This window comes from Mesoplodon mirus, assembly GCF_964341445.2.
Source record: "Mesoplodon mirus genome assembly, chromosome: 4".
Taxonomy (NCBI): Eukaryota; Metazoa; Chordata; class Mammalia; order Artiodactyla; family Ziphiidae; genus Mesoplodon; species Mesoplodon mirus.
The window spans coordinates 133827569-134404284 of record NC_138979.1 but is presented as its reverse complement, the minus strand read 5'-3'; the positions used below and the strand labels follow the sequence as shown (position 1 = coordinate 134404284).

Here is a 576716-nt window from a genome sequence, read left to right as displayed (position 1 = left end):
AACATAACCCACTGGCACTTGGAAAACTTCTTTTAGCATTGTAGTGATAGTGTCTACCTTCTGGTAAATATTTGTTAGTCTCATGATTACTACAATCTTAGCAAAATTCCCAAAGATACAGACTCAGACTCAGCAAGATCCAGCTGGAAATTGGTTTGGCCCATAATTGCCCTGCACATTCTATTCTGGCAGTTCCCAGATGCTGGTGAAGTGAATTTTTACCACCTTAAACCACCTTCTTCCTCTTTCCCCTTATATTTTATAGCTATTCCTCCTCCGTTGCTCCTGTCTCCCTGTTCTGTTTTCAGATCAGGGGTTGTCAGCTAGTGACTTTTAGGCCTTAGTTATGGGTGTGGGTGGGAGGTGGTGGAGAAGAGAAAGCTGGGGCCAGTTTGTTGTACCTCACAGTTTTAAAAGGCAGCATTATGCTTGGTCATAGAACAATCAGCATGTTTCACAGTAGGTGTTATTAACTACATATCCCCTAAAATTTACAACTCTTGGTTAATGAGACTGACAGCCCACAGTACAGTTTAAATAGAGAAATAATACTCTAGACAATGAGTCTTTCTTGGTACTCAGGATTTACAGCCCCCAAAGGCAGTGAATTTGGGATCCAGTTTAGATCTCCTAAAACAGACCTACCCAGTCTAATCATAGTCAACTACAAACTGCTAGGGTTCTGAAAAAATAATCAGGGATCAGAAAACAAAACAGTGATAGTGATCTTTATTTTATTCCTGTTCCCTCAGAAGCTAAAACTGTGTCCTAAAGTAGCAGCTGAGTTAAATCAGCAGGGAAGACTGAGTAGAGGTCACATTAGAAACAAACAAGGTGATATGAAGTGAAGTATATGTGTGTGACCTTCCTTTGCAATCAAATATCTGAGAAGTAAATTTATTTGCAAATGGAAAAGTGTATTTCTTCTTGAAGGGCATGAACCATTTAGATCTTTACTCCACTTACTGGCAAGCTCTAAGGAACAAAACAGATAGCTCACTAAGATACTACCTGATACATAACACTATGGGGAGTCATGACTCCTCATCCAATTCTCAGACCTAAGATAATTTACATACCTACAGCCCCTTGAATTGTAGGGGAGGCTATAACTTGAGGAAGGTCCCTCATATTGCCACTGTGGTCCAGTTGTCAGAATGGGAACTTACAGGAATAGAGGGATAAAAAGAAGTTTGACTTAAGTCCACCTCATTATTGGCCAGTGACACTCTGAGCCCACCATGTTATTATCCCCCATTAGCTACCTGACCTTGGAAAACTACTACCACCACCACCACTACTACTACTAATATTAATAATAATCACTAACACTTGAGTACTTGTGATGTGTCAGACATTGTTATAAATACTCTACATGAATTAACTTATTTAATACAGCAAACTTGTACCATCATTATCCCAATTTTACAGATAAAGAAACTATGACACAAATCAGTTAAGTAACTTGCCCAGGGTCACAAAGCTAGTAAGTATCAGATCCTAGATACACAGCCGGAGATACTGGTTTGAATCCATACTCTTGTTACACTGCTATGCTTCTTCTACAGATTATTACCATAGAACCAAGTGGAAGCCTCTGGAGCTTCTTCTTCCTACCAAGATGTAAGTCAGAGTCATAGAACTTCTAAAGGAATCATGGGGAACTTTAGAAGTAGTGGAGGAAGCAATCACAAAAGCATCTGTAACTTCATGACTAGTTACAGACATGAACTTGAAATGTGTTTTTTCCTTCAATAATATAGCTCATGTATTTATGTATGTATGTAAATACATATGCACACATATGCAAAAATTAATAAATGTAAAATAATCAATAAATGTTAATTTATTAATAGTTTATTAAATATAATCAATAAGTATAAAGTTATACAAGTAATTTTATATGTATAATTTCTTTTTTTTTTCTTTCCCCTGCTACTTTATGTAAAGTTATTTGGGGTATGTAACTTTACAGCTTAGTCTACAGATTGCAGAACATCAAGAATCACAACAGAACTAAAGGGAAGCTGATTATAAGCCACACCCTGAAGCTGCATGTGGATGGAATTGTGAAGCACTGAGTAGGAAGTAAACTTGTATTTAGGTGTATGAAGAAAAGTTATTTTATGTTATTTATTTTATGTTCCTTTTTTTAGATATGTAAATAAGTCTCTTTCAATGAGATCCTAGCTTTCCATGATTCCATTTGATTTGATGAGCTTCTGGAGACTCAAAATTAAATATCTTTATGTTTAACCAGAATTGGTTTCCATTTCTTGCAACTGAAAAACTTAAGTGCACACGTTTATTCGGTGTCTGTGTGTTTAATGAAGGGGATGTAAGCCCATTTATGGGACTTGGAAACGTTTCCAGGAGAAAGAGAATTGTTATAAAAATAGAGAAAAGAAAGAACAAAAATTAATGAAGTGACAATAGAGAGGATTAAGAGAGAAAGAGAAAAATAAGAGAATCTTAGTGCATTTATTAAGTCAAAAATCTCTGTTGGACACCAACTATATGTCACAGGGGTTGGGGGTGGGGCAGTGGTTAAAAGGCCATTCCTTCAAATACTTTAGTTTGGAAGGGTGAAGGCTCAGTTATGAAGATATAAGAACAATTGTTGGAGGCAAAAACAGGTTATGTGAAGTGTGATGGAAGCCAAGGAAAGAGAAATATGCAAGAAAAAAATAGAGGAAGAGAAGAAAGGGGCATCTCCTTTGGTACTCAATATATCCAGGTATTTTTAAGGCATAACTATGTAGAATGCTGCAGACAGTTGAGAAGAATCAGGATTGAGTAAAGAACATTGTTGAGTAATTAGGGAGTAAAAAGGCCATTGGAACATTAACACTAATAAGAGAAATAAAGTGAGAATAAAATTAGGAAATTAAAAGAATTCACACTTCTCAGTAAATACAAACCAAATCAACTACTAAAAGTTATAGTTAAGAGCTGAAGCAGAATTCAAATCAATTGGAACTGCCACTTCCAGAAATAAAAGTCAACAAGAGATGAAACAAAGGATCTCAGCACCAGTGAACATACAGCATGAAATTATAGTGGATCCAGCAATAGTCAGAAGCTCTGAGAACAGAAACAGAAAATGAGGCTCACTCAGGCGTAGCAGTTGGCAAAACAGGAGCAACGGAAGGCCAATAGGGCAAAGGATTTGAAGGTGCATGTGATGTTCCATTGGTATATATTTGTGGAAAAGCGTTTGCTATAAGAAGCACAATTTTACTTTACTTAATAGTACAAGCATGAAAATAAGCACAGCCCCTTACTTAAAGAAAGAAAGAAAGAAAGAAAGAAAGAAAGAAAGAAAGAAAGAAAGAAAAAAGAAGAAAGGAAAGAAAGAAAGAAAGGAAGGAAGGAAGGAAGAAAAATCCAGGCAGATTTATTAAAATATTTACTATTCTTATAAAATATTAAGAATCTGTGCAGGGCAATGTGATAGTCACTGTATAAAGTGAGTTTTGCCAACTAGAATCAAAATCATCATATGATTTTGTATCTGTACAATAATTTACAGATACTGTAAATTACTGTTAATTCTTGTTCTGGATGCTCATTCCAGATGTTTACTTTGTGGAAATTTCATCAACAAATTGTATATTTATGATTGGAGAAATCTTTTGCATATATTTGTATTCTCCAATGAAACAAAAATTATTTTTTTAAAATCTCCACAGAAAATACAACTGCTTGAAACTTTAACTATAGTTGATGGTTTTTTTCCTGACTTACATAGTCATCACCAGAAATCTTTCATACATTAGTCTGAAATTGGACCAACACAGTTTCTATCCAACAGAATTTCCTAATGACTAGAATTCTCAAGCAGAGAGATTGGCCTGGAAGAATAAAGATGATTAAAGTAAAAAGTGTCATTAAAATTAGGTTGGAATTAGATATGAAAACTTGTACATTTTTAGTCTTTAACTGAATAGCTATTTGGTGCAAGTAATAGACAATAGAGGAGGTTACAGAGATGGAGAAAGCACAGCATTTGCTCTAGTGTCCTCACATTTTAGCAGAGAAACAAAAGAAATAATTACAAATGTATTTGATTTTCATAAAATTACTGTTCATCCTCAATGATAGACCATGAGCTCCCTTAGAGCAGGGGTTGTGCATTTTCCTAAATGCCTGATATATGTTCAGCAATGTGGTAGAAAATAGTTATGGACAAATGAATAAGAAAACAGATGAATAAATGGATGGATGAAAGATAGATGGCTGAGATTCACAATGCTTTGAGGGTTCAAAATAGAAATACACTCAGTTATCTGGGATGGGTGGTGGTAGATGATCATGGAATTTTTTTTTTAAGTCTTAAGAATAAAGATCTTATTTATTTTAGAATAACACAAAAGCATTGTAAGCCATATAATAATAAAGAAAAATGATCTTAACAGCGATACAAAAGGTTATGGTTTAACAAAAAGAATACAAATTAAATCATTTATTTTTTTGAGCAATAATATTATTTTGAGAAGAATGTGAAAGATACCAAAAATCAGCTGTGTCATGAATAGCAATTGGGGAAATTTTATTTATAAATGGATAAAGTGGGATAAAGTTTTATTACTTGCATATATAAGTATCATATGGAACAAATAGTCATAGAAAAATGTCATTTTTAAAAGGTCATGCTGGAGAGGGTGTGGAGAAAAGGGAACACTCTTGCACTGTTGGTGGGAATGTAAATTGATACAGCCACTATGGAGAACAGTATGGAGAGTTCCTTAAAAAACTAAAACTAGAACTACCATATGATCCAGCAATCTCACTCCTGGACATATACCCTGAGAAAACCATACTTCAAAAAGAGTCATGAACCACAATGTTCATCGCAGCTCTATTTACAATAGCCAGGACATGGAAGCAACCTAAGTGTCCATCAACAGATGAATGGATAAAGAAGGTGTGGCACATGTATACAATGGAATATTACTCAGTCATAAAAAGAAATGAAATTGAGTTATTTGTAGTGAGGTGGATGGACCTAGAGTCTGTCATACAGAGTGAAGTAAGTCAGAAAGAGAAAAACAAATACCGTATGCTAACGCATATATATGGAATCTAAAAAAAAAAAAAAAAAAGGTTCTGAAGAACCTAGGGGCAGGACAGGAATAAAGACGCAGACGTAGAGAATTGACTTGAGGACACGGGGAGGGGGAAGGGTAAGCTGGGTCCCTGGTGGTGCAGTGGTTAAGAATCAGCCTGCCAATGCAGGGGACACAGGTTCGAGCCCTGGTCCAGGAAGATCCCACATGCCACAGAGCAACGAAGCCTGTGCACCACAACTACTGAGCCTGCACTCTAGAGCCTGTGCTCTGCAATAAGAGAAGCCACTGCAATGAGAAGCCCGCACACCATAACAAAGAGTAGCCCCTGCTCACCAAAACTAGAGGAAGCCCAAGTGCAGCAACAAAGACCCAATGCAGACAAAAATAAATCAATTAATTAATTTAAAAAAATGCGAATAACACAGAAAAGTTGAAAGTGAAATTCCTCTACAGTAACACTATCACTGAAGTTTATTTAGTATTAGTTATTTGATGTATGTTTTTCTGGATTTTTCCTATGGGCAAACATAAACCCACATACAATTATATACATATATTTCTTAATAAAAATTAGATTTTATTATAAAAAAATAAAAGATCATGGAAGTTTTAAGTAAAGAATGCCATTTTAGACATATTGTAGAGAAGTTTGGTTTTGTCTCTTTGTTTTTGTTTCCTTTTGTTTTTGTCAATGACAGTGTGTTTTGTTAGTGTCTCAGGTTTCCCCAACCAAGCAGGCTGACTAAGAAATGTTTGTACAGTCAACAACCCAACAATCGTTGACCCCAGAAGACAGACTAATCAAAGTGATCTTTTATTCACAACTTTTTTTTCTTGCGATGAGAACTTTTAAGATCTACTCTCTCAGCAATTTTCAAATATACAGTACAGTGTTGTTAACTATAGTCACTACGCTGAACATTACATCCTTAGAACTTATTTATCTTGTAACGGAAAGTTTGTACCTTTTGACCACCTTCACACATTTCTCCTGCCTGCCCCTGCCAACCCCTGCCTCTGGCAACCACCAATCTGTTCTCTCTTTCTATGAGTTCGGCTGTTTTTAGATTCTATATATAAGTGAGATCATACAGTATTTGTCTTTTTTGTCTGGCTGATTTCATTTAGCATAATGTTCTCAAGGTCCACCCATATTGTCACAAATAGCAGTATTTCCTTCCCTTTTATGGCTGAATAGTATTCCATTTATATATAGAGAGAGAGATAGATATATAGATATATCACATTTTCTTTAACTCTTCATCTGTTAATGAACATGGGTCATTTTCACGTCTGGGCTATTGCAAATATATGTTCACCCTGCAATGAACATCAGGGTGCAGACATCTCTTCAAGATGGTGATTTCAGTTTCTTTAGATAAAAACCCAGCAGTGGAATTGCTGAATCTTATGGTAGTTCTATTTTTAATTTTTTGAGGAATCTCCGTACTGTTTTCCACAGTGGCTATACCAATTTACATTCCCACCAGTACACAAGGGTTCCCTTTTCTAGAGAAATTTGACAGGTTAAGTTTCATTTTTTCATTTGAGGACTATAAACAATAATTGAGAAGCAAGAAAATGCTTTTTAATTAAGCAGTACAAGTAGAATGCATGTGTGCTTATTATATGCAAGTGGGGCTTATTTACTGCCTTCTAGTTTTTTATTTTTATGGATACATATATAATAAATACATATGATGGGGCTTCCCCGGTGGCGCAGTGGTTGGGAGTCTGCCTGCCGATGCAGGGGACACGGGTTCATGCCCGGGTCTGGGAGGATCCCACGTGCTGCGGAGCGGCTGGGCCCGTGAGCCATGGCCACTGGGCCTGCATGTCTGGAGCCTGTGCTCCGCGGCGGTGAGAGGCCCACATACTGCAAAAAAAAAAAAAAAAAAAAACACATATGATGTATGTATGCATATATGTGTGTGTGCTCATGTGTGTATCTGTGTATTTGAGATAGTTCATCTGTATCTTTTCTGTAGTTGCAAGTTGATGAACTATATGCATCCACAATATTATCAAACTATTATAAGACATCATTCAAAAAGCATTTCTTTAGAGTGCTTGGCTCTTTACGAAGATTAAACCCTGACTTTTTGAGCTATGAAGAGTGGATTTTAGTGGACTGATGGAAAAGTGCTGAAATGGATGTATTGAAGGTCATTTTTACAGTGAACTTTTGGGGAAATGGAAACCCCAGGGAAAGCGAAGCAAAGACATATTGAAGGAAAGACGGCAGAGAAGACAGAAGCTGTGCATGTTCCAGCAGATGAATCTGAGCAGATCAATAGGCTTCTTGAAAATCTTTTAAAGCAGTTTCATGGATCTGACAACTTCCGCAAGATGGCAGTCCTCTGAGAAAACTCCTGTTTGGGTTAGGCTATTGAATTTGTGGGAGCAACAAAGGAGACCTTATCCATGAGAGAATCAGGCTGCATTAGTGAGTGTATGACAGTTGTTAACTATATTACACATGGGCTAAAACATTCTCATTCTCATTGGAAAGTGGAAAGGCTCACATGATATTGTGTTCATTCAAAGGCATTGAGCTTTTTAGCCTTTTCAGTGTCAGTCTTAGAGTCTATAACTACCATGTGCCTACAGAGTTGAAAAGACTTCCTGAGTGATTTCTGATTGGGTGATCTCTGAAGTGCTTGGTGGACAGCAGTGTAAGTAGTGACTTCCTAACTCTATTCTTACTTCCCTATGCAGCACAATTGTCCTTTATGCTCACTTTACATTCAGAAAAGTAGCATTCTTCTGAGGAAGTAGAAGAGCTTTGGTGTTTACAGTTCTGTTTTAATTACTTTCAAATGGCCTGAATCTCATCAGATTCTTTGTTGAAACAGGCAACATCTGACCAGTTTGATGCCCTTGGACAATACCCCTTGAAAGCAGCTTTTGATTCTGATACAGATGCTTGTAGAATCTAATATAAAATTCAGCATAAAGATTAGTTCTGTTTCCACCAAAACATATATGCTGCTAGAAATCGGGGATAATGTTCATCTTTTTCTCATTATTATTTTTATCCACTTGAATCTCTATAAAGGGACTTAACACTATTTTGTCAGTATTTTCCCCCCTACTATTCTGAGTAAGTTAGTATTATCCACATTTAAACAGACAAAATGATCTATGGAAATCTTTTTTTTTTTTTCAAATTAGGTACCATAGTAATGTGTCCTTGTAAACATGTTGAAAAAAAATTCACCATTCAATGCAACTCTAATAAGAGTCATATCCCTTCCAGCAACCACCTACTGTAGTAAAATAAAATCATTAGGCTCTTATTAGTATGAGAATAATCTTTCCCTAGATAGGAAAAGAAACAGTTATTTCCAAGGCTTTGGGGACTGGCGTTTTCAGAGTTCATAGTGTGAATCTGGAGAGATAATACTCTGATCATCAGAGAGCATGTAAGTTCTGTAAAATGTGTGCAATGCCATGGTCTATTTGATGAGAGTGATTTAAATAGTTGTCTTTCTCAATGCTTTTATTTTGTTACAGATCAGAACTTGGTCAAGGTCTTGGGTTCAAGGTTTTCACAAGCCTGTTAGCTTTGCTTTTCTTCTATGTCAAAGGTTGCCCTCGAAAACCAGTTAACTGTTGTCAACGCTTGCTCTTGGCCTTAAAAGTGATGAGAAAGGAATGTGTGTGGCTCAGTGCAAATAACTCACTGATCCTTGAAAATCAATCTAAATAGCATATTCTACTGATAATAACAGTATTCAAAGATGGAGCATGTTTAAATATTTTATAAATTATAAAAAATAAACTTTTGCTTATTTGCCTATTTTTTGTTAAGATTTTCAGTATTTGACAATAGAGTTTGGTTCCACCCTGCTCCCACACCTAAGAGAGATAAGCAAAATTTTCAGTTAAGAGTCCTGGATCAGAACTGAGAGAAGTGACATTCTCCTTTATTTGTAAAACTCGGTAAGCTATTAGGGGAATCCTCTCTTTGTGAAATTAGTCTTTCCAACACTATCTAAGGGGTTTGCTAGAACTTATTTTGTAGTGAGAGTATATAAACCTGAGGTACAGCAGAATCCAATTATATTTTTGTCATCTCTTCAGTATGCCCAAACATTTTCCATTTTATTGCCTTCCTCTTTTCTTCCCTTTTGGCATCTTACACCTCATGTGTGAACTATCCTCCACCCCAAAGCCAGATTGCCTGAGATCCTCCTTTGTGGTCTTGGATAGACACCAACTCTCATCAGATAAACTCCACATCCTGTAACTAACTGCTTTCTAGAATCATCCTTTCTGATTAAAATTATCTGTCATGGATCCCATCCCTTAAATATCCTACTAAAGGTAAATGGATGTTAATACATGCTCCTCCTACATTATATATTTGTATTTTTGTAAGTTTACCACTCAAAAACTATAAGTGTGAGTGCTTCATATTGTGGTAGGCTATGATGGAAGGTATTTGGATCAAACTCACCCTTCAATTCTGTCAAAGAAAAATTGCACCTATTGCAGTTAAATAGGCAAGGAAGACTTTATTCAAGATTATTGCAATAGGGGAGACAGATTATTTCAATAGGAGAGAAACACTGAACTCAACTCTGAATACAACGGGGCAGCTGGGGATTTATAGCCAAAGGGCAGGGGGAGGGAGTCTTTGGATAGAAAATTACTAAGAGGAACTTGATTAGATATCAAGGATGCAGGGAGAGGAACTTGATTAAATATCAAAGGTGGAGGGATATCAAGGGTGGAAGGATTCTCACTAAACTGGATTAGCAGGATCCCTGGTGAAACTGGATTCAACCAGATTCTTTGCTAAAACTGGGATCAGGCAGCCAAGGACAGGACCCAGTCAAAAAGAGGGCTCAAAGGAGCCTGAATAAAGTTTGGTCAAGGAGGGAATCCTTGTCAGTTCATAAGTATTAAATAGCCCTCTCAAATACTTGAGGGCACATCTTATCAGACAGGTATGTGAAAGTCCCATTTGCTGATCTAAGATAACTTTAGTTAGAACCCCCTGACTATTTTTCAAATATGGATTTGTTTATTTAAGTTTCACAGTTTCTGTGTTCTTGCCTGTCACCTTTACCTTGAGGTAGGAAAATCTAATTATACCCTCTGAATTACATCATCTAGATAAGCAACATATTTTTTCATAGTGTATGCTTATTCTCCTCCCTAACTATATCAAAAAGGGTACTGGCAGGGATTTAACTTTACTTTCTTGATACAATTAGAATACAAGTTGGAACTGGAGGCTGGCAATAGGGTTGACTTATATTTTGAGAGAGAGATACTAGAGGAGGTTCATGTACTGTTGCCATTGTTGATTGCAATGATATATCTGGACAGTTGGCATTAGATGACTGAAACTCAGGCTAGGGAATGAGAAGAGCAGGTGTATAAGCCAGGCTTTACTCTAGGCATGCTGTGAGACCTTGAGCTTTGATGTAAACTTTGGTTTGCTAAAATAAAAGTAACAATCATTGTATCTAACATTTTTTAATGTCTGCAGACTTCCCTGGGGGTCCAGTGGTTAAGACTCCACGCTCCCAGGGTAGGGGGCCTGGGTTCAATCTCTGGTCAGGGAGCTAGATCCCGCATGCCGCAACTAAAAAGAACCCGCATGCCCCAACGAAGATCTCACACGCAGCAACAAAGATCCCACAAGCTGCAACTAAGACCCAGTGCAGCCAAATAAATAATGTAAATAACTATATATTTTTAAAGTCTGTCTTATGATTAGTGAACAGTAATCACTAATTGAATGAATTGTTTTTTCCTTTTTCCTCTTCAAAGTTCTCAGTGTTTCAGAGAGATTTTGTTTAGTCTATCTGAATAGTGATCATTATGCATTATCTAGGCATTAATGAAAACCTGAAATTCATTATGCATACTCAGTTTTTAGAGGAGGGTGTAAGGTATGAAAAGACATGGAACACATGCAAAAGGGACTGGTAGGAATAAAGAGTAAGAAACTAAAATTGTTTCTCTGAGATTTGGGAATAAGAATGGTGATGTGAAAGATGGAAGAATAAAGGAAACCCAGAGATAGTAAAGACATTAGTTCTCAAAAGTGCTTTCACTTTAAGATACAGCTTACCTCTTCTGAAGATTAGGTTTAAGGAAAATTCTTGTTATTTTTGATTCCCTCAATTTTAAAATTATAGGGTCTTAAAAAAAAAAATAATAAAATAAAAAAAAAATAAAATAAAATAAAATAAAATTATAGGGTCTTGAGAACAAAACAAACTTACTTTCAGATATTTCTCAGTTCAAGGAAAGAGTTTGATATATGTGTTAGTGAAGTACTCTGTGTTTTCCATGTAAAGTGCTTTATCTTTCAACTATATTATGTCATACTACATGGAATGAATACCAACAGCATGAATATGTTTTCATCAGGCAGGTGACACACTCTCATATTTAAAAGAAGAATCATAAAACATGGGGTTTTTTTTAAAGTAAAAGGATATCGTACACAACTATGGAAAACAGTATGGAGATTCCTCAAAAAATTAAGACTAGGGCTACCACATGACCCAGCTAGTATACCTCTAGGTATTTATCCAAAGGACAAGAAAACAGGAATGAGGAAATATATGAAGATATATATGTTCATTGAAGCATTATTTACAGTAGCCAAGATATGGAAACAGCTGAAGTGTCCATCAATGGATGAATGGGTAAAGAAGAGGTGGTATGTATATATATATATATATATATATATATATATATATATATATATATATATATAATTTATATATATATATGTACATACCTATATATGTATATACATACCATATATTATATTATATAAAATATAGTAGTATAATTATAATATATTATATATAATGGAATACTATACTGTATAGATAATGGAATACTACTGTGCCATAAAAAAGAATGAAATCCCACTATTTAAAACAACATGGATGGACCTTGAGTGAAAATAAGTGAAATAAATCAGTCAGAGGAAGACCAATACCATATCATTTTACTCATATGTGGAATCTAAAAACAAAACTAAAACAACTGATAAACAAAATAAAACAAAAACAAACTCATAGATACAGAAAACAGATTAGTGGTTATCAGAGGGAAAGGGGTGGAGAGTGGGGGAAATGGGTGAAGAAATTCAACTGTATGGCAACAGATGGTAACTAGATGTGTGGTGGTGATCACTCTGTAGTATATACATATGTTGACTGCAATGCTGTACACCTGAAACTTGTATAATAAAAAAGAACATAGTACATCAAGTTCTAGGTTTGCAGGATATCACAAGTGAAAAGCCAAAAAGTATTCATCATCAGAGGAATTCCAAAAATCTATGAAAGTTTGCATAATCAGAATGTATTTTAACAAGTACTACATCATTTTAATATAGTGTCATTCATTTCAAATTACTTAATTATACCCCAAAATATTTAGCTGCTCTCCTTCTTCCCAGTCAGCTACAGGGAGGATGGGGGGGAGTTGGCCAGAAATTGCAAAGTGGAACTAAAAAACAACATGTGTCAAAGAGAGGCTATTTAGAATTCAAACTGTTGGTGAAATTGGAGTTGGCAGTTATAATTGTGGGTGGAATTTCTGTGAAAAGAATGTAATTATCCCAACTGGATTTTAACCAGCACACCTGAGCACTTCAAAATAAATATATTTTTCACACCATCAATAAATACCTTCTTTGTCCCATTTCTCAGTGGAAAGATACCTGTTCCTGGGGCAGGTTGAGTTCCCCGGGGTTTTGCTTCAGTTCTGGCTCAGTGGAAAAAGAGCCACCTACTGAACTGCCAATCTCCTTCCTGTGGAGATCTTTGATCAAGCAAAGAAAACCATTATTAGGTATTTGATGGTTCTTATTTGCATTTGATATCTTAGAAGTCTCTGTTCAAATACTTTTCATTAGGTAAGTCAAAAGTTTAAGTTCAAAACTGCATCAAGGACACAACTAAGGAGCACTGATGTCAGTTGGCCTGGGTTGGAGGTAATCTGGGAATCAGTTTGCCTCTTGGATCTCAATCAAGAAAATATTCCTCCAATGATAAGAAACACATTAGAATTCCCTTCCACAATGGCAACTGGGGCAGAACACTCAAAGGTAGAATGTTGAGGAACACTGAAACGTGAGGTTAGACAGCGAAGAGACAGTGCCAAGCAGAAGACAGTCATTCCTCACAATAGTACGTGAAGCAGACAAGTAGCATCCTTTTCAGCATTTTGGGGGAAACAAAGCTTTCCTTTGGACATAACTGTCATTATAACCTGTGGATTGGGCTTCCCTGGTGGCGCAGTGGTTGAGAGTCTGCCTGCCGATGGAGGGGACACGGGTTCATGCCCCAGTCTGGGAAGATCCCACGTGCCGTGGAGTGGCTGGGCCTGTGAGCCATGGCCGCTGAGCCTGCGCATCCAGAGCCTGTGCTCCGCAACAGGAGAGACCACAACAGTGAGAGGCCCACGTACCTCAAAACAAACAAACAAACAAACAAAAAACAAAAAAAACCCTGTGGATTGGGCACTTTGGTATAAAAACAAAACAAAAAATGCAGTAATTTACCAATATGGACTCCAATACCCTAAAGCCACATCTATATGGAGAAGTCTATTATATAGTAATTAAGTTCATAGTCCCTGCTCTCCCCCTTGTATGGTATGAGACTAATTTTCTTCTTTTGTTAAACAGAAATATTAATAACTGGAGCCATTCAATAGGGTTGTGAGCATTAAATGAGTTAACACCTGTAAAACACTTGAAACAATGCTAGTTTCGTGGTGAACACTGTTTATTACCTAAAAAGGAATAATCTTTTCCAAGAAGCTCAATGTACAGTCAGAAAAGGGTTACCAGAAATTGTAGTCCACAAGCAGAGAAATTCAGACCTGAGAGAACTGAAATAATTGCCTTGGTCAACCCTATATAAAACTTTATCAGTTCTCTAATGATATGGAAGTCAATATAAAAATCCCTCTGTTACATAAAATTACACTTTAGTTATGTATAGTAAAAGTATATGATTATTTTTTTCAGTTTTATTGAGATATAATAACATATAACATATTAGCTTAAGGTATACAGCATAATGATTATAATCATTATGGTGTGTGTGTGTATATATATACACACACACACACAAATGATCCAAATGATCACCACAATTATTTAATATACATCACCTCACATGGTTACACATCTTCTATTCATGTAATGAGAACTTTTAAGATCTACTCTCTTAGCAACTCTCAAATATACAATACAGTATTAACTATAGTCACTATGCTGTACATTAACATCCCCAGAACTTATCTCATAATTGGAAGTTTATGCCTTTTGACCACCTTCACCCATTTTCCCTACCCCCAAACTTCCTCCACTGTCAATCTGTTCTATGTTACTATGAGTTTGGTTTTTTTTAGATGCCACATGTAAGTAAAATCATACAAAATTTGTCTTTCTCTATCTTATTTACTGCACATAATGCCCTCAAGGTCTATCCCTGTTATTACAAATAGCAGAATTTCCTTATTTTTAATGGCTAAATAATATTCCATTTATATATACACCATATTTTCTTTATCTATTCATCTGTCAATGGTTACTTAGGTTGTTTCCATGTCTTTGCTATTTTAGATAAGACAATGAAAATGCGGGTGCAAATATCTCTTCGAGATAGTAATTTTGTTTCCTTCAGATAAATACCCAGCAGTGGAATTGCTGGATCATACAGTAGTTCTATTTTTAATTTTTTGAGGAACCTCCATACTGTTTTCCATAGTGGCTGCATCAATTCACATTCCCACCAACAGTGCACAGGGGTTTCCTTTTCTCCACATCCTTGCCAACACTTGTTATCTCTTATCTATTTGATTGCAGCCATTCTAACAGGTGTGAGGTAATATCTTATTAGGGTTTTGATTTGCATTTCCCTAAGGGTTAGTGATATTGAGTACCTTTTCCTATACCTGTTGGCCTTTTGAACGTCTTCTTTGGAAAATGTCTATTCAGTTCCTCTGTTCATGTTTTAATTAGATTGTTTGTACTTTTGCTATTGAGTTGTATGAGTTCTTTATATATATGGATATTAACCCCTTATCAGATACATAATTTGCAAATATTTTCTCTCATTCAGAGCTTGCCTTTTCATTTTGTTGGTTTCTTTTGTTGTGCAGAGGTTTTTTAGTTTGATGTAGTCCCACTTGTTTACTTTTGCTTTTGTTCCTTTGCATTTGGTGTCAAATCCAAAAAGTCAGTATCAAGACCAATGTCATGTAGCTTCTGCCTTATGTTTTCTTATAGGAGATTTACAGTTTCAATTTCAAATCTTATGTTTAAGTATTTAATCCATTTTGAGTTGATTTTTGCATACGATTTAAGATAAGGGACCAATTTCATTCTTTTGTATGTAGAGATCCAATTTTCCTAGCACTGTCTGTTGAAGAGACTATTCTTTCTCCACTGTGTATTCTTTTTTTTTTTTTTTTTTTTTGCTGTATGCGGGCCTCTCGCTGTTGTGGCCTCTCCCATTGCGGAGCACAGGCTCCGGACATGCAGGCTCAGCAGCCATGGCTCACGGGCCCAGCCGCTCTGCGGCATGTGGGATCTTCCCGGATCGGGGCACGAACCGGTGTCCCCTGCATCGGCAGGCGGACTCTCAACCACTGCACCACCAAGGAAGCCCTCCACTGTGTACTCTTGACACCTTTGTCAAAGATAGGTTGACAATATGCATGAGTTAATTTCTGAACTCACTATTCTGTTCTATGGTTCTAGATGTCTGTCTTAATAGCAGTACCATACTTTTTTTTTATTATTTTAACTTTGTAATATATCTTGAAATCAGGACATATGATTCCTGGTTCTTCTTTCTTGAGATTGTTTTGGCTATTCAGGATCCTTTGGGGTTTCATATGAATTTTAGGACTTTTTATATTTCTATTTTTTTAAATGCCATTGGGATTTTGATATGGATTTCATTGAATCTGTAGATCACTATGGGTAGTAAGGACTTTTTAAAAAAAATAAATTTATTTATTTATTTTTGGCTGTGTTGGGTCTTCATTTCTGTGCGAGGGCTTTCTCTAGTTGTGGTGAGCAGGGGGGGCCACTCTTCATCGCGGTGCGTGGGCCTCTCACTGTCGCGGCCTCTCTTGTTGCGGAGCACAGGCTCCAGACGCGCAGGCTCAGTAGTTGTGGCTCACGGGCCTAGTTGCTCCGCGGCATGTGGGATACTCCCAGACCAGGGCTTGAACCCATGTCCCCTGCATTGGCAGGCAGATTCTCAACCACTGTGCCACCAGGGAAGCCCTAGTAAGGACTTTAATACAATATTGTCTTTAATTCATGAATATGGATATCTTTCTATTTATTTGTGTCTTCTTTAATTTCTTCCATAAATGTTTTGCAGTTTTCAGTGTACAAGTCGTTCACATCCTTGGTTAAGTTTATTCTTAAATATTCTTGAGAGACTCTCAAACTTTCATATTAGTTCAAACCACTGTCTTTGTTCTTAGTGGCACCCAGTTGTCTACAGTACGCTGGGTCCCATCAGCACTCTAAGACAGGTGTGGCAAAAGTCAGTCCCTCAGGCAGCCTCCAGAAAACCTGGAACTTTAGACATGAAGTCCGATGCTCTCCCTCCCCAGAGAGAAGCTGGAATTGGGGTTTTCTAACTCACTCATTCTGCACAGAGTCAGGAGGAAAGACTATGGTGATTTCTCATGTGCTAGTTCAAACTATCCTGTCTGTTCTCACTGGCCAGCAGGCATCTAAAATATGCCAGGTCCTGTCAGTGCTCTGAGACAGGTGAGACATATGCCAATACCTTGGGCCATGCCTGGAAAAACTGAGACACTGGAAACATGATCTAACTCTCCATTCCCAGGGAAAAGCTGGGAGCTGAGGATTTCCTTCTGATCATGTGGTTCTGTGCTAGAGGCAGAGAGTATGGTGAGAAGGTGTCTTGAGTTTTCCTATTGGTTTCTATGTTATTGGTTTCACACTCACCTGGGATACAGGAGTCTCTCAACTAGTTTCTGAATATCTCACATAGGGAATTAGTCCATACATTGTTGATGAATTGGTGTGTCCATGGGGAGAAGAAGAGTCCAGAGCCTTCTATTCTGCCACCTTCTGACATCATCCCTCTTGAAACATTAGTATTAACTATAGCCCTTATATTATTCTGATTTCTTTGGATTTTGCCTAATGTTCTCTTTCTGTTCTAGGATCCCATTCAGGATACCCACATTACATCTAGTTGTCATGTCTCCTTAGACTGCTCTTGGCTGTGACAGTTTTTCAGATTTTCCTTGTTTTTGATAACCTTGACAGTTTTGAGGAGTGGTGGCCAGGTATTTTATAAACATCCCTCAACTGGGATTTGTCTGATATTTTTCTCATGATTAAACTGGGGTTATGAGTTTTGTGAAGAAGAAAACAGAGGTAAAGTGCCATTGTCATCAAATCATATCAAAAGTACATACAATTAACATGACCTCATTGCTGATGTTAACACTGATCACTTTGCTGAGGTAATAGTTGTCAGATTTCTCCACTATGAAGTTAATCTTTCTTCTCCTTTCCATAGTGTATTCTTTGGAAGGAAGTCACTTTCCATAGCCCATATTTAAAGAATGGGAACTTATGCTCCATACCCTGAGGGCATAACACCCAAAGTATGTGTAGTTCTTTTGCATGGGAGATTTGACTATTCTCCACTTATTTGGTTATTCTATTTATATCAGTATAAACTCATGAATATTTATTTTATACTTTAGATTATAATCCAATATTACTTTATTTTGTTACTTTAATTGTTCCAGGTTTGACAATTGGGAGCTCTTTCAGTTGACTCCCTTCTCCTTTTAACACACCCTTATCACTGTGGGGTTGTTTTCATTTGGGGGGAAATTTTTTTAGCATTTCCTTACTTTTTGGCACTATAAGATCCAGGTTTATCTTGTATATTTCCTGTCCCAGTAAAAAAGTCAGCCATTTCTCTAAGTCACTTGGGGTGTTTGTTTTTCTTTTTAATCATACAATGGTATTAGAAACCAAGATCTCGGTGCTAGGTATGCTCATTGCTACTGTGTCTCATTGTTTCTAGGCTCTCTCAGCTGAAGGGACAAGAAATATATGTGTGTATGCTAACTTTGGATCTATAAATCAAGTTGGGAGGAACTGACATCTTAATATTGAGTCTCCCAATCCATGATTTTGGAATAGACTATTTCTCCATTTATTTGAATTTTCTTTTATTTCTTTCATCAGTTTTATAGTTTTCTGTATACACATCCTGTACATATCATTAGATATAGACCTACGTATATTTTGGGTGCTATTATAAATGATATTTTCTATATTTCAAATTCTGATTCTTCATTGTTGGTATGCAGAGAAAGAAATTGGCCTTTGTATATTAACCTTGTATACTGCCCCCACACTTTTATGCATTCTGTCTCCAGGAACACCACCAGTTCCTCACAGTGAAGAGCCAAGAATGTGTCTTTGGCAGGAGGAGGGGAAAAGCATCCATTTCTAAATATAGCAAAGGCCTATTCTCTAGTGAAAAAGTCATTACTAGGGTCTTATCTCACATAGGCAAAAGGGCAATACCCAACTCCAGCCCCTTCTAGCCTTCCTGTCCCACCTAAGTTGGGGAGAAAATGAACTATAAAACACTTGTTAAGGTCTCCCCAGAGATACAGGTCCACTAAAAGACTAAGATTTGATCGTAAGATTGTAGAATGTTTTCCCTCCACCACTCCTAACCAGCACATCAACAGTATAATAACAGAGGATTAGAGCTGAAAGAACTGGAAGGCTCATACTCTAAGAAATAAAGACAACAGAGTAGACAAAAACAAGGATACTGGAGGAATTTGAAGCCTCTGACACCTACAGCTACAGCAAGAATTGAACACAGTTCAACTGCTAGCCAGATTAAGACAAAACCTCACACTAATGGCCAATTCACCTTGGTTCCTATTACCCAATATGCCATGTCCAGATTTCAATAAAAATTACAAGGCATCCTAAATGGCAGGAAAAAACAATTTGACCCAATTCAAAAGTGAGGGAGAAATAAAGATTTTCTCAGACAAAAACTGAGGGAATTCATAACAAGCAGATCTGTTCTGAAAGAAATGATGAAAGTTCTTCAGAAAGAAGGAAAATGCATAAGTCGGAAACTCAATCTGTATTTTTTAAAAAAGGAAAAGTATCAGAGAAAGAATAAATGAAGGTAAAATGTTTTTTTATCACTCTTAATTGATCTAATAGATAAATATTTTTTCAAAGTAATACTAGTAACCTTGTACACAGCTATCTTCCTACACTTGCTTATTGGTTCCAGGTTTTGATAGATTGTTTGGAATTTTCTACATTTATTTATTTATTTTTTAAATTTTTTGGCAGCGTTGGGTCTTCATTGCTGCATGTGAGCTTTCTCTAGTTGCAGCGAGTGGTGGCTACTCTTCATTGCAGTTCATGGCCTTCTCATGGCAGTGGCTTCTCTAATTGCAGAGCATGGGCTCTAGGCATGCAGGCTTCAGTAGTTGCAGCACATGGGCTCTGTAGTTGTGGCATATGGGCCCTAGAGCACTTGGGCTTCAGTAGTTGCAGCACGTGGGCTCAGCAGTTGCGGTGCGTAGGCTCAGTAGTTGCAGCGTGTGGGTGCTAGGGCACACGGGCTCAGTAGTTGTGGCACATGGGCTTAGTTGCTCTGCGGCACATGAGATCTTTCCATACCAGGGATCAAACCCATGTCCCCTGCATTGGCAGGTGGATTCTTAACCACTGTGCCACCAGGGAAGTCTGGAATTTTCTACATTAAATAATCATATCATCTATGAATAAAGATGGTTATATTCTTTTCTAATCTGTATACCTTTTTTTTTCTTATCTTATTGTACTAAGTAGGACTTCCAGTAAGACACTGAATAGGAGTGGTGAGCAAAGATATCCTTGCCTTGTTCCTGATCTTAAAGAGAAAGCATCCAGTCCCTCCAACAAGTATGATTTTTATGTAGATCTTCCAAAAACGTTTTTTATGAATTGGGAAGAATTGGGAAATTTCTTCCGAATTCTTAGTTTACTGAGGTTTTTTTTTTCCCCCCTGAGTGTTTTTACCATGATCAGTGTTGGATTTTGTCAATTGCTTTTGTTATGTCAAGTTATATGATGGTTTATATTGACTAATTTTCAAATGTTGAACCAGCTTGGCACATCTAGAATAAATGTCACCTGGTCATGACACATAATTCTTTTTGTACATTGTTGAATTTGATTTACTAATGTTTTGTTGAGGATTTTTTGTCTACGTTCATAACGGATATTGATCTGTAGTTTACAGTATTTTTAAAATAAACTTTAAGACATTTCTTTCAAGTACATTCTACATTCTAGAGCTAATCACTTTATACAAATCTTAAGCTACAATCTTTCAACAGAGAAGCCAATGAGCTACAGTATAGAGTGGAAGGCAAAGTGATATACTTAGTATTAATTAGGGGATAGTCAAACCCATATATTTACTCTGTAAATTAGCACTATGATAAAAAAAAACAAAGTTATTGCTGAAAAGATCTTCCATATAAAGGTCTACTGTTATTTCAGTTTAAGTCTCTAAAGAATAAAAAATAAAATTTATAGATCCAAAAGTAGACATTTTTAAAGCTCTTTTTAAATAAAAATATGTGTAGTTCTTTGAGATTTTCTTTTTTTGCAAGAGAACAATGATAACTCAGGATACAAACCTTAAAATATACATTCCTTTTGAGACAATATTTGAGATATTTGGATAAGGGAAGGAGGTACAACAATCAAATAGAACCTTCAAACTGAAGTTTGGAGAGGAACTTAATTTTTGTACTAAATCTTCATTGCCTGAATATATGTACATGCATATGTGTGTGTAACATATATATATCAGTAATAATCATATAAAATATATAATATTATGTAATATTATATAAATATTTCAAGGTTTACTTATATGTGGTTTTCTGAAGATAAGTATATTCTAAACCAATCATGACAAGTTTTGTTAAAGTTTTGTATGAATTGGTTAAATGTACTAAAATTTGATGCATTTTTATTTTGGTTCATAAACTGATGAGCTTATCATTAATTTTCCTAGAAAACAATATTTGAGAGATGATGGCTACTTTAAGTAAAGTTCATCACATTTAGAAAAATCATATTTTTTAAAGAAGGGCTGTAGTAAACTTAAAAGCATTGGTTGAAAAAATTAGCCATTCATTTTCAGAAACTCTCATTATTGTCACAGGTAAAACTAATCAAAATTCTTGAGAGGGAGCCAAGATGAAGAGTAGGAAGACCCTGAACAGGAAGACCCTGAGCTCACCTCCTCCCATAGGAACACCAAAATTAAAACTATTTACATAGCAACTATTGATGAGAAAGACTGGAATCCACCAGAAAAGATCTTCTACAACTAAGATATAAATAAGGAACCACAATGAGATGGGTAGGAGGGCCTGAGATGTATAGTATAGTATAGCATAATATAGTATAGTATAGTGAAGACCCATTCCCCAGGGTGGACAGCCTACAAATGGGAGAATAATTACAATTGCAGAGGTTTTCCCCAAGGGGTGAGGGGTCTGAGCCCCACATTGGGCTCCCCAGCCTAGGGGACCTGCACTGAGAAGACAAGCCCCCAGAATGTCTGGCTTTGAAGGTCACCAGGGCTCACTTTTGGTAGAGCCAGAGGGCTATGGAAAATATAGATTCCACTCTTAAAAGGAGCACACAAAATCTCACACACTCTGGGACCCAGAGCAGAAGCAGTAATTTGAAAGGAGCCTGGGTCAGATTCATCTGTTGAGAGTCTCCTGGAGAAGCAGGAGGAAATTGGAGCTGACCCTGGGGACATAGACACTGATGAGAGCCATTTTGGGGATCTCCTTCTACCACATGGACACTTGTGCTGGCAAGCGCCATTTTGGAATCCTTCTTCTAGCTTATTAGCAATGAGACCTGACCCCACCAACCAGGCTGTCAGAACCAATACTGGGACACCTCGGGCCAAGCAACTAGCTGGGCAGGGACACAGCCACACCCACTAGCACATGGGCTGTCTTAAGACCCCCTGAACCCACAGCCACCCCAGGACACAGCCCTGTCCACCGGAGGGCCCAGGACATCTCCCCACACGTCAGTGCGCTGACATAGCCCTGGGACCCCCAGGGCTCTGCAGCCAGAAACCCTGGGATCCAGCTCTGCCCACTAGTGCACCAGTACACCAATGCTGGGACCACCACAGCCACACAGACTGTTGTGTCAGGACCCAACCCACCCACCAGCAGGCTGGCACCAGCCCCAGGACTCCCTGGGCCCCAGCCCTGCCAACCAGCAGGCTAACACCTACTCTGAGACATCTTGGGCCCCTCAGCCAGCCACCCCAGGATGCAGCCCATCTACCTGTGGGACCCCCTGGGCCTTGGCCCCACCCACCAGAGTGCAGACACCAGCTCTGGGAACCTTGGCCCTGCAGCCAGAGATCTCAGGACCTGGCTCTGCCCACAAGTGGGTCAGCACTAGGCCCAGGACCTGGCTGCACATGCCAGTCATCAGGCACCAGCCCTAGGATCCTCTGGGCCCTTCAACTCCCACCAGCAGACAAACACCAGACCTAGGACCACTACAACCCTGCAATTTGTCACGTCAGGAACCAGCCAAACCACCAGAAGGCCTGCACGAGCCCCAGGACCCCCTTGTGCCTGGGCTCTGCTCACCTCCAGGCCAACATCAGCTCTGGGACACCTTGAACCCCTAAGCCAGTAGCCCCAGGATCCAGCTCCACTCACCAGTGAGCCAGCACCAGCTTTGGGACAGCCCAGAACTCATAGCCACCCATGTCAGGATTCAGGCCCACCCACCAGCAGGCCATCACAAGTCCCAAGACCCCCCAGGGCTCCAAAGCCATCCACCTCAAGACAGAAGCCCACCAACCAGCAGTTGGCAGTCTCCACACAAGGCAGGTACTGGCAACCAACCAGACTAGGGTCAACCATGCCTAACAGACCAAGCACAGTGGTCAGCCAACCACAACAGAAGAACCCATGAAGCCCACATAGGGGGCACTGCTAGACCATATAGTTCTGGTGACCAGAGGGGAGTGTGTTGCTGGGATGCATAGGACATCTCGTACAAAATGTCACTTCTCCAAGATTGGAAACATAAAAAATGTACAAAATACATAGAAATGAAAACAGAAAAATAGGGAAAATGAGGTGACAAAGGAACATGTTCCAAACAAAGGAACAAGATAAAACTCCAAAAGAAGAAATAAGTAAACTGGAAATAGGAAATCTATCCAATAAAGAGTAACAGGGTAATGGCTGTAAAGATGTTGAAAAAACTTGGGAGAAGACTGAATGAACAGAATGAGAAGTTAGAAGTTTTTAACAAAGAGTTAGAAAATATAAAGAACAACCAAATAGAGATGAAAAATCCAATAACTTAAAAATGTATGTGAGCAGAGCGCAGGGAGAGGACTGGGGCTGGCGGTGAGAACTCAGCCTGAAGGGGGCTAATGCGCCACAGCTAGCCGGGAGGGAGTCCGGGAAAACTCTGGAGCTGCCGAAGAGGCAAGAGACTTTTTCTTCCCTCTTGGTTTCCTGGTGTGCGAGGAGAGGGGATTAAGAGCGCTGCTTAAAGGAGCTCCACAGAGAGGCACGAGTCGCGGCTGAAAGCGCGGAGCCCAGAGACGGGCGTGGGACGCTGAGGCTGCTGCTGCCGCCGCCAAGAAGCCTGTGTGCGAGCGCAGGTCACTGTCCACGCCGCCCTTCCGGGAGCCTGTGCAGCCCGTCATTGCCGGGGTCCCAGCATCCAGGGACGGCTTCCCCGGGAGAACGTACGGCGCGCCTCGGGCTGGTGCAACGTCACGCCGGCCTCTGCCGCTGCAGGGTCGCCCCGCACTCCATGCCCCTCCCTCACCCCCGGCCTGAGTGAGCCAGAGTCCCCGAAGTGGCTGCTCCTTTAACCCTGTCCTGTCTGAGCGAAGAACAGACGCCCTCCGGCGACCTACACGCAGAGGCGGGGCCAAATCCAAAGCTGAGCCCCGGGAGCTGTGAGAACAAAGAAGAGAAAGGGAAATCTCTCTGTGAAGCTTCAGAAGCAGCGGATTAAAGCTCCACAATCAACTAGATGTACCCTGCATCTGTGGAATACATGAATAGACAACAAATCATCCCAAATTGAGGAGCCAGGAGTCAGTGCTGTGCCTCTGAAGTGGGAGAGCCAACTTCAGGACACTGGTCCACAAGAGACCTCCCAGCTCCACATAATATCAAACGGCGAAAATCTTCCAGAGATCTCCAACTCAACACCAGCACCCAGCTTCACTCAACGACCAGCAAGCTACAGTGCTGGACACCCTATGCCAAACAACTAGCAAGACAGGAACACAACACCACCCATTAGCAGAAAGGCTGCCTACAATCATAAAAAGTCCACAGACACCCCAAAAAACACCACCAGACGTGGACCTGCCCACCAGAAAGACAAGATCCAGCCTCATCCACCAGAACACAGGCACTAGTCCCCTCCACCAGGAAGCCTACACAACCCACTGAACCAACCTTAGCCACTGGGGACAGACACCAAAAACAACGGGAACTACGAACCTGCAGCCTGCAAAAAGGAGACCCCAAACACAGTAACATAAGCAAAATGAGAAGACAGAAAAACACACAGCAGGAGAAGGAGCAAGATAAAAACCCACCACACCTAACAAATGAAGAGGTAATAGGCAGTCAACCTGAAAAAGAATTCAGAATAATGATAGTAAAGATGATCCAAGATTCTATTTCCAAGATCCAAAATCTTGGAAATAGAATAGACAAAATGCAAGAAACAGTTAACAAAGACCTAGAAGAACTAAAGATGAATCAAGCATTGATTAAAAACACAATAAATGAAATGAAAAATACTCTAGATGGGATCAATAGCAGAATAACTGAGGCAGAAGAACGGATAAGTGAGGTGGAAGATAAAATAGTGGAAATAACTGCTGCAGAGCAAAATAAAGAAAAAAGAATGAAAAGAACAGAGGACAGTCTCAGAGACCTCTGGGACAACATTAAACGCACCAACATTCGAATTATAGGGGTTCCAGAAGAAGAAGAGAAAAAGAAAGGGACTGAGAAAATATTTGAAGAGATTATAGTTGAAAACTTCCCTAACATGGGAAAGGAAATAGTTAATCACGTCCAGGAGGCACAGAGAGTCCCATACAGAATAAATCCAAGGAGAAATACGCCAAGACACATATTAATCAAACTGTCAAAAATTAAACACAAAGAAATCATATTAAAAGCAGCAAGGCAAAAACAACAAATAACACACAAGGGAATCCCCATAAGGATAACAGCTGATCTCTCAGCAGAAACTCTACAAGCCAGAAGGGAGTGGCAGGACATAATTAAAGTGATGAAGGAGAAAAACCTGCAACCAAGATTACTCTACCCAGCAAGGATCTCATTCAGATTTGATGGAGAAATTAAAACGTTTACAGACAAGCAAAAGCTGAGAGAGTTCAGCACCACCAAACCAGCTTTACAACAAATGCTTAAGGAACTTCTCTAGGCAAGAAACACAACAGAAGGAAAAGACCTACAATAACGAACCCAAAACAATTAAGAAAATGGGAATAGAAACATACATATCGATAATTACCTTAAATGTAAATGGACTAAATGCTCCCACCAAAAGACAAAGATTGGCTGAATGGATACAAAAACAAGACCCATATATATGCTGTCCACAAGAGACCTACTTCAGACCTAGAGACACATACAGACTGAAAGTAAGGGGATGGAAAAAGATATTCCATGCAAATGGAAACCAAAAGAAAGCTGGAGTAGCAATTCTCATATCAGACAAAATAGACTTTAAAATAAAGACTATTAGAAGACACAAAGAAGGACACTACATAATGATCAAGGGATCGATCCAAGAAGAAGATATAACAATTGTAAATATTTATGCACCCAACATAGGACCACCTCAATACATAAGGCAAATACTAACAGCCATAAAAGGGGAAATCGACAATAACACAATCATAGTAGGGGACTTTAACACCCCACTTTCACCAATGGACAGATCACCCAAAATGAAAATAAATAAGGAAACACAAGCTTTAAATGATACATTAAACAAGATGGACTTAATTGATATTTATAGGATATTCCATCCAAAAACAACAGAATACACATTTTCTCAAGTGCTCATGGAACATTCTCCAGGATAGATCATATCTTGGGTCACAAATCAAGCCTTGGTAAATTTAAGAAAATTGAAATTGTATCAAGTATCTTTTCCGACCACAATGCTATGAGACTAGATATCAATTACAAGAAAAAAGCTGTAAAAAATACAAACACATGGAGCCTAAACAATACACTACTTAATAACGAAGTGATCACTGAAGAAATCAAAGAGGAAATTAAAAAATACCTAGAAACAAATGACAATGGAGACACGACGACCCAAAACCTATGCGATGCAGCAAAAGCAGTTCTGAGAGGGAAGTTTATAGCAATACAATCCTACCTTAAGAAACAGGAAACATCTCGAATAAACAACCTAACCTTGCACCTAAAGCAATTAGAGAAAGAAGGACAAAAACATCCAAAAGTTAGCAGAAGGAAAGAAATCATAAAAATCAGATCAGAAATAAATGAAAAAGAAATGAAGGAAACGATAGCAAAGATCAATAAAACTAAAAGCTGGTTCTTTAAGAATATAAACAAAATTGATAATCCATTAGCCAGACTCATCAAGAAAAAAAGGGAGAAGACTCAAATCAATAGAATTAGAAATGAAAAAGGAGAGGTAACAACTGACACTGCAGAAATACAAAAGATCATGAGAGATTACTACAAGCAACTCTATGCCAATAAAATGGACAACCTGGAAGAAATGGACAAATTCTTAGAAATGCACAACCTGCCAAGACTGAATCAGGAAGAAACAGAAAATATGAATAGACCAATCACAAGCACTGAAATTGAAACTGTGATAAAAAGTCTTCCAACAAACAAAAGGCCAGGACCAGATGCCTTCACAGGTGAATTCTATCAAGCATTTAGAGAAGAGCTAACACCTATCCTTCTCAAACTTTTCCAAAATATAGCAGAGGGAGGAACACTCCCAAACTCATTCTACGAGGCCACCATCACCTTGATACCAAAACCAGACAAGGATGTCACAAAGAAAGAAAACTACAGGCCAATATCACTGATGAACATAGATGCAAAAATCCTCAACAAAATACTAGCAAACAGAATCCAACAGCACATTAAAAGGATCATACACCATGATCAAGTGGGGTTTATTCCAGGAATGCAAGGATTCTTCAATATATGCAAATCAATCAACGTGATACACCATATTAACAAATTGAAGGAGAAAAACCATATGATCATCTCAATAGATGCAGAGAAAGCTTTCGACAAAATTCAACACCTATTTATGATAAAAACCCTGCAGAAAGTAGGCATAGAGGGAACTTTCCTCAACATAATAAAGGCCATATATGACAAACCCACAGCCAGCATCGTCCTCAATGGTGAAAAACTGAAAGCATTTCCACTAAGATCAGGAACAAGACAAGTTTGCCCACTCTCACCACTCTTATTCAACTTAGTTTTGGAAGTTTTAACCACAGCAATCAGAGGAGAAAAGGAAATAAAAGGAATTCAAATCAGAAAAGAAGAAGTAAAGCTGTCACTGTTTGCAGATGACATAATACTATACATAGAGAATCCTAAAGATGCTACCAGAAAACTACTAGAGCTAATCAATGAATTTGGTAAAGTAGCAGGATACAAAATTAATGCACAGAAATCTCTGGCATTCCTATATACTAATGATGAAAAATCTGAAATTGAAACCAAGGAAACACTCCCATTTACCATTGCAACAAAAAGAATAAAATATCTAGGAATAAACCTACCTAAGGAGACAAAAGACCTGTATGCAGAAAATTATAAGACACTGATGAAAGAAATTAAAGATGATACAGATAGATGGAGAGATGTACCATGTTCTTGGATTAGAAGAATCAACATTGTGAAAATGACTCTACTGCCCAAAGCAATCTACAGATTCAATGCAATCCCTATCAGACTACCACTGGCATTTTTCACAGAACTAGAACAAAAAATTTCACAATTTGTATGGAAACACAAAAGACCCCGAATAGCCAAAGCAATCTTGAGAAGGAAAAATGGAGCTGGAGGGATCAGGCTCCCTGACTTCAGACTATACTACAAAGCTACAGTAATCAAGACAGTATGGTACTGGCACAAAAACAGAAAGATAGATCAATGGAACAGGATAGAAAGCCCAGAGATAAACCCACGGATATATGGTCACCTTATCTTTGATAAAGGAGGCAGGAATGTACAGTGGAGAAAGGACAGTCTCTTCAATAAGTGGTGCTGGGAAAACTGGACAGGGACATGTAAAAGTAAGAGATTAGATCACTCTCTAACACCATACACAAAAATAAGCTCAAAATGGATTAAAGACCTAAATGTAAGGCCAGACACTCTCAAACTCTTAGAGGAAAACTTAGGCAGAACACTCTATGACATTAATCACAGCAAGATCCTTTTTGACCCACCTCCTAGAGAAATGGAAATAAAGACAAAAATAAACACATGGGACCTAATAAAACTTAAAAGCTTTTGCACAGCAAAGGAAACCATAAACAAGACCAAAAGCCAACCCTCAGAATGGGAGAAAATATTTGCAAATGAAGCAACTGACAAAGGATTAATCTCCAAAATTTATAAGCAGCTCATGCAGCTCAATAGCAAAAAAACAAACAACCCAATCCAAATATGGGCAGAAGACCTAAATAGACATTTCTCCACAGAAGATATACAGACTGCCAACAAACACATGAAAGGATGCTCAACATCTTTACTCATTAGAGAAATGCAAATCAAAACTACAATGAGATATCATCTCACACCAGTCAGAATGGCCATCATCAAAAAATCTACAAACAATAAATGCTGGAGAGGGTGTGGAAAAAAGGGAACACTCTTGCACTGCTGGTGGGAATGTGAGTTGGTACAGCCACTATGGAGAACGGTATGGAGGTTCCTTAAAAAACTACATATAGAACTACCATATGACCCAGCAATCCCACTACTGGGCATATACCCTGAGAAAACCATAATTCAAAAAGAGTCATGTACCAAAATGTTCATAGCAGCCCTATTTACAATAGCCTGGAGATGGAAACAACCCAAGTGTCCGTCATCGGATGAATGGATAAAGAAGATGTGGCACATATATACAATGGAATATTACTCAGCCATAAAAAGAAACGAAATTGAGCTATTTGTAATGAGGTGGATGGACCTAGAGTCTGTCATACAGAGTGAATTGAAGTAAGTCAGAAAGAGAAAGACAAATACTGTATGCTGACACATATATATGGAATTTAAGAAAAAAAATATCATGAAGAACATAGGGGTAAGACAGGAATAAAGACACAGACCTACTAGAGAATGGACTTGAGGATATGGGGAGGGGGAAGGGTAAGCTGTGACAAAGCGAAAGAGAGGCATGGACATATATACACTACCAAACGTAAGGTAGATAGTTAGTGGGAAGCAGCTGCATAGCACAGGGAGATCAGCTCAGTGCTTTGTGACCGCCTGGAGGGGTGGGATAAGGAGGGTGGGAGGGAGACGCAAAACGGAGGGGATAAGGGAACATATGTGTATGTATAACTGATTAAATTTGTAATAAAAAAATAAAATAGAAAAAAAATTAAGTGTTCCCTAAAAAAAAAAAAAAAAAAAATGTATGGGATACTGTTAAATCTGAGCTGATAAAAATATATATATATATGTGAAACCACAAAAGACCCTGAATTGCCAAAGCAATCCTGAGGAAAAAAGAACAAAGCTGGAGGCATAACCCTCCCAACAAACTATCAGAAAGAGAAATTAAGAAAATAATCCCATTTACAATCACATCAAAAAGAATAAAATACCTAGGAATAAATCTAACTAAGGAGGTAATAAATCTGTACTGAGAAAACTATAAGACACTAATGAAAGAAATGAAAGGTGACACAAACAGATGCAAACATATATCAAGTTCATGGACTGGAAGAATTAGCATTGTTAAAATGTCCACACTACACAAACCAATCTACAGATGTAATGCAATCCCTATCAAAATACCCATGACATTTTTCACAACTAGGACAAACAATCCTAAAATTTATATGGAACCACAAAATATCCTGAAGAGTCAAAACAATCTTGAGAAAAAAGAACAAAGCTGGAGGTATCACACTCCCTGGCCGCAGACTATACCACAAAGCTACAGTCATCAAAGCAACACTGTACTGGCACAAAAACAGACACGTAGATCAATGGAACAAAATAGAGAGCACAGAAATAAACCCAGGCAATTATGGTCAGTTAATTCACAACAAAGGAGGCAAGAATATACAATGAAGAAAAGACAGTCTCTTCAATAAGTGGTGCTGGGAAAATTCAAAAGCTACATGTGAAAGAATACATTTAGAACATTTTCTCACACCGTATAGAAAAATAAATTCAGAATTGATTAAAAACCTAAACGTAAGACCAAAACCCAAAAAACTCCTCAAAGAAAACATAGGCAGAACACTCTCTGACATAAATCTTGGCAATATTTTCATGGATCTGTCTCCTAAGGCAAAGGAATCAAAAGCAAAAACAAACAAATGGAACCTAATTAAACTTAAAAGCTTTTGCACAGCAAAGGAAACCATTGACAAAACAAAAAGACAACCCATAGAATGGGAGAAAATATTTGCAAATGAAATGACTGGCAACGGGCTAAAATCCAAAATATATAAACAGCTTACATAGCTCAATATCAAAAAACAAACAATCCAATCAAAAAATGGGCAGAAGACCTGAACAGACATTTTTCCAAGAAGACATACAGATGGCCAATAGGCACATGAAAAAATGCTCAACATTGCTAATCATCAAAGAATTACAGATCAAAACCACAGTGAGATATCACCTCACACCTGTCTGAATTGCTATCATCAAAAGGACCACAAATACCAAAAGTTGGTGAGGAAGTGGAAAAAAGGGGACCCTTGTACAATGTTAGTGGGAATGTAAATTGGTGCAGCCACTGTGGAAAACAGTATGGAGGCTCCTTAAAAAACTAAAAATAGAACTACCATATGATCCTGCAATTCCACTCCTGCATATATATCTGAAAAAAAGTGAAAACATTAACTTGAAAAAAATACATGCATCCTAATATTCATAGCAGCATTGTTTACAATAGTAAAGATATAGAAGCAACCTAAGTTTCCATTGAGAGATGAATGAATAAAGATACTATTGTGTATATATACAATAGAATATTACTTAGCAATAAAAAAGAATGAAATTTTGTCATTTGAAAAAACATGAATGAACCTAGAGGGTATTATTCTTAGTGAAATAAGTAAGACAGAGAAAGACAAATACTTTATGTTATCACTGATATACAAAATTTTTTAAATGACACAAATGAATGAATGTAACAAAACAGGAGCAGATTTACAGACTAGTGATTACTGGTGGGGAAAGGGATGGGGGAGGGGCAAGATAAAGGTATGGAATTGAGAGGTACAAACTACTATGTGTAAAATAAATAAGCTATGAGGATATATGTTACAGCACAGGGAATATAGCCTATATTTTGTAATAACTTTAAGTGGAGTATAACCTATAAACATATTGAATCACTGTGTTGTATGCCTGAAACTAATATAATCAAAAATTCTCAATTTTATTTATGATTTATATTGCCATTTTAGAGACTTGAACTGAAATTGGAAACAAATATTTGGGGGATAGCTAGTTCCATATTTTATTTATTTATTTATTTGTTTTGAATTTTATTTATTATTTTATACAGCAAGTCCTTATTAGTCATCCATTTTATACACATCAGTGTATACATGTCAATCCCAATCATCCAATTCATCACACCACCACCATCACCTTCCTACCACTTTGGCCCCTTGGTGACCATATGTTTGTTCTCTACATCTGTGTCTCAATTTCTGCCCTGCAAACCAGTTCATCTATACCATTTTTCTAGCTTCCACATATATGCGTTAATATATGATATTTGTTTTGCTCTTTCGGACTTACTTCACTCTGTATAACAGTCTCTAGATCCATCCATGTCTATACGAATGACCCAATTTCGTTCCTCTTTATGACTGAGTAATATTCCATTGTATATATGTACCACAACTTCTTTATCCATTCGTCTGTCGATGGGCATTTAGGTTGTTTCCATGACCTGGCTATTCTAAATAGTGCTGCAATGAACATTGGGGTGCATGTGTCTTTTTGAATTATGGTTTTCTCTGGGTATATACCCAGTAGTGGGATTGCTGGATCATATGGTAATTCTATTTTTAGTTTTTTAAGGAACCTCCATACTGTTCTCCACAGTGGCTGTATCAATTTACATTCCACCAACAGTGCACAAGGGTTTCCTTTTCTCCATACCCTCTCCAGTGTTTGTTGTTTGTAGATTTTCTGATGATGCCGATTCTAACTGGTGTAAGGTGATACCTCATTGTAGTTTTGATTTGCATTTCTCTAATAATTAGTGATGTTGAGCAGCTTTTCATGTGCTTCTTGGCCATCCATATGTCTTCTTTGGAGAAATGACTATTTAGGTCTTCTGCCCATTTTTGTATTGAGTTGTTTTTTTGATATTGAGCTGCATGAGTTGTTTATATACTTTGGAGATTAATTCTTTGTCCATTGATTAGTTTGCAAATATTTTCTCCCATTCTGAGGGTTTTCTTGTCATCTTGTTTATGGTTTCCTTTGCTGTGCAAAAGCTTTGAAGTTTCATTAGGTCCCATTTGTTTATTTTTGTTTTTATTTCCATTATTCTAGGAGGTGGGTCAAAATAGATCTTGCTGTGATTTATGCCAAAGAGTTTTCTTTCTATGTTTTCCTCTAAGAGTTTTATAGTGTCCAGTCTTACATTTAGGTCTCGAATCCATTTTGAGTTTGTTTTTGTGTATGGTGTTAGGGAGTGTTCTAATTTCATTCTTTTACATGTAGCTGTCCACTATTCCCAGAACCACTTATTGAAGTGACTGTCTTTTCTCCATTGTATATCCTTGCCTCCTATGTCATAGATTAGTTGACCATAGGTGTGTGGGTTTATCTCTGGGCTTTCTATCTTCTTCCATTCGTCTATGTTTTGTTTTTGTGCCAGTACCATATTGTCTTGATTACTGTAGCTTTGGAGTATAGTCTGAAGTCAGGAAGTCTGATTCCTCCAGTTCGGTTTTTTTCTCTCAAGACTGCTTTGGCTATTCGGGGTCTTTTTTTCTCCATACAAATTTTAAGATGATTTATTCTAGTTCCATAAAAAATGCCATCAGTAATTTGATAGGGATTGCACTGAATCTGTAGATTGCTTTGGGTAGTATAGTCATTTTCACAACATTGATTCTTCCAATCCAAGAACATGGTATATCTCTCCATCTGTTTGTATCATCTTTAATTTCTTTCATCAGTGTCTTATAGTATTCTACATACAGGTCTTTTGTCTCCCTAGGTAGGTTTATTCCTAGGAATTTTATTCTTTTTGTTGCAATGGTAAATGGGAGTGTTTCCTTAATTTCTCTCTCAGATTTTTCATCATTAGTGTATAGGAATGCAAGAGATTTCTGTGAATTAGTTTTGTATCCTGCAACTTTACCAAATTCATTGATTAGCTCTAGCAGTTTTCTGGTGGCATCTTTAGGATTCTCTACGTATAGTATCATCTCATCTGCAAACAGTGACAGTTTTACTTCTTCTTTTCCAATTTGGATTCCTTTTACTTCTTCTTCTTCTCTGATTGCTGTAGCTAGGACTTCCAAAACTATGTTGAATAATAGTGGTGAGAGTGCACATCCTTGTCTTGTTCCTGATCTTAGAGGAAATGTTTTCAGTTTTTCACCATTGAGAATGATGTTTGCTGTGGGTTTGTTGAATACAGCCTTTATTATGTTGAAGTAGGTTCCCTCTGTGTGTACTTTCTGCAGAGTTTTTATCATAAATGGGTGTTGAATTTTGTCAAAAGCTTTTTCTGCATCTATTGAGATGATCATATGGTTTTTATTCTTCAATTTGTTAATATGGTGTATCATATTGATTGATCTACATATATTGAAGAATCCTGGCATCCCTGGGATAAATCCCACTTGGTCATGATGTATGATCCTTTTAATGTGTTGTTGGATTCTGTTTGCTAGGATTTTGTTGAGGATTATTGCAACTATATTCATCATCTGTAAGTTTCTTTTTTTCTAGTATCTTTGTCTGGTTTTGGTATCAGGGTGATGGTGACCTCATAAAATGAGATTGCGAGTGTTCCTTCCTCTGCAATTTTTTGGAAGAGTTTGAGAAGGATGGGTGCTAGCCCTACTCTAAATGTTTGATATAATTCACCTGTGAAGCCATCTGGTCCTGGACTTTTGTTTGTTAGAAGATTTTTAATCACAGTTTCAATTTCATCACTTGTGATTGGTCTGTTCATATTTTCTATTTCTTCTTGGTTCAGTCTTGGAAGGTTATACCTTTCTAAGAATTTGTCCATTTCTTCCAGATCGTCCATTTTATTGGCATGGAGTTGCTTGTAGTAGTCTCTTAGGATGCTTTGTATTTCTGCGGTGTCTGTTATAACTTCTCCTTTTTCATTTCTAATTTTATTGATTTGAGTCCTCTCCCACTTTTGCTTGATGAGTCTGGCTAATGGTTTATCAATTTTGTTTAACTTCTCAAAGAACAAGCTTTTAGTTTTGTTGATCTTTGCTATTGTTTTCTTTGTTTCTATTTCACTTATTTCTGCTCTGATCTTTATGTTTTCTTTCCTTCTGCTAACTTTGGGTTTTGTTTGTGCTTCTTTCTCTAATTCCTTTAGGTGTAACGTTAGATTGTTTGAGATTTTTCTTGTTTCTTGAGGTAGGCTTGTATAGCTATAAACTTCCCTCTTAGAACTGCTTTTGCTGCTCCCATAGGTTTTGGATCACCGTGTTTTCATTGTCATTTGTCTCTAGGTATTTTTTGATTTCCTCTTTGATTTCTTCAGTGATCTCTTGGTTATTTAATAACGTATCATTTAGCCTCCATGTGTTTGTGTTTTTTACATTTATTTCCCTGTAATTCATTTCTAATCTCATAGCATTATTGTCAGAAAAGATGCTTGATACAATTTCAATTTTCTTAAATTTAGTGTAGCTTCGTTTGTGACCCAGGATGTGGTCTATCCTGGAGAATGTTCAGTGCGCACTTGAGAAGAAAGTGTAATCTGCTGTTTCTGGATGGAATGTCCGAAAAATATCAATTAAATCTATCTGGTCTATTGGGTCATTTATAGCTTCTGTTTCCTTATTTATTTTCATTTTGGATGATATGTCCATTGGTGTAAGTGAGGTGTTAAAGTCCCCCACTATTATTGTGTTACTGTCGATTTCCTCTTTTATAGCTCTTAGTGGTTGCCTTATGTGTTGATGTGCTCCTAGGTTGGGTGCCTATATATTTATAATTGTTATATCTTCTTCTTGGATTGATCCCTTGATCATTATGTAGTGTCCTTCCTTGTCTCTTGTAATATTCTTTATTTTAAAGTCTATTTTATCTGATATGAGTATTGCTACTCCAGCTTTCTTTTGATTTCCATTTGCATGGAATATCTTTTTCCATCCCCTCACTTTCAATCTGTATGTGTCCCTAGGTCAGAAGTGGGTCTCTTGTATACTGCATATAGATGGGTCTTGTTTTTGTATCCATTCAGCAATCCTGTGTCTTTTGGTTGGAGTATTTAATCCATTCATATTTAAGGTAATTATCAGTATGTATGTTCCTATGACCATTTCCTTAATTGTTTTGGGTTTGTTTTAGTAGATCCTTTTCTTCTCTTGTGTTTCCCAGTTAGAGAAGTTCCTTTAGCATTTGTTGTAGATCTGGTTGTGTGGTGCTGAATTCTCTTAGCTTTTGCTTGTCTGTAAAGCTTTTGAATTCTCCATCGAATCTGAATGAGATCCTTGCCGGGCAGAGTAATCTTCATTGTAGGTTTGTCCCTTTCATCACTTTAAGTATATCATGCCACTCCCTTCTGGCTTGTAGAATTTCTGCTGAGAAATCAGCTGTTAACCTTATGGGAGTTCTCTTGTATGTTATTTTTCATTTTTCCCTTGCTGCTTTCAATACTTTTTCTTTGTCTTTAATTTTTGCCAGTTTGATTACTATGTGTCTCGGCGTGTTTCTCTTTGGGTTTATCCTGTATGGGACTCTCTGCACTTCCTGGACTTGGGTGGCTATTTCCTTTCCTATGTTAGGGAAGTTTTCGACTATAATCTCTTCAAATATTTTCTCGGGTCCTTTCTCTCTCTCTTCTCCTTCTGGGACCCCTATAATGCGAATGTTGTTGTGTTTAATGTTGTCCCAGAGGTCTCTTAGGCTGTCTTCATTTCTTTTCATTCTTTTTTCTTTATTCTGTTCCCCAGCAGTGAATTCCACCATTCTGTCTTCCAGGTCACTTATCCATTCTTCTGCCTCAGTTATTCTGCTATTGATTCCTTCTAGTGTAGTTTTCATTTCAGTTGTTTTATTGTTCATCTCTGTTTGTTTGTTCTTTAATTCTTCTAGGTCTTTGTTAAACATTTCTTGCATCTTCTCGATCTTTGCCTCTATTCTTTTTCTGACGTCCTGGATCATCTTCACTATCACTATTCTGAATTCTTTTTCTGCAAGGTTGCCTATCTCCACTTCATTTAGTTGTGTTTCTGGGGTTTTATCTTATTTCTTCATCTGGTACACAGCCCTCTGCCTTTTCATCTTGTCTATCTTTCTGTGAATGAGGTTTTTGTTCCACAGGCTGCAGGATTGTAGTTCTTCTTGCTTCTGCTGTCTGCCCTCTGGTGGATGAGGCTATCTAAGAGGCTTGTGCAAGTTTCCTGATGGGAGAGACTGGTGGTGGGTAGAGCTGACTGTTGCAATGGTAGGCAGAGCTCAGTAAAACTTTTAGCTAGTTCCATATTAATGTATTTCCATTTCTAGGAGAAAAAAGAATATAAAAAATTGGACAAACTTGATGACTCTTGGCCCTCATTTTAATTCCCTTGAGTGCAATCTGTGTAAAAACATGCAACACAGGCTTTAAACAGCACGCAACACAGGCTGTATACTAATTATTTTAAGATTTTTAGTTGTTCTGTAGTGCCATATCCAAAGAAAGATAAGAATCCCAGAAACAAACTGGGCAGTCGAGTCTCCTGATGATTTCTTTTTTTGTGTCTACAGCTTATTCATCATTATTACATCTTCAAATAGTAATTTTTTCTAATTGGTAGTAAGGCACTCAAAAGTCTTAAATCTCTGTCCATCCATCAAATATAAAATAAAGTTCAATTGTGCTATGATTTTGTGTTTGAGAAGAAATAAATCCTCAACAGGCACTTTATATTAATCTCTTTCTACAAAACACATTCTTGGAAAGAGCTGAAATTCTTCTTGTCTTCTTTCTAATGTAATGGAAATGTGTAGGAATAGAAAGATGGCACTGGTGTCAGATCTAAAGGAAATGTCTATAACAAAAATAGATAAGTTCAAAAGCCTACTTACAACATTCAACGTTTTATAATGATTGAGGTTCTCAAACGTTTTGATACCGTGTGCTTAAAGAAATGTTTTAGTAGTTTAAAGACTGTGAGACTTTATTGTAGCCACTGTAGATGAATTTTACAACTCCTATGAAGAAAAACTCACTCCACAAACCCTCCGGCAGTTTTATTAGACAGCTTTTTCAAATATACAATAGAATATTGAAACACAAAGTGTGCCAGGCATTTGATTTCAAACCAGTGTTTGGCAACAATGTTAAAGATGTCTGCAATTCACAGCACAGATGCATAAGCAGTTAGAAGAGTAGTATTCCTAAAATGCTTTTTCCAATAATGTCAATACATTGTTTCTCTTTTCCCCTTCTATAAAAGCTTTCCTTTTTTAGCCTCTTTTTAGCCTCATGGTTTCCTTTTATGTCCATACGGAAAGACTGGATGTCAAGAGTAGAACTGACGGGCTTCCCTGGTGGCTCAGCGGTTGAGAGTCCGCCTGCTGATGCAGGGGACATGGGTTCGTGCCCTGGTCTGGGAAGATCCCACATGCCTTGGAGTGGCTAGGCCCGTGAGCCATGGTCACTGGGCCTGCGCGTCCGGAGCCTGTGCTCCGCAACGGGAAAGGCCACAACAGTGAGAGGCCTGTGTACCGCAAAAAAAAAAAAAAAAAAAAAAAAGAGTAGAACTGACAACACCAAACCTCACATCTTTCATAGCACTTGAGAATAGCTTACTATTAAAAAGAAATGACTGCACTCCCAACTACATTTTTAGAGATGTATTGCCTGACACATCAGATACGTTCAGTTATAGAATGATTCTGTCTGCAATCTGTTCTTTTTTCTTTTGCTTCTTTTTTTCCCTCTGTAGTGTCTCTCTCCCTTTTCAACATTTTCCTCTTGTTTCATTTTAGCATTTTCTCTTGAGTTCTCACCTTTACCCCTCTTTCCAGTTTTTACTTTATGGTTTTTCTATCTTGCTCTGCAGGAATTCTACCCAGTCACTCTTTGGCTGCATGTATGAGCACTTGGCAAACTAAATCTGACAAAACCCTGTAAATTGTTCACCATGGCACCTTGTGGACACATACCAAGTGGCGGGGGACCTAGGGAATGAAGGTTTTTTACATGTTATTATGGAGGATTTGGAGTATTATCTTTGAGGATTAACGATTCTACCTTTTTCATTTTAGCACTAGTCTCTGAGACCTACTTAAGGCAAATTCCATAAACTTCAAATGAAATTTCTAGGTCTTCTATAATGAAGGCAGCTAGAAACAAGGAAGAAATAGTTTTGCTTATATGTAAGGTTTGAAAGATGAAATGTATTGATAGACATACATACCACACATACAGTGGTGGATGGTGAATGAAAAGAAGTTGTACTTATGAAAATGGTATACAAAAAGGCATATAGGTATATATATCCAAAGTGGTCAGAGTAGAGTAGAAAATAACTATATAGATTTGTAAATCCTGGAAGAGGTGGTGAATTGAGACCTGAATCATAACATCAGAATTGGAATGGGAATTCCGACCATATGTATCAATAGTAGGTTAAAATTTTATTTGGGGGCCACTCAAAACAACAGAAAATTTCTTATGTTCCTCTAACTAGAACTTCTTAGTCACTAAAATAAATCTATTTTACTAGTCATGTCAGGGAATCCAAGTGCAAAACAAGATGAAAATACTGATTAATATTTAAATGTGACTTCTCTAGTGTCTTGACATCTGAAATTGTATATCTTCAGGATGCATACCACTTAGCAATTTCCATACCTATTTCATCTATCTACTGTCTGCTACTTATTTTAATAAGTGAAAGGGGTAGGCAAGTGAGTAAGAGGAATAAGGATCAGAAAAATACATTAAAAACTAGAAATTAAATAGCTCTTCTTTGTAGAGCACATAAAACAACCCACAGAACAATGAGAATAGTTTGTAATCTATTAACCTTCCTTTAGCATGAGGTTTTATGCTGACAGCTCAACTAAACTAAACAACTAAATTAAATAAATACTGGTTTCTAAAGCAGCATATTAGGAGGAGTTATTTTTCAAGATTGCTTTAAAGATACCAAAAGTGATTGAGTAAAACATAACACTAAAACTTCAAGTCAGGACTTCCGGGTAAGATGGCGGAAGAGTAAGACGCGGAGATCACCTTCCTCCCCACGGATACACCAGAAATACAGCTACACGTGGAACAACTCCTACAGAACACCTACTGAACGCTGGCAGAAGACCCCAGACCTCCCAAAAGGCAAGAAACTCCCCACATACCTGGGTAGGGCAAAGCGGAGAGATCCGCACACAGAGGATCGGTGCCGAGCGGCACTCACCAGCCCGAGAGGCTTGTCTGCTCGCCGCCGGGGCGCACAACGCTGGAAGCTGAGGCTCGGGCTTCGGTCAGAGCGCAGGGAGAGCACTGGGGCTGGCGGCAAGAACTCAGCCTGAAGGGGGCTAATGTGCCACAGCTAGCTGGGAGGGAGTCCGGGAAAACTCTGGAGCTGCCGAAGAGGCATGAGACTTTTTCTTCCCTCTTGGTTTCCTGGTGCGCGAGGAGAGGGGATTAAGAGCGCTGCTTAAAGGGGCTCCACGGACGGGCGCGAGTCGCGACTGAAAGCGCGGAGCCCAGTGACAGGTGTGGGACGCTGGGGCTGCTGCTGCCGCCGCCAAGAAGCCTGTGTGCGAGCGCAGGTCACTGTCCACACCACCCTTCCGGGAGCCTGTGCAGCCCGCCACTGCCGGGGTCCCGGGATCCAGGGGCGGCTTCCCTGGGAGAACGCACGGCGCGCCTCGGGCTGGTGCAACGTCACGCCGACCTCTGCCGCTGCAGGCTCGCCCCGCACTCCATGCCCCTCCCTCACTCCCGGCCTGAGTGAGCCAGAGTCCCCGAAGAGGCTGCTCCTTTAACCCTGTCCTATCTGAGCGAAGAACAGACGCCCTCCGGCGACCTACATGCAGAGGCGGGGCCAAATCCAAAGCTGAGACCCAGGAGCTGTGAGAACAAAGAAGAGAAAGGGAAACCTCTCCCAGCAGCCTCAGAAGCAGCGGATTAAAGCTCCACAATCAACTTGATGTACCTTGCATCTGTGGAATACATGAATAGACAACACATCATCCCAAATTGAGGAGCCCGGAGTCAGTGCTGTGCCTCTGAGGTGGGAGAGCCAACTTCAGGACACTGGTCCACAAGAGACCTCCCAGCTCCACATAATATCAAACGGCGAATATCTTCCAGAGATCTCCATCTCAACACCAGCACCCAGCTTCACTCAACGACCAGCAGGCTACAGTGCTGGACACCCTGAGCCAAACAACTAGCAAGACAGGAACACAACGCCACCCATTAGCAGAGAGGTGGCCTAAAGTCATAAAAAGTCCACAGACACCCCAAAACACACCACCAGACGTGGACCTGCCCACCAGAAAGACAAGATCCAGCCTCATCCACCAGAACACAGGCACTAGTCCCCTCCACCAGGAAGCCTACACAACCCACTAAACCAACCTTAGCCACTGGGGACAGACACCAAAAACAACAGGGACTACGAACCTGCAGCCTGCAAAAAGGAGACCCCAAACACAGTAACATAAGCAAAATGAGAAGACAGAAAAACACACAGCAGGAGAAGGAGCAAGATAAAAACCCACCAGACCTAACAAATGAAGAGGTAATAGGCACTCTACCTGAAAAAGAATTCAGAATAATGATGGTAAAGATGATCCAAGATTCTATTTCCCAGATCCAAAATCTTGGAAATAGAATAGACAAAATGCAAGAAACAGTTAACAAGGACCTAGAAGAACTAAAGATGAATCAAGCATCGATTAAAAACAGAATAAATGAAATAAAAAATACTCTAGATGGGATCAATAGCAGAATAACTGAGGCAGAAGAACGGATAAGTGAGGTGGAAGATAAAATAGTGGAAATAACTGCTGCAGAGCAAAATAAAGAAAAAAGAATGAAAAGAACAGAGGACAGTCTCAGAGACCTCTGGGACAACATTAAACGCACCAACATTCGAATTATAGGGGTTCCAGAAGAAGAAGAGAAAAAGAAAGGGACTGAGAAAATATTTGAAGAGATTATAGTTGAAAACTTCCCTAATATGGGAAAGGAAATAGTTAATCAAGTCCAGGAGGCACAGAGAGTCCCATACAGAATAAATCCAAGGAGAAATACGCCAAGACACATATTAATCAAACTGTCAAAAATTAAACACAAAGAAATCATATTAAAAGCAGCAAGGCAAAAACAAATAAAACACAAGGGAATCCCCATAAGGATAACAGCTGATCTCTCAGCAGAAACTCTACAAGCCAGAAGGGAGTGGCAGGACATACTTAAAGTGATGAAGGAGAAAAACCTGCAACCAAGATTACTCTACCCAGCAAGGATCTCATTCAGACTTGATGGAGAAATTAAAACGTTTACAGACAAGCAAAAGCTGAGAGAGTTCAGCACCACCAAACCAGCTTTACAACAAATGCTAAAGGAACTTCTCTAGGCAAGAAACACAACAGAAGGAAAAGACCTACAATAATGAACCCAAAACAATTAAGAAAATGGGAATAGAAACATACATATCGATAATTACCTTAAATGTAAATGGACTAAATGCTCCCACCAAAAGACACAGAGTGGCTGAATGGATACAAAAACAAGACCCATCTATATGCTGTCTACAAGAGACCCACTTCAGACCTAGAGACACATACAGACTGAAAGTAAGGGGATGGAAAAAGATATTCCATGCAAATGGGAACCAAAAGAAAGCTGGAGTAGCAATTCTCATATCAGACAAAATAGACTTTAAAATAAGGACTACTAGAAGAGACAAAGAAGGACACTACATAATGATCAAGGGATCGATCCAAGAAGAAGATATAACAATTGTAAATATTTATGCACCAAACATAGGAGCACCTCAATACATAAGGCAAATACTAACAGCCATAAAAGGAGAAATCGACAGTAACACAATCATAGTAGGGGACTTTAACACCCCACTTTCACCAATGGACAGATCATACAAAATGAAAATAAATAAGGAAACACAAGCTTTAAATGATACATTAAACAAGATGGACTTAATTGATATTTATAGGACATTCCATCCAAAAACAACAGAATACACATTTTTCTCAAGTGCTCATGGAACATTCTCCAGGATAGATCATATCTTGGGTCACAAATCAAGCCTTGGTAAATTTAAGAAAATTGAAATTGTATCAAGTATCTTTTCCGACCACAATGCTATGAGACTAGATATCAATTACAGGAAAAGATCTGTAAAAAATACAAACACATGGAGGCTAAACAATACACTACTTAATAACGAAGTGATCACTGAAGAAATCAAAGAGGAAATTAAAAAATACCTAGAAACAAATGACAATGGAGACACGACGACCCAAAACCTATGAGATGCAGCAAAAGCAGTTCTAAGAGGGAAGTTTATATCAATACAATCCCACCTTAAGAAACAGGAAACATCTCGAATAAACAACCTAACCTTGCACCTAAAGCAATTAGAGAAAGAAGAACAAAAACATCCCAAAGTTAGCAGAAGGAAAGAAATCATAAAAATCAGATCAGAAATAAATGAAAAAGAAATGAAGGAAACGATAGCAAAGATCAATAAAACTAAAAGCTGGTTCTTTGAGAAGATAAACAAAATTGATAAACCATTAGCCAGACTCATCAAGAAAAAAAGGGAGAAGACTCAAATCAATAGAATTAGAAATGAAAAAGGAGAAGTAACAACTGACACTACAGAAATACAAAAGATCATGAGAGATTACTATAAGCAACTCTATGCCAATAAAATGGACAACCTGGAAGAAATGGACAAATTCTTAGAAATGCACAACCTGCCAAGACTGAATCAGGAAGAAATAGAAAATATGAACAGACCAATCACAAGCACTGAAATTGAAACTGTGATAAAAAATCTTCCAACAAACAAAAGCCCAGGACCAGATGGCTTCACAGGCGAATTCTATCAAGCATTTAGAGAAGAGCTAACACCTATCCTTCTCAAACTCTTCCAAAATATAGCAGAGGGAGGAACACTCCCAAACTCATTCTACGAGGCCACCATCACCTTGATACCAAAACCAGGCAAGGATGTCACAAAGAAAGAAAACTACAGGCCAATATCACTGATGAACATAGATGCAAAAATCCTCAACAAAATACTAGCAAACAGAATCCAACAGCACATTAAAAGGATCATACACCATGATCAAGTGGGGTTTATTCCAGGAATGCAAGGATTCTTCAATATACGCAAATCAATCAACGTGATACACCATATTAACAAATTGAAGGAGAAAAACCATATGATCATCTCAATAGATGCAGAGAAAGCTTTCGACAAAATTCAACACCCATTTATGATAAAAACCCTGCAGAAAGTAGGCATAGAGGGAAATTTCCTCAACATAATAAAGGCCATATATGACAAACCCACAGCCAGCATCGTCCTCAATGGTGAAAAACTGAAACCACTTCCACTAAGATCAGGAACTAGACAAGGTTGCCCACTTTCACCACTCTTATTCAACCTAATTTTGGAAGTTTTAGCCACAGCAATCAGAGAAGAAAAGGAAATAAAAGGAATCCAAATTGGAAAAGAAGAAGTAAAGCTGTCACTGTTTGCAGATGACATGATACTATACATAGAGAATCCTAAAGATGCTACCAGAAAACTACTAGAGCTAATCAATGAATTTGGTAAAGTTGCAGGATACAAAATTAATGCACAGAAATCTCTGGCATTCCTATATACTGATGATGAAAAATCTGAAAGTGAAATCAAGGAAACACTCCCATTTACCATTGCAACAAAAAGAATAAAATATCTAGGAATAAACCTACCTAAGGAGACAAAAGACCTGTATGCAGAAAATTATAAGACACTGATGAAAGAAATTACAGATGATACAAATAGATGGAGAGATGTACCATGTTCTTGGATTGGAAGAATCAACATTGTGAAAATGACTCTACTACCCAAAGCAATCTACAGATTCAATGCAATCCCTATCAAACTACCCCTGGCATTTTTCACAGAACTAGAGCAAAAAATTTTGCAATTTGTATGGAAACACAAAAGACCCCGAATAGCCAAAGCAATCTTGAGAACGAAAAATGGAGCTGGAGGAATCAGGCTCCCTGACTTCAGACTATACTACAAAGCTACAGTAATCAAGACAGTTTGGTACTGGCACAAAAACAGAAAGATAGATCAATGGAACAGGATAGAAAGCCCAGAGATAAACCCACGCACATATGGTCACCTTATCTTTGATAAAGGAGGCAGGAATGTACAGTGGAGAAAGGACAGTCTCTTCAATAAGTGGTGCTGGGAAAACTGGATAGGGACATGTAAAAGTATGAGATTAGATCACTCCCTAACACCATACACAAAAATAAGCTCAAAATGGATTAAAGACCTAAATGTAAGGCCAGACACTATCAAACTCTTAGAGGAAAACATAGGCAGAACACTCTATGACATTAATCACAGCAAGATCCTTTTTGACCCACCTCCTAGAGAAATGGAAATAAAGACAAAAATAAACACATGGGACCTAATGAAACTTAAAAGCTTTTGCACAGCAAAGGAAACCATAAACAAGACCAAAAGACAACCCTCAGAATGGGAGAAAATATTTGCAAATGAAGCAACTGACAAAGGATTAATCTCCAAAATTTATAAGCAGCTCATGCAGCTCAATAACAAAAAAACAAACAACCCAATCCAAAAATGGGCAGAAGACCTAAATAGACATTTCTCCACAGAAGATATACAGACTGCCAACAAACACATGAAAGGATGCTCAACATCTTTACTCATTAGAGAAATGCAAATCAAAACTACAATGAGATATCATCTCACACCAGTCAGAATGGCCATCATCAAAAAATCTAGAAACAATAAATGCTGGAGAGGGTGTGGAAAAAAGGGAACACTCTTGCACTGTTGGTGGGAATGTGAATTGGTACAGCCGCTATGGAGAACGGTATGGAGGTTCCTTAAAAAACTACAAATAGAACTACCATATGACCCAGCAATCCCACTACTGGGCATATACCCTGAGAAAACCATAATTCAAAAAGAGACATGTACCAAAATGTTCATAGCAGCCCTATTTACAATAGCCCAGAGATGGAAACAACCTAAGTGTCCATCATCGGATGAATGGATAAAGAAGATGTGGCACATATATACAATGGAATATTACTCAGCCATAAAAAGAAATGAAATTGAGCTATTTGTAATGAGGTGGATCGACCTAGAGTCTGTCATACAGAGTGAAGTAAGTCAGAAAGAGAAAGACAAATACTGTATGCTAACACATATATATGGAATTTAAGAAAAAAAAATGTCATGAAGAACATAGGGGTAAGACAGGAATAAAGACACAGACCTACTAGAGAATGGACTTGAGGATATGGGGAGGGAGAAGGGTAAGCTGTGACAAAGTGAAAGAGCGGCATGGACATATATACACTACCAAACGTGAGGTAGATATCTAGTGGGAAGCAGCCGCATAGCACAGGGAGATCAGCTCGGTACTTTGTGACCGCCTGGAGGGGTGGGATAGGGAGGGTGGGAGGGAGACGCAAAAGGGAGGGGATATGGAAACATATGTATATGTATAACTGATTAAATTTGTTATAAAGCAAAAAAATAAAATTAAATTAAATTTAAAAAAAATAAAAAAAAATAAAATAAAAATAAAACTTTAAGTCAGTAGTCTTATTAATATTTCATTCATCGTTTGTGGAAAAGAAATCAACATGTCCTAGTCAACATGTGTATACACACCATGACACACCCACATGGAAGAACCTACTCTTTATGTCTAAGCAGGCATATTCCATGTGGTAGAGAAATGTATTAGGCAATTGTTTTCTAATTCACTAAAACAGTGCCCTCTTTGCTACAGCTATGACTATTAAGTTTTTGGATGCTTTAGAACTGAACTATTCTCAGCGTAGATGAGCCTGGTGCCACCTTGAATATTCACCAGTCAAGGGCTGGCACTTTTGTCATGGGAACTCACACATATGACTTGTTTCCATGGCAACCCATAAATTACAGATCCCAAAGTCAGCTGCAAGGGAAAGGGGGGAAAAAAAAAGGGGCCCTCGCCCTAGTTCTTGGCAGAGTTATCCTGAGCATCTCTGAAGCCTTTTTTGGTTTGGCTTCAAAACTAGCTCTGTCATAAGGGAGACAGTGAGATCGTGCTTTATCCTGCAGATTGGCTATTAGAACCAAGCTGTTTTCTCATAAGAATCTCAAAACTACGTTTGGGGAGGAAAGAAAGCACCTTCATAAGTTATGCTCCAGATAAGGGTTTCTTCATGAGCAGGACACCCCATCCTGCTGTTATCTTTTTAAAAATCTCTTCTGATGAACAGCAACTGCTTTAAGGACGGCAGAAGCATCAGAATTCCAATTTTCTAATGCATAACTAATATGAACATAAAACAGTATTTGAATATTCAGATAAAGCCTAAGATTCATACTTATAAGCATCTTTAATTTATTTTTGTATAAACAAATATATTTCTCAGCAAGACTGTCTACTTTGGCAGCAACCAGATGTTGAAACCAAAACAATTTATATGGGACCTCCTATAGGCAGGGCAGTGGGGAGTTATCACACTTAATCTTCATACCAGTTCTAGAGGGAGGGGTGGTTTCATTCCTATTTTCCAGTTGAGGAAACTGAGGCTCAGAGCTCGTAAGTAACTTGCTCAGATTATCCAGCTAATAAGTAGAAGAATCAGAAGTCAAAGTAGAAGAATCAAGTTGAATGAGTCCACTCAACCTATAATCATCATCTTTAAATATGGAATTCAGAGGGGAAAGTACCACTTCCTCACTTTTTAAAAAAATCTCTTTTGAAGTTAATTTCTATATTGAGATTTCCTTTACAACACACACATACTTTGCAATAAAATATAACATGAGCAGATTAATATATCAAGCTATCCAGTTTATTAATGGTTTTACTCATTTTTTAAAAAAAAAAAGGAAAGGAAATAAATGCAAGCATTTGCCATATAACAGGTCACTGTGCTTTTAGCTTCAATTGAATTTCTATGCACGTAGCACAAGGACATCACAGGGCCTAATATAGGGACTCTTCTTGATTTATACTTTATTTCCTGTAAAACTACATAGTACAATATGCCTTTTGTTTCAGATAAAAATCAGTTTGTATAAAAATCAGTTTGTACACCGACCTCCACCTGATGCTAACAAATTTTACAGATTTGCTTCAAATTTATACAGATTTTGAATATATCACCAAGTATGAAAAGCCTGGCTAAGACAGTCATTGTGTCATACTGGGTTTGTTTGGGTCCTGTGTTGACATCAGCCCTAAATAATCATGAAAGCATGCTTTTGCAGATGTACTTGAGCTTGTCTCTGTTCTTAATTCATTTAAATGTCGATGAGCTGAGAATGTACTGAAAATTGAGCAATCAGATAGCTTTAGCTTTTTGTCCTTTTCAGGTGCTTTTCAAATTAAATTATATCTTACTTTAATTTTATATAGATGACTACATTCAGTTACCATAGAACAACTTAATTATACTTTGTTCCTGCCCAATTATTGACTTGAGACAAATCTTTAACTCATACTAATGATTGTATGTTACTAACATTAGCAAAAGAAATTCTAAAAAAAAAACCCATTGCTTTCCTCTTTCTGTATGATGGACTATTCCTTTCCTACTGCTTAAAATGCTTCTTTGAATTCCTACTGCATATACATAAAATTCAAATTCCCATTACAAACAAGACTTTTCACAGGCAGACTTCCCTTTCCCTTGCACTCTTCTATGAATCACACAGGCTTTAAAGCCTGTTAGACCTGAATCCAAATCCTGTCTCTGCCACTTCCTGCCAACGTAAATTTGAGATATTTGGGGGTTTGTTTTTACTTTAGCTGAGCTGAGATTCCTTTTTTGAAAAATAGGGGTAATAATTCTTGACTCGGAATTTTTGTAAGGAATAAATGTTAGAAAACATAAAACATTGAGAACAGTGACTGGTCATTCCTGCCAGCGCAGCGTCCCATCTAGCCATCCCCTACCCCACCCCCAGTTCTTCCCCAAACTCGCCTTCACTCATCCTGTTATCTAACCGCACTGAACAACTTTCTTTCCTCTAGTAATAAATGCTTTTCTGTTCTCTACCTTGACACATGACATGCGCACTGCCTGGAAGAGCCTTCACTCCCTTCTTCTCACTGCACTGCTCCTTTGGTCATCAAGGTGGCATCTCCTTTATGATGCCTTCCTTGATCTCTCTTCACATGAGTTCAGAGTTTTTAGCTTGATTCTGAATTTATGCAGAATCTTTAAATACCTCTGTTATAGCTATGATATTGTATTACAATGGCATGTTTACCTCCAGGCCTTTCCTATTCATCTGAGCCCCTCTAAGGCAGAATTGCCATCTAAAGTATGTGTCCCTAGTACCTAGTGTTCAATATTTGTTGAATGAAAATATCCTGTGCTCAAGAAACTCATGGCCACTATATCGCATTTCCTTTTCCATTCTTTTCTATCCACAGTTAAGGCAAAACTGTTCTCTTGCTCTGGGGGCTCGCATTCAGTAGGCACAAGACAAATGTCTGTCCATTAAATATAGTGGGCACAACAAGAATGGGTGTTGTAAGAGGGGAGAGATTGAGAATGGAGGGAAGGAGGAGAATTAAATGGACTTGAAAAGAGAAGGGAACATAGGAACACCACCTTCATTTATCATCTCCATTGTAATTTCACTTTCGAAAACTTGACAAGTATGTAGCAGCAAATGTATGCTGGGTCCTACAGAAAACAGATTTCTTTTTATCCTTTTAACTTTTTAAAACCACACTCTAGGAGGTGAAAATGCAATTGGGAGGTGTGGTTTTGTGAAAATTATGAGATAGATAGTCTTAAACAACCTTGGTGATTAAACACAGCGTAGGATAAGGTAGACAGTTTGCCTGAGATACAAGAACATCAACCTTTCTTCTTAAAAACAATAAGGTAAGTCCAGGGTTAAAATTAGTATGCATTCTGGAGGGACAGCTATATCATGAAATGTGTTTCCATGTCAAAAGTCTCTTCTATTCTGCTGACCCTGGCAGATGCTCAGGTTGATTGACTCCATCTTTATTACCAGTGGGGGAAAAAGCAGTGGTGACTGATGACTTTCTCAATATCCATCTTTTTTATTTAAAGAAGTAAGAAGGATTCCTTGAGATAAATGTTGAAGTAGGTATCATCTGTCTTTTTGACCTGATGTAATGTTCATGGTTTCTTAAGAATCCAAAGCCAAGGGAATAGAAAAAAAGCAGAACAAGCGCTCTTGAAAAACAGATTAAAATTTTTGCTAATGTCTACTAATTTTGACATCTTGAAATTTCCTTAAATATATACAAAAGATAACAGTAGCTAAGATGGGAAAATTATGTAGATACATTAATGTGTAAGTGTGCTCAGTCATTTCTACTATCAACCACCAGGAATATATTTGTAAGTTGGTTTTATGGGATCTTATACATGTTTTCTTCTTGAAATTGTCACACACACAAAAAAAGCCTTAACCTGGGGGCTTCCTTGGTGGCGCAGTGGTTGAGAGTCCGCCTGCCGATGCAGGGGACACAGGTTCGTGCCCCGGTCCGGGAAGATCCCACATGCCGCAGAGCGGCTAGGCCCGTGAGCCATGGCTGCTGGGCCTGCACGTCTGGAGCCTGTGCTCCGCAACGGGAGAGGCCACAATAGTGAGAGGCCCGCGTACCGCAAAAAAAAAAAAAAAAAAAAAAAAAAAAAAGCCTTAACCTTCTTATCTCTATTCTTTCCAATCCATCCTGTACAACAGATAAAACTTCATAAAATACAGGTCCAAAAATCCCATATGTCTGCTTCAAATCTAATCCCCAGAATGTAGGCCAACCTTAAAAACTACATAAAAACACTTCTAATTCAATTTTTCAGGTTTTTTTTTCTCACTTCTTCAAGTTCTGGCCTGCACTTCAGACAAACCTGACTAGGCACTATGTTCTTGTACTTTGGAGAACTCAGTTCTCTGAATACTCTCAGCTGCCAATTTTCTTTTCTGCTCATTGACTTTTTAAAAATGTTCTGCAATTGTGTTTTTTTAAAACAAGTTTAATTATACAATTATTAAACTAATTCCCTATTGCATAGAAGTCAAATCATTTAGGTGATGGTAAAGTTCCCCTGGATTTCTCTTCCAATCCTCCTTCCCAGAGGGGCAATCAATATTAACATTACCTCTTTATATGTATTGACATACATACATATAAAATATATAAATACATACATATGTAGATATATGGCTTTGTTTTGTGTATTTTCATGTTTATTTTACATAAGTAGGATCAAAACCCAATACCATTTTAACTCTTTTTCTTACCCATTTTCTTATAGATCTTTTCATGTCAGTAATAGAAATCTGCTATAATATTCCGAGGGTGGATATATCATGTTTTATTTAACAATCCACTCAATATGAATATTTGGATTATCTCCATTTTGTTTTGTTTTGTTTTATTCTCTCCTATTTATTTATTTATTTATTTATATTTTTGGCTGCATTGGGTCTTTGTTGCTGTGCATGGACTTTCTATAGTTGCAGTGAGCGGGGGCTACTCTTCGTTGTGGTGCACAGGCTTTTCATCATGGTGGCTTCTCGTGTTGCAGAGCAAAGGCTGTAGGTGCAAGGGCTTCAGTAGCTGTGGTGCGCAGCCTTTGGTAGTTGTGGCTCACGGGCTTCTCCTATTTTTTGAAGACTTTATTTTTTAGAGCAGTTTTAGGTTCACAGCAATACTGAGCAGAAGGTACAGAGTTATCCCATATGCTCACTGCCCCTACACATGCATAGCCTCCCCCTTTATCAACATTCCACACCAGAGTGGTATGTGTTATAACTGATGAACCTATGTTGACACATCGTTATTACCCAAAGTCTGTAGTCTACATTACATTTTACCCTTAGTGTTGTACATTCTACAGGTTTGGACAAATGTATAATGACATGTATCCTCCATTACAGTATCATATAGAATATTTTCACTGACATAAAAATCCTCTGTGTAGAGAATGAACTTATGGTTACCAGGGAGGAACAGTGGGGGCGGGGGTAATAGTTAGGGAGTTTGGAATTGACATGTACACACTGCTATATTTAAAAGGGATAACCAACAAGGACCTACTGTATAGTACAGAGAACTCTGCTCAATATTCTGTAACAACCTAATTGGGAAAAGAATTTGAAAAAGAATAGATACATGTATAACTGAATCACTTCGTTGTACACCTGAAACTAACACAACATTGTTAATCAGCTGTATTCCAATATAAATAAGAAGTTTAAAAAAAAATCCTCTGTGGTCCATCCATTTATCCCTCCTTCAACCATCCTCCATTTTTACCACTGAAAAATGCTAAAAAAGAAAAAAAACTCAATGAACATAATTGTGCACTATTTTTCTTCTAGAATATTGTATTAGTCAGCTCAGACTGCCATAACAAAATACCATACACTTGGGCTTCCCTGGTGGCACAGTGGTTAAGAATCCACCTGCCAATGCAGGGGTCACAGGGTCGAGTCCTGGTCTGGGAAGATCCCACATGCCGTGGAGCAACTAAGCCCGTGGGCCACAACTACTGAGCCTGTGCTCTAGATCCCATGAGCCACAACTACTGAGCTCATGTGCTACAACTACTGAAGACCGTGTACCTACAGCCCATGCTCCACGAAAAAGAGAAGCCACCACAATGAGAAGCCTGCACACCACAATGAAGGGTAGCCCCCACTTGCCACAACTAGAGAAAGCCCATGTGCAGCAACAAAGACTCAAAGCAGCCAAAAATAAAATAAATTAATTTTTTAAATAAATAAATAAATAAAATAAAAATTAAAATAGCATACACTTAAATAAAATAAATTTATTTTATCACAGTTCGGGTGCCTGGAAGTCCAAGATCAGGGTATCAGCTTGGTCAGGTTCTCACGAGAGCACTCTTCCTGGCTTGTAGACAACTGTCTTCTTGCTGTGTCCTTATATGACTTCATCTAATCCTAATTACTTCCGTTAAGTCCCCATCACATTGAGAATTAGAAACTCAACATATGAATTTTGAAGATACACAAACATTCAGTCCATGGCAGATATATACTGAGTAGCAGAGTTTCATGGTGGAAGATTCTACCAGGTTGTCTCCCAAAAGGACTGTACCAACTTATTGGAACACCAAAATGCTTGAAACTACCCATTGCCCAACACTATTACTGTCACTGGATTTGTCGTTCTTTCTTAGTTCTCAATTTTTTGAGAAAAATTTGCTATTTCATTGTTTTAATTTAATTTGTATCCTCCAGTTATTACTGAGATTTTTTTTTTTTTTTTTTTTTTTTTTTTTTTTTTTTTGCGGTACATGGGCCTCCCACCGTTGTGGCCTCTCCCGTTGCGGAGCACAGGCTCCGGATGCGCAGGCTTGGTGGCCATGGCTCACGGGCCCAGCTGCTCCACGGCATGTGGGATCTTCCCGGACCGGGGCATGAACCCGTGTCCCCTGTGTCGGCAGGCGGACTCTCAACCACTGCGCCACCAGGGAAGCCCTATTACTGAGATTTTAAAAGATATTTTTTAAAGATTTTAATAGTTCATTGGCCATATGTATTTTCCTTGTGAATTACCTACTTATCTCCTTTGCTCATTGGGCTTTTGTTTTGTTTTGTTTGAAGGAGTTCTTCATATATTCTGAATGTTAATCCACTATAAACCATGACAATGGTTTTTTTGTTTTGTTCACTGCTAGATCCCTAGAGCCAAAAGTGATATCTGACACATAATTTGTTTGTTTGTTTGCTTTATAAATTTATTTTATTTTATTTATTTATTTTTGGCTGTGCTGGGTCTTTGTTGCTGCACACGGGCTTTCTATAGTTGCAGTGAGTGGGGGCTACTCTTTGTTGCGGTGAGCAGGCTTCTCATTGCGGTGGCTTCTCTTGTTGCAGAGCACCACCTCTAGGCCTACAGGCTTCAGTTGCTGTGGCACACAGGCTCAGTAGTTGTAGCTCACGGACTCTAGAGTGCAGGCTCAGTAGTTGTGGTGCACGGGCTTAGTTGCTCCGCGGCATGTGAGATCCTCCCAGACCAGGGATCAAACCTGTGTCACCTGCATTGGCAGGTGGATTCTTAACCACTGCGCCACCAGGGAAACGGCTGACACATAATTTGTGCTCAATAAATGTTTACTGGAAATATGATTAAGAAAGTGAATGAATAAACATTTTCCAGTGTACTGCCTGTCTTGACTTTATAGGGTCTAATTTTAACAAAAGTTTTAAATTTTGATATTATCACATTTATCATTTGCTACTACTGAATATCTACATTTTGTGTCTTTTCACCATTTCAAATAAAGGTTATAAACAGATTCTCCAATATTCCCCTCTAAGTTTATACCCTTTTTACCTACTCTATTAATTTTTACTCAATTTAATCTACTTTCTTTACTAATGGTATCTGTAGTCTGAATAAAATAGTAAGAGTACTAATACAAATATTAATTAAGAAATTGATTAAATGTAACATCATGGGATGAGTCTTTATAGAAAAATCACATTACAGACACACTGAAATTTTGTTTACTGCTGAAGGACTTAAAATAAAATCTGATTGCGTTTTATCTTGAGATATTGTCTTCCTGAAGCACATTCAAATATGGAGTGGTACACAAGATTATGTTTCTGTAATAGTAACCTTTGATAGTCACAGCAATCTCAAGAAAAAGACTCTAGGAAGTGTGTTTTGGAAGATAGCACACTATTTCCATTTGTATTCAATTTATTATTTAAAATTAAATTACATATACATCGGGCCCACAATAAAATATTCTAAATAAGATAGAGAATGTCGACACCACTATTTCTTTGCATGCATGCTAAGCAAAACTCACAGAAGCAAAACTCTAGGATATGATGTCAAGCAAAGCCTTCAGAAACTTAGCAACAGTATATGTTTGGAAAATAAAAAGTAAGATGTGCACACCCAAGTTACCTTGGGAGCTAAAACAGAAAAGCCTCTTGTGAATGTTCCTTATCACAGCAATATTCTCTGGAAAGGATGGATGGTCATATCTGTCTTTTTGACCATGTTCCCACTCCTGAGTAGTAGCACTGTCAACACATAATATGAAAACCATCAGTATACAGTGACAGTGTTTGCACTCCAGGTGGTGAGAAACCCTATGACCTGAGGAAGAAAAAACAAAGATCAGGGAGTAATATCTTGGACTGAGGTGAGATGTATAACAAACTACAGAAGAAAGGAGATAGAAATATAAAATAATCTAAATAGGACAGAAGAGAGAACTGATCATTTAAGGAACCAAGACAATACATCCATGTTTATTTAAATAAGAGCAAAAGAATCATTATATTATTTATCAATTGGTCTTTGCATACAAATATGGTTGTTGCAGATTATATTACCCATGTATAGTCATCTACTGAAAAGGTCAGCACATGACTATGAAACTTTCTCCTGGTGAAAAATTACTTGTACAGTGCTTATCTTCTATGAGAAAAAATTATTAATCAATATAAACTGCTTAATACTTGTGGGAAATATGTTAGCAGATGAGGCCACTTCACAGAGCAGTAACTATGACACAGGGATGTAAAATTAGTTCTCCAAGAAAACACTCTACCTATAAGTATGATTTACTTATAAATCATATGTAAGTCTACTTATTTAATTAAATTTACTAGCTGTTTGTTAGGCATCTATTGAGCATGGGTCTGGCAAGGCTATGTTGTAGATTTAGAAAGTAAGACAAACGTTCTGCGCTTCACAGATTTAACACTGGTTAGTGACCCATGATCCACACACAGATGGCAGACACACACACCAAGTCAAACAATCAAAGACAGTGTGCACTTAAGCGAGTGAGTTAGCCAGTAAAATATTAGCTCCACTAGTTTTAAAATCAAATCAGTCTCTAATTCAACTTTATAAACTGAAAGTATATAAGTTGGAATCATCTCCAATTGCTATAAAAACTTTAAAAAATGCACAAAAGTGTTATTTTGAAAAATGGAGAAATGAAATTCAACAAATATTATTGAGCAACTACTGCGGTCTATGAGCCAGATATAAAAAGGTAACTGGAAAATGGTCCCTGTTCCTAATGTGCTTTCAATCTAATGGTCTATTTGGGAGGGCTTTATAGGACTCAAGACACAGAGGGCCACAAGAAGGACATTAAATTCTATTTGAACAGCAGAGGTATCCAAAGAAAACTTTCTAACAGAGGGAGCAGCACAGGAAAAGACTCAGGATATGAATAGCACTTGGGTAACAGGTCTAAATGGTGCTGTGTCACAAGCAGAGGGGCAGGAGATGTAAACTAGGGAATTAGTCAAGGGCTTTATATGTCATATAGGAGAATTCAGAGTGTATGGAATAGTCCCTGGTCTATTTTCTCTGTGAAGCAAAAAAGAGCTCCTTTAACATCCCATCTCCATCCACAAACATATCCAACCTTCATTGCCCTGGATGACTAAACCCCTTTGAGCTCCTGATCAGATTCTCTATTATTGTTTCCCTGGCCTTCATTGCTTACTTCTCTTTCTCTGGCTTCAGCTTTATTAGTATCTTCCCCAAAGACTATAAATACACTCCCATCCTTAAAAATAAAAACAAACAAACAAACAAATACCCCACCACCTCTGGGGCTGCCTCTCTTCTCTCCTTTTCTTCATAACCAAGCACAACAAGCTCTTCAGAAGAAGCTTCTACACACATTTTCTGTTCTCACTCCTCCAAAGACATCTTATTTGATTTCTCTTCTGCATTTGACATTACTGATCACTCCTCTGATATTCTCTTGGCCCATCCCAAAATATCTCATTGCTTTCTCCTTTCCTTCTTCAGCTATTCCATTTTAGTCTCCTTTGCTACTGTAGTCCCTTAAAGTACTACCAATCTCCATTCTCTTACTAAAAGAAAACCTTCAGTGATAACACTTCTCCCTTAGTAATAATATTTCTTCCTTAAATTACAATTATCTTTCTTTTATCTCCAAACTTTGTTCTTATCAGACTAATCTATATTTGTCCCCACTTATTTTTCTCACTCTCTCTTTACTTCACCTCTCAGTTTGAAACCCCAACATTTGACTGATCTGTTCTCTGAACTGTCACAGATGTCCATCTATCCAGGAAGTCTAATCACTTCTTCTCAGCAACTGTCTTGCTCAACCACTCTATAGCAGTCAAAGCTTTGTTCTTTTCTGAAACTTTCCCATTATTTGGACCCATGACACTCAGACTATCTCTTGATTCTCCCCTAACCACTTGAATTAATCCTCTTTTTCAACCTTTATCTAAAAGTTAACTATTGTCCCATGTTCAGATCTCTTGCCTATCTCCCTGCATAGCCCAGTATGGTACCTTAAGAACATTCCTCCAGACCAGGACACCAATCTATAAAGGAGTGGTTGGCAGACATTTAATATTTGAATAATTTTTTCTTGAATTAGCCTTCAACCACACCTGATAACTGACCTTTGCAGATGCTAGTTATCTTTCATTCTTTGCCAAGGGAAACAGGCAATGCCCATGAGAGTCCATAATTATTTCCCATAGCATAGCAAAGTTTAAACTCTTGGCCAAGGCATTAGAAGCCCTCCACTCTGGGCCCCTATTATCTTTAAATCCAACTGTAGCTCCTTGCTATCCATTCACCACACAGACTGATTACATACAACATAATTATTAAGAATTGAATGATGAAGCAGAAAACAGGATAGATTTGGCCTTGGTTCAAATGCAGCCTGTATTAATGGACATGTTAATTAGCTTGATTATAGTGATTATTTAACAATGTATATGTATATTAAATCATCAAATTGTATACCTTAAACATATTTTTAACTGTCAATTATATTTCAATTAAAAAATGTAGCCTGTATCTCTTTAGCAAGTTAATTTTCCTAAGCCTATATTTTCTTATATGTAAAATTGTAGGGATACTTAATTCTTAGTCTCTCAAAAGAATCAGAATTCTCTAATAGAATGATTGGCATAAAATACAAATATTCATAATAACATCTAACATTTATTTTTATAATTACAGTAATACTTATTACTATGGCCAGGTACTATGCATGTGCTAGCTCATTTAATCCCCTCAGAAACCCTTTGAGGTAAGTACTCTTATCATCTTCATTTTAGTGATGAGGAAAGAAAGGCACAAAGAGGTTAAATAACCCAAGAGCACAAAATTAGAAAGTTGTGATGCGCTGAATGTTTGTGCCCCCCACCAAATTCATATATTGAAGCCTAATCCCCAATATGATGTATTTCAAGTTGGGGCCTTTGGGAGGTAATTAGGTCATAAGGGAGAGCCCTCATGAATAGAATTAGTGTCCTTATAAGAAAAGACATGAGAGACCTTGCTTCCTCTCTCTCTGCTCTCCATCACGTGAGGATAAAATGAGAAGGTGGCCATCTGCTAACCAGGAAACAGGTCCTCACCGGACACTGGATCTGCTGACACCTTGATCTTGGACTTCCCAGCCTCCAGAACTGTGAGAAATCAATGTTTGTTGTTTAAGCCACTCAGTCTATAGTATACCTGTTATAGAAACCTGAACTGACTAAGACAACAGTAGTATACAGTCATGTGTTAGAGCACCTAACAGAGAGCATAGAATATATCAGTCCCTGAATGAATCATTAAACACAAAAAGAACACCATTCTCTACACACTGCTTCCCTCATCCAGTTCCCTTATTGAAAATTCTATTTTGTCTCTTCCTCACTTCATATTCAGCTGAAGGCAGGCTCTCCTTTCACAGTCCATCTCAAACCCACCTCAACACTCCTCCTTTACTCCAATAACTTCTTACTAGTAATTTGTCTATGACTTATGAAACTAATTTTATGCTAAGGTCTGAATGTTTGCATCCTCCCCAAGTTCATATATTGAAATCCTAACCCCTAAAGAAGATGGTATTAGGAGGTGGGCTTTTGGGAGGTGCTTAAGTCATAAGAGTGGAACCCTCATAAGTAGTATTAGTGCCTTATAAAAGAGGCTCCAGAGAGATTTCTAGACCCTTCCACCATGAGAGGACACAATGAGATGTCTGTGACCTAGAAGAGAGCCCTCACTCAACCATATAGGCACCCTGATCACAGACTTCCAGCCCCCAGAACTCTGAGAAATAAATTTCTGTTGCTTATAAACTACCCAGTCAGTGATATTTTTTTACAACAGCATGAATGGACTAAGACACTTGTATCTTGTGTATTTATGCATATGTCTTGAGAGATGTGAGAAGATGGAGGTCATGTTTGTTTTGGTTTTTAATCCTGAATCCTCCAAAACAATCTGGAACAATGCATTACCTCAAACAAGTGTTCAATAAGTCTTTGTTGAATTAACCTTTAAGATTATCAGAATAAATCTACTAGGTTTTTATACTTTGCAACTGAGAGAATGGGCCTGGAGCTTTGTAATATGATTTTGGTAGTAGTCCTCTTCCCTGGTCAAAAAGAGTATTCCATCAGATTTTACTGTCCATGTGAATGCATTAATTGAAAAGTAGATCTCCCAAAGGACTGGTTGAACCATTCTGGGGTTCAATCATGCACAGATAAGTGACTACTTACTGTAAGACATCTACTTAGTTTCCCAGGACATATAAATCTTTTCACTGTGCACAATGAACTAACAGCTGCTAAGCATAAAAATGTTCTCTATCGAAGTAACACTAGTGCCATCTTCAGGAAAAGCTCAAGAAGCAGTTGTCTTTTTATTCACGTATTTCTCCTTAGTCCCATCAGAAGCCTTTGTCATAGTTTTACTTGATGAAAAACACTAAGGGCTCACCTCCTATCGAAGGTTTCCATCCATTCTCCTTAGTGGATGAAGCAGGTGCTTTTAAAACATAAGAAACCATAAGACGGCTGAACTAGAGAAATTTTAGTGTTCAGAAAGGTCACTGGAATAAGATTTAAGAAACAAACAAAACCTGGAAAGTAGATGGAAGCCCTTTCCTATGCTAGCCTGAAGAGTGCTTATGTTCCTGGCCATGCAAACTGAATCTTTATCAGAAGTTTCAATGTAGCTTTATTAGACTGAAATATCCAAAAGCAAGGGATTTGAGAAAATGCCATTTGTCTTATAACTATTTTTTAAAGAGCATTTTATTCTGTAAGTTTGTTCTAACTCAAATTTACATGTGATTTCTGGTAGGCACTATAGTCTTTTAGCCTTGTTTTTGCCTGTATTTTTTCCTCCTCTTTTCGAAGCTCCAGGTACCCAAATTCTGTGTTCTATATAACACTTACCAAAAAATCCATTAACACTTACTTCTGGATAGAACTACTTCTAATCCTAAACAGTTTTTATAACAGATCACCCCTTGACCTAACTATAATCCAGTGGAAATACACACTATAAATTCCACAGCTAAAGTAACCATGTTTCAATTCTATCTCCAATAATTCTCTTATCCTCCAAAATAAGCAAGTCAATATCTCATTCAATATCTCAAGTCTGTGATCATAGTTAACAAGGAAAAAATATTGGAATAAGAAAAGCACTATTACAGAATGGATAGCAATGGTCAGGGAAACCACTTAACCCTGGTACAAGGTTTTACCAGGTACAAGACTTTGTAGGGTTATAAACTCTCTTCTTCATTCAGTTCCCCAAATAGCACTGGGAATGAACCAATATTCTCAAAGAGTGATAAGCAAAAGGATCAAAATCACTGTGTAAAACAAAATCAGTAACACTGAAAAAAATGAAAGCAAACATTTTGTCTATGTGAGCACTAACATTAGAGTCATCACAGCAAGGTAGAAAGAAGATTCACAGAGAAGAAAAATATATATTGAGATAACACAGACTTCTAAAGGTAAGCTTGTCATGATCTTCAAAAGCATAAATTAAAATATTGAATTAATGATTTATCACAAATAATTCACTTGCTTAAATAAATTGGGTTTCCAAGCTCTGTATAAATTAAATAACAATTAGTGGTCATCTGTAGCTACATAACCATTCTAATAGAATCTACTTATCATAGCAAAGGCAAATTGCATACCTTTATCCAGAAATAATCCAATAATAACACATTTCATTCTTTTATGATCTTTGTTTTGTTTTACAATGGAAAAATACAATTGTGCGTCTCAGTCTAATGGTGTCCTCAAACGGTGATCTCTAAGGGGAAAGATTAGTCAAGTTCTATTGTGTGCAAAGCTTGCCAAATCCCCAACTGGGTGCAAGGTTAGCACCTTTCCCAGTTTTTCTTCCTCATATTTTCTGCCACCCTTCTTAAAAGAGGTCTCTTAACTGGGCTTATACATCAAGAATGGTTACCACTGAACACAGACTAGAAAATCATTTCTAAGTGTTATTGAGAAATGCTGAAAGTTCTATCTTTCCAACAAGTCTCTCCCATCAGTATGCCTGAAAATCTAACTGGAGAGCAGATGTCCAACAATTACCATGAGAAAACAATTTTAAAAATTAGAAGTGCTACTTAACAATCACTGGTATTAACATTGTTATGTAGCTATGTGCAGAGCCCTGAAAACCAACAAGATTGAATTGAAATGAACATCAAGCTTAAATGTATAATATAGGACAATAAACATGATCATATAGGTATTATTGATAATTGCTAGTATAAGCCTATATGTTTCAGGTGTAATAATAAGAGGAATTGAGGACACGGGAAGGGGGGAAGGGGAAGTTGGGACGAAGTGAGAGAGTAGCATTGACATATATACACTACCAAATGTAAAATAGCTAGTGGGAAGCAGCTGCTTTGCACAGGGAGATCAGCTTCGTGCTTTGTGACCACCTAGAGGGGTGGGATAGGGAGGGTGGGAGGGAGATGCAAGAGGGAGGGGATATATGGATATATGTATACATATAGCTGATTCACTTTGTTATACAGCAGAAACTAACACAACATTGTAAAGCAATTATACTCCAATAAAGATGTAAAAAAAATAGTAAGAGGAGTTACCCTATTTTATTTTATTTTTTCTCTTTTTTTTTTCTGAGTTACTCTATTTTAATAAAATGACTCACTAGATTGGTAGAAGGTAAGTGCAGTAGAAGTAAATTAATGAAGATAAACATTTTGTTAGAAATTTGTGGGAAGAAAGAAATAAAAAGTATTATAATGATATTGTAACATTCTTAAGCCAATTCTAGAATGTGCTACTGAGACAGGTCACAAAATAGGCACAGTCATGATGAGGGCCTCAATTAGTTCTTGTCTCTCATTTAGTACAAACAAAACATATGACAGGTCTTCACAATTTGGGTACTGAGAAGATCAAGGAAACACCTAGGGACTTAAGACCAAAAAAGAATTGGTTAGTGAAACAAAAGTGCTAAGAATCTTAGGATTCAGGTGCCCTGTCACTAGGAGGCTTACAATAACCAGCAAGGTAAAGGTTGAGCCAGATGGCTTGATATAAGTCTAGACTGTAGCAAGACAAGAATTTGAAAGTTTGGAGAAAAATTCATGATTCTATGGCATGTAATCCTAAAAGGGAAAATAGAGGTTAAAGGGACAAGAGCCTCCACAAGATATAATTCTGATTATTCAATCACATATTGTCTTCATGAGAAGAGAGTGAAGTAGAACAACAAAAAAATGATGGTCCAAGCAATTCATAGATTAGCTAAGACAACGGCATATGGTTTTAAAGGTGACATGCTGAAAATGTAAAGATTATACCAGAAATGGCAAGAAAGACATAACCACCAAGGGTGACTATGAGAACTGTAGAATGCTTTATTTAATACAGAGACTAGGAAAAACCCAAATTTATAAAATATGTAAATAAACCCTGGCTGAAATGAGTATGAGAGTCCCAACACCCTATTCACTTCCATCACCATGTGCCTGAAAGGGTTCTTGGAGCACTGTCTGAAACCATACTCTTCAATCAATGTCTAAGTTGCTCTGTATGTATAAAAAAACCTATCTTATTCCATTCCCTGCCTACCTTTCCAGCTCCATCTCTCACTCCTTAGGCACACACGTGTGCACATACACACACACATCACCACACTATCATGCTGTTTTCTGCCTTTATGCAAGCTGTACCTCTGCTAGAAACATTTTCTTTCCGAAGAACTTATTCAAGACCCAGCTCCGATATCATGTGCTCAGCAAAATCTCCCTATCCTTTCTCCTCCAGGAGAGGTGAGTGAGATTAAAAGATATAGCACAGCTACAAAAGACATATTAGGCCCCATCCAAAAGAAGCTGCCCACTGCGCCACAGATGCCTTTTCTGGGCTGAATTCCTGCCAAAGCCCCATAACGTCTCACATGTTAGCATCATAGTCACAGCACTCTGGATTCACAGGAACTCCCTTACACAAAGCTTGTCTGTATGCTGGGGGCAATGATTTTCAAAGTGCGGTCTGTGAACCAGCAGCAGCAAAATCACCCAGGAACTCACTGAAAATGAAAATTCTCAGACATCACCCTAAACCTATTGAATCAGGACTCTAGACGTGGGGGCTCAAAACATCTGTGTTTACCAATCCCTTCAGGAGCTTCTGATGCATGCCAAACTTTGAGAACCACCGTGCTTGAGTAACTGATTATGGTCACAAACACATTATATAAAAACCAGTCCTCCTTCACACATCTTTAGTCCTTTGTGTCAGGCCTGACTCAAGGCCATTTCATTTCTTCAGCTCAATTTCCTGTCCTTGCCATTGAACACTGCCTGAGGCTACCCTGACAGTCTCCAATTCCAAGTTCTAACAAGAAGGGATGAGAAAAATTTCTAATGCAAACTATTCCATCTTATTCCCTGGGACCATCATTCTCAAACCTGAGATTACAGGGAAAAGCATCTTGATGAGCCACCCCCAGCCCCAAAAATTTACTGCAATCTAATTCTAGAACAGGGGCTGCAAATGTCCCCTAAACTTGTATAGAAGGCCAGGCAAGTAATCCTTCCTACCACAATGAAAATTCAGGCAAAATTATACCCTCAAACAAATTTTCCTTTTTGCAGTGGAAGTACATGATCCCTGCTTATCCCCCAACTCTAGGAAAGCTTTGAATTGGGTGAAAACAGACAAGCCCAGTGGTCTGAGTCTATAGGTAAACTCTCTTTTTCCTACACATTTACCCACAAATACTATCAGCAACAAGTTAGTGATAATGGGATTATTTAATCTTGTCAAACAACTTGTAAATATTTAGATATTTTCCCCTTTCCCTTATGTTTCCAAAGACATGAATGTTCTACACACATTGAATAATCAATGTATTGCAATCAGTTCTTAATAGTAATAACATAGTCAATATACAACCCATAAAGGAAACTGAAAAATACTTTATTACTCAAATGTAAAGAGAGAAAAACACAAGCATTTGATTATTACTTTCTCCAGACCCCATTAGCTAGATAGATATACAAAACAGAAATTACATAACAATATTCATTTGTTTTTCAAAATTTCCATAGAGGTTATACATTTTATATATAAGGGTATACATGTTATAGCTACCAAAATAGTCAATAACCTTCATGTAAAATTTAGCAAATGATAAATTTCCTTTAAGCAGAAACTTTAAAGTATATTGCATGATGTTAGTAACTGCTAATGGTGATAAAACCTTACAGCTACTGGTAAGGATTTTAAGCATCAACTGTATACATAGGTTATCCATCAAGCGAACCAATATGCGATTCAGTTGAAACCCTACTGTACTAAGCTCTCCCAGAACCATGCTACTATTGATATTTTGCAGCTGTTGGCCCTCTTCAAAGTAACAAATGAAGCTGGTTGCTTTAAGAATTTACTTTATTTTTTTATGTGACCATTAAGGTAATTATAAACTATAATAAGCAAATATAAGTTAGTTTTCTTATTTGTAAAAACAATACTGCATTCACTTGCTAAATGAGAGCAATTTAGAGATTATTTTTAAAAAACTAAAGTCAATTTAAGAAATCATGGGAATGAAGAAGGGTAATGTACCATTAAATTAAATTGAAAAATAATAAACAAAGTTCATTCTAATCATTAATTTCCATTTCTTTCTTCATCAAAATTTTTACCAAGGCAGTTAATAATGAACAAAATTAATAAACTGCATTCTTTCTTCTAGCATATATGAAATGGTCAAAGGGTAGAAGCAGGAAAGAGAAGGACGTGGGATCTGGAAACTTCAAACCAGACCAGAAGCAGTGATTTAGAGTTGTTTACAAGTGGTGCTTGAGTTTTCATTATCACTGAAGTTCTATAAAACAGATCTCTGTTTAAAATATCCCATAGCACTGAATGCTTTTTGTCATAGAGTAATAAACTGAAAGAGCATACACTTTGGAGACAGACAGATCTATATATAAATTCCTACTGTGTGACCTTGGGCAATTCACTCAGTGTCTCTGAACATCATCATATTTACAAACTGTGCTCTCCCTCACAGGGACTGGTGCAAGGATGACATTAAATGAGACAAGTAAAGTACCTCATGTGGCATCTGGCACCTAATAGGCATTGAATAACGATAAGTGTTCATGTAATTTTGAATAAAATATTTAAATGATACTTTCCATTCATACCTACTCTTTCATACTCCACTCCCAATCACATGCATAAGTAAAAAAGATTTGAAGCTCTTTCATCTCTGTAATCTAGATTAATCGTAAAACAAAAACATCCACAGAAGCTAATGTGTGTTGTGTCTTCAGTAAGGATGATTGGGATAATGGTTTTACTAGTCTTACCTTCTTATTTTCCTTACAATTATGCTAATGGTCTCTTAATAGTTATTAGAAAATTTCAAAAGACAGATTTTAAAAGTGAGGCAGTTCCTGTTGAAATAGACCTAGCTATTCAGAATAATTAATTTTTTTATAGCAGCCTAGTAACAGCAGGAAATCTCTGCCAAGCTACTTGAAAACCAGGCAGGAAGTTAGCAGGTAAGTGCTCCTTTTAGGTCACCAGTAAATACAGGTGTTTTGAGTTTCTGGAAGCTTTGTTCTCAGAGGAAAAAACATTTCAGTGAATCTGAGAAAGCAGATGTAGAGAATGGACTTGAGGACATGGGGAGGGAGAAGGATAAGCTGGGACAAAGTGAGAGAGCGGCATGGATTTATATATACACTACCAAATGTAAAATAGATAGCTTAGTGGGAAGCAGCCACATAGCACAGGGAGATCAGCACGGTGCTTTGTGACTACCTAGAGGGGTGTGAGGGAGATGCAAGAGGGAGGAGATATGGGGATATATGTATATGTATAGCTGATTCACTTTGTTATAAAGCAGAAACTAACACACCACTGTAAAGCAATTATACTCCAATAAAGATGTTTAAAAAAATCTAACAAATAAATTTGAGACTACACACTAGCTAGATGATCTTGGGGAATTTATGTGACCCTTCTAAATTTCATGTTCCTCATCTATTAAATCGGTGGAAATAATAGCACCTATTTCATAGGATTACTGTGATGATTAATTGAGCTAATAATATAAAGTTCTTAGCACCATGCCTGAAATATAATAGGTCTCAGTAAATGGTGGCTGCCATTATTGTATGGCAGTTATATTGGCATAGACGGAACACCTAAATTAACTGTGACCTAAATAAGAAAAATAATTTATTTTTCTTTCACATAAAAGAAGTCTGGAGATAGGAAGCTCAGGGCTCCTCCTACTTTTTGTTCCATTATCCTAGCAATTACTGTCCATCCTCAAGGGCATTTAATGGTCCAAAATGACTGCTGATGCTCCAGCCATCATAATATTTCCAACTTCCTGGAGATAAAAATAGAGGAAGGGGGGGGAAAGCTCATCCAAGCTATCTGCTCATTTTTAAGGCTCCTTTTCATTCTGTCAAAAATTTCCATCCAACTTCTATTTGCATCTCACTAGGAAGAACTGAGTCGAGCCTTGGTACATAGGGAGGATAGGAAATATAGTATTTTAGGTGTACAATAAAAATTAGGATTCTATAAATATGAAATGGAAATGTGGATTTGGGTGGGAAACCAGCAGATTCTGCCACAACATGCAACATTGCTTCTCATCTATCACTCCAGTCTCTCATTGCCTTTACTAAATCTACCATCTCTTTTACCTGGAATAAATACTAAAGTACAGACAGTTTTTTCTCTGGTATTTTCCTTCCAAGAGTCCCTTTATTAGTCATCATTTCTATAAGGTGTAGCTCAAAAATTTAAATCTCTAGCCGTGCCTTAAGTCCGAAGTCAGCTGGAAGTTTCAAGCCTCTTGCAACTAGATAAGATTTGTTCAAATCCTTAATCCACTTTCAAGACCCAAAGCCTTCCCCAAGAATTCTGCCAACTTCCCTGGTTTTCATTCTCCTGATTATGTTTGATTTCAAGCCCCTGCTACCATGAATATACTGTGTTCTATATGCCAACCCAGTTATAACACACAGACCTTTTCTAGAATAAAAAAGATAGATAGATAGATAGACAGACAGACAGAGACACACTCCTACAATACATTTGTGAGTAAAATAGGCTTGATTAAATTAAAGGTTAAATTAAATAGGCTTGATTAAATATGAAGCAGAAACAGAAACATGGCAACAATTTCAAAGGTAATATTTTGACATTCACCTTCTTAAAATGTCCGTTATCCACTCCACAATGGGAAACCTTCATTGGTCATGTCTCCATATAGCCCCTTTCCTTGCATCTTTTCTTTCTACTCATCTCTGCCTCTTTCATCTCAGGAAAAAAAATAAAGTCCTTCCATTTTCTCACTTGGATTATTGCAATAGCCTCCTAACTGGTCTCTCTACTTCTACTTTGCCTTCCTACTGTCCATTTTCAACATAGCAGCCAGAGGGATCCTTTGAAAATGGGTCAGTTTGTGCCACTCCTCTGCTCAGAATCTTTCAATAGCTTCTCATCACACTCAGCAGAAAAGCCAAAGTCCTTATAATGTGTCCTACATGACCTGGCCCCCCTAGTAACTCTCAGCCTTGTTTACCAGCTCCCACCACAGAAGGCTCCTCCTTGCTGTTCTGGAACACTCCTGCCTCAGAACCTTTTTTTCCTTCTGCCTAGAATGCTCTTCTCCCAGTTATCTACAAGGCTTATCCCCCCACCCTCCTTCAGCTCAGTGAAAACTTCCCAGACACCATTTTTTATAATAGCAACCCTTTACTTCTGAATTACCCATCAACCTTCCCTGCTTTGTTTTTTCTCCATAGCACTTATACCTTCTGATAATCTATATAACTTGCTCATTTATTTGTTTACTATCTTTCTCTACTCACTAGAATGTAAATCTCATGAGGGAGGGGTTGTTGTCTGTCTTGATTGCTGTTCTATCTTTACAATATCTGACATATCATAAGTGTTCAGTAAATATTTGTTGAGTAAATATTAAAAAAACATATTTCTCTTCAGAGTATCTTACCTAACATTTGTATCTCTTAGGCTTCTGCAGACATCCTTCCATACATCAATTAGCTTATTATTTTTCCAAATCAAAATATTTCCTTCCTAAAAGGAATGCTTTGCCAACTATTAAGAAAACAACCTTCCTACATCATTAAACCAAGTTCCATATCTTTGTCGTGGCCATGGAGGAGAGCTGCTCAGATTTTCCTTCAAGTAAGAACCTGCTACAGGAAGTATAGTTGGCTGACAGCCTCCATCTTCAGAATCCACCACAGCATTCATACCCACACCAAGGCTTATCTAGCTGGCTGCACCCTATCAATGACCAAACACAGAGGGCATACTGGAGCTGGGTCATACGTGCTCAACACAGGACACTGATGGAAAATCTCTGCTCTGGGGTCCCCAGTGGCCTGGCCAACGCATGCTCAGAACTTCACTGTAGTCTGAGGCCCTCCTTACCCAACCCTCCTCCTTTCCCCATCTCTTTTCACAGGTGTCACACCTGCATCTGTAGGTTCCCTGTGGATTCCTGTTCCCACCCTGTTTATCTTTCACAGGTTTTTCACTAATGTCTCTTGTACTTCAAATTCTTTCTTGGTGACTGCTTCTCAGAAGACCCAGCCTAACACGGTCTTCTAGTATTTTCCCTTGGATATACTACAGTCAGCTCAAATTCACTGTGTTCAAAACCAAACTCAAGAGACTCTTGCAAAACGTGGCCCAGAACATTGTGGATCAAGTCAGAGCCATTTCGGGATTGAGACTGGTTGTGAGGAGGGGAAAATGTCACTGAAAACCACCTCCTGGGAATGAGCATAGCACTTCCTCCAGGCCAGAGCACCTCTGCTAAGACTGAATTACTCAGATGATTGAATTGCTCAGATATGAAGAACATCTAGGTTTTGTACAAAAGGTTCCAGGTACTGAGGTGCTCATTTTTAGAATATAATGTTCTTAAATAATTTTGACTCTAAAGTTTCCTAAAATAATATTGGAAAATTAAAAGACCAAGTTTGGATAATTTTGACATGAAGTTTATTAAATATAATAAAATACTATAAATTTTTTAATTTTTTAAAAGACCCAGACATTTCTTCCATATTTAGGTTCAAAACAGGTTATATAAGTGGTGAAGTATTTAAGCTAGTGGAATTTTTGCCCTCTTCTCTATTGTTGATATTTTTCAGCCAGAGCTGTTATATATTTTTGAGCTGTGTACTGAGTAAACAGCTTCAAATTGCTGTTTAAATACTGTTGAAGTTTCATGATAGACATTTGTATCTTTATTAAAAGTTATAGAAATTTCTGATGTTAGCTTATTCCAGGTCACAATGGGACAACTCTTCTAAATAAAGACATTAAAATATATATTTATTTAAGATGTTGCCATTTCATAGGATCATGGTATTACCAAGATAGCTACATGTCTCTATGATGATTCTGAGTGTTCTTTCCTTCAGATATGAAATTTTCTTTTGATTTTTGCTTTTTAGCTCCTGAAAGATAATTTCATCTGTATAAAATATGTCACCTTCTGCAAATACATGGAACAATATAGAGACAGGTTTCAGAAGACACAATAACCTTAAATACAAGGAACTTGGCTAATTTAGGAGATTACCATATAAAAACTTTTAACAGAAGTACAGTAGCTGACTCAAAATAACTCTATGTCAAATAGCTATTTGTTAAGTATCTCCAAAAAAACCTTTTGTTTCAAAGGAAACAAAATTTTAAAACACAAACTGGAAAACACAAAAGTTTCAAAGAAAAAATCTAACACCTTTCTGTGCAGTCCTGTTAGGTTTTGGACTTACCAAGAGGTATTGAAATCTGTTTTTCAGAGCCAGAGAGACTTCACCCAAAATGGCATAGCTCTAGCCTGAGTTAATTTTTTTCTCTACCACCAAAAAAATTATCATTATGGAATTTTGAGAAGCATTATGAAAACTTTTCATCGACAAATTGTTTTGAATTGAATCATAGATGACAAAATTCTTCAAATGACTTTGGCTCTAGTATTGGACATCCTAATGGAGGTAACACTGTAAGGCAAGAAAAATTGGATAGAGTATGCAAGGAATAAATGGTATTGAAAGCAAAAATCATCAAAATGGAAACTGTCTTAGTCTGCTCAGGATGCTATAACAAAACACCATGGACTGGGTGGCTTAAACAACAGACATTAATTTCTCACAGTTCTGGAGGCTGGGGAGTTCAAGACCAAGGTGCCAGTATAGTCACATTCCTGGTCAGAGCTCTCTTCTTGCCTTACTTATAGCTGTCTTCTTGCTATGTCTTCCCATGGCCGGGGGAGGGTGGGGGGAGGGGGGTGGAGCAAGCTCTATGATCTCTTCTTATAAAGGAACTAATCCCATCACAGAGACCCCACCCTCATGACCTCACCTACACTTAATCACCTCCCTAAGGCCCCACCTCCAAATACCATATGAATTTGGGGGGAGCACAAACATTCAGCCCATAACAGATACTATGGTGGAAGTTCCTGGTCTTGTAGCAGTACTTTCCCAGGACTCCATAGAACTAATGTCCCTGACAGTGAAACTGGGGGTAGGGGAAATGCAAGAGAGAATGTAGACAATTTGAGACTGAAAAGTTTTTATCTTTAACTCCTGAATATGAGAGATAACTAAATCAGAATCAGTCTTTTCCTGCAGGTATATGGGGCCTACATTCCCAAACACACAAATACCCAATCAAAAAAAAAAGTCTACCAAGCTTCTTTCTTAGAACAGTCTCTAAAACCTATATTTAGGGTAATAAGAATGCTGGTCATTGAGGAAGATAATATAAAATACTGGCAGATATCTGGATTCCCAGGAGTAGGGAATTTTTAGTCACAGTAAGTTAAGGACAAGACTGAGCCAAATGGTATGATGGCTTAGTCCTTAAACATGCTGCTCCTCCTGTAAAAATTCACTGGGGAAAAGCCAAACTAAAGAAACTGAAGTTGGAACTTTTTTTACTCCTAAATCCACCTATGATATTGGCAATTTTAACACTTTCAAATCAACTGCCAAGAATGTTAGTGCAAAAAAATTAGTAAAATAATATAATCACTCAAATCCTTCTTCACTTGTTGACAAAATTAATCAATAGCCTCATCTATCCAAACTGATTTGAATGGGCACTGACAACAAGTGTGAGATCTTGAAAACACTGAAAAGGGACAGAGTGGAAAAGGAATGAGAAGATGGAAGTTGAGTTGGTCCTGACTTTGCATAATAGCAATAATATTCTCCAGAAAGGGATTTCAACCAAAACTTTGATGAAAATTATATTTCTCAAGATAATGGCAATGCTGCTCTGGCTTCCCAACAAATCAGTCTTTCCATAAACTGATGTGAATACATAGACGGCATTTGGAGCAGTGCTTGGTACACAGTAAACCCTTGATAATGTTAAGCATTATGTAATATAATGGGAAATTTGACTTCTGTCAGCTCTAGGGTTACAATAAATGTAGACTTACTTTGCATCAGTCATAGCTCAATATTTGGGCATGCTCAGCTAGTTACAGCTATCAGGGTAAGTACCAGGTTCTGGAATTTACATTCCAGTGGCAAGATAAGACATAAGATAAGCACTCAAAATTATAATGTGCATGCTAAATAATTTTAAAAAAATTAAATTGTAGGGTACAAACCAAATGCTCATCAAATTTGAGGACAGGAGGAAGTCAAAGAAGGTCTAAAATTCAGTATTTCTTGGAGAATGTAGACTGACTTCACAGAAAAAATTCTTTTTGTGAAGAAATTCTTTTGTGAAGGTAGAATGTGGATGGGAGCAGATATTACATTTGGAAAAAAAAAACAATGTGCTCAGACTTTTTTAAAGGTTAGTCTTATGTTTTAAAGGCATATGGGTTACTTTTTTTTTTTTTTTGCGGTATGTGGGCCTCTCACTGTTGTGGCCTCTCCCGTTGCGGAGCACAGGCTCCGGACGCGCAGGCTCAGCGGCCAAGGCTCACGGGCCCAGCCGCTCCGCGGCATGTGGGATCCTCCCAGACCGGGGCACGAACCCGCCTCCCCTGCATCGGCAGGCGGACTCTCAACCACTGCGCCACCAGGGAAGCCCATATGGGTTACTTTTTAATCCCTTTTGAGCAATGAAATCAGATTAATGTAAGGCAAGTGCTCAGTAATACAGTAATGTAAAGTATATTTTAATCAAGAATTGGTTTAGAAAACCACACATTTGTTACATCCTTCCTATATATTCTCAATTTCTACAACTGACTCAATGTAAATTGAATTTTTGAGTTTTGTGGGATTGTAGAATATTCCAAATATTTAAAAAACATGAGAAGAATAGTCAAGATTTCTTAGGTCACTCAGGCAAATTACTGCCACGTCATACCTTGCAGCAAATTTATTCACATGTTACCTTGTGCTCTCTGTGGTCTGCCCTCAATAGGACGCATCTATAAAATAGATACTCTTAAAAACCAAAAACCTAACATGCATCATGGCCCTACTCCTTTGTCTATAATAGGATAGGTTCAGCCTTGATTATTTACACAGAGTGCCAATAAAAGTGGATTGTAGACAAAACCAGAATGCCTTCCCTGGGCTTCTTCAAGAGTGCTCATCACTGTCTGAACCCCAGGAATCAGGAAATGGGATGAGAATGAGCAGAAGGAGAACAGCATAAATGGAAAGTTAGATTCATGAGAAAAAAAAAAAAGAGCTAAAGATAATGAGGAAAAACATATTTGTGTTTCTCTCTTAATTTCCCTTTCTTTCTGAAAAGCTGAGGAATCTTGTTAGGAATAACTTGTTAACAAGAATCACTTTATATTGAAGAATTAAGTGATGCTGATAAAATATGCAACTTTGTCAAATCTATAAACAATGTTTAAATATGTGTTATCTTTTTAAAAGATGAGATGATTATGTCAGCAAAAGCACTGTGTCAAGAGAGGCTGTGACATAGAAGAAAACATTGGTCTTACAATGAGGTTTTGGCTGGTGTCCTGCCTTCCACTCTGCTGGCTTTGTGACTTCAGCCTCGACTTACTCATGTGTGAAATGGGAATGATAACATTGTCACTCATATCACAGGTTATTGAAGGACTCTAATAGGTTGAACAGCGATCCCAAAAGGATATATCCTTGTTCTAACCCCTGGTACCTGTGAATGTGACCTTATTTGAAAATAGCAGATGTGATTAAATTAAGAATCTCTAGATTAAATCATCCTGGATTCAAGGTGGGTCCTAAATCTAATACAAGTGTTGTTATAAGAGACAGAAATGGAAAAGACACAGAGACACAGAGGCGAAAGCCATGCGAAGATTAAGGCAGAGTGGAGTTATGCAGCTACTAGCCAAGGAGGGCAAAGAATTGCCAGCAGTCACCAGAAGCTAGGAAAGAGGCATGGAACAGATTCTCCCTCAGAGCCTTCAGAAGGAAGTGAAATATTGCCAACACCTGATTTCAGAATTTTGGCATCCAGAACTGTCAGAGAATAAATTTTTGTTGTTTTAAGCCACCTAGTTTGTGGTAATTTGTTAAAGCAGCCCTAGAAAAATGAATACAGATCCAAATGAGATATTACATATGAAAGCAGGCATAACAACTGCTGATAGCAGTCACTCAGTTTTTCACTAAAATTTATTTTAATCTTTTTTGAAAGACTTAGAAATATTTTTGGAGTACAGTGATGAAATTTGTGCTTTTGCTGGGGGTAGGCATCTTCCACTGCATCTTATATAAATAGTGCAACCACTTCAAGAACTTCATTTAGTTTCAAGCAACAGATTCAACTCAGGCTAGTGCAAACAAAAAAGTAAAAAACCTACTAAATTAGAGGGTGGGAAGTTTTCTTTATGTTTCAATACAATTTTATTTATGGACACTGAAATTTGAATTTCATATAATTTTTATGTCACAAAATACTCTTCTTTTGATTTTCTCTTTTTTTTTCTTTTTGAATTTTTTTATTGAAGTGTAGTGGATTTACAATATTATATTAGTTTAGGTGTACAACATAGAGATTCAATATTTTTATAGATTATACTCCATTTAATGTTATTACAAAATAAAGGCTATATATCCCTGTGCTGTGCAACATATACTTGTTCTTATTTATGTTATACATAGTAGCTTGTATCTCTTAATCCCTTAATCCTATCTTGCCCCTACCCCTTTCCCTGTCCCCACTGGTAACCACTAGTTTGTTCTCTCTATCTGTGAGTCTGTTTCTGTTTTGTTATACACATTTGTTTGTTTTATATTTTAGTAGAGGGTGGGAGTTTTGAAGTGAGGTTACAAAGGTATCTCTGAGACTCAGAGGAAGGGTTGAATAATCCGTATTCAGACTCATTAGCAGGTGTTTCTGGATTTTAACCACCAAATCAGAAGTTATTTGGTTCTTTATCCTGGATTGAGACATACTGTTTCAGCAGTATTTTCCTTTTAGAAAAACTGAAAATTTAGGTCCAAATAATCAACCTTCAGGGAAAAGAATCTCAACTGTCAGTGTTCTTTGAAAGAACTCAAAGCTTTCCTGAAAAATAACTTGACACTTACAGATAGAGATTTGTAACTCTTAGATTTTAATAGATCAAGAAGCAATCCCTTCATCCCAAACCCTTAAAAATGAGCAAACTGTTGTTGTTTCCTTTTCATCTCCTTTGAAAAAAGAAGCATGGTTTGAATGTTTAGACTCATTTGAATGAAATGCAACCATTCAAAATGACTTTTGAATTCTAAGACACACCTAACTGGCTGCAGTCTTAGGATACACATCTCTTAGATAAAGTACTTACTTTAAACACCTGTTTGAGGAAATTATCATGTTTAACTTATTTTGAGATGCAGCCAGAAACAGGATATTTTTCAACAATATATTCTATTTGCCTTTGCAATTTGCTCTCTGCTCCATTCAAAATTCTTACTAAGAGATGAGTTCGTGCAACTGATAGGTTTCCTGCTCTAGAGAGTCAAGTGAAAAATAAAACTTAGACCACAAGTGAAATCAATTTGATGGATTCCTTCAAACTAAAGTTAAACCTAGCAATCTTTATTTGGAAAACATTGGCCTATGGTGGAATAAAAAAACTAGGCTTACAAATATAGGTTGGGAAATAAGACATTTACTGAAAACCCAAAATATATAAGAAAAAGTGTAGAAAAGATTCATTCTATAAGGTTTAGAAAATTTGTTTAAACAGAAGAGCTTCTTAATATTATGCAGATAAATTTCTTATAATCCCCTAGAATTAGAATCATTAATATTTAAATTTTTACATCCACAAGTTAATAGATATGTAGACATATACAGAAACAAAATGACCTCTGCTTTCTAGGTGCCATTGCCATAAATTAGCACAACACACCCCTCATATATAGTCATCTTCCTTTACCCAGTTCCTAACACAAAACCATTGTTTGTGGATATTAATTATCCTATATACTAATTGATATTTTTTAGTTGCAAATAACAGAGACTCAACTCAAACTGGACTAAATCTTTTCCTCTTCCAGCACTCCTTTACACTGGCTTCATTTTATGAAGACTCTCCCTCCACATGAAAGCAAAGATGGCTCTTAAATACCCCTGGCTTATGTAATTTTAGGAGAGGGTGCCTCCTTCCCAGTAGTGCTAGAAAAAATAGCAAGAGGAGAAATTATTTTGGTCCTGATTCCATCAATAAACCAATAAGTCAAGCTAAAGGGATGGATACTCTGGCAAGTCTGAGTCATAGGCCATTCCCTAGGACAGTGGGTGAGATCAGCTCCATGAGCTACATATGGAAGAAAGGTAATTTTTGAAAGGGAAAGAGGACTTTTCATCCAAGGAAAAGGCAGAAGAATGGTTGCTGGATTTATCAGTTAGAGTCCCAACAGGAAACAAATGGAACACTCAAATTAGGATAATTCAAGAAAATTTACTTTTGAAGGGACAAATTACAAAGGTATAAATGAGGTATAGAGAAGCCATAAGAGATAGTCTAGTAACTTAGAAGAGCTGTCCAAAGGGATAAGGAAAAGCAAAAAGCAAAGAGTCCTAGAGGAGAAACCACCTTGAAAGGAGCAAAAAAATAAACGCTCTCTCCCTCCAATCTCCTCCCAGGACTCCTCATTGACTCAACTCAACCAAGAGCCAGAGGGACTAGGAGCCCATTGATATAAGCCTTAAAAGTCAGGTCCGGGGCATACAGTAGGGTAGGTAAGGGCAGAGAATGAATTTGGAGGGGCAAATGGAAAATATGCAACACACTGAGAAAGCAGAATGAATGTACATTATATACCACAATCCCTGGATGCTTGTCCTTTCATTCAACAAACAATAGTTGAGTCCCTCGATGTACAAGACACATTTCTAAGCAGGGAAAACACAAAAATGAATGAGACACAGTCCCTGCTCTTAAGAAGTTCACAGTCAAGAAAAAGGAGACTTCTACTTTTTTTTTTAAGTGTGGTGAACACATTATACCTCCAAGAATTTAATTCTGGAACAGTTTTTCAATGATTTTTTTTTATATTCTTCCCTATAGATTTTGACAAGCAAATGTTTTTCCATATAGGAAATTACCTAACACTCACCTAATGGAGACCATAAATGATCACAGACACACAGCTCTTATTTTGTTGTTGTTGATGATTTTTAGAGCAATCAAGTATTATTTAGCTCTAAGAAAATGTACAAGTACACAGTACAGAGGAAGTACAGAGAAAATAACTATTTTTAATAGTGCATTAAGGGAAGGAGGTACTGGGGAGGACTGCCATAGAAGAAGTGACCTTTCAATCGAATCTTTACAGATAAGTAGGCAAACAAGCAGGTAAATCAAGAGACAAAGAGAGGAGTAACATTCTAGACAGAGAGAAAGAACATTATCAGGAAAGGCATGAAGTTTACTATAATATAGTATATTAAAGCAGATGTACAAAATCCAATATGACTAGAAATTGTATGGGCTACTGGGGCTACTTCTTGAATGAAAAAGACAGAAAATGTTGCTCTTTGTGTATGTGTGTACCACTTTTTAAAATTGAGAATGGATAATATGCCTTACATTTCTTTTCCATACCCCCCCACACTCCAGGGTTGTGAATAACGGTGCTTAATAAAAAATTGTTGGAGTAAATTTATGTTTTATTTTCTTCAGTGATAAGTAAATATTCTTGATTGGTTGATTTTTTCATACAATTCAAATTAATATTATTTTCAAGAAAATACCAAGCAGAGGTTTAAGAAGAATAAGAATTATGTATGTTCCCAGTATTATTTTAGAACTCACTAGCCAACTTGATTGGTTGATTTTTTCAAACAATTCAAATTAATATTACTTTCAAGAAAATACCAAGCAGAGGTTTAAGAAGAATAAGAATTATGTATGTTCCCAGTATTATTTTAGAACTCACTAACCAACTAGACAATAAATTCCTTTAAAATAAAACAATTCAACTATAACATTGGAATAATAATATTTAATGAGAGGTTATTTACAAATAAAGGAAATCATACCAAAACACTGAAGATTCACAGTGAAATAAGTTGGTTTTGGGTTTTTTTTTCTTTTACATCTAGGAAAAGGTTTAAAAGAATAATTTCTGCAAAATCATTCAGTCACCATTTATAATAAAGAAAAATTTTAAATCTCAAATTACAGTAGAAGTAGAATAAAATGAATCATGAAATACATAGAATGTTTTTACAGAATTCCAAGTTTAAACAAAGACTAAATAATAAACATCTTGAGTAAAAAAATTTACCTTGCCCACTAACAATACTTGAAAAAGAACTTTTAATGATAAGAATAGAATTAAGCAGTCATGGGTGCTCATCTCCCTCCTGTCTGTCTGTCTGTCTCTCAGGTTAAGTTCAAAATTTGTTTTTAACTATTTGTAGAAACTCCAAGGGACATGAGGGAAAGGTATAGGGAAAAGTTTAATGCAGATGGGTAGAGAAGAAATCGAATCTAATTCTAGTGGCTGAATACTGTGGTGCCAAGAAACCAGTTACCAGAGTGTTCTGACAAGCTCATTACTGAGACTTTATGCAGCAGTGCAGTTTTAAAGGTACAAAAAATCATCCTAGGACTCAGAATACCTGGAGCCTAATTTTAGGTCTGTCATCAACTTAGTTTCCGTGAATAATAAGTCCCTTGACTTTGAACAAATATCTCAAACTTGCTGAGCCTAGAAATATCTTTACCTCTAACATGAGGATGTTGAATCAAACCATCTCTAAGTTTCCTTCCAAAGCCTTCTGTTTGCATAACTGATTATTCTTCTCAACGCCTGAACTAACTCCCTTACCATTCCACCAAGAGCACAAGTTATCTCCGAATTTCAAGATCCTCAAAATCTTGATCTCTGCCCCAATAAAAAACCTAGGTTAGTTTAATTAAAAGTTTAAAAAGGGCTTCTCTGGTGGCGCAGTGGGTAAGAGTCTGCCTGCCAATGCAGGGGACACGGGTTCGTGCCCCTGTCCGGGAAGATCCCACATGCCGCGGAGCGGCTGGGCCTGTAAGCCATGGCCGCTGAGCCTGCACGTCTAGAGTCTGTGCTCCGCAATGGGAGAGGTCACAACGGTGAGAGACCCGCGTACCGTAAAAAAAAAAAAAAAAAAAAAGTTAAAAAAAAAACCTGGGTTAGTCCTCCAATCTGGAGTATCCCAATCTTCTGTGGGGAAGCCTCCTATGGCTCTTATGAAGGCAAATGGACTCAGAAACCCACACTTGAACAATATTCCTAGGCCATCTTGAGATAGAAACAGAAATGAAAAACCTAATACCAAAGAAGAAACTTTAAAACCAGCCTTGACTCCATTAGTACAAGGTTGAGGTTTGAAATTACTGAATACTGGAACTTAGTATTTGCCATACTAAGTCAAAAGTATACTAAGTCAAAAAGTCAAAAAAAATTCATTAGGATCCTATAAAAACCAGCCCTCACTACACTATCCTAGTCATTATACTTCATCCTTAGCAAGTCAAGAATCAGACTGAACAATAAAACCACTTAAGAGTTATCTCCATACTGCTTTCCATAGTGCCTGCACCAATTTACATTCCTACCAACAGCGCACAAGGGTTCCCTTTTCTCCACATTCTCACCAGCACTTGTTATTTGTTGGCTTTTTGATAACGCCATTCTGACAAGTATGAGGTTATATCCCACTGTGATTTTGATGTGCATTTCCCTGATGATTAGTGCTTTTGAGCATCTTTTCATGCACCTGTTGGCCATCTGTACGTCTTCTTTGGAAAAATGTTTATTCAGGTCCTCTACCCATTTTTTAATTTGGTCATTTGTTTTTTTGATGTTGAGTTGTATGGGTTCTTTGAATGTGTTGAATATTAACTCCTTGTCAGATATAATGTTTGCAAATATCTTCTCCCATTCAGTAGGTGGCATTTTTGTTTGGTTGATACTTTCATTCACTGCAGAACAGTTTTTAGTTTGATGCAGTCCCATTAGTTTATTTTTGCTTTTGTTTCCTTTGCCTGAGGGGACAGTATAGACATTCCTCAAAAAATTAAAAATAGAACAACCATACAATCCAGCAATTTCACTTCTGGGTATTTAATCCAAAGAAAACAAAAACATTAATTTGAAAAGTTATATGCACCCCTATGTTCATTGCAGCATCATTTGCAATAGCCAAGATATGGAAGCAACCTAAGTGCCCTTCAACAGATAAATGGATGTGGTACATACATATATACAATGGAATATCACTCGGCCATATACAATTTAAAAAAAATGAAATCTTGACATTTGTGACAACATGAATGGACCAAGAGGGTATTATGCTAAGTGAAATAAGTCAGACAGAGAAAGACAAATACTATATTACTTCATTTGAATATGGAATCTAAAAACCGAAAGAAGTAAATGAACATAACTGAACAGAAACAGAGATACAGACACAGAGAATAAACAAGTGGTTGCCTGAGGGGAGAGGGGTGGTGGGAGGAAAGAAATATGTGAGGGAGATTAAGAGATACAAAATTTCAGTTACAAAATAAATGAGTCACAGGTATGAAATGCACAGTGTGGGGAATATAGTCAATAATTGTATATTATCTTTTATAGTGACAGATGACAACTAGATTTATATTGGTGATCATTTTGAAATGTATAGAAATAACCAATCACTGTGCTGTTAACCAAGAATTAACATAGTGTTGTAGGTCAATTATACTTCAAAAACAAACAACAAACAAACAAACTCATAGAAAGAGATCAGATCCATGGGTAAGATAGGCAAGGAATGGGGAGAGAAGGAGCTGGATGAAGGTAGTCAAAAGGTACAAACTTCCAATTATAAGATAAGTAAGTACTAGGGATGCAATGAACAACATGATAAACATAATTAAAACTGCTGTACATTATATAAGAAAGTTGTTAAGAGAGTAAATCCTAAGTCATTTCATCACAAGGAAAAAATACGTTTTTTCTACTTTTCGACTGTTGCATCTATATAAGATGATGAATGTTCACTAAACTTATTGTGGTAATCATTTCATGATATATGTAAGTCAAATCATTATGCTGTATACCTTAAAATTACAGTGCTGTATGTCAATTATATCTCAATAAAACTGGAAGAAAAATAAAACAAAAAAAAACAAGAGTTAATGTCAACAGCCTCCACCTTATACATTCCAGAACTACTGACTTGAGGGGAGTCAATACAATTTGATATTGAATTTAAAATATTTGTATATGAGAGAAGCAGAATTCATATGAAATTAAAGGAAAGACTAGATTTAAGCAGAGTAGAATAGATTAGATGAAAAGTAAAGATGACACTTGGTACTAAGAAGTTACACAGGATACTCGAATTGGTGCTTCTCATATTTTTCTTCTGATAACGACAGTGGACAGTGAATGTATTCCCCAAGCCCTTTGCAAGGAAGAACTCTCTTTGAAATCACATTCTTTCTCTTGAAATATATTTTTGTAAATTTTATATTCTACAACCAAATACTCTGAGAAAACAGGGCATGTGTGTCCTGTGCCCTGGTATCCCTATAGTGGTTATATAGGTGTAAGAAGGACAGAACTAAAATACACAAATAAGAATTATGAAAAATATCTGATAAAATAGAAAACACAGAAGAGTCAATCTATAATTAATGTATTAGATTCAGACAATATGGCTGATCTGTAAGTCACAGTCTGGTAGGGATATCATAATGACCCTCATATCTAGATTAAGATATCATAATGCTCCCTCATCTCTAGATTAAGATAGGAAATGCTATGGTATATTTTGATAAATCCCAGTAATTACCTTGTCATAAAACTCATCATACGTAACTATTATCATTTATGTGATTTTCTCCTTCTCCATGAGTAGGCTTTATAAAGGCAGGTATGTCTGTCTTATTTACCACTGTATCCCCAGTGTCTAATGCAATGACTATAAACAACTGCTTTAGGTGAATCCCCGAGCCCTTGCTAGCCCACCCTTGCTAGTCCTGTGCTAGGACTTTAATAATATATCAAAAAGGAAATAATCCATAATATATACATTAGGGACAATAAGAATAAATTTTTTCCTTTGCCCTAATACTACAGATTTTAAGTTTGAAGAAAAATTTACAAAAATTTGAAAGGGACAGAGTTCATACCACAAAAGAGTAAACAGCAAGACACTTCTCCATTCAAAACAAAAGAGGAATATTTCAAAACCTGGAACAATTTTTCAACAAAGTTCTTATGGATATAATGATCAAAACAAGAAACCATTGGAGTTAGAAGATGTAAAATATTTTTAAAAGATAAATAAATTTGAAAATAAAGAAAGATAAACATTATTTTATTAGATGACACAGTTTTGTTAATATGAGATTCGAACATTGAATTTCAGATGGATTTCAGACTATCAAGATAAAACAATGAAGAAAAGAAAGGGGATTGGAAATGTAAATCCAAGTAATTATTCTTTCTCAGTCTTCTTGGAAGAGTATATTATTTGCTTGGGGACAATATAAAATATGAAATATTTTTTGAAATATATTTATGAAAGTAGTTATTTTAAAGTATATCAATGATGATATTAGAAATTTATGGCATTTCTGAGCAAGGTGGCAAAGTACACAAATTTTATCTCTCCCTCAAAATGAAATAATATTAACAAATATTTCATTTATAAAACACTGGAAAGGCAGGAAGAATGCCAGGAAAAGCAATAAGGGATTCCTGGAAAGTGTATAACAGATGAGAATAAATTGATGGGGAAATCCAGCATTGTCAGAAACCCATACCTCACAAAAGAGACAAGGACCTTCCAAACGAGGAATTCTCCCAGGAGACTATAGAAATGATGCAAAGAACAGAGATATGAGGGTCTGTGGCTTAGGAAAGGAAAGAGCTGTGGAGATTCTACTGGGTAATTACTGAAAAGTAGAATTTTTGCATCTAATTCCATTTGTCCCCAAGATAATGTTCTAAATAAACTCTGAAGAGGGAGTTCTAACTAAAGATACATTTTGATTGGCCATTAAGGCCAGAAAAGTGGCCAGTATCCTTATAGCTGCTAAAATAAACAGGAAGCCTTCATGTTCAAAAAAAAAAAAGAGCTACTTGTCCATCCCACCTAGCCACATCCCCTCCCACCCACACATCAGAGATACAACTCTATAATGAAGATAGAATTCATTGTCTTACAAACAATTCTTCGCCAGGCAAACAGGGATAAAGAAACATAGTCATGGAACAACTGGAACTCTCATGTAATACTAATAATGGAAGTGTCGATTGGCACATCCACTTTGGAACCAATTTGGTGAGAACTATATGTTCCTTCTCTCCTCTAATCTGTCCTCCACACTGGTTTAAGAATTGTCTTCCTATTAAAAATGTTTTAGAAAAGAAAAGAAAGAAAAACTGAACTTTCACATCCAGTAATGGTAGTTGAATCAGATCAAATCTCCCACTTAGGCCAATTAGAAAAATTTGCTAAAATATAAAATGTATAAAATTATCTACTTGAATGCATGGAGTGTAACATTACAGTGAAGAATTACATAGCCAAGATCTATGACAGATATATCTTAAAAAGTAAGCCCATCTTTGTGGTTTTTGCCATTTTGTGAGCAGTTGCCATTTCCAGAAGACATAGATGAGAGGTTAAGCAGTACTTTTGAAAATCCATGAAGGGGTGGAGCCCTAGTAAAGCCCCCAGAGTTCGCTTTAGAAACTCTAAAGGGAATGGAGTGAGTCAGAAGTAATATAATTCTTGCACAAACTGTAGTCCAACTTTCAGTCATTTGTATGGCCCAAGAAAAACAATTACTAAATATTCATACTGCTACTTCACCCAGGCACTTTGGCAGAATTAAATAGAGTCTTCTCTGAAGGAAGATACCATCATAGGCCTTAAATTTTTTACAAACAATTTTTCCAATACAATGGCAAACAATAAAAAATAAATAAATAAACTGGCGAATGAGAAGATCAAGACAGCATGGACAAGAATAAGTAGAATCAACAGACCATAAAAACAGGATCACTAAAACTATAGATATTTAAATGATCAGATACAGATTTTAAAATAACTATTCTCATCAAATAAATAAAAGATTAAATTCAAATTTTAAGGAAAGAATTAAAAACCATAAAAATGGCATAATCTTGAAAGAAAATCAAATAGAAATTTTAACATTGCAAAATACCACAACTGAAATTAAAATCTTTGTGAATGGGTTTAAAAACAGATGAGACACTGGTGAAGTGAGAATTTATTAACTGGAAGATATGCCAGAATATTCATAATGAAGCACAGAGAAAAAACATGGAAATATGGAAGAGGGAGTAAAGAGAGAAGACATCATGACAAGTTATATATTATAATTAATTGTAGAACTATGAGAAAAGGATAAAGAAAATAGAGTAGAATCAATATTTGAAAAGATGATGGCTAAGAACTTCCTAAAACAGTTAAATACATCAATCCACAGATACAAGAATCCATATAATCCCCATCACAAAAAAAAAAAAATGAAAGAAATTCACACCTAGGTTTGTCATACTAAAATAACAGAAAAACAAAGAAAAAGTCTCAAGAACAGCAACAGTAAAGAAACAGATAATCTTCAAATGACTTTATGCTAACTGTTCAACAGAAAAGACAGGGGAAATCCAGAAGACAATGGAAGATGCCTTCAAAGTACTGAAAAAAAAATAGTTGCCACCTTAAAATTCTCCACCTAGTGAAAATAACCTTTAGTATTGAAGGTAAAGAAGCCATTTTCAGGAAAGCAAAAACTGAAAGACTTTATCCCCAGCAAATATATACTGAAAGAAACACCAAAGAGTGTTTGTTTTTCAGGCAGAAGAAAAATTATCCCAGATGAACGTGAAAAGAGGTAAGAGAGAATGAAATACATAAATACATGGTTAAATATAAATAAATATTCATTGGAAAACAACAATTATGTCTCATAGGTTAAAATATAGATAGAATTTAAAATTCAATAACAGCACATAGTTGAAGAAGTAAAGTCAACAAGTTCTAAAGTGCATGCCTTGTCTGGGAAGAAGATAAAAGTAAAATTTAACATTAGACTTTGATAAGTAAAGGATGAAAACAACAATCTATATTATACCTCTAAAAGAAGAGCAAAAGTAATCTAGGGGAAAAAAATAAAATAGTAACAATTCCTCAATCCAAAAGAAGGCAAGAGGAGAGGAGAGCAACCATTGAACAGGCAAGAGAAATAGAAAGTGCCAAATCAGATGATTAAGTCCCAATATACCACAAATTACAATAAATGTAAATGGAGAAAATACATAAACTCCACCTAAAAGTCAGTTATTGTCAGACTTAACAGTATGCTACTTATAAGAGATACTTCTAAAATATTAAAAAGACAAATAAGTTAAAAATAAAAGAATGGAAAGTTTATGGCATGCAAATGGCAACCAAAAGAAAACTAGTATGGTTATACTAACAAAGACAAAATTGATTTTAAGGTAAAAACCATTGATAGAGATGTAAAAGGTACTTCACAGTGATTAAAGTTTTGATCCACCAGTTGGCTATAACAAGTCTAAATATGTAACGCCCAATAATAAAGGAACAGAAAAGAAACTTTTGAACTGACACCATCACTACACCAAAATAAAAGCTAGAATGAAAAAATATAGAAAGGGCACTTCAATCTCTTATGAAGAGTTCCCTGGGTTTCACTGGTTTGGGCCAGAGATATTAAAGAGTGCTGTTTATTAAGATACTAGTGCAATGTCACTTGAATGTCTAATAGCCCAGCACAATAAACTGTTAAAAACAATCTAACATTGATTTATTTATCAATGATTGACTGATTGATAAAAGTCTATCATAGAAGTTCTTGCTATATACCTGATACTGTTCCAAGTGCTTTACAAACTCTGTAAGTTGGATACTATTATTGATTCCAATAATAGAAACAATGTATCCACTTACAATAACAGGAAACACAGAAATGATTAAAAAGCTTTCCTAAGATCCCATAGCCAGTAAGTGGTAGAACCTGTATTTCAGCCCAGGCACTTTGGCTCCAGATTCCAGAATCTTAACAATTCACTAATGATTAAGCACCCACTCCTTGCCAGGCACTAGGCTAGACTCTTTTATAACTCACAACAATCCTTATAAGGCAGGCAGTATTAGCATTTCTGTGTTTCACAGATGAGAAATAAATTAATCAAGGTACCATTTGCCTGTGATCATTCCAGTAGTGAATGGTAGAGATGGCTTGGATTCTAAGTTCATGTCTGTATGACTGCAAGGGCTACACTCATTCCACTATTCCAGACCCAAAGTGTTGAGGGGAGAGAATTCTCTATGGCATGGAACAAGTTAATTGTCTGCCAGTTAATAAACACTCGTGAGCAGTTACTCTGTGTCACACACAGCACCAAGTAAGCATTTCCAGAATATTTCCAAATGGTGATTTTAATCCTTACAGTTTAATAAAAATTGGGATACCAGGACTTTTGAAAATATCCATTCTGAGGGAGAATATCCATTCTGTTCTGCTGATGGGAAATAATCCCTGCTCTCTAACAGTGAGGAGCAATAGCAGGAGTGTAGAGGATGTGAGATATAGTCAAGATTGGTAGGTTGGAGCCCAGATCTAGTTTTGAGTCCTGTCCCCTTTGCTTGCTCATTAGGTTTACCTGTCCTCTTTTACCAAACTGGGACAAATTAGAACCTATCTCATTAAACAGCTGTAAGGATCAAGTAAGTAATCTTTGAAAGGGGTTTCAGAATAATATCATGTTCTTTGCATGTTTAGTATATATAAAGGGATTAACATAGTGTTTTGCATATAATAAGTACCCAGTATATATTAATAATTATTACCATTATCATTATCATCACTAATGACCAAACATCAGTATCAACATGGGCAATATTAAAAGTTCAGGCTTGGGAATTCCCTGGTGGTCGAGTAGGTAAGACTCTGTGCTCACAATGCAGAGGGCTGGGGTTCGATCCCTGGTTGGGGAACTAGATCTGCATGCATGCTGCAACTAAGAAGTCCACGTGCAGCCACTAAAAGATCGTGCATGTCACAAGTAAGACCGGCACAGCCTTATTTACTTACTTAATTAATTTTTTATTAAAAAAATAAAAGTTCAGGCTCATGCCAAAGAGGCCCTAAAATGGAACTACATAATGGGAGTAGGTCTTTAAGGACCACCATAGAGAATGTGAGTGGCCAGAAAATCTGTCCAAAAAAGAAATCTAATTGGGTGAAGTGCTCGATGACAAAGACTCTTTTGGTATAACTTTAGGTAAAAGGAAAAAAGAAAGATTCAATTACAACTTTTTTTTATTCTCTTCTTTAAGAGAGTCTTTGAAGCTCAGGCAAATCTCAATCTAGGCCTTACATGGCATTAATGAGGCTACTGAAGCTAGAAGTTTAGGAAGAGCCAGAAGGGCTTCTAAGATTTACATTGGGCAGAACTGATAGAAGCCGCCAGGAAAAAAAAAAAGCAAAACAAGCAAACAGAAAAACTAGAATGGATCCTGAAGGTGAGAGATGGGACATGAAAAATTCAAGATTCTCAGAAAATTAGTTTGAGAAAAGATTTGTATCAAGGGGAGATGTTTACAGAAAATGAATTTGAGATATTTTCATGACAGTAGCCATAAAGGTGAGATATAATATTAATTGCTGAAATGTATAGATCCTTACTATGTACCAGGCACAATTCTAAGGACATATATATTAACGTTTTTAGTCACCATAACAAGACTATGAGGAAGGTAGAAGTAAATTACACAGAGGGTTTACATTATAACTCATAAGTATATAAAAAGAGAGATGGGGAAAGCAGGACCCAAGAAGTTATAAAGGGCATTTACTTGGATGTTATTTTTTAAATTGTTAAATATTTAAATTTTCCTCTTATTATAATCTTCCTGTAAAAGAAGTTTCTTGGAATGCTACTAAAAGTGAGCCACACATGGCTGTTACATATGCATCACATCAGTGGTTCTCAAACTTTGACGTCTATCAGAATCACCTGGAGATCCTGGCAAAAATCCAGAGGTCTGGGCCCCATTCTACTTCAACAAGCCTGGTCCTCCCCAACTTTTATTAGCTTTCCAAGTGATTCTGAATTACACAAAAGTTTGAGAACCACTGGGCTCCATAACATTTGCTATTGTCATTCACACCACTTCCTGTTAACCCCTAGATTATCAGGGGAAGTTCTGGTAAAGTCTGCTGACTCTCTACTGTCCAAAGGATAAAGCTCAAGCTCCTTTGGAGATATAGGACCTCTTAGAGTATAGGCCAGCCTAAGAATCCAGTCTCACTCCCCATAATTCCCACAATTTTCACTGCCTCCCCCAACCCATAGGAACAGATACTGCAGCCTCAATTACTATATTACTATTCCCCAGATTTAGCCAGTGCTACTGGATCTTGCTTTGCAAATGATTCCCTCATCCTGGAAAAACTTTTTCCACTTCTCTGCCTAGAAAATCGTATTAATCCTTCAAGACTGATCTGAAAATACCTTTCCTCTTTCCTAAACTTTTTTTTTCACTTTCTTGTAAGCTATAGACTTTGAGCAATAATGATGTGTCAGTGCTGGTTCATCAATTGTAAGAAATGTGTGGGATGCTGACGGTGGAGGAGGTTGTGAGACTGTGGGGAAAGGGAGTATATGGGAACTCTGTACTTTCTGTTCAATTTTGCTGTGAAGCTAAAACTGCTCTAAAAAAAGAAAGCCTATAATTAATTAATTATGTCAATATGTTAGGTGTATGTATACAAATTACATCATCAGAGTTTATGGAATGCAAAATAGTACATACAGTGAAATTCACATACTGTATATAGTTACTTAGATATTAAATTAAAATAAGAAAAATAGAGTTTAATTTCATTTTTTATATTTTTCTTTACAGTTGTTGAATTTCACAGGAGGAAGAGAAATGAAAGGAAGAACATAGGGCAGAAGGAGGGGAGGAAGATGGGAAAGCAATTATGCCACTTTGCTATGTATGAGAAATTCAACTCAAAACTCTAAGAACCACTTCTTCAAGGAACAGCTCTCAACCTCCATTTCATTGTTATTATGATGATAGGCTTGAAATACACTTTCTGAGAAGTTAGATTATTCTTGTCCATAAAGAATGCTGTAGTTTGGGCCTAACTAAAAAAATGTCAGCTTTCTCAAGCAAAGAAATACAAACTTCAATATTCATTTCAATCTGCTTACCTCATAGAAAGCACCCACTATCCATTATATGAATACAAGCCAAGAAAATAGTTATAGGCTAGATTGAGTTGGCTCTAAAAATGCAATTGCAAAATTCACAATCTGCTCTGCAAGACTTCAATTCTACTTATGTAACAATTCTACACACACAGCAGTTTTTCAGTATGCTCAGAGGCAATTAACAGAAATGTTACTAACTTGTGTGTTTGATAAATCTGTTTTAAAGACGTAAAAAAGCAGACAGTTTAACATTGTAAAGGTGAATTTTATCCAAGTTCAAACTACAGGTAAGATGAATATTAGAAACTGGGTAAAAGAATATTTTACATCTTAATTTTCATTAATGTGCCATATTGGTATAAGTCATTTTTATTCTTGGTTACTTTTTTCTCCAAGTAATACATATCTGATCCATAGCATTTTTAAAACAATCATATGTCTCAAAAGTCTATATAATATATGGTAGAGAGAGAATCCATAGATTTATTTATTCCTCTTTTCCTCTCCTACTTGAAAGGAACAGGAGAAGCTATAATATTTCACAGAGGAATAGTAATATAAATGTGCACATATTTTAGGATATACACAAGAGGTGACTACATACTTCTTAACTTGCACCAAATGAGAGTCGCCAGAGTTTAAAATCATTTCTGTGCAGTGCAGAATTGAGGTAAAGCATTGGGGATTAGCACTTGCACTGACTTTTACCATGGGATTTCTAAACTAGCCATTTGCTTCAAAACACACACTGACAAACAGATTGTCAAGCTTTCACTGTGTCCCTCTACAAGATTCTGGCCAACTATCTTGCTGACACAGCTGTCCCACCTGGGGCAAGGGGATGGAGTAGATGACCTCTCTACATGGACCTTCTTCACTCACAACTCTGCAAGCAAGATAAATAATGAGAGAAAATGAGGGAAAGTCAAGATTGAAACTTTAATTAAATATATTAGCTCATAAAAAATATAAGCCAAAGTCATTTAACTCAAAATTGGTATTTTAAGAATGAAATATTTAAAATTAGAAATATAAGACTGAATATTTTCTTTATTCACAGAGAAAATCAATCCCATTGCTTCTTATACTACTCACATTTTTTTTAAAAAAAACACAATGATTCAGGTTATCTGTCTGGGGACATGTCAAAATTAATGGCTTTAAAGAAAAATTATCTGGTCTTTGGAATAGACCCTGGAAGCATCTGCCTTAAACGATGCCATCTAGGGATACCACTGCATGGTATCCACTAATGTTTTAAGGGGCCCCTTAACTACAGTTTCCACTGAAAAGGAAGAATTAACATTTCATCTGATCATTGTTAAGGTTCTGTCACCTCCCCAGGCTACAAGAGGGATTCTTTTCTTCTCCCTGGCTCATCCTACCAGACTCACACTGTACTCGAGCATGCACCTGAGCAGATACCAGGGAGTATAAGGTCTTTTTGCAGGGACCTTTCTCCCCAGCCCACCCCCATGCACTTCAGGGTTCAAGATGCAACTTGATTTGACAACTAAAATTTATTTTGTTCTTACCTCATTCCAGGTACTCATTTCAGTGCACTGTGTACATTATCTCACTTAATCCTCATCATTGTCCCTTGAGATAGGTAATAATATTTATCCCTATTGTATAAAGAGGGATAGAGCAAGGCTGTGCACGTGCACAAACACAAGTACACATTCAATTAGTGCACATGTACCTGTACACATTACCTTACTTGACGACTGGGTCAAATGATCACAGATCCCTTTAGGGTCTACCTTCTTTATAAATCTATCCATATCCCTCCCTTCAACCCTAGTACCTCACACTCTCTCACTTGAGTTTTCGCAACAACCTATTCTCTGCCATAATTTCTAAATCCCCCGTTTATCCTCTACCCTAAGGCTAGAGCAATAAACAATACACAAATTCCAGACTTGTGCTGCCATTATAACCTCCTGAGAGGAAGTAGGTATTCAACAAGTGTTTGCTGCCATTTCACATACAAAGTTCATGAATTTCACTCACAAAATCAACAACTTCTCTTTATAATATAAATTGTGCAATTTAAACATGCAAACATTATCTTTCATTCCTTTGTCATTTTTGATAAGAAACTACTGAAGATAAGCATCAACAAAAAAGGGAGTAAACCAAGAAAAAGAGGGAGATGCATGAGGGAAGGGATGTGGGAACAGATGTATATGTATGACTGATTCACTTTGTTATAAAGCAGAAACTAATAAAAAACAAAAAAAAATAAAATAAAATAAAAAAAGAAAAAGAAAGATGTGGTATGCAAGAAATAGTGGATCCAACAAAAAATGACAAAGGGAAGTAGGAGAATTTCGGTTATGCCCCAAAGAGTAGGGAACAACCTGTTCAGATTATAACAGAAGGACAAAGGACTAGGAGGTGTAGGTCTGCCGGGAGAGAGAAAAAGAAATTGATGGAATATTTGACGTATGAGTATCTAAAAATTTTTCAATATAAAAGAAAAAATTAATGATAGATAATACACAGAGAACAAAACAAAAAGAAGCAATTTCATACATGTGGAAAACACGTTATATGCAAAAGGAAACAATTATGATAAACGTCTTGTCTCAGTAGTGAAAAATATTATATGTGGCTATTAAGTACTTGATAAGTTGCTAGTCAGGATTAAAATGTACTGTAATTATAAAATATACATTGGATTTTGAAATCTTAGTATGAAAAAATAATGTATAATATCTCATTAATAATTTTATATTGATTACATGTTGAAATGATACTACTTTGGCTATATTGGATTAAATAAAATATCCTATTAAAATTAATTTATCAGGTTTCTTTCCAGTTTTGAAATGTGGCTCCTAGAAAATTTTAAATTTTATTTGTTGCTCACATTATATTTCTATTGGACGGTACTACATTAGATGGTTGTCAGTAGTATGAATTTGTCTTCTTTTCCTGTCACAAGTGAGACATAACTTTGAGTGTGAAGACTAGTCATAAGAAATCAGATTTCATCAGAGGTGGGGCATTAGAATAGCCATTGTGTTCAAAGTGATAAACAGTCTGAACTGCCACCCAATTCTACAATCCAAACAGCTCTAACACCACTTCTGAGGACAGCCACCACTAATCATTTCATGGCCAGTCGTCTTGAACACTTTTTGACTCAGGAGGGCATGTGTCAGCACACTTTCATTAACTTGATGGTAATATTTAAATAGTTACACCTAAATAGTTAAAGATGGGCTATCACCAAAGCCCAATAAGACTGCCAACATGAGGATTCAGAAGATGCCTGGGTAAAAGGCTGGCTGACAAAGGGCTGTCAATGAATATTAAATTAAAATATTTAGCCTTCCCATTTTTTTTCTGTCAAACTTAAGTCTGTGGACTAATTGGAATCTATACCAAAAATCAGCAAACTTTTAAAATCCTGGTTAATATAATGTCTTCACTGGCTTCAGTTTTTTGAAAGGTAGATAATCACCACTCTCCAATGTGTAATTACTTCTATTTTCATCTTTTCCTCGAAAGCTTTATACATGTCATTCTTGTGCAACAGCCCAATTTAAATTCCAGCTCCTCATAATTTTTACGCAATAAGCAAATTCTCATGATCTTCAGTGTTCAGCAGAAGAGAAGAAAAGGCAGCAAAAAGAATGATTTCTTAGTTTTTTTTCCATCTTTGCATAATCAAGGCCCATAAAAATCTTATCAATAAATTTAATACAGCAGAAAGAATCTCTTCAGGTAGAGCAGTCAAGCAGGTAATATTTGACTTTTGGTGTGTCTCTCAGTTACTGGCCTCTGCCAGTGATTATTATTATTACTTATTACCAATAATTATAATTATTAATTATAATTAATAATTAATAATATTTTAGGTCCTTGAATTGATGCCAACTTCCTCCACCTCAAGGCTTTTCCTTGAGGGCTCTTCCTCCCACTCAACCCAACCTTCATCTCTAATTACTTTCAGTTTTTTCCTTAAATGTCATTTACTCAGGAGAAAGTTTTCCTGGGTGCCCTCATCTTCTCTGGATCATTCAAAACAAGGCTAGCTTCCTTATTATATGTACTCATAAGCTTGTCATAACTGTATGTTAAATAACTAGTTTGAAACTGGTTATTTAGTCTGTCTCTGCACCTGAATTAGTAGTTCCATGAGCATAAATGGCACTCCTATCTGGATAAGCTTCTGTGTCTACTGCCCAGCATGGCACCTGGATTATGGTCAATACTCTATACAAAGTCTTCACCTTTGTGCCTGCATACCTGCAGGAAGCACAGAAAGTATAAAAAATAGTAAATATTCCATTTGATTCCTACACTGGTATATGAGACATTTTACCACATCACTATCATCATTAAAAATAGATTCTTAATTAAACTCAGTTAAAGGTAAATACATTATCACTGGTTAAGGTTGAGCAGTGCAGGAACTTTTATTTAATATTATTAGTTTGCAAATAAAATGCATTCATAATTCCATATAATTACAAATATAACCAGACTGGCTAACTTTGCATCAGAAATTGAGTTAAATGTTTCACTGACAAGTCTTATTCTTATGGTTGTTTGATCATCTCCAAGTAAATAAACCCAATGCTCTGGTACCCAGAGCTAGCATATTTCCCTCAGTCACCACTAAGGGCAAACTAGCATGAAGTTCAAGGAATGAATCAACCCATTAAGTGTTAAATAACTTTTCTAATTATTTTCAAACTCAAAAATTTCAATCTTTCAGAATATAATCAACCAAGAGGAAAGAAAATGCTGCATGAAAAAAGCTAATTCAATCATAATGTACGATTGGAAAAGAAAATAAGTATCTCTCAGCTTGGAAAAATGATGGTGATAACTAAAATCAATCTATTTCATTATTTAATGCATTCCATTATAAGTTAGGTGTGTGTTACATTTACTTATAGATAGAATAATTGATCTTTCTTGAATTTGAAATATACTCACTCATTAAGAAAAAACTAATTAACTAGTTTGAGCCTGTCGATAACCTTGCACATTAATATATTCTCCCTTAAAATTCCCTCACTTAATATCTCTCACTAGTAAAAATACTCAGAAGTGTACATTTTTTTCATTTAAAATAGCAGCCCACTTAACTTTATTCTTTAAAAAATTCAAACTGTATCAATTATATATACATTTGTAGTTCCTGAATATTTGATTATTAAGCATCATCTGATTATCCTTCTCTTGAGCCTCTTTTCTGGCCACTCTCACTGAGAGAACACTCCACTCTCCAGGTACAATAACTTTTTCTCAGTTTCTTAAACATCCCATAATCCCTCTTACCTTGGGCCTTTGCCCTTTACTAGAAAGTTCTTCTATTCTATGCCTTGTTATTTCCTATTCCTTCTTCGGTTTGAGTTTAGCTCAGGTGTCCCTTTGTTAAGGAAGTCATTTGTGCTCTTCAACTAAGTCATTATCCCAGGTTGTGTGCACTCAAGACTGCAAGCCTTCTCCTACAAAGTATGTAGGACTATAAATTTTTAAATAATTATTAATGGTTGTTTAGCATCTATCTCCAAAGAATCACTCATGTAAAATTACTAATTAAGAATCACTAAATTAGGGCTTCCCTGGTGGCGCAGTGGTTAAGAATCCACCTGCCAACGCAGGGGACACGGGTTTGAGCCCTGGTCTAGAAAGATCCCACATACCATGAAGCAAATAAGCCCATGAGCCACAACTACTGAGCCTGCGCTCTAGAGCCCACAAGCCACAACTACTGAAGCCCGTATGCCTAGAGCCTGTGCTCTGCAACAAGAGAAGCCACCGTAATGAGAAGGTTGCGCACCACAACTAAGAGTACCTCCTGCTCGCCACAACTAGAGAAAGCCCTCGTGCAGCAACGAAGACCCAACGCAGCCAAAAATAAATTAATTAATTAATTAAATTTATTAAAAATAGTAATAATAATTTATCTTTTTAAAAAAGAATCACTAAATTAACATGCCATCCCTTCTCCTGGAGTTATTCACCCTAAACTTTACAGAGAGGAGGTGCAAGTAACAAAGCCTAAATTGGAACACTGAGTTTCCAGAAGAAATGTTTAACTTATATGTATAATACCCTATAAAATGAAACCTAGCATTTCAAACTCTTTAGCTCTTTCAATGCACAGCTGATCTAAAAACATCAAGCAGGCCACCCCCAAATTCTTACAAGTCAAGTGTCCAGGCTAGTAGGCCACTACTGCCCTCACCAATCCTCTGTCTCAACCCTTCTTGTTGTCCACCTTACAGTGGACAAAAAGAACATGCTACCAGTCAGTCACCTAGTTATCCTCTGAGGAGGGAGATATTCCATCCTGCTTCAGAGATCACTTCTTTCTTTCTCTCCCAAATCTTCTTACTTCTATGCAAAGAGTGTTATGCTGCTCATTTGAGATAGTTAACACTCCAGCTCATCCTAAGAACAGCCACAAATGGTGATCAAGATCTCATAATGGGACAAAGAACTATACCTTCCCCAAAATGGAGGAACAAAGTAAATCTGACACAGGTGTATTCGCCTGGAGTTACTCTGTCACTGGGTGGGAACTATGTAGTGAAAGTGATACCAAACAAAAATGAGGCCTTAAACTCTAGTTCTGATTATGCCATTAGCTATGAAAACTCAAATAAATCATTAACCTCCCTTTGCCTCTTCATCTCTTCTGAAAAGTAAAAGAGATGAGCTAAATGACTATTTAGGCTTTTTCCAGGTTTGTGGTTCTACTTTAATTCTTAAAACTGAAATACAAACAAATTGCTTCCTTAGTCCCTACACATTTAGCTAACACCAGTTCTTCAGCAGGCTTGTTATACCTGCAGTGTTTCATTTAGCTTGTTTTTGGTGGCTTCATTTAACAGTGTAGCTTGTCAGGAACACTTGTATATTTACATTGTAATGGTCTTTTGGAGCAATTATGATATCAATAGAACTATTATGATTTCAATTCCACCATAACATCATATAGAATTAGCTAGCTTTAAAGATAAATTTTTTATGAGACATACTCAAGCTACTGCACAAAGTAGCAGTTTTTCCAGATACAAAAGGTTGAGACATTTAAAAACCATTTTGGTTTTATAAGACTAAGGAACATTGACAGACACCAGACTCTGGTGTCAGCGTAGGAAGAGTATGTGTACTTAAATGCGTTTACGGAAAAAAATATAACACATATATCATAGTCTACTTGGCTACTCTACGACTGCAAAATGGTTTAGCCTATTCATGCTTCTTTGGGTCAAAATTATGAAGATCTAAAGCAAAAAATATATATGAAATTATTATATTCAACTAAATTAATATTAAGTGATGAAAATAATAGTCACAAATTGACATTTTAGATTTGTGAATAAATTTTTCTGAGACTGGATATCCTAAAATTCTAGCTCCAATACTCTTTCATAAGTTTTATGTCACAGAAAAAAAAGGTGTATACATGTGTGTGTGTGTGTGTGTGTGTGTGTGTGTCTGTATTCTATTTCTGTGATGTGGTCTTTCTTGTACCAAGTCAGAGGAGTGAGTGAGGGGAGAAACAAAGATCTCTGAAATGGCAATGTTACTAAAGAAGAGATTATGGAGATATGGAACGGAGAAATAAAGAGCTGGAGAGTTTTAGGGCATTTGCAGTGAAGAAGCTTGGAGATTTAGGAAACAGTCACTTGCTGAGAAATGGTGAGGAGTGGAAAATTTATCTGGACTTTATTATTGCAATCTCACTTTGGCAAGCTTCAAGAGACTAAGTGAATATTTTAAATTGCTTTTCAGAATATTTATCCATTGGTCTGGTTTTATTCTTTTTTTTTTTTTTTTTTTTTTTTTTTGCTGTACGCGGGCCTCTCACTGCTGTGGCCTCTCCCGTTGCGGAGCACAGGCTCCGGACACACAGGCTCCGCGGCCATGGCTCGCGGGCCCAGCCGCTCCGCGGCATGTGGGATCTTCCGGGATCGGGGCACGAACCCGTGTCCCCTGCATTGGCAGGCGGACTCTCAACCACTGCGCCACCAGGGAAGCCCTGGTTTTATTCTTGATGCCTAATATCTCAAGGGTAGGTCTTAAATCTGCTTAGGTTTATCAGTTTTATGTTTATATTTTACAAAGTAATAAAAACCAGTTACTAAAAGGCTAAGAGTTCCATAATACAGTAAGTTTTTGGAAGTATGTTATTGTTCATCTCACCTCACATTCCCAGTTCTTAGCCAGGATAGGTGTTTAATAAACATTTATAGAAGATGGATGAATGAGTGGTTTCCAGATTCACACACACTAGAAAAGGCAATTATACAGATAATTTAAGCAAAACAAAAACTCCAAATAATTTTTTCTCTATTATATCAAAGTTTAGATAAAATTTACTCTAGGTCTGAATTATTGCAGATAATTTCCTCAATTCTTTATTTCACTTGTTATGACTTAAGTCAATGTTTCCATTAAATAATTTATGTGCAGAAGACTTGTTAGATGACAGAATTCACTCACAAATGATGACTTTGTCTATCAGCTGGCTTTAAATTCTTCTGCTTCAAACATACAGAATGGGTTAAGCTCAAGTCAAGCAGTAGGTCCCTGACAGAATCAAACAGCACAATTTTGTTTACATCTGATGCTGGTTTGCCCCTGAGTCACAGTAACTTTCTGCCAAAGACAGGGGACGTTTTGCATCTTTATCATAATTTCAGGAATTACTTCATGACTTGAAGTTAGTACTAAGTTAGTATTAAGCAGTCACTTAAAGGAAAGATATTCACCATGGCAACAATCTGACAAAGAATAGGTTTCAAAGGTATAAATGCATAATTTATCCTACCTTCTACCACTTTACCCACATGATCAATACACACACACTCAGCCGAAATGCAAAGTAAGCAAACTTTACCGGTGATGTTCACCCGGGGTCAAGCTTACCTTCGCCTGTTCCCTGCTCCTACTTCTTCCCCAGAGAATTAGTGTCCTCATTATATGACTGCCTCCCCCACTTAGATGGCAACTGGAGAGAAACAGATACCAGTATTGATATATTCATCCCAGCTGAGGCTGTTAGCTAAGAGTAATTTAATACACTTGGAATTATCAGAGGTTGTTTGTGTTTTAACCCAAAGTAGTTATTCACCATGGGGATGATATGTTGGTAGCTGGGGTACATTTTGACATTTTTAGGTCACATTATCCCTCCTTTACTTATATCCAGGATATTGTCATATATATATATATATATATATATATATATATCCTATTTATCTCTCTGCTACCAACACAGTATGACAAGAAATTATTCATTCATTTAAAATACCCAAAATATCTCAAGAGTAATCACATACCTACCACAACCTCATAATTCAGAATGAGGGTAAGAACAATAAAAATTAGTGGTTTATTTTCTATTTTATGCTAAGTAATTGAAAGTTTACTAATCTCCAGTACGAATATAAATGTTACTACATCAGGATGTGTTCTAACAAAAAATTGAAACTGATTTCTAGTCACATAGATTAATTATATATTAATATATGCCAAAATATTTGGAAACAATCTTTTCTTTTACTGTTTATTAATGATTTCCCTAAACTTTTATTTATACTATTAATTAGCTTGTTTATTCCAACTTTCACTGATAATCAAAAAAAAAAAACAAACTTTGGCCCGGTTTCTGTCTGAATATTCCAAATTTTTTAAGCTCAAAATAATCTTTTTAGCAATTAATGTGCATTTTTTCCAGGGCAAAGTTTATGTCAAAATGCTTATACTTTGAAACCAAAATGAAATGTTTTTTTTTCCTTTTAGGTTTTACTGGAACTGCCTAACTTTACTACCATCTTAACAAGAGTTTAAATATTGATTTTTTTTTTTTGCATTCAAACTCAACTACAGCCATCCCAACTGTCTACTCCAAAAAGAAGGCCAAATGATAATGCAATTTCTAAGGAAATTGTACAGAGCCTGGGCAGGGAGGTCAGACTTTAAATAACCTTGCTAAAGTTTCTTTAATTTTCTCCTTGGCTTCTCTTACAGCTGCCAGATTGAGGGGAAGAAAAGTAGTTCTATGTTTACAAGATAATGGCCAAATTATTTGAGTGCCCTGATAACTACACAGCTTGACATGTATTTTCATTTTTTATCTTGTAATATTACTTTTTATTCTGTTTGGGGTTTTTTGTTGTTGTTTTTTTTGGTTTTTTTCTGAAACCACAATCCTTTTACTGGGATTGGGAATTAGAGTTTTCTTGCCAGACAAGTAACACATATATCAAACTGATCAGGTCTTGACCTAGATCAGTGGTCCCCAATCCTCAGGCCATGGACTGGTAATGGTCCGTGGCCTGTTAGGAACCAGGACGTCAGCAGGAGGTGAGTGGCAGGCGAGCAAGCAAAGCTTTATCTGTATTTACAGCCTCTCCCCATCGCTCGCATTACCACCTGAGCTCTGCCTCCTGTCAGATCAGCCACATGACTAGATTCTCATAGGAGCTCGAACCCTACTGTGAACTGCGCATGTGAGGGATCCAGGTTGTGTGCTCCTTAGGAGAATCTAATGCCTGATGATCTGATTTTTTTTTTTTTTTTTTGCGGTACGCGGGCCTCTCACTGTTGTGGCCTCTCCCGCTGCGGAGCACAGGCTCCGGACGCGCAGGCTCAGCGGCCATGGCTCACGGGCCCAGCCGCTCCGCGGCATGCGGGATTCTCCCGAACCAGGGCACGAACCCGCGTCCCCTGCATCAGCAGGCGGACTCCCAACCACTGCGCCACCAGGGAAGTCCCTATAGAGCATTTTTAATACATCACAACTATCAAGTTCCCAAAGCCAGTCATATTTCTATCAGTCTGATAGTCATTTCCATGATTAGCCTAATGCATGACTCAATACAGTAAACATATCACTCGACTTTTATTTCATTTCCACTATAAAAACATAAATAAAGATTCAATATATACATATGGTATCTCTTGGAAGTTGAGTAAAACATTAAAAATCCACATTCAAAAACAGGATAGGATATGCTCTATGCTTCAGTGTTTGTACATTTCTAAAGAAATAATGTCCTGGCCCAGTTTTTTTATTTAAAATTAGCAAAGTACATGGTAATGAAAAGAAGGCATTTCTCCCTATTTCTCCCTCTTATAATTTTCATTAAGTAATTCTTCAGCTGATGTTATATATATATATATATATATATATATATATATATCCTTTATATTAGTCCTTCAGAATAAATGTTTTAATTCTTCCAGGAATTTTATAAAGTGAAAAAAATACCTATTTCAACCTCCTCAAAAAGAACAGCTTCTAAATATAATTATTTTCATGCATTTTGCTTATAATTTCGAAGTCACAATAGTAATGTTTGTAGATTCAAAGACATTCTCTTTTAAAAATGATATGGAAGCTATCTTCAATTCCAGTTGCAAATTGCTGAGGAATTTAACTTTGTTTCATTAATATTCCCTCTTAAAAGTAATTATAATTCACAGCAGAGGGCTAAGCTAAGGTCAGCAATTATGATGTTAGAGTAGCAGAGACTATTAATGACAGGCAATATTGCAGCTGCCTTAATGCCCAGTGACAGCAGTTCATGTCAGGCTGTTAAAGAGATCTAAAGGCAAACAGTCTGCAGCAAGCAGCTTTCTAAAATCATCTGCTTGTGCATTCTATTTCACAGTGCAAAGAACTTATGATGAAGATATGCACAGCCCTGAGGAATGGAGAAAACTTTTCCTGGCCAATAAATAAACAAATAAATAAAACCCTCAACTGAATTGCTATTCAGTTCACTGGGAGAGTATCTTTTTGAAGTGAAGAGGATATTTGGGTGTAAAATCAAGATAAGAAGATTAGGGGACTAAGAAGAGTTTGATAGAATCATGGTACCTGCATCCACAGAGACAGTCTTTATGTCTTTTCAGGAAGGGTCAAATGCATATTCAACTTAATACTATTCACCATGATTAGTACTGGGGGATCTGTTTAATACAAGAGACTGCAACATTTCCCAGTGTGCAAAAGGTGAAGCATCTTCATGTCATCTTTTTTTGCACCTCAGTTTCCTCATCTGTCAGTGAAAACACTTCTTACCTTCCCAAAGTAAAAGTTAAAGCATTAAACAAATATCTGATATAGCAGCATCATACTTTTCCCAAGTATCCTTAATCATTTATATAAACCATGAACTCAGAAATATTTCCCAAAGTCCCCAAGTATAAGAAACAACAAAAACAGTGAGAGCAACTAAAAATGAAACAATTGAAGTGATGTTGTATCTATCAATTTCACTAATCACGAAAAAATAGTGATCACCCCCTGGCAGCTGGTAATCATTTTAGTTATTTAAAACCAAGTCCATCAGTGAAGCCACAAAGGATAGAAAAAGGAGGAGGTGGGGGGAGAGGATGAGGAGAAGAGAGAAGAAGAGAAAAAAGGAAAAAAAAAGAAACTGAAAGAAGAAAAGGATGTGTAATAAAATCACAAGCTGAATGAAAATACAAACATAAAGCTGATGAGGTCAAGGTCTAGATTATTGTCCAGCCTTAGATTGTGGCCCTAACTTTGTTACCCAACACACAGGCATGTGTCCTAGATCACAGTGGCATGACTCAGCAAGAGAATGTGGATGGTCTAGTACACTGACTTTCCCAATTGTTTTGACCATGAACCAGAGTTTCTTGGTTGATTTTTATTGCCAGAATGAAACAAAGGTTTTACAAAACAACATTAAGCCTGACCAAATGTGATAGTCTCTAATATTATCTATCAGGTTGAATATGTGAAATCGCCTTTTATTTGGTGAAAAATAGTAAAATATTGGCAATTTCACTTAATTCCAATAAACTGATATTTAAACTACTGTGTTTTTCCCTTTTAAAATGTTGTTCAAGATCCATTATATTGGTTTCAAAAGTTACTAATGGGTCATAACTCATGGTTTGAGTCTAAGACACACCAGGCAATTACTACAGCAAATACTTTCAAATGGAGCAATCCGAATTCAGTATCAGCTTAAAAGACTAGGATAAGCCATATAATAAGGATGTTAAAAGGAATAGGGGGAGGATGAATATACAGGATGAAAATAGGGAGTGCAGTCATAACATTACCAAGTTTCATTCTAACTGCTAAGCCAAAAATCACCAAATTAGGGAAAGATCTAACTCTCATGTGCTTTAGATGCAGCATGTTAGCATGTTAACATAGACTATTGGGTCAAACAGGTATAACACAGTCCCAGGTCTCAAGAATCTAAAAACATTCTTATGAGACAAAATATTTTTTAAAAGCTTAGTGCTTGGGCCTCCCTGGTGGCGCAGTGGTTGAGAGTCCGCCTGCCGATGCAGGGGATGCGGGTTCGTGCCCCGGTCTGGGAGGATCCCATATGCCGCGGAGCGGCTGGGCCCGTGAGCCGTGGCCGCTGAGCCTGCGCGTCCGGAGCCTGTGCTCCGCAACGGGAGAGGCCGCAACAGTGAGAGGCCCGCGTACGGAAAAAAAAAAAAAAAAAAAAAAAAGCTTAGTGCTTAGTTCCCAGGAGCCAGCTGAGGTTGGTCCTGAAAACAGGGCTTTCTTGAGAATATGCAAGGTTTCATCAACCCAGGCCTGGGGAGTTAACTCTTTGCTGTCCATAGACTATAAAAAGTTACAGGTATATAATGTAAGCCTTACAGTAACCAATAAAATAATAAAAACAAAGGTAATCAATAAGCCAGTAATGGAGGTAGAATTGAATACTAAGGAATATTGAATAAAAATATAGATTGTATGGACACTACGCCAGACATAATGGGATCATCCCACATACTTTCTTCCTGTCAAGCACCTACTCTCTTCATCCTCTTTCCTATTCAGCTCAGATTTCATTGCCTATTATCTTACTAATATTTTCACCTCAGCCCTTAGTCAATTTACTTCCTGAAAAAACTCCAACCCTGAATCAATTATTTCAACTATATACCTCCATGTTTAGACATAGCCAGCTGAAATCTGCTGGGGGAAAAAATTACATAGCCATGCACATTAATACTATTTAAATGGATACTCTTAAAAATAACCCTCAGCCTTTTTGGTAGCCATGAAAATGTGCCACTCAGTCTCCTGCTGTGAGAAGCATAACTGACTGATGTCCCTAGTTTCTGGGTTCTGAATCCACCACCATGCTTATGCCTAGGCCACACTTCCTAAGAGCTGCTCCCAGCCAATGAGTAAGCACACCAGGGATACTGATACAGGGACACTAACCCATTCCTGTGAGGTGTGGCACAATTTGGCATGTAGCTTTGGCATGAGGATTCTGCATCAGCCTGGCCAAAACTTTCTAAGAACTATGCTACAATCTAAGACTCTTCCTACCCGACTCTCCTTCCTTTCCTCTCCTGCGCAGTGGTTAGATCTGCATGTTGATCTGAAGACTCTCCCCATGTTCCTTGGCTCCCTTCTCATTTTTTCTTCACAAATATTTTTCCCCAATAAATATCTTATACTTCTAATCTCATTTTGGCATTTCCTTCTCAGAGTACCCAAACTAACACAGCCTGCTTCCAAAATAATAATAGCTGACATTTGGTGAATATTGTTAATTACTTAAAACAGTGCCTGGCACATAGCAAGACTATATAAATGTTAAATAAAATAAATTTATAAGTTGATTTTTAAATATCCTACTTCAGGCTAAGTGTATTTGTAATAATTGAAGATATGATGTGTTTCGTGTAATACTCAAACCACCATATTCAATAGTTATATTAGTATCCCTATTTTAGAATTGAAGAAAACTGAGCCTTAAGTGGTTTGCCCAACTTCATAAACTAGTAAGTGACAGAGCCCACATTCAGACAAACGTATTAATAATGTGATTTTAGCTCCTGTGCATTTAATCATTATGATTAATCAATCTCTTCCTTTCCACCATAGCCAAACTTCTCAAAATATTGTCTCTACTTCCTTACTATCCACTACCCATGAACCAACAAGTTGGTACTGCTCCAACCACTCTATTAAAATTACTCCTCCCGGGCCTCCCTGGTGGCGCAGTGGTTGAGAGTCCGCCTGCCGATGCAGGGGATACGGGTTCGTGCCCTGGTCTGGGAGGATCCCATATGCCGCGGAGCGGCTGGGCCCGTGAGCCATGGCCGCTGGGCCTGCGCATCCGGAGCCTGTGCTCCGCAACGGGGGAGGCCGCAGCAGTGAGAGGCCCGCATACCGCAAAAAGAAAAAAAAAAAAAAAAAAAATTACTCCTCCCAAGACCAATGCGTCATTTTCCAATGCAATGTATATTTCAGCCTCTATCTAACTTGATCTTGCTGCAGCACTCAACAACATTGGGTACTCTTTTTCTTGAGATATTATCTTCCCTGGTTCAAGTGACTTTTATTCCCTGTTGCTCCTCTACCATCTAGGAGCATCCACCTGCTTCACTGACTTCTCAGCCTCGACGTCTCTCTTGAATGTCAGTATTTCCTCAGATACCTGTCCAATACTCCCCTCCATAGCTTCAATCACTATCTTGTATTTATTCTTCCCATATCTATATATCCAGCCCAAATCTTGCTCTTGATCTCAGACCCATATAAACAGAGGTCTACAGGATATTGCACTTCACTGAGCCATTGGTACTTCACACTTGGAGTGCACCAAAGGAAATCATCTCCTCAAAAACCTGCTGCAGCTCCAGCTAACTCCAATCTCATTAACTCGTATTATCCTTATCACAGTTGCTTAATCCAGAAGTTGGGATATCATCTTTATTACCTTGCTCTCTTTCATCACCCAGACACAGTTACTATGAACCTCAAACTACCTTCCAAATTCATCTAATGCTCTCCATTTGCACTCTACTATCTTCGTTCATGTCATTGCCATCTCCTGACTGGATTGTTGCAATAGATTGTTGGTATCCTTACTCTACTCTTGTCCCAATCCAATCTATTTACTAATCAGTTCTGACAGTGACTATTAATACATGCAAACATAATTATCAAATAATCAAATAAGTTATGCTATATAAAGCCCATGCTGTCACTGATCTTTCCTTAGTTATGTCTTACCACTTTCCCACCCTACATTCTATATTCCAGCAATATTGAGTTGTCTTCAATCTCCTGAACTCATTGCACTCCGTTTTTCTGGAATTTTATGCATACTGTTCTCTCTGACTCAAAACACTCTTCTCCTTATTCATCCTCCACATTTCACCTGGCTAAATTCTCCTCATCCTTTAGACCTTCACTTAGAAAATCTTTCTGGAAAGTTATACCTAACACTCAGACAGGAATTGTTTCCTAAGAACAATTTCCAAGGTTTTCCCAGGAACTGTTCCCAATATTTCCCTAACATAATCACATTCTCTATTTTAATAATGTTTCTTACTACCTTCCATATTGACTCACCATTCTAGAATGTCAAGAATCATCTCTTGGAACCTGGTACCTGGGACAATGCCTGGCATAGCACAAGTGCTTGATAAATATTTGTTGTGAAAATGATGTACATGAATGTTTATAGAAAATGTTTCCAAAATGCAAAAATTAGAACTAGACAGGCAAATCACCAACAGAGGTCTTAAATTTTACTTCTAAAGCCACAGAGAAGAATTCAACATATCCTAAAAAGCATAAATTTTAATATTAGAATTTAACAACAATAAGCTAAGTGCTCCTCACACTCCACTTCCCTTCCCTCGCAAATAATATCTGCTTAGAAATAATTTCAATCTTGCTAAACAACTGCTTCATAAAGGGGAAATCAAAGTGGAGGTTATGAACTATAGGCTTTCCCACATAAAAACTTCAGTTTTGAGTTTTTAATCATAAAAGACCCTAAGGGTAGGCATCAAATTCCAATTCTTCCAAGAACATAAAAAGCTGAAAATGGTATCACTTCAAGCTAACAAATAAGAAAAATCCAGATAAACTAAAAATTCCATCAAAGAGCTGAAATCATAGGTCAACCAAGTAGCCTAAAATCTAAGAGAAGATATACACAGACTCTCTCACCTTTGGAGAAAGATGGTAGTAACCATACAAAGCAGGTAAGAAAAAGTCAGATAAAATGTTCACAAATTCTTAAAGCCAAGTATGAGCTAGTGTGAGAGTAAAGAATCTCTAGTACTCACAGAAACAAGTGGTACTAAATAAGGGGTACCGTATCATTCTGATAAGGGGTCAATATCGAAAATATATAAAGAGCTTATACAAGTCAACAACAACAAAACAAACTTGATTAAGAATAGACAGGGCTTCCCTGGTGGCACAGTAGTTAAAAATCTGCCTGGCAATGCAGGGGACACGGGTTCAAGCCCTGGTCTGGGAAGATCCCACATGCCGTGGAGAAACTAAGCCTGTGCTCCACAACTACTGAGCCTGCACTCTAGAGCCTGTGAGCCACAACTGCTGAAGCCCGAATGCCTAGAGCCCATGCTCTGCAACAAAGAAGCCACCATAATGAGAAGCCCATGCACCCCAATGAAGAGTAGCCCCTGCTGAACACAACTAGAGAAAGCCTGCATGCAGCAACAAAGACCCAACACAGCCAAAAATAAATAAATTAATTAATTTAAAAAAAAAATGTACACAGGGCAATTCCCTGGCAGCCCAGTGGTTAGGATTTGGTGCTTTCACTGCTGTGGCCTAGGTTCAATCCCTGGTCTGGGAACTAAGATCCCACAAGCCACGCAGCACAGCCAAAAAACAGCAACAGAGGACATGAATAGACATTTTTCCAAAGGAGATATACAAATGGTCAACAGACATATGAAAAGAAGTTCATCATCACTAATCATCAGGGAAATATAAATCAAAACCACAATGAGATACCACTTCACACCTGTCAGAATGACTATCATCAAAATGATAACAGGGCTTCCCTGGTGGTGCAGTGGTTGAGAGTCTGCCTGCTGATGCAGGGGACATGGGTTTGTGCCCCGGTCCAGGAAGATCCCACATGCCGCGGAGCGGCTAGGCCCATGAGCCATGGCTGCTGAGCCTGCACGTCCAGAGACTGTGCTCCGCAACAGGAGAGGCCACAACAGTGAGAGGCCTGTGTACCTCAAAAAAAAAAAAAAAGATAACAAATTATAGTTGTTGGCAAGGATATGGACAATAGGGAACCCTCATGCATTGCTGGTGACACTATAAGTTGGTGCAGCCATTTTGGAAAACGGTAAGGAGTTTTCCCCCCAAATTAAAACTGCCATATGATACAACAATTTCACTTCTGGCTATTTACCCAAAGAAAACAAAAACACTAATTCAAAAAGATATATGCACCCAGTGTTCATTGCAGCATTATTTACAATAGTTAAGATATGAAAGAACCTAAGTGTCCACCAATAGATAAATAGATAAAGAAGATGGAGTATATACATACAGTAGAATGTTACTCAGCCATGAAAAAAATAAAATCTTGGCATTTGTGATAATATGGATGAATCTAGAGGGTATAAGGCTAAGTGAAATAAGTCAGACAGAGAAAGAAAAATACCATATAATCTCACTTATATGTAAAATCTAAAAAACACAACAAAAGGAAAACTCACAGAGAACAAACTGTTAGTTGACAGAAAAGAGGAGGTTTGTAGGGTGGGCAAAATAGGTGAAAAGGATTAAGAAGTACAAAACTCCAGTTAAAAAATAAATAAGCCATGGGGGTGTAATACATAGCATAAGGAATATGATCAATAGTATTGCAATAACTTTGTATGAGGACAAGATGGTTACTAGATTTATCATGGTGATCATTTTATAATGTATGAAAATGTCAGGTCACTACATAGTATACCTGTAACTAAAATAATATTGTAGATGTTACAAAGAAAGAAAACTAAAGGCCAATATTGCTGATGAACATAGATGGAAAAATCCTCAACAAAATACTAGCAAACAGAATCCAACAGCACATTAAAAGGATCATACACCATGATGAAGTGGGGTTTATCCCAGGAATGCAAGGATTCATCAGTATATGCAAATCAGTCAATGTGGTAAACCATATTAACAAAATGAAGGAGAAAAACCATATGATTATCTCAATAGACGCAAGAAAAGCTTTTGACAAAATTCAACACCCATTTATGATAAAAACCCTCCAGGAAGTAGGCATAGAGCGAACTTACCTCAACATAATAAAGGCCATATATGACAAACCCACAGCAAACATCATTCTCGGTGAAAAACTGAAACCATTTCCACTAAGATCAGGAACAAAACAAGGTTGTCCACTCTCACCATTATTATTCAACAAAGTTTTGGAAGTTTTAGCCACAGCAATGAGAGAAGAAAAAGAAATATAAGGAATCCAAATCTGAAAAGAAGAAGTAAAGCTGTCACTGCTTGCAGATGACATGATACTATACATAGAGAATCCTAAAGATGCTGCCAGAAGACTACTAGAGCTAATCAACTAATTTGGTAATGTAGCATGATACAAAATTATTGCACAGAAATCTCTTGCAATCCTATACACTAATGATGAAAAATCTGAAAGAGAAATTAAGGAAACATTCTCATTTACCATTGCAAAAAAAAAGAATAAAATACCTAGGATAAACCTACCTAAGGAAACAAAAGACCTCTATGCAGAAAACTATAAGACACTGATGAAAGAAGTTAAAGATGATACAAACAGATGGAGAGATATATCATGTTCTTGGAAGGGAAGAATCAACATTGTGAAGATGACTATACTACCCAAAGCAATCTACAGATTCAACGCAATCCCTATCAGACTACCAGTGGCATTTTTGAAAGAACTGGAACAAAAAATTTCACAATTTGTGTGGAAACACAAAACACCCCGAATAGACAAAGCAACCTTGAGAAAGAAAGACGGAGCTGGAGGAATCAGGTTCCCAGACTTCAGACTATACTACAAAGCTGAAGTAATAAAGACAGTTTGGTACTGGCACAAAAAGAGAAATATAGATCAATGGAACAGGATAGAAAGCCCAGAGATAAACCCTTATTTTTTGGTCACCTTATTTTTGATAAAGGAGGTAAGAATATAAAATAGAGAAAAGACAGCCTCTTCAATAAGCGGTGCTGGGAAAACTGGACAGCTACATGTAAAAGAATGAAATTAGAACACTCTCTAACACCATACACAAAAATAAACTCAAAATGGATTAAAGACCTAAATATAAGGCCAGACAGTATAAAACTCTTAGACGAAAACATAGGCAGAACACTCTTTGACATAAATCACAGCAAGATCCTTTTTGACCCACCTCCTAGAGAAATGGAAATAAAAATAAACAAATGGGACCTAATGAAACTTCAAAGCTTTTGCACAGCAAGGGAAACCATACACAAGACAAAAAGACAATCCTCAGAGTGAGAGAAATTATTTGCAAATGAAGTAACTGACAAAGGATTAATCTCCAAAATTACAAGCAACTCATGCAGCTCAATATCAAAGAAACAAACAACCCAATCCAAAAATGGTCAGAAGACCTAAATAGACATTTCTCCAAAGAAGATATAGAAATTGCCAACAAACACATGAAAGAATGCTCAACATCACTAATAATTAGAGAAATGCAAATCAAAACTACAATAAGCCATCACCTCACACTGGTCAGAATGAACATCATCAAAAAATCTACAAACAATAAATGCTGGAGAGGGTGTGGAGAAAAGGGAACCCTCTTGCACTGCTGGTGGGAATGTAAATTGATACAGCCACCATGGAGAACAGTATGGAGAGTTCCTTAAAAAACTAAAAGTAGAACTACCATATGACCCAGCAATCCCATTACTGGGCATATACCCTGAGAAAACCATAATTCAGAAAGAGTCATGTGCAACAATGTTCATTGCAGCTCTATTTACAATAGCCAGGACATGGAAGCAACCTAAGTGTCCATTGACAGATGAATGGATAAAGAAGATATGGCACATATATGCAGTGGAATATTACTCTGCCATAAAAAGAAAGAAAATTGAGTTATTTGTAGTGAGGTGGATGGACGTAGAGCCTGTCATACAGAGTGAAGTCAGAAAGAGAAAAATACCATATGCTAACACATATATATGGAGTCTAAAAAAAAAAGTGGTTCTGAAGAACCTAGGGGCATGACAGGAATAAAGACGTAGATGTAGAGAATGGACTTGAGGACATGGGGAGGAGGAAGGATAACCTGGGACGAAGTGAGAGAGTGGCATGGACATATATACAGGACCAAAGGTAAAATAGATAGCTAGTGGGAAGCAGTTGCATAGCACAGGGAGACCAGCTCGGTGCTTTGTGACCACCTAGAGGGGTGGGATAGGGAGAGTTGGAGGGAGACACAAGAGGGAGGGGATATGGGGATATATGTATACATATAGCTGATTCATTTTGTTATACAGCAGAAACTAACACAACATTGTAAAGCAATTATACTCCAATAAAGATGTTTAAAAAATAGAGTAATTTTGAAATAAATAAATAAAATAATATTGTACTTCACCTCTATTTCAATTTAAAAACTGAAAGAATCAAATAAAAATGCTAGAAATAGGAATAATGGTATCAAAAATAACCTCTTCAAAAGGCCTGTCAGTAGACTCAATCCTGCTGAGGGAAAAAAATCATAATTTGAATTTAAATCAATAGAAATTACCTAAACTGAAATGGGTGAGGGGGGAGAAAAGAATAGCAACAAAAAGAAAAATTGTCTTAGAGCTACCGGAGACTATCTAAAAGTATAACATACTTTTAAAGGGAACCCTAAAAGGTTAAGAGAAAGAAAATGGAACAGAAGAAATATTTGAAAAGATAATAGCTGAGAATGTTATAAAATAATGAAAGACAGCAAATCACAGATCCAAGAAGAATTCAAAAGCAAGATATATACAATCTTTTAAAACTTAGACATGTCATATTCAAACTGCTGAAAACAAAGTTAAAGAGAATATGTTTTCCCAAGAAAAAAGACACATACATAAAATGGAACTAAGCTAAGCATAACTGCTGACTTCTCATTTCAAACAATGTAAGCCAAAGATAATATAATGATACCTTCAAAGTACTGAAATAAAAACTACTGACACAAAATTCTATATCCAGCCAAAGTATCTTTCAAAAGCAAAGGTAAAATACTTTTTCAGACCAGCAAAAACTGAGAAAATTCATGACCAGCAGATCTGTATGAGAAATGTTTTTAAAAGTTCTCTTGTAAAAGGAATATGATAACAAACAGGAATTTGAAGCTATTAAAATAAATGAAGAGTTCTCAAACTAGTAACAGGAAAGAAAATTTAAAAGGCATTTTTTTCAATCATTTTAAAAGATAACAGTTACTATTTTTGCTTTATATAATGTATTTGGAGATTATAACACATGCAAACATATATAAAAGTAAAATATATGAGAACTATAGCACAAAAGGTAGAATGGTAGAATGGGAAGTACATAGTTCTAAGATTTTTACACTATATATGAAGTGATATAATATTTTGTGATAAATTGTAAGTATGATAAGTTAACATTGTATGTTGTAAGCCCTAGGGTGTCACTTAAAAACTAGAAATAGAGGTATAACAAGTCAATAATAGAGATAAAATGGAAACATAAAAAATGCTCATACAATGCATAAGTAGGTAGCAAAAGAGGAATAAAATGAACAGGTAGAATAGAAAACAACTAGCAAGTTCTTAGACATCACACCAAAAACACAACCCATGAAGGGAAAAGTTTTGCTCTGCAAAGGATGTGATTAAGGTAATGGAAAGACAAGCAACAGACTGGAAAATATACTTGCAAATCACATATCCAACAAAAAACTTACATCCAGAATATATAAAGAACTCTCAGAACTCAACAGTAAGAAAACAAGCAATTCAATTTTGAAGACTGACAAAAGACTTGAAAAAATAATTCACCAAAAAGTTATATACAGATGGTAAATAAGCACATGAAAAGACGTTTAACATTGTTAGCTATCAGGAAAATACAAATTATAACCATGCTGAGATAACACCACACACTTATTAGAATTGCTAAAATAAAAACTGTTAACAGTACCAAGGGCTGATGAGGGTGAAGACAATTAGAATTCTCATGCATTGCTAGTGGGAATGTTAAATGGTACAGCCACTCTGGAAAACATTTTTGCAGTTTCTTATAAAGTTAACAAAGCATTTGCCATGTGTCTAATAATATTGCTCCTGGGTATTTACCTTAGAGAAATAAAAATTTATGTTAAAAACAACAACAAATAAAAGCATATGCCACTGTAATGTGTATAGCAACTCTATTCATAACTACCAAAATCTGGAAACAACACAAATGTCCATCAACAGGTGAATGAATTTAAAAAAAGAAAAAAAAAACTGAATAAACTCAAAATGGATTTAAAGACCTAAATGTAAATCCTGAAACCATAAAACTCCTTGAGCATGGGCAGAACACTCTTTGACATAATTCTTAGCAATATTTTTTAAGCTGTCTCCTACAGCAAAGAAAACAAAAGCAAAAATAAACAAATGGGACCTAATTAAATGTAAAAGCTTTTGCACAGCGAAAGAAACCATTGACAAAACAAAAAGTCAACCTACTGATGGGAGAAAATATTTGCAAATGATATGACAAATAAGGAGTTACTATCAAAATATATAAACAACTCATACAACTCAATATCAGAAAAACAATCGCCTGATTAAAAAATGGACAGAAGACCTGAATAGACATTTTTGCAAAGATATACAGATGGCCAATGAAAAGCTCAACATCACTAATAATTAGAGAAATGCAAATCCACAATGAAATAGCACCTCACACCTGTCAAAATGGCTATCATCAAAAGTCTACAAATAACAAATGTTGGAGAGGACATGGAGAAAAGGGAACCCTGTGTACCCTTTTGTACACTTTGGTGGGAATGTAAATTGGTTCAGCCAGTAAAGAAAACAGTATGGCGGTTCCTCCAAAAACTAAAACTAGAACTACTATATGATGCAACAATTCCACTCCTGGGTATATATCTGAAGAAAATAAAAACACTAATTTGAAAAGATACATGTATGCAAATGTTCATACCAGCATTATTTACAATAGCCAAGATATGGAAACAACCTAAGTGTCCATTAACATTGAATGGATAAAGAAGCTGTATGTGTGTGTGTGTGTATATATATATATATACACACACACACACACACAATGGAATATTGCTCAGCCATTAAAAAAAAAGAATGAAATTCTACCACTTGCAGCAACATGGATGAATCTAGAGGGTATTATGCTTAGTGAAAGAAGTCAGACAGAGAAAGACAAATACTGTATGTTATCACTTATGAGTGGAATATAAAAAAATAAAACAAACAAAGGAATATAACATAACAGAAACAGATTCACAGATATAGAGAACAAACTAGTGGTTAACAGTGGGGAGAGGAAAGAGGGGAGGGGCAAGATAGAGGTAGGGGATTAAGAGGTACGAACTACTATATATAAAATAAGTAAGCTACAAGGATATATTGTACAGCACAGGGAATCTAGCCAATATTTCATAACTTTATTTTTTTCACATCTTTATTGGAGTATAAATACTTTACAATGTTATGTTAGTTTCTGCTGTACAACAAAGTGAATCAACTATACGTATACATATATCTCCATATGCCCTCCCCCTTGAGCCTCCCTATCCCATCCCTCTAGGTCGTCACAAAGCATCAAGTTGATCTCCTTGTGCTATACAGCAGCTTCCCACTAGCCATCCATTTTACATTTAGTAGTGTATATATGTCAACGCTACTCTCTCACTTCATCCCAGCTTCCCCTTCCCCACCATGCCCTCAAGTCCGTTTTCTATGTCTGCATTTTTATTCCTGCCCTGTCACTAGGTTCATCAGTACCATTTTTTTAAATTCCATATATATGCATTAGCATACATTATTTGTCTTTCTCTTTCTGACTTACTTCACTCTGTATGACAGGTTCTAGGTCCATTTACCTCACTACAAATAACTCAATTTTGTTCCTTTTTATGGCTAATATACCATTGCCTATACGTGCCACATCTTCTTTAGCCATTCATCTGTCGATGGACACTTAGGATGCTTCCATGTCCTGGCTATTGTAAATACTGCAATGGACACTGTGGTACCAGAATCTTTTTGAATTATGGTTTTCTCAGGGTATATACCCAGTAGTGGGATTCTTGGGTCATATGGTAGTTCTATTTTTAGTTTTTTAAGGAACCTCTATATTGTTCTCCATGGTGGCTGTATCAATTTACATTCCCACCAACAGTGCAGAAGGGTTCCCTTTTCTCCACACCCTCTCCAGCATTTTTGTTTCTACATTTTTTGATGATGGCCATTCTGACTGGTGTGGGGTGATACCAGTGTGGTGGTTTTGATTTGCATTTCTCTAATGATTAGTGATGTTGAGAATCTTTTCATGTATTTGTTGACTATCTGTATGTCTCCTTTGGAGAAATGTCTATTTAGGTCTTCCTCCCATTTTTTAATTGGGTTGTTTGTTTTTCTGATATTGAGCCACATGAGCTGCTTGCATATTTTGGAGATTAATCCTTTGTCAGTTGTTTCATTTGCAAATATTTTCTCCCATTCTGAGGCTTGGCTTTTTTGTCTTGTGTATGGTTTCCTTTGCTGTGCAAAAGGTTTTAAGTTTCATTAGGTCCCCATTGTTTATTTTTGTTTTTATTTCCATTACTCTAGGAAGTGGGTCAAAAAGGATCTTGCTGAGATTTATGTCAAAGAGTGTTCTGCCTATGTTTTCCTCTGAGACTTTTATAGTGTCTGCCCTTACATTTAAGTCTTTAATCCATTTGAGTTTATTTTTGTGTATGGTGTTAGGGTGTGTTCTAATTTCGTTTTTATAAATGTATCTATCCATTTTTCCCAGCACCACTTATTGAAGAGGGTATCTTTTCTCCATTGTATATTCTTGCTTCCTTTGTCAAAGATAAGGTGACCATATGTGCACAGGTTTATCTCTGGGCTTTCTATCCTGTTCCATTGATCTATATTTCTGTTTCTGTGCCAGTACCATACTGTCTTGATTACTGTAGCTTTGTAGTATAGTCTGAAGTCATGGAGCCTGATTCCTCCAGCTCCATTTTTCTTTCTCAAGATTGATTTAGCGATTCAGAGTCTTTTGTGTCTCCATACAAATTGTAAAATTTCTTGTTCTAGTTCTGTGAAAAATGCCATTGTTAATTTGAAAGGGATTGCATTGAACCTGTAGATTATTTGGGGTAGTATAGTCATTTTCACTGTATTGATTCTTCCCATACAGGAGCATGGTATATCTCTCCATCTGTTTATGTTATCTTTGATTTCTTTCATCAGCATTTTATAGTTTTCTGAGTACAGGTCTTTTGTCTCCTTAGGTAGGTTTACTCCTAGGTATTGTATTCTTTTGTTGCGATGGTAAATAGGATTGTTTCCTTAATTTCTCTTTCTGATCTTTTGTTGTTAGTGTATAGGAATGCAAGAGATGTCTGTGCATTAAATTTGTATCCTGCAACCTTACCAAATTCACTGATTAGTTCTAGTAGTTTTCTGGTGGCATCTTTAGGATTTTCTATGTATAGTATCATGTCATCGGCAAACAGTGACAGTTTTACTTCTTCTCTAATTTGTACTCCTTTTATTTCTTTTTCTTTGATTGTTGTGGCTAGGACTTCCAATACTATGTTGAATAACAGTGGCAAGAGTGGATAACCTTGTCTTATTCCTGATCTTAGAGGAAATGCTTTCAGTTTTTCACCATTGAGAATGATGCTTGCTGTGGGCTTGTCATATATGGCCTTTATTATGTTGAGGTAGATTTCTTCTATGCCCACTTTCTGGAGAGTTTTTATCATAAATGGGTGTTGAATTTTGTAAAAAAGCTTTTTCTGTTTCTATTGAGATGTTCATATGGTTTTTATTCCTCAATTTGTTAATATGGTGTATCACATTGATTGTTTTGCATATACTAAAGAATCCTTGCATTGCTGGGATAAATCCCAGTTGATCATGGTGTATGATCCTTTAAATGTGTTGTTGGATTCTGTTTGCTAGTATTTTGTTGAGGATTTTTGCATGTATGTTCATCAGTGATTTTGGTCTATAATTTTCTTTTTTGTGTGATATCTTTGTCTGTTTTTGGTATCATGGTGATGGTGGCTTCATAGAATGAGTTTGGATGTGTTCCTCCCTCCACAACTTTTTGGAAATGTTTGAGAAGGATAGGTGTTAACGCTTCTCTACATGTTTGATAGAATTCACCTATGAAGCCATCTCGTCCTGGACTTTTGTTTGTTGGAAGATTTTTACTTACAGTTTCAATTTCATTACCTGTGACTGGTCTCTTTATATTTTCTAATTCTTCCTGTTTCAATCTTGGAAAGTTGTATTTTTCCAAGAATTTGTCCATTCTTCCAGGTTGTCCATTTTATGGGCATATAGTTTCTTGTAGTAGTCTGTTATGATCTTTTGTATTTCTCCAGTGTCACTTGTAATCTCTCCTTTTTCGTTTCTAATTTTATTGATATCAGTCTTCTCCCTTTTTTTATTGATGAGTTTGTCTAAAGGTTTATCAATTTTGTTTGTCTAAAGGTTTATCAGTTTTGTTTATCTTCTCAAAGAACAAACTTTGTTTTATTGATCTTTTCTATTGTTTTCTTATCTCTGCTGTGATCTTTATGATTTATTTCCTTCTACTAACTTTGGATTTTTTTTTCCTAGTTGCTTTAGGTGTAAGGTTAGATTGTTTATTTGAGATTTTTTTCTTGTTTCTTAAGGTGAGCTTGAATTGCTATGAACTTCCCTCTTAGAACTGCTTTTGCTTCATCCCATAGGTTTTGGATCGTCATGTTCTCATTGTCATTTGTTTTTAGGTATTTTTTAATTTCTTCTTTGACTTCTTCAGTGATCTCTTGGTTATTTAGCAGTGCAGTCTTTAGCCTCCATGTATTTGTGTTTTTTACTGTTTTTTTCCTGTAATTGATATTTAATCTCATAACACTGTGGCCAGAAAAGATGCTTGATATGATTTCAATTTTCTTAAATTTTCCAAGGCTTTATTTGTGACCCAAGAGGTGATTTATTCTGGAGAACGTTCCATGTGCACTTGACAAGAAAGTATATTCTTCCGCTTTCGGGTGGAATGTCCTATAAATATCAATTAAGTCTCTCTGATCTATTGTGTCATTTGTAGCTTGTGTTTCCTTATTTATTTTCTGTCTGGATGATCTATCTATTGGTGTAAGTGGGGTGTTAAAGTCCCCCACTATTATTGTGTCACTGTCAATTTCTCCTTTTACGGCTGTTAGCATTTGACTTATGTATTGAGGTGATCCTATGTTGGGTACATAAATATTTATAATTGTTATGTTTTCTTCTTGGATTGATCCCTGATCATTATGTAGTGTCCTTCTTTATCTCTTGTAACAGTCTTTATTTTAAAGTCTATTTTATGATTATCGAAATCATTTTCTTAATTGATTTGGGTTTTTGTAGGTCTTTTTCTTCTCTTGTGTTTCCCGCTTAGAGAAGTTCCTTTAGCATTTGTTGTAAAGCTGGTTTGGTGGTGCTGCATGCTTGTAGCTTCTGCTTGTCTATAAAGCTTTTGATTTCTCCATCAATTCTGAATGAGATCCTTGCTGGGTAAAGTAATCTTGGTTGTAGGTTTTTCCCTTTCATCACTTTAAATATATCCTGCCACTCCCTTCTGGCTTGCAGAGTTTCTGATGAAAGATCAGCTGTTAACTTTATGGGGATTCCCTTGTATGTTATTTGTTGCTTTTCCCTTGCTGCATTTAATATTTTTACTTTGTATTTAATTTTTTTTTTTTTTCAGTACGCGGGCCTCCCACTGCTGTGGCCTCTCCCGTTGTGGAGCACAGGCTCCGGATGTGCAGGCTCAGTGGCCATGGCTCATGGGCCCAGCTGCTCCACGGCATGTGGGATCTTCCTGGACCGGGGCACGAACCCGCGTCCCCTGCATCAGCAGGTGAACTCTCAACTACTGCACCACAAGGGAAGCCCTGTATTTAATTTTTGATCATTTGATTAATATGTGTCTCGTCGTGTTTCTCTCTGGGTTTATCCTGTATGGGACTCTCTGTAGTTCCTGGACTCTATTGACTATTTCCTTTCCCATATTAGGGAAGTGTTCAACTATAATCTCTCCAAATATTTTCTCAGACCCTTTCTTTTTCTCTTCTTCTTCTGGAACCCCTATAATTTGGATGTTGGTGTGTTTAATGTTGTCCCAGAGGTCTCTGAAACTGTCCTCAATTTTTTGTTTTTTTATTTTCCTTGATTTTTTTTGAATTTTATTTTTTTAATATGGCAGGTTCTTATTAGTTATCCATTTTATACATATTAGTGTATATATGTCAATCCCAATCTCCCAATTCATCACACCACCACCCCATTCTTTTTTCTTTATTCTGCTCCCCAGCAATTATTTCCACCATTTTATCTTCCAGCTCCCTTATCTGTTCTTCTGCCTCAGTTATTCTGTTACTGATTCCTTCTAGTGTATTTTTAATTATATTTATTGTGTTGTTTTTCAGTTTGTTTGTTTGCTCTTTGTTTCTTCTAGATCCTTGTTAAAGGTTTCTTGTATTTTCTCCATTCTGTTTCCGAGATTTTGGATCATCTTTACTATCATTACTCTGAATTCTTTTTCAAGTAGGTTGCCTATTTCATCTTCATTTATTTGGTCTTGTAGGTTTTTACCTTGCTCCTTAGTCTGTAACATATTTTTTTGTCATTTGATTTTTTTTTTGATGGGTGGGGCTGTATTGCTGTATTACTGGTTGTTTGGCCTGCAGTACCCAACACTGGAGTTTTCAGGTAGTTGGGTAGAGCCTGATTTTGGTGCCGAGATGAGGACCTCCCGGAAGCCTCACTCTGATTAATATTCCCTGGGGTCTGAGGTTCTTTGTTAGTCCAGTGGTTTGGACTCGGAGCTCCCACCACAGGAGCTCAGGCCCAACCTCCAGCCTGGGAACCAAGATCCCACAAGCCCCATGGAGTGGCAAAAAAGAAAAGAAAAGAAAAGAAGGAGCAGTGCAATAACAAAGAATAAAAAATAAAATAAAATTAGAAAGAAAAAATATATTAGGAAAAATAAAAATATAATTGAAACAATGCAACAAGGTAAAGCACAACAGAAAAAAGAAAAACAAGGGGGGGAACAAGTCAAAAGGAGCAGAACAATAATAAAGTATAAAGAATAAAATAAAATTAGAAAAATAAAACATTTATTAGAAAAAATAAAAATATAAATGAGTGAACAACAACAAGGTAAAACAGAACCCCAACCTAAAAGAAGAAAAAAGAAAAAAAAAAAAAGGCCTTGGCTATGGGGGTCGGAGATTAGGTGGAGGGGGGAACTTAAGTAGGGGTGAGGTTTAGGGTGGGCGGGGCCTAGTCTCAGGACCCACACAGCCGGAAAAGGCCTTGGGGGTGGGGCCTAGGCAGGGCTACATTCAAGCGTGGGTTGGTGCCTCTATTTAGGACCTGTGTGAAGGGGAGATGCAGCACATCCATGGGGGGGGCCTCCAAAGTGTGAAGTCCTGGAGTTTTGAGGTAAGACCCTCAGTGAGGGTGTGTGGGTGGGGTTTAGGCCTAGCACTTTGGGGGGCGTCTCAGAGGGGGTCCCCGAGTGTAGAGGTAGGGCCCTGGCTCGGGGTGCAGGTGTGGGGCTTGGGCTCTGCATGGTAGGAGGGAGGCTCCAAGGGCAGAGGATTAGGAACAGGAGCCCAACAGGCTCCCTGGTGCCTAAGTGGACAGGGAAAGCACTGGTCATGTTCCCTTCCATTCTTCCATGCCTCCCCCCAGGGTCTCCCACAGGGTCTCCCCCATCGCCACTGAAACCTAACCATGGGTGGGTCCCGCTGGGTGTAGGAACTGCTCCCCTCCCCCAGCCGCCCCTCAGGGGTGCTGGTCCCATAGGTCCAGCCTTTACTTTTGCTCCCCCTTCCCTCCCTCCCATTCCCTCAGGACCCACGTGGCTGGAGGGGGCCTCGGTGGGCAGAGGATCAGGCCCGGGATCTCAGCAGGCTCCCGGGGGCCCAAGTGGGCAGGGGAAACCTGGCCACACTCCCTTTTGATCATCTGCCCTCCCAGTGGTCCCCCAGTTTCCCCCTTTGGGCAGGGAATCCCTTCCCCTCCCACAGCTGCCCCTCAGGGCACCGGTCCCACCTCCACTTCTCCTCCCCCCCTCACTCTCCCCCATGCCCCACGTCCTACCCAGTCACTGGGGGTTTCCTCCCATCCCCTTAGGTGTCTGTGGTCCCCCACCCGTGTCTGGTAGGTGCCCTAGTTGTGTGGAGATGTGAATTCTGTGTCCTCCTAGTCAGCCATATTGACTCCGCCCCCCCATAACTTTAGATGGAGTATAACCTATAAAAATATTGAAACACTATGTTGTACACCTGATATATAATATATAATAAATCAACTATACTTCAGTATAAAATACTGTAGTATATCCATAGAATGCAATATTACTCTGCAATAAAAAAGAACTACTGAGTTATGCAATAACTTGACTGAATCTCAAAGACATTGGCTAAGTGAAAGAAACTAGTCTCAAAACATTATGTACTGTATGCTTCCATTTATATGACATTCTCAGGAACTCAAAGTTACTGTGATCATCAACACATCAGTCGTTATTCAGAGATCAGAAGTGGAAGGAAGATGTGGCTACAAAGGGATAGCACAAAAACATTTTTTTGGAGTGATGGAACTGTTCTGTATCATGAAAATATTGGTGGTTACAGGAATCAATAGATGTGCTAAAATTCATAAAACTGTGCACTAAGACTATATTCACAAAATGGTTACATAATTGAAAATAAAAGGGAAAATGAACCAAAGAGATATGAGGACAGCAGACCTTTTACGTATCTTCACTGTGTTTGTTTTGGTTTTTTTGTTTTAATTCAGGAGTTTTAAAATTTTCTTTTACAAATATTAGCCCTACATATATCCAGAGAAAACCATAATTCAAAAAGACAGATGCACCCCAATAGTTACTGCAGCACTATTTACAATAGCCAGGTCATGGAAGCAAACTAAGCATCCATCATCAGACAAATGGATAAAAAAGATGTGGTACATAGATACAATGGAATATTAGTCAGCCATAAAAAGGAACGAAATTAGGTCATTTGTAGAAATGTGGATGGACTTAGAGACTTCATACAGAGTGAAGTAAGTCAGAAAGAGAAAAACAAATATCGTATGCTAACACATATACGTGGAATCTAGGAAAATGGTACAGATGAATGGCTTGCAAGGCAGAAATAGAGACACAGATGTAGAGAACAAACGTATGGACACCAACAGGGGAAAGGCGGGGGTGGGATGAATGGGGAGACTGGGATTGACATATATACACTAATATGTATAAAATAGATAACTAATGAGAACCTTCTATATAGCACAGGGAACTCCACTTCGCTGTACAGTAGAAACTAATACAACATTGTAAAACAACTATACCCCAATAAAAATTAATTAATTAACTTAATTTCATTAAATAATAGAAAATCAAAAATATTAGCAGTGGTTACTAACATGTGGCCTCCAGACCAGCAGCATCAACATTACCTGGACTTAAATTCTTATGCCCCATCCCAGACCTACTGAATCAGAAAATCTGGAGACCCAATACAGAAATATGTTTTAACAAGTTTTCCTTGTGATTCTGATGCACATTAAAGTTTAAGAACCACTGTCTATAGAGAGGTTTCTCTCAAGCTTGGTACTATTCACATTGTGGTCTAGGTGATTCTGTCTTTTGCGGGGACAAAGGGGACTGTCTTATGCTTTGCAGGATGTTTAGCAGTATCCTGGGCTTCTAACCACTAAACAGCAGTAGCAAACCCCCACCACCCATCATGATAATCAAAAATATCTCCAGGTATTGCCAAATGTCTCCAAGGGAGAAAAATTGCCCCTGGTCAAGAACCACTGCCCTAGAGTAAAACCCTGTTTACAAAAGTTACCATTTTTCATTCCAAGTCTCAATGCACATCCATTTTTTTCATTGGCTTCCCATTTCCACATATTGTCTCTTCTGGGCACAACTGTCCATAAGTCATTAATTGTTTTATACCACAGTAAATTTAAGTTTCATGAGCTAATAATAAGCTCTGTTAGAAGTGGATGTGAATTAAACAAAAGCTATAATTTAGAGTTAATCTCCTAATTATTTGTAGTAAGTGTTCTCTCAGTAAAAAATTAATTAGGTCCATGATGGAAGGGGCTGACTTTAAAAAGCCTAGAAATACAAATGTTGAGGTTTTGTTTTCCTAAACATTCAGGGGAAAGGCATATTATATAAACATTCAGTATCTCAAAATATTGCTGATTACTGCCATTTTGCAGGGTAAAATTACCTACCCAGATAAATTCAGGTATACATTACAAAGTATATTCTACTCAAAAGTTCAATTCCAACCTTCTGTGGACAAACTTTCAGTCATCTCTTAATCCTGCCCTCTCATTCAGCCCACATTTTGCCACTTTACTGACAGAAGGATTATGAGACACTTTATCAAGTGCCTTAATAATATAAAGGTACAATATACTTATGAAATCCTCTATCAATCTCATAACCATATTAGTATAAAAATGAGACTATTAAATGTTAAAAGTATTAAAAAAGAGAAAGAGGGGCTTCCCTGGTGGCACAGTGGTTGAGAGTCTGCCTGCCGATGCAGGGGACACGGGTTCGTGCCCCGGTCCGGGAAGATCCCATGTGCCACAGAGTGGCTGGGCCCGTGAGCCATGGCCGCTGAGCCCGTGTGTCTGGAGCCTGTGCTACACAATGGGAGAGGCCACAACAGTGAGAGGCTCATGTACAGCAAAAAAAAAAAAAAAAAAAAAAGAGAGAAAGACTATTTCGATGTGATTTACACTGTCTTCATGTGTATTTATCTTTTACTTCCTAACAGTTTCCTGAGCATAAGGAGCATATTAATTATCGATTTCTTTTGCATCCCCAATAGCTCCCAGCATGGTGACTTGCATATGACTGGTACTCACAATACTTATAGAAAGAATTACCTAGACCTAATGTCTTCAATTCCTTGCCTCCCATTCACTTTATGATTCAAAAATTTCCCCCTTATTCCATTGGAAGAACTATTTCCAAGGTCCTTAATAACTTCTGTGTTCACTCATTAATTCAAAAATTTGAGCACCTACTCAAGTGCCCCAAACTATTCTAAGAACTAGGTATACAGTAATGTACAAGGCAAAGTCCCTCTCTTCATGGAACTTATACTCTAGTGGGGGAGACAGGCTTTAAGTATAAATAATTTCATGCAATGCTAAGTACTATGAAAAAAATAAAAACAGTATGGGGATAGAAAGTAAACAGAGAATACTAATTTAGATAACATAATCAGAGAAATTCTCTCAAAGGAGGAGAAACTACACCTGAGCCCTAAGTGACAAAAAGAAGTCATCCATTTGATAATCTGGAGGAAGAGCACCTCAGGCAGTGAAAACCACCTAGAGAAAGACCCAAATGCCAGAAGGAAAGTGATAAACCAGAGAGAGATCTGTAAGATGAGAGGACAGAAAGGTAGATAACAACCTATGTGATCTTATGGGCCATGGTAAGAGGGATGAATTTTATTCTATTTGCAATGGATAGCCATTAGATGTTAAGTAGGGTGAACATATACTTTATTGTCCAAAATATACTTTAAGAATGAAAGTGGGGCTCTAATTTTTGGTTCCTCCTATAAGGAGCTTTGAAGTCACCACTCTGTCCTAACAAATAAAAAGGTGAACATACTGAACAATCAACAATTCTTATAGATCCTGGATCTGTAAGAGAGGGAAGGACACAGGGCAAACCGCTGCCCTCGATATTGGAGAGACAGACAGGCAAATACAGGGAGTCTTGGTTTCAAGAGAGGAAACCTCAGTGAGAACCAGTGCCAGAGTAGCAAAACCTGAACTGTAATTGAAAAATTGCTGATGGCTGAGTGTGGACAAATCTAAGAGTTAAAAAGTCCAGAAGGACCCCGTCATGTGGACTGCACCCACAATATGTGTGATTCACCTCCAGGAGCTCCACTAGATTCCCACAGTGAATATTAGAGAAAAATTCTCTCTGGCTTCAATAGGGGAAAGGGGAAATCGAAACATTCTATGAAATACCCCAGAGCATCTTGTTCTTATCAAGGCCTGCCCTAAGGGGAAACTAATTTACCAGAGCCTGCTAGGGATTTATCAGAGCTAGGGAACTAGGGAAGGGTAATACCTAACTCCAGTCCACTCTAGCCATCCTGTCCCACCTAAGGAGAGAGAAAAAACTGAGACATATTTACAGAGTTCACAGTCCAGAGTCAAAGGCTCATTAAAAGACCAAGATTTAATCATAGGACTACAGAATACTTCCCCTCTACCAACACCTCACCACCACATTACTAAAAGCAAATTTTTGGCCATTCTTTTTACCTGGCACATCATGCCCAGCTATCAAGAAAAGAATTACGAGGCATACCAAAAGTCAAAAATCACAACTTGAAGAGACAGAACAAGCATTAGAACCAAACATGGGAAGTATGTTGGAATTATCAGACCAGGAATTTTAAACAGCTATGATTAATATGCTCTGGGCTCTAATGGATAAAGTAAACAGCACTCAAGAACAGATGGGCAATGTAAGCAGAGAAATGGAAATCCTAAGAACTAAAAGAAATGCTAAAGATTAAAAAAACACTGTAATAGAGTTATGTGATCTGATTCTCCCTTTAGAAGACAAAATCTGGCTATTCTGTGGGAAGTGAAGAATAAGGAGACAAGAACAGAAATGAGAAAACAGGAGACTATTTTGGTCTAGTCACATGAGAATTATATGAGAGAAGTTAGACAAATTTGTAACAAAGGAATAATTTGTTAAATGATGAAATTCAGGAAATATTTTGAAGAAAAGCCAACACAACTTGCTGGTGAATTGGAAATAACTCACACATTTTTGGCTTAGTCAAACAGATGAATGGTGGAGATTTTAATGTACATGGGAAAGACCAGAGAAAAGCAGATTTTGCAGATTTGGAAGGAAAGGGAATCAAGAGTTCTGTCCTGGACATGATAATTTTGAGGTAACGGTTGGACGTCTAGGTTTAAGTGTCAAGGAGAATTGAATGTGGACCTCAGAGAAAAAGTTGGGACCAAAGACATATTTCGCCTGCATTATAAGTGGTATTTAAAGCCAAGGGCCCAGAATCTAGCACTTAAGCAGTTCAAATTTAGAGATCAGGAAGAAGAGAAGTGAGCAAAAGATATAAGTGCGGAAAGCAATGAGGTAGGAGGAAAACCTGAATAATCTGGTATTGAGGAAGCAAAGAGAAATGTTTTAGGGAAGTATGTCAAATTCTGCTGGGACTTTCACTTTAAATGAAAATAGAGAATTCTTTATTCAATATGACAAAGTATTATTATGGTCATTTGAGACCATAATAATAGCTTCAATAGACTGGTGGGAATGAAAGACCAATTCTGCAATTCAAAAAAAAATGTGCTATGAAAAGGATCAGTGATAAAGGGAAGTAGTTGAGAAGAACAAGCATTCAAGGTTTGTTTTTTTTTTTTTCCTTTTAGGTGGGTGATATTAAGGCTTATGCTTCTGACAAAAGATAGAAATTCATAGTTCAAAATAAAGGTGTCTGCAGGAAAAGTCTTTGAATAGCAAGAGATGTACAGCCTAAGTGTAAATGACAGAATTCTTTCCCTGTTTCTTCTTTCTCAACATGACAACTTCAGTAAGCACTTGACAGCTGACCATACCTTCTTCTTGAGAAACAGCCCACTCTTAGTTTCCATGCCTCCACCCTTCTTGATTTGCTTTCTCCCTCTCAACCATGTCTTTTCAGTGTCCTTCTTTTGGTCAACCTCCAAAAACTGGATTTCATCCTGAGCTCTCTCATCTACTTTGTCTATACTAATTGGTGCTCTCATTGAGTCCCATGCCCTTAAATATATCTTATATGCTCCCAGCTCCCAAATATACCTCCTTAGTTCTGAATTTGCCCCTAAGCTTCTGATTCCTATAGGCAACTGCCCACTCTACTTAGATATCTAATAGGCCTCTCTAACTTATATTGTCTGACTCCATTTTTTTTTAACATTATCCAACTCTTGAGTCCCCTCATGCCTCCTACTCCCAACAAATGCATTCCTTCCCATCACAAGAAATAGCATCATTATTCACCCAGGCTAAGAGCCTAAGAGCTGCCCTTGACTTCTTTCCTTTTTCTCCTATATCCAATCAATCATCTCAATATCTCCAATATATATGTTCAAGCCATCAGTTCCCATCCACTGCCATGATCTCATCTAAATCACCACTACTTTTTGCCTGAGCCTCTATTGTAACCTCCTGTTTCCCTGCCTCCATTCTTCCCCCACCATCTTGAAAATTATTCTCCACATAGTATTCACTTAAAGCATAAAGCGTATCAGATCACTCCCCTACTTAAAACATTCATAGCTTCCCACTGTTCTTAGAATAAAATTCAAATTTCCCATCTTGGACCACAAGGCACTATGTAACTTGATGCCTCTTTTCCTCTCCAAGATTACCTGATTCCTCCCCCTCTCTTATTTTACTTTAGATACATCGATTTGCTTTATGCTCCTCAAATATCCAAATTCATTCTCTCCTTTGAGTTTTTGAAAATGCTGTTCCTTCTTCCCCTGGTCTCTGCACAGCTCACTCTTTCTCATTCTCCCAGATTCAATTCAAATTTATCTCCTCAGAAAGCCCTCTCCTTCCTAACCACCCTATCTTATGCCCTCACCACATGAACTGACTCTCCACTCAGCTTGTTTTCCTTATAAGACCTGCCATAATCTGATTATTTTTTTGATTCATTACTTCACCAATTTTTGTTTTTCCCCACTTACCTCTCTTGGACCCTGCTCTTTCAACAGTATCCAGACCAATACCTGGGACAATCTGATATTCAATAACCATTTGTTGAAAATTAATGAATAAACAAATTAACAAACTTGTAAAATAAATTGCTTTTGGAAAACTCATGACTGATCATTTCCTTCTAATTGCTCAAACTGGTTATTTACCTATTTTATCATGATAATAATCCATGTCAAGCTCAACAATCTGTGTATCTCAGAGTCTACTGTTTATCTTTTAGAAAATCGGGATATTTATTCATAATTTGCTTTCTGTTCATTTCCATTATATAGTCCACAAAATGAAGACCAATTGAAAATTGGTAATTGCAGTGATATTTTATCTTCAGATCCTTTCAGCTCATATATTTCATCTGGGTTTGGACATACTTCATCTGGGCTTGGAGACCTAAACTTACTGAAAGAAAATGTATGTTCCCCATCTCCTCACCTTCTTGAGACTTCAATTTCTCCTTAACGCTGTATGTTCTCCCCTTTCCAATTTTAAGATTTCTCCCCTGATGTAAAATGAAAGTTCATTTGGAATTGCATCACTCTGTATCTAATTTATCTGTGACCATTGTATGATCTTCAGCAGAACCACTGTCTTCCCTCCTTACTCTTCAAATCCAAATCAGAAGTTTAATATTTCTCTAGCATTTTCATGGAATTTATTTTAATCTGAGCTTTAGCTACCCTAAAAACAAACCTCTTTTGTACCTTATGTCTTTCCTTTCATTATATATATAAAAGATATATATTCCATTATAAATATGTGTATCTCTCTATATATCATCCATTATATATATCCTCCATTTTATATATTTTTGTCTTTCATTATGTATATGTATATATACATATACGTATATCTTCTCTATTGTAGGTAGATAGTTAGATTGGTCTATCTTTTAGATTTGTACCAAAAATTAATTATCTGGTGTCCTTACAATGGCTTCTATAGGTGCTCTCTTTTTCCCCCTTTTTATATTTATTTGTTCTTAAAGTAAGAACAAACTTTTAGAACCCCTTTTCCCTTATAAGCAATAATTTGCTTAGAATCCCAGATCAAAGGATTGTACTTAGTTTTCCTAAGAATTTGCTTTTTTAATTTTCCCTAAACTTCCAGAAAGGTTTCATTAGTCTAAAATTCCCTTGCCTTTTTCCATAGCATAAGCCCCACCTTAAAAAAAATCAATATCTTGTAGCTTACAATTCTATTCCAAGCAAAAATGATACTCTCAGAAACAAGAATATATTACAATGAGATCTACATTGCTCTGCCGGTCAAGATAGGAGACACCTTATGTTACTAGGGAGTAGATGCTACTATAGTGTAGAAAGAGAAAACGAGACAGAAACAGAAAACCTTTTCTTGTTTCAGTTTTGCCAGGAGGCTGGTGAATTCATTCCATTGTCTGGTGCCCATGACTTATAAACATAAACTCAACTACTAGAAGTCTCCCCTCAAGAGAGTAATTGGGACACTGGTTTCCCACATCCAAAGAAGAGAAATCCTCCTAATATCTTCCCTCCTCTCTGGAGGAATAAAATCTAAACACTTGTTATAAATTTCCTGGCACATGAGTGGCCTCCATGCTCTCTTAAGAAAAGGGCATATTCCATTTTCCTCCAAACAAATTTCAGGGTCTTGCATTCCCTACAGTCCCAGACACTTCTTCTCGGTATCTTGCATCCTTACAGAAATTCCAGTATCAAAGAGGCAGGTGTTATTACTTCCTGGTCTAGAATTCCTTGAGCATATTAACCTTCACTCAAAGCAGAACTTTATCCTTAGTCTCTATATGTGTTCCACTAGACAATTACTTCAGAGTTCTATTTTAGAATCTTGTGAACCACATAATATTTGTTATCATCTGACATCTGACATGTTTTTGTCCCCAAAGTTTTTCATTGTTTCATTTTTTAAATTTCTCAACCTATAAATCTTTAAATACATAAATAAATAAATAAATAAATAAATCTATAAATCTTTAGCCAGACTCATCAAAACAAAAAGGGAGAGGACTCAAATTGATAAAATTAGAAATGAAAAAGGAAAAGTTACAATGACACCACAGAAATACAAAGGATCATAAGAGACTACTATAAGCAACTATACATGAATAAAATGAATAACTTGGAAGAAATGGACAAATTCTTAGAAAGGTTCAACCTTCCAAGGCTGAGCGAGGAAGAAATAGAAAATATGAACAGACCAATCACAAGTACTGAAATTGAAACTGTGATTTAAAAATTCCAACAAACAGAAGTCTAGGACCAGATGGTTTCACAGGTGAATTCTATCAAACATTTAGAGAAGAATTAACACCGATCCTTCTTAAACTATTCCAAAAAAATTGCAGAGGGGCTTCCCTTGTGGTTCAGTGGTTGAGAGTCCGCCTGCCAATGCAGGGGACATGGGTTCGTGCCCCAGTCCAGGAAGATCCCACATGCCACACAGTGGGTAGGCCCGTGAGCCATGGCTGCTGAGCCTGCGCATCTGGAGCCTGTGCTCCGCAACAGGAGAGGCCACAACAGTGAGAGGCCTGTGTACCATAAAAAAAAAAAAAAAAAAAAAAAAAAAAAAAAATTGAAGAGGAAGGAACACTACCAAGCTCATGCTACGGGGCCACTATCACCTTGATACCAAAACCAGACAAAGATATCACAAAAAAAAGATAATTACAGGCCAATATCACTGATGAACATAGACGAAAAATCCTCAACAAAATACTAGCAAACTGAATCCAACAACACATTAAAAGGATCATACACCATGATCAAGCGGGATTTATCCCAGGGATGCAAGGATTCTTCAACATATGTAAATCAATCAATGTGATACACCACATTAACAAACTGAAGAATAAAAACCATATGATCATATCAATAGACGTAGAAAAAGCTTGACAAAATTCAACACACATTTATGATAAAAACTCTCCACAAAGTGAGCGAACCTACCTCAACATCTAAAGGCCATATACAACAAACCTACAGCAAACATCATTCTCAATGGTGAAAAACCAAAAGCATTTCCTCTAAGATAAGGAACAAGACAAGGATGTCCACTCTCGCCACTTTTATTCAACATAGTTTTGGAAGTCCTCACCATGGCAATCAGAGAAGAAAAAGAAATAAAAGGAATACAAATTAGAAGAGAAGAAGTAAAACTGTCACTGTTTTCAGATGACATACTATACATAGAAAATCCTAAAGAGGCTACTAGAAAACTACTAGAGCTCATCAATGAATTTGGTAAAGTTGCAGGATACAAAATTAATACAGAGAAATCACTTGCATTCTTATGCACCAACAACAAAAGATCAGAAAGAGAAATTAAGGAAACAATCTCATTTATCATCACATCAAAAAGAAAAAAATACCTAAGAATAAACCTACCAAGAAGGCAAAAGACCTGTACTCAGAAAACTATAAAACACTGATGAAACAAATCAAAAATGACAGAAACAAATGGAGAGATATACCATGTTCTTGGATTGGAAGGATCAATATGGTCAAAATGACTATACTACCCAAAGCAATCTACAGATTCAATGCAATCCCTATCAAATTACCAAGGCATTTTTCACATAATTAGAACAAAAAATTTTACGATTTGTATGGAAACACAAAAGACTCCGAATAGCCAAAGCAATCTTGAGAAAGAAAAATGGAGCTGGAGGAATCAGGCTCCCTGACTTCAGACACTTCAGACTATACTACAAAGCTACAGTCATCAAAACAGTATGGTACTGGCACAAAAACAGAAATATAGATCAATGGAACAGGATAGAAAATCCAGAGACAAACCCACAAACCTATGGTCATTTAATCTATGACAAAGGAGACAAGAATATACAATGGAGAAAAGACAGTCTCTTCAATAAGTGGTGCTGGGAAAACTAGACAGCTGCATGTAAAAGAATGAAATTAGAACATTCTCTAACACCATATACAAAAATAAACTCAAAATGGATTAAAGACCTAAATGTAAGACTGGATACTATAAAACTCTTAGAGGAAACATAGGCAGAACACTCTCTGACATAAATCACAGCAAGATCTTTTTTTGATCCAGCTTCTACAGTAACGAAAATAAAAACAAAACAAAATAAATGGAACCTAATTAAGTTTAAAAGCTTTTGCACAGCAAAGAAAACCATGAACAAAACAAAAAGACAACCTACAGAATGGGAGAAAATATTTGCAAACGAAGCAACCAACAAGGGATTCATCTCCAAAATATATAAACAGCACATATAGCTCATCAAAGAAACAAACAACCCAATCAAAAAATGGGCGGAAGATCTAAATAGACATTTCTCCAGACACACAGATGGCCAAGAGGCATATGAAAAGCTTCTCAACATCACTGATTATTAGAGAAATTCAAATCAAAACTACAGTGAGGTACCACCTCACACTGGTCAGAATGGCCATCATCAAAAAATCTACAAACAATAAATGCTGGAGATGGTGTGGAGAAAAGGGAACCCTCCTGCACTGTTGGTGGGAATGTAAATTGGTACAGCCACTATGGAGAACAGTATGGAGGTTCCTTAAAAAACAAAATAAAGCTGCCATATGATCCAGCAATCTGATTCCTGGACATTTATCTGGAGAAAACCATAATTCGAAAAGATACATGCATCCCAATGCTCAAGAAGAGAGAGCAAGAAGAAGCAATTCAAAGGAATAAGTAAAGCATGCAATCAAAAACATAATAGTAAAATCAATACATCTTACCAATATATCAATAAACATTGAGGATTTTAGGAATTTTTTGAGTATTCAGAGATGACGAAAACAAGACATTTCTATAAATTGCAATGTCCTTAAGCAAGAAAAGGACCAGTACTGAGAGAGAGGGAGTTGGAAACAGATGGAACATATGAAAGAGTATATTAGTACTTTTAACCAATCAGCCAGTCTATGTCTTTTGGTGGGAGCATTTAATCCATTTACATTTAAGGTAATTATTGATATGTATGTTCCTATTACCATTTTCTTAATTGTTTTGGGTTTGTTTTTGTAGGTCTTTTCCTTCTCTTGTGTTTCCTGCCTAGAGAAGTTCCTTTAGCATTTGTTGTAAAGCTGGTTTGGTGGTGTTGAAATCTCTTAGCTTTTGCCTGTCTGTAAAGATTTTAATTTCTCTGTCAAATCTGAATGAGATCCTCACTGGGTAGAGTAATCTTGGTTGTAAGTTTTTCCCTTTCATCACTTTAAATATGTCCTGCTGCTCCCTTCTGGCTTGCAGAGTTTCTGCTGAAAGACCAGCTGTTAACTTTATGAGGAGTCCCTTGCATGTTATTTGTTGCTTTTCCCTTGCTGCATTTAATATTTTTTCTTTGTATTTAATTTTTGATAGTTTGGTTAATATGTGTCTTGGAGGGTTTCTCTTTGGATTTATCCTGTATGGGACTCTCTGTGCTTCCTGGACTTGGGTGACTATTTCCTTTCCCATATTAGGGAAGTTTTCAACTATAATCTCTTCAAATATTTTCTCAGACCCTTTCTTTTTCTCTTCTTCTTCTGGAACCCCTATAATTCGAATGTTGGTGTGTTTAATGTTGTCCCAGAGATCTCTGAGACTGTCCTCAATTCTTTTCATTCTTTTTTCTTTATTCTGCTCTGCAGTAGTTATTTCCCATAAAATAGCTACTATTTTATCTTCCAGGTCACTTATCCATTCTTCTGCCTCAGTTATTCTGGTATTGATCCCTTCTAGAGTATTGTTAATTTCATTTATTGTGTTGTTCGTCATCATTTGTTTGCTGTTTAGTTCTTCTAGGTCCTTGTTAAACGTTTCTTGTATTTTCTCCATTCTATTTCCAAGATTTTGGATCATCTTTACCATCAGTACTCTGAATTTTTTTTTCAGGTAGACTGCCTGTTTCCTCTTCATTTGTTTGGTCTGGTGGGTTTTTACCTTGCTCCTTCATCTGCTGCATATTTCTCTGTCTTCTCATTTTGTTTAACTTACTGTGTTTGGGGTCTCCTTTGCTCAGGCTGCAGGTTCATAGTTCCCATTGTTTTGGGTGTCTGTCCCCAGTGGGTGAGATTGGTTCAGTGGCTTATGTAGGCTTCCTGGTGGAGGGGATTGGTGCCTGTGTTCTGGTGGGTGGGGCTGGATCTTGTCTTTCCGGTGGTCTGAACCCAGAAATGGCTGCATCTGGTGGTGTGTTTTGGGGTGTCTGAACTTATTATGATTTTAGGCAGCTCCTCTGCTAATGGGTGGGGTTGTGTTCCTGTCTTGTTAGTTGTTTGGCATGGGGCGTCCAGCACTGGAGCTTGCTGGCCATTGGGTGGAGCTGGGTCTTAGCGTTGAGACGGAGATCTCTGAGAGAGCTCTCGCCAATTGATTTTACATGGTGCTGCGAGGTCTCTGGTGGTCCAATGTCCTGAACTCAGCTCTCCCACCTCAGGGGCTCAGGCCTGGCACCAGGCCAGACACAGCTCAGAAGAAAAGGAAGAATAAAAGAAAGAAAAAAAAATTTTAATAATAAAATTTTTTTAATTATTAAAATAAAAAAATAATAATTAAAAAAGAGAGTAACCAAACCAATAAACAAATCCACAAATGATAACAAACTAAGATAAACACAAAAATCAGAAACACATCAGTCGCAGACAGCAAACCACAAGTCTACAGTTGCTCCCAAAGTCCACCGCCTCAATTTTGGGACAATTCGTTGTCTATTCAGGTATTCCACAGATGCAGGGTACATCAAGTTGAGTGTGGGGATCTAATCTGCTGCTCCTGAGGCTGCACAGAGAAATTTCCCTTTCTCTTCTTTGTTCACACAGCTTCTGGGGTTCAGCTTTGGATTTGGCCCTGCCTCTGTGTGTAGGTTGCCCTCAGGCATCTGTTCCCCACCCAGACAGAAGGGGGTTAAAGCAGCAGCTGATTAGGGCACTCTTGCTCACTCAGGTCAGGGGAAGGGAGGGGTACAGTAGTCATAATTCGAATGCGGGGCGAGCCTGAGGTGACAGAGGTCGCTGTGACATTGCAACAGCCTGAGGCGCACCTGTGTTCTCCTGGGGAAGTTGTCCCTGGATCACAGGAACCTGGCAGTGGCAGACTGCACAGGCTCCCAGCTATGAGGGTGGTCAGGAGGCATGGATAGTGACCTGTGCTTGCACACAGAATTCTTGATGGCTGCAGCAGCAGCATTAGCATTTCATTCCTGTCTCTGGGGTCCAAGCTGATAGCTGTGGCTTGCGCCCATCTCTGGTGCTCGTATAAGTGGTGCTGTGCCACATGGGCACACAGAGCAGGAATCCCTTCTCCTTGCACACCCCGAGACAATGGTCTCTTGCCTCTTCGACAGGTCCAGACTTTTTTCCAGGCTCCCTCCCGGCTAGTTGTGGCACACTAGCCCCCTCAGGCTGTGTTCACGCAGCCAACCCCAGTTCTCTCCCTGGGATCTGACCATTGAAGCCGGAGCCTCAGCTCCCAGGCCCCACCGCCCCGACGGGTGAGCAGATAAGTCTTTCAGGCTGGTAAGTACTGGTCGGCACCTATGCTCTGTGCAGGAATCTCTCCGCTTTGTCCTCTGCACCCCTGTTGCTGTGCTCTCCTCTGTGGCTCCAAAGCTTCCCCCACCCACCCACCCCTGTCTCCACCAGTGAAGGGGCTTCCTAGTGTGTGGAAACTTTTCCTCCTTCACAGCTCCCTCCCAGAGGTGGAGGTCCCATCCCTATTCTTTTGTCTGTTTTTTCTTTTTCTTTTGCCCTACCCAGGTACATGGGGATTTTCTTGCCTCTGGGAAGTCTGAGGTCTTCTGCCAGTGTTTAGTAGGTAGGAGTTGTTCCACATGTAGATATATTTTTGATGTATTTGTGGGGAGGAAGATGATCTCCACATCTTACTCCTCTGCCACCTTGAAGGTCCCCCTATTTTAGTACTTGGGCAATGCCATTTTAGAGAGAATTCAAACTGGAAGAGCAACTGTTCTCTTGGCATAATAAACAAAGGATGCTTAGTGGTCGCTCAGAGATGAACAGTAAATGGTTATTAAAATGCCATTTGTGGTATTCATGGTTGTTATATTTAACATATGCTTAAATTAACCACAGAGTAAATGCACTATCACTCATTTGTGTACTGGGGTAGGGATCAGCCTTCTTCATTTCACCATAAGGCTTCAAATTAAAAATACCTCATAGATAATCACAAATATACATAAAAAGACATATATCAAATAAATCCTTCCTCACAAGTACAGTCACAATCCTGGCATCACTGTCAGTAATTATTTCATATGTATACTATATACTGGCATACTGGAAAGAACTTTGGAAATATATATCAAGAACCTTAAAAGGTTCATAAACCTTGATCTAGTAATTTTATTTCAGAGACTATATCCTAAAAACTAATGCAAAACACAAAATAAGCTTACTATTCAAAGCTTAATGTTCATATTATAGAATGGTGAGGAAATCATGGTGTCCTCATATACTGGGATGTATTGAGTAGTGTGTTAGATAGTATTGATCAGATATATCAATATTGGAGGAGGGACAATATCAAGTATTGTTAGAAACAAAATAAGTTGTCAGTAAATTCAGGATATAATATACTGCTAAGTACAAACTTGTGGAAGATCAGATGAAAGAGGGAGAAAAATATTGCAGAAATTTTACATTATTAAAAGCACAGGGACTTCCCTGGTGGTCCAGGGGATAACACTCCACACTCCCAATACAGGGGGCCTGAGTTCAATCCCTAGTCAGGAAACTAGATCCCACATGCATGCCACAACTAAGAGTCCTCATGCCACAACTGAGAAGTACACATGCTGCAACTAAGACCCAGCACAGCCAAGATAAATAAATAAATAAATATTAAAAAAAAAAAAGTACAGAAGTGAAGTTCCCAAAGACCTCTGTAGGAGTAGGTAACCTAGTAGGGCTAAGGTATCTGCAAGAACTGAATTGAATATACACCTCTTTTTGTTGTCCTAATATTGGGCCCTCCTCCTTATACTTCATATATTTTGAAAAAAATCCATATATAAATGAAGCAATTATTAATTAGGAGTGAAGCAATATTCTGTAGTTAGTTCAACCTTAGGGAGAGTTCTGGGAGGGGCCCACTGAACTACTGAAGTAAAAGGTTCTAAATGACACAGGGAATGAATTGGGGTTTATACATTAAGGATTTCACTGTAGCTGGGTGTTCAGGAATGACTCGGGTATGGCAGATCCATTGTTCCTAAAACTGACTTGGTAATAATCTATATAAATAAACAAATGAAGTTTTGTGCATTCATAAAATGTATTCTATATGTCTGCGTTATTATTAGAAAGGAACTTTTAGCTGGAAAAAAGCAAAGCTTATTTGCCTGGTAGGCTGAGTAAATTGGCTTGGGAGTGGATCGATTGCAGCTGCCTGCTGTTTAGATTGCTTACCCTATTGCTTGCTAATACCCGGAAGGGTTGACTCTGCTCAAAATCAACACCATGATTTCTTAACCATTCTATAATATGAATATTAAGTGGGTAGTAGGCATTAAACCAGGAGCCAGGGGAATATTATGCAAGCATTAAACATGTCCATGAAGAATTTGCAATAAAACTGGAAAATGCTTATATTAAAAGCAGGATAAATTTATATATTCAATATAATCTCAATAATGTACAAAATTAGGAACAGAAAAAAAGTACTAACAGTAGTTCTCTCTGGTAGTAGCAGTATAAAGGATTTTTGTTTTCTTAATTTACATCAGAAATTTTTTTCTATGAAGAAAATTCTTTTACCAATAGGAAGTGAAGAGAGTTTCTTTGGCTCAGAGTCGAAAATAACAGGTAAGCAGCTCACTTTAACAACGTTCATTACTTTTTGAGTATGCTTCCTATTATTAAATATCAAACTAATAATTGAGGTTCACAACAGAAGAAATAATTAACAAGTTTGTGAATTGTGCTTCTGCTTATACTTCAATCTCCAAATGCCTAATCAACCCTATTAAAAGTAGGTTTTTATGAAAAGTAAGCAAAAAATTAATTTGAAAATTTTATTATTGTTTTCCTTGATACAAATGTTTTCTGAGCCATAGGAAACTGAGATGTAAGTTTTTCTTCTTCCTCTATCTTTTCTCAGTGTGAACTTCATTTTAAACAAGAGTACATGACATATGAGCAATCTAAACTTTCATTCAGAAAGTGAAAGATGCTGCCACCTGCCCTTTCCTATGTCCCACTGCTACCCAACCAATAAAAAAGCTGAGGACAACCACCACTGACTCTAGCAATTAGAATATATATTTGCACTCCAGATTCTACACTTTCTCTGACAACCTGGAACTGCAAACTTCTGAGATTTGTATGTTCCTCAAAGATAAGTTGCTGTAGTTCTGCTACTTCTTTCATAAACCAACAGATGTTTAATAAAAGAGAGAGTTAATAGACCCAATTCACTTTATCTGTGAGCAACCAAGGTATCAGATGTAGGAGCCACATCTGTGTAGGAGCACAGGGAATGCTGTGCCAACCTGTCTCTTTCCACATCCCTAAATTTGAGAATTAAGCCATTTATCCATTATCCCTTTGTCCTGAGGGGTGTTTACTGACTGATTTTTTGCAATGTCCTATAAATCACCTAATTACAATAGGATTCTGAGACCATTAACTTATATCACTAACTCCTAAACTTCCTCCAACAACAGTTGTGACATACAGATCCTGAAAAATCTCCCTGTGCAGCGGACTAACGAGAAGCAACTTTCTGGGTCAACCACTGCTCCTAACCTGGGTCAGAGCGAGGTTTAATTAGCAGCCACAGAATTGGTGAAGTGAAAAGCCCTGAAAAGATAAGTGATTAATTACTATAAATTCTCTAATCTTGTATCATATCCTCAAAAGGGTCTGAATGTGGGGGAAAAATGATAGGATCAAAGACATTGATCTGAAGACCTGAAATAAGATAATTTCTGAGACAAAATAGATCCTAAGAAGCAGAAATTGAAAGGCCATCAGTTTTGACAACAACTCTATAGCAATTTAGAATTTTAAATGGGACTTGTACTATTAAAGAAACTAAGAAAGAGGCCACTCTTAGATAATCAGTTTTGTGCAATGATGTCTTTACTATCTGCTTCTCTGAAAATTTTACTTCTTATGTTTCTCTACAGTTCCCCATATTTCCTCCATATTCAGTTATCTAATCTAGTACCAGATTTTTCCTTGCTAATTTATGCCACTCCCAGAAGATGAAATGGAGAACTTGAAAACTTTTACCCCAATCTTCTACTGCAGATTTCAGCAGTAGAAGCTGAATAAGGCCCAGGAAGAGGTAATAAAATAATACCACTCTCAGCCCACAAGACACTGAGGGAGTGCCACATTATATCAGGACTGCCCTATCTTCATACCCCTAGAAACTGAAAAACCTCCTAGGCAATTAACCTTAAAATGTTCTTCTACATCTCCTTAACATCTTGCTAATTCTTTTTGAACTTCCTTTTATCCATCGCTAAGAAACCTCCCTTAAGCTTTCCTTGTTGGAACATAATCACTGATTTAGGGAAAATAAAAGCATCAACTAATTTATAGCAAAGATTTTAGACTTTACTTTTCCCCCAAGAAGCTTTATTAGCTTGTAAAACATGATCAAAAGCCTTAAAAGAATCTAAATGCACCTAATCATAGAAGATTTTGTATTGGCACATTCTAGGAGTCTTGTTTATTCCACAAATAGAGCCATTCATTATGTGCTTTTGTTTCCCAGCATCTCATTAACTCATCTTGCACAACACATTTACAATAGTCTCTTCTGCTTTTTCTTTACAATTCAGAATTATCCTTGAAAATGGTTTTCATATACATCAGGGCTCCACCACATTTCAAGACCAAAGAGAAATACTGAAAATGTAAACACGGTCCCAGGGAGTACCAGGCAAATAGATATTTTCTCCCCTTCTTTCATCACTGTACTGTGCTACATAAGATAAAATTATACAACATGCCCCCTGCCTTCAAGAAGCTTATACTACTACACTACGACCTACCTGAGGAGAAAGGGTACACACAAAACAACAGCAAGCAATACAAATAGCATCTACTAAAGCCCAAAGGTTGATATGACAGAATATAGTGTATATTATAGTGTATAATATTGTAATTTGGAGAACAGAAAAATTAAGTATTGGGGTCCACAAAGCAGGTTTCTAGAAAATAGATGTGCCTCAAGATAGCTGATACGTGGATAGAATGATTCAAGGCATAGAGACCAACAGAGTGTTTGTAGAACAGTAAGATTTTTCTGCTCAGAACCAAGGGTACTGAGCAAAGTCCTGGAAAACCTTGAAACAGATAAAGGCAAAAATGGAAAGCACAGTATTCCCATTATATTACTGTATAACAAATTATCCTAAAATTTAGTGGCTTAAAACAACAATTTTATTATGCTTATAAATTTGATGGGTCAAAAGTTTAGAAAGGGAAAAATATGAATGGTTCATCTGTGCTCCATATTGACACTGGCCTCAGCTGGGAAGACTTGAAGTCTACAGACTAGGGTCAACTAAAGGCTCATTCACTCATATTCATCTAGGCTAGGATGACTTAAATATTAGGACTGCTGACAAGACACCTGCATGTGACCTCTCCATATGGCTTTGATTCCTCACAATATGGCAGCCCCAGGGTAGTCAGATTTCTTACATGGCAGCTCAGGGTTCCAAACAGTAGTGTCACAGAGAACAAGCTGCATCATCTATTGGCCCAGCTTTGGAAATCACAGTGTCACTTCTGTCATACTCTATTGCTCAAAGCAGTGACAAGCCTACACAGATCCAAGGGGTAATATCATAGACCCCACCTCTTAATGGGAAAACTGTCAAAGAATTTTGAGGCCATGTTTTAATATCAACAACCACAGGTTTGCTGAGTATTTTTTTCTGACAACATCTAAAATACTTCACAATTTCACAAATTCCCATGACACCCATGAAAGGAAAAAGAGTAGAAAATAAGTATTCAAAGCTGGGATGACCACATGTCTCAGTTCTCCCAGGAACATTTCCAGTTTATACACATCCCAAAGTAATTATTAATTGTCCCCCTTTCACACTCAAAAGTGCCCTGTTGAATAAATTATATGATCATCTTATTTGATATTGTTTCCCTAATTCAAAGACCCTGACTATACATACTAAGTGAAATTCACATCCTTATCTCTCTCCCAAATAACTCTTTTCAAAATATCCAAGTTATTTATATGAAAATTCCAAATGCACTTGCCTTTTAAGCAACATGCCAGTTACCTTACCATTATATGAGGATACCAACCAGCAGCTGATAATAAGAATGAGTTAGTACAAGGACCACATGATTCCAAGTCTCTCTCTCTAATCCAGGTCACACAACAGGTAACAAGGCGGAGTATAAATCCAGTTTTGTTTGTTCATATAAGAAATCAGTATCTTCTATGCTAATCTTTGTAGAATTCTAAATTTTGCAGAGTAGCAGCCTCTCCATGCTTTTATAAAGCTTTAAGTGACAAAGTACCAAAAAGAGCCATATAACCAAAGAGTACATTATTGATTTCAAAGGAAATTTTTCCTACTTTACTTTAGAAAATAGGCAAGTCAAAGAACAGTTGAGTACTTTTTTGATAGTCTCTTAAGAGACTTAAACTCATTTATTGTCATTTTTCAAGCAAGGAGGTTTATTTCCATAAATAGAAGACTTTTTTTCTCTTGGACACTGATTGTACAAGCCAGACTACTTGCTAATATTAAATTGCAGGCATTTACAATTTCAGTTAGCACTTTCGCTTGCATGTAAGGCCATTTTGTTATGGCTTCTAACAGAGTTTGCTATTAGTGAAATCACCTTCTTTAACATAAAAACCAACAAAGAAGAAACGTGAAAGAACTTGATTTACATTTAACTAAGAAAAATTTATTATATTAACTATAGATGCTTAATGTCAGGCCATAAAATTCTTGCCATGCCAGCAATGGTGTCTTCTCCCTTATCTGTGTCTGCACTGCTATAACAGGAGTTTCCACCAAAATGTCCACTAAAAGGTTGACTATTACTCCTCTAGATTCAATTCACCAGATTCAGTTCTTCTTGAGAGTTGGGGAGGAATACATGGGTCTCACCTGCCTTAATCTAATTTTATTATTCTTATGTTAGAAGGATCTCAGTCTATACAAATTTCTAGACAAGGTCAAGAGTTTAAATACTAGTAAAGAGCTAATCAAAACTCACCCCTGGTTTAAGTTCCAGGATGTACCACACTCCATATTACAACTCTCATTTCATCTATAAACCTATTCCAGATAGGGTTCTGTGTTGGCAGTCTCCAAATCCACCCCCAGGTTCAGTGATTTGGTAGAACTCACAAGACTTATAGGTGTGATTTATTACAGTGAAAGGATACAAAGCAAAATCAGTAAAGGCAAACAGTACCTGGGATGAAGTCTGAAGGAAACCAGATATAGCTTCCAGGAGTCTTCTCCCTGCATAGTCAGATGGGATTCATTCCTCCAGCACCTAATTGTGTGATATGTGTGAAATGTTGTCTATCAGGGAATCTCATTAGAGACTCAGTGCCCAATGTTTTTATTGAGGGCTGCCTAACACATCAAAATTCCAGACTCTCAGAATGAAAGCAGGTGTTAAGCGTAAGCCATATTGCTTGAATAAACAGTTTAGGCACAGTAAACCACCCTTACCAGTTAGGAAATGGTGAAAACATTCCCGAAATCTTAGCACCCAGATGCCAGATGAGGGCTAACCTTGCAAGCAGACTTTCTGAAGATAGCATTCCCAGGCCAGTTATGTTAACTTTCCTATACAGGTTCCCCGACCACTGAAATCTAGATAAATTTGGACCCCTTTCTTGATCCCAGGCCCGCTGGAAGATTAAGCCCTCCCAAATTTTTGCAAACTGCCTCTGGCCTTTTCTTAAGGCCTTCATGTAGATCTTTCAGTTTTTTGTTTTGCCCCAGCTGCCTGACCACTTGCACACTAATCAAAGCCAGGACAGTCTTGTGCTCCTTCTGACATCAGTATTCAAGGTATAATGATGGCAGAGAGCCAGCCATAAGACTCTACGCACATTTATGACAGTCATGTTTATTCCTTCTAGCTCTTCCCCAGAGCTGTCCCTCTCACCACTGTCTTCTCTCACTTCTAGCAGTGCTTTTCCTATTAAAATAGGGTGGCAAACCAGACAGGATGATTTGAAGAATCAAACCATGCCCCGGCAGTTCCAGTGAGGGAATATACCATATATATATTGGTTTACTTATGCACTTCTCCAATAACACATTTCTAAAACAAAGAGGTTGCTTTGGCACCTATTTCATGTTACTCATCAGGCCCTTATGTAATCTCCTTCCCTATGAGTTCTGCTCAGCCACCTGGAAGGTGAGCAAAGATTGGAACATTTTAATACACTCTACATAAAATTATCCTTCAGGGAATTTCCTAGATGCCCCTAAATTTGAAAGCAAGAAATGAACCTTGTAGTGGGGTGAAATGGAGGGGAAGGGGTAGTTGGGAATTCTGTATAGTCTGCACAATTTTTCTGTATACATTATACTGCTCTAAAAATAAAGTGTATTAATTTAAAACAAAACAACAACAAAAAAGAAATGAACTCTTTTTTTATAGAGCTCTGTGGCCACAGGAAATAAACCTTGGACAGAATCTTTTCTGCCCCTCTGGAGCACCATTTGACAATGTAATTTTGTACCAATTTAATATTCAGGCATATCTGCATCAGCGTGGCTCAAAATTCCATCCTTGCAATATTAGCTCTTTGCCACACAGCATCTGCTATTCCTCTCATTTCCGCAAAACTCAAATTGCACTTTAGAAACTGTTTCTCCCAAAGATCATTTTAAATTCAATTTAAATTAAGCAAATGCTCACTTGAGCAGCTAAAGCTCTCTTAAGGACACTTAAATTAACGATAATTATTTAAACATTCATATACTAGTATGCAGTTCTCCTGATTCAAAATTATATCCATGGAGAGAGAGCTAGTTAATTTATGTCCTTTACAAGAGTAAAAAGTATTTATTTTGCAGGTTATTATTTTAAAGGAAAATGAAATGATTGAAATTGATGCCTAAATTCTTCACCTTCACATCACACAGTCACAAGGCATTCCATACAGCCTTGGGTAAAGTTTAAAAACTTTAAATTCTTGAAATTTTGCCATTTGCAGCAATATGGACAGATGTGGAGGGTATTACGCTAAGTGAAATAAGTCAGACAAAGACAAATACTATATGATATCACGTATATGCGGAATCTAAAAATACAACAAACTAGTTAATAAAACAAAAAAGAAGCAGACTCATAGAAATAGAGAACTAACTAATGGTTACCAGTGGGGAGACAAAAGGCAGGAGGGGCAATATAGGGATAGGGGAAAAAAAAGAGTTTATTATTATTATGGGATTATATGAAATCATATGTGTGAAACTTTTGAAAATTGTAAAGCATTATAGAATTTAAAGAATCTTTCACTCAATTAAAAAAAAAAGATTTGCCTCAATTTTCCTCTCTCTTATTTTACTATAGTTTTGCAACATGTTATCATTGGGGAAATCAGAATAAGGTATACGCAGGATCTCTCTGTATTATTCCTTACAACAGCATATGAATCTACAATTATCTCAAAGTAAAACATTCAATTTAAAAAATATTAACCCATGAACATGATTTTGTGTGTTGGAAACACTAGCTCTTAACTGAAAGCAAGGTCATAAACCAAATGTATATAGAGACCATGCTGTCTAGCAAAATGGCCTTCAGAATTAGAAAACCTCCATTAGGTCCCAGAGATCTGGGACTATTATGTGCTAGTAAACTCTGTGACCTCTCGGGTCCTCAGTTTTCTTGTCTTTAAAACAGAGATAGCAATGCCTCTTTGCAGGGCTGTTGTAAGGAATAAATTAGATAATCAGTGTCTGGCACCTTCGTTTGCACTCAATAAGTGACAGCTATTATTGTTAACAGGTAAGCAATAAAGAAGTAAAACATTGGAGCTTCCCCAAGAAGACAGAATTTGGTGATATACTGGGAGGGGTCCTGGAAGCTCAAGGCAGCTTGTGGCAAACAGATGTAGGAGCACCGTGGGAACCAAGTCATTTGCAACATCTACCTCTTCACACCACCAATGAATGCTCTCCCCAGATATCTACTTGGCCAGCTTTTTCACTTCATCCAGGTCTCTGCTCAAATAAGCCTATTGAGAGACTTAACCTGACTATCCCATATAAAATAGCTTCATCATTGTCTATGCCCTCACTTCATTACAATCTGAAAGGTATTTGTTTATTTGATATCCCTTCCCTCTCCTCTCTATTCTCTTCTCTCTCCTATGCTCCAACTAGAATGTAAGCTTCATAAGAGCATAAACATGGTCTGTTTATTGCTATATTCCTAGGCCCTAGAACATCATGCACACAGCATGTGCTTGATATTCTTTGATTAGTGAATAATAAATCCTTGCTTACTGAAACATAAATAATATTTCAGGGTAGTCGTTTTTCCAAGTATATGGAAAGTAGAAAGAGAGAGGAGAAAAAGATCACATACATTGCCTTCTAAACAAAATAATTCCACTCTCGTCTTCTCCTAGTCTCTTCTTTCTACACACCATTTCGTTCATTCATCCAATTTAGTACCCACTGTGTAAAAGGCACTCAGGACATTAAGTGCCTTCATGAACATTTTCAATGTTTAAATCTCTATCTTCTGAGATTAGCTTTGGTCCTCAGTAGAATCTAGGAGGCCAATGCCTATACCCTGGTTCTTAATGAGAGCAAACGTACAAGTCAAACACTGTGAAAAATTATGAAGCAGACCCTATTTTATCTTTGGTATTACTCTACTTCATCAAGATGCCTTTCACACTTCATAACTACAACATAATCATCAAACTATTTCTTGATTACCTAAGCCAGAGGTAATTTCACCCAGGCCCAGAACTTTTCTAAATTCTATGACTCCATGAATTTTAGCATCCTTCAATTACACCAAGAAGGAGGTCATATATCTTGCCTTTTTATAAAGTACTGTGACTCTCACTGGATATTTTTCCACCTAAGCTTATCCAAGGACAATACAAGTATTCTGGCTGAAAGTAAGTCTAAGACCAGCATGTATGAAATTACAGTACCAACTTCTGATTTACTTCCATTCTGGTGATTTGCAACAACAATCACATTTCTCTAAAAGGAGACAGTAATTTTTAATACCTTTCATTGCTACTTTTAAACTACAGTCTGTCTTGCAAAAGTCCAAATTTCAAATGAAACTTTCAACTCCAATGAAATATTAAACCACCATCTTTGGAAAAGCATACATGATTCTATTTCAAATAGCAAAATATGAGAGAAGTAGCATCAAGCTTTAAATTGTCTATAGCCACGGAAACAATTCTCTGTGCAATTAATCCTGCCAATACAATTTTCAGTGCTAACTGAAGTTCTTAATCAGACCAGGCAGCTTCCACTAAAACAAAATTCGGAGCTCGTTGAAATGGGAAACAAACATAAACATGTAACAAGGGGACATGGCTGTGCCCTAATATTTATTTTTAAACATTTCTAAGAAAACAAAAGCTCTTATACAAATTTACAAATAAAGGGGGTTTGGAGAGTTGGTAAGGGTTTTATTATACATTGCAGATTGAAATTTGGCATGCTAAGGAAACAAGAAATATTAAGGTGGGTGATGGTAAGGGAGAAAGCTATCAGGCTATGCTCTGGTTTTAAAATTCATTTCTTACAGAACTGTATTCTTGAAAGCATTAAAAATGGGTTAGTCAGTGGCATGGACATATATATACTACCAAATGTAAAACCTATAGCTAATGGGAAGCAGCTGCATAGCATGGGGAGATCAACTCGGTGCTTTGCGACCACCTAGAGGGGTGGGATAGGGAGGGTGGGAGGGAGGGAGATGCAAGAGGGAAGAGATATGGGGATATATGTATATGTATAGCTGATTCACTTTGTTATAAAGCAGAAACTAACACACCATTGTAAAGCAATTATACTCCAATAAGGATGTTAAAAAAAAATGGGTTAGTCAGAAGCCCAAAAGGGAAAACTAGAGTTTTTGATATCTGAGTTGTCTTACAAAAATATTATATCCCAACAGATTAGGGTAGAGATGTTCTACAAGGTACATGTGTTGCATAAAGCATCACAAACCACCAAAAGAAAGAGGAGGCAGAAGGAGAACCACTCCATGTTCTTTTAATAGTTTTGGCAGTTAACTTTTTTTTTTTTTTTTTTTGCGGTATGCGGGCCTCTCACTGTTGTGGCCTCTCCCGTTGTGGAGCACAGGCTCCAGACGCGCAGGCTCAGCGGCCATGGCTCACGGGCCCAGCCGCTCCGCGGCATGTGGGATCCTCCCGGACCGGGGCACGAACCCGTGTCCCCTGCATCGGCAGGTGGACTCTCAACCACTGCGCCACCAGGGAAGCCCGGCAGTTAACTTTTAAGAGACTTAGAAGATGGAGACTGAATCTGAATCACTTTCTGCTCTAAGTGAATTAAGTGCCTGATTTATAAATATTTCCTTGATGCTGCCTTTCTTTTTGTTTACTTAAGCATGTCTATATCATCCACCTGCTATATGAACCGGTTGTCTCATGATATATTGGGAGTTCAACAACAGTCCATATGTTATGACTCCGTTTATGAATAGTATTGACTATCTGGAAGCTTATAGTAAGTGATGGTATTACAGGTGAGATTGTTGTATTTTTTTCCCTATGATCTGCATTTTCAAATGGTCCACAATAAATATTGTTGCTTTTAAAAATAAAAGGGTTATTTTAATATTTTAAGGCCCTCTACAAAGTAACTTTTTATTTTTTATTTTTTTTATATTTTGCGGTACGCGGGCCTCTCACTGTTGTGGTCTCTCCCGTTGCGGAGCACAGGGTCCAGACGCGCAGGCTCAGCGGCCATGGCTCACGGGCCCAGCCGCTCCGTGGCATGTGGGATCCTCCCAGACCGGGGCACGAACCCGCATCCCCTGCATCGGCAGGCGGACTCTCAACCAATGCGCCACCAGGGAAGCCCTACAGAGTAACTTTTTAAATGGACTATTTTAACTTTTTGGCAAGCTACTGTCATTGATCTTGAACCCAGTGAATTATGGAACCACACCCCTGGTTAATGTTGGAATGAGTTAGCTCTCAGTTTGGGGAATAGGGTCTTTTGTTATGACACAAGGGTTTCTCTGGCATTCTTAAAATTAAATGACATGAAGATCTTCAGTCTCCCTCTCTTCCTTTAAAAATTGAAATTACTAATATAACCTAATGGTGGTAATATAGTTTTACCCAAACTAATTGTACATAGAGACAAGCAAAAAATAAATAATGCCCTTTGAGTTGCTACTCTACCAATGATTTGATGATGCAAAATAATACATGGCCCAAAAACAGCATCTGACACATGCTGACAAGTTACACTTTAATTTCAGATGCTCACTCCCAGGTTTGGGTTTGTTAAGATTTGTGTTTTGTTTTCTTTGGAGTGGTTTTGTTTTCAGTTGTTTTTTTAAGAACTATTTTACACACACATCATTTATATTCAAATTTACTATATATACATTTTTTACTACTTTTAAGCAAGTTAATGAAATGTAATCCTTTACAAAGAACTGCTTAACCCAATTCATCAAAATTTATTCAGCTCACTAGGATATTTTCCCAAATTGACCCAATGAGGAAATAGGTACTTTTGAGTTTCATGCTGAGGTAGAGTAAAAGCAACAAGGTCAAACTCTAAACTTGATTTTGGGGGGCCATTCAATTCTATGTAAGACACATCAGTCTTCCTTTAATATACCCAAACCCCTTCAAAGACTTCCAGGGCTTTGGATCTTCAGAATGGAGATAACCACAAATGTCCAAGCACATGAGACAGCCTGGCATCAGGACTTCAAAGAAATCTGTCCACATGCCTTTTAGACTCTCATTTACAGTACATGAAATGACTCAGGTAATTAAGTTGCATATTTGGGCACAAAGATATTGAGTTCCTGAGGCAAATGTTAAATTATTTGAATGTAATCATACACTAAAATATGATTTAAAATGTCATTAAAATTTTACCAAAGGGCAAAATTGATCTTTATCCAATAAACCAAAGTCCTGAGAACAATGTAAATATTTATTAAGAACTTCTACAATATTAATTACTTCTGACCCAGTAATCATATTTTTAAGGGTCTTACATGAAAAAAAATATTTTAAATACTTTTAATATGTATTTACAAATTATCTTTTTAAAATATGCAATTTTTAAGCTGAAAAGAAATTTCACACTGTTAACTAAGAGTGGCTCTCTCTGAAGGGTTGGGTTTTTTTTCTTAATGGTTTTCTATAGTTTCCAAGTTCTCTTCATTGAGTTCTTATTAATTTTATAATAAGAAGGTATAAGTTTGGGGTGAGGAGTACTTTAAGAAAGAAAATAAAAGCATACATTCAAGGCCTGCACTTCAATTCTTCCCACTCTCTTACCTGCTTCTTAATCATTAGATCACATTGGTACTTTAATATTGTTAAACTTAAAAGCATAAACAGAATATCCAGACTTGTGATTCAAAGAATTATAAATCATAGAATTTCCTGCTCACAGGAAAAAGATGAAGAAGAAAAAAATTATATGCAGGTTCATATTATGCCAAAATGTAGAATGCTTTCTCATAACTCACATTAAGCCATGCTGAATACGTTCAGTCTTATGTATTTCAGGCTTATGTATTTTAGTTACATAAGCCATCTTTTATTTTTTAAGAAAAGTACAAAAATGCAATAAAGCTACTTTTAACAAGCCAATGCTCTGAATTCAATGAAAGCTTTATTATCCCACTTAGTATATTATTCTGGAGATCAAAGTTTGTTATTATCTTTTCTAAGATGACACCTATCTGTCCCATACTCCTCTTGTTCAATAACTTCCATTTTAAAATTTCTCTGCTTCCAAATCAAAGGAAATATTAAGGTACGTGATGTGTCTCTGAAGATCTAAGACTCCAAATGCTTTGGGCCTTTAGAAGTGCAGCTATAGAGATAGCACAAAGGACTACAAAGCCATGGCCCTTGTATAGAATATAGCCAAAGGAGTGTACTTGGCTTGAGGGACTCAATGATTTATTACTGTTCAACTAATCTCCAATGAAAATATTGCAATGTCTCTGTCTCAGACTTTAGAAACAGCTCTAAGTGTCAACCGAGAGAGAGAGAAAGAGAGAGAGACTGCCTTAGCATATAGACTGAGTCTATCACTGTCAATAATACTATAAAAGCATAATATAAAATATCTCCAAGTCCCCTCTGGCTAGTAAGAGAGACGAATCTAAGCTCATAAGCTCATAGGTCCTGATTTATTGCCACAGTTTTCAACACATTGGCTCACTCGCTCATAATAAAGTTAAAATCATGATACCTCTTTTATATTTAGAAACAGTCATTCTGTTTCATGCTTCCTGGTTCAGAAATCAAAAAATAGCTGGAGAAACATGGTGTCAGGTGTATGGCTGTGTGGTAGGAATATAAATGTAAGGAATGTGGCAGTGATAAATTGCTGATACACCAAACCCTGCTACTGATACAATGGTAACTGCTTTTATATTGGTTATTATCTTAGTAATAAAAATTCCAACCACTCAGCCATGAGAAAGGAGGAAATCCTGCCATTTGCGACAACATGGATGGACCTTGAGGGCATTATGCTAAGTGAAATAAATCAGACAAAGATAGACAAATACTGCATGATATCACTAATCCGTGGAATCTAAAAAAACCAAACTCATAGAAACAGGGTAGAATGGTTGTTACCAGGGACTCGGTGGTGAGGAAAATGGGGAGATGTTGGTCAAAGAGTACAAACTTCTAGTTATAAGATAAATAAGTTCTGGGAATCTAATGTACAGCATTGTATTACATCTAATAATACTGTATTATATACTTGAAAGTTGCTAAGAGAGTAGATCTTAAATGTTCTCACCACAAAAAAGAAATGATAATTATGTGATATGATGGAGATGTTAGCTAACGCTATGGTGATAATCATTTTGCAATATATAAGTGTATCAAATCAACATATTGTACACCTTAGACGATATTATATGTCAATTATATTTCAATAAAACTGGAAATCCCAACCACTGATGATGATTACATCATAACAACTTCTTTAGGAACATATGGTTACTGTTACTGATAAGACTTAACCCCTGCTTTCTACTTCTTCATGGGTACTTTGTATTACTTAGTTTATGGACATTACACTAATAATTAACATCTTCCAGATTCATTGGAGAAAAATCTAATTAAAAGGACATAAGGGAGGATTTTGATTTCTCTGTGATAATTCTGTTTAAGTGCATATTACCAAGACAATTGTACTGTATCAATAACAGTCTTCATTCAGACACATCTATCTATCTATAACGTGTTCATGGAACATCTATTATCTATTCTTGTTCTGAAAATGCAAGGATAAAGAAAAGAGGGAGGGGCTTCCCTGGTGGCGCAGTGGTTGGGAGTCCGCCTGCCGATGCAGGAGACATGGGTTCGTGCCCCGGTCCGGGAAGATCCCACATGCCACGGAGCAGCTGGGCCCGTGAGCCATGGCCGCTGGGCCTGCACGTCCAGAGCCTGTGCTCCGCAACGGGAGAGGCCACAACAGTGAGAGGCCCGCGTACCGCAAAAAAAAAAAAAAAAGAAAGAAAAGAGGGAGGAGGTTCTGGGTTTAGATTCCAGTAGTAAGATAGAATTTAGGGGTCTACCTTAAAAATCTTAAGATTATTATTATTATTATTTTTTTTTTTTTTTTTTTTTTTTTTTTTTTTTTTTTGCTGTACGCGGGCCTCTCACTGCTGTGGCCTCTCCCGTTGCGGAGCACAGGCTCCGGACACACAGGCTCCGCGGCCATGGCTCGCGGGCCCAGCCGCTCCGCGGCATGTGGGACCATCCGGGACCGGGGCACGAACCCGTGTCCCCTGCATCGGCAGGCGGACTCTCAACCACTGCGCCACCAGGGAAGCCCAAGATTATTATTATTATTTAAAACAACAATTGAAAATTTTTAATAATTCTATTAAGCTGATCAAGATTTTTTTTAATTCTGAAAAAGAATAAAAATTCACCCTCAGTCAATACTAAATAAAATGCATTACCTCATATCACTACATGTTAAATTCACAGAGAACTTAAAACACACACACACACACACACACACATACACACACACAAAAAAACATTGCTCTGAATTTAAGGTATAAAGTTTTCTCCTGCTACGTAAGCATAAAAATAGCATAAGTAATTTTGTTGTAAGTAAAAGCTTCCCCAATAAAAGTCATGATTTTTTTTGCCACTTCATAAAAATATTGTCTACATATCACAGACAACAGAGATAATGTATTCCCAAGTCAACACCTTCACTTCTATCCCCCAGAATAGAAAACAATTGCTAAAACCATATGAATAAAAACAAACATTAATTTGCAAAAAGCTGTTTATCACATTCACAGCTGGAAAGCTAATAAACTTTGGAAAGATATTTTCCACTCTAGTCCAACTCAAATGATAGTATCTATATCTTCATTTAACAGAAAATGTCTCAAAGAAAGAGCTTAATCTCTAAATCCCTGCCATACATCATCAAGGGCAAATTAGGTATCTGCTTGCTTCTTGTTCCACCATTTCAATAATTCATAAGATTCTTCTACAAAGACTACATCAGTTAAATCTCTGAAAGTGTCTTTACAGCTGAATTCATGTGGGGTGGTTTAAATAACTGACTTTGACGTTTCATAAACTACGTACTAGCCAATCTGAATGAGTTCAAACATCATTTAACTACTAAGTTCAGCTCTGCACAAAACTGAAAAAAAAAAAAGGGACTTTTGCCTTTGCAGGGGTCTTTCATGTCCTTGTCTTTGTCCTTCACTCACCTCTCTACTTTTTTCACTCCAGCTGCCTGATGCCTGGGCTATCCTCTGGATGTCCAGTGACTGTACTCCAGAGTTAACTCCTGTTTCTTCCATTCTAGTGATGGTTCATATTATTAGAAAAGAAGCTGTTTGAACTGATTCCCACTAAAACATGACTAACAGTTTGGTCTATGTTTACTCTCCCAGTGGTATTTGCTATAGACTGAATGCTTGTGTCCCTCCAAAATTCATATGTTGAGATATATCCCCAATGTGATGGTATTTGGAGATGGGTCCTTTGGAAGGTGATTAGGTCCTTTGAAGGCAGAACTCTCATAAATGGGCTTAGCACTCTTAGAAAAGAGCTCCCTTATCCCTTCCACCATGTGAAGACACAGAAAGAACACAGCCATCAATGAACCAGGAAGCAGGTGTCACCAGACCCCAAATCTGCTGATGCCTTGATCTTGGACTTCCCAGCCTCCAGAACTATGAAGGATAAATTTCTGTTGTTTATCAGACACCCAGTCTATGGTATTCTGTTATAGCAACCTGAATGGACTAAGACATTTTCTTACCATGCCCATTGCTAAAACATAATGCATGCCCCCTTTATCTCTCTCCTAGGCTGCTGCAACTGCCTTTTAACTTAATTCTTTCCTCCACTCTCAGCATATACAGTGTATGTATGTACATCTCAAAGACACCGAGAAATGCAGGTCCCCCGCTAAAGATCTTTGTTTGAAGTCAGAATTCTGAAAGATATTTTTATCAAGCCAGATTTTAAAACTCAGTTTAACTTAACTGCATACACAATAAAAGAGCCCCCTCATTCTTAGGGTGAGATTTTCTTTAATTTCCAATTAAGTAAGTAGTTGTACGTACATAAACCTGGCTGGAGTATTAGTTGGAGGCTGGCAATCTGTCGTTCCTTTTTCTTCTGTTTTAAAAGCTTTATTTCCCATTCTGAGGTCAGTTTGTCAAAATTAAATTGCTAGTGACGGTAGTGTGGTGGGCCAATGTGTTGCTTGAGAGCTTAACTCCTCTAGGTTTTGCCCCAGAGTTGTTTCAGCCCCTTCTTACATATCTCAGGTTCTCCTGGTGGCTTATAAGACTACCACGGGTGCTCAGATCGTGGAATGGCCAGTTCTTATTCATGTCCCCGGTTGAGCAAGTTGTTAATTAAATCAGTGGGTTTCCCTATAGGGACAACTGCATGGCATGAGGTCGTACTTCCACCACTCCTGCAAGTTTCTCAGTCACCTGAGAAAGCTGTTGCTGGCCAGGAGGAGAGAGTCCCTTCTTTGGAGCTCAGAAACTCTCATAAGATTTCAGTTCTATTTTAACAAACTCTATTAAGGTAGCCAATTCAAGGAAAAACAGGCCAGTCTTCCCCCTAATTATCAGTCCCACCTTACTCAGTGTTTAACTGAGCAGTCTTCCCAGTCTTTAAAGTGAGGATAACCACTCAGCATCTAAACTGAGTCTTCCCAGTGCCTTTCCCTAAGGATAACCTGCTCAGTGCCTAAACTGAGCAAAATCTTCCCAGTCCTTTGACTGAGGAAAACCCAGGTACCTCTTCTTGAAATCAAGTTTCAAGGATAACCTATTCCCCCACCAAATAAAACTTAGGATCATCAACCAATAACGGAAGATCCTAGAACCAAGAGAGACTCAAGCAAATTCGTCTGGACTCCCTGAGGAGATGGATGGGCACAAGAGGCCTCTGCTGGTACCAAGGTTCTGGATCCTGGCAAAGGAGAGGAATCTGCTCTGGTCCCTTCGTCGGTCACCATAACTGTCGACTTAAAAAAATATGCACAACCTAAACGTTGAGAGTAATGTTTTATTCAGTGGGAATTTTTAAGACTTCAAGCCCTGGAGGCAGCATCTCAAGTAACCCTGAGAGAACTGCTCCCGAGGATCCATAAATTTTTAACAGCAATTTTAAATTACCTCCTTGTGATATCAGGTGATTTTTATACTTCTTGTACTTTTCTATATTACAATTTTTTCAATCCTGTATCATTTTACAAAACTGACAAAGATTTTTTTAAAAAGAAAAGAAAATCAGATATCTTTCAGATATCATACATATCCCTATGCAACAATAACTTCTCAATGATAGCAGAGCATGACATCATGAAAATATCCCTGACCTTAGTTTCAGTGGCCTTTATATTTGTTTATAACATCAAAGAGAGGAAAGAAAAAGAAAAATCTCCCAAGTCCTAACAATCCACTGAAGAATCTTTAAATGCATGAGATTTTGGCCCAGCGTAGCTCCATGTGAATCTGCTGCTTTATTTCAAACTACTATTAATAAAGCTAGACTTCTGTGCTCACTCCCTGGTTTACTTGGCAAATGCCAATTGAGTACATACTATATTAGATGTCATGGCATTCCCCCATGTATATACCATGACTGCTGCTATGATGCCATGTTCTCGAATAACCACAACTGAAAGCAAGATAGGACAGCGTCCCGTGAGGGAGTTTACACGCTGCAAATCTGCAAAGAGATCACTTCCAACCCCACTCAGCAAAGGCATTTAAAGTGGGTTGTGGTGAGCCAGACTGGGAAAGATCAGGAGAATTCTAGGATACTCCTGATGGATATATAAAGAAAATCCTTCCCAGCAGAGAAAGAATGAAATGCAGTCCACATATTCAGATGTATAAAAAATAATCTTATTTTCTACAACATTTTATTTTAAGTCCTCATGCTATATACTAACAGAAAACACTTAAAGTTAGTTTTACCATTTTCTAAAGTTACATGAATTCCCAAGGCACTGAGGATTTTGGGTGTGATGGTTAATATGGAGGGGTGCAGTCCACACAAGTGGGTTGCCACTGTAATATCTGTTAATTCTGATGACATAACCCCTTCAGTTTTTATGGCTCTCTGTTATTTCCATTCCACAATTGCAGGAGAAAAATCTTACGTGATGCTGTAGGGTTCCCATCAGCCCAAATGCAACAGGAAGCCACTTCCTCTTAAAGTCCTGAGCTGCCCTAATAGCACTGGCAGCCAGCAGTCCCCAGGTCCCCTTTTTCCTGGGTCCCACAGACCTTTTCCTCTCTTCCTACCCTAAGGAAAGTTCTTTCTAGTCTGGGGTAGGTTATAGCCTTGTTCTCTTCCCAGCTTCTGGTGAAGTACTTCTTCTATTCCCATAAATCCTTCTCCCAAAAATATTAAGGATTTTGAAATACAAATTTCAAAGACATTCACAGCACATGACTATTTCTTGTACAGCTACATCCCTCCTCTGAGGCAATGAGCCCAAAATTGACTGCTTGCTTGAGTAGGGAGAAGAGAAAGGAAAAAAATATGGCAAATGTTTCAAATATTATGCAAACTATAATATTTCAGCCAAGTCTTTGCACCTCAAGTATAATTAAAGTTCAGCCATATATCAAGAAAACCTTCCCCTGAGGGATTAACCTGAAAGATTCTCGTCTTCTCCTGTGGAGATACTGCAGGCAAGGAAAGGACTGCCACACTACTCATCTACCTGAAAGTGCACAAAAAAGGCAACCTGTTCACACACCAGTCTTGACTTCAAGTTACATTGTTATTCTTAGTTATAGGAGAAGTGAGCTCAATATATCATGGTCACATTCTCTAGGAAGATTCAGAATAAAAGTCTTTTGCTCTAAGAACATTGGCTATATCAGTATTAAATCATTTACTCATGGTATAGCCAGGAGGTCCTAAAACTAGGATTCCCCTACTGAGTAAATTCAGCAACAGAGAAGAGATCGCCCACGTTGAAAGATATGAAGCTTTATATAGCGAAGGTACCACTCATTAGTGCCACCTAGTGGTAGCATTGAATAAAATCCTGAGGTTTGGGTCTCAGTCCGTGAAATCCGAGAGCTGTTGGCGAGAAAACTCCACGCAGCTCGGCAGCCTGGAAATGGTACCAAGTTTGATTTTCATCGCGTTCAAGTCTAAGAACCTATCTCACCATAAGTTTCCTCTGACTTCTTTTAACTTTGTGTAATTTATATTCAATTTCATTACATTCCTGAAATTTCTAAATTTACTCTGTCTCCTTCAGTGTCCAAACTTACAATCAGAATCTCCTCACCAACTCTAATAACAGATAAAGAAGGTAATAGTTTGGGTACATGTTCATAAGACTAGACCCCCGAGGCAAAGTTTCCATCTGAGGCCTCAGATGTGCACCCATCCCATACAAGAATTTGAGGAGCTACAGGCAATAGTCAAGGAATTTTACTGCTGGAAGGACACATCACTTTACTCATGAGGAAACTGAAACCCAAAGGAGTTTTATATGTTCAGTTTGACAGATTTGAAACTAGAAGCCAAGCTTTTAAATTTCCCATCCATTTTCCTTTCAATGTAATGCCATAGTACCTAACTTCCCTCTGGAACATTTTCAGCATAGAAAGCAGATTGGCCTAGTGAACTGAGAACAAGGTTCAAAGAAAATTGCTGTGAGGCTTGGCCCAGGTCCCAAACTTAAGTTTGCAGAATGGGATAATATTTAATTTGTAATCAACAAAGCTCACCTCCTAATGAAGTTTTCATCATTAGGCAATGTTTCACACTGCTTTTCAGCCCTGCAGTTATTGGAACACACACCACCAAATCATATTTATTATTGTTTTATTAGTTTTATATAGCGCTCAGCACCCAGGCTTGTTCCCACACATATTCTCCTTCCTATCCTGCTCCCAGCATCCTGGATCAGTGTATTCTATTATTTATTGTCAAGAGTGTATGATTACCATCTTAGGTGTATTTTTAATAATAAATCATGCTTCTTGCTTCAGGGGAAAAAAATTCTCCAAACCTAATTATTTATTTGCATCTTGTAGAGGACATAATTACAAATTCTCTCCTAAATGGAGAAAGCATCAAAGGAAGAACAAAATTTTGCTAATATCTTTATACTGTGCACACAAAGCTAAGGCAAAATCTTAGAAATATCTTAATGATATTCATTTTCTGATATTTATTGCTCATCCTCCTCTGAGAGTCCTCACAGCAAAGCAAAATAATATTTTTACATACTTTTAAATCAACTTTCTGTAAATGTAGGTGGCTTTTTAATGTATGAGAATAAAATTGATTCTTGCGATTGTTTTCATTAAAAATAATAAAAGAAATATTTAAAATCCAGTTGTCATTTTGTTCTTGCTCTTAATTTTTTTTTTCAGTTTCTAAATCTCTTTTTCTAAGCTAACTAATGCTTAACTTTTCATTTTTGCCTCAGGTAAGGTTCATTTAAACTTCTCCTATTTTTTATTTTCTGTATCTAGTTACACATTCAGAAGAACAGACAAAGCTCAGAATAAAAATATTGCATCCAACATTCCAATCACTTAAACTTTCTGGAAAATAAATGCTTTTCTGTGTTCTCCATAACCATAAGTACATGGCCCTTCACACCAGGGTGAAGGGTGAAATTTTACAAGTCATGGTCTTGACAGCCCTAAAGCTAATGAAGGCAAGCATCCATGCTGATGTAAGCTAGTTAGCATGGTACTTTCCTATAGGAAAGAGCCAAGAGTCATTATTAAATTTCAAATGTTATAGCTTGAGACTTAATAGCCTCACCCCAAGCCATTTTTATTTCTTTGCCTAAATACAGTTTGCTAGAATTCTCTCTACTGTGAAGAGAAACTGCTGATTATCCAAGTGGGATTTAAGCCCTCCTTCACTGGTCTAGTAAATACGGTTCTCAGGCTAAGCGCCACTCACCCCCTCAAGTGTTTCTGGGCACAATTTCTTTCGCCCAAGGACCCTCAGCATCACTTCTCTAGAGCCCCACACCAAGAAATGAAGATGATGATAGATTAAGCCATTAATTTGTAACTCTTCTACTACTGAGGTCACATTCAAGAATGGGAAAATATTTGGCTTAGAAAAATAAACCAGCTCTCTACATACCTCTTTTTTTGCAGCACATACTATCTGTTCCTAGATTAAGCTGAGAAATGTTATTTTCATGAAGAACCTCCAGAGTCTAAAGCTGCTTTAAAAGCTTTCTTGGCCTTCTTTGCCTCACCATCCCCTGCTCCCACCACCACCATGACCACCATGTAAATTCTGAAAGATTCCAATTCAGGCCCTTATGAAAAACAGTTTCACATGATGAAATTTACTAAATTCCAACTCCTGTCCAATTTCCTCATGGACAGAAATAACTGCTAGAAGAACCACAAATTTAGAAGTCAAGGGTTAGACATTTCTTACAAACAAAGGTAGATCATGAAAGAAATTGAAAATGTTTCCAGCATTTCATCTCTGTCTCCATGACAAAATGAGTAGTTTCTGATGCAGCGGCGAAAGAGGAGGAAACTGGGCACGAAATTTCCTGTGCATTTGATTCACCCATGGAGTCAAAACATTGAGTACAGCAGATAACAAGAAGCAAGAGAAAGGGCACATATGGTTCTAAGCTAAGAATGTTTCCTCTAGTTTCTGGTAATAAGGTAATTGCAAGATACATTTTGGCACAGAATCAGAACCCAGTTTGAATGCAAAGTAAAAATGTTCAAAAGAAAGATGCTCTACGTTATATCTAGGAAATTCTTCACAGGTAACATATGTTTGTAGTTAATGTAATCTATCCAAACAGGAGAGCCCTGTTTCATCAGACAAGTGTCTGTTCTGATGACCCAGGTACTGAGCTAGCAGAGAACATCTTTGCTGAAAATAGGAGAAAGTTTTATGCCTGCTCAGAAAAGATATTCCCCTGTGGATAGAAAGGAAAAGAACATAAGAAAGAGAAAAGAGTTATTACTGAGCCAGTTACCTCCAACTTGCTATCTCTGCAGATATTTTTTCCCCTCTTTGCCTCCCTTTGTTTCTCACTTACCCTCTGGTTTCTTCACTTTATTGTCTCTTTGAGCTTTTGATGAATAATCATATGTCTCTGTAGTGATTTGGCTGTACAATGATTAAAAACAGACTGAAGGGGCTTCCCTGGTGGCACAGTGGTTGAGAGTCCGTCTGCCGATGCAGGGGAAGCGGGTTCATTCCCCGGTCCGGGAAGATCCCACATGCCGCGGAGCGGCTGGGCCCGTGAGCCATGGCCGTTGAGCCTGCGCGTCCGGAGCCTGTGCTCCGCAACGGGGAGAGGCCACAACAGTGAGAGGCCCGCGTACCACAAAAACAAACAAACAAACAAACAAACAAACAAATGAAGTACTTAATATATCCTCTTCTGAAAAAGGAAGAAGTTGGGTAGCAAGTCACACATGTCAATGAGGGATATTTTATCATAATAGCCAATGTGTAAAATCGTAGGTCTCGACCTACAGAGAGAATCCAATTGCCTTATCACTACTGAAGCATCCCCATTTTTAAAATGTATTCAGGAGATATAGCCAAGTAAAAATTCTAACCTAGAGGCTCACCTATTTGTCAGCTAATCAGCTGCAGCTATAGATCAAATATTTATTGAGCTGGGCTTTGTACTAGGCTCAAGATAAAACAGAGGAGAAGGCAGACATGCGCATTACACTAAGAGTCTAGGGCAAGTGCTTTCTGAAGCTATTATGAAGGACTCTCTTCACAGGCCTTTATTAAAACACAGGCCACTATTAAAACACAGGCCACTCAAGTGGTGCGTGGTTGTGGAGATGAATAAGGGCTGAAATCCAGCTTCCACTCTGCTCTGCCCGGAGGGGACACCTTTTAAAAAGTCACACAAAGGCAGCACCAGAAAGCCACAGTCCTGTATTAAAGCACAGTTTCCCCTTCCACAGGAGTTACTGTATCTTTCCGTGCCCTGGGGTTCCCCAAAATTTCAGAGACCACACTCATTTGTTACACCTCAGCCATGGCCCTATAGGCTAGAGTCAAGGTGAATTAATGTAGACAGGAGTATTCAATTTACAGAAGAACACAAAAATCTAAACATTAGTGGTACAACAATAATGTAGCTGGTCTAAATTTCTTAGAGGTTTTGACCTAAGCTACTGTTTCTTAGCTGTTGCTTTATTTTAAAGTCTCAGCCTAGCTTTCCTCTGCTTTCCAGAATTCTTTGTCCAGATTCCACCCAAGAGCCTTTCTCCAGCTGACTCACTATATCCCTACACTTGTAATTAGTAAATATGAAAAAAAAACCACACAAAAAAGGCCATGAAGGAAGCCAAGTTTGAGTGAATGAGTTGCACAACTAATCTGCTACAACTAATCTGCTGTTAGCTCCACAAATTATAGGGGATGGAAATGGCACATTTCTGTCACTCATCTGCCGGTTCTGTTGCAAAGATAAACTCTTAATTGGCATGCCTTTAATATCTAATGTCATTTTATGTTATGGTCTGATAGAAATAATCTGTCCAAGCTTATGACAAAGTTGTTTTGTAAATCCCTACCAATAATGGCGGGAAAGACTTGATAATGCGTATGTTCTTATTTTGGTATTAATAATTTACACTAGCTTTAGTCCAAACAAATTCTGATCCTGTCACTTGAAAACGTAATTCTTAACGTTCTTTTTTTTTTTTTTTTTTTTTTTTTTTTGCGATACGCGGGCCTCTCACTGTTGTGGCCTCTCCCGTTGAGGAGCACAGGCTCCGGACGCGCAGGCTCAGCGGCCATGGCTCACGGGCCCAGCCGCTCCACGGCATGTGGGATCTTCCCAGACCGGGGCACGAACCCGTGTCCCCTGCATTGGCAGGCAGGCTCTCAACCACTGCGCCACCAGGGAAGCCCTTAACGTTCTTTTGATTATAAAAGATTAGGGTAAATCTTCTAAAAGTTAGTTTTACACATAGCTCCCTCGTAGCTTACTTGTAATGTGGTTCTTCCATCAATTGTTTGAGATCTGTTTAGCCCATAAAGATATTCCATCCAAAAAATAAACCCAGAGTATTTTTTATTTTAACCCAAGTCCTGGATTATCTCATATTGCCCTGTGATTGGAAAGCAACTAGAAATTGTGTCTGAATCCAGTTTTTATCCATGATTTAATACCAGTTTAATATGGACAAGCAAACAGCAGTTAACACAGGATTAAACGATGCCTAAAATCATTCATCTTTCTTATCATTTCATCAAATAAATACCATTGTCATTCTTTCAACCCAATTTTGTTTAACTGCCACAATAGACTTCAAATTATATCATATGGAAATTGTTCTGTCTTTTATGAAACAAACCAAAACCAACCAAACAAATCATTAGTCTTTTATACAAACAAGGGAGAGAGTCCTGAGAATATAAACTAATAGCATAGGTCACACCTAAATGTATTCTTATTATCTTAGGCAGCTCCCTCAAGGATGAGACCCCTCCTCCATAAACCCAATAAAAACCCTCCTCATAACTGTTCTTCAGCCCCTACCCAAGTTCCTAGTAGCCACAAAGTAGAAAAAAGCCTGGACCAAATTCCTGAAATACTGCTTCCTCTTCCTCAGCAGAGTATGTCTCTTTGCTCCTTCAGGATTTGCCTGACACATCTCCCAAACCCTTTATCTGACCCCAACGCCTCCTTCCAACTTGGTTAGGTACGGCTCCATCTTAGCACTTACCACAGATTCATATATATCTGTGTGCTTGTCTTCCGCTCCAGTAGAATGTGAGTTCCTTGAGGTCAATGACTGTATTTGAGTCTCTGTATTCCTAGTTCCAGCCATGCTGCCTGAAACATAATAAATGCTCAGTAAATGTTGACTGTAAGAACCAAGAATAAAAGAATAGAGCTTTTGAAAGATTAGCTTTTGAAAGATTAGTTGGGTACACCTGTTCTACCCATTAACTCCTTGAAAAACTGGATACATCACTACAAAATGTGGGCTTATCTTTAAGTTTCAATCATTTTGAACAACTCCCATAGCTTGGTTATCTCGGTTTCAAGGATGATCGTATGTGGCGAATTCCTTTAGTTCATTCAACAGTAATACCTGTCACATGCCTGATCGGTCCAGATGAGCCAAGATGGTATAGAATGCTACCTATAGTTTTTCTTATGGAAGAAGCTAGCAACAGGAATAGTTACCAATTAACAATTTATCTGTGAATTTCTCAAATCCTCTAAATCATTTTCTTGTCATCTTGGCTTCTAAATCTTTAAAGTCCTGAGAAGCTTACTAATGTAACATGAAGGCAAAATTATCATTTCTTCTCCTTAGTCATTCATGTTAATTAAAAGAATATGTTTCACAGATATTGTTTCCTGACTATTTGCTTGCATTTAACCACATGGACCCTTACTTTGTTAAGCTCTTGAATGAGTTTGCAATTCAACCTCTGAGCACAAATCTACATTCATGAAAATGGACAATGTTTATGCCCATGAAAATTACATTCTGTTACTTCTTTAATGAAAAAGGATAAATGTATTATATATTGCCTTTGAGTAGGCTGCCTTTGTGTAGATTTTTGAAAAATTGGCAACTCTATAAAAAGTTGAATCTCGATGTTCTGTCTTACAAACCTGTACAGTTCTTTGATCTCCAGTTGGAATCACTAAGGTAAGCTGCTCATGAGCTGAAACAGCAGGCACCAACTCTCCATCTGCTGCACAGTGCCCCAGAGACATCATGGGCCCAAGGAAGGTAAAAGACATGAAGGAAAAGAACATTTCTCTGTTTGTTTTTTAACTTAAATGCCTGGAGCAAACCAAGCCCCAGTCTAGCTGCTAAGGGAAAAGACAGAATCCATCAGCATTTCTATGGGAAGAGGTGGGTCAGTTGCCCAGACACAGGAAGATACTGTGTGAGAGAGAGAAGGGAAATAAAATGGAGCACAAAGCAAGTCTAAATCAGTGGAATGCTAAAAATTTTAAATGATAAGGTAATCATTAAGGACACCTCTTTTTAAGGGCTCTCTCTCCCTTCTTGTACTGTAAAATCATTTTTCCTGAGAGTCTCTGCAAGTGGACCAAGAAAATATGCCCCAAAACAGTGAGAAAGCATTATATTCAATTTTATGTGATGTGAACACACCACTTGATGTGTGGTTCCTCCACCAGGTCATCACACCATGCAAAGTAAGAAATGAAATCCTAGGTGTCATATGTCCAAATTAAAAAGAAATCAGTCTGCTAACTCTTTAAAGAAGGTTGACAAGCTCTCCACACTGAAGGCTGTGGCCATTAGAACTGCAACTGTCTATTATTATGCCTTCTCTGTATTATTATTCTATTCTTAGCTGGCAGAGTTACTCTATCAACATGAAAGCATCAGTCAAACTTCTGAATAACCACAAGATCATTCACTAATATGGACCCAAGGGGAGTTCTGTTAAAACTGCAGGATCTTCCTCCAAACAGTGCAAGTAAGTACACAGAGCCAAACTTGCTACCGCGGTAACCAGTGTACACAGCTTGTTATTTTTAATTACATCCCCTCCATAGTTAGGTATCTCCTTTGGAACAGTGGATTATTATTCAGCAACTTCTGAACAAGCAGGCTGTGCACTGGAGCCAAGAGGGTTCTCGATGCCTCCCCTGTTAGACTTGCTAATCAATTCACTGTGGCTAAAATGAAAGTCAAGGTATACAGTGGGTATTAGGATCTTAGTTTTAGGCAAGCAGCGTTACCCACACAACACAACACAAATCTAAATACATGGAAGCTGAGAACTTACGTCTCAAAGTTCATGGACAGTTAACAAACTGTACATTCAAAATGAATTCTAAATGTTTTTGACACGTTGTTGATTGACATCTGGAGAGCTTATGCACCTCTATCTTTTGCTTGTTTGTTTTTATGTTAGTTTTGTGTAGATTTAGAGCAGTGGTTCTCAATAGAGGGTCAATTTTATCTCCCAGGGGATATTTGACAATGTCCAGAGACATTTTTGGTTGGAGTGAGGTGGAGGGGTGTTACTGGCACCTGGCAGGTAGAGACCAGCAATGCTGTTAAACATCCTACAATGCACAAGACAGTCCCCAAAACAAAGAATTATCTGGTCCAAAGTGTCAATAGTGTCATGGTTGAGAAAATGATGGAAAGAGAAATAAGAGGGAGAGAGAAATATTTTTTTTATTTTTTAAAAATAAATATCCATTTAATGCATGTTCATAGTTTTAAAAGCTAAATAGCACTAATAAAACTTCTCATGAAAATTAGCCATCCTCTGCACTACTTCTTCCCCTTTTGAGTTTCCTTTCCCAAACAAAGGAAATCATTATTCATTATTCATCTGGCTACCCTTTATTTCTAAAGAATATACTTAACATCAATAGTTGTTATTTAGGCAAGTTTAGATATTGTTATTGACACTTTATTTTGCAACGGAAGAATTTAGTACTCTTTCAACACCTCACTCCTTCACTAATTTATTCATTCTTCTCTAATTTATTCTTTTTTTTCTGTTTCCCATTTATTTGTGGAAGGTTTTCCTATCTTTATTTCCAACCTTTTTATTAAACTTTAATTTCAGCTATTACACTATAATTTTTATTCCCAAAGGCTTTTTCTTGATCTCTTTTTAAATAACAACCTGTTTTTGTTTCACAGATAAAATATCTCCTCACATTCCCCTAAGGTTAGAACTATATTTTTAAAATTTTCTGTTGCTCACTGCTTTGTTTCTGTTTCCTCTAAGATCAATTTTTTGTTTGTTATGGTCCCGCTTTTTAATGTAAGAACGTTTACTTAAATATTTGGTGCTCTTTGCTGTCCATTCATGTTTCAAAGTGAGAAACTAAAAGACATATATGCATGGTAGGTCTTGTCCACTGGGGACTTCATGGAGTACAATCTGGTGGCAGTTGGTCATATTGATGATAGTTCCAGCTGCTGGTATGTGTATTAATCAGGATCAGCTATGCCTAAAAAAACACCCCAAGTTTCCATTGCTCAACACACTGGAGCCATGTGTCCACTATAGGTCAGGTGGTCTCTAGGGTAGCTGTGCTCCTCGTGGTAGCTCAGCCAACTAGGCTGCTTCCAGGTTGCAGTTCCTTAATGCCAACATACAGTTTCCAAGGTCACCACTGAAGAGTGATCCATATCACTTCCCTTCATAGCCCATTGGCCAGAAACAGTCACCTGACTCCATATAACTGCAAGGGGGTGGGGAGCATATGATTATTTTTTGAGGGGCCTTTCAGCTTCTCCATTGATCTGACTCACATGTGCAGATCTTAAAAATGAGTAAAGCATGCAGAAATGGCATTTTAAATATTAGAAATGTTTAGAACATTCAACAGGAATATATCTGCCTTCACTCTCACCCAATTTGACAATTCTTTGCTTTTTTTTTTTTTGTTGTTCCCTTAGGGTTGGAATTGCTCAGGAGAGGGGAGAAAGGAGAAGAAGTTCATTTTGTCTCTTTATTTGTATCTCTATACATGGAACTGCCTTTAGAAATTCAAATCAATACAGAGATGTGATTAATGTGGCTGTGACATCAAATGGATTGTTAAGGAAAGGGCAACAATGTTTTTACATTTTCAGACGTATATTTTTATACCTCAATCACTACATTTATAAAATTCACTACCTTTAAGATGGAAGAATAGACATTTACTATAGTTATGTATTTCTTCTTAACAAATCACCCCAAACTTAGTGTCTGTGATGGCTAATTTAATGTGTCAACTTGAGTGGGCCATGAAGTGCCCAGATATTTGGTTAAACATTATTCTGAGTATGTTTAACATAATTCTGAGTATGTCTGTGAGGGTGTTTCTTGATGAGATTAACATTTGAATCCGTAGACTGAATAAAGCAGATTGCCCTCCTCAGTGTGGGAGGGCCTCATCCAATCCATTGAAGGTTTGAATAGAGCAAAAAGGAAGAGTAAAGAAAAATTTGCTTTCTCTGCCAGACTGTCTTTGAGTTCAGACATCTATCTTCTCCAGCCTTCAGAATCCGACTTTTAGACTAGATTTCCTACTTGTGGCCTCTCTGTGCACCTGAACGCACCTCCTCACAGCCTGGTTCCAACAGCAAACATTCCAAGAGAACAAGACAGAAGTGTGCTATGTTTTTATGACCAAATTTCACAGTCATCTAGTCTCACATAATACCATCTACCTTTGTGGTCAAGGCCACAAAGGCCAACCCACTTCCAAAGGTGGAGGACGTAAACTCTATCTCTTGATAGGGGACTGACAACATTCTAGGAAAGCATGTCAGATGAGAGATATTGTTGCCTAAGATAGAGAAACAAGTGTTTACCATCATAGTCCTGCCTAACAACTCATCCAAGAACGTTACTAATGAACAGACTTTATTATCATGTACACAGTCTCACCATGTCCTGCTGAGTGGAATATTTGAAGGCCTAGGCTTCCAGAAATCAAAACCCAGCCATTTAGGGGAAATACAAAGCCAAAACTCACCAGAAGAGTGAGCGGTAGCATGTAATACTCAAAAGGTGCCAATGTTATCCATCGTCTCACTCTGGCAGTGACGAGGAGAGGAAGGAAGAGACAAATCTGTGTGTGTGCCAAGTATAGATATGATCTATTTTACCAAAGGAAGATCTACTTTTTCTATTTCCTCCAATGTCTAAAGGTCACCAGGAGAATAAGATGAGGAACATGATATCACAAACAGATCCTTGAGTGGAATTTACTTGCCACATTCATTCATTAAATTAATTTTTTAATGTGAGTTTCTACAACATAGCCATAAATATAACAGAAATAAGAGACTTCTACTATAGTAGGTAAGACAGCAAGTCATTGTAGTAAGTGCTATGTGGATAAGCATGGGGGCTCCTCAGGACAGGTATTTAGCTGGCTGCTGATAATCATTATCTGTTCTGACTGGGCTGTTCTCTGTTTTGATTGCTTGGTGCCCATACCACCGCAGGTGATAAATATTTTCAATAGTACCCCTGGTGCTATTATAACAAATGAGAGGGGCACCTAACTGAGTGTCTAGACTGTTCAGGGAAATGCAAGTAATACACTAGAGCTGTAGCCTAGAATGTAAAGTGAAGAATGGGATAAGGAGACTGGAGAAATAAACTATGATCAGCTCCTAAGGGTCTTCGTAGGAAGACCTTTATATGGGGGTAAATGAGGAACTATTGAAGGAATCTTAATCAAGAGAGCAAGCCAATCAGATTGGCCTTTTGAAAATATTATTCTGTCTGTCTGTGAAAAATGGAGGGGCAAGATGGTAATCAGATACTAGGAAGAAATTTCAGAATCAAGGGAAGAGAAAAGCAAAGTTAAACATGATGAGGATGGAGGAAATTAGACAACTTTCAGATATTAAGAAGGTGGAATCTAAAGAATTTTGTGATTGATGTGAAGGAGAGAGGAAGGTGGGGGAAGTCAGTTTTCAAGGATGACCTTCAGATTTCTGATTTGGCGACTAGGATAGCTGCTGACGCAGGTACAACCCTGGCTGACATATGGCCACTGGCCACTGTGAGGCAGAAAAACAGCAGTGGCAGCTCAGCTCCAGCTGAGACATCCAAGGATGACAGGAAATCATCAGGATGGTGCTCAGGTCTGGCTTGGATGGGGAAGGGAAACCAAGAAGTTTAGGCAGGTGGGCAGGATATTGTTCCCTCTTCCCCTCCATCTCCTCTGCCACATACACCCTGCCATATACAAAAACCTGAATATTACACTTACTGTAAGAGGGAAGAGTTGGGTAAAAGACATGGAGGCTTCTTTAGGGGGACTTATGTAGATGGGACAAAAACGTGGAGAGATTGAGCCCAGTTGGAAACAGCACCAAATTCACCAGAAAGAATAGAACTTAGGTCCTGGACATTATATTCTTCCTCAAGGAATACTTTACTAGTCCTTCTATGCCAAGAAAATTGTACTCGGTGGAGCAAGATTTAAAGACAGGCAATAGAGCTTCCGGAGAAGACAGCGGAAGAGTAAGATGCGGAGATCAACTTCCTCCCCACAGATACACCAGAAATACAGCTACACGTGGAACAACTCCTACAGAACACCTACTGAACGCTGCCAGAAAATCTCAGACCTCCCAAAAGGCAAGAAACTCCCCACGTACCTGGGTAGGGCAAAGTGGAGAGATTCCCGCACAGAGGATCGGTGCCAACCAGCACTCAGCAGCCCGAGAGGCTTGTCTGCTTGCCCACCAGGGCGGGCGGGGCTGGGAGCTGAGGCTCGGGCTTCAGTCGGAGTGCAGGGAGAGGACTGGGGCTGGCGGCGTGAACAGAGCCTGAAGGGGCAAATGCGCCACAGCTACCCGGGAGGGAGTCCGGGAAAAAGTCTGGACCTGCCGAAGAGGCAAGAGACTTTTTCTTCCCTCTTTGTTTCCTGGTGCACGAGGAGAGGGGATTAAGAGCGCTGCTTAAAGGAGCTCCAGAGACAGGCGGGAACCACGGCTGAAAGCGCGGACGCCAGAGACGGGCGTGGGACGCTGGGGCTGCTGCCGCCGTCACGAGGCCTGTGTGCAAGCGCAGGTCACTGTCCATGTACCCCTTCCGGGGAGCCTGTGCAGCCCGTCACTGCCGGAGTCCCGGCATCCAGGGACGGCTTCCCTGGGAGAACGCACGGCGCGCCTCGGGCTGGTGCAACGTCACTCCGGCCTCTGCCGCTGCAGGCTCACCCCACACTCCATGCCCTTCCCTCCCCCCAGGCCTGATTGAGCCAGAGTCCTCGAAGCAGCTGCTCCTTTAACCCTGTCCTGTCTGAGCGAAGAAGAGACGCCCTCCGGCGACCTACACGCAGAGGCGGGGCCAAATCCAAAGGTGAGCCCCGGGAGCTGTGAGAACAAAGAAGAGAAAGGGAAATCTCTCCCAGCAGCCTCAGAAGCAGCAGATTAAAGCTCAACAATCAACTTGATGTACCCTGCATCTGTGGAATACATGAATAGACAATGAATCATCCCAAATTGAGGAGCCAGGAGTCAGTGCTGTGCCTCTGAGGTGGGAGAGTCAACTTCAGGACACAGGCCCACAAGAGACCTCCCAGCTCCACATAATATCAAAAGGCGAAAACCTTCCAGAGATCTCCATCTCAACACCAGCACCCAGCTTCACTCAACAACCAGCAAGCTACAGTGCTGGACACCGTATGGCAAACAACTAGCAAGACAGGAACACAATGCCACCCAGTAGCAGAGAGGCTGCCTAAAATCATAAAAAGTCCACAGACACCCCAAAACACACCACAAGACGTGGACCTGCCCACCAGAAAGACAAGATCCAGCCTCATCCACCAGAACACAGGCACTAGTCCCCTCCACCAGGAAGCTTACACAACCCACTGAACCAACCTTAGCCACTAGGGACACACACCAAAAACAACGGGAACTACGAACCTGCAGCCTGCAAAAAGGAGACCCCAAACACAATAAGATAAGCAAAATGAGAAGACAGAAAAACACACAGCAGGTGAAGGAGCAAGACAAAAACCCACCAGACCTAACAAATGAAGAGGAAATAGGCAGTCTACCTAAAAAAGAATTCAGAATAATGATAGTAAAGATGATCCAAAATCTTGGAAATAGAATAGACAAAATGCAACAAACAGTTAACAAGGACCTAGAAGAATTAAAGATGAAGCAAGCAACGATTAGAAACACAATAAGTGAAATTAAAAATACTCTACATGAGAGCAATAGCAGAATAACTGAGGCAGAAGAACGGATAAGTGACGTGGAAGATAAAATAGTGGAAATAACTACTGCAGAGCAGAAGAAAGAAAAAAGAATGAAAAGAACTGAGGACAGTCTCAGAGACCTCTGGGACAACATTAAATGCAACAACATTTGAATTATAGGGGTTCCAGAAGAAGAAGAGAAAAAGAAAGGGACTGAGAAAATATTTGAAGAGATTATAGTTGAAAACTTCCCTAATATGGGAAAGGAAATAGTCAGTCAAGTCCAGGAGGCACAGAGAGTCCCATACAGGATAAATCCAAGGAGAAATATGCCAAGACACGTATTAATCAAATTTTCAAAAATTAAATACAAAGAAAACATATTAAAAGTAGCAAGGGAAAAACAACAAATAACACACAAGGGAATCCCCATCAGGATAATAGCTGATCTCTCAGCAGAAACTCTACAAGCCAGAAGGGAGTGGCAGGACATAATTAAAGTGATGAAGGAGAAAAACCTGCAACCAAGATTACTCTACCCAGCAAGGATCTCATTCAGATTTGATGGAGAAATTAAAACGTTTACAGACAAGCAAAAGCTGAGACACTTCAGCACCACCAAACCAGCTTTACAACAAATGCTAAAGGAACTTCTCTAGGCAAGAAACACAACAGAAGGAAAAGACCTACAATAACGAACCCAAAACAATTAACAAAATGGGAATAGGAACATACATACCGATAATTACCTTAAATGTAAATGGACTAAATGCTCCCACCAAAAGAAAGATTGGCTGAATGGATACAAAAACAAGACCCATATATATGCTCTCTACAAGAGACCCACTTCAGACCTAGAGACACATACAGACTGAAAGTAAGGGGATGGAAAAAGATATTCCATGCAAATGGAAACCAAAAGAAAGCTGGAGTAGCAATTCTCGTATCAGACAAAATAGACTTTACAATAAAGACTACTAGAAGAGACAAAGAAGGACACTACATAATGATCAAGGGATCGATCCAAGAAGAAAATATAACAATTGTAAATATTTATGCACCCAACATAGGAGCACCTCAATACATAAGGCAAATACTAACAGCCATAAAAGGGGAAATCGACAGTAACACATTCATAGTAGGGGACTTTAAAACCCCACTTGCACCAATGGACAGATCATCCAAAATGAAAATAAATAAGGAAACACAAGCTTTAACTGATACATTAAGCAAGAAGGACTTAATTGATATTTATAGGACATTCCATCCAAAAACAACAGAATACACATTTTTCTCAAGTGCTCATGGAGCATTCTCCAGGATAGATCATATCTTGGGTCACAAATCAAGCCTTGGTAAACTTAAGAAAATTGAAATTGTATCAAGTATCTTTTCTGACCACAATGCTATGAGACTAGATACCAATTACAGGTTAAGATCTGGAAAAAATACAAACACATGGAGGCTAAACAATACACTACTTAATAACGTAGTGATCACTGAAGAAATCAAAGAGGAAATTAAAAAATACCTAGAAACAAATGACAATGGAGACACGACGATCCAAAACCTATGGGACGCAGCAAAAGCAGTTCTAAGAGGGAAGTTTATAGCAATACAATCCCACCATAAGAAACAGGAAACATCTCGAATAAACAACCTAACCATGCACCTAAAGCAATTAGAGAAAGAAGAACAAAAAAACCCCAAAGTTAGCAGAAGGAAAGAAATCATAAAAACCAGATCAGAAATAAATGAAAAAGAAATGAAGGAGATGATAGCAAAGATCAATAAAACTAAAAGCTGGTTCTTTGAGAAGTAAACAAAATTGATAATCCATTAGCCAGACTCATCAAGAAAAAGAGGGAGAAGACTCAAATCAATAGAATTAGAAATGAAAGAGGAAAGTAACAACTGACACTGCAGGAATACAAAAGATCCTGAGAGATTACTACAAGCAACTCTATGCCAATAAAATGGACAACCTGGAAGAAATGGACAAATTCTTAGAAATGCACAACCTGCCAAGACTGAATCAGGAAGAAATAGAAAATATGAATAGACCAATCACAAGCACTGAAATTGAAACTGTGATTAAAAAACTTCCAACAAACAAAAGCCCAGGACCAGATGGCTTCACAGGCGAATTCTATCAAACATTTAGAGAAGAGCTAACACCTATCCTTCTCAAACTCTTCCAAAATATAGCAGAGGGAGGAACACTCCCAAACTCATTCTACGAGGCCACCATCACCTTGATACCAAAACCAGGCAAGGATGTCACAAAGAACGAAAACTACAGGCCAATATCACTGATGAATATAGATGCAAAAATCCTCAACAAAATACTAGCAAACAGAATCCAACAGCACATTAAAAGGATCATACACCATGATCAAGTGGGGTTTATTCCAGGAATGCAAGGATTCTTCAATATACGCAAATCAATCAATGGGATACACCATATTAACAAATTGAAGGAGAAAAACCATATGATCATCTCAATAGATGCAGAGAAAGCTTTCGACAAAATTCAACACCCATTTATGATAAAAACCCTGCAGAAAGTAGGCATAGAGGGAACTTTCCTCAACATAATAAAGGCCATACATGACAAACCCACAGCCAACATCTTCCTCAATGGTGAAAAACTGAAACCATTTCCACTAAGATCAGGAACAAGACAAGGCTGCCCACTCTCACCACTCTTATTCAACCTAGTTTTGGAAGTTTTAGCCACAGAAATCAGAGAAGAAAAGGAAATAAAAGGAATCCAAATTGGAAAAGAAGAAGTAAAGCTGTCACTGTTCGCAGATGACATGATACTATACATAGAGAATCCTAAAGATGCTACCAGAAAACTACCTGAGCTAATCAATGAATTTGGTAAAGTAGCAGGATACAAAATTAATGCACAGAAATCTCTGGCATTCCTATATACTAATGATGAAAAATCTGAAAGTGAAATCAAGAAAACACTCCCATTTACCATTGCAACAAAAAGAATAAAATATCCAGGAAAAAACCTACCTAAGGAGACAAAAGACCTGTATGCAGAAAATTATAAGACACTGATGAGAGAAATTAAAGATGATACAAATAGATGGAGAGATATACCATGTTCTTGGATTGGAAGATTCAACATTGTGAAAATGACTCTGCTACCCAAAGCAATCTACAGATTCAATGCAATCCCTATCAAACTACCACTGGCATTTTTCACAGAACTAGAACAAAAAATTTCAAAATTTGTATGGAAACACAAAAGACCCCGAATAGCCAAAGCAATCTTGAGAATGAAAAATGGAGCTGGAGGAATCAGGCTCCCTGACTTCAAAGTATACCACAAAGCTACAGTAATCAAGACAGTATGGTACTGGCACAAAAACAGAAAGATAGATCAATGGAACAGGATAGAAAGCCCAGAGATAAACCCACGCACATATGGTCAACTTATCTTTGATAAAGGAGGCAGGAATGTACAGTGGAGAAAGGACAGTCTCTTCAATAAGTGGTGCTGGGAAAACTGGACAGGGACATGTAAAAGTATGAGATTAGGTCACTCCCTAACACCATACACAAAAATAAGCTCAAAATGGATTAAAGACCTAAATGTAAGGCCAGACACTATCAAACTCTTAGAGGAAAACATAGGCAGAACACTCTATGACATTAATCACAGCAAGATGCTTTTTGACCCACCTCCTAGAGAAATGGAAATAAAGACAAAAATAAACACGTGGGACCTAATGAAACTTAAAAGCTTTTGCACAGCAAAGGAAACCATAAACAAGACCAAAAGACAACCCTCAGAATGGGAGAAAATATTTGCAAATGAAGCAACTGACAAAGGACTAATCTCCAAAATTTATAAGCAGCTCATGCAGCTCAATAACAAAAAAACAAACAACCCAATCCAAAAATGGGCAGAAGACCTAAATAGACATTTCTCCACAGAAGATATACAGACTGCCAACAAACACATGAAAGAATGCTCAACATCTTTACTCATTAGAGAAATGCAAATCAAAACTACAATGAGATATCATCTCACACCAGTCAGAATGGCCATCATCAAAAAATCTAGAAACAATAAATGCTGGAGAGGGTGTGGAAAAAAGGGAACACTCTTGCACTGCTGGTGGGAATGTGAATTGGTACAGCCGTTATGGAGAACGGTATGGAGGTTCCTTAAAAAACTACAAATAGAACTACCATATGACCCAGCAATCCCACTACTAGGCATATACCCTGAGAAAACCATAATTCAAAAAGAGACATGTACCAAAATGTTCATAGCAGCCCTATTTACAATAGCCCGGAGATGGAAACAACCTAAGTGTCCATCATCGGATGAATGGATAAAGAAGATGTGGCACATATATACAATGGAATATTACTCAGCCATAAAAAGAAATGAAATTGAGCTATTTGTAATGAGGTGGATAGACCTAGAGTCTGTCATACAGAGTGAAGTAAGTCAGAAAGAGAAAGACAAATACTGTATGCTAACACATATATATGGAATTTAAGAAAAAAAAATGTCATGAAGAACATAGGGGTAAGACAGGAATAAAGACACAGACCTACTAGAGAATGGACTTGAGGATATGGGGAGGGGGAAGGGTAAGCTGTGACAAAGTGAAAGAGCGGCATGGACATATATACACTACCAAACGTAAGGTAGATAGCTAGTGGGAAGCAGCCGCATAGCACAGGGAGATCAGCTCGGTGCTTTGTGACCGCCTGGAGGGGTGGGATAGGGAGGGTGGGAGGGAGACGCAAAAGGGAGGGGATATGGAAACATATGTATATGTATAACTGATTCATTTTGTTATAAAGCAGAAACTAACACACCATTGTTAAGCAATTATACTCCAATAAAGATGTAAAAAATAATAAAGAAAGAAAGAAAGAAAGAAAGAAAGAAAGAAAGAAAGAAAGAAAGAAAGGAAGAAAAAAAAAAAGAAAGAAAGGAAGGAAGGAAGAAAGAAAGAAAGAGAGGCAATAGACTAGCATGTCCTGACCAGGAAATTAAAATTTTATAGCTCCATTCCTTTCAACAATTGAAACCTCCCGAAATTAAAAATTCTCAGGTGCGGTTGTGGAAGTTCAACCATAATAGAGTCTTCAGGGAAGAACTTGCAGAAAAGTACTGTCTCAGATCTTAGAGAAACATCAATAATGAGGTTCCTATGTGGCAGCTGCTTGTTCAGGAATCGTTTCCTCTGGGTTGTCTCTAAGTTCTAGAGCCATCCGAAATGCACTGACGTCATCATGGAATAGCATAGCATCTGATATTCTCTCTAATTCTGCAAGTTTCCCTTGAAATTAGCTGATTTGCGATTCTTTTTCTTAAGTAATTCTTGGTTATATCCCAGTTCCAAATCTATTTAATATCTAAAAAATCTTCCCAGGGAGTTTGCCATTTTTAGAAGAGGTCATTCTGAAGCATTGTTTCAAAGTCTCTCCAAAATTTCTGCTTAAGTCATTCACCAGATAGTTCCTTCTAGTATCACTTTAAATAACCTATACAGATTGTATTTAATGTATTTTTCATAGCTTTTGAGCAAGTACCATTACAATTTATCAAAACATCCCTCTTCAGAGACAACTTGGGCATTTTGTGTGTCTTGATTAACTAAGATCTGTCTCAATTTTGAACAAGAAAGTTTAATATTTCAAAAGCAAGACACTCTAAGGTATTAAAATGTAAAGTGTGTCTAAGAACATGTTATTGTTTCACAGAATTGTAAAACTAGCAGTGTCTAGTACCCCAACCACTTCTTCTCAACCTCTCCTCTGATTTCAGCTGTGTTTGAGGGGTCTCCACAGGTGGCTTGGACTTCACACTGACAGTATCTTACCTCAAACGTGCTATACATCTTGGCTTTCTGATCCCTGGAAGTTCAATTCAAAAGCTTATGTGTACAGCTCAGAAGTGCAGGGTAAGGGAGTTTCCTGGTGGTCCAGTAGTTAGGACTTGGTGCTTTCACTGCCATGGCCCAGGTTCAGTCCCTGGTCAGGGAACTAAGATCCCACAAGGTGCAAGGTGCAGCATAAAAAGAAAGAAAGAAAGAAAAGAAAGGAAGGGAGGAAGGGAAGAAGGAGAAATGAAAACAAAGGAGGAAGAAAAAAAAAGAAGTACAGGAAAGGAAGCACCCCCATGAGCAACCCCAGCCTGGTGGGAGATGGGGCTGTGGATAATTGTTCCCACCTCCCTTCCTTTGGCAGACAATTCTTGGAGGGAACCCAAACTAAGACAGCTATCCTCTAGTGAAACCCATTCATTTTGATGATGAGAAAACATCTTGTACAAAAGTACAATATTTAGTCACAACAGAAACTAGATCTCAAATCTCCTGGCTTTCAGAACGGGGCATTTTATTTTATTGCTTAGGGCCCCATCGAATGTCAAATAGTATGAGACAATGAGTGCTGACTTATGGTGGAATAGACCTTCAGGGCAGCTGGCACTCAGAAGGAACTACCTTCAGTGAGCCCTGGTGCAGGCAGGGAAGGCTTCATAGAAACAGAAATTAAGTTGGGCCTTAAATAATTGTATAGGCATGTTTGGGACACTTGAAGAAAAGGCAAAGATGAATGAAAGTTTTAAAGTCAAAATGTGTGTATTCTTAGGACATTTTGTAGGTTAGTCTCACAAATCGCATTGAGGTATAGAGGAAATGTTGAATAGGTAAGATGGTGCCAGGTTATAAAACTTTGCAAGCCAAGCAAAGGAATTTAAAGATCGGCTAATCAAATCCTTTAGTTTCACACTTGAAATGTTAAGACATCTGCCCACCAACACTGAACTAGGAACAGGTAAAGGTAGAGGCTGATCCAGAACAACTGTCTCTATACTTTTAAATCCTGCAGCTCTTTCTTCACTGTCCCACTCCATCAAAGTTAGCTTGACACATCTAAAAGCTAAGGATACTTTTTGTATCCTTTGTAATGTGAACTCATGGGATAAATCCAAACTCCTAAGCCTAGTTTATTAGACTCTTTGCCAACTGGATACTGTTTATCCCTCTTGTCTTACTAAATTCACTCAGCCCATAACCTATATTCCCAAAGTAGTCCTCATGGTCACTTAACACCCTCAGAAAAATTCCTTCCTCCCTTGAGGTTGTGCCATTCTGTTTTGCCACATCATTCCTCTCCTTTTTGCTCTCATTTACTTAACTTCAGCTGATTCACCCTCATTGATTGAGAACTATGACCTGGGCTCCCAGGTTCTTTTTACTTCCAATCTTCCTGAGGTCCTGTACAACCTTAATACCCATGCAGAAGACTTCACATGTGAAGTCACATACCATGACTTCACATTTTCATGACCTCCTGGATTTCAAGTATCCTCACATTTTCATGACCTCCTGGATTTCAAGTATCTTCTACCCATTTCAACCCCAGCCTGGACGTTGTCATCAACCAGAACTGCATAATCTCTGCAATCTTAAATTAAAAACTCATATTCCTCCTTCTCTTTCACTGTTTTCTCATACTTATTTATTCATTCAACAACATTCAATTCAATACCTACATGTGCCAGGTATTGAGTGGGACACTGCAGAAACAATGACGAATGAGACAAGGTTATTGTCCTCACAAAGCTGGTAGCCTGGTGAGAGCACCTAGCCAAGAAATTAGTAGAAAAAGCTATGAGAGAGGAAGTACAGGATACTATGATGGTTTATATGGGGGACACCCAACCCAGACTTGGGAGCTACTGGCTTCTCAGGAAATGATATTTAGGGTAGGCCTTCACCAAGGCTCTTCAGAAGTTCCATCTCACCATTTTATCCTCAATTTATCACCACACTCCATGGCTTTACTTCCTTCCCTCACTAACCTAAACTCCATAATACAATCTTTTAACTAGCCTTTAAAAGAGCTAATCTTTTAGCTCTTTTCCTAGAGCTCTCAATATACTAGTCCCTTAGTATATTTCTCCCATAGCCACTCTGCAAAACTCAAAAATCAGCCTTCTCTGATCTTATACCTGGGATGCTGAGAGCTTCTAGAGAAAAAACACACAAATATGCAGAATGAATGCACTGTACTCTGTCTCTGATCTCTGCTGGGTTCCTATTCACATGACCTTTATCCTACTCAGATCCTCTCTGGTTCCAACAACAAGTATTTCAGTAATTCACTGTTTCACTAATGCTGCCATCACACATAGGCCAAATCCTAAAAACTCATTGCAAACTTCATCTTCTATAACCTCTTTGGAGCATTTAGACACTTGGGACTTCTCCCATCTTCTTTAAACTCTCTTTTAATTTTATTTCAATGACATCACTCTCTGATGGTTCTCTGACTGTATACTTAACCATTCCATCTTAATATTCTGTTAAGCTTTTACTCTTCTAGCCATTCTTAAAATATTGGTATATTTCACAGTTATATCCTTGGTCCTCATTTCTTCTCCTTTGACATACTGCCAGAGAGACTTCATCTGCTTTTATAACTGAATGATTACATATCTAGATCTTCAACCAAGGCATTGTCCTGAACTCCAGTCCAACAGCTACAGATGTCTCTGCTTGATTCAACATGTGTAAAACTAAGCTTAACTATCCTTATTATTTCTCCCCAATCCAATACCACCTGTTTTTTTTTCTTTCATATCCACTCTCTTTCAATTTGCAATCAGCAACTGCCCAACTGACAAAGACAAATCTAAGAATTATTGTATATTTCCCTCTTTCCCTCACTCCCACATTCAGTGAGAACCAAATCCTATTTATTCTACTCCCAAAACATTTCTTCTTCTCCATTCCCTGAAAAACGATCATTTCATTCTCTATACCTTAGTCACACATAATTACTGGTTAATGCCTCCAAATCCAGGCTACTTTATATCTCCATAGCTTTTCTCAGTTTGTTTTATTACCTGGAATGCCCATTCCTTCTTTTTTCTATACCCATTTTTCAGGACTCAGAGAGTGTTATCTCCTCAGTTAATCTTTCCTTAAGCATCCACTGACTCCCCATACCCACCAAAACTTTATTCCCCTACTGAGTCCCACATATATCCTTAACAAAACACCTATAATACACTATTTATTTAGGCCACTGTTTTCAATGCATAACCATTCTATTAAACCAAAAGCTCCCTCTGGAAAGATACTATTTCTGAATTTGCTTTGTATCCCTAGGACCTAGCACAATGCCTGACTCAGTAAATGTTTGTTGAATGAATGAATAAATGAATGAATTATTTAATTAATTAATTCAGAACAATGTGCAGTTCCTATAATAAATCATTTTGTGCAGCAGAGTAGACATTGAGATCATGGGCTTTGTAGTCACGCAAACAGGATTAGGTTCTCAGTTTAACAATGTGTAAGTTGTTTGTTCTTGGCAAGTTAGCCTCTCAAAATTTCAGTTTCCTATATATAAAACAGGGATAACACTACTACCTCATCCAGTTCTTGTGAGGATTAAATGGGGAAATGTATGAAAAGAACCCAGGAGTCAACTGACATATAGCAAGGACTTAATACATGCTAGTCATTATTATTATTATCCTATCCTTTTGCCCGTACTGTTCCCTCTGCCTGGACTCTCCTCTCCAGGATACCCTTCCTTTATTTTTTAACCTAGCTAGCATCTTCTCTTGTTGTAAAAGTCAAGTAGGCTATTGTCTCCTCTAGAAGTCTTCCCTGAATGCCCCCATTCCATGTGATTTAGGTGGTATTCTTCTTTTTCATCTTTCTCAAAGCACCTTATACTATCTCTCCCACAATACACATCATACACAGCAAGTGTCTGTTTGCTTGCCCAACTCCTGCACTAGATCATGAGATTGATAAGAACAGGAACTGTGCATTTTACCCCCAGAACCTAGCAGTGTACATACAGGTACTTTGTAGTCAATAAATGATCACCCAAAGAAGAAATGATGCTTATTAAAATACCATGAGCACAGTGGCCACGCAAATATTTCTTGATGACTTGACGGGGTCAAATGTGCAATATAATGTTACTTGGAATAGATTAAATCAATTCCAGATTAATTTAAATGATGCCACCTATTACAGAAAGAAATTGGATGGTCAGCTATGATATTTCGTTTCAGTCTATATGGGGATATTGTGTGTAGCACATGGTACCAAGACCCCTTATGAACAAGCTCTCATTTGGATATATTTGCAGCTCTACCTTACAGCTAAGTTCAAAAAGTAACCAGAGGAGCCTAACTCAACATGAAGTAGAATAAAACTTAATAGTAAACTCTTTCAGTACCTAAGGCTAGGTACTGAAAGAGTGCCTAGCTTTCTAGGCTTTTTAAAATTTTTAAATGTTTATTGCTTTATTTTCTAGTCTTCTTAAAACAAGTGAATTAAGACTATGACTACAATGAAACTTGCAGAAAACAGCAAATTTTAGTTAATGTAATTTAAGGTTTGATTTCTATTTGATGAAAAATAATTCTTCCTTGAAAACAGCATGGAATCCTAAGATAATGGTTTAAAATATTTATCTATATTTGGGAAGGCAGACAGACTCTTAATCATGGCATGGCTTAATTATAGCAGCATAAGCATAATTAGCACTGTTGTAATATATTACTAATTTGTAAGATGAATGACCCTTCTCCAGTTTTCATAATAGAAAGAGTTCTACATATTATCATATGAATACTTGGTTTAGATTATTTTTCTTCTGTATCTTGTCCACTAAACGTTAAAAATTTTATTTCTTTTCTGTACATTAAGTTAATATCTCAAAGTTGAAAGTAGAAAAGCCAAGAATACTAACCTATTAGCCATTTTAATTTGCATTATTCATTTGGCATCAACTTTCATTATCTATTTATTCACCAATTTTTAAATTCGTTTCAAATATTTATCAATACTTATTATCCTTGTCATTTATATATGAGCAGAAATCAGCATTATGGATTTATGCCTAAGGTATGGTGAGGTGTAGTGAGAGGAGCGGAGAAATGCCTTGAAGATTATACAAGTTAATGACTAAAAAGGTACTTCAGAGTTAATTCTAATTCTTCAGAAGAAAGTATCACTTGGTATTACTATAATAATGCCTTGCTTTTATTTTTAGGCTTAATGTTTAAAATTTATTTTTAAAGTGGCATAATTTTCTTTTAGTCATCATGCTTTAGAAAAGAGACCATGAAAGCAAAATATCACTATTTTTAATGTCACTTACTTCCAATAGTTTTTTCCCTTCATTACTTTGCCATTCACTATAGATTATATTCCAGTAATAAACACTAGGGCTGACATACATTGTTGGAGAAAGGCGGCTATTTTAAGTTCCTTTTTCAATATGATTTTTTCCCACAAATCCTAGGCATTTTTTTTTTTCCTTTTAAAAAGACAGAGCTTGGGGAAGAAGAATTTGCCAGTATTGATCAGAGACCAGAAAGTCTTTACAAAACTAAATAAAGGGGAAGATGGCGGAAGAGTAAGACGCGGAGATCACCTTCCTCCCCACAGATACATCAGAAATTCATCTACACGTGGAGCAACTCCTACAGAACACCTACTGAATGCTGACAGAAGACCTCAGACCCCCCCAAAGGCAAGAAACTCCCCACATACCTGGGTAGGGCACAAGAAAGAAGAATAAACAGAGACAAAAGGATAGGGACGGGACCTGCACCAGTGGGAGGGAGCCGTGAAGGAGGAAACGCTTCCACACACTAGAAGCCCCTTCGCGGGCAGAGACTGCGGGTGGCGGAGGGGGAAAGTTTCAGAGTAGCCGAGGCGAGCACAGCAACAGGGGTGCGGAGGGCAAAGCAGAGAGATTCCCGCACAGAGGATCGGTGCCGACAGGCACTCACCAGCCCGAGAGGCTTGTCTGCTCCGCCGCCGGGGCGGGCGGGGCTGGGAGCTGAGGCTCGGGCTTCGGTCGGAGCGCAGGGAGAGGACTGGGGCTGGCGGCAGGAAGAGAGCCTGAAGGGGTTGGCGCGCCGCGGCTAGGCCGGAGGGAGTCCGGGGGAAAAGTCTGCAGCCGCCGAAGAGGCAAGAGACTCTTTCTTCCCTTTTGTTTCCTGGTGCGCGAGGAGAGGGCATTAAGAGTGCTGCTTAAAGAAGCTCCAGAGACGGGCGCGAGCCACGGCTAAAGGCGCGGACCCCGGAGACGGGCGTGGGACGCTGGGGCTGCTGCTGCCGCCGCCACAAGGCCTGTGTGCGAGCGCAGGTCACTGTCCACACCCCTTCCGGGGAGCCCGTGCAGCCCGCCACTGCCGGGGTCCCGGGACGCAGGGACGGCTTCCCCGGGAAAGCGCACGGAGCGCCTCGGGCTGGTGCAACGTCACGCCGGCCTCTGCCGCCGCAGGCCCGCCCCGCACTGCGTGCCCCTCCCTCCCCTCCGCCTGAGTGAGCCAGAGCCCCCGAATCAGCGGCTCCTTTAAACCCGTCCTGTCTGAGCGAAGTACGGACGCCCTCCGGCGACCTACGCGCAGAGGCGGGGCCAGGTCCAAGGCTGAGACCCGGGAGCTGTGAGAGCAGAGAAGAGACAGGGAAATCTCTCTGTGCAGCCTCGGAGGCAGCGGATTAAAGCTCCACGGTCCGCTTGATGTGCCCTGCGTCTGTGGAGTGCATGAATGGACAGCGAGCGAATCATCCCAAATTGAGGAGGTGGACTTTGAGGAAAAGATTTAAGATTTTTTCCCCTTTTCCTCTTTTTACAACGAATTATCCCAAATTGAAGAGGTGGACTTTGAGAGCAAGATTTTCGATTTTTTCCCCCTGTTCTGTTTTTGTGAATGTGTATGTGTATGCTTCTGTGTGAGATTTTCTCTGTATAGCTTTGCTTCCACCAAAGGTCCCAGGGTTCTATCCGTCCGTTTTTTTTTAATAATTACTTTTTTATTTTTAATAATGCTACTATATTTTATACTTTATTCTATTTTATCTTCTCCTTTTTTTCCTCCCTTCCCTTCCTCCCTCCCTGCCTCTGCCCTTTTCTTTCTTTCTTTCTTTTCTTCCTCCCTCCCTCCTGTCTGTCTTTCTTTCTTCCTTTCTTTCCTCCCTCCCTCCCTCCCTTCCTTCTTCCTTTCACTCTTTCTTTTTCTTTCCTTCCTCCCTCTCTCCCTCCCTCCTTTCTTTCTTTCTTTCTGTCCTTCCTCCCTCCCTCCCTCCTTTCTTTCATTCTTTCTTCTTTCCTTCCTTCCTTTCTTTCCTTCTTCCTTTCTCTCTCTCTTTCTTTCTTCTACTAATTCTTTATTTCTACTTTTTCTCCCTTTTATTCTGAGCCGGGTAGATAAAAGGCTCTTGGTGCTGCAGCCAGGAGTCAGTGCTGTGCCTCTGAAGTGGGAGAGCCAACTTCAGGACACGGGTCCACAAGAGACCTCCCAGCTCCACATAATATCAATCGGGAAAATCTCCCAGAGATCTCCATCTCAACACCAGCACCCAGCTTCACTCAACGACCAGCAAGCTACAGTGCTGGTCACCCTATGTCAAGCAACTAGCAAGACAGGAACACAACCCCACCCATTAGCAGAGAGGCTGCCTAAAAACATAATAAGGCCACAGGCACCCCAAAACGCACCACCAGACGTGGACCTGTCCACCAGAAAGACAAGATCGAGCCTCAACCACCAGAACACAGGCACTAGTCCCCCCCACCAGGAAGACTACACAACCTACTGAAACAACCTTAGCCACTGGGGAGAGACACCAAAAACAATGGGAACTACGAATCTGCAGCCTGCAAAAAGGAGACCCCAAACACAGTAAGATAAGCAAAATGAGAAGACAGAAAAACACACAGCAGGTGAAGGAGCAAGATAAAAACCTACCAGACCTAACAAATGAAGAGGTAATAGGCAGTCTACCTGAAGAAGAATTCAGAATAATGATAGTAGAGATGATCCAAGATTCTATTTCCATGATCCAAAATCTTGGAAATAGAAGAGACAAAATGCAAGAAACAGTTAACAAGGACCTAGAAGAACTAAAGATGAATCAAGCATCGATTAAAAACACAATAAATGAAGTGAAAAATACTCTAGATGGGATCAATATCAGAATAACTGAGGCAGAAGAACAGGTAAGTGAGGTGGAAGATAAAATAGTGGAAATAACTGATGCAGAGAAAAATAAAGAAAAAAGAATGAAAAGAACAGAGGACAGTCTCAGAGACCTCTGGGACAACACTAAACACACCAACATTCGAATCATAGGGGTTCCAGAAGAAGAAGAGAACAAGAAAGGGACTGAGAAAATATTTGAAGAGATTATAGTTGAAAACTTCCCTAATATGGGAAAGGAAATAGTTAATCAAGTCCAGGAGGCACAGAGAGTCCCATACAGAATAAATCCAAGGAGAAATATGCCAAGACAAATATTGATCAAACTGTCAAAAATTAAACACAAAGAAATCATATTAAAAGTAGCAAGGGAAAAACAACAAATAACACACAAGGGAATCCCCATCAGGTTAACAGCTGATCTCTCAGCAGAAACTCTACAAGCCAGAAGGGAGTGGCAGGACATAATTAAAGTGATGAAGGAGAAAAACCTGCAACCAAGATTACTCTACCCAGCAAGGATCTCATTCAGATTTGATGGAGAAATTAAAACGTTTACAGACAAGCAAAAGCTGAGACACTTCAGCACCACCAAACCAGCTTTACAACAAATGCTAAAGGAACTTCTCTAGGCAAGAAACACAACAGAAGGAAAATACCTACAATAACGAACCCAAAACAATTAAGGAAATGGGAATAGGAACATACATATCGATAATTACCTTAAATGTAAATGGACTAAATGCTCCCACCAAAAGACACAGATTGGCTGAATGGATACAAAAAACAAGACCCATATATATGCTGTCCACAAGAGACCCACTTCAGACCTAGGGACACATACAGACTGAAAGTGAGGGGATGGAAAAAGATATTCCATGCAAATGGAAATCAAAAGAAAGCTGGAGTAGCAATTCTTATATCAGACAAAATAGACTTTACAATAAAGACTATTACAAGAGACAAAGAAGGACACTACATAATGATCAAGGGATATATCCAAGAAGAAGATACAACAATTGTAAATATTTATGCACCCAACATAGTAGCACCTCAGTACATAAGGCAAATGCTAGCAGTCATAAAAGGGGAAATCAACAGTAACACAATCATAGTAGGGGACTTTAACACCCCACTTTCACCAATGGACAGATCATCCAAAATGAAAATAAATAAGGAATCACAAGCTTTAGATGATACATTAAACAAGATGGACTTAATTGATATTTATAGGACATTCCATCCAAAAACAACAGAATACACATTTTTCTCGAGTGCTCATGGAACATTCTCCAGGATAGATCATATCTTGGGTCACAAATCAAGCCTTGGTAAACTTAAGAAAATTGAAATTTTATCAAGTATCTTTTCCGACCACAATGCTATGAGACTAGACATCAATTACAGGAAAAGATCTGTAAAAAATACAAACACATGGAGGCTAAACAATACACTACTCAATAATGAAGTGATCACTGAAGAAATCAAAGAGGAAATAAAAAAATACCTAGAAACAAATGACAATGCAGACACGATGACCCAAAACCTATGGGACGCAGCAAAAGCAGTTCTAAGAGGGAAGTTTATAGCAATACAATCCCACCTTAAGAAACAGGAAATATCTCGAGTAAACAACCTGACTCTGCACCTAAAGCAATTAGAGAAAGAAGAACAAAAAATCCCCAAAGTTAGCAGAAGGAAAGAAATCATAAAGATCAGATCAGAAATAAATGAAAAAGAAATGAAGGAGATGATAGCAAAGATCAATAAAACTAAAAGCTGGTTCTTTGAGAAGATAAACAAAATTGATAAACCATTAGCCAGACTCATCAAGAAAAAGAGGGAGAAGACTCAAATCAATAGAATTAGAAATGAAAAAGGAAAGTAACAACTGACACTGCAGAAATACAAAAGATCATGAGAGATTACTACAAGCAACTCTATGCCAATAAAATGGACAACCTGGAAGAAATGGAAAAATTCTTAGAAATGCACAACCTGCTAAGACTGAATCAGGAAGAAATAGAAAATATGAATAGACCAATCACAAGCACTGAAATTGAAACTGTGATAAAAAATCTTCCAACAAACAAAAGCCCAGGACCAGATGGCTTCACAGGCGAATTCTATCAAACATTTAGAGAAGAGCTAACACCTATCCTTCTGAAACTCTTCCAAAATATAGCAGAGGGAGGAACACTCCCAAACTCATTCTACGAGGCCACCATCACCTTGATACCAAAACCAGGCAAGGATGTCACAAAGAACGAAAACTACAGGCCAATATCACTGATGAACATAGATGCAAAAATCCTCAACAAAATACTAGCAAACAGAATTCAACAGCACATTAAAAGGATCATACACCATGATCAAGTGGGGTTTATTCCAGGAATGCAAGGATTCTTCAATATATGCAAATCAATCTATGTGATACACCATATTAACAAATTGAAGAAGAAAAACTATATGATCATCTCAGTAGATGCAGAAAAATCTTTCGACAAAATTCAACACCCATTTATGATAAAAACCCTGCAGAAAGTAGGCATAGAGGGAACTTTCCTCAACATAATAAAGGCCATATATGACAAACCCACAGCCAACATCGTCCTCAATGGTGAAAAACTGAAACCATTTCCACTAAGATCAGGAACAAGACAAGCCTGCCCACTCTCACCACTCTTATTCAACTTAGTTTTGGAAGTTTTAGCCACAGCAATCAGAGAAGAAAAGGAAATAAAAGGAATCCAAATTGGAAAAGAAGAAGTAAAGCTGTCACTGTTTGCAGATGACATGATACTATACATAGAGAATCCTAAAGATGCTACCAGAAAACTACTAGAGCTAATCAATGAATTTGGTAAAGTATCAGGATACAAAATTAATGCACAGAATTCTCTGGCATTCCTGTACACTAATGATGAAAAATCTGAAAGTGAAATCAAGAAAACACTCCCATTTACCATTGCAACAAAAAGAATAAAATATCTAGGAATAAACCTACCTAAGGAGACAAAAGACCTGTATGCAGAAAATTATAAGACACTGATGAAAGAAATTAAAGATGATACAAATAGATGGAGAGATATACCATGCTTCTGGGTTGGAAGAATCAATATTGTGAAAATGACTCTACTACCCAAAGCAATCTACAGATTCAATGCAATTCCTATCAAACTACCACTGGCATTTTTCACAGAACTAGAACAAAAAATTTCATAATTTGTTTGGAAACACAAAAGACCCCGAATAGCAAAAGCAATCTTGAGAACGAAAAACGGAGCTGGAGGAATCAGGCTCCCTGACTTCAGACTATACTACAAAGCTACAGTAATCAAGACAGTATGGTACTGGCACAAAAACAGAAAGATAGATCAATGGAACAGGATAGAAAGCCCAGAGATAAACCCACACACATATGGTCAACTTATCTTTGATAAAGGAGGCAGGAATGTACAGTGGAGAAAGGACAGCCTCTTCAATAAGTGGTGCTGGGAAAACTGGACAGGGACATGTAAAAGTATGAGATTAGGTCACTCCCTAACACCATACACAAAAATAAGCTCAAAATGGATTAAAGACCTAAATGTAAGGCCAGACACTATCAAACTCTTAGAGAAAAACATAGGCAGAACACTCTATGACATAAATCACAGCAAGATCCTTTTGGACCCACCTCCTAGAGAAATGGAAATAAAAACAAAAATAAACAAATGGGACCTAATGAAACTTCAAAGCTTTTGCACAGCAAAGGAAACCATAAACAAGACCAAAAGCCAACCCTCAGAATGGGAGAAAATATTTGCAAATGAAGCAACTGACAAAGGATTAATCTCCAAAATTTATAAGCAGTTCATGCAGCTCAATAGCAAATAAACAAACAACCCAATCCAAAAATGGGCAGAAGACTTAAATAGACATTTCTCCAAAGAAGACATACAGACTGCCAACAAACACAAGAAAGAATGCTCAACATCATTAATCATTAGAGAAATGCAAATCAAAACTACAATGAGATATCATCTCACACCAGTCAGATTGGCCATCATCAAGAAATCTAGAAACAATAAATGCTGGAGAGGGTGTGGAGAAAAGGGAACACTCTTGCACTGCTGGTGGGAATGTGAATTGGTACAACCGCTATGGAGAACAGTATGGAGGTTCCTTAAAAAACTACAAATAGAACTACCATATGACCCAGCAATCCCACTACTAGGCATATACCCTGAGAAAACCATAATTCAAAAAGAGACATGTACCAAAATGTTCATTGCAGCTCTCTTCACAATAGCCCGGAGATGGAATCAACCTAAGTGTCCATCATCAGATGAATGGATAAAGAAGATGTGGCCCATATATACAATGGAATATTACTCAGCCATAAAAAGAAACAAAACTGAGCTATTTGTAATGAGGTGGATAGACCTAGAGTCTGTCATACAGAGTGAAGTAAGTCAGAAAGAGAAAGACAAATACCGTATGCTAACACATATAAATGGAATTTAAGAAAAAAAATGTCATGAAGAACTTAGGGGTAAAACAGGAATAAAGACACAGACCTACTGGGGGTGGGCTTGGGGATATGGGGGGGTGGGCTGTGATGGGGCGTGGGAGAGGCATGGACGTGTATACACTGCCGAGCTTGGGGTGGATGGATGGTGGGGGGTGACCGTGTGGCACGGGGGGATCGGCTCCGTGCTTTGTGGCCGCCTGGAGGGGTGGGATGGGGAGGCTGGGAGGGAGGGAGGTGCAGGAGGGAGGGGATGTGGGAACAGATGTATATGTATGACTGATTCACTTTGTTGTAAAGCAGAGACTAATAAGAAAAAAAAAAGCTAGTTCACAATCAAAAAAAAAACTAAATAAAGGGTTAAAACTAATTCAGGATTATCTATATTCCAGTATATCCAAGCAAAGTGGGTTTAAGGAGTTTGAATTTGCCTGAAAGTTGACTCAATCTTTCCAACTCAGTTTCAAATTGTAGGGGTCAATATATAATAGAATAGTTTATATATTTAAACCTTGAGAAATTAAGCATGTATGTCTGGGGTTCTGAGGTCATTTTCTGAAAAGAGAAGTGTGATCACCTCATTCTGGTGGTCTTCATTGCCAGTCTGCCCCACTTCAGAACTGCTCATCAGTTTCAGATCAGCTCTGCAGATAAACCTGATATACAGGCTCATCACAGATGTCTCTCAGATCAGCATTAATGAGACATTTGCCTCTGCCAGGAATTCAAGAATCCAATCTCCATGACTCAGTGCTGAAATAATTTGCTACCATGGAGATACCTGGAGAATCAAAGGAGAAAAACTGATTAAGAAATTCCATTTGAGATTAATTACAGAAATTATAAAATTGACAGAGATTATCCTAATTAGATAGTTTCTTTGATTTTTTCCTAGAGTAATATGCAATGACCTAGCCTAATTCTTTGGCATATTCTCATGATAGAGTAATACCCACCATTTATTGTAAAAAAAAATTGTAATTTCATCTTGAGGTACAAATATCAATTAAATATTTTCATTTGAAGACAAATTGAAATCTGTATTATTGTTGATCTTTTACTTAATCTCCTCTTAGACAATCTCATGGCTTCTTCTTGACAGTTCCACTCTCAGAGGCATCAGTTATAACAACGAAGTCTAGCTTACATGTGTGAGGAAGAACATAGCTTAAAGTTGACATAGTCATATCATTGACCTTGAGTTGCTCCTAAAGAAAATAAATTGGCTTACTGAGGCAGTCAAGTGGAAAGCAAAAAACCATCATTTTCTAACGGTTTTCAAGGTAGAAATCCACAGGGACAATCTTTCGTCAGTGTCTAAGTCTTGATTAACTGTCTTAGTTCACTATGATTAATGATTTTTAAAACTCTGGGGCACCAAGTTTCTTGTATATTGTATTATATAAACCTTTAAGTGGGATGTCCTTCAAATGAACATCATAACCTACACACAAACCACATCAACAACTGCAACAGATAATTATGCATTATGTCACTCTGTTAGTATGAAAGACACTTCCAGGTGAGGGCCCTCATTCATTTAAATAGAGATGTCAATTTCTCACCCAAAACACATCTCATAAAACAGATAATTTTCCTTTATCAATAAATGACTCTTCATTCTTCCTGTTTCCACAAGTGAAGTAACTATGTCACTGGGAAAGCCCACTAATGATTCATTTTTGTCAAACTCAGATTCAAGTCATATCATTTAAAAACCTCTTTGTTTCTTAACTGTTAGTGACTAGAAAATATGAAGTTGAAGAAATGAATAGGAATGCATATGGAATGTCAAATATCTGCATATTCTTAAAGATAATAAAGTTCAAGTTCCAACATACAATGCAAATTACATAAAATTTGGTGGACTGCTATTAACTAAAGTAGATAGGACAAAGTCTTCTGTCTTTAATCAAAAGTAGGATCAATCACAAGATTTTGCCACAAAACCTGTGAAACTGGTAGAAAAGTTTTATTAAAATATCATAGTCTTTCTCTGTGGGATGGAGAGAATGAGAACCTAAAACTTTCTTCAGACTTCAGTAGAGTCTTCAAAGAGATGCCAACAGTGACCACACTGTGGTGAACCACTTGGTCTGCCACTTTAGTCTCATTTACTCTCAAAGAGTAATTTTTTAGGTCCACAAGCACTGGGGAAAAGCAGACATGCCTCATGCTTCAAAGTTCTCCTAAGTATGTCAGTATTACACAACTCAAACTCTACGACTTACTTATCCTCTCATGCTTTAAGATAAAGTCATATCATGACAAGCAACCAAAATTAGTCAGGCACCAAAGCATTACCCCACTGACACTACTGCCTTAAAGGATTTGTTCCAAAAGCATACACTAACTTTAGAGAGAAAGGGTTGTGTCCCACTTAGGTCACAACTGGTATGATGTGTATATCAGATGATCATAAGAAGCCTTCAGAAGTTACTAAGATTGAAAAACAAAGACAGGGGAATATTTTAAAGGAAATAAAACCCTAATTCCACCAAACTCCCTCCCTTAACAAACTTAAATAACTCTAGCTAGTGAAATAATTATAAATTATAACACAATTTTGATGAGTCAAGTAATTTAAATAGAAATTACCTCCTCTCTGAAGTTTGTGCATTTCATTCTAGATACAGAATTCATCATTTGAATTATTTTTCTTCTTCCAGAGTGAAATAACAAATTTAATTTTACATGTTTACATGTTTAAGATAGCTTAAAAATACCACAAGAGGCCTTTATTCATGGAAAATGAAATTGTTTCACAGAATACATTGGATGGTCATTAGTTTTTTCCCAACATTTCTTTTCCATGTTAAGCTTACTTGATAATGTAGCTCAGCTCTTAGTAATGCAAAATTTCTTTGATGTCAATTAAAAAAGACACAAATGAATTCACTGGGGAAAGAAATGAATACATATACACATGATCTTTAGGGTGTTGATAGGTGGTCATTAATCATTCTAGGAAGATTAAAACAGTACAGCTCCCAGTAAAAGTCTGCAACATTTTCTTTAGCACAGGGTCTGTGACAGATGAAAAATCCATTCTATTTCTGCCCTTGTTAATAAAATGCATGAATTATATTTCTGAAATCTTTATAGCTAAATCTTTAGTGACTGATTTTCCGTACTGTACCTAAAGAGAAAATGTACAGAAGTGGAGCCTTGAGAGTAGATGACCTTGAGAAATTTATTCATTGGATTATCTCACTCTTTAAGAGTATCATTTTGAAGAAAGTAAAGGTCCATGTTAAATAAATGTTTCTCCCTTTGTGCAAAAACCTATATAGCAAAAACGCTTATGTTAATAAAATAATATAATCCCCATACAATACAAGATGTAAGGGACAGTTACTTTATATATTTTATTAGCTGGTAAAAGATACAAATGGAGATTATCATTCTTGAATTTGTTAGCTATTGCTAGGTTAAAAAAACCACAACAAAACTCAGTGGCTTATAAAACAATCATGTATTATTATAGTTCACATGTCTCTGAGTTTCCTAGAAGTTAGCTCAACTCAGCTGGGCTCATCTATGCATCTGCTGTGCATGATTCATGCAACTAGAGGTTGTCTATGGACTCTGCTCCAGGTCGGCCTTGTCTGAGGCAATTTAACTAGTGCAACTCTGCTCCAATTGTCTCTGATCCTCCTCCAAGGACCAGCAGGTGAGGCTGGGCATGTTCTTCTCATGGTGGTGGCAAAATTACTAGAGAACAACTGAAACACACAAGCACTTTTTCAATCCCTTGTTTATATCATGATTTCTAGAGTCCCATTAACCAAAGCAAGTAATATAACCAAACACAGATTCAATGGAAAGGAAAATATATTCTGTCGCTTGATGGAAGGAGTGATAAACTCAAGTGGCAAAGAGCGTGGCTAACAAGGAAAGATGAGGAATGGGAGCCATTAAAGCAAGCTACCACACAATTGATAAGAGCCATGGACAATAAATGGGATTAATATGAAATCTACAAAGCAAACTAGCAAACATTTAGAAAATACTGAAAATTAGGCGAATTTCTTTTTTGCCTGATCATAAGAGCTACACCACGCCTTATAACCTCTGAAGTATATATCCCTCATTACGTTACTTCAGAGAATAACCAACAACCCCTGGAATGTAAATTCTGATTAGGGCACCTCTGATGTTAACTAACAGCCCCTTAGCTATAAAACAAAATTAACTTACACCATGTACTGCACAGTTTGTACAGAAATATTTTAAAGTAAATTACAGACAAGACAAGATATAAGGAACAATCTTCAAAATAAAGTCTGGCAGAATAATTGTATAAAATTCAATAACTCCCTCCTAATACCGCTCTTTTTCATCTTTCAATACTCAGAGTCTCAATTTTTAAGACTGGCTCTTATGCTCTATGATTCTATTTATTTTGTTCATTTCACAAACTCTTCAAACTGCTGATAAGTGCCATCTTCATTTCTTCAGTGTCCTTCAGTTCCTTAAAATCTTGCTTCTACAGTCTGAAACTGATATCTAAGATCCATTCTTTTTTTTTTTTTTTTTTTTTTGGCTGCGTCGGGTCTTAGTTGCGGCATGCCGGATCTTCATTGAGGCATTCGGGATCTTTTGTTGCGGCGGGCAGGCTTCTCTCTAGTTGTAGTGTGTAGGTTTTTTCTCTTCTCTAGTTGTGGCGCACAGGCTGCAGGGCACGTGGGTTCTCTAGTTGAGGCACATGAGCTCACTAGTTGTGGCATGCGGGCTTAGCTGCCCTGCAGCATGAGGGATCTTAGTTCCCTGAGCAGGGATCAAACCCGCGTTCCCTGCATTGTAAGGTGGATTCTTTACCACTGGACCACCCAGGAAGTCCCACAAGATACTTTCTTAATTCTCAAACAGAAATCTCTCTGCAGCATTTGATATTGTTGATCACCATCTCTTTTTCAACACTATCTCCTGCAGACTTCTAACCTTCTCTAATGGTTCTTAAATTAGCTCCTCTATCTTTACCTTCCTTCATCTGAATGCTTGTATACCCAGGCAGACCTCAGCACATTTGCATCTTTGGTGCAAATTTGGATAATTTTTCTCCAAATTCACTTTCATGGAGAGTTCATCTGTCTCCTCAAAGCTTCAACTATCACCACAATGTTGAAGACCACTAACTTTGTCTCTCCCACACTGACTGCAATTAAACTTCAACCCCATGTCTTCAAAACATCTTCTTTTCTCTTGAATCCTTCCCACCAAATTAGCTACCATCCAGTCCTTTGCTGTCCTTTCCAACTGTGCCAATTCTCATTGCTCTTTACTGTTTTAATAGTTTTTCTCTTTCTCTGTCAACACAATCATTTGACAAGTATTTGCTGAATACTCACTACATGTCAGGTACTGCTCAAGAGGCTAGAGATACAGCAATCACAATTAATAAGATCAATAAGATAGACAACTTCTCAAGTTTGAATTCCCTCCTTCACTGAGATTTTCCAGTTCCTACATTTCTTTCAAAGTGCCTTCTCATGTGCAGAAAGCTATCCTATTCTAATTCCACACTCCAGTGGTTTTTAAACTCATTCCCATTTTTCCTTGTATACAATCTGTACCTATCATCTAGTCCTTGAGTTGCATGACTTTTATAGCTGATGCACACATATATAGTCTATTTGTATATATGTATACATATTTAATATATACATTATATAACATAATATGTATAAAGGAATATGGAAAATTTCCCAACTATTTTGTAAGTTTCTTAATGGGTGACGTATTTCCAGCTAATGTTCCTAGCACACAGTAAGAACATTAAAATATTTAAGGAATGAATCACTGAGAATACTATAAGAAAGAGAATATCCATTTGTTCATAAATGGAACAAAGGAAAAACATCAACTTAATTCTCTATAATAATAATAAAAATAATAATAATAGGTAACTCTTATTGAATGCTTATTTGTGTCAAGCACCACTGTAAGAGCTTTACACACAGTTAATCCTCAAGGAAAAAAAATCCTATGAGAGAGGTACTATTATTACCCCCATGTTTAATATGATAAGACTGAGGCAGAGAAAAGTTAAACAACTCTTCAAGACCAGTAAATGGTGGGGTCAGAATTCAAATCCAAGCAAATTTGATTCCAAATTCAGTATTTTCATCTACACCGTTATACTGTCTTTCATGATTCTGAATCTACAGATTTAGATTTTTGGCATTATCAAATGCTTCTGTCCTGATAACCTTCATAAGTGTCTGCATATTAATGTCAGAGTGAAAGCTCCAACTGTCAATAGAAGAGAAAAATCCCTAATAAGTTCATGAATTACACTTCTGTTAATATATCAGATTTACATAAGGTGACTACAATTTTTCATCTAAATCAAGACACTTTTGGGAGTAGAGGGGTGCTGTATTTATTATATATTGCTACCTAACAAATTATCCCAAAATTTAGCAGCTTAAAACAACAAATACTCGTTATCACACACTTTTCCACAGTCATAAATCCAAGAGAGGCTTCACTAGGTATTTCTGTCTCAGGATCTCTCATGAAGTTGCAGTCAAGATATAGGCCCAGACTGTAGTCATCTAAAGGCTTGTCTGGGCAGGAGGATAGGCTTCTAAAACTCCAAATGGCTGTTGGCAGGAAGTTTCAGTTCCCCACATGACCCTTTCCATTAACGCTGCTCCTGAGAAGAGATCAGGCTTCCCCAAGGGTGAATGATCAGAGAGACAGAGAAGGAAAGAGAGAAAGAGAGAGAGAGAATCTAACCTCAGAAGTGACATACAATCACTTCTGCCTCAATTCTACTGGTCAGACAGACCAACTCTGGTGCAATGTGGTAGAGGATTACAGAAGAGTGTGAATGCTTGGAGGCAGGGATCATTGGGTACCATTTTAGAGGATGGCAACCACAGGTGTTATTAATAATTAAGCCAGGCCAAGAGACATAAATGAGGATGGCCCTTGACAAATCAAGGTTTATGGTCACCCTAACTTTACTCTATGTCTTGATTTACATTAATTATATCAGGAAGCAATTTTCTATCTATAAAATTATTTACTTCTATTATTAAGCCCCTGAAACCCCATAATGTCAATAACTGCCACAACCCTGTTCTCACTCCCAACAAATCCCTCTCATGACATTGCTGTGGAAGCCACCAGTAGTCAACAACCAATAGCTTCTCAACCAGCTCTCTTTTCTACTGAAATACTGGATTGTTGCTCCTCTCAGTCCCTCACAATGTCACCCAGGCCCCCAAACATCCATATATGTTTCTTCAACAATCTGGTTGATTCATAAATAATAAGAGCTTCAGGGACCCTGCACAACATTAATAATATTGAAAATAAAGTACTTTATAATTTAAATAGGTCTTGATAAGACTAATCCTGAAATTACAACCGTGATATTTTCTATAACAGATCAATCTACTGGGAGAGGAAAGCACTGAAGTCACAACAGAATTTGCTAATAATTATTGGTACTGCCTACCCTGGGCATTTTCCTTCAACAGTTAACTCGGCCATTGTGCTATCTTAATAACTTTCAGTGAACTTGGCCCTGGTGCTAAAGTCAACTCTAACTCACCTTCTGAATCTTTAAAAACAAGAACTAAAGCAAAGGGAACATAAAAATAATAGTGAGTGGCACTGTATTATTATTCATTAGAACTAAGTTAAGTAAACCAATCAGGTCAGAAAACATTTTTTTCTTCCAATAACCATTAGAATAAAGGCAACAAAAATTTTAAATTGTGCACATTAGAATTATTTGGGAGGAACTCAAACTATTCTTTTCCACCCTGTGCATATTACATAAGACTATTTATTCAGAAGTGAGCCCATTAAAGCTGGAGAATGTGGTGGCTGTCTGAAATATAGCAATAAATATCATCATATCAAAGTCAGAGTCATAATTTGGGAGTCAAGTTTAAAACCAGAGATTCCATTCATGATTCAGTGCCATTGATATGTTGATAAGCTGAAAAGATAGAATAATTGAGAGAGAGAGAGAGAGAAAACAAGCAGAGACTATACCTCCTTCCTCCTAATTGTTTTTTTTCAACCTCCTGACCAGGAAAGTCAGGAACTGACTATGCGAAGAATGAAAATGACTGTAAACTTCCCATGAAAGTCAAGCAAGAAACAATGAGCCAGGAGAAATGGAAATAAAGCATTTCATGAATGTCTATCATGATTCATTACTTACATTCATCCAATTTCCAGACCATCTTGACAAGCCCTGTTAGTAAGGATAAAGGAAAGTAACTGTTTGACCAGGGTACATTAAACCTCTCTCCTTCTTCCTCCTTTCAGATGTGTTGGGGAAACAAGTTGGTTGCTATTTTCTGATTTTTTTTCCCCTGTTGATAATATATGTTCCCATCATTTGTAAACCCAGGTCCTTTTCCTCATTTCAGTTTTAAAACAAACCTCCTGCCAGTTGAAGCCTTGCTAAAGGCTGGGTAATCCCTCTAGGCAATAGAGTATCTCATTAGTTACCTGAATGTTGTTTTCCTTAGTGGAGTCCTGTCAGCTAAATTTTTTTTTGCTCATCTATTCCCCTCCAGTTCAGGGACCACTGTCAGCTTACCCTAAGTTAAGTCAATTTACTCTGAAATTTTTCCAGCTGGGATTTGGGAATACTCATTCAGTTGCACAGAACACACGCCATGAATCACATTTACATGTCTTTAATCTTAAACCTTTAAGCATCTGCTAGAGTTACTTCTGCTTCTCTCTTGTTTGCAACACACACACACACACACACACACAAACACACATACACACACACACAAACACGTTAATTAATGGAGAAGTAAATTATAAACCTTCTCTTTGTCTAGAAAAGTTAATAGATTAGATATTTCCATGCCAAGAAAATGTTTTGTTTCTTTATAAACTGCATAAAGGAAAAGAGTATTCAATCCTATTTGAAAGAAACTGCAACTAACATTATTCCTTAGATTGTGTTTTCTAATCAAACTGAAAGAGTTACTTTTCTAGTCTGTTCTTAATTGCTCAGTTTTTCTGTCTAGATTTCCTGGACTTTATAATAATACACCTTGTTCCTAGACTGAATTTCTGATTATGGGCACAAGTCCAATAAAATTAGCTGCTGCCCATGAAACATCGTCCACTTTGCTCCTCACTCCTGGCTATCACCAGCCATATAGAATTGAAACCTGGGCATATCAACATAGAGAGGGTGCCTTGTACTTTTGCATTTCCTTCCCACATGCACATTACAACTATTCGATTCATATAATAAATATGTATGTAGACATATATACACTATCAAACGTAAGGTAGATAGCTAGTGGGAAGCAGCCGCATAGCACAGGGAGATCATCTCGGTGCTTTGTGACCGCCTTGAGGGGTGGGATAGGGAGGGTGGGAGGGAGGGAGACACAAGAGGGAAGGGATATGGGAACAGATGTATATGTATAACTGATTCACTTTGTTATAAAGCAGAAACTAATAAAAAAAAATGTATGGAGTACCCGATATATGCCACACAGTAAAAAGACAAAGAGACAATGTCCTTTCTCACCAGGCAAATAAAATTCCGGGAATTTTCAGTTTATTTTCTTTTCAAGCTTAACCCAGTGGTTTTCAAACTATTTTAGCTGGATTGCCATTTTTTAAAATCTAATACTACTTAATATATACAACAGATATAAACTGAAAAGCTGGATCAGTGGCAGGCTCAGTGGAGGGCAGCCATCTGGAGCCCTGACACTCAGCCTCCAAAGCAGACAATGAAGCACCTCTGAGAATCCTGCAGCCTCGTAGAGCACCTTTAAATCCAAGGACATAGCCAATTCACTTATTTTTCGGGTTATAAGACGTGACTTAGAGGCACTGTATGAGTTACCCAAAGTCATCAGCCAGCCACAGGCATACCCAAAATTATCTGTGTCTCCTGATATGCAGGTTCCAGGTTCTTTCCAGGGAGCCATGACCAGTTCTTGCTTTAAGTAATGTAGATACTTTGTCAGAAATATTTCTTCTAAGGCTTGCTGAATTCTTAAGACAGATTTGATTACATCCTAGAAGCAAAAAAGAAAAAGCCTCCAGAATTGCTCATCTCTGATGTTAGACCTTAAAAATTGATTTTTAAAAGTCTTCTCTCCCATAAAGCAGATGGATGAGAAGGTAGTTCACCAGCCCCTCACAAGTCAGAGCACTAACCACTATAGCTCAAAGGAAAGAAAAGATTTATTCACCTTCGAATCACTGGAAGAAATTCCTATTACTAATGCTTCTCCTAGCAAATAGCAATCCTACATACCTCCAGGAAAATAAAAAATGTAATGGTAAACACTGTTGCATGCCCAAGGCTGCTAGCCATCCCAGCCTATTTCCCTTCTGTTGCTTTACCCTTTTGTATCATTGCCCCTAGATGCTTCCTCACATGCTCTTTCAATACTTAGAGTGAAGTTATGATGTCATAACATTTGCCCACACTTGCCCATGTCATGTGCCCCACTGCTAATAATGCATTCCCATTGTTAAGAATACAGTGGCAGCTACGGCACAGTGGTAAGAACAGGGAAAATGCCTCCCACTACATCATTGTTCCTTACTGATCTCTGCTATGCCTATACCTGAACTACTGTAAAAACTAATTTGGGCTGGCTTCATCTCTAGCTCTTAATCACAATAAAACATTCTTTCTCACCTAATCATTTAGTATATATTCATAGCCAGGAGTCTAGCACTTTTTTAAAAAAGTTAATTCCAATCCTTTATTTAAAATAAAAACATTAACTGTTACTCCATGCTATGCTGGTAAAACATTAAACCCAAGCTCCCGAGGTACACTGCTTTTATATTGCAGGTATTGAAATGTGACCCTTACCATTACAGACTGATTAAAAGTGAAATTTTATGGCATCCCAGCATGCAGTCTGCATTTAAAGATTAAAAAAAAATGAAGAGTGAAGAATAATGAATTACAAAGGCAGTTGAAACTATCAAAAAGTGCTTAATTTAAAAAGCATTTCCCATAGCAGTGGTTCAAGATGTTGATGCTCATAGCTAAATTAGTTTACAACTCACCTGCATTAAATTCCCTAATTATTCAATTATTACCATATATACTGTTTAAAGAGGCTAAATAGCTTTCAGGATAATTGCTTTCTTTTTGTTTTTAATATACACTTAATTCCTTGAAACTGCTGATCAAGTATATCAACAGATTTCTTCAGTAAAGAGCTTGGTTTTATGATAGAGAGCCAATATATTTTGGAAAATTTTCCAGAAATATTCAGAAGTCATGTACCTTAATACACTTTGATTTATTATCCTTGTTGCACAATTATCTGATGTAAGGAATAGCCTGTTGGTTTTCATATTTGTATAAAATAAATCATAACATCCTTTTATCATAAAAGTGTCCTCTATATCAATGACTTCGGTTTTTAACTGCATACTTAATTTTTCATGATTTTTCTACCCTTACTGGTTTAACCTCATATACATACAAATTAGGTTTCTCTAACTGTTTTTGATATAGAAAAAGAAGATATGCAATGTTTCATGTAAAAAATTTAGAAATAGACCCAACCTATGTTATTATGTAAAGTAGCCTTACAATAAGATAAAAAGAATACAGAGGCATCCAAATGCTTTGAAAATACTATAGGCCTTTTTCACACAAGGATATGTCCTAAGACCTTCATGAATCCCAAATTTGTGAGTATACTAAAGCATATCATTTCCTTCATAAAATTCAATGAAGTACCACTGAAGATTTTAGGTGATTACTTCAGACTCTTAATGATTCCATAAATATAAGACTGGAGTCATTTGTAAAACTATTAAAATGAATTCTGCCTCTAAAATAAACTCAGCACTACATCATGTCATTACTATAATAATGTGACACAAAATTAACTGAGTCTCTACATTCTTATAGCTTAAATTGGGCCTTGCCCAGGCATGCATAGCCAAGTGCTTGTGTGGGAGATGAAAACCACTTGCCAGGCTGAGTATTAGACATAGAACTGCATCAGGCCAGCATCACCTTAGTGGAAAAGGATATTTTTTCTAATTTTCACAAAGGCTCTATAAATTCTACTAATGATCCTTCTTCTCCTACTAACACTGGACAAGCCAAAGTTCAGTAATAAATCACATAGTTAGAGCCTAGATTATCTTTCTTAGTCTACCTGTTAGCATTATTGCTTACAAGGAAACACCAAGTACCTGGAATCCTGGCCTGAGGGAAGATGACTGCTGTCTGGCTTACTCCTGTACAAGGATTCAGAACAACCTAGGCAGACAGAGCATGGATTGTTCATCCTCCATGCCCCAAGGGAGGATGGGTGAGTCACTCTATATGGTACCAGGTAACACAGCTCACTGACCTGCACTGAAGAGGATGGCAGAACTAAAACAGTGCTGGTATATTCTCTGGGATGGAGTTTCCCAAAAAGATAATGCTAACTATAAGCCATTTTATATTTGATCTATTTGAGAAATCACCAGGGGTGAAGCAGTGAGGAGATTGGGGGAGAGAGTCTTCTCAGGTCCCCAAGGGAACTTTGGGGGAGATATTCAAATAATGAAACTAAAAGAGTTTTCCCCAGGGCAGGAAAAGAAGAAAGGCTCGGCATCCAGGTGCCCAAAGCACAAAGGTTCTTCTGTAAGCTTTGCCCATGGTACTGGCCAAAAAGATAAAGGTTTGGAAGGCAGAGAGCCAGGAGTCTTTTGCAAGTTTTGGCCATGGTAATAGCCAAGATAGCTGGAGAATTAGAACAAGTGTAGAAAATCTGAAATGTAATGAGGCTGGGACATATAATCCCGGTGCACTCTTGGCCCAAACCATTTTGACAGCAGTTATGAAAAAGCAACAGCTAACCCTGCTGAAGAGGGAACTGTGCCAAACCTCAAGGAGATCAGGGAGGACGAAATGAGAAGGAGCTTCAGGGGAAGCTCAGGATAGCTTTTCTGAGCTCTTTCTGCTCAGGGGAGAGGGTGACTGTTATCACTTTGGGTACTGGGATGATGGGTCAGATTTCCAGGTAAGGTACCCAGGGGCTTCAAAGTACACCTGGCCACCAGTCCAAGGTTGATAAATCATTATTCCAGGAAAAATGATGTCACAAATATTAGAAGGTTAGAGAGAAACTTGAGGCAGATTACTTGAGGAGTGATCCTCAGGTTCCGGGTTCAGTCCTTGATGAAGGAGGAATGGGAGAAGAGAGAGGCTAAGGAGGCAAGGAAAATTTTCTGATTTTTTTCAGGTAACTCTGCCCTCAGAGAAAAATGGGAGAAATCTCTGTAAATTGTCACAGATACAAAGGCTCAAAGAAGCACTGAATAAATGTCAAATGTTTCAAATGGAGGAAGTATAATTAAAGCTTTAAACAAAAGCTCTATTTTACTGATGTTTTCTAAGCATAAATGAAGTTTCCAGGTAAATGTTTTTATCTATGAGCAACTCTGTATTAAAAATGCAGGCACCGACATTCAAGAAAGATAGGCAAGATGAAAAGGCAGAGAGCTATGTATCAGATGAAGGAACAAGATAAAAACCCAGGAAAATAAATAAATGAAGTGGAGATAGGCAACCTTCCAGAAGAAGAATTCAGAATAATGATAGTGAAGATGATCCAGGACCTCGGAAAAAGAATGGAGGCAAACATGGAGAAGATGCAAGAAATGTTTAACAAAGACCTAGAAGAATTAAAGAAAAAACAAAAAGAGATGAACAATACAACAAATGAAATGAAAATACACTACAAGGAATCAATAGCAGAATAACTGAGGCAGAAGAACGGATAAGTGACCTGGAAGACAGAATGGTGGAATTCACTGCTGTAGAACAGAGTAAAGGAAAAAGAATGAAAAGAAATGAAGACAGCCTAAGAGACCTCTGGGACAACATTAAACACAGCAACATTCACATTATAGGGGTCCCAGAAGGAGAAGAGAGAGAGAAAGGACCTGAGAAAATATTTGAAGAGATTATAGTCAAAAACTTCCCTAACATGGGAAAGGAAATAGCCACCCAAGTCCAGGAAGGGCAAAGAGTCCCATATAGGATAAACCCAAGGAGAAACACACTGAGACACATAGTAATCAAATTGACAAAAATTAAAGACAAAGAAAAATTCTTGAAAGCAGCAAGGGAAAAATGACAAATAACATACAAGGGAACTCTCATAAGGTTAACACTTGATTCTCAGCAGAAACTCTACAAGCCAGAAGAGAGTGGTATGACATATTTAAAGTGATGGAAAGGAAGAACCTACAACCAAGATTACTCTACCCGGCAAAGATCTCATTCAGATTCGATGGAGAAATCAAAAGCTTTACAGACAAGCAAAAGCTAAGAGAATTCAGCACCACCAAAACAGCTCTACAACAAATGCTAAAGGAAGTTCTCTAAGTGGGAAACAAAAGAGAAGAAAAGGACTTACAAAAACAAACCCAAAACAATTAAGAAAATGGTCATAGGAACATACATATTGATAATTACCTTAAACGTGAATGGATGAAATGCTCCACCCAAAAGACACAGGCTCGCTGAATGGATACAGAAACAAGACCCATATATATGCTGTCTACAAAAGACCCACTTCAGACCCAGGGACACATACAGGCTGAAAGTGAGGGGATGGAAAAAGATATTCCATGCAAATGGAAATCAAAAGAAAGCTGGACTAGCAATACTCCTTTCAGATAAAATAGACTTTAAAATAAAGAATGTTACAAGAGACAAGGAAGGACACTACATAATGATCAAGGGATCAATCCAAGAAGAAGATATAACAATTATAAATATATATGCACCCAACATAAGAGCATGTCAACACATAAGGCAACTGCTAAGAGCTATAAAAGAGGAAATCGACAGTAACACAATAATAGTGTGGGACTTTAACACCTCACTTACACCAATGGACAGATCATCCAAACAGAAAATTAATAAGGAAACAGAAGCTTTAAATAACACAATAGACCAGATAGATTTAATTGATATTTATAGGACATTCCATCCAAAAACAGCAGATTACACTTTCTTCTCAAGTGCACACAGAACATTCTCCAGGATAGATCACATCCTGGGTCACAAATCAAGCCTCAGTAAATTTAAGAAAACTGAAATCATATCAAGCACCTTTTCAGACCACAATGCTATGAGATTAGAAATCAATTACAGGGAAAAAAACATAAAACACAAACAATGCTATGAGATTAGACCACAATGCTATGAGATTAGAAATCAATTACAGGGGAAAAAACATAAAAACACAAACACATGGAGGCTAAACAATACGTTACTAAATAACCAAGAGATTGATGAAAAAATCAAAGAGGAAATCAAAAAATACCTAGAGACAAATGACAGTGAAAACACGACAATCCAAAGCCTATGGGATGCAGCAAAAGCACTTCTAGAGGGAAGTTTATAGCAATACAATCCTACCTCAAGAAATGACAAACATCTCAAATAAACAATCTAACCTTACACCTAAAGGAACTAGAAAAAGAAGAACAAGCAAAACCCAAAGTTGGTAGAAGGAAAGAAATCTTAAAGATCAGAGCAGAAATAAATGAAATAGAAACAAAGAAAACAATAGCAAAGATCAATAAAACTAAAAGCTGGTTCTTTGAGAAGATAAACAATATTAATAAACCATTAGCCAGACTCATCAAGAAAAAGAGGGAGAGGACTCAAATCAATAAAATTAGAAATGCAAAAGAAGTTACAACAGACACCACAGAAATACAAAGCATCCTAAGAGACTACTACAAGCAACTCTATGCCAATAAAATGGACAACCTGGAAGAAATGGACAAACTCTTAGAAAGGTATAAACTTCTAAGACTGAACCAGGAAGAAATAGAAAATAGGAACAGACCAATCACAAGCACTGAAATTGAAACTCTGATTAAAAATCTTCCAACAAACAAAAGTCCAGGACCAGATGGCTTCACAGGTGAATTCTATGAAACATTTAGAAAAGAGCTAACACCCATCCTCCTCAAACTCTTCCAAAAAATTGCAGAGGGAGGAGCACTCCCAAACTCATTCTATGAGGACACCATCATCCTGATACCAAAACCAGACAAAGATACTAGAAAAAAAGAAAATTACAGACCAATATCACTGATGAATATAGATGCAAAACTCCTCAACAAAATACTAGCAAACAGAATCCAACAACACATTAAAAGGATCATACACCATGACCAAGTGGGATTTGTCCCAGGGATGCAAGGATTCTTCAATATACGCAAATCAATAAATGTGATACACCATATTAACAAATTGAAGAATAAGAACCATGTGATCATCTCAATAGATGCAGAAAAAGCTTTTGACAATATTCAACACCCATTTATGGTAAAAACTCTCCAGAAAGTGGTCATAGAGGAACCTACCTCAACATAATAAAGGCTATATATGACAAACCCACAGCAAACATCATTCTCAATGGTGAAAAACTGAAAGAATTTCCTCTAAGATCAGGAACAAGACAAGGATATCCACTCTCACCACTATTATTCAACATAGTTTTCTAAGTCCTAGCCATGGCAATCAGAGAAGAAAAAGAAATAAAACGAATACAAATTGGGAAATAAGTAAAACTGTCACTGTTTGCAGATGACATGATACCATACATACATAATCCTAAAGATGCCACCAGAAAACTACTAGAGCTAATCAATGAATTTGGTAAAGTTGCAGGATACAAAACTAATGCCCAGAAATCTCTTGCATTCCTTTACACTAATGATGAAAAATCTGAAAGAGAAATTAAGGAAACACTCCCATTTACCACTTCAACAAAAAGAATAAAATACCTAGGAATAAACCTACCTAGGGAGACAAAAGACCTGTATGCAGAAAACTATAAGACACTGATGAAAGAAATTAAAGATGATACCAACAGATGGGCAGATATACCATGCTCTTGGATTGGAATAATCAATATTGTAAAAATGACTATATTACCCAAAGCAATCAACAGATTCAATGCAATCCCTATCAAATTACCAACAGCATTTTTTACAGAACAAGAACTCGCGTGCTTCAACTAGAGAGCCCATGTACCACAAACTAGAGCCCACTCACCCTGTAGCCCATGTGCCACAACTAGAGAGAGAAAAAAAACCCTGCACACCACAACTAGAGAGAAGCCCACGCACCACAATGAAAAGATTCCCCATGCCGCAACTAAGACCCAACACAGCCAAAGAAAGAAAAAATAGGAAAAAAATCGGCATATAAATGGACCCACGCAGTTCAAACCCATGTTTTTCAAGAGTCAACTGTATTTTAATCCATAGGACATATATACAACTCCTATTCATGATATGCGTATGCAGCTATTTACCTCCCCATTCATCTTCTCTCTTCCTATATATCAATATTAAGTAGGAATAAGTATATAAATTAACAACTGAGCTCCTAATTTCTTCTGCTTCTATATGGTTAGATATTTTACAAAGGGGAAATTTTACTTTTATAATCAGGAAAATGTACAAATTGTATTTAAATTTTAACTCTAAGGACTTTAGAGAAGTAATCCCCTTAGAAAAGCAAAAAAGCTTTGCTAGAAAGCAAAAACAAAATCCTGTCCAGTTGAAAGTCCATGATTTATCCTTGTACAGCTACTCATAAATCAGCAAAATATCAATACCTGCAGGAAGAGTTGCTGATTATCATTTTATGTTAATATACAAAGAACAATAAGAATGATAATTGGTATTATACCTACTGTATAGGTCTCATTATCTCCAATCCTCACTCAACCCCAAATGGTGGATATCATTCCCCTCATTTTCAGCTGAGGAAACTGAGACTCAGGGACATAAAGGGACTTACCAGTTGTTGCTCAACCAGTTATACGCAGAGCCACGATCTGAACGTTTTGTCTAACTTATACTCTCTCCAGAATGTCACCATGCCTATCTGTGTATTGAAATGTAATATAAGATCTTCTCTGACTACTACAGAGCCATCTTTTATGAGGCTACCAAGAAGTTTCATATAAAAAAAATCAAGAATCAGAATAGACAAGCTTCTCAAGTGCCATACTAGAAGTTAAAGGTCAGTGGCACAATGCCAAAAATTATGTCCAATAGTTTACTTATTACTTCCTAACATTATTTGCTAGAATTCTATAGCAGCCAAACTTTCAGTTAGATGTGAAGATAGAGCATATTTTTAACCCTTTGTGTGCATCTTCTTAAGAAGATGATATAGATGGAATACTTGCTATGTTTGAACATGTTTAGAGGAGATAAAGTTATAAGTACAAAGAAAACAAAACAAAACCAAAAACGACAATTATTAACCTCAAGGAAAACAAAAAGTTGTGTATTTATGTCTACTGCATGGTTTATCTTTCAATAGCATATACAAGGTCACAGCGATGTAAACACAAAATTTTGAACTAGCCAAAATTACAATATAGCTCTATGGAGAGGATGAGGGAAAAGAAGTGTATGAGAGTATATGTACACACTAGTTAATGTGTGTTGGGGGTAGGGTTTTTTGTTTTTTGTGGGGTTTTTTGGCCACACCACGCAGCTTGTGGGATCTTAGTTCCCTGACCAGGGATCGACCTGGGTCCTCTGCAGTGAAAGCATGGAGTCCTAACCACTGGACCACCAGAGAATTGGGTATTTTTTAAAAAACAAAATCCTTCATTTAAATAGCTATCATCTTTCATAGGAGGGTGTCAATAGATAATGCCTAAAACTGAAAAATTGAGAAGTAACAAAATAAGCTTACTTGGAGAAAAATGATAGAAATAAAATGGTTAAATTGTTGAAAATGGTTGCCTATGGAAGTGGTTGAGAAGCAAGAAGATAGGGGAGTGTGCTCTTTTTTGATGCAAGCCTTGGTTTACTGTTTGACTTTTTAAACTGTGTGATTAAAAACAAAAATGAAACTAATAGGAAGGAAGGAAGGAAGCAAGGAAGGAAGGAAGGGAGGGAGGAAGGAAGGGAGGGAGGAAGGAAGGGAGGAGAGAAGGAAGGAAGCGAGGCGGAAGGAAAGGGAGAAAGAAAGAAGTAGTTGCTCTTGTTCTCAAGGTATCCATGATTTAACGGAACACATCAAATGGTAATTGGTTTAGTAGTATTAGAGGCATGTACAAGATGTTTGGGGAGAACATAGAAGATTCAATCATTCTTCTTCTTTGGGCAGGAACACGTGGCAAGAGGCGGCACGTATATTAGGTCTTCTTTGGTTAGAACCTTATAATTTTTTATTAGTGAGTTTCCAGTCAGAATAAGAGGGAAAAGATATTCTAAACTAGCCAGGGAAGAATAGCATTAGCAAAGGCATTGAAACATGAAAGTATTTTCAATTCTCAGGAACTCTGTGTCATTACTATAGCTGGGGCTATGATGTAATCCAAATAAATGGCAGGTGATGTGGTTAGAGAGTTTATTTGAGTGTAGATTGCAAAAAGCCTTATATATCAATTTATAGAAAAATATTATTAAAGTCACAAATCCAAGTATGTATGGTGAATGACATCGCCATCTATCTAGTGGCTTAGTCTATAACTCAGGAGTCATCCTCGGCATTTCCCTGTCTCTCAATCCACATTTCTCATCTATTACCAACTGGCACTCCCTCTGAGTGGGTAAAGCTTTGTGGGCAAGTGGAGATGGGAGCTGATGTGCAGTGCATTATCTACACAACTGTAGGGGGCAGCCTTGTCCACCTTAGTCCAAATGCAAACCCTCTCCTACCTAAACACTCACAAGAACTTCCTCACTAGCTTTGAAGGATGACTCCTTCTCTTTCATTCTCCACTGGCACACAGAGTGATCTCATCAAAATGCAAATCTTACCATGTCAACCTTCCTACTTAAAATACTATTGTGACTTTTCATTTCTCTTAAGATAAAGACCGATATCCTTAACATGATCTTCAAAGCTCTGCAGGGTCAGGTCTGAGCATGATCTCTACCATGTCCCCTCATGATATGGATCTCTGTCCTCCATCCACAATGGCCTTCCTCCAGTAATTTTAATCTTACATATGTCCTCAACCATTGGTCCTTTGCATGTAAAGCTCCGTCATCCTTGAACACTCTCTTTCAGTACCTCCCACCACTCCCATCGCCATTTTCACATCTGCCTAATTAATTTCTACTCATTCTTCAGATGTGTGCCCTCAGGCATCATGTACATATTTGTGGCACTGATTATGATTATAATTTTAAATTCACTTATAAGATTATTTGACTAAAGTCTATTTCTCTTCTTGACTATAAGTTTAAAGTGAACAAGATACGTATTTGTTTAATTCATAAATTAATACTTATTTGTTTAATTCATAAATTAATAAATAGCATGCTTACTGAAATCTATAAGAATTTCGTGAAGGCTTTAGAGAACAATAGATAGATTTTTCTTAGACAGCAACAATTTCAGGGAAAACAAAAATGGCTCTCCAATGCCATGAATGCAAACTAAAGGGACAAGTTGTTCTGAAATAATGTCAATATAAGAAATACAAGAAAATACACAAATAAACATAAGATATAACTGGAAGTGAGCTCTGAAATGGAACACTTAAGATTTTATGTCATCTAAGAAATGCAGCAGATTTTTACCATACTATAGGTGACCTACCCTTAATACTCTCTGATTTTTATTTTTGTTTTTTAAATATCAGCACCATGCTGAGAACAGACTCTGAGGAGGTTGATTAAAATACAAAACTTATTCAATAAGTAGTCTCCTCTTCCATTTTCTTCTGAGTAAAGAGAAGTGTCATTCTCACAAAGCTTCTAGCCATCAGTCAGCAGGCCAGATAATCCATCTGTTTTTTTAATTAAACAGACTGAACATTGCTTCATTTGAATTGGACACCCTCCAATCTTTCTAAAGTTTTCCTATCCACGGAACAGCTTATCAATTAAAAGAAATCCATGAATGATACCTCATTTTTCACTCTTTTATCAAAATTAGACACAATGATTTGCCAATATATTTATTTTCTTAACCCATTTTCAACCAGATGCTATCTCCAGAAAAACAATGAATAATGTTTTAATTTAACTAACTATGGGTATTTAAGTGCTATTATGTCTTCCATTTTTAGCTGAGTAGCAGGAACAAAGTTACAAAGTTATCAGTAAATAGCAGGAAAATTCCTTTATTCTATTAACAATAACTCAATAAGTCACGTAACAGCTGTCATGTTCATAAAGGAATTAACTGCCCACCTTCATTCATCCATTTGTACAAAAAAGGTTTATATTAATGTCAGGCACTCTACTTAACTAGGGGAAAAAGATGAAATAACTTCCCTGCCTTCAAGGAACTCAGAGTCTAGTCAAGGAGAAAGAAAATTAATACAGATTGACAGGTGCCAGGTGCATATATCAGTCATGCCAAATGAAAGAAAAGAGTTGTCTTAACAGAGGAGGAGATAAGGGCAATTTAGGCTGAGGAAACTGCATGAATCTTTGAAAACTAAAGAGCTATAGAAACTGTAGAAGATGAAAGCAAAGGCTGAAAAACTAAGTAGGATTTATGTAAAAAAAAAAATTGTATATCAAGCTGGAGTTTGGATTTTATCCTGAAATTGAAGAGAAAGGATCATAAGAAAACCTGTGACATCAAATTTCTCATTTAGAAAAATTATCTTTGCAGCTATATGGAAGATGAACTTGAAGGGAGAAAAACTTTCCATACAGTCTAAAAACAGTGGCTCCTAAAATAGAAGACAGCTTCATATTACCATTAAAATAAAAAGGGTAATATTCCACTTAAGCTCACTATCTAGAGGTTTGAAATGCTCTTCCTTGCTATACAAATAATTTGCTATAGAAACTTAATAACCCCAGCTCTTTAAAGATTGAAAACTTAATCTGAAAATTATCAACAGTTAAAATCTAACTTTATTTTTGTGTGAACAAGACTGCCTTAACATTCCCTTTAGTAGGTTTCTTCCTGAACTTAGGCCCCTGACCTCTCTTTTTCTTAAGAGTATTTACTTTAGGATACTTGAAATTGAAATTTTTTTCTCTGCCCCTTTGAGCTATCTTCTCCCAGACTCTTGCCAGTTTTATAACCCAGGAATGTCTTTCTGAAGGATCTGAGAGCCACCCTTTGAAATGTAATCATCGAGAAAGATAGTACGCCTATCTCCTAGACTCTGAGGGAAGGTAGCCTAACTTCGAAAAGTACTAATTTAAAAAATGGACTAATCATGGTGACCAACTTCTACTCGAATGTCCACCAGGACTTTTCCACTAGCTCACCCTCAATGCTTAAAAAACTCTCCTGCTTTTTGTTTCAGTGGAATTGACTCAATATCTCTCCCCTATTGCTCTGCCAAGAACATTCTCCATATCTTCTTTGTTTTACTAATTCCTAATCATCCTTCACATCTCAGCGTGAATGCCACATCCTCTAGGAAGTCTTCAATGCTACCAGCCCTCCAAGTCCAGGTCCAGTACATCCCTCCATTTTATCTTATATCTAGAGTATTTGTTATGAGCTGAACACTTGTGTCCTCCCAGAATTCATCTGTTGAAACCCTACTCCCCAATATAATGATATTAGGAGCTGGGGACATTTGCAAGGTAATTAGAATTAGGTGAGGTCATAAGAGTGGAGCCTCCTGAAAGGGATTAATGCTCTTAAAAGAGTTATGAGAGAGCTGGTTCCCCCTCTCTGCTCTCTGCCACATGAAGATACAATGAGAAGTCAGCATCCTGGAAGAAAACCCTCGCCAGAACTGCATTTGTCACACTTCATTAATTGCCCATTTACTTACCTCTAGCCCCTACTAAATTAGCAACTCCATGAGGATAAGGAGCATATTTGCTATATTCTTTATAGCACATATAATGTTAATGAATAAATATCTGATGAATGATTATGAAAATAGTCCAGCCTTCCATTCAAGCCAGGGCACTGATTAGGCTCCTGAACTTTCAAAATAGAATGTTAATTATGTCACCTTCTTGTCTGTTTTCATGCTATGTGGTCTTGCCTTCAATATTTAATAGAAAGCTCCAGCACTCTATGCCCTTGTCAAAAAATACAACCCCAGATTGTCTGTTGTCCCCTTTCTTTAGAAACTTAGCCAAGAGAATTTAAGACAAATAGCCCGAGGAGCAAGCAATCTCCCTCTTCCTTTACAAGCTCTAAACTATAAAATCTAATTGAGGAAAACAATTTCACATTACTATAAAAATAAAAGAGGAATCAAGTTGAACCACCAGAAGTCTACATATTTGGACCATACTGCTTTAGTCCTTCAAAGATTCACCTGAGGCCATTGCATTTGAAAACTCCAGGGGCACTATGCACTTAGAATTCTGTGTGAAAGGCACACTCCCTCCCTGCACTCTCCTCACACATACTTTATAGTTTATTTGAATAACAACCTGTGGAGTTATATAAAGCAACGTCCTAGAATCACTTCTATTGAGTTACTCTTTGTGCTAACTCTCTGACTTTTTTAAAAAGCTGGAAACAGGCACAAGAAATTCACTCCTGCATTTTCAGTAAATATATTGTTAAGGATGTTGTGCTCTTCGATAACCAGTATCCTCTACATGAAGTTCCACAAAGAAACGTGTTTAATTCATTGTATGCACAAATCCAAAGCTAGTTTCTTCAAAGAAAAGTAGTAAAATAAACAGAAAACTGTAGATTCTAAAGTATAAGTGAGGGCCCACTCACTATGTCCTTAAGGAGGAAGAATCTTGCTCTGGATTGGATTTGGATCAAATTCCAAAGTAATCTTTGGGTTACAGTTAAGTACTAGGTGTCTTTGGGGAGTGTCTAACTTTCATGATGCTGGAGACGAAGACATGAAATCGAGCCCAAATATTTCACTTGCTTGGGAAGAAGTACTCTCCCCACCTATAACTCATTGTCTTCTTTCCACTTAGAAAGCCAAGTTGGAACCACAGTAAGCCTGAGGGTGAAGGAGTGTACTTTGATCTGCCTATTCTAGGAAAAAGAAGTCATCTAGAACTAACCTAACTCATCAGCACTCAGGACACCATTAGGTTCTGAGTCAACGCTCAGGTTAGAAAAAATTATATTCCTTTTTTCTGGTATTGTCCACTATGGATGTATTTCCCCTGAGGGGTGGCAATGGAAGGATGGGTTGAATATTTAATACACTGTTTTATTTCCACAGAAGTATCCATTTTGACAGATTTAGGGATAGCTAAAATTTTTCAAGAGAGAAAATTAATGAGTTTTTAAATATTAAAACATAAAGCTATAATTGTTAAAATGTGGGATTTCCAAACAGATAAATTGAACAGAATAGTTTTAAGCAGGGGAGTGACATAATAGATTTGCATTTTTAAAGAGAATGTGGAGAACAGATTAGAAGAGGGCATGAGTGGACACTGGGGGTAACACTTTTTAAGCTTTTGTGGTAATCCAAGGAGGAAGTAATAAGGGATTGGGCAATGGAAATGGCAGAGGGAATGGAGATAAATGTACATATCCAAGAGACAGTTTAAAAAATTAGAATCATCAGGAATTCCCTGGTGTTCCAGTGCTTAGGACTCAGAGCTTGGAGCTTTCACTGATAGGGCCCAGGTTCGGGGAACTAAGATCCTACAAGCCACGCAGTTTGGCAAAAAAACCCAAAAACAGAATCATCATAATTTACTAGTTGATGAGATGATGGAGGTAAGAGAGAGGAAAGAGGTGATAACGGTGGGGACCTTCATAAATTCACCACCTGGTGGATAATGGTGCCATGCACAGAGATTAGAAACATAATAGGGGTAGAAAGTATGGAAGGAAGATCTTGAATAGGGTTTTGAGATATTTTAATGTAAGATAACTGTATAAGAAACAAATAGAGATAATGTGGTTGCTGGCTTTGAGTTAAGAGAGACTTGTAGCCTGGAAATATAGATTTGAGGGTCAGCAACATATAGGTAATTCTTAAAGCCATGATAGTGCTGAATAGCACCCAAAAGAATGTGTAGAATGAAAAAAGATGGATGACAAAGCTTTGAGGATTACCTAAAGAATGGTAAAGATTGGTCAAAGGAGACTGAGAAGGAGCAAGACAGAGAAACTGGATTAAAAAAATGGAAGAGTGATGTTTCAGAGCAACTAGGGGAAGAGAGATTTTTTCAGAAAGGAGTGAGTGGGACAATGGGTCAACAGTGTCAAATATTACTGATAGGTCAAGTAAAAATAAAAAGAACTGAAAAATGTCCATTGGATTCAGCAACAAGGAAGTCAGGACCTTGACAAGAGTAGTTTAATGAAATGAAAGGATGCTATCTGGCAAGAGATTGAGAAGTGAATGCAAGCGAGGGAACAGTAGCAGGAAATGTAGACAATAGTTTTTCAAGAGTTTCAAATATAAAGAGGAGAAAAAGGAAGAAAAAAAGGCAAGATTAGAAGAAGTTTTACATTACAGGGAGGTTTTATTGGATATGATTGTTTAGTTGTTTGGTTAGTTTTTTATTGGTGGTGGTTTTGTTTGTTTTAAATGGGAGAAAATTGAATATGTTTAAATGCTTATGCAAAGGTATGGTAGCCAGCCACCAAGATGATCCAAATAATCCCTGCATCCTGATATTCATATAGGGTCTTCCACACACACATTGAATAGTACAGATCTGTGCAAGTAATAGGAGAGTGTGGAAATACTGGTGTGTGACTCCTAAAACTAAATGATAAAAGACACTGTGACTTTGCCTTGCTCTCTTGAATCACTAGCTCTGGAAGAAGCCAGATGTCATGTTTTGAGGACACTCAAGCAGCCCTATGGAGAGGTCCACGTGGCAAGGAACACTCATCCTTCTTATAGCTGGCAAGGAACTGAGGCCTCCTGCCAATAGCCATGTAAGTGAGCCATCTTAGAATAGATTTTTCCAGCCCCAGTCAAGCTTTCAGATGACTGTCAACTGAGGCCGACATCTTGACTGCAACCTCATGAGAAATTCTGAGCCAAAATCACTGCATTGGGCTTCCCTGGTGGCGCAGTGGTTGAGAGTCCGCCTGCCGATGCAGGGGACACGGGTTCGTACCCCGGTCTGGGAAGATCCCACATGCCGTGGAGCGGCTAGGCCCGTGAGCCATGGCCGCTGAGCCTGCGCGTCCAGAGCCTGTGCTCTGCAACGGGAGAGGCCACAAACAGTGAGAGGCCCGTGTACCACAAACAAACAAACAAACAAACAAACAAACAAAATCACTGCATTTAGCCACTCCCAGATTCCTGACCCACAATAACTGTGTGATAATAAATGTATGTTGTTTTAAGCTGGCAAACTGTTAAGTGACAGTAGATAACTAATACAGAACTAATACAGAAGGTTATAGTATTAAACAGGAGAGCTTTAAAAATATAAAAGAAGGAAGAGATCATTGATATGCAAGATATAGAGGTAGAAGACAGTGTTTCCTACGTGAAAAGACCAGCTTCACATAGGAGAAATGATGCCTCTTTCACTTCACAGGAAGGAAATAAAAGGCCGGCTGTATGAAGTCAAGCTGTTGGTCAGTGGCAGGGAATGAGGAAGCACGCATCTGATGTTCTCAGTTTTCTCTGATAAGAAGAAAATGGGGTTATCTGTTAAGAGTGATGAACAGGTAGGGAAGTTTAAAGTTTGAAGAGGATAAGGAAATTTTATGTAGCTGCTGTGGAGAATTGAAAAGAGGTGACTAGGGAAATATAGAAGGATTTCTCAAAATCATTGAGAGCCCAGCTGATGTCAGAGATCATGAATTTTTTATGTAACCAATCTGTGAATTTTCTCCAAAATAGAGGTGAGCTACAGGAGTACCTTTTGGCAAAGTCTCACAGAGCAGCTTTGGATCACACTTCAAATTGAGATAAAGTTGCCTGTTCCATGGTCTAATCACAGCTTGATGTTTAAAAATGGCAGGTGTGATTGAAGAGAAGCCCAGTGCTTTACATTTGAAAGAGATGGGAAAACTGCGTGGCTAAGGAAATTAATCAAACCCCCCAACCACTGTTGTACAGAGCTATGGCTATTTAAATAGCTTTTTTAAAAGGTCAACCAATCTTATAGTATAGGAAATTATTAGAAATATTTTCTGGGTATTATTAATGATTTATTATTTCTCACTTTTCCATATAAATACCTTTCCCTTCTCTTCTAGCCTTTTCTGTTCCTTTAATATGCAATTATTAATAGAGTCTAAAGGAACTCTCTAAAATATAAGTCAAAATTACCTCCCTTCATGCTTACATGTGATAAACTGCATTCTTCAGAATTGGCCTATCAGATATGTTTTACCCATTGAACACAACATATACATAAACTTAATCTAACAAATAATTTGAGAAATAATTGCTATGATTTAACTTACAAAATAAACTTTTCTCCCTAAAATAAATATCTCATTGGAATTCAAGTAGCAGAGTCATAGTATACAAACCAACTTCATTCTAACTAGTTCTAGTTTGCCTCTTTAGATACTTTTTTTTAAATTCCAAGATAAACCAGGCTTAGAAACATTTATACAATCCCACCATGTATTAGCCGAACAATAAGCCATGATACCCCAAATATGAATGCAGCTCCCGTGTATTAATCATATTCATTAAAGGATAAAATATTTCATACAAATAAAAGTTTTTAGGCCCCAAGGTATGAAATGCAATATTTTTCAGCCATAACTATTTTTAAAGAGGCATATTTCTGAAAATACCTTGGGCTTCATTTCAGTAAACAATAACACACACTAATGGAAACAGATACACTGCCAAATCATTATTCTCATACTTATTAAGGCAAATAGGCAGCACCACAGACAAACCTGAAGCACTGTAAATAATGAGAGTGTTAAACTGAACCTAATGAATGATTCATAAAACCTAATTCTTCCAGTTTCTTTGGCACTTCTCTCACAGCCAGCTGAAACAATGCAGAATGATTACAAAGATGTATCATCTGTACTGCTAGGGCATACGCCTTATCTATTAAGCTAGCTCATTTATTTAAAAAATCATCATCATCTCATGGTTACTTTGCATTCTAAATGTTTGCTTTTGTAGGATAACGTGATGCAAATGTACCTTTCTGGAGTTTAAAAATGAGATAATGTCCAGAGGATGTCTGCTTCACACTTGAGACCTGATTTACGGGTGAAGTGGAGCTCCAAGAGTAAAATGGCACAGACTGTGACTCTCCAAGGCACTGTATTGCATTCCTGGTCCAGCACTTTACTAACATGAAGGACTAGAATATCATCAAAAGGATCCTGGAGCTAAGTAAACTGAAACACTGGTTCTATTTCTGGATCTGCCATGGCTTGATTTGAACTCAGTCATGTAAAAAGACTTCAGACATCTAGAATCTCTTCCCTTACTTTATCACATTAGAGTATGGACTGGAACAACTGTAAGGTTCCTTCCATTCTTCATATTCAGCAATCTACATCACCAACAAACTGATATACCAGCTTCCAACCATATTCTACTAGATTATAAGAATCACAAAGGCAGAACTAGGTCTGCTTTGTTCACCGGTGTATCCTCAGCACCTAGCACAGTGCCTGAGCCATCGCAGTATTTCAATAAATACTTATTAAATAAACAAATGAGCCTATTCCAATTGAGAAACACAATATTAATCATAAATTTGTTTCCTCCTTCACCCAATATTTGATACAGCAAAAGTTTGGGATAGCCAAAGCCCCAAATTATTGACAGCAGCTAAAGATAAGAGAATTATTACATTCAGTAGCAAACACAGCATTTGGTTTTCTCACCAAACTACCAGAGCAACATATTTTCCAAAGTTTATTATGGAGTAATGATTGGAATATGTTTTTCTATTACTCAGTGTAGCTAGGTTTAGGACTAGCATTCTGATTAATCAATGGGCTATCATTTTCTATAGTAATCCTATTGTAAAGGAACAAAAACTCTCCCTCTCCCAATACACACATATAAACACATATGCACATTTAAGCCTATATCTCTCCTCAAAACACAGACTCAAAGACTATACACACTAAGGAGAAATTTAAAGTAGATACCATGGAAGATTCTAGAAGGGAATATTCTGTAGCTTCTACCAACTTCTTGCTTTCCACAGTCTATCTTGTGTTTTATACCCATTGTTTGATTCAATCTCTGTCTTATGGAATTTTGGCATTGCATCAACAGTTGAGGACTAGCACTCTGTTCCCTCCCTGAGGATTCCTTCCTGACTTAGGACAGAGTAGAGGAAAGAAGCATTTTAAGTTTTGTATTCCAATATATCTGAAATTTATTCAAGCATACTATGATAACCATTCAAAATATGAAAGAAAGACATTTTATATCTAATAAGCCTCCGTAACAGATGCTTTGTACTATATTGTGCTTTGTATAATAATGATACAGTATGAAAAACTATACTGTAAGCCATAAAGTACAGCAGATAACCCCAGAACAATTTAATAAAGTAATTTTAGTGGCCCTTATAATATTTAGATACTCAATATTTATTCTCCCATTCTCCCATTTAGTAATAGAAATGTGGTTTCAGAAATTTAAGCTTGGATTTGCCAATGGTTGGTTCAAGAATGAGTACGTAGTATAATTATTATCAGTTAGACACAAGAAGAGAAATGCTAGAAGTTTCTAGAAATATTATTCTTTCTTTCCAAGGCAGTGGCAAGAAACTGGTATCTCTCTATAGCTGGACATGAATAAGAAAACATGTAGCCCAGATTTCAGTCAGTTAAAATCACAAACGGAACCAACCTTAGTTTGAAGTACGACACTACTGGTAGCATAATGGAAAAACAGAAAGAGCCTAGGTCCATGATGACATTAATGAGCACTAAAGCAGTTAAATCTATAGCTTGCTCTACTTCTGGATTTTCTTTTATTTGAGATAATAAATGTTCTTATTGTTTACATTAGTTAAGTTAGGGCTTCTGTTCATTGCAGCCCAAAGAATCCTGTCTGATACACTTAGTTATCTATTTGTGGAGACCATCTACTATGTAATTTTTTTAAATTGGAGTAAAATTGCTTTACAATGTTGTGTTAGTTTCTGCTGTATAATGAAGTGAATCAGCTATATGATCCTATACCTATACCTATACCTATATCCCCTCCCTCTTGGACCTTCCTCCCCAACTTCCCCACCCCCCATCTAGGTCATCACAGAGCACCGAGCTGAGCTCCCTGTGCTATACAGCAGATCCTCACTAGCTATCTATTTTACACATGGTAGTGTATTTATGTCAAACCTAATTAAGGTGATTTAAGACAATTTTTAAAAAACAGACTTTGAAGTCTTAGTATTGGAAGTCCACACAGTATTGGTAGTCCTAGCCAGAGCAAGTAGGCAAGAAAAAGAAATAAAAGACATTCAAACTGGAAGGGAAGAAGTAAAACTGTCACTATTTGCAGATGACATGATACTATATATAGAAAACCCTAAAGACTCCACCAAAAACCTTTTAGAACTAAGAAACAAATTCAGTAAATTTGCAGAATACAAAATCAATCTACAGAAATCTGTGGCATTTCTATACACTAATAATGAAATATAAGTAAGAGAAATTAATAAAACAATCCCATTTACAGTTGCACCAAAAAGAATAAAATACTTAGAAATAAGTTTAACCAACAAGGTGAAAGATCTGTACACTAAAAACTATAAGACCCTGAAGAAAGAAATTGAAGAAGACATAAATAAAAGACATTCCATTCTAATGAATTGGAAAAATTAATATTGTTAAAATGTTCATACTATCTAAAGCAAACAACAAATTCAATGCAATCCCAATCAAAATTCCAATGGCATTTTTCACAGAACTAGAACAAATAATTCTAAAATGTGTGTAAAACCACAAAAGATCCCAGATAGCCAAATCAATCTAGGGAAAGAAGAATAAAGCTAGAGGCATCACATTCTCTGTTTACAAACTTTACTACAAAGCTATAATGACCAAAACAGCATGGTATTAGCATAAAAACAGATACATAGATCAACGGTATAGAGAATAGAGAGCCCAGAACTAAAAGCACACATTTATGAACAATTTACAACAAAAGAGCCAAGAACATTCAGTAGAGAATGGACAGTCTCTTCAATAAATGGCACTGGGAAAACTGGGTTGCCATATGCAAAAGAATGAAAGTGGATCATTGTCGTACACCATTCACAAAAACTAACTCAAAATGGCTAAAACACTTGAATATAAAACCTGAAACCATAAAATTCCTAGAAGAAAACATGGTCTCCTTGACATCAGTCTTGGTGATGTTTTGTGGCTCTGACTCCAAAGGCAAGGGAAACAAAATAAAAAATAAACAAGTGGAAGTACATCAAACTAAAAAGCTTCTGCACAGCAAAGGAAACCATCATCAATGAAACAAAAAGACAACCTACTGAATGGGAGAATATATTTGCAAATGATATATCCAATAAGGCATTAATATCCAAAATATATAAAGAATTCATACAATTCAACAAAAAAAATCAATTAAAAAATGGACAGAGGATTTGAATAGTCATTTTTCCAAGAAAACACAAAAAGCTGTTCAGTATCACTAATTACTAGGGAAATTCAAATCAAAATTGCAATGAGAGGGACTTCCCTGGTGGCACAGTGGTTAAGACACCACGCTCCCAATGCAGGGGGCCTGGGTTTGATCTCTGGTCAGGGAACTAGATCCCACATGCATGCCACAACCAAGAGTTCACATGCCACAACTAAGGAGCCAGTGAGTCACAACTAAGGAAGCCATGAGCCACAACTAAGGAGACTGCTGGCTGCAACTAAGGAGCACACGTGTCACAACTAAGGAGCAGGCAAGCCGCAACTAAGGAGCCCACGAACAGCAACTAAGGAGCTTGCCTGCTGCAACTAAGACCCAGTGCAACCAAATAAATAAATAAATAAAATTGCAATGAGATATCACCTCACACCTATTAGAATGACTATTATCAAAAAAGACAAGAAATAAGTGTTGGCAAGGATGTGGAGAAAAGGGAACCCTCATGCACTGTTGGTGAGAATGTAAATTGGTGCAGCCACTATGGAAAATAGTATGGAGATTCCTCAAAAAATTAAGAATAGAACTATCATATGATCCAGCTATTGCATTTCTGGGTATATATCCAAAGAATATAAAAACACTAATTCAAAAAGATATATGTACTCCTATGTTCATTGCAGCATTACTTACAATAGTAAGGATATGGAAACAACATAAGTGTTCACTGATGGATAAATGGACAAAGAAGATGTGGTATATATACACAGGCATACCTCATTTTACTGCACTTCACTTTATTGCCCCTCACATATATTGCGTTTTTTATAAATTGAAGGCTTGTGGCAACTGCGCATTGAGCAAGTCTATCAGTGACATTTTCCCAACAGTATTTGCTCCCTTCATGTCTCTGTGTCACATGAAATCTTACCATTTGCAACAACATGGATAAACCTTGAGGGCACTATGTTAAGTGAAATAAGTCAGACGGAGAAAGACAAATACCATGTGATTTCACTCATATGTGAAATTTAAAAAACAAACAAACTCATAGATATAGAGAACAAATTGGTGATTGCCAGAGGGGAAGGGGGTGGGAGTGGGCAAGTAAGTAAAGGGGGTCACTTGTATGGCAATGTTGTACACCTGAAACTTATAAAATGTTATACACCGATTTTATATCAATTGAAAAATAATTATACACAATAGCCCACTCTAAGAACATAGTATACTGAGCAAATATTTCCTATTTGATTTATCAAGTTTTTTATTTGATTGTTCACAGGCACTTTTTTAGAAAAGTTAAACATTAAAGGCATCCTAGGAATAAAACTTTATGTTAGTCTCTCACTGTGGAAAGAACTTTATGGAAGTAACAGATAGAAAAGGCCTTTCTGATTTGTCCCTTTGCCAAGGCATGAGTTTCTTACAATATATTTTCTCATTAAAATTATACAAAGGGTCTCAATCCTGAGGTTTTAGTGAATAAGCTGACTTCTAGCTGGGATTGAAATGAGATTTTTTTTTCCCCCTGAAGAATAGTACTACAAACGTGATCAAGTGAATTACTGAGGGATTTCCACCTCCTCTGTAAGACTCCTAGTCTGTTCCAGGGTGATAATTTCTAAATACAGAGACTGGGGAAAGGGGAAATGCTGTGTATTTTTAAGAGTAAACTGGAAACTCAAAAGAGAAATTAAGTTCAACAGAAAGAGTAGCTTAATGCTCTCAGCTTCCCGCCACAGCCATGGACTGATATAGATTCTGTGTGGAAGCAAACTTTTTAAAAGATCATTCTAATTCTAAGGGCCATAAAAACAACCTCAATAATCTAACTTGGCCTCACTTCCCTAACACATATCAATCACACAGCAGTAGTCAAGCATCACAGTTTCTTACAATATATTTATTCTTCCATGTTTCTGTTTGTGAAATCTCCTTTGTTTGGGATAAACTCCCTCTCCCCCCATCTGTTCCACCCTTTTCTCCTCTCCTTCCTCTCCTCTGTTCTTCTCTCACCTCTTCCCTAATCCTCCATTTCTCTTTCCCTCCAAATTCCAATGCACCATTTCAGGTCTAATTCAAGTCTGACCTTCTGCAGGAAGCCCTCCCTGAGCATTTCTCGCCTCTGAATTCCTATGAAGGAAAGTCTACTGCATAGGATTCTAACATGTCCTGATTTAATGAGGAAAATACTATAATGAAGAGCATAGTCTTTAAGAAAAAACAGAATTCAAAGCTCAACTTTGACACTCAGTAGCAGACCCTCAATAAAATAGTACTGATTATTATTATTAATAGCAATAACAATGAACAAATATTAAAACTTGATTCTGCTATTTAGTAATTTTATGATCTGAGCAAGACATTTAACTTATTAGAACCACAGTTTCCCTATCTGTAAAATGAATAACATCTGTCCCACTAACCTCATAAAATTGTAAGAATTGAAATGAGGTCACGTGTGTGATAGTGCTTCTAACAATTATACAAATATCTACATGATAGAGTCTAAGAGAGCTATTAAATATATTCATTAAAAGATTATTAATAATGAGGAATGCTTATGTTATAATATCAAATGGACAGAAAAAAAAAGACACAATTGTTCAACAATATGATGAGAAACTACATTAAAGTGTATTTTAAAACAGATTCTAAGGAAACATACCAAATCATTAAAAGTTTTCAGGGCAGGGACTAGGGTGAAGCAAGTGAGGTGCCTAGGGCACAAATTGTAAGCAGGCACTCCCTTACCTCCTGTAAGTGAAAGGTCAGCCTCCTTACATTTTGTGCCCAAGATAATACTCTGGATACCCAGATAAAGGTGGAATGCTGGGGCAACACTGATGGGGCACCTCCCCACCTCCTGCCTTCCAATCTCCCTCTAGCACCTCTGCATCCTCCAGCATATCCTAACAACTGAGGGTCGTTAGGCAGTCCGAGTCCCAGCATTACCAATCATAGAGGATAAATTTGGGGCTGAAAAACAATGGCTAAATAATTGGCACACCAATTAACTGAAACTTCCAATAGGAAGGCTATGTCTTAATTGCTTTCTTGTAATCAAATAGTTCCTAATGATAAATTCTGACAAAGGGCAAAGTCCTAGCTCCCAGCTAGAAGAGAGCACAGAGCAAAGACAGGGGCCTCTAATGGATTTTAAGGCAGTCAGAGGGCTTGCCTTGAGTTGGAAGCAGAGCCTGCCTAGAATTTTTCTTGTCAGTATATGACTTCATGGACCTAGAATGATCAATTTTCCAAAGAAATAACTCAATGACAATACAGTTAGCATAATATTGTGGTTGATAGCATGAGTACTAAAGCCAGATCTCCAAGTTTCAACTCCCAGCTCCACCATTTACGGGCCTAGTGACTTAAGGCAAATTACATAATTTCTTTGCGCTTCAGTTTTCTCAACAATAAGACAAATATAATAATAGCACTTACCTGATAGTGCTACTGTGAAAATTAAATGATTTAATCTACATACAGTGATTAGAGCAGTGCATGGAACATAGTAAATGTTTAATAAATCTCAGCCACTATTGGTAGTTAATGATTAAAATTCTTTCTTTAGTTTAAAAAAGCATAAATGCCTCTGGGGATAACACTGTAATCTATGATTGGTTATTTATATTAAAGTGTAAATTAAAGATCTGAGGGCAGATTTGGAAGAAAACATGAGTAATCAGGAGTGGAAATTTAGGAAAACATGAGAGTACTAGGTTTGTAAAAAATAAATGGTAGAAAGAATACATGGTAAGGTCCACAGTATTTTGTGCATGGTTTTATCCCTCACATAATGTCTGACATACAACAAATCTTGCTAATAATTTGCAGAATAAATTACTTGAATGAATTTAATTATTAAGGAAAATTAAAAGTAAACAATGTAATTGACATTTCTGCTTCAGTTTAATCTAGAAGGAAGTTGTTCAATGCTTGAGGTGAGTCCCTAATAGGTATTATATATCATTGTAGGTTGACTGGTTTAAATGTGGAACATAAGGACCTAATATTCCTTCTCTCCCTTCCACTAATCAAATAGTGAGTATTTAGAGGAAATCTAATAGTTATCTAGAGCTATGCAAAGAATAAAAAATAAATAAAAGGTGCTTTCAGGAAATTCACTGTAGGAGACACAATTCATAAACATGAATTAGAGATTATCATCAGAGAGCATATAGCAAAGAACTAAAATGTCTTAAATAAAGAGTAAGTGCCATAGAGGTTTAGAGGTAGAAGAAACAAATCATCTACTTTACTGAGGCTACAAGGACCCATCTCTCCTGCCCCATACAACACTCCCCTATAGCAATGGCTCCATAAATTATGGCAACATAAATTAAGTCAGAGGTAATTTGGCAAAATGTGAGATTTTATTGGCAACACAGCATACTTCATACCATGGAGATCAAAGGTATAGCCTGACACAGACACAGAGAGAAACTTTCATGAAGATCTTCTAACTCCCCACATTATGATAACTTTATAAGTTTTCCCAATGCCCCCTCCTTTCACTATAACACCAACATCCATGTAACATGGAGAGGGGAGGAGAAGGAGGAGAAGAGGGAGTTTTGTCAGGAAAGAACACTTACTGTCTTTTCTCCAAGAGGTTTCTAAACCTGTCTGGCTCAATGGCTGTATCTTACTCTTTGATCTTTCACATAGGCCAAGATGAGGCTCCTTGATCTCACAAGACAAGCCTCAGAAATCTTAAATGTATAGATAGTGAAGGAAATCAGTCTTCACCATTCCCACCTTAGCCTTGTTTTCAGAGGAAACCATAACTGATCATAGGAAAATGAGCCTCAAGATCTCAGCTAACTGGTTTTAAATTAGTAAAGTGTTTTTCAAACTGCTTTGCAACTATTTAGTGGATCATGAAAGTTATTTTTTAAATTACATGATATATTTGTATTTAGGCTTACATGTATTGGGTCATGATATACAATTCTATGAATCACAAGTCAAAATATTTGAAAAACACTGGTCTAATCTATAACAGGGAAAGTGATGAACGAAGAAAATCCACCATATTGACACCTAGCCACAGTCACAAAATTTTCAGCAAACAAGCAGAGGAGATCATCTGATCTTCCAGACCTCTTTATAATATCAGAACATTGTCAATTATTAATATGATAGTTCAAATTGCCTTTTCTCATAGAAGGATCTGGCGAAAACTCCAGACTTATATGTTGGGTTCACTCTCCCACACCATTTACTAATGTAATGGTTGTGATTTTCCCAGATCTGTGAATAAAGGTATATGTCTATGGGTGCTGATGAGTTTATGTGTGTCTATGTACAAAATATGTAGCTGTAGAAGTTATGTATCTATGTACAGAATGTGTAAGTGTAAAATGGTATTTCTTGTTAATATGGGCAATACTGGATCTGTCCATAATGAAGTTTGTTAAGGAGACTTTACCTGGTGGAACACATGCAGCATAGGCATGTGGGGGAGGATGCCCTAAAGAAACAAGCTACAAGTTATGATGAGCGGTCTGTAAGCACTGGATAAAAGGCCGGCAGCCAGGTGCCCAATAGGATAGCTGACAAGGAATACTGACCAATGTATGTGTGAAATGGCTTCCTCGTTCATTCCTATTCTGCTGTTTCTTGCTTACACACCCTAGAAAGGTCAACCCCACTGGTGCCCACTCTGCCCTGAATATTAATCCAGGAACAGGTGGAGCAGTTGCCTTCACTGCCACTTCTGCTCATTATTTTACCTTTTGTCTTTCTCCCTTCTTTTAGATGATGTGTATTATATGTTATATACATATATGCTAAACTGACAAATTCATAAAATTGTTTGCTACATTTTCAGTCTATATGTGTAAAGTTATTCAAATAGCATCTTCATTAAAAAAATCATTTTCTCATCCACACATTTTTCATCCACACAAACTCTAAATCTAAAGGAAATGGAAATGCTAAGGGAAGCATACAGAACTTCCCACAGAGCAGAATAAATCGATTTCACTTTAGTCTCACCTTTTTATCCCCAAATATGGTCATTACACTACCTAGAACTGACATAAATAGGAGAAAGAAATGCATGAGGGAGGAGAGGCTGGGTGGAAATACTATTAAATGCAATTTTCATAGCTCTTAGCAATTTCACAAAAGCACTTACATATACATCATAACATTTAATTCAGACTACATTTTGGCTCTGTAGACAATATTATTTGTCTTCATTTTTCAAATAAGGAATGGAGGCTCAGAAATGTAAAAACAAAGCCAAGATTCAAACACGGTCCATCAGATCCTTCTATTTACACACTGCTTCTCTACTGCCTCAAGACGTTTGGAGCTTGTTCAAAATGGATGATGAATTGAAATCCTTAAAAAATAAAAATTAAAAAAAACGTATAGGCTAATATATCCTTTCAATCCCCCATTTGACTTTACCTATAATTCTACATAATGTTGCAAAGGCCTCATTAATATCTGCTCTGGTCACAGGTCTCTGCTAACTACTAATTATCATCTTCCATAGCCATCCAAAGCAGTAGTAATAACTGTCTAGAACAGGGCCAATACTCTACTTTCCCCTGTTCTCAGCAGCAAACCTAATTTCTATATCTGAACCTAACAATTAACTAGATATAATATTCAAAATTCAGGGTCAAGGGACTTCCCTGGTAGTCCAGTGGTTAAGACTTCGCCTTCCAATGCAGGGGGTGCAGGTTAGATCCCTGGTCAGGGAGCTAAGATCGCACATGCCTCATAGCCAAAAAACCAAAACATAAATCAGAAGCAATATTGTAACAAATTCAATTAAGACTTTAAAAATGGTCCACATTAAAAAAAAAAGAAATCTTTAAAAAAAATTCAGGGTCAAAATCAGGAAAATTTTTCATGTTTATTCTATCTATAAATATAAATACAGGGTAACCAAAGAACCCAAGTTAGGGTTGCCTTAAGACAATCCTCCTACTTACATGAGTTTATTTACTAGGAAAATCAGTGTAGATGTGAAAAGAAACAGCTTCCCCAGCAACTCAATCTTTCCCAATCTCCTATGTCCAAGAATGTGATAGAAAGATGTTAAGCTATTGAAAGAAGATCACTTTGATGAATATGGCATTTTACTTAAAAAGTTATTGAACATCTCTAATGTGTATGCAAGGCTGTGCCTGTCACACCACCACAAAAATAGTGATGGTGGTAGAGCTTCAGAGATTGTGTGGTCCAAGCTCCTGGCAAATGGACAATAAATGTTCTTTGATATCTTGTCCTGATGCTCCCTTTTTTTCTCACTCTCTTGCTTTCTTACCCATAATAACAGGCTATAAATCTGACTCAGAATAAAAGTTCCTATTTGGGACCACTCATATGCACAGTGTCACAAAAAGAACAACTTTGAATCACCCTCTTGCCCTGATTTAACAGGTAACAACTCCAAAGGGTTTTTAAATTATGTTCAGTTATCCCATTTGGGGGGCATGGGAGGTTTGTTTGTGTCTTTGTTGTTGTTGTTTGCTTTGATTTTTGTTTGTTTGGTTGGCTTTGTTATTGTTTAGTTTAGTTTCGTTTTTTTACAATTGGAACGCTATACAATAGAGTTTAGTAATAGAAACAAATTCCCAAGAATGACATATGAGATTACATACACACAAAATATTACAAATTCAAATTAATCAAGATCTAAAAGGAAAAACATAAAAGAGACATCAGAGAGTAAAATATACTTATTATAATTAATAAAGTCTTTATCTTTTCTTTATTACCATATTGATATTTTCTGTCATATTAGGGATTATTCATCCTGTGATACTATTTAGTCTTTAACAAACAGAAATACTATTGTTTGAAAGCAGTTTTTATTGTGCATTCCAAACAAATTTTCTATTCTAATCATTTTAAATGAATTAGGAACACAATACTTAAAGTTATCCTGTGGTAAATATTTTTGCAAAGTGAATATTTGTAGCAAGGCATGAAGTTGAAATTTCATATATTGGATTTCATGTTGACTGTGTTCATAACTGATGGGTCATTTTGAAGTTCCATATTCACAACCAGTTGCTACACTACAAATCGGGTGGACTGTGTGTCCATAAACATTTCATGTTAAATTGACTGAAAACACTGCATAACTGTCTTGATCCATCTCATTATTGCTCATTCCAAGTGGCCCAGTAATGCGTTACAGATGCAACAAGGACTTCAACAACTCAGTATCTGCTTCTTACAGATAGTATTCCTCACAAGAAAATAAAAACTGACAACCTAAGTTGGTGTGAAAAGGCACAACCTAATGGTCTGAGATACTGCTCTTTCTTTCTGACCTCAATCTATCATCCAAAAACATTATGTTACCATAAGTGAACCAAGACTGAGATTTATGCATATTGAAAACTGCTTCGCATTTCTGGAACAGCACATGCCATAATGGTGTGCATGGAAACTTCTCTGATTTAGAAGGCTCAACTTAGAGAGTTACTCTCATCAGGCTTAGGTAAAGTTAGATTCTAACCCATCCACACCTTATTAACTGAAAGTCTCAAAAAAACCAGCCACTTGTTTTCTTTCTTGATTCTTTTCAGAGAGGGAATGAGAGATAATAAAAGGAAAAGGGAATGGGCTATTAATCTCTCCCTTGACAAAGTTCCTCAGTGGTCTAGAGAGAGGCTGATTTTTATGCCTTAAATTCTGCTTTCCCAGGGCTGAAGGGAAAGCAAAGAGAATGAGAGAATGAGAATGAGAGAAAGCATTTCATGAGAAGATGGGAAAATTCAGAATTCCTCAGAAGGTTTCCTGCTTCTCTAGATCAAGGTCAGATTAATACAAAGTGATCTTAAATTAGAAAGGGAAGAAATCTAGTGTTGGAGAAAAGATAGAAAGAGAGACCCTAACGCCAAAAGAGAATACTCCTCCATTGTTCAGCTCCTCTTAAGGCCATGGCACATGCAAAGCCTGGTGGGCCAGCAATGAAGCAACATCCCAGAGTCGCATCTGCAAGGGGAGCTCAGGCCCTGACTCGTGCCTGACCTTGCCTCAGTGCCACAACTGTTTGTCTCCCAGCCTGAAGTGAGCTGGGCTGATATGTTTTACTAAGTAGCAGTCCTACTTCTTCAAATGAGAAAAATCTGGCATTTGGTGCCTAAATCACAGACACCAGATTTATGACAAACGTATTCTCTCTACTCTGCAGGCATTGCATACACTGCAATAATTCCATAAGAGCTTTTCAATCTCTCTCTTTCAGTAAGACATAATTATAAATTTAACAAACAATTATAATCAAATAAATCAGACTCTCAAACTTTTTGTTCAAATAAGGAATCCAGTAGGTTTTATGTTTTTTCTCTCAGCGTATGAGAGGTGAAGGAAGTAGCAATAATTCCTTCTGACATAACCTTTTCAAGCTTTTCCATTTTCAAGTATGTTTACCTTTCAGAAAACAGAAATGTTGGTTTAAATATTATCTTCAGAACAACAAATTCTTATGTAAGATTAACAACATAATTACAGACTTTTTAGAGGTTTACTTTCCAGAACAGAGCAACAATGCATGAAATTCAGACATTTTACAAGACTCCTTTGTTAAAAATAAAATTTGCAAGGATAGTTTTATGGCAAAAACAAAATTCTGTGTATGCTTCTGCAGATATAGAGGAAGAGGGAATATTTTATCCTTCTTATCTTGCTGAGATTTTCATCAGCTGTTAAAAGTCCCTACAGTTTTACTGCTAGTATACCAGAATTTCATTAATTAGCATCAAGAGAAAAATAAAGACTAAGGTGAGAAGCTCAAAACTCACAAAATGGAAAAGGGAAAGGACCATATAAGATTATTAATAAGTGAAAATTGGGGCATGTAATATTTTACATCCTCATCTGGCAACTCGGTAATATGATAGTTAGAAAAATAAAATAATAATAATTTCTCATGTAAAGGGGACCCTCTTACATGGGAGAATTATGATAATTTGCATGGATATCTTAAGCTTCAAAAGTCTGACTTAACCACAGAATCTGAAGTTAACATATTAATACTAGATATCTTTTGTAAAAAAGTTGGTAAAAGTATATAATGCCCTCATCTGAAATATAAATGAATGTTTAATTCCTTAAAGGGATTCTGAGTTATATAAAAGGAATTTGAGGATTAGTATGCAATTCTGAGGATCAAGGCCCTTTCTAGAAGCATGAAATATTCAATTAACTATCCTGTAGAATTTTTAATTGTGACATTGAAATGCTAAGCAGAGCATTAACATCTATTATTCTTTATGAATTAGTATTTTCCAGGACTACACACAACGTTGGTTTACAAAGCACGTTAGCGTGCTATTTAAGGTTTTGGTTACATTTCTCAATCCATGTGGAAGGGTAGTATTTAATTCTTACTAAGCTATCTTTCATAACCAATGAAGCATTGTTTCAAACCAAGAAAACATTACATATGCTTAATTTTAAAGGGGGAGTATTTTTTAATATATTAGGACAACTTCTTACAAAACTTAAAAATCATTAAGATATTCTAAATTCCCAATGCTGTGCTATAAAAAACTATTACCATAATGTGCTTCCTGGCTCATTTGTTTCCTTCACAACAAAAACAACAGGTCTTCTACCCGACTTCCAGAGGACAAGCCAGTTCTTCATAAAAGTGTAATCAGCATAAATTCAGTGTAACTCCAGGATAATAAATATAATAGGTTTGAACTTATATATAGCTGCCATCAATTGGCAGCATCTGCTTGGAGCATTGTATTAAGAATAACCAATAAAAGATAGTTTCACACCCAGGAAAGGTTATATTTGCTTAATAAAAGAGAAGAGTATTTTTAATATATTATAACAACTAATTACATAATTTCAAAATCAATGCGATTCTCCAAATCTAAGTCTGGACTCAGGGAAAAAGAGTTATCAATTAGTACTCTCTACTTAATGGCCCAGAATGGGGTAATAGCCATGTTTCCATCCACAGTATAATGAAGTATGTGCTGTCATATAGGTAATATTTCCTGTTGATGAACATTTTTGCTTCACTTTGTTTACCTTCGTGTGAATAGGAAAATCTACCCACAAATGTAAACAAACAACTGTGGGCAAATCTGCAGAAAATTACTAAATCAGCTTTGGTCCGGGATATTCCAATTCAACCTGCCAATAAAACCTGCCAGGAAGGTTCAGCTGACTGACAAATCAACACAATATACAATTATATTTTAAAATAAATACATATGTATAAACATTAGGTCAAAATGTTGTACATATTGAAAAATAATGTGTGTGTTCCTTTTTGAAATGTGTGAGGGAAGCTGGAGATCACTTGCATTAAGGTAGTTTTTGAACAGTGGTGATTTTTTTCAAGAAATGAAATAAACATTCAAAAGAGATCAGCCATAAGCTCCACATTCTACCACCCTACTGCCAACTTCTTTAGTTTAAAAATAGGTATGATTTTAGAAAAGCAAGCAATGCAGAAGAGAACATAATTTTTAAAACAACTTTAAAAACAGAGCTCATCTGCTAAACTCATATTAAGTTCATTAGATTTAGAAAAAAGATGTTTTCCAACAGTTCAGATTGAATCCTGTTCAATATTTATCTTCAGCTACAGAGAATGTATCAAAATATGCATTTTGTTTCCATTAAAGTAGCACAGTTAATTACAGCATCCAGTAAGACATGAAAGATTAAGCTATGTTCCCACAAAAATCTACATAAACAAAAACTCACACACCATGTTTAACTTATCAACTGAAAGTTATTGATAATTCTAATGCCACATCCAGTATAATACAGGGGTTTTATTACAATACAATGCTACCACCCCCAGTTTGGCTAATATGCATTTTCTTTTTAATTTTTCTTATGTTGTAACATCTTTTTTGGTATATGAGCAGAACATTTCTACTATCACCTACAAATCTATATTTTCTTCATGAATGGCCCTATGAAGTACTTATTATAAAGAAAGTGGTCTAAGGAAATTTGTATGCAATGCTTTTCACTAAATTATTATTTTGAAGAGAAGAAAATTCTTGTATATTAGCATTAGAATAGATATTATCTAAGAATCATAGAATCTTAAGGTTGGAAGGCTGCTTAGAGCAGTGGTTGTCAACGTTTTTGCCACTAAGGACCCCTTTTTAATTTTATCTAATATATCTCATGTTTGAAAGTTTTCCTATATCCAAAAAAAATGCATTTAGAGAAGTGATTAATTTTCCCACTCTTAGTAAATATATGGAGCTAAAATTTCCAGTGGGCTTTAGGAAAACTGAACATAGCTCATGGGCCAGTGTGAGCATGACATGCTGATAAAGGGTGTGATTTCTGGAACCAGATGCCTAGGTTCAATCCTAGGTCCACTGCTTACTAGTTGTTACCTGTGCTTGTTTCCTTAATAGTATAACGGAAATAATATGAGTAACTATGTCATAGGAGTAAACACTAACACACATAAAGCCCTTAAAACAATGCCTGGCAGGTAGTAACTGCTCATTCATTGTTATGTTGATATTACCATTGTAATCCCTGAGAAGGGAACTATCTTTGGAATTTATTAGTCTAAGATCAATCCAAGTATCCTTTTTCATAGTAATCTTGACAGACAACCAGCCATCCCCTTCTTGAACAAGACCAACCAACAGAGAATGTGTCAGCTATCTTTTACAACAATAAAAGTGCATAACAAACCACCTAAAAATACAGTGACTTAAAACTATAAGAATTTATTTAGCTCACAGTAAACAACTGGGACAGCAATTTAGTCTGGGCTTGTCTGAGAAGTCTTGGACTTCGTTGTATTCAACTCAGATGTCTGGATGTCAGCTGGCCCTCAGCTAATTTAGGAAGCCTCAACTGGATGACTAGGATGACTCACTCTGCCTATGTGTATTTCATTCTCCAACAGTCGAGCCCAAGCATGTGCTCATGGTGCTGGCAAAGGTGCAGGAGAAAACAAACCCAGTGTGCAAGCCTATTTCAATCTTCTGCTGTGTAATGTCCGCTAACATCCCATTGGCCAAGCAAGTCACATGGTTCAGCCCAGAGTTAGGGGCAGGGAAGATTAACCTTCCCACAGTGGGAGGAACTGCTAAGTTACATGGCAAAGGATGTGGATACAGGGAGTAGTGAAAAGTTACGTCATCACTGCTATCATACACAGGGAGTTAACTAGATCAAAAGTCAGTCCTTTGCAATTATCAGACAGTTATACTTGGGGCTGAGCCAAAACTTCCCTCTCTTTAACTTCTCTTATTTGTTCTAGTTAATTCTCCAGAGCTACAACTATGTAAGTCTAATCATTCTTCCACATGACATTAAGTACCATTAAAATATTAGATTAGGTTCCTCATAAATCATCTTTTGCAAGCTAAAAAAAACCCTACCATTCAGTTCCTTCTATTGTATTTCATATCATTTGAAAAATGATATTGCTTATACCATCAATATTCCCCTTTAAATCATAGTACTTTCTAGGTGTCAAATATGGTCTTATGTTACTTCCATTATTCTCATCATTCTCACTTTAAATGCATCTATTGTTTCATTTTTAAAAGCATAGGGTTTTTTGGCTGCCATATCACACTGTAAACTCACACTAAGCTTGCAGGCAAATAAAATCCCCTGTGTTTTGCATGAACTGTTGTTAAGGGAAGATCCTCTTATTACAAATTTTCCACAGACTGACCTTAAAACACTTTCTTGAGTATATGCGTTAGTTGGCAAAAAAATCAATACAGCATCATCATGATTTTCTTGTTGCCAATTTGAATTGTTTGAATTGTTGCATGTTTATAAACTCACTTATCAGTCTATCCCAAATGCTGACCCCTAGTCAACTGCCTACCATCTACTGCCAAAGCACTTACCATGTTGTGCTGTGAATTATTTTTCTATATTTCTGTCCCCATAAGAATATAAGCTCCAATAGGCAGGAATTACATCTTATTAATCTCCATCGCAGGTACCTAGTCTAAGATCTCATACATGGCATTTTGTTCAATGAGTGAATGAATGGAAGACATTCTACACCACCGTGCATCATCACCCTCCTCTTCACCTCAACCCCAGCCTGCCACATAGGCTGACTCTTGGCAACAATCGCATAGGAGAGAGTTGGACTTGGTGCTGTCTCTTAGTGCTTCCTCCTCCTGGCACTATTTCTCCCTAACTCCAAGCCCCTATTTTGTGTCCCACTATTGACTGGCACCTCAATCTCCTTTAAGATGTGTATTCACAACAGTACAAAGCATTAAACATAGAATATCTTCCACAAGATCCCTGACAAGTAGTTGACAAGTCTCTGTGTAAACACTTGAATTTTTAGTGATGGCGGACTTTCTCCTAAAGCAACACCTCCATTTTCAGATAATTCTTTAACCAAAGTTTCCCTCTCTCTCCAACACCCTCTTGTACTTCTAGGTCTGCCTCTGAGGCTTCCCAAAATAAATTTAATTCTTCTACATGACAGTCTTTCAGCTACTTAAAGGTAGAATCAAGTCCATCTAAGTTTTTCTCCTGCGTTATGTACATTTTTCATTCCCTCAACTATACCTTGTATGATGTAGTTTTAGCTCACACTTCTGTCAATATACTCCTGTTTGTCAAAGTCATTTTCAAAATATGACACCCAGAACTAAATACAATCCACCAGATGTGAGCAATTTACAAGGTAGGGAGGGTATTATTTCCTTGTGATAGGACCAATGATTACTAGTTTGTTTTGTTTTGTTTTTCTGCAACTACATTACACTGTCAACTTATTTTAAGCTTACTATCAACAACACCCCTAACGTGCTACATTATGCACAGGGTTTTTTGTTGTCCTTTTATTCGCTTAAGTGCAGCACTTTACATTAAGTGTTAGGAAATTTCATTTTCTTAGACTTAACCTCCCATCTCCCATTCCAACTAGTCAGGATCATTTAGATTTTAATTCTATCTTTTGACATATTAGCTGTCTCCCAGCTTCATCATTTGCTAGTTTAATGAGTATGTCATTTTAATAAAATAATTCTAAAATACTGAATCCAACATTTTAGAAGGCACATTACCAGAGATATACCTTAGGCACTATTTGAGCACAGCCTTCAAGCCAGTTACAAATCCAATCTCTGTGTTTTTAATGTACCATGCCTTGAAAGCATGCTTGTATTTTAGTATAAAACCTTTAAAAAACCAAGAGCCTACAAGGCCAATAGAAATTAATTACTAATGATGAAATTTTAGAGTTGGAGGAGAAAGTTTTCTACTGGGAGAGTTCTTCTATTTTAGTTGTCTGTCTATTCATAAGCCTATACTAGCTAATATCATCCTTGCCTAAGTTGTTAATCCTTCTTTTCACAATGGTAGTTGAGTTGTGCTGAAGATTTATTAAAAGTATTGCCATGAGTGAAACTGATTTGGGGGAGATATCACCTAATGATTTTTTTAAACATAAACTCTAATGCATGTTATTTCTCATGCTAACATCTGTGGTGAGCAGCTCCACACAAAAAATCCCTAAGGGTTCCAGGTAATCATGCCGGCTATAACAATAAAACATTAAAATGATTTCCTCATGTAAAATCTGGAAGAGGAACTTCCAGATACTAGGCTTGGTTCATGGCATACACAGGTTGCTATGATCATCGTCTACATTCATTTTGGATTCAGCAATTTTATTTCCATTTTTACAACTCTCTTAGTCACTGAATCTTCCCTACAATCTACAACCCTGACTCAGTGAAAAAGAGGTGAATCACAAGCTATACTTGTTTTATTTTTAGTGCGAAGCATAATCTTGAGGGAGTTGCAGATGTTCAGAAACAAAAAAAAAAACCTTGTAAAGCCAAAATAACACTCCTTTACACCATAAAGAGAGTGTCTCCCATTGCCTGAATTTTAATACATGTCAACAGAGAGGGGGCAGCATGACACTTTCAGGAGAAAAAGTGTACTCTGCGCTTTTCTGATGCCTTTTTCAGTGTGACAAAAGGCACAAATGGCAAAAGAAGAACACCACATTCATGAGCCAGGTGAGGAGTCTACCACACAATTTCATTTCCATTACTCATAGGCTGTCTGTGAGATGCATGGGGGAAAAGAAAAACAGAGTGTCTCCTTTCCAGACAAAACAAACCCTCTTATCAGAGATGACAAAAATGTGCTAAAATTATGCTAAATTGAAGCATGTCAAAAAATGGGTTCCAAACAAGACTCTAAAGCTATTTTTAAAGTGCAAGCTACCTACTTAGGTAACAAAATGTTTGCCAATAATTATTTCTACTTTAGCTACCTTCTATTTGCCAGACTGTGGTAAGAATTGAATATAAATTAAACCTGAACTTAAAATATTACTGCACAGTTCAAGTGGTTTTTTTCCTTTCAAATGAATTTCATATGGATGAAATCACATAATATCAGGCTTTATTTTTACATCACAATGAATGTTTATTTGTAGGTACCTGAGACAACTATAGCTCAGTAAAAGGTTTTTCTTTACCTTGGGAAAGTATGTAACTACGTAGGGCCTAATAAGTGAGGGGGACTGACCCCAAAAAAAGACAGCCTCAGGGCTTCCCTGGTGGTGCAGTGGTTGAGAGTCCGCCTGCCGATGCAGGGGACACGGGTTCGTGCCACGGTCCGGGAAGATCCCACATGCCGCGGAGCCGCTGGGCCCGTGAGCCATGGCCGCTGAGCCTGCGCGTCCAGAGCCTGTGCTCCGCAACGGGAGAGGCCGCAACAGTGAGAGGCCTGCGTACCGCAAAAAAAAAAAAGACAGCCTCAGCTGCCAGAGAGTGACATCATCTCAAGACATTGTGGGAGGAAAAAAAAAATCACTCAGTAAAATTAACTTTAGTATAACTTATAAAGCAAACACAATACTCAGAAGAAAATTGTTCATTTTTAATTTAAACGGCATACTATATCAGTAGCATTTCCGGAGCTACCTGTTGGATTCATGGCTCATCTGCAAGATATGATCAAATAGAAAAATTTTTAATTGTAAATATTCATTATATAATTACAGGAATAAGATATTTGGGTATTTTTACCTGTATCATAGCACCTTGCTACTCAAAGTGTGATTTGTAGACCAGTAGCAAATGGCTTCAGCCAGTGGCTTCGCTAGAAGCTTGTTAAAAATGCAGAATCTTGGATCCCACTCCTACCTCCTGAATCAGAATCTGCATCTTAAACAGATGCCCAGGTGATTACTATGCACATTAAAGTTTCAGAAACACTGTCACAGTAGACTTTAAAAGTCTCTTCTAGGGCTTCCCTGGTGGCGCAGTGGTTGAGAGTCCGCCTGCCAATGCAGGGGACACGGGTTCGTGCCCCAGTCCAGGAAGATCCCACATGCCGCGGAGTGGCTGGGCCCGTGAGCCATGGCCGCTGAGCCTGCGCGTCCGGAGCCTGTACTCTGCAACGGGAGAGGCCACAACAGTGAGAGGCCCGCGTACCGCCAAAAAAAAAAAGCAAAAAAAAGTCTCTTCTAGCTCTGATCTCCCACAACCAGAACCCGATACTCCCATTTAAATATTATAACTGTAACACATTAATAATAAATGTGTTGTTGAGTCCTGCATTCTTTTTAAATTAACTGGAATAAAAATTTTTAGGAGGTTGTCAAATAATGAATAACTGATTGTAGTGACAAGAATGAGGGTTACATCAAAATTGTAGTTGACCAGGGAAAACGAATCTGATGGATGTAACATTCAGTGTGCTTACTACTTGTAAGTTGCAAAGGATGCTACTAAATAAGATCAAATGAAGCAGCTATACTGAAATCAAAGAATCACATCAAAGACAAAGGCAAGAAGAAAATCATAATGTCAAAGGCAAAGTTTCATTTGAAATAGGAAGCAGAATTTTTATGCAGATTTTTGTGGAATTATGGTGGGATAGAAAATTATGAGGTAGGTCTTACTAACATCCCTCCCTTTTGTGTTCTGCCTCACCCTGCCTGTATGTTGTAGGGAGAACCCTGTGTCCCAGTCTCTGGGCAAAACTGCTCCTAAACAACCTCAAATAATTGACCACCTCAGGACTTTGTACAAACATCTTTAATTCTTCTCTATACTATTGCCAGAGTGATTTTTTTAGTGCAAAAAAAATTATTTCCCAGATTAAACTCTTCAGTGGTCCAAACCACTTAGCAATTACACAGATCCCTTCATGAGAGGCTCATGACTTTCCAGGCCCATATCCTGCCACTTCCACATGCCCCACCACACAGCCATTCCACACTGCCAACTCAAATCACTGAGCCTTTATACTGTTCTCCCTTCCTCATAAAGTCATTGCTCTTGCTTTCCTCTAATCTTCTGGGTGCTCATCCTCCAGGTCTCAGATTTCAGTGGATAACTCTTTCCTCTGTTCTACCAGTGTAGCAGCACTTAATATGTTGTACTTGAATTTATTGACATCTTCTTTTCTTCCACTAGGCTAATAAGTTCCTTGAGCACAGAAATGCTTTACTCATCTTTGTAACCCCAGTACCTAGTACACTGCCAGGCACTAGGTGTGTGTCTCCATTCCTGGGTCCTCTATTTTGATGAGACCTTGGTGGAACTTTTTTTCTCTTTTTTTTTTTTTTCAGAAACAACCTAAATGTCCATTGACAGATGAATGGATAAAGAAAATGTGGTACACACACACACACACACACACACACACACACACACACACACACATATGGAATATTACTCAGCCATAAAAAATAACAAAATAATGTCATTTGCAGGAACATGGATGGTCCTAGAGATTATCATACTAAGTGAAGTCATACAAATATATGATATCACTTATATGTGGAATCTAAAAATATGATAGAAATGAACTTATTTACAAAACAGAAATAGACTCACAGACATAGAAAACAAATTAATGGTTACCAAAGGGGAAAGGGGGAGGGTGAGAGGGGGACAAATTAGGACTTTGGGATTAACAGATACATGCTACTATATATAAAATAGATAAACAAGGACCTACTGTATAGCACAGGGAACTATAACATCTTGTATAACCTATTATAGAAAAGAATCTGAAAAAGAATATATATATATTCTATATATATACATATATATGCATATATATGGACATGTATATATATAGCTGAATCACTTTGCTGCACACCTGAAACACTGTAAATCAACTATACTTCAATCAAAAACAAAAAGATGTAGTGGTTAGGAGAATAGGCTCTGGATCAAACTGTCTAGGCTTAATCCTAGACAATTTATCTTGGGTTAATAATTGTTTAATCTCTCTAAGCCTCAGTTTCCCAGTCTCTAAAATGAGACTAATAAAAACACCTAATCTCATTGCTGGGGTAGGGGGAAGTAAATGAAACAAAGTATGAAAGATACATATGAGGCATTTAATGTTTGTCAAATGAATGAATGAATATATATTCTCCAAACAAAACATTTAAACATCATAACATATTTTCCATTTCAGTTTGAATAAGTTGATTCTACATTTGACTAAATTCGTGAATCAGGGTCTTTGTCATTTTTTGATACAAGTGCCTCTGTCTCGTGCAAAGACTAGATTTAAAATAGCAGCAATTTTTTAGCTGGATGAAACTGAGAAATTGAAAGAGAATGCTTGCCATCTAGTGGAAACCTGTTAAATTCTAGTGTTGCTTCTGAGTTCTGGTAAACTCTTGGTTTCAAGTGAATTGTTCATTTTACATCTTTTGTGAGAAACTTCCTTCATATTTTTTTTGCGTAGATTTATAGGGGTAAAATGCTCTGTGGTAGAGCAAAATAATGATGATGATGAGCATCAGTATCAGCATCATAAGTCTCAAACTATCCTTTGATCAAACAAGATCTGCTTTATAAGATAACATTATGTATATTACAGTATTTTTAAGTCAGGCTTGAAAGAAAATTCCAGGAAATAATCAACAATAGAAAAGACACATACTTGTTTAAGCAGTTACCAGCATTTCTTCCACAGTCCCCAGGTAGAAGAGTCAAGAATATAAGTAGATTTATGCTCCCAGGTTTCTATCTGGTTTTAAGGCCCAGTTTTTCTGTAAGTAGTCTCCATTTTTTTCTTTCTGCACTTATCTTTTTGTGAATGAAAGTCTGAACATGAAGTTCCAACTGATTTTGTCTTTTGAGAAATCACTTCCTTTTACCATCCAAACATACCCTAAATAATTCTTTTTTCTTAACAGATATCATGTTTAATAAGTATTTCTCGGTTTGAGTTTAATATTACTCCTTTAATCACCATAGAGACAAAACCCTGAAGTAGCCAAGTCTTATGAAACTAACTCACATCTCAAGAAACAAATTACACTCGTAGGATCATGAGCTGTGGCAATGATGTACAGTTCTTGGGTCAAAAGTGTAACTAATCTACATGTTGAATAAGGTTCCTTCTCTCTAAAAATGAAAAAACTTGACAAAGTTATAGGTGATAATTCTTAAAAGAGGCAATTAAGTGGATTCCATAAAACTATTTGAAAGGTTAATAGTTTTAAAATATAATGAGGCAGGAGCTATGGTTAGGAGGGGAAAAAATAGTGCCAGTGAGACAGGTAGAAATGTATTTGTGCAAAGCATAGAGTAGACAATAGTTCCCAGGACCATCTATCTTTCAGCATGACCTTTAAGTGAGGCTCTTTTTTACTTTCATCTACATACTGAACTGACTTATCCATAAACCAAGCTTGAGTTTTTTAGTTACCCTTCAGGTAGTCATAGAGAATTCCCCAAAGAATCATAGGCATGAGATGAGGGAAGGGCACTGATATCACTACGCCATGGGGGGTCTATGATACCTACTCATGAAGAATGTTTATGCCATCTAGTCATGCTTATACTTACTCCCAAATGTACCACTTCCATCTTGCAATGTACTGTTGCTGGGCCTGTCTGACCTTATCATTTGGGGAGTCTGACAGGACTCAGTTCTAGACAGAAAGTCACTTGATGCTCCATGGCCAGGCATCCTACCTCCACCAGGGACCGGGGCATATCAAAAGGCATGTAATTCTCCACTGAAAATGGCATGGTCTTGCTCCAGAACTCAAAGGGCTTACATTATGATTTGCCCACTGGGGTCTGCCACAAATTCCATGCAGCATCTTTTCTCACCAACACCTTTAACATCATACAGTCTGCCCAATTGTATGACCCAAGTGGCAGGGCTGCTTGCACCACAGCCTGGACCTGTTGCTGAACTCTTTCCTACTCTAGATCCCAATTAAAGTTGTTAGCCTTTTATGTATATGGGCCAGAGAAGTATTCCTAGGTATAGAATTATGCTGCCTCCAGAACTCAAGAGCCCACCAGGTATTGTGCTTTCTTCATAATATAAAGATGCAATAATTTGCCTTTTACTTTGGAAGAGATATCCAAGCATACCACTGATCAAGGATCTCTAAAATATTTACAAATGTTGCAGACATTTGAATCTTCATAGAATTTGTCTCCCACATTCCCGCACCATGTCTTATCAATGCCCTCACTGTGCTATTTCTTGCAAATCCAATCCAATCAACATAATGTCATCAAAGTAATTAATTAAAGTTGTATAGTGCAGAATGTCAAAATGGTCCATATCTTCTCAGACTATATTATGACAGGAGGCAGGAGACTTAAAACGGCCCTGGATAGGGACTTCCTGGGTGCCTCAGTGGTTAAGAATCCGCCTGCCAATGCAGGGGACATGGGTTCGAGCCCTAGTCCGGGAACGTCCCACATGCTGCAGAACAACTAAGCCCGTGCACCACAACTACTGAGCCTGCGTGCCACAACTACTGAAGCCTGCATGCCTAGAGCCCACGCTCCGCAACAAGAGAAGCCACAGCAATGAGAAGCCCACGCACCACAAGGAAGAGTAGCCCCCACTTGCTGCAACTAGAGAAAGCTGCGCGCAGCAACAAAGACCCAATGCAGCAAAAAATAAATAACTAAATAAATTTATTTTAATAAAAGACTGCCCTGGACAAACCTATAAATGGATATTATTATCCATTCCATATGAATATAAACAGTTTAATTTTCTTCTGTTTTTTTTTCCTGGGTAAAAGGAAATATTTTGGATCACCTTTCTCCTTTGGCTGAATGGATGTTTCTTAGTTCTGTTCCTCATTACACCTGGTCAAAGTGTCATTAATTCTGTGTTATGTAAGTCCCCCTATGTGTGTATCACACTTGCTAATACTACTCAGACCCAATTTTCATTCAAAATACATCAGTTAATCACAAGAGGGACCATCTGAGATTAGGAATAAAATAGGTCAAGTGTATAACTACCAGAAGAAAAGAAAACTCAAAAATATTTCCTCTACTGCAATTATTATTACCATGAGATACCTCAAGATCTTGAAACTAGCAAAGAAATGTTTCAAGTCCAAACATGACTTTGACTTTTATAAAAAGCATCTTATTTAATTATCACAACAACTCTACCAAGTAGGTATTAACATCTCTAATTTATAAATGAGTAAACAATTTTTCTTTGTTGCCATGCCGCACAGCTTGAGGGATCTCAAATCCCCGACCAGGGATTGAACCCGGGCCATGGCAGTGAACGCCTGGAATTCTAACCACTAGACCACCAGGGAACTCCCAACAATTTTTCTTTTTGGCAATATGCTATTGTTTTATTCTTTGCTTTGGAAATTTCCTCATATTTTAGTGCTTTAAATTCTCAAATAAACCCATTAGTTTATATAGTTACTGAATTACTTTAAGAAGACAGAATAATTCTTCTTGCTGTTGAACGTAAATTAAAAATACAGAACAGTCCAGGGAATGCAAAGAAAACATGACAACATTTCTGGAAACATTAACAAATATCTTAAGTGTTCAGTATACATTTGACATTAGAATTACAGAGAAATTGTACAATATCAATGTTGTAAAAATGTAAAGGATGTCTATGTGTGTCTTGATTCTTTTATGTTTTTCTTTTTAAAAACTTTTTTTCACACATAGATTTCACAGTCAGAGCCTAGATATTAGTGCATGGTTGTTCTCTAATTTCCCGGGGAAATTTACTCCTTACATGGTTCCCTCTAACATAGCATAATCTAACACTAATCATAATTGTGGGGCTCCAAATTAATTTTTTCCTTGAAGTGGTTTTGTTTTATTTTTTAATGCCCCTTCACCCATTTGTCCCACCTCTTCATCCCCTACCTCTGGCAACCAGCAATCTGTTCTCCGTATCTGTGAGCTTGGGTTTTTGAAGGGAGTGGGAGGGTGAGGAGAGAGTTTAGATTTCATGTATAAGAGAGATCACATGGTATTTGCCTTTCTCTGACTTATTTCACTCAGCATAATACCCTCAAGGTTTATCCATGATATCCCAAATGGCAAGATTTCATTCTATCTATGGCTGAATAATATTCCATCATATATATTTGTGTGTGTGTGTGTACACGTGTGTGCATAATCACAGTTTCTTTATCCATCTATCCATCAGTGGACACAACTCATTTCCATGTCTTGGCTATTATAAATAATGCTGCAATGAACATCGGGTTGCATATATGTTTTTGAGTTAGTGTTTTCATTTTCTTTGGATAAATATCCAGCAGTGGAATAGTCAGATCATATGATGGTCCTATTTACTTTTTTTGAGGACCTTCCATACTGTTTTCCATAGTGGTTACTCCAATTTCCCACTAACAGTGCATAAGGGTTCCCTTTTCTCTACATCCTTTCCAATACTTGTTATTTCTTGTCTTTTGATAATAACCATTCTAATAGGTATGAGGTGATAACTCATTGTGGTTTTGATTTGCATTTCCCAGATAATTAGTAATGTTGAACATCTTTTCACGTACCTGCTGGCCATTTGTATGTCATCATTGGAAAAACGTCTGCTTCAGATAGCCTGCCCATTTTTTTAACAGGTTCTTTTTTTTTTACTAGTAAGTTGTATGAGTTCTTTGTATATTTTTACTATTAACCACTTATCAGATAAGTAACTTGCAAATATTTTCTCCCATTCAGTAGGTTGCTTTTTCATTCTGATGATGGTTTCCTTTGATATGCAGAAGCTTTTTAGTTTGATGTATTTCCACTTGTTTATTTTTGCTTTAGTTGTCTTTGCTTTTGGTGTCAGATTCAGAAAATCATCACCATGACCTATGTCAGGGAGCTTACTGCCTATGTTTACTTCCAGAATTTTTATGGTTTCAGGTCTTAGGTTTAAGTCTTTAATTCAATTTGAGTTTATTTTTGTATATCGTGTAAGATAGTGGTCCAGATTGATTCTTTTGCATGTGTCTGTCCAGTTTTCCCAACTCCATTTATTAAACAGACTGTCCTTTCCCCATTGTATATTCTGGGCTCCTTTGTCATAAATTAATTAAACATATATGCACGGGTTTATTTCTGGGGTCTCTATTCTGTTCCATTAATCTATGTTTGTGGGTTTTATGGCAATACCACACTGTTTTAATTACTATAGCCTTGTAATATAGGCTGAAATCAGAGAGCATGATTCCTCCAGCTTTGTTCTGCTTTCTCAAGGTTGTTTTGGCTATTTTGGATCTTTGGTGGTTCCGTACAAATTTTAGGATCATCTGTTTTGTTTGTTTCTGTGAAGAATGCCATCAGAATTTTGATAGGACCTGCAACGAATCTGTAGGCTGCTTTGGGTAGTGTGCATCTTTTAACAATAGTAATTCTTCCAATCTATGACCAGGAAATATTTTTCTGTTTATTTGTGTCTTCTTCAATTTCTTTCATTAATGTCTTATACTTTTCAGTATTCAGGTCTTTCACCTCCTTGGTTAAATTTATTCCTAGATATTTCATTCTTTTTGATGCAATTATAAATGGGATTGTTTTCTTAAATTCTCTTTCTTTCGTTTGAATTTTGTTTTATTTTTTTATACAGCAGGTTCTTATTAATTATCTATTTTATACATATTAGGGTATATACGTCAATCCCAAACTCTCAATTCATCCCACCACCACCACCACCCACTGCTTTCCCTCCTCGGTATCCATATATTTGTTCTCTACATCTGTTTCTCTATTTCTGCCTTGCAAACTGGTTCATCTGTACCATTTTTCTGGATTCCACACATATGTGTTAATATATACGATATTTGTTTTTCTCCTTCTGACTTACTTCACTCTCTATGAAAGTCTCTAGGTCCATCCACGTCTCTGCAAATGACCCAATTTCATTCCATTTTATGGCTGAGTAATATTCAATTGTATATATGTACCATAACTTCTTTATCCATTCATCTGTCGATGGGCATTTGGGTTGCTTCCATGTCCTGGCTATTGTAAACAGTGCTGCAATGAACATTGGGGTGCATGTGTCTTTTTGAATTATGGTTTTCTCTGGGTATTTGCCCACTAGTAGGATTGCTGGGTCATATGGTAATTCTATTTTTAGTTTTTAAAGGACCCTCAATACTGTTCTCCATAGTGGCTGTAATTTATATTCCCACCAACAGTGCAAGAGGGTTCCCTTTTCTCCACACCCTCTCCAGCATTTGTTGTTACTAGATTTTCTGATGATGTCCATTCTAACTGGTGTGAGGTGAAACCTCATTGTCGTTTTGATTTGCATTTCTCTAATAATTAGTGATGTTGAGCAGCTTTTCATGTGCCTCTTGGCTATCCGTATGTCTTCTTTGGAGAAATGCCTATTAAGGTCTTCTTGCCATATTTGGATTGGGTTGTTTGCTTTTTTAATATTGAGCTGCATGAGCTCTTTATACATTTTGGAGATTAATCCTTTGTAAGCTGCTTTGTTTGCAAATGTTTTCTCCCATTCTGAGGGTTGTCTCTGTGTCTTGTTTATAGTTTCCTTTGCAGTGCAAAAGCTTTTAAGTTTCATTAGGTCCCATTTGTTTATTTTTGTTTTTATTTCCATTACTCTAGGAGGTGGGTCAAAAAAGACCTTGCTGTGATTATGTCAAAGCATGTTCTTCCTATGTTTTCCTCTAAGAGTTTTATAGTGTCCAATCTTATATTTAGGTCTTTAATCCATTTTGAGTTTATTTTGTGTATGGTGTTAGGGTGTGTTCTAATTTCATTCTTTTACATGTAGCTGTCCAGTTTTCCCAGCACCACTATTGAAGAGACCGTCTTTTCTCCATTGTATATCCTTGCTTCCTTTGTCATAGATTAGTTGACCATAGGTGTGTGGGTTTATCTCTGGGCTTTCTATCCTGTTCCATTCATCTATATTTCTGTTTTTGTGCCATTACTATATTGTCTTGATTACTATAGCTTTGGAGTATAGTCTGAAGTCAGGAAGTCTGATTCCTCCAGCTCCATTTTTTTCCCTCAAGATTGCTGTGGCTATTCAGGGTCTTTTGTGTCTCCATGCAAATTTTAAGATTTTTTTGTTCTAGTTCTGTTAAAAAAATGCCATTGGTAATTTGATAGGGGTCGCATTGAATCTGTTGATTGCTTTGGGTAGTACAGTCATTTTAACAACATCTATTCTTGCAATCCAAGAACATGGTATATCTCTCCATCTGTTTGTGTCATCTTTGATTTCTTTCATCAGTGTCTTATAGTTTTCTGCATACAGGTATTTTACCTCCTTAGGTAGGTTTATTCATAGGTATTTTATTCTTTTTCTTGCAATGGTGAATGGGATTGTTTCCTTAGTTTCTCTTTCTGATCTTTCATTGTTAGTGTATGGGAATGCAAGAGATTTCTGTGCATTAATTTTGTTTCCTGCAACTTTACCAAATTCATTGATTAGCTTTCTGGTGGCATCTTTACTATTATCTATGTAGTATCATGTCATTTGCAAACAGTGACAGTTTTACTTCTTTTTTCCCAATCTGTATTCCTTTTTCTTCTCTGATTGCCATGGCTAGGACTTCCAAAACTATGTTGAATAAAAGTGGCAAGAGTGGGCATCCTTGTCTTGTTCCTGATCTTAGAAGAAATGCTTTCAGCTTTTCACCATTGAGTATGATGTTAGCTGTGATTTTTGTCATATATGGCCTTTATTATGTTGACATAGTTTCCCTCTATGCCCACTTTTTGGAGAGTTTTTATCATAAATGGATGTTGAATTTTATCAAAACCTTTTTCTGCATCTACTGAGATAGTCATATGGTTTTTATTCTTCAATTTGTTAGTGTGGTGTATCACACTGATTGATTTGCAGTTATTGAAAAATCCTTGCAACCTTCTTGATCATGGTGTATTATTCTTTTAATACATTGCTGGACTTGATTTGCTAGTATTTTGTTGAGTATTTTTGCTTTTATGTTCATCAGTGATATTGGCCTGTAATTTTCTTTTTTGTGGTTTCCTTGTCTGGTTTTGATATCAGGTTAATGGTGGTCTCATAGAATGAATTCAAAAATGTTCCTTCCTCTGCAATTTTTTGGAATAGTGTCAGAAGGTTAAGTGTCTACTCTTCTCTATTTGGTAGAATTTGCCTGTGAAGCCATCTGGTCCTGGACTTTTGTTTGATGAGAGTTTTTAATCACAGATTTAGTTTCAGTACTTGTAATTAGCCTGTTCATATTTTCTATTTCTTCCTGGTTCAGTCTTGGGAGATTGTACCTTTCTAAGAATTTGTCCATTTCTTCTAGGTTGCTCATTTTATTGGCATATAGTTGCTTGTAGTAGTCTCTTACGGTCCTTTGTATTTCTGTAGTGTCAGTTGTAATTTCTCCTTTTTCATTTCTGATTTTCTTGATTTGGGCCCTCTCTCTTTTTTCCTTGATGAGTCTAGGTAAAGGTTTATCAATTTTGTTTATCTTTTCAAAGAACCAGCTTTTAGCTTCATTAATCGTTCCTGTTTTCTTCATCTCTATTTCATTTATTTCTGCTCTGATCTTTATGTTTTCTTTCCTTCTACTAACTTTGGGCTTTGTTTGTTCTTCTTTTTCTAGTTCCTTTAGGTGTAAGGTTAGGTTGTTTATTTGAGATTTTCTTGTTTCCTGAGGTAAGCTGGTATTGTTATAAACTTCCCTCTTAGAACTGCTTTTGCTGTGTCCCATAGGTTTTAGATCGTCATGTTTTCATGTTTATTTGCCTCTAGGTATTTTTTTATATCCTCTTTGATTTCTTCAATGATCCATTGGTTCTTTAGTAGCATATTGTTTAGCCTCCACATATTTGTGTTTTCTACAATTTTTTTCTTGTAGTTGATTTCTAATTTCATAACGTTGTTGTTGGAAAATATGTTTGATATGATTTCAATTTCATTAATCTTTTCTACTATCTTTTTAGTCTCTTTTTCACTTATTTCAGCTCTAATCTTTTAAATTTCCTTCCTTCTACTAACTTTTGGCTTGGTTTGTTCCTCTTTTACCCTTTCATTGAGGTGTAGAGTTAGGGAGACTTTTCTTTTTTCTTGAGATAGGCATTTATCACTATGAACTTCCCTCTTAGAACTGGTTTTCCTGCATCCATAAATTTTGGTATATTATATTTCCATTTTCATTTGTCTCAGGGTATTTTTTTAAATTTCTTTTGATTTCTTCTTTGAGCCACTGGTTGCTCAGTAGCGTGTTGTTTAATCTCCACATATCTGTAAATTTTCCAGTTTTCTGCATGTAACTGATTCTAGATTCATATCATTGTGGTTGGAAAAGATGCTGGATATGATTTCCATCCTCTTAAATCTATTAAAATTTGTTTTGTGGCCTAAATATGATCTATCCTGGAAAATGTTCCATGTACACTTGAGAAGATTGTGAAGTCTCTTGCTTTTGGATGAAATGTTCTGGATATATCTGTTAAGTCCATTTGGTGTAAGGTGTTGTTTAAAGCCAATGTTTCTTTATTTATTTTCTGTCTAGACAATCTATCCATTGATGTAAGTGGAGTATTAAAATCACCTACTATTATTCTATTGCTATCTACTTATCGCTTCAGGTATGTTAATATTTGCTTTATATATTAGCAAACATTATAAGAACTGTTTCTTATTCTCTTTCCTAATTGGAATAGAAAAGAATGCATTTTCCAACTCAATGGCCACTCACCACGTACCTGAGGCCAAACTAATCTATTCTAGCAAAAGTTCTTCATCAAGCACATGAAATTATCTTTATACTTATAGTACACTTTGAACCAAAACATACTCACTATTTCAACTTTGGACAATAGTTGTCTCTGGCTTTTATTTTGCAAGGGAAGAAAAACATCTGCAGAAGAAAATCCCCAGAACTCAGCTGAAATAAATTTTACTTTTGTTCTTTTCTCAACTCCCAAGGTTAGATAATCATAAACAAAACCTAAGGAAATACCTTCTACAAATACTCTTTTTAAGATGACTCAGGTTAAAAAACATGCAGTAGGTGAAAAGTGGGGAGAGGCTTTAAAAAGTAAAACAGCAAAAGATAAGACGTATTTAAACATTTTTTAAAACTGCACAAGGGCACTGAAACGGCTGAGTGGGACTGTGCTGAACAATTATTTGGGCATGCATAGATATGACAGTCATTGATATTCTAATCTAAACTATTGGACAGACATAAACCATTTCAAAGAAAAGAATTCTCTCACTTTTTAAAGCCTTCCAAAAGAAAAAACCTGTAAGTTTCATGTCATCTGTCAGGAAGCTTCTTTTTATAATAAGGGTGTCCACTCCTTCTGTCACTAGGAAAGTGTATACTGACCTGGCTGAGTCCATTCCCAGAGTATAAGTCTTAGCAGGAAACAGAAGGGGCACTCACCTGAGGTTTGAAGATATTTTAATAAAGAAACTATCTAGATATGTGTGAAAAGAGTTAAGAGATTCAATAGGCATGTTGAGTACTCTGAGACTGTTACCACTTCTAGGCCTGAAGGGACAAGCTGGAGCTGGAAGGATGGAGGAATTGAGGAAACAGAAACCTGTACTTGTAGAACTGCAGCCACAGCCAGAACACAGCTCCAAGGCAGAGATGGAGAGAAGGAAGGAATACCCTGATCTCTCCTCTCTCCCTCCTCTTACCCTTCAACCCCTTGCTGGTGCTTCCCATTGCCCAAACCAACTGGAATCAAGAGGACAAGAAAGTCTAGGAAATGCAGTTTATCTGGATCCATCCCCAGGGACAAAGACTAGGGTGGAGAAGTGTGGAAAATAAACCTGGGAAAGGGGAGCAGGGGAAACAGAAAATAACCAACCCAGCACTCGAATACCTTACCTATTAATGGCTAATTGTAGCAAGTATAAAATGACCCATGTCCTGTTCTTCTTATAAGGTGTCCCTGAGGAGTATCATCTCCAAGGTTCAATGATGCACGTGTCCCAATATTGAGTTGCCATCTCTCACCAGAGCAGAAACAAACTAAGTCTCTAACAGCATTCTGACATCCTTTGATTACACTAGTCAACTACCTACTTGCCGCATCTACTCTGCTTCAAAGGGACAAGTCACAACCAACTTTTTTCGAATCTCTCCATTGCTTTGAATATTAGGTTTTAACTAGATACTCTATTGTAAGCCATAATATTTTTTGACAAAGTAGTTATATCAGTTTGGGGAAACTAAATATTTTAGGGTGGGAACTAAATCCAACTCACATGTGAAAACATTAACCAGAGATAAATGTGTATGGATGCCACAAAAATAGAGCATGAATTAAAAGCATCAGTTCTTAAAAACCACTTTTACCAAAAATAAAGATTCACGTCATTTGAAACGAAAGAGCAAAGGAAAACCAAAAGAGCTATTTGATAGGGAAATGACTCAAACATACTTTAAGACATATACATTATATGGAAAAGAATATGAAAAAGAATATATATATGTATAACTGAATTACTTTGTTGTACAGCAGAAACTAACCCAACACTGTAAATCAACTGTACCTCAATTTTAAAAAGGCATATACATTATATAAAATAATGGGAGTTTTCTTTCCATATTCAAAAAATGGCACAAAAATGTAAAGTTATTGCCATTTAAGCTACATTCCCGTTTGAATTATTTTACTCTTCACATAATAATCACTGAAATAGTACATTCTGTAGGACACTTTTGTTGACAAATTAGCAAAGGAAACTATCATTAATTTTGCAAGTATGAAGTACCTGATGGACTTGGGTCCTAGGACAAGCACATTATACTACTATTTGTTTCAGAAGGCTCCCTGTGAGAGCCCTGTTTGCAGAAAGTGCTACATCATGGTTAAGAGCATGAATTCTGGAAATAGATGCCCAGCTCTGCCAGTTGTGTGTCCTTAGGCAAGGATACTTAACTTCTCTGTACCTCAATTTCCCCATCTATAAAATGGGTAAATAACTGCCTCATGGGAGGTTGTGAAGACTAAATGAGTTAATTCATGTAAAGTCCTTTCAGCAGTGTTGTGAATAAATACACAACACATATTAGCTATTGTTATCATAGTTACCCTCTCCCTCATGCTTAAGACTACTCCTTGGAAGAGATAAGTGATTATCAGGGGACAGGATCTCTTTTTGCCATATTCTCATTCCTTTATCCTACAAATTAACACTACTCTCAACACAAGCATTGATTTCAAAGGAGAGCACAAATATGACTAAACAGAAACATTGATTCTATCAGGAACTGCAGTTGGGCTACAATAAACAGACATAAAAAAGTTTAAGCATACAAGGACTTGTTCTTTCCTGTAAGGATACAGAGCTGATATGGTGGCTCCACAAAAAGCATCAGGCATCCTACTCATTCTATCATCTCAACCATCCTCAGTGAAAGGCTTTCACCCTCAAAGTCACCTCATGAACCAGGATGACTGCTGAGCTCTAGCTATCACATTCACATTCTAAACAGCAGAAAAGGCAAATGAGTCCTCTCCCAACCAAACCAGTTCCCACTGAGAAACTTCCCAGAGGTCCCACACATCACTTCCATTGAACTTAGTCAGTTGGTCACATCTACCTGCAAATAAGTCTGGAAATATAATTTTTTAGCTGGGTGTATTGTTGCTCTGAAAAAAATTGGGATTCTATTTCCTTGCTTCAAGGATTCAGACTGTAAGATCCAGTTTCTCTTATTAGAAAGACAGGCAGACAGAAATAAATACCTCTCAAAAATATATCGGTGATGACTCTATAGATAAAGAGTTGATAACAGTAATGCTACATAATACTCAATTTGCTTATTTGGTTGTTGGACATGTAACAAAGATGAAAAGGGAGAGTAAACTACAAAGTTTTAAACAAGAACATCTTTCTTTTAATTTCATGTACATGTTAGGTGAAGGAGGTTTTATGACCTAAAAAAGTCAAAATTTTCTTTTTTATAGTGCTGAACAAAAGGAACCTAAAAAACAAGATCTACCCTTTAGAAAATCATAGAATTATAGTTGAAAAGGAACTTAAGGTTACCTGGTACACATACCATTCTGGTATTTTATCCTCATGATATCACCTTCTCCAAGTGACCTGGTCTATATTTGAACTTATGTGAGAACTTAATGTTTCTTGAGGCAATGCACTCCATTCTTAGAAAATTCTGACTTTGAACATTTTTTCTTATGTTTAGCCAATATCTCTATATAGCTTCCATTCACTAGTTTTAATTCCAACCCTAGGGCCATGCATAGTCTTGGGGCTATACAAATACTTTTCTACAATGTACCATGTGCCCCTGAATCTCTTTTTCATTAGACTTTGATAATAAGTCCTTATTCCTTATCCTTTTGTTTCAAAATTGGAATAACTTTGTTTTGCTCAGTATAAAATATATTCTCACTGTAAAAAATTTTTTAAATATAGATTATATAAAATATAAAGCAAAAGTCTCCTTCCTAATCCAACCACCTTGAAATAACCATAATTAACATTTTAATGTATACAACAGACACAACTGGCTTAGCTGTGCAGTTCATAACTATTACCTCAGTGGCCATGTCCATATTACTGTTTCTTATAGAAGCAGTCCACTCCCCTGACAACAGGCTGGCCAATCATAGAATATCACCCTCATATTAACACTACTTGGTCAAACAATGTGAGCATATGACACAAGACTAATAAGAATCTTGCCCTGAGATTTTCACAATGGGAAGCTGAGAAAGAGGAATCTCTTTTGCCACACTAGTTTTAGAGTTGTACCATTTGTATCTGTAGAAGTAGCTGGCAGCCATGTTTCTCACAACATGGAGGAATCCTGTCTGCAGTAAGAGAGAATGAAGCCAAAAACAAGATAGAGAGAGAAAGAGATGAAAAAGTTAAAAAAAAAAAAGGCTGGCAGTGTTCAGGTTCCACACTCTAGTCTCTGAATTCCCTAAAACTTCTTTGGTTCTGGAAGCAATTTTTTTTTAGTGTGAGCTACCTCAGTCATTTCAACAAATCTCCTTTTCTACATAAACTAATTTGACTAGATTTGGCACCAAAGGAGTTCTTGGTTAATTCAAAGAATATCCTTTCAGGCATCAAAAATATATTCAAATAAGTGGGGTTATAGTACAATTACTGTCCTTTACCTTGTTTTGCTCTTAACTTTAAAATAGTCATGGACTAGGACTTCCCTGGAGGTCCAGTGGTTAAGACTCCGTGCTTCCAATGCAGGGGGCACGGGTTCGATCCCTGGTTGGGGTACTAAGATCCCGCATGTCGCATGGTGCAGCTAAAAAATAATTAAAAAAATAAAATAAAATAGTCATGGTCTTCCTTCTATGGCAAAACCTCTACATGTCTTACCAGTTTTAATGGCTGTATAAGCATTCATTTGCATAAGGTACCATTTTTTATTTAATCAATCACATTGAAAAAAATGTAGATAAGTTTTCATTTCATTAGTACAAATAATACTGTGCTTATCCTTATATATAGATTTTATTTCATACTTGTATGATTATTTATTTAGAATAAATTACTAAAAATTGGATTGTTTGTTCAAAATATACGTACCTTTAAAACTTTAATAGTTATCAAATTTCCCTCTAGAAAAGTTATAAACATTTCTATTTCTAGCAACTATATGTTCAAGGGTCTACCACTACACACCCTCACCAGCACTGGACATAATCACAATTTAATCTTTATCTATATGATAGTCAAATATGCTGTCTCATTGCTGTTTTTATTTTCACTTATTTAATTGTTAGGAAAATTGAGCATTTTTTCCCTTTGACCATTTATATTTATACTTCTTTCTCTTCGGTTTTTTTTCTTCCTACTCTGCCTCTTCCTCCACCTCTTTCTTTGAGGAAAGAGATACATGAGGCCCAGAGCAGGGCAGGGATATCAATCACTGCATTTATTCTAAATACTCCTGAAATTTAGAATAATGCTGCCAAATATTATATGTGGGGTTTTTTCCTCCAGTTTTATTGAGATTTTTATTTGACATACAGTACTATATAAGTTTAAGGTATACAGCACAATGATTTGACTTATATCATGATATAAGTTTAGTGAACATCCATCATCTCATATAGATACAAAAGCAAAGAAAAAAATATTTTTTCTTATGATGAGAACTCAGGATTTACTCTCTTAACAACTTTCATATATAACATACAGCAATTTTTATTATATTAATCATGTTGTACATTATATTCCTAGAACTTATTTATCTTATAACTGGAAGTGTGTACCTTTTGACCACCTTCATCCAGTTCCCTCTCCTCCTACCCTGTCTACAGTAACCACAATTTGATTTCTTTTTCTATAAGTTTGTTTTGTATTTTGAAGTATAAATGACCTACCTACAATACTATGTTAGTTCCTGGTGCACAACATAGTGATTAGATATTCCTATACATTATAAAATGATCACCATGATAAGTCTAGTTACCATCTGTCAACATATGAAGATATTACATTATTATTGACTATATTTTCCATGCTGTACATTACATTCCTGTGGCTTATTTATATTGTAACTGTAAATTTGTACCTCTTAATCTCCCTCACCTATTTCACTCATATTCTCCTATCCCCCACCCCTCTGGAAACCACCTGTTTGTCCTCTGTATCTGTGACTCTGTTTCTGTCTTGTTATGTCTGTTCATTTATCTTGTTTTCTAGATTCCACAAATAAGTGACATCATACAGTATTTGTCTTTCTCTATCTGATTTAATTCACTTATCACATAATACCCTCTAGGTCTACCCATGTTGTCACAAATGGCAAGAAATTGAAGATGACACAGACAAATTTAAAGATATATCATGTTCATGGATTGGAAGAATTAATATTATTAAAATGGCCATAATCCCCAAAGTAATCTACAGATTCAATGCAATCCCTATCAAAATACCAGTGACATTTTTTCATGGTATTAGAACAAATAATCTTAAATTTTGTATGGAAACACAACCCCGAATAGCCAAAACAATCTTAAGAAAGAAGAATAAGCTGGAGGTATCACACGCCCTGACTTTAAACTATACTACAAATCTACAGTATTCAAAACTGTATTGTGCTGGCACAAAAACAGACACATACCTCAACAGTTTCCAGTCCAAAGAGCAAAATCAACCAGCTGCTCCACATCAGGGACCAGAAGGAATCCAGAGAACTTGGCATCTCAGTCAGGACTTGTATCCCCTCCTTCTTTTGAAAATGGAAAGAAAGTAAAAGAAATAGGAAAAACAGAGAATTCACTAGAAAAATTGAGCAAAAAGCAGAAGTTCAGAGCACGAATTTATTGAAGATAATAAGGAGAACGTGAGCTCCCCAACCCCCACCTCCCTCCCCATGCCAAAATCCTTGGATTTCCTAAAGTTAAACAATAAAGAGTATAGACAAATTTTATTTGACTGTTAAACAAAAGGGTAACCCCAGAAGGCTGGTGATAATATTTGAGAATATTTAGAATACACATGTTACTTTTATGCCACTTTTCTATCTTATAGTTCTGCAGTTGGTTATTGTTTTGAGGAATTCAAATATAAGACCTTATTTCTACCCCATAAGACCCATAACTATCCCATTTAAATTCTATTTGGTTTATTTAGCTCATTACTCAAGCTTTTAGAAGATATTTTGGATCCTAATTTTATCATATAATATACCCTCTACCCTAGAGTCATAGTGATGGCACATTTGATTAGCCTTTCTTTATCATTCTCATCAAAATCTTTAATAAAAATGTTAAGTCTCACAAGGTTAGGGAAGAAAGAGCTGTCAAAATAACCACTAGTGGGTATCATTCAGAGAGTTGTTATTTTAGAAATTATACACATATCACCCCATGTTCTTAAATTTAAGAAATTCTTGTCAAATGCCCATTAATACTGCTCTAGCATTTTCTTGATCTTCCTGATGAGTCACCCCATCAATTTAAAGATGTTTGAAATTTGTCTGAGAATTTTCTCTGCAGATAATGACTAACAGAAAGGAATCCTGAGCCAGGATTATTTTCCCTGTCAGCATGATGGTTCTAAACCACTTTACAGACTAAGATCAGAGTTTTCATTTAAAATGATATCTTCTTGATCCCAAATAGCCAAAGCAATCTTGAAAAGAAGAACACAGCTGGAGGCATCACACTCCCTGACTTCAAACTATATTACATAGTTACAGTAATCGGAACAGTAGGTATTGGCATAAAAACAGACACATAGATCAATGGAACAGAAGAGAGAACCCAGAAATAAACCTACATAAATATAGTAAATTAATTTACAGACAGTCTCTTCAATAAATGGTATTGGGAAAACTGGACAGCCACATACAAAAGAATGAAACTGGACCACTGTCTTACAACATAAACAACAATTAACTCCAATGGATTAAAGACCTGAAACCATAAAACTCCTAGAAGAAAACAAAGGCAGTAAGCTCCTTGACATCAGTCTTGGAGATGATTTTTTAAATTTGACACCAAAAGCAAAGGCAACAAAAGCAAAAGTAAACAAGTAGGATTACATCAAACTAAAAAGCTTCTGCACAGCAAAGGAAACCATCAACAAAATAAAAAGGTAACCTACAGTAAAAAAGCAACCAATCCAATAATGGTCAGAGGATCTTAATAGGCATTTTTTCAAAGAAGACATACAACTGGCCAACAGGCGACAAGATGCTCAATATGCCTAATAATAGGGAAATGCAAATCAAAACAACAATGAGATATCACCTTACACCTGTTAGAAAGAATGGCAATTATCAAAAAGACAAAAAATAACAAGTGTTGGTAAAGATGTGGAGAAAAGGGAACCCTGTGCACTGTTGATAGAAATGTGAATTGGTGCAACCACTGTAGAAAGCAGTATAGAGATACCTCAAAAAATTAAAAATAGAACTACCATCTGATCCAGCAATTCCACGGCTGGGTATTTAACCAAAGAAAAATAGACTAACTCAGACCCGGGGGAACATGGCGGAAGAGTAAGACGCGGAGATCACCTTCCTCCCCACAGATACATCAGAAATTCATCTACACGTGGAACAACTCCTACAGAACACCTACTGAACACTGACAGAAGACCTCAGACCCCCCAAAAGGCAAGAAACTCCCCACATACCTGGGTAGGGCAAAAGAAAAAAGAATAAACAGAGACAAAAGGATAGGGACGGGACCTGCACCAGTGGGAGGGAGCCGTGAAGGAGGAATGGTTTCCACACACTAGGAAGCCCCTTTGTGGGAGGAGACTGCGGGTGGCGGAGGGGGAAAGCTTCGGAGTAGCACAGAAGAGCGCAGCAACAGGGGTGCGGAGGGCAAAGCAGAGAGATTCCCGCACAGGGGATCTCTGCCGACAGGCACTCACCAGCCCGAGAGGCTTGTCTGCTCGGCCGCCGGGGCGGGCGGGGCTGGGAGCTGAGGCTCGGGTATCGGGTTTCAGTCGGAGCGCAGTGAGAGGACTGGGGCTGGCAGCGGGAAGAGAGCCTGAAGGGGTTAGTGCACCACAGCTAGCCTCGAGGGAGTCCGGGAAAAAGTCTGGAGTTGCCGAAGAGGCAAGAGACTTTTTCTTCCCTCTTTGTTTCCTGGTGCGCAAGGAGAGGGGATTAAGAGCGCTGCTTAAAGGAGCTCCAGAGACGGGCGCGAGCCGCGGCTAAAGGCGCGGATGCCGGAGACGGGCGTGGGACGCTGGGGCTGCTGCTGCCGCCGCCAAGAGGCCTGTGTGCGAGCGCAAGTCACTGGCCACGCCCCCATTCCGGGGAGCCTATGCAGCCCGTCACTGCCGGGGTCCCAGGATCCAGGGACAGCTTCCCCGGGAAAGCGCACGGAGCGCCTCAGGCTGGTGCAACATCGCGCCGGCCTGTGCCGCTGCAGGCTCGCCCCGAACTCCGTGCCCCTCCCTCCCCTCAGCCTGAGTGAGTCAGAGTCCCCGAAGCGGCTGCTCCTTTAAACCCGTCCTGTCTGAGCGAAGAACAGACGCCCTCCGGCGACCTACACGCAGAGGCGGGGCCAAATCCAAAGCTGAGACCCGGGAGCTGTGAGAACAAAGAAAAGAAAGGGAAATCTCTCCCAGCAGCCTCAGAAGCAGCGGATTAAAGCTCCACAATCAACTTGATGTACCGTGCATCTGTGGAATACATGAATAGACAACAAATCATCCCAAATTGAGGAGGTGGAGTTTGAGAGCAAGATTTACGATTTTTTTTCCCCTTGTTCTCTTTTTGTGAATGTGTATGTGTATGCTTCTGTGTGAGATTTTCTCTGTATAGCTTTGCTTCCACCATTTGTCACAGGGTTCTATCCGTCCGTTTATTTTTTTTATTTTTTTTAAAAAATTAGTTTTTTATTTTAATAACACTACTATATTTTATCATACTTTATTCTATTTTACTTTATCTTCTCTCTTTCTTTTTTCTTTTCTCTTTTTCCTACATTCCCTTCCTCCTCCCTCCCTCCCCCCCTCCTTTCTCTCTTACTTTCTTTCCTTCCTCCCTCCCTCCCTTCTTTCTTTTCTTCCTTCCATCATTCCTTCCTTCCTTCCTTTCTTTCCTTCTTTCTTTCTCTCTTTCTTTCTTCTACTAATTCTTTCTTTCTAATTTTTCTCCCTTTTATTCTGAGCCGGGTAGATGAAAGGCTCTTGGTGCTGCAGCCAGGAGTCAGTGCTGTGCCTCTGAAGTGGGAGAGCCAACTTCAGGACACGGGTCCACAAGAGACCTCCCAGCTCCACATAATATCAATCGGGAAAATCTCCCAGAGATCTCCATCTCAACACCAGCACCCAGCTTCACTCAACGACCAGCAAGTTACAGTGCTGGTCACCCTATGCCAAGCAACTAGAAAGACAGGAACACAACCCCACCCATTAGCAGAGAGGTTGCCTAAAAAAACATAATAAGGCCACAGGCACCCCAAAACACACCACCAGATGTGGACGTGTCCAACAGAAAGACAAGATCGAGCCTCAACCACCAAAACACAGGCACTAGTCCCCTCCACCAGGAAGCCTACACAGCCCACTGAAACAACCTTAGCCACTGGGGACAGACACCAAAAACAACGGGAACTATGAATCTGGAGCCTGCAAAAAGGAGACCCCAAACACAGTAAGATAAGCAAAATGAGAAGACAGAAAAACACACAGCAGGAGAAGGAGCAAGATAAAAACCCACCAGACCTAACAAATGAAGAGGTAATAGGCAGTCTACCTGAAAAAGAATTCAGAATAATGATGGTAAAGATGATCCAAGATTCTATTTCCAAGATCCAAAATCTTGGAAATAGAATAGACAAAATGCAAGAAACAGTTAACAAGGACCTAGAAGAACTAAAGATGAATCAAGCATCGATTAAAAACACAATAAATGAAATAAAAAATACTCTAGATGGGATCAATAGCAGAATAACTGAGGCAGAAGAACGGATAAGTGACCTGGAAGATAAAATAGTGGAAATAACTGCTGCAGAGCAAAATAAAGAAAAAAGAATGAAAAGAAAAGAGGACAGTCTCAGAGACCTCTGGGACAACATTAAACGCACCAACATTCGAATTATAGGGGTTCCAGAAGAAGAAGAGAAAAAGAAAGGGACTGAGAAAATATTTGAAGAGATTATAGTTGAAAATTTCCCTAATATGGGAAAGGAAATAGTTAATCAAGTCCAAGAGGCACAGAGAGTCCCATACAGAATAAATCCAAGGAGAAATATGCCAAGACACATATTAATCAAACTTTCAAAAATCAAACACAAAGAAATCATATTAAAAGCAGCAAGGCAAAAACAACAAATAACACACAAGGGAATCCCCATCAGGATAATAGCTGATCTCTCAGCAGAAACTCTACAAGCCAGAAGGGAGTGGCAGGACATAATTAAAGTGATGAAGGAGAAAAACCTGCAACCAAGATTACTCTACCCAGCAAGGATCTCATTCAGATTTGATGGAGAAATTAAAACGTTTACAGACAAGCAAAAGCTGAGAGAGTTCAGCACCACCAAACCAGCTTTACAACAAATGCTAAAGAAACTTCTCTAGGCAAGAAACACAACAGAAGGAAAATACCTACAATAACGAACCCAAAACAATTAAGGAAATGGGAATAGGAACATACATATCGATAATTACCTTAAATGTAAATGGACTAAATGCTCCCACCAAAACACACAGAATGGCTGAATGGATACAAAAAAAAAAAGACCCATATATACGCTGTCTACAAGAGACCCACTTCAGACCTAGGGACACATACAGACTGAAAGTGAGGGGATGGAAAAAGATATTCCATGCAAATGGAAATCAAAAGAAAGCTGGAGTAGCAATTCTTATATCAGACAAAATAGACTTTGAAATAAAAACTATTACAAGAGACAAAGAAGGACACTACATAATGATCAAGGGATCAATCCAAGAAGATACAACAATTGTAAATATTTATGCACCCAACATAGTAGCACCTCAGTACATAAGGCAAATGCTAGCAGTCATAAAAGGAGAAATCAACAGTAACACAATCATAGTAGGGGACTTTAACACCCCACTTTCACCAATGGACAGATCATCCAAAATGAAAATAAATAAGGAAACACAATCTTTAAATGATACATTAAACAAGATGGACTTATTTGCTATTTATAGGACATTCCATCCAAAAACAACAGAATACACTTTCTTCTCAAGTGCTCATGCAACATTCTCCAGGATACATCATATCTTAGGCTACAAACCAAGCCTTGGTAAATTTAAGAAAATTGAAATTGTATCAAGTATCTTTTCCGACCACAATGCTATGAGACTAGATATTAATTACAGGAAAAAATCTGTAAAAAATACAAACACATGGAGCCTAAACAATATACTACTTGATAACCAAGAGATCATTGAAGAAATCAAAGAGGAAATCAAAAAATACATAGAAACAAATGACAATGAAAACACGATGACCAAAAACCTATGGGATGCAGCAAAAGCAGTTCTAAGAGGGAAGTTTGTAGCTATACAAGCTTACCGGAAGAAACAAGAAAAATCTCAAATAAACAACCTAACCTTACACCGAAAAGAACTAGAGAAAGAAGAACAAACAAAACCCAAAGTTAGAAGAAGGAAAGAAATCATAAAGATCAGAGCAGAAATAAATGAAAAAGAAATGAAGGAAATGATAGCAAAGATCAATAAAACTAAAAGCTGGTGCTTTGAGAAGATAAACAAAATTGATAAACCATTAGCCAGACTCATCAAGAAAAAAAGGGAGAAGACTCAAATCAATAGAATTAGAAATGAAAAAGGAGAAGTAACAACTGATACTGCAGAAATATAAAAGATCATGACAGATTACTACAAGCAACTCTATGCCAATAAAATGGACAACCTGGAAGAAATGGACAAATTCTTAGAAATGCACAACCTGCCAAGACTGAATGAGGAAGAAATAGAAAATATGAATAGACCAATCACAAGCACTGAAATTGAAACTGTGATTAAAAATCTTCCAACAAACAAAAGCCCAGGACCAGATGGCTTCACAGGTGAATTCTATCAAACATTTAGAGAAGAGCTAACACCTATCCTTCTCAAACTCTTCCAAAATACAGCAGAGGGAGGAACACTCCCAAACTCATTCTACGAGGCCACCACCACCTTGATACCAAAACCAGGCAAGGATGTCACAAAGAAAGAAAACTACAGGCCAATATCACTGATGAACATACATGCAAAAATCCTCAACAAAATACTAGCAAACAGAATCCAACAGCATATTAAAAGGATCATACACCATGATCAAGTGGGGTTTATTCCAGGAATGCAAGGATTCTTCAATATACGCAAATCAATCAATGGGATACACCATATTAACAAATTGAAGGAGAAAAACCATATGATCATCTCAATAGATGCAGAGAAAGCTTTCGACAAAATTCAACACCCATTTATGATAAAAACCCTGCAGAAAGTAGGCATAGAGGGAACTTTCCTCAACATAATAAAGGCCATATATGATGAACCCGCAGCCAACATCATCCTCAATGGTCAAAAACTGAAACCATTTCCACTAAGATCAGGAACAAGACAAGCCTGCCCACTCTCACCACTCTTATTCAACATACTTTTGGCAGTTTTAGCCATAGCAATCAGAGAAGAAAAGGAAATAAAAGGAATCCAAATTGGAAAAGAAGAAGTAAAGCTGTCACTGTTTGCAGATGACATGATACTATACATAGAGAATCCTAAAGATGCTACCAGAAAACTACTAGAGCTAATCAATGAATTTGGTAAAGTATCAGGATACAAAATTAATGCACAGAATTCTCTGGCATTCCTGTACACTAATGATGAAAAATCTGAAAGTGAAATCAAGAAAACACTCCCATTTACCATTGCAACAAAAAGAATAAAATATCTAGGAATAAACCTACCTAAGGAGACAAAAGACCTGTATGCAGAAAATTATAAGACACTGATGAAAGAAATTAAAGATGATACAAATAGATGGAGAGATATACCATATTCCTGGATTGGAAGAATCAATATTGTGAAAATGACTCTACTACCCAAAGCATTCTACAGATTCAATGCAATCCCTATCAAACTACCACTGGCATTTTTCACAGAACTAGAACAAAAAATTTCAAAATTTGTTTGGAAAAACAAAAGACCCCGAATAGCCAAAGCAATCTTGAGAACGAAAAACGGAGCTGGAGGAATCAGGCTCCCTGACTTCAGACTATACTACAAAGCTACAGTAATCAAGACAGTGTGGTACTGGCACAAAAACAGAAAGATAGATCAATGGAACAGGATAGAAAGCCCAGAGATAAACCCACGCACATATGGTCAACTTACCTTTGATAAAGGAGGCAGGAATGTACAGTGGAGAAAGGACAGCCTCTTCAATAAGTGGTGCTGGGAAAACTGGACAGGGACATGTAAAAGTACGAGATTAGATCATTCCCTAACACCATACACAAAAATAAGCTCAAAATGGATTAAAGACCTAACTGTAAGGCCAGAAACTATCAAACTCTTAGAGGAAAACATCGGCAGAACACTCTATGATATAAATCACAGCAAGATCCTTTTGGACCCACCTCCTAGAGAAATGGAAATAAAAACAAAGATAAACAAATGGGACCTAATGAAACTTCAAAGCTTTTGCACAGCAAAGGAAACCATAAACAAGATCAAAAGACAACCCTCAGAATGGGAGAAAATATTTGCAAATGAAGCAACTGACAAAGGATTAATCTCCAAAATTTATAAGCAGCTCATGCAGCTCAATAGCAAAAAAACAAACAACCCAATCCAAAAATGGGCAGAAGACTTAAATAGGCATTTCTCCAAAGAAGATATACAGACTGCCAACAAACACATGAAAGAATGCTCAACATCATTAATCATTAGAGAAATGCAAATCAAAACTACAATGAGATATCATCTCACACCAGTCAGAATGGCCATCATCAAAAAATCTAGAAATAATAAATGTTGGAGAGGGTATGGAGAAAAGGGAACACTCTTGCACTGCTGGTGGGAATTTGAGTTGGTACAGCCACTATGGAGAACAGTATGGAGGTTCCTTAAAAAACTACAAATAGAACTACCATATGACCCAGCAATCCCACTACTAGGCATATACCCTGAGAAAACCATAATTCAAAAAGAGACATGTACCAAAATGTGTATTGTAGCTCTATTTACAATAGCCAGGAGATGGAAACAACCTAAGTGTCCATCATCAGATGAATGGATAAAGAAGATGTGGCACATATATACAATGGAATATTACTCAGCCATAAAAAGAAATGAAACTGTGCTATTTGTAATGAGGTGGATAGACCTAGAGTCTGTCATACAGAGTGAAGTAAGTCAGAAAGAGAAAGACAAATACCGTATGCTAGGGCTTCCCTGGTGGCGCAGTGGTTGAGAGTCCGCCTGCCGATGCAGGGGACACGGGTTCGTGCCCCGGTCCAGGAGGATCCCGCATGCCGCGGAGCGGCTGGGCCCGTGTGCCATGGCCGCTGAGCCTGCGCGTCCGGAGCCTGTGCTCCGCAACGCGAGAGGCCACAACAGTGAGAGGCCCGCATACCGCAAAAAAAAAAAAAAAAAAAAAAATACCGTATGCTAACACATATATATGGAATTTAAGAAAAAAAATGTCATGAAGAACCTAGGGGTAAAACAGGAATAAAGACACAGACCTACTTGAGAATGGACTTGAGGATATGGGGGGGGAAGGGTAAGCTGTGACAAAGCGAGAGAGACGCATGGACATATATACAGTACCAAATGTAAGGTAGATAGATAGTGGGAAGCAGCCGCATAGCATAGGGAGTTCAGCTCGGTGTTTTGTGACGCCTGGAGGGGTGGGATAGGGAGGGTGGGAGGGAGGGAGACGCAAGAGGGAAGGGATATGGGAACAGATGTATAACTGATTCACTTTGTTATAAAGCAGAAACTAATAATAAAAAAAAAGAAAAATAGACTAACTCGAAAAGATATTTGTACCCCCATGTTCACTGCAGCATTATTTACAATAGCCAAGACATGGAAACAACTTAAGTGTCCATTGATGGATGAATGGATAAAGAAATTGTGGTATATATATATATATATATATATATATATATATATATATACATACACACAATAGAATATTATTCAGGCTTAAAAAGAATGAAATCTTGCCATTTGTGACAACATGGATGGAGCTGAAGGGCATTATGCTAAGTGAAGTAAGTCAGAGAGAGACACACATACGTTATGATCTCACTTGTATGTGGAATCTAAAAGAAAAAAACAAAAGAATAAAACAAAAAAAAAAGCTCACAGATAGAGGACAGATTGGTGGTGGCCAGAGGCAAGGGTTGGGGGATGGGCAGATGGGCAAAGGGAGTCACAAGGTAGAAACTTCTGGTTATAAAGTAAATAATTCATGGGCATGTAAAGTACAGCGTGGCGACTATACATAACAATACTGTAGTGTGTATTTGAAAGTTGCTGAGAGTAAATCTTTTTTTTTTTTGAGAGTAAATCTTAAAAGATCTTATCACAAGAAAAAAAAATCAGTAGCTACGTATGGTGACAGATGTAACCTAGACCTACTGTCGTGATCATTTTGTAATATATACAAATGTCGAATCATTATGTTGTACACCTGAAACTAATATAATATTGTATGTCAATTATACCTCAATAAAATAAATTTATTTATAAACTTACCATTAAATAAATCATATTAAAAACAAAAAACACACAGAGAAATTATATCTTCTTAAAGATGCTCAGCAGTGCTTCCTCTTGTTTATCTCTTAATTCATCTAGATATTTAGTCTCACAAGACCAGAACAGGTCACACTTGGAGCCAAAAGTATGCAAGGACAGCAAGCGAGCAGGGCAGTATCAGGCATTCTCCTTATGTAGGAGTACTCAAAGCAATCCACCAGCCCAGGTGCTTGTCTTCCCCCGAATAACAGCTCAAGTGGAAGTGAATGAGACCCACATGGACATGTGCAATAGTCATCCTGGATTAGAAGGCCCATGTCCCAGATAGGAACTAACATTCATGAGCATAGCTTCCAGATCCGCCCCCCCCCCAAAAGATATACTGAATTATTTAGGAAAGCCCAAAGTTTTGGCTTCACACCAGGAACCTTCCTGGCCTAGCAAAATTACCCCAATCAGGGTCATTTTTACCATAAACAATATTGCTAGTTAGACAGTTGACATTCTACTTTATCAGGATTCCAGAGAAACATAATTAGAAAGTTAACCCAAGGTCACATTTGCCCACAAAGAAAGAGAAAAGGTTTTGCTAACCTTTACACATGCTTTCTACAAAGCCTTTCCCAACTTCCTATTTAAAATACCTATGGGAGAATTCCCTGGCAGTCCAGTGGTTACGGCTCAGCGCTCTCACTGCCAGGGCCCTTGGTTCAATCCCTGGTCGGGGAAATAGGATCCTGCAAGCTGCACAGCACAGCCTAAACAAATGAATACCTATGAAATGACCAAAAAAAAAGACCAAAACTCATCAATACCAAAAACTAAGACTGATAGGTATTTCAATGCTGGAGTCAAAGAGACATCATACTTACTATGAGAGAGATAGAACTTTGATGGAAAAAAGCACTTAAATTCTGCTTCATGAAACAGACTGCCTGAAAAGGAGTTAGAATATAATGCATAATTTACCACTGTCTGTTTCTGAAGTCAGGGATACAGGGTCTCCACCAACCAGAAATTTAGAAAATCATTCCTTTTTTTAAAAGGGCCAAACCATGAATTGACTCTCTCTTTCTTCCTTACTGTTGGGAGGCAATTTTCAGTGGTCTCCTGTATTTCTGCATGTGTTGTAAAGAAGCATTGACAGACAGCTTTTGCTCCAGACTATCTTTTCAAGGATATTTGTGTGGAAAACAGTTTAGAAAGACAGAAATGATGTCTCCCTCTAAAGCAGAAGGCAGATTTGTTTCCTGACCAGGATAGTAAAAATAATGTTTTTAGTGAAATGTTTTAGCGAAAACTGACCTAGTGGACAGGGGATGTCAGACACCGAACCTGCAGGGGGAAGGAAGCTAATGAGAAGTAAGCTGATTTGAATTGCAAATCACAGAAGGTTTCAGGGATTAGAGGCTGCAGGTACATTGGAAGGCAAAGTGTGGAGTCAAGCTGAAAACAGGAGAGATGGTTGAAAGTCTATATTTTAACAAAATAGTTTCCTAGACCTCCTCCCCAGCCTAAGACTTGGGGATACCTATCAAAGCTAAGAGATTAGCTGCCATCTGAAAACAGGAGATTAATTGAACATTTTCAAAATGAAAGGTGACATCCCTAGCCCTCTTGCCCCGTTCCTCTCACAGAACACTAGCAGACAGGTTTTCCCTCTGTGCTGATTGTTCTCTGTTAAGTTCTCCTGATCCTTTACCATTCTCTGCCCTACCCTGGGAGGATAACCTCTATGGACTGCTTTACCTTGGCTTCCTTAGGCTTTGGCTTTCATTTGGAATCAGCCAATGAGAAGAACCAGCAGAAGAAAAAAAGGTGGAAGGAGAGAGGAGTTGGGCTATTTATTCTACATCCCCCACCCCCACGCTTTTTTGGCAGTGGCCACATTCCTCTGCTTTCAGACATTGTAACTGTTGGGTGCACTCTCACATAGAGTTATAGATCTCTCCCAGCTCCAAAATGCTGTTCCTTCCCCTTGCCCCTTTAGGACTAGGGGGGATAAACGCTTCTACCTGTTTTTTAGTCCTTGGATATTTCACCATCCCTTGATGGTTATGTTGATAAATATTCCCCTTATTAAACTCTCTTCAAGGGACCCTTCTATTACTCTCTTCCATTACCCCATTGAGTGATTCATCTGCTTCTTACAGGCCCAAACAGATACATACCCCACGGAAATTTTGCAGGATGCCTCTACTGGACCTGAGATAAGACCTACAGATGTTTGTTCGTAAACAAAAGGAAACAATATGAACAAATGCCCAGAGCATGACAAAACTCAATGTGTTCCAGGAACTATAAGTGTTACTAGTTGTTATGTGTGAAATGAGGAGTGATTAGAGAGGAGGCTTAAGAGCAGACAAATGCCAACTCACAGGGTACCTTTTAAGACACATCAAGGATCTTGGACTTTACCCTGTAGGCTCTTCGGCAATATTAAAGGATTTCAAATTTGAGTTTCAGATCAATCAAGCTGCAGGCAATATGAAGGAAAATTCTGAGATGGGCAAGGCTGTAAAATGGGAAACATGATAGAGACAAACAACTGCAATAGTTTCAGTGAAAAATACTGAAGGCTATAACTCAAACAGTGGCAGAAGAATGTAGGAAATGGACAGGAGATTAGTGACCATTTGGAACTGGGAGCCAGAAAAAGGAAATGAAGGGGAGGAGGGGAAATCTAGAATGGCTTTAGGCTCTGATTTAGCAGTGGATAAACAGTCTTTCAGTGTGATAAAGAGCAGAGGAGAAGAGAGTTTAAGATTGGGAGTCACTGAGGGGAAGCTTAGGGTGAAGGTAAGGAGGGGGATACAGAAGGGTGAGGGGAAGCAGATTGATGTAGTTCTATTATGAACATGTTAAATTTTAAATACCTGTGGGAGGGCTTCCCTGGTGGCGCAGTGGTTGAGAGTCCGCCTGCCGATGCGGGGAAAACGGGTTCGTGCCCTGGTCCGGGAGGATCCCACATGCCGCGGGGTGGCTGGGCCCGTGAGCCACGGCCGCTAAGCCTGCGCGTCTGGAGCCTGTGCTCCGCAACGGGAGAGGCCACAGCAGTGAGAGGCCCGCATACCGCAAAAAAAAAAAAAAAAAAAAAAACCCAAAAAACAAAGAAAATACCTGTGGGAAACCTAAGTGAAATCTAGTCACAGGGAAAGAGCCTCCCTTCAACCCATTGAACCTGGTCGGTGTGGAGGACACTAGACTCAGTTTGCCTCTCTCCTTAACCCTGGAATCCAGATCCAAAACCACAGAAAAAAAGGCAGATAAAATTGCCCTTAACCTTAAAGCAGCAGGCATGACCAGAATAAAAGGCTCCCAGTGCAGCCACCTATTTAACCACAAGATGGCATGAGAGATAAGCTAAGCAGAGCCCTAGTCAGACCTTCCTTCAATGGGCAAAGCTGTCACTTATGGTGTGGTACATTTTGTTTGTTTCTGTTAGCAAGGAAGAGATGAAATTCCGTCATCCCTAATATATTTCCTAGGAATAATCTCAGCATGGGGAGGAGATGGAAGCAGCAGGACTAGAGTTAGACAGATTTGGAGCATTTCCCCAAAGACCGGGAAGGGGCTGGGATATTGTGGTTTCCTTTGAGTGGCAGGGATCTTCAGGTGCCAGAATGAGGCCAAGATGTTTTCAAGATAGCCACTATTTAGAGAATGAGATATTTGACAGACTACAGTTGGAAGCAAGGATTGGGGAAATCAAACCATCCTCTATTTACTTCATAATAATTTGAGACTCTTTAATAAACTGGCTCCATTTCTGTCTTTGACTTCAAGCAGGCTTCAGTGTAGTTTCTGTACCTATTAGTATGAACTGACAAAGAGGAACACAATACAGCTTATCAAGTCACATCATATTAAATCACAGACACCTCATTTCACTTTTAGCTATACTAAAAATATTAATACTAGTTATAACAGGTATTATAGACATAGTTACTAACTGTTAATACCATCAGGCCTCTCATGTTACCCCAACCTCAGCCTACAACCAGCTAGACTATCCATGTGAATAACTATCTCCTAAACTTCAGAGTCACCTAGGAATGCCCCCATCTCTGTTACTCTAATATCTCACATGCTTACCACCCAGCCTTCCAGTTCTCTTATTTGCTTAACTCCTATTGTCTTCAAGCTCCTATTGTCTGTTGACCTCTCTAACTCTCCCAACAGCCCTCTTACCTTTATTTTTAATCCCATCCAACTAAAACAAAAAACATAGTCTATCATTTCAACAACTCTCCTATCAAAAAACATAACTCCTTTGTGTTATTATCATTCTGTTATATACTCACTCCAAAACAATCCCAGCCCTGGATTAACATTTTCTCTACAAAATGTGTTAGAAACAAATTGTCAATCCTGAAAACTGGTGTTACTTAAATCTTGACTCCAACTTTAGCTTGATTCTCAATATATTCCAGCAATCTCTCTGTTCTCTCGAGTCAGTTCTCTCATATTTTCCATTAACATCGGTTCCAAAATTTAACCACTCTTCTCACAGAGGAATTATATTGAAGATTAAACACTTCTATACCTCCTAGCTCTTTTAGCCAATGATCTCTTTTCCTACAACAAAGGCAAAAATATAGGCCATGAGAAGGTTTTAACTTTAAGACTATTCCCTACCTAAAAAATCCCTCACACCTCTACCAACCATTCCTTCCTTCCTTCCAGCTAGTTATTCTAAAAATAATATCCCTCCACTTGTACAAGGCTAATAATTCACCAACCTTTGCTCCAAGAAAATAATAATAATAGTAATAATAATAATCCCACCTAAGCCAAAGTCAAGTCTCTCCAACCCTGGGGGGGGGGGGCTGTGGATTTTCCTGAACCCCAAATGTTCTAGTTAGGGTTCTCTCTCCTCCTCTTTACACATTTCTTAGCAAGGAGGGGAGGAGAGAAATGTCTCTGTGGCTATTTTCAGGCACTCTCTTCCCAATCATTCCCTAACCTACTATAACTGAGCTTCTGCCCTACTAAACCTGTTGTCCTAAGGCCTCATTGTTAAATCTAAAGAGTGCATTTTAGTCCTTACCACATTTGTCTTTTGGGCAGCATTTGCCATTAGAGAAAATGGTTCAAAATCACAAATCTATAATAATAAAAACTTCATTTACTGAATACTTAATATATGCCAGACTCTGTGCTAAGTGTTTTACATATATCATTTTAGTTAATCCTCACAATTATCATATTTCATAAATGAGGAAATGGAGATAAAGTAACTTGCCAATAGATACAGAGAGAGTTAGAGAAAGAACAGGGACTTGATATCAAAAGACAAAGACAAAAACAGAATCTTGAAAGCTGTGAAATGAGAGATTTGTCACATACAAGAGGTCCTCAATAACATTAACATCTGATTTCTCATGAGAAACTATGGAGACCAGAAAGCAGTGGAATGCCATATTCAGAGAGGAAAAAGACTGTTTAAGAAGAATTCTATATCTGGCAAAACTATTTTTCAAAAATGAAGGAGAAAGTTAGACATTCCCAGGTAAACAAAAGCTGAGGGAGTTTGTCACTAGCAGATCTGCTCTATAAGGAATGCTAAAAGGAGTCCCTCAGGCTGAAATGAAGGGACACTAGATAGCAACTTGAAGCAAGAAGAAATCAAGAACTCAGACAAATGTAACAACAAAGGTGAATATAAAAGCCAGTATTATTGTATTTTGGTTTTTAGGTCTTTTTTCCCTATATGATTTAAAAAACAAATGCATAAAACAATAATTTTAAATCTATGATAATGGGCATATGGTGTTAAATGATATAATTTGTGACAATAACAACATAAAAGAGGGGACAGAGCTTTATAGAAGCAGAATTTTGTATGCTACTGAAGCTAATTTGTTAACAATTCAAATTAGATTGTTATATATTTAGGTGGAAACAACCCAAATGTCAATGGAGAAATGGATAAACAGAATGTGATATATATTGAATATATACAATGGAATATTACTCAGCCATAAAATGGAATGAAATACTGAAACATGCTACAATGTGTATGAACCTCAAAAAAATTATGCTGAGCGACAGAAGCCAGACACAAGTGGTCACATATTGTATGATTCCATTTATATGAAATATCCAGAATAGGTAAATTTATAGAGACAGAAGGGGTGGGGAGAATAGGGAATGACATTGGTATGGGATTCCCTTTGGGGGGTAATAAAAATTTTTTGTAGGTGGTAGTTGTACACATTCTGAATGTACTAAATGCCATTAGATTGTATAATTTAAAATGGTTAGTTTTTTTTAATGGTTAATTCTAAGTTATGTGAATTTTGTCTTAATTTTTTAAAAAGAAAAAAGAAGCCCTAATCATACAGAAACATGAAAATATTCACATTGTCCTATAATTATACACAAACACTAAAAAACAGGATATATAAAAGGAAAATATCAGCATGCATTGCACACAGTAAGGGTAAGTAATGTTTCAAAAACTTTTTTTAGTTATATGTATTTTTATATTTATTAGGTTACAGTGTAAAACATATTTCTTACTGTGGGTTGCAACAAAAAAAATTGAAACCCATTGAAAATAAATTCTGGTACTTCCCTAGTGGTCCAGTAGCTAAGACTCCATGCTCCCAATGCAGGGGGCCCAGGTTCAATCCCTGGTCAGGGAACTAGATCCCACATGCCACAACTAAGAGTTTGCACGGTGCAACTAATGATCCCACATGCTGAGGACACCTTCAAGATGGAGGAGGAGGAACACGTGGAGATCACCTTCCTCCCCACAAATACATCAGAAATACATCTACATGAGGAACAACTCCTACAGAACACCTACTGAACGCTTGCAGAAGACTTCAGACTTCCCAAAAGGCAAGAAACTCCCCACATACCTGGGTAGGGCACAATAAAAAAAAAAGAGACAAAAGAATAGGGACAGGACCTGCACCTCTGAGACGGAGCTGTGAGGGAGGAAAAGTTTCCACACACTAGGAAGCCCCTTCACTGGCTGAGACAGGAGGTGGTGGGGGGAAGCTTCGGAGCCACGGAGGAGAGCGCAGCAACAAGGGTGCAAAGGGCAAAGTGGAGAGACTCCCACACGGAGGATTGGTGCTGGCAAGCACTCACCAGTCAGAGAGGCTTGTCTGCTCACCCACCAGGGCGGGTGGGGGCTGGGAGCTGAGGGGTCAGATCCCAGGGAGAGACTGGGGTTGTCTGCATGAACACAGCCTGAAGGGGACTAGTGCCCCACAGCTAGCTGGGAGAGAATCTAGGAAAAAGTCTGGACCTGCCTAAGAGGCAAGAGACCATTGTTTCGGGTGCGCGAGGAGAGGAGATTCAGAGCACTTCCTAAATGAGCTCCAGAGACGGGCGCAAGCGGCAGCTATCAGCGCTGACATCAGAGACGGGAATGAGATGCTAAGGCTGCTCCTGCAACCGTCAAGAAGCCTGTGTGCAAGCACAGATCACTATCCCCACCTCCCCTCCCAGGAGCCTGTTCAGCCCACCACTGACAGGGTCCCGTGATCCAGGGACAACTTCCCCAGAAGAACACAAAGCACGCCTCAGGCTGTTGCAACATAACACTGGCCTCTGCCACCACAGGCTCGCCCCGTATTCCGTACACCTCCCTCCCACCAGCCTGAGTGAGACAGAGCCCCCAAATCAGGTGCTCCTTTAACCCCGTCCTCCTGTCTGAGTGTAGAACAGATGGCCTCAGGTGACCTACATGCAAAGGTGGGGCCAAATCCAAAGCTGAACCTCAGGAGCTGTGCGAACAAAGAAGACAAAGGGAAGTTTCTCCCAGCAGCCTCAGGAGCAGTGGACTCAATCTCCACAATCAACTTGATGAACCCTGCATCTGTGGAATACCTGAATAGACAACGAATCATTCCAAAATTGAGGTGGAGGACTTTGGGAGCAACTGTAGACTTGGGGTTTGCTTTCTGCATCTAATTTGTTCCTGGCTTTATGTTTATCTTAGTTTAGTATTTAGAGTTAATTATCATTGGTAGATTTCTTATTGATTTGGCTGCTCTCTTTCTTCATTTTTTTAATATATAAATATATTTTTTATTTTCCTTTTTCTCTTTTTGTGAGTGTGTATGTGTATGCTTCTTTTTGTGATTTTGTCCGTAGAGCTTTGCTTTTAGCATTTGTCCTAGGGTTCTGTCTGTTCGTTTCTTTTTTGTTTTGTTTTGTTTTTGTATAGTTTTTAGTGCTTTTATCATTGGTGGATTTGTTTTATGGTTTGGTTGCTCTCTTCTTTCTTTATTTTTTTTCTTTTTTATTACTTTTTATTTTTAATAACTTTATTTTATTTTATTATTTTTCTTTCTTTCTTTCTTTCCTTTTTTCTCCCTTTTCCTCTGAGCTGTGTGGCTGACAGGGTCTTGCTGCTCCTGCCAGGGGTCAGGCCTGTGCCTCTAAGGAGGGAGAGCTGAGTTCAGGACATTGGTCCACCAGAGACCTCCCGGCTCCACGTAATATCAAACAGCGAAAGCTCTCCCAGAGATCTCCATCTCAAAGCTACGACCCAGATCCACTCAACGACCAGCAAGCTACACTGCTGGACACCCTATGACAAACAACTAGCAAGACAAGAACACAACCCCACCCATTAGCAGAGAGGCTGCCTAAAGTCATAATAAGTTCACAGATACCACAAAACACACCACTGGATGCAGTCCTGTTCACCAAAAAGACAAGATCCAGCCTCATCCACCAGAACAAAGGCACTAGTCCCCTCCATCACCAAGTGTACACAACCCACTGAACCAACCTTAGCCACTGCGGGCAAACACCAAAAACAACAGGAACTACGAACCTGCAGCCTGCAAAAAGGAGACCCCCAAATGCAGTAAATGAAGCAAAATGAGAAGACAGAGAAACACACAACAGATGAAGAAGCAACGTAAAAACCCACCAGACCTAACAAATGAAGAAGAAATAGGCAGTCTACCTGAAAAAGAATTCAGAGTAATGACAGTAAAGATATCCAAAATCTTGGGAATAGAATGGAGAAAATACAAGAAATGTTTAACAAAGACCAAGAAGAACTAAAAAGGAGAAAATGATGAACAAAACAAAAAATGAAATGAAAAATTCTCTAGAAGGAATCAATAGCAGACTAACTGAGGCAGAAGAACGGATAAGTGACCTGGAAGATAAAATAGTGGAAATAACTACTGCAGAGCAGAATAAAGAAAAAAGAATGAAAAAAATTGAGGACAGTCTTAGAGACCTCTGGGACAACACTAAATGCACCAACATTTGAATTATAGGGGTCCCAGGAGAAGAAGAGAAAAAGAAAGGGACTGAGGAAATATTTGAAGAGATTATAGTTGAAAACTTCCCTAATATGGGAAAGGAAATAGTCAATCAAGTCCAGGAAGCTGCGAGAGTCCCATAAAAGATAAATCCAAAGAGAAACATGTCAAGGCACATATTAATCAAACTATCAAAAATTAAATACAAAGAAAAAATATTAAAAGCAGCAAGGGAAAAACAATGAATAACATACAAAGAAATCCCCATGAGATTAACAGCTGATCTTTCAGCAGAAACTCTGCAGGCCGGAAGGGAGTCACAGGACATATTTAAAGTGATGAAAGGGAAAAACCTACAACCAAGATTAGTCTACCCAGCTAGGATCTCAATCAGATTCAACAGAGAAATTAAAACTTTTACAGACAAGCGAAAGCTAAGAGAATTCAGCACCACCAAACCAGCTTTACAACAACTGCTAAAGGAACTTCTCTAGGCAGGAAATACAAGAGAAGGAAAAGACCTAAAATAACAAACCGAAAACAATTAACAAAATGGTAATAGGAACATACATATCTATAATTACCTTAAATGTAAATGGACTAAATGCTCCCACCAAAACACACAGAATGGCTGAATGGATACAAAAAAAAGACCCATATATATGCTGTCTACAAGAGACCCACTTCAGACCTAGGGACACATACAGACTGAAAGTGAGGGGATGGAAAAAGATATTCCATGCAAATGGAAATCAAAAGAAAGCTGGAGTAGCAATTCTCATATCAGACAAAATAGACTTTACAATAAAGACTATTACAAGAGACAAAGAAGGACACTACATAATGATCAAGGGATCAATCCAAGAAGAAGATACAACAATTGTAAATATTTATGCACCCAACATAGTAGCACCTCAGTACATAAGGCAAATGCTAGCAGTCATAAAAGGAGAAATCAACAGTAACACAATCATAGTAGGGGACTTTAACACCCCACTTTCACCAATGGACAGATCATCCAAAATGAAAAGAAATAAGAAAACACAAGCTTTAAATGATACATTAAACAAGTTGGACTTAATTGATATTTATAGGACATTCCATCCAAAAACAACAGAATACACTTTCTTCTCAAGTGCTCATGCAACATTCCCCAGGATACATCGTATCTTGGGCTACCAACCAAGCCTTGGTAAATTTAAGAAAATTGAAATCGTATCAAGTATCTTTTCTGACCACAACGCTATGAGACTAGATATCAATTACAGGGAAAAAATCTGTAAAAAATACAAACACATGGAGACTAAACAATACACAACTTGATAACCAAGAGATCATTGAAGAAGTCAAAGAGGAAATCAAAAAATACATAGAAACAAATGACAATGAAAACACGATGACCAAAAACCTATGGGATGCAGCAAAAGCAGTTCTAAGAGGGAAGTTTATAGCTATACAAGCCTACTGGAAGAAACAAGAAAAATCTCAAATAAACAACCTAACCTTACACCTAAAAGAACTATAGAGGGAAGAACAAACGAAACCCAAAGTTAGAAGAAGGAAAGAAATCATAAAGATCAGAGCAGAAATAAATGAAAAAGAAATGAAGGAAATGATAGCAAAGATCAATAAAACTAAAAGCTTGTTCTTTGAGAAGATAAACAAAATTGATAAACCATTAGCCAGACTTATCAAGAGAGAAAGGGAGAAGACTCAAATCAATAGAATTAGAAATGAAAAAAGGAGAAGCAACAAATGACACTTCAGAAATACAAAGGATCATGAGAGATTACTATAAGCAACTCTATGCCAATAAAATGGACAACCTGGAAGAAATGGACAAATTCTTAGAAAAGCACAACCTTCTGAGACTGAGCCAGGAATAAATAGAAAATATAAAGAGAGCAATCACAAGCACTGAAATTCATACTGTGATTTAAAATCTTCCAACAAACAAAAGCCCACGACCAGATGGCTTCACAGGCGAATTCTATCAAACATTTAGAGAAGAGCTAACACCTATCCTGCTCAAACTCTTCCGAAATATAGCAGAGGGAGGAACACTCCCAAACTCATTTATGAGGTCACCATCACCCTGATACCAAAATCAGACAAAGATGTCACAAAGAAAGAAAACTACAGGCCAATATCACTAATGAATGTAGATGCAAAAATCCTCAACAAAATACTGCCACACAGAATCCAACAGCACATTAAAAGGATCATACACCATGATCAAGTGTGGTTTATCCCAGGAATGCAAGGATTCTTCAATATATGCAAATCAATCAATGTGATACACCATATTAACAACTTGAAGGAGAAAAACCATATGATCACCTCAATAGATGCAGAAAAAGCTTTCAACAAAATTCAACACCCATTTATGATAAAACTACTCCAGAAAGTAGGCATAGAGGGAACTTACCTCAACATAATAAAGGCCATATATGACAAACCCACAGCCAGCATCATTCTCAATGGTGAAAAACTGAAACCACTCCCACTAAGATCAGGAACAACACAAGGTTTTCCACTCTCACCACTATTATTCCACATAGTTTTGGAAGTTTTAGCCACAGCAATCAGAGAAGAACCAGAAATAAAAGGAATTCAAATCAGAAAAAAAGAAGTAAAACTGTCACTGTATACAGATGACATGACATTATACACAGAGAATCTTAAAGATGCTACTAGAAAACTACTAGAGCTAATCAACGAATTTGGTAAAGTAGCAGGAAACAAAATGCACAGAAATTTGTTGCATTCCTATATACAAATGATGAAAAATCTGAAAGAGAAATTAAGGAAACGCTCCCATTTACCATTGCAACAAGAAGAATAAAATACCTAGAAATAAACCTACCTAAGGAGACAAAAGAACTGTATGCAGAAAACTAAAAGAAACTGAAGAGAGAAATTAAAGATGATACAAACAGATGGAGAGATACACCATGTTCTTGGATTGGAAGAATCAACATTGTGAAAATGACTATACCACTCGAAGCAATCTACAGATTCAACGCAATCCCTATCAAACTACCACTGGCATTTTTCGCAGAAGTATAACAAAAACTTTCACAATTTCTATGGAAACACAAAACACCCCGAATAGCCAAAGCAATCTTGAGAAAGAAAAATGGAGCTGGAGGAATCAGGCTCCCAGCTTCAGACTATACTACAAAGCTACAGTAATCAAGACAGTATGGTACTGGCACAAAAACAGTAATATAGATCAGTGGAACAGGATAGAAAGCCCAGAGATAGACCCACGCACGTATGGTCACCTTATTTTTGATAAAGTAGGCAAGAATATACAATGGGGAAAAGACAATCTCTTCAATAAGTGGTGCTGGGAAAAAGGACAGCTACATGTAAAAGAATGAAATTAGAACACTCCCTAACACCACACACAAAAATAAACTCAAAATGGATTAAAGACCTAAATGTAAGGCCAGAAACTATCAAACTCTTAGAGGAAAACATAGGCAGAACACTCTATGACATAAATCACAGCAAGGTCCTTTTTAACACACCTCCTAGAGAAATGGAAATAAAAATAAAAATAAACAAATGGGACCTAATGAAACTTAAAAGCTTTTGCACAGCAAAGGAAACCATAAAGAAGACCAAAAGACAACCCTCAGAATGGGAGAAAATATTTGCAAATGAAGCAACTGACTAAGATTTAATCTCCAAAATTTACAAGTAGCTCACGCAACTCAATATCAGAAAACAAACAACCCAATCCAAAAATGGCAAGAAGACCTAAATAGACATTTCTCCAAAGAAGATATACAGATTTCCAACAAACACATGAAAGAATGCTCAACATCACTAATCATTAGAGAAATGAAAAGCAAAACTACAATGAGGTATCACCTCACGCCCGTTAGAATGGGTATCATAAAAATATGTACAAACAATAAATGCTGGAGAGGGTTTGGAGAAAAGGGAACCCTCTTGCACTGTTGGTGGGAATGTAAATTGATACAGCCACTATGGAGAACAGTATGGAGGTTCCTTAAAAAACTAAAAATAGGGCTTCCCTGGTGGTGCAGTGGTTGACAGTCTGCCTGCCGATGTAGGGACCACGGGTTCGTGCCCCAGTCCAGGAGGGTCCCACATGCCGCGGAGTGGCTGGGCCTGTGAGCCATGGTCATTGAGCCTGCGCGTCGGAGCCTGTGCTCCGCAACGGGAGAGGTCGTGGTGGTGAGGGGCCCTCGTACCGCAAAAAGAAAAAAAAAAAACTAAAAATAGAACTACTATACGACCCAGCAATCCCACTACTGGGCATATACCTTGAGAAAACCATTATTCAAAAAGAGTCATGTACCACAATGTTCATTGCAGCTCTATTTACAGTAGCCAGGACGTGGAAGCAACCTAAGTATCCTTCAACAGATGAATGGATAAAGAAGATGTGGCACATATATACAATGGAATATTACTCAGCCATAAAAAGAAACAAAATTGAGTTATTTGTAGTGAGGTGGATAGACCTAGAGTCTGTCATACAGAGTGAAGTAAGTCAGAAAGAGAAAAACAAATACCATATGCTAACACATATATATGGAATCTGAAAAAAAAAAGGTTCTGAAGAATCTAGGGGCAGGACAGGAATAAAGATGCAGACATAGAGAATGGACTTGAGGACACGGGGAGGGGGAACGGTAAGTTGGGAGACAGTGGCCTTGACTTATAAATACCACAAAATGTAAAATAGGTAGCTAGTGGGAAGCAGCCGCATAGCAAAGGGAGATCAGCTCAGTGCTTTGTGACCACCTAGAGGGGTGGGATAGGGAGGGTGGGAGGGAGATGCAAGAGGGAGGAGATATGTGGATATATGTATACATATAGCTGATTGTTATAAAGCAGAAACTAACACACGATTGTAAAGCAATTACACTCCAATAAAGATGTTAAAGAAAAAAAACAAAAAAAGAGATCCCACATGCTACAACTAAGACCTGGCACAGCTAAATAAATAAATAAATAACTATGTTTTTTTTTAAAAAGAAAAGAAACTTCTGTTATGACCTTTTAATTATCCTCCTATGATAGGCATGGAAGTGTGCAATTCTAATCTCCTTTCATGAAAGAGTGTCACTGCTATATGAAGAGTATGGTTATCTGACAGACTTTAACTGCATGGACTTCAGGATCTAATAAAGCCTTTGACTTCAATAAATGGTGCTGAGAAAACTGGACAGCCACATACGAAAGAGTGAAATTGGGAGTCCTAGCCACAGCAATAGAGAAGAAAAAGAAATAAAAGGAATCCAAATCGAAAAAGAAGTAAAATTGTCACTGTTTGCAGAAACATGATACTACACACAGAACTCCTAAAGAGGCTACCAGGAAACTACTAGAGCTCATCGATGAATTCAGTAAAGTTGCAGAATACAAAATTAATACACAGAAGTCTGTTGCATTTCTATACACTGACATCAAAATATCAGAAAGAGAAATTAAGAAAACAATCTCATCCACCATCACAACAAAAAGAATAAAATACCTAGGAATAAACTTACCTAAGGAGGCAAAAGACCTGTATGCAGAAAACTATAAGATACTGATGAAAGAAATCAAAGATGACACAAACAGATGGAGGATATACCATGTTCTTGGATTGCAAGAATCAATATTGTGAAAATGACTATATTAACCAAAGCAATCTACAGATTCAGTGCAATCCCTATCAAATTACCAATGGCATTCTTCACAGAACTAAAACAAATAATTTTACAATTTGTATGGAAACACAAAAGACCCCGAATAGTCAAAGCAATCTTGAGAAAGAAAAATAGAGATGGAGGAATCAAGCTCCTGACTTCAGACTATACTAGAAAACTACAGTAATCAAGACAGTATGGTACTGGCACACAAAACAGAAATATAGATCAATGGAACAGGATAGAAAGCACAGAGGTAAACCCATGCACCTATGATCACCTAATCTATGACAAAGGAGGCAAAAATATACAATGGAGAAAAGACAGTCTCTTCAATAAGTGGTGCTGGGAAAACTGGACAGCTACATGTAAAAGAATGAAATTAGAACACTCCCTAACACCATACACAAAAATAAGCTCAAAATGGATTAAAGACCTAAATGCAAGACCAGATAATATAAAACTCTTAGAGGAAAATATAGGCAGAACACTCTGTGACATAAATCACAGCAGGATCTTTTTTGACCCATCTCCTAGAGTAATAAAAACAAAAATAAACAAATGGTACCTAATGAAACTTAAAAGCTTTTGCACAGCAAAGGAAACCATAAATGAGACAAAATGACAACCTTCAGAACAGGAGGAAATATTTGCCAATGAAGCAACTTACCTAAATAGACACTACTCCAAAGAAAACATATGGATGGCCAACAAACACATGAAAAGATGCTCAACATCACTAATTATTAGAGAAATGAAAATCAAAACTACAATGAGGTATCACCTCACACCAGTTAGAATGGCCATCATCAAAAAGTCTACAAACAATAAATGCTGGAGAGGGTGTGGAGAAAGGGGAACTCTCCTACATTGTTGGAGGAAATGTAAATTGGTACAGCCAATATAGAGAACAGTATGGGGGTTCCTTAAAAAACTAAAAATAGTTAGCATATGGTCCTGCAATCCCACTGCTGGGCATATATCCAGAGAAAACCATAATCTGAAAAGGTACATGCACCCCAATATTCACTGCAGCACTATTTACAGTAGCCAAGACATGGAAGCAACAAAAATGTCCATTCACAGATGAATGGATAAAGAAGATGTGGCATATATATACGATGAAATATTGCTCAGCCATAAAAAAGAATGAAATAATGCCATTTTCAGAAACATGGATGGACCAAGAGATTATCACACTAAGTGAAGTAAGCCAGACAGAGAAAGACATATACCATATGATATTGCTTATATGTGGAATTTTAAAAAAGATATAAATGAGCTTATATATAAAACAGAAATAGACCCACAGACATAGAAAACAAACTTATGGTTACCAAAGGGGAAGGGGGGTAGGGCTAAATTAGGAGTTTGGAATTAACATATACATACTACTATATATAAAGTAGATAACCAGTAAGGACCTACTGTATAGCCCAGGGAACTATACCGAATATTTTGTAATAACCAATAAAGGAAAAGAAACTGAATAATCTTATATAATATATAAAAAATATATATATATACAAGTATATATATGTCTGAATCACTTTTCTATACACCTAAAACTAACACACACACACACACACACACAAATGAAATCGGACCACTATCTTACACCATATACAAAAATTAACTCAAAATGGTGAAAGACCTGAAAAGAATGGTTAAAGAACATAAGACCTGAAACCATAAAACGTCTAAAAGAAAACATAGGCAGTAAGCTCCTTGACATCGTTCTTGACAATGATTTTTTGGATTTGACACCAAAAGCAAAGGCAACAAAAGGAAAAATAAACGAGTGGAACTAGATCAAACTAAAAAGCTTTTGCACAGCAAAGGAAACAATCAACAAAATGAAAAAGCAACCTACAGAATGGGAGAAAATATTTCTAAATCATAGACCTGATAAGGGGTTAACATCCAAAATATATGAAGAACTCATAGCTCAATAGCAAAACAAATATGATTTTAAAATCGGCAGGGAAACTGAATAGACATTTTTCTAAAGAAGACATACAAATTGCCGATAGGTATAGGAAAAGGTGCCCAACATCACTAATCCTTAGGGAAATGTAAATCGAAACCACAGTGAGCTACCACCTCACACCTGTTAGAAATGTTGTCATGGGACTTCCCTGGCGGTCCGATGGTTAAGACTCTGAGCTTCCACTGCAGGGGGCTCGGGTTTGGTCCCTGGTCAGGGAATTAAGATCCCACAAGCGGCACACCAGAGATAAGTGTTGAGAAGGATATGGAGAAAGGACAACCCTTGTGCGCCCCTGGAGGGAATGTAAATTGGTGCAGCCACTATAGAAAACAGTATGGAGATTCCTCCAAAAATTAAATAAAAATAGAACTACTATATAATCCAGCAATTCCACTGTTGGGTATTTAACCAAATAAAAAAAGACTAAGATATTTGTACCCCCGTGTTCACTGCAGCATTATTTACAAAACGCAAGACATGGAAAGAACCTAAGTGTCCACTGATTAATGAATGGATAAAGAAAATGTGATGTATATATATATATATATATATATATATATATATATATATATATATATATATAATGGAATATTATTCAGCTGTAAAAGAGAAGGAAATCTTGCCTTTGCAACAACATGGATGGACCTGGAGAGCATTATGCTAAGTGAAATAGGTCAGACAGAGAAAGACAAGTACTGTATGATCTCACAATTAATAGTGAAATTAAACAACAACAACTAAACTCATAGATTGATTGAGAACTCAAAGAACAGATTGGTGGTTGCCAGAGGTGTGGGCTGGCGTTGGAGAGGTGGAGGAAGGTGGTCAAAACGTATAAACTTTCTGTTATAAAATAAAGAAGTCTTGTGGGTATAATTTACAACATTATGACTACCGTTAAAAATATTGAACTGTATATTTGAAAGTTGCTAAAAGGGTAGATCTTAGAAAAAAATTAACTAAAAAAAAGTGCTAAAAGTGTAGATCTTACAAGTTCTCATCACAAGAAAAACAAAATTGTATCTATGTGTAGTAATGGATGTTAACTAGACATAGTGTGGTGATCATTTCACAATACATATATATTCAAATCATTTTGTTGTATACTTGAAACTAATATAATGTTATATGTCAATTATATCTCAGCTAAAAAAAAAATTTTTAAGCCTTTGAGCCAAGGCATGTTCTTCCCATCTCCAGCATGATGGATTTCAGGGCCTGCCTACTTCTGCCCACTGCAGGAGTCCTCTGATGGGGCACCCCAAAACTCCCTACTGCATTAGCCAACACTCTGTCAATCTGTATTGCAATCTTTGGCTCCCTCTGCCCAATTCTGCTTCCTTCTCCCTTTTTCTTTCACAAATGTCTGATTTGCATCAAAGCCTGAAGATTTACCAGGCACAATTCTTTTTCCACCCCTTTAAACTTTCACAGGCCTTATCTCCCAGTAAATCTCTTATACTCCTAACTGCATCTCACCATCAGCTTCCTGCAGGACCCAAACTGATACATCTTCATAGCACTTATTACAATTTGTAACGGTATGTTTATATATATTTGTGTGTTTGTATACTGTCTCTATCACAAAATAATCTCGTTGGCAGGTTTTTCTACTGAAGGGTCCTCCTCTAAAAAGCCTCAATAACGTCAGTGTTGACTCCATCCTCATCCCTCCTCTAAGTCCAGAGAGGACATAGTGGTTGCACACTTGTGCCTTACATTGGGAACACAGCTGAGAGAGTGAGAGGCGACTAAAATCCTAATTCAGGGCTACATTTTCCAAACGTAGGATTTCTCAACCTTGGCATTACTGACATTTTAGATTTGATAATTCTTTGTAGTGGAAGAGCTGTCCTGTGCATTATAGGATGTTTCATAGCATTCCTGTCCTCTACTCACCAGCTGGCAGTGGCACCCTTCTCAGTTGTGACATTTATATTTCCAGACATTGCCAAATGTCCCCTGGGGTGCAAAATGATCCCTGGTTGAGAACCACTGACCTTGAGGAAAGAGCATCTTTTTTATAATTCTCCTCAAAACGCTATATGGTCAATTAGTACCCCTGTGGGAACTTACCATTGTCCTAGGAATATTCTTCCAGGCTAAGCAGACCCAGATCTCTTGGCAGCAACTCCCACACAACATGAGGATTCCAGTCTTCTCCTCCTATGTCTGTCTTCTGGACCCTAAGTGAGTCTGTATGTGTTCCCAGGAGTTACAGCTTTAGGACAGTTTATCCCAGGTGCCTGGCTGTGACGATAAGAAGCTTGTCTGCTTGTCTCCTGGCAGACACAAACTTAGAGGGTCCATCTAGGGCAGCATGTTGATGTCCCTTTGGACAGATGAACATTGTCGCTTGGCCTGTATGCCTTCTCATTGTACTTTTTATCCACAAACTGTTATCCAGTTTTCCTTGGAAAATTGTTAGTCACCTTTATGTAAATTCCTGTTGCTGTTCACCCTGGAGCATGCTAGATCCTAGTTATTTCTCACATGAGAAGTGGCTAATTAAAAAAATTAAAGTCTGTAATTCTGAGGGTCTGTCGTTAATATTTCAAGGTTCCTGTTTTGGCTGAATGTGTGAGCCATGGCTATCTCCATCACCGGGAACAGAAACCTTTCATACCTCTACTTCAGATACTTTGAAGTATGCATGCCTGTCTTTTCAAAGTCCTTCTATCCCACAAAGTGTATTTCATAGACGACGCTACACATATATTTTAAGTCTGGTTTTCCCCATAAATTTGGTGCAAATCCATGTCTGGCCATTTTCTCATTATGCTGTACAGAGAGAAACTTCACTTGATCTATGATTTGCTTCCCACCTTCTACCCCCAATTGGTTTCTTTTCCTTACTTGCATTCATTTGATGTTTTAAATTTATATTTTAGATTCTGAATATTCGGTGAGCACAAGACTTAGTGGATACAAGATTTAGAAGAGGGAATCGCAAAACACTTAAAAAATTAATCCATTATAACCATTTCAGTCCAGTCTTCACGGACAAATGCGATACATGACTCTAGGATGTTGAGAATTTTCTTGGATGAGGCAAAAAATAAACTCTCCTGTCCTAAATGCTGACTTGGTGGGGGAGGGGGGCGGAGTCCATGAACAGAAGATGCAGGATTGGAGCTGGAAGGGATTTAAGGCTGAAAACACTAGTTACTCCTCTGGCTCCTCCTCCGCCAAGACTGAAACAAGGTACTCTACACAATGCTTCCAGCCAGCAACCGCGTCGTGCCGGGGCGCTGAGGCGAAGGATACACAGTACTCCGCGGTGGTTAGGCAGAGCAGAGCATCACTGGGAGTAACCTAAGGCAGGGATAAGTCTAAACGCGACTGTCACGAACTGCATCGCAACCCAGAGTAGTATTCGAGATGATCAGGTATAAAAAAAAAAAATCACACTTCCTGGGGGGAATAGCTCAAACTAAACATCCCATTGCAAGTATAACTTTGCATTCAGTCCATTATCCCCTAAGAACAAAACGTTCCTTCTCGGCCTCAAATATCTCACGGTCTGAGAAAACTAAAAGCTCTCTCACACGTATTCAGCAAGCCGTTTCCTCACACTAGGAAGGAAGCCCTAACCAAAAGCTGTAAGCTTTCGCACATAGAGCAGGAGGGTAGCCGGGAAGGGCCAAACTTCTTAAACTGCAGTTGCGCGGGAGCGCGCAGGCGACGTCTGGCGTAGGCCCTCCTGCCGCAGAGCATTTCGGGAGGAGCGGCGGAACGTAGGGCTGGAGCCCCTCTGAAGAAGAAACGAAGTCCGAGAACGACTATAGGTGCGTGCCCAGTACCCGCGGCAGCTTGGGGTTGCCCAGTTTTTACGGAAACAGCATTGCTCACGCGGAGCGGGGACCACCCCCAGTTTTCCTGAGTCCCAGTGAGTCGCACGGTGACGCAGTTCCTGGGCGCGCCAATCCCGGGCTGGCTGGGAGGGCGGGCTCTTCAAATTTGAATTCCCAAGCTGTTTAGGTGTTAGGGAACCTCACCGAGAAAGTGAGCGTCACCTGGGGCTAGACCGCTGCGAGCTGGGGCCGACTTGGGCCAGAGGCGCGAGTCTTGGGGCACCCAGGTCCCCCTCTCCCCAGCACGAAGCCGAGCCCAGACTGCAGCCGTCTTGCCATGCCAGGCCCTTCGCCCAAGGTACGGCCACCCCGCCCCTCTTCCCTCGCCTCTTGCCTCCGGTCCTTTCTGGCGCCGCGAGTCTCAGCACTTCAGCATTCTGGGCTCTCGCGGATTTTTGTACGTTTCTGGCTTTGGCTGTAGTATCACAACTACTCATTCATTCGGTGTGTATTTGTTGCGTGTCTACGGTAGTTATCAAGAGAGTAGACTGCTTTCCTTCAGATTCATTTCGATGGTGAGCGCTCCAGGCTTTTCTTCTAAAATCACTAATAGAAAAAAAAATTTTTTTTTTAGAATATTACCAAGTAGGAGAATTGTGTGCGTCACTGCCCGATTCTTCACCTTGGAACCCAGCATCCACAGAGCTAAAGAAACAATTGATCCATCCAACTTCTGTTTTCTTCTGATTAAATTACATATTAGTTGCAAATACTTTCAGATGTAAGTAAAATTATTTAGGTAGTGGGAGGCCCCTTCATCAAAGATAAACGCTGCTCTTCAAAGATAAACGCTGTTTACAATTTGGTATACTCACTTACAGATTTTTTGCCCTACGCTTATGCTCCTGGATGTGTTTGTTTATTTTTGACTTTTTTTTTTTTTTACAGAAATTCAATTGTAAGTCCTGTTCTGCTTTTTAAATTTAGTGTATCCTAGCTACTTTCTATGTCAGTATATGCGTGTGAGTGTGTATCCTCTTATTGAATACATAGAATTCAGTTGTATGGATGTAGCAGAATTTTGTCCCATATTTATAGACATCTAGGTTGTTTTTAGTTAGCCTGGTACTTCAGTGAACAGTAGAATTTTGTCCCATCTTGGTAGACATCTAGATTCTTTCTAATTAGCTCAGTACTTCAGTGAACATCCTTGTATAGGGCCTGTTTAAGAACTTGGGCTTTGAAATCAGATAGGCTGAGGTCCTGCTCTTAATCATTGTAAGTGGGACCTTGGACTGGTTATTTAACCACTCAATCCCTTAGGTTCCTCATCTTCAAAATGGGAATAATGACAGTATTTAACTCTTAAGAATTGCTGTAAGATTAAGTAGTATCTGATGTATATACAGTAGATGTTGACTGTTATTACCACATATATATTTGCATTCTTATGTAGATGTTTCTATAAGAAAAAGAATTTTAAGTAGAATTTCTTGACCATTGGCATGCACACCTATATTTTGAAATTAATGTTTACCAATCTGATATGCATAAGAAGGCTCACTGTTTTAATTTGCATCTCTTCATTTATTAGTAAAATGGAGTGTCCTTTTGACTCATTTATTGGCCTTTTGTATTCCATTAATTGCCATAAATGTCCTTTGGCCATTTTTTTGTGTTGATCATTTCTTTAAATTGATTCATTTGGTTTCTTTGAATGTTATCTATACTGGCCCTCAGTGTGTCATGTGCTGCATTTTTCCCCCCAAAGGTATCATTTGCCAGTTAACTTACTGTTCCTCTCATTTTTTTCTGAACTCTATCTCCCAGTTTTGGTTAGTGTGCCTTGGGAGATTTGATCCATTCCATTATAATTATTAATACTACCACAACAGTAAATTCCTAGAACTTTTCATGTCTTCTTAGGAAGAAGAGTAAAAATTACTTTCAGTATCATATCCATGATAACAGTTGTTTAGCCTGCCTTTTACATACTATAAATGCTCATAGCTAGCTTTTTTATATAGTGGTTTTCCCACACCTGAGTATTTATTTTGAATAAATAGCCATTTTTTCCTAGTACATCAGCATTTGTCAGTTTTCAGAATAAATTACAAGTATTAGATTTTCCAATAGTTTTAAGCAGTTAATGAAGGCACAAGCATACCATTTTAGAATTCACCTTCTCTTCTTCAGTCCTAGAGTCTGAGCATCATGATTTATTTTCTTTGTTTTGCTTTTCTGTTAACTAGGAAGAGAATGGGGCTTCAGGTGTTTATTGAGTGGCCTCTACCCAGTGGCTTTTTGTTTTTCTTCTTTATCTATTCTGCAAAGCCTCTACGGTCAGAGAAAATCCTGGGTGATTTTTTTTTCTCTATACCCTTCTCTTTTCCACCAGCCGCACTGAAACCTGGCAACTATTGGCAACTCTTTTCGCTTCTATTGAGTTGCTCTTTATCACATAAATGAGAAAGAGGTGCTTCTCTTTCTTATTTAAAGAGGAACTTGCTGCATCTTTTGGGGAGGGTGAGTGGAATTTGAGGATTTTCAGAATCTTGACTACACACCTCTCAATCCTACTACATGTTTGAATTGAGAAGGAAGAAGTTGGGCAACATGAAAGAGAGGAGTTGTGTGCTGGTTCTTGGAGACTTTCACTGTGACTGTAATTATCTGCCTTTAGATGAAAACAGTTCTGTGTGTGTACAGTAGTCCCCACCCCGACCCATTACCCGCAGTTTCACTTTCCTCGGCCCACAGTTTCAGTTACCTTCAGTCAACTGCAGTCTGAATATATTAAATGAGAAATTCCAAAAACAAACAATTCATAAATTTTAAATTGCATGCTTTTCTTAGTAGCATGATGAAATCTCACACTGTCCTGCTAGGGATGTTAATCATCCCTTTGTCCAGCATCCTACCCATCAGTCACTTAGCAGCCCTCTTGGACTGTCGAGGTATCATAGTGCTTGTGTTCAAGTAACCCTAATTTTACTTAATAATTGCCCCAAAGCACCAGAGTAGTGGTGCTGGCAATTTGGATATGCCAAAGAGAAGCTGTAAAGTGCTTCCTTTAAGTGAAAAGTTGAAAGCTCCTGACTTAATGAGGGAAAAAAAATTGTATGCTGAGGTTGTTAAGGTCTGGGTTAAAACCGAATCATCTATTTGTAAAACTGTGAAGAAGGAAAAAGAAATGCATGCAGGTTTTGCGATTGCACCCGAAACTGCAAAAGTTTACAGCCACAGTGCATGATAAATGCTTAGTTAAGTTAGAAAGGCATTAAATTTGTGCGATAAGATATTTTGAGTGAGAGAGATGACATTCACATAACTTTTATTACTTTTTATTATTTTTTATTTATTTTTGCTGTGCCGCGTGGCCTGTGGGATCCTAGCTCCCCAACCAAGATCGACCCCGCGCCCTGCGGCATTGGAAGTGCGGAGTCTTAACCACTGGACCGCCAGGGAAGTCCCTATTACAGTATATTGTTATAATTGTTTTATTTTATACTGTGCCTAATTTACAAATTAAACTTTATCATACGTATGTACGTAAAGGAAAAAACGTAGTGTATATATATGGGGCTTGGCACTATCCACAGGTTCAGGCATCCACTGGGGGTCTTATAATGTATCCACCCCTGGGAGAAGTGGGGTGGGGGGGAGGACTGTTGTGCTACAGATTGGGCCTGTTCTTAGTTCTGCTAGTTTATTTGCAGTTTATACTTCCTGCTGAGCATTTCATTAGGTTCTAAGGAATTGAGATTGTGTAAACCTGCACATACTTTGCCTTCTTTCCATGCAATTGTCCCAGTTTATTCATTTTTGTTTTGAGAGCTTAAAGAGAATGGCTAGTGAGTATTACAACTCTCAGCACAGCGTTCCTGTCACAAGCACATTGCCAAATGCATAAATATATACATTAATACATATTTGCTGAATTCAGTGGTTTTTGTGTCATTCCCAGGATAACCCTTTTTTGTCAGCTTTTGTTATCGAGGAATATTTCCTTGTTTTTTTCTCTTATAAATATCGGATAAAATGGTAATTCGTATATGAATTTTTAACTTTCATATTTGTTTCTCACAGAAGTTACTGTAGATAAAGATACTTGATGTCTTTGGTCTGATTGCATTTGTATTTTCTGAAATAGGCTTTTTATGTTTATATGATGTCAAAGACTGATTGGAGTAGTTATAAATTCAGTGATCAGAGATGCTATAAATCTAGATTTTCAAGTCCTGAGCTCCTCAGGTTGAAATATTTTGTTAATTTACCAGGTATTACAGAATGTAACTGTATGGTTCATCACCTAGAATCTTAATTTCTAGGTGTGGGAAATAAAATTTATATGTAAGAAGCAAGCTAAAACAAGTCTAAGACCATGTATGCCCAAGTGCATGATTTCCTCTAAAAATTCTAAGTAGCAGTAAATGTTTAGAAAATTAGAATGTATATAATTTACTTTTGATTTGAGGATTTTTTAAAACAAAAACCTCACAATTAAAATGTTCTGCAGCATAACAAAATCAGGATTGGAGATTATTTAACTTAAAAATTGAATGGATTTTTAGCCTTCATTAGGATATATCATTGTAGCTGCTGCCTTAAAATTTAAGCGCCTAAAAGGAAAAACCATATTGGTGAAATTTAATCTTTTATAACTTAATGTAGTGCCATATGCAAATGTCGATTAATGGTTTTTGATGCAAATATTAGATTGGAACTTCCAGGACTTGAGGTTCAAATAAATTTCAAAAACAGATATTCAAAATTCAGCCCCTAGAGCGATTAAGTAGAAGACTTGGTGAAAGCTGCTTTTTCTTAGAGAAGTACATTTAAAAGCCAAACTGTTTATCATTGAAAAATAGTAAAATGAGACTTTAACAAAAATATAAATCTTATTCTGATTTGTGAGCTATAGATTATCCAGTGTTGTTATGAACCGATTAAACCTTTTAATTAGTATAATGTTGTTATGGAAAGCAAATAAACTTAACTTTTTCTGTACCAAAGCATGGTAAAGGTTGATTTCACATTGAACTACAGGTTCTTCTGGCCCCCTGCTGAAGGTCTATCCTGAAAATTGTGTTTAAGTGAATATTCTGTTAGAGGAAATTTGTTGCTACTGTTTATCAAGATGATTGCAACACCTTTGAAACATCCAGGAATTCACTTGTCTTCAGAGACATCTTCTCAGAGGAGAAATATGCCCATGCATGCAGTCTTTTTTGACAGCATTCCTTCAGGCACACTTACTCCAGTAAAAGATTTGGTGAAATATCAGAAGTCCTCTTTAAAAGGGAATGACCATAAAAAGAGTCAGTTCCTAGAAATAACAGTTTTTAATAATAAAAATATATTTCAATCTACCATGCTAGCAGAGGCTACTACCTCTAACAGTTCTCTTGATATCAGTGCTATAAAGCCCAACAAGGATGGATTAAAAAATAAAGCAATCTATGAATCACCAGGGAAAATATTTCAAAGAATGAAAGAAAAAGTACTACGTAACAAGCAAGAACAAGCATCAAGAAACAGTTTGTTGGAACCACCAAAAAATGAAAGTAATAAAATTTTCACTCCTAACGGAGCTGAGGAAGGAGTATTACAGCATACCTACCTCTGTGAAGAAAAGGAAAACAACAAATCATTCCAGCCAGAAGACAGTTCACTAAGAGGTTAGTTTTATTACGTGTTGGTTTAAAAAGTGTTTATTGTGTCTGATACTGTTTTAGGCACTCGGGCGGGATACAGCAGTGAACAAAATGAACAAAAATCTCTGCCCTCATGAAGCCAGCTTACATTCAGTTGCTGGGAGACAGATCACCAAATAAGTAGTTTTTAGGGTATAATAGAAGAAAAATGCTCTGGAAAGAAAAAGAGTAAGCATGATGGGGAGAGTTGAAGGAGGTTGTAGTTTTCAATGGGGTGGTCAGTGTTTCAATAAGGTGGCATTTGAGCCAAAAATTGAAGGAGGCACTAGATACAGATATCTTGGGGACTGAATGGGGAAGGATGATCCTTCAGCTGGTACAAATGCCCTGAAATAGAAGCATGTGGACTAGCTGTGAGATTGTCATGGAGTGAGCGGACAGAGCTGGGAAGGAGCGGATAAATAGAGGCTCAGATAATGCAGGGCCTTATAGGTGAATGTTAGAGTTTGGGCTTTTATTGTGAACAAATTAAGGAGCCACTGGAGAGTTTTGAGCAGAGGAATGACACGATCTGACTTACATTTTTTTTTTTTTTTTTTTTTTTTTGTGGTACGCGGGCCTCTCACTGTTGTTACCTCTCCCGTTGCGGAGCACAGGCTCCGGACGCGCAGGCTCAACGGCCGTGGCTCACGGGCCCAGCCGCTCTGCGGCATGTGGGATCTTCCCGGACCGGGGCACGAACCCGTGTCCCCTGCATCGGCAGGCGGACTCTCAACCACTGCACCACCAGGGAAGCCCGTGACTTACATTTTTAAATTTGAAATAGTTAATGAAGTAATTCAGTTGAGAGAGGGTGTTGGCTTGGTCAGGTGGTAGCAGTGAAGATAATAAGGAGTGGCTGAATTCCAGATATATTTTGAAGGAAGAGCCAATAGCATTAGCTTAGAGATTGGATGTGGAATATAAGAGCTATAAAGGGTGATTTGTTTGTTTGGTTTTGTTTTGTTTTTTTTTTTTTTGCTCGAGCAACTGGAACGATTTAACTGAGGTGGGGCAGACAGAGGTGGAGTGGGGTTGGGGGCTCAGCAATTATGTTTTTTGTCATGTCAATTTTGATATGTCTGTTAAAAATTGAAGTGTAGTTGTGAATTAGGCTTTTGAAAAAATTAGTTGGAATTTAGGGAAGTGGTCCAGGTGTGAAAAATACATTTGAGAGTCATTAGCACCTAAATGGTATTTAAAGCTATGAGATTAGATGGGATCATCAGGGAGTAAGTGTACACACAAAAAACATTCAAGGATGAGTCCTGGGGCACCCTGAAAGTTAGAAGTTAGAAGAAAGAGTAGGAAGTACTGAAGGCCACTGAGAAGATGAGGAAGAAGAAAAACCCAAGAAAACAAAATGCTTTTGAGGAAGTTGTCATTAGCTGTGTCTAATGCTGCTAATCAGTCAAGAAAGATGAAGGCTGGGATTTGACTATTGGATTTAGCAACGTGGAAATCATTGATGACTGATGTGGGCAGTTTTGGTGGAGTGATAGGAGCAAAAACGTGATTCAGGAGGGTTCAAGAGAGAGTGTGAGGAGAGAAATTGATGATGGTGAACGTAGACAGTTCTTTTTGAGGGGAGCAGAGAAATATGGGAAGTATGGTTTAAGAAGATCTTGTTGTTTTTAATGATTGGTGAAATAACATCATCTTGGTGTGCTTTTGGGAATGATCCACTAGGGAAGGAAAAACTGAGATTTGTAGTATGATATTCTTGAGTAGTTGAGAGGGAATAGAATCTAAAAGTGGATGTTTGGCCTTCGCTAGGAACATAAACAGAATATCAAACAAGAAGGTAGGCAGTGTTAAGTGACTTCAGAAATAATCTGAAATAGGGAGTCAAGTCATCAGTTGAGAGCAAGAATGGGAAGCAGGTATTGAAGTTTGAGGAGGTTTGAATAGTGTAGGAGAGCATAAGAGTAAATGGCCTAGGCCTGATTTCCTGGGCAATGTTAAGGACTTACTTGAGATTTGTGGACATGAATTTAGATAAGACCAATCACTATGGTTGTGAGTTTTCCTCTAGCTGCATAGGTGCTGGTGGGGAATAGGAAGGGGGTTGGATTTTATCAGGACTGTAATTTTGCCAAATACAGTCATCCTCATTTTATTGCAGTTCACTTTATTGCTCTTCACAGATATTGCGGTTTTTATAAATTGAAGGTTTGTGGCAATCCTGTGTTGTCAGATAATGGTTACTATTTTTTAACAGTAAAGTTGCTATAAAAAATTGTGTTTTTAGCAATAATTTTTAAAATTAAGGTATGTACATTTTTTCTTAGACATAAGACTGTTGCACTCTTAATAAACTACAATATAAGTATAACTTTTATATACATTGGGAAATAAAATTCACATGACTCACTTTATTGTGATACTCACTTTATTGCCATGGTCTGGAACTCAACCCACAATATTTCCGAGGTGTGCCTGTAGGATGATGTGAAAAAAGGACAAAGGAGTTGGGGTGTGTGTGCAAGGGGGTGGTCACAATTGGCCGTGAAATTTAAGTTGGTTAGACAGAGAAAAGAAGACCTGAAGGAGGTGAAGAAGTGGGAAGAAGTGTATGTCTTGTTGGGATAGTCAGTGAATTTGAGAGAATGATCTGGAAAGATATAAGGTGATCAGAAATTGGGACACTTGAAATTGAGATTTTAATGAGTTGTAATAATTGATAAAGATACTTTACGTGCATTATTTCTTTTGATTCTTTAGCAAACACTATGGTTATATGCTTATTTAATAGTCTTGGAGATGGAGCTTTTAAATATGTCACATCTGCTCTGTGTCTCACAGGTAATAAGTGATAGGCTGAGAATTAAATACAGGTATCTATTAGAAAGCCCATGCTCTTAACTACTATACAGTAGATTGTGGGTATATTGTTGCATTTCAAAGACAGTGATATATTTTGACACAAAAAGCAGAGTTTTCTAAGGGAGTTTAGGATAGAGGTGGGGGGGTATACAAAATAATCTCATACAATCTAGGAGAAAAGGGAGAAGCAAATGAAATAATGTATATTAAAGCATGTTTTATATGTACAGTGGAATTAGAGAGAAGAAGTAACTGACTACTTTGAGAATCTGATGAATCTTTCCCCAGAAAATACACATATATACAAACACAGATTTTGTATATAATTTCAGAGATCTTTTGGAGAGTCTCTGCATGGATCCTTGGACTCTCAAATAAATGGCCCAATTTCTATATAGCATGTTATATTTGATTGAATTACCTACTCATCTTTACTACATTGCCTTGTCATTTCTAGTAGAATGAATTAAAGAAATAGAAACTTATCCTTCTTTTATGACACATCATTATAATAAAATCTTTACATTAAGGTTTCTAAGGCCAAAGTGGCATACTTACTAAAGTATAATCACTACCGATTTTTTCAAGTATAATATTTAAAATTAAACATATAAAATAATTCAGTTTTTCCTTCTCTGGTACAAATTAAGTCGATTACCTTCCCCTTTTTGTGTGAAAGAAATTCATTTCTGTATTCAAGAAACAAAACTAACCATCTAGGACGTAAAGCAGAATAAAATGTAAGTAACTATAGGAACTAATAGTTCCTGTTTTTCTAGTTGATAAGCCTACCAGATTTGTGCCTTTGAAGACCTGCTAAAGAGATATCAAAGAAGTATAAATTATGGTTTAGTCTGCTACTGAATCTCAGCATTTTGATTTTTAAAGTATAAGTTACAACTTTTCAACTCTTCTTCCACATTTTAGAAATTTCCAGCAACCAGAAGCAAAACCAGAATTTTCAAGGCTGGATGGCACTTCATACATAACCTTAACACTGATTTGTGGCAGAAACAATGTTATTCCAGATGTCTAGGCTTCTAAGTTCAATAGTATACTTTAGTTGGCAAGTAATGTGGAGAAGTTTTAAAAAAAATCTTTCTCAGCATAATGTAGGTATAGGGAATATGTTGAAGGCATGAGACACTAATAAAGGGACAAAACTTAATGTAACTGTCATATATTCCATAAGTATACACTATTAGTCAGATCATTACTGAACCTAAGTCTATTCCAAGATTTTTTTAAAGGCATTTTTTTCTTCTCAGTGACTAATACAACTCAACTTCTTTCTTTTAAAAAAAAAAAAAACAACACAGCCTCAGTCCAAGAAGTTCCTTCAGAATCATCAAATAATATTTTCCTGTCAGTCAAGCAAAAGATTCAATATCAGCAGGAAAAGAAGGCACCTCTGTGCAATTTAACTTACGGTAAAGCGCTTTTTGTTTTGTTTTGTTTGTTTTTAGTTTGTTATTTCAATGTATGGCTACATATTCTAGAGAAAATTATTTCCCCTATGTAGGCAACAAGCATTGACTGTGGATAAAAGATTGAGTTGTAAAAGCCAGGGGCACTCAGAGAAAGACTGGGCAGGAGGGTGGAACATTTCTAACCTGAAGACTTTTTAATATAAACAGTTTTACAAAACAAATGAACAAACATAACAAAACAGAAACAGACCTATAGATATACAGAACAAACTGGTAATTGCCTGGGGAGGGGGAAATGAGTGAAATAGATGAGGGAGATCAGTAATACAGGCTTCCAGTTATACAATAAATAAGTCACGGGGATTTCATGTACAGCATAGGGAATGTGGCCAATCATATTTTAATAACTTTGCATGGTGACAGATGGTAACTAGTTATTGTGGTGATCCTATGTTGTGCGTTATTTGTAATGTGTAAAAATACTGAATCCTTATGTTATATACCCTGAAGCTAATATTTAAGTCAATTATACTTCAGTTTTAAAAAGGAAAAAATATTAAAAGTTTTCAACTGTTCTGTTGCTCTCTTTTAATTTCATATTATCCTTCTATAAATTTTGTTTGGTTTTGTGTTTTTTGCAGAGCTTCCAATTCTGAACCAAGAACATGAAAATGATCCAGCTGCAGGAGTCTCAAACAAGGCATTAACTAGAGCTCAGTTGGCTAGACAAGTTCTTCGATCAAAGGAGAATACAGTTGCAACCACTAAGTCCAAAAAGGACACATTTGTTTTAGAAGGCACTGATTCTACCTGTGAAAAATCCCAAAATACCACCATTGAGACTCTCTGTGTTTCTTTTAAAAACGGCAGTCAATTAATGGTTTCTGATGATAGTAAGATTACAACAGAAGGCACTTCAAAACAGGAAATTAAGGAAGGAAATGAGAAAACAATGCCCAGAGAGACTGATCTTCCAGGTTCCATGAATGATACATGTAAAATTGTGCTTGCAACTCCAAGGTTCCATACAGGAATACCTCAGAGATCAAAAAGCAATGCCTGGAAGCTTTCTGCAAGTACATGCCAAACTATTACTAATGGAGTTAAAAAAAATAAGGTAGGAAAACTTTTAAGGCAGATGTATATTTGTTTTTATCCCCATTCTTCAAGAGCATGAGCTCTTTTGCTTTCTCGTTAACAGTATCTTCATTTTGGGGTTTTGTTATTATTTCGTGTAGAGGCAGTGTGGCCTAGTGAAAAGAACAATGGATTAAAAGTAAGACCTAGGCATTAACTCTTACTTTGCTCTATTACTAGTACAGTCTTCAACTCCCTTTGGGGATGAACAGTGAGGTATTCTTAAATTTTTTTTCCCCTGATTCTTGGGCTTCTGTTAACAGAGCAATTGAAAGAAGAGTTACAGCATCTGAAGATTTGAGAAGTTTTTCTGTTGTAATACAGAGGGATCAATGAAAGACTTTAGACCATCAAACTATGTTATATTAGGATAAGTTCTCTGGAGGAAGTGTAATAGAAATGCAAGTTCAAGGAGAAAGATACAATGTAAACTTTCCAGTGGGTAAAGGTTTGAGCCTTTATTTTTAAAAGGATGATTGTAGGTATCAGACTGAGATGATATTTGAATTCTGTCTAAATTTTTTTTTAATTTATTTTATTTATTTATTTATTTTCGGCTACGTTGGGCCTTCATTGCTGTGCGAGGGCTTTCTCTAGTTGCGGTGAGCGGGAGCTACTCTTCTTTGCGGTGCACGTGCTTCTCATTGTGGTGGCTTCTCTTGTTGCAGAGCACAGGCTCTAGGTGTGCAGGCTTCAGTAGTTGTGGCACACAGGCTCAGTAGTTGTGGCTTGCGGGCTCTAGAGCACAGGCTCAGTAGTTGTGGCGCATGGGCTTAGTTTCTCCACGCCATGTGGGATCTTCCCAGACCAGGGCTCTAACCTGTGTCCCCTGCATTGGCAGGCAGATTCTTAACCACTGTGCCACCAGGGAAGTCCCTGTCTAAATTTTAAAGAGCAATATAACAGTTACAGTTTCGTATCTCAGTGTATTTATTGGAAATTGCATTATTTGCAAATGTTTAGACTTAAGAGGAAAAGTTTTAGATGTTGTCTTAAAAATATGAGGTGGGTTAAGTAAAAGATTTAAAGACATCTGTTCTAAGAGACCCTACAGTATTAATTCCATCATCTCTATAGTACTGTTTACCTCAGCTACTACACAAAGTCCAAGCCTCCCAGGTCTCTTATCTCTATACAGTTCTGCCTTAGTCTGACCCAGTCTCTCACTCATCTCTAACTCTCCCAACATTACATTGCTCTCTTGAACTCGAGTTACAGCATTAGCAAACTGTTATATTCTCAGTCTTCTATGAACATTTCTTAACTTTGCTCTAACTAAAATGATGGCTGTTTCTCTTAAATGGAGGCTCTTTTTTCTCCCATATGCCATATTCTGTTGGACCTAGAGATGATATAATGTGCATTCCTCTTGTTCCTCATTCTTGTTTCAGGTCATTTTTCCTTCCTTCTCTCTAAAACCACTCCTTCCCCCTCCCTAACTTTTGAAACGTGTGCCATAAGGCTTTACCACTCCCTCTGTCCTTCTGTAGTCATCTATAGTGCAACCTCCTAGTCATGAGCTTGCATCCTGTTGAAGTGTTTTGACACCTGTTACTTTTTCCTCTGCTACTCCTTCTGTCGTCAACTCTTGTGACATCAATATCCATGTAGATAATCTATCCAGCCTCCTTGAATTCTTGATTTTCAGAGACCTTCTCCCTACCAATACCCTCAACTCTAGTCATACCTATCCCTTGTCTTTGCCAGTCCATGCACCAGCTTCTCTCTTTCAAGCATCCCACTCTCACTATTAAATCCTGTGTGCTCAGATCATTCTACCTCTAGTACTTTTCCCCCATCCCCACCATCAATACTCCACCCCACTAAGACAACCTTCAGTTCATCAAATCTTTTCTGTCCTCATTTCTCTTACCTTACATAGAGTCCGTGGTCCATCATTATAATCATCCCCTTGACTAAACTCAGTTCTGTTTATTGCTTTTCCTTCTGTCTTCCTCTGGCAAAATTGTAACCCTGGTTAAATTTTACTCTTTTTTTTTTTTTTTTTTTTTTTTTTGCTATATACCTGTATCTGAGAAGTAGAAGATGACTGGAACAAAATGCACAACAATGTTGACTAGTCTCATTTTAAATTTGACAACAAACCTTAAATGGGCTCTCAGTATTGCCCATCAGTCCTGCTAGATTTCACTTGTCGATCCACCCCACACTCTGACTTTCCTAGAGGAGTATGCCACTCTTATTCTCTCTTAAAACCTCCAAACCTTCTCTTTCCTCATTCTCAGTTCATTGAGAACCTCTATTCCCATCACCAAATCTATCAGTCTGTTTGCTGCTATATCCACATATTCTGTGTTTCCTTCTGTTAAAATGGATGAACAGTTTGTGTTCCTTTTCAAGGCCAGTTCATTTCCTCCTACCACCTAAAGGACTTTGTCCTTCTCCCCTCAATTTTTTCCTCTCTTCTGCATCATTCCCATTAGTATATAAACATGCTGAAACATGACCTGTGTTTTTTAAAAAATATGAAGAAAAAGTCTACCTTCCTTTTACTCCATATCCCACTCCAGCTACCACCCCTTTTTTTGTTTGTTTGTTACAGCAAAACACCTTGAATGAGGTATATGTATTCACAGTGATCATTTCTTCTTATCTCTTTCCCTATTGAACAAGTTCCACTTTGTACATTCATATTCACTACTCCATGAAAATTGCTTTTTTCAGGTTCACCAATGATTTCCATATCATTAAATCCAATGATTATCTTATTCCTTATTCTGTCACTCATGGAGGTGGTTAACACAGTGAATCAGAACATCCTTCTCAAAATGTTGTATTGCTTTTTTGCTTAGGTTCTAGGGACTGTCTCCTAATTTTCTGCTACCTCACTGGGCATTCTCACTCCCCTTTGCTGCTTTCTCCTGTAACAACCTGTAAATGTTGGTTGGATTCCCTAGAATCAGTCCTAGAAACTGATTCTCTCTACACATACTCTCTAGACTATTATTATCCAGTGCCATAGCTTTAAATTCCATTTCTCTGCTGATAGCTCCCAAATATATATCTCCAGCCCAGAACATTCTTGTAAACCCTACTCACATATGCGATTATCTGTACAGCTTCCCTATTGGTACCTAATAGGCATCTCAAATTTAACATTGTATCCCATATTGGTACATAGTAATACCATTTCACCAAATACTTAGGTAAAAATTTTAGGTTCATTTTGGGCTTTTTTTTCTATCTCTCTCTTTCTCTGTCTCTCTGTCTCTGTCTCTCATACTACACATCCATACCATGAAGAAATCCTGTTGTCTCTACTGTCCTGAATATGACCACTCCTTATTGCTCAACCACTACTTCCTAGTCCAAGGCACAGTAATCTCTTGGATTACTACAGTAGCCTTATAGTCTCCCTGTTTCCACTATTGCCTCTCCCCTTCAGTCTGTTTTCTGAATAGAGGCCAGAATCTTTATATATAGGCCAATTTCTACCCAGCAGCCCATTAATAGAATATTAAATTATGTCACTCCTCTGCTCAAAATCCTCTAGTAACTTCTCACCTCAAGAGAAATCACTGGGACTTCCCTGGTGGTCCAGTGGTTAAGACTCCACAGCATTTTCATTGGCTGTGAGTGAGGGATGACGGGGCGCACGGGTTCGATCCCTAGTTGGGGAACTAAGATCCCACATGCCGCGTGGTAGCCAAAAAAAGAGAGAGAGAAAACACTAAACCTTTACCATAGCTTGTAGGACTCTACGTAATTCAATCCTGGAGATATCCAGCCTCATCTCATCTCTCTTGCTTACTCTTTTCAAGCTACTGTGCCCTCCTTGCTACCTACTTAGGGCCTTTGTACTTGTTCCCTCTGCCTGGAAGAATTACTCCCAGATATCCATATGGCTCATCCCTTACTTCATTCAGTTCTCTGTTCCAAGACCTTCCCTGACTATCCTGTCTAAAAAACAAAAATCCTCCATTTATACTTATTTTTAATATTATCACTGCCTGACATTTTATTATTTTTTTGTCCATTTATTTGAATATCACCACCACCACTCTGCTTGCTTCCAGACCCCTCACCAACCCTCACCACCACCACACATACAACACAAATGTTGGCTCTAAAGAGGGTGGCCTATTTATTCTGTTTCTGGATGAATCCCAAGCCTAAACCAGTGCCTGGAGCATAGTATAGCTCAACAAATGTTTGCAGAATGAATATTTGATTTTTTTTCTTAAATAATTAATTAATTTTTGACTGCATTGCGTCTTCGTTTTGCTGTGCGCGGGAGTTCTCTGGTTGCAGTGAGTGGAGGTTATTCTTCATTGCAGTGCACGGGCTTCTCATTGCGGTGGCTTCTCTTGTTGCGGAGCACAGGCTCTAGGCATGCAGGCTACAGTAGTTGTGGCTCCCGGGCTCTAGAGCACAGGCTCAGTAGTTGTGGTGCCCGGGCTTAGTTGCTTCACAGCATGTGGGATCTTCCTGGACAAGGTATCAAACCCATGTCCCCTGCATTGGCAGGCAGATTCTTAACCGCTGCGACACCAGGGAAGTTCCGAGTTTTTCTTTTCTTTTTTTTAACAACATAGTTTGTTTTGTTTTGTTTTTTGTTTTATTTTGGCTGTGCGGGGTCTTAGTTGCAGCATGTCGGATCTTTAGTTGCTGCGTGAGGACTTCTTAGTTGCGGCATGCAGACTCAGTTGCAGCATGCGTGCGGGAGGGATCTAGTTCCCCAACCAGGGATAGAACCCTGGCCCCCTGCATTGGGAGCACAGAGTCTTACTCACTGGACCACCAGGGAAGTCCCTTGGTATTTTATGTAAGCAGTATGATACAGGATCATGGAGCCAAAATTCCTAGATTTGTAACCCATCTGTGCTACTAACTAGCTCTGTGTGATACAGGCAAGTTATTGAACTAGACTTTACAGAGTTTCTTTATCTATGAAATGAAGATAATTGTACCTGCCTCCTAGTGTTATGAGAATAACATGAGTCAATGTATCTTAAATTCTTGGAACACTGCCTACTGTTAGCTTTTATTGTTAACACCATCTCCATCTGATAGATTCTTTCATGTATCTTATAGTTCCAAATGCAGAAGTAGGAAAAAAAAAAATTTTATTGCCTCTTTCCCAAGTCCTACCTGTAATTTTTTAAATGAATACCCTTCCATTTTAGTTGCCTGACTCAGCATAAAACTACCACAGAATAATTTGTCTTTATATGTAAGTTTATAATTTTATATATAAAATGGCAACTCAAAGTATGACTTTTATGGATGTATTTCTCATTAGAAATAGTTCATTATTAGATTGTTACACAATAAAAGCAATAATTTCTTAACACAGTTGTTCACAGAAATCTTCCTTTATAGTAATGTAGGATTTTACTTGTCCTAAAATAAAGACTTCTCTGAGCTGTTCAGATGTTTGCTTTGGAATAGAATACTAAATATAGATTACTAGCAGTCACCTTTATAGGAAATTGAATGCAACTCCAAATCAACTTTGCAAAAAAAAAAAAGCTCTAATTATATAAGGGTAAGAGTGATGGTGAAATGTATATTACACAACTGTTTCTTTCTCCAAGTTATTGGGTCTTTAGTGAGTTTGGGTATTTTAATGGATACCTTAGGATTTTAGGTGTGTTTTTTCCCCTAGTGGTTAAGAGTATTTGACATAAGAATATTTAATGTATAATTGATTCTGGATTGTAGAGCAAACTCTGCAGTACAACCTCAGTTCAGTCTCCATTCATCTTTTTTTTAAATTTATTTATTTATATTTTGTTTTTGGCTGCATTGTGTCTTCGTTGCTGTGCACGGGCTTCCTCTACTTGTGGAGAGCAGGGGCTACTCTTTGCTGCAGTGCACAGGCTTCTCATTGTGGTGTCTGGCTTCTTGTTGCAGAGCACAGGCTCTAGGTGTGCGGCCTTCAGTAGTTGTGGCACGCAGGTTCAGTAGTTGTGGCGCGCGGGCTCTAGAACACAGGCTCAGTAGTTGTGGCTTAGTTGCTCCGTGGCATGTGGGATCTTCCAGACCAGGGCTTGAACCCATGTCCCCACACTGGCAGGCAGATTGTTAACCACTGTGCCACCAGGGAAGTCCTCCATTCATCTTTTGTTCAATTATGTATAAGAGTTTTTACCTTATTGCTATTTAAAATAGAATGTGATTCTTACGTAGATGAACACTAAGAACTCTTTTGGATTACTCGTATAAGTTTTTTCTTTTAATTTAATGTAAATTGATTTTTTAATGCATATGCTACAAATAATACAAAAAATAACATACTTCATTTTTATGCTTAATTAGGTAGTCCAGCTACAGGAATGGATGATTAAAGTCATCAATGATAACACTGCTATATGTGTAGAAGGAAAATTGATGTAAGTGTAACTTTTCAGTATTCTTTTAATAAAATTTGTGATAAGATATACTTGTGTGTAAGAGCTTAAAAGGAGATGCGTGACAAATTGCATCTTGGTACAAAACAAAGACTTTCCAATGAGGTTACAAACTGATGGCAGTAAAGTAAAATGAGTATGACCATTGTGATTGTAACCAGCTTTCTTGCTTTTGTCTGTTAACTCAAATTATTTTTAAAATAGTGACAGCTCAAATTTGTATACACAGTGCTTTATTTTTTTCAGAGGTTCTAATAAGTGAACTGGTATTATCTGCTTAATTATATATGATTAGTTAATATTTACTACGTGCATTTCAGTCCAGATTCTCACATCTAAATTGGGACAACCAGATATAAATTACTGATCCAGAAAAGAAATCAAAATATATAACACTTTGCCATACAGCTACATATTAAGTAATCATTGGCACTTTCTGGTTCTCCCTAAAGTGAAAGCATCATCTGGTAAGTGGGCTTTGCCTAGTTCTGCTACTCTATTAGCACAATTTCCTATTCTTCAAAACCCATTTTCTTAGTAGTTAAAAAAAATTGTAATAAAAGGTTGTAATAAAACAGTACAGTGTATCACTGTTCAAGATACTTACCTGCAAGTTTATAAGTTAAGTGTATAAAATCTGTCTTGCTCACTTTATTTCTGCCTGCCTTGCGCCCATTTCCTTAATATCCAGAGGAAGCATTGATTGCCTTTGTTGGAATCCCATTACTGCTCTTTACTGGCTATATGAGTTGGGCAAATTACTTATCCTCTTTCAGTCTCATTTTCTTCATTTGCATGAGGACAATAATAGTATAACCTACCTTTTGGGTTATTTTGAGGATTAAATGAGTTAATATTTATAAGACTTTGAGAACAGTACTTTTAAAGTACTATTTAAATATTTGTTAAATAAAATAAATATAGAAAGAACAGAAGATGAGAATATTGTGTTAAAGTATAATGTATGGATTTAATTCCATTTGACCAAACTAAAGAACTTAACTTTCTTATTTATTAAATTTATATTTAGAATGTTTCTTATTAGTTATCTAATGAATCAAAGAATGTTCAACATTTACCTAATACATCTTCATACTTTCTTTTTTTCTATTTTCTATTTATTCTTAGCTTCACGTAAGGAAGTATGAAGAGTAGATTTGTGGGTCAGTGATTTGATACTGCAGTTTGTTTTTTCCCAATTTGAACCTCTTTTTGGTACTTTCCAAAGAGGAAGGTAAAGACATTTGGCTATGTAGTGAGGGGAAAAAACACAAGATTAGAATAATCCAAACCATATAACTGAGTGAAAGCTAACACAGTATAGCCCCTGTGGAGAGGGACAGCGAAATCATCCTTTGGAAGCTGAGCATCAGTTGTTAGCACCAGATGGAGAAGGCTCTGCTTTCTTGCTAATGATATATTTTATACTAGGGGTATGGTTTGGCCACAATACAGTTGCTTGGTACTCTGAGGATCGCATTAGCCAAGAGGTTGAGTTCTGTTGCAATGTTCGGCCCTCAAATGTTTTGTAATTAGATTAATAGTATTGTAGCTGGAGGGAAAATTTATTACTTTATGTTATAAATTTACATGCTTATATATGTACATTGTGACTCTTGGTAAAATGTGAATGTTTTGGTTTTAACTAAGCTATTTTTTCTCCTAGAGACATCACTAACATATATTGGCACAGTAATGCAATTATAGAACGGATTAAGCACAACAAACTTAGGACTTTATCAGGCAACATTTATATATTAAAAGGAATGATAGACCAGATTTCCATGAAAGAAGCAGGTAAAAACTGTCATTACTAATTGATGAATTAGTTTACTAAGTGAAACAATTAACCATATATGTAACAGTGATATACATTTTTTTGCTTCTTACTAGGTGTTTTAAAATTATATATCAAAACTAAAAATTAAAAATAAAATTGCCCACATTATGTAAAACTGTTACGTATGCTGACCCTTTCCTCTGGTTTAATCACTCTTATTGACAGTTTAAGTCCCGTGATTTAAAAAACATTCAAGTGAAATGTTCCTTGTTTGTGAGGAATTGTAAGAATAAATTATAAGAATATAATTTAGTTCCCCAATTCCTCTCTTTGTTGAACCTGCCCGGCACAACCCCAGTCCTGATACAGTCTAATTTTCTGCCTATGCCTTGTACACAGCTAAAGTGACTGAAGAAAAACACATCTGAGTAGTCCACCTTAAATTTATGATTACCAGCAACAAGTTGTGGTCACTTAGTGCCCCTTGGTATTCCTACCACAGCTCCCTAATCCATTCACTCTCCCATCATCCTTGATAACTATTTCATATTTTTACACATCTCCTACCTCCCTCTGTCATCTGGGTGGGTAGGGGAGCAAGAAGAGGACTTGAGCAATAGGAACAATCAAAAGAAAACTTCTCTGTCACATTTGCTCACCTGCTTGTATCTGTACCTGCTTTTATTGTGGACAAACTTTCCATGTTCCTGTCTGTGTCCACCTATTTATGCTTCAGCTCCTATCCTCTTGTACTCAAGGATATTACTCCAGTAATTCTCTCTTCTCCTCTCAAAAAAAAAAAGAAAGAAAGGGGCTTCCCTGGTGGCACAGTGGTTGAGAGTCCACCTGCCGATGCAGGGGACACAGGTTTGTGCCCCGGTCCAGGAAGATCCCACATGCCGCGGAGTGGCTGGGCCCGTGAGCCATGGCCGCTGAGCCTGCGCGTCCGGTGCCTGTGCTCCGCAACGGGAGAGGCCACAACAGTGAGAGGCCCGCATACCGCAATAACAAAGAAAAAAAAAAAGAAAGAAAAACAAAAAACCCTCTTTTGAGTAAGAAATCAGGGTTGTTAGAATGCATTTGTAGTTAAGAGATCATCAACTTAAAATAATTATATATATGTTATATATATATATATATATATACACTATGTAATATATATATATATATATATATATATATATATATATATATATATATACACACACATGCTATATATAAACCTCATGGTAACCACAAACCAATAATCTGTAATAGATACACAAAAAAAGAGAAAGGAATCCAAATATAACACTAGATAGCCATCAAAAGAAGGGAACAAAAAACTATAAACACAACCAGAAAAACTGCTAACACAACCAGAAAACAATTAACAAAATGGCAGTAACTACTTCAAATGTCATTTTAAGTGCAAATGGACTAAATGGTCCCAATCAAAAGACATAGAGTGGCTGAATGGATAGAAACACAAGACCCATATATATGCTGCCTACAAGAGACTCACTTCAGATCTAAAGACACATGCAGATAGAAAGTAAGGGGATGGAAAAAGGTATTCCATGCAAATGGAAATGAAAAGAAAGCCAAGTTAGCGATACTTATATCAGACAAAACAGAATTCAAAACAAAGATTGTAACAACACAAAAAAGGACATTACATAATGGTAAAGGGAGCAATCCAAAAAAAGGATATAACAATTGTAAATATATATGGACCCAACATAGGAACGCCTAAATACATAAAGAACAAAGCTAGAGGCACCACACTCCCTGACTTCAAGCTATACTGCTAAGCTACAGTAATCAAGACAGTACGATACTGGCACCAAAACAGCCACATAGATCAACTAAACAGATTAGAGGCCCCAGAAATGAACCCATGCTTATTTGGTCAATTAATTTATAACAAAGGAGGTAAGAATATAATGGAGAAATGACAGCCTCTTCAATAAATGTTGGGAAAACTAGATAGCTACATGCAAATGAATCAAACTAGACTACTTTCTCATACCATGTACAAAAATAAACCCAAAATGGATTAAAGACTTAAATGTAAGACCTGAAACCATAAAACTCCTAGAAGAAAACACAGGCAGTTAACTCGTTGACATATGCCTTAGTATTTTTCCGGATGTCTCAGGCAAGGTCAACAAAAGCAAAAAATAAACAAATGGGACTACATCAAACTAAAAAACTTCCATACAGCAAAAGAAACTCAACAAAATAAGGCAACCTACTGAATAGGAGGAGATATTTGCAAACTATTTTACTGATAAGGGATTAATACCCAAAATATACAAAGAACTCATACAGCTCAATATCACAAAAAGAAACAACCCTATTAAAAAATGGGCAGAGAATAAATATTTTCCCAAAAAAGACATACAGATGGCTAACAGATATGAAAAGATGCTTAACATCACTAATCGTCAGGGAAATGCTAATCAAAACCGTAATGCGATATCACCTCATGCCTGTGAGAATGGCTATTATCCAAAAGACAAGAAATAACATGTGTTGGTGAGGAGGTGGAGAAAAGGGAACCCTTATGCAGTGTTGGTGGGAAAGTAAATTCCTTACAGCCACTAGGAAAAACAGTATGGGAGTTCCTCAAAAAATTAAAAGTATGACTACCATATGATCCAGCAATCCAGTTCTGGGTATTTTTCCAAAGAAAACAAAAGTGCTAGTTGAAAAGACAAATGCACCCCAATGTTCATTGCAGCATTATTTACAATAGCTAAGATACAGAAACAGCTTAAGTGTCCATAGATGGATGAGTGGATAAAGAAGATGCGATGGGACTTCCTTGGTGGCGCAGTGACTAAGAATCCGCCTGCCAGTGCAGGGGACACAGGTTCGAGCCCTGGTCCAGGAAGATCCCACATGCTGCGGAGCAACTGAGCCCGTGCACCACAACTACTGAGCCTACGCTCTAGAGCCTGCGAGCCACAACTACTGAGCCCACGTGCCACAACTACTGACGCCCACGTGCCTAGAGCCCATGCTCTGCAACAAGAGAAGCCACTGAAATGAAAAGCCCACCTGCCACAACAAAGAGTAGCCCCCGCTCGCCGCAACTAGAGAAAGCCCGTGTGCAGCAATGAAGACCCAACGCAGCCAAAAATAAATAAATTCATTAAAAAAAAAGATGTGGGGTGTGTATATATATATATATATATACATATATATGTATATATATATATATACACAAAATATTGTTCAGCCATAAAAATGTATAAAATCTTGCTATTGTGACAACATGGCTGGACCTAGAAAGTATTAAATTTTAAGTGAAATAAATCAGAGAAAGACAAATAACATATGATTTCACTTGTATGTGTAATCTAAAAAATAAATGAACAAACCGAAACAGAAACAGACTCACAGATAAAGAGAACAGATGCTTGCCAGAAGGGAGGGAGGTCAGGGAATGAGTGAAATAGGTAAGGGAGGTTAAAAGATACAAACTTTCAGTTACAAAATGAGTCACAGTGATGAAATGTACAGCATGGGGAAAGGACATATAGTCACAGTATTCTAATAGGTTCTGCAGTGAACAATATTCACATTGTTATAATGATGCAAACAATCTTTGATATAATTAAAATTATTGTAAAAAATGTGGGGAGAGGGTGAGGAAGGAGAGGCACAGATGCTAAATCTTCATCTCATAACATTTATAAATTTTAAAATTGCTTTTTTTTATTGTATCTATATGAGATGTTAGATGTTAACTAAACCTATTGTAATCATTTGACAATATGTGTAAATCAAACCATCATACTGTACACCTTAAGTTTATACTGTAATGTATGTCAATTATTTCTCAATAAAACTGGGAGGGGGGCCTCTTAACCACACTTCTTTCAGCCACTGTTGCTCTCATTTACAGCAAAACAGCTCAGACGATTTGTTATACTTAGATCTAATTCCTCTTGAATTCTTTCTCATTTTTTCTTGAATTCTCTTTAATTACACATTAATCCTCAGTTCTTCACCGAAACAGCCCTTTAAGTCACTGATGGCCCCCACATTGCTAAATTCAGTGTGCACTTGACACAGTTAATCACACCTACCTTCTTGAAACACTTTCTTTACTTGGCTTCTAGAATACCATATTTTCATGCTACCTCATTCCCTGTTCCTTCTGAGTTTCTTTGCTTATTTTCCTCTTTCTTCTTTGTCTCTAAGTGATGGGACAGACTATGGCTCTTTCTATACTCAGTGCTGTGCTGATTTCTTTTAGGCTTAAATCTCATTCATATTTTGACAAATGCCAAATTTTATCTGTAACGAAGAATAGTCCCTGAGCCGCTCAACTCATTTTCTGTCTGCTTATTTGACATCTCCACTAGGATGTCTACAGGTGTCTCAGAGTTAATATATCTAAAACCTGGTCTTCTCCCTTAAATGTGTATAGGCTACAGTCTTACCCTCTTTCCATGGTTCCAGTGGCTAGCCAGACTCCTAGGAGACACCCTTAAATCCTCAGTTTCTCTCACACTCACATCTAGTGTGTCAGTACATCCTACTGGCATTATCTCCATGATATATCCAGAACCCAGGCCTCTGTTGCACCACTGTGATCTGGACTTTCCTCATCTTTTGTCTGAATCATTGCTGTAACCTAACTGGTGTCATTGTTTCTCCCTATGTACTTCCACAGATTGTTCTCAAAATAGCAGCTAATTCAGTCCTGTTAAAGTAAGTCAAATTCTGTGACTCCTCCACTCAGAATTTTTCTGTAGCTTCCCATCTCACCCAAAGTGAAACACTCAGTTTATAAAATGACCTCAAGGCTTTATAATCTCCCCCAACTACCTCTGTTACCTATCTGAGTAGCCTCTCCTCACTCCACTTCAACTACACTGATTTCTTTGTCATTCTACAAACAAGCCAGGCACACTCTTGCTTCATACCCTTTCACTTTGTTGCCACATTGCTCACTCCTTCATGTCCTTCAGGGCTTTACTCAAATGATGCTATTTCTGTGAGAATGTCTCTGTCCTTTTTTGAAAAGCTGCTTGCCCCCTTTCTCCTTCTCTAGAATGAACACACTGGTATCCCTATTCCCCTTAACTGCATAATTTTCTCCATAGCATCGATGACCATCTAACAAACGAGATGTTTTACTTATTGGTTTGCTTTCTGTTTAGAAGCCAGTTTTCATGAAGGCAGGGATTTTTGTTTGTTTTGTTAACTGCTGAATCCTCAGTATCTATGACAGTGCCTGGCACATAGTAAGCAATAAGTATATAATTTTAAATTATTTAATGAATTAATGACATCACTTTAAAATCTAGACTTTCAGGTAATTTTTGTTTGTTTATCATTAAATAGGTTACCCAAATTATCTCATAAGGAAATTTATGTTTGGATTTCCAGAAAAATGGAAAGAGTACATTGATAATTTTTTAGAACAGTTAAGGTAAAGTACCTTTTAACTTTTTAAAAAACAACTTTATTGATGTATAATTTACATTTGATAAACTATCTTTTAGGAATAAAATTTGATGAGCTTTTACAGATGTATATACTCATGTAACCAATGTAAAGTGGTTTTAATTTGTATTTTTGGGAATGCCAGTTTTGAAGCTGTCTTTGATCATAGACTTTCAGAAGGCAGTAACACTTTACTAGAACTTCTGTCATGTGGAATAAATCTAAAAGGAAAATAAAACCTTTGATGTATTTCAAGGAGTCATCCACAATCACTTACCCTTTAAGAGGCATGTAGCTGTTAAACATGAGTCTGAAGTTCTTGATCTTTTTTTTTTTTAAATTATTTTATTTGGCCACACCACATGGCGTGTGGTATCTTAGTTCCCTGACCAGGGATCGAACTCATGTACCCTGCATTGGAGCATGGAGTCATAACCACTGGACCTCCAGGGAGGTCTGGTCCTTTTTTAATTCATTCATTCCCTCAGTAGTTACTAAGTGTCATTTGCTTAGCAGACACTGTATCAGCCTTGGGCAAACAAATAAGAATTTGATTAATTTTTTTTTTAAAGCTTGGTTTATTATTTTTTTTCTTTGTACTCTTTTTTTTTTGGCTGCTCTGGGTCTTCACTGCGCGCAGGCTTTCTCTAGTTGCAGGGAGCGGGGGCCGCTCTTTGTTGAGGTGTGCGGGCTTCTCTTCATGGTGGCTTCTCTATTTGCGGAGCATGGGCTCTAGGCACGTGGGCTTCAGTAGTTGCAGCACGTGGGCTAAGTAGTTGTGGCATGTGGGCCCTAGAGTGCACGGGCTTCAGTAGTTGTGGCCCGCAGGCTCAGTAGTTGCAGCTTGCGGGCTCAGTACTTGTGGTGTACGGACTTAGTTGCTCCACGGCATGTGGGAGCTTCCCAGACAGGGATCGACCCTGTGTCCCTTGCCTTGGCAGGTGGATTCTTAACCATTGGACCATGAGGGAAGTCTGAATTTGATTAATTCTTGCCCTTAAAAACTCATAGGGGATAGGTTGTGTAAGTTGACTAATCGTGTCACAATGTAATAAGGTATAACGGGCTGGCAATTTTTTTCTGTAAAGGGGCAGATAGTATTTTCATGGGTATGCTGCCTCTATCACAGCTACTCGACTCTGCCTTTGTGGTGGAAAAGCAACATAGATAGTACTGAAAAGAATGAATGTGGCTGTTTCAATAAACTTTACAAGAACAGACAACTGGCAGAATTTGTCCTGTAATTTTCTTACAATATCAGCTTAAGTGGGAAATACAAGAGCATAGATAAGAAGAATTTAAGAGGTCATTAAGATGTTATACTTAAGTTGTTTGTGGGAGGAAAAGGGTAGAAGCTATGAAAGCTTAAATAATGTAAGATTAAAGGTAATCTGCTGGAGAAAAAAGCTTTATCTGAGGGAGTTTCATTTATTTATTTATGGGTTTCGTTTTTGTTTTTTGAGAACCAATATTAGAGGAAAAATACTATACTTGTTTTTAGGTCTTGTGAAAAGAAAGAAGGAAAAGCCAGACGAAAACAGAAAACTGAAAGAGTTGTTCCTGACATTCAAAAATCAATGAAAAATGATGCAGGGGGAAAAAAAACAGATGTCCTCCTAAGAGCCACTGCCACTTATGACGTTGATTGTGATCATTTGGGTATGTTTGCTCTTTTCTTCTCTGGTATAGTGGTAAATTTTTACCTGAGCTCCACACTGTTTAATTGTTTACAATGAATTTAGTATTGAGTTCTTGATTTATACTGAGCTAAAATTCCTGGATTTTTTTCACTGCTTAAGAGGAGAAACTGCAATTTAGACTGCCTGTAGTCAGCATTCAGCTTACTTCATTAAATTATACCTTTTAATTAATCAGAATACCAAGAACACTGATCAACATAACAATGAAAAATGATTGTTCTTTCAGTTTTCTAGACGCCAGGTATTTAGGCTGCCAGCTTACCTCAGACCTATATTACAGATACCTATATTTTTGTACTAAATATTATTCCTGTTAATAGACAAAACCAGTTTGCTTTCATGGAGGTAATGGCATGTCTTTTTGAATGACCGTTGCTATGAAGGTAGCTGGCAGAACAGTTCTGTGTCAACTCTACCAAAACTATAATCTGCCTCACATCCACCCAACCCCAAGCTGAGAAAAAGTATTTACAGTCCTTTCTAGATAATATAATGAGTAAAATTCCTAGACTCTGTTGTATAAATTTATGCCAATTCTACCTTGATCTTAAAATGAAGAGTTTTACAGAACTTCAGGAGTTCAGGACTGCTTCTGCCAAAAACAGCACCATACTGGATATAAATGTACCTTTATGTCACTCCCCACCCCACCATACCCTATTTCCCTGTCCCCCACCCCCATTGAAACTATGCTCATCCTTTGTAGTACAGAGAAAGGAATAAATATGTGGATGACTGCTTGCATACAGCTAGCAAAACTTCATTCCTTAACTGTTGCTCCAGTTCCTTCTCAATCCTTCATTTTATCAAAAGTCATCCTATTTCTCGTGAATTAGGCATACTGCTTGTTGTCATTGCTAGACCTCTTCAGTATTCTGGAGTCCTGGGGCTACAGCACCTGTTATATACTTTTTTACTCTGAAATTTAAAAGATCCCTAAAAGTATATCTAACTTTGAATTATTTATTAGTCTTCTTCAGTCTTAGGTCTTATCATTTCCCTACCCCGACTCCTTCCTTTCACCTATAGTACTGTTTTTCAGGAATTTGAGTCAAATTGTGAATATTATTGGTAAAGTATTTGAGAATACAAATGTAAAAGACTAAAGTTTGGTAATTTACATGCCAGCTGTGTCCATAGGAAAATCGTTGAACAAACATTTTTAAAGCATCTTCCATGAACCTTGATCTATGTTAGCTGTTAGGAACTTAGAGATGAATAAAACGAGATGCTTCTCCTTGGGAAGCTCAGTTTAGGGGAAGATATTACTGTATTCTGTTTTGGATGTATCATTTTTCCAGTGTGATTCATTAGATCATTGTTTTCTGAAACTATTAAGACAGTGAGTGTCTTCTTGTCACATACATTATTTTGAATGGTGGTATTTGATGCTGTTATTGTTTGTATTATTATCATTATCATTACACTTTCCATGGGAAAACCACTGAAATATTAAAAAAACCACATCTAACATTAAACAACTGAGGTTATGCAAAGGTGCCAACCAATGATAATTTAAGATGATATAATTGTGTGTGTGTATTTTAATGATTTACCTAAAGTTTTGTTTTGTATATTTAGTGCTGTAATCTATATATTATAGTATTGCTCTTAAAGTACTTTATTTATCTCTGTTATTATACTTAACAGTATATTGTAAATGATACTCCCATACTGTAATAATCTCACCATACTGTAATAATCTCAAGAGCAAGGAGGACCATCCATTGTGCATCTTCAAGTACAGACTTCTATGAACTTAATACCATAATTTAGTTTTGTGTAAGTGTGGATTTTCAGAGTAATTTCATTGAAATCCTGCCTACCAGAATTTAAAGAATCTTTTCTCTACACATTTGCAAGTTTAAAATTTCATGTTGAGTTAAATCCATCAGCTTAATAGCATTTTTTTCTATCTTATTTCTTCTAGGTGAAAAGAAATGAAAGTGAGGAACATTTATAAGTGTTTAAAGAAGTAGAGAGGAAATAATACTAACACTACTAACTTCATACAGCTTAGGTTGAAGTATCCAGAATGGTCTGAATCTTTATTCAAATTATTTAATAAAAGGAATAAAAATATTCAGAATAAAAAGGTTTTCAAAATTAGAAAGTTCAAAATTTTCACATTTCCAATTGAACATTTGAATCATGTTTATATGAGGAATTAGAAGAAAACTCTTCCTTCATCATATGAAGATACATAATTCTATTGAGAAATCATGTAGAAACTTTCTTGATTACTTTTGTCTAGTGCCACTTCTCCATGAACTATAATTTAGAGGCTTCTTTTTTCCCCAGCGTTCAGTGTTACCCATCAGTCTTTCATTTTGTCATTCATCTTGTAAAATGTCACATAATATGTGTAGGTTGTTGGAGTACTTCACTATGATGATTGGTGTGATGATTTACAATTTGTATATATTTATAATTGTATAATTTAAAGTTAGAAATTAAATTAGTTTGGCTTCTGGTTTCCTAAGTTTCAAATTGGAGAGTTTCTCTCATTTTAATTTGCTTTCTTTAACCAGTGACACAGTATAATAAAGATTCCCAAGTTCTGCTTTGGTTGTTAGCCCATGATGCTTCATGGAGTTTTGGGGGATTCAGCAAAAATATATCTCTGTGACCACCGCTGGGGATGCCTATGGGGCCATGCATATGGAGTTCCATGTTTTCCTAACTCTCCTTAACTATGATAGCTTCTGTTCCATATATTACGTACCTAGTAAGGTTTTAGCAACCCTAGTGGTTTTCCTTATGTCTTCTTAATATCTTACTTCCAAATTTAACAAATATTTAGCATCTGCTATATATGTGAAAGACTGTACTAACTCCAGCAAAAAAAAAAAAACGAAGACAAAATTCTTACCATTAAGAATTTTTTTCAGTTGAAAGATAAGAAAAGTATGTTAATTATAATTCAGGGCACATTGTCAAACATATTATTTGAAAGTATTCTGGAAATTTGAAGGAGAGCTTTCATTCAAGGGAATCAAGACAAAGTTTGTGGATAGGTGGGTTAGAAAACAGAAATAAAGCAGGTTATAGAACAGAATTGAAGCAGGTGGTAAGTGAAGGAAACTTTCCAAGTAGAGTGAATGACATTAATGAAAGTTGAGAAGCAGTGGATTAACAGATGTAGAATATCATTCAGATTTGGGTACAGTGAGTGATTAGAACTATATTGAAGACCAGGCAGAGGAACTGTGTACACTAAGTAGACTGTGAGACGTCACGGACAGATTGGTATAAAAATTAGTAAATGTTTACAATTGAAGGGGCAGTGATCTGAACAGACCAGTGCTTCAGGAAGATTAATTTGGCGGTAGTGTTTAAAATGGAATTTGTGGGGAAAGAAACAGTATATTTTGGAAATATTTTTTCTATATCTTGTTTGTAGCTAATTTGAAATTTTGATCTTTGGTTTTGTCTTATGAAATTAAAGAGAGAACTGAAGAATCCAAAGTATCCGTTGATATTCTAACATCAAGGGAACAGTTTTTCTCAGACGAAGAAAGAAAATATATGGCTGTTAATCAGAAGAAACCTTATATTTTAGTAACACCACTCAAATCTAAAAAAATTATAGAGCAAAAATGCATGAATTATAATCTGTCCCTTGGCACCATTAAAGCAGTAACAGATTTTGCAGTGCAAAAGCATGAAAAAGAAAGTAAATCAAACTTAAGTGAACCTACAAGTCCAATCAGCAAGCCCACAAAGACTTTAGAAAGTACATTTGAGTATAGTGTGGGTCATAAAAGTAAAAACAAGGAAGATTGTAGTGAATGTGATTTACTCACTGTCAACCAGAAAATAAAAATACCTAGTCCTAAGAAGGAACAAACAGTCACCTCTGACTTTAAGAAAAATACAAGGTTATCAAAATTGAAGAAAACTGAAAATCAAGTAACTGTGTCATTTTACAAGCATCAGTCCTCATCAGATTTGTCTGATGAAGAGAGTGAAAAAGGAAAGGAATTTAGAAGGAAAGCTGGGGTTGTTAAGAAAACCAGAGCAAGAAATACCAAAGAAATAGTGGTTCACTTGAGAAAAAGCACAAGAAAAACAAGGACAATCCCAGTGATGTCTGAATCTGAAACTGAAGAGAGTGAAAATGAACTTCATATGAAACAAAAGAAAGCTAGATGTTCTGCTAAAGAAAATCTTCAGAAATCTGATAGTAGCAATGAGCTTCCAGTTATTGAGACAATGGGATCTGGCAAGATGAACAGGTATTCCTTAGCATGTCTACCTGGCTTAATTCAGGATGAGGAATGGAATAAGAAAGAATTACAGAAACTTCATTGGTAAGTAGTCAGATTTGACTCTGAAATATCTAGAGTGGCCACAAAACAGTTTACAACATAAAAACTCCAATAACGGGCTGATTTAATGACTTCTATTTGTTAATATGGAAGATGTCCTCCAAAAACACATGGAGAGAAATTAAAATTGATATAGAGAGTAGAGGGAGAGTACAGGTAACTTCTAACTAGGTTCTTTGTGGCCATCTATATAGCCTACATGTGAGGAAAGTGAAAGTGACCCTCTTTTCATTCCCATTTAATAGTTCAAGACAGTCCCCTCCCCCTCCCCCCTAAAAAAGGGTGACTATGTGAGGGGACAGATGTGTTCGTTAATTTGATTGTGGTAATCATTTCACAATGTATATGTATGTCAAATGATCACATGTACACTTTAAATATATAGTTTTTTTTTGTCAATTATACCTCAGTAAAGCAGGGGTAAACAATTTCAACACAGACAAATGCAGCTCTCTCACTTAGCGTCACATTTTAAGGAATATTTTATAAGTAAATTTACTATTATAAAACCTTAAATTTGAATCCAAATTTGTAGATTATTTAATACAGTCTTTTCCCCCTCATTTATAGAAGAGAAATTAGTCTCAAAAATTCAGTGATTTGTCCAAGGTTTCTTTTTTTTTTTTTTTTTTTTTTTTTTTAAATTTTTTGCCTTATAACAAATTTAATCAGTTATACATATACATATGTTTCCATATCCCCTCCCTTTTGCGTCTCCCTCCCACCCTCCCTATCCCACCCCTCCAGGCGGTCACAAGGCACCAAGCTGATCTCCCTGTGCTATGCGGCTGCTTCCCACTAGCTATCTACCTTACGTTTGGTAGTGTATATATGTCCATGCCGCTCTTTCACTTTGTCACAGCTTACCCTTCCCCCTCCCCATATCCTCAAGTCCATTCTCTAGTAGGTCTGTGTCTTTATTCCTGTCTTACCCCTATGTTCTTCATGACATTTTTTTTTTCTTAAATTCCATATATATGTGTTAGCATACAGTATTTGTCTTTCTCTTTCTGACTTACTTTACTCTGTATGACAGGCTCTAGGTCCATCCACCTCATTACAAATAGCTCAATTTCGTTTCTTTTTATGGCTGAGTAATATTCCATTGTATATATGTGCCACATCTTCTTTACCCATTCATCCGATGATGGACACTTAGGTTGTTTCCATCTCCGGGCTATTGTAAATAGGGCTGCTATGAACATTTTGGTACATGTCTCTTTTTGAATTATGGTTTTCTCAGGGTATATGCCCAGTAGTGGGATTGCTGGGTCATATGGTAGTTCTATTTGTAGTTTTTTAAGGAACCTCCATACCGTTCTCCATAGCGGCTGTACCAATTCACATTCCCACCAGCAGTGCAAGAGTGTTCCCTTTTTTCCACACCCTCTCCAGCATTTATTGTTTCTAGATTTTTTGATGATGGCCATTCTGACTGGTGTGAGATGATATCTCATTGTAGTTTTGATTTGCATTTCTCTAATGATTAATGATGTTGAGCATCCTTTCATGTGTTTGTTGGCAGTCTGTATATCTTCTGTGGAGAAATGTCTATTTAGGTCTTCTGCCCATTTTTGGATTGGGTTGTTTGTTTTTTTGTTATTGAGCTGCATGAACTGCTTATAAATTTTGGAGATTAATCCTTTGTCAGTTGCTTCATTTGCAAATATTTTCTCCCATTCTGAGGGTTGTCTTTTGGTCTTGTTTATGGTTTCCTTTGCTGTGCAAAAGCTTTTAAGTTTCATTAGGTCCCATGTGTTTATTTTTGTCTTTATTTCCATTTCTCTAGGAGGTGGGTCCAAAAGGATCTTGCTGTGATTTATGTCATAGAGTGTTCTGCCTATGTGTTCCTCTAAGAGTTTGATAGTGTCTGGCCTTACATTTAGGTCTTTAATCCATTTTGAGCTTATTTTTGTGTATGGTGTTAGGGAGTGATCTAATCTCATACTTTTACATGTCCCTATCCAGTTTTCCCAGCACCACTTATTGAAGAGACTGTCCTTTCTCCACTGTACATTCCTGCCTCCTTTATCAAAGATAAGGTGACCATATGTCCGTGGGTTTAACTCTGGGCTTTCTATCCTGTTCCATTGATCTATCTTTCTGTTTTTGTGCCAGTACAAGGTTTCTTAATTAGTGCTGCTTGATAAATCAGGTATGATGAGAATTGGATTTAGCTACATAGACTTGAAAAGCAGTTTCAGTAGTGTGGTAGTTAGTATTGGAAGCCAGATCATAGTTGAGAGATGAAGAGTGAATGAGACAGTAAAGACAACCTAGGTGGACAACACAAGAAATTTGGCAATGATAGGGAACAGAAGAATGCATAGTCATAGAAGACAGTGTGAAGATAAGGGAACATGTATGTTTAGTTGCTTTCTTGCTTGTTTGTAAGGTGACTCATGCCAGGGTATAATGGTATGTTCTTGGAAATGATCTAATAGAAAGGAAGATATGACTGATGAAAGAGGGAAGGATAACATAGAAACACACCATGTTCAGTGTTCCATTCTCTTGTGTACCCCCAACTTTATAACATTTGGAATTCATTTTCAAATCTACCTTCTCTTCCTAAGGCATCTTTGTGCCACTGTACTCTTCCTTTCTCGATTTCCTAAATTTTCCTTCTCTATCTTATTTTCAGGCAGAGAAGGTTTTCTTATTCTTCAGACTTCTTGGTTTTGGCTGCTTGCTTTCTAACAATAGTGTATTCCTCAGTGATCTTTTCATTCCAAAGTTCTACTTTTCCTTTTTGCACAGGGACTCCCAAATCTGTGCCTCTGGTCTTGAATTCTTGTACTTGGGTTTGTTTTTCCCTTTGCCTGCTGGACATCTCTACATAAATCTCACCTACAGCTAACTTAATATGTCAAAAACCAAACTTATTTTCCCCTGCCTGTTCACTTTGCCTGACATTCCTATTTCTGAATATGTAATTCTTCTAGTCAACTAGGTTTAAACTCTTTATTATTATTGATTTTTAATCTAATTTTTTAAATCTAATTTTTTTAAAAATTAAGAAGCTGCCAGCTATACTTAGGCAATATTGTGGGTTCAATTCTGGACTACTGGAAGAAGGTGAATATCTCAACAAAGAAAGTCACATTAATTTTTTTGGTTTCCTGGTGCATATGAAAATTATGTTTACATTATACTGTAGTCTCAAGTGTGCAACAGCATTATGTCAAAAACACCAGTGTAGGGCCTCCCTGGTGGCGCAGTGGTTGAGAGTCCGCCTGCCGATGCAGGGGATACAGGTTCGTGCCCCGGTCTGGGAGGATCCCATATGCCGCGGAGCGGCTGGGCCCGTGAGCCATGGCCGCTGGGCCTGCGCATCCGGAGCCTGTGCTCCGCAACGGGAGAGGCCACAACAGTGAGAGGCCCGCATACCGCAAAAAGAAAAAAAAAAAAAAAAAAACACCAGTGTATATACCTTAGTTAAAAAAATAAGTTATTGCTTAAAAATGCTAATCATTTGAGCCCTCAGCAAGTTGTAATCCTTTTGCTGTTGGAGGGTCTTGCCTTGATAGCATTTCACCCACAGTAGAACTTCTTTCAAAATTGGAGTCAGTCCTCTCAAACCCTGCTGCTGCTTTATCAACTAAGTTTATGTAGTATTCTAAATTCTTTTTTGTCATTTCAACAGTCTTCACAGCATCTTCACCAGGAGTAGATTTCATCTCATGAAATCACTTTCTTTGCTCATCCATAAGAAGCAGTTCCTCATGAGTTCAAGTTTTATCATGAGATTGTAGCAATTCAGCCACATCTTTAGACTCCACTTCTAATTCTAGTTCTCTCGCTATTTCTACTACATCTGCAGTGACTTCATCCACTGAAGTCTTTAACTCCTCCAAGTCATTCATGAGGGTTGGAATCAACTTCTTCCAAACTCCTGTGAATGTTGATATTTTAATAGACCTCTTCCCATGAATCACGAATATTCTTAATGGCATCTTAATGGTGAAGCCTTTCCAGAAGGTTTTCAATTTACTTTGATCCATCAGAGGAATCACTATCTATGGCATCTTTAGCCTTAGGAAATATATTTCTTAAATAATAAGACTTGAAAATCAAAATTACTACTTGATTCGTAAGCTGCAGAATGGATGTTATGTTAGCAGGCTGAAAACAACATAAATCTTGTACATCTCCATCAGAGCTCTTGGGTGACCAGGTACACTGTAAACGAGCAGTAATACTTTGAAAAGAATCTTTCTGAACAGTAGCTCTACACAGTGGGCTTAAAGTGATTCTGTAAACCTTGTTGTAAATAGATGTGCTGACCTCCAGGCTTTGTTCCATTTATAGAGCACAGGTAGAGGAGATTTAGCATAATCTACCTAAGGACCCTAGAATATTCAGAATGGTAAATAAGCATTGGCTTCAACTTCAAGTCCCCTGCTACATGAGCCTGTATCAAGAGAGTCAGCCTGTCATTTGACTTTTCCTCCTTAGCTATAAAAGTCATAGATGGCATCTTCTTTCAATAGAAGACTGTTTTGTCTGCATTGAAAATCTGTTGTGTAGTGTAGCCACCTTCATTGATGATCTTAGCTAGAGCTTCTGAATAACTTGCTGCAGCTTTTACATTAGCACTTGCTGCTTCACTTTGTACTTTTATGGAGACACTTCTTTCGTTAAACCTCATGAGCCAACCTCTGCTAAGCTTCAGACTTTTCATCTGCAGCTTCCTCACCTCTCTCACCCTTCATAGAATTAAAGAAAGTTAGGACCTTGCTCTAGATTAGACTTTGGCTTAAAAGAATCTTGTGACTGGTTTGATCTTCTATCCAGATCGCTAAACTTTTTCCATATCAGCAATAGGCTATTTGTTATCATTTGTGTGTTCACTAGAGTAGCACTTTTAATTTCCTTCAAGTACTTTTTCCTTTGCATTCACAACTTTGCTGACTGTTTGGCACAAGAGGCCTAGCTTTCAGCCTGTGTCAGCTCTTGACATGCCTTCCTCACTAAGCTTCATCATTTCTAGCTTTTGATTTAGAGTGAGAGACTTGCAACTCTTCCTTTCACTTGAACATTTAGAGGCCATTGTAGGCTTATTAATTGGCCCAATTTCAACACTCTTGCGTCCTCGGAGAATAAGGAGGCTCAAGGAGAGAGAGAGATGGGAATGGCTGGTCAGTGGAGCAGTCAGAACACACACAACATTTATCAATTAAATTCACTGTCTTATATTCACGCAGTTCATGGCACCCCAAACAATACAAGAGTAGCATCACAGATCACATAACAAATATAATAATAATGAAAAAGTGTGTGACAGAGTCATGAAGTGAGCAAATGCTGTTGGAAATATGGCACCAATAGACTTGCTTGACACAGGGTTGCCACAAACCTTCAGTTTGTAAAAAACACAGTAAAGCAAAGGGCAATAAAACGAGATATGCCTGTACAGCCTTTTTCTTAACACTACTCTTTTTTTCAGACCTTTAATGCCTTTTGCCTGAACTGTGGAAGTAGCCTTGTGTTTGTATTTTATTCTGTTCATCTGAGTAATCTGTTTTCTACAACTCCAGATTAGTCTTAATATATAGTTGTGGTTCTGACACATCAAAAACCTTCACTTGCATTCTTGCTCAAATTCAAATTATATAAAGATTTCTTCTGCCTTGCATTGAGAGTAATAGTTGACCTCAGTTATCCTTTCCAGCTGTATCCCCCATTATTTCCTTTAATAAAGGTTGTCAACCTTTGCTGTATGTTCAGATCATGCAAGGAAATTTTTAAGTTCCTAGACTACAGAAATGCCAGTTCCCAGTAAGATGAGTAAGCATACTCCACTCTGTTTCTTCTATGCAGCTGTAACACCTGGACAGAATTCTTGGAACAGCTTTTTGTTGACTCAGGAAGATAAATAATAATAACAAGTTGATAGGGGGAGACTAGAATTTTAAGAACCACCAAACTGGAAGTGAATTTCCAGTTTTTCCTCTAGATATTCCCCCAAGCTAAACTCAGGGCCACCTAAAACCAGGAAGTGGGGGGGGGCATTGATGCAAGACAAAGAGAGTTCAAAGAGAAGCCCTTCAGTTATGGCTTGAACAGGAAGGGGGATTACTAACACTCAGAAACAGTAGAGGAAATCTCTCAGTTGTTTCTTTTTCTTATCTCCTTTCTCTTATAACACAGTACCCATACAATGCAGCAGGAGCAAGCATCACAGCATCAGTTGGGGCCCACACATACCTAAAACTCTGAAAGTGCGGAACCTTCCTCTCCAGTTCGAGTAGAGGTCTCAAAAGGGTGGGGCAAACCATTTTGCAATTTTCTGTTTCTGTCCTCTGCTTGGCCCTGGAGAAAGATACAATTGTATAAAGTGTGCAGCAGAGCTGGGTAACTAAAACCGCAGGTTTCTGCCAGAGAATCAAAAATGGGAACCCTAGGGAACCAAAGATTGCAGAGAGGGAGGACCTAGAGAAAGCAACCCTATAAAGTTGTTTATGAACTTTTAGGCTCACCCTTGAGTTGCCCATTTGTGGATCTGACCCTAAACAGCATACCCAAGACTTTGAGAACTGAACTAAATGGTAGACCACCACGTAGTTTCCAGGCCATCCACCCAGCGTCCAACATGCAGTATATCCTAATAGCACTGCAAAGCTTTAAAAATGGAACTGACACTGAAACTGCAACCACAGAAGACTGACTGGAATTTATAGCTCAGGTTACAGCCAGGTTGGTTGCCTGCTAAAACAAAAATATTAATATTCTCTATAAAATATATATAAGACCCAGAGTTTTGTCATTCAAAATGCCTAGGAAATAATCCAAAATTACTTAGCATACAAAGAACCAGGAAAATTTCAACTCTTATGGAAAAAATAATCAACAGATGCGAATGCTGGGATTGACACCGATGTTGGAATTATCTGACAAGATTCTGAAGCAGGTATATAAAAATGCTTCAGGAACTAAAAGCAAACATGCTTGAACAGAAATTTATAATGTCTCAGCAAGAAATAGAAAATGTAAATAAGGATCAAATGGAAATTTTAGAACTGAAAAATAAGAATCAAAATTAAAAACTCATTGGGTAGGCTCAACAGCAGAATGAGATGAGATGAGAGAGGAAAGAGGCAGTCAGTATCAGGAATGGAGGAATAGGAAGACAGATGGCAACTCTGGGTAAATACAGTAGACTTCTCTTGAGTTCTTGCAAATTCAGTAGATAGCTGGAGTGGTTATACTAATACTAATCAAAGATTTCAGTATGAAGAAAATATCGAGGATAAAGAAGGGCATTACAAAACGATAGAAGTGCCATTTCACCAGGAAGACTTAACAATCCTAAATGTGTATGCACCTGAGAACAAAACCTCAAAATACATGAATCAAAATCTGACAGAACTAAAAGGAAAATACTGAACTGAAAAGAGTCAAATCCACAATTATAGTTGGAGACTTCAGTGTTCTTCTCTTGGTAATTGATGGCAGTAGTAGACAGATAATTAGGGTATACAAGAACTGAAGAACACCATCAACCAGCTGTGCTAGCTGACATTTTGGAATAGTGTACCCAACAGGGAAAAAACACATTATTTCTAAGGATAGGTGGATCATTCACTAAGAACATTTACTAGGTCATAAAACAAATCTTAATGAATTGAATATAACAAGTTATATAAAGGGTGTTCTCTGGCCATAATTGAATTAAACTACAAGTCAGTAAAAGAAAACAAAAAAATTCCAAGTGGTTGAAAAATAAATAACACACCTATAAATAATCCATGGGTCAAAGAGGAAGTCTCAAGGGAAAATATTCTGAACTGAACAACAAAGAAAATATATCAAAATTTGCAGTGTGAGCCCAGAAGTTCATAAACAATATTACAGTTTGGTTTTATGTAGCTCATTTCTCTGCCTAATTTTCATGATGCTTTTTTCATAAATGAAATTGTGGTATGATCTTATAGTGAGTGGACTACTGAGTAATAAAAAGGAAGAACTATTGATACTTGTAACCACTTGAATGAATTTCAGAGGTATTATGCTGAGTGAAAAGTGCCAGCCCAAAAGGTTACATACTATATGATTCCATTTATGTTATGTTCTGGAGAAGACAAAACTAAAAACAAAGAAAATGGATCAGGGATTTCCAGTGGTTATAGTGGTAGACCACAGAGGGGTAGCACTGGGAGTTTTTTTCAGTCTGATGGAACTGTTCCATCTGTTCTGTTACATATCTGTTAAGATTCATAGAACCATACCCAAAAAGACAATTTTACTTAAAATGTTTAAAAAGTGCCTAGACTGCATACTATTAAAATATTCAGATATGGCAGGTTTGGGTTTGGGTTAGGCTTCTCTAGTTTTTCACAGCTTTGACCTGCAGCTATTTCTTTGAAATTTACTGTACTATAAATATGACCTATTTATCATTCCCTAACCATATGTAGTTCTTCCTTGTCTTCATTTCTTTGCCAATATTGTGGCCTCATTTTCACCTGTAATATTTTTATCCATCCTTCAAATTTTATCTCACATGTCACCTCCTCCCTGTAACATTTCCTTGTTATCACCTATTCCTACTTTCCACTCAGTTAGATATAATGCCTCTTTCTTACAAACAACATAAAGCAATTCTAATGCTGACTTCAAAGCAAAATAATCACATGAGGAGCTTTTGGAAAATGCAAAGGATTGCCGCCCCAGACCTACTGTATTGAAATCTTCAGGGATAGAGTCTATGAATCTGTTTGCTTATTTTACTTGCTTGCTTGCATTTTGCTATAAGCTCCTTAAGTGATTCTTGGTTGCAGCCCACTGTTTTGTACCCCCCATCATGCTTATAACCTAGTAGGGTAGACAGATACTTAGCAAATAATCCCTGTAAGAAGTTTATGACAGTATTTATCAGGGAAATCTGACTTAGTTTAGGCAGATACTAGAACTAAGATTTGAAGGTTAAATAAGAAGTATTTAAGCCAAAGATTCATGATAAGTACGTTTTAAATTAAGACAGTGTATGTAAAAGTAGAAAGTAAGAGAGCATATTTAAAAATACTAAAGGCCAAAATGACTGGCATACAGAAAGTGAGGGAAGAGCTGTAGAGGATGAGAATAGACAGGCAAGGAAGAACATAGGTCATATTTCGGTTTTTATGCTTAAAAATGATGAAGTGATTTTTAAGTAGGACTGGAGTGATATGATTACATTTGCCTTTTTAAATTATCTGGGATTAACTAGAGGAGATGTGTTCATTACAGACTAATTTCTTATTAAGTGCATTAAGTATTTTTATTATGACAAAATAGTCCTTTTAGGCAATCCTAGACTTGAATGTTAGCTATGTACACAGATAGGGAAGCTTGAGCCCCCTCCCTATAGTTCTCCACTTTCGAACACATGTGGAATGATTAGTTATGCAAGAGTAGAACATTTGTTAAGTGTTCAATGCCCATAAGTATTTGTTCTCCTTTTATGCATCGAGTGAGTGGTATTCTGTAGTTAGATCATATCTGTTCACAAAAGTTGATTCTTAAGTTTTCAGGAATTTTACAAATTAAATGTTTCAGAATCATTATTAAAAATTAAATTATATAAACTAAAGGTTAAATAAATTTATTAGAAACAAACTAAAACTCTAAACTCATCACTTCCTGATTATTTTACTATATTTTATTATCTGTGCCCTTGAGGTTCTTTACATCTGTCATATCTGTGTAGTGGAAATTCTATATAATTGTGTGCTGTTGCACATTTCTTACTCCATGTTGGTAACTTGAAATCAGCCACAATAGGAGTATTTACAATACAGAAATTGACATACACTACAAATTGGGGCTTTTTAACCCCAGAGAACTAGTTGTTAAAAATTTACCAGCATAACACTGCATAGGTTAATTGGTGTAGTGTAGTCTGAAGTCAGGCCATCTGTAGATCTTTTCTGGCAGAACTATCAGCCTAACCACAATATATAAAATCTCTTGGAGGGGGAGGGCAGTAATATGTATACCAGGTTCTAAATACAGTAAGTCCCCTACATCCAAACCTTCAAGTTGTGAACTTTCGAAGATGCGAACATGTGTTCACATGTCCAGTCACATAAGTTACTTCACATGTCTGGTGTATACTGTCACGTGTGTGCATCCTTTACAAGTTGTGCTTTTGTGTGCTTTACTGTACAATACTGTATCGAGTACAGTAGTACAGTATGTTTATTTCAAGCCCAGGATGTCCGGAAGCAAATGTAAAAGCAGTGGTGATGTAGCTGGTACTACTGTACTTTTCAAGGTACTTTAGTGTAAGAGTAAAAATGTTTTCTTTATTTTCTGTGTTTGTTTTTTATGTATTATTTGTGTGAAAAGTAATATAAGCATATTACAGTATAGTACTATATAGCCAATTGTGTTAGTTGGATACCTAGGCTAACTTTGTTGGACTTACCAACAATTGGACTTAAAAATGCAGTCTCGGAACGAAATTCATTCATATGTAGGGGACTTACTGTAATCATTTGCAATGAGATTTTAGAATGTAACTCATTTGTTAAATTGGGGAACTACCTTATATTGACTTAGTTTTTTTCTATTTCAATTTTCCTTTCCCTTAAGTATTATATCTAAAATATTGTGTTCTATAAATTATAATAGAATGAAAGCAAGCGTAACACTTTTTAATAAGAGTTTGTAACATGGAGTATATAGAAACTAGGAGCTTGTCTTCCAATATAGTTAGCACCAGTAAGATTTGTGCAGCAGTGTACAAAAGTTAGTCATGCTAGAGTCCCCCCAAAGATCTAATCACTGATTAGTTGGACTTAGGAAAAAAATATTGAAAGATTGGGCATGGTTTTTCAGGTTTAATAGACTACAACAAAATAGAAGGTATCTATTAGATATGTACACTTACATCTTTGTGTTTTAATCATTAGAGTAGGTTATTAAGTGGAGACAATACCGTCTTCTTCCTAAATAGTTATCTAGAATCATTCCTTCAGCTCAGTAATTCTCCTTGATTTAGTGGTATGCCTTCAGAAGGTTATTTTTTTATTGAGTTGAATTTCTTGTTCTTTAACTGTTTTTTGGTCTTCCATAGTGCTTTTGCATCTCTTCCAAAGCACAAACCTGGTTTCTGGTCAGAGGTGGCTATGGCTGTAGGTTCTCGATCTGCTGATGAATGCCAGAGGAAATACATGGAAGATCCCCGAGGAAAAAGATCTCAGAAACATGTCACAAAGAAAAAGCCAGTCGACCCCAAAGGTAACCTTTGTAGGAAATAGATTTTTCCTAGTTCTCAGTATCGATTTCTTTTTTTGAATTTTATTTTATTTATTTTTTTATACAGCAGGTTCTTATTTGTCATCCATTTTATACACATCAGTGAATATATGTCAATCCCAATTGCCCAATTCATCACACTAGCACCACCACCCGCCACTGCTTTCCCCCCTTGGTGTCCATACGTTTGTTCTCTACATCTGTGTCTCAATTTCTGCCCTGCAAACTGGTTCATCTGTACCATTTTTCTAGGTTCCACATATATGTGTTAATATGTGATATTTGTTTTTCTCTTTCTGACTTACTTCACTCTGTATGACAGTCTGTAGATTCATCCACGTCTCTACAAATGACCCAATTTTGTTCCCTTTTATGGCTGAGTAATATTCCATTGTATATATGTACCACATCTTCTTTAATCATTCGTCTGTCGAGGGTCATTTAGGTTGCTTCCATGACCTGGCTATTGTAAATAGTGCTGCAGTGAACATTGGGGTGCATGTGTCTTTTTGAATTATGGTTTCCTCTGGGTATATGCCCAGTAGTGGGATTGCTGGGTCATGTGGTAATTCTATTTTTAGTTTTTTAAGGAACCTCCATACTGTTCTCCATAGTGGCTCTGTCAATTTACATTCCCACCAACAGTGCAAGAGGGTTCCCTTTTCTCCACACCCTTTCCAGCATTTGTTTGTAGATTTTCTGATGATGCCCATTCTAACTGGTGTGAGGTAATAACTCATTGTAGTTTTGATTTGCATTTCTCTAATAATTAGTGATGTTGAGCAGCTTTTCATGTGCTTCTTGTCCATCTGTATGTCTTTGGAGAAATGTTTATTTAGGTCTTCTGTCCATGTTTGGATTGGGTTGTTTGTTTCTTTAATATTGAGCTGCATGAGCTGTTTATATATTTTGGTGATTAATCCTCTGTCCATTGATTCATTTGCAAATATATTTCCCATTCTTAGGGTTCTATTTTCGTCTTGTTTGTAGTTTCCTTTACTTTGCAAAAGCTTTTGTTTCATTAGGTCCCATTTGTTTATTTTTGTTTTTATTTCCATTATTCTAGGAGGTGGATCAAAAAACATCTTGCTGTGATTTATGTTAAAGAGTGTTCTTCCTATGTTTTCCTCTAAGAGATTTATACTGTCTAGTCTTACATTTAGGTCTCTAATCTATTTTGAGTTTATTTTTGTGTATGGTGTTAGGGAGTGTTCTAATTTCATTGTTTTGCATGTAGCTGTCCAGTTTTCCCAGCGCCACTTATTGAAGAGGCTGTCTTTTCTCCATTGTTTATCCTTTGCCTCCTTTGTCATAGATTAATTGACCATAGGTGCATGGGTTTACCTCTGTGCTTTCTATCCTGTTCCATTGATCTATATTTCTGTTTTTGTACCCCTACTATATTGTCTTGATTACTGTAGCTTTGTAGTGTAGTCTGAAGTCAGGGAGTCTGATTCCTCCAGCTCCGTTTTTTTCCCTCAAGACTGCTTTGGCTATTGGGGGTCTTTTGTGCCTCCATACAAATTTTAAGATTTTTTGTTGTAGCTCTATGAAAAATGTCATTGGTAATTTGATAGGCATTTCACTGAATCTGTAGATTGCTTTGGGTAGTATAGTCATTTTCACAATATTGATTCTTCCAATCCAAAAACATGGTATATCTCTCCATCTGTTTGTATCTTCTTTAATTTCTTTCATCAGTGTCTTATACTTTTCTGCATACAGGTCTTTTTTTCTCCCTAACTAGGTTTATTCCTCGGTATTTTATTCTTTTTGTTGCAGTGGTAAATGGGAGTGTTTCCTTAATTGCTCTTTCAGATTTTTCATCATTAATATATGGGGATGCAAGAGATTTCTGTGTATTAATTTTGTATCCTGCAACTTTACCAAATTCACTGATTAGCTCTAGTAGTTTTCTGGTGGCATCTTTAGGATTCTGTATGTATAGTATCATGTATAGTATCAAACAGTGACAGTTTTACTTCCTTTCCTATTTGTATTCCTTTTATTTCTTTTTCTTCTCTGAATGCCGTGGCTAGGACTTCCAAAACTATGTTGAATAATAGTGGCGAGAGTGGACATCCTTGTCTTGTTCCTGATCTTAGAGGAAATGCTTTCAGTTTTTCACCATTGAGAATGATGTTTGCTGTGGGTTTGTCATATATGGCCTTTATTATGTTGAGGTAGGTTCCCTCTATGCCCACTTTCTGGAGAGTTTTTATCACAAATGGGTGTTGGATTTTGTCAAAAGCTTTTTTTCTGCATCTATTGAGATGATCATATGGTTTTTATTCTTCAATTTGTTAATATGGTATATCACATTGATTTGCATATATTGAAGAATCCTTGCATCTCTGGGATAAATCCCACTTGATCATGGTGTATGATCCTTTTAATGTGTTGTTGGATTCTGTTTGCTAGTGTTTTGTTGAGGACTTTTGCATTTATATTCATCGGTGATATTGGTCTGTAATTTTCTTATTTTGTACTATCTTTGTCTGGTTTTGGTATCAGGGTGATGGTGGCCTCATAGAATGAGTTTGGGGGTGTTCCTCCCTCTGCAATTTTTTGGAAGAGTTTGAGAAGGATGGGTGTTAGCTCTTCTCTAAATGTTTGATAGAATTCACCTGTGAAGCCATCTGGTCCTGGGCTTTTGTTTGTTGGAAGATTTTTAATCACAGTTTCAAATTTCATTACTTGTGATTGGTCTGTTCCTATTTTCTATTTCTTTCTGGTTTAGTCTTAGAAGGTTATACCTTTCTAAGAATTTGTTGTAACTTCTCCTTTTTCATTTCCAATTTTATTGATGTGAGTCCTCTCCTTTTTCTTGATGAGTCTGGCTAATGGTTTATCAATTTTGTTTATCTTCTCAAAGAACCAGCTTTTAGTTTTATTGATCTTTGTTGTTTTCTTTGTTTCTATTTCATTTATTTCTGCTCTGATCTTTATGATTTCTTTCCTTCTGCTAACTTTGGGTTTTGTTTGTTCTTCTTTCTCTAGTTCCTTTAGGTGTAAGGTTAGATTGTTTATTTGAGATTTTTCTTGTTTCTTCAGATAGGCTTGTATAGCTATAAACTTCCCTCTTAGAACTGCTTTGCTGCATCCCATAGGTTTTGGATCATCGTGTTTTCATTATCATTTGTCTCTAGGTATTTTTTGATTTCCTCTTTGATTTCTTCAGTGATCTCTTCGTTATTTAGTAACGTATTGTTTAGCCTCCATGTGTTTGTGTTTTTTACATTATTTTCCCTGTAAGTGGTTTCTAATCTCGTAGCATTGTGGTCAGAAAAGATGCTTGATGTGAGTTCAATTTTCTTAAATTTACTGAGGCTTGATTTGGAACCCAAAATGTGATCTATCCTGGAGAATGTTCCGTGCGCACTTGAGAAGAAAGTGTAACCTGTTTTTGGATGGAATGTCCTATAAATATCAATTAAATCTGTCTGGTCTATTGTGTTTTAAAGTTTGTATTTCCTTATTAATTTTCTGTTTGGATGATCTGTCCATTGGTGTAAGTGAGGTGTTAACATCCCCCACTATTATTGTGTTACTCTTGATTTCCTCTTTGAAAGCTGTTAGCAGTTGCCTTATGTATTGAGGTGCTCCTGTGTTGGGTGCGTATATATTTATAATTGTTATATCTTCTTCTTGGATTGATCCCTTGATCATTATGTAGTGTACTTCCTTGTCTCTTGTAACATTCTTTATTTTAAAGTCTGTTTTATCTGATATGAGTATTGCTACTCCAGCTTTCTTTTGATTTCCACTTGAATGGAATATCTTTTTCCATCCCCTCACTTTCAGTCTGAATGTGTCCCTTGGTCTGAAGTGTGTCTCTTGTAGACAGCATATATATGGGTCTTGTTTGTGTATCCATTCAGTAAGCCTCTGTCTTTTGGTTGGAGCATTTAATCCATTCACGTTTAAGGTAATTATTGATATGTATGTTCCTTTTACCATTTTCTTAATTGTTTTGGGTTTGTTTTTGTAGGTCCTTTTCTTCTCTTGTGTTTCCCACTTAGAGAAGTTCGTTTAGCATTTGTTGTAGAGCTGGTTTGGTGGTGCTGAATTCTCTTAGCTTTTACTTGTCTGTGAAGCTTTTGATTTCTCCATCAAATCTGAATGAGATCCTTGCCAGGTAGAGTAATCTTGGTTGTAGGTTCTTCCCTTTCATCACTTTAAGTATATCATGCCACTCCCTTCTGGCTTGTAGAGTTTCTGCTGAGAAATCAGCTGTTAACCTTATGGGAGTTCCCTTGTATGTTATTTGTAGTTTTTCCCTTGCTGCATTCAATTCTTCTCTGTCTTTAATTTTTGCCAATTTGATTACTGTGTGTCTTGGCGTGTTTCTCCTTGGGTTTATCCTATATGGGACTCTCTGCCCTTCCTAGACTTGGGTGGCTATTTCCTTTCCCATGTTAGGGAAGTTTTTGATTATAATCTCTTCAAATATTTTCTCGGGTCCTTTCTCTCTTCTTCTTCTGCGACCCCTATAGTGCAAATGTTGTTGCGTTTAATGTTGTCCCAGAGGTCTCTTAGGCTGTCTTCATTTTTCCTCATTCTTTTTTCTTTATTCTGTTCCACGGCAGTGAATTCCACCATTCTGTCTGCCAGGTCACTTATCCGTTCTTCTCCCTCAGTTATTCTGCTATTGATTCCTTGTAGTGTATTTTTCATTTCAGTTATTGTGTTGTTCATCTCTGTTTGTTTGTTTTTTAATGCTTCTAGATCTTTGTTAAACATTTCTTGCATCTTCTATATGTTTGCCTCCATTCTTTTTCCGAGGTCCTGGATCATCTTCACTATCATTTTTCTGAATTCTTTTTCTGGAAGGTTGCCTATCTCCACTTCATTTAGTTGTTTTTCTAATGTTTTATCTTGTTCCTTCTTCTAGTATATAACCCTCTGCCTTTTCATCTTGTCTATCTGTGAATGTAGTTTTTGTTCCACAGGCTGCAGAATTGTAGTTCTTCTTGCTTCTCCTGTCTGCCCTCTGGTGGATGAGGCTATCTAAAAAGGCTTGTGCAAGTTTCCTGATCAGTATCAATTTCTGATCACTCATTAGATGTATTTTCTATTTATCCATGTGTTTTGTTATAGGTATTTTTTGTTGTTTTTAGAATTTTAAAGCTAGGAAGGACTCCAAGGATCATCTGTTTAATTTTTCAGTCTGACCTAGCTACTTACATCAATAGTAGCCTTAGCAGCCTTGTGCTTTGAGTTTGTTCTAGGAAATCTGCAGTTGGATCCGGAGATTTCAATAACTGGATTATTGTTCTAAGGGTCTAAGTTTATTTGAGGCCACTTGGGTAGGGCCCCCTAATAATTCATAATAAAACTCAGAATAAATTTAGTTTTTATAGTCCCCAGGAGTACACACTCCTGGCCAGAGTTTCTGCCAGAGAAGTCCTATAACAGGCTTTAGGGAATATTCAGTATACCTGTCCTAATTCAATAAGGTTTATATTTTAGCAAAGTCAATAAGTTAGGTAGTCAGTGAGAGAAGTGTGAGAGGCAACCTTTCTCACAGGTAAAGAACCTTTTCAACCTCACGCTACCTAATCCTAATGTAATTTCTTCCTGAGTAGTCTTGTAATCTAATCACATTGCGCAGATCCCAGTGTAGAAAGAATCATTTGTTATATCAGAGGCTTGGAAATATTAACAACAGAGACTGAGTTTATTTAATGTGAATACACAATTCAGAATTTACAAAGGCTGTTCACCTTATAGAGCAGTTAGTATAAATGACTAAATCCTTATCAAAATGTTTTTCTGACTCTTAAGGCAAGATCAGTGATTCTGATAAGAAGCAAACTATTAAGATAACTGCCAAAGTGGGAACTCTTAAAAGGAAGCAGCAGATGAGGGATTTTCTGGAACAGTTGCCAAAAGATGACCATGATGATTTTTTCAGTACACCTTTGCAGCATCATAGAGTACTGGTAAGCATCTTAAATGTATGAAATCATTGTTTTCTTTATACTGACTTTTGTATCTTTCATTTTATGTATGGTTAGTGTTCATCCCTAATATTTAGGCCAAGGATTGATAGCCCTCACTGATATGCCAAAGTATAGTATAGTAAAGTATAGTATAGTATAAGAAGCAGTCTGATGCCATTCTCATCAGTGGCTAGAGTCTCCCCTTCAGTGGGGTTCAGAAGTAATGGTTGTACAACCAAATAGAAAATCCAGAGATAGACCAAACATATATATTTAAAATTCATATGCAGTGAGGCAAACTTAGAAAGGGGGGTTGATAAGAAAAGATTATTACCTACTGCATAGTAAATTGGGAGGAGGGATTAAGTGACAGCATGAGATTGACAGATTTGAATGTATACAAGAATTTTTGTAGTATGAAAAATCACAAAACTAAAAACTTCAGTGACTGGGATAAAATATTTGCAACAGATAAAGACAATAATATGTATAATATGAAAAACTCATTCAGATGTTACTGGAATAATAAAAAGTATCAAACTCACAGGAAAAAAGCAGGCAAGAAGAAATTCAAAAAGCTGAATGAACACTTAGGGGCATTTTAACTAGCTATCAAAGGAAAACAAAGTAAATTATATATATACCTTCTAAATTACAGAATCTTTTAAAAAAATGAGTTAAAATATTCACTAATAAAAAGCAGTAGGCATGTTGATACAGTCATATGTCAGTGTATACATAATTGAATCTTACCTTTTGGAAAGCATTATGGCAATATATGAGAGCCATAAAGATTATATCTATTCATGGGAGTTTATCCTAAGAAATCCAAAAGAAGGCAAAAATCTTCACAAAGGTACTCCTTGTACATTTATCTTCACAGCAAAAAGCTGGAAACAATCTATATATCCAGTAAGGAGGTACTTCATAAACACAGTTAAATATAGTGCAGATATTAAGTGCAAATCTGAGACTTTCTAGACTCTAAATATAAAATGTTAAGAATATTAAGATTAAAGTAATGCAAAAATGGATGGATATAGACAACTGGACTATTAAGCATAAAAACTGAGATTTGTTTTAGTGAGCTACACTTAAGGGTAATTTTTTTCTTCTCCCCATTTCACAATGTTGTTAAATCATCTCCAATTTTAAAAGGCTACACAGTGATTTAAGAATTTAGTAATAACATCATTATCTGGGCTCTCTTTTTGCCTGCACAGGTTATGAAGGGAGGTATTTTAAGGGAGCCATCTGAGACTCTTACTATGTTCTCTGCACAAAAACCATGGTCCTTTAGGCATTGTACCCTTTATAATATTCCCCCATCATTTCAGGTTCTATATATGTTTTGGCCTAAATGCAACAGTAGCAACATTTTAAAAGCAATAGAAATAGCAGTGAATTAGTTCATTTTCTGTGGCAGAAGTCCACTTTTTCTAAGGTTTTAATATAAAGGTAAGTAAAATCTTAATTAAGGATTGAATTGCTTGATTGAATTAGTTACTCAGTTGTGAAATTATAAGACAGAAAACAACTTATCATCCCCCCAAAAAAACAATTCGTGATAATGAGGAATTCCGTTTTTAGGAGTGCCTGTCAGTAATATATATTTGCTTTCTAGTTACCAAGTTTCCGGGACAGTCAAGAAGAGGATGATATTCTGCCAAATATGGACAGAAATCCAACAACGCCATCATCGGTTATCTTTCCTCTGGCAAAAACTCCTCAGTGTCAGCATGTCAGTCCTGGCATGCTAGCCTCCATAAATAGGTAAGTATTTGTGCATATGATACTGTAATTCTCTGCATCAACTTTTAACATTCCATGAGTTGAAGAGAGTAGATGTCAGTAATGAAAGGTGTCATCATTATTTTAAAAAAATCATGAAAGAATAGTTCCTAGAATTCAAGGATGGACAGTTTCCACAAGGAGGGGTGTTATTCAGTAGTGTCAGTACACAAGTGACACTTTACATTAGATTCCAAATGGGTCAAAGTTTTGCCTGTAAAGAATTAAACTATAAAATATACCTTAAAAACACCTTAGAGAATTTTTTATAACCTCAGAAGAACCAGAAGCCACTAACAAAAAGTATGATAAAGTCAACCATATAGAAAATAAAACATTTTACCTGGTACCAACCACCATAAACAATCAAAAGACAAATGACAGTCTGAGAAAACAATCTGTGGAACTCATCACAGGAAAAAGGCTAATTTCCCCGTTATAACACTCCTACAAATAAACAAGAAAAGGAAAGCCATTCTCATGCATTACTAGTGAGAAGGTAAATTAGTTCAGTCTCTGCAGGCAGTAATTTGTTGATATCTATCAAAATTATAAATGCATATGCTCTTTGACTTAGCAATCCTGCTTCAAGAATTGTGAGTGTACCACTAATTCATTGCAGTATTGTTTATAATGACAAAAGACTGGAAACAAATGTCCATCAATCAGGGACTAATCAAATAAATTCTGATACATTATGTAGCCATAGAAATTAATGAAGAAATTCTTTATGTACTTATGGTAAAATGTCCAAGGTATATTAAATGCAAAAAGTTAGATGTGGTTAATTATGTGTTACCATTTGTATAAATTGGGACTGTGTGTGTGTGTATACTTGTGAGTGCTTTTATGTGATTAAATATAAAACAATTGCTTTTATGTGATTTAAATATATTGCTTTTATGTGATTAAAGTCACATAATTACTTTTATGTGATTAAATATCTCTGAAGGGATACATAAGCAACTGAAAACATTGGTGATCCTTAGGGAGAAGAACTAAGAAAGCTCGGGACAAATAAGAGGAAGACTTTTGAATTTCACATGATTTGAACATAAGCATTATTTTGAAATATAAATAAATAAAATTAAGAAAACATATGGGTGGCCAACAGTCATATAACACAGAGAAAAAAATGGAAAATGGTAAAAATGAGGCCTGAAAATAGGCTATTCATTTGGCAATTAAGCAGGCCAGTGCTGATCTTGTTAAGAGCAATTTCCATGGGGTGTGAGAGATAGAAGCCAGATGATCATGACTGAAAAAAAAAAAAGCACTTAGTACCCTCATGAAGTTTAGTGAAATTTTAATTTGCATTTACTCAGCAAAAACATAATTTTTCCCTAGCAATCCACAAATTATTTTTTACTTTTAGTATTTAGTGCAGGTGAAAGTATATTGAGCATATAATTTTTAAAATTTTTTAGAATTTATTTTATTAAAGTATAGTTGATTTACAATGTTAATTTCTGCTGTACAGCAAAGTGATTCAGTTATACATATATATATTCTTTTTCACATTCTTTTCCATTATAGTTTATCACAGGATATTGAATATAGTTCGCAGTGCTATACAGTAGGACTTTGTTGTTTATCCATTCTATATATAATAGTTTGCATCTGCTAATTGCAAACTCCCAATCCATCCCTCCCACACCCCCTCTCCCCTTTGGCAACCACAAATCTGTTTTCTCTGTCTGTGAGTCTGTTTCTGTTTGGTAGATAGGTTCATTTGTGTCACATTTTAGATTCCACATATAAGTGATATCATATGGTATTTGTTTTTCTCTTTCTGACTTAACTCCACTCTGTATGACAGTCTCTAGGTCCATCCATATTGCTGCAAATGGCATTATTTCATTCTTTTTCATGGCTGAGTAGTGTTCCATTGTGTATATGTACCATATCTTCTTTATCATTCATCTGTCGATGGACATTTAGATTACTTCCATGTCTTGGCTATTGTGAATAATGCTGCTATGAACACAGGGGTGCATGTTATCTTTTTGAATTATAGTTTTGTCTGGATATATGCCCAGGAGTGGGATTGCTGGATCATATGGCAACTCTATTTTTAGTTTCTTGAGGAACCTCCATAGTGTTCTCCATAGTGGCTGCACCAGTTTACGTTCCCACCAACAGTGCAAGAGGGTTCCCTTTTCTCCAAACCCTCTCCAGCATTTATTGTTTGTAGATTTTTTGATGATGGCCATTCTGACTGGTGTGAGGTCATACCTCATTGCAGTTTTGATTTGCATTTCTCTAATAATTAGTGATGTTGAGCATCTTTTCATGTGTTTGTTGGCCATCTATATGTCTTCTTTGGAGAAATGTCTATTTAGGTCTTCTGCCCATTTTTCGATTGGGTTGTTTGTTTTTTTCATGGTTGAGTTGTATGAGCTGTTTGTATATTTTGGAAATAAAGCCCTTGTTGGTCACATCATTTGCAAATATTTTCTCCCAGTCTGTAGGCTGTCTTTTTGTTTTGCTTATGGTTCCCTTTGCTCTACAAGAGCTTGTAAGTTTGATTAGGTCCCATTTATTTATTTTTGGCTTTTATTTCTATTGTTTTGGGAGACTGATTAAGAAAACATTGGTATCATTTATGTCAGAATGTTTTTGCCTATGTTCTCTTCTAGGAGTTTTATGGTGTCATGTCTTATATTTAAGAGTTTAAGCCATGTTGAGTTTATTTTTGTGTATGGTGTGAGGGTGTGTTCTAACTTCATTGATTTACATGTAGCTGTCCAACTTTCTCAACACCACTAGCTGAAGAGACTTTTTTCCATTGTATATTCTTGCCTCCTTTGTTGAAGATTAATTGACCCAGAGGTGTGTGGGTTTATTTCTGGGGAGCATATAATTTTGGACACAGTTTTTAGTAAGCACTTTGGCCAAATCATTAGCTTTAAAATAGTCATCCCTTTGGACCTTGAATTTTATTTCTGAGGAAATGTGAGGTTGTATGTATGTATGCACATTTGTATGAACAAAGATGTTCACCACAAAACAATACTGAAAATTTGGAAATGACCTAAATGTCCAACAATAAGGAAAGTCAAGAAATTAGGATTTGTCAGACTTCCCTGGTGGCGCAGTGGTTAAGAATCTGCCTGCCAATGCAGGGGACACGGGTTTGAGCCCTGATCTGGGAAGATCCCACGTGCCGTGGAGCAACTAAGCCTGTGTGCCACAACTACTGAGCCCATGCTCGAGTCCGCGAGCCGCAGCTACTGAAGCCTGCATGCCTAGAGCCCCTGCTCCGCAACAGGAGAAGCCACCGCAATGAGAAGCCCGTGCACCCCTACGAAAAGTAGCCCCCGCTCACCACAACTAGAGAAAGCCCGCATGCAGCAACAAAGACCCAACGCAGCCAAAAATAAAAAATAAAATAAGTTTTAAAAATAAAGAAGAAACTAGGATTTGTCCATATAATAGAATAATATATAACAATTTAAAATGATGCCTTCAAGAATTTTTAATGATATAATGTTCAGTGGATAATTTTTAAAAGCTAAGAAATAAAACTACATACAGTATGATCCCAGTTTACATAACATGTATTCATAAGAGAAAGGAAATTTCCTGACCCAAAATATCACCAGCCATTATCTCTATATTGTAGAATTACACTGATACAGGTTGTGACATTACTTTTTTATATGTATCACTTTTACAATTAAGGAAAATGGCTTTTTCTTATAGAGCATATGATGGGCTCATTTATATCAAGAATATATTTCCTAAAACTTCTTTATTTTTAAAATATGAGTTTCCTAGACCTCTTCAATCTCTTGACTTCACCAACTCTAGCAGTTAGTTTCCTTCTCATAACAATATTAAGTAACAAAACAGTTTTTTTTTATTAATCCCGAAGTCTCTGGTTTGTTCAGGACAACAGACCCATGAGGTGCTGATCCTGAACCACTGGCTAGGCTTATTCACTTGCTATGCAGCAGAGTTTGTGGTTCACATTAATATCTTAATATGTCACACATTTACATATTTCTACACGTCATACCTTTAAGGTTGCTCCCAAATAGTCATAAAGGAAGGGATAGTCAATCATATAGGATCTTGAAGCCAAAAGAGAGTATTAGAATTGGTGTTCAGCTGTATTTACTGTCATAAGTAATTGTTGGGGAAATTGAGAACAACATTACATGTGGCTTCAGTTTTCATCTGTAAATTATGAGTCAAGCTTATTTGCAAAGAATGAGAAGGGAGAGAGATAAGGTAAAAAAAATGAAAAAAAAGTCTTAGTTGGTATGGGGGATATAAGAAAGATGTAACTATGTAGAAATAAAAGGCTTATGAGCTGAACTGAAGACTAAACACAGTTGGAAGCCATAAATTAATTGAGGGCTTTCATCACCAGACTTATCCTTAAAATGATCAACTTTTAAGATTCAACCTGGAGAGGGAAGGAAGACATGAATAAGAGAAAGGAGTGAAAGGTATAACAAAAGCGAATCAAGGGACAAGAAGTCTCTGTGAGTTTTAGAAAAGACAGGCAGCAAGATAGAGATTGGAAAGAGCACAAATGGGACAAAAGACAATGGGTAAAACCATCATTTTCCAAAACAGTCTTAGATCATCGGTACATGATTGCCTTTTTAAAAATGGAAAAGAAAATTTACTTTTAAACTATTGAAACATTTTGAATTCATTTTGTCAGTTGCTGTTCAACCTGTGGATAAAAGTATGGTAGTTAATGTTGACTTGTTATTTTATATTTAAACAGGGCTGACTGTGATAAATATGTTTTTCATATGCAAAAAACCCATAAAAGTAAAGGTGGCACTGTCTGGGGCAATATCAAGAAAAAAACAGTAAGTATTTTTATTCACCATTCATTTATTCAACACATAACTATTGAACAACTATAATATATGGCAAATTGTTGTAGTTATGTTATATAACAGTCCCTGCCTTCAAGTTGCTTACAGCCTAATACAAGTAAATTATGAGGCTATGAGTGAGGTAAGTACGTAAGTGCTGTAGGATTATGGATGGCAGCTCATAGACTGAAGCATTTGAGCAAGGTGACAATTTTCATTTGAGGAATCTGGCAGGGTGGAAAGAACACATATAGGTTAGAGACATTTCACACAAAACAAAAGCATATCTATTCAATGATTGGGGAATAATCCACACTAATTGAGTTGTGATTGTCATAGAATAAGAAATTTCATTAAATCCTCTGCAGATTCAAAATGGTTTCAGATTTTTTCAGATTCAGCTACTTGATTTTATATGGTGTGTATGTCAATAACAGAAAAAATTTTAACTCAAAATCTAATTACAGAAAAAATTTTAACTCAAAATTGCCTTACAGTGATCTGTATCCCTTTGAGAAAAGATTAGGAGAATCCTCTTGAATTAATTTTTAAATTTTTAATTTCTGATTTTAATCTGAATAATTTATATCCAGATAAAACTATAAGTATTCTGGAAAAGGTAATTCACTTCAAATTTCCTCAAAGTAAATAGCCAGTCTTAGAGAATGATAATTTCTGGATGGAGGTAAAATGAGAGACTACCTTATTCCCTGAGGGTATATTCCTTCTGACCAGGTTATGGCCATCTTTCTCCCTCACCCACACTGAAATATTTATACTGCACACCTGCTAGAGTATAATTCCTCTCAGAGAGTCTCTAAACTTAACATTAGGGTTACCTAATCAGACCTAATCTTTGTAGGCTTTATTTGTTCCCAGGAAATGGTAGATACCTCTGGCAACCTTGGTTTAAAATCAGCCTGGAGACTAAATTCTTCAAAAGAAACCTCTACTCCATAATTGAAGGTGTGGGCAGATGCCCTCTCAGTGTTTCTCAGATTTTCTTTTTCCAGTCCATTCCTTACAAGAATGAAATTTTGGTTTCATTTGTAGCCAGTGAGTGTGTGAGGATAGAAAGAGCAAAGGATTTAGTATTAAAACTTCTGATTTCAAAGTCTGACTCCATACCAGCTTTATGACAAGGCAAGCTATTTGAGCTTTCTAATCTCATTTTATTCATATGTGTTATGAAGTGGGGATCATGATGATATTTTATCATTTAGCATCTCTGTTGCCTTATTGATTTTCTGTCTCGAAGATATGTCCATTGATGTGAGTGAGGTGTTAAAGTCTCCTACTGTTATTGTATTCCCATCAGTTTCTTTATATCTGTTAGTATTTGTTTTATGTCTCTGGGTGCTTCTATATTGGGTGCATATATATTGACAAGTGTAATATCCTCTTCTTATATTGATCCTTTTAGCATCTTTCTTTTTTTTTCTTTTTGCATTTTTTTTATTAGTTTCTGCTTTATAACAAAGTGAATCAGTCATACATATACATCTGTTCTCACATCCCTTCCCTCTTGCATCTCCCTCCCTCCCACCCTCCCTATCCCACCCCTCCAGGTGGTCACAAAGCACCGAGCTGATCTCCCTGTGCTATGCGGCCGCTTCCCACTATCTACCTACCTTACGTTTGGTAGTGTATATATGTCCATACCTCTCTTTCGCTTTGTCACAGCTTACCCTTCCCCCTCCCCATATCCTCAAGTCCATTCTCAGTAGGTCTGTGTCTTTATTCCTGTTTTACCCCTAGGTTCTTCATGACATTTTTTTTCTTAAATTCCATATATATGTGTTAGCATACAGTATTTGTCTTTCTCTTTCTGACTTACTTCACTCTGTATGACAGACTCTAGGTCTATCCACCTCATTACAAATAGCTCAGTTTCGTTTCTTTTTATGGCTGAGTAATATTCCATTGTGTATATGTGCCACATCTTCTTTATCCATTCATCCGATGATGGATACTTAGGTTGTTTCCATCTCCGGGCTATTGTGAATAGAGCTGCAATGAACATTTTGGTACATGTCTCTTTTTGAATTATGGTTTTCTCAGGGTATATGCCTAGTAGTGGGATTGCTGGGTCATATGGTAGTTCTATTTTTAGTTTTTTAAGGAACCTCCATACTGTTCTCCATAGTGGCTGTACCAATTCACATTCCCACCAGCAGTGCAAGAGTGTTCCCTTTTTTCCACACCCTCTCCAGCATTTATTGTTTCTAGATTTCTTGATGATGGCCATTCTGACTGGTGTGAGATGATATCTCATTGTAGTTTTGATTTGCATTTCTCTAATGATTAATGATGTTGAGCATTCTTTCATGTGTTTGTTGGCAGTCTGTATATCTTCTTTGGAGAAATGCCTATTTAAGTCTTCTGCCCATTTTTGGATTGGGTTGTTTGTTTTTTTGCTATTGAGCTGCATGAGAACGAAAAACGGAGCTGGAGGAATCAGGCTCCCTGACTTCAGACTATACTACAAAGCTACAGTAATCAAGACAGTGTGGTACTGGCACAAAAACAGAAAGATAGATCAATGGAACAGGATAGAAAGCCCAGAGATAAACCCACGCACATATGGTCACCTTATCTTTGATAAAGGAGGCAGGAATGTACAGTGGAGAAAGGACAGTCTCTTCAATAAGTGGTGCTGGGAAAACTGGACAGGGACATTTAAAAGTATGAGATTAGATCACTCCCTAACACCATGCACAAAAATAAGCTCAAAATGGATTAAAGACCTAAATGTAAGGCCAGAAACTATCAAACTCTTAGAGGAAAACATAGGCAGAACACTCTATGACATAAATCACAGCAAGATCCTTTTGGACCCACCTCCTAGAGAAATGGAAATAAAAACAAAGATAAACAAATGGGACCTAATGAAACTGAAAAGCTTTTGCACAGCAAAGGAAACCATAAACAAGACCAAAAGACAATCCTCAGAATGGGAGAAAATATTTGCAAATGAAGCAACTGACAAAGGATTAATCTCCAAAATCTATAGTGTCTTTCTTTATCTTTCTTTGTTTTAAAGTCTGTTTTGTCTGATAATGAGTATTGCGGCCCCTGCTTTCTTCTCATTCCCGTTTCCATGAAATATCTTTTTCCACTCCCTTGCTTTCAATCTATGTGTGTTCTTTGCCCTAAAGTGGGTCTCTTTGTAGGCAGCATATTGTAGGTTCTTTTTTTTTTTATCCCATCTGCCACTCTGTGTCTTTTTATTGGAACATTTGGTGCATTGACATTTAAGGTAATTATTGATAGATATGAATTTCTTGCCGTTTAAACCTTGTTTTCCCATTGATTTTATATTTCTTCTTTGTCCCTTTTTCTTTTTGTTTTTCCTTTTGCAGTTTGATGGTTTTCTTTATCCTTGTGTTCTTTTTGGTTTTTGTGCATCTATTGTATGTTTTTGATTTGTTGTTACTCTGTTTTTCAAGTATGTTAACCCCTTCCTATATCTACTTGCTTTAGACTGGTAGTCATGTAAGCTCAAACACATTATAGAAAAAAAAATGTACATTTTCTTACTCTCCTCCCCCACATCTTTATTATTTTGATGTCTTCTTTTACATCTTCATGTTAATCCTTTTGCTGTTCTTTGTGGTTATCATCACTTTCACAGAAATTTTTTGATTTTTTTTTTTTTTTAGTCTGTCCTGGCTTATTTGATTGATTTACTTTCCAATTGTGATTTTCTCTTTCCTATAGATTCTTGCTTCTTTTCTATTTAGAGAAGACCTTTCAATATTTCCTTTAGGATAGGTTTAGTATTGCTGTACTCTTAGTGTTTGCTTGTCTGAGCAATTCTTTATCTCTCCTATTCTAAATGATAATCTTGCTGGGTAGAGTATCCTAGGTTGCAGGTTTTTCCCTTTCAGGACTTTATATCCTGCCATTCCCTTCTGGCCTGCAATGTTTATGTAGAGAAATCAGCTGATTGCCTTATGAGGGTTTCCTTATAATTAAATCTTTGTTTTTCTCTTGCTGCCTTTAGAATCCTCTCTTTAACTTTTGTCATTTTAATTATGTCTTGGTGTAAGTCTGTTTGGGTTCATCTTGTTTGGGACCCTCTGTGCTTCCTGTACCTGGATATCTGTTTCCTTCTTTAGGTTTGGGGAGTTTTCAACCATAATTTCTTCAGATACATTTTCAATCCCCTTTTTTCTTTCTTCTCCTTCTGGGATCCCTATTATGTGTAGATTGGCATGCTTTATATTATCCCATAGGTCTCTTCTATTGGTTTCATTTTTCTTTTCATTTGGCTCTCTGCTCTTCTAATTGGGTGATTTCTCTTATTCTTTCAGATCACTTCTTTGTTCCTCTGCATTATTCATTCTGTTATTCATTGCCTTTAGCTCAGCTTTCATCTCGGCAAATAAGTTTTCCAGTTCTTCTTAGTTCCTCTTTATAGTTTATAGTTTCTTTTTACAGTAATCTTCATTTCTATCAATAGCCCTTCTTAATTCCTTCAGTATTTTCATTATTTCCTTTCTGAACTCAGTGTCTGTTAGACTGAAGAGGTCTGTTTTGTTGTTTGTTCTTTCAGGAGAGTTCTCTTGATCTTTTAATTGGGAGTGGTTCCACTACTTCTTCATTTTACTTTTATTTCTCTGACTCTGTGAGCTTAGGAGAAATAATTATTTACTGTGGCCTTGAAGGGCTGTTTTTATGTGGGAGCATCCGTTTGTAGCCTACATAAGTCTAATATTTTTGGTGCATGGGCTGTTTCTAGTAGGGATGCCTGCTGCATTTTCCTTCAGTGTGTGCTGGCCGGTGTCCCTTTCATAGGGTGTATGACTCGTGTGGTGACTAGAGCCTGCACTGGATATTGAGCAGGGTCTCTTCTTTGCTCTCTGGTTGTCACAGCCCTGTTGGGGGCAGCATCTGCTCCCCAGTTTTTGGAGTAGAAGCCCCTAGATCCGTTTCTGAGCTGCAGTGTGAAGTAGGTGAAACTAGAGCTCTCCCACTGAGAGAAGAGCCACTGAGTATTCCATTGCTCAAGCTGTCCACTGGGGAGTACGCTCTGTGTGTCACGTCTGCAAGCCCACAAAGTACACTGGCACTGGCACTGCCCTTGGCCCCGCCTCCACCGTGGGAACGCAGGTAGTCGGCTGTGGTGTCCCTCAGACACTGTGTTCAGAAAGCCGCCAGCGCAGATCCACTAAAGTTAGGTACCAGGACCGCAGCAGTCACATACCTGGGCCCACCATGGGAGCTACGGAAGCAGGCCAGACCCCAGCCCTGCCTCTGCGTGCAGTCACACACAAAGCCTACAGCTGCGAGGCTAGTCCCATCCCAGCCACAGGAGCACCCATTGTCCTGCTCCCAGAGCCCAAGAAAGAGGCTGCTATGGCAGGCCCCGCCCCTCTCTTCCTTCATGCACCCCACCCCTTAGCAACAGTGCTTTGCTTCTGTGGCGGCCTGGGCTTCTTCCACATACACCCTCGGTTGAGGCCCCATAACTACTCTCCAGCCCCTTCAGGCTGTCTCCGTGCAGCCAACCCCAGTACTCTCCCCAGGTGTGTCCTCTGAAGCCCAAGTTTCAGCATCCAGTCATCCCACTGTTTCCCCCCCCCCGACACACACACACACACCGACAGGCGACCATCTCAGGCTGGGGATTGCAGCGAGGTAGCACAGATCCTCTGTGCTTGTCTCTGTCTGTTCTGCCTGCCACCAGCTGGCTGCTGTGCTCTCTTCCAAGCCTATGAAGCTCCCTTTCTGTCCCAGCTGATCTTCCCACCAGTTAAGGGGTTTCCCAGGGTGCGGGAACGTTTCCCCTTTTCCAGCTCCCTTCCAGCACCGCAGGTCTCATCCCAATTCCTTTATTTTTTCTTTCATCCTACTGGTTTATATGGAGATATTTCTTGCACTTCTGGGTGTCTGATATCTTTTGTCAGTGTTCAGTAAGCTATCCTGAGAAAACTGCTCCCCATGTAGATGCATTTTTGATGTATTTGTGGGAAGAGGTGAGTTTCATGTCCTTCTATTCCCCCATCTTGGTTCCTCCTCTTGATCATGATGATACTGGTTTATCTCATTGAATGATTTTTGAGGGCTAGATGTTGTAAGTGTTTTGACTCATTTCACAGGAAAAAATACATTTCCATGGCAATCTATGAACACGAGTTTGTATATCAAAAGTTTCTTTCAATAATACTTATCCTTAGTACAGTTGGTATACTCTGTCATATTTTCTTTTCTATTCTATTTTCATTTTTTAAAGATAGCCATGGCCAGTAGTTTAAAAAGCACTGATGTATATATAAGCATGCAGTATATACTTAAAACTTGCCATATAAATTACTATTTTAGCCAAGAATTTAAAGTACAGAGAATTCAAATTTTGCTAGTGTAATGGAATAAGTACTCAGTACATTTTGGCAACTTTCAGAGGCTATCCTTTAACTGCTGTAGCATTAGTTTGTAATGTTTTATTGGGATAAAGCATGCTGAATTTTGTCTACATATGAAGCAGGCTTCAGAGGTGGCATCACTTAGCTAATATGAACTCTCTTGTAGATTGAAAGTGATTTTTCAACTCCACCATCAAGAAGAAAAACCCCATTTAACAAAGGTAATATACTTACATCTTTCTTTTGTAGCTCTGTTCTATTATAGGGTAGTCTCTTTATTAACATAGTATTAAAATTAATTGCTCACAAGTGGGCAGATCTACCAATTGGTTTCCTGTTATTTTCAATTTCATTGAAATTGTTTTTAGAAATATATTAATCTTTTTATTAAACTTCTCTTTACAGAATTAGCAGAAAACTCTGGTATTGGAAAACTGTTCACTAATGCTATGGAGTCTTTAGAGGAAGAAGAGAAAGATTCTTACTTTTCGAACTCTGATTCTGCATAGTAAAAATGAGAATATTTCCAGGATGTTTATCAAAAAGCAATATTTCCAGGATGTTTATTTGTATCTTCATTTGAAGGATGTATTTTTTTTTTTATAATGTAGCTTCATATGAAATTGCAGACTCTTTTTCAAAGGTTTCATGTGTTATATATAGATGTCTCTCATAAGCATCTTAGTCTCTTTAAGAAAATCATGTTCCATACAGATGTTTTTTAGAAGCATTCAAAAAAATGTTGCTATCCTTAAGGGGAGAGGTGGGGGAGAATTAAAAAATAGATTGTATTGGTAGCTACTGAGTTCATGAAAACTTTAGGTTACCAGTTGTCACCACTTGGTATAAAAGCCAGAGTTGATCTAATGTTTCAGTTATCAGTACATGTTGTTTAAACCATTTGACAAGCTTTCTCCTGATTGTTTTTCTTAAAACTTGTGATTGGCACATCCATGAAACCTATGTAAATTTAATTTATTGCTTTTTCAGTATTTTTATTAGGTAGAATAAGAGAACAGATTTTGTTGTATTCTTAAGCAGACGTGGCGTAAATTTGGTCTCAATATTTAAAAGACTGGATTAGACAAACATTCAGGTTATAGCTCTTCTATTGTAAGGAGTCAAGTTACTATGTCATGTCATAGTAAACACTGTTTTCCTTTCAGACAGCTTCTTTAGAAATAAACTTCTTTTAGCATATTATGCCATTATGCTTTAAAATTTGACATAGAATTTTTTTCCCTCTGGTTATAGTACATATTTACCCACTTTCTCTCCAGGTAGGTTGTTCAAATAAAGTAAATTTGCTTTTATAATATTCATGTTTTAGTTGGTTTTTCTAATTACTGGATCATAGAAAAAATGCATTTTGTTTGTTAATGGTTCAGTTCATTTCCTTGAAAAAATACCAGAACTGTTAGAAAAAGTACATTTTCTTGTTTCTTAAGAATTTAGTCAGTAATAATCAGCAGCTAAAGAACTATAGGGTTTGTAGAAACACAAAATTTAAGAAGAATAGTGCAAGCAAACAGATCACTCTCCTTTAAACTACCATGATAGTTTCTGCCACAGATTTTTGATAGATGAAGGATGAAACAAATGAAAAGGTTATTTTAGAGTAGCTCTAAAAAATTCTGTTGTAGAACTCTAAGTTGCCAATATTTGGTGTAATACCATGCTGCTTGATGTTAGTGGATAGTGTTTTAAGAATTAGAAGGTATTCACAACATTGTAAATCAACTATACTCCAATAAAAAATTTTTTAAAAAAGAATTAGAAGGTAGTTAAATTCTGTAATACGAAACAAAAAGATAATTTTTGAAATAGCATATACTTGACACAAACCACAACGTACCCCCACTCCCCGTATTCCATGTGTCCTGTCAAAATTGTTGTATCCCACCTTCCAGGTACCTGGTTATTCCCGTTTCTTTCCATTGGGTCATTAGATAAACTAGTAAGGTTTAAGGTAACCTCCAAAGGAGACTTAAAAGTGGAAAAGAAAGCCTTGAAGGGCTCAAGACAGACAGTAAGATGGATCAATAAACGATAGGGTTGATAGTTAAGTGCAACCTGTGAAGAGTATAGAAAGAGGCTGTTGCAGCTTAAATATGGATAGAGGTCTCTACACAGCAAGCATAAATAAATGAAATCCTCTAGGTTATGTCCCTCAAACCATATCAATTTATGAAATATTTTGTCTGTTGGGTGAACACACAGAATCTGAGGACATTGGTGTCTGCATGAGATGTGCTGCAAGGAGGTCATCAGTCCAGGGCAATGTGAGGTTGTTGAGGGACTGCATGCTTCTAGTGTGCAGCCAGGGCACAGAGCTCCACCAGATGTCCCTACCCACTGCACCACTGACACCATGTAACAGGAGTGAGTAGCAGCAAAAAAACAGCACACTGGAACCAGAAGAAGAAGCCCCTTTCCTCCTTCTATTTGACAAAGCTTAAATCATGCTCACTAGGGAGAAATGCTCAAAAAGTCCAGTCCATTATAAAGGAGCGAGATACTGAAGGATGAATTTGAACCTGAGAGAGAACAAACTGAGAACTGCACATGAGCCAATAATTTATAGAACTTTTCTCTCTGGCTTTGACAGAATTATTAAACAGCAGAAATAAGAGATTAACTGCTTTAGAAGAATTCAGAATTTATACTATCCCAAAGGAGCTAAGTTCACAATCAGAGCAACTTTTTTAGTGAAAGAAAACTGTATCTAGTTCCTGGGTTCTTGTTCTAGATTTCCCAGTCTAAACTTGAGTAAGTCACTTGTTTCTGGGCCTCACGTTTATCATCTGATAAGAAAGGAAAGAGAAAAGCAATTTGAATTAGATCAGCTTTGAAGTCCATGCCAGGTCTAAGTGAAACCCTCTGCTGTGAGGTTGGTTCAACTGCCCAACAATTAGTAGCATAATAGACACAATGTTATGGGTCACGATGAAAGTCCACATTCCATAGCTCATCTATACTGAAATTTTCCAATTCCAAGATTTCACTTTGAATATGGTACTTCAACCAAAAAAAAAGTAGTATAGATCAGAGTTCATACTACTAGGATTAGACTGTTACTAGGATTCAGTTAAATTTTCTACTTTCCTAGTTACTGGGGCATTATCTCACAATACACCTACGACCCACATCTATTCAATATAGTTGATATATGAGAAAAATTGTTTATGACCATTAAGCTGGCAGCAGACACATCAACCTATAATGCTAACAAATGACAATGATAGCACTATAATCTTTGGGAAAATTCTAAAATATATCTTTCACTCTAGCTTTTACTTAATAGTACCTTCAATAAGCTTTTTGTTCAATAAAAAAGTTTCATTATCTAACCAAAATGATTATTAAACATCAGATGTTTTCTTTTTTAATCATTTATATATTCTATATAAATAAAAATGTACATAGTGTAAAATAACAGATATAGAAATATTTATATATTTTAAACTGATAATCACAAACCACAGCAATGATTATTCAAGTGCATTTAGTATTGTGAGGGTTCTTTGATAACCCACGCTGAGCAGTCTGATCATGCATCAGATTTAAAACTACCTTTGTTAAGATCATTTTGGCAACATTTGCATGTCAGATATATAGTGAATATATCTATAGATCTCCTCGGCTTTTTGATGAGTGACTTGTGCATACATGGAGATTTCCTGAGGTGAGCTGAAAAATAAACAAAAACATTGTACTAAAACTTCTGACTTATAAAATTCAGTATTCTTGCTTAAAGAATACTAAACATAAAATCCTTTAAGAAAATCATTTTTTCCCAAGTTTTCTACATTCAGTGGATTATGTCTTAGCATTAGTTTAAATAAAACAAAAGCCTATTCCCTATATTTAAAATCATTTATAATAATAATTTCAACATCTTATTTGAGCCTTTAACCTATTTTCTAAAGGCTTCGTTTGATTTTCAAGCAATATAATCATTAGAGCCTACTAAAATTTTCAACTTGAACACTTTTCTAGTTACAGAACTAACCAGCCCAGAAATGTGAGACTGCAAGATCAAATTAAGTGCTGTCTGTCTCCCTCCCCGCAGGGCCCTAAGCCACTCAAAGACAGTGCCTACGTTTTGGTTTTTTTTTTCCTTCCATTAATGTCCTCAGCTTAATGCAGTGACTGATAACATGTTGACAAGCAAAGTCTTTACTGAATAAAAGAATCTAACAGGCACTATACCTCTTTATTTTTAAAAATATTAAAATTCCCATGAAATGCCTTTAAGGATGATTTTAACGTAACTATTTAAAAATATTAAATCAGGGACTTTCCTGGTGGTGCAGTGAATAGGACTCCGTGCTCCCAATGCAGGGGGCCCAGGTTCGATCCCTGGTCAGGGAACTAGATCCCACATGCATGCCACAACTAGGGTTCGCATGCCACAATTAAGGAGCCCACGTGCTGCAACTAAGGAGCCCGCCTGGGCCTCCCTGGTGGCGCAGTGGTTGAGAGTCCGCCTGCCGATGCAGGGGATACGGGTTCGTGCCCCGGTCTGGGAGGATCCCATATGCCGCGGAGCGGCTGGGCCCGTGAGCCACGGCCGCTGGGCCTGCGCATCCGGAGCCTGTGCTCCGCAACGGGAGAGGCCACAACAGTGAGAGGCCCGCATACCGCAAAAAGAATAGAAAAATAAAAAAAAAATAAGGAGCCCGCCTGCCATAACTAAGACCCTGCGCAACCAAATAAATATTAAAACACATACCTATTTGTCATCTTTTTCACAGATGAAAACTGGTGACACATATTCAGTGCAGCTATATAACTTATATTGGGAATACTTAGATAAAATGGAAGTGCCTCACATTTATTACTGTTCACTACTGTTGAAACATGAATACCAACATTCTTTCTTTGTTCCACTAAAGACAATTCCTTTAGCAAATCTGCAGTTTCTTCTTGGCAGGAACTGAAAAGAATTCGGATTCCAGCACCAGTTAGGGTAGTCAGCAGGCTGTCATAGCTCTTTGTTCTCCTAAACATCCTGGATGTGTCTCCTAAATATTTTACATTTAGGAAAATGCAAACCTTAGTAAGTTACATTAAGTAGGACCATTAATACTATTATTAAAATCCCAAGATCTACATCATTAAGCAAACTAGTGCCACATTATGCTAATGAGAAACCCAACCGCTAAAAATTTCAAGTGATTCTCAAATAGAAAATAAGAACTGTCTTTATGAGTGTCTTAAATTGGAATCTACAGAAGAAGGTGAGTAGGCAGGGGAGAGTTTATATTCCTAGATAATTCATTCCTAAAGGCCAAGACCATATTACTTATCTCTAAAATTCATAATGGTAGCATGGCCGAAGGGTTAAGTATTACTTCTAACTGATATAAAATTATCTTATGCATTTATTCCAAGAGTAACTCAATACCCTGCATACCCATTATAATAACTTTAACTCCTGCCTATTAATTTACTTCCCTACTTTTCCCATTCATTTTCTTTCCATGTTCTACCTACATCCTTTTTTTGGCATTCTTCCTTAAGCTAAAAAAAAGATGTTTTTCCATAACTTTTGCCACATTACCTTCCTTTTTATTCCAAATCTATTTCCTTTATAAAGGATATGTTAGTAAAGAGTAAATTATAGAATTTTAACACTAGAAAGACCCAAAAGATCACTTAAACTAAAGCCCTCACTTGTCAAATCAAAAAAGAAAAAAAGATTTGGGTAACTGAAAGAATGACTTATCCAAGGTGACATGGTTCAGTAGTGACAGTGGTGATGAAAGGTACGTTGCTCAAATTGAACCAGTGTTTTATGTAAACTACATTATTTTCTTTTACATAATGACTGTATAATCCTTGAATTCTTCCATAGTGGCTTTCAGCTGCATGATTTCACTTAATCCTCATAACACCCCGGGATGAGTAGGAAAAGTATATTATTAACTTCTCAGAGCGAGTGATTTGTCAATACAGTGTCACATAGCTATAGAGACACCAGAACTCACTGCATCTTCTGATCCCATATCCTATGACCTTTTCACTGTTCTCAGGGGCTCCCCATTACAATTAAACATTACCCATAAAAATGCCCTAACTGAAGCTCCAAGCCTGCATTTTTTAATATATCCTAAGCATCCATTTTAGTGACCCACTGAGAACTCAACATATTCAAAATTAAACACCTCTTTGTCCCTCAAATCTGCTGTTTCTCTGATATTCATAATTTCAATGAACAGCACCACTACCTAACTGCCCAGTAATCAAGAGATTGGTCAGCTCAATAGTAATTCTTGATTGCTCCCACTTACTCCTGCTACCTCCTGATTTCATTTACCTCCTGATTCCTCCTTTCCCCCACTGCTGCCTTATTTAGGGCCCCTCACCCTTTCTGGGGCTCCCAGAAAAAGACTTATGATTGGTTCACTTGCCTTCAATTTCTCACCCTTCGATTCTCACAAGCTGCATTTAAACACAATGACTAATGAAAAACATTATGGCATTATGTAAATATGAAATGACATTCATGAGTCAGGTATTTAAATTTTAAGAGCTTCCCACATCCTGACAGTAGGATAATGAACCAAATAATAGGTTCCTTTACAGCCCTATAAACAAAACCATTTAAAAATACAAACCTGTTTTTTCTCTGTCCTTTTCCACAATCACACATATTCTGTCAAACATGCTCTGTAGGTGCTGGATCTGGTCAATGAGCTTGTTCTTATTGACACTATTTAACATCTCAGATTGAGACCTCCTTTCCACCACCATGCGGTTACTCACAATATAGTCACAACCATTAAGAGGACAAACCTCTACCTGTAAGCCATGAACTGCTCTTAGGGAAGAAATTACTTCTGAACCAGAAGTGATTTCACGACTATCTACAAGAATACAAGTTCTTTGGCCTTCCTGTGGAAGTCTAAGAGAAGCATGTGTGCCAGCCAAGTGTGGTCGTGAGTTGGAACAGTATGCCACTGAAGTGCCAGAATCCTCCAGAGCACTAGTATCCTGAAAAGCAGAAAACATCAATCATGATCAGTTATACATATGTTAGTGCCATAAACTTCTAACACCTAGGCTGATTTTTCTTGATACTTTTTTTTTCTTCCTTCAACATCAGCAAAGTGACTGTGTAGATGAAAGACCAAGCTACTACTTAACACCTCGTAGGATGGCTAGAATTTTTTAAAAAGGAAAATGTGTTGATGAGAATGTGAAAAAACTGGAATGTACATTGCTGGTGGGAATGAAAAATGGTGAGGCCACTGTGGGGAGAGTTCTCAAAGTTAAAGAATTACCATATGGCCCAGGAATTCCACTCCTAGGTAACATACCCATAATAATTGAAACCAGAGACTCAGATACTTGTATGCCAATGTTGATTAATTTTGGAAAATCCTCAGCCATTGCTTGTTCAACTATATCTTCTACTCGCTCTCTTTTCTCCTTAATTCCAATTACATGTATCTTAGACTACTGCATACAGTCCCACAGCTCTTGGATGCTCCATTCTGTTTTTTCACTCTTTCTTTATATTTCTGATTGGGTAATTTTATTGACCTAGCTTTAAGTTTGTTGGTTCTTTCCATGGCTGCATTGAGTCTACTGATGGGCCTATTGCAGACATTCTTCATCTTTTTTACCATGTTTTCCATTTCTAGCATTTCCACTTTATTGTTCTTTATATATTCCATTTATTGGATGATATTCCCTTTCTGTTCATGCATGTTTGTTTGACTTTTCCACTAGAGCCTTTAACATGTTAATCATGGTTATTCTAAATTCCCTGTCTGATAGTTCCAATGTCTGGGTCATATCTGAGTCTGGTTCTTGAGAATGTGTTTTTTTCTTCCTTCTATGTATCTTGTAACTTTTGGTTGAAAGCCAAACATCTTGTGTAGGAGAGTAGTCATTGAGGTAAATATAAGCTCTACCAAAGTACAGAAATAGCTTTGGACCCATGACAAAACATCACAAAGTCCTTTCAAACTGAGCTGAGGTCTGGGCTCATTTGCTAGGTGATTTTTCTAAATATTCTAACTTTTCTTTGTAAACCTGTGCCTCAGAGAGTTTTTCTCCCCATACTCTTGTCTCTCTCTCAGCAGTAGATTGCTTTTATTTCTCACTTACTGCTTGCTAGCCTGGTTGGAGGGAGTGCTAGGAGTGTGGGGACACGTGGGGGGAGGTGGGTTTCTATTGCCCTGGTTCAGCCTATCTTGGGCAGGACTTGTGTCCCTGGATCTCAGAGATGGGAACTTCTCAATGATCCTCCCCCCCCTCCCTGCCCCCAGTGGTTAGAGATCTCTAATGCTCTGGGCCCAAGATGTTTTCCTGCCCCTTTCTCAGATGTAGAGCATTTCTCTCTTATTCCTTTCCTCCATCTGCAAAGGGTCTTCACCTAAGCCCTGGAGGCTGTAGGGTTTGCTGTTCTTCCCCCAGTAGTTTAATGCTTTTTGTTCCATAGGGGAAATAGGGGAGAAGGAACTAGATGGGGTTTGGTGCCTTTTCCACAGTAGCTTCTGGTCACTTCCCCAAGGCCTGCACTGGCAAGGAGGTTTTCTCTGATTCTCAATCTTTCTTGTGACCACCTGATGACTCTGTGGAAAAGAGCCCACGAGTGGGTGTGAATTACCCTTCTCTGCAACTCCCAGGGGTTCTAAACGCTCATGCTATCCTGTTGCCTTTTGCAATTCATTAACGTTTTAGCTGAATTCTTCTTACCAGATTATACAGTGCCCAGTGACTGTCCCAAATCAGCAAGTCTCTCCTTGGAGGCACCTGTCTCCTTAGATATCAGGCTAATTGGCTGTCCTGCAACCTCAGATCCAAATAAACTTATGATTTTGTAGGTTATCTGGCTTTTTTTGCTGTTGTTACAAGGATGGGAGCAATGCTCTTTCCAGCTTTCTGTATTCTAAGCTAAAGAGGAAGTCCTAATCACTCAGAATAATCTTTAAAATATATTTAATATTCAATTTCTTAAGAAAAGGAATAAATGTAATGAAGGAAGAACTGAACACTAAAGAACCAAAAGAAAATATTGGAAATATTTCGTTATCTTGGAGTACAAAATGGCTTTTTAAACATGACACTGATGTCAGAAACTATAAAGAAAAAAATTGGAACTGTATAAAAAAGTTAAATTTTCCTGTGGCAAAACCCACTATTAAAAACAAAGGCAAATGGCAAACAAGGAATACTGTCTGCAATACACATGACAAAATAAATGTTAACATTTTTAGTATCTAACAGTTTTTGACAGGATATTTAGTCTATTTTCTGTCTTCTCAAATTTATCTCAAATTCCTTCCCCTCCTAATTTGAAGAAGAATCATACTATATGTATAGTATTAGATAGTAGAAGTTAAAACACATTTCTGTTAAAACTCTATTTATCCTGTTTCACAGTCCTCAAAATATTACTAGCCTATATCTATTTTTTTTTTTAGTTACAGCATGGCAAAGTAGAAATGTAGAGAGTGCTTACTGGTTTTGAAAGTACTGTGCAAGTATTACCTACCATGACCCTTGGGATAACTACCTTTCTAATACAGCTGAGAATACCGAGGCTCAGGGAAATTAAGTACTTTGCTGTTCTCCAATCTATTTATAAGACTTAATCTAGTCAATTTTATCTAATTATGCCTTCCAGAAATAACTTTGTGCAAAAAAAAGCCTGGAGATAATTTACAACTAGAAATGCCAATTTGAGGGCCATTGTGTGGACACTGGAGCATGTTGCTAAGGTGGAATGGGCTGAAACGCCTGGAATAAAAGAGAAATCTAAGTCTAGTTCTAGGTATTCCTATTACTATGACTTTAACCCCTATTTTAGCAAAACTACTGCAACTATGAACTCTTAAAAACTGAAAATGATTTTATGGATTACTTCATCAATAGTAACCATTCTGGAAGGAAAGAAATTCAAAGGAAGGAAATCAGGTGGTACCCCTAAACTCCTCACCCCAATAAGCAGATGAGAGTTACATACCAGAAGCCTTCAGAGGGGGAAAGAAAAGTTAATCTGGGGAAACTAGTTCTGAGCTTTCAGTTCTGTTAATTTTACCTTGTAGAAAGCCCATTTCCTTTATCCTTTTTATAAAATTAGCAGGTTTCCTTATAGAAAACTATTAACACATTTTAAAAATAAGCATCCTACAAATCAGCTACAAAATTTAGTGTTCTGGTTTCTTGTCTGAAGAATTTTATCACTTGCTAATTTTTCTTTGACCTAGTTATTTAACACAAAAGAAAGAAAAACCAAAGAAAACCTTTTGGTAAACATACGAAGGCTTTTTTTCTCTAATCTGATTCATACCTTCAACTGAATTGGAAATTTTCTACAGTCTTTCTGTGAATCAACAGTAGCGAATGATGATGAGGTAGATTCAACTTTAGTATGGCTCTGAGGTTTGAAGTCTGAGACATCGGAAACTGTAACCTTTAAATTAAGCGGTGTCTGTTGTCTCTGGTTTGGCGACTGATTAACAACTGGATTAGAGTGGTCCCTGGACTGCAATGAAGACCCAGAAGGCACTAAATTCAAACAGTGGTTTTGTTGTTCACTCTTGGTAACTGCACTTGGATTAATCACAGCGCTGGATTCCTGTTTATCATTTACATCGTTTTCCTCCTCACTTGAATCATCTGGTAAAATAATTCTGAATAGTTTTTTTTTTGAAGATGCACAGCTTTGTCTCATCTTCATTTCTTTTAGCTTTACTGCACGTCGGGTTTTATATTTTTTACTCCTACTTGCAAAGCAATCTTCAGTTATTAGGTTAAAATCAACACAGACTTCTTCACTTGATTGGCTTTTGCAAGACTCCTCTTCATCAACACAAAAACTGTCTTCTAAATAGGTTTCATCTTGCTCAGGAATCTACAATACAAATACAAAATAAGAATATTATAAATTTCATAAAATCAGCATATTTTAACATATCCTTTTTTTTTTTTTTTTTTTTTGCAGTACGTGGGCCTCTCACTGTTGTGGCCTCTCCCGTTGCGGAGCACAGGCTCCAGACGCGCAGGCTCAGCAGCCATGGCTCACGGGCCCAGCCGCTTCACGGCATGTGGGATCCTCCTGGACCAGGGCACGAACCCGTGTCCCCTGCATTGGCAGGCGGACTCTCAACCACTGCGCCACCAGGGAAGCCCCTTAACATATTCTTTTAAGTTCATGGTATCTTTCTGAGTATTTATTTCACTTACTTTATTAAGTCAGTCACTTGCTCACTAACATATATTGAGCATATTCTTTTTTTACTTCCAGTTTTATTGAGATATAATTGACATACAACACTATAAGTCTAAGGTGTACAGCATAATGATTTGACTTATTACATCATGAATTAAGTTTAGTGAACATCCAGCATCTCATACAGATACAAAATTAAAGAAATAGAAAAAAAATTTTTTCCTTGGGGTGAGAGCTCTTAGGATTTACTCTCTTGACAATTTTCATATTTAACCTACAGCACTGTTAATTATGTTTATCATGTTGTACATTACATCCCAAGTACTTATTTATCTTATAACTGGAAGTTTGTACATTTTGACTACCCTCATCCAATTCTCCTTCCCCCTACACCACTCCCCTTTGGTCTCTTTTTGTATGAGTTTGTTTGTTTTTGAAGTATAATTAACCTACAATACAATGTTAGTTCCTGTTACATAACATACATTTCAAAATGATCACCAGGATAAGTCTAGTTACAATCTGTACAAAGATATATACATAATTATTGACTATATTCCCCACACTGTATATTTTATACCTATGACATTTAGTTTGCAACTGGAAATTTGTACCTCTTAATCTCCCTCACCTATTTCTCTCCTCCCCCAGCTCCCCACTGGCAACCACCTGTTTGTTCTCTGTGTCTATGATTGTTTCTTTTTTATGTTGGCTCATTTGTTTTTCAGATTCCACATATAAGTGAAATCATACAGTATTTGTCTTTCTCTGTCTGACTTCTTTCACTTAGCGTAATGCCCTCTAGGTCCATCCATGTTGTCACAAATGGCAAAATTTCATTCTTTTCTATGGCTGAGTAATATTCCATTTTACATATATACCACATCTTATTTCTGATTATATTCTTTATGGAAGAAAGTGGGGAGTTTTGGAATAAAAAAAGAATGATTTACCCTCTAGAAATTTACAGTCTAGTGCAAGTAGCCAGAAAAATAAACAGTAATTTATAAACAATGTGATAAATGCTATATAATAAACACAATGAAAGTACAAAGATAAGAATGACCATATTTCCAAGGTGAATATGGCAATTTATAAACAAATAAGGCTAATATGAAATTGTTATCCATAAATGAAAAATAATCTATGGTTTTTAGGATATACCATTTTTATGAAAAAATTAATTTTCAAGAGAAATATGACAACATAGAAGAATTAAAATTTTAACTAGTAGATGATAAAGTTCTATTCACTTCCTTTAAGTATTCTCCTAATTGGAAAACAATTTAAGAGTATATTCTAGGGCTTCCCTGGTGGCGCAGTGGTTGAGAATCCGCCTGCCAATGCAGGGGACACGGGTTTGAGCCCTGGTCCAGGAAGATCCCACATGCCACAGAGCAACTAAGCCCGTGTGCCACAACTACTAAGCCCACGAGCCACAACTCCTGAAGCCAATGCGCCTAGAGCCCGTGCTCCGCAACAAGAGAAGCCACCACAATGAGAAGCCAGCACACCACAACAAAGAGTAGCCCCACTCGCCGCAACTAGAGAAAGCCCGCATGCAGCAATGAAGACCCAATGCAGCCAAAATATAAATAAATTAAAAAAAATTTTTTTAAAGAGTATATTCTAATTAGCTCAAGTTAACGAAAGGATAATTTGATCAAATTAGGACTAAAAGGGACTTTGAGAATTCATTTAGCCCACCTTCCTTACTCAGGGTAGAAATTATTGCAAATAGTTCTGATGGTCCAATTTTAGAAACAAAATGAAGGCTTCATTAACAGGAATATATTTCAACACCACCACCAGAAAATTCTCCACTATATTTCTATAGTTCATACCTGTGAGAAAATGTTTATGTTGTTATGTTTCTTATGGACCATTTTGTACCCATTGTTCAAAAGTGGACTTCGCACAGATTTCATGTAAATAGCTCTCATTTCAGAATCTGTGTAGAGATAAAAAAAAATTTTCAAATAGCAAAATTATTTAAATGAAAACTAACAAAGTATTTAACTTTGACCTATCCCAAAGTCACATGATTCAAAACTTGTGGAATTATTTTACACAAAAGATATTTAATATATATTGAAACATGTTTAAAAACAATTATTCAAAAATGCAAAGTTAGGAGTTTTGCCTTTGACAGACCATCTAGTTGGGTGATCATGGACAATTTATTTAAGCTCTCTGCCTTAGCTATCTCTCTCCTCTGATTACGAAGATTAGGAGAGTGCCTTTTCATTAAAAATAAATGTACACAAAGACCTTAGAACTGTATCTGATTTATAGAAAGCATTCTATAAAACTAAAACATAAAAAATCCAGGCAAAAAAACCCTATACTTAAAAACATCAAAAGCCACAGCCAATAGTAAGTATGTTTCATAATTTTCAGTCAAGCAAAAACTAGGAAACACAGGTTTTTATTTATGCCTATCTTTTTTTTTTAAGGTTGTAATCAGAAAGCAACTTTATTTTTGTCTCTCATTTCCCCTTACATATTTTTGGAGTGATTAAATTAATTAACACGTTATTTTGAGGGATAACATTGCTAATTTAATGACTATCATGCTTGGGACAAGATGTATAAGCTTTTCTTTGAATAATATTTCCCTTATCTCCATTCCATAGCTAGCTTCAACTATTAGATATTCTCCTGACTTAACTACCCACTTCTTACTCATGATAAATCCCTACAAAATTTAGTGAGATCTTTATTTCCAGTTTACTGTTTAAAAGGACTCAATCAAGGAGCTTTCAGAGATTTTTTTTCGTTTGTTTTATAGATTTTTTTTGGTATAATGCATATACAATAAAATTCATCCTCTTTAGGGTATAGTTCTGAGTCTTGACAAATGCATAGTTATGGCAACCACTATTCTATTTGCTGTCGCTATAGTTTTACCTTTTCCAGAATGTCATATAAATCAAAGTATATAGTATGTAACCTTTTGAATCTGGCTTTTTCCACAAAGCATAATTCATGTGAGATTCATAGGACTATCATTTTTAAAAGTTATATAGCAAAGAGTACCTAAGAAATGAGGCTTAAAAAAAAAAGATAATGTGGATTTTGAGATTTTCTTAAAAAAAAAAAAAGCTTTGAAATCCTACGTTTCAAACATACTCTTTCTAAATGGAGTTTCAGATCTCCCTACTCTCCATCCCAACTGCTCCACCTTCAACCTTCCCAATTGCAGCAACTAAAGTCCTTCCTGCTGCTCAAGCCCAGACTCCCTCTTTTTCTCTCTAATCCATCAGAAAATCCCATCAGCTGTACATAGCCAGAATCCAATCTTTCTCACCCTCTCACTGCCACCACCTTGGTAGAAGCTGCTAACATTCCTTGATTAGATTACTGCGATGGCCTCCTAAGTGGTCTTTTTCCACCTTTGCTCCCAAATAGGCTGTTCTCAACATAGAAGCTAGAGTGATACTACTTAAATAATATGAGCTGGCTGCTCATTCATTACTCTCTGGTCTCACTTCCTACTACTCCCCTTCTCACTCATTCAATTCCAGTCACAATGCTGTTCCCTTGAACAAGCCAGGCACACTCCTGCTTCAGGGCCTTCACACTGGTTGTCAACTTTGCATCAACATTCTCCCACCAGATTATACAATACTACAGACCTGCAAAAGAAACCTTATTCTGCAAATCATATCAGTATCAGCGAGATGGTACTGAGAACTTTGTATTTAAAACCTTTTTTCTTTAAAGTCACGGACCTTGGGAAACTTTGCTGTTTCAAATCATATCAGGCACTGCAGGAGCAGAATAATGGCAAGATTTGTGAAGGATAAGAATACAGAAGAGCCCACCACAATCTTTCCCATTTCTATTAAAGCCAATCTGAATCATCTGCTCTTAATATACTGTATAGAAGACCTGCTCAAGCATTGTTTGGTGAGACTGTTTTCTAAAAGGAGATCTCCCTTACCTTAGCAAATTTAATAAATTTAGCTTTGTGTCTCAGCTGGTTTTAAATTTAGCTTTGTGTCACACTGCTGGATTCCTCATCTCCTTCTAGTCTTTGATTAAATGTCACCTTCTCAATGAGGGCTACCCCTAATCACCTTACTTAAATTTGCAGCTTACCTGTTAATACCCCTAACTGCTGCCAATCCAAATCTTCATCTTACTCAACTCTTTGTTTTTCTGTAAAGTTTTCATCTTATACTAAATAATTTAGTTATGTATATTGCTTGTCTTCTTCCATTCAAATGTAAGCTTCATAAGGGGAGGGGGTTTTGTCCGCTTTGCTCACAGATGCAGCTTTCTCAAGAACCTTACATAGTACTGGGCACACAGTAGGCACTAAATACTTGTTTAAATGAACATCTGACATTGAGCCAACTAGGTCATTCTGGAGAGACATAATCAAATTAGCAGACGTCTATAAACAATCAACTCTCACATAAAGCAAATATTAACAGAATTTGAATGAAAATGACCAAGTATTTTACACACAACAAATTTAATTCCCTTTAAAGTCTAAGTTCTTTGGAAACTAACTAGAATATTTAAGTATAACCACATTAAAGGCATTGAAAATCAAAAGAAAAAGAAGCATCATTATATCACTTACCATTTATAGCCTGTGACAGTTGAGTCTCATCATTTAAAAAGTCAAGTAATGAGGAATCCTGTTCATTTTCTGACTCATCATTTTCATCTGATGAAACACATTCTGCATCTTCTTGGGAAAGTTCTGCTTCATCATCTAAAAACTTCCTAGCTACAAGCTAAGATAAATGAGAAAAAGGGATGATGCCTTTAAGAAAATCATTTTATTTCTTCAAATAATTGGAAACAGTTCTGGAAAATGGATTTCTTGCCAGTGCTTTTAAGATCAAAAATAATAAAAATAGAAAACTGCAAGAAGAAATAATAAAGTAGTATACTTATTTAAAATTTCTTCTTTTAATTTTGTTATGAATAAAATAAAGTACAAGTCAGCATGTCAGCTTGCTGAATGTTTCTTAATAAGCATAAAGTCTCCTGAGTCTTTCAGCTAATTAATTTTTGCCAGGAAAAATACAGTACCACAGAAAGACTGATCAGACAAAAAGGTGCTGAGAATTCTTTTCCAAGAATGTGAATATTGGATAGAGATAAGAAAAACAATATAATTATTACAAAAGCAAATATTCTAAAACTCAGATTTCTGTCTCTATATTTTCTTCAATTTGAATATTAAATCCTCAATACACTAAAGTTTATTCATTTAGTCATTCAAAATAACACAACACTGCAAGATAGTTTCAAAACACAAAGAGAAACTAAAATACCACACCTTAAGATTTTAATTCCAATACAAAAAGTAAAATTCGTGTCAAAATATTTTTTAATTTTGAGATTTTTTTCCTATAAGAAATTATAGAGAAAAATCTACTTCTGTGTAAAATCTACTGTTCTTTACTAATAAAAAAATATATAGTATATTTATATAAAAATAAGAAACTGAAAAAAGTTTACCTTTTGGCGACTCAGTCTCTTTTGGACTTTGATGCCTCTTTTATTATGATCCTTGAAGTCTGCAGATTGTGGATCTCGTTTGCTAAAATTCTCACTCTCATCGCTAGATGATAAATCTAACTAAAATTCAATAAAATTCTTACATGAGAAAATATAATTGGAGTGTTGTATCTTAATGTGTTTCTCAAGGGTTATTGCTTCTGTTTTCATTTTTCCTTTTTAAATAGTTGACCTAACATTTTCTTGTTAGAAAAATAAAATGCTCTTACAACTCAGAGCCATGTTATAAATACACAATACTTAAGAATTTAAAAGTTAGGTAATTCTAAGTACTAAAATAATAAATTAGGTAATATAAATAATACTAGTATAGTATTCATTCAATTTTGTATGAAATTGAATGTACCTGATGAAAACTTGTGTTTTTAGTTTAACTCTTTCCTTTAGAAGACCCTGAAGGGCCTCACACAAAAAAAATTAAGTCTGTAAATACAGCTATCAAAATCAGTCCAAACATACATGAGTCCTTTCAAACTAAGAAACCAATATAACAACAAATTTTAACTATGAAACCTACTATAATATCTCTTACAGAATAATATAAAACCAATCAAAAGAATCAAAAGAAATTTATCAAAATAATTTCAATTAACAGGAATAATTTTAGGTTAAAGTAGATTGAGCATCAGCATTATCAATATTTTAATTCACTTCTAATAAGTCAATCAGACATTCTAGTTCAAGTAGCAAGTTAAAGCAATTTTTCTAATGAAGTTTTATGAGTATACAAAGTTAATATGGACTGACTGCATTTTCAATTAATTTTGCATAAATTATACTAGTTTGTATTAGAGAATTAAAACAGACAAGATTTCCTAATCTCAAAATTTAGCTATCAGCTATAAACTGATGACAAATGAATACTATTAGCCTTAAGACCTGCCCGCCGACCCAGATTTCACATTCTCATAGTTGTCAATGCCTGCCAGACACTGTCACTTTACTATCCCACATGAACTTCAAACATGTTCAACACTGAACTTACCACTCTTTCTTGTTTTCTCTAAAGATGTGACACATCTGCCAACTAGGCCAAGCCAAAACCAGAGAGTCATCGTGGACTCCTTCTTTTCCTTCTTTCAAGCCCATTCAGTAAGGAAATGAAAGAATAAGGCCTTCCAAAAACTCACCCAGATTTGTCTCCAATTTTACTTCCTGGTACTTTTTGTCTTTACAATCCAACCACAAGAGATGCTGTTTCCCCACTTTGTGTCCTTCTTTAAGCTGTTGGTAATGCCTTCCATTCTCCCTTCTCTTCCCTAACTGCCACAGATGCTTTAAGATTTAAGTAAGGTGTTATCTTCAAGAAGCTTGCCAGAACTCCCAAGGTCTAGGTTAAGGGTTTATCTTTTCTTATCACTTAACTTAAAAAATTATATGGAAATTATCCACTTACTATCTATCCTTCCTATTAGATTGCAGACTTAACAGTATGAGGAAATAATCTTTACAGTATCCCCAACATCTTACACAGTAGATACAAAGTAGGTATTTAATCTGAATTGCTGGAGTGTACTGACAAAAATAGGAATAGTTTTTTGAAGGGGTTTAAAATTAAAATAGAAATTCCAGTCACATAGGATTTACTATCTACTTTTCTGTTAAACATATACCCATAAGATCAAACATACCTATGGTCATCTATACACATATTTCTCTTGTAATATTTATTTCAAAAGGAATTACTATACATTATTTGTTATTTACTTACTCTGTTTGGAGGAACCCTGCGCTTTTTGACAGCATGAAGTGGAGAATCAACTTCGCTATTTTTCTGATTCTAGAAAAAGTAGATAAATAAAGTAAAAAGTTAAAAAAAATAGTTTTAAGGGGAACAAAAGGACCTCCCTGGCGGTCCAGTGGTTAAGACTCCATGCTTCCAAGGCCGGGGGTGTGGGTTCGATACCTGGTTGGGGAACTAAGATCCCACATGCCACGCAGCATGGCCAAAAAAAAAAATAAGAGTAACAAAAAACTTTATGTGATCATGTTATTGTGATTATTGAATGACTCACCTCAGGGGACTCCAAAACATTTCCTTTTGTCTTTTTACTTTTTCTTCGGAAAATCTCATCATCTTCACTTTCACTGCTTGTTAACTGTTCATCTATAACTTATTAAAAAATAATGAATCTGGTCAACAGATTTAAGTTTATCCAACCACAACTATCTATTTTATTGATGGGTCCAATAAGAATTGTTTCTGGCAATCTCAACATTTATTCACTCTCAAACAAGATAGTTTTTTAGAAATTTGGCCCAAAAATCAGCATGGGAAAAAACAGAAAAATAAAAACAATGCCAGTGAAGAAATTAAGACATGATAACTCTTGGTAATAAACATATATTTAACTCAGGTTCAGTTTTACAAATTAACTGAAAAAAGTCCAGAAGAGTGCAAAATACAATTTTATTAGTCTTATTGGTTCTAGAATTCATCTCTAAAATCTACTATAGTCTTTCTGCCCTTTGTGTCTTATTCTCTTTCTAGTTGAAGGCTACAAAACAATATATGAAAAGATTTTTTAATGTATGTATGTATATATGTGTACATATACATATGTGTTTGTAAGTGTAAAATAAAAATTGGTAGTCACCCAAATGTTGTAATTGGAACAAGACATTCGCAGGTAGAAAGAATGTTAAAAAAAAAAAAACACTCAGGAGAAATCAAATCCTTCAAATCCTTCAAATCCTTCAAGTTTTCAGGTACTTAAAGAAAGTTCTATTTCCGTACTTTCATAAAATTTTGACAGAAGACACCTCTTATGTGTTTTTATGAAACCTTCTATAAAAGCCCTGTGGTTGTTTTAAGATATGTTCATAAATCCTCTGATATGCCTGCCTTTCAAGAGTTGGATCATAATTCTTCTACCCTTGAGGGTGGGCCACACTTGGTCACTTGCTTCTAACAGAAGAATATAATGGAAGTGAAGGTGTGTTACTTCAGAGTCTAGGTCATAAGAGGTCTCATCCTTGCTCTCTTTCTGGCCTCATTCACTCTGGAGGAAGCCAAATGCTATATATTAAGAATAGAGGAAGTAACCCAATGGAGAGGCAAACATGGCAAGAAACTGAGGCCTCCTAACCAATGGCAATGTGATCCTCTAAGCTTATTCAAGCCTTCAGATAACTGTAGCCCTGGCCAACGTCTTGACTGCAACCTCATAAAATATCCGTAGTCAACTCTCAGCTAAAGAGTCCAAAGAAACGGTGAAATAATATATGCTGTCCAAAGGAATGGTGAAATAATATATGTTGTTTTAAGTCATTAAGTTGTGGAGGAAATCTGTTATGCAGCAAGAGATAAATAACACAGATTTTGGTACCTAGAAATAGGGAATTACCATACCAAAACCCGAAACTGTGGACATAAATTTAGAACTAGAGAGTGGGCAGAAGCTGAAAGGATTTTTTTTTTTTTTTTTTTTTTTGCGGTATGCGGGCCTCTCACTGTTGTGGCCTCTCCCGTTGCGGAGCACAGGCTCCAGACGCGCAGGCTCAGCAGCCATGGCTCACGGGCCCAGCCGCTCCGCGGCATGTGGGATCTTCCCGGACCGGGGCACGAACCCGCGTCCCCTGCATCGGCAGGCGGACTCTCAACCACCACGCCACCAGGGAAACCCTGAAAGGATTTTTGAGGAAAGTTTTAGTGAAAGCTTGAAGAGCCTCAAAGGAATTGTTTGTAGGAAGATTAATGGCCATTTAGGAGGCCATTGGTGAGGGCTTAGAAAGAAATAAGAAAAACCTTATTAGAAATTATAGGAAAGAGGATCCTTAATGTAGCGCCAGAAAGTTTAGCAACATTGTGGTAACACAGAAAGTAGCAAATGTACCTAATGGGACTTCCCTGGCGGTCCAGTGGTTAAGACTTTGCCTTCCAATGCAGGGGGTTCGGGTTTGATCCCTGGTCTGGGAGCTAAGATCCCACATGCCTCGTGGCCAAAAAAAAAAAACCCCAAAATGAAAATATACCTAATGAATGAGGTGATCTAAGTAAGGAGATTTCCAGACAAAATGTTTAAGCTATTACCTATGCTTCTTCCTATTTAAGTAAAATGTGAAAGGAGAGAGGGGAACTAAAGAAAGTACTGTTAAACAGGAAACAGTTGAGACTTGCTGGTTTTGAAGATTAACAGCTTCTCCAGCTGGCAAACAATATTAAATTAAGAAATGTTCCAGGCAAAGATCTAATCTAGAAGACTGCTAAGAAGCTATTGTGCAAATGGTGCTGAAGGTGTAACTGTAAATGCTTTAAGACCTCAGAAAGATCAAAGGTGGTACCTTAGAGTACCATTCAGTCAGATAAAAGGCCCTCCAAACATTTGAAAGATGTCTCTTACTTTTCCTCTCAAACAACAGGCCTTCTAAGAAGATTAAGGAACTATCTCTAGACATCTTTGGCTTTGGAGAAGCCAAAGGTAGAGAAGGACTTGCCTCCAAAAGATTTGTGGGCACAGCTAGTGTCTAATGGAATGAACCTCAAATAAGATTCACAAGAGATCCACAAAGATTTATGAGAATTATATGCAAAGAAACACAGCCAGCTACAACTAAAAGGGGCAGAGACAGTACAAAATGAAAAGAGACCTTTGGATCCCCAAATTTTCACTAAAAGGAAGCAGGCTGAGAAAACTCCACAGGTGCTACCTGTTACGAAATTGAACCGAGCATCCAGAGGACAAAGCCAAGAACCATGGAGAATTATTAGCAGACTTTGAGTACTAATCAAGAAACTTCCAATCTCAGCTCTGCTAGATTTTAGAATTGCTATGGACCAGAGATTCCTGTGTGCCTCCCATCACCCTCCCCCACTTTCAAATAAGCCATCTTGGAAGCAGATTCTACATGCCCAGTCAAGTCTTCAGATGACTGCAACCCCAAGTGAAATCTTGACTATAACCCTAAGAGAAAGCCAGAACGACCCAGTTATGCAACTCTCAAATTCCTAAACTACAGAAACTGTGAGATGTTATTTTAAGCCACTAATTTAAGGGGAGTAATTTTTTACACAGCAATAAAAAACTAATACAAACTCACAGAGTAAATTTCTCCTCACACTCTATACTAATAAAACATCTACCCAGACAGATAAACTTGAATAAATCCTTTTTGTAGATGATCACTATATAATCCAACTCATTTTCCTTTTTTCATTATCTTCTATGGAAGCCACAGTTAAATGCAGGGCTCAGCTACAATAAGCAAATCACTCCAGGAGGTTTTCCTTTTAACTGCTTTAGTGGTGTTTTAATCAACTATTATTGTATACATATATAACATGGCAAATTATCCTAAGTCTTCTATTTCAGTTAAGTGGAATAATAAATACTAAGTAAATATTCCCTAATAAATTGTTCCTTAATGTATATGTATTCAGAATTATATTGCCCATGGCTAGTAGTTAAGTACAATGCTAGAAAAAAAGTTTTAATGCAAATATGACACAAAGAAAAATTATCTCACCCATTAACACAGACTTAATATAAAGGTGTTAAAGCAAATATTAAAGGATCACAGGCAACATACTTAGTAAAAATACACATGTCAGAGTACCTCCAGAACTATGCAGAATAGTCAGTTTTTAAAAATCAACTGTATTTCCAGAACTTATTTTAAATAAGTTTTTATCTTAAATAAAACATTCATTAATCATGCCCTTGATGCTAATGAGAACAGATAAGAAAAAGATTTACAAAGGAAATTCTCATTTTACCCTACAACTATTCTTTTTCCTCAGCCATAAAGAATAAAATTCATAAATGGCCTGCTATAATAATCTATACACAAACTAGAGTTGGGTTCTATAACAGGATCTAAAGGATACTTAAATCATTTTAATACTAAACATCTATTTTCTGGGTTTTCTGTAGAATTAGATCACAGAAATCCAAAGATTCCTATAGATCTGCTATGGTCTTATCTCAATCTTCCAAATACAGTCTTATTTCTAAATTTTGCTATATAAATCCTCTATACTATCCCACCAAAATCTTACACTTTTCTTCTTTCCCTTTGTTTTCATCATTTTATAACATCCAAATTCCCTCCTGGTTATTTTCAGCATATCCAAATCATGAATATTCCTGAGGAGCCAAAATGGAAACCTATCTTTAAAGTCAACATTTCCAATCTAATCCAGTTCAAAATGTTTTCATTTTCTGAACCTCCTAGATGTCTGCCATCTTATTATTCACTTGGTAGTTATTTCCATGTTTTACTGGTATCTTTTCAAATGTACATGTCACACAGTTGTTTGTGTTTTACAATAAAGGGCTAGAGCCAAATCTTACACTTCTACATTTCACAGTGTCTAGCATAATACCTTTCCTATGGCATACATGCCATAAGTATATGCAGATAAAATAAATACTGGATCAGTAAGCATCAACTTAAGAAATATATAATACATCGATTACCTAATTCAATACACCATATACTGAGAAACTACATTTTGAAAAATTATAGAATATGATCCAAAGTAATCATTCTAGAAAGATTTGTATTTTATAAAGATGGAATCTTACCTTTAGCAGAAAGGCAGGATTGATGCAGATTGATTTGTTCCCTGCTTTTAGCCTTTTCTATAGAAAGTCCCGAATCATCAAAAGTTGAATTCAATGTTTCTTTGAAACTTTGTAGATTTATTTTTCCCTTATTGGAATCTGACTTCCTAGCCATTTCTATTCTCTTCTTAGAAAATGAGTTCGGCGTGTTTGACTGAGAAAGTGGTGTACTCATAACTTTCTCTCCTACTGGCAATGAAAACTGAGAATAACCAGGAGACATAAATTCTTTATTTTTTGTTGCATTCATGGGAAAACATGCAAAAGTTGGACTCCGCTTATCTTCACTTGATGGGTTAGTAATGGTTACACTCGTAGAACTATCAACAGGGTCTCTTGATATTACTGCTTGATTTGAAACATAATTCGCATCATTTATCTCCTTAATGTCTAAACACCCTCCAGATAGATCATCTAAAATTTTATTCTTATTTGTATCTGATGCATGTTCTAGTATTTCATCATCAGTATCTGGACTACAAAATCCTAAATCAAAGGTAACAGAAAATAAATCCTTAGAGCAGTCAAAACCATATTCATCATTCTTCAGTTTTTCCTCATGTACACCTCTCATATCTTCATGAGATTTCCAACTATTCGTATCACCGATAATTTGATCTTGGGGTTCAGAATTATTGCCTAACAAAAGTTCATCAGAAATTAAGAACTGAGAGCCCAGTGCCATTTCACTTAGAGCAGTTTTGTCTGACACACATAAAGATTTGCATTCACTGTTCAAGGGAGGAAGGTTCACATCATTACACTCTGTACTAACATCCTCAAATAATAGCAAACTCTCATCCTGATCAGTATGCAATATTGGGAGGCCACTGTTATCAACATCATGATTCTTTTCTTCAACAAAATACTTTGGAGGGCCAGTGTTTATTTGAATATGATGGTTGGATACTAAATGTTCATTTTTAATATCTTTATGTACTTTATCATAGTAACAGAAGCTTGGTTCAGCAGAAATCTTATCATTCATTGTACCATAAAGGCAACTTTTTTCAGAAGGATGAGTAATAAATTTAAGTGAACTCAATTCTAAATTCTGTTGAGAATTTATAGTTGAATGTGACATCAAACAGGTGGATTTATCATTTTGTAAACACTCTGTGTAGGGTAGAAAAAGCAAGTTCTCAAGTGCAGAACCCTTAGAAATTTCATATTCCACATTTGAGAGTGCACTAAGAGGCGGAGGAGAATGAGATAAAAATCTCTCTACATTAGTTAGCACCTCTTTTGTTAATGAATGACAATTATAAAATTTGTCATCTGTTCTAGCTATATAAAGCTCATCCTCAAATGGAAAAAATAAGCTAGATGAAAGAGATTTCTCATCACTGAAACTGTTATAACCAGAATCTAAAAAATTTCCAGTAAATGAACTAGTAGATTTATTTGTAAACTGACAATTTGCTAATAATCCACATGACCGATTACCTACATTTTCACTGACAGCACATGTGGCAGCAACTTCATCTGCATCTGATACCCTTTTATCATTTAGTAGGTCTACCTGAAAAATATTTTCAGCAGTAGAACTGCCATCAGTACCTAAAGGCCCCATAACAACCTCCTTATGTTCTTTTTCAGGTTGATCTTTTTTCTGTTCTTTGGAAGCTTTTTTTTTTAGAGAAGCAATTTCAGTTGGTTTGATACGAATTTGTTTAAAGATTTCAGCACATTCTTCATCAGATTCCGTCATTGAGAGTGATTTGCCTTGATTTATATTCTTCGTAAATGAAGATTTCTTGTTACTAGTAAAGGTGCCATTGGCAAAAGGATTATATTCATTCCTGGGAGCACTAGATGTTGAGCTAACATCTTCCGTTTGTAAATAAGATTTAATTTCCAATTCATAGCTGCATTCTCCCTATAAAGAAGGAAAATGAAAAAGTCACAGGAAAACAAGACAAGAAAAAAACAATTCTAAGGATGAGTTTTACTCTGCTAAAATATTTTCTAAACAATATTACATTATTCAAATGATTTTTTATACCTTAAAAACTTATTCCAAGTCAAACAAAATAGAAATGACACTACTGTGAAATTATCATAAATTATCTTTCATCAGTTAATATTTTTGTATTCCCAGTACCCGGTACATGAGAGACTATTTGTAGAAAGTACAAATTAATACATAGAATATGATTATAAACACTGTTTTCTCACTTCTGACATTTAATTGAACAATTATTCTAATTTCCTAAGAATAGATATTTAAGAAATTTATATAAATGAAAAACACGCATATCTATGTTAAATTTACTCTCTTGATGAAGGTAAACTAAGAACAGCTTTTGAAACATCTGAAATAATGGTACCTGTATGTCTTCTAGGCTGTAAGCTAGAATATACTGTTTTTAACAAATTTCCCAAGAACACTTCTAGTGAATTTCCAAGTCTTACTTATCTCTAAATCTAAAACTACAGTCCCCACCATCCCTGACTCATCCTTCCCTCTTGCCCAAGAATGCCACTTTAGTCAGGATTCTTCTACTATTCAGAGACTTAAGCAATTAATTCTCCACTTTTTGAATAATAAATACAGTAAATATTAATGTGAAAATGTCTGTCTCCCTGCTAGGATATATGCTCCCTATAGAATATTTTATCTGACTTCTTCACCAATGTAGCCACAGGGCCTAGAACAAACCATGCCATGTAGAAGGCACTAAGTAAATGTGTTACTTTGACGCATAGGCTTTGCTGGGATCCAAAAATAATTACTTTATTTACATGTATTCATGAACAACAGCTAATAAAAATAGCCGCTACAATCTATTGAGTAATTACTATGTGCCAGTTTCTATTCTAATTGTTTTATGTGTATTAAGCCACTTAATCCTCACAACAATCTTATGAAGAAAGTATTATCATTATCCCCATTTTACAGATAAAACTGAGGCACAAAGAGGTTAAGTAACTTACAGATGCACAATTAGTAAGAGGTAAAGTTGGGCTTCTAACCCAGGCATTTTGGATTTCACACTCTTAATACGTTCATCATTCTGACTCTCTCAAGGAAGAATAATCAGGAAACTGCTCAAGAAATCACTAAATCTCTAAACTACCACCAGGATAAAAGAGACATACCAAATGACCTATATGATAGAGAACATTTATGCAGATCCCAATCTAACAATAATCCTAAATTAGCTTTACAAACAGTTTATATAAATCATTAAATGGGAATTCCCTGGAGGTCTATTGGTTAGGACTTGATGCTTTCACTGCTGGGGCCCAGGTTCAATCCCTGGTCAGGGAATTAAGATCCTACAAGCCATGCAGTATGGCCAAAAAAAAAAATTTAAATAAAAGAAAATTTTTAAAAATCATTAAATATATTAAAATTTTACTCTGGTCTATCAATATTCACAGATGGGGCTTCCCTGGTGGCGCAGTGGTTGAGAGTCCGCCTGCTGATGCAGGGGGCATGGGTTCGTGCCCCAGTCCGGGAGGATCCCACATGCTGCGGAGCGGCTGGACCTGTGAGCCATGGCCGCTGGGCCTGCGCGTCCGGAGCCTGTGCTCTGCAATGGGGGAGGCCATGGCAGTGAGAGGCCCGCATACCGCCAAAAAAAAAAAAAAAAAAAAAAAAAAAAAAAAAAAATTCACAGATGACATTTTTCTAACTAGGTCTACTTCTCCTAAGACAGAAAACTAGTTCCTCACTGAGATCACAAGAAGCTATATAGAAAAACAAAAATAGTCTAGCTATGATTATTTATAATAAATACTTGTTTCTGATAATAAAGACTTCAAATTAAGAAGAATAAAGATTAAGTATTCTAGTTTCACTGGCATACCGGCAAGAGAAAGTTACAGTAGAACCCTACCTCTTCATGTCTCATTCCTTCTATCATTTGCATAATGTTTATGAAATGGTGACATCGATCTGAATGGTCAACTTGATATGTAGGTAAAGGATGATCCTGCCACAGTCTCCATTCAGAGAGAGAGAGTTGATGAATTCCAGTGGTTGGTTCTTGAGTCTTGATTAATGATAATTTAACATAATAAAAACACACATACTCAGATTTCACATACTGATTAAAAAATATTTACTATACAGATAGCCTACCATAAATAATTTTAATTCATTTAGGTATTTTCAACTAAAATCTCAGGAGAAAAAAGAAAATAATTTTATAAAGTACAAAGATGCCTTTTTAAATACATTTTAAAAATAACTGTTACATGTACTGCTTTTAAAATTAGAAAGAAAACAATAAATGTCATTAAAAATGAAATACAGGGCTTCCCTGGTGGCGCAGTTGTTGAGAGTCCGCCTGCCAATGCAGGGGACACGGGTTCATGCCCCGGTCCGGGAAGATCCCACATGACGCGGAGCGGCTGGGCCCGTGAGCCATGGCCGCTGAGCCTGCGCGTCTGGAGCCTGTGTGAGAGGCCCACGTACCGCAAAAAAAAAAAAAAAAAAAAAAAAAAAAAGAAATACACAAATAAATAAATGTTATATGAGTTACTACTTGGCCATATTCCTGTTTATATAGTCCCATGTTAAGAGCAAATATTTAAGAAAATGTGTGGCTTCAAAATTACTATTATGCTAGATTTATATTCTATAATCTAATGAAGAGGCAGTCATAATCTGTCAGTGATACTGATCCCAGCTCTTCATGCCTACTGCCATTTCTCACTTTCCCTGTTAGTGAATAAAATACAAATTCTCAAGAGCCATATATTTCTAGCCCTATAAATCTTCCCAAAGGAATCTTCCTTGAGGTTGTTTTTCTAGTTCTCTAGGTTCATATGTAACCTTTGCTCAATTCTCTTGACTTTCATTAAGTTCAACAATAATTTGTTCATAGTAAACAAAATAAACAAGTCTAAGATCCAATTTAAAGTTTTACTGTAATTTCAAAACAAAAATTGAAAACAAGTTTGTACAAAGATGCTCATGACAGCCTAATTTTATATTAGTAATATACTGAAAATAATTCTAAAACATGACAGGGAAAGAGCCAAATTATGGTATATTGCAAAGTAACATAACAATCAGATAAATTACACCTACACAGACATGTTCATATGCAGAAAGTAATAAGAAAAGTCAGAACTTATGTAAATATATTAGTCATGTAGAAATATATATACAATAAGGAATACAAGAAAATTAATAGTTTTACCAAGTTAGACTTTAATATTCTTTTTTACACTGCTTACATTCTTAATTTTTACATAAGTTGACATTCTGATCATGAACATTCATTCTCTTTACTTCCAAAGCTATTTCACAGTCGCTATAAAGAGCATCTGAAAACATGTTCAACTTACTGGTCTGTTCTCCTCATTTTGTAAAGATAGAAACTGAACTTGAGGCAATGTTATTTCCTTAATTTCATCAGTGTCTCTTAATCTATATCGTCTGTTCCATAATTTAAATTCTTCTTCTGATAAGAACCAGTCATTCTTTGAATTACTCTGCCTCATTCCTATAAGTTTAAAAAATAATTGAGGTTTAAAAAAATCTGCCAGGCAAACACAAAATATATGACATCAACTCAAACGCTCTACCTGTTTATGTCTACTCATCTCTGCTAAACCACTGATCCTATACCTTAGTGTTCTTCATACGAACACTCTGGTTATCACTTCCTGCTTCTACATATCTCCTAAACTTCTCTCACCTCTTTGAAAGTACTAGTGCACCCTTCCATCTAGAGCTAACCTTCGGTAATGACTTCATTAGCAAAACATCACCAGGCAGCTAGGCTCTCAGTCCTGGTTTCTTTTGGACTCTCTCCATTTTGCTGTCTAAGACCTGGCAGGAAACAGATAACTCACAGATGAAAACTAGTATCATGATTCTAGCATAACATTATTGGAAAAGTTATCTGAAACTGGTGTGGGGGCGGGGGAGATGCCAAGACTAAAGTCTTAAATGGTGGGGGGGCATTGAAAGGGGATAGGAAAGACCTACTGCTTTAAAAAATGACATAATAATATACTTTTAAAAAAAATGAATAGTAAATTAACCCTTTTTTTATTTCCATAATCTCTATGAAGGAAAACAATCACCAACATGGAAAGGATAAAAAATACAAACCTATAACTCTGGTCCCAATACAGAGGAGGGCAGAAAAAAAAATCAGAAAGACTACTGAATTAGGAATCAGGAAGCTTCTGTCTTAGATAGTCCCAAATATTATATAGAAAGCTTTTATAAAATAAGGGGTTTCAACTAGGTGATCTCTCAGGTCCCTTTCAGATCTAGCAATCTGAGGTGCTAAGGCTTTCGAAGTAGAAAGGTATTCCATTCTCCTAGTCACTTTAAATAAACTCAGACCTCTAGGCCCAAATGAATTATATACTAATACATAGAAGATGACATTCATACACACTATCTTGGCAAGATGAATCACTGACACTTGAAAAATCAGAGAAAATGGAAGAAAAAAAGCACAGAAAAATAAACATGAGCTAACATTATCTCAATTTTTAAAAAAGGTCAGGTTCTAGACTTTCACCTTCCATCCCTAGTAACATTTTATAAACAATCATTAAACATATGGTTAATTAACATTTATAAAAATAAAATGATCACTAAGAAAAATGTATGCCAACCTAATCAAGTTTTTTAATAAATTCAAGAGAATTCAAAATACATACTATCTTTTCATTTTAACCCAAAATTTAGCAAAGTCTTGTAAAATGACAGGTATATTCCTATTAAGTGGATTTGCATTAGGTTTAATAGGCATATCCAAAAAGCACTGATTAATGGCTCTGAGTTAAGGGAAAGAACATTAGCAAATTTAAGTGAGTGAGTCCAAAGCAGGTGCCTAGGAGGGAAAGAACTTTGAAACTTCACGGTAATGAAAACCAGTAGAACAATCGGTTGAACAAGCCTGAGAGGTACTGTCTTCAAATATATAAAGAACTGCCACCTACGTAAACCAAAGATCAAATCCACTCTTTGCGTCTAGAAGCTGTTGGCAAAGAAAGTCGCCTGCCATTTCAGTAAACAAAGGATGATGGGGCCATCAAGCCATCAGCCACTGCAGCTGCCCCCAAGGGGGTTTCAGCATGGAGAAAAACAGGATACTGGCCCCAGATAGTTAAGATGTATATCAAAGGCATAATTTTAATGAGCCCAAACTCTTGCATCTTCCCATACATAAAAAAGCACTAAAATCATTACTTGAGATGTCTGTTTTTTGTGATTAGCAGTAATCTTTTGATGCTCGACTACTAGGGTTCTTTTTCAGCAAAATTCCTATACATCCTGGCTCCTCCTATATCTCTTTGGAAGAGTCCCTCAGAGCTGTCTGAGAGGCTGCCTTCCCGGGCTACAGTCCTCAGTAATACCCCAAATAAAACATAATTCTCAACTTTTACATTGTGCATTTTTTTTCAGTTGGCAAAGCCAAGACTAAATCAATGAGCAAAAGGTACAAAGCCAGATTTTTTTTTTTCAACAGAGGGACTTCTTCTATATGGACTATTCAACAATGGAATGAACCCTCATAAAAGAATACAATTTCCATTAACAAAGATGTTCAAGTTGAGGCTGGATATACATTTAACAAGAATGCTACAGAAAACATCCCTACCTTGGTAAGTAATTGGACCAGATGACCCCCAAGGTTTCTTCCAAACCTTAGAATATAATTACTTGATTTTATGATTCTTTAAAAGCTTACCTTAAAGATTAAGTAAAATTTTAAAAAAAGTTTTTGTTTCTCATTTTTATAGTGCTAATAGTTCCAGATATTTTCTTGATATCACCAAAATCTCTGCAGTTCTTAAGCTAGCACTCTCATTACTATGCTCCCTGTCACCAAAGTATTTTTTTCTTACTGATTCAATATCACCAACAACTGAGTCTAACTTCACCACTATCTGGTGTAACAGTAAATTGAAAAAAAAAAGGGGGGCGGATTTCACTGACGGTCCAGTGGTTAAGAATCCGCCTTCCAATGCAGGGGATGCCGGTTCAATCCCTGATTGGGAAACTAAGATCCCACATGCCACAGGGCAACTAAGCCTGCACACCGCAACTACTGAGCCCGTGTGCTCTAGAGCCCGCATGCCACAACTAGAGAGAAGCCTGCACGCTGCAACGAAAGATCCCACATGCCACAACTAAGACCCTGTGCAGCCAAATAAATAAATAAATAAATATTTTTTAAAAAGAAAGAATATTTTCTCCTTTGCAGAGATGGAAATAAACAATTCCCCCTCCCTTTTTTCTGGGAGCAATTACAGAGATACCTAATGTTCCTAAATCCTTTGTTTAACCCTTTGATATTTATGCAAATCGTTGTAAAGGGAAAGCAAGCCTCTAGCTAGCTTTCCAACCAGAAATGATTTTCTTAAGGACCTAGGAGCCATCTCTTTGAAATGTAAACATCAAAGAAGATAGTGTCCCTATCTCCCATACACCTGCAGAGTTTAGCCTTGGCACCTTTCTCTGAGCTGTCCTTATCTGCTTGTCATAGAGACAGAGAAGCTTTATTATTTCTTTGGATAAAGGCAACTAGCTAACACAAATGGCTACCTCAATTACCAGGTGAATTTGGAATGAACCATGAAAGACCATATAGCAAATGGTGCTGTCCTCTTATATGAGGACAAGTTACTGTTAGTCTTAAGAAAATGATGTAAAGGACTGTGACTGCTTGGATGAATAGGGTAGAATTTCTTTCTGTCTTTGTATTATCTCAGTGGATTGCTTACAATGCACATTGTAATTGGCTTAATGCTTATTCAATAATAAAACTATTTTCTTTCTTTTCCACAATTTGCAAAGAGGATTCTCTGGGCTGGTAAGATATTTTTAATTTTCCCAACACTGAGTTTCTTTCATTCTGTACTGCCAATGTCTCCTTCCCTTTGCCACATTAATCATTTCTTATCCTTCTTATCCTTCGCAAAGTGAACATTGTAACATCCTAGAATGTATGCTGAGTTTCTCATAGAAGAAAAATATCAATACATGACCTGCTAATGAACAACAAGAAGACAAATGCATGTCTCAAATGTGAAAAATTTTATTTACCCTTCCTATAGGAAAAGATAGATGACTTTCTCTGCAAGTTCCGAGAAGGCTTCTCTGGTTCATAGACACCATGCGTGATGAACATCTTATGTAAGTGTGGATTGATTCCATCAGGAACCATTCGTGGACTTCGCTGGTAAAAATGAAGGACCTGCCTATTACCTGCAATAGCTTTATAAATACTTCTTTTGTTACACTGACTTTGATTATAAGTCTGCAAAAACAAATAAACATCAAATCACATTATTTCTATAATAATCACCAAGCCATGACAAGCAGTTATTATATTAGTCTGAGTTTATTCTAAACAGTAAACTCTGATCCACTTAAATACTTGAAGAATGGAATATCTGTTGTCTTAAATTTGAAGCCTATTTAATTAACTCTTGATGAAAATCATTTCAAAATTCATTATTATTAAAGCTTAACTTAGTAACTATATTGTACAAAGGAAATCTGTCTTATTTAGTATCTTGCTATTTTTGATTAAGGCTGATGTTTATATATAAGTGTAAATTGCTTTTTAAAAAAATACTATTCTCGGGCTTCCCTGGTGGCGCAGTGGTTGAGAATCTGCCTGCCAATGCAGGGGACATGGGTCCGAGCCCTGGTCTGGGAAGATCCCACATGCCGCGGAGCAACTAGTCCCGTGAGCCACAACTACTGAGCCTGCGCATCTGGAGCCTGTGCTCCACAACGAGAGGCCGCGGCAGTGAGAGGCCCGCGCACTGCGATGAAGAGTGGCCCCCGCTCCCCGCAACTAGAGAAAGCCCTCGCACAGAAACGAAGACCCAACACACCCAAAAATAAATAAATAAATACATTTATATATTAAAAAAATACTATTCTCTTATTTCAGCTTTTACTTCATCTCTCTACGTGTCAATTTTCTTTACTGTATACAAGAAAAGCACTAGTACTGCCCTTACAGTGTTGTTGACAAGATTTAAACAAAATAATGCATTTGAAACATTTGCAACACTGTCCAGCACAGAGTAGGTACTCACTAAATGTGGGCCATCATGACTACTTAACAGATAAGAAAACTAACACCTGATATCTAAACTAACAACTAACAACTCACTTAAGGCAACTGACCTTAAGTGAGTTGCCAAGGTAATACAATTAGTTAGAATCCAATTCCACTCAGTGATAATACATAGACTTTTAAAAGCTGCCAGACATTTCATTTATTGAAATCATTTTATAGATAAACTGGATGTTACATAAGAATATGCTATAATCACATGAAAAGTATTGGGGGAAAAAGAAATTCATTTTTCAGGATGATTTTTAAAGGGTTTATAAAACATTTTAAATCATTTTTTAAAACTATCACAATTAATGAAAAAATCTTTAATGTAAAACTACTTACTTAGACACAGAAGTAGTCCCACTCAGTTACAAAAGTTAGTTAATACTTTAGTGTACATACACAAAATAATATTATGTATTGATACAACATTGTATTTAGGAAGACCTGTCACCCAAGATTACAACAAAGTATGAATATCATTCAAGTCCCTTATCACTTAGAATAGGCATCAGCAAACTTTTCCATAAAGGGCCAGAAAGTAAATATTTTAGGCTTTGCAGGCTACCCATTATCCCTGGTGCATATTCTTATTGGTTGGTTGGTTGGTTGATTGATTTAGGCAATTCTTTAAAATATAAAAAAAACCATTCTCAGCTCACTGTAGTTAAAGAACAAAAAACAACTAAACACAAAAAGCAGGCCTTAGAAGCACAGAGAAATAGTAATACAAAGTAATACATATTGATTTTTGTATCTATGTGTCTCTAAATTAATACTGAAGTACAAAAATGTGTTTCTTTATATGGATAAAAATATTAAGACTGAATCCAGTCAAAAATTCTCCTAATTACAAGAAAAGAACAGGCAGAATCTAATACAAAGGAAAACAGAAATCAATCACAATTACCTACAGATTGTTTGGACTTTGAATGTTAACAGATTGATACTTGTCTTTAGGCTCTGTTTCTCAAATTTCAATTGTCAAATTACGTTTCCACAAGTCTACTTACCCGTTCTTCTCGTCCTTCAGCAAGGATAACAACGATCCTGCCTTGACGTTTGCGGCCAGTTCTACCCATTCGTTGCACAAGACGAATTGGGCTCTTCTGGGCATCAAAACATATTATAAGATCAACTTCTCCTATATCCAAACCTTCTTCACCAACACAAGTAGAAACCAATGTATTGTAACCACCACTACGAAATTGTTTCACTACCTAAAATTAAAATGATTTAAAAATAACTAGATGCAAGTATAAGAGAATTGTAGATCAAAGCATACTTTTTCCATTTGTCCCTGAAATCAGATTCAAAATCAGCACCCAAAGTACTATCGACTAGGAAAAGAAGCAGCAAATGGCAATATAAGCCAAAAGACATTGTGGTAAAATGCAAAGGGCAGTCCCAATTTCTTTGCTTTAATAACGGTTATGATTCCAAAAGGTTTTGCTAACAATTTACACATGAATGAGAAACCACAGATACTATTTTTAGCATCACTAAAAGGGGTGTAGGGCTTCCCTGGTGGCGCAGTGGTTGGGAGTCCGCCTGCCAATGCAGGGGACACGGGTTCGTGCCCCGGTCCGGGAGGATCCCACATGCCGCGGAGCGGCTGGGCCCGCGAGCCATGGTCGCTGGGCCTGCGCAGCCGGAGCCTGTGCTCTGCAGTGGGAGGGGCCACGGCGGTGAGAGGCCCGCGTACCGCAAAAAAAAAAAGGGGTGTAAAGCAGATAAGTGGCCCAAAGCAATTACTGTTATTTATCATGTCCTAGACCTAAATTTATTGTTTGTAAATTTAACAATAATAGTAAGTTTAATAATTAAACTATTGTTAAAGTAAGATTGTTTGATTACTTCTAGAATTCATATTTTAAATAGAAACAGAATCATGGACATAGAGAACAGACTGGTGGTTGCCAAGGGGGAGGGGGCTGGGGGAGGGATGGAGTGGGAGGTTGGTGATAGCGGACGTAAGCTTTTATATGTAGAATGGATCAACAACAAGGTCCTACTGTACAGCACAGAGAACTATATTCAGTATCCTAGGATAAATCATAATGGAAAAGAATATATAAAAAAGGAATGCATATATATGTATATATATATATATATATATATATATATATATGTATATATATATATATATATATATATATATATATATATATATATATATAACTGAATCACCTTGCTGTACAGCAGCAATTAATACAACATTGTAAATCAACTATACTTGAATAAAAAATTTTTTTAATTAAAAAAATAGAATTCATATTTTACCTTTTATACTGTCATTCCAGTGAAGGGTATCAGAATATGCCACCCCAAAATATGACTGTAGGAGTTTAGAACATGCTGCCCCAACCTATGCTGCTTTGGTATATTGATTATTTTGAGCTATAGGCACTCGAAAAACAGCAAATGTGGGGAGAGGCTTTCTCTGAACTCCCCTTATCTGTCTAAAAGCAGATCCTCCAGAAGGAATTAAATCATCATAAATCCCCTCCCCAGGAGTTTCATCAACCAGGGAAAATTGACTCAACAAGACACTGAAAGTCCACACTACATCCAGACAAACTTTATCACAAACTATCATACCTCCCATCTTTTCTTTTAGGGCTCCATTCATCTTCCCTAAAAATCATTTACTCTCCCCTGTGCACCCCCCTTCTCTTTCCCCATAAGATGATATTTAAATCTGTATTCTAAGCCACTTCAGGGAGTTACTCATTTTTCCCTCAGTATCTCCTATGCATACATGAGGTATACATGTTAATAAGCTTCTGTTTGTTTTTCTCTTGTTAACCTTTTATTACAGAGGTCTCAGCTAAGAATTCGTAAGGGTAGAGGAAAAATTTTTTCTCTCCCTTTCACCAGGATTTCTCTCTGATCAAGTTAATGAAACTACATTAGCATGACAATGAGTTAATGGAAAAAGTCAACAAATATTTTGAAAAGTTTCCTTAAGCCTTATAAACTTAGTTCTCAACTGCTTTGAGCCTCAGTTTCCTCATTTACATACACACACACACACATATATACACACACATCAACGTTGCAGGTTTATGGATGGTGGAATAGTAGTAGTGGTGGTAATTAAATAAGATCATGGTCAATAGATAGATAGAGAATAGAAACAAAAATTAAATGATGATATTCCAGAGGCATCAGTCATACTTTTGACTAATACCTTTATAAATGCCTATTAAAATGTAAGAATGCCTGAACAAAATGGCTAGTATGAAGGACAGTTATCAGACCTCATATCTAAAAAGTAAATTTCAGGAGAAAATATTAGGGGAGTATACACAAAAAGGAAATATGAACTCTATCAAAGTACAGAAATAGCTATGGACCCATGACAAAAGACCATAAAGTCGTTTCAAGCTCAAACATTCTACTATTCTATAAGTAATAATAATCATCAGCATTTAAACCTAGGTCTCTCTGACTCTAAAAAGCTATTATATTCATCCTTAAGCTAGTTATTTTGTTTAAAACAACCACTTTAAAAGTAGGATAATAAATATAAATTTATCATGTTAAATCCTCTTAGAAACCTTTCCAGTAACACTAGTCAAAGAGTTTTCCTTCAATATGGAAAAACAGAATACAGGGAGAACCAGTGGTCATAATTAAAAGTTAAGAATAATTCATTTCCCTTTGTAATCTGTAATGACATTAAGCCAAGGAAAGACTGACCTAACATTACCTGTATGTAACTTAAAGTAGATGTCCTTTTTGTCCTGATCAAAAAAAAAAAAAAAGCCCACAGAGCTAGAGTTGTAAAAAAAATAATTCTTTAATATAAATAATTAATAGATTAATAAAGGATGTCAAAGAACTTTCTTTTTAGTAGCAGGTACAAGCTAAATTGTTATTTATTTGCCTAGGATTGATATCAATTTCCCTAGAGTTTGAAAAATAAATATGAATCAGAAGTTGTTTAATTAATCAAAGAAAGGAATAAGTGATTAAGTAATTTCCACCAGGACTTCTTATAATCTACTGATCCTACCATTTTTTTTGCTGTTTACACTACACTCTAGCTTACAACCCACTCCCTTGCTTCTCTCTCCTCCATATTCCTAACTAAACTGCAACACTGATTACATCCCACTTTCCACCGGGTCTGTATTTACACAGTTGAATGTGGCTGAAGGAAAACACCAACCATGCTGACTGGTTACACTTTAAACTCATAATATCTCACCTTGAGTGAGCCCTTAGTGCTATCTGAAAATAATCTTATATTTCCCTAATCCATTCACTGTCCCCATTCTCCTCCTCACTCCTCTCTCATCAAACTTCCAACATTTCCTCCCCATCCTCACTCTCAGTTGGTGAAATGACAAAAACTGAGCAATCAAAAAAGACTTTCCGCAAGGTGTCACTGCCACATCTACATACCCACCTCTACCTGTGCCTGAAGTTTACCTTCCCCTCCTATTGTTTTGGACAAACTATCTGTGTTCTTAACTGAGGTCACCCCCCCATAGTTTCTGCTCTATCATCAATTTTTCTTTCTCAACTGGTCATTCCTATCAGCATATAAGCATACTATTATGTATCTCAACATAAAACAAACAAACAAAAAACTACTTCCATCTCTGTGCTCCTTTTAGTAATAATCCTTGAAAGACTTGTATACTTGCTATCTCCAGCTCTTCTAAGTGGTGGCTTGTCCCACCATTCCACTGAAAATGTTCTTTTCAAGGTCATTTGCCTTCTTCTCTTATTCCAATAGTTAATTCCCAGTTATCATCTTATAAGACCCACCAGCAGCATTTATACATTTAATCACTTCCTCCTCCAGGAGATACCACACTCTCCTGGTCTTTCTCCCATTTCACTAGCCACTTATTCTGATTCCCCAGCAGTCAGTCTTTGGACATCTTCTATGTCTTCATTCAATCCAGTCTCATCTACATGATGATGATTCCCAAATATATATTTCCATGAACCCATGAAGTCAAGACATATACTCAATTGTTTACTTAACATCGCTACTTGATGTTTAAAACAGTGTAACTCAAAGTACAATCTGTGAAGTATTTATTACTGGTGCCAGTACTGGTTCACAAACAGTTTACTACCAGCTGACAAGACTACAAAAACTAAGAGTAAGAGTTTAGAAACTTGACAGAGTATTCCCCATCTGTTGACTCTAAAAGAAAAGTTTAGACATGAACTTTGTTTTTCATTAAGCTTATTTTTCTAGTAATTCATTTTTGTTGTAATGTTCAAAGGTATCTGTCTGTGATGTATTGAATGGAAATAAACTGGTCCTCCATCAGTTTTGACAGTTTGAAAACCACTAATCTCATAGGCATGCCAAAGTTAATTTGTCCAAAACCAAGCTAATATTCTCTACAAAACCTGCCTTTCCTGCAGTCTTATCCACCTTAGTTAATAGCCACTCTTTTCAGTTGCTCTGGCCAAAAACCTTGGAGTCAGCCTTCACACTCCTTTATCTCATATCCCACTCTAATTTGTCAATAAGTCCTGTCAACTTGACCTTCAAAATATATCCAGAATCCAATCATTTCTCACAACCTGCTACCACCCTAGTCCAAGCCACCATCATCTTTAGCTTGAATTATTATAATAAGTCTTCCAATTGGTCTTCCTATTTCCACCCTTAGCCCCTATAGTTTATTCTTAAGACAGCAGCCAGTGTGATTCTTTTAAAATATCAATCAGGACATGACCCTCCTCTGCTCCAAATTCTCCAAGGTCTTCTCACCTTATTCAGAGTAAAAGCCAAAGTCATTAAAATGGAAATGTAAGGTCCTAAAGAATCTGGCCCCCAACTTCCTCTGTGACTTCATCACTTGTTTCTAGATAAATGAATAATTCAATTACAACTATTTGCTTGAAAGCTTATTTCAGAATAAAATTGCTGTTATGAAAGCAATTATGTATAGGAGTAATAAAAAGGATTGTTACCCTGGCCTACATAAAAATATTATTGATAAAAGTGAGTAAAAGACAAAGTGAATAAAACCTATAAGGTTTCTTATGGTACCTGACAAACCCAGGAAATATGACTCTGGGTAATAATGAAGCTGGCCAGAGACCAGGTTGGGGGCTATGGGTATTTCAAAATGCTTGACTTCCTAGGTAGAAATTCACTTCATTTTTCACACAGATATTACTAATCACTAACGTGATTATTAACATTAGTAATAATCATCCACTAGATGCCTGAACCCTTTAGAGTACTTATTAGACTTGAGATAGGAAAAGTGTTACATTCAGACTCAGGAAAACCTCCTAGACTCCCTCCACCAGATCCAGTTTGCTTAAACAGACTCTTCTGAGTACAGTGGGGACTGGTATAAGAAGTATTTAATAATAGGAGTCCTCATCTATTAATGTTGACAGAATCAAGAAAGGATCTGTCAAAATGAATTAGACATTAAAGACATACCTAACTGTCAGAGGCTACTCAAGTGTAGACCTATAGCTAACCTGAAAAAACCTGTATACAGTTTATAAAAATCTATAGTCTAAAATATCCCCCAAAACATCATAGCACTCAAAAATTTATGACCAATATTCAGAGCATACAGCTACCTTAAATACCACCATGGTTTCCTCTGACCATATTTTTAAGTTAAGATTTTTAGATAACAGAAAAAAGTGTAAGCTTATTTGTTTGGAATAAATAACTAAAGTGACTTAAGATAAATAAATAGTAAACATTTCTTGAAGGCTCTACAGTACAATTTCACTTAATGCTTACAATAGCTCTACAGGGTATGTTTACAGATAAGGAAAACTGAGGCACAGGAAGTAAAGAAACTTATAAGTGGAAGAACCAGGATTCCAACCTACATAATATGAATCCAGAGCCTTTCTGCTTAACCATTATACTTTTAAAAAAACATTTCAAAATCCCCCCAAAAAACACTTTTTTTGGTCTTTCAAAATATGCCTAGTTTTATTTATACATTTACTACAAAATTATCTTTAAGATGTAGCCAACTGACCAGTGAGTTAAAACAAAAAAAGACATAAGTGCAAAGCTAATCAATTTTATTTTTATATTCATCATCTCCAAAAATAATTACCTCCAGTTGCTCCTTCTGGGTAAAACCCTTCATGCTTTTCCCTGAGGCATGGCCGACAAAGGTCATTACTCTAATAATTGGCTGATGCTGTAAAAGCATTTCTGCAATTTCTTGAACACTATCTCGAAATGAAGAGAAGATCATAACTCTGGTCTCGTCACATTTCTTGTCAGATGTCTTTTGAGCTATATAACAAAAATACTTTAATTACAACTTTTATAAAAGCATTTAGATGAGAACTAATTCAAAAGACAAACCTGAAACTATATACTAGTGAGTGACAATTCTTTCAAAAAAATAATTTAAGGCATCTTAAACCTTTGCTGGTTTTCCTCCTACCTTTTCTAGTAATCTTAATAAACCTGGCTCCTTATCTCTCATTGGCTGTCATAAAATAAAAACCTAAACCAAATAAAAATTACCTTTTGACCAGTCCTTCACTTCATGCATGATGCCTGTTATTCCCCTTTACCTTCTAAATCAGAAGCACAGGACTGCAGAGCTCTCACTGATTTTGTATATCTTCCCTTTCCTTTCTGCTCACTAAAGGCACTGTCTTAATCCAGGCCATCGTATTCTGTCTCTGAATTATTGATATGTTCAAATTCTCCAAGGAAACTGCAGAATATACCCAACAGTCAATCACAAAGCTGTTGCCAATGTCTCTGTGCTTGGGAGGAGTAGAATGCATAAATAAAACATGATTTTGAGGCTGGACCACTTAGCCTCTGGGTGATGTGTGACCATGGTAGTCATTTAATCTCTTTAAACTTTAGTTTCTTAATATCTAAAATGGATTGAGGTGATGATTAAATGAAACAGTAAATATAAAGTATGTAGACTTGCATATAGCAATTGGTTAATAATTGCAAGTTGTGTGGAGTTTTTTGTTATTTGCTTTCTTTTGTTTTTTAACTTTGCATGGCACTTTGACAATCCTTCTTTCTTAAACATGATTTATATTATGTTAATGATCATGTGTGTGCCAGAGACTACACTAAGCATTTTATATATGAACTCATTTAGTCTTCATAACAACCTTATGAATTAAATGACTTAAAAAGTTAATGTATAATACATAAGGAAAAAGAAGCAGCTGCTGTTGCAGGAAAATTATTCCAGATAAACCTCCTTTGAATCAGCATAGCATCAAGACTCTACATCTGACCAACTGCAGATCAATAGCTACTTTCAGTGCAAAGCCTATCTCCTTCAACAGGCCGCAGCCTGCCTTTCTATCTTCATTCTATTAAAGCTGCTCTACCAAAGTCATCAATAACTCTATATTGCCAAACTCAGGGGATGCTTTTTAGTTCATTTGACCACACCTCTCAGTAGTATTTAACACAATCCACTCCTTCCTACTGAAATAGTCTCTTCCCTCAGCATCTCTGATAATTCACTTGTCTGGTTTCTTTCTCAATCTCCTTTGTGGCATTTTCCCCTCTGAACTCTGAATGTTGGTATTCTGCAGGACTAATTCCCGGCCCTCTGTCCCTAAACTGTATTCCTGGTGATATGATCACATCCATTCTTGAAACTTTTAATATTGCCTTTATGCTGATAACTCTAAAATTTATTTATATATATGTAAATAGATAAAAATATCCCAGACCATTCTTCTGAGACCAGGATTCACTTATCCAATGCCTACACATCTCAACTTCGATGTCTCAAAAGCATCCTAATATGTTTGCTCTTTCTTCTCCATGTTGTTAGTTTTCTCTTTGTTCATATAGTCATCTGCAAACACACACACACACACACACACATACTCCTACACTTATGATTTTTTTTCTCATACTCTATGTCCAATCCATCAATAAACACTGTTGGCTCCAACTTCAAAATATATCTAGAATCTATAACCACTTCTCAGAACCACCTTGCTGCTTGGTACTACTATCTTGGTATAAGCTATCATCATCTGTTATCATCTTAGATTATTACAATAGCCTCCTAATTGGCCAACGTCTACGAGAGTGATCTTTTAAAAATATAAGTCAGATCACGTCACTCTGCTGCTCCGAATGCCTCTGTAATAGTTTCACAAATCACAAGCATGCACAGAATAAAATCCAAAGTCCTGACATGGCCTACAAACCCTACGTGACCTGGCCCCTGGCTATCTCTCCAACCTCTGCCTACACCACTCATCCTCATTACACTACTCCAGCCAAATTGGTTTGTTTACTGATCCTTAATCTTACCAAGCACCCTACTGCCTCAGGGCCTTTGAATCTGCTATCCTCTCTGCCAGGAATGATCCTCCTACAGAAATCCACAAGGCTTGCTCCCTTACTTCCATCAGGTAACAGCTCAAACATCACCCTACAAAGAGGTCTGCTCTAAAACCCTATATAAAATAGCCTCCTTCATGACTCTCTATTTTCTCACCTAGCTTACTGTTCCCTACCATTATATTATACATTGTTTTACTATCTGCTTCCCTTATACTGCCCCAGGCTGACTTTTCTTTTTCACATAATACCCTATTCTTAACATTTCCACCATTCCCCTGGTGCCTACGCTCCCAAAATTTCTCAGAGCTTTTTTATATTCATTATCCAGAATAATTAAAAGCTCATTTTCTCCATAAGAAATGTTAGCACAAACTAATGAGTCAGAGCTTTAGCTTTTTCAATAACTTTGCCTTGCCTTGAGTCTATTAAATACGACCTACCATTCCATGACTTGAAGTGTTCAACTACAATTTCTTCTAATTTCTTTAATTTTGGATGACTATAGCAGAACTTTTTATCTTCATCTCCTGTAGAAAAACAAAACACAAAAAATTCTTCTGTATTTTTCCATATTCGATTACATTAATGTATTTTAATTACCCTTTTCAAAATGGATTCGTTAAAACTTATTTCTTTTTATTTAAACAGTAAGTAGCACCTGGGTAGCACACAAACCTTACTGTAAAATAAACTGAATTTCTATGAAAATTTCATTCTGAGAAAGACTCCAAATGAGAATCAGCAGCAAAGAGAAGGGAAAAATTCACATTTAGTTAAGCTATGAATCAGTTTTTGGTAGTTCTGAGAATTTTCACTACCAGTAACAACTACTACTAACTTCTATTATATATTTAAAGTTTATGAACTGCTTGAATATATATTTATCCTAAGTTGAAGAATAAGATCTTTTAGCATTTAACAGGTCTATTGCTACAGAAATATAAGTAGATATAAATAGACATGTGGATCAATGGAGCATAATTTTAAAATTAACCTTGATAAAAGGGAAACAAAATAAAATTTTAAAAGAAAAACCAGACCTTTTTTGATAGCAGAAATGCCACTTGCTGAAGTACTACGTGTATGTGCAAACATGCACTCTAGATGATTATAGAGTTTCATGAAGTCCTCATTTCGGCTAAGTTCTTTTCTTGCCCGAGTCATTCCTTCAGAAATTAAGAAAATATTTTTCCAATAAATTTAATAGCAAAACTAATCAAATATATCATTTATTTAAAAGCAATTAAACTATAGCAATGAATGCAAGTTTTTCAAATTTAAAAATAAAAACCAGCAACTTTTTCTAGTTCCACATTTACATATGTATTAATGAATGGCTTCTTTTCTTCCAGCAATTTATCAAAAGCAAAGAAACATGGGCTGGCACCTTGATCTTGGACTTCCCAGCCTCCAGAACTGTGAGAAATACATGTCCATAGTTTAAGAAAAAAAAGAAGAAGAAGAAAAAGAAAGGAAGGAAGGAAGCAAGCAAGGAAGGAAGGAAGGAAGAAAAAAGAAAGAAAGAATTTGTTACATAACTATTTCATTGCTTTTTATTTTATTTATTTATTTATTAAGCTGTGCTGGGTCTTAGTTGCAGCATGCGGGATCTACTTCCCTGACCAGGGATCAAACCCGGGCCCCCTGCATTGGGGAGGACCACCAAGGAAGTCCACTGGACCACCAAGGACGTCCCCTTCACTGCTTTTTAAAATAAAGCACTTTAAGTAATCCAAATGGCTCAATACATATCGTTAACCAAAATAATACATGTCAGCACTTTAAAAAATAATTTCATATAATTTACCTTTAGTTCCATCCATAATTCCACAAAGGAAGAAATATAATGATCTCGTTCCCATTTGCTGCAATAATTCATAACCATGATATAAACTAATACAAATAGCAAACTCTCCCTCGATTATGCCTTGTTGCAGTCCCTAGAAAAAACAAGCATGTATCAAATTTACCCAGAGAAAGAAATGAAGATACATGTTCCATGCAGAACTTATTGGTTCTACTGAATGTCCTAAGATGTTGCTATGGAAAGGTGTCAATGTACTTTCCATATACAATCTGCCCCTTTATTTAATTCAACATGAAACTTACATTTTATTTTTTTTATTTTTTTTTTTCTTTTTGCGGTATGCGGGCCTCTCACTGTTGTGGCCTCTCCCGTTGCGGAGCACAGGCTCCGGATGCGCAGGCCCAGCGGCCATGGCTCACGGGCCCAGCCGCTCCGCGGCATATGGGATCCTCCCAGACCGGGGCACGAACCCGTATCCCCTGCATCGGCAGGCGGACTCCCAACCACTGCGCCACCAGGGAGGCCCGAAACTTACATTTTAAAGAGAATAAATGAACGGGGGAATATTTATCATATGCTGTTTTTCTTTGCAGGTAAATTATTAGCAGTATATAGATTTATTTGGTCTTTCAAAACAATTTAATAAGCACCTACTATTTGCCAAGCACTGAGCTAGACATTTGGGATACAAGGGAAAATAAAACAGATATGGGCATATCCTCATAAATATTTCTGACATCAGGACAAATATTTAATCAAACTGTTTAACACTAACATTTAACGCCAAGTATACATGCCACAGTAACATCTGACAGGGAGCACCAGACACTGTTATATGCACACTACTTATACAAACTTATTTAATCTTAACACCTAGAAGGTAGGTACTATTGTTATGCCCATTTTACATATGTGGAAGCTCACGTAGGTGATAAGTAGCAGAGCCAGTATTTGAACCTAGGAAATTTGGTCCAGTGTGCTTGTGCCTTTAACCACTACTCTCAAGGAAAAGTAAAGTACATATTCCTTTTATAGGAGCATACAGTCGGTATATCTATACAATAAAATACCTTTAAAAGACCATTGAGAATATATTTTAATTATTTTCCTTTATTAGAGATGAAGACTATTATTTAATACCCTACATTTTTAGTAGCATTTAATATCAGTTACACTCATTTTAAATGTTTCCAGGATAGTGATAAATGCCTTAAAATGGCACCCTAATTACCTAAAAGGGTAAAACAATGTCTCTGTAAAACATAAACTCTCATCAGTGAGATCAAGTTCAACAGGTTTAGATTTATGATTTAAAATTTTAATGAACTTTTAACCCCTAGCAGAAACTTTAAACATTTTATTGAAGTCTAGTATAATACACTGCAATTTCACAGAAAATTCCCTTTGTGGTTTCCCAGATACTATAGAATAAAGTCCATATTTCTAGTATAACATTTAAAGCTACTCCCAGGTGGTCACAACCTGGATCATATCTGACTCCCTCAATCCTTTACCTCAGGCAAATTGGTTTTCTCACTGTCTCCTTTATACCTTCATTCAATTGCCTCTGTTCTTTTACACATGCATTCCCTCTCAGTTCCAAGAATGACTCAGTGCCTTTTCATGCTTGTGAGCATCTCTTTTGACTCTGGACTTAACTTGATGGATACGTTCCTATCCACCTATTTTTTTCCTATAAAGATTAAAAATACAAAGCTTACTGTGATGCTTAATCCAACCTCGGTATGGAGATTTAAGACTAAATGCTATCGGTCTAAAAGTTAGTTAAAATCTACCCTCTTATGACCCTTTGACTTTGCAAAACAGAAGTGAACTAAAAGACCAATTCTTAATTAAAAGTTATAAGATAAATTTATCTTAATTCACATCATTAAACCGTATTCCTGCTAGATCTTTTTCATGTTTTTAGAAACTATATAAACCATCCCTGAATTCTTGATGAGCTAATATACACCAAAAAACAATCATTATTTACATTTCATCCTGGTTCTAAGTAAAAACGTAGTCTATCAGCAAAATTTATTTTAAAATACCTACCACAATATTTGGAGATGGGTTTTTCCTAAATTGATCTCTTGCCAGAATTATCTGGTATTTTGTTAGATTGGGAATATCCCTTCTCATCAAAACATTCCTCTGGATCAAAGAACTTGCAAGTGCTTCCAAAATCTGCAAATTTCAAAGAAATTTAGTTTAAGTTTATTTTAAAATCCTTTTACAAATATATTTCCTCACATACTAAAATAGTTTATATATTAAATTATATATTAAATAAAGTTTGTCTTAAAATGAATTTTTAAGTAAACACAGAGAGATGATAAAATTTTAAAGTACTTGACAATTATCCCCAGATAATCCATGTGAGAGTCAGCACAAGCAATTATTAGATTCAACGATAATTCAAGAACATATGTGTTGGGCTTTCGTGGTGGTGCAGCAGTTAAGAATCCGCCTGCCAATGCAGGGGACATGAGTTCAAGCCCTGGTCTGGGAAGATCCCACGTGCCACGGAACAACTAAGCCCATGCGCCACAACTACTGAGCCTGCGCTCTAGAGCCGCGAGCCACAACTACTGAGCCCATGGGCCTAGAGCCTGTGCTCTGCAACAAGAGAAGCCACCACAATGAGAAGCTGGTGCACTGCAACGAAGAGTAGCCCTTGCTTGCCGCAACCAGAGAAAAAGCCCGTGCACAGCAACGACGACTCAATGCAGCCAAAAATAAAATAAATAAATTTATTTAAAAAAAAACACAAAAAACGAACATATGTGTTTGTCTGTCTATTTCTTTTCTTTTTTTTTTTTTTTTTTTTTTGTGGTACACGGGCCTCTCACTGCTGTGGCCTCTCCCATTGAGAAGCACAGGCTCCAGACCTGCAGGCTCAGCGGCCATGGCTCATGGGCCCAGCCGCTCCGCGGCATGTGGGATCTTCCCAGACCGGTGCACGAACCCGTGTCCCCTGCATCGGCAGGCGGACTCTCAACCACTGTGCCACCAGGGAAGCCCGTCTGTTTATTTCTTAACTCTCCTCCTCTCCCTCCAAACTAAGCACAATGAAAGGAGGGCCTTTTTGCTCTGTTGCATCTTCAGGGCCTAGAACAAGTCTAGCACATAGGTAAATATTTGTAGAGTGATGACTAAATAAAAATTCCTTGAGTACATTTAATTTCATTCACTGATTCATTCTCTCAAAAATATTCATTAAGGGACTTCCCTTGTGGTCCAGTGGTTAAGAATCTGCCTTCCAATGCAGGGGAGGCGGGTTCGATCCCTGGTTGGGGAACTAGGATCCCACATGCCGCAGGGCAACTAAGTCTGCACGTCACAACTACTGAGCCCACATGCTCTGGAGCCTGCGTGCCACAACTAGAGAGACCGCGCCACAACTAGAGAAGCCCACGTGCCATAATGAAAGATTTTGCATGCCACAACAAAGATCCCGCGTGCCACAACTAAGACTTGACATAGCCAAATAAATAAATAAATAGATATTTTAAAAAATATATTCATTAAGTATATACTATATATCAAGCATTGTTCCTGATGCTGGGGATATTGTGGATGAGACAAATGAAGTTAGAATAATTTTGATTATGATAACACATTTAAGAACCTAAAACTCAGTAATGCTTTGTAGAGTCTTTGATGGGAAGGGGGTCACTATTTTATAAGTGGACAAAGAGGCTTTCTTTCTTTCTTTCCTTCCTCCCTCCCTCTCTCCCTTCCTTTCTTTCTTTCTTTCTTTTTTTGGGGGGGGTGGGGGGAGGAGCAGCAATTGTGCTGCCCGGGCACCCCCTGCCTCATCCGTCGTCCAGCCCCAGGATGCAGAGGAGCGGGCCCTTGGATTGTGACCTTGCCAGCGCCCTTCCAACTCCCAGCAGCCCGTTTCCCACACTAAGGTTCCTGGCTGGGGATGGACCGCTCTGGGCCAGGGCTGCCTCTGGTACCAAGCAGCAGGAGAGACGGTGGCCTGGGTTGGGCAAGCAACGGAGCCTACTGCTGCATGAGTGACAGCAGGGCGCTCTCAGGGGAGAACTGGGCATGCAGGCTCCCACAGTTCTCCATGTGTTCATGCCACCAAAGATGGTTTCTTTTAAGAGGTAATACTTGACATCTGAATGATAAAGTATGCCTAGCTTGAGAAGTTCTGAAGACAGAGCATTCCAGGGAGGGAAACAGCAGACAAAAGGTCCTGAGCTTGATGCCATAGTGAAGGTAAAAAGCGACCTCCAGATGAAGACCTACTACAGCAATATGTAATTTGCCTAAGTTTTATTTCCTAAAATATAGCTATTTTAGTACATTTCAATCTTTCCTCTCTTCTAGCTTTGCTGATCAGCTTTGCTGACCACATGTGCCTAAAGAAGCACTCTAAAAAAATCAATAAAGTTAAATTATTATGTGATTATACAAATTACAACTTTTATACTTATAAATGGAGTGATCTTAATCATAACCAAATGTATTAGCATTTATGAGATAATTACCAGAAACACTTTGCCATATCTTAAATTATTAACACTTAGAATTTTGTTACAAATAATTTAAAAACAAAAAACAAACCATATTTCTATAAAACTTCTTTTTAAGAAAGACTTATTGGGCTTCCCTGGTGGTGCAGTGGTTGGGAGTCTGCCTGCCAATGCAGGGGACATGGGTTCGAGCCCTGGTCTGGGAGGATCCCGCATGCCGCGGAGCAGCTAGCCCCGTGAGCCACAATTACTGAGCCTGCGCGTCTGGAGCCTGTGCTCCGCAGCAGGAGAGGCCGCGATAATGAGAGGTCCGCGCACCGTGATGAGGAGTGGCCCCCACTTGCCGCAACTAGAGGAAGCCCTCACACAGAAACGAAGACCCAACACAGCCATAAATAAATAAATAAATTTAAAAAAAAAATTGTTTAAAAAAAAAGTAAGCCTCTGTAAAAAGTAAAAAAAAAAAAAAAAAAAAAAAAAAGAAAGACTTATTAAAGATTAAATGATAGATAAACTTTCTGGTTATTCATTCCAGAATAACAAACTACTTCAAAACATCATAGGTTAGGGCTTCCCTGGTGGCGCAGTGGTTGAGAGTCCGCCTGCCGATGCAGGGGACGCGGGTTCGTGCCCCGGTCTGGGAGGATCCCACATGCCACGGAGCGGCTGGGCCCGTGAGCCATGGCCGCTGGGCCTGTGCGTCCGGAGCCTGTGCTCCGTAATGGGAGAGGCCACAACAGTGAGAGGCCCGCGTAAGGCAAACAAACAAACAAACAAACAAAAACATCATAGGTTAAAACAACAACCATTTCATTTGCTTGTGATTCTTTTTCTGCAGGGAAGAATTCAAGCAGGTAACAGAGAGGGCCTAGAAGGGATGATGACACAGTAACAATGAACATATCTAGTGCCCATGTCTTGGTTTCTAAATACAACTCTTCCATAGAAGGAATAAGGATTCCTTGGAGAAATGGTTGATTCTATGGCTGGGACAGGACAACTACTAAATGAACATAAAATATCTTGTAATACCAGAAAGTTAGGAACTAGTCCTCCCCCAACCAACCCCCTACCCCCAACAAAAAGTGAATGTCTAAAGGACACAGGAGCCATCTTAAAGGAACTCCTAATGGCCAAAGCTGTAACAATCTGAGCAACAAAATTAATAATGATAGTACAGAACTTAACCCACAGGAAAAAGAAATTATCCATTAACATAATAATTATCCATACTAATATAAAGGATTGAAAAAGTAAATTGGGGAGAAGAAACAGCTCTTCATTATAGAAGAATTCAAATTAACAAATGTAAAAGAAATGAGGGAAACAAGAAACAATGATTAGGCAAATACTACAGGAATAACTGTTGTAGGCAAGAACGATCATTATATGCTAAAGTTAGTGGACAAAATATTTTGAGAATCAGGGTATTTGCATAGTCTCAACGTATCTTCCCACTGGAACTCTCTATATTATTTTTGCAAATTTCCTAAAAGTCTAAAATTATTGCAAAACAAAATATTAAAAATAAAAAAGAATTCTGTCAGGGCATTGCAGTGACAGCTCGTCTCTGCTCCTGATGTCTAGAGTCTCAGAGAGCTGGGAGCTTGCTGAAATAGCTCAACTGAGGCTATGTGTCTGCACCCTCAGTTCTAGCTATCCTCTGGCTCCTCCTTTCTCCTCAGCATGGTTAACTTGAGGCTCACCATGGCTAACTTAGGGTTCACCAAATTCTATTGGTCAAAGTCAGCCTAGGGTAAGCCTAGATTCTAGGGAGGGGGAAATGTATCCTGCCTCTCAGTGGGAAGAGTAGCAAAGAATTTGTAGCCATCTTTAATCCACAGCAATGAGGATATAAAAACAAGGTTTTCTCCTAGCATGACAATAATTATGAACTTTAGAAAACCAACTGCTACCCCAAATTTCTCCCATTGAAAGTGATAACTGCCTAAGCAGTTGTCTTACAGCTACAGTATTGACATTTGGACCAGATAATTCTTTGTTGTTGGGGGGCTCCCCTATCCATTGCAGGATGTTAAGTAGCATTCCTGGCCTCTATACACTAGATGCCAGTAACAAGTCCACTCCCCACATCCTCCAGTTAGAACAATCAAAAATGTGTCAATGGGCTTCCCTGGTGGTGCAGTGGTTGAGAATCAGCCCGCCAATGCAGGGGACAAGGGTTCGAGCCCTGGTCTGGGAAGATCCCACATGCCGCGGAGCAACTAAGCCCATGTGCCACAACTACTGAGCCTGCGCTCTAGAGCCCGCGAGGCACAACTGCTGAAGCCTGCACGCCTAGAGCCCGTGGTCCACAACAAGAGAAGCCACTGCAATGAGAAGCCCGCGCACCGCAACGGAGAGTGGCCCCCGCTCGCCGCAACTAGAGAAAGCCCGCGTGCAGCAACGAAGACCCAACGCAGCCAATCAATCAATAATGTGTCAAGACATTGCCAAATGCCACCAAGTGGGCAAGATGGTCCCCAGTTGAGAAACACTGCTGTTCAAGGGATCAGGGAGGAATATATTGAAAATATATTCCCTTACAAAGAAAGTTCTGGTTGAATTTGTATACATGTTTTGGGTGTGTTCACTATGTGAAAATTCACTGTGCTGCACACTTACATTTAATGTACTGTGCTGTTCATATATGTTTGGGGGGGCTGGTTATACTGCAATTAAAAGGTTTACTTAAGAAAATACAAAACCAAATTGGCTTTAGAAATGGTCCATCATTTTGTATTTCCTCTTTAACTAATAGTTTGCCAGTACATACAAAACATGGCGCTCATACTGAAAGTTGTCATTTCAAAGAATTTTTTACCATATTAATTATATAAATGATTATAACTATACATTCTCACAGTCAGATTCTGTTAACTAAAATAATTACATTATCAGTTCATTTATTAAAACCCTGAATTATGATCAAAATGGCTTACCTGTATATATGCCTTTTGGATAGCTCCAAGTTCTTCACCAAGGGGAACAACAAGCTTTTCAACTCGTCTTTCATGAGAGTATGGCAAAATATCCGGAGAATCTTCAGAACGAATCTCTATCTGCCCAATTAGTAGATTAGTAATAACCTGTTGCACAGCCTACAGAAAATCAATTAAGTATGATTATATATTATATTACTTATTAAATTTTTTTAGTTTGCCACTAACAAAAATAAAATAGCAATAAGTTTTTGAAAAAAATTAGAAATTTATATCATTAAATATTTTTTAAAACTACAAATTATAGCACATCAGGAGTGGCACAATTGGGGAAAATGCTTTTGAAACATCTGTCTTGCATGCCAAGCATCCAAGAGATAAAATGTCCAACAAGTTCCTCAAATGTGTTTTGTGCTTTCCAATGGTAGTGTTATATCCTGTCAATATTTATAAAGACTCAGACAAAACAGAAGTTTCAGATTAGCAAACCAAATCCCCAAAACATTATATAACAGTCAATTTTAGAGCCAGAACTAAAACCCAGATTTCCTGATTCCCTGGCAAATACTTTTTTCCACTGATTTTTTATGGGGAAAACAGAGAAGTCCTGTTACTACTAAAGGATACAAATGTACCTTGGAAATACTTTACAAACTGACTTGTTAAGAAACTGAGGGCACAGGTCCTACGCTAAATCAATTATTAATAAATGAGTGGAGGGAATTCCCTGGCAGTCCAGTGGTTAAGACTCCACACTTTCATTGCCAAGGGTGCAGGTTTGATCCCTGGCTGGGAACTAAGATCCCACAAGCTGCGGGTATGGCCAAAAATAAAAATAAATGAGTGGAATATTTTCCATTTAAATCAATATATATACTGTGAATATATTTCTGGAGCTAAATTTCATTCACCAAAAGCTTATAAAGGAACTTAATTGTAAAAATAGGGAATTTAAGAAAAAACAGAAAACCTGTTGGTATAAACAACTGCTGTACCATTAGACCACAGTACTATTGGGTGTGATGAAAAAAAAGAATGGAAGGGAGAGATGGATGGATGGAGGGAAGGATGGAGAAAGAATCCTGAAAGTATCCAGAAATTAAGAACTCTTTTTTTTTAAACTAGTAAAGCCTCATGGGCTTAGTTTCAGACAAAAAATACTCTAGGGCAAGAATCACATCTTAGTCACTTTTGTATTCCCAACACCTAGTATAATGCCTAATACAGTAGTACACTATAGTTACTGAATGTCCACATACATTCAAACTCTAGAGTAAATATATGACCATTTTATAAAATTGACTAAGACTTCAATATTTTGTTTTCCTTTGGCCGCACAGCATGTGGGATCTTAGTTCCCCGACCAGGGATTGAACCCGTGCCCCTTGCGTTGGTAGCACAGAGTCTTAACCACTGGACCACCAGGGAAGTCCCAGACTTTAGTATTTTTAATCATTCATTCATTCAAGAAATATTTGAGTAACTCCCATATGCCAGGTATTGAATTGCTGACAGAGGTATAACCAAGATAGACATAATCCCTACATTCATGTAGGTACTATTTTAGTGGAACAAAAATACAACAAATAAATGAATAAGCAAAAGAATGACAGATTGTGATAGATATTAAGAGGAAAATAACAAGATAGGAAGAGTTGACTTTTCATAGCTTAAGAGTGAATTTTTCTGAAGAGGTGATATTTAAGCAGAGACTTGATGACTAAAAACAATCAAGCATGTTTAAACAAGGTTGGGCAGAAATGATAGGATAGAAATTTCTAAAACTAATCGAGGCTATGGACAGAAGGAAAAAAGTGTGTGGCTTGGCAGAATTGAAAGCTACCTTTGAAATTATCCAGAACCTAACACAGAAGACCATTCACAGCTACTAAATTAGAATGTCATGGGATAACGCTCAAAATCTGCATGGGACAGGGCTCAAAACTTTTTACCATCCTCCAATAAAGGAAACCTGAGCTCCCTGGAGAAATGGTGGATTCCACAGCGGGGACAGGAAAAATACTAAATGAACATAAAATATCTTGTGATGCCAGTAAGTTAGGAAGTGTTCAAAACAAACACACAAACAAAAGTGCATTCTAAAGGACACAGGAGCCATCTTCAAGGCACTCTCAATGGCCCAATCTAGAACAATCAAAATTATTAATGATAGTATTGGATTGTAGCCCATAATATATATATATATATATATATATATATATATATATATATATATATATATATCCATTAGTCCATATTGATGTAAAGACCTGAATTAAAAATAAATGAGGAGGACTTCCCTGGTGGCGCAGTGGTTGAGAATCCACCTGCCAATGCAGGCGACACGGGTTCGGGCCCTGGTCCGGGAGGATCCCACGTGCCGCGGATCAACTAAGCCTGTGCGCTACAACTACTGAAGCCTGTGCTCTAGAGCCCGAGCTCTGCAACAAGAGAAGCCACAATAATGAGAAGCCCCTGCTCTCTGCAACTAGAGAAAGCCCATGTGCAGCAACGAAGACCCAACAACAAAGACCCAATGCAGCCAAAAATAAATAAATAAATTTATTTTTTAAAAAAATAAATAAAAATAAAAAAATGAATGAGGAGAGAAGACAGCTTTTCACAACAGAAGAATTCAAATTTTAAAATGTAAAAGAAATGAGGGAAGGAGGAAATAATGATTTGGCAAACAGCACAGAAATAATTGTTGCAAGCAAGAACCATCACTGGATGCTAAAACAGAATATTTACAGTCTCATACAGTCTCATTACAGTCTCATTAATAGTCTCATAGTATCTCCCCCACAACCGACTTAATTAAAAAGGGAAAAACAGTAGTTTTACAATAGAGAAACCAGAAAGTCATCATCTGAACCAAGTCAAAATTAACAGCACCAGTAATAAGACAAATCATCATGTATTCTCGGATACAGTGCACTAAGAAAGGTACAGCATCATTTCTGGGGTATGCTTGCCCAAAATGCATACATAACCTCACTCCAATCATAAGAAAACATCAGACAATCCCAAATTGAGGGATATTCTACAAAATAACTGGCATCAAAAGCATCAAGGTCATGGAAGACAAGAAAAGAATGAGGATTGTCACAGACTGGAAGGTACTGAGGAGACGTGAAAACTAAATGCAATGTGGGATCATAGACTGGACCCCAGAGCAGAAAAGGACCCTGGTGGGAAAACTGGCAATAGTCAAATAAGATTTGCAGATCAGTTACTAGTATTGTACCAATGTTAATTTCCTGGTTTTGATAATTTTACTATGGTTATGTAATATGTTAACATTAGGGGAACCTGAGTGAAGGATATACAGACTTTAATTTTTGCAAATTTTCTGGAAGTCTAAAGTCATTCCAAAATAAAACAGTAAAAATTTAAAAAACAGCTTTAGGTGATTCTTTGGCACACTGAAGTCTGAAGACTCTAATATAGATAGTCTCTTACAACCATAGAAGAAAAGGTATGCATCTTATATGAAATGCTGTACTCCTGATGTTAAACTAAATACTAGAATGGAAAACTGATCTGGTCACATACAAAAGTACTTATTTTCTTAAACATTAATAAATTTTACTTACCTTTATATCACTACCTGGTGTGGCACTAAGAGCCAAGATTCTAAAGTGATTTGTATATTTGACTAGTTCTCTTACAACCTTAAAAAACAAACAAACAAACAATTCTGTAATTTCATCTGCCCAATACAAAAATAAAAATAATTCTGTTAAACAAGCTAGTATATCTGATCCACTATCATTGTTCCTTATTTAGAGTACTGATGGGCTAGCAGATGGAACTATCTTTAGTTATGTTATCTGAAGAGCAAATGATCTAGGTTTATACGCTATCCCAATGAAAAACACTTTAGGGTTTCTTCTATACATAAAGCTACAACATCAAGGCCTATACTGAGGCAAATCAAAATATTCAAAGGGCTAATTCAAGAGCAAATGGTAGAAAAAGATCAAGCTTATTCTCCATTGCTTGGGCCACAGTCTAGGCTTACAGCTATATCCATATGCACACTTGCCAGATTAAGATAAATCATAACACAAAAATAGAAAAAAAAAATTAAATACAGGGACTTTCCTGGTGGGGCAGCAGTTAAGAATCCGCCTGCCAACGCAGGGAACACGGGTTCGACCCCTGGTCCGGGAAGGTCCCTCATGCCGCGGAGCAACTAAGCCCATGAGCCACAACTACTGAGCCTGTGCTCTAGAGCCTGCGAGTCACAACTACTGAGCCCACGTGCCACAACTACTGAAGCCTGCACACCTAGAGCCCACAACACCTAGAGCCCGCACACCTTGTGCTCTGCAACAAGAGAAGCCACTGCAATGAGAAGCCCTCACACCACAATGAAGAGTAGCCCCTGCTCGCCGCAACTACAGAAAGCCCACGCGCAGCAATGAAGGCCCAACACAGCCAAAAATAATTAATTAATTTAAAAAAATTAAATACAAATATGAAATTAGATTTGAAATGAAAAATGTTTGTTTTAGGAAAGATTTTAAAGAAGTTAGATTTCATGTGGAAGGCTCAAAATTTTTAAATTAAGTTTATTCATAAAAGAATAAGACTAATTTGGGGTAATTTTTAAAATTTAAATTCCCTTTTAAACCCTAAAACATTTTCCAAGGGGCACCAAAGCATCTCTCTAGGCTTTACAGTTTGAATTCAACACCCACTTCTGGTATAATCAATACTGGATAATTTGCCAGATTCCCATATGCCCCAGTACAAGAAAAAAGGACCCCTAAGTAAACTGAGTCACAGAAACAGCTCTTAGTATCCCATAGTTCCACATTAGATGTAGGAAACTAAAAGCAGATTATTTTTTTTAATTGAAGTATAGTTGATTTACAATACTGTCTTAGTTTCAGGTGTACAGCATAGTGATTCAGTATTTTTGCATATTATAAAACATTATAGATTATTACAAGATAATGGGCATAATTCCCAGTGCTCTACAGTAAATCGTTGTTGCTTATCTATTTTTCATATAGTAGTTTGTATCTGTTAATCCCATACCCTAATTTGTCCCTCCCCCCTTTCCTCTCCCCTTTGGTAACTACAAGTTTGTGCTCTATGTCTGTGAGTCTGTTTCTGTTTTGTATATACATTCATTTGTATTATCTTTTTAGATTCCACATATAAGTGATATCATATAGTATTTGTACTTCTCTGTTTGATTTATTTCACTGAGTGGCAAATGACAATATTTCACTCTTTTTTATAGCTAATATTCCAGTGTGTGTGTGTGTGTGTGTCATATATATATATGCCACATCTTTTTAATACAATCATCTGTTGATGCACATTTGGATTGCTTCCATGTCTTGCTATTGCAAATGGTACTAAAACTAGATTATCTTAAAACTGCTCTGATTTCAACCCACGACAAAGATGAATTCAATGAGACTCAAACTGAATATTGATTAATACTCAAAAATATTATTTATGGAGTTTTTTTAAAACATGATACAGAATACATTTAAAGATAGAACATTATAGGGAATTCCCTGGCAGTCCAGTGCTTTCACTGCCAAGGGCCCAGGTTTAATCCCTGGTCGGGGCACTAAGATCCCACAAGCCACAAGCCATGAGGCACCGCCAAAAAAAACCCAGATAGAACATTATACTTAATGGAGACTTAAGAACAACTGTCCTAATTAAAAACTGATACAAGACAAAATGTCCCTGATACATTACTTTTTTTCCAGGAGGGATTCTCAAGCATTTTATAGAAGTGGTGTTGTGTTTGTAACCCAGGAAGCTACATTCTTCAACAAGCTGTATGCCTGTTGGAAACTATATCTGGAAGATTCAGTGTAGTATAAATTCTTAGTGCTATTTATATATTAAAGAAGTCAGTCATGTCTCATTGTACTCAGTGAAAGCACAAGCCTTGTAGTTAAAAAGAAAATCACTTAATGTGTAGAAATTTTCTGAAAATAAAATAAAGTTGCTAAGGGGAGTTCTCTGGTGCCTAGTGGTTAGGATTCTGGGCTTTCACTGCCATGGCCTGGCTTCAATCCCTAATCAGGGGAACTGAGATCCTGCAAGGCATGCAGCACAGCCAAAAGAAAAAAAAAAAAAAAAAAAAAAGTTGCTAAATATAAGCTAAATGTACGAAATGAATTCCACAGAGTTAGAATAAAATTTTTAAAATGCTCCTTTCAAGCAGAAACTTTAACACACTGGGTATTAATTTAACTTGGAAAAATATATCTATTTCCTGGCTGAGATCAACTCTAGCAATTCTCGAGAAGATAATACAGAGATATAATAATACTTAAAAGTCCCCAAGGAAACTGCTTTACAAAATCACAAACTGGCAGTGAAATTCATCTCTTTGCACTAAATGAAATAAACTTTCCCTCTACTCTTACTCTATACCCTCTCCCTAGTATCACCACCTATTATTGTTTTAACTACCTACAATTATATGGTAGTGGATCACTGCCTCAACGAGACTCTCATCATCTACATCTGACACTAATAGTCTTGTTTAAATTTAAAAAACAACAGCAGAGACTGATTTAAATGGATGAAGGAAAGTATTTCCTATCACCATCTGTTGAGATAATAGATATAAGGCTTTTTTCATAATAATATCATCAGTAACTTCCATCAGTAATAATTATTCCCCAAAATGCTCTTCATCAATATATTTACACTATAAAATACGTTTTAACAAAATTACCTGGCAATAAGCATAATTTCCAAGAGCTTTATGAGCTTCATCAATAACTAGACACTTTATTTCAGCAGCAGGGCAAGCTCCTCTAGAAAGATCATTTACCATGACTTGAGGTGTAAGAAAATGGACTCTTTTACTGCGCCATATTTCCTTCCTGGTGAAAGCTTGAGTAGATCCTGTAAATAAAAGTGACATTGTACATTCTAAACTACTCCCGACTTATCTGTAAAATATAAATAACCTGGCCTATTTTCAGAATGCATTCCTGCTTTGGTAATGTGCTTTCAAGATGATAATTAGACAAATCATGGGAATGCATTTTAAAGATTTGTTGTGGTCCCAATATCAATGCTGGCTTTTACCTAAAACCACGACTAGACTGCCATTAGAGAATTCCTACAAAATGACATAATATTTGAAGAGAACAAAATTCTTCAACTGGGAAATCCTTCTGCGGAAGAAACTCATGTTCACTTACCGATGGGGTATACACACATAATCACTTCAAAATGCTTTGACAAGATACAGGAATTCTCTGAAGATTGAATAAAGCAACCCTATGCATTAGAGCTGGACTTGCTACAAGTAGATGATGTTTCAAGGGAGAAGACGTAAAATAAGCATATTGTGATCTGAGGACTATTCCACACGGGTCAGGAATTCCTTTAACGCTATTTCCCAGAACGCATACTTTTCCCTGGGTCCCAGCTCTTAATTTCAAATTAGCCCACTGTTTCTAAGATACCTGTCATTTCGGCCATGTGGGACTGCGGGATACCCATCACCCGGTAGCAAGCCTCGATCTGCTGTGTCACCAAAGGTTTCGTGGGGGCCATGAAGACAACCTTGCCGGAGGGGAACCAGCGGTAGAAATTGTACATGACTACGGCGGCAATAAAGGTCTTTCCCAAGCCGGTAGGCAGACACACCAGTGTGTTGCAGAACAGAGCGGTCCTGGCGATGTGCAGCTGGTAGTCCCGCACCGGACAATTAGTAGGGTAAATCCACAGGGCGCCCGCTGAGGTGCAGAACCCGCCATTCTCTAGACTCAGCTGCCGCTCTGCATCGTACACCGCGACCAGCAACACATCATCGTCCGACTCGGGCTGAGCCTCTGTCGCCTCCGCCGCCTCTGCTGCCTGTGCCGCTGCAGGAAAACTTGCCCCGGAGATGCCAGGGTTCTGAGGCCGCTCAGTTCCAGAGCTGCAACTCGGAGCCCCAGTGGATCGGGAGACTCTTGAACCCCACGTCTGAAAAAGCGTTCTTTGCCGCCCGCTCATTAGGCCGACGACCACCGAAGGCTTCTCTCAGACGCCAGCAGCTGCTGCAGCTCAACAGCCTCCGTTCCAATCCCCATCGGTTATCTTCGCATTAAAAAACACTAGAACTGGAAGGCGGGACTGAGGCCCGTTTATCCAGTTGAAAGTGCCGCCACTGAGTTTGCGTGGGGAAAATGATTGGCGGGCTCCCCGGAAACGCCGCGGCTCTCTCGGACACGCATGCGCGTTGTTATGGAGCCACCCTAAATTTGGTCCCCTGTCAATTTCTTTTCGACTCTAAAGTTGGGTTCCGTTTCTAATGACGAGGTGTCCGGGCATCACTGCGAAATTGATGCCTCTTATAAATAATACAATAAATAAACTTGAGGTCCAGAAACAATGGATACCCATTTTTTTAAACTTAACGTTATTGAGAGTCTAACTTGCCTTATTCTTTGTGGTTGGCCATGTTTTTAAATCGGAAGATGAGGTGAAAAACAAACATGTTTAGATAAAATTAAATAATGTGTCTTATTTCTCTATCCAGGCTGAGAAAACAAAGCGCCAGGTCTCTTTTTCAGGAGTGACAACCCATTATCTTAATATTTTGTATTGCTAAAAGGGAAGTGAATGGTTTGGTCCTGATATTCGTTGGAAAATCCGAAGGAAAAAAAGCAAGGCGTCCTGATGCTCCACCAATTACATCTTCATAAATGATATAGAGCAGTAAGCGTCGGGGTGATATTATTCTACTCTAGAGATAGCATTCTACCTCAGACTTGTATACAATTCCCGGCTTCTCCCCTCTAAAAGTGGCGACTTCGAGTAACCTCTGTAGATTTGTTTCTTCGTGTATTGAGGAAAAATACACACACATCATGAGGTTGTTTGGACCGCTAATAATGTCACCCCCTCATCGCCACCATCAGCAAGCGCCATCCTGCGTGTAGCCACTTTACATTGTTTTATATGGTCAAGTGTCTGGACTTGCTTTTAGACATGCTGTTTATCATATGTTTGTATTTGGGAGGGGGAAGGGAACCGGTTGTATTTTAGTTTAATTTGTGTGAGTTTTAAAAGGAAAGTGGTGGAATATAGGTTGTTCTGATGGACAAGGACTGAGCCAAGTCACATGTGAATCTTTAGGCTAGAACTAGATAAAATGAGATTAGATGTCTGAATGCTTTTGTTTCCTTTAAACAGATTAAAGACTTTAAATGCATAGCAGCTTGTCGGTAATAAACAAGTGTGGGTAATGGCTGGTAAACAATCACTACCATCGGAGGTCGTCGCCTCACAAGGGTTCCAATTAAGAGCAGCTGACACCTTGAGGCTTTCTGCGTAGTCAGCTGCCGGGGCCACATCGGCCGGTTTTACCCCGGACTCAACAAAGAGGCCCGCGGAGCACAGCCTTGACGTCACTCAAACACTGGCCCCAATCCTGCCGGGTAGCGCCGTGACACCGCCCCCTCGAGCTCCGAGCAGGGTCCGCGCCACGCCTCTGGGGCGGGGCGATGCCGAACCCAGGCGGGCTGGCTCAGTAAAGCGTAGGCAGCGGGGGAAGATGGCGGCGGCCGTTCCACAGCGGGCCTGGACCGTGGAACAGCTGCGCAGCGAGCAGCTCCCTAAGAAGGACATTATCAAGTTTCTGCAGGATCACGGTTCAGATTCGGTACCGGAGGCAGCGGGGCGGCCGGGCTGGTGCGGCTGAGGGACACTTCACCCCCCCGTAGATGCCCATACATTCCGTATTCCTCGGTGCCCCCGCCCTCGCTCTCCAGCGGCCCGTGGCCTGGAGGGCCGGAGAGGTCCCGCGTGCGCTCCCGAGCCACGCTCCCGCCCCTCGGGCCGGCCCTACTTGGGCGGGTGGAGCAACTTTACCTCTTGGGGCACGCAGCAGTAGCAGATTTAGAACCTCATTGAGATGCTTCAGTGAGGTGGAGGCTGTGAAAAAAAGGAACCCAGTAGATTTTGGGGGTTGAGGCGGGGGCCCGAGGACTGGAGGCTTGCGTGAGATAGATCCCTGGCGGGGAGTGTGGGCTGTTAGGGAAATGAGAAGGGATGTGAAGATTTCGGTGGGAACGATTGTGCGATTTGCTTTTCTCATCAATTACCAAACACTGAACACTAATTGTGATTTTTTTACAGTCTCGCTATTTAACTTTTAAAATATCGACGCTTTAAATGACCTTTTCACCTGTATATTTAGGGGAGTTACATGAGTATTTCGGGTACAGTGGTCTCCCATTGTTATAAACAAACTAAGAAATCTATTTGGCATTCTTCCTACTTTTACGCCCTGCATTTTTCAGCACAGTCTCCATCTTAACCACTCTCTGTAGTCACAAGTTATTTTTGTCAGACGGCTTTTTTTCCTTCGGAAATTAATATAATTCATATCTCCTTAAATTGCTGAACGACTGTACAGTTTGTGTGCCCGCAGCATCTCCCACTTATCAGAAATAGCAGTGGTCTAAATGTGGTTTATCTACGATTTTTAACTTAATTTCCAATAATCTCCCTACTGAATAATAATTCTGACATCAGCAAATACTTATACAACATCTACAGCAAGAACCGTACTCAGTGTTTGGGGATACAAGGGTGAAAATGAAAGACCATGCCTCAGAGACACCATTTTATACCATTTTACTATTTTAGTGGAATTATTTTCTCTGAAGCCAATCCACATTTCACTGAAACAATAGAGTAGATATATCATTTATTAACGTGTAATGCCTCAAAACTGTACTATATTCATCAAATTCTTATAAAACAAATCATCCCAAGGTGGAATCTAATGTAAAACTGGCCCACGTTGGACAATTTCAAGAGACTTGGCTTGTCAAAATACTAATATACTAATACTAATATACTAATCTTTTACATGCATATTCTCCAGTGTTCATTCACATATGTAAACCTATATTTGACAATCACTATTTTATTGATCATAAGATATCATGGAGATGTTTATATTTTGGATATCTTTCTGAAAACTTGCTAAAGAAATCACAACAGTGCTAAAGTAACTGATTGCTTCTATTTACTCAAAATAGCCTTTCCCACGAGCCTTTATCGTTTAGAACATTTCTCTCTAAGAGTGAGAGAGAAAAATGCAATAGTGATAGTTTCAGAAAAACTGCTTTATTGTAAGGTTAGAAGGTTAGAAAGGTTAAAAGATGCCAGAGGACAACTTTGGGAAAGTAACAAAATGAGGAATCAAGCAAGGACCACAAGGTAGAAAAGGAAGAAGAATAAGGAAAACATGTACATGATTTTGAGATGAAGGTACATGATTTTGATGATTTGATATTTCAGTAGTAGTATTTCGGTATTCATCTGACAGTTTAGTCTTATATTTGAGAGAAATGGAATTCTACTGTTAGAGTTATTAAATACATTATTTTATTAATCAAATAGGTAATATGTATTGAGTTCTTACTGTGTGACTGGAAATGGTTTATTACATTTACCCTTATAAGAAGCCTCTGACATAAGATGCTGTTATTAATCTTTCACCGTGATGCAGAAACTGAGGCTTTAGGAAAGCTTAGTCCCTTGTCTAAAATCAGACAGCTAGGATTTTAACCCAGATGGTCTGACACCACAGCCTATACATTTGAACACTATATATCCAGCATTGTGTAACAGTGTTTTGGGTGTGCCAAGAATGGGTTACAGATATGTCAAGATAGAAATACCCAACATGGCTGGAGGCTCCCAGGGCACAGGCCAGGTAACATCCTGCCAGGAGCAGCTTTGCCCAGTTACCAAAATGTGTTTGCTGTGTAAGTGTGCTCTTCCGTGAGTTCCATGATGGGAAAAGGGTTAGTACACACCAGTGTAACCACTATGCAATATTACAGTTCTAATCTTTGAGTATTTCTTATAATTACCCAATATGTTTTTTTTAATATTCCTTAAATCTTATTTTTGTTATGAAGTAGAGTATAAAATGTAATGTCTCATTTCTTTTATCAGTAGTATGATTGAAAACATAAGTTCTAACTCAAAAGTTCATTTTCTAATTTTAGACCCTTTCTTACATGAGGGAAATTATTTTGACTAACAAGCTTTTTTCTTTATAGTTTCTTGCAGAACATAAGTTATTAGGAAACATTAAAAATGTGGCCAAGACAGCTAACAAGGACCATTTGGTTACAGCCTATAACCATCTTTTTGAAAGTAAGGTGAGTATTGTTACATTTTATTACCAGAATATCATTTTAGATATTTTATTCCCAAAAAGAAGCTTTAAATGCATTTATTTGCAGAATATGTTGACATTTTTCCACCTGTACTTTTTCTTAACTGTAATCATAAATGGACTGTCAAATTTAGCATGGCTAATCTGTAATATGGCAGGATGTTTTGATATTTTGAAAGGGAACAGATTTTTTTTTTTTTTTTTTTTTTTTTGCAGTTTGAGAGGTTTTAATGTCCAATTGTTTAATATTTTTAAAGGTCATGGAACCTTTAAATATTTTTCCCATTAATTATTTAAATTTTTTTTTTTTAATTTTTTGCCTTATAACAAATTTAATCAGTTATACATATACATATGTTTCCATATCCCCTCCCTTTTGCGTCTCCCTCCCACCCTCCCTATCCCACCCCTCCAGGCGGTCACAAAGCACCAAGCTGATCTCCCTGTGCTATGCGGCTGCTTCCCACTAGCTATCTACCTTACGTTTGGTAGTGTATATATGTCCATGCCGCTCTTTCACTTTGTCACAGCTTGCCCTTCCCCCTCCCCATATCCTCAAGTCCATTCTCTAGTAGGTCTGTGTCTTTAGAAAGGGAACAGATTTTTAAGGACACTGAAAAGTTATAAATCTAAAGTAAGTTGCATTTCATTAATGAATTTAAAGTCTTGGTTAGACCTAGGCTGAGCCTTTAGAAAAGCAAATTTTAAGAAATTCTCCAATATATGTTAACTATGAAATGACCACCTTCCACAAAAAAAAAAGATAATCTTTATTAAGGAATTGATTGAATACTCTTCATATCTGTGAGTCTGAATTGGTCTTTCTAAAGGTTACGGGTCTCATTACAGAATTTATTTTGTGAGATAGTTTGAGATTCATAATTTGTTGATTAAAATGCTTAATATAAGATTCTTCGTTTGTTCTTAGCCAGACATGAATATGATAAACATTAGACCATTTTCCTTACAGCGTTTCAAGGGTACTGAAAGTATAAGCAAAGTGTCTGAGCAGGTGAAAAATGTGAAGCTTAATGAAGATAAACCCAAAGAAACCAAGTCTGAAGAGACTCTGGATGAGGTTTGTATAGAATGTATTCTTACTTGATTTCACATGTGAATTTGAGAAAAAGTATTTGCTTTACAGCACTGACTTTTCATAATAAGGGGTGGCCACTTTCAGTGAGCCAAACACTCATATGGAGTGGGTTATCTCCCTTGGGTGTACTCAATAAGGAAAAAAAACCCTAAGAACCAGTGCTTTACAGTTGGTAAGACTTTCCTGTGAAATACCTCTAGTTTTGTATTTTTTTTTTAAATATGTTCTCACTCATAGGGCCAAATCAGTACATTTTTTTGTTTGTTTGTTTGTTTGTTTTAATCAATCAATTTATTTATTTTTGGCTGCGTTGGTTCTTCGTTGCTGCGCGTGGGCTTTCTCTAGTTGCGGTGAGTGGGGGCTACTCTTCCTTGCGGTGCGCGGGCTTCTCATTGCGGTGCCTTCTCTTGTCACGGAGCACGGGCTCTCGGCACGTGGGCTCAGTAGTTGTGGCTTGTGGGCTCTGGAGCGCAGGCTCAGTAGTTGTGGTGTACGGGCTTAGTTGCTCCACGGGATGCGGGATCTTCCCAGATCAGGGCTCGAACCCGTGTCCCCTGCCTTGGCAGGCGGATTCTTAACCACTGTGCCACCAGGGAAGCCCTAGCTTTGTATTTTATATTGCCTCTATGTCTGGCCAGAACTTCTGAGCTTTCAAAGCTATTTTAAGGGCCTCTTCTTTAGCAAGTTGGAATGAGTGAAAGAAACTTCCTTTTGATTATTTTTAGCTTTTTCTGATGTACATGGTATCCTAGGCAATATAAATAGTTAATTCGGGCCTGGCTGCAGGGTGTGGGTTCATCTGTCTCATCTTTCCCAACCCAGGTTTTATATTTTGGTACCAAGGTTTGAAGAGCCAGATAAAACTATTTCTGAAATTGGGAGATTGGGATTGACATACATACACTAATATGTATAAAATGGATAACTAATAAGAACCTGCTGTATAAAAAAATAAATGAAATAAAATTCAAAAAATAAAACATTTTTCCATCAGTGTCTCCATTAAAAAAAAAACAAACTATTTCTGTAAATGGACAGCCCTAGTAGAGCTAAAGACAGCTCTTTGAAAAGCCTCAGTAGAGCTAAATTGATTATTATCTTGACACTTTTGATAATATCTTGCTAACAACTAAGCTTACTCATTCCTAGCAGTGTTAGTGACAATAATAATAATAATTTGAGAAATGTTTTATATACTGGGCAAATACTGAGCAGCTACTAAGGTAAATAGAGGTATAATAATTATTAGAAGGGTTACAAAAGCAGTTGGCATCATAGTTTATCTTCCAGAAAGAGTATTCCAGAAAATTAGAGTAAGGGACGTATGAGGTAGCAGATAATATATCAAGAGATTGAGAAAAAGAGCATTACGAATAAAAGTAAAAGCTGTAAGGGCTGGAGGCAGTTTAGAGAGATTTCGTGAGAGTCCTAAACTATATCCTTTTCTTTAAGACCTCTTTTCATTTCACTTAACTGGTCAGTGTGAGCCCTCTTTTTTATGTACTCATTGTCTTCCTGCCTAGATTCCGTAACTTCTTGACCAGTACTTTGCTGTCTGCTTTCTCTGTTCATGCTTCAGGACTGCAGAGCAAGTATTGTGAAGAAAAATAATCATCAAACTTTTTACTGGGCTTTGTATAAATTAATGCTTAATATCAGACAAGCATGGTTTCTAGTTTCACTGCTACTCAGCAGCTTTCATACTATCCCTCACTCAATTCCCCATCCACATAAACTACTTGACATTTTTCCAGAAGTTCTCAACCTTCTCTTATTCCTTTCTCATTATATACCTTTGTGTTCTATTTTACCAAAATATTAAATACATAGTTGTAACCATTCTCTTCTTCCCAGTTTATAAGTTCTCTGATCTTTGGTTTTCTTTTTCCTTTTCATGTCTCCCTCAGATCTAAGGCTCTCAAACATCTTCTTTTTCACATCTTCATCCATTCCTTTTTGATTCTCAAGCATTCCAAGGCTTCAGACCTGGAGTGTGGGAAAAGTCACTAATCTGCCTTCATTCTCTTTCATCATCATTCAGCCCCAAAATGGCTGTTCTAGTAAGTTTTCTAAAATATTTTGCAAACCACACCCTACTGAAAAATCTTCAGTAACTCTATACTGTCTAGAGCTGCACTGTCCAATACAGTAGTCACTAGCCATACGTGGCTGCTGAGCACTTTGTGGCCACTCCGAATTAAAATGTGCCTTAAGTATAAAATAAGCAGTTTCAAAGTTTTAATATGATTTTCTTAAATGTAAAATATCTCAACATTTTTTTTTTTTTTTTTTTTTTTTTTTTTCGGTACGCGGGCCTCTCACTGTTGTGGCCTCTCCCGTTGCGGAGCACAGGCTCCGGACGCGCAGGCTCAGCGGCCATGGCTCACGGGCCCAGCCGCTCCGCGGCATATGGGATCCTCCCAGACCGGGGCACGAACCCGTATCCCCTGCATCGGCAGGCGGACTCTCAACCACTGCGCCACCAGGGAGGCCCTCTCAACATTTTTATATTGATTACATGTTGAAATGATATCAATGCAGCAATTAGACAACTTAAAATTACATTTGTGACTCATTGTTTTTCTATTGGATTGCATTTTTGGCATTCAAAACCTTCCAATATCTGGCCCCTGCCCAGCTCCATATTTACTACTTCTATAGAAATAGTCTTCTTCGGTCACAAATGTCTGCCCATTGTCTACTAAACTGTCCATACTTTAATTTCTTGCTTAGTGTGTCTCTGCTCTCAACTTCCCTATTTGTCAGTTCTGTGTGCCCTTCAAGACCCAGGTCATGGGCTCATTGCTTCCTCTGAAATTTTTACCATCCCAGACTTTACATAACTGCCAAAAATTTCTGTAGCACATGGTTATCTATATTATTTACCTCTACCTTATTCATCTTAATGCAGAGAACCTTGTCTAATAGCTCTTACTGGACTTTAAATAAATCAGTCATAGTCAATATATTTATTACCTATTATGTATTAAATAGTGTTGAGGAAAGTTTTCAAGTATGAATGAATATTGGACAGGAGAGAAAGTATAAGTTAAGTCAGGAACTCACACTCAGACGTCAGAAATGACTGTAAAAGTACTCAAGCCAAACACTTGAGATTCATCCTCATAACTTCTTTACATATAATCATCACCAAAGTCTGTTGATTCTGCATAAATATATCACAAAACTGCTCATCTTTTGTCATCCTCAATGTTGGCACCCCAGCATAGACCTGGACTACTATACTAACCTCTTCCTATCAAGTCTCCCCACTTCTACTTTTGATTCCCTATCCATTCCTCAACTAGGTCAAACTGATCTGTTTAGAACACAAATCTGATTTTGTAACTTCTTCGTTTAAAACTGGTAATTGGCTGCTCAGTGACCTAAAGATAAAAACCCAGACTCTTTAACATGTGTTATATGTCTTTCCAGCCTCGTCTCATACCATTCTCTTTTCTTTCTTACCTTGCAGACTGTACTATTTTCATGCTCTTCCCTGCTATGAAAATGCTATTCTCTGTTGTAAACCTTCCCCTACCACCTGAGTGACCTTCTTTTGTCCTTCAAGATACAGTGTAAACATTACTTCAGAGAACCCTCTCCCAGCCTATAGCCTATACTGGAGTACGTCACTGTGTCCTTCTCATGTTGGCACCCTGTGCTTCCTATTTAGGTCTCCTAACACACACCTATATTCTCTGTTAGAGGGAGGGCCAGAACCATGTCTGCCAGCTCAGCTGTGTATCTCTAGTTCCTGACATATAGAACATGCTCAAATATTTCTTGAATTAAGAATAATTATGTAATATACAGTTGACCGTTGAAAAACATGGGTTTGAACTGCATAGGTCCTTTATAATATGCAGATTTTTTCCAGTAGTAAATACTGCAGTACTCCATGACCCTCAATCCTTAGTTGGTTGCATCAGCGGGCGCAGAACCACGGATACAGAGGAATCATGTAAAGGGAGGGCCAACTATAAGTTATACATGGATTTTGGACTGCAGGAAGGGTTGGCACCCCTAACACCCAAAGTGTACAAGGGTCAGCTGTACTCTCATTTTTAGAGGCAATGCCGTGATCTAGTTAATTGCAGCTATGATGATTACTCTCCAAAGTTCCTTTATCTCTGTCTAGAAGTTTCTAGCTCAGACTCAGTCTCAAGAATGTAGTTCTTTTCCTCACTCTGGACTAAGAAATTGCTGCAAAGCCAGGAAATTACCTAAAAGCCAGGTCCATTCAAGCACATTAACTCCAGGATAGCTTGGGACTGATCTGACCTCCCACCATGAAGCAATCAGGTTCTTGAAATGAAACCCAAAATGAGATCCACCATTTTACAAAGTGTGTTTTATAGGTCCCAGAAGTTCCAGGTTGTTTTCATGTGTCATCAAAAGCTGTACCTTGTGTCTCCTACTTGAAGATTCACAGTGTATATTAGCTAATGCATAATTAGCTTTGAGAAGTTATGCAAAGGAGGCATATTTAACTTGAATGCAGTATTTCCCAAACTTAATTATATTAGGCCCTTTTCTTCTAACAATGCCAAGGAATGGGTGATCCATAAAAGACACTTTGTGAAACACTGAAATTGAGGCCCCAAGTAGGCAGATTGCGCCTTCACTGTTAAGACTGATGAGATTAGCCACCAATTTATTGTTTGCATTATACTAGAACCTCTAATGTAGGTAACACAACATGCCCAAGCAACGTGGTACAACAAATGGGAAAATAATGGAATGACATTGTTTTTGTTTTTTAATTATTTATTTTTGGCTGTGTTGGGTCTTCGTTTCTGTGCAAGGGCTTTCTCTAGTTGCGGCGAGCAGGGGCCACTCTTCATCACGGTGCGCGGGCCTCTCACTGTCACGGCCTTCTCGTTGCGGAGCACAGGCTCCAGACGCGCAGGCTCAGTAGCTGTGGCGCACGGGCTTAGTTGCTTCGCGGCATGTGGGATCTTCACAGACCAGGGCTCGAACCCGTGTCCCCTGCATTGGCAGGAAGATTCTCAACCACTGCGCCACCAGGGAAGCCCGACATTAAGTTTTAAAATGTGGCTATTATTTGCTAATCGTACCTTATCCACTCAATAGTTACCTGTAATTTCTTTAATAAAGTCTTGGTATTCTGATATTCTCACATAATATACGTATACTGTCATCCTCATTTTGTGGCTTTTAAATGTTTTAAAATTATTTTCAAATTTGGGATATATGTTAACAGTTTTTGTCAAGTCAACTATATTCCTTAAAAATCATTTGTTTTTCTGATATCACAGAAAAGGATAGAGAAAACATAATTCCAACACCTAGAAATGAATGTTTAACATTTCAGAATATTTTTGAATATTTTCTGTGTATATTTATTGAAATAGTTGAGATTTTACTGTAGAACTTTCTACTGATTTTTCTTGTAATCTTATAAGAATTTTTCCACGTTACTCAAAACTATTATATTATCATAAGTGTGTGGTTTTATTTTGCCATTATGTATAATAGTATATGGAATAACTGCATAAAGATTTTTTCCTAAGTTTCAAATTACCTCTTGAGTATGTATTTGTATAAAGAGAATTATCATACTTTTAACATTTTAAAATCGCATTCCAAAGAGATGGCACCAGTTTACACTGCTAGCAGTAGACTCCTAAAGTAACGTCTCACTGAAACAAGCTTGGAATGGGTCAGGAAGAAAGTTAATGCTTACTTTTGTAATACACTTTGTATTCAAGCTATAGATGTGACTTTCTTTTGACTTAGGGAGGCAGCCTAGCTTTAGCTGAAAGTTCTAATCCTTAAGACTCTGAATTGGATAGGGCTTCATACACTATCCAGGCCTCACTACTTTCTCTATAAAAGATGGGGAAAGAACTGCCAGGTTGCTGTATGGTTAAATGAATGGACATAACAAAATGACTAGTATTAATACCTGACATTCCGTATGTGCTTGAGAGGTAGTAAAGTGGTTAAGAGCTTGCGCTTTATAACCAGGCTGCCTGGTTTCCAATCCTACACAGCCACTTTGGAGCTCTAGGACCTTAAGCAAGTTACTTATCCACCCTATCCTTTTGTTTCCTTATCTGTAAAACAGGGATAATAATAGTACCTACCTCATAAGGGAGAGTTAGTTTCTGTAAAACATTTGGAATATTCTGTAGTATAAAATTCTATATATTCTTAAGTTTGCCTAAGAAATTGCTTTCCTCTCATAGATTCCTCACTAATGATTAGATTAACCCTTAGCTTTTAAAAAAAAAAAAGACCCTGATAATCCTTTGTTCTAGGAAATATGCCACTTATGGTAATTTCTATAGATAATTCCATTCACTGTGTGAACTTATTTTCAATTCAAGTCCAGGAACAGATGCAATATTACTTGTATTTATTCTAATTGGATATAATTCAAATATTTAGTAATACCAATTATTGGTGCTAACACAACTCAAATCTTTGAAAAGACGTCACAATGATTTAGTAGTGCCTTATAATTTTATAGGAATTAAAATGTAACGATATTTCTAACCTTGGAAAATAACTGGATTCATTTTATGGTTTGATGAATAATTAATCTTGTCAAAAGAACACTGGTTTCCAAAGAAGCTGGAAGTTATTTGAAATTATAGGTGTGCTAGTTACTAATATTCTCATCACAGACTTGAAATGAGATAGTGAGTTTTTTAACTCAGTGGTGAACCAGAGGCAAAATAGTTTGTTACCAAATCTGTGAAATTCTTGTGACTGGACTTAGGTCACAGTTGGCTGTATTAAGTATTCTCTTTGTCATCCTTCTAAAAAAAGGACATGAATTAACAACTCTATGTGTGTGTTGTTTTTGTTTCTAGGGTCCACCAAAATATACAAAATCTGTTCTTAAAAAAGGAGATAAAACCAACTTTCCCAAAAAGGGAGATATTGTTCACTGCTGGTATACAGGAACACTACAGGATGGGACTGTTTTTGATACTAATATTCAAACGAGTAAGTCTAAATGTAATCTTATCTCTTTGGCTTTAGGGCATGCCAAATATTTGTGTTGGCAGTACCTTTTTCTTGGCTGTCATTTTTTTTCCAGAAGTCTTTTACACCTGTGATTTACTTGTAAAAGGTTTTCAGTTCACTACTTGGCTGGGTGTAAATGAAGACCTTTTGGTCACTGAAAAGCAAAAAATAAAGCAGCTTAGTCTAAACTTTGTTAATGCCCCAAATTCAGGCTTTTGTATTTTAATATAAAAGGCAGAATAGTGTTACTTTAATGGTGTAAATATAGGTCCTTTCCGTCTCCCTCCTTTAGACCATAATTATTTTTACATCCAAAATTTTCTTGATGAATTACTTGGCTTTCTGAATTTTTATTTCTTTTCAGATGCATAGCATGGTAAGTTCTGAAATCAATTTAAAGACTTAAATCACTGTGTTTTTCAATTGGAACTTAACTTCATTATTAATTATAAAGAAAATCTGTTTTACAGGTTCGAAGAAGAAGAAAAATGCCAAGCCTTTAAGTTTTAAGGTTGGGATAGGCAAAGTTATCAGAGGAGTAAGTAAAAACTGGCCAAGAACCAGTAGATATTCTGGCACACGCTACTTGTGGTATGGTAACATAAAGAATTAGGTTTGAGAATAAGATGAAAACATTCTTTCAAGTCTCACAAATCAAGTGCTGTCATTGCTAACTGATCTGGCACAAATTATATTCTCTGGGTCTCAGACAGTACAGCCTATCTCAAGGTTGCTAAAAGATTTAAGTGGGGGGCTTCCCTGGTGGCACAATGGTTAAGAACCCGCCTGCCAATGCAGGGGACAAGGGTTTGAGCCCTGGTCCGGGAAGATCCCACGTGCCGTGGAGCAACTAAGCCCATGCGCCACAACTACTGAGCCCGTGTGCCACAACTACTGAAGGCTGCGTGCCTAGAGCCCGTGCTGCACGAGAAGCCTCCGCAATGAAAAGCCCCCACTCCGCAACAAAGAGTAGCCCCTGCTCGCCGCAACTAGAGAGAATGCCCGCGCACAGCAACAAAGACCCAATGCAACCAAAAATAAATTAAAAAAAAAAAGATTAAATAGGTATAACTTAAAGCACATAATAGAGACTCAAATATTATTTCCTTCCATGCCTGCCCCTTTTATTATTTTTTCTTTGTAATTGCCAGAATGTTTGGCTTTCTAAATTTGATTCTTATGTTAGATAGCTGTTGTACCGCTTATACATGATTCAGAAAGGTAAAATATCTGTTCCACTGAAGTACTGATAGAAACTTCTAGGAGTCTTTCCTGTGGCCCTCTCACCTCACAATTTGGCTCAAACACCAAAAATATCTTTCAAATGTAAGTATGCCTTTACCCACCCTTACATGTGAGAGATAACAGAAGGAAACTCTGAAAAAAGGGGAAGTTAGGCTTGAGCTGCACTGACCATTGCAGTGTACAGTACAAAAGGAGATGAAAGAGCAGGACATCAAATATTAATAACCAAAATGCCTATTTAAATGCAGTTATGAGACGGGCCTCCCTGGTGGCGCAGTGGTTGAGAGTCCGCCTGCCGATGCAGGGGATACGGGTTCGTGCCCCGGTCTGGGAGGATCCCATATGCCGCGGAGCGGCTGGGCCCGTGAGCCATGGCCGCTGGGCCTGCGCATCCGGAGCCTGTGCTCCGCAACGGGAGAGGCCACAACAGTGAGAGGCCCGCATACCGCAAAAAAAAAATAAATAAATAAATGCAGTTATGAGAACCCTAAATGTGTTATTCTTTGTACTGTGGTAAGACCTAAAATATTGTTCAATCGTATCCAGAGCCCAAAGTAGAATATAAAACATCTTGAAACTAAAGGTTTAGTTGAAAATTACTTTTAACTACTATCTGATTATACCAAGTTGATTTATCAGGTTGAGCTATTTTTGTTTCTGTAACTAAAATGTTTACTGGTAAATTTGTTCTAGTCAACCATACTCTTAATTTCCAGTATGTGACAGATCTATCATTTGACCTTTATGTAATTGTTACATTTCAACAGAGTATATGATACTAGTAATATATTCTGTATCCTTGCATCATATTGTTTTTGGTAATTTGGCTTTAAGATCCAAATTTGTACAAAATGACATTATATCATTTTGAAAAGTTCAAGTACTTACACTAGAAAATTGTTTAATGTGTCCTTAACTTTTTTCATTGAGGAAATAAAGGACAGATTTAGAGACTCTCACCCAAGGACATTACCTTAGGACATGAAATCCTGTAACAGAATGCTTTGTATGTAATCTTGCCTTTCTTCTGGCTTTGCATGCTTTTGTAAAGTATCATTAGTTTTGATTTTATGTTTTTGCCTTTAGTGGGATGAAGCACTCTTGACTATGAGTAAAGGAGAAAAGGCTCGACTGGAGATTGAACCAGAATGGGCTTACGGAAAGAAAGGACAGCCTGATGCCAAGTATCCTTTTTTCCTTTGTAATTAAAAGAAAATCACTAAGAAAGATCACTTGAAGGTACGTAAATGCTGTCTAGGTTAACTTGTAGATCAGAGATCCTGTCCAGACCAGTCTTCCTGATATATAGATGCTTTTGTGTCAACACCTCCAATATACACAATATTTTCTACTGTTACAGAGTATTCTAACTTGAGCTGGAGTCTTTTCTTCTTCCTATTTAATCTCTTAATTTTCAAGACCTAAACTGAGGTTTAAGTTTCCATCTTTGAAAAGCTACTATTAATGTTTGAAGGGTTTATTTAAAGGAGTTAATATGCTCAATATGAACAACTGTAGCAAATTGTAGGATTCAGATATGGCTCATGGTAATTTTATGCTTCCATGAGATATCAGGCAATTAATTGGGTACTCAAAGCTTAGAAATGGAACACGTTGGGGATCACAAGTTGTGAAATGAAGGAGACCACAGGTCCAACATCATAGTGTATGCATTTGTGATTACAACTAGTGACAGTACTTTTCTGATAGGCCCAATTTGTGAACGTTAAAAAAAAAGAGCCATGACTCCAGTCTGTTACAACCAGAACAGTCATAGCTAAGTAGGAAGGTAGTTTAGTTGTTGGTTCCATTCCCAGTGGACTAGTTGGACCAGTTAGAGTAAGTTTGGGGATAAAAAAATTGGAAGTCCTTTGTAGTCTTATCAATTACAGTTACTTGGGAATATAATAGCCTTCTTCACAGCCTATCAAAATCCTGTGGCCAACTGCAGCTCCCTCTCGTGAAGTACCTCAAGACCAGATAAAAATCACTGTTCTCTGAATTCAACATCTGAAAATTCACAGCAAATACCAGGTACTACCTCAAATGAACTTTGATTTAATGTAACTTATACAATCAGCTAGATTGAAATCACTTGGGGCAGGGGTGGGGCGTACTGAGCAGCAGTCTTCATCAAGTAGTGGCCAACTTGGCAGTATTAGAGAGGCATCCAGGTAAGGAAGATCCTAGTTCAAACTGAATTTATCTAGTCAGCCTTTACTGACAGGTTATGACTTCCATTCACAAAAATACTTTTAGGAACCTCTAGGTTCCTATGTACTAGCCCCTGAGTCAACTATAAAGCCCTCCCTTTGGAGTTAATTACTAGTATCCAATATACATAATTCTATTTATTTTTATCAATTTATTTTTGGCTGCATTGGGTCTTTGTTGCTGTGCGTGGGCTTTCTCAAGTTGCGGCAAGCAGGGGCTACTGTTCGTTGTGGTGGGCTCTAGGGCATGGGCTCCAGTAGTTGTGGTGCATGGGCTCAGCATTTGTGGCTCGCTGGCTCTAGAGCACAGGCTCAGTAGTTGTGGTGCACAGGCGTAGTTGCTCCACAGCATGTGGGATCTTCCCAGACCAGGGCTCCAACCCGTGTCCCCTGCATTGGCAGGCGGATTCTTAAGCACTGCACCACCAGAGAAGTCCCATAATTCTAATTTACACTAAGGGGAATGAGGGGAGAGGCAAGTTTTATCAAATTTACCTTGACTTCTTCAACAGAATTCCACCAAATGCAAAACTTATTTTTGAAGTGGAATTAGTGGATATTGACTGAAATAGTAAAGACATCAGCAACAATAAAACACGGCCTTGAAGAAACGTAGGTGTCTAATTAGAACTGGTTACTACTTTAAGGGAAGAGTCAACTGGAAAATTCAAGAAGTTAAGTTAGAACTTGTTTACTTGACCCCAACTTCTAAGAAATGTAATCCATTATAAATCCTTGAAGTTTAAAATATTTTACTACAGCTGTGTAGAATATCACTTAAAAAGAACTGACTTGCCTTTTACCTCATGTTGTAAACTAAAAGGCTCAATAAAAATTTATCCTATGTCTTGATTTGTGTTGTGTAAATATATTCATGTTCTGATTAGGTTAACCAGTACTAAGACTTCATCAAACCTGGGAGTAACAGTAAAATTGTCTGGACAGCTTTGCCAGAGACAATCATCTTAAAATCTTTAAACATTTGTGTATAAGGAAGGCAAAAGCACAGAGATTGAGAGGAAGCAAAAGGCTAAAAGGTCTAAGAAATTGTCAACAATAGATGAATTCAAGAAAAGTATACTTCAAAACCAATAAACCACTAATACTGGTTAATATAAAGTTAATATTATTAGGTGATTCCCCCCCAATAAATTCATAACAATCATTGGATGAGTCTTCAGTTTTATTACAAAAATGAAGATGATCAGTTTGATCAAAATGAAAGCTTGCTCACAAGTTTTAACATGAATATTCCAAATACAAAGTCTCCTGAAACAACAGTTTTGATATGATTTTCATTTTTTAAAGGGATGCAAACATTCCATTTCCTCATTTATAATCTCTATTCCAAGACAATATTTTAATAGGTATCTTCTGCTGTTCGATCCAAATTCACAAGGATAATTGAACCACACAGACAATATCTTGTCAGCAAAGGTTAAAAAGCCATTTTTTTTTTTAAGGAGGAGGTAAATCCTTAATAACCAGCCCTTATGTATTTTCAGAATCTTGTACTACACTGACATGATTTGCAGTCAGTTTTTTTTCCCTACCCTTAAGGCTACAAAACTCTGTTGCAAATGCATTGCAAAAGAATTCTAGACCACTTAATGCAAAAATCAAAAAAATAGTTCTCCAATAAAAAGTAAATTTTATAAATGGTAGGAAATAGTATCTGTGGTAAGCTACTAAGTGACATTTTCCCCTATTACTGAACAAATCATGTTACACAGAAACAGGGAAGACAAGTTATCAAATACAACAAGCTTATGCTATGTTTACATCCCTCATTAAAAAAAAATAATTTCAAACTTTTCACACACTCCATCTGATATTTAATTTTCCCATCAGGTTGGAGGGGGAGGATAATACTGTCCATAATTCCAAGGATTCTGATAATTGTACTGAAAGGAAAAAGCAAACATGTTAGCATACAAGAACTATGGCTGAGTTTATATGAAAATGTAAATAAAGCAGGTATATTTAAGAAAACAAGCATGTGTTCACTGCTGAAATTCCAAGTCTTAACCAGAAGACTATGTATTATACAATCTGCAACCGAAGCAAAGAGTTGTTTTTTCTAAAGGGAAAAAAAAAAAAAGACTATCCTCATTTATGCATTTCTAATAACATCTATTAACAAAAAATTCAATTATAATTATGTAAACTCACTTGATACCAGGCACTATAATTATATGCAGCTTGATTTGCCTGTAAATCACCATCAATCATCTGTGTAGATGATGAAGTTGTATCTTCTGTGTGTGCTTTCTTTTCCTCTGGTTCTTCTGATCTAAATCAAAGGTCAAAATGGAAACTTTCAGAATTCCCACAGATAAGTACTTTTAACAAATGGATGAATGTCACCTGTGTACATTCATCTGAAGTTCTTGACCACTCTGTTTTATATGATTTCAAATCATGAAAATAAATTACCACAACATAAAGGTAATAATTATCTTTAAAGGGATTTCCACAATGAAATGCCTTCTTTTAAGCATCCCTTCTTGATTCAGCAGGAAGTTACATACCCATTTTCTGCTTTCCTTTTTAAAGAATCCTGTTCTTTTAGGAGTGTTTGATGTTCATCATAAGCATTCAGAAGCCTGAGAGGGAAGGAAAAACAATCCTTTGGAATAGACAAAAGCCAAACTTAAATTTTTAAAGTTTTTAAGTTATTTCCACTTAGGGAAACAAAAGCATGTTGCAATGAACATCCTTTTGGAAAAAGAAATGATCCAGCAGGCAAAACTGCCCCCAGCTACCTTTTCTATGTTATTTGCTTTGGCAAACCGCTGCCTTACACTTTCCTTCTCAGTCCATGTGGTTCATTTATAAGGCTTCAGAGATATATAGGCCTAGCCAATTACCTTACTACATATCTCTGACTAATGAGTGGTTTAGAGGTGATCATGTGACTCAAACCAGGATGTCAGTAAGTCCCAGGATTTTTGACTGAGCTACTGAAAAAGTGCCTGTTCTCTGTACTACAGTGGGCTAAAGCTAATGGGATACTGGCCAAGAGCTACCTGTTTTTTATTATTTGTAACACATGGGGAGAGCCCAACTAAGGAGCTATCACACAACAAAGACAGTGACCTTGACAATATGTTTTCGTCCAGTGCAACCACGAGTCCTGACAGTTACATAATTGTATACTTTTGAGATCTAACTTAACAATGCTTATTAAAGACACCTGCCACCAGTTAGGATAAAGTGTAAACTTTGGCCATGTGATAAACTGAATTAGAACTAAAATAAAACTACAGTATAATTATTTATCATTGATTAAAAAGATAATTTTTAATAAATAAAAAAATTAATGTGATATGTATTATAGGTCTCACCTGGAACTTAGAACTTCAAAAACAATGTCAATTGAAGCCAAACTGACTTTAAAATCATAATGATTTTGTTTTCCTTTTTACCACTTTCTTTTTTTTTTGAGCGTGGAGCCCTAACCACTGGACCACCAAGAAATGCCCTCCTTTTACCACTTTCTTAAATATTTTTTAGAAAGACAAAGATGGCCTTATTTTTTAAGGTAATCAGAAACCTGAACACAGATAATTAACATTTCTGTGGAAATGACCTTGATGTTTACATGCATGTTCAACTTCCCTGGACAGCCTGCATATGTATACATTTAATAACAATTAACAGTAACACTGGTCCCACAATATTCCTGGGGCAAAAACTGTCAATACCAGTAATTTCTGGTTCAGTGTTTACTCAACATAAAGGACTTTAAATGGACTAATTTCCTTAAGACCTTTAACAACTCATGGGTTGGCAACAAGAGACTCAATATTCATATGAGAAAATCTGAAAACAGGAATACAAAATATTAAGTGAGAGGATTTAATCCTATATTTGATTGAACATTAATTCTTACCAATTCATTACACTGCTACCTAAATTTCTAAGCGACTCATTTATTTTCCATATCACTCCCTTTTTAAATTTCAAATACAACAATCTTAGACCCGATACTCAGACCCTCCATAACTATATTTGCAAGGGCCTAACTGGCATCCTTGTGTGGAACCTCAGATTTGTCTGTATATTACTGCCAAATTTAAATATGTTATTTAATCTAATTCAAAACTCTAATAGCTTCCTACTGTCAACCGTGTACATGTGCCAGAACTCAGTCTAGCTTTTAAAATACAGCACATTTAGCATCAAGCTTTTACCGCTTCATAAAACCCTCCAAACAAGCAAATATTCTTTTTACATGAACTTTAATTTGCTTCCACCATTTTATCCTCTCCTTAGCTTATCAGAATCCAGTAATAACTAAATGAAGCCCCACCTCCTCTATGAAAGATGCCAAATACATTCTGTTCCAGAGAGATCACAGCCTTCTTAACAGTTATATGCTACCTCACATACTTATGTACAGCCTCTCTAGTCACCATACCATCCAACTAGACTAAAAGCTAGAATTACGTATGCCATTTCTTTTGTATACTTTCTTCAGTACAAAACAAAAAGAAAACACATACAGCACATGAGGTGGTTAAGAACACAGGCTCCACAGTAGGTTCTAATTCCAGCTGCACAATGTAATAGCTAAGTGACCTTGGAAAAACTGCCTAATCTCTCTTTAAGCCTCTCTTTGTCTATTAAAAGACCAGCACCTCCTCCCCTCCGTTAGACTGTTAATGTACTTCACATTAGGTAATTATAAAACTTTTAATGTGCCAAGCACATATATACAGTTGTATTAAAATGTAACTCATATTAAATGTTTTTCAGTTTAATTAAAATCTTACTTAGCCATCAAAAATGTATACAAACTTGCCTAACAGGAATTGGGGTATTTCCTTACTAGAACCAGTTAAGAAAGGAACGGCAGCAATGCTCTAATCAATATTTCTACTCTTCTATTTTGCAGATTTAAATTTTAAACTTGTCCTTTTTCCCACCCTCATCTCTTAGCCTTTTATAATGCATGAAGATGAGGTCATTAAGGCATGATCTGTAAAACCATACCCATCCTCTTCTCTAATCTGAGATGGCATTCCTATTCCAGAAAACCTCATCTACCTTTGGTGGTCTATATATATATTTTGTGTGTGTGTGTGCTGTGTGTGTGTGTGTGGTACGCGGGCCTCTCACTGTTGTGGCCTCTCCCGCTGCGGAGCACAGGCTCCAGACGCACAGGCCCAGCCGCTCCGCGGCATGTGGGATCTTCCCGGACCAGGGCACGAACCCGTGTCCCCTGCATCGGCAGGCGGACTCTCAACCACTGCGCCACCAGGGAAGCCCTGGTGGTCTATATATTAAATGTTTCTGTGTTTCAGGGTTCAATCCTTCACCCATTTCCTTTTTCATAGAATTCCTGCCTCCTGCCTTCTCTCATCTACTCATTGTTTAAATTACCATGCTAAAATTCTGAAAATAATTTTGAAGGAAAGACAAACCATATGTCCTTCTCATTAAGCACATAGACATTTGCAAAACTGAATTTACCCCCACATATACCCGAGGAAAAAGAAACCTAGGAAACATTTTAAATTTAACAATATATTATTTTGTACTCATCATCAAATTCCCATCCAAAATTATCAGTGCTCTATTACCATTCAGATAGATAATAATATGTAATTAAGATCTTACTTATTAACATCTGAACCAAAATCTTCAAGAAATTCCACTTTTCTCTGAGAAAATGTAATTCTCATTTTCATAGGTAATGAACCATGTATAGCTTTGTCAAAACAATTTAGGATATTTTCTTCATTTTGTTTGAGGTCACCACTATATTCCATTTCAAGTAAATTGAGGTATAACTTTGTGTTCTCCTGTGTAAAAAGCAGTACCAATTAATCATATTTCTAAGATATTTTGATTAGACAGATATTTTAAATGCCTTAATTTTTATGTCTCAACTTGAAAAATTCAATATTGAAAATTGTATTAAAATGTAATTCATGTTATATTTTTTCAGCATACATCTAATAAACAAGTAAAAAACTAATAAGCACATTGGTAGGTAGAGACATCATCCTAGCATCTCCTAAACTATGCAAATTGTTAAATGCCAATAAATTAAAACCCTATATCCTATCTTGGGTTTAATGTAGCTTGACCTACCATAACAAATATGAAGTAAAACATAAAAAAATGATCTCTACAGTTCCCAGTAATCTAAATCTTCACAACCATAAATAATCTTCCTCACTGCAGCTGGAAGCAAACCTCTTATAAACCTGCATCTTAAACAGACCTGTCATTAGCCGAAAATCTAAAAAATGAGAAATTTCCTAGACACTGTCTTTTGACATCAGTTGGTATAAAAAAGAAAATACTTTAGAAAAGGAGAATAATCTCACTGTTACATTTGTTACAATGTAGGCAACCGCCATACTTTTGTTTATAAAGTGTTCTCAGGCCCTCTACTCTACTTAATAATCAATAAAATTGCCATAAAATTTCTAAATGTGGAGAAAATAGAAAATCCAACGTTAATTTTCTCAACCTTTTAATGATAACTTGAAATTTTTTTAAAATGGCAACATCAGTTTAGAGGGACTGCTGTCTTCATTTAGTAATAAAATATATTACATACAGACCAAACCTTTCATCATAGTTGCCAAAATGAAAAACAACAACAAAGACTACTTTTTTTTAATGGAAGATATTCTAAAAAACACAAATACATACTTTGTCTCTTTCAATAGCTTCCATAAGCACCTTTCTTGATTTTGGAAGGTTTTTTTGTATTTTGAAAAGATGTCGGGCTAGTTTGATAGCATAAAATGATGATTCATTATTTGATTTGGCATTTTTAATGGCTTCCTGAAGCAAACGTTCAGCTTCTTCCATATTTCCAAGCCGTCGTTCTAAACTTACTCTTCTCAAACGAACCATTGCCAATCCTAGAACACATTCTTCAAATGTTCTCAAGATATTCCTGGCTTCATTAATATTACCTAGAAATAGTAATTAAATGTTTATGCTTTTGTTTAAACGTATGAAATATCCTTTATGCCAGGTATTGGCAAATAACAGCCCACAGGCTAAATCCAGCCCTCTGGCTATTTTTTTTTTTTTTGAAATGGAAAACAGCCATGTTCATTTTTTTATGTTATTGCCTATGGCTATTTTGGAGCTACAATGCAGAGTTGTTAGGAAAGAGACCATATGGCCTGCAAAGCCTAAGATATTTACTATCTGGCCCTTTATAGAAAAAGTTTACCTGACCTCTGCTTTACACCATCTCTCAAGACTCAATTCCTATAACTTTATCCTAAAGTAACTTAAATCCCAAAATACCAACTGAATTTCCTCATTCTTACCCTGCTGTTCCTCAAAAGCTGCCCAAAGCATATGCACCATGGGTTTCTTTGGGAGATGAATTGTGCAAGCTCTGCTGAAGACATGCCTCACTCCTTCAATGCTATGATTTTCCATATACTTGGCATACTACATACAGAAACAGAGGAAATACTGAATAATTTACAGTTGAACAAGCCATTAAATATGTGACAGAACGATAAAATTCTATTTTTAAACCCATTCAGCACCTTTATTGAACCACTAGACTAGTTTCTGTAAGGAAGGACGAAGAGAGGCAACGAGGTTGGCATATGCAGCAGTCAAATCTGGTTGCAAGCAGACCATCTCCTAATGCAACAGATATAGTTATATGAACAACATTCAACAGAAGTACAAAAAAGGTTAGTCACTAGATCAATGTTTATAATATATTCAAGTTTCAGAGCATATAATTTTCTTACCTTAATCCAAAACTCCTCATAGAGGGCACATGATATGACACATCTTTCAAAGAGAACCACAACTCGTTCATGAGTCCCATTTTCAATTTCAAATTCTAAGTATTCTTTCCAGTTTTTCAGTTGTGCCTTTTCCAATGGTTTCACATGAAAATAAGGTCTTTTAATCTGTAATAAAAGCATGACACAATGAAAGTAAACCAGTACCAACACCAAAATATGAATGACTACAGTACTACAAATTATTTAAATTATAAATATAATAATGAACCAAAAAGTTTAATCACCGTATCTCATGAGTAAAAAAACTTCTAAAATTAAAATCCCTTTAATTACTTAGGCTGTATAAATTGAAGAAACAGAATGTATTTTCCACTTACCCAGTCATTTTAACAGAACTATACAATTTTATGTTCAGAAAACTGTATTCTTTGCTGAGTATTTTAGAATTGAACAATTACACAACAGTAACAGAAAGCAGATCAGTGTCCATCCAAAGATGAATGGATAAAGATGATGTGGTAAATATACACCAATGAAATACTACTCAGCCATAAAAAGAATGAAATAATGCAATTTGCAGCAACATAGATGCAACTAGAGATTATCATACTAAGTGAAGTTGGTCAGAAGGAGAAAGACAAATACCATTTGATATCACTTATATGTGGAATCTAAAAAATAAAACAAACTAGTGAATGTAACAAAAAAAAAAAGGAAAGTAGATCAGTGGTTGCCTGGGGTAGGAGTGCAGTGTAGGTTACTGACTGAAAAGGGGTTCTAAGGTGACAGAGTAGTTCTATATCCTGATTGTTGTGGTGATCACAACGCATATACATTTGTCAAAACTCATTTTACGAGCCAGTCACAAAAAAACACAAACTACATGATTCCATTCACGTGAAAAGCCAGAACAGGGAAACCTATAGGAACAGAAAGTAGATTAGCGGTACCTTAGGGCTGGGAGTTGGGGGCAGTAAGCAGATGAGGGAGTAGAGGGGTGAAAGCTGAAGAGTAAGGGATTTCTTTTTGGGATGATGAAAATGTCCTAAAATTAACATTAATTAAATGTTCTAAAATTAACTGTATGTACCTATCTGTGAATATACTAAGAACTACTGAACTGTACACTTTAAATGGGTGAACTATATATGGCATGTGAATTACATCTCAATAAAGATGTTTAAAAAAACAGAAATAAAGAATTAGAATTCTGAAAAAAAAACCTCATTTTACCTAAATGTACCTAAAATAGGTATTTTGTTGTACATAAAACTCAATGAAATCGATTTTTAAAATTGAACTGTAATAAAATAGTTCAGATTAAAGATAATTTGCAATTCACGTTAAGTCTGAATTCAATGTTTCTAAAATTGATAATGGAAGATGATAAAATAATGGAAAATTGATAATGGAAGCCATAACAAATATCTCATTACTTAAATAAGCAAAAATAAAAGGCAGAGACATCACTCAAAACTAAAAGAAAAATGCATTATTCCTATCTGTATTTTGAAGCATATAATGACAATAACAAAAAAGCAAGCACTTACACCTTCTTCAAATGTCCACCTTTTACTAACTTCATGCTCATTATAATTAAACATTTCTTGATGAATTTCAATGATTCTATGTCTCATGTTTTCTATTTCAGTAATTAGCTAGGGAAGAAAAAAAAATTTAATCACACAAGTTATATACTAAAATTTTAAATATCACTGCTTACATTTAAGTATTATCCACCCATACTATAGTCTTAGAATAGTGAGGTTTTTAACCATTATCAATTATGTGCAAAGTACAATTAACAACACTGAAATCTGTAAAAGTATTTCCTAATAAACTACTTTCTCATATGCCTTTTTAAAAACAAAAAACAGGGCTAGTACATCACAACATAGGCCAAATAATCCTTCTAAGCTAACGCAGCTTTTCAGGTGTCTCATAGTAAAATACATTATCTACTCTAAATCAAACTAGCTAAAGAATTCCCACCTGCCTTAATCAGAAATTGATTTTATATGAGCTACAAGTCATACCACACATGCAGTCAAGGGACATAAAGTTTAGTTTCTCATGCACTGAAAGTTTTTTTTAATAAGTCTGGCTACCTTTGCTGGATCAGTTATGTCTTCAATTCCTGATGGTAGATCATCACCAGGAGGACCATCATCACCACTATGCCCATTTACAGAAGCTAATTCCCTTCGCAGCTGAATAAACTGTTCACCAGTTAGAAGATCTCTAGGTAAGTTATTCTGTATATGTTCTTTAAATCTAAAGGAAAACAATAAAAATACAAGCTGTATATATGAAGTATAATTTTTAGATCCCATGTTACATTTCTACTACACATTACTCTTTCAAAGGAACTCTGATTTAAAGACGCCAAAACACCACACCCTTTCTCCTTTTCTACAGTAACAACCTACCACTTGATAAAACAGTCTACAGACATCTTCATTTCCTTCCTGCCTTTGCAATGGAATGAAGAAGGCGTGGACAAGTCATACATTGAAATCCTACTTCTGTCCATTACTAATTATTTGACTTATAGAAAGTTTTTTTCCCTTCTCTAAATCTTGGTTTTCTCATCTGTCAAGTGACTGTAAAATTAAATACAGCAATCCATGTTTATATAAATGATTACTTATAAATGATCAACAAATTTTGTAGTTCCTTCCTCACCTCCCAGTTACTCCTGAATTCACATGTCTGTGCCAAACACTCCAATGAAATTGCCCTAATTAAAGTCACCAAGTACCTCTTACATGCAAAATTAAATGGATACTTGTTTTATAGTACAGCCTCTATCCTAATAATGTCCTCAGTACTTAAGGCTGTTAACTAACCTTCCTTTTAGAATCTTCTTCACCCTGGGCTCCGAGTTACCACTTTCTTGGTTTTCCTCCAAGCCTCTGACTGCTCCTTGATTCCAGCCTGCCCCCAGATGCTAGTATGCCCAACGATTCCACTCTGCATTTTGTTCTCATCTATTTTTATATATTTTCTGTCCAATCTTATTAATACAGCTTGAAATAATAAGAATACTATGACTTTAAAACTCTAACTTAAGCCCAAACCTTTTCCCTAAATTTCAGGTTAGTATATACAACTGCCAACACTCTGCATAAAGAAATACAGATTTTAAGCAGAGTGTTTTGAAAAACATGTCATTTATCTACATACACTAGTTTTAATATATATATATATACACACACACACACACACAAATTTTAATCGAAAACACCAAGTTGAGGAGCTAAAATATCTACACCATCTCAATTTGGAACCTTATATACAACATGTCTGTAAGTGTGTAACTTTCATCCACAAATCAACACCCTCAGCATTTCTATCTTTTTATTATTATTATTTATTTAGACTGCACAGTGTCTTAGTTGCAGCATGCGGGATCTTCGTTGCGGCATGTGGGAACTTCAGTTGCGGCATGTCAACTTCTTAGTTGCAGTGTGTGGGATCTTTAGTTGCAGCATGCAGCCTTCATAGTTGCAGCATGCAGACTTCTTAGTTGTGGCATGTGGACTCTTAGTTGCAGCATGTGAACTAGTTGCGGCACGTGTGTGGGATCTAGTTCCCAGACCACGGATTGAACCCAGGCCCCCTGCATCAGGAGCGTGGAGTCTTACCTGCTGGACCACCAGGAAAGTCCCAACATTTCTAATCTTGATAGTCAACCACTAAGTTGCCGAATCTCTTCCACCTACCTTATCTCTTACATTCCACTGGATACTAGGTCCAATTTAGTCTACCTTCTAAATATGACTTCATGCCCTCCTCACTACTTAGCTAGATAAACATAAACCGGTCTTTCCAGCCTCTAGTCTCACAGCTTCTAACCCCACCTCAATACTGCTATCAAAAGTGTTATTAAAAAGTAAACATGAAAAATAAAATAGTAAACAGGATCATATCCCACCCTCATGCCAAAATCACTTCAATGTTTACCCTGCATTCAGGTTAAAATCCAATCTCCTTGAAGTCTTTCATATTCTGACCTAGCCTCTGACCCAGACCTACCTCTTCAACCTAATTATCAGACATGGTTGTACATGTACCATATGCTCCAACCTTATGGATTTTCCCCCCAAGTTTCTTAAAATTGATTTAGGCTACTGACACCTGGATTTTTATGGATTTTAAGACTTTCACAGGGACTTCCCTGGTGGTCCAAGGGTTAAGACTCTGTGCTCCCAATGCAGGGGGCACAGGTTCAATCCCTGGTAGGGGAACTAAGATCCTGCATGCCACATGGCATGGCCAAAAAAAACAAAACAAAAAAAACTTTCACAAACATATGTAAATAACATTGGAAACTAATTTAAATTTTGCAAAATCAGTGAATACAGAGGCTTAACTTGGCCTATTTTATCACCAGGAGGACAAAAATACAGACTGCCTTATTAAAAAAATTTTAAATGAGGAGGTAACTCTCAAATGTGTAGTATGAAAATGAACAGATTTAATACTCAAATAAATACTAAAATTAAAAATTGTCAAGACATAGATAAGAAACTTGAAATAAGGTAAAACTGAAAAATAACTACATATAGAACATAAATTTAAAATAATTGGACTTCCCTGGTGGCACAGTGGTTAAGAATCCTCCTGCTAATGCAGGGGACACAGGTTCGAGCCCTGGTCAGGGAAGATCCCACATGCCGCAGAGCAACTAAGCCCCTGTGCCACAACCACTGAGCCTGTGTGCCTAGAGCCCATGCTCCGCAACAAGAGAAGCTACCGACCGCAGTGAGAAGCCCGCGCACCACAACAAAGAGTAGCCTCTGCTCGCCACAACTAGAGAAAGTCCGTGCGCAGCAACAAAGACCCAACACAGCCAAAAAATAAATTAAAAAATAAAATACAATAAAAATAAATAAAATAATTGCCACATTATATATATAAACTTCTTTCACATAGTGATAAAATATGCATAATACTAAACAGTAATATTCCATTAGCTTTTTCTACTATAAAGCTAATTTATTCAATATAGAATGGCTGAGTGCCTAATACTGGGTTGGCCAAAAAGTTCGTTAGGGGTTTTCCATAAAGGAAAATACCTGTTCCTAGGTATTAAGGCCAAAAAGAATTAAAAATCCTCAGAAAATGACAGACATATGAGGATACAGGAGACATAAATTCAAAACAGTATTATCAGTGTGCTAAGATAAATGAAATAAATGTAGGTAGAGTGCTGGCACAAAAGACAAAACAAACACTTCTGTTTAGGTGAACGGGAAAAAGTGTCACGGAGAAAACATTAAGCTGTATGGGTCTTAAGGAATATGAGTTCATCAGACAAATGGAAAGTGGAAAAGGTATTAGTCATAAAAGCATAAAACATCACTGCCCTTTGGGATATTATCAGTACTCAGGTTATGTCTAGAGTTTAAGAACTACCAGGGACTGGGCCTGAGGAATTAGATCATGTCACAAAAGTACTCATGCTAAGGAGGATTTTAAATTAGATATTTTCTTAGAGATAATGTTCAGTGTATATCCAATGTACAAGCCTACACAATAGAAATATTTCTATTACAGCACTTAGTTCCTTTAGCACATGCTTCCTCTTCTACACTTTTGAGCAACTTGAGGGCCAAGTCAATGCATACATATCTTCTTTGGGCCTTTATTCCTACAACTTAAATGCATATCATCTGGTACATGGCAAGCACTAAATAACTGACTTTAAATAGAAGTATATTTGGCAAAAGAAAACATTTCAGCAGTTCTCAAAGCAATTAGTAATGTGAATTAGTTTACTTATATAAACTGTAAGATTTACTTATACCAACACTACTTTTGAGTTTGCTATACTCATAAGGAAAGTGGGTCTCATTACATTAAGTGAAAAAGAGTAGATTAAAAAGCAGTATGTGTAATGCAATCCACTAATCTCTATTATACTCATACATGCATTTTTAAAAGCCCAGTGAAATATTAAAAAAAAAATACTACACCAAGAACTTTGGGGCCACACTGTCTAGGTTCCAATCAGCTTCCAACCACTTACTACTTCTGTGACCTTTTGCAAATACTTTAATCTTTCTTTGCCTCTACTTCCATAAAATGTAGATAAATAATAGTACCTATACCTATACCTGGTTAATTGTGACGATTAAATAAGGCTCTCAGAATACTGTCTGTATAACTGTTTCCTAGTCATATTTTTCTTACCAACAATAAAATTATTATAATCATATATTTTACCTATACTTTACACCCTAGAAGAATTGGTTTATGACAGGAACCCGCTTTGTCCCAGAAAACTTTTTAAAAAGCTTTTAAAAAAACATTAAAAATATTCTTTTAACTTTTTTAATTCACCAAGCGTCTCCACATGCCAACCCTTGTGTTAATAATCTCTTTCAGCAAGTGTCTCCCTAGGTCATTATACCCTAGAAACCTGCCCACCTCCTCTATTTCATGAAAAACAGAGATGGTATATTCAGGTCCACATGCTTTCTGTTTCTAACCTGGGTCTACATAGCTTAGCAAATTGATCCACAGTTCTGTACAAACGTTTCATAAAGTTTTCTAATTTGTTAGTAAAGAAAAATATAATAAATCACTTACTTAATAACTACTTAAAGTTTACAGGCTCTACCACAATACTAGTTATAAAAATTATGACAGAAATATGGCAGTTAAGAATAGCAAACATTTATCATTTATCAACAGTCCTCATAACTTTCTTGTTCAGAAAGACTAATTCCGTATTAGTGGGATCCTTATTAGTGGGATACTTTGAATACATCAGAAACATGGAAATCACAGTACACAGAACTAGTTGTTTTAACAGCACTCATTAAAATGATACCAGTCGTAACAGATTATCATAGTAGAAAATTAAACTGAAACTATTTTTGATTGTTTGAATATAAACCAGACTTACTACATAAAATACATTCTTTGCTCTTTTGGATATAAGATGTTATGTGAATCACAAGAATGGACCTTTAGTAAATCATTATGCTTTAAATAAGCATCTATTATGTGCCATGTACTGTGTTAACCATAAAGAATAATTAAACTTAGATTCTTTTCTCCCATTCCTTCACTACTCTGAAATATCTTAGACAAAAGACAGGATTCCTATCGTTTCCTCACCTATAAAACAGATAAAGAGAACCTTCTGTCTAAAACCAGTAAAGTTCCTAAACATTTTATAAGCTATACTGAAAATGTCAAAATTTTAAAGTGTATATAACTTGTGATTATCGAGCAAGAAAATTTATTCCTGTTTGTGTCTAATATAATCTTACATTTCAAGAGAATAAGTATCCTCATTATTGGAAATTACCTGAGTAATCACAAAAAAATTTTAACGACCTGATTTTTCCACTCACCTCTGAAAATGATGACTGTACAGCTGTGTTGGAATACCAAGAATACGATCGTATATAGCTGTAACTTCTCTCAGGTTTCCCTGTTCATTTTCCCAGTTTATATACATTTCCCAGAGTCTGTCAGATCGGAAATCTGTTCCTGCAGCTAGAACAGCATGCTCAAAAGTTCTGAAAAATTAAATTACCTCTAAGTTATCTTTCCAAGATAAAATCACTTTAAAAATATTATTTCTACACTTTGCAATATATACAAATATCAAATCATTGTCATACTCCTGAAACTAATATGTTATACATCAATTGTAACTCCATATTTAAAAAAGCAAAAAAAAAATTTCTAAATTTTAGAAGATAATGCTAAATTCAAAATTATATTCAACTTTATACAAGTAGAGAGTAAAAGGAAGAAGGAATAGTAGAAAAGTGTACAACAGTTGCTTTAAAAAAAGGGAAAACATAAAGGGAATAGGTAAATGTAATTTTATGTAACTGTATATTGTTTTATATGATATAAATTTGCAATGCAAATTACATTGCAAACATTTAAGAGTAACACAGTAGACACTAAAATATTCATTAAACTTGAAATGTCTGTTGAATAGATTCCTTTAGGGCAAAAGACAAAGAGACAAAATTTATCTCACTTTAAGAAATAATTTTCTGGCAAAACAACTCTCCAACAAGGGGTCAGCTGCCTTGTCAGGTAATGAGAAATATACATATATTTTAAAACTCTCAAAATTCTCTCCTAATTCTAAAATTCCACAGTTACAGTTTACTACAAAATCATTTATTTTAAAATACTTAGCTCATTTGAAGAGATTTCTGTAAGCAATTTTAATCACTGGATTTGATATCCCAATGGGATAAAATTTTAGGTACATGTTTTCAAAATAAATATTAGAATCAAGAGGGATTTTTAACAGTATAAACTACACTACCTAAATTAATCTACAACTTTAACTGAATGCCAATCAAAGCTCTAAGAAATTTTGGATGGAAGAGAAAAAAACAAATTCTAACATTCATCTAGCATACAAAGATGCAAAACATTTTTGTAAAAGTACAAAGCAGCAGGCATTTTCCTGAAAGGTATCAAAAGAAACTAGAAAGCTATAATAATTAAAAGTATGGCACTGGCCTGGTATCAGAAAAATGGATTAACAAAACAGTTCCAAAACAGAAAACAAAATAGATCTATGTATATGTGAGAGTTTAGTATATGATAAGGTATTTTAAATCAATGCACAAAATTTTTTTTAATTTAAAAAATAAAAAAATAATAAATCATTGAAGAAAAGATAGACTATTCCAAATGGAAAAAAATAAAAGGTTAATCTCTGACTTGCAAAAGATGCAAACTAAGGTTAATCTGTTTCACAAAAGACACAAGCTAAATGTCAGATAAGTGAACTATAAAAAAAAGCCTATAAAAAGAATTAGAAAAAAATTCAAGATTTATAATTCTTGGCAAGATAGGCACAAAACTTAGAAACCAATAAAAGATTACAAACTGAACCACAGTAAGAAAAAAACAAAAACAAACCTCTATATGATAAAGATACCCTAAACAAAGATGTGCCAAAACTGGGGGAAATATGTTTAATACATTACACATAAGGGATTGAGAGAACATGCATGTGTATGTGTGTGTGTGTGTGTGTGTGGGGTACGTGCACACACGTGTATGTTTGTTTGAGATTTTCAAAAGAGTTAAAATACATGTTATTCCTCTGCAGAATCCCAAAATAATTCAGGAAATTAATGCACCAGACACTAAGAAAACTGGAGGTAGCTGGAAGAGGAAGGATGACAGGTAATGAACAAAATGTTTAGACGAAGGTTTGCTTAATGAATGGTTAGAGGCCTTAAACCCACTTTCCTGCTCAGCTATGGGATTTCAGAAGCTAGGTATATGCTCCCCAGGCAGATCAGATGATCCTTCAATGAAAAAACTGCTTGGTATAGGAATAAGATATAAGGATTCCAACACTGGGAGTCCCACAACAAAAACCTGAGTAGCCACCTGATCATGCACTGTGAAGCCCTTTATGCCAGCTAACAATGTAGTACAGAACTTCCATTCAGTTTATTAGTATTGAATCTTTAACATAAGCAGAAATCCAGAGATCAAACATATCAGAAATGAAAACAAGCAAACAAACAAAAAAGAGAAAACAGCATCGAGGGCAGAGAAAAATTTCAACTATCCTTAATACCCTCAAAGAAACGTTAAAAAGATATGCAGCCAGGGACTTCTCTGGTGGTCCAGTGGTAAAGAATCCACCTTCCAATGCAGGGGACGCGGGTTCGATCCCAGGTCAGGGAACTAAGATCCCACATGCCGTGGGGCAACTAAGCCAGCACCTCAACAAGAGAGCCCGTGTGCCTCAAACTACAGAGCCCATGCACTCTGGAACCCACGTGCCACAACTACAGAGCTCATACGCCCTGGAGCCTGCGCTCCACAACTAGAGAGAGAAAACCCACACACCACAACTAGAGAGAAGGCCGTGCGCCACAACAGAAGATCCCACAAGCCTCAATGAAGACCCCGCGTGCCACAACTAAGACCAGACACAGCCAAAAATGAATAAATAAATAAATAAACAAACAAATAAATAAATAAAATAATAAATATATGGGACTTCCCTGGTGGCACAGTGGTTAAGACTCCACGCTCCCAATGCAGGGGGCCTGGGTTCGATCCCTGGTCCAGGAACTAGACCCCACATGCATGCCACAGCTAAGAGTTCGCATGCCACAACTAAGACCTGACACAACCAAAATAAAATAAATAAATAAACATTTAAAATAATAATAAATATTTTAAAAAGTAAAAAATTTGGATATTAAAATAAAAAGATATGCAGCCATATAACAAGAATAGGAGGCTATAAGAAAAGGAATATTCAAAGAAGAGGAAAGATTCTTAGATACTAAAAATCTTATGGGGCTTCCCTGGTGGCGCAGTGGTTGAGAGTCCGCCTGCCGATGCAGGGGACACGGGTTCGCACCCCGGTCCAGGAAGATCCCACATGCCGCCGTGGAGCAGCTGGGCCCATGAGCCATGGCCGCTGAGCCTGCACGTCCAGAGCCTGTGCTCCACAACGGGAGAGGCCACAACAGTGAGAGGCCCGCGTACCGCAAAAAAAAAAAAAAAAAAAAAAAAAAATCTTATAGTAGCTATTAAAAATCCAATACAAGGTTCAAGGAAATACCTCAAAAAGTCAAACAAATCCTAGGAGATTGAGAAAAAGGTAAGAAAATTAAATGATTAAATCAGAAGGTCCAATATCCAACTATTGAAAACAGAGAAAACCAAGGGAAAGAAATTATCAAAATAAGAATGTACACAATAATAACATTTCTAAGACTAGAAAGATGTGCTTTAAAGCATCCCAGATTGAAAAGGCCCACTAAGTAAGCACAATTAACTAGAAAAAGAAAGTCCACACCAAAGCATCACAATTGCAGTTACAACAAAGATAAAGAGAACATTTTAAAAGCTTCCATGAAGAAAAACAAGTCACATAGAGAATTCAAAAGAACAATGGTATAATACGTCTCAAAAGCAACACCAGAAGATAGATGGAGAAATGCCTTCAAAGCCCTAAGGAAAAATTACTTTCACCTCAAAATTCTACACCCTACCGGACCATCAATTGTTTCAGACATAAAGACTGAAAAAACTTTTTTTCATTCCAAGCATCCTTTATCAGGAAGTTATGGGATGTACTCCTCTAAAAGGCAGGCATGAACCAAGAAAGAGTAGGATCTAACAAGCTCTAAATAAATAGAGCTTGATACCCAGGAAAAAGTTAACGACATCTCCTAGAATCATGGTAATGAGGAAATCCAAAAACTGCTGTACAACAGAATCAGAATACAGCAACCAGTCCAGATTACAGAAGAGGAGGTTCCAGGAGGGCTATCTCCAAGAGGAAAAAAAATGGAATTTACATTTCTCAGAACATAATTCTCTTTTTGTAATGTTCAGATTAAGTAGAATAACACTAGATACATACATTTTTTAGTTTCAAAAAATAACTTATATAGCATTTGTACGTTGTGGAAACTCAGTATTAGTACTGACTACTGAAAGTACCTGTTGGAGGTGGTAGAAAATTTTAAATGTTTAAAGAAAGGCAGGTGAATGGGAAAAAGGGGGGAGGGAAGGAAAGGGGTAATTACAGGAAAAACAAAAAGCTATGAAACATATCCATACTGGAAAGATGAGGAATGGGAAGACAGGGTATAAGTGAACTAAAAATCTCATCTACCATAACAGAATGATAATGTCTATAGGTACTGAGAGAGAAGCAGAAAGCAGTAGAGTGCTACTGTTATAAACATGTTGGAAAATATCAGAAGAAACGGCTAAAATTTTAAAGAGAGGTGGAGGGATCACTTTTTGTTACAAGCAGTTTAACATTAACTTTTTAAACTACATGTACATATCAATAATTTGATGAAAATAAAAACCAAAAACACATTTTAAATTCCTATAATCAGTAACAAAGACAATCCAAAAGTAAAATGAGCAAATGTCATGAACAAGCAATGTAAAAATGCCTTATATAGACAGCATTTGAAAAGATGGTAAACCAGGATGACCAACCTACAGATATGTGAACTAAGATAATGAAATACTACTGGAGGTTAAAAAAAAAAAACATGGCATGACTATGGGAAAATGACTACCCTCATACACCATGGGAGTTTAAAATTGGTACCACTTTTAAAAGAACATTTGACAAAACATAGCTGCGATTCCCTTTGACAGAAGTTACGTTTCTAGAGTGCTCTACGTAAACATTGACTTGTAAAGAGATGTTCACTGAAGCACTTATTATTTCCTATAAATAAGAATTTGGTCAAATAAAATATACTACCTTGACACAATAAAACATAACAATAAAAAGTTAAACTTTTGGTTTAGCATTCATGAGTAGTTCCATTATCAATATCAGAATACTTGACTTATTTATATCTTTAAATACATTTAAGTATCAGTGTTTCACATACCCTCTTATTGTACTGTTTGTCTCAGGATCACCAGGGTCCAATGTTTCTTTTAAGAAGTTTATATAATGTATCCAAAGGTCAACACTAAGAGGTATTGCCTGAAGCCCCCGGCGATACACCTAAGAAGAAAACAACAAACTGTACTTCAAATATTTAATTACTTCTTAACAGAGAGGCAACACTGTGTTATCCGGTGAACCTTAGAAATACTAATTACTGGAATTTTGTTTAAATAATCTACCATTACCATTTGGGTGGAGGTTGGATAGAACATGGCAATGTTCTGATCCCCACGTGCAGAGTCTTGATCTTCAAAGCGCAGCAGTCCCTGCATTCTGACCGGGTTGTGTGGGCAGGCTTTGGGTTACAGACCATAGGGCACAGACCCATTAGAGCATCAATGACAGCGTCTGACCAAAAATGCAATAAGACGTAGCAAATGTGACTAGCAAACCAACTATATTGTTTGGAAAATGAGAAATAAATGTAAGTGAGAGAAAAGCCCTGCCCTACTTGTTAAGCTGCAGTGTAATACAGAGGCTTGCACTGCAAAGCTTGACAAACTGTAGAGGTTTAACGCACCTGCCAACAAAGAGAGAAAATATTAGCTACAAATGCCACAAGAGTGACAAATGCAAATAAAATACCCTATAAAATTGTTTGACCATAAATCGTAGGTACTGCCAGCCAAAAAAGTCTCTGTTTTGTTATTATTTGGCTTACAGTACCTAATGGAGATAACTTTATTCAGTAATGTACGCACCTCATCTGATTGTTTAATGTTGTCATGCCGCTTTTCGAGGTCTGCATACTTTTTCCAATAACCATAGCAATACGGGTAGTGTATGAAAAATTTGTCAAACGCTTTCCTGGCAGCCATCAAGTGATTCTGATGAAAATAAAACAAGGTGTTTAAACATCTTAGAAATTTTTGTCACAAAAACTATTATTCCTTTCAAATGTACAGGCATACCTCAGAGATATTGCGGGTTCAGTTCCAGACCACTGTAATAAAGTGTATTATCGCAATAAAGCAGGTCACACAAATTTTTTGGTTTCCAAGTGCACACAAAAATTCTGTTTACACTATACTGTAGTCTATTAAGTGTGCAATAGCATTATGTCTAAAAAAACAATGTATATACCTTAATTTAAAAATACTTTATTGCTAAAAATTGCCAAAACAATTACAATAGTAACATCAAATACCACCGATCACAGATGACCGTAACAAACATAATAATGAAAAAGTTTGAAATACTGCAAGAAATACCAAAAATGTGACAGAGACAGGAAATGAGCAAATATTGTTGGAAAAATGGCATCAACAGACTTGCTCGACGCAGGATTGCCACAAACCTTCAATTTGTAAAAAACGCAGTATCTGTGAAGCTCAATAAAGTGAAGCGCAGGGCTTCCCTGGTGGCGCAGTGGTTGAGAGTCCGCCTGCCGATGCAGGGGACACAGGTTCATGCCCCGATCCGGGAAGATCCCACATGCCGCGGAGCGGCAGCCCGTGAGCCATGGCCACTGAGCCTGCGCGTTCAGAGCCTGTGCTCCGCAACGGGAGAGGCCACAACAGTGAGAGGCCCGCATACCGCAAAAAAAATTAAAAAATAAAATAAAATAAAGTGAAGCGCAATAAGACGAGGTATGCCTGTTATTATCTCAAAATAAACAGCAGGCTTAAAAACCACACACACAGCAGCCCTTTTTCCTACAAATGCAATCTTATCCTTTGAAACAGAAGGAACTAACTGTCAAACAGCAAGGTAATTTTTTTATTTCAGCAATTTCATACACACATACATACACACACCAATTATTAAAAACATTAGACTTTGATTTTAATACTTTCCATAATGTACAAATGCTATGAAAGTTATTTTTGAAGCTAAAAAAAATCTAAAATGTTCTTCAGCTTAATCTGAAAATTATAAAAGAGGCAACTTTAATTACAGAACAATAAGGCCTAGTCTGATATTACTTGATTATTCTGTCCCCTCTAATCCCATTTAAATAGTTACTAACCTCCTGTTCTACATACTGAAGCAAATATACCCAGCCTGTAAAATCCTGAGGATTACTTTCTACAGTTTTCCAAAACTTTTCATATTCTGGAGGGAAATTTGCTTCTGTTTCTGTCACTGGAAGGTCCACAGTATTTGCTATTTCATTTTCTTCCGTAGTTGTATTCACATTAGGAGATCCATCAGGTGACTGTTCCATTTCTGTAACATTCATAATCTCAGTACTGAAATCAGTAGACTGATCTACCACTACCTCTGAACTGTTGCCTGTGCTGCCATTATTGGAATTTCTGTACTCATCCATGTGAGAATTTTGCATGGCTGTTTATTTTTTCTTCAGTTAATGATCTGTGGAAACATAAAGAGAAACATCTTCCAAATGTTTATTTGGCATCATCAAAACCACCTTTTAAAAGCCCAAGTTAGCTACTAAAGGAATATGTTAATTTGATTCTTGAGCTCTCCTGTAAGTCATAATCAGAAGGTTTATTAGTTTTTATATTACAAATTAAATTCTGTAACAAATTTTCCAAAATTCTGCCAGTTTATTGTTGACTGAGTTAAAACTAGCTCCTTCATCTATAAAACAGTGAGTATTGAGCCTGCTCCCTAAAGAAGCAATCATATCTAGAATTCAGTGCTACTTAGCTAGCTAAGAATCTAAATTTTAATATCTGAATGCTATCTTGCTACCATCCTGAAAAATAGCAGTATCTTTAATATCTGTTCTGGAGGCTTTAGCTAACAAAACAAATTCTGGTCATGGATATAAATGTTTCAGAGGGAAACTCATAACTTAGCTCAGGATAGATTTTTAATAAGGTTATACTGTTGAAATATATCTATAAATTTTAAATCCTAGCAGCTAGGTTAGATTTTATTATAGAAGATATACATTAAGGTTTTAAAATTAAAGAGTGATCTTTAAAGTGAATAAGAGTTATTAAAAACATAGTCATAAAAGAAATAATAAAAAAATAAAAACATAGTTATAAGGGAATTCCCTGGCAGTCCAGTGATTAGGACTCTGTGCTCTCATTGCTGCGGCCCCAGGTTCGATCCCTGGTCAGAGAACTTAGGTCCCACAAGCCATGCAGCCAAAAATTAAAAAATCATTAAAAAAAAATTTATGAAAGTTTTACCATCTGGATAGTTACTTCATAAAATCTTTTAAATTAAGTCATCTTATGGTTAAGGCTATAAAATAATAAGGAATTATTATTTTACCCTGTAAGGTAATACTACAATATATTTTCACAATTCACTTCATCTCTTCCACTAACAGTTTAAATGGAAACTGAATCATTAAATTATAGGGCATGTCTTCTTTTTAAATTAGGGATTATTCTCAAAACTAAACAGACCATAAAACTGATTTACTCCTAAAATACACTCAGAATACAGTTAGTTAATATTGCATAATATAATGTAAAAAAGGATTAAAACTAAAGGAATTCAAAGAAAGAAATGCAAGTGGCCAATAAACATATGAAAGGACTGAATCTTTACTAATAAAGATGTACATTAAAACAATGAGATATCAAATTGGCAAAAGTAAAAAGATATTTCTGGGGCTTCCCTCGTGGCGCAGTGGTTAAGAATCTGCCTGCCAGTGCAGGGGACACGGGTTTGAGCCCTGGTCTGGGAAGATCCCACATGCCACGGAGCAACTAAGCCCGTGAGCCACAACTACTGAGCCTGCGCCTCTGGAGCCTGTGCTCCACAACGGGAGAGGCCGTGACAGTGAGAGGCCTGCGCACCGCGATGAAGAGTGGCCCCCGCTCGCCGCGACTGGAGAAAGCCCTCACACAGAAACAAAGACCCAACACAGCCAAAAATAAATAAATCTAAAAAAAAAAAAAGATATTCCTGGAGGACAGTCACACAAAATATACCAAATGGCAATTGTGCATATTTTATGTTATGTAAATAATCAGATAAAAAACATTTGTTTAAAAGCACTCACTAGAACACTATTAAAGCGAAAAAAGAGGGTAGTATTAAGAACACTGCTTTAGTAGGTGGCATATTTGTACAATGGAATAATAATAATTTAAAAGGAAGTATGTGCACCTGTCTTGATATAGAAAGACAACCACTACATATATATTATATGCACGCTACACACAGATCTGTAAGGATTTATATCAAATAAAATACACTAACAATATTAGTTGGTGTTAATGGCTGTTCTTCCCATATAACTGGGCTGACGCTTTCTTCTTTTGGCTTATCTGCAATTATTTAACTGAAGTTGAAAAAAAAAAAAAAAAGAGGTATTTTGTTTCATTTGTTTTGTTTTTAAGAAAAACCAGCTCCAGATATGACATGCCAGTGGTTGGCTGGATACAAATTTTTTTTTTTTTTTTTTTGCAATTTTATGCCTACTTTAAAAATCTGGGTTTCTCTATAGTCTACACAACCTAGCTCCACATAATAGTCACCTAGTAAGCTATTTTTTTTTAAAATACAGATTCATTGGCCCCAACGCCAATGATTCTGAGTTCTAGGCTCAGGTCCAGAAAGTTCTACTTCTACCATGTTCTCTGAATGATTCAGAGGAACAGAAACTTATTCATGGGTAAACTCTGAACAATGGAACTGTTGCATCAAAGACCTGTGTATATTAAATTTGGGAATACGCTGACAACTTATCTTTAGAAAAGTTGTACCAGCCATTTGACAAGACACTTTCAGTTGACTATCCAACATTCCCTCTCACCATCTTCTCTCACCATCTTCCTAATAGAACACTGTTTTGGTTCAGAGCAGCAATATACCTAACCCCATGTAAGGATTATGAGTCTGAAAAGCACGTCTGCTGCAGAGCTCTGGGAACAATTTTGCTTTTCTGATAAAAGGGACAGTCAACAAATAGTGTAGGCTCTACCACTTTCTTCTTACTTCGAATGTGAACACATGTGAAACTTGTATTCACAAAGAACTGGCCAGGAAAATTAAGAAATGCCAGCCCCGACATCAAGCTGCTAATAACACAATGCCAGCTTCATACTGTGTAAGAAAATAAGTCCCTATTTGCTTAAACTAGTATCAATAGATGAGTTTTTCTATTACTTGCAGAAAAATGCATTTCTAACTAACCCACTAATGAGACATAGACATGAGAAAGTCCATTCTTCCATCTCCTCTTGTCAGCGCTAGGTATCATGAAACAATTTTTGCTCATCTGATTAAAAAAAAAGGAAAAAAGAGAGTAGTACCTCATTTTGATTTGCATTTCTTTAACTACAAGGATGTTGAATTTCTATTTCCTTTATTCCCCTTAAATACTATTTCACATCCTTTGTCTCTATATATTTTTTTAATTTATTTGTTTGTTTATTTATTTATTTATTTTTGGATGAGTTGGGTCTTTGTTGCTGCACGTGGGCTTTCTCTAGTTGCAGCGAGTGGGGGCTACTCTTCATTGTGGTGTGCGGGCTTCTCAGTGCGGTGGCTTTTCTTGGGGCGGATCATGGGCTCTAGGCATGCAGGCTTCAGTAGTTGTAGCTCGTGGGCTCTAGAGCGCAGGCTCAGTAGTTGTGGTGCACGGGCTTAGTTGCTCTGCGGCATGTGGGATCTTCCTGGACCTGGGCTTGAACCCGTGTCCCCTGCATTGGCAGGCGGATTCTTAACCACTGCGCCACCAGGGAAGCCCTGTCTGTATTTTCTACTGCATTTTTTATGAATGGTTTGCAAAAGCTCTATGTAAACTAGAAAATGACACACATTGTACAACATTTTTGAGTTTGTCTTCTTACTAGTTTTAGGTTTTTTCTGTGTGTATGGAAGGCATCTTTTAAATTGTCATGTAGATTTGATATCCGGATTTTAAAATATGTCCATTATTTCAGAATGCAGTATGCAGCAAATTTTTTCCCAAGAAAGGATAAATTTAAAATGTTAAATCAAGTGAACTTTGAGGCTGAATGCCACTGGAAGAATTAGTTATAATCAGATAAATCTAGGGAATATTTTTAAAAAGGAGAAGAAGAAGAGGGAAAGGAGAAGAAGAAAAGTGGGGGAAGGTCAGGTGGGGACAAAAAAAAGTTTTCAATACTTGATGCATATCCAGCACTATACTACATTCCCTGTAGAGAATACATAGGTATAAGATAAGGTCCTCACTCTAAGGCTTATTAACTATTAGTAGTTGGAGAGCGATAAAAAAAAACATGCAAAACAATTAGAGAGACAGACAAAATTTCAAATGAAACAAAGTCAAAGTTTAGAAAAATCAACTGAAAATTATAGGCATCTAGCAAACCTTCATGAAGTACAGAATTTGGTCTTCACTTTGAAAAACTATAGATTTTGGAACAATAGCGAAATAATGATAAATTATTCCAAAATAGCGAATAGCCCACTTGACTTGACAGAACAACCCTTCTTATTAACAGTAGACAAGAAGACGGAAATTAGGACTGGTTCCAAGACAAGAAGGAAATAAGACTGACCAGAATGAAGAGGGTCTGCATTGGGGAAGTGAAATGAAAGTAAGCAGCATGGAGAGCAAGAGGAATCTGAGAAGAAATAATACAACCAAATCCAGTTGGTACACGATAAAGGACAATCCCAAAGTATCAATATTAGACTACCAGAAAAAATAGTTCCCTCCTATTTGAATGACTAATTATTGTCATAAACTTTTCCGGATTTACCAGTTGAGACCCTAGGAAAAGGCGCAGAAGCTTTTCAACTTATTTTGGTCTCTTTTGCCCCCTCCTTTAAAGAAATGACACATTTGAAGACTAATTTTCCAGATACAAATTAGTCATTATTTTGTATCTTTTTATTTCAAAGCATACTGTCAAAAAAACAAACGGAAAGTTGTTAGTTGATACATTCTGATTCATTTACTACATGTTCTATGCTAACTGCATACTTAAGTGGGACATAAGGGTTTCTTCTGGAATCAGCAAATTTACCACACCCCTGCATCTTCAGAAATGATCAATTAGTCCACACCCTGCAATTACAGTGTTAAAATAAGAGTTAAGGGGCCTCCTTGGTGGCACAGTGGTTGAGAATGCGCCTGCTGATGCAGGGGACACGGGTTCGTGCCCCGGTCTGGGAAGATCCCACATGCCACGGAGCGGCTGGGCCCGTGAGCCATGGCTGCTGAGCCTGCGCGTCCGGAGCCTGTGCTCCACAACGGGAGAGGCCACAACAGTGAGAGAGGCCTGCATACCTCAAAAAAAAAAAAAAAAAAAAGAGTTAAGAACGCCAGCCTTACCCTTAGGGAGATCATTTTTCTGATTACTTCAAAAAATCACATGGCGAAAAGAAAAATACACTAAAGTTATTTTTTTTTTTTCTTTTTGCGGTATGCGGGCCTCTCACTGTTGTGGCCTCCCCCGTTGCGGAGCACAGGCTCCGGATGCGCAGGCCCAGCGGCCATGGCTCACGGGCCCAGCCGCTCCGCGGCATATGGGATCCTCCCAGACCGGGGCACGAACCCGTATCCCCTGCATCGGCAGGCGGACTCTCAACCACTGCGCCACCAGGGAGGCCCTAAAGTTATTTTTTTAATAAGTTATTCTAACATATACTTCATAATGCGGCAATTACTAGTACCAGTTTATTCTTAACAACCACCAATAACTTCCAACTAGCAACATAAAATGGCAAAGGGGTAAAAAACGACTATCAAAAGGAAGAAGACAACAGTGTGGTATTGGCATAAAGACAAACAGACCAATAGAATAGAACAGAAAGCCCAGAAATAAATGTTGGACAAGGGTCCCAAGATCACTCAATGGGGAAAGGACAGTCTCTTTAACAAATGGTGCTAGGAAAACTGGATATTCACATGCAAAAGAATGAAGCTGAATCCTTATTTTACAGCATACACAAAAGTTAACCCAAAATGGATTAAAAACCTAAATGTAAAACCTAAAACTATAAAACTCCTAGAAAAAAACATACGGGAAAAGCTTCATGATATTGGACTTGGCAATGATTTCTTGGCTATGATACCAAGAGCACAGGCAAAAAAAGCAAAAGTAGACAAATGGGGCTACATCAAACTAAAACTTTCATGCATCAAAGGACACAATCAACACAGTTAAAAAGGCAAATAGCAGAAGAAGAGGAAATATTTGCAAATCTTATGTCTGATTAGTAGTTAATATACAGAATACATAAAGAACTCCCATAACTGAACAACACTCAATTAAAAAATAAAAAAATGACTTAGACATTTCTCCAAAGATGATAAACAAATGGCCAACAAGCACATGAAAAGATGCTCAACGTCACTAATTATCACAGAAATACAAATCAAATTCACAATGAGACATCACGTCAATACCGATTAGGATGGCTACTATCAAAAAAAAACAGAAAATAACAAGTTTTGTCAAGGATGAGGTGAAACTGGAACCTTTGTGCACTAACTGTGGGATTGTAAAATGGCACAGAAAACCAAATGGAGTTTCCTCAAAGTATTAAAAATAGAGCTACCATATAATCCAAAAATCCCAGGGACTTCCCTGGTGGTCCAGTGGTTAAGACTCCACGCTCCCAATGCAGGGGGCCCAGGTTCAATCCCTGGTCAGGGAACTACATCCTGCATGTCACAACTAAAAGATCCCACAAGCCTCAATGAAGATCCCACACACAGCCATGATGATCCCACGTGCTGCAACTAAAACCCAGCACAGCCAAAATAAATAAATATCAAAAACAAAAACAAAAATCCCACTTGAGTATCTATCCAAACTAACTGAAAGCCAGGTTTCAAAGAGCTATCTGTATACCCATGTTCATAGACACACTATCCACAACAACCGAAGGAGCAACCCAAATGTCCACCAACAGATGAAGTAAATAAAATGTGATATATACAAACAATGGAATATCATCAGTCTTTAAAATGAAGGAAATCCTGTCATACACTACATGGATGAACCTTGAGGACATTATGCTAAGTGAAATAAGCCAGTCGCAAAAAGACAAGTACTACATGATTCTACTTATATCTAGAGTTGCCCAATTCATAGAAAGAGAAAGCTAAATGGTGGTTATGAGGGACTAGAGAGAGGGGGAAAAGAGGAGTTGTTTTAATGGGTATAGTTTCAGATTTGTAAGATGAAAAAGTTCTGGAAATCTGTAAAAACACGTTAATATACACAACACTACGGAACTGTACACTTAAAAATGGTTAAGAAGAGGGCTTCCCTGGTGGTGCAGTGGTTGAGAGTCTGCCTGTCGATGCAGGGGACACGGGTTCGTGCCCCGGTCCGGGAAGATCCCACATGCCGCAGAGCGGCTGGGCCCGTGAGCCATGGCCGCTGAGCCTGTGCTCCGCAACGGGAGAGGCCACAACAGTGAGAGGCCCGCATACCGCAAAAAAAAAAAAAAAAAAAAAAAAAAAAAAGGTTAAGAAGGGACTCCCCTGGCGGTCCAGTGGTTAAGACGCTGCATTTCTACTGGAGGGGGCGCGGGTTTGATCCCTGGTCGGGGGGGACTAAGATCCTACATGCTGTGCAGCATGGCAAAAAAAAAAAAAAAGATTAAGGTAAATTTTATGTGTTTTTACCACAATAAAGCTTTTTTTTTTTTAAAGGAAGAAGACAGCTAAGCTATAACTAAATTAGAAAAGACAAAATACGAGAGACCAGGAATTAGAATTTCCAGATCTTTCTTTCACCATAAGAAGACAAAGTATAGTGTGGTAAATATTATAAAGAACAAAGGGGTAGAGGAGGGTGAGTCCTACTTCTCTCCCTTAATAGCATGAGATTCTAGGTCAGTCTTACTTTTCTCACTTCCAAATAAGACTAGTAATACTTGTATTATCTGCTTCACAGGGCTGTTGAAAACTTCGGATGAGATAAAAGCATGTGAAAGTCTTAAAAACTATAAATTCACATAAAGATACCACTGCAAACAATTAATTCCCTGGAAATTGTTATCCAAACTTAAGGTGTTATACTTTAAAATTAATAATGAAAATAAAAGTGAACTTTACAATGCATTTAAAATTTGTTTTGTAGAGGGTTTTAAGAAGAGGAAGAAAAAACTCTGTTGACTTTAACTTCAAAAAATTGGTAATCAACACAGCGTTTATCTGAAGGCATTATTTTATTTCTTGACTTTTCCATTTTAGATCTTTTTTGCTATTAGAGAAGATACGGGTTTAGTTATTATACCAAACATACATGCACAGCTTTCCTCTCATGTGCTCCCAATACAGTTCTATCAGGTTGGGCTTAAATCAATATTCAAGTTTACATTATTATGACCATGTAAACATTTTTTTCAAGCTATCTTGTAAACTATAATTACATTTCCTTGCTTCTCTTTAAATATTTCCTCATTTTCACATGTTTTGTTGCCTTTGAAAAATGACCCCACATCCTTGAGGTCTTATAAAGGTCCTTCAAAAACAACTGTCACTCATACTTAGCAATTCTATTTTCCCTTCCGGAGCCATCCTTTCTGAAACCATCTAATCTTCTGCAACAATTTAGACTGGCTTGTCCTGTCTAGGTTTGTCTCTTCATTTTGATCCAAGGAATTCCTTTCACTTGTCCCCTTGGTTGAATCTCATTTACAATAAAATCTTTTTCTTTGTTGATTTACTCCCTCTTGTAAAGAATCATTTCTGTAACTCTGAAAAAGGGTATGTAGGGTGAAAGAAAGTAAGACTTTCCAATTCTAAAATCCTCATAACTGAATGCCAGATTGTGAGTATAAAATTCGAGAATGAAAATAATTTTTTCTTAAAAGTTTTGAAGGAATTTATTCATTGTTTCCTAGCATCTGACGTTGCTGTTGAGAACATCTGATGTCTTTTTACTTCTTATCCTCGATATGTAATCTTTTTTCCTCCACAGCTTTTAGTTTCTGTTTATCCCAGGTGTTCTGAAATTGCATAATGATGTGCCCTAAGGTGAGTCTTTTCCATTCATTCTGCAAGGCATTCATTTGGAAGGCCTATTTTAATCTATTTATATCATTCAGTTCTTATGTTCTGTATCTATTATTTATTTGATAATTTCCTCCTATTGATTTTCTCTTTGTTGAATTCACACTGCTCAGGTGTTGGACCTCCCGGATTGATCCTCTACTTTTCTTACCTTTCCCCACATTTTTCTTCTATCCCTTTGATTCATTCTACTCTGCCATAACCCTTTTACTGGATTTTTAATGTGAGTCAAGTTTTTAACTTCCATTTTTTATTCTCTGAGTAATCAATATTCCTTTTTCACTGCCGTATCTCCTGCTATCTCTCTATAATTTACTTTAAATTTTCTTCTGATCTCAGCACTATCTGTCTCTTCTGAGTGTCTTTTGATTATTTTGGTCTCTCAAGTACAGTGATCTTCAAACTTCTGTTCAAGAATAAGTGTGAGGGGCCTCCCTGGTGGCGCAGTGGTTGAGAGTCCGCCTGCCGATGCAGGGGATACGGGTTCGTGCCCCGGTCTGGGAGGATCCCATATGCCGCGGAGCGGCTGGGCCCGTGAGCCATGGCCGCTGGGCCTGCGCATCCGGAGCCTGTGCTCCGCAACGGGAGAGGCCACAACAGTGAGAGGCCCGCATACCGCAAAAAGAAAAAAAAAAAAAAAAAAAGAATAAGTGTGAGGCATTACAAAACAAATTAGAGGCTGGATAAAGCTTGGCAACTGGTGGGCCTCAGTGCAGGATGACATTCTTTCTTTTTTGGCCACGTCATGCAGCTTGTGGGATCTTAGCTCCCCGACCAGGAATGAAACCCATGACCTTAGCAGTGAAAGTGCAGAGTCCTAATGACTGGGAATGTCCATGATGGCATTCTTTGAGGGGGGAACCCACTAAATGTCAGTGCTCTACATTATTTCCCTTGGGTTAAGTTTTCCCAAAGAAGAATGTTTCAAGTAAGGCAACAAGCATTCGGGGAGCAAAGAAGACAAACAGGGCTGGTGATGTCACCATTCAATATATAAACTTTCATTCAACTTCCCATTTTCGCTAAGATCCTTCACCCCTGCTCCACCTCCCAACAGCTGTGCTAAATAACTTCTCTGCTTTCGCCCTCTTCAAATAACGAACATTCAGTTTTTTGCTGGCTATACTAGATGGAGAAGGAAAATCTAGGGTCTAAACTACTCTAGACTTTTAACAAATCTTACAATTTTTAGTTGCATTCACTCCCATCTTCAGAGGCCCTTGGAACCTGAAATTCCTGAGCCTTTCTGGGATTTTGTGGGAATATCCATCTTGTTTCTTATTAACTTCCCTCTCTGCAGGCACAGAGCTGAACGCAAAAAAGTGAAAACCTACGTTAATCAGTTAAAACTGGTCCATCTGCTTTCTTCCAAAACGTTGAATTCTCATCTGTTGATACCTCCTCTTCTGTTCTTTGTCCTTTTGGGTTTATACTATTTTATTTCTTTTTTACTTTATCTGATTTATATTTTTCATTTATTTTACTGAATTTAGGTATACAAATTACTCTATGCTGAACCCCTTTTATTTAGTATTTTTAAAAATCTCTAACCAATATCATTTCCGAGTGTAATAATATTCATTCAACAGATATTTAATGAGCTAATTCTGTGTGTCAGACACTACTATTCTAAGCACTGGAAATTTAGCTGTAAACGAAACAAAGTCCCTGCTCTCAAGGAGCTGACATTCCAGTGGGGAGATAGAGACTTTTTTTTATCTAACTACATTTCTAATATGTATGTGGTACCAAGTGCTAAGAACAAAATAAAAGAGAGGATGAGGTAGTAAGAAAGCCAGTCATGCAGCTGTCTGGAGAAAGAAAATTACAGGCAGCAGAAAGAGCAAGTTCTGAGATAAGTAAGGGCAGTATGGTTGGATTTGCTTAAATATTCCTCAGTTTGACTTGAGTTCTTTCTAAGATTTGGCTTTACTAAGTATATCCCAGTAAACTCCCTCATGTAAATGCCTATTTGTAAAAAGCAATTTCCTTTGGGTTATATTCTCAAAATGCAGTATGTAGCATAAACCTTAAAATTAAGCATAGCTTTGACCTATGTTTAAAAGAAAATATTCTAGAATTTTCTCCTTAAGAAATGATGATGAATCTACAGGCAAATTATTAGAAGTATTAGACTTACAAAGTTATTGGCTAAAAGAAATATGTAAGAATAAGTAACATTTCTATCATTAGAAATAATTTTTTAAAGGCCATATGAAAGAATTAATCATGAACAACCATGTTCTATTGCAGTATTTTTCCTAAGAAAATAACCATGTGTTGGTACACTATGCAGTCCAGCCCATATCACTCCAATGAAAATACTAATTTCTCATATTGACCTAGCTGCCACAACCAACGGTGGGTCAGGCTTTATCCTCATAGATCTCCATTAATGCCCTATTTCCTTCTTAAAATTCTTTATACCTCCAAGAAGTAAATCTATTGTTACCAGTCTCCCAATCCACTCACCTCTTCTATTATTCTTTTTAATTTCTATTTTATATTGGAGTATAGTTGATTTACAACATGTATGTTAGTTTCAGATGTACAGCAAAATGATTTAGTTATATATACATATATCTATTCTTTTTCAGATTTTTTTCCCATATAGGTTATCACAAAGTATTGAGTAGTTTCCCTGTGCTGTACAGTAGGTCCTGTTGATCATCTATTTTACATATGTAGTGTGTATATGTTAACCCCAACCTTCTAATTTATCCCTTCCCCTCCCTTTCCCCTTTGGTAACTGAAAGTTTGTTTTCTACGTCTGTGAGTCTATTTCTGCTTTGTAAATAAGCTCATTTGTATCACTTTTTAGATTCCATATATAAGACATATCATATGATATTTGTCTGTCTGACTTCACTCAGTATGATAACCTCTGGGTCTAGGCATGTTGCTGCAAATGGCATTATTTCATTCTTTTCTATGGCTGAGTAACATTCCACTGATATGTACCACATGCTCTTTAACCATTCCTCTGTTCATGGACATTTAGGTTACCTCCATGTGTTGGCTATTGTGAATAGTGCTGCAATGAACACTGGGGTGCATGTATCTTTTCAAATTATGGTTTTCTCCAGATACATGCCCAGGAGTGCATTTGCTGGATCATATGGCAGCTCTATTTGCAGTTTTTTGTTTTGTTTTGTTTTTGTTTTTTTTGCTGTATGCGGGCCTCTCACTGTTGTGGTCTCTCCCATTGCGGAGCACAGGCCCCGGACGCGCAGGCTCAGCGGCCATGGCTCACGGGCCCAGCCACTCTGCGGCATGTGGGATCTTCCCGGACCGGGGCACGAACCCGCATCCCCTGCATCGGCAGGCGGACTCTCAACCACTGCACCACCAGGGAAGCCCCTATTTGTAGTTTTTTAAGGCACCTCCATACTGCTCTCCATAGTGGCTGTGCCAATTTACATTCCCACCAACAGTGTAGGACAGTTCCCTTTTCTCCACACCCTCTCCAGCATTTATTGTCTGTAAACTTTTTGATGATGGCCATTCTGACCAGTGTTGAGGTGATACCTCACTGTAGTTTTGATTTGCATTTCTCTAATAATTAGCAATGCTGAGCATCTTTTCATGTGCTTTTTGGCCACCTGTATGTCTTCTTTGGAGAAAAGATCTTCTGCCCATTTTCTGACTGGGTTGCTTGTTTTTCTAATATTGAGCTGCATGAGCTGTTTGTATATTTTGGAGATTAATACCTTGTTGGTCACACTGTTTGCAAATATTTTCTCCCATTCTGTGGGCTGTCTTTGCGTTTTATTTATGGTTTTCCTTTGCTGTGCAAAAGTTTTTAAGTTTAATTAGGTCCGAATTGTTTATTTTTGTTTTTATTTTCCTTATTTTAGGAGGTGGATCCAAAAAGATATTGCTGCAATTCATCCTGAAAAGTGTTGTTCTGCCTATATTTTCCTCTAAGAGTTTTCCCTCACCTCTTGTATAATCTTCCCTCCCTTCTGCTCTCAAAGTATTTGTTCTGTACCCCTATTATAGCACTCCTATAAAAGTTGAAATACATAACCATTATTTGTCTTTTGCTCTCTAAGTATTTATTCTGCACCTCTATTATAGCACTCTTATAAGAGCTATATTATTTGTCCTCCTCCTTACCTTGGTCACAATGGATGAAGTACCTCTGCTGCTATGAAAGGTCAAACCCTGAACTCATGACTTGGATCACTTCTCCCACCCATCTTCTCAAGAATGTTGCTTCTTAAATTATCTTCACTCTCTCCTTATCAGTTTCTCTCAGTATATTAGATTACTTCCGTTAGCCTTCAAACATGTAAAAATATCTCTCATCTTTTATATAACAATTCATAATATACACACTATAATTTAGCTTAAAAATAAGCAAAGGGCAATCATAAACTATATTAAGGATTTGGATTTTGTTCCAAGTACATCGGGAAGACAATGAAGTTGTCTACTTCTACACCCTCCATTTACTTGTAAATTTGGATTCTTCTTTATTACTACTCTGAAATTCCCCCAAGATCACAATCTCCTTGTTTATAAATCCAACTGGACATGTTCTGATTCATCTTTCTGATCTACTCTTCACAGCATCCAACAGTAATGATGACTTCTTCCCTGAAAGGCTCTCTCTTCTTGCCCTTTACTGACATATCACAGTCACCTAGTTTGTTGTGTTTTCCAGTTCAGCTCATTTCAGCTTCAAAGCCTTAGTGTATGCACTTTCTTCTACCTGGAATGCTCTCCCACCCCTGTACCCAACCCCCACACATCCACTCAGAGCCTTCAACCTAACTGAAGCCCATTCATTAATCTGGGCACATTTAAACACCCCTTCCAGAAAAGTATTCCCATACCCTCCAAATTAGTTAGGTTCCCCCAATGATGCTTCCATAGCATCCTTTTTCCCCATAGCACACATCACATTTGTGATACTCATTCAATGTCTATCTTCCTTTGTCTCAAATTCCGAGAGTAAGAACCAGGTCTACAAATACGCAGAGATACAGTACACACGCAGGCCTAGTACGCACTTAATTCATTGTATGATAAACAAAAAACATCACAGGCCTTACCCTCCACCCAGAGTCCTAAACCTAGTTTACTACTTTCATAATCAATTGGAAAGTTGTATAATAAAGTGCTTGGGCTTTAGAGCCTGATAGAACTGAATTAAGGATCTGGCCCAGTTTCTCATTAGGGAACTTTGAGCAAGTTACTTAACCTCTCTAAACCTCATCCACAAATAATCACACATACCTTGCTATAAAGATTAACTATCCTCTTCTTTTACACTGCTACTGTTACAATATAAATAATTATTCGCTCCCCTCTTGAATAATGTTTTTCAAACATTATTCAGAATGCTTCAAACCAGCTTTTTTTTTTTTTAAAGGAAAAATACAGAGTAGAAAAAATACATCAGAGTACAATGAACATGTTAAGGGCATACTGTTGAAATACACATAGAATTCAACTATTGGATTATTGGATTGAAATGTTACATGTACATCCTATTCTGGGTTGCAGTCAAAAAATTTGAAAAACATTGCTACACTATTGCTACAGATAAATTAATATTATTAGAATATTAAATTCAGTGAGAACAGGGCCCTTGGTTTTGTTCACTACTATGTCCCTAGAACCTAAAACAGTGTCTAGTATAAAACAGCACATAAATATTTGTTGAAAGACTTGAATGATATATCTGGTCCCAATTTAACTTTTCAAACGTATTAATCCTACAGTATTCCTTACTGTCATTTACAGAGGACAACACATCCTCATGCCTGAGCCTGGGCTCATGCTATTCTCTCAGAATAACAAAAGTTTCCTCCTTTTCTCAACTCACCAAGCCACTCGATGCCCTTTTACTACTCTGTACTTTCTTATATAAAACCATGAGAGGCATAAAGTCCACAAGTATAAAAGAAAACACGATATATTAAAAGTGAATATGCAGTACATGAAAAAATACAGTTCTACATCAGTTCATACAGTTCAAGTTTTAGTTCAGTTATGACATACATCTGACCAACAATTCAGCATGCCATCTTAAAATTTAAAAGCTCTTTTGGAGGATGACTTAAATAACCCATACTCAAAAATGAGAAGTCTGATCTATTACCTTCTTTTTTCTCTCTCTATAGGCATTTATGCTGACAGAGGTACTCAAAATCATACCACTGATTATTCTTTTCATAAAGAGGGCAACACATAAAAATCTGAAGTCATCACTAAGGACTGAAAGTCAGGAGTTTAAGTACTGCAAATCAACTAGCTTTGCAATCCAGAAGTCACTCTGTACCTCATCCACACATAAGCCAATGTGAAGACTCAAAGTGTTTAGGAGAAAAGAGGCTATCATAACCAGTGGCTTTGGAAATTGTATTCAGAGGCTGAGCAGAATGTTCACAGACTGACCTTTTTAAAGTTTCCACGTATTAAGCACTTACTATGTTCCAGAAATTGGACTTTATTTACATAAATGTTTCTATCATCTTTGGTCTTTGGAAAAAAAAAAAAAACACCATTGGCTAGAACTACTTTCTTCCCCCTTTGGCTACTTTTCAAAAAAAATTAAAATCCTAAGTTTTATGCAGAATTATTTGTTAGCATACCATAGAAAGTTCTGTTCTTTCTCTCTCTTCTTTTTTTTAGGTTATTACAAAATATTGAATGCAGTTCCCTGCGCTATACAGTAGGACCTTGTTTATCTATTTTATACATAGTAATTTGTATCTGCTAATCTTTCTCTTGAAAAAAAGCCACACACACTTTTTATCTTTCCCATATTCAACTACAAGCAAGTAAAAAGACTACCAAATATTCTGACACTAAAAAAATTCTGCTTTTCAATTCTCAAATATCTCTCACCACCTAATTAGCCATCTTTGATCACCCCTAATTATTCCAGAGTTCACAATCTTAAAAACGTCTTCTTTAGTACAACTCCTTTCATTCACTTTATCCCTACCAGAGGCTGAAGAGTGGAAAATTCCAACTTCTGCAATTTTAGAATGAGGTTATAAAGGGGGGGTGGGGAGGGACACCTGACAGTAGTTGCTTGTTTTTTTTCAATCCACTTAAGCTCTCAAAGCCAAAAACACTTAAGTTCCAACATGAGTTTCATATTTCCCTGTATGAAACTTGCTTTCTTAGGTTTCAACCTTTACAACTGTAAAAAGAAAAGTGTTATGTATTTCTGAACAAGGATCAGTTGCCAAATAACCTGATGTCCTCAAAGAAAAGGCAACATGAATATTAAACTAAAATTTTAGTCGGCATAAATATAGTACATAATATGGTACTTAATAATACATTAAGAGCAGTACTACTAATTAACTTAAAGATGTGATTTTTGGAACGTGAAAAACATCAGTGTTGGTCTCTGGCTACAAAAGGTAAACATTATTCTTTCATGTTTGGTTTTTCTGCTTATACTCTATCCTGCCAAAAGCTTTAGCTGATCTTTGGGGTGCTGTGACTCAGGGTCCCAGAGTGTGGCTTTGGTCAGAACGCGAAAGGCGCCCTACAAGGCGCCTAAAAGTTTAACACAATTTGTATTATATTCTCCCAATCCTCTGGGTCCCTTCCACTTCCAGCCGTCCCAGCCACAGTGATTCCGAACTCTCGGGAAAGCATGGGCTTTAGACTTACCCCCAAATCTCTTCCTAAATCAAGGTGGAGGCCCACATTTCCCCTCCCGTCCTTAAGCACCGGCAGAGAAACGTGTGGTCTAAGAAAAGAAACCTCGCACCGCTCCACCCAACAGGTGGGAAGGAGAAGGGATGGACAGCTGGGCCCCGAGGCCAAGGCAGGCCTCAAACAGGGCGGGAGAGGGAGGCCGCAGCCCTAGCGCGGCCTGAAACAAGGCAGGCGCCTTGCTGCCCCGCGTACCACCCCCTCCGGCCAATTCCAAGGCGCCTGCCCCAGCTGACCTGACGATGGATGCCACTCAATGCCATGAGCCGCAGTCTGGGCCAACCGAGCCGAAGAGGGCACTTCCACCGTCTCTGTCCCCACAGACACCAGAGCAGACGCCACCAACGCCACGGCCGCCTCGTCGAGAGTGCGGCGCGCATGCGTCGGTGTCCCCGGAGGCGAGGAAGTCACGTGGTTGCGCAGCGCGCAGGCCTCGCCCTCCGCGGGATCCGGCGGGGGCCGGTCCTGCCCGGCCACGCCTCGCCCAGCCCCGCCCTGCCTCGCCCAGCCCAGCCCCGTCCCCGCCCCGCCCCGCCGCCACGGAGGGCGGGGTCGCTGCTCCAATCCAGTTTTTCCTCCTCAACGGGGACTTGCAGAGCCGAAGGAGAGTGTTCAGGGCCTTCCACACCCCTGATTTTAAACACAGACAGCGCCCCGCCCAGTCAAAGAAAAATACTGTTACTATTTTTGGGCAAACAACTGCCTAGGCTTCACGCCTCTTCCTCAAAATGGTCAGAAATTCAGACTTAAACTCCTAAATCTCACGATGGTTTGGACTCTGGGTCCACCCAGGTTTCCTGAAGGTGAAACAATAGTGGAGTTAGGGGCTTGAGGAACTGATTATTAAAGGGATATGTAAAATTATTCCCTGGACAAATGAAGGCTGCATTATTTTGACAATCTTAGCAGTACTCTTCAGCTGTATTCCCATCCTCAGTTTAAAAAATAAAAATTTTTTTTTTCGAATCTGGCCTCTCTCCTGTTTATATTTCGAGGTTCCTGAATTCACCGACCATTTACCAGGCAATCGCTTGTTCAAGATTCAACAGTATCACAACTGGGCTGCAATTTCCTCCTCTGGAATCTGTCTGCTTCCAGAAATATTTCTCTGCAAGATGATGTTTTCTGTCTATTACCCTGTTAATCATAAATCCCCTCAACAGCTCCTTTGCTTCCAAATATCAAAGCCAGTCTTATCTTTCACTTACATCAAACTCCATCTAATTGCAGCTTTCCCTTTGCATTGCCTCTTCTACTCTTCAAGCTAACTTTTTTGAATTCTGTGACAGTGCAGCCATGCTTTTTACTGGTGTAACCAGTGACGTTTATGTTCACTATGGGAAGGAGCAGTTAAGGGTCTCTGATACATTGGGAAGGCATGCAGACTTTGCCACAAACACTGTCATTCAGTGGCTCTGAGTGCCACAGCTTTCACTCCTCTCCTGATCCTTTTCAAACTTTCCTAAAGTAATCTCAAATTCTTCATCAGTAAATAGGATTATCTTTGAGATTCTCAACTCCTCTAAGAGCCATTTTCTAAAACTCTACCTGCTTCTTCAGCTTTATTCACTGTGATTCATTGTTTCCCTTTATCTGGTTTTCTACATCTTAACCTTTCAAGCCAGTACTATTGCTTTCACGGTCCTGCTTAAAAACCTTCACTGGTTTCCCCCAATGCTTTTAAGAAAAACCTAAACATTTTAGCATTGAAAATATAGTCCTTCATAATAACACCAGCCCTCTTACTGGTTTCTGCCTCCCCATAAATTTACAAAACCCACTGTTCCCTTTTAAGTGTCTATGTCCCTTTTTTTTTTGCTGCGTGAGAACTTCTTAGTTGCGGCATGCAGACTCTTAGTTGCAGCATGCATGTGGGATATAGTTCCCCAATCAGGGATAGAACCCTGGCCCCCTGCATTGGGAGCACAGAGTCTTACTCACTGGACCACCAGGGAAGTCCCTTGGTATTTTATGTAAGCAGTATGATACAGGACCATGGAGCCAAAATTCCTAGATTTGTAACCCATCTGTGCTACTAACTTGCTCATGCCAGTTGGGTTTTCTTTTTTCCTTTTCTCTTTCTTCTCTTCCCTTCCCTCCTTCCTCCTTCCTTTCTTTTTATCCTCTTGGCCATAGATTTAATAAATGTAAAGCCGTAATTTAAATTCAGAACTCTGCCGGGAATCCCCTGGTGGTCCAGTGGTTAGGACTCTGTGCTTTCACTGCCGATGGCCCAGTTCGATCCCTAGTCGAGGAACTAAGATCCCACAGGCCTGGCGGTGCGTCCATAAATCAATCAATCAGTAAATCAATCAATCAACAAATTCAGAACTGCCTTCAGAGTCAGTTCTCTCACAGGGGTCTGAAAGCATTACAATCTTCTTTTCTCCACCACCTGCTTCTCCTCCAGTGTTCTCCATTTCAGTTAATGGCATCAGCATTCACCAGTCTCTAGTGTGAGAAACTTTGACTCCTTTATGTTCCAAATCTAAGTACGTCATCAATTTAGTCAGTCCTGCCATCAGAATACCTTTCAGATCTATTCTTTCAATTCTCACTCCTGTTATACTATTCTTTAGACCTTTACTATCTAGAATCTGGCTCTGAGCCCTGGATAGTAAGTAGATCACTATACTCTTTCCTATTGAAACTTGCTAGAACCTCACAATCTTTTCAACACATTGTACAGGCAGACCTTATCTATCCATTAGGCTGGGACATCCTATGAAATCCATTTGCCACAGGAGGCCTTTGGATCGGTGTTTCCATCCAACTATCCCTCTTCTACTAGTTAACTTTTAAAATACACCACCTCCACCCTTGAAAACATTGCTCCAGAATAAATTTCAAACGTATATAACATTTTACTCAAGTACTATTTATTCAGCACCCAGTATAGGCCAAGGCACCCAGTATATGCATAGAGGTGAACAACTCATTCAAGACTGGTCATACCACACCATTGTTTTCATCTTACGTAACATTGTCTCACACATTCCATGCTCCAGTATTTAAAAAGGAAAAAAAAAAAAAGACTATTTGCTAAACCTACAACTCACTTTGAAATCTGTGTTTATCCCATTATTGCCCAGAGAAGAGTTTAAGTATGAATTTAGGTACTCTTTTACAGAACACATTATGAGACTTGAATTCATTGATATAGTACTTAAATGATTTTGCCTTCGTTTGATGTATTTAACCTCCTAACCAGTAATGAAATAAGTAGGGTTAGCTTATCTTGGCTCTAAAGATTTCTGTAGTGTTTCTGCCCATCTCTCCTCAACTTCGTTTTCTGCTGGGAATAAGTTACCTTTGTACAGCATTTGAGGTTTACAAATGCTTTCTTATACATAATCCCATGTTAATTTTGTACCTCACACCAACTGGATATATGTAAGGTTTAACAAGTAATAGTAAACCTGGGTTCTAAATCCACGCTTTCTGAATCAAAGTCTTATGCTCTTTACCTTCACAATTTCTTGCTTCCCTTTCTTCTCATCTCTCTTCTAGTCGTATCACTGTCTACCTCCCTTTGCACTTTGATATTCACTACTGTCTCTTCTTTGCCATGTTTTCTTCTCTTCACGTTACCCTTATTTTCAGATTCTCTTCAGATTACCATATTGTAATTTAAACTTTATTACACAGGCAATACATGTTGCTCATTTCTGAAAAAATAGAAATTGCAGAATAGTGCCCTGAAAATATTAAAATAACTTCTTTACCCACAGATTACCACCACTAACATGTCGGTGTATATAATTCCACTTCTGTTTTCTCTGTGTATATATATTTAATAAATAGAGATACTGTATTTTGTAGTCAGGCTTTTTCCCTTTAACACATTGTGAACATGGTCCTGTGATTTAAAGGATTAACATTTTTAGTAAATATATGCTATCAATTCCATTGGGTAAATATGCCATTTATATTTTTTGTTGTTTATTTTTTAGTTGCAGTGCTGGTGGAGTTAGACTTTTATCACTATCACTGCTTGTAAAAAAAAAAACAATTCCTTTATTTCAATTTATTCAAGCCTTCAGTTTTTCTTTAGTTCTTTCCATCAGTGATCAGTCTCCAGTTCTTTTTGATTTCTGGGTTGGTAACAGTTCTTGGAAACAGAATGCTAGACTTCTGAGTGCTCAATATCAAGAAGTTACTAATATAGAGAAAAAACTTTTAGGCGTGGGACTGTTACATTATGGCTATTTTCTTTATAATAAAAACACACAGATTGTGTGAAGTAAAGTTTCCACATTATTAGTCACGATATATTTACTGTACTTTTTTCAATGCAAAATTCAAACTATCTACTGAAAATAAGGGATGATTAAGCTTTAAGTAACGTAGTACTCTTCTTTGGCCTTTGAAATTTATATATTTCAATATATCCAACAATCAATCAATGCAAATTTACTAGGCACATTTGCAACGAAACAAGGGCTGTGGTAAAAATTAATAAAATTTAGAATCTGTAACTATTGTTTCAGTAATGAATATCACAAAGGTTGAAGCAAAATTTAATGATTTCAGAGTTACAACTGAAGTCAAAGAATCTAAGCCAGGTGTTGGCAAACTATGCCAGAGGCCTGAGCCAAGAATTTTTTTACATTTTTAAAGGGCTGTAAAAAAACAAAAACAAAAACAAAGAATATGCCAGAATCTGTGGCTTACAAAGCCAAAAATATTTATTTTCTGGTCGTTTACAGAAAATATTTGCCAATTTTGGACCTAAATTATAGGAACATAATAAAATACATTTAGAAGAAAAGGAATTTTAAAAGTATGTATTTAATTATAAAACAGTGTATACAAACAGAAAAAGTAGCCACATCTTACTCTCCTTTCAGATCAGCTTCAAACTTTTTTTTTTTGCTTTTTTCCTCAGAAACTGCAGATAATACAAAGAATCACAATTTTAAAAGTAGCCAAATATCAATACATTAGGAAACTAGTCAGTGACACAGAAGTGAAAAGGTAGTTTACAATTGTAATAAAGTGATCTTAAACTACAACATAGAATCACAGAATTTTAGAGCAAGATGGAACCTTAAACATCATCTAGTCCAGTCCTCACATTTTAGAGATGAGAAAATTGAGGCCTAAATCTGGCAAGTGACTTGCCCAAGGTCACAGAGTGAATTTTCTGTAAAGCTAGAACTATAACTCAAGTCTATTGTTAGGTCAATAGAGATAGGTCAATATTGTATCAAGTATAACAAGTGAAAATGATAGGTCAATATCAGAATACCTATTTCCCCCATTTTAACAAATACGGAGTTGGAAAAATAGGACACCTCTCACACATCTACAGAAATAAATCCTTTTATTTTATAACATTCCTTTTCTTTTTTAAGATGCATACAGTACTTGTTGCCCAAGAATTCTGAGAAAGGCTATAGAAGACCTGGCACTATATTTGAGAATTACACAACTGGGCAGTAAAATAACACCTTTATAAATGTCAGGACATATAGAAATAAAATTTAGTGTTTGCACACAAAAATAGGGAAATTACATTCAACACGTTTTCTTAAACGTGCATTTAAAATGTTTAAATGTTTTCTAAAACTTTGGTCGTCATGCTTTATTATAACTTGTTAAATTTCACAATTATATAGATGATTAAACCCAAATGGTAAGCAAATATATCACATTAACACAGCAGCAAAAGCAAGCTAATACTGCACAATCATATTAACAGACTGATTTCAGGAATACATGTTTTTCACAAATAGCACACAAAACTTAGTTTGTGATAACATAGTTCAGTGACTTTTCTTCCACTTCATAAAATAAGGCTGAGTAATGACACATAGCAAAACATGATTACATAATAAAAAGTATATTTTTAATTAAAAGTCTAATTGTACATATAGGGCAACAAATTTCAGTTTCTATAAAATAGTGCAAATGAGCAGGACTTTTCTCAAAAATATTAAAATTGGATTCATTCCACATGCCTCAGATTTCATGAATATTAGATTATATTATTTTAGATTTTTGTGTGATGGGTGCAAGTGATAGGGTTGATATAGGACAGATGTGTACTCACAGGCTGCAAATAAAAATAGCTATTGACTTAATTTACGCGATGAGAAGTGCAGGCACTGAAAATCTAACTTTAAAAAACTTCCATTCGTCATCACGTAAACAGTTTTGTTCATCATATTTCATCAAAAATTCGTAATTCATTTCAAATTGTCACATCAAGCAATTCTTCTAAACTCTTTTTTATATGTGATGGTTGAGATGCAGCCTGATTTAACAGATTCTGACCCATCTGTGTAAAAAGTGCTTTTGATAATTTAGCTGTGGCTGTGCGTATATTTCCTCCAGCTCCAGGCAGCGAGCCACTATTTGTCATGTTCCCTAAGAGATGCCATAAAACAACCAACACTTTCTGTTCTGTGGCATGGGGCTTCCTTTGATAAAGTTCCGTAACAATATCTGAAACACAAAAATATGGTAAACAGTGAGGTTTAAAAAAAAAAAAAATTCGAGTTTTGAGAATTAAAAAGCATATAAAATAAATTTCTTCTCTATGCCATTTGCCCTGAGATGTTTGGTATCTTAAAAAAAAGTAAAGTCAGAAACTTTGTTCCCAAAGATTGGGATCTTCAGGTATTAGAAATCTATATATTACAGGCAAAAGTAGTAAAGACAGAAACCAAACCAAAAATTCATGTCAATGTTTTCCAAATGTAGTTAAATCAAGACATATACAGTTTTAACTCATGGACCTTTTATTAAATACATAATTTGAAATAGTAGTTTTCCATCTGTACCAATATTTGACTTTAATGTCTTTTTATTTATCCTGTTTATTTCTACTAACAAGAAGACTAAACACTTACTGGGGAAAAGAGGAATAAAATTCTTTTGAAGAAAATTTTTGGGTAAAAGTCTTAAAAGGTCCTCTTTCGGATCATTATACAATTTATTTCTACTCCTTGGATAATGATATTGAGTTTGGTAGCTATCCTAAAATTGAATTGAAATGTCTAGCAGTTTATCCTTAGTCAATAAATTATTTCTTTAGAAATAACAATTTAAAAATATTTACCAGCAAGCTTTTCAGTCATATCCTGTTTTGCCTTTCCATTTAAAAACTGGGCTTTTGTGCAAAATGGCTGTAGAAGTAAGTAATTATCTAAACAAAAAGAATAACACAGAGACACATGTTTAAAGAGTTATAAGATCTTATTTATTTTCCATTACATAGCATTGAAAGGAAAAAAAATCCATGCAAGTGAATGCAAATGTGTTAGAAAGATTTAATCTACATAGTTAAACACTTTTTAAAATTCTCTATAAAACCTTAACAGAGTAATATTCTTACAGCAAATGAGAAATAAAAATAGCTCACAGAATACTGAAGGAGCTGTCATATGGTATAAAAAAGAAAAAGAACTGCCTATCTCCTAGGCATCTTATTCCAAATGATAGTACATAGGTTTATCAAAAAAAAAAAAAAAAGAATTGAAATTTTGGGGATAGTTTTTACCTTTACTGATTTTTTTCAAATCTCTAATTTCATAGTTTCACAGGAAGTTGCAAAGACAGTACAGAGAGGTCTTGTGTACTTTCACCCAAATGTTACATCTTACATGATTATAGTACACATCAAAACAAGGAATCTGACATTGGAACAATATGTGTATATAATTCTAAGTCATTTTATCACATGTATAGATTGGTGAAACTATCAGTACAATTAAGATACAGAATTATTCTATCACCCCAAAGATCTACAGTCACATCTAGCCACTCCTCCTAAACTGCCCTTAAACCCTGATAACCACTAATTTGTTATCCATCTCTGCAAATTTGTCATTTTGAGAAGGTTATACACATGGAATCCTACAGCATGTAACCTTTTGGCACTGGCTTTTCTTCACTCAGCATAATGACCTTGAGATCCATCCAAACTGTTTCATGTATCAATAATTCATTCCTTTTTATTGCTAACTAATATTTTATGGTATGGATGTATCAGTTTTTTTCACCATTAGCACAGTGAATTATATCTAGTTTTTCGCTATTACAAACAAAGCTGTTATGAACAATCATGTGCAGGTTTTTCCATGGACATAGGATTTCATTTCTCTGGGATAAAGGCCTAGGACACAACTGATGGGTAAGTACATGCTTAGTTTTTTAAGAAACAGCCAAACAGTTTTCTAGAGTGGCTATGCCATTAAATTTACATTCTCACCACCAACGTAAGAGATCCAGTTTCTCTGCAACCTTGTTAGCATTTGGTGTTGTCACTATTTTTAATTTTAGCTGTTCTAATACTTGCTGTGGACTGAATGTTTGCATCCCCACCCAAATATATATGTTGAAACCCAATCCCCAGTGTGATGGTGTTTGGAGGTGGGGCTTTTGGGAGGTAATAAGGTCATGAAGGTGGCACCCTCACGAATGGGATTAGTGCCTTTATAAAAGAGACCCCAGAGAGCTCCCTTGCCCCTTCCACCATGTGAGGACACAGCCAGAAGATGGCTATTTATAAACCAGGAAGAGGGCTCTCACTCAACACCAAATCTGCTGGTGCCTTGATCTTGGACTTCACAGGCTCCAGAACTGTGAGAAATAAGTGTTTGTTGTTTTTAAGCCACCCAGGCTGTGGTAATTTGTTTTAACTACCTGAACAGGCTAATACACTTGTATAATGATTATGGTCTGAATTTGTATTTGCATTTCCCTAATGACTGGCGATGTTAAACATCTTTTCATGTGTTTATTTGCCATCCATATAAGTGTTTCTTCACATCTTTTGCCCATCTTCTAATTAGATTTTGTTTTTAATGTTGAGTTTTAAGACTTATTTATTTATTATTTATTATTTATTTATTTATTGGCCAGGCCATACTGCACGGCTTGCGGGATCTTAGTTCCCGAGCAGGGATCGAACCCAGGCCCCCTTACAGTGGAAGCATGGAGTCCTAACCACTGGACCGCCAGGGAATTCCCAAGAATTTTTATATGTTCTAGATATGCGTATTTATCAGATATGTGATTTGCGAATATTTCCTCCAAATCTGCAGTTTGTCTGGGAGGGTAATTGGGATGATGACATAGAGGATGACTTGTCCAATTAGTTACGAGCTAAACTATAGAAATATGGTTCTAAGATGGAGACCTCATAGCATCCAGAACAAGTATGAAGCAACCTAAACTTGAACTGTTTACTAACTTCTAGGACAGAGAGCCCAGGATGGGACACTTAAAAAATATGTTTATTTCATTATCTGCTTGGATTTATTTTTGTTTTTATAACACAAAAAAAAATATTTTCATGTAAAAAAAATAAGGTCTTTTGCAAAGTAAATGTTTTACATTTTGATGAAGTCCAATTTTATGGACTTTTTTTGGATCATACTTTTTTTCTTTTTTTTCACCAAGCATAGGTCCTAAGGATTTTTTCATGTGTTCCAAAAGTTTTACAGTTAAATTTTACATTTAAATCTGTGATCCATTTTGAATTAATTTTGTATCAGATATGAAGTTGAGGTAGAAAATAAGAACTGAAAAAGTCAAAAAGAAGGGAAGAGAAAGTCAATTTAATGGGATGGTATTTAATCACTAAAAATAATTAAAACTGTTACTGAGAAAATAAAAAAATTCTGTCACAACATTAATTGACAAAAATTTAACAGCTAGGTTTTCAGCATTATAAAAAATGTGTAGAATCAGAAAATACAAAAGTAAAGCCAAAATAATTTGAATGCCAAAGTAAGATTTCTTACCTACATGTTGACTCAGTGCCTGAACAACATTTGTGGCAGCAGCATAGATGCCTGGATTCTTGGAATTCAGATTGTTATCTACGATTGCTGGGATGAGCATGTTGATTATAGGAGATAAGTTGTCTCTAAGCAAAGGAATCATTTTGTGCATTGTTTCCAGAGCCACCAGGTTTACTTTACTATTGGAATCATGAAGTCGAGATTTAAAAGCATCAAAGATCTGGAAGTAAATTGGTAAATTATTTAAAGTGAAATAATGTTGATATCTATTATATTTAAATTCCTTATGACATTTCATAGTATTCATCCTACTAAAGGAGAAGTGTACTATTTTTTTTTTTTTTTTTTTGCGGTACGCGGGCTTCTCACTGTTGTGGCCTCTCCCGTTGCGGCGCACAGGCTCCGGACGCGCAGGCTCAGCGGCCATGGCTCACGGGCGCAGCCGCTCCGCGGCATGTGGGATCCTCCCAGACTGGGGCACGAACCCGTGTCCCCTGCATCGGCAGGCGGACTCTCAACCACTTGCGCCACCAGGGAAGCCCGAGAAATGTACTATTTATAAAAACACACACATCTTACTTAACTTGAACTTAGATAATAGGAACTTTATAAAAATGTTGATGCTAAATCTAAGTGTCCAATCTTCTTATAGCAAAAAGAGAAGGCTTCAAACATCACCTAAAAAGACATCCTACTAAATTAAGGTTGAGAAATTTGGTTCAGTACACAGATAACTGATTTACTATAAATGTGATAAAAATGCTGTTTTCTGAAATGTACAGGTTTAGCTAACTTTAAGAACTTAAGAAAAGTTTCTATTCTTATCTCTATTTGTAACAGAAGTAGTCATGTCCGTTTTACTATAGAGATTTAACCTAGTTTCAGTTTAGGTTTCTCATGAGAATTTTAGATGCAATTTCAGAGTTAAGTTAAGTTTTTATTATTACCTCTTAACCTGAGTACTTAAACAACTGCTCCTTGCTCCTCTAATTCTTAGCTTTCATAACTTCAAGATATAATAAAGTGAATGCTAAGCAATTCTTTACCTATATCAGGTGGGGGAAGAGCTATTCTGTGAAACCAAGACTATTAACTAATTCCTGATATATATAGATATAGATATATGAAAATTACTCAACAGGTATCAGAAAATGTAACTTTCTGATTCCCATGACATGGTAACATGGTACTTTTCTTCTGAAAATTAAGAGACACCACCACTAGAATAGAGTTGTTATAGCATGTTTGCCAAGTTTAATGAACCTAATACAAATTTAAAATGGAATTTAATAAATAAATTACTAACGGGATTAACTGAACTAAACTCTGATGAAGCATAAGTAATCTCTACTCTGGTACCACTAACATTTATTAATTTACTACTGTCTCCCTTTCTATTGCTTCTTGTCTTCCTATACAAATTATAAAATATAAATATATATTTATAAATATATATTAACATAATATATAAAAATTAGCATATGCAGATTTCTAACCTACATATGAAAACTTTTACTAACTATTCCTAAGTAATATCAAGTCTCTTAAATGCCCTGGTTTTTAAAATACTTATTGATTCACTCAACATTTTTTTTTTTTTTTTTTTTTGGGTTGTACCTCATGGCTTGCGGGGATCTCAGTTCCCCGACCAGGGATTGAACTCAGGCCATGGCAGTGAAAGCCTGGAATAATGACCATTAGGCTAACAAGGAACTCCCTCACTCAACATATATTTACTGAATGCCAGGTTCTAAGAGCTCTGAGAATACAGAGCTTTCAAGGAGTTACCATCTAGTGGGACGAATAAATAAACTGCTATTTTCTTACCTCTTCTTCAATTACTTTCAATTGTTCTAGAATGCTTTTAACATTGCAAAACCTAAGCAGTGCATTCTTTTCACTAAGTTTAACACTTTACAGTAATATATATATATAAAATATTAAGAAATAGGGCAACTTTTTATGCTAATGAACTTTATTAACCACAGATTGAAAATGAAAATTAATTTTGACAGTCCTTACCTTCACAATGTTTCCAACAACAAGCTCTTGATTGTTTTCAGTATCTGATAAAAGCTGCTTAATCCCATTAATACGATCACGAAAGTCTTTTGCATTTAATAAACCTGTTATGACTTTAATGTACTCAGCACTTTCTAAGGAATTGCGCGGAACTGATTTTCTGGTGATTTCACGAATTTCAGTTACCTCTCTAAAGTGAAAGAAAGGTAAAACACAAGCACAATGAATAATTCTCATCATGTATTCATTTTTGAAAAATTCAAAAAATGACTTAACCCATAGCCATGATACCTGTGTTGGGGGTCCCTAATATCTTCCCTGGGTTTGGTGATTTGCTGGGAGAACTCACGATTCAGCATGTAGCTTTACTCATGGTTAAGATTTATTACAGCAGAAGGATATAAAGCAAAATCAGCGAAGGGAAAAGGTACATGGGGTAAAAGTCTGAAGGAAACTAGATGGAAACTTCCAAGAGTCCTTTCCCCATGGAGTCACACAGTATAAACTTAATTCTTCCAGCAACAAACTGTGACAACACATATGAAATGTTTTCTACCAAAGAAGCTTATTAGAGGCTCTGTGCCCAGAATTTTTATGGGCAGTTGATCATGGGTGGTCTTCTGCCTTGGACATAGCAAAATTCCAGACTCCCAGAAGGAAAGCAGGTCTTCAGCTTTAACCATACTGTTTGCCTAAATAATACAGGCACAGTAAACTACTCTTATCAAGTTAAAGAATGGGGGGGGAAATCCTCCTGAAATTCTAGTTTCCAGATGCTAGCCAAAGGCTAACCTCACAAGCTGGCCTTTCCAAGGATACCAGTCTCAGGCCCGATATGTCAATCCTTTTCTGAAAAATAGCCATGTGAACATGCCTGGGAAAATTAGAATCTCAAGACCAGCGGGATTTACTATTTCAATGACTTAGTATTAGTAGCATAATGTTTTCCATATAAAGGAGTGACTATAAAGGAGTGATTCAGGACTTCCCTGGTGGTCCAGTGGTAAAGAATCCGCCTTCCAATGCAGGGGTCACAGGTTCGATCACTGGTAGGGGAACTAAAATCCCACATGCTGCGGGGGAACTAAGATCCCACATGCCGCAGGGCAACTGAGCCCGCTCGCCACAACTATTGAGCTTGCACGCCTCAACGTGAGAGCCCGTCTGCTGCAAACTACAGAGCCCATGCGCTCTATAGCCCTCACACCACAACTAGACAGAAGTCCACGAGCCACAACTAGAGAGAAGCCCGAGCACCGCAACGAAGAGACCACGCACTGTAACAAAAGATCCCACATCCCTCAACGAAGATCCCATGTGCTGCAACTAAGACCCAATGCAGCTAAAAAATAAGGAAAATAAATAAGTATTAAAAAACAAAAACAGAAGTAAAAACATGTGTTGGCCTCTGAATCTTGGCTCTGGTACCTAACAGCTCTGTGACTTTGCACATGTAAATTATGAGAAAAAATAAAAAAGGAGTGACAATGTGACAGATGATGATCCCTTTGAAATTGAGTCATACAAATTGACAGGGCAAGGCACACCTTTAAAAGAATGACAACCACCGAGGACATGACATAAACTGGTTAGAGCCAAGGTCTTAAAGACAATGGTAATAATTTCCAGTTACCACCATTTGTTGGACTAGCAGTATTAAAATCGGCATTAAAGTCATCTTTTTTTTTTTTTTTTTGCTGTGCCACGTGTCTTACGGGATCTTAATTTCCCAACCAGGGATTGAACCCGTGCCCTCAGGAGTGAAAGTGCCAAGTCCTAACCACTGGACTGCCAGGGAATTCCCTGAAGTCATCTTAAGAGCAATGATTAATGAATGGCTCAGAATCATCCTGAAAGTGGTCTCAGGATGATGATTTTTTATTTTTTTGGCCGCACCCTGCAGCATGGGGGATCTTCCCTGACCAGGGAAGGAAACTTCACCCCTTGCAGTGGAAGCATGGAGTCTTAACCACTGGACCACCAGGGAAATCCCAGGATGATGATTTAAAATGTAGAACCTAGATGTATTTATCCATTATTTTTAATTTGTTTACATAAATTAATCTGAGGTTAATCTGTGAGGTAATTAATTCTATACAATGAGAAAAACAGAATTAAATTTATATTTAAACTAAGAACTATATGATATATAAAAGTCAAATAACAGGGCTTCCCTGGTGGCGCAGTGGTTGAGAGTCCGCCTGCCGATGCAGGGGACACGGGTTCGTGACCCGGTCTGGGAGGATCCCACATGCCGCGGAGCGGCTGGGCCCGTGAGCCATGGCCGCTGAGCGGGTGCGTCCGGAGCCTGTGCTCCGCAGCGGGAGAGACCACAACAGTGAGAGGCCCGCATACCACAAAAAAAAAAAAAAAAAAAAAAAAAAGTCAAATAACAGAAGAACACATCAAGAAGCCACTGAACTATTGAAACCTATTTTTAAAGATAGTTTTTTTTTGTTGTTGAAAACAGGATAGATTTGATAGTGAAATAACATGTAATATACTTTAGGGGGAAAAGATGAAGTAACAGTCAAAAGGAGAAACTCACTAGGTATATTAACATTAATAAAATTTATAAAAAAGAGAAGACATTAAAAATTATCATAAATCATAGATGGAAAAATCCTCAAAAATATATTAGCAAACCGAATATAACAATACATTAAAAGAATTATAGACAATGACCCAAAAAGGATTCATTCCAGGGATGCAAGGATGGTTCCACATCCACAATTAATTTATGATATATGGTCAATCAATGTAATATATCACATTAACAACATGAAGGATAAAAATCATATGATCATCTCAATAGATGCAGAAAAAGCATCTGGAAAATTCAACTTCCATTCACGATAAAAACTCTCTACAATTTGGGTATAGAGGGAACATACCTCAAGATAATAAAGGCCATATATGACAAGCCCACAACATCATACAACAGTGAAGGGTTGAAAGCTTTTCCTTTAATCTCGGGAACAAAACAGGGATGCCTACTCTTTCCATTCTTATTCAACATAGTATTGGAAGTCCAAGCCAGAGCAATTAATCAAGAAAAAGAAATAAAAGGCATCCAAATTGGAAAGAAAGAAGTAAAATTATCTCTATTTCCAGATGTTATAATATTTTATATAAGAAAACTCTAAAGATGTCACCAAAAAATGTTAGAACTAATGAAAAATTCAGTAAGGTTGCAGGATACAAAATTCACATACAAAAATCAGTTGCATTTCTATATACTAACAACCAACTATCTGAAAAAGAAATTAAGAAAACCATCTCATTTATAAATGCATCAAAAAGAATAAAATACCTAGAAATAAGTTTAACCAAGGAGGTGAAAAAGTTCCACACTCAAAATGAAAGAAATTGAAGAAGACACAAATAAATGGAAGACATTCCATGCTCATGGATTCGAAGAATTAAGATTATTAAAATGACCATACTACTCAAGGCAATTTACAGATTCAATGCAATCCCTATCAAAATACCAATGGCATTTTTCACAAAATTAGAACAAATAATTCTAAAATTTGAATGGAACCACTAAAGCCTGATTAGCTAAAGCAATCTTGAGAAAGAACAAAACTGGAGGCATCACACTTCCTGATTTCAAACTATATTGCAAAGCTGTAGTAATCAAAACAGTACGGTACTAGTATTAAGACAGACCCATAGATCAATGGAACAAAGTAGAGCCCAGAAATAAACACACAATTAATTTATGATATATGGTCAATTAATTTATGATAAAGGAACCAAGAATATACAACGGGAAAGCACAGTCTTTTAAATGGTGCTTGGAAAACCAAACAGCCACATGCAAAACAGTGAAACTGAACCCCTCTTTTACACCATACACAAAAATCAACCCAAATGGGTTAAAGACTTGAATGTAAGACCTGAAACCATACAACTCCTAGTAGAAAACACAGAGGATAAGCTCTTTGACATTGGTCTTGACAATGATTTTTTGGATTTTACAACAAAAGGCAACAAAAGTAAAAACAAACAAGTGGGACTACATCAAACTAAAAAGCTTCTGCGCAGCAAAAGAAACCATCAACAAAATTAAAATGCAACTTACAGAATGGGAGAAAATATTTGCAAATCATATATCTGATAAGGGGCTAATATCCAAAGTATAAGAGGCACTCATACAATTCAATGGCAAAAAAACAAACAACCTGATTAAAAAATAGGCAGAGGAACTGAGTAGACATTTTTCCAAAGAAGACACAAATGGCCAACAGGTACATGAAAAGGTGCTCAACATCATTAATCATCAGGGAAATGTAATCAAAACCACAGTGAGATATTATCTCACACCTGCTGGAATAGCTACTATCAAAAAGACAAGAAATAACAAGTATTGGTGAGGATGTGGAGAAAAGGGAACCCTGTGCACTCTTGGTGGGAATGTAAATTGGTGCAGCCACTATGGAAAATAGTATGGAGGTTCCTCAAAAAAATTAAAAATAGAACTACCATGAAGAACTCCAAGTGTGGGAAAGGGAGTGAGGCAGCCACTCACTGTTTTGGAAGATGACAACTGGGTGAGGAGGCCTCTAACTATGCCTCACCAGGGTCTTTAAAAAAAAAAAAAAAAAAACTACCATATAATTCAGAAACTCCGTTTCTGATTAGCTCATGTAAAAGCAAGTTGCTGTGAATATACAATTACCTTATTAAATCTAATTACCTCACACTTTCTAAGTCCTTACCAACTTTTAAAACTCCATTAAATTTTGACAAATACCCCTGGGATAGTTCATGAAAACATTCAAATAGACTATCATCACTATTAGGGAGTAATTTCTGTAATAATGTGGACTAGCAAATGCTTCTACCTTTCTGATGAATTGAAAGCATCTCTAGAAACAGATGATGACCTTGTATTTCCAACACTGCCAGTATGAGATCGTCTTCCTTTTGCTGAAGGAGTATCTAGTGGTATCTCTCCCAAACCCTATAAGAAAGGCAGTATAATAAAAGTCTTAAAACTTGTAAAGTGAAAGAATGTGTACAATGGAATTTTCATAGCAGTCATTGTTGATCTCTTATGGTTGAAAGCATTTTAATAATCTGCTATACTTGTGCTTTAAAGGGTTTCAGATATATAAACTATCTTGTAATTAGTAGTAAATTAACAAAATGTGTACCCAACTACTAGGAAATGATATTGGCTTGGTAAAACTGTTTAAATGAAAAACTTAACATCTATGTTTTGTAACTACTCTTCTTCAACCTTAAAATCTATACAGAAAATATGAACACATTATATAAAAGATGAATTCCTATGCAACACTAGTATGAAAATAAACATTTTGAAATAACTATTTAAAACCTCTTTTTTTTTCTGATACCTGTACTTGAAATAACTCACAGATATAATCTGCCTCATTTTAGTAAGACAATCTTTTTGCATGTTTATTTTGATAAATTCTATATGAATTAACCTGAAATCTTTAATATCAATAGAAAGAAAAAAATGCTCTAAAATGTTTACCACAATAGATATTTGAAGTAGTATCCCTTCATAAATGAATCCTTTGCCTAAGCTTACCAGAGAGGAATAACATAAATTACCACAGAAAAATTCTACATTATTAAATTAAGCACATTTTTGCAAAAAATAATGTGTAAACAGATTACTTTATAAGACACTTTTCACATTTCATTTCACTTGATATTCCCTCAGTCACGCATTTTACAGACATTTTTGAATCCCCATTATCGGTCATGATATATAAGACATGGGGCTTCCCCTCAAGGATCTCCTTATCAACACTCCACAGTGTGATAGGAGCTCTAACAGTAGAACGTACAAGGTAAATAAAGTAGGAATCAATTGTAATAAACATCACTCTCCTCATTTTATAAAAATAAAAATTCTTGGTTAAAGAAATGAAGTGATGTGCCTAAGATTATACAGTTGCTAATTCTGAGTTGTGATTCAAACCTGTCTTGTAATTCCAATAAACCACACTACATTCTACCAAATATCAAGCTTTTCTGTTCAGTAAACATCTACTGACACTATGAATGTCTACTCAGTACTGCAGTTGTTGAAATGCTACTGTAGATATATTCTAAATGGTTAACAGAAATAATCAAAGAATTATTTCTATCCTTTACCTTCCTCAGCAAATGAACTTTGTTTTTAAAGTTGTTTATAAAATAAACTTCTTCTACATACCTTTTGCCGTAAGCTTTTAACAGATTCCTTAATATATGGCAAATCTTTAGATGGGACATACTTTTCAAGCATCTTATCAAAGTTAGGATGACACATCATGAGGAAAAGCATCTTTCGGCCATAATACCTATGGATATTTAAGAAATATGTAAATAATTCTATAAATCTTAACAAGCTCAGTTTCTGTCCTTAGACACAATTTTTTTTTCCAATAGAAAAAACCTATCAACATCAAGATTATCATCTCTATTTTAAATAAGCCATTGAAATGTAGTTACACTAACTGGATTAGAGAGTACAGCATTCTCTTGCCACCCATCTTTAAAAAAACATGGCTTCAAATCTTTTAGCTATGTGTCAGATCAGAGCCAAAAGCTCTAACTCTATTTTTCAGGCACCCGAGGGTCCATATCAAGGCTGGCATTTGGCAGAACTGTGAATTAAGAGAAGTGTGTCTTTGTCCTGGGATCCTTGCCCGGTGACCTTTTGCTGCTCACCTGCTGGCCAGATGTTCTGGCCTGAGACAACCTTCCAAAGGTTCTGTATTTCTGACCCTCTCTCTTTTCCTTTTCCTGCCAAAACTTACCTGGGTTTCAATTCTTCAAAAACCTATTCTTTGCTACTTAAAATACAACCAAAGTCAGTTGGTAAATCATGGCTGATATATTAATGAATGTCTAATGTTCTCCAAACTAGGTTTTTTATGCTAATGAATTTTAAAATAATTCTTTTAGGATAATACCTTAAGCCAAGATATCATTCTAATGGTAAACGATATGGTGGAAGTGCATACTGGAGATATTTTTGGATGGGGTGGTCGGTATAGTACCTCATAATAAAAATACATTATTATTCTTCAAGGAGGCTTGGCCCTAAAATAATTACAGTTATACTTTTACCTACAACTTGGAATTATGACACTAGAAGAACCAGGGAAGGCAAGGCTTTTGTGGGGGAGATGAATAGGATGATCTCAGCATCATTTATATTAACCAGACTCCTTCAAATGTAATGAAATTACAGAAAGGGAGGTAATAACAGAGAATAAAAATTACTTTTCTTGCCCCACAACCAGAATAAGGTCAACACCCGGATAAGTAGCTCCTAATCAGTTATAGTTTAAAAGGTGACTCTAAAGTTTATCCCAGAATGTTAAGGACTGTAGGTCTATCATAAGCCTTAATGATATGGGAATGGCTAAAGCAAACAAGTAAACATGCAAAAGGGACACAAAGTGTAAGAAATACTAAAACTGGAATGTTGTAATTATTTTATAATTTTAAAATTTCAAATAAGAATCTAAGAAATGACAAAATGGATTAGAAAAATTACTATGCCATTAAGGAAAGGTTAAGATGTATACAAAACAACTATTGTAAATTTTATTTTGTTCCTAACTAGTCTATTATGATCCAGCCCAGCCCTCCTAAATTGTTTTGAACTTTACTGTAGTATTCAGGACTTCTAAAATGGTTCCCCCAAAGATGTCCTGCTCTAATTCCTACAATTTATGAATATGATGAGATATAACTTCCAGGATAATGTTATAGGCCACAGTTGACTTTAAGATAGGGGGATTGGGCTTCCCTGGTGGCACAGTGGTTGAGAGTCCACCTGCCGATGCTGGGGACATGGGTTCGTGCCCCGGTCTGGGAAGATCCCACATGCCGCGAAGCAGCTAGGCCTGTGAGCCATGGCCACTGAGCCTGCACGTCCGGAGCCTGTGCTCCGCAACGGGAGAGGCCACAACAGTGAGAGGCCTGCGTACCGCAAAAAAAAAAAGGGGGGGATTATCTGGGTGAACCTAATCTGATCACATGAACCCTTAAATGCAGAGAACTTTCTGTGGCTGGTAGAAGAAAAAGAAGTCAAAGAGATTCCAAGCATGAGAGGGATTCAACTTGCTGCTGCTGGCTTGAAGATGGAGTGGGTTGTGTGAGAAGGAATTCAGGTGGCCTTAAGGGAGCTGAGAGAGGACCCTAGCTGACAGCCAGCAAGGAAACAGGGACCTCAGTCCTATAATCACAAGAAACTGAATTTGGTCAAAAACCTGAATGAGTTTGTAAGCAGATTCGTCTATAGAGCCTCTAGATAAGAGCCCAGCACTGTTATTACCTTGATTTCAGCCTTGTGAAACCCTAAGCAGAGAACCCAGTTGAGCATGCCAGACTTCTAACCTAAGAACAGTAAGCTAAAAAAATCTGTGTTGCCTTAAATCACTATGTTTGTGGTTATTTGTTATGCAGCAACAGAAAATGAATATATCTACTTTCTATGTTGGCTTTTGGCATAATGACTTCTGCAAGATTTAACTGTAGTTACCTAAAGTACTGAATATCTTTGTCTTAAAATGTTAAAAGTTTGATATCCTTCTTTACTTTTTAGTCTCCATGAAGTCAGGATCCTACCTTCTTCCTTTAATCTATGTTCATATATAACTGCCATAATTTTTAGATTTTGTATGGGACATTATAAATATCTGGCCCAACCTTACAAATTTGATAGATGACGAAACAGAGGCTAACAGAGGTTAAGTAACTTGCTTAGGGCAGACAGTGACTGGAGCTAGGAGTTGAACCTAGGCTTCTGACTACTTCCAAAACTTCTGTCAGCACTACAGCTATAGTACTATCCACATCTTAATTATTTTGTTATCTTTCTCTGACCTTAACCTTCATAAAACTGTTCTTCAAGTACAGACAGCAATCAGAAATTCATGGAATTTTCTAAGTGAACGTATCTCATGTTATCCATTTTGCTTCCTGTATTTTTCCTTGATTTTACCTGGCTACTTGGAAAATATATCATTTACCCCTAAAGGCATTACCTTACATTTGCCCACAATGAAGTTCTTCAGCCACTTTTCTGCCCACTCATACAGTCTTGTGCCGTTTTCATGCAGATCATCCCTGTGACACGGCATCTCACTACCCAGAGTATGTAGTGTCATCTGTAAATTTGGAGAATTCACTGTGCACTCCCTCAAGACCATTTACAAATTGGTTAAATAAGATCATCCCCCAGCACTAATCCCTGGGGATCCCACTTTTCCATTTAGAAAAATGTTCATTCTTCTTTAGCCTTTGTTTCTACATTTAAGCCCTTAAAGTAAGACATTCAGCAAATACTATTAGCAGCTACTCACCTGGTTTCTGGTGAGCTGTCCTGAGCAAATTTAGCAGCAGCTGGTAATATACGGTCAGCCATATCCTTTGTTCCAGATAAAATACGCTCTGGTTCCATAAATTTTACTGCATCTGATAAGTGCTGGGCTGCACATCTTCTTACCGCAATGTGTAAATGGCTACAGGGAAACGTGGTCAATTAAAATAGAGTTGATGTATAAACAATTTTTCAAAGATATACCTTAAAAGTCAAATGATTACTCCTAAGCCTCAGCAAACATCCTTGCAGGCTAAAATGACAAATTATTTGCATTAGCTATCCCTCCCCAAGAAGTTAAAAACAAAACTCATAATCACTGACATTTATTTAGCTCCAGATGTATGAATGTAAGTAACGTCAGAATAACAATATTATTATCCTCTGTATGCTTAGTAACTAATATGATGTTTATCATGTAGGAATTATTTAATACATGTTTTTTGACTGAAATAACATTGAAATTTGCTTGTTTTTTTCTATACCCCAGATTACAAGCAACTGTATTTTTAATTAAGGACATGTCCAGATTATTTTGAACATTACCTTTGTCCTCCGTTGATAAGAGAAACAACTGCACGTGCAGGAGTTACATTAGTGATCATAGCTCTCAATGCCTTGTCAACATCTTCTCTTATAAATGTATTTGATTCTCCTGATTTATGCAACAAAACTTTTACTGTATTATCTAGTTCTTGATCCATGCTCTTTTTCAGGTAAGTGAAAAGATCACTTAAACAAACCACAGCAGCACGAGAAACTCCAGAGCGTAAATTTTTCACCTAAAAAAAATTTCCAAAATGTACATTTTGCTGACATTCTGAAAGAAAATCAGTAATAATGACTTTGAAACCAAATTTACTATCAAAGTAATGTGCTTTAAATATGTATTATATTATTTCCTAAAAAAATCAAGATTTTAGAATTTTTTTCAAATGTGGCAAAGTAAGGCATGAGTTACTTTACATACAAGTCTACTGATTTCATTTAGTACAACTTTTCTTTTTTAAGGTCAAATAAATGTGGCGTATTTATACTTTGGTATTCAAACAATCCTTAACTCAGCTGAAAAATAGGATTACCTCTTGAACTACTGCAAAATTTGTTTCATGCAACTTTGTGTTCAATATTTCAGAATGAAAAGCAGCTAAGCATCTAATAAAGTTCAGTCCCTCAATTTTCTTCTCCCTGTGGGAAAAAGAAAGAAACAACAAAATCATGCATTAAATGGGGCTCAACTGGAACAGGATCTCAAGATTTCTTCTTTTGTGTGTATGGAATACTGTCAACGAGGCGACCCTGAGTATTTTCCCTTATCATGTAGGAAGCTCAAATAAAAAGATATGGAAAGTTTTGTTCACTCCTATAGTTCTCTTTCATGATTCAGAACATCTTTTAAGAGCCAAAACCACTATTGACAGTCAAACTAAGTTCATGCATTGTAAATAAAAAGGAACATTTCTCCACCAGTAAGAATGTCATATTCTTTTTAGAGAACAGAAGGGAAAGGAATGGCAAATAAAATGTGAGGGAATCAGTAAAACAAAAATGGAAGGAGATTAAGTAACTATGTATTACTTTGTTGGTGAGTATATAATCCAAGTGCAGAAAACCATCAATAGATGTTTCTGTAACTTGTATTTCTTTTTCATCATCTTACCTAATGAGCCAGATGAAGGGTAGGTGAATACTAACAACAAGAGGGTAGATTCAAGTGGGATTAGGATATAACATTTTAAACTTGATGGTTTCCATCTTATATGTTTGAAAAATGTAAGCTGAGTTTCCTTAGTTGGTAATATTGATGGTGGTTATTTTTCTCAGCATTTAAATCCCCTGAATAAGTTATGGAAAATAGGGAGAAAAGACCTAAGATTCCAAGGTGGCAAGAGTAAACCTATTTAATAGCTGTCTGGTTCAAGATTTTCATTTTTTGATTAAGCATAAAACTGTTACAGTTACCGTTCAGATGCACAAACAACCAGATTCTGTACACAAACTAAATAACAGAAAGTGGAGTCAGGAGAGAGGAAAGCAGAAAAAGAAATTAAGAAATAGTGGCTGAAATTTTTTGATCAAAGCTATAAATTCTCAGATCCAAGAACAAATCCTAAACAGGATAACCATAAAATAAACACAAAATGGAACATCATTATCAAATTACTAAAAAGAGTGTTGAAGGGAATATTCTTAAAAGCAGCCATAGAAAAAAAGGGCAAATTACACACAGGAGAACAAAGATAACAATGATAAAAGACTTTAGCTCAGAAATATGCAAGCCAGAAATCCACTGAACAAAATTTAAGTGCTAAAAAGAAACCGACAAAAAATCAACTTAATTTAAGGAGGAGTATACAAATCTTAAACTATAGTTGGAGATTGCAAAAGCCCAGTAACTGATGGAACAAATAAACAGGAAATCAGTAAGGATACAGAAAACTTAACACTGTCAACCACTACCAACCAACCTTATCTTCTTAACCTTTATAGAACACTACAAACAACTTCAGAATGCAGATTCTTTTCAAGTTCATGTGAAATATGCATCTGTATGGTTTTGACATCAGGGTGTACTGGTTTCAAAGAATGAGATGGGAAGTATACCAGCCTCTTCACTGTTTTAGAAGTTTGTATAGAGTTGATTTCTTTCCTAAATGTTTGGTATAATTCACTAGTGAAACCATCCAAGCATGGAGTTTTCTTTGTGGGAAAGAAACTCAAATTCAATTTCCTCAATAGATATTGGGTTGTATAGATTATCTACTTCTTTTTGAGTGAGTTTTGGTAGATTCTGTCTTTCAAGGAATCTGTGCATTTCACTAAGTTGTCGAATTTATGGGCATAAAGCTGTTTATCATATTCCTTTATTATTTGTTTAATAGCTGTATGATCAGTAGTGACATTCCTTCTCTCATTCCTGATGTAGTAATCTGTTTCTTCTCTTTTTTCTTCATCAGTCTGACTAGAGGTTTATCAATTTTATTTATCTTCTCCAAGAGCCCGCTTTTGCTTTCATTTATATCCTCTATTGTTTGTTTTCTATTTCATTGCTTTCCATTATGTTATTATTTTCTTTTTCTTTTTGCTTATTTTGGGTTTCATTTGCTCTTCTGTTTCAGTTTAAGATGAAAGCTGAGGTCACTGATATAATGTTTCATTCTTAATTTCATTAAATTCAAAATACTTTCTAATTTCCCTTATGATTTCTTCTTACAGCCATGGGTGATTTATAAGTATGTTACTTAGTTTCCAAATATTTAGAGATTTTACAGGTATGTGTTTCTAACTTCTAATTTAATTCCACTGTGGTCAGAGAACAAAATTTGTATAATTTGAAACCTTTTAAATTACTTGTTTTATGTTCCAGAATATGGTCTTCCCTGGTAAATGCAGACTTGAAAAGAATGTGAATTCTGTTGTTTTAGGTGGAGTGTTCTATAAACGTCAATCTGGTCAGGTTGAAAGTCTTCTATATCCTTACTAATTTTCTTTCTACTAGTTTTGTCAATTAATGAGAGGATTGTTTGAGTTCCAACTATAACTGTGGATTTGTTTATTTCTCTTTGAAGTTCTACCAGTTTTTGCTTAATGTATTTTGAAGCTCCATTATATGGTAATATAATATATATAATATTATATTATATAATAGAATATAGTTCAGGATTGCCATGTCTTCTTGATCAATTAACTCCCGTATCAATATAAAATGGCCCTCTTTATTCGTGATGTGATAGAGTTCTAAGATGGCACCTTGATTCCTGTCCCAGGTGTACATGCCCTGAATAATACTCTCCCCTTGAGGGTGAATATGATGGGATATCACTTCTCTCAATTATGTTACATTATATAACAAAAGGGATTTTGCAAGTTGTCCTACAGCTCACTGATCCTCTGTTCATGTCTTTCCTCTAGCTTAACACATGGATTAGAATTATAACTATAGTTATAATGTCTTCGTCTACTAATTCTATCATCTATATCATTTTTGGATTAGTTTCAACTGTTTGCTTTTTTTCCTTTTCATTATGGGTTGTATTTTCCTGATTCTTTGAATGCCTGGTAATTTTTTATTGGATGCCAGGCCTTGTGAATTTTTATCTTAGATATTTTGTATTCCTATAAATATTTTTGGGCTTCATTATGAGATATAGTTAAGTTACTTGGAAAGTCTGATCCTTTCAGGCCTTGCTTTTATGCTTTGTTTGGAGAATCAAAACTAGTCTTTAGCCTAGGGCTTATTCATTCCATAGATGAAGCAAAACTCTTCTGAGTATTCTACCCAATGCCATTTGAATTATAAGGTTTTCCACTCTGCTGGTGGGGAGAGAAAGTATTCTTGGCCTTGTATACATCCCAGGGAACGTTTGTAACTTCTATGAGTGGTCCTTGTTCTGGCTTCACAAGCATGCCTTGACCAAATACTCAGCTAAACATTTGAGAATAATCCTCTGAAGGTTCTTAGAGTTCTTTAAGGAACTGTATCCTCCTCTGGCATTCTGCCCTGCAAGCTCTAGCTAGAGCTTTGGGTCTCCCCAAACTCCCAGCTCCATCTCTATCTCTGCTGGTATCTACATGGTTTTCCCCTCCCTAAGCTGTGCAGGAAGTTAGCAAGGGCTCACCTTGTTTGTTTCTCAGGGATCACTGTCTTTCACTGCCTGGTTAACAATATTCTGCAAACCATTGTTTCATATATTTTGCATTATTTCTTTAGTTCTTTCTGATGTGAAGGCAAATCTAATGCCTGTTAATCCATCTTGGCAGGAAGTGGAATTTCAAGAGTTCTATTTTGGCCATGTTAAATTTAAGATGTCTATTGGCATCCAAGTGGAAATCAAGGAAGCAGTTCGATTACAAGTCCAGAGCTCAAGAAGATACCAGGGATTCAGATATGCATTTATGAGAAATCAGAGTACAGATAGAATTTAAAGCTATCAAACTGAATGAGATCATTTAAGAAAGGGGTTGGTAAACTATGGCTCACGGACCAAATCTAGCCCCATCAGAGTTTACTTCTATAAGTAAAATTTTTATAAGTAAAGTTCACTGAAACACAACCGTGCCCATTCGTTTTCATACTGTCTAAGGCTGATTTTGCACTATAACAGCAAAGTTGAGGAGCTGCAACAGAGACAAGTGGCCCGAAAAGCCTAAAATATTTTACTATCTGGCTCTTTATAAGGAAAGATTGCCAGCCTGGATCTATGGAATGAATGTAGATAGAGAACACCAGTGTATTAAATTCTGCAGCACTCCTAAATTTTGAAATCAAACATTAAGTACTGAAGCAGGAAAAGAACAAAGAGTCTCAAATTTTTCCAGGGTGAAATGAAAAAAAGTATATGAAGAAGGGAGTTTCAACTGTGTCAAATGATGCTGAGAGGCTAAGTATCATGAGGACTAATAAGTGACCAGTGTTTAGCAAATGGCCACTTTTGCAGTTTTAGTGAAGTGGCAGTCACGGTGGGGAGAGTTGAAAGCCAACTAAAGAAGGTTGAGAAAAGAACATGAGGTGAAAAAGCAGACACAATGAATTAGGCTTTTTGAGGAGTTTTGCTAAAAAGGGGGGAGAAAAGAAATGTGAAAATGTGAAGAAGATGTGCAGCTTAGGAAGGAGTTTTAAAAATAGGAAATATTATGGCACATTTTTATGTTGATGAATATGAATCTAGAAAAGAAGCAAAACTGATGATGAGGTATAGGAGGCAGATGCAAAGAGAGACTGAAGGAATAGGGGAGGAAATGGGACAAGGGGAGCCAAGAGATGTTCCAGCTGAAGCAAGTGGAATGCCACTGTCTTTTTTTTCCCCTTGAGTTATTGGCTGGGTTGGCTGGGTGGCTGCTGTAGCTGTGGTAGGAACAGAAAAGTATTTTCAGGATTTTTATAGGATATATTTCACAGAGAAACACTTGGAGAAATGATGAGATTTATACTTAATACCAAAAGGTTTGCATAATCCGTAATAAAGCTAACTATGTCCTTATGGTACATAAGTTATAATATAACTGGTAATACAGTGCTATTAGGACCAGAGTTCAGCTACATTAATAAGTTGGAAAAAACTCAGACTGCCTAAGAACTAAAATAATCATTCCTAAGACTATTTTAATAGGAAATGTTTCAAGGTTTCTAAAAATAAATTTTCAGAAAACTTTTGGAACTCAGCTTAGTTTTAAGTTAAGGATGGTGAACTCACCAATCGTCATCAGCTAAGAGTCTCAGAGCTTCTGTCAGTGCTAATTCTGGTTTGGAAAATGGCCGTAGTTCTGATGAATCCATTATTTCTGGACTATGAGTGACAGAAGGCATCCTTTCTTTATACTGTGGAATGGCTCCAGGAGATGCTTCATCTAAAACAAAGAAACATACTAAATAAAGCATCGAATAACTCTGATACAAAGGGGCACAAATAATATTCTGACCATAGACTCTATGAATATTTCTTATAGAAACTAGTAACTATTAGTTTAGTCTCCAACAAAATTGTAATACCTGGATACCAAAGCTATTTAAAACTATACTTTTTATATACAAAATTATTAAATTACATTTACTGTAAGTATATAAGTGGTTTTTCAGTCATGAGTCATATAACAAAGTCTAGCTTTAAGAGCTAAAAGTCAGTAAGAAGCATATGATCCCATTTTGTAAAAACATGTGGATATATACCTGTTTTACTGTACAACCGATAACAGAAATGAAGCTTTGTGACAACTGTATATAAATTACCAATTTTTGCTATTGTTATTGAATTAATGGTATACTAAAAATCCTAAGACCATGTGTAGTAATGTGGTCGATGTATCTTCCATAATCAAACATTTACTTTCCATTTTCCAGATGTAAGGCATTGCCCTAGATATTGGGGAAACAAATCATCTGAGCGCTCAGGGTAATACCTTGAGGGCACTGCATAATGTAAGACACATGCAGTGAAGGTGTTAGAACGGAATAGACCAAAAAGATAAAATAGAATGTGTAATGATTTTTGTAAATGGGTAAAGATTAGTTATTTTTTCATGTTAAGATATATATATATATATATATATATATATATATATATATATATATATATATATTTTTTTTTTTTTTTTTTTTTTTTTTTTTTTTTTTTTTGCCGTACGCGGGCCTCTCACTGTTGTGGCCTCTCCCGTTGCAGAGCACAGGCTCCGGATGCGCAGACCCAGCGGCCATGGCTCATGGGCCCAGCTGCTCTGCGGCATGTGGGATCTTCCCGGACCGGGGCACAAACCTGTGTCCCCTGCATCAGCAGGCGGACTCTCAACCACTGCGCCACCAGGGAAGCCCCGTTAAGAGATATTTTTTAAAAGGTAATATTAAGCACTAGAAAACGACTACAATAAAAGTATTTATCAACCATGCTGTTCTTAAGAAAATGTTACATGAAACACGAGATACACAAATATAAGAAATTACACTTGATGCTGTATATTAATTACATATTCAGATGCAATTAAAATCCAAAGGCAACAAGATATTAACGATATTAGTTAACATTTATTAAATACTTTGTGTTAGATGTTGTGATAAAGGCTTTACAAACTTTACTACATTTATTTCTCTCAACGAAGGTGATGGATATTCTCATTATGTCTAATTAGCAACCGAGAAAATAACTGAGTTTTACAGAGGCTAAGAAATGTATTCAAGGTCCCAATGCTAATGAGTGGCAAAGGCAGGATTTTCATCTAGGTCTGCTATCACCCTAGATTTTATACAAAGAGGTCTAAGACAGAATCCTTGCTTTCCAAACTTTATCACATACCTGATGAGAAGAGACATGCAAAAAGATGAATATGGTATTCTGGATTACTGTAGTGATAAATTTGTACCAGTTTTTGTTAGAGTAAATCACATATGAAGAAAATTATATGACAATTAATGAATATGATAAATAGACATCATTAATTTTTTTTGATGATTCAGATGCACCCTCATTAGGTTTCATATTTAAGACTGCCGTGTATTTAAAAAAAAAAACCCAAAAACTCAACTTTGGAATTTTACAATCCAGAAAGAATAGCAAATACAAAATAGCACTACTAACCGTCATTTATTGACATCTTGCCTGCATTGTGCTAAGTGCTTCACTTACATTATCCCATTTGATTCATTCAACAACCCTATGTGATGGTTACTATTATTCCTACATTACAGGTGAAGAAACTGTTGCTAAAGTTTTAAGGATTCCCTCTCTATATATACTCCACCTCCATTCTCATGAGAGAATAATTCATTAGGAAGAGATGCAGATAAACACCAAGTTATCAACCTTGGGGTTATACCACTATTTCTACTGTTTTTACCTGAAAAAAGTGAAAAAAAAAAAGAACAAATACTACTCTGGAAAAGGAGGTGTACAGAGTTATCAATCTAAAACAGTGCTGACCAAACTAAGGTTTTTTTGTTTAAACGTCCCCTCCTGAAGCCTGATACTTTTATAAAATACAACAAAAGTGTTGTGGCAAGTCTCTAAAAGGTTACTCTCACTTTTTGTAGTTATCTTGTAAGCATATTCTTCTGTTCAAAACATAAGCATGATTTCAAGGAAGAACTCTCCTTATACTGCTTAGAAATAAAATCTGCAAAGCCTATATTATAGGCAAGAAAAATCACAAAATTAGTTGATGTCTCTAGCACGAATGAATATGAAACAATTTATGTTTTGCTACTCTTTGTATTATTTGCTACTATTTGTACTTCTATTCCTACTGTTAACTACTGACTTAGGTAAGAAGTTTTGTGGGTTTTCCTCCCCCTAGATTCTATGACAGTAATAATTAGTGAAACTATTTAAGAATGCTGAAAATAGGCTTAAATGTCACAAATGCCTAGATTTAACTGGTACTCAGGGCCATGTTTAACCAGTAATTTTACAGGCCAACACCTCTCATCAGGCATACTCTCAATAATTACTAACTTTGAGGATACAGAATTTTTAAAACGTTTTCTACACTTCCTGCATTATTAAAAGAAATACAAGCTAGGAAGTATTGCAAACATTCATCTAGTTCAATTCTCTTTTATCTTTGGGAGAGGTTAAGTATGCTGTCTAAGATCACATTTATAAATTTACATTTTCTATACTTCTTGGGTTTTTTGTTCACACCTAGACTTCAGATCCAACATCAATTTAAGAATGTTTGTTATAGTTCATACAGTTTATTCCTTAGAAAAAAAATGATAACAAAAATAATAAGCAGTAATTTTTAATGTTTATTATAGTTCACACAATTTTTCATTTCAATTTCTGATTTTCCTAGCTGCTACTATACCTAAGACCTATTCAATATTTTTAAAAATAGCACAGGAAACATGGAGCTTAATCTTGACCAGGTATAGAACCTATTAAGTACACAATGACTAGCTGAATAAATGATAAATGCAATGATTTTTTTTATCATGATCTAATAAACCAGCTTCACAATCTCAGTTACCTTAGCTATAAAATGGAATACTACCCTCAGTGAAACAAGAATATTTTCAGAAAACAAAGACGAGATCTTTGAGATAATCTGGACCTTTCAGATAGTTTAGATATTTTACATGGCCAGAAAATAGAGGCCTGTTTTCAGGTCACAAAGCTAATTAAAAGGCAGAACTAATACTAAAGAAGCCAGGTCTGTCTACTGACTCCTACTGGTTTAGTGTTCTTTCCATCACAAAATGCATTGAACCACATGTGGTCTCTTCAACTTAAATAAGCATTTGTGACATTACTCCCTATATTTAAACATATCTTACCTGAATCTGAAAACACTAAAGATAGTGACCTTTTTAAACTGGCCTCTTTTTTTCAATGGAGGGCTGAAGGCAATGTTTTCTAAAGGAGAACTTTCATTTTTTTGATATTCCCACCTCATCCCCCAAAATATTTAAGTCTAGAAGGGAGAAAAACAATCAATCAGCTTCCTTTTTATAAGAAACAATATTTATTACAATAGTTAGAAGTTACTGGGTCTTTCAAATTTCAGTGTTGTAGTTCAACATATTCCACTATTAGCCATACATCAACCTCAGTTAAACTAGAGTACATTAGTTTTAGAATATTACGAGTTAAATAAAACCACAGCAAATGTTAAATTCCACTTACTTGCAGATGCCATTTTCTCAGTTCCTGTATGTTTCATTCGTTCCCAAGGATTCTTTTCACAATCTTTAATGTCAAAAAGTTCTTTTTCCTCTTTTCTCTTTTGTCTCATGTTGTCATAAGTAGATTTTGAAATAGAAACTTTAATCTGCAGGAAAAAGTTGAAATATCTGAAATCATTCAGGGAGTTTGACATTTAAAATAACTATCTTCATCTTAGACAACTGTAAGCTATACAAAATAAACTATACATTTCTTAGTCCTTATTTCAGTAATTCTAAAACTGAATAGAATTACCTAGTGCGAATCTCCAACTAAATTTGTGCCTGAAGATACTAGTTTGTTACTCCCTGAGGATATCCTAGGAAATTGTTGAATATATACATACACATACATATATGTATATAAAGTACATGTAGAGTATCAAGTACACTAGATACTTTACGCCAGAATGACAACATATTTGGTGGGAAAGCAGAATAATCTATCATTTAAATGATTAAAGTTCAGGAATTTCAATTACACTGAGATTTAAAAAATTTTAATCAAAACACTTTCACTACCCCAAATCTGATATACACAAAACAATGATGCATCATTGAATTTATCCTAATAATTAGTAAATAACCTTACATCTTTTTCATTATCAACATCAACACATGATGGAATACTCTGCTGGACTGCTCTTCCATAAATCCCTGATGGTGGTTCAGTACTTTTAACTGAAAACGTATCCCCATTTTCCACAGAAAATATCACTGATTGGCTGCAGGTTGCTGGTGCTGGGACTGGACTTCCAAATATCCCTGAAAGCAACCATCAAACTGTCATTAAGTATTTATGTGATGTTACTCTGGACAGCAAAGTTTTAAGACAAGGCTCTTTTCTTCAAGAAGTATACGATATAGTTAATAAGAAAAACATGTTAAATAATCACAAAATATAAAAACACTCTAACAGGATGATAATATAAGAGGTACCACAAGACATTTCATGATAATATCAAATGAGAACACCGTATTTTAAGTTCTGAGCTCACAAGAGAGGTTGGGTGAGCTGGGGGTTTAAGATGGTTTCAAAGAGCAAGGATTTGAGCTGGGATTAGAAGACACAAAGAATTTGGATAGACAAGTGAGGAAGGAGGGGAGGACGTCCTATGAGATGGGATGCTCATAAGCAGAGCTGAACAAGTAGAAAGCATGTATGTGGAGTGAATAAGTTTTGTTGGGCACAAGGCAAATAGAGGAAAAACAGAAAATAAGTTTACAAGGGTAGGTTGGAGCCAATCTGAGGAGGGACTTTTATTTTTTATCATATATTTCTTTTAAAAATTTATTTATTTAATGTATTTATTTTTGGCTGCGTTGGGTCTTTGTTGCTGCGTGTGGGCTTTCTCTAGTTGCGGCGAGCGGGGGCTACTCTTTATTTATTTATTTTTTTAAAGAAGATGTTGGGGGTAGGAATTTATTAATTTATTTTATTTATTTTTGCTGCGTTGGGTCTTTGTTTCTGTGCGAGGCCTTTCTCTAGTTGTGGCAAGCAGGGGCCACTCTTCATCATGGCGCGTGGGCCTCTCACTATCGCGGCCTCTCCTGTTTCGCAGCACAGGCTCCAGACACAGAGGCTCAGTAGTTGTGGCTCACGGGCCTAGTTGCTCCGTGGCATGTGGGATCCTCCCAGACCAGGGCTCGAACCCGTGTCCCCTGCATTAGCAGGCAGATTCTCAACTACTGCGCCACCAGGGAAGCCCAAGCGGGGGCTAATCTTCATTGCGGTGTGTGGGCTTCTCATTGCGGTGGCTTCTCTTGCTGCGGAGAACGGGCTCTAGGCGTGCGGGCTTCAGTAGTTGTGGCACACGGGCCCAGTAGTTGTGGCTCATGGGCTCTAGAGCACAAGCTCAGTAGTTGTGGTGCATGGGTTTAGTTGCTCTGCAGCATGCGGGATCTTCCCGGACCAGGGCTTGAACCCGTGTCCCCTGCATTGGCAGGTGGATTCTTAACCACTGTGCCACCAGGGAAGCCCTGAGGAGGGTCTTAAATTAACTTAACAAGACTCTATCAAGCAAAGAAGTTAGGAAAGCTTTCTGAGCATTTCATTCTATTTACCAAAAATAAGATGTACACCCTCAATGTCTATCATCATATTCTAGTTTTTCAACTAGAATTGAAATTAAAATTAAACTAAAATTAAATTAAAATTTAAATTACATTTTAACTTAAATTAATTTTAATTTAATTTAAAAATTAAATTTAATTAAAAAATTAAAAAGCAATCTAGTTGCATTGTGTTAATGAACTTGATGGGGAAATCCTTTCACAATGTATATGGATATCAAATCATCACACTGTACATTTTAAATATCTTACAACTTTATTTGTCAATTATACCTCAATAAAGTTGGGGGAAAAAACACTATTTTTTTTTTTTTTTGCGGTATGCGGGCCTCTCACTGTTGTGGCCTCTCCCGTTGCGGAGCACAGGCTCCGGATGCGCAGGCCCAGCGGCCATGGCTCACGGGCCCAGCCGCTCCGCGGCATATGGGACCCTCCCAGACCGGGGCACGAACCCGTATCCCCTGCATCGGCAGGCGGACTCTCAACCACTGCGCCACCAGGGAGGCCCTAAAAACACTATTTTTAAAGGATATTTGCAAATATGTTGTTCAAAGGTTTCCTAACTCCCCTAAAATATATAAGAGATATTAAGATTTGTCTAGTCTTTGCATGGGAGACAATACAATTATATTAATTTATATTGATGACAAAGTCAATCAATAAGGACTACTATTTGAATTTAAACTGAGGTAAAATGGTCTAAGCTATCCTAAAAGTGTCTTAGAAGTACCTAAACTCCACCTGTCACATAACACATCTCTGAAAATTACTGACATGAATTTATCATTTCATTAGAGGATACAAATGTCATGTTACGTTTTCACTTTTAATTCTTTAAATTTAACAATTTTTAAAAAGAAAGTTCTACTCAACACCTGAATCACACTCTTCTCTATTCTTTATTGATATGCTTTGCTTATATGTGAAGAACATATTCAATTAAAAGCTAAAAAACTTTGAAATACCTTTTCCAACAACTACTACTGAGTCTTCTGATAAGGTATTTGTAGACATAAAGTCGAAACTGGAAATTTGGTGGAAATTTGATGATGACCCTGTAAATCCTAAAGAAACAAAAAAACCCACATTAAAAAGTACATATTTATATAGAATTTTAGGATATCATAACACAGTCTTTTAAAACTGAAAACTAACTTCATACAAAGAATTTACAACTTATATATTTATGCATGTTCGTTAACTCAGTAAATATTTATAATGAGAATACCTGGTTTGTCCATTGTATATTCTTGCCTCCTTTGTCATAGATTGACTGTAGGTGTGTGGGTTTACTTCTGAGCTCTCTATTCTGTTCCATTGATCTATATGTCTGTCTTTGTGCAAATACCATACTGTTTTGATTACTGTAGCGCTGCAGTATTGTTTGAACTCTCGAAGGGATATGCCTCCAGCTTCGTTCTTTTTTCCTCAGGATTGCTTTGGCAATTCTGGGTGTTTTGTGGTTCCATATAAATTTTAGTATTATTGTTCTAGTTCTGTGAAAAATGTCATGCGTATTTTGATAGGGATCACATTAAATCTGTATAGTTTGCTTTGGGCAGTATGGACTTTTAAACAACATTAACTCTTCCAATCCAAGAGCATGGGATAGCTTTCCATTTCTTAAAATCATCATCAATTTCCTTTATCAATGTTTTAGAGTCTTCGGCATATAGGTCTTTCACTCATTTCATTTCATTTCTTCATTTTGCCACACCATGAGGCATGTGGAATCTTAGTTCCCCTCCCCCAGGGGTCGAATTCATGCCCCCTGCATTGGGAGTGCGGAGTCTTAACCACTGAACCACCAGGGAAGTCCAGTATTTTTTTTTTGACGTGATTTTAAATGGGATTTTTTTTAACCTTCTCTTTCTGATATTTCATTGTTAGTGTAAAGAAATGTAACAGATTTCTGTATCTTAATCTTGTATCCTGCTACCTTGCTGAATTCATCTATTAGTTCTAATAATTTTTGTGTGGAGTCTTTAGGGGTCGCTATATACAGTATCATGTCATTTGCCAATAGGGACAGTTTTACCACCTCCCTTCTGATTTGGATACCTTTTGTTTCTTTTTCTTGTCTGATTGCTTCCAATACTATGCTCAATAGAAGTGGTGAGAGCAGGTATCCTTGTCTTATTCCTGAATTTAGTAGGAAGGCTTTTCACCATTGAGTATTATGTTGGCTGTGGGTTTGCTGTAAATGGCTTTTGAGATATGTTCCCTCTATACCCGCTTGGGTGAGAGTTTTTACCATGGATGGATGTTGAATTTTATCAAATGCTTTTTCTGCATCTATTGAGATGATCATATGGCTTCCTGTTGATGTAGTATTGATATATCACATTGATTGATTTATTATGATGAACCATCCTTGTGACCCTAAAATTAATCTAACTTGATTGTGATGTATGATCCTTTTTACATATTGTTGGATTCAGTTTGCTAATATTTTGGAAAGTTTTTTTTTTTGATTGCTTGATTGATTTGGCTGCATTGGGTCTTAGTTGTGGCACGCAGGATCTTCGCTGCAGCACACGGGATCTTTCATTGCGGCACGCGGGCTCTAGAGTGGGCAGGCTCAGTAGCTGCGGTGCAAAGGCTCTCTAGTTGTGGCGCACGGGCTCCAGAGTACGCAGGCTCAGTAGTTGCGGCACGCAGGCTCTCTAGTTGTGGCGCATGGGCTCTAGAGCATGTGGGCTCAGTAGCTGCAGCGCACGGGCTTAGCTGCCCCGCGGCATGTGGGATCTTAGTTCCCCGACCAGGGATCGAACCCACGTCCCCTGCATTAGAAGGTGGATTCTTAACCACTGGACCAAATCAAAAAATATTTGCTAATATTTTGTTGAGGATTTGTACATCTATGTTTATGAAACATATTGGTCTGTAATTTTCTTTCTTTTTTCTTTTCTTAATGTCTTTGTCTGGTTTGGGTATCAGGGTGATGGTGGCTTCATAGAATGAATCAGGGAGTGCTCCCTCCTCTTCAACCGTTTGGAATAGTTTGAGAAGGATAGGTGTAAGGTCTCGTATGTTTGGTAGAATTTCCCAGTGAAGCTGTATGGTCCAAGATTTTTGCTTGCAGAGAGCTTTTTAAATTACAGATTCTATTTCACTTCTAGTGGTCAGTCTGTTCAAAATACATTTCTTCTTGACTAAATTTTGGCAGGCTGTATATTTCTTAAAATTTGTCCAATTTGTTGGCATATAACTCTTCATAGTATTCTCTCATGATTTTTTGTTTTTCTGTGGTATCAGTTGTTATTTCTCTGTACTTTCTTATGTTTTTTCGGGGTCCTCTCTCTTTTCTTCTTGGTGAGCCTGGCTAGAGGTTTGTCAATTTTGTTTATCTTAAAAACAAACAAACAAACAAAAAACAGCTCTTGGTTTTATTGACCTTCTCTCTTTTAATTTTTTTTGATCTCTATTTATTTCCTCTCTGATATTTATTTATTTCCTTCCTTCTGCTGGCTTTGGGTTTTGTTTGTCCTTCTTCTTCTAGTTCTTTTAGGTGGTAGGTTAGGTTGTTTGAGATTTTTCTTGTTTCTTGAGGAATGTCTGTATCGCTATAAACTTCCCTCTTAGAAATGCTTTTGCTGCATCCCATAGATTTTGTAAAGTTATAGTTTCATTGTCGCTTGTCTTGAGGTATTTTCTGATTTCCTCCTTGGTTTCATTATTTACCCACTGGTTTTTTACTACCATGTTGCTTAGTATCCATGTGATGGGTTTTTTTCTTATTTTTGTTTCTGTGGCTGATTTCTACAGTTTCATACCATTGTGGTTAGAAAAGATGCTTGAAATAATTTCTATCCTCCTAAATTTGTTGAGGCTTGTTTGGTGACCTAGTATGTCATCTATTGCAGAGAATGTTCCATGGGCACTTGAAAAGAATGTGTATTCTGGGTTTTTTCAATGTAGTGTCCTATAGATATCAATTAAGTCCAACTGGTCTATTGTATCACTTAGGATCTCTGTTCCTTTATTGACTTTCTATCTGGAAGATCTGTCCATTGATGTCAGTGAGGTGTTAAAGTCTCCTAGTATTATTGCATTCCTGTCAGTTTCTCTCTTCATGTCTGTTAGTATTTGTTTTATATAGTGTATTTAGGTGCTCCTATACTGAGTGCATATATGTTAATGAGAGTAATATCCTCTTCTTGTATTGATCCTTTTATCATGATATAATGTCCTTCTTTGTCTTTCTTTATGAACTTTGTTTTAAAGTCTATTTTGTCTTTAGAAAATGGACATGAGGACATGGGGTGGGCAGGCAAACCTGGGGTGAATTGAGAATAGCATCGACATACATACACTACTGAATGTAAAATAGTTGGCTGGTGGAAAGCAGCAGCATAGCACAGGAAGATCAGCTCGGTGCTATGCGGTGACCTAGAGGGGTGGGATAGGGAGGATGTGAGGGAGGCTCATGAGGGAGGGGATATGGGGACATGTGTATGCATATGGCTGATTTGCTTTGTTGTGCAACAAAAACTAACACAGTATTGTGAAGCAATTATACTCCAACAAAGATTTATTAAAAAAAGAAAAAAAAAAGTCTATTTTGTCTGATATGAGTATTGTTACTCCCACTTTCTTGTTATTTCCATTTGCATAAAATATCTTTTTCCATCCCCTCACTTTCAGTCTGTATGCGTTCTTTGCCCTAACGTGAGTCTCTTGTAGGCAGCATATTGCAGGTTCTTGTTTTTTTATCCAATCTGCCATTCAGTGTTTTTTTTTGTTTTTTGGTGGGTTTTTTTGCAGTACGCGGGCCTCTTACTGTTGTGGCCTCTCCCGTTGCGAAGCACAGGCTCCAGACGCACAGGCTCAGCGGCCATGGCTCACAGGCCCAGCCACTCCGCGGCATGTGGGATCTTCCGGGACCGGGGCACGAACCCGTGTCCCCTGCATTGGCAGGCAGACTCTCAACCACTGCGCCACCAGGGAAGCCCCCATTCAGTGTCTTTTGATCAGAGTATTTACTCCATTGATTATTAATAGGTATGTACTTATTGCCATTTTAAACCTTGTTTCCCAGTTGATTCTGTAGTTCTTCTTTGTTCATTTCTTCCTCTTGTTTTTACTTTTGTGGTTTGATGATTGTGTATTATGTTGGAGTTCCTTTCTTTATGGTTTTTGTGAATCTATGTACGTTTTTGATTTGTGTGATAAACTTGCTGGGTAGAGTATCCTAGGTTGTAGGTTTTTCCCTTTCAGGACTTTGAATATATCATACCACTCCCTTGTGGACTGCAAAGTTTCTGCAGAGAAATCAGCTGATAGCCTTATGGAGGTTCCCTTGTAACTGACTCTTTGACTCTTTGTTTTTCTCTTGCTGTCTTTAGAATCCTCTCCTTAACTTTTTCCATGTTAATTATGATATGTCTTGGTGTGGGTGCTTGGATTCATCTTCTTTGGGACCCTCTGTGTTTCCTGTACCTGGATATCTGTTTCCTTCTCTATGTTTGAGAAGTTCTCAGTCTCTTCAGCAAGTGGTGTTGGAAAAGCTGGACAGCTACATGTAAATTAATGAAATTAGAACACTACCTCACACCATATTCAAAAATAAACCCATAAAGACCTAAATGTAAGACATGACACCATAAAACTTCTAGAACAGTACATAGGCAAAACATTCTCAAACATAAATTGTACTAATATTTTCTTAGATCAGTCTCCCAAGGCAAAAGAAATAAAAACAAAAATAAACAAATGGAACCTAATCAAACTTAAAAGCTTTTGCATAGCAAAGGAAACCATAAAGAAGATGAAAAGACAACCTAGGGAATCAGAGGAAATATTTGCAATTGATGTGACCAACAAGGGTTAATATCCAAAATATACAAATAGCTCATAAAATTCAGTATCAGAAAAACAAACTCAAAAAATGGGCAGAAGACCTAAACAGACATGTCTCCAAAGAAGACATACAGATGGCCAACGGGCATATGAAAAGATGCTCAACATTGCTAAGTATTAGAGAAATGCAAATCAAAATCACAACGAGGTACCAGTCAAAATGGCTACCATCAAAAAGTCTACAAATATTAAATACTGGAGAGGAGGTGGAGAAAAGAGAACCCTTGTACATTGTTGGTGGGACTGTAAATTGGTGCAACCATGATGGAAAACACTATTACATGATCTGGCAATTCTGCTCCTGGGTATATATCCAGAAAAAAATGAAAACACTACTTTGAAAAGATACATGCACCCCAATGTTCACAGCAGCACTATTTACAATAGTCAAGACATGGAAAAAACGCAAGTGCTCATCAACAGATGACTGGTTTAAGAAGATGTGATATATATGTATATATTATATATATATAATATATGTATACATACATACATATATACACATACACAATGGAATATTACTCAGACATAAAAAAGGATGAAATATTGCCATTTGCAGCAACATGGATTGATCTATAGAATATCATACTATGTAAGTCAGAAAGAGAAAGACAAATATTATATGCTATCACTATATGTGGAATATAAAAAATAATATAAATGAATCCATATACAAAACAGAAACAGACTCACAGACATAGAAAACAAACTTCTGGTTACCAAATGGAAATGGGAGGGAAGGGAGGAATAAACTAGGAGTATGGGATTAACATATACACACTACTATACATAAAATAGATAAGCAACAAGGATTTACTTTATAGCACAGGGAACTATATTCAATATCTTGTAATAACCTATAATGGAAAATAATCTGAAATATATATATATAATTGAATCACTTTGCTATATATCTAAAACTAATACAATATTGTAAATCAACTATATTCCAATTAAAAAAAGAAACCTAGTTCAGACTAGGCACTAGAGAGAAAAGAAACCTTGAAACACTTAAGGAGTTTATACATGCCAAGGTTAAGAGTGGGAAAGATGGCACTTCCTTGGTGGTGCAGTGGTTAAGAATCCTCCTACCAATGCAGGGGCCATGGGTTTGAGCCCTGGTCCAGGAAAATCCCACATGCCACAGAGCAACTAAGCCTGTGTGCCACAACTACAGAGCCTGTGCTCTAGAGTCCACGAGCCACAGCTACTGAGCCCACATGCCACAATTACTGAAGCCCGCATGCCTAGAGCTCATGCTCTGCAACGAGAAGCCACTGCAATGAGAAGCCCGTGCACCGCAACGAAGAGCAGTCCCCACTTGCCATAACTAGAGAAAGCCCAAGTGCAACAACGTAGACCTGACACAGCCTAAAAAAAAAAAAAAAAAAAAGAGTGGAAAAGATATACAAGAAAATAATCACCATATGATAATCAACCAACAAAAGGGTAACTTTGAAGGAAAGCTTCTAACCCTCAGGAACAGATCAAGTCAATTTTACAGCAATCTGTACTTTCTGAGGTTAACTTCTAGCTCAGTTTGTGATTATTTATTTAATTATCCTCTCTCTCCTACTAGACTGTAAGCTCTATGGGGATAGGACCTATGTCTAGTTTTGATTATCATTCTTTTGCAGAGACCGTTAGTACAGTGCATGGCACATCGTAGGTGCTCAATAAATGTTAGATGAATGTTATTGGAAAGCAAAATATAATTAATTTAGGGTCAACTGACAGAAACATCAGGTAGCCCCAAAAAGTGTTTGGTGACAAAGAGAAACAAATCTCAGTAAATGGAACATGGAACAATATGCTCCACAATAGTTCACAAACATAAAATCTACACATAAACTATTACGAGATGATTGATAATTAGACAAATCTCATGAGGAAACACATAAAAAACATATTTAAGTAGTTTAATTTCATTTATGAGAGAGGCTGACATAACACCATTTTTTTTTACCTTAACAAAACAAAGCTTTATTTTTCAATCATATAATATTCATTCTTGAAACAGGGGAGAGGTTCTGCTCCATATAGTCCTTACTCAAGGACGAGGGTTCATCACCTAGAACATCATAATCATAGTGGCAGGAGGAAGATGGAAAAAGAGAATAATGAACCTGTTCTAAAGCCCTTCTACCCACATGTCACTTCTGATTACATTCCATTGGTTAAAGAAACTCATGTGATCATCTAACTGCAAAGGGTCAGAGAAGTGTATTCCTGCTGATTAGCCAAAAGGAGAACTGGAAATAATTAATGAGCAGTGATCATAACATCATTTTTAACGTTACTTTTACTTTTTACCCTACAGTTTCTTCTAAGCAAAGAATTACTGAAAGAAATATTGCTCAAATCTCAACTCTAACATATAAAGAAAAAATATGCTTAAAAGATTTTTTGCATATGAACTATCCTTATATAATCTTTTTTGTTGTTATTTCTGTCCCATTCATTCAAACAGAGAAAGAGAAAATATTAACTCATGGAATCTAGTTTGCTAACACTCCAAGCATCCATGTTAATCACTTTCTCAAATCATTAATTGGGGCTCCAGGTTAATATGCTAGAAAATGGGCAGGTTCAAAGGGACAACCAGCAGAGCAAAGGAAGAAGAGGTGGTTCTGAGAGCTAATCCTAAAAAAGTCTGAAGTTTCTTGTAAAAGGAATCCATTCACATTTGCCACTCATTGCCAATATTTCTTTTGGAAGTTTTTTTTTATTCCTTTCAGCATTGCACTCAATATTTACTTTAATCTGATTATTTGAGGATGCAAGTTTTGTCTGATTGTGCCCAAGGCCACACTATTAGTTTTGGTTGGCTCGTTACCACTCCATTCATTTAACATGTGGCATGAACACCATTATATACAAAGCATAATAGGGATATAAAGATGACAGTATCTTAACTTTATCTTATACTACTCCAGACCAGAAACATGGGGAAAGCTTCCTAAAGAAATGGCTTTTAGCCAGTATTCAAAAAACAGACATGATCTGGACACATTAAGATTAGGAAAGGGCATCAATGCAGACTGTACATACAAACCAAGAAAACATTTAGTATTAAGAATTTTAGAGCGTTGGGCATGAAAAGTAGTGAGAGGTAATGCAAGAAAGGTAAGCTGAGGCAAGATTATTAAGGGTCTCAAAAATTATGCTACAGAGTAGGAAATTTATTCTGTGAAAACCACTCAAGGTTTTGAGTATGGAAGAGATGATGACTGTACCTTAGAAAGATAATTCTGGAAGAGCATGTAGCCTTAATTAAAAAGAACTGAAAATAAGTGACAAAATGTCTTTTCACAAGGCTACTGTAATTATCCAAGGAAGAAGTAATGAAAGCCCAAATTAAACTGAAAAGAATTGGTAAGATTGGTCACTGCCTGAACTTGGAGGATAAGGAGAAGTAGAAAAGATGACTGTAGGGCTTCCCTGGTGGCGCAGTGGTTGGGAGCCTGCCTGCCGATGCAGGGGATGCGGGCTCGTGCCCCAGTCCGGGAGGATCTCGCATGCCGCGGAGTGGCTGGGCCCGTGAGCCATGGCCGCTGAGCCTGTGCATCCGGAGCCTGTGCTCCGCAACGGGAGAGGCCACAGCAGTGAGAGGCCCGCATAACACACACACACACACACAAAAAAAAAGATGACTGTAAAGTTTTAAGTCTCCGTAACTGGGAAAATGGTAATGCTGCTAAAAAAAATAGATAAAAAAGGAGGAGGAGCAGATCCAGAAAGAAAGGTAAGTTTGGTTTTGAACATGTTTATTCTTGTTGGCCAGATAGACCTAGTATATGTTTGGTTTAGAGTTGGAAGTCTGAGTGTGAAGTAATTTTCTGGAGTAGAATTAACTATTGATCAAAGATACAAATTTTTTTTTTTTTTGCAGTACACAGGCCTCTCACCGTTGTGGCCTCTCCCATTGCAGAGCACAGGCTCCGGACGCGCAGGCTCAGTGGCCATGGCTCACGGGCCCAGCCGCTCTGCGGCATGTGGGATCTTCCCAGACTGGGGCATGAACCCGTGTCCCCTGCATCGGCAGGCGGACTCTCAACCCCTGCGCCACCAGGGAAGCCCAAAGATACAAATATTTTTATGAGTCTGTTGTCCAAAACAAAAAAAGCCACTGGCAGTAAATGAACATATTCAGCAATTATTTAAAAACAATTAAATTATATTACCTTTAGGAAGAGAAGTATTTTTACACTTGATTTTTTTATATAAGAAATAAAATATGTAAGTAAATATGAAAAAACACTGTCATTCTCTTTTGTAAAAACAGTGGACAAATGATCTCTCCTAAAAAGAACAGATACTATGAATTATATTAAGGATTAAATTTTAAGAAATTTACCAAAAAAACAAAAACAAAAAAACAACAAAAAAACATAAAAGGTTTCTAATCAAGTTCCCTCTTACTGAATTTGTGTTAGCTCCATAAAAAATATACATGTCTAAAATGCCTGATTACCTGCACATGTATGACTTAAGGTGATCAGAAACAAGAGAAGTTGACCATATGATAACCAAGATGGCTACACTCAAAAAAATGACAGCTCCTTACATTTACCGGTAGGCCACAATGCTTAAATACAGGTGACTTCTATTTACTCTATTGAAATATTTATACCCTTCAAAATCACTCCCTCTTTGTTTTTTGACCCACCTCCTAGAATAACAAAAATAAAAACAAAAATAAACAAATGGGACCTAATGAAACTTAAAAGCTTTTGCACAGCAAAGAAAACCATAAACGAGACGAAAAGACAACCTTCAGAATGGGAGAAAATATTTGCAAATGAAGCAACTGACAATGGATTAATCTCCAAAAATATACAAACAGCTCATGCAGCTCAATATCCAAAAAAAACAATAAATGCTGGAGAGGGTGTGGAGAAAAGGGAACCCCTTGCACTGTTGGTGGGAATGTAAATTATACAGCCACTATGGAGAACAGTATGGAGGTTCCTTAAAAAACTAAAAATAGAGCTACCATATAATCCAGCAATCCCACTCCTGGGCATATATCCGGAGAAAACTATAACTCGAAAAGATACATGCACCCCAATGTTCACTGCAGCATTATTTACAATAGCCAGGACATGGAAGCAAACTAAATGTCCATCGACAGATGAATGGATAAAGAAGATGCGGTATATATATATATATATACAATGGAATATACTCAGCCATAAAAAAGGAACGAAATTGAGTTATCTGTAGTGAGGTGGATGGACCTAGAGTCTGTCATACAGAGTGAAGTAAGTCAGAAAAAGAAAAACAAATACCATGTATTAATGCATATATGTGGAATCTAGAAAAATGGTACAGATTAACCTATCTGCAGGGCAGGAACAGACACGCAGACGTACAGAATGGACGTGTGGACACAGGGGAGGGAGGAAGGGGTGGTGGGATGAATTGGGAGATTGGGATTGACATATATACACTACCATGTGTAAAACAGATAGCTAGTGGGAACCTGCTGTATAGCACAGGGAGCTCAGCTTGGTGCTCTGTGGCGACCTAGATGGGTGGGAGGGAGGTCCAAGAGGAAGGGGATATATGTATACATACAGCTGATTCACTTCATTGTACAGCAGAAACTAACACAACATTGTAAAGCAACTATACCCAAATAGTAAAAACCAACAACAACGAAACAAAATCACCTCCTCTTTACCCTGAGGAAAAAAGTTTAAATGCAGCTGAAATAGGATCTCCGAAAAAAACAGAGCAGTCACAGAAGTGCTGCTTGCTACTAAGTTTAAAAAAAAAAAAAGGAATGTAAATTATTAACAATGGTTAGTGATAACAAAGAAGCTTCCCAGGTTCTACCACAGGGAAATTATATTCCTGTTTCCACAGTTTTACTCCATAGTTACAACCTAAGTAGGCACCTGGGAGTCTTTGTTCACATGATTTCTCCGTCGCATTTTAATGGTAAAATGTCTGTATGTGTGTGTATGCGTGTGTGTATCCTGGGGTTAAAGGTCAGCAGGGAAACCCTAGTTTTAACCTCTTGGGTAATAGCTTCCCTGCATTGGCTCCTCAGACTAAAAACCATAAATTAATATGTGAACCTATGTGTTCTCCTATTTTGCAAAATTATTCAAACAACAACACAGCAGCAGAAGGGTAAGAAGAAAAATCTCAAAACTGAGGATCCTCAGTTAGTTTTTCTTTATTGGCATGCTTACAGAGAGACACTGAATCTTAAAAATGAACTTATGAAATTTACTAACCTTTTGTATGCTTATAATGTCTTGGGTGTTCCTTATTTTGTATCTTTAAAACACTAGGTGAAATGTCATGTGACCTATCATCTTCAAAATCACCACATCCAAACCCATAGTTCACACGTTGACCAATTATGCTTACATTGGATGTTGTAATCCCTATAAAATAAATAAAATACATAAAAACATTTATTTGAATGATATAATACCATAGGTACATATCTCTCCTCTAAATCTATCTTGGCTTCTAACCTTTTAAAAAGGTTCAATAACATAATATTAAAAATTATAACATTTCAGTAATTTTTTAAAGTTTTATCTTATTTTAAATTTTTATAATACTTTTTACCTTACTAGCAGATCAGAACATTTATTATAAGCCATACTATCACGTTTTATAAAAGAAGCTTTAAAATTACAATGACATACAAAATTCAATGTTTGAAAGAGATAATCAAATATATATATTTTTAAAACATGACAGGCATTTAATGTTTAAACGACATTTTACACTTTACAGCAAAACAGAATTTTTTTAAATCTAGAATTTTTAAACTGCTTCCTGAGAGAGGCCTATATTCTCCATTTCTCTCTTTTCTCCCACTCTCATGGTCTGGCTTTGGAGGCAATAAACTATATAGGAAAGGAGCTCAGAATCTGGAATTATGCTTCCTGGCTTTAAATCATAACACTGCCACTTAAATTGCTGACAGAAGCTGGTCAAGACACTTAAGCTTATTTGTAAAATGGGGATAATAGTAGTAGCTCTTTCAGAACCTCTGTGAGGATTGAATGAAGAAAATGTAAAGGGGTTATTAGTTCAGGGACTAGTGTACCATAAATATACAAATGTTATATTCCTAGTTAAAAACAAATCAAACCCTAATGTAGGCCTCCTTTTAATAAATACCTAAAATTTTAATCTACATTTGAATGTTTAAACTGAACACCCTATACTAATACTTTGCAGCTGTTAAAACCACAAAACTACTAAATGGAAAATCCTAGGCAATATATATTTAAGTCACCATCCATTTTTATGTATAGCTGCCATGTAAACCATTAAGTAATAACAATAAAATATAATTTGTTTTTCATACTGTTGAGGGTATTTTAATAAAAACAGGACAGCAGGGAGAGGAGGTGGCTGGTGGCCACTGGGCTAGAGAGTACTGCAGAGTATAGGGCACTAAGTCAGATTCATTGAGAAAGATTTAAAAAATATCCGCTATTAAATGATAGAGACCTTCTGGAAGTAACATGGATACCTTTCTAAATTCTTCTTAATTTTGATAGTTAATTCATAAAGTAAGCCTCATAAAGATATTGGCTTTGGATGGAAATGCTTTCTACTAATAGTTGATACTAACGTAAAGCTACAGGAAAAAAGTTTGCTACAACAACATTCAGGAAATTCAGCACAATGTGCTATAGTAGGTAGTAGTGGAATCTATGTGGAAATCTTTATTGGAAATGCTGATGTGAAGACAGATGAATTTATAATTTTTACGTAACTATTTTTGTTTTTATCTTCAGGTAGTCCTTATTCTGAGCATTACCATTTTTATGTTTCACTAATTAAACAACAATAAACTTGTAGAAATTACTTGCTTACTGAAAACAAAATAAACCCTATCCCAAATAAACAAAAAATGTAAACCCAAATTTATAAAATCCTAAACCATTAGCAACTTAACATTTTGGAAGCATATTAAATTTAACCAAGAATATCTTACAATAAATACAATAATAGTGTTTCTAAAACTTGATCCTAGAAATATCTAACTTATTTGTTGAAAATGCAGATTTCTAACTCTGAAGATTGATTCAGTAGGTATAAGGTGAGGCCCCAAAACCTGTATGTTATATGCATTCCTAGTGATTCCTAGGATTAGGCAAATTTGAGAAACACTGACTATTAAACAAGTTTGGGAAACACTGAACATCGCATACAGAAGCGTGTATTACTGTAAGACCTATCACTCCACTAAAATTTAAATGACTCACAAGGTTATACAACTAGGGTCAGAGGGAAACTCAAATCTCGGTTTTCTAAATCTACCCTTTTCTAATTCCAAGAATATTCTTCCAAAAGATGGTTCCATTTTTATAAACTAGATACAACCTGGCAACAAAGTCTCTTCAAACTTAAAAAAATATTTGTAAAGTAATAAATAATTTATTAGGATAATCAGCCTTAAAAAAGAATTAAAGAATAAGTTTATGTATTATATTTCTTTGGGTCTTTCCCTTTAGGAGAACAAATACTTACCAAGTGCCCACTATGTACTAGGTACTTTATATATGTTATATACTTAGATCTTCACTACCCTTCTCAAGGTTTACATCATCAGATGAGGCAACTAGTTTCAAAGCAATTAAGTAACTTGCACAGAGCAAGAATATGATTATTAAAATATCAAACTGGGATTCCAGCTGGGGTCTTTCAGACTCCAAAGCACATATACAATTGCCTTCCTGTGCCTAGTAGAATAACTATCTCTTAGTCTAACACACAAGCTTTGTGGAAGCCAGTATACCAGACACACATAGCTGAGTTGGGCTTTTGTAACTATCACAGGCACTTGTTGGCAATCAGGGGTAAATAATCTCTGGGGATCAAGAATCTGAGAGTCCAAAAAAGTAAAATAATTGCAATACCACTATAAAAATGTCAGTGCAAAATGTAATGATATTACAAAAGAGGTAATATCAATTTTATTTGTGAATTGGGAAGGCTTCCCAGAGAAAGCAACTGAGTTGTTTTCACAGCTGAATGGGGTGTGGTGTGGATTTCAGAGTTCATCCAGAAGAAACAGTATGTGCAACTGCAAAGAGATAGGAAATGGTACTGAAGGTAGTCTGATTTAAGTGGATCACAACATACAAAGCAGGAAATGAAAATGAAGCTGGAGATGTCTGCACGGCTCTGATCAAAGAAGAATGCTCTGAATAAATTTAGGCTGGGCAATATAGTCAGTTTTGCATTATGGGAAAGGGATTGTAAGTGGACGAGACTGAAGCTGGAGAGAAATGTTAGGTGGCTAGGTAAAAAATGAGTAAGAGTGATAGTGGGAACTAAAAAGAGATGAAATTAAGATATATTTAGGAGGAAGAAATTTAAAATCTTAGCAAACAGTTAGATACACACACAGCTTTTTAGGAAAGTAATTATAAGGTAAACCTTAAGGTTGTTAGGACTTTCACACTGAGATCATGCAAAAATAAATATCATATCCCAACTTGCTACAATTAATTCATAATTCAGTAGTTTTACAAATCATAAAGAAGAACATATAGTTCCCATCCTAAATTGATCAGAATTCAAGTATTTTTCTAATTTATTACTAATATCTGAATCTATTTTCTAAGAACTGCTGTTATAAATTAGTGATTTCCAGGTTAGTTTGCAAAATGCTTAACACAAGATATTTACACTAGTTAAATATTATTTTTAAAAAAAATTGTCTTTTGTGGCCCCTGGTGGTTTCTAAACTATGCTGCACTTTAGAATCACCTAGAGAGTTCTCAAAAACTTTGATGGCTAGGTCACATTCTGTATCAATTAAGTCAAAATGTCCTGGTGTAGGAGCCAGAACGGGTAACTTATGGGTTTAAGGGGTATCAATTATTCAGGTAAGTATTTTTTCTTCCAAGAATAATAAGTATTCTTGCCAAAATGGCCTTTTAAGGAGTTAAGAAGATGGTTAGTCTTAATTAGTAATTACAAAATTCTAAATCTAAAATACATTTGCCATCATTTTTTAATCATTTAAAAATCATACTTTCTATAAAACATATTTATAAAACAGTCATAAATACCTGCACTGGGGCTTTGTTCAGCTACCTGAGAGTTCTTATTCTTTGCAGAAGAAAGTCTTGTTAGACAAGGTTTTGATCCAAATGTTGGAAATATGTCTGACCTACAATGAAACAAAGTAATTTCAATAAACATTGAAGATCTAGAGCTATTCAGCATTCTTATATCAAACATTCTCTATACTTTTATTAACTCACTAAACTTTGATAGTGAGGCAGCAACAAGTATGATAAACTATGGCTAAGAATATTTCTTATTGGTATTCCTATTGCACCTTTTGAACTTCCAACCTTTTCAACATATGGTCAATCCTTAATTATTCATGAGAGGATTACCAAAGGAAATGAAGACACTACAATTTGTGCTGTTTAATCTTTCTTTGGGTAAGGGGATAAAAAAAACCTGACCTAAAGACAGTCCATTCCAGAACTAAGCCAAATAATTCTAATCATCTAGTATATTATCTACCTTCATACATAATATAAAAAGAGGGACTCAACAATCAGCAACAAGTGAGTTTTAGCAAACGCCACTGTCTTCGTGGACTATTTTTTGGTATACTTTCTTGACTTTATAAAGGCCTACAGGCCTTGTTTCACAAAGAAAGTAAACTGAAGAATATTAAGTCTGTACATAAAGGGAATTGTTTAAAATCAGTAAGAGCTAAAATGCCAATAAGTCAGTGATGGATATTATTAAGAAGAGATTTTACAAAGGAGTACAATTCTTAGTAGTTGGGTAGGCATATTTGTTAATTGGCCTAGTGAGAAATCAATGTTAAATATTTTAAAAGAGTAATTTCTCTAGACTAGATGACTGTCAATTTACATTTATATTAAGGGTATTTGACTTAGATGAAAGAAAATAGTTCAGTCTCTAGAAAGTGGTTCTCAATAATTTTTCCTTCCCAACCCACGTAAGGATGAAAGCTCTGCAGAAGTACTAGTGACTTTCTTTGGCCATGATTCTTAAGGCAGGATGTAAGCTGGTTGAGAGTAATTGCTCTTAAACTAATAAAATAAAATGTGGAAATACTAAATTCATTAAAGATAATTCAGTCCACAAATGAGGGTATACTGAACTCCTTTCTCACGGAGTTTAATATCTGAAGAGAGTAACTATGAAACAATATTGCGAATAGTGAATTCTAAATGTTATATCAACAATATAAAATGAACTTTCCTTCCCAATTGCGTTCCAGATTACTTACAGAACCTTGAAACTGTAAGCGTATGTAACATAAAATTTCACATTCATGTAAGATAAAGGAAAAACTTTAGGTCTAAGAGATAAATGTATATATTTTAAATGTCTGGTAACTTAATGTAAACATAATTGCTTCACCAGCCCACATAGCCATTCCAAATTCATTTTGTAAATATATTGCATTACTCTACATAGGTAATTACAACAAAGGAATTTCCAGTAAGAAAAAATTTCCAACTGCAAAATAAGCTGCTGTTTCAGCTAAAAAATGTGGGAAAGGAAATCATGGAATGAGACAAACCTCTCACAATGGGACACAAAAATTTGGTTTAATTCTATGAACTGCTGAAATAAAAAACCCTTTTACATTAATGTTCAACAGAACATCATCTCTCCTTGGATTATGTAATCTCTACCTATTAGAGGTTCTAGTTCACTTAAGTAAAAATAATTTAAATTTAATTTTAAATATTTACCTCTATATGTAAACATGGTATGGATAAAATCAAAGGAAAATGAAATTAAACAGACTGACAACACCAAAGGTTAATAAGGATGTAAAACAACTGCAACTCTCATACATTGCTGACAGGAGTATAAAATTGCACAAGCATCTTAGAAAACTGCTTAGCACTTAGTTAAAAAGTTAAATGTCCATCTACCCAAGACTTAGTAATTCTACTCCTAGGTTTTTGTCTAAAATAAAGAGGAATACACCTGAAACACAACATTGTAAATCAACTATAGTCCAATATAAAATAAAAAATAAAATTTAAAAATAAAATAAAATACAATAAAGAGGGAAAGGATTCCCCAAAATTCTAGAATAGGGTCACAGAGATTTTCAGAAATCAAGGTAGGATCAATGTTTACGATTTAAAGGTTATTGAGGGGGCTTCCCTGGTGGCGCAGTGGTTGAGAGTCCGCCTGCCGATGCAGGGGACACAGGTTCATGCCCCGGTCCGGGAAGATCCCACATGCCGCGGAGCGGCTGGGCCCATGAGCCATGGCCGCTAAGCCTGCGCGTCCGGAGCCTGTGCTCCGCAGCGGGAGAGGCCACAACAGTGAGAGGCCCGCATACTGCAAAAAAAAAAAAAAAAAAAAAAAAAAGGTTCCTGAGGTAATCTGGAAAAGTTTGTCGAATTGCTATGTTGTCAGTATGGGGTGACCAGGACTCTAATTCTAGCACTGCTGTGGTAAGGAAACTCCTAAGAGGGCTGCAAAAGCTACTGCATGGAGTCCTAAACTCACACAAGATAATGGAATAACAAAATATAAGAAATAGTTGGGTAATGGCTGGGTGGAATTTATCCATCGATTAGAGGAAACTGGTGCTGAGTTTTAAACGAAAACAGTAATATCAGCTATCGGTCAATCGTCAAAGAGTCAATGATACAGAAAAGAGCTAAAGGACAAGGAATATTAGAATAAATCTTAGATAGGCATAAGAATAAGTGGGGCTTTGGGACTAGGATTTATATTAATTTAGTTGGGGTTGTGTTCTGTCTCTCCACCACCACCCCAAACCAAAGCCAACCAAGGTAATATCTGTAAATTTTCTGTTGTCTTTTAAATGTATTTCAACGTTTCAAAAACTAGAAAATGGTCTTAAAGTTTTTTTAAAAAATATGATATTAGAGCTTCAGACTACAAATTACAGATCAGAATTCATTGAACATATCAAAAAATAAAATACATTATTCTCTTCCCCTGGGGAGTTGTTGACAGAGAAGAAGTCAAAGATTCTTGGCTGTAAACTCCACTTTCACTGTAAGAGCTGATGTTTGGAGAGGAAGATCGAGACGGAGAGTCCACAGTCAAGTCGAGCTTAATTGCAGAATCAGGGCTTTCAAGATCACAAGTACTGCCACTCAGTTTTGCTCTTTTCTTAGCTGCACTATTACGAAGGGACCTAAGAGAGCTCTGCATCTAAAAAAAATTAAAACAATTAACTTTACAAAATAATTATATAAGTAAAAGTTATCTTTAAATTTCAAACTCCAATAACTATACCTAGCTAGCCACTCTCCAATCCAATACTAACAAGATGGATGTAAACATATCTGTACATAGTATAAATACAGATTTCATCACTCAGGTATTTATTTATAAACAACTTCCTAGGTTATAAGTTCCTTAAGAGGAAGGATCTCAAGATATTATTCACCATGGTATTTCCAGCACTGGGTACAATGACTAATATATTGTAAAAATTCATTCATAGGTGAATCACTGAATCAGGTGGTAGCACAGCTGATGTCACAGAGGTCCATCTAACCTTAGGTCAATAGTGTGCTGATGTGGCTATTTAGAAGTTCTATGAGAAGTTCAGCAAAAAGTAATCAGCTTTCTAAATTTGAAGTTTACATCAAGCTTGCCAGTGTTAGAGTTCAGAGAATAATAGATCATCGTATGTAACTTCTGAAGACAAGTATTTATAAAAATGCAGAGTAGAGATCTTTATCACATATATATTAAGTTTGGGAATAGAGCCTTGAACAAATTAAGGAACTCAGAAATATACATAAGCTGTGTTTTGCTTATATTTTGATTATAACAATTATAATAGTTGATTCGATAGTACAGCCACTTCCCTAGTAAATCCTTGGAAGGTTGAATATCCAAAAACATTAGTATCCACCTATATTTACTAATAATTATAAAAAAGAAATTACCCTTTCAAGTACCCACTAAAAGGGCTATTTTTTTATTTTTTTTATTTTTTTTTGCGGTATGTGGGCCTCTCACTGTTGTGGCCTCTCCCATTGCGGAGCACAGGCTCCGGACGCGCAGGCTCAGCAGCCATGGCTCACGGGCCCAGCCGCTCTGCGGCATGTGGGATCTTCCCGGACCGGGGCACGAACCCGTGTCCCCTGCATCGGCAGGCGGACTCTCAACCACTGCGCCACCAGGGAAGTCCTAAAAGGACTATTTTTAAGTTATCATAAAAAACAATATGTAGGATCAGATGAAATTTATGAGTTACACAGGAAAATGCCTCTTCTGTAAGTTTGTTTCCTGTAAATAAATTCCCTTCATAGTACCACTGGACTATGACTGGAAAAACAAAAGCAAAAAGAAAAAAACAAGAAAAGATTTTACAAGCCATTAGAAGTTGGAATGACTAATTAATTCATTAAGAACCAATTTTGATTCTTTATAAGTTAGTTTTACACATGCTTAATGTTAAAGAAATGCTTTTTAAATGAATATGCATTAATTTTTTTTGAGCAAACTATCAGTACATGATGCCTTACGTCTTAAAAACAGGCTAAAATAAGACCACAAAATATCATCATTGGGTGTTTCAGTTTACATATTTAATGTTAAAACACTTTTCAACCTGACATCAGGCAAACTGAAATGATAAAAAGGAAGCATCTGTGGAAATAGTGCTCTGAATCCAAAGTAACATAGCAGCCACATCCCTTCTCTGGCATAATCAATATGTAGAGTTATCATATTGGCAATACATTTTTATAGTATAAATGGAGTGATCTAGGATTCAAAGATGAAAATACAATATGATGTCAATTTCATAAAGATAAATAAACTTGCACGTATGCACAAGGGACATGCTCAAGAATGTTTACTGCAGCGTAATTTGCAATAGCAAGACTAGAAATAAGCCAAAATCAATTATATGAATACATTATAAATATATCAAAATACTACTGTATCAATATAAAAAGTACATAAATACATAAAACACACAAACTAATGGTAACAGTGGTGCCTCCAGTGAAGAGGAAAGAGAAACTGGATTGGGGAGGGAACTATGTTATGTTTCATTTATTAAAAAAGTAGGAAACAAAAATAACAAATTGTTCATTTGGTAGGGGTTAGTGCATGGGTATATTGCTATATTATCTGTACTTTTAATTTGAAAAGGAATAATATATGCACAGAATACTGGAAGGGAAGACACTAGAGTGACAGTGATAAATTATTCTGGGTAGTAGAATTTGGTGTGATGAATTTTCTTCTTAATACTTCACTATAGTTTCCACGTTTTCTATTGTGAACATAAAATATTTTTACAAATAAGACACCATGTTATGGGATAAAAAGTACTTGATTTTTCCTTAAATAACAACTATTATTTATAGACAATTACAAGCATTTAAAAATTACTGAAAATATTTGGTTCTAACCTCTTCTTGATCCAAATCTTTATCCCTGATATTTAATTCTGAAAGATCAATTTTAAGACTATCTTTTTCACTCTTCCAAATGTCTTCTGGCTCTTTCTTTTTGGGTCCCACTGTACTTAAATCAGCTTTATCAGGCAAAAGGCTGATACCCCGTGGTATGGGAGGTACAGGCTTGGTCCCATTTAAGCCTCGTCGGGAAGATGGTGATCTCACCAAGGCAGGTGTAAGTTGAACTGGAGAAGGTTTCTCTTGAGAATTTTCTCCTGCATGAAAAAGACATATTTTACTTTTTTTTTTGACTTCAAGTTGAAAAACAGTTATCAATAGCATTAAAATCACAAGTGTTTAGGATTAGGTGTTTTTAAATTAAAAAGCACATTATATTTTACTAGAAATAAAGATTGCTACTTCTTAAGATGAGATAAAAATATCAGTGTCCCCTAACAAGTATAACAAAAATGGACCACCCAAAATCCTTTCATATCAAATAAAAATATTATATACCAAGTGAATCTTTTTTTTTTTTGGCCGCGCTGCATGGCTTGTGACATCTTAATTCCCTGACCAAGGATTGCACCCGCACCCTTGGCAGTGAAAGCACAGAGTCCTAACCACTGGATCGCCAGGGAATTCCATGAAATTTCTTCATACACATCATCATGATTAATACTTGTAAAGTCCGTAATAAGCTAGAAGGGTTAATTATCTGGCTTGATATAACTATGTAAGCAACACTTGAATGACTACTATGTGCAAAGCAGTAATACTGGGCACTAGGGAGAACAAGTTGAATAATGTCTCAGCTTTCAATACAATATCTGATTTTGGAGGAAAGACAAATACAGAAATAAATTAAAGAAGAGAATGACGGCAGTGCTAAGAGAAAGTAATAAAATCGGCTGACTATGCAATAAATTGACCTTATGATTATAAACTGGAACATTTGTGTTGTAGGGTAGTTTAAAGGTGAAATATCTGACCTCAGGGGCTAGGGATAGAAAAGCATTTGGGACATGGGGCTTGCCTTTAATAGACTTCTTATTTTGAGACTGAATCTGTCTTAAGTAAGCTAACATGCTAATTTTATGATTTTGGACTGGGCTATTGTTAAGAAAAGAATATTTTAGTTAATAACAAGTAGTAGAAAAACCATCAAAATAATTTTAACAGAGACGTAATTTTAACAGAGAGTAGTCAATAAATGTTGAATAAATACTAGACATTATAGTAAATATATGAATGATATTTTATATTTGTAAAGCTAAAACTTGTTAGTAGGATCTCAGGCTGTTCCTGTTCATGTACATTATAAAGCATTATTATTTGTTTAGTTCCGAAAAAGGATTTTGAAGTGCCAATATAAGAAAAATAAGAAATGAGAATTTCAATTGAATTTTATATTACACATTTGATCTACTTAACATTCTGTTAAAAATTTCTTAAATATTTACTAATTCAGAGAAATAAAACACAATTTACCAGCTTTTAAAGATCTAACAACCCGAACTTCAAAGTAATTATTCGAACATACAAATAAATTTGAACAAAGTATTAATTTTTACCATCATGTATACCTGTATGATCAGATGACTTTTGGCTGACAAGCTTTTTCTGTGGACTTGGCTTTGAAACTCCTTCAAAGCTTTGAAGAGGCCAGGAATTTGAGAAATTAATGGAATTATCTTGGGACTTCTTTGGAGATACAGTAAGAGACGTGTGCTTTGGACTAGTTCGAGGTGATGAGAGAGGATAGGATGGATGAATGAAGCCTCCTGAACTTGGATTTGGACCAGAGTATGATGAAGTACATTCTGTCTGACTACCAAATGTTTGCTGTGTCTTACTGCCAAAATTTAGGCTAGCATAAACTGTAATAAAACAAAAGAGAATGTAATTTATTTATACACATCTTCTAAGAGTTTTAAGTTTTCTTGCTTTTCACATTCAGGTTTTTAATCCCATCTGGCATTTATATTTTTGTACGACGTGAGGTAAAGACCTAAGTTAACTTTCTGCTATATAGATAGTCCAGTTTTCCCAATGCCACTTCTTGAGTCACGCATCGTTTCTCTTTCATCTATAAATCTCCCATATGTATATTTAGGTCTATTCTTAGGTGCTTCTTATTGGTTGCCTTAGTCTTTTTGTCTGTTCTTGCACTAGCACCACGATGTTTTATTTATCATCATGCTGATAGGATGAGTCTCCTTCCATTTTTTTTCCAGTTTTATTGAGAGATGGTTGACATACATTACTGTATAACTTTCAGGCATACACCATGATGGTTTGATATATATATATATATACATTGTGAAATGATTACCAAAATAGGTTCAGTGAACATCTACCTTCTGACATGGATACAATAAAAAGAAAAGAAAAAGGAAAAACAAATTTTCTCTTTGTGATGAGAACACTTAGGATTTATTCTCGTAACAACTTTTCTGTATGCCACACAGCAGTGTTAACTCTAGTAATCATGTTGTCTCCTTCCATTTTGATCTTCTTTAGAATTATCTAGGCCATTCTTGGTCCTCCATTCTTTCATATGAATTTCAGGATTAGCCTGTCAGGTTCCATAAAAGATCCTGTTGAGATTTTGACAGAAATGACACTGAGTCTCCTTGTTTAAAAATATAGGATCTCTTTTAATTTATTCAGGCTTTCTTTCATGTCTCTCAAAAAAGTAGTTTAGTTTTCATAATAAATGGTATGCAAATCTTCTGTTAGATTTCCAGATACTTACGCATTTTGTTGATACTACAATCTTTCTTAAAAACTACATTTTCTGAATGTTGCTGGTGTCTGGGAGCTTTATTGACCTTTCCTTTCAGGTTTTATATTTGGCAACCTTGCTAAATTATTTATTATTTTAATAGTTTTCTGTATATCCTTTTGGATTTTCTACATAGATAATTAATCCAATAATGGTAATAATGATAATGATGAAGACTATGATGACAATGATGAGAGCTAATATTTATTGAGCTAATGTTTATGTGCCAGGTGGTGTTCCAAGTACTTTATATGCATTAACTAATTTAATCCTCACAACAATTTTGTGGGGTTGGTACTATTCCTATTTTATAGATAAAAAAATGACAGAGTAAATTGCTAAAAATCGCACACTAGGAAATTATAAAGCTGGAATATGAACTCAGGCACTCTGGCTCCCAAGCCTGTGCTTTTAACCACTACATTGTACCATGTTTTATCTGCTTAGAAAGGTATAATCTCCCAAGGCTGAACCAGGAAGAAACAGAAGATATGAACAGACCAATTACCAGTACTGAAATTGAGTCAGTAATTTTAAAACTCCCGACAAACAAAACTCTGGTACCAGATAGCTTCACAGGTGAGTTTTATCAATTCACCTATCCTCAAACTATTCCACAAAATTACAGAGGAAGGAACACTGCCAAACTCATTCTATGAGGACAACATCACACTGATACCAAAACCAGACAAAGATGCCACAAAAAAAGAAAATTGCAGGCCAATATCACTGATGAACATAGATGTAAAAATCCTCAACAAAACACTAGCAAAAAAAAGTCCAGCAATACATTAAAAGGATCCTACACCATGATCAAGTGGGATTTATGCCAGGGATGCAAGGATTTTTCAATATCTGTAAATCAATCAATGTGACATGCCACATTAACAAACTGAAGAATAAAAACCTTATGATCATAGCAAGAGATGCAGAAACAGCTCTTGATAAAATTCAACATCCACTTATGATAAAACCTCTCCAGAAAGTGGGCATAGAGGAAACATACCTCAAGTTACTGAAGGCCACATATGACAAACCCACAGCTAACATACTCAGTGGTGAAAAGCTGAAAGCATTTCCTAAGATCAGGAACAAGACACAGATGCCCACTCTTGCCACGTTTATTCAACATAGTTTTCAAAGTCCTAGCCACAGCAATCAGAAAAGAAGAAGAAATAATAAGAATCCAAATTGGAAAGGAAGAAGTAAAACTGTCACTGTTTGCACATGACATGATACTATACACAGAAAATCCTAGAGACACTACCAGAATACTACTAGTGCTCATCAATGAATTCAGTAAAGTTGCAAGATACAAAATATACAGAAATCTGTTGCATTTCTATACAATAACAACAAACTATCAGGGAATTCCCTGGTGCTCCAGTGGTTAGGACTCTACGCTTTCGCCGCCAAGGGCCTGGGTTCAATTCCTGGTAGGGGAAGTAAGATCCCACGAGCCGTGTGGCACAGCCAAAAAACAAACATGAAAAAACTATCAGAAAGAGAAATTAAGGGGCTTCCCTGGTGGTGCCCTGGGTAGGAGTCCGCCTAGCAATGCAGGGGACACAGGTTCGAGCCCTGGTCCGGGAAGATCCCACATGCCGCGGAGCAGCTAAGCCCATGTGCCGCAACTACTGAGCCTGTGCTCTAGAGCCCGCGAGCCACAACTACTGAGCCCGCGTGCCACAACTACTGAAGCCCACGTGCCTGGGGCCCATGCTCCACAACAAGAGAGGCCACCACAACGAGAAGCCCACACACTGCAATGAAGAGTAGCCCCCACTAGCCGCAACTAGAAAAGGCCTGCGCGCAGCAATGGAAACCCAATGCAGCCAAAAATGAATAAATGAATAAATAAATTTTAAAAAAAGAAAGAGAAATTAAGGAAACAATCCCATTTACCATTGCATCAAAAAGAATAAAATACCTAGGAATAAACCTACCTAAGGAGGTAAAAGACCAATACTTGGAAAATGATAAGACACTGATGAAAGAAATTGAAGATGGCACAAACAGATGGAAAGATATACTGTGTTCTTGGATTGAAAGAATCAACATTGTTAAAATGACCATACTACCCAAGGCAATCTACAGATTCAGGGCAATGCCTATCAACATACCAATGGTATTTTTCATGGAACTAGAACAAAATTTTTTTTTTTTTTTTTGCATTACGCGGGCCTCTCACTGTTGTGGCCTCTCCTGTTGCGGAGCACAGGCTCCAGACGCGCAGGCCCAGCGGCCATGGCTCACGGGCCCAGCTGCTCCGTGGCATGTGGGATCCTCCCGGACAGGGGCACGAACCCGCGTCCCCTGCATCGGCAGGCGGACTCTCAACCACTGCGCCACCAGGGAAGCCCCCAAAATTTTTTTTTAATTTGTATGAAAGCACAAAAGATCCCGAATAACCAAAACAATTTTGAGAGAGAACAGAGCTGGAGGAATTACACTCCCTGATTTCAGACTATATTACAAAGCTATAGTCATCAAAACAGTATGGTACTGGCACAAAAACAGACACACAGATCAATGGAACAAGATAAAGAGCCCAGTAATAAATTCATGCATTTATGGTCAATTAATCCACGATAAAGGAGGCAAGAATAAACAATGGAGAAAAGACAATCTCTTCAAATAAGCAGTGCTAGGAAAACTGGACAGTTACATGCAAAAGAATGAAATTAGAACATTTCTCTAACATCATATACAAAACATAGACTCAAAATGGATGAAAGACCTAAAGGTAAGACCAGATACTATAAAACTCCTAGAGGAAAATATAGGCAGAACACTCTTTGACACAAATCGCAGCAGTATTTTTTTGGATCCAACTCCTAAAGTAAAGGAAATAAAAGGAAAAATAAACAAATGAGACCCAATTAAACTTAAAAGCTTTTTTTTTTTTTTTTTTTTTTTTGCGGTACGCGGGCTTCTCACTGTTGTGGCCTCTCCCGTTGCGGCGCACAGGCTCCGGACGCGCAGGCTCAGCGGCCATGGCTCACGGGCGCAGCCGCTCCGCGGCATGTGGGATCCTCCCAGACCGGGGCACGAACTCGTGTCCCCCGCATCGGCAGGCGGACTCCCAACCACTTGCGCCACCAGGGAAGCCCTTAAAAGCTTTTATACAGCAAAGGAAACCATCAACAAGCGAAAAGACGACCTACTAAATGGGAACAAATATTTGCAAATGGTATGACTGATAAAGGATTAATATCCAAGCGTATAAACAGCTCATATAACTCAACACCAAAAAAACAAACAATCCGATTAAAAAATAGGCAGAAAAACTGAATAGACATTCTTCCAAAAAGGAAATGCAGATGGCCAACAGGCACATGAAAAAATGTTCAACATTGCTAATCATCAGGGAAAGGAAATGCAAATCAAAACCACAAGGCGATAGATATCACCTCACACCTGTCAGAATGGCTATCATCAAAAAGAACACAAATAACAAATGTTGGCAAGGATGTGGAGAAAGGGGAACCCTCAGACAGTGTTGGTAGGAATGTAAATTGGTGCAGCCACTGTGGAAAACAGTATAGAGGTTTCTCAAAAAATTACAAATAGAACTACAATATGACCCAACAATTCCACTCCTGGGTATATATCTGAAAAAAACCCAAAAACTCTAATTTGAAAAGATACATGCACCCCAATGTTCACAGCAACATTATTTACAATAGCCGAGATATGGAAGCAACTGAAGTGTCCAACGACAGATGAATGGATAAAGAAGATGTGGTATATATCTACAATGGAATACTACTCAACCACAAAACAGAATAAAATTTTGCCATTTGTAGCAACATGGATGGACTTGGAGGCTATTATGCTAAGTGAAATAAGTCAGACAGAGAAAGATAAATACTGAGTGGTATCACTTACATTTGAATCTAAAAACTACAACAAACTAGGGCTTCCCTGGTGGCGCAGTGGTTGAGAGTCCACCTGCCGATGCAGGGGACACGGGTTCGTACCCTGGTCCAGGGAGATCCCACATGCCGCAGAGCGGCTGGGCCCGTGAGCCATGGCCGCTGAGCCTGCGCATCCGGAGCCTGTGCTCCACAAGGGGAGAGGCCACAACAGTGAGAGGCCCGCGTACCACCAAAAAAAAAAAAAAAAAAGAAAGAAAAAAGAAAAATACAACAAACTAGTGAAGGTAACAATAAAGAAGCAGACTCACAGATATAGAGAACAAACTAATGGTCACCAGTGGGGAGAGGGACGGGAGGGGAGGGGCAATATAAGCGTAGGGGGTTAAGAGATACAAACTATTATGTATAAATAAGCTACAAGGATATATTGTACAATGCAAGGAATATAGCCAATATTTTATAGCTATAAATGGAATATAACCTTTAAAATTTGTGAACCACTATATTGTACACCTGTTTCTTAAATAATATTGTATTGGGTTGGACAAAAAGTTTGTTTGGTTAATGAATATGCTGTTCAATAAAGTTCTTGGTGAAAATGAAAAATTTGTCTTTTATTTTTACTTAAAACCAAATGAACTTTTTTGGCCAACCTAATAAATCAACTATACTTCAATTTTAAAAAGTCTATTTGTAATCTTTTAGAGGTTCCCTCAAATTTTCCTTAAAATTTTTTGACGACTTTCTAAGACAACAGACCTAGCTTATGTATATAACAAATAAAACATTTTTCTGAAGACTTAAATGACTATGTATATCATGTATCATTTACTTTTAATTATATCTGACATGCTTAGGACCTCTACTTCTACCTAAATCTTATTGGAGACTTAAGTGGTCACAAATTTACATACACAACCTACTAGTAAGTTAAACCTTGACCTTAGAAAAACATGATATTCCTTTAGTAGCTGCTCTAACAAGTATTCTGAGAGGTTATAAAAACCAGAGCTACTATGAAGATCTGATTAAACACTGAGAGTGGAGGTAGTTTACAAAAGTAATGTAATCATTCCGGGATATCCAAAACAGGAAGAGGCTAAGCAACACAGAGAAGCCTCTCTGTTTCTACTAATCACCAGTCACAAAGGTATCTCATCCAGATTTGGGAAAAAAAACCTATATCATTAAGAAAGATAAACTATTTTATTGGGAATAACACCATAAAGAAAAACTTTATGGAGTCATGTGGCCCTTTGGAGTGGGTGGAGGAAAGGATGGCTAAAGTGTAAGTGCTTTACTATTAACTAAATCTTCACTAATTTCTAATGAGCATTATATTTTCATCAACAAATAAAGACAGAAGTACAACCCTATCACTCAAAAAATTTTAGTAAAGGATATACAACAAAATCAAAATATCTCTAGAAATATTTGATTTGATTCTACTAAATAATAATTGATATAGCTATTAATTAGCATAGAAATTGAAGAAACATCTTCATATCCAAAATTCATATGACTGACAGCCAGCCTCAAACCCTCCCTTTTGTTCTATATCTTATAAATATGTAAGATATCTGAAATGATAGCTAGTCAGGAAGTTATGGTTCCTAACAGGAGACATAATAAATTGTTTAAAATTTAAAACTGTTATGGAAAATAACTGTCTTCTGCTAACACAGTAATCCTTAATGGATAATTTTATTTCCAATTACTTGGTATTAAAATGCTCATCTGTACCATGAATTTCTAAGCTCTCTAATTTTAATTAGTCATATATATATATATCAAGATTACTAAATCTAACATTTTAGGATAACAGTTATAAAAAATCTGATTAAAAAAAATTTTTTTAAATACAACATCCTTTTCTTTTCTGTAATGAGTATAATTACCCAAAATAACACATAAAGTAGATTTGGAAACCCCACATAATAATTATAAATTATCTGTATCCAAATAAAGTAGGAATTTAAACCTTTATCTTGATGACTGTTAGTTGTCCCCAGGTACTGTAAGTCAGAATCCACACTGCCAATTTTACCACATATCTGTGAAAATCCAAGTTGTCCACGTTTCCCAGAAAGATCTGTCTGATGAGTCCCAGTGGTGCCTTTGGAAGGAAGGAGGAGAAAAACATAAAGTCAAAAGTTAACTTTATTTCATGAACACATCTAATTTCACAAATGTTGGTGTCATTTGTGTGGGAATAAATACAGGAGTATATATACAGTGAGCCAGGAAGGCAAGAAAGGGATAAAGCTTTTGCTATTGGCAGATCTGATCAGTGACAGGGGTTAAAGGACAGAAAGACTGGTAAAGTACAGAGAAAAGAAAAATATATTGAAAAATATGTACAAAGGCAGTTTCTTCCTACATGCTCCCTTCTCTCACCATGGAAGGTTTCTCCAGACCTGGCTTTCCTTCTTCCCAGTATTTGTAAGTACATTTACACTCTACCCAAAAAGGTCTACTGCAGGACTCTTCTTTCTTTCCTAACATGTAACACAGCATCTGCACAGTTTCCAAGCTTATCCAGGCATATTTCCCAGATCCCTTTCCCCTTCCTGTGGCTGGTTAAGGTTATTCCTGGGCAGGGGAATAAGTCTGAAGAAAAGAAGGTGATATTGATCTCTTTGGTATTTAGTTTATTCATCTATAAAACCCTTTGTATGTATTTCTAAAATTCTGATTTTTTATAACTCTTTCTCTACGATTTCAAGCCCCTTTATCCTTCATGTACTGGACATCTTCTAAGGTAATTCTTACCTCCATGCTTCAGTTATACTTTCTCCTGAAATCTTGCCTCACTGCCAATCACAAACACTTCCCTTCTTTAAAATTCAGCTCAAGTCCAACCTCTTTCCTGGAGTTGTTGTAAACCACTTCCATACCTATGATCTTTTCCTTTCTTGAATCCCTATAGTACTTGTAATTCATATCATTCAATCTATCATTAAATTACATGTTGTCTCAGTTATTTAAAATCTGTAAAATTAGGTAAGAACTTCCAGATGGTACAAAAATACATGAGCCTTATAAAAATCCCAAGTAATGGTACAAGCATAACTGGATATATTCTTGCATTTCTTTTTGTCTATTAAATAAACATTCAACTACACAATCATTATAACACTTAATTTTTGTATGAAAATATTATGGAATTTTACTGCATAAAGGTCTATAAATTCTCCTAGGGTAACAATGTTTTCTAAATATTGTGTCTGAACTCATAGCAAACAAATTTCAATAACTGATACCATTTGGATCTTAAATAAAAAACAAACTCAATCTTTATGTTATACTCCATTTTCCCTTCCTAACTGGTTTCGTTCTGTCAACACATTACCATTTTTCTAATTACCTGGGTACTAAGTCTTGAAATTTTTATTCCCCTTCTTTATTTTTTATATCCAGTCATATTTTCCTGATTATTCATTTCTATTCAATTTGTAAACAACCTTGTAACCCTAGCTTCTTTTTTCCTTAACAGAAAAAATCTCTATTAGCTCCCTATAGCTCAAATTTTTGAATCTAGCACACAAGGGCTCCCCACATCCCAATTTATCTTTGACCATCTAAAATGAATCTTGCCTTTACTCAGTTGCCAGAACATCTCAAGCCCATTCCTAATGTGAGCCTTTGCTCTCTTCATACCTCCCCTCTAACATCTTAAATCATATATATCCCAAAAAGATGCAGTTCAAGTACTATCTCCTCTTTAATGCCTTTTCTATCTGATAAGGCCCATGATAGTGACCATGTTCTCTGAACAACATAATATTTACTTTCTGTAACACTTACTTAGGCAATTAAACATCTTTCCAGTTGCTCTGGACAAAAAACCTTAGAGCACTCTTGACTTCCCTCTCACACTCCTACACAACCCATCAGCAAATCATATCAACTGTACCCTTGACATATATTCAGAATCCAATCACTTTTCACTACATTTACTGCTACACTGGTCAAAGCCTCCATCAACTCTAGCCTGGATTACAACAGACTCCCTGTTTTCTCCCTTGTCTCCTTTAATCTATTTCAAATATAACATCCAAAACAAGCCTGGAAAGCAAGGCAACTGATGTTACTTCTTTCCTCAAAAATATTCCTCACTCAGAGTAAAAGCCAAAGTTCATTCAAAAGACCATTAGGCCTTAAAATAAGAATCCCTATTATCTCTTCAAGTTAATTTTCCATTTCTCTTCCCCTTAACGCATTTCATTCCAGACTTACTAGCTTCTTTGATCTTTCTCAAACGTGTCCCATACTCTGCACTAACTGTTCCCTCTTCCTGGAATTATTCGCTGTTCTCTCTTGATATCTATGTGCTTTGCTTCAAATATTCCCTTCTGAATATGGCCTTCTTTCATCACTTTATTTAAAGTAGCCCCTCCTCTATATTCCTCTTTTCTGCTTTTTTTTTCCATAGCATTTATCACCATCTAACCTACTCTGTTTTGCATTTATTTAATGTTTGCTTTGTCCAACTAGAATGAAAGACCTATTAGGCAGAAAGTTTTCCCTCTTTTGTTGACTGCTATATCCCTATTACCTAGAAAAGTACCTGTACATAGGATATACTCAGTAAATATGGGTTGTTGATTAAGCAAATATTGCCTTACATTACTACTTAAAGGATTTCAGTAAGAAACACTCCCAGGGTCTTATGAGACAATTATGTCAAACTGTCCATTCTTATCAGATCTTTAACAAATATTTATTGAATCTGAACTGTCTACTAGATTATAAGTTCTATGAGCTCTTAAAAGAACCATGAAGTTTAGAGGAATCTTTAACTTGGTTCAAAATTTCCATTACCTGAAACTTTCACTTACCAGCAGCACATGTAGGAAGAGAATCTGAGTTAAATTCCCAACTCTTCTGAAATAAGTTTCTTGACACTCTTTTTCTGCTAAAACATAAACCATCATTGACTGGCATTCCTTGAGAGGGCTTTAATTTTGGAGATGGAATGAAATCATCGGCTGAAAACTATAAGAACAGAATAATAAATTAGCAAATGTGGGTTAAGTCTACTTGGCAATAAATATGACACAATTTAGACCTAATTATGAAATTCAGATTAAAAGAAAAAAAATAAATTTATCAAATATACAATGATACAAATAAACGTCCACATACAGTATGGTACACTAGCAGTATTTTTTCATGCCATGATAGAAATGCTAATTTTTTTCCTCTTTCTTATATCTCACCCCAAACCTTTTCTGTACCTTACCTTCCTAGAGTACACACCTGGCAGCTAGGAAGGAAAGAAAGCAAATGACAAAAAGAGTGAAATGACAACTTGAATAGAGAAAAGGACATTTCTGATTCAGCAGCATGGCCAGTCACACTATGTCATCTTTGAGCATTGGACAATAAATGTTAATTGAAGATCACTGAACCTGTAAGCATCCCATTTTACTATTCTTAGTGAGACAAATTTACTATCCATATTCTGCAGCCCAAATGTAAATGTAACCTATGTCACGGTTCCCTTAGGAAATTCTGTATGATAGGTCTTTCAGTCAAAACCAAGTACATAATACTTTATTTACGTCTAGTACTTTATAGTTTCCAATTCCTTTTCCACATACCCACTTTGATCCTTAAGGTACAAAAGTGCCAGGATAGAATTTTGAATTTCTACCTAATCATAGTTAAAGAACTAAGCGAAAGCATGATTCAAGTGTTCAGAATTCTTCACCAACAATGGTCTCAATTGCTCTGGATTATTTCACATTGATCATAGCTATAGAACATTTTAAAAATTGAGTGAACACACAAGAAATTATACTTACTGTCCATATATTTATTTGGCGCTTACAGACACAATCAAATCTATACATGCAGTGAACTGTAAGTCTTCTCAGGTATCCTTCTCTACAAACTTTGTCAAGTGTCAAATCACAATGAAATACAATAAAATTAAAGATACATCTATTTGAAAACCTCTTAGCTACTTGACCATTACAAGATTAAGACTATAAACTACCAAATATACCTCAAGTAACTTCTTATTCCTCATCAAATTTTGTGAAAAACCTGTTAACTCCTTCAAAAATTAATCCCAAAACACCAGTGAGAAATAATGAATGCCTCAGCTGAAAAAGGCCTGACTTTACTTTCTCAAAATCCAATGTTATAATTTCTGTGACTGATTATACAGAAGGCAGTATGAAAAGGATACAATGGAATAAAAATGAAATCAATTACAGTCAACTTTTGATTAGATACATTAAAAGAAGGTATATGAACCCAGTTAAAATCATGAGTAATCCAGAAATAATTCTCCAGTATGGAATATACTTACATTAGAATTACTCCATAATTAATTTCTGCTTAGAGAACAGAACATGAATATGTATGACAGTGAATACAACAGCTAGTGGTAGTGGTGGTGGGGTGGAGATAATGGGGGCAGTGGTAGCAGTGGAGAATGTGTTTGTGAATCTGGCATTTTCAAGAATCTAGAAGTCAGGAATTACATTTTGCTGTAGAAAAATCTGCAAATATTTGAAAGCAGACTGTAGACACACCAATTATTATTATTATTTTTTTTTTTTTTTTTTTTTGCGTATGCGGGCCTCTCACTGCTGTGGCCTCTCCCGTCGCGGAGCACAGGCTCCGGACACGCAGGCTCCGGATGCGCAGGCTCAGCGGCCATGGCTCACGGGCCCAGCCGCTCCGCGGCATATGGGATCCTCCCAGACCGGGGCACGAACCCGTATCCCCTGCATCGGCAGGCGGACTCTCAACCACTGCGCCACCAGGGAGGCCCCCAGCCAATTATTATTAACATGAGAGGTCTCTTTTGGTCTCTCTTAAAAGCAGTCAAATGATTTTCATCAGGATAAGCTTTGATGGGACTAAACAAAAAAATAAAGGGAAAGGGAAATGAGTTAGCATAAAAGAGAAAAGTACACATATATTTTGAAAATGTTGTGAGCTAAATTTACAAAATATGAAGCAGTCTGTTTAGAGCACCTTATGACTCTTAGGAAGATGGAACTGAGTTTTAAGTCTTTGAAGTTAATATCTTAAAATTTAATTCACTTAATTCCTTACAGTAAATGAAACTGTTATAAAAGGCAAGTTTCACATTTAATATTAACAATGATTTGAAATTCACAGTCTTATCTACTATTTTAATCTTGCTGTTTATTATCTCTTAACCTTTACACTTGATTGCTTATATATTTTTCATAAAAACATTTCTTTGACCTAACACATCTTAGTTCAGCTTTTGGCAAGGTATGTTAAGGACATCACAAAAATAGTTGTTGTTGTTTTCTTCTTTCTTTTTTGGCTGTATGTGGGCTTTTAGTTCCCTGACCAGGGAAAGAACCCGTGCCCCCTACATTGGGAACACAGTCTTAACCACTAGACTGCCAGGGAAGTTCCATTACAAAAATAGTTTTAATTCCACTTTGGTATAGTTAGTAGTAAATTATCAGGAAAAGACTTTTTAATAGCTAATTCTCTCAGAAACCACCTACACTCTTGCCTTTATTGAGCTTGTACTAAATTTATCTTAACCTCCGGCCTCCAGGTTTGGACCCATTCATATTCTACCAGTTCTTTCTGGTTTTACCTGGACTCCAAACTTGTCCCTTAATGGTGGCCATTAAAAAAGTTCATTCCAATTACCTCCAAAGTCACCTTCTGAAACATCTTTGTGTGTTTTTTCAAATCATTTTCTATGCAACCTTTAAGAAAACAGAGTTGTGATACCATATATAACAAGTTTTATACCCCAGTTTTGCACTTAACATTATAATGAATTATTATAAACATTATATTTCCCATGTTATTAAAACCTCTCATAAGTGCTACAAACTTTCATTACAAAGAGTAGTAACTACTTATAGTAAAAAAAAAAAAAAAAGATAAAAAGTCAAATTCTTCTTTGGCACCCTTTTCACTAGAATCATGTGGATAAACTCTGTTAACAGTTCTTTCTCAACATATATACATTTTTCAATAAGCAATTTTAAAAAGAAACAAAAATAGATCATATACTACTCTGGCACATAGTTAGTATTCAGCATATTGTAGACATCCTTCCATGTTAATCCGTACAAATCTTACTCTTTTTAACTGTTGCCCAGTATTCCACATTATGGTTGGACTCACAGTTCCCAACTGATGGACATTTTCCTTGTCACAACTTTTTACTATTACAATCTTGTAGTGAACATGATTATGCACATATCCTTGTGTATTATATGCTCTACAGAAATATAATATATATAAAGAGAAATATATAGTTCTACAGAAATACTAAAAATGGAATTGCTAGGTCTAAGGACATAAACTATGCTTAAAGCCTGCATAATATTCCATTGACTAGATATGCCATTCTCCTATTATTGAACATTTAGGTTGCTTCCAAATTTTTTTTGTATATTGATAAGTAAGGAATATCAATGAGGGAAATGGTACATACCTGGCATAAGGTACCAGTGCTGATGGAAGGAGACTAGCAGACCTTAGAAAGATTGTTGCATAGTAAGTATTTTTTAAAAACAACTAAAATGGTTTCTTTGATATCCTTAGTCTTCCTACAGAAGAACAGAATACCCAGACTGAACTCTTTGTAGGTATCAGCTAACCAGTTTACCCACAAAATGTGTAAACAAGACTTAACTATGTCTAGTCTGTAATAATTTTTTTCTCTTTTCTCACTCCTGGTTTTTCCTTGATTTAGCCTATTAGCTGACTCTCTCTCTCATGTAAGAAAACAAATTGCAAAATAACAAACCAAATGCTTCTGACTGCTCTTTGATGTCTATTTCTGGAGGTGTCAGTAATATACTGCCCTTCTGGGTCCTAACTTGAGGATCAAACACATGGCCTCAAAGTGTACCTTTTCTGAGACTTGGACCGTTGAGTCCTCAGTGAACCTTTCCTTACATAACTCACTGAGCAATAGGGCTCTTGCAGTGAATCTGATTCTTGATAAAGTCTGTTTCTGGTTCTGATTTTGACTGGGCACATGGACAATAGTTTCCACACAGATGGCATCAATGGTGGAAATGGGTTTTGACTTCATGGTCTATCAGGTGATTTCTGCTGGACAGCAGTCTGCTTGTCAGGTGGCAGCTGACAGGGAATCTGGAATCTCGTTTCCTTATTGGTATGTTGTTTTTGCTTGTTTTGTAAATGTATGAATATGAGCTACTTTACTCCAATAACCAGAGTCCTCTTCCTCCACCCAAAATTAAGTTTTTTTCATGTTTACTTATTATGGGCCCAATACCTGACAATATCCATAAAAATCAAATTCTTATACCAAAACTAAAGAAAACAAAACCCTTAACATTCAATGGTCAGCTTTCTTCGATTTCGCTAAATAAATAACTGCAAATTAACATTATTTTAGAATTCTAAAGCTAAAGAAAGGACAGTAAAGAAACTTAATTATAAATTAGAAAAACTTAGAAAAATGATGGTTTCCAAAAGCCAAACAGCACAATATTTAATAGTTTTCCAAACCTTAAGCAAGTTTAGCCTTTTAAAAACTAAGAAAATTTAATGCTGTTATTATAAAGGATATGGACATTGGAAAAAAAAATCTCACCAAATTCCTGGGAACCACAATTCTCAATCTAATAGTTATCTATTGCTGTGTAATGAGTTATCCCAAAATACAGTAGCTTAAAACAACAAACATAATTGTCTCTCTTTCTATGGATCAGACATTTGGAAGCAACTTATTAACTGGATGGTTTAGATATCTCTGAGGCTGCAATCAAGATGTTGGCTAGGCTGCTGTCAACTGAAGGCCTGACTGAGACTGAAGGATCACTGAAGTTCACTCAGGTGGCTACTGGTAGGAGGCCTCAGTTCCTTGCCATCTGGGCCTCTCCAAAGGGCTGCTCACAACATAGCAGCTGAGTTCCTCCAGAGCAAGTGATCAGAGAAAGAGAGCAACCAAGGTGGAAGCTAAAATGCCTTTTTAAGACCTAGTTTATGAAGTCACGCACCACCATTTCTCCTTTATTTGTTAGAAGTGAGTCAGTAAGTCCAGACACGTTCAGGGAGAGGGGAACTGGACTCCAGTTCTTCAGGTGAAGAATTTCAAAGTATTTGTGGAAATATATTTAAAACCAACACACCCAACAATGATACTTCCTTGATGAACCTACTGAATCTAATTATATTTTTGTTTCTTTAGCTGCTCAATATTCTTAATAGATTGGCACCTGCTTCTACCTTAAATTCTACTGATTTATCATAATTAGATCCTCTAAGTTATGTAGAAAGTAAAAAAAATTTCCATTTTATGAATATGAAGTTTTTTGAGCAAATTGGTATATCTTCTCTCACTACAGACAATATTAATCAATCAGTACAATATCAACTGGAACAAACTCTTGTTCCAATTGGCTTATAAAAATCATTATTACTAGGTTAAGTGCTTATATCACATTAAACTAAGTAAAACCCAAAAAGAGAATTTAAGATTTCTTTTATTTCTGATGCTTTAAATGTACTAGCTCTTTAAGGAAAAAAATGGTCTTGCCAAAAGTTATACATTCAAGGGAAAACACAGACTAGCTGTGGGTTTCATTAATGACCTTGGTTACTCGGTTAAAGAACAAGGAAAAAAAATGTTCTTAAACAGAAGTTTTAATACACTGCATATACTTGTATAGAAAAAATTCACATAAAAATTCTATTTAAGATGGCTCTTTGGACAAATCAGACTCATCTGAAAACAGCTTTTTGTCTTTGCCCAGATTTTATCACCATGTAAAAATAATATTAGGGGGCTTCCCTGGGGGTCCAGTGATTAAGAATCCGTCTTGCAATGCGGGGGATGCCAGCTCGATCCCTGGTCAGGGAACTAAGATCCCACATGCCACAGGGCAACTACTGAGCCCATGCCACTAGAGAGAAGTCCATGCGCCAAAATGAAAGATCCTGTGCACCCCAATGAAAGATCCCACGTCCCGCAACTAAGACGTGATGCAGCCAAAATAAATAAATAAATAAATATATAAAAAAATAATATCAGTATGATATAATTGTTTGTGCAAACTTGAACTCATCCTCTCAGGAAACGCCTAATTAACTTAAATTTCTTAAATTTCCTCTACTGGTTTCACTGGTTGGATACATTAACATCACTCATTTTCAAAATATAAAATTGTAAAATCATGTGTTCAATTAAATTTTATAATAGATAATATCTTTATTAAAAGGGATCAATTCTTATAATGCCATAAATCTTATAATGCTTAATACATTAGCTTACATTATAATTTCTAGACTCAGTTAACTTTAAGATTTTAGAGTAATACAAAACTGGGGCTTCCCTGGTGGCGCAGGGGTTGAGAGTCCGCCTGCCGATGCAGGGGACACGGGTTGGTGCCCCGGTCTGGGAAGATCCCACATGCTGCGGGGCGGCTGGGCCCGTGAGCCATGGCCGCTGAGCCTGCGCGTCCGGAGCCTGTGCTCCGCAACGGGAGAGGCCACAGCAGTGAGAGGCCCGCGTATCGCAAAAAAAAAAAAAAAAAAAAAAAAAAACTGAATTAATGAAAAATCTTTAAAACCTAATTTCTAATTAAGATAAAAATGCAAATCACTGATCACAATACTTTTTAAAAAATTTTATTGAAGTATAGTTGATTTACAATGTTATGTTAAGTTCTGCTGTATAGCAAAGTGACTCAGTTACACATATATATATTCTTTTCCATTATCATTTACCACAGGATATTAAATATAGTTCCCCATGTTAAATTTACCCTTGTCTGTTATACATTACAGGATAACCATCAAATAAACAGGTGAAAGGATATATAAATGACTTTGGATGATGACAAATCCATGTTTATTTTTGCCACTTAAATCATTATGAAAAGGATATATATATATACTCATGGAGAGAATAAAAAGACAGTTCTTGGTTACATAACTTTTAGTTTTTTGTCTGTGAGGAAACAAAAGTTGGTGTCTTTGGGTAAGGTTATATTTAATATATATAGCTGATGCTGCCTTAGGTTAAAAAGTTACAGGGTAATAAAAATATGTATACAAGGAAATGGGTATGTTTCGTCCATTTATCAAGGGAATTGCTATAGCTTTTTTTAGATCGTAAAATCAATATAATACATAGTCTTATTTAATATGCTTTTTAAGGTTTATTTTTATTTTATTTTGATTTATTTATTTTTTTATTTTTTTGCGGTACACGGGCCTCTCACTGTTGTGGCCTCTCCCGTTGCGGAGCACAGGCTCTGGAAGCGCAGGCTCCGGACGTGCAGGCTCAGCGGCCATGGCTCATGGGCCCAGCAGCTCCGCGGCATGTGGGATCTTCCCGGACCGGGGCACGAACCCGTGTCCCCTGAATCGGCAGGCGGACTCTCAACCACTGTGCCACCAGGGAAGCCCTAAGGTTTATTTTTAAAAACTTATTTTTAAATTATTTTTAAGTTTTTAAATAGATTGTTTACTCTGAGAATAGATATGCTTTTGGGTTACTCATGATTTTGACAAGCATTAAAAATAAAAGTTTTTTTGGGAATTCCCTGGTGGTCCAGTGGTTAGGACTTGGCGCTTTCACTGCCCTGGCTGGAGGTTGAATTCCTGGTCAGGAAACTAAGATCCTGCAAACCACGCAGCTTGGCCAAAAACAAAAATAAATAAATAAATAATTTTTTAAAATTAAAAGTTTTTTAAATACTTCAGATATCTCAATAAAATTTTAAAAAGAAAATTAATGACTATTTATTGAAACAATCCAACATCTACACTGATATTAAATATGCTTTCAGGATTGTTTATGATTTTGACATGTTTTAAACTAAGGGTTTTTCTCTTTCAGATATTCCAATCATATATATATATATATTTTTTGGCTGCATTGGGTCTTCCGTTGCTGTGCACGGGCTTTCTCTAGTTGCAGTGAGCGGGGGCTACTCTTCGTTGTGGTGCGTGGGCTTCTCTTGCTGCAGAGCATGGGCTCTAGGCATACGGGCTTCAGTAGTTGTGGCACATGGGCTCAGTAGTTGTGGTTCGTGGGCTCTAGAGCACAGGTTCAGTAGTTGTGGCTCACGGGCTTAGCTTCTCTGCAGCATGTGGGATCTTCCCGGACCAGGGCTTGAACCTGTGTCCCCTGCATTGGCAGGTGGATTCTTAACCACTGTGCCACCAGGGAAGCCCTCCAATCATATTTTTTAAAGAAAATTAAGGACTATTTACTGGAAACGATGTACTATCCAAGGAAAATTTCAATTTTTAGGATTAAGTTCACACCAAATACATTAGTGCAACTTAATAATTTGGGATTTTCTATTACATTTAAATTTGTCACATTAAGTATTCTAAATCTTTCCCACATTCTTCAAATCCCTGATCCTCTATTTTCCATTCTCAGCTTGCCTCTTAGTGTACCAGAATATGGAAGCCTAATATTAGAGCCCTGCCCTCAAAATGTGAATCACAAATCAGCAGCATCAGCAACACCTAGAAGCTTATTAGACATGTAGTCTCAGAACCCCTCCCAAACTGAACCAGAATCTGTATTTTAACAAGATACTGAGGTAATTCATATGCACATTAAAATTCGATAAGCACTATTCCAGAGCTCATGTCTTCCTTTCGACTTCAAAAAAAATTTTGCTGTCTCAAAATTTTTCTGAATCCTAAGTCATCGTCCTTTTATTTTTCCTCCAGTTCTAGAAGAAAAGACTTCTGCCTCTATTCCAAAGCTAACCTCTCTATATACCTGTGTTCTTGACTCACTCAGTATTTAGGGACATTAATTCCTTGCCTTTCTCTCTCAAATTTGATTCTCAAATATGATTACAGGGATCAAATCATATGTTCCTTGCAAATCTAAAATCTACCACAGTACAAGACAGAGTAGGCAAGCTGAAGTTAGTGGTGGCTTCTTTCTCTGCTTCTTTCAAATCGGGTGTTTCCTATTTAAAAATAAAACATAGTAATAACTCATCCCACTACATCCTGCTATACCTTGCTTGGTCTTTTCTTTCACCCTCAAACCCTTAGATTCTATTTTTTCACTTAACAGATATTTGTTGATACTGATTGTAGGCACAGCACTATGTTAGTACTGTTATATAAACAAACAAACAAAAACAGTCCCTATCAGCACAGTGCTTACCATCACTGAGAAGAAAGAAGACATGGCTCACGTGCTAAATACAAACAGAGGAAAAAAATGCTAGGCGGTGCTTTATAGAGTAATCTATAAGCTCGAACTTGGCTTCACACATAGTGGATGATCAAAAAGATGTTTAGTAAATGCTTACTGCCTGTATTTCCTTATCAATTCATCTCATAAACTTATAAATTTGGTCTGTCTAAAACCACTTTCGTCCATGTCCCAATTACCTTCCAATAACCAAATCTTCTACATTGAAAAAGCTACAGACCTAGTAACTACATACACATAAAGCACATATGCTCCTTACTTTTCAGTCTAGGTTACTGTAACTCTTAATACGTTGTAGAGAAATCTGTTAGGAAAAATATAGCTAACACGGCAGCCAGCTAGTGATGCCTGATTACTGGACTCCACTAAACCATTAAAAGTCATAAAAGCACAGAAAGAGATGCAAAGTTTCTGATAACCAGAGTACCAGAGGAATCTGGTTATCAGTCTATATATCAGGGCACAAAAATAATCAACTAAATGGTGGAAATAAAAACAGAATTGAAAAGCCTAAATATTCAAAAGTAAGAGAACTGCTAAACAGACTTATATGATCTAATATTAAACAGCCAATAAAGATCCTACTACAAATTATTTATTTTCAAGAAAAAAACGTTCATGGTAAAGTTAGTGAAAGGGGGAGACGTTTGTGTATGGAAAAAATAATCTACATTTGTATAAATAAATTGAAATGATACTTGAAGAACAGGCAATAAAATATTCACAGGAGGCCTCAGTAGTGAGATTGCTGAAAACTTTAAATTTCTTCTTTGTGCCTTTTTATATTTTCCAAATTTTCTATAATAAGCACTATAATTTTTTACAATCAGAAGAATTATTAAGAGGAAATTAAGAAAGATAAAATTATGAGAAAGGTACCTTCAAAATTATTTTACAAGTAGCAGGCTGAATATATAAGAACAAATCATGCTTTTTCAATCTCCCCTGCATTTAACAGTACTGATGTGCTTCCTGAAACACTTTATTTACTTCACTTCTAAAACCTTTGTTCTTTCTTGGTTCTCTTCCAACTCTTAGGCACTCTTTCTCTTTGCCTTGTATGGTTCTATCTCCTACTGCTATTCCTGAAATGGACCTGTAGGCTAAAATTGAGTCTTAAGCACTCTGCTCTTACTCTAAATGCCCTTCACTGGAGAGCCCCTCCAATCTCACAGTTTCAACAATTACTTCTCAATATGGGACTTCCAAGTTCTACATCTCTAGTTCTTTCCTTGTCTCTTGAATAGTGGTCTTCAACAAACTGAGCTGAGTGTTCTACCTTCCTCTACCTAAAGCTCATTTTTCCCCAAATTAACTTCCATTTTTTTGGGTCTTCCTATTCATGGATTTATTATGCATTTTGTTACCTCATTCAAATTTGAGTTATCTCTCTTTACCTCCCTCTCCTCCTCTATATTTTAGAGCAGTTTTAGGTTCACAGCAAAATTGAAAGTACAGAGAGTTCCCATATATCCCCTACTCACACCCACACATATAGCAGATACCCACCCTCCACTAACACCATCCCTACCAGAGTGGTACATTTGTTACAACTGATGAACCTACACTGACACATCAGTATCATTGAAAACCCATAGATTTATATTAGGGTTTACTTTTGGTGTTGTACATTCTATGGGTTTGGAGAAATATATCCATGACCAGTATCCATCACTGTAGTATCATACAAAATAATTTCACTGTCCTAAAAATTCTCTGTGCTCTATTCATCTGCTTGAAAATATAGTATTTATTAATTTTTTAAAAATATATGTACTTTAAAAAACTGCACACATAAAAATATTTAAATATTTAATCCATGTCCTCCATTAAGATAATTTCCAATGTAGTTATTCTACAGACCATTTCTGAGCAAGAAAGTATAGTCAGCCCTCCAAATCGGTGGGTTCTACATCCACAGATTCAACCAACAGTGGATGGGAAATGTTTAAAAAAAAAAAAATTTCCATAAAGTTCCAAAAAGCAAAATTTGAATTTTCCATTCCTTGGCAATACATAGCATTTACAACTATTTATATAGCATTTACATTGTATTAGATACTGTAAGTAATCTTGAAATGATTTAAAGCATACAGGAGGAGGTTATATGCAACTAAAATATGACATTTTATATAAGGGACTTGAGCATCTGTGGATTTTGGTATGCTTCTGTGTCCTGACACCAATCTCCCTCAGATACTGAAGGACTGTATAACTTAATTTCTGGGATAATTTTTAATTTCACCATAACTTCTTTCAAAAGCAATATATATCTACACTAGAATTTCAGAAATGTGTTAATTTTCAGATTCTTGGTGCTTTAGCCAGTATCAGAATCTTAATACATTAACTTATTTTTTTTTTTTAGGCCACACCACACAGCTTGTGGGATCTTTTTTTTTTTTTAATTTATTTTTGGCTGTGTTGGGTCTTCGTTGCTGTGAATGGGCTTTCTCTAGTTACGGCGAGCAGGGGCTACTCTTTGTTGCAGTGTGCAGGCTTCCCACTGTGGTGGCTTCTCTTTTCGTGGACCGCGGGCTCTAGGCATGTGGGCTTCAGTAGTTGTGGCATGCAGGCTCAGTAGTTGTGGCTTGTGGGCTCTAGGGTGCAGGCTCAGTAGTTGTGGCGCACAGGCTTAGCTGCTCCGCGGCATGTGGGATCTTCCTCGACCAGGGCTTGAACCCGCGTCCCCTGCATTGGCAGACGGACTCTCAACCACTGCGCCACCAGGGAAGTCCCAGCTTGTGGGACCTTAGTTCCCCAACCAGGGATTGAACCCGGGCCACGACAGTGAAAGCACCAAGTCCTAACTACTGGACTGCCAGAGAACTCCCTACACTAACATTTTAGATTTGACACATAACAAGCAGTGTTAAAATAAATGCTTACAGAAAATCATTCATTTCCCGGTACTTATATGAGAAATACATGAGAAAAACCATATGACTAAATTATGTAAATACAGAAAAATTTTTTTTTTTAAATGAAAAATTTTAGAATTAAAAGGAACAAGAGAGAACACAGTTCTCCTCCATACATTCTGAGAAAGGCACGAACTACTTATTTACAAAAATGATCTCCATACTTGGTCCTTGCCTACATTTTTAGTTTCATCTTCTGTTGCTTCCCACCAAACTCCTTGTTTCAGCTGTTTAGAAATTCACCATTTTTTATTAACTCGCTAAGTCCTTTTATAATTCAGTGTCTCTGAACATATATATCTTCAGTCTGAAATTCACCAGGATGCATCCACACTTAGCAAATTCCTATTGATCTTTTATCATACCATTTCGATTATAATCACCTATAAACAAGTTAATTTAAGAAAAGTTTGACCATATGACTGTTGGATAATTCTAAGCATAAAAACAACTGCAAAGAAATCTTGAACTTTATTTATTAGGTAGTTAGTTGTTGTATTACTGGTGTCGTAATTATATTTTGTGTATTGTAGGCTACAGCATATGAATAAATATAACTGATATTGGGGACCAGAGTTATACTGTGGGAGAAGGGAGATACAAACATGGACTAAAGGAAGATGAGTAAGAACCTTGTAGTGCTGGATTTGAACTAGAGGTATCAGTATGAATTTGTTTTAAAAAAGTAAAAAAGGTATTGGGACTTCCCTGGTGGCACAGTGGTTAAGAATCCGCCTGCCAATGCAGGGCAGACAGGTTCGATCCCTGGTCCAGAGAGACCCCACATGCCTTGGAACAACTAAGCCCGTGCGCCACAAATACTGGGCCTGTGCTCTAGAGCCCACGAGCCACAACTACTGAGCCCATGCACCACAACTACTGAAGCCCGCACGCCCTAGAGCCCGTGCTCCACAACAAGAGAAGCCACCACAATGAGAAGCCTGTGCACCGCAACGAAGAGTAGCCCCCTTGTTGCAACTAGAGAAAGCCCACGTGCAGCAACGAAGACCCAACACAGCCAAAAAATAAATTAAAAAAAAGAAAGAAAAGAAAGAAAAAAAAGAAAGAAAGAAGGAAAGAAAGGAAGGAAAAAAGGTATTCCCTGGTTATGTCCACTGAAAGGACCAATGCATAATGATAAGCAATAGCAGTGAGCACATCTATACCCAGACTTTGGTTTTAAAATTCCACTCTCCACGAAAAAAAAGCAGTTCTTGGGCTCTTGGAAAAAAGGTTGATTCCAGGTCTGGAGCAAGAAAAATACAAGGTAAGGCTGGGCATCATACTGTTCAAAGACTAAAGAGTCATGAGAAAGGACACAGGAGCCAGCCACTGGTCAAATCAATTTTAGCATCAAAAGGAATACTAATGTATTTAATTATTACACATAAAATAAAAAAGAATGCCAGGTAACAAATACAGAAGGACCATTAGAATTTTCAGAAGTGTCACCCTTTTTTGTAGTTCCCAATGTAATAAATATACAGGTAAGGATCATTAGTGGATGCTAACAACAGGGGTCGAAGGTCATTGACATATCCATAAGGTCTCAAAATATCATCCTGCAGATCATGTGCTAATTATAAAGAGGAAAGTAAACCTTTGCAATGGAGTGATATGGCTATCACCACCTTAACCAAATGATAAAACTTAGCATCACCAATAGTGGGACACCTGATATTACATGCCTCATGAGGTGATGTCATGTAAAGTTCATCTCATTATAGATGGTAATGTGGTAAACACAGATGAAGCACGTGAATATTCGCTGTACTATTCTTTTAAGTAACCTACAGATTTGGAATTTTCAAAATAAAAACTTGAGGAAAAAAATCTCAGTTCAGATGTCATATCTTATTGGAAGGCTTTTTTTTTTTTTACTTTTCCAGTGGAATTATTTTTTCTATTTTCAGTATTCCCACAGGACCCTTTATATTTCTATTTCAGCACTTAACAAATTTGTAACTGCCTGTTTATAGGTCTGACCTTTTCCCTAAACTCTGCAGAACTGGTCTTATCTTCCTTCCCAGAACTTGGCTCTTTATCTGGTACCTACCAGGTATTCAGTGTTTGTTGTATGAATGAGATAACTGATATGCCAAAGTGACAGGCCAAAACTGAAATCCAAGCATTGTCTATATCAAATTGTGCCTCAAATTTAATCCAATCAATCAAGCAGGAAACCTACCTAACCTACCAAACCTGTCTCATTATAATAGATACATCAGCGAATTGACTTAAAAACAAAGCATACAGTCCTCAAGGAGCCTCCCCTTTAAGTCATTACAAGCATACTTTCATTTTAAATTCTTTCATTGCTTCAACTCAAGGAAATTAGGGAAGATGCATACCTGTTCTATGTCCTTTGAATTGGAGGTCTGGTTTTCTCCCGTGACTCCAGGCTGCTCATTTTCCCATGGTAATTTATTTTTTCCTTTTCCTGCACTTAGTACCCTTCGAGTACAGATAGTTGGACTATAAGATCCATAAATTTGCATGCTATCCCTTGTGTGGTCACCACAGTGACAGTGCGCACTCTGAGTTCTGTTACCCGCCAAAAGCCAGTCTGTATCTGCTCCATGTGCCAAATGGCCTGATCTACCCTGGGCAGATGATGGCATGAGTACTGCATACTCCACAAATCCCTCTTCTGTTAACTTTGGGAGGGTTTTCCTAGCCAATCTGGCCTGCACAGCATTCATCACTCCATCTCCGTTATCCTGCAGCTCAACAGTATCCACAGCTTTGAAAAGGATGCTGGTTTTACCTGAGCCCATTGATGATGCCAACACAGCAAAGGCTTCAAGAGCTGCTTGGCGTACCCTGCGTTTGCTATCTACAAGAGCTGGGGCAAGATCAAAAGACAGTTTGGATAAGTCAAAATCCTCACTGGGATAGGTCAGGAGGGAGCAGATGCAAATGTTCACCACTTCCTCTCTCACTCTGGAATGCTTATGTTTGAGATGTTCCAGGAGTAAGCAAAGCACCTGTTGAGGACCTACTTCCTTCATTAGCTTGAGGAAGATTTTCATGTATTCTTGTTTGATCACCAACTTGTTGTCTGCCAGCACTTTGACAGAAGCTGCTATAACTGGTCCCAAGAACTGTTGTACCTGCTCTCCAAGACGAACAACCAGTAAATGAAGAACTTGAAGTGTGCCATGGACCACTTTGAAGTTAGAATCGTCTAACAAATTATACATCAAACTAATGAAACTGACGAGGCTAGAATGAGAGGTGGAACTAGGGTTAAAGCGTCCCATCACCTGTTTTAGCTCCTCAATAGCCTGAGTCCGGTTCTTATAGTCTTCCTGATCTAACAACCTTGAATGCAGCTCCTGAGGAATAATCCCAAATTTAAGATTGCTGTTGGAAAGAGGCACTGCACTGGGAAGGGGATCTTCAGGAAATCCAGAGGCTTCAAGTTCCAAATAATAAGGAACCTGACTTCCAAACTGGGACTCCAGGCGGCGATTGTAGTGTCTCCTCAGGGCAGAAGGCAGGCGAGAGATATATGACTGAAACCTCTCTTGGCCAAGACGCTCCCCAATTTGTTGAAGTGCAGAGAAGGCTGTCTCAGATTCTTCTTCTATCTCCTGACCGCCAAGCTTTCGGGCTAAGGATATTATCACCTCGGTAAGATCTAGGCCGAGCAACAAATCCTCAGGAGTAAGCAAGATAGGGAACAGTAGTGCCGTGGAAGCTCTAAGCCGGGCATCGGTACTTTCCAGTCCTTGTTGTATAAGCATTCTCAGCACCTCTCCAGAACTACGTTTCAGACACACGTGTAGGATCTGCAGCGCATCTTTCCGCAGGGCTGGATTCTCTTCTCGTAAGGAGACAACTAGTTGAGGCAGAAGTGCTAGGCTAAAGGCCTCTTCCAACTGGCCTGCCTCCCCCTGACCCCGGAGAACGTCCGAGAGGAGTTGCAAGCAGAGTCGCTTCTCATCACTACCTCCTTCCACAAGCACTCGACCCACGGCCCGATACAATGCTTCCTTTCGTCGGGGGAAGCCAAGTCTACCGCCCCGGCGCGGCAAAGCAGCCTGTAAAGCCTGGAAGGCCTCGGAAGGATCCGGCGCGGTCCGGAGTTGTTGAAGGAGCCGAGTCTCCTCTTCATCTCCCCCTGACAAACCACCTCCAGACCCAGACCAATTACTTGAGATTGCCTCCGCGGGCATCAAGAGGGTAGAGGCCAGAGGCGAAGGTGTCGGGGGGCAGGAACCGTGGTCTCCGGCAGCTCCACGGCAGCAGTAGTTTTTCTCACCTCTCATGGCGCCCCCACCTCGTCTATCATCAGTCTCTGGGGCGGGAGGACGACTGCGGCTCCGGAGGCGATAGGCACAGAGGGCTGGAAGGGGCGGCAGCGGGAGCAGCGCGAAGGGCGCAGCCGCCATGAAGGGTCGTCAAGTGGCGGAGCCTGTAGGAAACCATCTTCTCCGAAGGGCTCGATGGAGCCCAGCCTTCCTGTTCTTCTCCAAGCCTCAAGCTGCAGAGGAGGAAAAAGAACAGCTTAAACCCCCAACTCCCGGAGACTGCCTTCGGCAAAATGGCCCCCGTCTGAGCCCCAGACCCCACAGCTGCCTCCGGGCGTAACCAGGGGCACCACGTGACCAAACCGATCGCTTCCATGGTGATGTACCCAGCGCGGACCTCTTGACCCGGGAATCAATCTGCCGTGATGAATACTGGGTCATGTAGTCCACATCGGAAGATCGGACTAGGCAGAAGGCCCCTGGAAACGGAAGTGAAAACATTGCGAACGTAATAAAAGAATCTGGAGCGGAGAACGCGAGGAAGAGAGAAGGCATAAGGGGAAGTGACGCTCTCCTCGCTCAGGGCGGAAGTTCCCCGCCCCACCCGTAAGAACTGGGATTTGACTAAAGGCAAAAGAGGATCTTGCCCGGGTTCCCCTTGTCCACGGCTCCTCCTCCTGTTGCTGCGGGCGTGATTCCTAGGACTCAGGTATTTTCCTTTTGCTGTCCTTCTGCGGCACAGGCTTTGGCAGAGTTCTGCTGGAGTGCCGCTGGTGCTGGAGTAAGATGTAAAGGAATGAACGGGAGCAAGCAGGGAGAGAGGCGACACCTTCTTGTGCAGGGCTCAATCGTTGTAAACGCGTTGCTATCTACAGCCCTAAGTGCGATCCTTTCCGCCTGCCGTCCGCGTACCGGGACGGGAGATCCGGCCCAAGGCCAAGCTCAGAGCTCGCGTACTTTTTTCAAATCCTGGTGTTTTAGGCCTTTACTCTCCTCGCCCTCCCCCCCAACCCCCTTTTCCTACTTCGCTTACCCTCGGTTTTGGAGGGTTAATGGTTTTCTGTCAGTGGTTTTCTGTCATTTTTCCTTATCCTCATCACTTTAAGTTCTCTTTGAAAACGTACTTGATCTGGAGATAAATCTGTTTTTCCTTGTAGCTAACCTTCTTTCCCTCATAGGTTCTCAAAGTCTAATGCTGTTCCTCTGTGGGACTCACCCCTTCCCCTCTCCCGCTCCCTCCGCAGCCCCAGCCTCCCTGCAGGATCCTCCCGCGTCTCTGCAGCCTTTCAGTATCCTGGAAACCGAGATTGCAAAGAATTTCAGTTGCTGTTGAAGTTCTTGGCATCACTGTCCTAAGAGAATTCTGCCCTGTAGATTTAGAGTTGATAATAGACGTTTTTTTGTTTTAGGCGAATTGTGAGTTTGGTGAGCATTTTTTCCTTCTTGTAATTAAACTTAAGCGGAAACAATTGAAGACCTGGAGTGCCTGGTGTGAGGCTGAGTTCTTTGGAGTGTGGAAGAAAATATTTTGGGGAAGGAATAATACAGTTGCTTTTGAATGACCCAGTGAGAAAAGTCTGTTATCATTTGAAGTCCACAATTTATGCACTTAAAATGCAAGTGTTCCTACCCTGTTCTGTACCACACGAGATGTCTCTTAAATACTTTTTTAAGTCTTAGCATACCAAACCACTTTATAAATAATTTTTGCTGGATAATGGAAGTTCAAAAATAACTTCTGGGTGTTGTCTTAAAGCACAATTTGATTATTATAGGTTTCTTTTCTTTTTTCTTTTTCCCCTTTCTTTTGGGAGTAGAGTAAATGTAAATGGGGCTTGTGTAAACATGCATCCTTCTGTTTTGGTTTAAGTTCTAGGTTGTTACTTTGATTTTAATTAGTCATTTCAGTGTTTAAATGAATCTGCCTAAATTTGGTTTAACTAAAAAATTTTTTTTTTTAATTTTAGGGGCAGGGTAAGGGCAGGGGAGTGAAAACCAAGAGATGATTTTAGAAGTTGTCAGTGAGAAGGAATGTCTGGTTCTCATATTTCCAACGTAAGAAGTTCAGATTTATACTTTTACTCATGTATGCTCAGACTTCAGGAACTCAATTCAGACTTAACTAAAAGAATGATGTACACATCAGAATGTACACATTAGAATGCCAGTTTATGTTGTAATAGAAGATAACCCTTTCCAGTAATCAGAATTTTCAGGTTGAAAATCCAGTGCACTCTTTCCTGTATGCAAGAACTTGGGAAGTTGTGTGGTAATCGTGGAACAAAGAAAGTGAACTTGGAAAGTCCTGAATTATATATCATCATCAAAATTATGGTAGAAGCTTAAGAATTACCCCTTCTCTCTATAAAGAATACATTTTCAAGGGGCTTGGATACTTAAATCAACTAGTTATATCCTTTTCCTTGGAACAAAGCACGATGAGTTTTCATTTTGACCCCTTTTCTCAGGGCCCTGTAGATCACTGTGTTATAGATTGCAGTCTATTTTATATCTATCTGTTACCTTTAATTTCCTTGATGAAGACTTGGTAGATGCATTAGTCTTCATGGTGGATGGGACCAGGAAATGGGACCTTATCAGCATCCCATATCTTACTATCTTTTAGAGTTATTTTGTGAAAAATAAATCTCATCCAATTAATGTATATTCTGTTTTTCTATCATGAAGCAGATTTTCAAAAAATCTTATTCTTGAATTCTAGGAATTGTGTACTGACTAGAAAAGTCTTTTATATTTAACCATATAGAGAGGTAGGATAAAAATTTTTAAATCAAATTCCAGAACAATGGAATACACTATTAGGTGTATTAATAGTACACCTCTGAAAGTTGAAAGGGAGTAATTAAGAATACATTGAAAACAGCAAATTCAGATAAAAGAAGTTAAAATAATAACTTCAAGATAATTTCAGTAAGTTCAAGAAAGTTTACTTAAATTAATGGATTAGTTAGTTAAATTAAGGAATGTTTCTGATACATACCTTAATTTTTTGAGCTGAAGTTAAGGTAAACACAGTTGCCCTAAAAGCATCCTTTATTTCCACAGTCAGAATAAAATATTAATTGGTTGGATGAATCACTATAGTTTTTTCCTTGTTCTTACTCAGATTTTACAGACATCCAGGAATATTGGAAACCAGTTTGAATTCTGTAAACTGTTAAGAATTTTGTATAGTTTAAGAAGTTATTGTGAAGAATTGCTATGGAAATGAAAGGTGCTATTAACATTAACAAGTAATTATAATTACACTATTATTTGAGTGTTTGCTGTGTGCCATACACTTTGCTGGGTACTTAATGAATATTAACTCATTGAATCCTCACAACAATTTTTTGAGGTTACATCATCTACATTTGTACTGTGGCACATTTTGTGGGTGTTTGCATCAGAAAGTAATTACTCAAATGAGTCAATTTAGCTATTTGCTTAGAGCTTTGGAAAACTTTTGGTGGGGGAGAGTGTTGAAACTATAGGATAAAATTAGATTTTTCCATCATTAATCACTCATATCTATTATTATGTATTATTTGATTATATGTATTTTAATCTTCCTCTTTGGGTTTATGTTCTGAACGCTTTTGGTTTCTTGCTTGAGTCACAACTTTAATAAGGTTAAGAAATTATGAGCTTATTTTTTTTTTTTTTTTTTTTTCTTTTTGCGGTATGCGGGCCTCTCACTGTTGTGGCCTCTCCCGTTGCGGAGCACAGGCTCCGGATGCGCAGGCCCAGCGGCCATGGCTCACGGGCCCAGCCGCTCCGCGGCATATGGGATCCTCCCAGACCGGGGCACGAACCCGTATCCCCTGCATCGGCAGGCGGACTCTCAACCACTGCGCCACCAGGGAGGCCCATGAGCTTATTTTTATACATGTAGGATTAAACAGTTTTTCTTGATGTGTATCAGTGTTATATTTCATTTACTTAGGTTTATGCTCCAAATCCATTGTGCATTTCTGAGTCAAAATGCTACTTTTAAACAAAAAAAAATTTTGTTGCATTTTAAGCACTAATCTGTTAACAGGATTTCACATTTTTTGTAACCAGTTTTTCAGTAGATGGCTTAATTATGTAACTTAGAGCTTTTACTGGATGTAGTAATGGCTTTGGGGACTTGCTTTCTTCTGTGTTATTTTGGAATCTATGATATAATGACTCATAACAGGCTTCTAATTTTTCTTTTGTTTCTCTAGATATAATGAAAGTCAATCTCAGAGAAAAGGAAAATATGCCAACTTGTTCCATAGGCTCACTGTCAAAATTATTATGCCATCATTAGTTGAATTCTTCTGTGAGGAAAATTGAACTGTGGGAAAGAAATTTAAACAATTCTTATTTCTCTTGACCATTTATTTGCTCTCTTTGTAGCAGATAATTGCCTCCCAGCTGATTTCAGCACCACTGTTTTGTAGCTTAGGTGTCAATTAAGTATAATAACTCACAACTTGACCTTTAATCGCTTGATTTCAGAATCTAAAATTGTGAAGCTGCTGTAGACTATGGAATGTTTGATTTTATTTTAAATTTATCTAATGTTATCTTTATATTGTGGATATTTATGTAATAAGAATGTGATTAGAAGTGAAGTACAATGCTATTACCTTTTTAAAACTTTTCAAATGGATACCATTTATTCAATTTTGACTAATCAGTCCAGTTACTTGGATTTAGAGTACTCCTAAGTATTTGTTTTATGGTACCAAAATTAAAAACAAAAAAGTATGGCAGGGATGTGGGGGAAGAAGAATCAATCCTACTATTATATAAATAACAGAAGGGAATGATTGTTCCATGGACCTCTCTTTATTTCATTTTAAAGCTCTGATGTATTCTTGTATCTGATCTACATAGAGTGTGTGTGTGTGTATATTTTATATATATGTATATGATCTGTCCTTTTTGGGTTTTTGTTCTGTACCTTTTTAGTTTCTTGTTTGAGTTAAAACTTGAATAAGATTAAGAAATTATGAGTTTATAAGTGAGGCAGTATAACATAGTATTTAAGAACTCTGGAGACAGAGTGCAAAGGTTTAAATCTTGCCTTGGGCTTAATTTCTCTGTGCCTCAGATTTCTTCATCTGTTATATGGGAATAATAATAATAACAGTGCCTATCTCATGGTGTTACTCTGAGGATGAACGGAGTTAATACATGTAAAAAGCTTAGAACAGTAGCTGGTACATTATGGCAATCAGAGATATTCTAGATGCTCTTTATAGAATAATTTAGTCTTATCAGGAATAGCAACAATTATAAATTGGTTCAGTAAATATTTTAAGCAGGTCAACACTGATCAGCATTGTAATTTTTTTTAATGTAATATGTAAAGAACATTGTTCTAAGGTTAAGAAAACATTATAGCCCCAGTAACGTCTTAACTAATTGTGTGATCTTGTTAATTCATCTAAACTCTGAACTTCAGGTTCTTCATCTGTAAGTCTTATGTGAGGTTTAGTGCCATATATCTTTTTCTTTATTTCTTTTTTCCTGTACAAAATCTCATAAACATGCAAATGGATAATAATGTAATGAACCCTTATGTACCTGTCACCCAGCTCCAGCAGGTATCAACTCATGGCATCATATCCATTTCTATCCAATTCCTCATCCTATATTAATTTGAAGCCAGTCCCTGGCATCATTTTATCTACCAATATTTCAGTATGTATTTGTAAAAGATAAAAACTCTTAAAAACAAAACTATGGTATCACTGTTCAACAACAAAGAATAAAATAACAGTGATTAGTTAATATAATCAATAATACAGTCAGAGTAGAAATTTCCCAGTTGTCTCCTAAATGGTGTGTGTGTATGTATATGATATGTGTGTGCACGCACCTGTATGAATCACAGGTTGTATTTCGTTGATAATGTCTTTTAAGTTTATAGTAATCTGTAGGTTCATTTTCATCCTATTTCTTTCCGTTTATTTGTTGAAGCCGTCTACGTTATTTATTCCATAAAATTTCTCACGGTCAGGATGTTTTTGCTGATTGCATCCTTCTGTTATAGTTTAACATGCTTTTTCTGTTTTCTTTATTTCTTATAAATTAATAGTTGGATCTAGTCTGTTGACTACATGTTTGATTTTGGGGGGGGGGTGTGTGTGTGGTGAGTGGGAGTATGCAAAAATATTTATAGGTGGATTATGATCTTCCATCAGAAGACCCTGATGTCTGGTTGTCTCTGTTTTTGTGACGTTAGCAGCCCTTGATAATCAATGCCTACCTCTATTAATTCATTAAGATTGTAAAATGGTGATACTCTATCATTCCTTCTTTAATAACTGGAGTACTTTTATAAAGAAAAACTTACCCTTATCTATTTGGTAACCCAGTGGTACAGTTATTATAGGAAAGGCATGATAAATGCTTGATTCTTTCCCTTTATTTGCTAGGTTTCAAATAATGAGTTGATTCATTAGTATCCTCCAGTGGTGATCACTTTTTTAAAATTATCGTAATTTTATTATCATTATGAATTCATGGATTTAAGCATGTCTGCTGTGTTTTAATCAATTGCAGTTACTATAATTGATGATCAGTTTGTCCTATCTCTTTGACTAATGAGAGCCTATTCAGTTTGGCTCCTAAGTTTTTTATGACCTTAGTCATCATTGATAGCTTTATTGCTACCTAGTATGTAAAGATTCCAAATTTATGGTGACATTTTCTGCCCAAGGTCTGGAATCAGCCATTTTTCCAAGGAGTTCTGTTCCCTTGGAGGGAAACAATATTTAGGGACCACATCTGGTGCTAAGAGTGCTCTTTGCTACTGGGCTGGTCATAATTTCTAGCCCTTTTCAGTAGCCAGAGCTAGGAAATACAATTTTTTTCTTAATGTACATTTTATACATTTGTATATCTCATATATTTCATATGTATAATACATATGTATTAGTGTATATAATGTTGTTTCTATATACTGATATTTTTAATTCAAAATCAGACTACAAGGTTTATATTTAATGTCTCAGTCTTGCATCTTTCTCTTCTCCCATATTGAGAATCCCAGATCACAAATGACTCTAGGGACGATAGAATTAGAAACGTCATGTAATTATGCATTGTGGCAATGCACAGTAACAGTTTCAGAATACAAATAACACTCTCACCAACAATGTGATTACTGAAAGTGATGTAAAAATTTTTAGGGCATACCCCACTAGGGATGGACTATCAAATTACTGTTTTAAAGTTATTTGGAATGGTATGGTTAGGCTACTAACTAGATGAACATTGGGTTCCTTTGCTTCCTTTTATTTTCAAGTTTCTTATGGATTGTGTTTTTAAGGTTTAATTTTGCTTTATAATTGGGTAAAATAATTCCCTAATTCCACAGTCAAATCTATAAATGGGATATATTCAAAGATGTGTAGCTTCTATCTCTATCCTCTCCACTCTTTTCTCTCCCTTCTCTGTTAGGTAACGTTTTAAAAAGTATACCATGTAATATTTCCTTTTTTTAAAAAAAATAAGTGGGTATGTATATTTGTAACCTCCCCTTTCTTAGATAAATAGTGACATACTATACACACATTTCTCTTCCTTGCTTGGATCAGGGAGGTCCTGCAGAGTAGTATATGCAGAGATTCCTCATTTCTATTCACAGCTGCATAGTACTCCATTGTGTGGATGTGCCATAGGTTTTTTCAGCCATTCTTTGGTTGGTGGGCATTAGAGTTGTTGTAAAATTCTTGGTCAGTTGCCTCTTGGTCTCTCAAATATGAAAGTACAAAAGCATAAGGTATTATTCTTTTGCTTGTACAAATAGACCTACGATTATTACCTTATGCATTTGCCTTTATATATTTTTTGCCAGTGTATTTTTTGGATAAATTCTTAGAAGTAGGATTGTTGGATCAAAGGGTAAATGCAAATGTAATTTTGCTAAACTTACCAAATTTATCTCCAGAGGTCTGTATCATTCAGCATTCCCACAAGGATGTATGAGTGTGCCTCATTCTTACAGCCTCACCAAGAGTATATTGTCAGGAGAGAATTGTTAACTCCATATAGTTTTAATTCATTTGATGATAACTGAAGTTGAGTGATTTTTCATATACTTAAGAACCATTTGTATTTTTTAACCATCTGTTCATTTCTTCAGCCTAATTTTTCTACAGGGCTAGAGTATTTTAGGAATGTTTTATTTATTGCTGATACATTTTTTGTATATATTGTAAATTTTTCTCAATCTCATTTATATTTTGTTCTTTGCTTATGATTTTTTTAGCTATTCAAAGTTTTTTAATGTAATTAATTTAATCTACTTTTTCACTTATTGCCCCTGGGTTTTGTACCATAGTTAGGAAACTGTTCTCTAATCTCAAGTTATAGAGGAATTCACTCCATTTTATTCTAATACTTGTATGATTCCATTTTTTACATTTATACCTTTGATCCATAAGGAATTTATCCTGGCATAGGTATATGGAAGGGATCTGATTTTATCTATTTTCCTGAGGCTCAGTTATCCCAACATGTTTATTTAAAAGTCCCTCTTTTCCTCACTGATTTTGAGATGCTGCCTTTATCATAAACTAAATTTGCATATATTAAATTATCTATTTCTGTATTTTCTATTTTTCACCATTGACTTGTTTCTCCAAACCAAACATTCTATTTAATCCACAACAAATTTTACAGATGAGAACGTTCAAGTTTAGAATAAGTAATTTGCCCAAACTCTACAGCTATTAAGTAGTCAAATGTTGACTTGAACCCACTAATCTCTCTGGCCCTGAAATTCACACTTTTCCTCACTGTTCTTTCCTGTTTTCTATGGTACTTGTTCTTCACTCTGCACAAGGTTGTTATTGAGATAAATGAAACTGCCAGTGTAAAACTGACAAAGGTTAGGTTTTGAAGATTAGGAATTATTGCTTCTGTGAGTTATTTTTAGCCATTTATGGGTAAATAACTAAGAACCAAGTATAGTCACAGTTGTAATTCATAATTTTGAAGGAGTAACAGTTATAATTTGCTACAATTTTTAAGCAGTTACACTTGTGCTGGAAATATTCTAAGCGATTCTCAAACATTAGCATGCATAAAAATACTAATGCATTCTTAAAACACAGATTGCCGCCCCTTCCTTAGTTTCTGATTCCTTAGATGTGGGGTTGAGCTCAAGAATTTGCATTTCTAGCAGGTCCTAGGTGATGCTGATGCTGTTGGTGCAAGGATCATATTTGGAGAACCATTGTTTTAAAGTTCTGTTAATTTCTCTTAAGTCAGATTTCTTGAGAGAGAAAAGGAGTCAAATTTAAAATGTTAAGAATGATGTTATGGCAAACCTCCAATGTAATTCATTTTAAGTTCCCTATATTTACCTTGCCCTTTTAAAGTTCTTAGTTCAAATTGTTTTGGTTATGTGTTAAGAGTATAATCTCTTAAACTTTATTCTCAAGACTTCTTAAAGGGATTAAACGTCGTGTCATTTGAATCCAGTACAATGATAGAAATATGTATGGGTTTTCTTTTATGAAGTCATCTGTACCAGTATCCTTCTTGAGTGGTTTTTAAACCTTTGATCATTTTTATTATTTTGGGGGGTGATAGGAAAGTGAGATAAAGGAAAAATACTACAGAGGGTATAAGTATAGGGGAATAGCTTCATCCTGGCATTCTGGTGACCTTGCATGCGTCCACATAGGCAAAAGCTTGGACTGTGGGACTGAAGTTTACCTGAGTCTTGGAACACCTTGCGATTCTCCTGGAACATGAGAGGATGCGTGGTCTTTAAGGAGCTGCTGCAAGGCCATCTCTGACCTACCTCTCTGTCACCCCTGGGAGTCTGCCGTGAGACAGTTTCTCTTTACCTCCCTGGTGTGATGAAGTATGGGACTTTCGTGTCCCGCTGGCCCGCAGAATAGAGCTCCAGAATATTAAACTGCTGCTGCTGTAGTTTGGGTTCTTTACAACTTGTATTGCTGCCATCCAGCCCCTTTTGTTTCTGTGTTGTCCTTTTTAGTATGTGGGACAAGGATCCAGGGAGCTTAGTCTTCTTTCACTGTCTGTAAGTAATAAACTGTCTGAATTTAAAAGTGGCTCACTGTATCTTTTTTGGTCAAATTAGTCAGGTTTTGGCCTTGCCCTGTTTGTATTTATTCATTTGACAGTAAGTAAGCTTTGTTCCGTTTTTGGTGAGTGTGGAAGGGAGTCACATGGGTTTAGCTGGCAAAAACCGAGTCTTAAAGAAGATAATGATAATAATAAATAGCACCTAATGATTATTGAGTGCTATGTGTACTATTTTGTCTGTACTTTACAGATGAGAAAACTGAGCCTTTAAGATCACTTTCCCAAGGTCACATAGCTATTAAATAGTACAAACAATATTGTAACCCTAGGAACCTGATTCCAGAGCCCAGTCTCTTAAAATTATACCATCCTGCATATCTGGATATGTGTCATATATACACACAAACATATGTTCTTTTATGTGTTGCATGTGTACATATATATGTGTGTGTATGTATATTTACAAATCGATATTGTAGTATGCTTTTATATCGTGTTGATGGTAATTTACCAGTCTTGAATTGGATATACAAAAATTAGTATAAAGACCTATTACTGTACGATTTCTATTTTTACTAAAAATGAATCTAACCAATAACTCATTAACCTGATTTGAGAATCAACAATTCTTCAATACTTTGTGCAGTCCAAGATGTCCACTGACATCTTGTACAAAGATGGTACTTGGTACAAAGTAGATTTCTTAGCCAGTAGTAAGAGATGGTACAACATAGAAAGCAGAATACCTCTTAAGCAAACAACGTAAAAAAATCACTAGTAATAAGATAACTTATTAATAAATAAGATATTTATCATGACCTTACTAAGTGATAGGCACTATTCTAAGCACTTTATATGCATAAATGCATTTAATCCTCAAAACAATCCTATTTTATTGTATTATTACTGAGTAACTTTCACCCTTTGGCTTTGCACATAACTCTCAGATTTCCTTTTTTTTCTTTGGACTCAACACCCATAAGATGTCTTGAATTTCTTCTCTTCATCAGCTCTTTTACTTTGTTTAGATCCCTTTTAAAGGATGGTACTCCAAATCTGTATTCCAGATGTGGTCTGACATTTGCAGAGCCAAATGGAATGTCTCCTCTCTAGTTCTGTATATTATAGTTCTATTAATGCACCTTAAACCTCCATAAGATTAGTGTGCTAAAGTATTGCTAAAATTAAAATCCCTAAACCCTTTAAACGTATCCTACAGATGAGTCTTTCCTCTCTTTTTCTGTACTTGTATAGTTGTTTTGAAATCCACTATAGAATCTTAACATTTATCCCTCTTAAATTTCTTCTTATTAGATGTCAGGTCTTTTTGGATCCATGTTTTGTTAGCTGATGTATTTGCTGTCCTCTGCAGCTTCATATCATCTGCAAAGCTGAAGAGCCCGCCTGCAGTATCTGCATCTCGGCCTTATGGTATACCATCAGAAACCTCCCTCCAGGTGGACCTCAGTTCATTAAGTAGTATATACTTCGGTGTGGTTGTCCAACCACTTGCTAATTTAGTTAACTGAACTAGCTTATATTTTTTGGTTTTGTTCTCAAAATCATAAAAGCATTATAAAATTCTTTACAAGTATCTAGTTAAACATTGTATATTTTTCTGATCTGCAAGTCTAAATACATCAGAAAAAAAAAAGGTTAATCTGTGACACGTCTTCTTGTTAACTCAAGCATCCTAGTCTTAGAGGTCACTACATCCTCTTCTAAGTTTCACATATCAAACCTTTGATCGTTTGTTTTAAAGTGTTATCTGAAATTAACATTAACCTTACCAGAATGTTAGTAGAAATTACACTCTTATTTTTGAAAATAGTCTCCTGTCTTGTGGCACTGGCAGTGATTCAGGGATCTCATCCACAGGTTCTTTTAAATATCTTGGAACATAATTGTTTGGTCTGGGAGAGATGTGAACTTATAAGGTAGCTAGGTCTCCTTTTTTTTTAATTTACTTTTTAAAAAGACTGTTTTTTTAGAGCAGTTTTAGGTTCACAGCAAAATTAAGAGGAAGGTACACAGGTTTCCCATTTACACCCGTCCCCAACACATGTGTACCTTCCCCCATTATCAACGTCCACCACCACGGTGGTGCATTTGTTACAATTGATGAACTTATATTGGCACGTCATTATCACCCAAAGTCCATAATTTACCATAAGGTTCACTTTTGGTGTTCTATATTCTGTGGGTTAGGACAAATATATAATGATACATATCTACCATTATAGTATCATATAGAGTAAGTTCACTGCCCTAAAGATCCTGAGTGCTTTGCCTATTCATCCTCCGTCCCCCTTAACTCCTAGCAACCATTGATATTCTTACCGTCTCCATAGTTTTGCCTTCTCCAGAATGTCATATAATTGGAATCTTGCAGTATGTAGCCTTTTCAGATTGGCTTCTTTTACTTGGTAAGACATTTTCTCCATGTCTTTTCATAGCTTGACAGCTCATTTCTTTTAGCACTGAATAATATTTCATGGCCTTGTTGTACCATAGTTTATCCAGTTACCTACTGAAGGACATGTTGGTTGCTTCCAAGTGTTGGCACTTCAGAATAAAGCTGCAATAAACATCCATGTGCAGGTTTTTGTGTGGACATAAGTTTTCAATTCATTTGGGTAAATACCAAGGAAGGCGATTGCAGGATTGTATGGTAAGAGTATGTTTAGTTTTATAAGAAGCTAACAAAGTGTCTTCCAAAGTGGCTGTACAATTTTGCATTCCCACGGCCATGAATGAAAGTTCCTTTTGCCCTACATTCTGTCCAGCATTTAGTGTTCTCAGTATTCTGGATTTTGACCATTCTAATAGGTGTGTGGTACTATGTCGTTGTTTTAATATGCAGTTCCCTCATGACACATGATCTTGAACATCTTTTCATCTGCTTACTTACCATCTGTATCTTCTCTGGTGAGGTATCTGTTAAGGTCTTTAATCCATTTTTTAATCAGATTGTTACTTGTTTAATTTTAAAAGTTCTTTGTTTATTTTGAATAACAGTTCTTTATCAGTTGTGTTTTTTTGCAGGTATTTTCTCCCAGTGTGTGGCTTGTCTTCTCATTCTCTTGACATTGTTCTTCCCAAAGTAGAAGTTTTTGTGTGTTTGTTTTGTTTTGTTTTGTTTTGTTTTATAGAGACATCCAACTTATCATTCTTTCTTGTGTGGATTGTGCCTTTGGTGTCTTATCTAAAAAAAAATCATTGCCATACCCAAGGTCATCTAGAATTTACTCCTGTGTTATCTTCTAAGTGTTTTATGGTTTTGCATTTTACATTTAGGTCTGTGATCCATTTTGAGTTAATTTTTGTGAAGGATATAAGTAAGGTCTGTGTCTAGATTCATTTTTTACTTTACATTCCAGCACCATTTATTGAAAAGACTATCTTTTCTCCATTGTATTACCTTTCCTGCTTTGTTAAAGATCAGTTGACTGTATTTATGCGGGTCTGTTCCTAGACTCTCTGTTCTGTTCCATTGGTCTATTTGTCTGTGCTTTCACCAGTGCCGCACTGTCTTGGTTACTACAGCTTTATAATAATGCTTGAATTTGGGTAGTGTCAGATGTTCAACTTTATTCTTCTTTTTCCATATTGAGTTGGCTATTCTGGGTCTTTTGCCTCCCCATAAAAACTTTAGAATCAGTTTGCAACATCCACAAAATAACTTACTGGAATTTTGATTGGGATTGCATTGAATCTGTAGTGCAAGTCAGGAAGAACTGACATCTTGATAATGTTGAGTCATCTTATCCATGAACATGGAATATCTCTCCATTTATTTAGCTAGTTCTTTGATTTCTTTTATTAGAATTTTATAGTTTTCCTCATATAGATCTCGTACCTAATTTTGTTAGATTTATATCTAAGTATTTCAATTTTTAGGTGTTAATGTAAATGGTTATATGTTTTAAATTTCAAATACCACTTGTTCATTGCTGGTTTATAGAAAATTGATTGACTTTTGTATATTAACCTTGTATCTTGCAAACTTTCTATAATTGCCTATTAGTTCCACTGTTTTGGTTTGTTTTTTTGTTGTTGTTGTTCTGGATTTTCTACATAGACAGTCATGTCATCTGCCAACAAAGACAGTTTTGTTTCTTCCTTTCCAATCAGTGTGCCTTGTATTTCCCTTTCTCATCTCATTGTATTAGCTAGGTGTCATTCTTCATTTCCTTCTCTTATTTTCTGTATCATTCATGTTTCCTGTTTGTTGTTCACTTTTCATCCTGAGTAACATCTTCTTGTTGAATCAGACAAATGAGAGTTGAGACGGGTATGTTTCACAAAACAGCACTTATAATTAAATTAATTGCATGTAAAGGAATTGAGTACTTAAATGTTTATAGACTTTCAGATGAAGTTAATTTTGAACCAGCCTTTTGAAAATTTGAATTGGATGAAAAGAACATGGGAGAGGAGAAAGTTTATAGGCAAAATCTGGCAAATGTAAGAAAATATTTATATAGAGCTGTGGTAATTACATGAGCTTTATTGGAATGAAAGGTCATTATGGAAAGAATGGGAAATAGTGAAAGTGGGGATCATGAGAAGAGAATGAGACTTAAGTGCTGTATTTATAGCACTTCAAGTTGTGTGGAACTTTAAACTTTACAGAACAATTTTCATGTAACCTTCTGAGATAGGTGGGAGGTATTCTTATTTTAGGGATGAAAAAATTAATACTTAGATTAAGAAATGTACCAATTTCATATAATAGTATATGACCCAGTTAGAACTAAAACTCATTATATTTCCAAGGTCCCTGTTCTTCGCTGATACTGTTACATTTCTGTTGCCTCACCATAGTACCCTGTACTCATAACTCTTACAGTTTGTTATATGTTCCTGTGCATTATCTAATTTGATCCTCAAAAACCTTGTGAGATATATATAGTTCAGGTATTATTATGATCTCACTTTACAGATAAGGAAAATGAAGATAAGGTAAAGTTAATGATGTAAAGTAGCTAGGACTACTTCTTAATCCTCTCACTTATTTGCTATATCTACTTGCTTTCCTGTTGTTCATTTTTCTCTTTTCAGTCTAGATGTTAACTTTTTCCATTAAACTGAGGCTAAAAGAAGTTAAACAAGTTTAAGAGGTCAACACTATAGTAAGTAAAAAGAACAGACCCAGATCTAAACATGTGCCTTCTGGTTGCTGTTTTCTTACCAATATTCTGTTCTGGAATAAAGTACCTACTGGAAGACCAACAAGTTTCTTGAGACTTGTCTGTACCCTGATTGAGAATTATTCTGTTAGATGTGTGCAAGATTAGTTGGAGAGATCAGAAGTGGAGGCTGGTGATATCAGCTATAATGTGGTCATGTTAACAAAATTTGTTAATGGACATAAAATTCAAATGAAACAAGTGTGAAATGATGGTGTTCTTGATGAAGATAAAAGTTTTAATATTTGTATATTTGCACTTAAAAATTCACAGGAATGAAGTGCTATCCTCTCCCAGTCCTACCAACATTTATATTATTTAATAATGTTCAGAATTTTTAAGTTTATTTGATAATACTTTTAAAATAGGAACCAAATTTTCTGCTTTTTTAAATTATCCCCATTACTTGTGTTTGAGGTATGAATGAGACAGGAAAGAAACAGTTCATAATGTGTAGATGTCTTACATTCCTTTCATCTATTCTAAGCAACTGCTATGAGCCATTCTGAAGTATCCATGTGTTGATTTCTTATGGCTGCTATAACAAATTACCACAAACTCAGTTGCTTAAAATAACAGAACTTTATTCTCTCACAGTTATGGAGGCCAAAAGTCTGAAATTATTATCACTGGGCAGAAATTAAGGCGTTGGCAGGGCTCTGTGCCCTCTGGAGGTTCTAGGGAAGACTGTGTTCCTTGCCTCTTCCAGCTTCTAGTGGCTGCCAATGTTAATTGGTTTGTGGCTACATCAGTCCAATCTCTGCCTCTGTGGTCAGATTACCTTCTCTTCTGTCTGTGTCAAATCTCCTTCTGCCTTCTTATAAGGTACATGTGATTGCACTTAGGGCCCAACTAGATAACCCAGGATAATCTCCCCATTTCAAAGTCCTTAATCATATCTGCACAGTCTTTTTTTTTTTTTTTTTTTTGCCATAAAAGTACCATTCAAAGTTTCCAGGGATTAGGATGCGGATGTCTTTTGGGGGAGCAATTATTCAACCTACCCCAGTCCTTATTGCCTCTCACTTTTTCTTCTTCTTTTCTTTCTAGTCTCTTTTCTTCTCTTCTATTTTTAATCTTGTTCATCTTCTAGAAGCACGGAGTGTGCTTAATATCTATAATAAAGGAGTTGAATGATTGTTAACTTCCCTTCTAACTCTAAAAGCCTCTGTCTAGTATTTAGTATTTAAAAAACAACAAACATGGGCTTCCCTGGTGGTGCAGTGGTTGGGGTCCACCTGCCGATGCAGGGGACACGGCTTCGTGCCCCGGTCCGGGAGGATCCCACATGCCACGGAGCGGCTGGGCCCGTGAGCCATGCCTGCTGAGCCTGCGCGTCCGGAGCCTGTGCTCCGCAACGGGAGAGGCCACAACAGTGAGAGGCCCGCGTACCGCAAAAAAAAAAAAAAAAAAAAAAAATGCAGATAAACAACAAATCTCATTTATTTTGTGCTACCTGTAAAAGTAATCACTTGCAAGATTATTTTGAAATAACTATTCATGCTTTTTGTTTTTCTGTAGATGGACCACACATCCCCGACCTACATGCTTGCTAACTTAACCCACTTACATTCTGAACAACTTCTACAGGGCTTGAATCTTCTTCGTCAACATCACGAACTCTGTGACATCATTCTTCGAGTAGGTGATGTTAAAATCCATGCTCACAAAGTGGTACTTGCCAGCATCAGCCCATATTTCAAAGCTATGTTTACTGGAAACCTTTCTGAAAAAGAGAACAGTGAGGTTGAGTTTCAGTGCATTGATGAAACTGCTCTACAGGCCATTGTGGAATATGCCTATACAGGGACTGTTTTTATTTCACAGGACACAGTTGAATCTCTGCTTCCAGCAGCAAACCTACTCCAGATAAAACTTGTCCTGAAAGAATGTTGTGCATTTCTTGAAAGCCAACTTGATCCTGGTAATTGTATTGGAATTTCTCGCTTTGCAGAGACATATGGTTGTCATGACCTTTATTTGGCAGCCACTAAATACATATGCCAGAATTTTGAAGCAGTTTGCCAGACTGAAGAGTTTTTTGAGCTTACGCATGCTGATTTGGATGAAATTGTTTCCAATGACTGTTTGAATGTAGCTACTGAAGAGACTGTTTTTTATGCACTTGAGTCTTGGATCAAGTATGACGTCCAAGAACGCCAGAAATACTTAGCACAGCTACTTAACAGTGTACGATTACCATTGCTGAGTGTTAAGTTTCTCACTAGATTATATGAAGCAAATCATCTTATTCGTGATGATCGCACTTGTAAACATCTTTTGAATGAAGCTCTAAAGTACCACTTTATGCCTGAAAACAGACTCTCTCATCAGACAGTTTTGATGACACGACCTCGCTGTGCTCCCAAAGTACTTTGTGCAGTAGGAGGAAAATCTGGACTGTTTGCCTGTTTGGATAGGTAAATAGAAGGCTTTTAAAGGATTGATGCTAATAGATTTTATACTCTTAACATTTGCTAATTTATTATATTTTTAAAATAGTTTGATTTTCCTGTTTATTTCCTTCTTTTTGTTGTTTTCTTTTTAAATCACTTATCTGATTATTTTAATCACATTGTCATCCATTCTCTACAACACTCTCAATTTTAAACACCTCTTCTCCCTCCCAGTGCACAAATTTTATCCATCCTGGTTATTCATGAACTTTTCTTCCACTTTATGCCCTTTTTTCCTTTGTGAAATCATTTACATCTTTATATGAGTCAGACCAGGTCAGAGGGGATTTATTATTGCTAGCTATATCAAAAAATGCTAAAGAGGAGAGCTAGGAATTTGTGATGAGAGCAGACTGGGACAAGAATATGTTTGAATGAATACAGTTAATCAGAGTAACCACCAAGAAAATAAAAAACAGGATATTGATATAAATCATGGACTTTACATGCAATTTATTTTCTTCAGCGTAAATATTTTTTTAACAACAGTAGTAAAAAGTGCTTTCTTTTCTGATAACTTAGAGTAGGAGTTGCCAGACTTTTTCTATAAAGAGCCAAATAGTAAATATTTTAAATTTTGTCATCGTCATATGGTCTCAGTTGTAACTACCCAAGTCTGCCATTGTAGTGCAAGAGCAGCCATAGATAATACATAAACAAATGAGCATGGCTGTGTTCCAGTAAAACCGTATTTACAAAAGTAGCTGGTGGGCTTAATGTGACCCGTGGCCATCATTGATTTAGAGCATTCTACAAGGAACTTTTTTTGTTTGTTTATTTAATTTTTATTTTATATTGGAGTATAGTTGATTAACAATGTTGTGTTATACAAATAACTTTTATACATTGAAAATATAGCTGGATGTTACCTTCCTTTTCCCTTAAATGGGATTGCTTTATGAAAACTTTTGTGTTTAATTTATTTCTTTAATATTCTAAATATTAGAATAAATATTAGAATATTTAACATTCTAAAATATTTCGAAACATTTGGTAGATTGCATTTCTTTCCTCCAATAGGAGGAAACTGTTGATGTTTTATCAATGTCAATTGATATGTCCTTTATCTTTTAAAAAGTCTCAGTGTACATTTTAATTGTGGTCTAAAATAGTATTGTTGAGATTGGGCTAACAATAGTTTTAAAGTTCCCTTGTGCCCCTCCTTGATGCCATCTCCTTCTCTCCCCTAGAAGTAACCAGTATTCTGAATTTTTAATGTATTATTCCCTTGCTTTTTGTTATAATTTTGCCACATATTATATGTGCCCCAGTATATAGTTAGGTTTTACACATTTTTTATGTAAATGCAGTAGTACCATGTATATTCTTCAGAGATGTGTTTTATCATTGAGCAGTAAGTTTATGAAATTGAGATTGCATGAGGAAATAATTCATTTAGTTTCATTGGCGTATGGTATTATAGTAGATGGACATAATACAACATTTTCTTTCTACTATGAATATGATGACTGAAAATTAATTGAAATGTTTCACATATACAGAAAAGTCCACAAATTCCAAGTGTACAGCTCAATGAATTATCACAAAGCAAACATTAAAAACCATTTCAAGAAAAGAACATGAACAACACCCAGAAACCACCCTTAAGGTCCCTCCCTGTCCTCCCCAAAGGTAACCACCACCCTCATTTCTAATCTAGAGATTAGAAGTGTTTTTGAACTTGATAGAAATGAGACTATACTGAATATATTCTTTTGAATTTGGCTTGTTTCCCTCAACATTATATGTGTAAGATTCATCACTCTTACATGTAATTGTAGTTTGTTCATTTTCATTGCTGTATAGTATTTTCTTATATGATATGCACAATTTACTTATCCATTTTATGGTTGATGAAAAATTTGGATTGTTTCCAGTTTTCAACTATTACAAATAATGCTACTGTGAACACTGTTGTACATATACATATGTGTGCATTTCTCTTGGGTGCATATCTAAGAATGGAATTGCTTTGTCATGGGGTGGGTATACCACATCTTATTTATCCATTCTCCTTTTGATAGATGACTGTGTTGAGCTTCTGTAAACCTTTCTCTATTTGTGTTCTTTTGCAAAACTGGCTGTAATAGGCATTCAGTAGAGTAGATACACAGGAATGAAATTGCTGTGTCAGAGCATACGTGTATCTTCAGTTTTGCCAGATATTGTTTATGGGCCATTTTGATGTTTTAAATTTAATTTTTTCTGTTTATTCTTTAGTGTGGAGATGTACTTTCCTCAGAATGACTCTTGGATTGGTTTGGCACCCCTAAACATTCCTCGCTATGAATTTGGAATATGCGTTTTAGACCAAAAAGTGTATGTTATAGGTGGTATTGAAACTAACGTGCGTCCTGGCATCACTATCAGAAAACATGAAAATTCAGTCGAATGCTGGAATCCTGATACAAATACCTGGACTTCTCTTGAGAGAATGAATGAGAGCCGAAGTACCCTTGGAGTAGTGGTACTTGCAGGAGAACTTTATGCTTTAGGTGGTTATGATGGACAATCTTATTTACAATCTGTAGAGAAGTACATTCCCAAAGTAAGAAAGTGGCAACCTGTGGCACCAATGACTACAACAAGAAGTTGTTTTGCGGCAGCTGTGTTGGATGGAATGATATATGCCATTGGTGGGTATGGTCCTGCCCACATGAACAGGTATTTAACTTAATCAAGTTGTATATGCTTGTAGATTTTTAAAAGTATCATTAACAATGATTTCTGGATTTTAAACAATTTGTGTATATGAATGAACTTCCCTTTTTAATTTTTAAAGTAATATTGATAGACATTTGGGAAACTTAACCTGCTCCATAAGTATAATTGTAATTGTTTTACATGGAGATTTAATACAAAGCTAAAAATCAAATCCCTTTTATTAAATTTTACATTCATTCATTCAATATAAATGAACTAGATTTTAGAATTCAGAAATCTGAAAATAAGATGAAGTTAGATAACTTTAGATTTTGGGGTGGTGTGTGTATGTATAAATGTGTGTGTCTATATGTCTGTGTATGGATGGATGATCTGTTACTACATTGTTTAATAGAATAAAAAAGTGGAAAATGTAATTTCTATATGCTTATACAATATTATAGCACATCATAAACTTTAAGCCTTATTTAACTATTCTGTTCTGGATTCTTATTCTGTAATCATACATGTATCATTATGTATCTGAGCTGTGCTGAAATTTAAATGTGAGATTTCTGTATTTTATAGTATTCTCTGAATAAAGGAGAAATATATATATGAGAAAAACAAAAGCATAAAGTGCTTATATGGAAAATTAATCATAATTCTGAACCTTTGTTGAAAGTCGATCTTCCAAAGATTTTATCTCTAATAGTATTTTATCTCTAATAGTGGTATGTGTTTTATTTATTGTGAGCATTTTAATAAAAGAGAGTATGTGGTGGTTTGTTAACAGGCTGAGAAAATAATGACACAACAGCATTTCATCTATAAGTTTTTATTTCTGTGTAGGCTAAATTTTTCTCCCTTTTTATTGCTCCTTTAGTTGAAGGACAAGTATTTGGGACCCAGACATGCATTTCTATTTTTTGAAAAGCTGCTAGCAGAAATTTCTAAGATAAAAGGTTAAGTACTTTAATTTTGAGATAATGCTCTTGAAGTTTAAGTTCTTGTTACAGTTTTTCACAGGATTTTTCTTGTCTAGTGATTTTGCTCTAACGGTTTTTATCCTGGTGTCCTTTCAGAAATAGTTGTAGTTTAGTCTTCTAGTCTAGTCTAATCTATCCCTATTCTGAACTTACTCTCAAATGCTTTAGGCTTTCTTGAGAAGTTAGGTTAGGACCAGAACAAGCTCAACCAACTTGCCTTTGCAACCATTCAGGGAAAGTGTAGGCTTAAAGGCCTTCTGGGATTTTCCAGGAAAGCTTATTTGGAAATTCTGATTTGATTTGAATTTCCATAAAGCAACTTGGAAATGCCAAGAATTCTCTGGCATACAGACTTTATTTAAATCTGTGAATTCTCATAAATTACTCTGATTATTATAATTATTACAATAATCATTATTATGATTAGCCAGTTTGTGTTATGAAGTATGTAGTGTTTGCTTTACAGTTAGTCACCATGAATTCACCTATAAGAAAAACATTCCTCTTCTTTCCTTCTCTTCATCTTCCCTTTTCCTTAGCTGTGTGGAATATCCTTAGTATCTTTAGGAACCGTCTATATTCAGTTTGTGATTTTCAGAGTCCTTTCACATGCATACTCATTGGACTTTATTCTTACATGAATCCTTGAGGTTATATTATGCCCATGTTTACAGGAAATGACTTATCCAGGAGACACAAATCCAAAGTGGTAGGTCTAGGTATGTAATATTAGTACTTGAACCCAGATTTTCTGACTTCAAATGCTCCATGCTTTTACTACACCTTGCTGCTTGTACAATATAATAGAGTAGGGTATGGCTATTATTGCACCAGTCTACAAGGTAAGCTTTTATCCCTGTGATTTTATCAGCAAAATCTGAACATTTGGGACAAACTACTCTTGTTTTATATCTGTCCGTTTGCACTTTTAAAACTCTGGTGGGTTTTAGTTGCTTTAGTAGGAAGAGTGACACAAAGGATATGTGAATTAATTCTTTCTTTTGTGAATATTTGCAGTGTGGAGCGTTACGATCCAAGTAAGGACTCCTGGGAGATGGTTGCATCTATGGCAGATAAAAGGATTCACTTTGGTGTGGGTGTCATGCTAGGCTTTATTTTTGTGGTGGGTGGACATAATGGTGTTTCACATTTGTCAAGCATTGAAAGATATGACCCTCATCAAAATCAGTGGACTGTGTGTAGACCAATGAAAGAACCCAGAACAGGTAATAATAACATACCAATTTCTAAACATATAGGACAATATTTTTTATAGTGATGTTCTTGAAATAGTAGTTTCTTGGGATATAACAGTAAGAATATTATTACTTGTCCAGAAAAAACATTTTTTGTGATAAACTTGACTGACAACTTGATTAGACAAAACTATATAGATTTTTTTACTGTGATTTTAATATGCCAAAGTGCATATTTTTATTTTTTAAACTTCTACAGCACATCCTGAGAAATACTGATAATAGAAAGTATCTTATAGAAGCCCTTTGTGTCCAGGTAGCAAATGTAATTGTTTTATGTGTTACACACACATGTGCACACACACCCAGGATCCTAGGGTTGTTCTGTTTTGTTTTTTATTGTTCATCAGCAGTCTGTATGTTACTTTCAAATGTTCTCTCCTCCTAAAGGGGTATAGTTATAGTTGATCTAGAAAGGGTTGGGTTTCAGGTTTCATAAAGAAAAACAAATAAACCTTTGAGGAAAAGAAGAAATTATCCTTAAACCCAAACTCAAATCACATTATTTTAAAAGGAACGTTTTAAGTTACTGGTGGAAATGCTTTAGGAGTATTCCTTGCATTTATGATTAAAGCAACTCCTGAAAAGTAAACATACAAAGGAAATTGAAAGGCTTGTTTACTAGAATTAGTTTCTGTGGTACCATTGAGAAGGAGAATCTTAAAACAATGAAAATGTAAAATATTTGGGTAGCCTTGTTCTTTTTAGAACTATATATATATAAAGTAAAATTTTTTAAGCATAAATTATATAGTTTATATATTTAAAATTTTAACACATTTGAAAACAAAAATTAAAGATTTTTGAAAAATATAAATATAAATAGAGAAGAAAGCATATGGGAAGATATATACTACATTCTTAATAATATTTAACTGTGGTAGAGAGAGGCAGAGTAGGATTGAGGAGGAGAGATGAAGGAAGACTTCAGCTCTTTTATACTAAGGGATTTTTTTTCCAGTAAGCACATATTGCTATATTGCTTGTATAATTAATAATAGATTGTTGAAATTATTTTAAGAAAACATTTAAATACAAATTTACTTTAGTGCGAAGTCTGCTTCATGGTTAACATATTTTTTTCCCCTATTTTTACCCACCTTTCCTAGGAGTTGGTGCTGCAGTAATTGATAACTACCTTTATGTAGTGGGTGGTCACTCAGGGTCTTCCTATCTGAATACCGTGCAGAAATATGACCCCATCTCAGATACATGGCTGGATTCAGCTGGCATGATATACTGTCGCTGCAATTTTGGATTAACTGCACTTTGACAAGTGTGGACTTGTGGAAATAGCGTAGTGATGAACCTTGTGCTGCATGAAAGGATGCCCAGTTTTCTGAAGCCCAAAAGCTACATTGCTTTCTTTTTAACTTGAAATGGCATGAAGACTCAAAGTTTTGTTGGGTACTTTGAACTGACAAGTAGCTTTGGTTGCTCTTGATTATACAGTGAATCGATAATCCAAGAAAAAAAAAAAGGAAAGATCTTGCCAATTGAATTGTGCACTTTTTTTTCCTAATACTGGGATAGAATAGTTTTATGTTCATAAGTGTACATGTGGAGAAAACCTTGCTGCTTTTTTAAAAAAAAAATTAGCTTTCTTCCCTCTCCTTGTTCTGCACCGTTTTTTACCAGGATGAGAGATACTTAGATGCTGGAGTATACTGAGTGACTAGACAGAGTGCTGATACTATCTGTTGGATATAAATTCATATGCTTCACATCTTAAACAAACAAAGGGCTGCTTTTTTTTTCTGGTACTTTTAAGGGTTGTAAATTACATGCCATACTGAGTCACCTGGATATTCTTACTGCTAAATGGCTTTAGGGCTGGGGATGTAATAAGTTTGCAAGATAAATGCATTTACTGTCATGATTTCGGGTCCTATTTTAAGCAATCAGATACTTACTGTGTATGCCTTTTTTATATGGGCAGGTTAATGCTGGATGAATTTAGTTACCCATCTATGGTATGCTAAGCATGGATAGAGTTAAGCATATCAGTTTCAATTTTTTTTTAGTAGTCCAGCAGGCTTCCCAGTGTTGATGTAAATATTTGACAAATGTTTAGTACCACCCTTAGTGCACATTGAGTTTTTCATATATGCTTACAATAATTTTAGTTTTTTTAAGACTTTTGTTTGCTTTTTCAAAGTATTCAGATATAAAAATGGTGCTAACTGTAGGATCTGTAACAAGGCTATACCAATGTTCTTTTGGATGTTAAATATGAGATATGCATGACATGTTTTGATAGTATCTTTCATTTTTACTGGTTTGGCTCATTTGTGCTTATTAAAAATGTTAGTGTTTATACTAATATTTACATCCAAAAAACATTCAAATGGCCTGTTATGCTTTTCATGGTTCCTGAATAGTGATTTAAAGAAAGATACATTTTATCTTCTTTCTTCTTGTGCTAGATGTTATATGCCCTTCTTAAAAACAGAAATATATGCATTAAATATAAAGCACTAGGCAGTTAAGCATTATTTTGTACATTTCTTAGGTAACTGAATATTTTAAAGTTATTGAGGAAAACTGGAACTTGATGTTTACTTGAGTAATGGTTCTAAATTCAGTTCCACTTTGACTAAAGAAACGATCTTTTAAAGCAGAATTGTTTGCTTTACCCAAGTGACAGCTTATTTAAAAGAACTGGTTAATTCATTTTGTTTTGCATGTTTTAGTAAATGTCTCTTAATCTTGAATACATTACTTTGCATTTTATTAGGATGTTGGTACTTGTATTTTTGGTACTGTAGTCATTTTGTTTTCCTTCCCTTGATTTTTTCTTTCTCTTTTTTTTTAACTTCCCACTATCTCTTTATAGTCTCTACAAAACTATATTTGTTTCCTAAGAAAAAGTTCTTATTGCATTCTTAAGTGCCATAATGTTCAGAACTATTGTTAAGAAGCCATTTGTAATTATAAAACATAGGTTCATTTCTTAGCATATATGTTATTTCTTGAAAACTATTTATAGCCAGGCAATTTTCAGTTTTCCTTGTTCTTCCATAAACTACCAGTTGTAGACTTAAATATATACTGCAAAACTGTGTGAACTCATCTTTAATCATATAAGTAGTTTCATGCTTTATGAATATTTGCACAGATTATAAAACCTTGCAAGTGATTTTTAGTCTCTTTCTAATTAAGAACTCAACAGGAGCTACTAATAAAATTGACAGGCTGAATATTTTCTATGTTGCTTGTTTGAATAACTTAATGATATATAGCAATAACTTTATAATTGATTTGAATAAATCTGTTGAATAGAAACAAGGTGCACTATTGTGATTGGCCTAGACTTTATTTAAAGAAAGCAATTTAGGGCTTCCCTGGTGGCGCAGTGGTTGAGAGTCCGCCTGCCGATGCAGGGGACACGGGTTCGTGCCCTGGTCTGGGAAGATCCCACATGCCGCGGAGCGGCTAGGCCTGTGAGCCATGGCCGCTGAGCCTGCGCGTCCGGAGCCTGTGCTCCGCAACGGGAGAGGCCACAACAGTGAGAGGCCCGCATACCACAAAAAAAAAAAAGAAAGCAATTTAAAATAGATTCCATCACATACTTAATTTTAAATCCCCATCTCAATTTTCTTTCTGTTTATATCAATTAGAAAGAATTGTTATTCTTGATAACATTAACAATGTTAATCAATTATTAAATACATCCTATTACACTGTTTTTAAGCCCCTCTCCCCAGAAGATAAGGGAATTTGAAAGACTATAGAAATTTATTTTAATTGTAAACAGATCTATACTATACATTTTATTTTCACAATGTTTTCCTCACATATCATCCCCACTATCAAATTAGTATAAAATATATAATCGTTTGGTAAATTAGACCAAAGATATAAGTTGATCATTGTTTTGGAAGAATCTAAATTTCATCTCAGTGAAGACTAAATGTGAAACATTTTGGGCAGTAGTAAGAGCAATATACTAGAGAACAAACTATGAAACCCTGTGAAAGGAAGAGAAAAAAAACCCCCAAATTTAGAAATATTTATTTTAGGTTTGCTAAACCTACTTAATTGTGCATAAGAACCAGAGGTATTATGACCTGACAGCTGATAACTTTACAACAGAGCCTTCTCGTTCAGCTTGTGAGAAGTTTCATCATGAATACTTTGCTGACAAATTGTGAATTTAAAGCCACATTTCTAGTGTTAAAAAGGTTCGAAATGTTTGATTATAAATTCCCAGGGTTAAAGATTTTAGAAATAATTTTATATACTCAGGCAAGGAGGAGAAAGCTATTTAAGATTGCCCAGAACTATTTTGGAAAAAAGTAATAGTGGCAAATAGAAATTAATTTAATCATTTAGAAGATAATTGCCTTCTATAATTATGTTATGAAGACTTAATCTGTTAGAAATGTTTGGCTATTTAATATTTGTTAAATATAGTAACAGAACTCAAGTGATTTTTAATGTAACCCAAAGGATAGTTATATAAGTTCCATATATTATTGCTAATACTGTTTTAAACATGAATGAATATTACATTTAGGACGTAAAAGTAATAGGAGAATGGCCTTAGGTTTTGAAAAATTATTTTGATAACTTGACAAATATGGAGGGTCTACTATATGAGATACTGTGCTAGATGCTATGGGGGCTAGAAATATAAATAAGATATAGTCTTTTCACCCAAAGAGTAAAATATAGTAAGGGAGACCTATACCCAAATAACTATTACGGTAAAGTGTGAATCTAATTCCTTATTTCCGACATCGTGAAAAGTGATTGGAGATCCAATTTATGTATAAACATTTGTGTCCTCTAGTGTCCAATTAGGTTTTATTGACATGAAAGAGAATTATTTAAAAGCTAATATTTATAGAACTCCAACTTTCCTAAAATTGGATAATATATTTTCTAGTAGAAAAACAGAATTATAGAAACTTAAAAAAAATATTATGTCATCAAGGCTCTGGCTAACATTGAAGGAAATATATGTAAATATAATGCTGTTTGTTTTCAGTTTTGGTGTTTGATTTCTGGTATTGTCACCGAAGTGCTCATTTTCAGGAAAATCAGATTCTACAATAAATACACTGCTTAAAGTTCAATAAACTTGTGATAACCTCTATAACCTCTGTAGTTTGAAAGTTAATAACTTATAAAGATGTCACACGTCAAGTTAACATCCAGTTCTACTTCTTAACCTCTTTTTTTTTCCTTTGTAAGACAGCACTTTAGTTAGACATGATTTAATTAGATACAGTTATTCTGTGGCTGGATGTTTATTAGATTTTCACTTACAGTATATTGATTCAGTATTGATTCACATTTGAAGAATGAGGAATACAATAAGTTTTAAATATTACAGGTTTACAGGTTTTCTTACTGGTGTGAATATGGAGTCAAAAATCCAGTTTACATCTCTGCAGAGAGAAAAATTGTTATCCATATCTTTTTATTTTATACATATTTAACTAGAGATAACTTATTGTTAATTTTGTCAGGTTATCATGTGTTAAGTCCCATTTAATTTAAAATCCTAAGCAAAAAGTTCCAAGTTTGCCTTAAAAACAAGTGATATTAAAGAACTGGATGATAATGCCTATATTTTTGCCTTATGAATTGTGCTGTATCATAAACCAGAGATGGTTTTGATTTTAACAGGATTTTGAAATTTTGTAGATGTAGAGTACTAATATCTGTACTCTCTTGCAAAGAATGTGATCTAGTTGTGGATTATGTTAATGTTAAGTGTTTTTGTATATGTATTTTACCTCTGAATATGTATCTTTTTAGCATCAGGGTTTTATTTTTGTTTACATAGTAAAGTGGCATTTAACTTGTTGAAGGTTGTATTCTTTTGTCTTTTATTTTTAAAGTTCTTTGTGTGTACTATTGTGATAATGCTCTGTACTGAGTATGGTTAAATTTCGTTTAATGTGAAATATTAAAAATAAATTTGAAAAACAAGACTTTGTGTGCGTCCATTGTTGTGAATTGACCCAAGCTAACTTTGTCATGCTTAACTTTTAGGTTCTTTTAGGTAGATAGTGGCCACAGAAGTTGAGTTGGATGTGGGATAGCCACTCCTTTACATCCTGATTACCAGGTTATAATGAAAACATGTCTTAGGCTAAATACTGCTGCATATTTAGACACTTATTAAAGAAACATTCATTAATAAAGCAGGCACAAAAGAGTTCAGTTGATAAGTTCATTGCAGTCCCAGCTTTTTATCTTTTTAGATTCTTGAACCAGCCTTATAAGAGGGGTTTACTTGAGGCAGACATGGCAACATTCTAGAGGTTTCTGTTATTTTTATGGCCAGGATCAGGTAACCAATAGGCCTCCTAAAGGAAGAGCTGTAAACCTAGGTACTATCTTTAAGGAAGTTGTGAACTACAGGCCTGAAAGGATTCTGATAACCTGTCCATACAAGGGTTGGAAATGTATTTGTAGACAGTCCACGTATCTTGAAACTTTAATTTCACCAGTAAGAGCAACTTTTTGGTATCATGTTAGGCTACAAGCCACTATTCCCCAATAAATATCCCTGACAATTAGTATACTGATTAGTATATTAATCAGTATTAATTAATGTTAATTAGTATACTAATTACTAATAATAGCAAAACATTGGATACCGATCAAGTTATGGATAAGAGATGTATTTGTAGCTGCCTTGAGAATGGGTTTCCTGGTTAGCATGCCAGCTAACCATCCCTCAGCTCCATTCTTAATAAGGGCAACTCCTAAAGTTGAAGTAGAAACAACATATATGCTGAAGTATTTAAAGTATTATAGATGACATATGTTAATACATGTTTTGAGAGTCTATATTAAAATACTGGATTTAGATTTCTTGATAGCACAGATAGCTCTTACATTACCCAGAAGATCTGTCAGCAGACAGTTATTAAGAGCTTAATATGTTTAAGACATGATGGAAGGTATAGAGGAGTAACAAGCCTTATCTTACAATCTGCTTGAGGAATGAAAAAGACACCTCGGTTGCTTTTGGGGTTTTTTTTGTTTGTTTTTTTCAGGGAGGGAGAATTGAAGAGATAATGCTACTCTAGCAGAGCTCTACTGGTGCTTCTCATGTTCTTTCTAAAATTACTAGATGCTTCTCTTGTTTGGGGCCAGTGCAGTAATGGAAGTAGAAGTTTCACTGAGTTTGGAAGACTGTGATGAGCGGATTGTAGGAATCAGCAATAGACTGATAATGGGATACAAAAAGCTGTTCCAGGAGTCCAAACTCTTAAGGCTAGGAGTAAAATTGAGTTCTGTGTCAAGGTAGTATTAAAACAGTACACATGGATTTTGATATGTCTTCCAGGCTTTGTTTTTTTTTTTTGGGGGGGGGTGTTGGGTCTTCGTTTCTGTGCGAGGGCTTTCTCTAGTTGCGGTGAGCAGGGGCCACTCTTCATCGCAGTGCGCGGGCCTCTCACTGTCATGGCATCTCTTGTTGCGGAGCACAGGCTCCAGACGCGCAGGCTCAGTAGTTGTGGCTCACGGGCCCAGCCGCTCCGTGGCATGTGGGATCTTCCCAGACCAGGGCTCGAACCCGTGTTCGCTGCATTGGCAGGCAGATTCTCAACCACTGCGCCACCAGGGAAGCCCCTTCTTTCCCCTCTTTTTAATAGAAATGGAATCTGCTTGTACCCATCCCCCAGCTTCAACAAACACATTTTGTTAATCCTACTTTTCCTTATCTATTCACCCTTTTTTTTTTTTTTTGGCTGAAATATTTTAGAGAGAATCCCAAACATGCAATATAATATGACTGGTAAATAATTGAGGCTGCATCTCTAAGTGATAAGGACACTTAAAATTTTCATTCTGTAAGCTACACCAATATAATCACACTTAAAAATTGAATACTTTTGTATTATTTAGCATAGTCTATTCAAGTTTCCCTTGTCTCAAAAATTTTTTTCTGTTAGTTGGTTGAGTCAGGATCTAAATAAGGTTTATACATTGCATTTGACTGTTACATCCCTAAGTCAATTTTAATCTCTACCAGTCACTGCCCTCCTCCCCCTTTTCATGCCATTTACTTGTTAGTAAATGTGATTGTTCGTCTAGTAGATTGTTCCACATTCTAGATCTGGCAGATTGCTTTTTGTGTGTTTTGTTTGACTTACTGTCCTATTCTGCAAATGTTCTATAAACTAACTGATGGCTGCAGAGTCTTCATTAGATTCAGGTTTGTATGTTTGTTTTTTGCAAGCATAGTTGATGCTGCATATACCTCCTATTGTATTGCATCTGAGGCATATTATGTCTGGTTATCCCACTTTTAGTGATGCTAACATTAATCATAGTTTGGGTTCAGTTGTCAACCTGATGGCTTCGTTATCAAGTTGCCTATCAAACTCTCACCAGATGGTTTTAGCAGCTATTAGTGACTACTGCTGGATCCATTATCATATTGAGTTGTAAAACAGTAGTTTTCTAACTCTGCCATTCCTTCTGCATTTATTAGCTGGAATTCTATAAAGGAAAGCATTTCTTCATCACTTATTTGGGTACCTTGAGATAAGGTCTATTAAGGAAAGGCTGGGGAAATTGTGCGATTCATTCCTTTCTCAATCTTTAATGAATTAGTGCCCTAAAAAACTCCAAAGGTGATCAAGTATCATGAACTCATGATTTTTTAAAATATATTTGTTTGAATATATGTGTTTAAATCAACACATCTTAAGCCTGTGTATAAGATTAAGTTTCATTGAAAGCCTCCTTGCTTTTAAAGAAATATTTTCACATAATTTAAAATAAAGACAAACTTACAGAGATGTTGTAAGAGTAATACAAAAAATTACTATATACCTTTTTCAAGGTACATCAGTTTTTGACATTTGGCCACACTTGTTTTATCATCCTTTCATCTTTTTCAAACCATCTGAAAGTAGGTTGCACACATTGTCTTTTTATCCCTAAATACTTAAGCACATATGTCCTAAGCATAAGGATATTCATTCTCTTATTAACCACAGTTCAGGTATCAAATTCAAGCATTGTTGTGTTTTGGCTTTTCCTTTTCATTTTCTTCCTCAGATCTAGAATCTCTAAATGGTATTTAGAGGTCCCAGTGTTTTGGTTGTGTTTTCTGCTACTGAGTTATCCTTGCTTCTGGCTATTCAATAGGCAGAGTCAGGAAATACCTCCTTTAAAATTTTACTTTATTTTACTTAAATTCTTGGATTTTAATGTTTTTTACTTAGCTTGAAAATCTTGGTTTCTATCAACATTAACATAATTTAATTACCTATTTGATTTGTTTTACAACATATTTATAATGTTTTCAAAATAACAATACTGATATAAATAATAAGACCAATGGATGTAGTTGAGTCCTTTGTGACATTTTTTTGTCCTTAGAATTTCACAAGGATCAAAAATAAAAATACTGGTTTTAGAGTCAAATGAAGTGATATTTTTATTTGGTTAAAGCATAATTGATTCATGTACAGTGAGGCTATTTTAATTGAGGTTTTAATTTTTAGAACTATACTTTCTAATCTAATTTTATTTTTAAATTATATGGAATATTTACTTGACTACAAAGTTGAAACTATATGAGAAGATGCATTCACGGAAGTTTTGTCTACATTTCCTTCTCTTTCACTCTTCATTTTTATTACTTTATAGGTAATCATTTTTATTAGATGCTTGTTCCACTATTTCATTTTGAAAAAATCCTTCCCCATTTCTTTACCAAAAAAATAGCATACTATAAAAACACTTTTTTCCACTTAAAATATTCTGGAGATTATGTCATGTTAATATATTAAGATAATTCTTAATCTTTTTTAAGATTACTTAGTACCTTGCTGTGTAGATATACCATAGGACTTTTATCTAGTCTTGTGCTGATGGACATTTGGGTTGTTTTTAGACTTTTGCATTTACAAATAATGCCACAATGAATTGCCTTGTGCATTTGTCATTTTGTGTTTTGAGCACATATTTTTTTGTTTTTTGGTGGTACGCGGGCCTCTCACTGCCGTGGCCTCTCCCGTTGTGGAGCACGGGCTCCGGACGCGCAGGCTCAGCGGCCATGGCTCACGGGCCCAGCCGCTCCGCGGCACGTGGGATCCTCCCGGACCGGGCCACGAACCCGTGTCCCCTGCATCGGCAGGCGGACTCTCAACCACTGCGCCACCAGGGAAGCCCCTGAGCACATATTTTTTAGAAGTAGAATTTCCGGGCTAAAGTGTAGATGATATTCAATTTTCCTAGATCATGCCTGTTTTAGTTCAGGCTGCCATAGGCTAAATACCACAGACTGAGCAGAAATTTATTTCTCACAGTTCTGGAGGTGGAAGTCCAGGACCAGGGTGCCAGCATGGTCAGGTTCTGGTGAGAGCTTCTTCAGGGTTGCAACTTCTGACAACTTCTCATACCCTCACATGAAAGAGAGTAGAGAGGGGGAGTAAGCTCTCTCATGACTTTTATAAGGACACAAATCCCATTAATGAGAGCTCCATCTTCATGACCTCATCTAATCATGATTACCTCCCAAAGAGCTCACCTAATACCAACACGGCAGCAGTGGGGGGGGGCGGGGGGGTAGGGTTTCAGTATTTAAATGTCGAAGAAACACAAACCTCCCATCCATAACATTGCCCAATTCTCCCAAGACGTACCATTTTCCATTCCCATCAACAATAGAAAAGAGTACCTTA

General features: G+C 36.9%; 6 protein-coding genes across 13 annotated transcripts; 3 read left to right on the top strand and 3 right to left on the bottom strand.

Moving 5' to 3' along the window:
* The first annotated feature begins 285270 nt into the window (after nt 1–285270).
* On the top strand, nt 285271–349393 carry MIS18BP1 (MIS18 binding protein 1). Of its 2 annotated transcripts, none has more exons than XM_082619233.1 (15): nt 285271–285407; nt 290463–291094; nt 295255–295365; nt 296007–296482; nt 302785–302858; nt 304543–304673; nt 310000–310087; nt 311603–311760; nt 315250–316114; nt 327195–327358; nt 333164–333321; nt 334946–335094; nt 339857–339944; nt 346488–346542; nt 346727–349393. In XM_082619233.1, the coding sequence occupies exons 2-15, from the start codon at nt 290554–290556 to the stop codon at nt 346828–346830; spliced, it is 3162 nt and encodes a 1053-aa protein (XP_082475359.1). In that variant the 5' UTR covers nt 285271–285407; nt 290463–290553; the 3' UTR covers nt 346831–349393. The 2 variants fall into 2 exon arrangements, with proteins under 2 accessions (XP_082475359.1, XP_082475358.1); XM_082619232.1 differs by lacking the exon at nt 285271–285407 and adding an exon at nt 285415–285771.
* Nucleotides 349394–349747: 354 nt separating this feature from the next.
* FANCM (FA complementation group M) lies at nt 349748–406347 on the bottom strand (the record flags this gene model as incomplete). Of its 3 annotated transcripts, none has more annotated exons than XM_082618432.1 (23): nt 405717–406347; nt 404975–405147; nt 401847–401924; nt 398251–398409; nt 392874–393005; nt 390816–390948; nt 390049–390174; nt 389449–389535; nt 386766–386950; nt 380700–380906; nt 378654–378867; nt 374927–375084; nt 373468–373623; nt 369584–371501; nt 365072–365169; nt 364768–364836; nt 362997–363116; nt 362107–362263; nt 359357–359463; nt 356631–357194; nt 352945–353320; nt 351057–351348; nt 349748–350011 (listed from the first exon to the last, which is right to left on the bottom strand). In XM_082618432.1, the coding sequence occupies exons 1-23, from the start codon at nt 406249–406251 to the stop codon at nt 349906–349908; spliced, it is 6150 nt and encodes a 2049-aa protein (XP_082474558.1). In that variant the 5' UTR covers nt 406252–406347. The 3 variants fall into 3 exon arrangements, with proteins under 3 accessions (XP_082474558.1, XP_082474559.1, XP_082474560.1); XM_082618433.1 differs by having other exon boundaries at nt 351197–351348; XM_082618434.1 differs by lacking the exons at nt 349748–350011; nt 351057–351348; nt 352945–353320; ... (7 more) ...; nt 373468–373623; nt 374927–375084 and having other exon boundaries at nt 378646–378867.
* Nucleotides 406348–407758: 1411 nt separating this feature from the next.
* FKBP3 (FKBP prolyl isomerase 3) lies at nt 407759–422848 on the top strand. Its single transcript, XM_082619458.1, has 7 exons — nt 407759–407902; nt 410322–410423; nt 411411–411518; nt 418382–418517; nt 419009–419076; nt 420870–420967; nt 422509–422848. Exons 1-7 carry the CDS (start codon nt 407795–407797, stop codon nt 422561–422563), a joined length of 675 nt encoding a protein of 224 aa, XP_082475584.1. The 5' UTR covers nt 407759–407794; the 3' UTR covers nt 422564–422848.
* Nucleotides 422849–423166: 318 nt separating this feature from the next.
* PRPF39 (pre-mRNA processing factor 39) lies at nt 423167–461183 on the bottom strand. 5 transcript variants are annotated; one of them, XM_082619452.1, is made up of 14 exons: nt 461033–461183; nt 444174–444520; nt 442906–443031; nt 442143–442261; nt 437115–437282; nt 431853–432018; nt 431295–431402; nt 429745–429909; nt 429304–429430; nt 428669–428937; nt 427622–427806; nt 424528–424602; nt 424169–424289; nt 423167–423900 (listed from the first exon to the last, which is right to left on the bottom strand). In XM_082619452.1, exons 2-14 carry the CDS (start codon nt 444489–444491, stop codon nt 423844–423846), a joined length of 2004 nt encoding a protein of 667 aa, XP_082475578.1. In that variant the 5' UTR covers nt 444492–444520; nt 461033–461183; the 3' UTR covers nt 423167–423843. The 5 variants fall into 5 exon arrangements, with proteins under 5 accessions (XP_082475578.1, XP_082475581.1, XP_082475580.1 ...); XM_082619455.1 differs by lacking the exons at nt 444174–444520; nt 461033–461183 and adding exons at nt 442390–442552; nt 442656–442724 and having other exon boundaries at nt 442906–443011; XM_082619454.1 differs by lacking the exons at nt 444174–444520; nt 461033–461183 and adding an exon at nt 442390–442552 and having other exon boundaries at nt 442656–443027.
* Nucleotides 461184–466105: 4922 nt separating this feature from the next.
* TOGARAM1 (TOG array regulator of axonemal microtubules 1) lies at nt 466106–543804 on the bottom strand. The gene is made up of 21 exons (XM_082620182.1): nt 541568–543804; nt 526940–527096; nt 524080–524214; nt 517016–517309; nt 515442–515704; nt 512984–513216; nt 510084–510184; nt 506268–506420; nt 495123–495221; nt 492677–492849; nt 492047–492191; nt 488129–488282; nt 483017–483122; nt 482481–482716; nt 481918–482076; nt 478773–478899; nt 477424–477542; nt 472574–472763; nt 470552–470771; nt 467863–467949; nt 466106–467246 (listed from the first exon to the last, which is right to left on the bottom strand). Exons 1-21 carry the CDS (start codon nt 543611–543613, stop codon nt 466993–466995), a joined length of 5451 nt encoding a protein of 1816 aa, XP_082476308.1. The 5' UTR covers nt 543614–543804; the 3' UTR covers nt 466106–466992.
* Nucleotides 543805–544076: 272 nt separating this feature from the next.
* KLHL28 (kelch like family member 28) lies at nt 544077–571989 on the top strand. The gene is made up of 5 exons (XM_082620183.1): nt 544077–544181; nt 560230–561128; nt 563385–563828; nt 565814–566022; nt 567162–571989. The coding sequence occupies exons 2-5, from the start codon at nt 560230–560232 to the stop codon at nt 567323–567325; spliced, it is 1716 nt and encodes a 571-aa protein (XP_082476309.1). The 5' UTR covers nt 544077–544181; the 3' UTR covers nt 567326–571989.
* Nucleotides 571990–576716: the final 4727 nt, after the last annotated feature.

Coding starts and splice junctions, on each gene's coding strand:
- MIS18BP1 (XM_082619233.1), top strand. CDS start 290,554: ATGATTGCAACACCTTTGAAACATCCAGGAATTCACTTGTCTTCAGAG. Junction 291,095..295,254: donor AGAAGACAGTTCACTAAGAG/GTTAGTTTTATT, acceptor AAAACAACACAG/CCTCAGTCCAAGAAGTTCCT. Junction 295,366..296,006: donor TCTGTGCAATTTAACTTACG/GTAAAGCGCTTT, acceptor TGTTTTTTGCAG/AGCTTCCAATTCTGAACCAA.
- FKBP3 (XM_082619458.1), top strand. CDS start 407,795: ATGGCGGCGGCCGTTCCACAGCGGGCCTGGACCGTGGAACAGCTGCGC. Junction 407,903..410,321: donor AGGATCACGGTTCAGATTCG/GTACCGGAGGCA, acceptor TTTTCTTTATAG/TTTCTTGCAGAACATAAGTT. Junction 420,968..422,508: donor AAAGGACAGCCTGATGCCAA/GTATCCTTTTTT, acceptor CTTCTTCAACAG/AATTCCACCAAATGCAAAAC.
- PRPF39 (XM_082619452.1), bottom strand. CDS start 444,491: ATGCAAAATTCTCACATGGATGAGTACAGAAATTCCAATAATGGCAGC. Junction 437,283..442,142: donor ACAAACAGTACAATAAGAGG/GTATGTGAAACA, acceptor TTAATTTTTCAG/AACTTTTGAGCATGCTGTTC. Junction 424,603..427,621: donor TTTGGTTCAGATGTTAATAA/GTAAGATCTTAA, acceptor CTTCCCTCTCAG/GCTTCTGAATGCTTATGATG.
- TOGARAM1 (XM_082620182.1), bottom strand. CDS start 543,613: ATGGCGGCTGCGCCCTTCGCGCTGCTCCCGCTGCCGCCCCTTCCAGCC. Junction 513,217..515,441: donor AAGATTTGGATCAAGAAGAG/GTTAGAACCAAA, acceptor AATTTTTTTTAG/ATGCAGAGCTCTCTTAGGTC. Junction 478,900..481,917: donor GACAGCTCACCAGAAACCAG/GTGAGTAGCTGC, acceptor AAATATCCATAG/GTATTATGGCCGAAAGATGC.
- KLHL28 (XM_082620183.1), top strand. CDS start 560,230: ATGGACCACACATCCCCGACCTACATGCTTGCTAACTTAACCCACTTA. Junction 561,129..563,384: donor CTGTTTGCCTGTTTGGATAG/GTAAATAGAAGG, acceptor TTTATTCTTTAG/TGTGGAGATGTACTTTCCTC. Junction 563,829..565,813: donor GGTCCTGCCCACATGAACAG/GTATTTAACTTA, acceptor GAATATTTGCAG/TGTGGAGCGTTACGATCCAA.